The 576,716-nt window shown below is 42.2% G+C and overlaps 1 protein-coding gene across 6 annotated transcripts; it reads left to right on the plus strand.

Annotated features, from left to right (window-relative positions):
- The first annotated feature begins 3,328 nt into the window (after window positions 1–3,328).
- On the plus strand, window positions 3,329–332,993 carry EYA1 (EYA transcriptional coactivator and phosphatase 1). 6 transcript variants are annotated; one of them, XM_033934041.1, is made up of 18 exons: window positions 3,329–3,816; window positions 9,207–9,256; window positions 11,332–11,459; window positions 71,690–71,767; window positions 86,294–86,360; window positions 87,086–87,228; window positions 92,062–92,199; window positions 141,159–141,241; window positions 142,116–142,302; window positions 156,049–156,191; window positions 156,707–156,790; window positions 207,673–207,762; window positions 244,781–244,839; window positions 244,932–245,092; window positions 269,430–269,544; window positions 269,677–269,798; window positions 291,171–291,271; window positions 331,899–332,993. In XM_033934041.1, exons 3-18 carry the CDS (start codon window positions 11,336–11,338, stop codon window positions 331,977–331,979), a joined length of 1,776 nt encoding a protein of 591 aa, XP_033789932.1. In that variant the 5' UTR covers window positions 3,329–3,816; window positions 9,207–9,256; window positions 11,332–11,335; the 3' UTR covers window positions 331,980–332,993. The 6 variants fall into 6 exon arrangements, with proteins under 6 accessions (XP_033789932.1, XP_033789934.1, XP_033789930.1 ...); XM_033934043.1 differs by having other exon boundaries at window positions 92,077–92,199; XM_033934039.1 differs by having other exon boundaries at window positions 3,330–3,816; window positions 87,083–87,228.
- The last annotated feature ends 243,723 nt before the right edge of the window (window positions 332,994–576,716 follow it).

The raw sequence follows: 576,716 nt of genomic DNA on the forward strand, positions 1-576,716 counted from the left end.
TAAATGCTAGACCGCTTCTCACTCCTAAGCCCTCCTCCACTACTTCTAAAGATAGTTTAGGACCCATTATTATTGAATTGCCTATCACCTGTTCAAGTCTGTCATATTTACAGTGAGGGTTTCTTTTTCTTTTTTTTATTTGTTACAAAAGTATTTTCCAAGGGCTCTGTTCACATTCATATAGTTATAAGTGGTATATGGAGTTGTGAAGAGCGCTGTCATCTCTGTAGACTGAATTCGTATGTACCTGGATCAAAAATGCAGGATAATGTGGGTCATTATATCTTTTGGGACAAGCAAAAAAACCAACCAACCAAAAAAACTGTGGACCATGAGGTGGCAGGTGAATTCTGTTTTTGTTGGTTGTGTAAATCCATTGGCCTGTTGGCTCAACAAAAATTAGCCTGAGCTCCCATGTATGGAAGCAGGGCAGGATTAACCAATAGACCAAGTAGGCACATGCCTAGGGCCCGAAATGGTCAGGGAGGCCTGATGAAGAAGGGCATCAACGTTGTTTTTTCCAAATGGCGATGGGCCACTCCAGCATTGATCGGCAACGTGGTGTCCCCCCCACCATCGACAGAAAGTAAGACAAGCAAGCAACGCGGGTAAGAAAGGCAATGGGAACCGTAATTGTGCAAGCGGTGCTGCATGCCCAAAGCTTCCCTCTGACACAGCTTCCTGTTTCCGCCTGGGCGCATGGTGGAGGTGGGGCAGGGGTGGGGCAGGGGGCCCAGTGTATTTGTGTGCCTAGGGGCCCTCAACGAATTAATGCTGCCCTGTATGGAAGGCAACTGCCCCACAGTTTCTTGGCTACACACAGGTATGCGTGAAATCAGGCGCCCTTACCTCTGGGATATCTTGGAGGTTTGATATAACATTGTGCTTCTGTGATATCCACAGTGTTCACATTCTAGGAAAAGTGGCTATTCATTTTTCAAATAGGCCCAAAACTGAATAATATTTTTATCTCATAAGAGCATAAGAATTACCATACTGGGACAGACCAAAGGTCCATCGAGCCCAGTATCTTGTTTCCAACAATGGGGTCAACCTAGGTCCCAAGTACCTAGCTAGATCTTAAGTAGTAAAACAGATTTTATGCTGCTTATCCTAGGAATAAGCAGTGGATTTCCCCAAGCCATCTCAATAATGGTCTATGGACTTCTCTTGTAGGAAATTATCCAAACCTTTTTTAAACCCTGCTAAGCTAACCAATTTCGCCACACTCTCCAGCAATGAATTCCAGAGTTTAACTACACATTGAGTGAAGAAATATTTTCTCCAGTTTGTTTTAAATCTACTACTTTGTAGCTTTATCACATGCCCCCTAGTCCTAATATTTTTAGACAGAGTAAACAAGTGATTCACATCTACCCTTTGTACTCCACTCAGTACTTTATAGACCTCCATCATATCACCCCCGAGCTGTCTCTTCTACAAGCTGAAGAGCCCTAACCACTTTAGCCTTTCCTCATAGGGAAGTCGTCCCATCCCTTTTATCACTTTTGCTGCCCTTATCTGTACCCTTTCTAATTCCACTATATCTTTTTTGATACACCAGAATTGCACACAGTATTTGAGATTAGTTATCTGAAGGCAGGAAAATCTGTGGGTCTGTATGTGCAAAATCTGTTCTAAAATAATCTGCTATTACACTTCCTTCATTCCAAATCACAATTATAATGGCTGAGAGGAGCAGAGTTATAATGCCCAGCCTACCTTTCCCAGTCCTTCATTTTTATTGTTTATATTGTGATAAAGGGGTTCTCAAGCAAAATCCAAAAACAGATGCTATGAATCAGGTGTCAAACATGCATAATTATATTTAAATATATTAATTGTGATGAATTGTATGAAAAGCACATACGACTGACTAAAAAAGTAAACTCTTAACCATAACATTTGAAACCATATTCTTCATCCTAATCAGAGATTTGTAATTCATTTTCATTCTTTATTATTGAATTAAGTAGTTTTTTCCCCTTTCCCCTGAAGATATTTTCCCCTACATGAAAACTTAAGGCAAGCCCTCTGTAATTGAGGTTCACGGTTAATTAATGCCTTTATAATATGGACATTTTGACTGTGCAAAAAAAAAAAAATAATAATAATAATAAATGCAGTTCTGAATAAAACTATGGGAATATTTTGATGGGGAAAATGAAATATACTTTGAATATACTTTCAAAATAGTTGTGCAAGTCTCATTTCAAATTGTGCATTATGATCTTTAATAACTTATAGGGAAATGCCCCTTCCTATATGATGGGCTTGATTGCTTGTCCTTCCTCAGTTAGAATGACTGTGTCTAGAAGTCCATTATTGTTACAATTTCCAAGCCCAAAGAGCCTCCGCTCTAGACCTAGTTTCCCATTCACCTTTGCTTGCACAGATCTGGCATACCCTTCCTATCCAAGTAAGAACACATATTAAATATGATTTATTTAGAAAACATCTAAAGGCTTTGGTTTTAAAGAAATCTTTAATGAATACCCAATAGATAGGTATTAGTTTATCTATTTTTTTGACTGATTTTTTTCTCTCCAATGATTGGCTGATCTATTTTAAAATTTTTATCCCCATAGAAGTTAATTGATTTTGTGGAATATAAGAACTAAAAATATTAAAGCATATAAACAGCGTCTATTTATTTATTTAATTCGTTTTATATCCCATTGGCTATCTTTTTTTTATTTTATTTTATGTGAAAGTAATATTGTCTTTTATTCTTCATATATATAAAATGTGTTTAATTCTAGGTCACTACTATGAAAGAAAACAAAATTGAGCAGAAGTATGCAAAATTCATCAGTCCCTTAAGCGAGCAAATATCTGAGAAATATGCAGTCCCCCACATTGTTTGAAAGGAATTTATGTAAACTTTTCCCATGGGGATTTCATATTGTGAATCCCCCGCCCCTCCAACTTTTACAGATTGAGGGCAGCATAGTTAGGAATGCAAACACAGTCATATTGTAAGCAAGGTGCATTGCCAAATCTGTATATTCTAGCATTTCACATAGAAATAGAAAATATTGAATAGCTGGAGGATAGCGAATAGCTGGGGGTGGGGGAGGGAAGGGAGATACAGCAGGGCAATCTATAGCTGCACCCAGAAGAAATTAATGGGTAGCTGCTGCCAGTTGACAGAGTTCTTGAGCTGGGCTGTTCACACACAGCTGTTTATTCAGATACCAGGAGTTCGTTCATTTACATAATATTTTTTTCCTGAAGCGGCGAGGTCGATCCAAGCAGCACACTGCTACTCATTTCAATTGTTCTGCTTAAACCAATAAGGTTGGGACAAGAGAGAAAACTGTGGTTTGCCTTACACACACAAAAAAAAGCCCTGAGGCTACGTGGGCAGACCTACAAGACTGAGCAAACAAATAGGAGGGAAGACGAGTCGGCTCTGCCTTTGTCTGCGAACCTCTCTCCCGTTTTGGGCCCCGGTTTGCGGCACGTTGCCCAGAGCTGCAGCTCAGCAGCAGAGCGAGGGGGGAGCCGATGGTGACCGGTTTGGGGCTAGAGGCAGACTCCCCAGCGCCACTTCCTGGGAAAGCGCAGCGCGGCTGCTGCGGCGGCTGCGTTACGCCCGCAGACGCCCCCGCGTGAGCAGCTGCAGTCACGCAGACGCCCCCCCGCTCCTTCTCTGCCGTCCCCGAGTGAGAGTTTACGGCGGGGACGCAGCTCGGCACCGCTGCTCTGTCTCTGGTCCAGGAATACAACTATTTAAGGAATGATGGGTTGCTAACTCACAACTTGGAAGGGGAGTGCATAAGGCTGGTGGATTCAGCGGATATAAAGTTCCCTGTAAGTACAAAACTGTTTTCAGATTTGCGTGGGCTGAAGACAGCTGTCCTAGTGGGCACAGACTGGGGTAACAACAGCCCTCCCCCCTAGTCCCCCCCCACCACCACCACATCTTTCACCTGAATTATAGCCTACCATGCAATACTTCCCACATTTCTTTAACTTTACTTATCATGTTTATACGTATGTAACTATATTAATTATCTCAATCAAATTTCCAGGCGCTTTAGGTCGCTAACGTTTTAGGTTACACGTTTCAGTACAAGATCAAACAACTCAGAGGTAAAATCATTTGTGGTACTCAGGATTTTGTGCCTCTGATCTCATTTGCCGCTCTTTTCTTTACATCTTTCTAAGTCTAAGGAAGACGACCTGATTTTTCATTTAGGACAAGACTAAGGACGGGGTGAAGTTAACATAGGAGTAAACCAATGGAATTTAGAAAAGAAAAAAAAAATTATACTGAGGAAAAGAAAAACAACTCTGCTTCTATTTCAATTTTACAAACGCAAAGGGGGGTGGGGGGTGGGGGAGAACCACCATGCTGATCCCCAAAGGACAGCTTTTCAAGCAGAGTAAACATTGACAACTGGAAAGTATTTTTCTTTAAATTTTGACTTATAATCCTAAAGTTAACATTTCATTGACATGTCTGGTAATCTGATTTGATCACTTCAAACAAGAGATTAGAAGAAGAAATCACCTTTTCTATGCTGCCAAGAAATATTTCATTTCCTGGAGGGTGTACTTCATAAATCATAATTTATGAAAGGCTTTTAAAACAGGTATCAGAAAGTTGATCTGTGATGTACAAAAAACATGAATAACTCCTCAGGCTTCATAGCAGACGTAGTTAGAAAAAAATATACAATATATATATATATATATATATATATATATATATAGAAAAAAGAAAAAATATTTAAGTTCTTATAGCAAAAACATATTCGTGTTTGTATATAATTCCTATAAAAGAGAGGGAGGAAAATGTAACTGGTGTATGTTTTTGTCTTGGAGTTGCTCGTATTTCCTAAGTCCAAGCGAGCAACATTCAATGGGTAAAATTCTGTTCCCTGACAGGCAAAGGGGACTTAATTAAACCACTGCTCAGTTCTGGAGCGCTTAGCAAACTATCCTCACCCTCTGCAAAACCTCAGTGAGAGGACAGCAGCCCTCCGAGTTCATCACAGGCAAACCAATAAACAAGTTTGGGAAGGCAAAAATGGCACAGGATAGGGATTCTATGAAGTGCATGATAGCGAGCATATAAAAAAATCTGCTAAAAATGTTTCCACCTTAATACGTTTATTAAAAGTTCAAAACAAATGTTTCTTTTAAAATAATACCCTTACTTAAAATTCTGATTTGGGGCATTTACCAAATTGCTATGAAGATAAAAACACTTGTTTGGCTACATTAGCACTGAAAAGGGGTTATTTTGAGCAGCTTTGAAATGAGTTTGAATTTTACAGGGTTTTATTTTAATGCATTTGGCTTTTATCATGAAAATCTTTGCAGTTATATATGATTTTATATATGTATTAAAAAAAACCCAACAACTATCAGACAATTGTGCTATATAGATAAAACGACTAATAGCTTAGTAGCCAAACTTGAGAATACCCATGATACACAATTTATTACTTTATGAAGCAATTATAGGCAAGTGAAAATGAGGCTTATTTAAAATATTGAATATGTTGCTTCCAAGGAAGAATACTGTTTTTTGATAAATTCAAATTCAGATTATAAATTTGCCATGGCCTTTAAGGCTCCATTAGGCAGACTGGGTTGATCTGTGGTTCAGGAAAATCAGCTAGCATGCCGGCTCTATTTATTTGGATAAGTCTGGCATTTTCACTTTGAAAATTTCTTTTCAGCTGGATAAAAATGTTTTAAATTACAGTCATTTTGTAAAAATTGCTTCTAGTAAGCAAAAAAATAAGACGAAACCCCATAATTTGGACAAGTACTTTTATTTTATTTGCTCTGCGCTGCTGAGCCATAAGAAGCTCTTCCCATTTGCAGTTTACTTTTCACAGAACATTATTAACTTTTTTTTGGCCAGGCGCGTGATGTTCTGTCAGATGCTTTTGATTTGTAATTTAGCAAAAGTATAATAAACAGTGCAAGAGTCATGAATTTTCCTCTGGATCCTGAGCTCTGTGGTAGGGAAAATGTGAGAAAAGTGTACCTTTAAGTCTCGTTTGATCTCTCAAAGCAAGTTTGCCTTCTGGAAATAATTTCTGGGGTTGAAGAGCATGGAATTAGCAGATTTAATGTGGCTATTCAATGGATTGGTGGCGTACTATATCAGGTTTAGCAAAAGGAGAGAGAGACAAATTGAACATCAAGAATGCTTACATCTGTGAAGAATTATAAATTTATATTTTTAAGAGAACTTAACATGCCTCATTAACTAATCAGAATGTGATGTTTTGGGGTTGCATTATAAGCGTAGGTTAGTGCTCCTTTCATTATATATTGTGTTTTTAGCACTTAGAGATGCCATCTGTCTTCCAATCCAGACTATTTAAAATATTAGATTAATTGTGTCTAAAGGGAACTGACTGGACCAGTTGGCAAAAAAATAGAAATAATAATAATAATAAAAAAAATCATAGGTGTTCGAAGAAGTGTCCCCCCTCCCCCCCAGTGTAATCTTACTGAAAGAGACTGTGTGGTCAGAAGTACATATTCAAGATTCTTTTTTTTTAAAGGACAGTCATAGGGTGGATTTTGAGTATGAAGGCCGGTTCCGCAGATGCCTTTGCTTTTATGACAGCTGGAACAGTTCCTACCGTTTCTGTGACTAAATATAGTTTATGCAATATTATATACAGTACATTGCTAATACTTCCAGCACATAAAAAAAAAAGCTCAACAAGGAGAAAAAAAAGCATACTCCAGAATTTTTGTTCTTGTGGACTGTTAACAATATGTTTTCTTACCGCACTGTAATTTTGTACCACACATAAAAACCTACAGGCATGTGAAGTGTAGCATTTTGTACACTGTAACTAATTTCACTCACATCTGTGTCTAATTGTTGTCTCTTCGCATTCTTGGGAGTGGATTTATTTTTCCTGAGCCACTATGTGGATTCAGCTGACCAGCCTAAGTGAGGATTAGTTGTTTTAAAGTTATTTTGATTAAAGTCTCCTTTTTAAATATGGCAACACACAACACATGGTTTAAATAATTCCCGGGGCTCCAAGGAATAGCTGATAAAAAAGTGAAAACTTGGATGCACATTAGTAAATAACAACAGAGGTAAAGAGTGAGTGTTTATGTATCTATATAATAACTGACAGCAATTATCCATATACACCTATTTGCATCTGGATGATTATAAATGATATAAAGAGACAGGCATTACACATGTATACACACGCACACACACTCTCCTATACTTAGGGTCTAGTTAGTATATGTTTGCAGTATTTTTCTATGATAACAATAGCTTAATTTTAAATATAGGCCTATTTTAAATTAACTTGGCATCTTTAAATTGGAAATTTAAAATTTTGATTTTGATTTTTATATCTACACACACCCTGATAGGATTTTCATGTTAAGGTTAACTTGTCTCACATGTTTGTATGTTTCATTTCGCCAGCCACGTTTTTATGGAATTAAAATACTATTAAAGAACAAGACAATTGCCAAATCTAAAATCTAACGCTGACAATAATAGCGAGATTTAAAAAGAGAACACTATGTAGATAATAATTCCACTCCATCGAATATTCGAGAGAGCAAATTTGGTCCTTGCTTTTTAACCTCGATAAATAAAAAAGTGTCCAGGAGGCATATTACTCTTTCATAGATCAGCATTTTGATTTGTTTTTTTTCCAAAGGAAAATAATATCTGCTTTGATTTTCACAGACATGTAGCTCAGATTCTGTTCATAAGTGATGCGTTAAACAAGATATATTCAGAAATGGAAAAGTTAAAGGTAGCCTGTAGTTTCCAATCAAAGGCTGGTCAGTCCAAGTTTTCAAACGTTGCCTGTGACGTAATAGTTTTACAAAAAGTAAAGCTTCTGTTAGTAATTTCTGTGAAGGAATAAGTGAGATTTGCTCGGCTGATGGTACTTAAAATGCCTCTCTCTTGGGTTTGTTTTGGGATCGTCAAAGAAAAGTCAGTTCAGGTTGAATGGATCTGCACATCAAAGATTCTGAGAAGAGGCTTTCAAACAACATCTTCTCTCTGCCAGGGAAGTTTTTGTGCTTTCAAGCCAAAAGCCTCTCCTCACCTGCTGGCAAATGTGATTTCTACTAGGTATAAAGGAAAGACCGGTCTGCAGCAGAACACATTAAAAGCAGTGGTTTAATCCAATACACGTGACAGCGCCTTTAAAAGAATTTTAGTTCTACAAAAATGCTTGCAAGGCTTATCAGAATTGTGAATCTTAATCGTTTTTCTTCGTTAATAGGTCGACGTTTTCTGATTTCCTACTGTTGAAGTCCGGCCTTCTTTATGATTCTTAATTTCAAGATTAAGATGCGCTGCCTTAATTTCAAGATTAAGATCAGCGCTGCCTTATTTGACAATGCAGAATCTGGCGTGAAAAGTTGCACACGACGGAAATTAAACCGCCTTCCTTTCAGTAGAGCCGCGTCAGTATCTTTCACTGCATGGAATATATACCACACGGTGACATTAGTTGAAACTATCTGCGATACTTGTACAGTTGAAGCAAATTCCACCCCCCGCCACAAAATACTTCTCACCAAACAGTATCGTTAGAAGTTCTAGTTTAACCAAAAGCTAAAGCGTAAGTGTCCATATTTCAAGTCTATCATCCATCAAAACAAAAAAAACCCTGCCCAGGAGCTGACCTAGAGATTGCTAAGTGACAAAGGGTAAATGAAGACGAAAACCAACCTGATAGGGATAGAAAACTGTCAAGGGGGGGAGGAGGGAACCATATTTCAAGCAGTGATAAGAGAAGCTGAAAGATCGCTCTGAAGGTTCAGGGGATTTAAAGCCTGAGCTGCTTCTGTTGCACAGGGGCATTCTGTTAATAGCTACCTTTTTCCCAGGCACCTTGGTCTAACTACCTTAGCAGAGAAACTGTCTTACAAGTTCCTGGGAGGGGGAGGGGTAATCCAGTTTGCAGCTGTCATAGGCCACTGATGAATCACAATCCCCCTCATTTGGCTGCCTTTCCCCTGACAGGGGGAGGGGAGGGGAGACCTGCAGGAAGAAACAACAGTCTAGGCTTCAATTTAAAGTCAATATGCCTTTCACTGCTGCAGTGTCCTCTTCCTCCTTCATGTTTTTGTGTTTTATTTTCATTATGAGGCATGCTTTTTGGCTGAGCTGAAACTCAGCCACCGATGTAGAATAAAACTGCAGCTTTTTTTTTTTTCCTTCAACGCAGGTGCAGACAGTTTTAACCAGTTCAGATGTTGCTGTTTCTTCAACTTGTAGGTAAGGATCTAGTTGTTTTTGTTGTTGTGAATTGGACTGCTAGGAAACCCTTGGAAAGCCCCCTCCCCCCCTTTTTTTTTTTTTTTTACATTGTTGTATTCTTATAGCTGACTTTTCATTAATACACATTAAAAAAAAAATATTTGCACGTCATTCAACATTTACACTTACCAATGAATTCAAGTGTAGATGTTTTCCGGTTTAAGTATTTAGATCCGTTAGCCTTTTTTGATTATGACATTTTATGTTTCAAGACTTCGGTGCATTTAAAAAACTGAATAAGAAGTAAACATATGCAATCCTGTGCGTGCAAAAATTGGTCCAATAAAATCATTTTGGAAGGAAGTAATTAGATTGTTTCTTGCGGAGAAAACACTGATTAGGAATATTCATGGAATTATCACTTTCGTATACAGTGCAGTGCAATTAGTGTAAATAAATGAGTGCAGCCTTTTGGAGAGGCACAAACTTCACGCTGATAAAACCATAGAAAGCCCCCATGATAGCTTGTTTAGAAAAACAATGACAAAAAAAAAAAAAGGAATGCTGGCTGATCAGATCCCTTTAAGAGATAACCCAGGACCTTATAGCTTTATTCAGCAGCCTAAAATCCCAATTTACGTTTCCAATTTTGTAATTAGGGTTACAACAAATTCCCTTTTTTCTAACAGCTTTAATGCAATCAGGTGCTGATTCGTGAAAATGATGCCAAGCAGATCTGCTCTCTTATTTTGGGCTGTGATCAAGTTTAAATACAGATTATGACAGGATTCAAAAGCGGCCCGGCTCTTTGACAGCTGAGTCACACAGCACAACGCAAGGGCCCTCTCCTGCCTGTATAGATTCTCTGCATGTTGGCCTTATCCCTTTTCAATTGGGCACGCTTTATGTAAATCCACAAAGCAAACAAGTGAGCAGACATAATAATGTTTTAATGCTGCATTTGTTTCAACGGAAACGGAGGAACAATTAAGTAGTTTGCCAGAGTAAACACATGCATCAGGAATATCTCATGGCTTGTCACTGAACTGCAGGCTTCAACAATTGCTTCAAGAGTTTTATTTGGTTTGGAGACCCCTTTAAAACGCAATTAGATGGTAGATTGTGAGGAAGTAGTGGACTTATGCTTTGTTAAAAAAAACCAAAAAAGAACATACTTCTTAATGGGCAGATAGGGCTGTGCACAAGGAAATCTGTTGTAGAACAGAAATATTTACATCTTGCCGAGTTTCCCCACACACAGTTCAACAGCCCACGTTGTTTTTACATTCCCATTTTCCTGTTAGTTTAGCGCTGGTTATTGAACTTGTACTTTGGCACGCTTTTCTTTACCATCTATTCAGAGTTCAATAACATTTTATTAATTATTACAATAATTATCATACACAAAGGAATTTTCATCATTACTATAATAAAAGATACAGAACATATGTATGACAACAGCATCAAAAACAATATACCGGTACCACAAAATTGGCATCTAAAGAGAAAAAGCAGTATGGATGTGCACTAAAGATGAATACAATCCAGGACACATAAGAAATTAAACATCTAATATTGACAGTTGGATGTTATTTGGGTGTTAAGCTATATTGAATAAGTGTCCATTCAAAGTGAAAACATTTTCAGACTGTTGTCATTTTGCTGGTATTTATAAATGTAGAACGATGAAAAATTTGATCTGGACAATGTTTCTGTGGAGCTGTATTGATAAGCAGAAACAAGAAATTAGAGTAATTTAATTTGACCAGAGATGGCATCGACCATCATCAGATTCCCAAAAATGATCTGTAATTGCCCTTTCTCTGCATTTTTTGATTTATGGAGTTTGTTTTTGTTTAAGCACTTTATTTTGGCGAGTCTTGTAACCCATATAAAAGTTGTCATGCTATGAAAGTTTCTTAAATCTGAGAATCCTGGTTTCACACCTACTGTAGCAAGTACAGCAAAGAGCAGTTTTGTTTAGTGGGTTGGTTTTGGGGTTTTTTTTTGGAGGGGGGGTTTGTGGGGGAGGTTAAAGCAAGTGATGAATATGGATGTCCTAAGGCAGTAAAGCAACCACTTCTTTTCTTTAGGTATATGGAAATGCAGGATCTAGCCAGCCCGCACAGCCAACTCAGTGGTAGTAGTGAATCCCCCAGTGGTCCAAATCTTGATAACTCCCATATAAATAATAATTCCATGACACCAAATGGCACAGAAGGTGAGTAGTGTACTGTATTACATCGGGCATTGGTTATGTCAAATGGTATATAGTGGAAACATTACTGAAATTTTTCTTGTCTTAAATGTTCTTGCAGCTATTGGCTTATTTCTCTGCACTTAGGTGAAGGAAAACAATCAAATTCAATTGAAATGCAGAATAAAATAAAGCATTTTACTGCTATTTAGCCCAAGCCAAGGGGCCAGTTACTGTATATCTTTACATGCCCTATCCATCATCTCATAAAATGATTCCTCTATATATGATCTAAATATAAATTAAAGCACTTTTGGTATCTAGACTTTAGATAGAGGTTCTTTCTGATAATTTTTCTTTCTTTTTTTCTATTTATTTGTTTATTTTGCCACATAGGCATTCAGTTGACTGCTGCTCATATAAGGCAAGCGATAGGATTTCTTAAAGAAGGCTTAGTTAGCACTGAGTACACAAAGCTTCCTAGTAGTTACTATTATGATTCATGCACAGATGTAAAAATATATTTTATTTTATTAAAACTCTTGCCATACCGCAGTTCTGGAAAGGTCAGTTTACATGCGTATTTTTCTCATCCCTATTTTGACCACATAAGGGCCCATGACAGTTAAGTGGCTGATTAGAGTAGTGATATGTTTCTCACATAGCTCCACATGTCTGTCCCTGTAAGATCATGTTTAGCAGAGCATGTTAAAAAGCAAACAGTATTACTCTATACTTTATAAAACTGAAAACATCAATCGATTTTCTGCTGACATATTTTATAGTGAATGTCCAGAACCTATTATTGAAAGAAAAAAAAAAAAAAAAAAGAATACGCCATTGAAGTTTCATTTTATTTCCTTCATTGTACTTAGCAGATGGTTTTACCTAAAAGCTGGCACTGATTTACATCACAGAACAAATCAAACAATTCAATTCTTAAACCCTGCATAAGTGCAGCAATCCTACAGTGCTAAAACCCCACTCAATGTTTCATAAAAATAGCAGTGTTTCTCCAAAATATTCTAAAGATGAATTCTACAGCACTGTGTCCTTTACAGCTAGTATTCTTGTCTCGGAAAATATGGCTAACCTTCAGCCGAGGTAACTGTCCCAGACTATACCACTACACTATTAAAAGGAGGTATACCAAATAAAATTAACCATAACCATTACCTGAGGATAGCCAAAGATCATGTCCATTCAAAACCTGAGACCTGCAAGTTAAGGGGCCTGTGTGCCGAATTATTCACCTGAAAATGGAACAAGCTCTTTGACTCATCAGGCTCTTAAATATGTGTAACAAGAGAAAGGTACAGGAAGAATGGAATGGGACTTGATATAATGCCTTTCCGTGGTTACAATCAAAGGGGTTTAAATATTATATACAGGTTCATATGTATTTTGTGTCACTCTGAGATAATCAAGTGACTTGCCCACAGTCCCAAAGAGCTGTTGTGGGAAATGAACCCAGTTCCCCAGGCCACTGTACTAACCACTAGACCACTCCTCCACTATGTGCTCCGTTGATCAAAAAACAGTAGCTATTATTCAGTCAGAAGTTACACTATAGTTTTGCCATACAATGCAATTTTTTAAAAATATGTTAACTCATGATTGCTTTGTTAGTCTTTAGGGTGACGTTTTATTGACTGCTGCGAGCATTTGTGGTATGACTTTTTGGGTTTGCCCCATTAGAAGAAAAACAATAGAAAGCTTTTTGTATCGCTGAGATTTATAACATACCAGTTATAATATGCGTTTAAAATTTCTAGGGGCATTCACACTTCAAATTCCTCTTGTTTTTGCTAATTTTCAATAAACTTGACCACACCATGCTTGTGCTACTGAAAAATCACATTTCTTTGAATTATTTGTTCAGGCCTGCTCTTGGTATATTTTCCTTTCAGCCAATGGAAGCAGCAGCATAAATAGATGTAAATCAGGAGAGAAAAGAAAATAATCTGGATTGCAAAATGTTTTCATATGAGAGCATGATTGTAGGGGCAGATTGACTTCCTCCCACAACTCTAGGCAGATAGCATCTAACTCTTGTGCATCTCCAACATCAGCATATATAGATATCTGTCAGCAGCTGAGGGCTCTGTGTTGCTCAGTGTAGGTGGAAATGCCGCACTGCCCTTCAGGTTTTGTTTTTCAGTCTTTGTCACCTGGGTTACTGCCTTGAAAATGGAGGTGTCCCAAGGTGGGGAAGTAGAATGGTAGCTGGTATCACAAATAAACATTGTCTTATAAGGCCGCTCTCTGGGACACAGATTTCAAGCAACTATTCTTCTTATCTATGTCATACTTGGATTTTAGACGGCATTGGAAGACTTATTTGTTCTCTAGATTTCTGGGTAATTAATTTCTTCAGAGTTCTATTTGTGACTTAGGTTTAATCTTTTGTAAACCGCATAGATCCTTATGGTTATGCAGTCTATAAGTTGATTTTATGGTATGTTATGTTCCAAAAGATGGTGAAATGTAGTCATTCCAAAGAGATCACTTAATAAGAAGTACAACAGGTTTTGTGTTTTTTTCCATTCTTTCATTTATGACTGCCCTTCAGGTGACGGTATGATTCTGCTTAACATTGTATATTGGTTGCTAAGCTCAAGTACATAGGTTTGCATAGCGAAATAACACATATGCATTCAAAGTTGGTAAATATGACTACATACTGACCTCATTATTAGAGTGCATTTTTTAAAAATTGCATTGTTTTAAAAATTGATCTCTGAAATTTTATTATTTGAAATCTGTTAAAATATGGATACCCTTCGCCTCTTGAAAACCATTTAAAAACAAAACCAGTTTTATGAAATGAGTCATAGGGACTTATTCAATAAATATTATAACATAAAGACAGAATGGTGGTGGGGGGCAATTGAGGTCGGGGGAGGGTTGGAAATCTTTTTTTAACCACAAGGAACTTTATTTCATAAAGTGATTTGCACAAACTGTCTTTTTTTTGAAACATGGCTTGAACTTCTTTTGATCTTCACTGTTGCTTTTTCCCTGACTTATGATCTACGAGCTTAGGGTACATTTGATGAAGATGTAACTTACACCTGTAGCCGGCTCCCTTTTCTTCCCTTCAAAATGCTACAGAGTGCTGTGGGTTTGCTTATGTCTTGCCTGGGGACTAGCGTTCTTTCAGACACTCAGCATGGTGCGTGACACTGAATACTCCACGCTGATATATGTTTTAAAGATGAGCTCACTCTTTAAGTTTTCCACTCTAAGGACGTACATGTCTTAGTAAGTTAGGTCTTTGCAATGGAGTTGGTTAGGCACAATGCCATTCTCTTAAGTGCTATATTTGTTAAATAAAACACACACACACACAAAAACTAGTTTCAAACAAATGTTCTCTAATTTCTTTAATAATACAATTTCAGATATATTTTAGGTTGACATTACCTTGAAAATTAGGTCTGAACCTTCCATTTCATTAAGTATCTTATGTAAACCGAGTTGAGCTTTCATTTCTAAAAGATGACCTGGTATACAGTATAAATTTAAGGATTAGATTTGATTAGATTAGAAAAGAACATAGGCTGATTTCTGATGACTACTGATTACATTTCATAGATTTCACAAATGCTCTAACACCTGTAGTGCAAAATATAAATTACTTAAATATCTAGCATATTGAAGTCAGTCCTATGTTGTTACTATAATTTAAGACTAATAAAAACCAAAGCAAAACAAAAAAAGCCCCATAACTTTGAATTATTTTAGAAGAAAGGATAAGTGTAGACCTGGGCTCTGAATTCGAGGCTCATGCAGTCATAGGAAGATTTAATATTACATTTAGAATCTATTATTTGGTATTAATGTGATTATAGTAAATGCCTTTACTTACATCATATGAAATTTTGAAAGCTGGTATGATTTTCTCTGACAGTGTTAGAATAAATTATTTCAGAAAGCAGTATAAAAAAAACTGCATTATGTACACAATAGTGAACAGGGTACTTCAGTTGTCAGTAACTGGTACCACAGCATAGGTTTTTTTTTTTTTTTTTTTTAAATCTGTTCACTTATGAAAGTCAGCCTTCTGAATCTCAGCCTTCAATGAAGCTACTAACCCCCTGTTCTATTAAACTGCGCTAGCAGTTTGTAGCACAGAGGGCCTCACTGAATGGCCTGTGCTGCTTCCGATGCTCATTGGAACTCTTCAGCGCGGTTCACCGCACTAAAAACTGCTAGTGCAGTTTAATAGAAGAGGGGGTAAGTAGCACATTTAAAATAAACCAGAGAAAATATTTCTTCACTCAATGTGTGATTAAACTCTAGAATTCTTTGTCAGATAATGTGGTAAAAGCAGTTAGATTAGCAGGGTATAAAAAAGGTTAGATTAAAAAAAAAAAAAGCCCTTAAGCCATTATTAAGGTGGATATGTGAAAATCTCCTTCTTATTTCTAGGATAAGCAGCATAAAATGTGTTTTATTCTTTTGGGATCTTGCCAGGTACGTGTGACCTGGATTGACCACTGTTGGAAACAGGATACTGGACTTGGACCTATGTTCTGTCCCAGTATGGCAACACTTATGTTCTTATGTAATGTATATGATGCTGTGTACAGGAAAGAGCAAGAAGCAAAACATGCAGGAAAATTGATAAAAAATGATGCACTGAATTTTCATTTCTATTTTTGATAGAAAATGTTGAAAGCCTGAAGAAATTATTAAAAAAACAAAACACAAAACACAACCCTAAATTCCAGATTCTTAACAAATAACATTTAGGGCTCGTTTTACAAAAGTGTGCTAGCATTTTTAGAGCACGCACTGGATTAGCGTGCGTTAGCAGAAAAATTACCGCCCGCTTAAAAGGAGGCGGTAGCAGCTAGCGCGCATTGCATTTTAGTGCGCACTAAAATGGCTAGCAAATTGTATTTCTATAGTCTTACTTTCTTAAAGTCTATGCTATCTGTATTTCATAAGTAAATCTGCATATTGTGTTTCGCTGAATGTCCAGCTCTCTTGATTGTAAACCGCCTAGAAGTCGCAAGATTGTGGTGGTATAGAAGAATAAAGTTATTATTATTATTATTATTTGTAAAAGGAGCCCTTAAAGTAACTCCAGTTGTTGAACACCAATGTTCAAGGTTCAACTGCTGCAAATCATATAACAATTGAGCAGTTGACAAAATAATGTAAAATAGGGGAAGGTGAAGAAAAAGAGAAAAATCATGACAGAAAACTAGGTTACAAATAAACAATTTAAGGAGGGCATGGGATAAGTATATATTAACCAATAATGGCAGTTTGATTTCCTGATTAGATCAATATCTAATTTAGGCTATCATTTTAGAAGTTAATTTCTTTTTTTCCTTTCAGTTGGAAAACAATTTTATTGCAAGCATGCCATACCTGCTTTACCTTAAAAAATACTGTATACTCCTTGCATTGCTTAGGGCCTCTTCTATTAAACTTTGCTAGCAGTTTTCTAGTGCGGGGAGCCGCGCTGAATGGCCTGCATTGCTCCCGACGCTACTATGAGCGTCGGGAGCAGCGTGGGCCATTCAGCGCAGCTCTCTGCGCTATAAACTGCTAGTGCAGTTTAATAGAAGAGCGGGTTAATGTTTCAAAAGTTCATCCATAGCAGGCAATTATATGGAGGGAAAATAAATAAATAAGGTCAAGTAGAGAAAATTAATAAATAAGTCCAAGTAATACTGTTTAGATATTATGCCTATATTCTATTTATTTGTAGTTTATTCTTTAATATTTATATTCCGCCTTTAAACAAGGCATGGTTACTCACATGTATGTTTTAAAATCTTCAAGCAGCTTCCTTGCAGTTTCCCAGAGCTTTGGTGGGAAGCTGTGTTTGGGAAAGTGTCCCAAATATATAGTATAACAAGGAATGGGTTAGGTATTGTTTTTAATGGCATACTGTGTATGCCAATCAGATCCCCAAGTACATTTGTGACTATTTATAAAATTTACATGCTGTTTCTTTAAGCACTTTGAACATAAGGAACCAATTTTACATAACAATAATCCATTATTACCACTATCCAACAATATAGCCCTTCTGTCACAAGCCTAAGCTCTCTTTATCAGGGATAACAATACCTTTTAGCTTTTTTTGTTGTTGTTGTTTCCCAGAATACATACAGTTCAAATCCTGTTGTCCCTCCAGTAGTACCCTGATCCAAAACTTAGGCACAACACTGAGAATGCCATAACTCACCACTATATCTTTCAAATGACCTACTAGATAGGATAGCCGGAACCAGTGTTGCTTAGATGGCATTTCTTGTTCCAGTCTATACCAAGGATGATTCATTCACCAGATATTCTTACCTTTATCACAATACTCAGCAGGCTAGGTTCAGAATCCTAAATCTTGAATGTGTTGTCAATGGAGGGTAATGCAATGTTTTGAATTACCAGTGGCGTACCTAGGGGAGGCGGGGGGGGCGGGCCGCCCCGGGTACCAGCCCTAAGGGGGTGTTCCCGGCCTTGCCGTTCAGTCCCCCGCCACCCCCGAAGGACCGCTCGCCCCACTGACCTTCCTGCACCACCTGTGAAGCAGCCCGCAGCAGGATCGCGAAGTCAGCGTCAGCATCCCTGCGCTGCTTCCTGCGCCGCGATCCCGCCCCTCCTCTGACGTCAGAGGAGGGGCGGGACCGTGGCGCAGGAAGCAGCGCAGGGATCGCTGACGCTGACTTCGCGATCCTGCTGCGGCTGTTCATAGGTGGTGCGGGGAGGCCAGGGGGGCGAGCGGTCCTTCGGGGTGGGTCGGGGCATCAGGCCTTCAGGGTGGGGCGGGCGGGCAGGCAAGCAGGCTTTCAAGGGGGAGGGGGTGACAGGCAGGCAGGCAGGCAGGCCTTCAAGGGGGGACAGGCCTTCGGGGGGGGGGTGCAGACCTTCAAGGGGTGCAGGCCTTCAAGGGGGGCAGGCAGGCCTTCGGGGGGGGTGTAGGCCTTTGGGGGGGTGCAGACCTTCAAGGGGGTGCAGGCCTTCAAGGGGGGGAACAGGCCTTCAAGGGGGGAAAGGCAGGCAGGCCTTCAAGGGGGGGACAGGCCTACAAGGGGGGGGACAGGCCTTCAAGGGGGGGTGCAGGCCTTCAAGGGGGGGACAGGCCTACAAGGGGGGGACAGGCCTACAAGGGGGGGGGGACAGGCCTTCAAGGGGGGGTGCAGGCCTTCCAAGTTTCCAAGTTTCCAAGTTTAATAAGTATTTGATTGATCGCTTTATCAATTTCAAAGCGATTAACAAAAGTTTAAAATTACAATATGTAAAATTTACATAAAAACAAACAAACAAGACAAAACAAATTCATTACTGGACAAAATGGAAACAATAGGGTAAGGAAGGGGAGAAGTTACAATATATTTGAGTAAAGTAGAGAACAAGTAAGGGAAAAACACATGTTGGTGGGATAAAGGAAGAATAAAGAAAAAAAAAAAAAAAATTTATTATGAAATAAAAGAAAGACCGAAAAAATTTAAGTAATAAAGGCGTCATTAAATAAAAACGTTTTAAGATTACTTTTAAATTTATCCAAATTAGATTCTTCACGTAGATAGATAGGGAGAGAATTCCAAGTATGGGGAGCTGTAACTGAAAAGATGTATTGTCGACGTGTATTGATTATTTTTAATGAAGGAATTGTTAATAATCGCTGTTTATCTGATCTTAAAGTTCTGTTGGAAGAATAAGGAATTAGTAATTTATAAAGGAATGCAGGAAATTTTGATTGAAGAGATTTAAATGTAAGTAGGCAGAGCTTATAAATTATTCTATGGGCAACAGGGAGCCAATGGGCCTCCTTGAGGAGAGGAGTGATATGATCAAATTTTTTTGCATTAGTAATAAGTCTGATAGCAGTATTTTGTATTATCTGCAAACGCTTGATCTCCTTTTGAGCAATACCTTGAAACAGCGCATTGCAATAATCTAATTTGGATATAATGAAGGAATGAATAAGAATCTTTAAAGAAGTAGTGTCGAATAATTTAGAGATTGATCGTATTTGTCTGAGTCTGAAAAAAGATGATTTAATAACGCAATTGATGTGGTCATGAAAGGAAAGTTTATTGTCAAGAATGATTCCGAGAATTTTTGTTTTTGATACCACTTGTAACGGAGATCCAAGAATGGAAATTGGGGATATAAAGGTTGGATTGTCTTTCCAAGGAAAGAGTAATATATTTGATTTAGTTATGTTTAGTGCTAAACGATTCATGTTTAGCCACTGATGTACCTTTTCAAGTTTTGTATTGATCTGAGTTATATCGGAAAAATTAGTAGGGTCAATAGGATGTAAGAGTTGTATGTCATCGGCGTAGGCGAATGTAGTAAAGCCGATGGATTGACATAAAGTTAACAAGGGTGCCAGAAATATATTAAATAAAAGAGGGGATAGTATGGAACCTTGAGGGATGCCATGCTGAGAGGAGAAAATGTCGGAAGTCGAGTTATTAAAGGAGACTACAGAAGTTCGATTTGTGAAATAAGATTGGAACCAGGCTAATACTTGATCTGAAATACCTATTGATTGAAGTCTGTTTATTAATAATTCGTGGTCAATTGTATCAAAGGCCGCCGAGAGGTCTAAGGAAACTAAAAGAACTGACTGATGATGGTCCAAATAATAGTGAATGGAAGTTGTCATACCGATTAAAGAGTGCTCTGTGGAATGAAATTGTCTAAAGCCTGTCTGATTTGGATGAAGGATGTTAGTTTTTTCGATAAAGTCGGATATCTGATTGAATACAACCTTTTCAGTCATTTTAGCTAAAAATGGGATCTTAGCTATGGGTCGATAGTTTGTACAATCTCCAGCACTGTTTTTTTGATTTTTTAAGATGGGGTGAATAATTGAATGTTTCCAGTCACTTGGCACGATGCCTTGTGTTAAACTTTTGCTGACTAGAGTAAGTATTGGTGGACCGAAAATATGAAAGAAGCGTTTAAGTAGAAAAGGAGGTATAGATTCGGTCTTAGAGCCTTTTATATTAATGGAATTTATGATAGATTTTGATTCTGTAAGACTGGGAATGTTAAAGGAGGAGCATCTTCAAGGGGGGTGCAGGCCTTCAAGGGGGAGACAGGCCTTCAAGGGGGGGAAAGGCAGGCAGGCAGGCCTTAAAGGGGGGACAGGCCTACAAGGGGGGGACAGGCCTACAAGGGGGTGGGACAGGCCTTCAAGGGGGGGACAGGCCTTCGGGGGGGTGCAGACCTTCAAGGGAGTGCAGGCCTTCGGGGGGGGGGGTGCAGTCCTTCAAGGGGGTGCAGGCCTTCAAGGGGGGGAAAGGCAGGCAGGCAGGCCTTCAAGGGGGGGACAGGCCTACAAGGGGGGGGAGAAGCTACAAGGGGGTGGTACAAGCCTTCAAGTGGGGGACAGGCCTTCGGGGGGGGTGCAGACCTTCAAGGGAGTGCAGGCCTTCGAGGGGGGTGGTGCAGGCCTTCAAGGTGGGACAGGCAGACCTTTAAGGGGGGACAGGCCTTTGGGGGGGGACCATGATTTAGAAGTACACGGAGGGAAGGGGGTGTTCAAAGAGACATGCATATGCCAAACTTTGGGGGGGGAAGAAATAATGGGTCTGAAAATAGAGGAGAGGGAGAGAGATGATGGACCATGGGATTTAGGGAGGGAAGGAACAGAAAGGGAGAGAAATTGGACACAAGGGATGGTGTGGAGGAGGGATAGAGATACTGGATAGGAGGGTAATTAGGAAAAGAAACGGAGAGATGGTGGACTCTGGGATGGTGGGGAAGGAGGGAGAGATGCCGGATGAAAGGGTATTTAAGAAAAGTTGGATCTGTGGAGGGAGATGAAAAAAAGGAAAGATACCAGACTTCCTGGGAAGGGAAGGGAAATGGAAAGGGAGGACAGAGTTGGCAGATGGATGGTTAGCATGCAGAAAGAAGGAGACCCTGGCAAGCAAGTTATCAGAAGAAAACCAGAGCCTTGGACCAACAAGATTTGAAATATAACCAGACAACAAAAGGTAGAAAAATTAATTTTATTTTCTGTTTTGTGATTATAACATGTCAGATTTGAAATGTGTATCCTGCCAGAGCTGGTGTTGGACTGCAAACGTGAGCTAGGATTTAACAGAAAGAGGAAAAGTCCTTTTTGTTTCTTTATTTTATTTACACCACAGCGCCAGTGTGGTTAGGAGAAGCCAAAGGGGGTGAAAAAGCTATAAAACCCACCAGGAGTTTTGAAAAAAATCACCCAACTGGGCAGGAAAATCGAATTGAAAAACCAATTCAATAGGGCTGAATCGAATCAAAATTTTTTTTTCCTGTATCTGGCAGCATTAGTTTGCGCTACTGTCTTAGACTTTAGGACCTGGGATTGGGGAGAGATGGCATCCTCAGTACTTTATAATGCAAGTGAAACGAGGATTTGGTCAGACTTTTGAAGGGTCTGCAGAAAAAAAATATTGTATAGGCCGGGGACATGAGACAGCAGGAAATGGGAACTTTTCTTCCTTCTATTTTTGTGAATGGAAAGGCTGAGGATGTCAGAGAGGTCAGTTAAAATATGTGCTTTATAAGAAAATATAATAATGTGTTTTATAAAGTTTATAGCATAGCTGGCCTACCCAGTGAGGTGTTCCTAGTGGTGATGGTGGCAGCGTGTCAATGTGTTGAGAGGAAGAGGTGGTCTGGGAAATTCTGCTGAGCAAACTCCGGGCCCATTTCCACCCCCCAGTTAGTCCACTCCACTCAACTGATTCACACACTGAGTGGGTCTTTGGGTGTTGTTTTGGGATCTCTTCCAGTGGTTTATCTCCTTCTGGTCCAAGGAAGGAAACTTTGTTATCCTTAGCATTGACCTACAGAATATGTTTGTAACAGCGCTGCTTGTGTGGCATTAGGCTATGTAGTGATCGAAAGAAAAAAACAGACCTTTGCACATTTTTGCACTATATGGTGGGTGTATGAGGAGATTCACATTTCCTGCACAGCTAAGTCCATGTGAAGTTACCTTGTGCTGTATTTGACATCTAGCAAGGTCTCTGTTTGAAAGGAAAGATCTAAACTTAAAAATGAAGTGGCCAGAAGTTATGGTAAAAGCAGATAGTGTAGCTGGTTTTAAGAAAGATTTGGACAAATTCCTGGAGGAAAAGTCCATAATCTGTTATTAAGACATGGGGGAAGTGTCTGCTTGCCCTGGATCGGTAGCATGGAATGTTGCTACTCTTTGGGTTTTGACCAGGTATTAGTGTCCTGGATTGGCTACCATGAGAATGGGCTACTGGGCATGATGGACCATTGGTCTGACCCAGTTAGGCTATTCTTATGTTATGTTCTCATCTGTAGGGGCCTTTGTTTTCACTTCTTATTTTAATGTATTTTTTTTCTGGGAACTTATCAGTGTTTTTTATAATGGGAACAAAAATGGAAGAGAATTAATGTGTGTGGAATGGGGGGTAACTAATTTCTTCAGCTAAATAATTCAATCCACTTCAAACAGACATAGGAGAACTTGTGCACCATTCACACACCCTCCAACCAAAAACGTCAAAAGAAAAAAAACTGTTCGACAACCTCCTAGCCATTCGAGCTGCAACACTCGACCCCCAACTCTACAACCAATTGATATCAACCACAGACTGCAAAACCTTCAAAAAGAAATAAAAACCCTTCTATTCAAAAAACACATAAAACCGAACTAACACAATCAGAACTGTCCCAAGCATCACCTGCAACTACTCCATATGTACTTCTAATGTCATGACAATTTAGACATAATTTATGTTATGTTATGTTTGGAATAATGGTTACATATATGAGGTTCAATAAAAGAAAATTTTCACTGCCTGTTTCTATTCTGACCATTTATTCCATTTCATGGTTATTGCAAAAAAAAAAATAAAAAAATTTCTTACATGGGGGTGGGTGGGGGGTGTCAAAAAATGATGGGCCCCGGGTGCCACATACCCTAGGTACGCCACTGTGAATTACCTCCAATTTCCTCTTGGTCCTGCCTGGGAGACTTATAAATATTACAGTAATCTAACAAAGAAGCATCTAGCAGGGAGGAAATAGTCTGCAGACTAGCACTTGGTCGCTCTTCAATGAAGGCTCTCTACAAAGTATTCAAAGGCAAGGAGGTAATACTTCAAATGAAGATCAGACTTGTCCACACACTCATTTTCTCAGCGGTCATTTATGTATGCGAAAGCTGGACTCTATGGAAACAAGACAGAAAGAAGATTGACTCATTTGAGCTTTGGTGCTAGAGAAGGATTTTAGGCTTGCCGTGGACCACCAGAACTAACAAATCAATTCTGGAAGAGATCAAACTAGCTATGTCATTCAAATCCTAAATGATGAAATTACGACTGTCTTATTGTGGTCACACCATCTTCTTTCCTATTACAATTGTAGTTTACCCGTGCTTTCCATTTGTTTCAATATGTTTTGTAATGTTTTTGTCTTTTTTTTTTGTCTTAGTTATGTCTCCCCAATATTTTTAAAATTTTTATATTCCAGTTATGTACACTGCTTAGACAATTATTTTAAGCAGTATATAAAATTTTAATAAAACTTGAAACTTGAGAAGAGAGAGATCACTGGAGAAGGACATTATGTTTGAGAAGATCGAAGGAACTAGGCGAAGAGGGTGACCTGAAATCAGATGGCTGGACATGTTGAAAACAACCATGGGGATGATGCTGGAGGACCTTTCTGGACTAGCACAAAACTGATTTCTTTTTAGAACCGCAATTCATCAAGTCATTAGGACTTGAGCACGAGTCGATGGCACCTAAGAAAAGAGTTCTCCACCAAGTTCTGCATTATAATCCATAATGTGGATGGCAACAAATATTGTTTCAAGTATTTCAGCATCTGAGTTTTAAAATATGCTTGTGTACTACCACTGGTATTTGAGCCTCCAAACCCTCTAACAATTAAGTATTACCGTATATACTCAAATATAAACTGATCCGAATATAAACTGAGGTAACCTTTTTCCCCACTAAAAAAGAGGAAAAAGGTTGACTTGAATATAAGCTGAGATTAGAAATCTGGATACATGAGCATCATTTGTCAGGGATCATGCCATAAGTAATCACTAATTTTCGGTTGGGGCTGTTTTGAGTCCAAAAAAGCTGAAGGAGAGCCAACAAATATTTCCTACTTAGGACCACATCAACCAAAGTTTCTGGACTTCTATTCCCACCAGAACACCCAGCCTCAGTCACACATGAAGAAAACAGAAAAAAAAATCATTTTCAAATACAAACCCACAAACTAAAAGTACTATTCTACACAAACGAAACCCTAATATGCCATACTCTACACACAGTACACCTCAAGAGAAATAGAAACAAATGCATTTTTCTTTAACAGACCAAAATATAAAAACAACACATGTAAATGTTCAAAATTGACATATTTCAATCACTAAATTGAAAATAAAAGCATATTTTCTACTTTCTCCCCTCCTTTACTAACGCATAGCGTGGGATTTAGCGCCAGCAGTGGCAGTAACTGCTCCAACACTCATAGGAATTCTATGAGCGTCAGAGCAGTTACCGCCGCTGCCGGCATTAAAACCCGCATTACGCATTAGTAAAGAAGGGAGTTTGTTATCTGGCAATTTTATTTTTCTGATCATCTTGTTCCATCTGTGCTCTTAATGCTGTTTTCAAGGCCTCTGTATGTATTTTCTGTTTCTTTCCTCTCCTTCACTTTTTACACTACATCCTTCTTTGATACTGATTTTCATATTCAGTTTTCTTCCATTCCATTTTTCTGCCTCCATCTCAAATCTATTTTTTCCAACTCTTTCCCTTCCTTCTGTCCATGTGCACCATCTCTTCCTTCCTCTTCCACTTCCCTCCATGCCCGATCTCTTCCCCTTCCCTCCATTCATGTGCCACCATCTCCTTCTCCCCTCCATCTGTTCCTCTTCTCTTTGCCTCTCCCATTCAGCATCTCTCCCTTCTTCCTTCCTCCCCCGTACCCTCCTCCCCAGTTCCACCAAATGTTCTTCAACCTGGTTCTGAAGCTCCCCTTACCACAAAAGCTACAAAGAGGTCGCCTATGTGGGAACGATTGTCTTGCATTGTCGGCTGACTCCTCTGCACCATTCCTTTGCTCTGGTTCACCCAAGCGGAAACAGGAAGTTGCTTCAGAGGGGGATGGATTGCAACAAAAGAAAAGTACAGTGCTGGAGAATCGAAGAACAGTGGCTTAGACATTCCTATCCTCCACTAATCGCTCCCCCCTGCCCCAGACCATCACCAGTTTGCAGGGCCTGATGCTCTGGAAACTGTTGCGAACGCTCTGTGCAGGTGAAGGGCCTTGAGCGTCTACACATGCTCAAGGCTTTCTGGACTCCCTTTGAGAATCCTGGAGAGGGTGGGAGCCAGCAGACCTTGAGCATGCGCAGACACTCAAAGCCCTTCAGCCCAGCACAAAGTGCTGGTGTCAGTTTCCAGAGCATCAGTTGGGACTGTAAGTGTGATGTTGGTCTGGGCAGGGTGTTAATTATCAGGGGATAGAAGTGCTAGTCATCAGAGGGAGATGGAAGATAGCAGTGCCGGACATCTGGAGGGGTGGAAAATAGCATCGGGTGGGAGGGGAGGAGAAAAAGCACCATCATCAAAAGGAGGATCGAATATAAAGTTAGACAAGTTCCTGCTGAACCGGAACGTACGCAAGTAGGGCTGGTCGCAGTTAGGGCACTGGTCTTTGACCTAGGGGCCGCTGCGGGAGCGAACTGTTGGGCACGATGGACCACTGGTCTGACCCAGCAGCGGCAATTCTTATGTTCAAATAAACTGAGACCCCCATTTTTGGGCCATTTTTTTGGCCCCAAAATCTAAATATATATTTGAATGTATACAGTATATTTAAAATTCAAATCATCTCCCCTAAGGCCTTTATCTATCATCATATTTCTATATTTCTATGTCTCATATCAATGTCACCAAAACAAAGGGTCTCCGGTTTTGTACACTAGCCATTAAGTAGTTGTTAGGCAACCATGTACAAATTTATTCAAATCAGGTTCTTTGACAAGAGGGGACAAAATCTGTGTAACATCTTCATTACAAAATAAATATAGGAAACCAAAAGATTAGATAATCTGTTCCAGTGGCTTCAGAAAAAGCTTCTCCTGAACTTGAGTGGAAGAGGGAAACAGGGTCTACTGCTCATTTTTCTTTTTTCTTATATCAAACCTGTAAGTTTGATCATTTTTGTCTGCTCTTACTTCGCCTGCACTTTGAATTGCATTTCAATTCCAGTTTAAGCTGTTCTTAATAGCTTTTAAAGCTTTACACAAAGGTTCACCCAGTTACGTAGTTTCTGTAGTAATTCCATATGCTTTCTCATGAACAGTGCAGTTAGTCAATGACTAGTGTCTGATGATTCCCTCTCTAGCTATAATTCAGCTTGATAGCATGAGTATGTTTATCTTGTTGGCGCCACTCTTATGGAACAGTATCTCACAAAACTTGTGTGAGAAGGAATCCTTCAACAGAATTAAATCTTCTTTACAAACTAACCTCTTCCAGTTGGCTTTTGAAAGTTCAGGGCTGCGTGCTTGACAGTAATCATGAGTACAAGGGGGTGCTAAAAAATTCTCAGCCCAACCAAGAAGAGAATGATATTGATATGGTTCAATCAATAATCTGAAACAATGTCAAAACATAGAATTTTTATTTCTGCAGATTGGCACTTAACGAAATAAGATAACACTCTTTTTAGCTACAGTGACAAAATAACGCTCAGAATTTAGGAAGTTGGTTGTTGGACTGAGAACTTTTTAGCACCCCCTCATTCAGTCTTATCTGAGGCATCTCCTCTATATCTCTTTCTTACCCTCCTTTGGTATGAATGTACATTTGTTCTATGGCATACTATACTTCCTTTCTTTTTCATTTTATTAATGAGTAATAAACAGCTTTGACCTGCAAATTAGCTAAGGCATTTTATCAAGAACAAATAAATTTAACAAAATTAGCCTTGGTTTAGTTTATATTTTTCTTAGTAACACAGAATATAATGCAAGCCTATACTCTTTGGTTAAGTACAGAGGCACCATTTTATTCAAAGCTCTGTATAATAGAGTAATTACCTTAAAGTTGACATCTCAGTTAATTGGAAATCAGTGAAGGCTGTTGAAAGTAGGAGTACATGCTCATGCTGCTGCTGTATGGCACCATTTGGAATCAATTTAGAATGCTGGAATGACCCAAAAGGAAAGGTTCTTACCTCAATAATCTTCTTTCTAGTAGAAGGCATATCAGTTTTGAATCAGTGGGCTTCTTTCCTTTACTCGTGAGTTTGTAGAAGGCATCATCTACCTTTTTCTCTCTGCTCTGCCTCCTGCATCTCTAGGCTATGTTCCAGTTCCTCAGTTCATATTGAAGCAGTTGACAATTCCTTGACCATGCTGTTTCTCTTCTAATCTGCAACAAGTCAAGCAATGGAAATACATATATGTTTGAGCCAGTAAGCAGGCTAATTGAAATTTAACAGGGTGGGCCTTCAAAACTCATGCTTTTCTACTAGAAAGAAGATTATTGAGGTAAGAACCTAATCTTCCTGTCTAGTGCAAAAGGCAAATGAGTCTTAAACCAGTGGGACATACCAAATCAGTCCCCTGAGTCTAGGGTGGGGCAGATAAGTCTGCTATGAGCACAAAGGACCCAAACGTAGTGTCCTTTCATGCTGCCACCTCCATTCTGTAAAATTCTGTGAGAATATAAAGGGAGGACCATGTAGCCAACCTACAAATTTCCTTGGGCAACATTGCCTGGAACTCCATCCATGAAGAAGCAATACCCATAGTAGAGTGTGCTCTCAAAGTGATTGTTGGTTACTTACCACACCCAACATAAGCTGAAGCAATAGCTGCACAAATCCATCTAGGACTAGAAACCTTAGATGCTGTCTTTCTCAGGTGGCTAGTGTTCATTAGCACAAGATCTGAGAGGCAAAAATCATTCATATCCTCTAGGTAACAGAGAAAAACTCTCCTAACAGCCAGCAACACCAAAACTTTGTGTGTTTTTGTTTTTGTTTTTAACCCACAGGAAGGAACTTGGGTAGTCAGATTTCCTGATTTACATGGACGGCCTAAACTACCGTATTTTCACGCATATAACGCGTGCGTTATACGTGTTTTTACAAACCGTGCATACCCTTGCGCGGTATACGCGTGAGCGCGTTGTACAAATTTTTTTTTACATAGTCCCCCCCCGACGTCCGATTCACCCCCGTAGGACCGCTCGCACGCACCCGCACCCACACCCCGAAGGACCGCCGACTCCCCGACACGATCGGGGCAAGAGGGAGCTCAAGCCCTCTTGCCCCAGCCAACCGCGGCACCCATGTGCCTCATGCCCCGCCCCCAGGAGGGACCTAAGGCTCCCGGGCCTATTCTGATTGGCCCAGGCGCCTTAGGCCCCACCAGTAGGCTGAGCTTTGGGACAGATGGGCCAATCCGGCCTCATTCCGTCGTTGGCTGCCTGCCGGACAGGTGGGTTTGGCTCCCGTCTGTCCGGCCAACTACAGAAAGGTACGGGGAAGGGGGGTGGGGGTGTCATGGGGGTCGGCCAGTGGGGTCGCGGGTCGGCAGGGGGGGCGGTTGGAGGTTCTTGGGGGGGCGGTCGTTGGGGGGAGGGGGGTTTGCGTCGAGGGCAGGAGGGCCTGGGATCCCTCCTGCCCGTAATGTAGTGCGGGGTGGGGTTAGGGGGTCGCCGTGGCCAGGAGGGTTTGGGCTCCCTCCTGGCCCGAACAACTAGCGGGGGGGGGGGGGGTCGCCAGGGCCAGGAGGACTTGGGCTCCCTCCTGGCCCGATATTGTCGGGGAGTTGGGGAGTCGGCGGGGCAAGAGGGCTTGAGCTCCCTCTTGCCCCGATCGTGTCGGGGAGTCGGCGGGGCAAGAGGGGAAGCAGCAGGACACCAGTAGGAGCTTCTACATGATGGGGGGGGTCGGGAGGCTGTGGGGGTGCGAGCGGTCCTTCAGGGTGGGGGTGCGTGCGAGCGGTCCTTCGGGGTGGGGGTGCGAGCGGTCCTGCGGGGGGGGGGGGGATGAATCGGACGTGGGGGGGGGCATCAGGCTTTCAGGGTGGGAACAGGACTTCAAGGGGGAGAGGAGAGTCGGGGCGGGCGAAAGAAGAGTCGGGGTGGCCAGAGGAGAGTCGGGGCGGGCGACTGGAGAGTCGGGCAGCATGCGCGGTATACGGGTGTGCGCGGTATACAAAAATTTCTGTACATTAATTTGTGTTTTCCGCGCACTATACCCTTGTGCGTGTTTTACACGGGTGCGCGTTATCTACGTGAAAATACGGTACTTTGGCAGAAAGAAGGGACCTTGTGGAAATAGACTCCTGCCTCTGTAGACCTGAAGAAAAGCTCTCTGCATGACAGTTTGTAGATCCAAAACCCTTCTTATTGAAGCGATAGCCATTAGAAAAAATGTCTTAACTGTAAGATTTGTCAGAGACGCCTCTCGCAAAAGCTCATATGGAATCTTACTGAGGGCCTGTAAAACCAAGTTAAGATTCCACTTCAAGGACAGCTGTCACAGAGGAGGATGTAGCCACAATCCTTTCAAAAATTTGGCAACAACTGAATGAGAGACCAAGGAAACCTTTTCTACTTGAGCCCTGAAATATGAGAGTCTTGCCACTTATATTTTGAGGGAGCCAATGACCAAACCCCTCTTAAGACTTTCTTAGAGAAATGTTAGGACCACTGATATTGAAGACTTCACCAACTCTACATTCTCCTTAGCACACCAGCGCTGAAAGGCATAGGCTGTGACAGTCACTTGTTTCTTAGATATGAGGAAGGCAGGTAACTCTTCCGCGCTAAGGTCACGCATTCAAGAAGCATGCTGTAAACCCAAAGTGTTATGAATCATCCATGGCAACTGGATCCTGCGAGACCAGAGTCAGATGCAGTGGCAGTTTGAAATAGTTGTCCCTGTGTAGATGAGCCAGATCCAAGGCTGACGCGGCCAATCTGGAGCTACCAGAATTCCTAACCCCAGATGATTTGCTATTCTTCAAATGACCCGACTCACCACAAGATGTGGCCATGTTTCATCTAAACAGCTGCGTCAGGGGCAAATAAATGCAATTATGAAGGATTATTTCCTTAGAAGACTGATGAGATTTAAGAGTTTCTTAGCTGAAGTAACCCCTATGAGTAACACTTCACTATACAACAGCACTCTGGTAAGGCCCCACTTGGAGGATTATGTTCAGTTTTGGAGACCATATCTGGCGAAGGATGTAAGAAGACTTGAAGTGGTCCAGAGGAGGGCGACAAAAATAATAGGAGGCTTGTGCCAGAAGACGTATGAGGAGAGACTGGAAGCCCTGAATATGTATACCCTAGAGCAGGGGTGTCCAACCTTTTGGCTTCCCTGGGCCGCATTGGCCAAAATAAATGTGCAAACGTTGCAGCAAGACAGAGGAGGGAGCCGGCAAGACGGTAAACACCCAGGGGCAGCAGAGGAAAACACTGTATCGCCCTCGACCAGGGTCACATAAAATACTTCACTGGGCCACATGCGGCCCTCGGGCCGCAGGTTGGACACCCCTACCCTAGAGGAAAGGAGGGACAGGGGAGCTATGATTCAGACGTTCAAATACTTGAAGGGTATTAACGTAGAACAAAATCTTTTCCAGAGAAAGGAAAATGGTAAAACCAGAGGACATAATTTGAGGTTGAGGGGTGGTAGATTCAAGAGCAATGTTAGGAAATTCTACTTTACGGAGAGGGTGGTGGATGCCTGGAATGCACTCCCGAGAGAGGTGGTGGAGAGGAAAACGGTGACTGAGTTCAAAGAAGCGTGGGATGAACACAGAGGATCTAGAATCTGAAAATAATATTGAACTAAGGCCAGTACTGGACAGACTTGCACAGTCTGTGTCTGTATATGGCCGTTTGGGGGAGGATGGGCTGGGGAGGGCTTCAATGGCTTGGAGGGTTTAGATGGGCTTGAGTAGGTTTTAACAGAGATTTCAGCAGTTGGAACCCGAGCACAGTACTGGGTAGAGCTTTGGATCCTTGCCCAGAAATAGCTAAGAAGAAAAAATTTAAAAAATTTAAATTGAATCAGGTTGGGCAGACTGGATGGACCATTCAGGTCTTTATCTGCCGTCATCTACTATGTTACTATCTCTAGTTTCACAGCAAGCCTGGATGGTAGAACATCTATTGCTGTGAAACTGGAGAGAAGAATGTGCTGTTGTAAAGTGAAGTATTACTTTTATTTATACTGTATACTGCACAAATACCTTTCAGTTCAAGGCGGTGAACAACAAGAATCACATCAAGGAAAATTGTTAACATTGAAAACAGGTTAAACCATACCACATAGATATTCCTTGTCTATCCCAAATGGGATCACAATCCATGTTTATTAGCCTAAAGAGTAAATGGTAGGAACTATATGTCTCGTATATAATAGTAAAAGAAGAGTAATATGGAATGGGAAGGAAAGTAGAATATAATAGAAATTAGCTCATCAGTTTCCTATGGGAATAATCCTTGATAATTTCATTTATTTGCTCCTGCCCTTGACACAGCCATTTAGGCCAAAGATAGCCATGTCTGGTTCTTGTGTTAATAAATTGTACTTCTCGTCAATTTATTTGGTCTGTTTGTTGTAATCAGTTTTGAAAAATGTACATTAAGCAATAATAGGTTTAATTCGTCGAGGGCCCCTAGGCACACAAATCCACTGGGCCCCCTGCCCCACCCCACCATGCCCTGCCTCCATTTATGTATCCATTTACTTCTTTATTTCCACTTTATTTCTTTAATTTTAAAATTCAAAACAAACAACAAAGATTACCATACCAATGCCAGTGTACAGTTGTTCTTCTATACCAGTGTTCTTCAACCTTTTGACACCTATGGACTAGTGGAAATAAAATAATTATTTTGTGAACTGGCACCGATCCGTAGCCAGCGGTTGAAGAACACTGGGCTGTCGTGGACCAGCCCCTGCCCATCTTCACCCCAAACCCCGCCCCCATAATAGTACTAATTGTAACACCATTTTTTCCATTCATTTTTCATATACACACACACACACACAATATAATCTTATTAACAACACATTATAGTTAACCACAAAATTAAACTACACAAAGCACACTGTATGCTTCTCAACATTCATTCCTACCAGAACAGATTACCCCTATGCAAATCCAGGACCACAAACTAAAATTACCAATATATTCAAACGAAATCCTAAGATTCAAGACTCTGCATGCAGTACAACCCCAGAGAAAAAGAAACAAATGCATTTCTTCCTGAACAGTGCAAAATATAGACAGCAAATGTAAATTCTCAAAATTGACACAATTCAATCACTAAATTGAAAATAAAATCATTTCCGCTACCTTTGTTGTCTCCCTCCCTCCATGCTGTGCCTTACCTTCTGGTCTGCTCCTTCCTGGCTGTTTTATGCTGCCCCCGGTGTTATCTTCGGGTCAGCTCCCTCTTCCTCACTGACGCAGTGCACAAAGTGGCGGGCACACATGCTCCTCACACGCGTCCGGCGCCTCATCTGGAAGCCTTCCATCTGACATTGTGACATCAGAGAGAAGGCTTCCGGTTCAGGTGCAGGACACATGTAGGAGCTGCAGCCCGTGGCTTTGTGCACTGCAGCACTAAGGAAGAGGGAGCCGGCCCAAAGATTATGCCACATCGATCGCACCGCAGATCGGCGATTGAAGAACACTGTCTCGGGCCCGATGCACATGCCGACTGTGGAACAGCAGGAAATTTCTGCGGACCGGCACCGGTCCATGGACCGGCGGTTGAAGAACACTGTTCTATACAACCTCCAAACTTCTCTGAACAAATCCCCCCTTAATACACCCAAAGTCGCCACTGGGGGTTTAACATTTCAAACAACACAAAACAACCATGAGGTAAGCCAAACCTTACTCCCCTATTAAAGTCAGGTAAGTGTACATTGGCTTGAAATAAGAGGAGGCTGTATCTGCTCAGGGTACTCTTTTCCAAAGAGCCAAATCATAGGTGCACCAGCTCCAGGGGTGTTATGAATGCTTGAGCTTCCCCAGAATAAGGCAGATCATCTTCCCCCTACCACATCCCAGTACTAATGGCAAGGTTACTCACTACCTCATTCCGAAGGTCTTCACCTCCACTATTCACTCCTCTGGAGGTGGTTGTCGTGTTCCTCTCAGGCTAGTCCTGCATCGTATAAAACTCTATCTCTTCCACTACTTTCCTCACCAACTACATTAGGATTCACCCTTTCAGGGCTCCTTCCAGGTGAAGCCCATCAGGGTAGAGTCTGTTTTTGGTGGAGAGTTGCAAACTCGTTCCTCCAGAGTTAGCAAGATGTCGTCCTCATTCCAAGAATGACTTCCCTGGCCAAGCCCTATAGTCACTTCAGCGTTGGACTCCATACTCACCCGCATCATAAAGAAGGGCATAACAACCAGAACACGGGAAGTCATCATGCCATTGTATCGAGCGATGGTGCGTCCACATCTGGAATACTGCGTTCAGTATTGGTCGCCGCACCTCAAGAAGGACATGGCGGTACTTGAGAGAGTCCAAAGGAGAGCAACGAAAATGGTAAAAGGGCTGGAACACTGCCCATACGCCGAGAGGTTGGATAGGCTGGGGCTCTTCTCTCTGGAAAAAAGGAGGCTCAGGGGAGATATGATAGAGACCTTCAAGATCATGAGGGGCATTGAGAGGGTGGATAGGGACAGATTCTTCAGACTGAAGGGGACAGCAAATACGAGGGGGCATTCGGAGAAACTGAAGGGAGATAGGTTCAAAACAAACGCAAGGAAGTTTTTTTTCACCCAAAGGGTCGTGGACACTTGGAATGCGCTACCGGAGGAAGTGATCAGGCAGAGTACGGTACAGGGATTCAAACAGGGATTGGACGGATTCCTGAAGGATAAAGGGATCATGGGATACTGAGGGAGGAGCTGGGATGTAACACAAGTATAGAAAGCTAACCAGGTAATGAGTATAGAAACCAAACCAGGTCATGCATGTGCAAGACCGGAGGGTTAGGACTACGATAGGAAGACAGGACTTAAATGAGAAACCAAGGTGGCAAGGGAGCCCCTTCTGGTGATACAGACAGGTCGTGACCTGTTCGGGCCGCCGCGGGAGCGGACTGCTGGGCAGGATGGACCTGTGGTCTGACCCGGCGGAGGCACTGCTTATGTTCTTATGTTATGTTCTTATGTCCATCAACTGCATCAAACTCGATTGTACTAGTCACCCCGCATCGATGGCAACGCAGCCAGCTCTACTGCAGGAAGGTCCTGCGATGACTGTGTCTGCCGGCTCTGCTCCAGAAGAAGTAAGTGACGTCAGAGGGGGATGGACCGGCAGATACAGTCACCACGGGACCTTCCTGCAGTAGAGCCATTTGTGTTGCCGTCAATGCCGGGGTGGGGGGAGGCATTGCTGGGGGGAGCGGGCGTTTGAAGTTTGAAAAAAAAAATTGGCAAGGGAGTCGTCTGTTTGCCCTCCTTCAGCGAGCCCCCCTGACAATTTTGGGCCCTAGGCATGTGCCTGCTAGGCCTACCCATTAATCTGGCCCTGGATGACAGTCTAAAGACAATTTAGAGCTTCTCATACTTTGTTATGTGGAATAAAGTGCAGAATCCAGTAGATTGTCTCTTTATCACCTCATCTTATTTATTTGATTTTTTTTTTTAGCCTGTCCTCCCAAAGGAGCTCAGAACAGGTTACATATCAGGTACTCAAGCATTTTCCCTATCTGTCCTGGCAGGCTCACAGTCTTAACTAATGTACCTAGGGCAGTGGAGGATTAAATGACTTGCCTAGGGTCTCAAGTAGTGTTGCCCGATTCATGATTCAAATCGATTCACCGATTCACTTTGAGTGAATCGATTCATTTTTACAAAAAAACAAACTCACCAATTCAAGTCGGCCCCCTTGCTAAAGGGGCTTTCCCTCTGCTGCTGGAGTCCGTCTATTTAATGTAACTTCCGGTTTTGTGAAACTGGAAGTTACATCAGAAGCAAGGACTTCGGCAAAGGGAGCGCTAAAAAGTAGTAGTAAGTTAAAAAAAAAATTGTAATTATGAAAGGTCCCATCCTTAATGCACGCTAGTGAGAGAAAGCGCTGACTGTTCCCCCTGTGTGCGCGATCCCATTCACAGAAAGCAAAAGTGACTCTCCCTCCCCCTGGTTCTGACCTGCAGCTGCCAGTTTTCTTGCAGCCCAGGCCAACCGCACGGTTTTCAACCAGATGCAGTGCTGATTCAGTGCCAGTAAAATGGAGGCCATCTAGGCTGCCGATGCCGCTTTTCAGTGTGCTTCGCTCTCATCTCTCGTCCTGTTGGCTACAACATGCAAGAGCTGCTCCTCCTTCCAGCTCCAGTCAGGCCTAAGCAAAGGGCTTGGGGTCCTTGGGGTTGGGAGTCTTCAGTTGAACCATCCTCACCACCCTTCGAGATTTTGATAATTAAAGTAAAAAAAAAAAAAAACTGCATGAGGCTGCCAGAAATCCCAGATTGGTCTGAAGGATCCACCCTGGAACTGGATAACTTGATAGATCTCATGCTGTTTCTTCACTAGGGTGGAGGGGGAAGATGAATGATGGAGAGGGGATGGACTAGGGAGATTATGGAGAGGGGAGATTGGCTTGGGGGAGATCATGGAGAGATGAGCTTGGGGGAGATCATGGAGAGATGAGATGGGGGAGGGAGAGGGGAGATGGGGGAGAGATGGAAGACAATGGGATCTAAAAACAGGAGAGGGAGAGAGATGGTGGATGGGATTTAGGGAGGAAAGGAACAGAAAGGGAGAGAAGTTGGACACAAGGGATGGTGTAAGGGAGGTAGAGATACTGGATAGGAGGGTAGTTGGGAAGAGAATGGGAGAGATGGTGAACCCTGGGGTGGTGGGGAAGGAGGGAGAGATGCAGGATGAAAGGGTAGTTAAGAAAAGGAGATGGTGGATCCTGGGGATGGTGGGGTCCATCGCTGCAGCTGCAGCGATGGAGACAAAAAAAGGAAAGATGCCAAACCTCCAGGGGAGGGAAGGAAAACGGAAGGGGATGATAGAGATGGAAGATGGATGGTTAGCATGGAGAAAGAAGGAGACCCGGCAAGTGCCTTATCAGAAGACAACCAACATGACTTGAATAATGACCAGACAACAAAAGGTAGAAAAAATAATTTTCTTTTCTGTTTTGAGATTACAGTATGTCAGATTTGAAATGTGTTTCCTGCCAGAGCTGGTGTTAGACCGCGAACGTGAGCTATGATTTAACAGAGAGAGGAAAAGTCTTTTTTGTTCATTTTGTTTAAGGGGGTGAAGAGGCTGTAAAATAAACCCACGAGGATGTTTGAAAAAACAAAACAAAACACCCAATTGGGCAAGAAAATCGAATCGAATCAAAAAATCGATTCAATAGGCTGAATCGAAATATTTTTTCCTGAATTGGGCAGCACTAATCTCAAAAAGCAGTGCTGAGTTTGAACCCAGGGTAATGAGGTTGTACCGATTTAGGCCACTTTTTGAACTTTTTAAAAAATTATTATGAGCCCCCAAGGATCTAAGCTTTGGGATCATCTTTTGTTTTGAAATTTCCTGCAAAATGCTGTGTTTCACTAGAAGAGGAAATTTTTCTTTTCTTTTTTTTTAATGAACCGAAACAATTATTAGAATTCATTATGGCTAAAAAGGGGGGGGGGGGGGGGCAGGAGTGATGATTGCTTCAATAGTGTCGCCCACAGTTTAACAAACTGGCTGTCGGGGTTCCCCTAAGCTGTCCTTATGATTCATAGAGTATATACTTCTTTATTTGTTATTTTCCTGTTCTTGGATCATCTAATTTGTGGACTAAAGAATTAATTATAATTTCATAGTATGCTTTGTTCTATATAGTGGATTTTTTTCATTTCTAATCTGTATTCAAGTAAGCTTTGCTTGTTTATAGCCATGGAGCTTCTGGTTTGACCTGTGTCCCTTCCCCGCTTCTTTTTCTGATCCCATAATTCTTTTGGAAATATTCTTTTTGAGACATTATATCTACAATGGAATACATAGAATACATTGTGTTTTTTAAGTGCTTGACCGCCATCTATCGGATTATCAGCCGTACCCCTGAGGCAGGCTTTTTATTACAAAGCCAAAAACATGGACTGTGTCGGGTCTACAAGACAGATTGGTTGGAATATGACGTGTTTGGTATTTTACCAGCTGATTGTATTTAATAAACTCTGTTTTATCTTTGGTTGATGTGTACGGTTCCTTCCCCACTTTTTTTCTGTTGCCTTATTGTCTGGAGTACTATGGTAAAAAAAAATACCATAGTGGGAGCAATTTTTCTTTTACTAGCGATACTCAGCACAATAACATTCAAATTATATGCATGTTATTTGGGCAGAGAATCACTGGTAAAAAGGTGAAGGTACTGTGCCTGGCGCATGCTCAGAAGAGCAATTGCTAGGCAAAGCTCCTTCCAAATCATCTGTGATCATCTTTGTATAACTTCAATATAAATGCATGCTATTTGTGATTCATATGTTGCTTTTTATGACTTTATAAGAATATGAAAATTTGCTGTTTTCACATTTTAAATAGGTACATTGCAACATTTGACTATCCTGGTCACAAAAGCAGAGTTTTATGAAAATAACATACATTTTCTACATTTTTGAGGAATGAGCAATTAGGAAATTATACTTACTGTCCAGGAACAAAAATTGTGTTACATAGTGCTATCATCATGGCCTCACCTTCATATTTTAAAGGGATAATTCATATTTAAGTAAAGGCATAAATAAGTATTCTCCTTCAGATGAAAAGCTAGTTATATGTAGTTCAGATGAGAAATCAGCAGATCAGGTTCTAAGCATTAATGCTGCTATTGCCTGTGCAGTAATAATACCCGATATACCAACAGTCTTTGAAAAAGTGAATAATGGACCAAGTCAAAGGCTGCAGAGAGGTCAAGTGTTATTGTCAGAGCAATATATCCTTTCTCGAAAATGTAGGTGGATCTTGCTGAAGCCAGAATGGTTTCTGTACTGTGTCCAGCATGTGTTCTGCAACCCTAACCCTATGTCATGTCTGTCCATCCAAGTTAGATTGTACGCTCTTCTGAGAAGGGACCGTCTATTAAATGTCAAAATATACAGCTGTGCATATGCCTTTCAGCACAAGTATATAAGCAATAAATAGTAGTAGTAGCAATACTTGTGGATGAAAAATATGGGATGATTTTGCTTGAGATAGAAGTTGGCTGTTAATGAATTTTTCCAGTTAATTTTAAAGAGGAAAGGTAAGTTACAGTAGATACTGGGTGATAGTTGCTAGGTATGGTAGGATCTAAAGTAGGTTTCTTTAATACAGGGTGAATGATTGCTGTTTTCCATACTGATGTTACACTACTAGATGAGAGGCTTGATACACAATCTTTAGAGCTGTTGAAAAAAGAGCCAGAGAGCAAAGTTTGAGCCATTGTGAATATGATAGGATCCAGTAATCTCATGCTAAAAAGGGAGCAGGAGAGAGAGTGAAGAGAAAGTAGATTAAAAGAATCCCATACTGATGTTAGCGATAAGGGCAATGGTTCCATCACCCCTGGAGTGAAAGCATCTGTTAGTTTAGTAATCTTTATTTAATTGATAAGTTTAGGAATCTTTAAACTGAAAAACTGGGCTGGTTGTTCAGCTATAGAAGAGTGTTCAATCAGACTAGTTCTTCAGTTATAGAAACATGTCTAATTTGGCTGTCCGGGCGATCCATGGATTTTCAGTAGCGTATACCCAGACAGAGCTACTGAAAATCCAGAGAGACAGCTATGGCACTGTCCAGTTAATGCTGAGACTATCAAAGACTGGTCCAGGAGTGGAGTTAAAGTGGATCCAGGCATCATCAGTATTTATTGCTGTTCTAAATATTCCAACTAAGCTGTCCTAAATATGCCTGGTTAGCTATCCACACTGAATATCAGTGGATAACTTTCAGGAGGCACTGAGGCCAGGATTTTCAAAAACTGCGTTAAACAGCGACGGTCTGCTACTGCAGCCATTTTGATACCGAATCTAAAAACCCGAGATATTCTTAAAAAAATCGCGCATGCAAATAAAATCAGCAGACAGCAGCGAGGTTTCCTACTAGTGCATGTGCCCATCGCTCATTATGTCCAAAAATAAAAGTCAATCAGAAGGTGCTGGATAATTGGACTAGTACTTTAATTGGCATATCAAAAAAATATATGTTTTTTAAATTCTTTATTCATTTTAAAATCTTACAGCAAGTGTACAAGAATATATCATTAATAACTACAATATAGCACTTGAAATTCTTTCTCATATAATCCTAAAAACATAAAAATTATAACCCTTCCCACCCTTCCTTCTACAATTAATTGTCATATGAAAAAATATCTATAATTGGCTTGATATAAAATATATTCAATTGGCATACATACAGGCCTGATCTTTAATGCATAGAAAAAAAATCTCTACTTGTTTTTACAACTGCTCAGTTGTGCTGTATCTAATGTCATAAACAACAGATGTACTTGACAGTTACACACTTAAAAATATCTCAGGCCGATTCTGATATAAAATTTGCGGTACAAAGAAGCAGGAGGCCTGGTCCATATGAAGAATGTAAGATGAGTTTGTTTTGTTCCTTAGAGACACTGGACAAGTTTTACTAGTCACATGATCCTACAGATGTATAACAAACTTAGGTAGATCAAGGCATATGACAATTGAACTAGATTAGCATAATTTACAATTAGACTTCAAGAAATATACTTCTGTTTTACGCTTCATAAAATTTCTATAAAAGCTGCTTTTAAGAATTTCTTCAATGGAGTTTTACCTCCTGATCAGAGGCAATTGGCCCGCGAAAGTCCTCTCTCTCTCCCATTTCCTTTTCCCAATCCTTGTCTCTGTAACTTTGTGTTTTAGTATGATTTCAATAAGTGTTGGCTGGGGTCAGCCAAATCTTTATTGTATGTTCTATCTTTTTCTCTTTGCTGGTTATGTTCTATCTTATTGTAATTGCTGGTGCTCTGACTAAAAGGATTTACTGCTATAATTGTGTGAGTGTTCTTGGCCCACCTTGCGGCCATGAGCTCATGTATTGGGTTTTCTGAATGATTTGCTAAGGCATAGGCTTGGAATGGGAGGCCAAAGTGGCCATTGCCCCCCCCTAAAAAATTGGCAGCCCAACATCGTCTTCATTTGTGGCCCATAGGACATCACTGGCAGCAGCCAATCACATACACTGCCCTTCTGCCAGCACTGGCGTTTTCTCTCTATTGAGGCTTGCCCTTTCAGATGTTTCCTCAGAGGTGGACCCACAGTAGAGAGGAGACACCTGTGTCGGTGGCAGGGTAGCGTATGTGGCTGCTGCCGGCGACGGTCTTTGGCCCACAAATTAAAGTAGATTGTGGGGCGGGGTAGAGAAGGTCTGGGGCAGAAAGAGTGCGCAAGGAGGGAGAGATGGACTGGGGGTTGGGAAGGAGGGAGAAATGTTATACTTGAGGGAAGGGGATGAGGGGAGAGGGAGAGAAAACATGCAGGAGGCAGAAAATGTTGGATATGGAGAGAGAGGGAGAGATGTTGGATGGGAAGGGCAGATAGGAGGGAAGGAGAACTATCACCCTCAGGGGAAGGGGGAGAGGGCATAGAGTGAAAAGTTCTACTCATGGAGGGAGAGAGAGGGATGCTGGTTGGGGGAGGAAATAAAGACCAGAGAGGAAGCATGCAGGAGACAGAGAGAAAGAAATTTTGGACTGGTGGAGGGAAAGGAGGGAGAAATATTGAACTGGGAGAGAAGCCAAAAAGGAGGAAGAGAGGGGAGATGTTGAACTACAGGGGGCAGAAAGGAGGAAGGAAGGGAGAAATATTACTTTGGGTGGAGGAGAGATGACTCAAGAAAAGGAGAGATGTCATATTCTGGAGAAGGGTGATGGAAGGAGGGAGAGAGAGGTGTCAGACCACTGGAAGGGGAAGGAGAGAGAGATGACAGATCATGGAATGGAAGGAAAGGAGGGGATAGAGATATGCCAGAGTGCGGGGAGGAGAGAGATGTTGGACCACAGGAAGGGAGAGGGAAGGAGAGAGATGCCAGGCTTTAGGAAGGATAAAGAGGCCAGACCATAGAAGGGGGGAAGAAGGAAGAGAGAAATGCAGATCATAGGCCTGCGGTGTAGTAAAATTTGGACCTCCAGACAATTTCAACTTTGCAATTAAGCTGGCCCACCAGTACAAGCGCCACATCAGAACTTTCCACTTAAGCTAGCCCATCGTTACAAGCGCCGCATCAGCAAACTGCAGAGGATAGCAGGTCGGCCGTAGCGATCCTTGCAGGCTGCCGTAGCCTCAGCAGCATGTTCAATCTGTGGTGGTCCCATACGTCAGAGGAGGGCGGGACTACAACAGAGGGAACGTGCTGCGGAGGCCAACTCTAGAGCCTTTGCTGGGCATTCTCTCTCCCAGCACTGCGATCATCTCACGCAGGCGCAGCCTGAGCTTAAAGACATGCACACACAAGAGAGAAATGGGTTCAAACGAGAGAAACATAATGAGCTGTCAGTCCTGGGGAGGGGGAGGAGTGGGATTCGGCTCAGTGCCGAGAGTTTCGTCTTGTCAGTTTCTTGAAGAAGCCTCAATCCCGAACCCTGCGTTTTCCCTCCTGGCAAACCCTGACTCGTTGCATGGAGATTGCATTGCCAGGCTCCCGTAACATTTCTTTTCAGTCTGGTCATGCTACAGAGCTGACAGGAGGCCGGATAGGGGGAAATATCCAATGCAGAAAGAGAAAAGGCATCCCGAAGTATTTTCTTGAAAATCAGCAGCACCCTTTAACTCTTCAGAATGTGCATTAAAGTTGCACTCATTTTTAAAATAAACGCCACCCTCAACTTCAGTTATGCTTAAATACATTGTCTTAAATCATAGAGAGCCTCATGGTGCAATTGGTAGATCACTTGCCTACTGCACCTAGCATAGGTTAAATACCACACTGGGATTTGTGTCAGATAGCTGGTCTTTGGCCAACTCAGCCATCCATCCACTTTCAGTTGGTAAATGATTATCTGACCTTAGCTGGAGGTGGGTGGATAAAGATGACCAAGAAAGACAATGGCAAACCACCCACTAACAGTCTACTAAGAAACCAGTGGAATTATATTGAGGGGTCCGGGATGGATGGAGAGAAGAAAAAGAGGGCCAAATCTTGGGCCAAAAGGAAAGATGCCAAACCTCTGGGGGAAGGAAGGGAAACGGAAGGGAAGAAGGAGACCCTGGCAAGTGAGTTATCAGAAGACAACTAGAGCCTGGGACTCCAGCATGATTTGAATAATGACCAGACAACACAAAGTAGAAAAAATAATTTTATTTTTTGTTTTGTGATTACAATATGTCAAATTTGAAATATGTATCTTGCCAGAGCTGGTGTTAGACAGCACGCATGAACTAGGACCTAAGTGAGAGAGGAAAAATCTTTTTTTAAATTTATTTTGTTTATATCACAGAGCTGGTATGGGGTTGGAGAGGTGGTAACTCTATACTTCTACTAAGATTAAGGGGTCCTTTTATTAACGCATGCTAAATCGGTTAGCGTACCTTAATAAAAGGACCCCTAAGTATCTTAATTAAAAATTTGGCCCGTGACTTAGCCTATGTTTTAGATTTCAGCCCCTTATATGATTGAGTTTGACACCCTTGGTGTACAGCGAAGGAAAGAGAGAAGGAAGAAATGCTGTTTATGGATAGATGGGAATAGGGGAGAAGAAATAGGGAGGGTATGGTACACATGGATAGATGGGAAGGTAAGATATGGAAAAGTAAATATATTTTGAGAAGAAAGCAGAAAAACGGAAGAAAGTTGAATGTTAAAAAATTAATGCCAAAAATAGATGTAGGTATTGCCCAACATAAACGGGCAAAATTCATATTTTGTAAACTCCCCAAATCAAGTCTGAAGGGAAATATAAATAAGCCTATCACAACACAAAAATCTCAAAGACCAAATAAATATTGCATAATCTATTACAATATTCAACTGGGATTTAACAGTTTTTATCGATTGTGCTCATAGATTAGTTCTCTGCGGGAAATGACCATGAAGTTACAAGAATTAGTGGTCAACTTTAAAATTCTAATCATTTCACACAAACATATTTTTCCCAACTGCTTGAATAATTTAATGCACCGTAAACATCCCAATTGAACATTGTAATAGATTATATGATATTTATTTGTTCAGAGCTGACGTCGGAGGGAAGGCTTGTGGGTCAGCGTATGAATCACTGCCAGCTGCGCGCCCCCCCCAACAAGCCACTGAAGGCAGAAGGAGCGAGTGCAGCTCCAACAAGTAAGGGGACATGATCTTTCTGGGAGAAAGGGATAAAGGAGAGGGGTGGAGGAAGGAGTACGTTGGGGCATTGGACGGGCATAATTCTGGGAAAATGGCTAGAAGGCAGGGAGAGGGAGGGAGGGGGAGGGGGCACAAACTTGACTCAGAAGGAAGGGAGATGGCATGAACATGGACACAGAAGAGAGGGAGGAAGGGGACACTAACTTGGGACATAGGAGGGAGGGAATAGAAAGGGAGCATTGTTGGGCATGAATTTGTGAGTGAGAGGGAAAGAGATGGTGGCACATGGGGAAAGGAAGAAAGAGGAAAATTGGGCAGAGAGAGTGAGAAAAGAGAGGTAGAGAAGCATGGGGAAGAGAAGGATGAGAGGGAGAAATGATGGATATGGTGGTAGAGAGGGAAGAGGGTCAGATTGAAGGGGATGCAAGGGGGAGGAATATTGGACATAGTGATGTTGGGAGAGATGTGGCATGGTGCTGGAGTGGAGTGATAGGTGAAATGGGCATTGGGCTGGTGGGCAGTGGTGAAAAATGCTGCATATGATCCGGGGGATGAGAAAGGGAGAAATGTTAGACTCATGGAGGGACACAGACAGAGAGATGTTGGTTGGGGAAGGGAAAGAGGTCCAGAGGAGAGAAAGCGTGCAGGAGGCAGAAATAAATAAATATTGGATGCACAATCAGAAGGAAGTGCAACCAGAGACTCATGAAGTCACCAGCCAACAAAGGTTGGGTTGGCCCGAAGTGCCTAAGGCCCCGCCATTTGGAGGATGGTGGGCCTGCCAGGTGGACTGGCTTGGGACCCGTCCATCCAGCCAACTTACCGTAAGTTGGGGGGGTGTTGGGGGAGGGGGTCATGGTTTTTTTGGGGGGAGATCAAGGGTTGCGGGCCGATCGGGGGTTCGGAGGGGGCATTTGTGGGGGGGTACACCGTGGGCAGGAGGGGTTGGGTTCCCTCCTGCCTGTATTGTAGTGGGGTGGGGAGTGCGCAGTGGGCAGGAGGGGTTGGGCTCCCTCCTGCCCGTATTTTAGGGGGGGCTCGTGCCTCGGCAGGAGGGGTTGGGCTCCGCTTGCCGGTATTGTGTTGGGTGGGGGGGTCGTGGGGTTCGCGCCTTGACAAGAGGGGTTGGGCTCCTGTGGGGGAGGTGGATCACAATTGCAGCAGGGGAGCTGAGACATCTCTCCTGCCGCGATCATTGTGGTAGGGTGTGGGCAGGTTGCCGGGGCCACTGAGCTGATCGCAGCAGCCGCCGATTAGTTCAGCAGCCCCTTTTAGGAACTTATACCTGTTTTGACTTGGTCTAAGTCAAAACATATAAGTTACGACTAGGCAACCTGTTAAAGGTTTTGGTTATACGTGCTGTACGAGTAAGTCTAGGTCGGCCCTCCTCTCGCCCACCTCCCACCCTTTCCCCTCCTCTAAAAATGCCTCTTTTTGCTCTAGGCATTTAAAGGCAGGGGAAAGGCCTAAGCTGGGCTTAGATACATCTAAAACCAGCTTTAATTATCGGTACTTGGGCGATCTGGCTTTTTGATCGTCCAAGTACCGATTTAGGTCACTTTTGGGATGTTTTTTGTGTTGTGTTTTTTTTTTAAATTATGAGCCCCATAGCTTTTACATTAGTAAAAACTATATATCTATTACATATCTATAATACTAACTAAAGCGATTAAAATAAAATTAAAGTATTTTTATACTATATTTAAACCGAACCAATGATGAGTGGACACATAAAGCAGTGATAATCTTGAGCTTTAAGTGGTGTCGCTGAGGTTCATGTCAAACTTGAGAAGAAATCTATTAAGGGATATCAATGGACTTAACTACTGAACTTACTACATCCATCTTTGGTATTAACTTTTAACATTCAACTTTCTTCCATTTTTCTGCTTCCTCCTCAAATCTATCTATGTTTCCATGTTTTCCTTCCCCATTTATCCATGTGTACCATCTTCCTTTTTCTTCTCCCCTATTCCCATCCATAAACAGCATTTCTTCCATTTTCTTATCTTCCTCACCCCTCCCATCCCTGTGCACCATCTCCTCTCTCTCTTATGGTCTGACATCTGTCTTCCCCCTTTTACCTTCCTATGGTCTGAGAATTTTCTCCTCTCATTCCCACAGTCTGGTATTTCTCTCCCCTCCTTCCATTCCCTTCTCTACCCCCCCCTACTTTGTGGTCTGGCATCTCTGTCTTTCCCTTCTTCCCCTCCTTAGTAAGGAATCCTTCCATCATCCTTCCTTTCCCTGGTCTGACATCTCTCCCTTCTCTCCCCCCCCTGCCTCTTCCTCATCCAGTGGTCTGACATCTCTCTCCTTCCCTTTCCCTCCTCTAATCATCTGGTATCTCTATCTGCTCCTTCCCTTCTTCCCCTGCAGGTCTAGGACATCTTTCCTTTTCTTTCCTCCCCATCCCCCATCCCCGCAGTCCAGCATCTTTCTTAACCTCCCCCCCCCCATATCCGGTGCTTGCTTATTTGGCACTGCAGTAAACCCTTCATGCTATCAGCAGCAGGAGTGAAGTAAATATGCTGCCTTCGGCAACCCGGAAGCTTTTCCTCTGCAGAGAGAAAGCTTCCAGGTTGCCAAAGGCAGCCTGTTTAGTTCACTCATGCTGCCGACACCATGAAGAGTTACAACAGTGCCAGGTGAGCAAGAACAGGATCCTGCAATGGGGGAGGGGGAAGGGAGGGGGACTCCAGATAGGTGTGTGAGGGGTGGGGGAAGGAGGAGGACTCCGGATAGGTATGCGAGTGTAGTGTTACTAGATATTTGGTTTCCCTGGACAAAAATTCTAAAATTTAAAAGCCGCCTTTCATATTTATACCCTAGATCAGGGATCTCAAAGTCCCTCCTTGAGGGCCGCAATCCAGTCGGGTTTTCAGGATTTCCCCAATGAATATGCATTGAAAGCAGTGCATGCACGTAGATCTCATGTATATTCATTGGGGAAATCCTGAAAACCCGACTGGATTGCGGCCCTCAAGGAGGGACATTGAGACCCCTGCCCTAGATGGACTCCTAGTATGATTTAATGATTTTGTATTTATCTCCATTAGGTTTTTGTGTAAAGTAAGCTTTAGCAATATTATGTCAGGGGTTTTCAACCTCAGTTCTCAAGAGTCACAATCCATTCAGGTTTCCTCAATGAATATGCATGAGATCTGTTTACATGCAGTGCTTCCATTGTATGCAAATAGATCTCATACATATTCATTGTGGAAATCCTGAAAACCTGAGGACTGCAGTTGGAACCCCTGCACTAATCTCTGCTGAAAAGGCGACTGAGGAGAGCCCATGACGCTTATTTAATGGATTACGTTCATTTAGAAAGATAAATCCAGCATATGTATCTCTTGTTTTGTTTTAAATGTTAAATAAGGGAGGAAAGGAAGGGGATGAGACTTGATACGCTGCTTTTTCTGCGTGGTTACAATCAAAGCAGTTTACATATTTTAGACATATTTTGTACCTGGGACAATGAAGTGTTAGGTGACTTGGTCAGGGTCACAAGAAGTGTAGTAGGAATCAAACTTGCAACCTCAGGGTGCTAAGGCAGCAGTTCTAACCACTAGGTCACTCCTCCATTCCATGTCTCATGGTATTCTTTCCAGTTCTTCTTCATATGTGCATGTGTGCACCCAGTCTTCTGTCTGTATGTGTGGGTATGGAGCTCATTTTCAAAAGAGAAAAACAACTAAAAATGACATAAAGTGGCATTTGGATGTTTTGTTTGCTAAAACATCCAAATTGCCATTCTTGAAATTCATTTTTTTTCAGTTTTGATGTTTGCAGTGCGTCTAAATCTCAAGGGGAATGCTGGTGACATGTTTTGGGGGTTCATAGACAACGGCGCGAAAGATAAATGTGCGCGCCGACAATTGAGCGCAGTGCGCGCCGCCGCGCCGCTCTAAATTACAGTTTTTAGGGGCTCCGACGGGGGATTTTGTTGGGGAACCCCCCCAGTTTATTTAATAGACATAGCGCCGGCGTTATGGGGGGTTTGGGGGGTTGTAACCCTCCACATTTTACTGTAAACTGAACTTTTTCCCTAAAAACAGGGAAAAGTGAAGTTTTCAGTAAAATGTGGGGGGTTACAACCCCCCCCACCCCCTCCAACGCCCCCACAACGCGGCGCGATCTCTATTAAGTAAAGTGGGGGGGTTTCCCCCCCCACGCCCCCCCCGTCGGAGTGCTAAAAACTAATTTAGAGCAGTGTGGCGGCGCACGCTGCGCTCAATTGTCTGGGCGCGCCTTTGTCCCGGCGTGCTTTTGACCTGACACCTGTTTTGGGTGGGACTAGGATGGGCTTTTGATTTGGATGTTTTTCTACAATAATGGAACATTGCAGAAGAAGTCCAGGGCAAAACTTGGATGTTTGAGGCTAGACCTGTTTCGATAACAAATACATACCAAAAGGTGGCCAAACTGACTAGAGGACCACTAGAGGCATGAAGGCATGGCACTTCATACTCCCCCAGTAGTCACTGACACCCTCCCAACCCCCTAAGATGCAAAGTTGTATGACAGCTCAGATGTTATGGCCAGTCCTATTAGAGCAGTAAGCAGGTCTCTAGAGAAGCCTTGTAATCAAATCCCATTCTAACTAGTACACTTATGGTGGAAAGTGTGAGCTCTCTAAAACCCACCCCAAACCTACTGTACCAACATATTTGACAGCTGCAGACTTTAAGACTATTGGGGTGGTATACAGATGGGTACAGTAGTTTTTGTGTGGGCTCACCATACAATATAAGGAGGTTATGGTGAGATGTGTATCTGGAACCTTTTATGTAAAATGCCTCCTAGAGGGCCCCACTGTTCTGCTGGGGTGTCTGTGTGGCCATGCTTGCTAAGTCGCAATGCTTGCTAAGTCGCAATGGTTGGTTTTTGTGTGTTTTCCATTTGGATTTTTTTTTTAATGGTCTAAAAGATAGACGCACTTGAGAACAAACACATCTAGCAAACGGCCATTTTTGAAACAAAAAAAAATGGATATTTTTCTGGTTTGAATATGGCCATTTTCTCTATTGGATTTTTGGATGTTTTTCCCAAAATGTCCAAAATTGGATTTAGATGTCATATTGAAAATACCCCTCCACATCTCTGTTTTATATAGTTATCTGTTTCATGTGTGTATATCTCTTGTTTATATGAGTGCATATTTTTGTAAGGTGGCATGTGTGTTTGTATATATGTGTATGAATGCATGTTTGTTTCAGTTGCATGCCTGTTTGTGTGAATGTACATACTTGCTTGCATTTGTGATTCTCTGTATGAGCGGGTATATTTATATCTGTGTTGGTCTCAATAAATAAATAAATTGTTATGTTACTGTGAACGAGTGTTTTTTGCAGCTGTTGGATTTAGATTTGAATTTTAAAAAATAATTTAGACACACCTTTTTCAGTGGTTCAAGGTGAGTTACAATAAGGAACTGAAAACACTTCCCTCTCCCCACAGGGCATAGAAAATAAAGTTGTCCCTAAAGCAGTGAAAAGTTAAGGCCCTCTTTTATTAAAACATGGTAGAGGCTAAATGCTCTGACACTCATAGAATTCCTATGAGAATCTGAGCAGTGTTAGAGCTTTTAGTACTCCAGGTGACATATATAGAATTTGGTCCATTGTGCTCAATGGCTAAGTAGAATTTGCAAATGGCTTTAGGGGTATTTCTGTCAGGCTGATTCTTTTTCTCTTTTTTTTAGTTTCTTTGCAAACTTCAGGATCAGCATGTTCCCGGCCTTTATATCCTCTTTCAGCCATTACTGGGATAAATCCAAAGATTCACTGCTTTCAGTGACCTCATAATGCTCTTCCCTCTGACAGAATGCACTATCATGTTTTCTATTGACCTCAACATTCTTTCTGTCTTCCTTCTCTGCATTCATTGTCAAAATTTGCAGTTCATTTACAGATTTTTCAAAATGTTGTCAGTTTTTGGGTGTGTTTTTTTTAGTTTGTTTCACATATTTGTTTTAGTAAAAAGTTTTAATGCATGCCCAATAAAGTTAATGAAGAGTAAAAAAGGAGGGCTAACCTTTAAAATCCTCCTCACCCAATCATTGCAAGTTCTTCCAAACTCGTGGCATATTCTTATAACTCCTACTCGCTTATAAATGCAAAAGATAAGAAAAATACTTATCTATTTATGTGCCATGTTTCATTTCATTTCATTGCTTCAGGGAACCAATTAGAAATCAAGTCTTTTTCTCAATAAACAACGGGTGATAGTCTATGTTCATATAAGAAATGTTTTTCTCTTTTTTTTGGCAGTCTTAAATTTCAATAATTTTATTGGTATTTAAAGAAATCATGCATATGTAAATACATGCATATGTAAATACAATACAATATAATATAATATAAATAGATGTGTTTTTCTTATCTTTTGCATTGATAAATATGTATGAGTTATAAGAATATGCCCTCCTTTTTTCCTCTACAAGTCTCTCTGAGCATAAACTTTACAAATTTGAAGAATGATGTAAAGTTGTAACAGGAATTTTGATGTTCTAGGAAGCAAGTTATATTTTTTGTGGACTATTATTTGAGATTCAATTTTCCTTTTTGAAAATACTTTTTGTATTTCCCCACTATTTTTGTTCAAAAAAGTTAATGAACTTATTGTATGCATGGTAATTCATAGGTAGGGTAGGGTTAAATGGTCATTTTTCTCAATGGAGTACCGCAGGGGTCTGTGCTGGGACCGCTGCTGTTTAACTTATTTATAAATGATCTGGAAATTGGAACAACGAATGAGGTGATTAAATTTGCAGATGACACTAAACTGTTCAAAGTTGTTAAAATGCATGCGGATTGTGAAAAATTGCAGGCAGACCTTAGGAATTTGGAAGACTGGGCATCCAAGTGGCAGATGAAATTTAATGTGGACAAATGCAAACTGATGCACATTGGGAAGAATAACCTGAATTACAGTTACTGGATGCTAGGGTCCACCTTGGGGATTAGCGTCCAAGAAAAGGATCTGGGTATCATCGTAGACAATATGATGAAATCTTCTGCTCAATGTGCGGCGGCGGCCAAAAAAGCAAACAGGATGCAAGAAATTATTAAAAAAGGGATAGTTAACAAGACTAAGAATGTTATAATGCCCCTGTATTGCTCCATGGTGAGACCTCATCTGGAGTATTTCGTTCAATTCTAGTCTCCTTATCTCAAGAAAGATATAGTGGTGCTAGAAAAGGTTCAAAGAAGAGCGACCAAGATGATAAAGGGGATGGAACTTCTCTCGTATGAGGAAAGACTAAAAAGGTTAGGGCTCGTCAGCTTGGAAAAGAGACGGCTGATGGGAGATATGATTGAAGTCTACAAAATCCTGAGTGGATTAGAATGGGTACAAGAGGATCAATTTTTCACTCCGTCAAAAATTACAAAGACTAGGGGACACTCGACGAAGTTACAGGGAAATACTTTTTAAACCAAAAGGAGGAATTTTTTTTTCATTCAAATAGTTAGGCTCTGGAACACATTGCCAAAAGTTGTGGTAAGAGCAGATAGCATAGCTGGTTTAAAGAAAGGTTTGGACAATTTCCTGGAGGAAAAATCCATAGTCTATTATTGAGAAAGACATAGGGGAAGCCACTGCTTGCCCTGGATCAGTAGCATGGGATATTGCTACTCCTTGGGTTTTGGCCAGGTACTAGTAACCTGGATTGACCACCATGAGAACGGGTTACTGGGCTTGATGGACCAATGGTCTGACCCAGTAAGGCTATTCTTATGTTTTTATATATATATACACTAAAACTTTTAAAGCACCAAAAGGATCCAATTTGTACCCTCATCAACTAGCATTTCCATCTTTCCCATGTTAACCCAAACAAGAAGGTCTAAATTCTAGTGTTGCCCTATTGTATGCATTTAATAATACCGTATTTTCACGCAAATAACGCGCACCCGTATAAAACGCGCACACGGGTATAGCGCGCAGAAATCACGATGATATGTACAAAAACTTTGGTATACCGCGCTCACGGGTATACCGCGCATGCTGTCCGACGCTCCTTTCGCCCGCCCTGACTTTCCGTGCGCTGTCCCGACTCTCCGTTCACCCCCCCTGACTTCCGTGCACTGTCCCCCCTTGAAGGTCTGTCCCCATTCTGAAAGCCTGATGCCCCCCCCCCGACGTCCGATACATCCCTCCCCCCGAAGGACCGCCGACTCCCCAACAATATCGGGCCAGAAGGGAGCCCAAACCCTCCTGGCCACGGTGACCCCCTAACCCCACCCCGCACTACATTACGGGCAGGAGGGATCCCAGGCCCTCCTGCCCTCGACGCAAACCCCCCTCCCCCCCAACGACCGCCCCCCCCAAGAACCTCCGACCGCCCCCCCAGCCGACCCGCGACCCCCCTGACGACCCCCACGACCCCCCCACCCCCCTTCCCCGTACCTTTGGTAGTTGGCCGGACAGACGGGAGCCAAACCCGCCTGTCCGGCAGGCAGCCAACGAAGGAATGAGGCCGGATTGGCCCATCCATCCTAAAGCTCCGCCTACTGGTGGGGCCTAAGGCGCGTGGGCCAATCAGAATAGGCCCTGGAGCCTTAGGTCCCACCTGGGGGCGCGGCCTGAGGCACATGTCCGGCAGGCAGCCAACGAAGGAATGAGGCCGGATTGGCCCATCCATCCTAAAGCTCCGCCTACTGGTGGGGCCTAAGGCGCGTGGGCCAATCAGAATAGGCCCTGGAGCCTTAGGTCCCACCTGGGGGCGCGGCCTGAGGCACATGGTGGGCCCATGTGCCTCAGGCCGCGCCCCCAGGTGGGACCTAAGGCTCCAGGGCCTATTCTGATTGGCCCACGCACCTTAGGCCCCACCAGTAGGCGGAGCTTTAGGATGGATGGGCCAATCCGGCCTCATTCCTTCGTTGGCTGCCTGCCGGACAGGCGGGTTTGGCTCCCGTCTGTCCGGCCAACTACCAAAGGTACGGGGAAGGGGGGTGGGGGGGTCGTGGGGGTCGCCAGGGGGATCGCGGGTCGGCTGGGGGGCGGTCGGAGGTTCTTGGGGGGGGCGGTCGTTGGGGGGGAGGGGGGTTTGCGTCGAGGGCAGGAGGGCCTGGGATCCCTCCTGCCCGTAATGTAGTGCGGGGTGGGGTTAGGGGGTCGCCATGGCCAGGAGGGTTTGGGCTCCCTTCTGGCCCGATATTGTCGGGAAGTCGGCGGTCCTTCGGGGTGGGGGTGCGAGTGGTCCTGCCGGGGGGGGGGGGATGTATCGGACATCGGGGAGTCGGCCGGGCAAGAGGGCTTGGGCTCCCTCTTGCTCCGATCGTGGATGCGGGTGCGGGTGGGAGCGCGTGCGAGCGGTCGTTCGGGGTGGGGGTGCGAGCGGTCCTGCTGGGGGGGTGAATCGGGCGTCGGGCGGGGTGGGAACTATGTTTTAAAACTTTTGTATACTGCGCTCACGCATATAACGCGCGAGGGGTATGCGCGGTAGGTAAAAACGCGTATAACGCGCGCGTTATATGCGTGAAAATACGGTAGTTCTGATTTACAATACTTAAGGAAAGTAGCAGTGGTATACCTGGTATACTTGACACCTGGGGCCGATAATTTTTTCACACCCCATCTTCTGTATAAAAAATATTTTTAGTAATAATCCACAAGTCACATAACAGAGGTACACCTAGGAAAAATCAGCATCTTAAACTCTGCAGTAAGCACTAGAACATCAGTACTCCCATTGTAAAAATAAACCAGCCAGATTAGTATGGGTTGATCCTGCATAGTTAATGCTAACAGAAAACCATGTCCTTTTCATACACACAGAACACAGATACATTCTCACCCATTATGGAATAAATAATCACAGACTAAAAATATAAATATGTAGACAAAAATTAAACTGAACCACCAAGAAGCCAGATTCTGCATACAGTGCAACATTACAAAAACAATAGACATCCCCTAATATTGTACAAAATTAAAAAAAAAAAAAAAAAATAGCAGATGCAAATTTGAAAAAACTGACAAATAATAATTACCACTTTACTAATTAACAAGTAGAAATAAAAGAAAAAAAAAATAAGAAAATACAGTACTCCTCAGAAATTCACGGGGATTACGTTCTCGGAGTGACCGCGAATGTTGAAAAACCGCAAATATCGGATAGAAACATAGAAACATAGAAAGATGACGGCAGAAAAGGGCTATAGCCCATAAAGTCTGCCCACACTACTGACCCACCCCAATAAGTCTAGATGCTAGTGAGTCGTCTTACGTAGGGATCACACGTACATGTCCCATTTGCTCTTAAAGTCAAGCACGCCGGTGGCCTCGACCACCTGCACTGGAAGCTTATTCAAGTGATCTACCACCCTTTCCGTGAAAAAATACTTCCTGGTGTCACTACTAAATTTCCCCCCTCTGAGTTTAAGCGGATGCCCTCTTGTGGTCGAGGGTCCTTTGGGGAAGAGGATGTCATCTTCCACCTCGACACGTCCTGTGATATATTTAAATGTCTCAATCACGTCCCCCCTCTCCCTGCGTTCCTCAAGAGTGTAGAGCCGCAGTCTGCTCAGTCTCTCTTCGTACGAGAGACCCTTGAACCCCAAGATCGTCCTAGTGGCCATCCGCTGAACCGACTCGACTCTAAGCATGTCTTTACGGTAATGTGGCCTCCAGAATTGCACACAGTATTCCAGATGAGGTCTCACCATGGTTTTGTACAGCGGCATTATGACTTCTGGTTTCCGACTGACGAAACTTCTATTGATACATCCCATCATTTGCCTTGCCTTGGATGTGGCCTTCTCTACCTGCTTGGCAGCCTTCATGTCTGCACTGATGACTACTCCCAAATCTCGTTCTACTGAGGTTCTAGCTAATGTTACTCCATTTAAGGTGTAAGTTCTGCACGGATTTCTGCTACCAAGGTGCATGACCTTACATTTCGTAGCATTGAAGCCTAGCTGCCATGTTGAGGACCAGTTTTCCAACGTACGAAGGTCCTGTGTCATACTATCCTCTAAAAAGCTTTCACTTACTATGTTGCACAGTATTGCGTCGTCGGCGAATAATGTCACTTTACCCTGTAGCCCTCGTGTCAAGTCCCTTATGAATATATTAAAAAGGAGAGGACCCAGGACCGAGCCCTGCGGCACTCCGCTGGTCACCTCTGATGTTTCAGAGAGGGTACCGTTGACCATCACCCTCTGAAGTCTACCACTCAGCCAATCATTGACCCATGCAGTTATCGTCTCACCCAACCCCATTGATTTCATCTTGTTTAGTAGCCTGCGGTGTGGGACGCTGTCAAAAGCTTTGCTGAAATCCAAATATACTATGTCCAGAGACTCTCCTGAGTCCAACTTTCCTGTTACCCAATCAAAGAAGCTGATGAGGTTGGATTGACACGACCTACCCTTAGTGAATCCATGTTGACTAGGATCCCTAAGATTCCCCTCATCCAAGATCGTGTCCAACTTATGTTTAATTAGTGTTTCCATGAGTTTACATACTATCGATGTGAGACTCACTGGTTGGTAATTCGCGGCCTCTGCCCTGCATCCCTTTTTATGCAGAGGAACAACATTCGCTGTTTTCCAATCCAGGGAAACTCTCCCCTTCTTTAGGGAGAGATTGAAGAGAATGGCTAATGGTTCCGCCAGGACATCGCACAGCTCTCTGAGCACTCTTGGGTGCAATTCGTCTGGACCCATGGCTTTGCTCACCTGGAGTCTTGACAATTCGCTGTAGACATCAGTTGGTGTGAACTAAAAATTCTGAAATGGGTCTTCCACGCTTGACATTGCTTCCAGATGTGGCCCTTTCCCTGGTGCCTAGCAGGTAAAAACCGAGCAGAAGTATTCATTCAGTAGTTTGGCTTTATCGGAATCTGTTTCCGCGTAATTCCCATCCGGTGTTCTGAGGCGTACTATCCCGTTTGTGTTTTTTTTTCCTGTCACTAATGTACCTGAAGAAGGATTTGTCCCCTTTCTTAATGTTCTTTGCTAGAGTTTCTTCCATTGCGAGCTTGGCCTCCCTGACTGCTGTTTTGACTGCTGCAGACCTGGCCCTATATTCAATGTTAGCTTCTGCTGCAGACCTGGCCCTATATTCAATGTTAGCTGAGTATTGTAATCAGTGCGTGGAAGACAAAACACCTAAAACCCCTTGTCGCCTGCTTGCCCCTAAACCTCGCGTTTTCGGCACTCCCCCTTCTCCTCTTTTCCTGCTCCGGCCCCGCCCTCTCACCAGCACCAAATGAATGCAGTTCTTTCTCCCTCTTCAGCTGAAGTGCCCCCCTTTGGATATTATCACGAGGCTCTCTCCTCTCTCTCCTACACACACACACCTGCCCACAGAATCGCTCATCCTTAGCTGTCGCTTCCATTCAGCAGCAATTTTACCTTCAGGGAAAATCCGCAAATTAATGAGTCAGCAATTTCGGAACCATGAATTTGCGAGGGTACACTGTACTATTTTATTGGAGTAATCCATTTTTCAATTAGCTTTCAGAGGCCAAAGCCTCATTCTTCAGGTCAGTACAGTAAACTGATGTTACAGTATCCTGTCTTTGAAGAAAGGGTTTTGGTCTCTGAAAGTTAGTAAAAAATGTATTAAAATTAGTCTGCCTTCTTCTCTGCCCCTTCTTTCCACTGTCCTTCCTCTCTCTCTGCCCCTTCCATTTAATGTCCACCCTCTCTTTCTCTTCTATCCAGTGTCTGACCTCTTCTTTCCATCCAGTGTCTACCCTCTTCCCCTTCCATAAGACATCTCTATTTCTATGCCCCTTCCATAAACTATATATCCTGTGCCCTTTCTCTCCTTTGCACATGATTCATTTCAGCTTTACCGCTTCTCCATTTTCTCTCTCTGTTGCCATCCCCTCCCCATGCACTGGCATCTCTCTCTTCTCCTTTCCTTCCTTTCTTCCCATCCTACCCCAAGGTCTGGCATCTGTGTTTTCTTCTCTTCCACCTCCCTCATCCCCTGGCATTTCTCTCATGTCCTTCCCTTCTATATCTCCCTCCCCTTCCATTCTGTGGCATCTCCTCTCCTCTCCTTTCTTTCTCTCTCTCCCTCCTTTACCTCTGTTCTGGCATCTGTCTCTTTTCCTTTCCTCCCCCTACCCTGGCATTTCTCTCCTGTCCTTCCCTTCTATCTCTCCCTCTCCCTGCCATGCACTGGCATCTTCTCTCCTTCCTTTCTCTCCCTCTTTCCTTTCCCCTAGGTCTGGTATCTTTGTCTCCAGAGATTCTGACAGGCTGCTCATGGCTTCCGTTGCACTTTCCTTCTGCTGTGGTCCACCCCACCTCTGATTCAACTTCTTGTTTCTGCATGGACTAACCTTGGCAGAAGGAAAATGCAGTGGAGGTCACAGACAGCCTGTCAGAATTGCTGCAGCACCGGTGATACTCTGTAAAGCATAATTACATTTTAAAGTTAGATCAGGAAGGCAAGGGTGATGCTGGATAATGATAGACAAGGGAAAGACATGCCAGTGTACAGAGACCCCCTAAAGCCAAGGGGCCCAGGGCAACTGGCCTGTTTGGCCCTTCCTAACACTAGCTCTGTAGAGATGAAAACTGTAACTGAATTGAAGAAAGCTTGGACACATACATAGGATCTCCAGGACGGGATAGTAGATGGCATGGATGGGCAGACTAGATAGGCCATATGGTCATTATCTGCCTTCATTTTTCTATGTTTCTGTGTAAATCAGAGCAGTGCCATTGGTTCATAAATGGATGACTAAAGGCTTCTTTTATTAAGGTGAGCTAATGATTTAGGTTGCGCTAAATGCTAATAAATCATTTTATTCCTATGGGTTTCTTAGTATTTAGCATGTGCTAATCATTAGTGTACACTAAGGATTTGACTCTATAAATGGCACCTAACTCATAGGTGCCGTTGAGTGTGGTTATTAATCAACCAATAGATGCCATTTACAGAATCATGCCTGGGGCATTTAAGTGGGGTTAGTGATTTTTTTTTTAGTACATTAGTGATTTTTTTTTTATTCCGCTTGTACCTTGCGGTTCAAAGCGGATTACATAAGAAGAGAACTGGACATTTCCAGGAGGGTACATGACTTTGGAGAATACAGGTTGAGGGTATAGACTTAATAACAGAATAACAGAATGAGTGTATAGACATAATAACATTGGAAGATAAATCAGGTTACATTACATTACTTAGCAAATTGTCTGTTTCCATATGATGGTAGGTAATCGGTTTCGGTAGGATGATTTAGGTTCCAGGTAGCTTTGTTGTCTTTATATTTTTTATTTTTTTTTTATTGGTCGATTGAGGGTATGGTGCCAGGGAGTGCGCAGAACCTGGTCGGTGTAAGGGAGGAGGAGAGGGAGATTAGGAAGATTGTAATGGTATTGAATAGTAGTGTTTTGATTTCTAGGGGAAGAGGAGAGGGAGGTTAGGTAGATTGTATATACTTTTTGAATAGCAGCGTTTTGATTTCTTTACGGAATGCTTTGAAGTCAGATGTTGAGGTTAATAGTCTGGCGATGGAGGGTTTGAGTTTTGCTGCATGCGTTGCTATGAGGTTATCATAAAGCTTTTTACGATGAGTGCCATTGAGTGGTGGGTATGAGAATGATGTCAGTGTTCTTTTTGTTCTGAGTGGAAGGTTGCAGTTTAGGCGATCGTTTAGATAGGCAGGTGCAGTACTGTTGATTACTTTGAAGATTAGACAGTATAGTTTGAATTGAATTCTGGCTCGAATCGGTAGCCAATGTGAGTCTAGGTAGGCATTGGTGATGTGATCAAATTTTCCGAGGGAGTAGATTAGTCTGAGAGCTGTGTTCTGAACGGTCTGTATTTTTTTGATCATGTTTGTAGGGCATAGTAGATATAGGATATTGCAGTAGTCCACAAGACCTAGTACCAGGGATTGTACAATGATTCTGTAGTGTTCTTTGTCAAAGTATTTCCTTATTTTTCTTAAGTTGCGCATTGTGAAGAATGCTTTTTGGGTAGTTTTGTTGATTTGAGTCTGCATAGTGCAGCATCTGTCTATCAGCACTCCCAGGATTTTGAGGGAGGTTTGGATTGGGTATTTGATTGCTTTAATTTCCAGGTCTGTTATGGATGGGTTTTTGTTCATTTCAAGCATTAAGAATTTGGTTTTGTCCGAGTTTAGTTTTAATTTGTGGTTTGTCATCCATTTTTCTACTTCGTCCAGTATTGTTTCCAGGTGTCCTGTTGAGGTGTGGTCTTGGGTTTCGAAGGGGAGGAGAATAGTTATGTCGTCTGCATAGCTGAATGATGTTACATTTAGGTTGTCTAGAGCGGTACCGAGGGAGGAGATGTAGAGATTGAATAGAATGGGTGAAAGTGGAGATCCCTGCGGGACTCCGCATGGATTTGACCATGGGTTAGATTTCGTATCATTTTTCTTAACTCTGTACGTTCTTGTTTTAAGGAATCCTTGGAACCAGTTGTAAACCACCCCTGATATCCCTATTGCATCAAGTATCTGGAGTAGTATGGTATGATAAACTAGATCGAAGGCGGCGGAAAGATCTAGTTGGATAATTAGGATCCTGTGTCCTTTACTGAGGTATTGTCGGGCTATGTCCAGTAGTGTTGCTAGTAGTGTTTCCGTGCTGTGGTAAGATCTGAATCCTGATTGAGATGAGTGAAGTATATTGTGGTCAGCTAGGTAGTTGGTGAGGTATTGAGCCACCAGTCCTTCAATCAGCTTGACATATAGTGGGATCGAAGCGATAGGTCTATAGTTGGTAGGGGTGTCTATAGGACCTTTTTGGTCTTTCAGTAGGGGTGTGATTATAATCTCTCCAAGATCTTGTGGGAATTGGCCTTCTATGAGAGTGCTTTGTATCCATTGCGTGAGGCTGGTTTTGAATTTAGGGGAGGCATTTGTAAGTAGATACGATGGGCAGTAGTTCAAGTCGCATGAGGTGTGGCTGTATTTTTTGTATAGTCGGTTCAAATCAGGCCATTGTAGAGTTGGGAAGGTGGACCATGTTCTGTCTGCAGTTATGGCTTCTTCCGTTGTGGGGGTTGTTATTAACTCATCGAGTGTGGTAATTGAGTTGTTGAAGGTAGTTCTGATTTTGATGATCTTGTGTTTGAAATGGTCTGCTAGTTGGGAAGCTGTTGGTGTTTTATTGCCTTGAGTGGCAAGGAATGGGTTTGTGTCCGTAAGTTTTTTTACTAAGTTGAAGAGTGTTTTTGTGTCGGAGGTGTTTGTACCAATTAGTTTGGTGTAGTATGTTTTGCGCTTTTCCTTGAGTTTGATATTATATAGTTTGATTTGGGTTGTCCAAGCGGTTTGGTTTGGTCATTTCTCTTTTTTCTCCAAGATCTTTCAAGTTGTCTGCAATGCCTTTTTAGTAGGAGGAGTTCGGAGTCGAACCACTTGTCTGAGGGTCTGCAGGTTCTGTGTTTGGTTTTTTCTGGGGCTAGCTCGTTCAAGGTTGTTTCACTTAGGGTGCACCAGTGTTTTACGAAGTCTGTGGGGTCAGTGGGGACGATTGCAGGGTCCACTTTGTCCCAGAATGTGGCTGGTTCAATTTTTTGTCTAGATTTGAAGGTTGTTTTTTTGTGGTTTAGATTTTATGTTATTTTGAGGCCAGTTGATTGTGAAAGTGTATTTGAGGTGGTCTGACCAAAGAGAGGGATGCCAGGTACCGTTGGCGATGTGAATATTCGGGGTGTGGAAGTTATGAGACGCGAATGCTGCTATATCAAGTTGGTGGCCTTTTTCATGCGTGGGTTCAGGATTGAGGATCTGGTAGGATAGGGCGTCGAGGTATGAGAGTATTTTGTTTGCTTGTTTGGATGTGTGGTCTTCGAGGTGGAGATTGATGTCTCCTAGGAGCAAGTTGTATGTGGAGGTTAGAGAGTTCTGGAATAAGAATTCTTCAAGTTCGAGTTTTGAGGTGTTCCATTTTCCTGGAGTGATGTAGCATAGCAGACAGTTCAAGGTGCCTGTGAGTGTATTGTCGGAGAGTTGGCATGCAAGAAGGTCTAAGTGAGGGGTTGATTGTTTGTGTAGTACTTTTAGGTTGAGGTTGTTTTTTACTAGAATCGCTAGTCCTCCCCCTCGTTTGTTTTCTCGACAAACCAGCTCTAATTTGTAACCTTTGGGGCAGAATTCGGTTATGCATGGGTCCGAGTTGGATGTTAGCCAGGTTTCGGTTAGGAAGAGACAGCTTAGTTGTTCTTTGATTATCCAGTCTTTGATTAGATTTGCTTTTGGGCTAATTGATCTTATATTCATGTAGGCACAGGCTAACGAGGTGTGTTTTGTGTTGGAGTTAAGGTTGCAATTGAGGTAGAGGATATTTTTTGGTGGTGTTTGTTGTTTTTGTGTGGTGGTCTTGTGCTTTGGTGGAGGTCGTTTTCCCCAGACGGTGGGTATGTGATCTTGGCTGGTCAGTGGGCAAGATGTTAGGGTTCTGGTGGTGTGGATTTTTCTGGGTGGATGTGGTTGTTTGTAGGTTGCTGTCAGAATTGGGATGGGTGATAGGTGATATCCTGTGGTTTGCCAGTTTGAAATGAGTAGTGAGAGTATTAGGAGGGCAAGTATGTTTTTGAATGCGTGATTTTCCTTTTTTTTTTTTTTTTTTTTGTGGGGTGTATGGAGAGAGTTTCTGTTCGCTCTCCTCTCTGGTGAAGGTAATCGCCTATGTGTTTAGATTCCGGCTTGTGGTGGTGTATGAGGAGTCTGGTCGGGGAGAGGGGCGGAGCAGGGCTCCCTCGCTGCCTCTCCTCTGCTGGTCTCTGGGCTCTACGGGCCGCCTGTAGAGGTGAGGGGGCTCTGGAACAAATGGCTGCGCTGTGGAAATTAAAGTCGGGTCCCTCGCAGGTCGGGGAGAGGGGCGGAGCAGGGCTCCCATGCTGCCTCTCCTCTGCTGGTCTCTGGGCTCTGCGGGCCGCCTGTAGAGGTGAGGGGGCTCTGGAACAAATGGCCGCGCTGTGGAAATTAAAGTCGGGTCCCTCGCAGGTCAGGGAGAGGGGCGGAGAGGGCTCCCACGCTGCCTCTCCTCTGCTGGTCTCTGGGCTCTGCGGGCCGCCTGTAGAGGTGAGGGCACCTCTAGGCATCCTAGTGATAGGCACCAGTATATTTTTCTGGCCTAATTTACCAGCACCTAACACAGATGCCACAGTCATACCACACCTATTCTCTGCCCCTAACCATGTTTTTTTGTTAGGTAGGTGCTGTTAGGCACCTCGACAGGCATCACTAGGTGCCATGCAGAATTCTGTGTGCCACTTTAATTGAGTGTTTTTTGGTTTTTTATTGGTTTTTAATGACATGGTCAACTACCACGCCATTTTATTTATTTATTTTTTTAACTTGAAGTTTTATTGAGTTTTAGTAAAAATACAAAATGGAAAAAGGTGTACAAGGGTCATAAGAACAATCAAGGACAATCATATAAAGGCAATATCAAAGAAATCAGGGATTAATGATAATAGATAATATAATACAGTAAGATGGTCAAGCATGTCCAATCATGTTACATAAAAAGGGAAGGTTAAAGTGGTAGGAAGAGAAGACAAGGGGGGTGAGGGAAATAAAAGTAAAAGAAGGGAGAGAAAAGAGTAAAAAAGGGAGGGGAGGAGAGGCTAAATGAATGAAAGAAAGGGGAAGGAAAGGGAAGAAAAGAAGAAAGAAAATCCCTCAGAGGTCAAGGAAAGAAAGGAGAGAAAGAGAAGAGAAAGCTAGAAAAGAGAATCAAAGAAGGTTAAGATAGTCTATGAAGGCAGACCATTTTAGTCGAGCCTTGGAAGACATGGGTGTATAAGTGGAAATCAACAATTCACATTTATGTTGAAGAAGCACTGACTGAAACCAAAAATGGATTGAAATAGATTCAAATGACTTCCAATTAGAGAGTATAAGTCTTAATGCTATAATAATAAGTGTATCAAATAAAGTGTGTTGAGTTTGAGGTAAGTTAAGTATAGGAGCCTCGGATTTTAGTAAAATAATTGAAGGAGAAAGAGCAGCATGGATGTTAAAAATCCGACTGAGATGAGACCATATGTCCGACCAGAAGGACTGAAGTACAGGACATTCATACAACATATGAAGCAATGTGCCAGGGAGAGATTTACAATTCCAACATCTATTTGATGGAAGGAGACCAGCAATATATAGCTTTTGGGGCATCCAGTTCGTTCTATGATGTAAGAAAAACATTGATTGGGTTGAGTTTGCAGAGGAAACTGTTCTGATGACTGTAGACCAAAGAGTGGTCCATTGCCTGTCTGATATTGGGTGTCCTACATCGAGTTCCCAGGTTTTACGTAGTGAGGTGTCAGTTTTCGTATAGAGGGTGATAAGTAATTTATACATTTGAGACGCAGCATGACCTGTTGTAATAATCAGGGAACAGTGTGAGAGCAAAGAAGGGGTTCAAACAACTACTGATTGTAAAATTTTTGATTTAGTGATTACACTAGTTAGTTGTAACCACTGGTAAAAAAGCCGAAGCCGGTAGAGCAAATTTGCTACTTAGTTCTGCAAATGTCAGAAATTGTAAGGCTGGTGTACAAATGTCGTTGAGGGACCACATCCCCAATTTAGCCCAAGAAGACCAAAAAATTGGTGCTTTGTCAATTAAGAAATGCGGATTGAACCATAGTGAAGTTAAAGAAGAGGTACAAATAGAAATTTCAAGTAGTTTATCTAGCTCAAGTAGACAATAAACAGATTGGGAGATGATATGGTTGAACTCGTAAAGTTTTGAGTGGGATGTCAGCAGTGCAATTAGCGACGGAGAGAAAGTACAGAGGGAGTGTTCCAACTGTAGCCAGAGAGGACAATAGTCAAATGACAAAGAAAACCATTGGCTAGATTGTTGTAGAATAAAAGCCTTGTGGTATGTCAGAAAATACCACGCCATTTTAATCAATTAAAAAAATTAAGTTGCAAGCTAGTTAAATTTCACTAGGCATCGCTAATAAGGGCGCTGTTATAGAATCTGGCCCTAAATCCATTAGTGCAACTTAGTAAAAGAAGGCCTAAGCTTTGGTATATTTCTTTTTTTAAATAATTTTTATTAGCAAATGCAACACAGATGATACAGAATCCTCCGATCTCCAGGAGATGCAGTTTAAGATATTACACAGGGTATATTTCTAACATAGAGAAATTCATGACCCAGAGTTTTAAGAAATTAGCTAAACAGGAGAAAATATGGAGATCTTTTTTTTTTTTTTTTTTTTTACTACCGTGTTTCCCCGAAAATAAGCCCTAGCTTAATTTTCAGGGTAGGTCTTAATATAAGCCCTAGCCCTGAAAATAAGCCCTAGTCGTAGGCAGTTGTGCTTTCCCCTGCTCCGCCCCGCCACGCAGCCAAACCACCAAACCCCTGCTGACCCTCCATCCTTCCCTCCCAACCGATCCCCGCCGACCGCGACCATAAATACCTTGCTGCAGAGGAGTGTCGAGCCAGCAGCACTCACAGGCTGCTTCGTGGCTTTCTCGCTGGGGCCGTCTGTATACTGATGACATCATCAGTACACAGAAAACCCCAGCGAGAAGGCCACGAAGCAGCAAGGTATTTATGGTCGCGGTCGACGGGGATCAGTTGGGAGGGAAGGATGGAGGGTCATCGGCGGTTCGGCTGCGCGGCGGGTGCTCAAAAGTTATATTGCACGGGGGATGGGAGGGAGGGAAGGATGGAAGCTGGGCAAGGGTTCTGCTGCACAGGGGGATGGGAGAGAGGGAAGGATGGAAGCTGGGTAAAGGATTTTGCTGCATGAGGGAAGGATGGAAGCTGGGCAAGGGTTCTGCTGCACAGGGGGATGGGAGGGATGGAAGGATAGAAAGATGTTGCAGAGGGAAGGCACAAGGGGATGGGTGAGAGGGCAGGAAAGATGTTGCACATGCGGGGGAAAGCAAAGAGGAAGAATTGGGCTGAAGGAGAGGAAGTTAGAGATGATTATGTACATGAAAAAAATAAGCCCTAGTGCCTTTTTGGGGCCCCAAATGAATATAAGGTACTGTCTTATTTTCGGAAAAACACAGTAATTACTCCTTAAGTGAAATTGTGTTTGTTTACACTACTTTGTTTTTGCACCTGTGTTCCCAGATGGTTAGCAGTATTTATTTTATACAATTTTCTATACTGTTCTCCCAAGGGAGCTCAGAACAGTTTACATGAATTTAGGCAGGTACTCAAGCATTTTCCCCTGTTTGTCCCAGTAGGCTCACAATCTATCTAATGTATAGGGGGCAATTGGGGTGGTGGGGGGGGTATTAAGTGACTTGCCCAGGGTCACAAGGAGCAGTGTGGGTTTGAACCCACAACTTCAGGGTGCTGAGTCTGTAGCTTTATCCACTGTGCCACACACTCCCCACAGTGGTTTTTAAGTATTGTTCTCAGCATCATTCAATCTATTATTTACTGTTTGATTATGATCTAGGTGGACCGCTGATGAAGGATATTACATTAGCCAAAACATGGATCATAGGGTCTTCACCCTTCATATAAACTTATGTGGTTTAACCCTTTGGCTACTTGCTTTCCAGTTATTGGATTACACAATTATTCAACATATTACAACTACAACATAAGAACATAAGAATTGCCACTGCTGGGTCAGACCAGTGGTCCATTGTGCCCAGCAGTCTGTTTCCGCGGCGGTCCTTAGGTCAAAGACCAGTGCCCTAACTGAGTCTAGCCTTACCTGCGTATGTTCTGGTTTAGCAGGAACTTGTCTTACTTTGTCTTGAATCCCTGGAGGGTGTTTTCCCCTATAACAGCCTCCGGAAGGGCGTTCCAGTTTTCCACCACTCTCTGGGTGAAGAAGAACTTCCTTAAGTTTGTACGGAATCTATCCCCTTTCAACTTTAGAGAGTGCTGTCTCGTTCTCCTACCTTGGAGAGGGTGAACAAGCTTGCCTACAAGATTAATATAAATATTGTGACACATTTCTCATGGACTGCAATATTTGTCAGCTGGATTGTCTCCAATGGACTATTTATTCACTGTTTTTAATTAATTATTTTTAATTGATTTTTTTAATTGTTTGTTTTATTGATTGACTCACCTGTTAGAATAACCTTGATTGCTTTAGCCATCTGCTCCATCTTTTTTCTTTTGTGGTGCCTCCAATTATTGAATGGAGTTTTGAAGTTTTTTTGTTTGTGTGGTTTTTTTGTTTTGTTTTTGTATAATGTCTAACAGGCCTTGACATTTTTCTTTGTTTTTAGGGGAGAGATGAGGGTTATATTTCTGGTAAAATACCATATAAAAGCCTTTGAAACCTGGAATTAACTATCTATGTCCTCACCATTGGTGAACAACATCTAGATAAATTCAAGATAAGCCTGAAGACTTTTTTTATTGCGTGACGCCTTCACTTGTATTTAGAGTTATCTTCTCTTCTTCTTGTCTTTTTTTTTTTTTTCTCCTTCTATTTTTCTTTTCCTCTCTTACGCAACCAACCGCATTAAAAAAAAGCGACCCTACCCAATATGTTTCACCCCACACCAACTTTCTCCTTCTCTTCTCAAAATATGTAACTTTTCCCCTCCTTTCCCTTTTACCCTCACTTTCAAGTCTGTCCAGTTAATGTCTTTGATGTTCACTCTAATTATTTTAAATATTTATTATTTTATTTTATTTTTTCTCTCTCTTTTTAAAATTTTACTGTTAACCGGCCAGATATTTGTTGATGGTCGGTATATTAAAAAGTCAATAAACTTGAAACTTGTTTTACCTAAGTGTTCATGTTAAAAAGTTTTTCTGATGATTTCTTTGCAATATTTGTTAATGTTTTGATATTGTGAGGGACATTTTAGAAAGGATGTCCAACTCAGAATGTTGTCATCCCAGTTAGTAAGCAGGATACAGCCTGTTCTAAAATATATGTGCGGTGGGCATCCATGTTCTGGAAAAGTTCAGCATGACATTTCACGAACTGAAACATCCAAATTAGGAACAGAGCAAAAAGAGAGACATGGATGTCTTTGTGGCAGCAGAGGCATGTTTGCTGGCTTTGCTATTCTAAGCACTAAAGCTGCTCTTTGAGTCGCTCTTTAAAGCTTTCAAGTTCATGCTGAGGATGCTCCTTATCTTAAAAATTTAGATTTGAAGTTTACATATTTTTGGTGGAGTCTAGGGATTTAACTTTCCTGCAAGGCCCTAGGGCATGCCCAACTTATACTTTGGTGTCTTATTATAAAATGGTCACACAGTTCTCCAACTAGAGATATAGCCTAATGGGTAAAGCAGCCATCTGACAGCCAGAGCAGAGATGCAGAGAATGCTGGTTTATATAAGAATATAAGCGTTGCCATAATGGGACAGAACAAAGGTTCATGAAGCCTAGTATCCTGTTTCCAACAATGGCCAATCTAGATTACAAGTACCTGGCAAGATCCCAAAAGAGTAAAATAGATTTTATGCTTATCCTAGTAATAAGCAGGGGATTTTCCCAAGACCATCTTAATAATGGCTTATGAACTTTTTTTGTTAGGAAATTATCCAAACTTTTCTTAAACTCTCCTAAGCTAACTGCTTTTAACACATTCTCTGATAACAAATTCCAGAGTTTAATTGCATACTGAGGCCAGATTCTCTATAGGGCACTGATATTGGCGACTGCCTGAAAAGCAGCCCATAGTAGCATTAGGCAGCCTAAAGAACCTACAAAGGCATGATTCCAGTATGTATTATTTAGGTGCTGGTAGGTGCTTTAATGTTGCAGTTTTTTTCTTTTTAAATGGTATTTGTTAATTAACTTAGGTGCTGGAAGCTTCCTCTCTGCTACAAACCTCCTGTTTTGCAGCAGAGGAGAAAATTTCTGGGTCAGCGACAGGTAGCATGGGAGAATAACTACCCCATTGGGGACCCGTTCAGCTTGAAGAGAGATGCAGGACTTTGGGAACCAAGTCAGAGCTTTCTATATGCAATTCCTGAGATAGTTGAACCTATGGGGGAGGGGAAGAGAAAAATGCCTCACCTGATTTGGGGGGGAGAGGGGTTAGGGAGAAAGCTTCTGAACTGATGGGAAGGGAAAGGAAGGGAGAAGAGAGAGAAGCCAGACTATGGGGAGGGGAGGAGGAAGGGAAGGAAAGGAGATGAGAGGGGAGTGGAGAGATGCCAGAGGCTAGAGCATGGAGAGGGAGGGGGAGGGGGAGATGGAAAGGGAAAAGAGAGAGATGTCAGAGCATGGGGGAGCAAGATGGAAGGGAAGGAGACAGAGATACCAGTCCTGGAGGGAAGAAAAGAAAGGAAAGGAGAGAGATGCCAAACCAACTATGGAGGTAGGGGGAGAGGACAGAGATGCCAGACTGGGATGGGATAGTACCTATACCTGAAACTCCTTAACCCCCTATGTTTCCTGTTTGTCTGTATGTTATGATTTTAAGCTCTACTGAGCAGGGATTATCTCTTAAATGTTTTAATGTATAGTGCTGTGTACATCTAACAGCACTATAGAAATGATTAGTAGTAATTGTAGCACTAGTAGACATAGAAGGGAAGGAGACAGAGATGGCGGGAGGGACCTTAGGCGCCTGAGCCAATCCGGCCCTAGGATCCTGTGGGTTGGGCAGGGGAGAGGCGGGCCCGCCTCATTTGGATGGAGGTGGGCCTGCTGGCCGGATGGTGCGAGGACTCATCCGGACAACTTGTGGGTAAGCCCAAGGGGGGTTCCTGGGTGGGGGATTTCATTGGGGTCCGGTGAGGGGGGCTGGGGCATTTTGATGGGGGGGTCGTTGGGGGGGGTCCAGAAAGGGGTTGGGTACTCTTCTGCCGTAATCATCAGGGGTGGGGTAGAGGGGTCTACTGGCAGGAAGGGTTGAGCACTTTCCTGCCGGCAATCATTGGGTTCTGTGGGCAGGAGGGGTTGGGCACCCTCCTGCCGCGATGGTCGGGGGGGAGATGGGATATTGGCGGCCCTAGCCGCGGCCGCTATACTAATCGCGGCAGGGAGATCCCTTGCCACAATTAAGTATAGTGGCCGCGTCTAAAGAATAACCCGATTCTGTAACTAACGTCTGCAACATGGACGTCGGTTACAGAATCGGGTTTAGTTTGGGCGGGTGTAGGCCCGATTCTGTATAGGATGCCCGGGACGGGCATCCTATGCCGAATCCGGGCCTAAGGGTCCCGTTTACAAAGGTGCGGTAGTGATGCTGCTGTGGTAAATTTACCAAAGCCAATTCAGTTCCTATGGGCTTTGGTGCATTTACCGCAGCAGCATTGCTACCTCAGCTTATAATAAAGATTACTTCCTTCTCTTCTGTTATTATACGGTTTAATATATTTTACTACAAGAGACTGTCACCTTTACTCTTGTTTTGGGAATTTTGACCTTTTTATTAGGGTTTATCCTCTTGTTCTTAATTTCTCTTAATGCCTGCCATAACATGAAAGTTACACTGTCAGTTCAAGGAGAAAATACTTATTTTGCAGTTTGTAGCTATGCTGTGTTTCAGCCACCATCTGATGAATGTGTTTAATAACTGAAAAAGATTAATGCAGTCTAGTCATGATCAACCCTTGCAATATTATATACCTCTCTTACCTTGCACAGTTTGATATAATAAATTATGACCACTTAAAACTGCCTTCATATACACATTAAGCTGATACATTTTTTGTCTATATAAATAAAGCTTGTTCTGACTTTGTAAGACATTGTAAGCCAAGCTGAATGACTTCATTCTGTGAAAGCAAACCGCTGTCAAGGATGTCTTTTGTTTGGGGATCGTACTAATCAATAATAATAAAACCCTTAGCATGCATGCACACTTAAAACTCTGTGCCTCCATGCCTGTGTGCTTCCATGCCTCCGCATGCGCAGTAGAATAATCTCACCTTTTGCTGCCAATCACCCGTGCCTGGGTCAGCTGATTCCTGACTTCTGCCCCGATAGCCGACGCTGGCTGCCTTCTGCCGGCTATACGCTGCCAGGACTCCTCTTCTTCTCACCCGTGGACCAGAAGTAGCAGCTCAGTGTGATTTTAACTTAGTCACACAGCTGCCGCTAGCTTTAGCCACAGTTTCATCAAGCAGCCACGGGGCCTTTTCTAGGCTGGCCTACTTCGATGATGTGAGGCAGGCCGGTCCAGCAAAAGCCCTGGGGCTGCCTGATGAAACCGCGGCTAAAGCTAAACTAAAGCTAGCGGATGCTGGACAGGGGGAGCAAGGAAGGGAGAAGGGGTACTGCTGGACAGGGGGGAAGTAAAAGGAACGGAGAAGGAATACTGCTGGACAGGGGGAGCAGGGAAGGGGTACTGCTGGACAGGGGGAGGTAAAAGGAAGGGAGAAGGACTACTGCTGGACAGGGGGAGCAGGGAAGGGGTACCGTACTGCTGGACAGGGGGGGGGAGGTAAAAGGAAGGGAGAAGATGGGGGAGGGAAGGAGGACCTGAGGAGATGCATGCAGGAGGCCCTGGAAACATAGTTAAAAGCACAGAAAAATAAAGTCACCAGACAACAAAGGTAGGGAAAATGATTTTATTTTCAATATAGTGGTTGAAATGTGTCAGTTTTGAGAAAGGAAAGATGTTAAACTTTAACTGTGAGGGTCGCAGAAAAAATAGGGTTCTTGGAGGGCTGCAGAAAAAATAGTTAATGTTTTATTAAAGAAATGACAATTTTACATGAAGTAATAACTCTTTATAGTTTATAAATCTTTCCTTTAACGATTTTACCTCATGCAAAATTGTCATCAGTAATAATAAAACCTAAGAGAAGATTGATGGGGAAAGGGTTTTTTTTTGCGTGAATACCTGCACATAAGTCAGGCACCAAATGGAACCTAATTCAAAAAGGGGGGCCTAATTCGAAACACACCTATGATATGATCCTACCTACGCCTACCTACGTAAATGATTAGGCAGCGAATTCCAGAGAGAAGGTGCAATGACAACAAAATTGTTGGATCTCAGCGTGTTGATTGATTTTAGTGATGGTACGACAAGGAGATTCTGTGACGTAGAACGAAGCGATTTAGAGGGACTATAAAGAATTAAGAGTCTATCAATGAACTCTGGTTGATAATTTGAGCGAGTTGTAAAAGTTAAGATTAAGATTTTGTACCTAATTCTATGTTCAACGGGTAGCCAGTGTGAATTGAACAGAAGAGGAGAAACATCACCAGCAACTAAAGTAGCTGTCGCTATAGAATCGGGCCCATAGTGTGTCAGCAGATAAAGTTTGCAAGGCTTATCTGCTGTGTCCCCATTTTCCCTTTCTGTTAAAAACCCATAGATTCTACTTTTACCCAGGATTCCTTGCCACTCTGGACCATCTCTGCTTATCTCAGGCTTTCTTCAACTGCAGTATTTATCTTTGCCTCCACTACTTTTCTTTGGAGGCTGTCATTATTTAATCAAATAGCACAAATGAGAAATAAAGGGTACTTAGAGGAACTGAGATGCTCAGGATTCCTCACCTCTTTTACAAGGAATTATGAAAAGTGCAGTCTTTTCATTAAAAAAAAAAAAAAAAGAGCTGATTCAATTTACTCTTTCTTGGCTCACTCCAAATTTTCCTTATGAGTGTACTTAACATCATAAAATATATTGAATGTGAAATGGAACCTGTCAGCTAATCTCTGGCATTATTTTCTCATAAACCTCATGCAAAACTGGAGAATTCACTTAGTAAAGCCAGTTGCCACTTTCATTGAACTTGATGCCCTATGTTCACTAGGTCATTCTCCTTAAAACCTTGCCTTTGTTTTGGGATTGAGGTTGCCCTTAAACCAACCATGTCTCTTAAATTTTGCAGCAGATATGGATAACATGGCAGCCGTGGCCATTGCTTAGTACACAGAAGTTCATTAAGAACTACTATTAATAAAGGCTGTTGGGTTCATGTAATGCCTTGTTTCATTTTGCCATCAACCATTTGTTGTCTTCAAACAAACATTACCACTTTATTCAGATAGTGTTTCAGTTGAACGTATTTTGTATTTCTAGTTAAAACAGAGCCAATGAGCAGCACTGAAATTGCCACGACAGCAGCAGACGAGCCATTAGACAATTTCTCAGGATCAGGTAAGAGATGAAATATGCCACAAGATGAGTAACAAACCACTGTTTGGCAAAAACTTATATTCCTTATTTGGCAAAACATAAATAAAATATTAATTTATCCCTTTTTTCTCTCTTAAATTTACCCTGATTCATGTTCTTTAGTCTGTAAATCATAGCAGGTATATAAGAAAGAAGCATTTTTATTCCTTTAATTATTTTTATTTTATGTTTTACTTCTTACCTTTTGCCTTTTCATCTCTGTTTTATTTTGCATGTCTTTTTCAGACACTTTGGGGAAAATTCTATAAATGGCGCTCAAAATTCAGTGTAAAAAAAAAAGATTAGTTCTGAAAGGTATTCCATAATGGGTGTTCAGGATCGGTGCCCTTTATAGAATAATGTGTAGTGCTAAGAATCATTCAAACTTTGTAAGGAGTTACACCAACTAAAAAGCAGGTGTGCAAGTTGCAGGCAGATTCCCCGAATTCTATAACACAGCATGCATTTTAAGGGAACACCCCTGGTCTTTCCACAGTCAAGCCCCCTTGCAGATCTGCACAGAAACATGCATTATTCTATAAATGGGCTTGCAAGTGTGTTTTTGCGTGGATCTGCAATTGCTGCCCTGCTTTGTGGCTGTTAGAATGCTTTTTTACACTGAAAATTCAGCATAGAAGTAGTGTCTAACATTCACTTCTATATGTAGAATTTCCCCATTTAAGGGTTATTTTTCTATAACTGGCCCTGAAATGACAAATCTATAATCTTAGGGGCCTGTATTTACATGCTCCTTGCACACATAAATGTATAGAATGCTAGCACTTGCTATTAGCTCCAGCAGGGTGCCTAAGAGCTCTTGTACTGGTGTGCATAAATGCAAGGGGAATGTATACTTGGGTGGAGAATTGGCAGAACATGGGTGGAGCTCCCACTTCTGCACTTAACTTTCAGAATTTTATAGGTTGCATGTGTCCTAAGTCTATGGCTGGTGTAACTGAAGGCATGTAAATGTTAACATACCAAAACAGGTTATTTTAGGTTAGTATTCTATAATGAAACCTAAGTGTCCAAGTGCTGTTATAGAATAGGATCCTACCACACCTCCTTGGGGAACCTACATGGAGGTGCCGAGTTGTAGAATTATAAGGCGGCGGACATTCATCCATCTTGAATCTAGTTTATAAAGAAAAGCATGATCACTTGTACCAGCCTTGTAGCACTTGTATGCATAAGTCATACTTTTCTGTAATCCATGTCCATTGAATACAAAAGAATGATCAAAGAGAAATGCTCCAAACATTACTCCCAATCAATCATCCCAACTCCATCCCTGAACAGCAATAAACTCTTCAGACTAGTCAACTCCTTATTTGACATCAACTCACCTAAAAGCTCCCCCACAGATCTTCCACCCTCCCCGACAAACCTAGCTGACTAGTTCGCCAAAAAAATTCATAACTTAAAAACCTCTCTTGCAACAACAAGCACCAGCCCATCAATCCATCTACTTACCCCAGACAATGAAGATTCAACCGCCGACATGATCTGGAATCGCTTCGAAAATCCAGATTGGAACCTATTTCTCGAGCTATACTCTAAATATTCCAAATCCAATTGCCTACTAGACAACTGCCCACCCTCCATCATGAAAATAGCTCCCCCCCCCTTCAAAGCTGAGCTCTTTAACTGGGTCACTCTCTGCCTGTCCACCGGCTACTTCCCGCTGGAACTCGGCCACATCCTCATATCTCCAATTATCAAAAACCCCAAAGAACCACTCTCTACAGCCGCCAACTACCGACCCATTGCCAACATACCCTTCTTCCTCAAAATTATGGAAGGCCTAGTCAACCATGACCTCATGTCATACCTTGAGACTTTAACATTCTTCATGACTCCCAGTCTGGATTCCGCACAAACTACAGCACGAAAACCATCCTAGCATCACTAACTGACTACCTCCTCCAACTATTCTCCCAGGGAAACAGCGCACTGCTACTCTAGTTTGACCTCAGCAGTGCCTTCGACCTTGTAGACCATGACATCCTGCTTAGTTGCCTAGACTCTATAGGCATTTTGGGACAGGTACTAACTTGACTCACAGGCTTCCTAAAAAACCGCACCTACCAAGTCCACAATGAGGGAACCTTCTCCCATACTTGGTGCAACCCCTGTGGAATTCCTCAAGGCTCCCCCCATCCCCCTCCCTATTCAATATCTACATGGCATCGCTGGGACACATGTTACCAGACCAAAAGCTGAAATCCTATATTTATGCAGATGACATTACACTCGTCATCCCCATCTCCTCATTGTCACAAGAAACAGAACAACACATCTCATCAGTACTCACCATGGTCGAAAACTGGACCACTCGGTTCAAACTAAAACTAAATCCAGAAAAAAACAAATTCTTCCTTGCAAGCCCCAACCACAAATTAACGACCATCACCCTGCAACTTAACGGTCTAATTTATCCTATCAATTCCACCATCAAAATTCTAGGAGTCATCCTGGACCGCTGCCTGACCTTCGAAGACCACACCAATGCCCAGGTCAAAAAATATTTTTACACCCTCTGGAAACTCCGTACCATCAAACATTATTTCGACTTCCCCTCCTTCAAACTGCTGGTCCAATCCCTAATCTTAAGCACCCTTGATTACTGCAACATCATATATTTGTGCTCCTACAAGAAAACCATTAAACGTCTGAAACTCATTCAAAACACCCTTACTACAGAAAACTTCACTGGTTACCAATAGAAGCAAGAGTCATTTTCAAATTTGCCTGCCTCTGCTTCAAAACCTTAACCGGCTCGTCCCCGATATACCTGTCACACCACTTTGCGTTCCCAGGTACCTATCGCACATGCGATGCCTATCTGTTTACCTACCCATCCCCAAAGGGATGCACCTACAAAAGATTCCTTAACAAAACTTTCTCATTCCAAGCTGGCAGATGGACTGACTGCCTGACTACTCTCATCTCATCTGCTCCATCCTACTCATCCTTCAGGAAATCTCTCAAATCTTATCTCGTTGATAAATTTCTTTAGTGCCTGCTCTCAACTGCATGGTACATTCTCTGACATTGTATGCTCACTATATGTACAGTCTCTTACACTGTAAACTGCCCACAACTGCATTGTACTGTCTCTTGCATTGTAAACTGCTCTCAACTGCACTGTACTTTCTCGTGCATTGTATCTGTGCTGTATATGTACAGTCTCTTACACTGTAAACTGCCTACAACTGCATTGTACATTCTCTTGCATTGTATCTTTGCTGTATATGTACAGTCTCTTGCATTGTAAACCGCTCTGAACTGTTTGTGGTATTGCGGTATACAAAAATAAAGTTATTATTATTATTATTTCTTGTTCACACTACTCATTCTCTACCCAAATTCTACCCATGTGTGCACCCATAGTGAAAATGCATACCATACAAATGACATGCATACTTTTAAGCTGGCTGGTGTGTATGTATATGGAGAAATTAGGTTCTTACCTGCTAATTTACTTTCTTTTAGCTTCTCCAGACCAGTAGAGGTTAACTTTACGATTGGGTATATATCTAATCATGACCAGCAGGTGGAGACTGAAAACAAAACTTTGGGACAGTATATCCTAGCCCCTCCTCTCTATTTCCCTCAGTCTGCCGAATAGCCAAGCAGAACCAAGAACTGGAAACAACAGAGAGAAAAAACAATACTCCGAAAGGAGTAACCAATAACATACCCAAAAAATGCTGTTGGAAAATGCAGAGGAGAAATTCCCGAAGGAAGAAGGTCCCCACAGCTCGCCAGCTAAGCCAGCCGAGCCACAGCCGCTGTTCTTCAATTCTCCCCGGCCCTAGAAAAATACTAGAACCCGCAGCAAAAACCAAAAACTGCCCGCGCAACAGCCCCAACAACAACAACAACAGACAGGGTGGGGACCTCTACTGGTCTGGAGAAGCTAAAAGAAAGTAAATTAGCAGGTAAGAACCTAATTTCTCCTTCTTAGACCAGTAGAGGTTAACTTTACGATTGGGACGTACCAAAGCAGTCCCTCTCACGGGCGGGACCCCCGAAGGGCCGATACCAGAACACGCTCACCGAACACCGCGTCCCGACGCGCCTGAACATCTACCCGATAATGCCGAACAAATGAATGCAAGGAGGACCAAACCGCAGCCTTACAAATATCCACCGGAGGCACGAGCGACGACTCAGCCCAAGAAGCCGCCTGACCCCTAGTGGAATGAGCCTTGAGAAACTCCGGAACCGGCTTCTGACTCAGAAGATAAGCGGAAGCGATCGTCTCCTTGATCCAGCGCGCAATAGTAGCCTTAGAAGCGCCAGCCCCCCGACGAGGACCCGCCAGAAGCACAAAGAGATGATCGGAGCTCCGAAAATCCCGGGTCCGCTGCACATAAGCATGGAGGACCCGACCGACATCCAACTTGCGCAGCTGTCGTTGCTCAGAAGAACCCTCCCGACTACCCAAGACCGGGAGGACCACCGATTGATTGACATGAAAAGGAGAAACTACCTTCGGCAGAAAGGAAGGAACAGGCCGCAAAACAACCCGCTCCTTTGAAAACTCCAGGAAGGGAGCCCTACAAGAGAAAGCCTGTAGCTCCGACACCCGTCTAGCGGAAGTAATGGCCACCAAAAAGACCGACTTCAGCGTAAGGTCCTTCAACGAACAGCCATCCAACGGCTCGAAAGGAGGGCGCACTAGAACAGAGAGAACCAGATTGAGATCCCAAGAGGGAATCGAGGGCCTTATGGGAGGCCTGAGCAACTTGGCCGCCCTAAGAAAGCGAATCACATCAGGAATGGCTGACAAACGCTGACCTGTCACCAGCCCCCGAAAAGCCGACAGGGCCGCCAGATGAACCCGAAGAGAAGACCAGGCCAGGCCCCTATCCAGGCCATCCTGCAAAAACTCTAGAATGTTAGGCAGAGAAGCGCGAAAGGAGACCACTCCCCGCGCTCGGCACCATTCCTCAAACAGACGCCAAACCCGTACATAAGCCCGAGAGGTAGAAAGCCTCCGGGACCCCAAAAGTGTAGAGATCACCTTGTCGGAATATCCCTTCTTACTCAGGCGGCCCCTTTCAAGAGCCAAGCCGTAAGACAAAAGGGAGACGGGTCGAACATGGGAATGGGACCCTGCGTCAGAAGATCGCACTCGAGAGGCAGAGGAAGAGGATCCGCCACCAGATGCCTCACCAGATCCGCATACCACGGACGACGAGGCCAATCCGGAGCCACCAAGACCACCAGCCCCGGATGGCGAACAATGCGAAGCAGTACTCTGCCTACTAATGGCCAAGGAGGGAACACATACAACAGCCCCTCCGTTGGCCACGGTTGGACCAGAGCATCCAGACCCTCGGCCAGACCGTCCCTGCGACGACTGAAGAAGCGGGGGTACTTTGGCGTTGCCACTTGTAGCCATCAGATCCATCAGGGGCTGCCCCCAAGCACGCACTAGCAACTGAAACGCCTCGGCGCCGAGACACCACTCTCCCGGATCCAAGAAGTGACGACTGAGGAAGTCCGCCTGAACGTTTTCTACCCCGGCAATGTGAGAGGCCGAGAGGTCCAGAAGATGCGACTCCGCCCAAACCATGAGCCGAGCCGCCTCCTGCGCCACCAGAGTGCTCTTGGTGCCCCCCTGACGATTGACATAAGCCACTGCCGTGGCATTGTCCGACAGGACTCTGACCGACTTGCCCAACAAAAGGGAGTGGAAAGCCAACAGCGCCAGCCGGACCGCCCTGGTCTCCAACACGTTGATCGACCAGGAGGCCTCCTCCGTGGACCAGGTTCCCTGAGCAGAGTGACCCAGACACTGGGCCCCCCAACCCAGGAGACTCGCATCCGTAAGGAGCACCGTCCACTGCGGAAGATCCAGACCCACCCCCTGAACTAGGTGAGGGGTCCGGAGCCACCAACGCAGACTGCAGCGCGCCAAGCCTCGCAGGGGAACCGGAACATCCATCCCGTGCCTCTGGGGAGACCACCTCCGGAGCAGAGCATACTGAAGAGGACGCATGTGGGCCCGCGCCCACCTCACCACGTCCAGGGACGCCGCCATCGACCCCAGGACCTGGAGGAAATCTCGCGCCCGAGGACACCGGGACGCCAAAAGCAGGCGAATCTGAGACTGCAATTTGCTCACCCGGGCCTCTGGGAGGAAGACCTTCCCCAAGGAGGTGTCGAACAGCACCCCGAGGTACTCCAGACGCTGAGCCGGAACCAACCGACTCTTGGAAAGGTTGACCACCCAGCCCAGCGACCGGAGAAACTCCACCACCCGAGCCGTAACCCGGTAGCTTTCCTGCAACGACTTGGCCCGAATTAACCAGTCGTCCAGGTAGGGGTTGTACCAGAATGCCCTCCGACCGCAAGGCTGCCGCGACGACCACCATCACCTTGGTGAACGTCCGGGGAGCCGTGGCCAGCCCAAAGGGAAGCGCACAGAACTGATAGTGCCGACCCAAGATCGCAAAGCGCAGGAAACGCTGATGAGAGGTCCGAATAGGAACATGCAAGTAGGCCTCCGTCAGATCGAGAGAAGTGAGAAACTCCCCCGGCTGAACCGCCAGAATGACCGACCGCAGCGTTTCCATACGGAAAGAGGGAACCTTGAGAGCCCTGTTGACCCCTTTCAAATCGAGGATGGGCCGAAAAGTCCCCTCCTTCTTGGGCACCACAAAGTAAATGGAGTACCTGCCCGTGCCCCACTCCGGGGGGGGCACCGGAACTACTGCCCTGAGATCTAGCAAGCGCTGAAGGGTCTGGCGAAAAGCCTGCTTCTTCCCCGGAGTCTGACACGGAGAAGCGAGGAAAAAATCCGGCAGAGAGCGGGCGAACTCCAGGGCATAACCGTCCCGCACCACCTCCAGGACCCACTGATCGGACGTGATCTCGGCCCATTTGGGAAAAAAGTCGCGCAGCCGGGCCCCCACCGGAACCAAGGGGGGCGCCGGCAAGGCGTCATTGTGCAGGACGGGAAGCGGGGGAACCGGCGGAGGGGTTCCCTGCCCCCCGACGGGCCCCCCGAAAGGGCTGCATGCGCTGGAAGAACCGACCCCGGGAAAACCCCGGAGACTGGAAAGAAGCAGCCCCACGCCCAGGGCGATACTTGCGAAATTCCCGCAAACGCCCCCGGGCCGCACCCCCCCGAGACGCCGGGCGGGCACGGTCCTCCGGCAAACGGGGAACTTTCGAGTCCGACAGAGTCTGAATTAACTTATCCAAGTCCTCTCCAAATAAAAACGACCCCCGAAAGGGAAATTTAGTAAGCTTAGCTTTGGACGCAGCATCCGCCGCCCAAGCGCGCAGCCACAACACACGCCTTGCGGCCACGCCAAAAGCCATGGACTTAGCCGAGATCCGCACCAAGTCATACAGAGCATCCGAGAGGAATGAGGCAGCCATCTCAATCTTTGCTACCTCCTGATCCACCAGAGACCAGTCGTCAGACTCTCGATCCAAGACCCGCTCCGCCCACCGAAACACGGCGCGAGCGACCAGTCCCCCACAAATAGCCGCCTGGACCCCAAAAGCAGAGACTTGAAAATTTTGCTTAAGGATGTTCTCCAATTTGCGCTCCTCAGAGTCCCGCAAGGCAGAACCGCCCTCAACAGGCACGGTATGCCGCTTGGAAATAGCCGAGACCACCGCATCCACGACTGGCGAAGCTAACGTAGCCCGATCCCCTTCAGGAATGGGATACAGGCGAGCCATGCTGCGCGCCAGCCGAAACGGCGTCTCCGGCGTTTTCCACTGCTCAAGAATAATATCCCGAATATCCTGATGCATAGGAAAAGAGCGGGAAACGGAACGGATCCCTCGTAACAGAGGGTCCCCCACACGCGGAGTCTCCGGCGGCGCGTCCTCAAAACGCAAAGCCGAAGAAACCTGTTGAATAAGGTCAGGCAGCTCATCTCTCTGAAAAAGGCGCACCACGGACGCCTCGTCACTGGAGAACGGGAAACCCGACAACCCGCCGCCAGCTTCCGTCCCCTCCAGAGGGTCCTGGAATTCCTCAGAAGGGTCCAGGTCCTCCTCCATACCGACACGTTCCTCCGACCACAAATCCTCGTCCCACGACACCCGCGGACGCTTGGACAAGAGAGGCGGCGGAGGGGACGTCACGTCAGACGAGAGAGGCAAAGCCGCAGGGAGCGCGGAGGAAACCCCACCCCCCGAGACCCCCTGGGCGCAACCGGGACCCCCAGCCGCCTGAAAATAGGCTTTGCATAAAGAAAAGAAAAAATCAGGGGAAAAACCCCCCGAGGGTCCCAAGGGACTCCCTGCCACAGCAGGGGACCCAGCAGAAACCTGCCCCTGCTTAGACAAAACAGGGGGAAGGTCACCTGAGGTGGAAGACAAAATGGAGGGGCCAGACAGAGAAGATGGCGTCTTTCCCGCCAAAACAGCTCCCTCCACAGCCTGAAGCGGCTGAGAGACCTGAATAGTCTCAGCCGCTAAAACAGGCAAGCCGGCATCAGCTGTCAAAATATCAGCTGAGAGGGAATCCTCTAAAACCCGACCGTCGGCGGCTCGGGGAATCCCTCCGTGGGCGGACGGAGAAGACCGGGCTTCTCCACCGTTCCCTGCCGACTCGCGAGGCACCATCGGCGGGGAGCTCTGGGCGCCTGCAGCCGCTGCCGACGGAGCTCCTCCACCGCACCGGCCTGAACACCGCTTGCACAGGCCGGCCGCGAGTGCCTCGCGTCTGGAGCACAATGAGCACTTTTTCCCTTTAGAAGTGCTCATTGCTCCATACGCGACCTAGCTGTAAAAAAGTGCCGGTTAGTTGAAAAAATACAGTAAAATACAGTTTTCTTAAAGGGATACAACCCTCCAGACCAGCACTACCTCAGGATTTTTTTTTTTTTTTTTTTTTTTTTACAGAACAGACTCCACAGGCTCTCGAAGCAATATGCCTTGCTTGATTTAGGGGGCAAGGCTTACTGCTGAGGCTCCTCTAAAAAAATATGGGGAGGTGGAGGAAGTGGGGGGAGGGACCCCGCTCGTGACCCGCCGGGTTTGACACCCCCGAGGTCGGACGAACCCCCAAACAGAGTCCGTCCAAGCTCCGTCCGGCTAAAAACAGGGACAATAAACCTCTAAACAAATTCCAACAGCCCTACCAAGGGAGATGGGTACAGATCACTCAACACCTGCTGGAGACTGAAAGAAGACTGAGGGAAATAGAGAGGAGGGGCTAGGATATACTGTCCCAAAGTTTTGTTTTCAGTCTCCACCTGCTGGTCATGATTAGATATATACCCAATCGTAAAGTTAACCTCTACTGGTCTGGAGAGTGCTAAAGAAATAATATTTATCTATTTAGTTATATATATGGTATATAATTTTGTGTTTGTATATCTATCTATCTATCTATAATAATAAAACGCTAAGCGCACATGCGCACTCTCGCCGCGTGTTCCCTGAGATCTGATCTGTCGGGATGTGGCCAGCAAGAGTGCGCATGTGCGCTTACTATGTCACCAGGACTCGCGGAGTGGCGGCTGCTGGGAGGAGGGCTGTCGGCGAAGGGCAGACGCTGAAAAGGGCTCAGCACAGTGGAAGACGGACAAACTGAAATTGGAAGTTGGTTGGTTGTTTGGGGGGGGGCGATCGCCCCATCACACTCCCCATTCGCTGTGGCCTAGCAACTCCGACCACAACCTCCCCCCCTCAACCGCCTATGCCGGCTCTGGCTCCCGCTGCAGTGGAAGGAGGAAAAAGCCTATGACCCCCCCTCCCCCTCCCTCTCTTCACGGTTTGTCTACCGGCGCCTCTTCTTTGCTCTCCACTCACCTCTCCTCCGTTGACTCCGAGAGGGCCGTGGCGAGGGCGTGTGGAAGGAGGGTGGGGGGAGCGGCTGGTACGGTCAGCTGGGGAGGGAAGCACTTTAGTCCATGGGTGGCGAAGGGAGCGACGCTCCGTGGCTTGGCCGGGCAGGTTGGTTGGCATGCACGGGAGGGGTGGGGGAGGCCCGGGCAGGGGCTTCTGCTAATGGGGAGTTGAATGAGAGACGCGGACAGAGCAAACACTAAAGAGAATGAGCAGCAGACTCCCGTCAGGACCGGAAGTGACGTGTCATGCCTCCAGCCAGAGGCAGCATAGGCGGGCTGGGCCTTCTTTATTTTCTGCCCCTGCAGGCTCACAGGCGCGAGCGTAGTGTCCTGTGTTGTTTTGTGTTTTTTTGAGTGAAGGATGTTGCAAATAAGATCCAGGCTGTGCATGCCGAGCACCCGACTAACACGCAAGTGAGATTCCCCCCCCTCCTCACCCCCACTGTGCCTAGGAAGGAGTCATTTGTATTGTGTTTAGCGTCCTCCGTTATTTTGAAATGTCGGCGCTTAGGTCAATTTGCGTGCCTCATCCGAGTCTAAAAGCAAACTGCAGACATGACAGGTCCCAGAGGAAATCAGTGAGACCCCCCCCCCCCCCAAGCGCCTTGCAGCGCTAATACAAAGGGAGGGCCTGTTAATGCCTTTTATGCAGACAGGGGGGCAGTAAAAGGAAGGGAGGCGTACTGTTGGACAGGAGGAGCAGAAAAGAGGGGTTGATGGACTGGAGAAGAGGTGCTGATGGACAGGGGGGGGCAGAAAAAGGAAAGGAGGCATGGACAGGGGGGAGGTAAAACAAAGGTAGAAGGGCTGCTGCTGGATAAGGGGAGCAGTGAAGGGGTGGAGGTGGACACAGGGGAGGTAAAAGGAAGGGAGAATGGTGGACAGCCAAGGAAAAAGAAAGACAGAAAGCAAGCAAGCGGCTAAGGAGAGAGAGAGAAAGAAATAAAGACAGGCACACACACATATATTCTAGCACCCATTAATGTAACGGGCTATAAGACTAGTATATATATATATATATATATATATATATATATATATATATATATATATATGAAGGGCTGCTGAAAAGTCCTCAGACCAACCAAGAAGAGAATGATGTGGCACCATGAAGCTTACAAGTTATTCCACATTTTTCTTGACAATTTTCATTTGATTTCATATCATTGAAATGAAAAGTGTCATTAAAAGTGTGGAATGACTTGTAGGTTTCGTAGCTGCATATCATTCTCTTCTTCTTTGGGTTTTAGAACTTTTCAGCAGCCCCTCGTACACACACAAGGGGGTGCTGAAAAACTCTCAGCCCAACCAACCAACTTCCTGTATTCTGAGCATTGTTTTGTCATTACAGTGGTGCCTCGCATAAAGGACGCCTCGCATAGCGAACGCTGCACACAACGAACTTCATGTCATGATTCATACAACAAACTTCGTTTCACACAACGAAGTCACCCGAGCTTCCACGATCGCTGCCGATGTATTGCATCCTTCCGCGCAGGCACTGCAGGCAATCGTTAGTCACTGCGCTTAACGCGTTTCACATAACGAACTTTTCGCATAACAAACTTGCTCCTGGAACGAATTAAGTTCGTTGTGTGAGGCACCACTGTATAATAATAATAATAATTTATTTCTTATATACCGCTATACCTTGAAGTTCGAAGCGGTTTATAGCTGAAAAGAGTATTTTGATGTTGTTAAATGCCAATTTGCAGAAACAAAATTCTGATATTCAGAAGTTTTAAAAAAATACTTAAAACTCCATTATTTTTAGAAGCATTTCAAAAAAAAGGATATATTGTTTAATGCTGGTTTTAGGATAAATGAAGGGGAGAGTGTAGTGCTGTGGTTAAAGCTATAGTCTCAGCACCCTGGGGTTGTGGGTTCAAACCCCCGCTGCTCCTTGTGACCTTGGTCAAGTCAATTAATGCCCCCATTGCCTCAGGTACATTAGATAGATTGTGAGCCCACCAGGACAGACAGGGAAAAATGCTTGAGTACCTGAATAATCTCATATAAACTGTTCTGAGCTCTCCTGGGAGAATGGTATAGAAACTTGAATAAATGACTTTGAGGATCTGTGAAATCTTGCTTTTATGATGTAATTATTCATTTGTAATTCAAGATATTTGTATAAGTCTTGTATGTTTTATTTTATGCATGTTATACTATTGTAATACCGCTTAGGAATAGGCGGTTGATACATTTTTTAAATAAATAAATTATTTCAGATCATTTGATTGAACCATATCCACAGCATTCTTTTCTTGATTGGGCTGAGAACTTTTCAGCACTCCCACAAACTTTTTGCAAAAGCCACTGACTTATCCATTCACCAATAATATTTTCACAACTCCTAGCCGTTATCCCTCTCTTCTGTATTAGTCAGTCAATGAGACGGAGGATTTGGGATCTTATAAACCTCCCCCCCCCAACATTTATGTTATTGCTAGTGATTGTTCTCCCCCCTCCCTTTCTCCCTTAACCAGCCCAGTGATTAATCCACCTTCAACCTTCTACCTTCTCCACAAGTATTCTATATGGGGAATATATGCCATTGATTCCCTTATAACCTAAAGAACTCTTCAATCTTATAACATTCAGAATATTACTTTGCACTTTAGGTAGAGGGGATTGGAAATAACTTTCTCATACAAAAAAAATCAACATTTTTTTTCCATTTTTGGAAGGCTGTAGCTTCTTGGAACCTTCCCTTCCTACACTGGCTGGCATTTTATAAAAAGTCATTTACACATGTATGTTGCCACATGCATAAATGACGAAAATACTGACATTTGCATGCATCGCTCACACCTACAACTATGCACCACTTTATAAATTACCCATTCTGCCTGGAGTGTTCTGAAAAAGGCATTTTATAAAATCAGGAGGAGTGTGTGGCACAGTGGTTAAAGCTACAGCCTCGGCACCCTGGGGTTGTGGGTTCAAACCCCCACTGGTCCTTATGACCCTGGGCAAGTCACTTAATCCCCCCCCCCCCATTACCCCAGATACTTTAGATAGATTGTGGGACAGACAGGGAAAAATGCCTACCTGAATAAATTCATGTAAACCGTTCTGAGCTCCTTTGGGAGACCAGTATAGAAAATTGAATAAATATATAATTAAGAATATTTTGCATGCAAGATACGGTCAACAAATGGTCTTTTCTGGCAACAATTTTATATATTAAAAAAAAAAAAAATATTGTGCATGTTTTCTATTTTATTTTCATGTTATATTAAAACCATTAATAGCTCCTTTCTTCAGGGGTTTTTCGTGAAGAAGTGAACAGGCATGTTAATTTTGCTGTGTCTGCCTAGCCATCCCTTTCTACGCTCTTTATCAATGTACCTAATTATTATGTGGGCATTCTGTACTTCCTCAGCTTGTTTATCCACTTACTTCAGTCAGCAATTAAACAATCTGTATGGTTTTCCCTTTTCCTTTATGATTCAATTTTTGTTAGATAATATTAGTGGGCAAAACCCTCCTGAAAATTCCTTCTATTTTCCACTCTTTGAATTAAAACAAGATGATGCCGTGTTACAGGAATTTTATGGATGTTTGGGAGCCATTGGCTAAATTTTGTAAGGAATGATAACTGATTTTATTTCATTGACCTGTAAACATACACATCCAGGGTGGGTGCGGGTGGGGGTGGGGAGGGGGAAGGGAGTTGCATTGGAATTTGATTCAGCGAATTTATGGATAGTTTCTTGAAGGTTTTATTTTATTTGAATATTAGGTGGGAGGGTGGGGGAAAATATAATTGTACATTAATGTCTGAAAGTTTATTGTGCTTTTCTTGTAATATTATATGTATATGAATTACTTGTTGCACAATTGTAGTTTGAAAATTCAATAAAGATATACAAAAAAAAAAAAAGATGATGTCGTGTTACCCTCTTCAATATTTCAAAGAAGCAACAAAAGATAAAGTATAAAAATTACACAAACAACTGAACCTTAGGCTCAGGAATGAGTTTCAGAAGCCAAAAGAGGTGGTTATAATAAAAGCATTGCTCTCATTTTATTCCAAAAAGTAAAAATATTGGGAGAAAAAAAGCATGATTTTTAATTAGACACAACGAGTAATTGATGTTGTCAAGAAACAGGCTGAATATTTTGTTTAGAGCAACTGGATTAAAGCAGAGGTCCCCTTGTCCAAATATAATATTTCATGGACTATTCTGATCAGTATAAATGCATTTTTGGAATCTTTTGACAATTGCAAGATAAAACTACCACCCGAGAAAGCAGAAAGTTGTTTTGAGAGGGGGTGGGGTGATCTCTTCTGTGATCCCCGTGAATGTAATGATTACAGGAGGTGTCAACATGCCACATACTTATTTACTAAAACCAAAGACATGTCTGACAAGTAACAGGAGCTGCTGCTTGAAATAAATAATCATTGCTTCAGAAGGGACTTGCTGCACAGCCTTATTCTAAGTGGTATTTGTAACCCCTCAAAAATTAGTTTTCACTGTCAACTTTGTTAGTTTTCACTTTTCTTCCTTGATCTGCTAAGCCAATCCCAGATACTACAGGCTGCCACCGTCTCTGTATGTACTTACAAGATTGCCTTTAGAATTTATATTTTTGGTCGAACATTTTTAAATTCTGGTTTTTTAAATTGTGTGTGGGTTTTTTTTTTCTTTTTGCCTCTGTGCAGTGATTGGAGGAAGTGGCTTCAGCCCAAGGCAAATTCACCAGTTCTCAGCTCAGATTTATCCTTCCAAGTAAGGATTTCTTTATTTTGTTTGATAATTTTAATTATGTTAACAATCTTTCAATTTATTGGAGATTGTAATAAGGATAATAATACCAAAACCCATCTCTGGTAAGAAATAACAATTGGAATACTCCCAGATCAGAATTCGAAAGAAGTGACTTGCATGCTACATATTTTGGACTTTTTTCAAGCATCAGGATATTTCAGATAAGTATTGTTTTTTAACATTATCTTTTGGAAAGTTTTCCTCTGACGTATGAGAGTACAATAACCAGCTGATGGATTGTTTTTGTATTTTTGACAAACTGAGAAGTTTTTTTTGTATGTTTTTTTAGACTGGTGATGGTAATTTTTCCTGGTGAATCCAAGTTTATTGGTCGTTTTGCTTTACTCGACTTCCTTTTAAATTCTGATTTGGGATTATTCCAATGTTATTTCGTAATAAAAATGTTTTTTGGTATTGCTATTAGTGATTGTTCCAGCTTATCCTCATCTTATTGTTGCTCAAGATTGTAAGGCCCATTTGTTCCAACAAAATCTGAAATATTGTTCATTCTTAACAAAGTCTGTGATATTCTGAACATGTAAGCATTTTTAGGTTCTCACCCCTTACTCCTTGCTAATGATTAAGTAGTAAAAATGTATTAAGACATTTTAAGCGGACAGTAGTAATTATATGCTTCACTTTAATAAATTTCCTTTCTTGTTTTTGTCTTGCTGGGCAAACAGCAGATCCTACCCACATATTCTCCCTACCCCTGCCTCGCAAACTATGGCTGCATACGGGCAGACACAATTTACCACAGGAATGCAACAAACTGCAGCGTATGCCACATATCCTCAGCCAGGCCAGCCTTATGCAATCCCCCCCTATGGTAAGTACAGGCCACATTTGCACACTTATTGCTCAGGCTAGTTCATGTGTGAATGTTCACAGTAAAACGGTGGCTCTCACACCTATTTCTCGGGGGGCCTCCACATGGGCCTAGGTTTTAGGATAACCAAAACTAGGCACATTTATGTGCTTTTTAAAAGTAAAAGAATCAGTTCTGGAAATGATGGCCACATTTGGGTGCCGAAAAAGATGCAAGCTAAATATGCCATCTTACAGTATAAATGGCACTCAAACGTTGGGCACTGTTTATAGCAGTGTCTCGCAAACCTTTTTAAGTCCTGGCACACTAAACTCAGATCCGTGTCTGCAGGACTTGTGGGCATGTGCAGACATTGATGGAGGCCCTCCATGCGGGGTCCTGAACTTCCTAACTCTGAAATTCCTATGCCAGGGGGGGGAGGGTTCAGAGAGAAAGAGAGGCACTGGTGAGGAGGAGAGGCACCAGTGCCAGCTGACTGTCTACAGGACATGCGTCTCGCAGCACACCCAGAATCTCGCCACGGCACACAGTTTGCTATACACTGACTTATAGAATAGCGCTTAGTGCCGGAATCCACACCCAGTTTTGAGCATGAGGATTTTCAGTAACTGAACCTTGGTGTAAATCTTTGTGCCTGAATTAGGTGCAGATTCCCTGAATTCTGTAACACTGCGTGCAAATCCTAGAAATGCCCCTGACCTGCCTATGCGCCTCCCAAAGCTGTGCCTCTTTATCAGATCCACGTGGAAAAATTACAGGAATGAAAAAAGTGGAAAATCACTGGATTAAGTGGTATAGCCCTCGATGGAAACTGCCCCAACTTTGTTGGTTGGGCTGAGAACTCTTTAGCGGCCCTTCGTACAAGCTGAAACACGTGCATAAATTATAATCTTCTAAAATCTACATGTGTAACTATGCCCCCTACCCACTTTCCATCTAGATATGCCCTCTTTCATGCTATGCATCACTGTCTTTACAATAGCACTTAATATATATTTTGGCATTTATGCGTGTATGCTAGTATTCTAATCATTTGCATGCATAATTGGTGTATAATATTGGTGCCCACTTTGTTGAATTCCCCCTTATTGTGCAAATCAGCATAAGCTAATTGTTAGCAAACAAGTATGGTAACTGTTACCATGCTTATTGAGTATACACTGTCACTTGCAGAGTTAGCACAAGTGAACTTACTGCTTCCTCAAAGGAGACCTTCAAGGGACAATTCTGTAACAAGTCCCCAAAATGTAGGTGCCAAGTTTCCTCAGGCTACAAGCCTATTCTATAAGAACACTTATGTGTGTAGACATGAATATTTACCCTAGATTTTTGACAGGCATAAATGGGCATGCCTAAATGCAGAAGAAATGTACATAGGAACAATATTCTGTAAGTAGCCCACATGTGTGTTCTCAGACACACCCATGCCCCCCTTATGGATTTATTGCATTTACATGATAAGCCTTTTGAATATGTAAATACAGAATAGAGGTTAGGCACCTTACTGCCATTTATGTTCATAAGTGTACACTTAGCAGCATGAAAGGCAATACTCTATACATTTAAGTGTGCAAATGGTGCCTGACCTGTTATAGAATGAGGAGATAAGTGCATCCACACTATTTGTGAGTAACTTAATATGCAGTAAAGAACTCTTCATGCAGTAACTGCAGATGACAGATTCCGTACAAACGTAAGGAAGTTCTTCTTCACCCAGACAGTGGTAGAAAACTGGAACGCTCTTCCGGAGGCTGTTATAGGGGAAAACACCCTCCAGGGATTCAAGACAAAGTTAGACAAGTTCCTGCTGAACCAGAACGTACGCAGGTAAGGCTAGTCTCAGTTAGGGCACCGGTTTTTGACCTAAAGGCCGCCGCGGGAGCGGACTGCTGGGCACGATGGACCACTGGTCTGACCCAGCAGCGGCAATTCTTATGTTCTTATGTCATACTCCAATACTTATTGCGCCTTTACACTTTGCCCACTTAATTCTATATATAGTGCTCAAAATTGTGCACACCAATTGAGTGCACACTCAAACTGTAAATGCTTAACAAGCTAATTAGTGTCAATAATTGGACACTAACAATTATTGGTGCTAATTAGCAATAACTGGAATTATACATAAGAACATAAGAATAGCCTTACTAGGTCAGACCAATGGTCCATCAAGCCCAGTAGCCCGTTCTCACAGTGGCCAATCCAGGTCTCTAGTACCTGACCAAAACCCAAGGAGTAGCAATTTTCCATGCTACCGATCCAGGGTAAGCAGTGGCTTCCCCCAAGTCTGTCTCAATAACAGACTATGGACTTTTCCTCCAGGAACTTGTCCAAACCTTTCTTAAAACCAGCTACGCTATCCACTCTTTCTAGCATTTGCACACAGTGTTATAGAATCTGTGGGATTTGTGCCTAATTTAGGCATGGGGTTTTATACCAGGATTTACTCAAAATTGGGTGTGGATCCTGGTGCTAAGCTCTGTTCTGTGAACAGTGCCCTACATTGGGTGCTGTTTATAGAATAGTGCTTAGCGTGCATTTTTTTTTTTTTTTTTGGTGCCTACAGAATTAAGTTCTTTGTATGTTACTTGTAATTGTTATTCTTTTTTTATCTTTATTAATTTTCAAATATTAACAGTGCATTGCAAAAAATGTTTTAAACATAAACGAATCAGGAAAAGCACTTTAAATATACAAACATTCTGAAACAATCATTTTCTCCCCCCTTCCTTCCATTCATCCATAAAAGTATAACCAACATATAGAATTTCAATAAACTAAATCCAAGAAATAATGATGCCTTCCCACCTCCCTCTTCCCACCCTGGATGTGTAAGGAATTACCTAAAATGAAAAAGATACATGACAACTAATGTGATTCAACAAATGATGTCAATGGGCTCCACATCCTTCTAAATGCATTACTATATCCCAAAAATTCAGCGTTCATTCTTTCATATTTGTAACTGCAACATAAGTTTGCCCACCAAAAAGTATAATTAAGTCTATCATAACTCTTCCAACTGCATGTAATCATCTGCATTGCTATTCCTGTCATTAAGAAAAGCCGGCTTTTATAACGATCCAAAATATGGTAACTGCAAACATTTCAAAGCAAAAACAATATACAAATGAACTGCAGCTCAAAGTCAAAAGACAAAAGATAAAAACGAAGGAAAAAGTTCAGATGTGATGTACAAGGTGTAAAAACTGAACTTTATTAAAAAGGTTTACGGTAGCATGAGTAAAAATAAATAAATATATAGAAATGATTCTCAGGTGTGAGTGCACAGAACCCAACATGGTCTGTGTTTCGGAAAACACTCCTTCCTCAGGGGTCCAAAATATCCAAATGCATAGACTCATAGAAACAGACAAAACAAGTGAAGCCTTGAGGCGCATAAAATCTCCTATGCAGCAGCAGTGCAAACAACTTACGGCCAGCGAAAACGAAACTGTCCTGCTGCATAGGAGATTTTACATGCCTCGAGGCTTCACTTGTTTTGTCTGGTTCTATGAGTCTTTGCATTTGGACCGTGTCGGATCCTGTGCACTCACACCTGAGAACCATTTCTATATTTTTATTTTTACTCAGTTTTGAATGCTACAGTGAACCTTTTTAATAAAGTTCAGTTTTCACACCTTGTACATCGCATCTGCAACTGCAAACATTTATCACACTTTAGTAGACAGACCTCTAAATGTTAAATAATGATCCACAAGAAGAGACAAAGGACCTGATTCTGGACATGGAGACTGACGCAATAGGCACCTTCAAAACAGTGGCCTACTGTATGTCAATCATCGGTAAGCACCGTGTTCAGAATCGCATCTATTTTTTGTACAGTGTTTTACAGGCCTACATTTAAGGCATCTGACTCCCTCCTACAGAAACACACCTACAGGCGTCAAAGGCCACTTCCAGCATAAGCCATGACTATGCCAGCCTTAGGCATCTGTAGGCGTGCATAGGCACTTCCATAAGCATGAGTCATATGCCTACATTGTAGGCTTTGTTCACCGCATTGATTTTATTTTTTTTTTTTAAGTGTATTCTGATTGGTCCGTTAGATGGCAGTAGGATGCCTACCACCACCTACAATCAGGCCCAAACTGTTCAGTGCATCTGACCTGTAGTGGTCACTATAACATGTTACTTATACTCTTGACACTTCTTTTCCTTGTATATGAAATACAGTCCATAATAATTGATCTGGAACATTCTGCAGAGTGGATTATTAAACAGCATGCATTATGTTGTTTAGAATCCCTAAAGCTCCTATTTCCACCCGCTATTTTCAAGGCACTTAAAATTCATAACATAACATAACATAACATAAAAAGCCAATTGTATACCACTATACCTTTCGGTTCAAAGTGGTTCACAAAAATAAAAAAGTTATACAAGCATAACAGATTATAAATTCATTTATGAAATTTATTAAACAAGTGGGTTTTCAGTATCTTTCTAAAAACCTGGTAAAAGTCCAAATCTTGTAATAGCTTACTGAAATTCTTATCCCATAATGCCACCTGGTAAGCCACAATTCTTTGAAAAAAACCCCAAAACTCTTGTAAACACAACCTTTTACTGAAGGAAATGTAAATATACTAAACTTGCGTAATGGTAATTTCCTATCAGTAAATTTGAAATGATCAATAAAATAATTTCAAATTCAAAGACACTACAGACTGTACAATTAACCAGAATTCATTTGATGGCATAAATCAAAGTCTAGCACATTCTGCTAGGATGCGTTTATCTCTCATATGATTTGCTGTCTGTCAGTGCTTGTACATAAACAAACAGATCTGATATCAGTAACTGGTTTAGGTGCATTGTGGGCAGGCATCAAGACAGAAGGTGGATTATCACAGTCGCAGTCTCCTGGACAGACGGGATTTCTAAGCTATGGTACGAGTTTTAGCACGCCTCAGCCAGGACAAGCTCCATACAGCTACCAAATGCAAGGTCTGTAACCAGTAATTGCATGCTTTCTTTCCAAATAATGTCATATTACTGCTAAAATATATTTCACTAAATGCAAGCCTAGACTGAGTATTCTGGAAAGTATTTTTGTGTGTGAAGAATTACTTTGGGCGAGTTAGCTACTGGAAGCTTTCCCTCAGTTGGCAGTAATATTTGAAACACCTTAAATCTGGTAACGGCACCGTTTGGGTTTCTGCCTCATCTTTTGCCACTCTCATGCCACTAGCACTTTGTCAGCTGGTCCATTTATAGGGTTAAGGCAGTGTATCCCAAACTGTGTTCTGCTGCACACTAGTATGTCCTCTGAGATTTCAGGTGTGCCGCAGCACACTGGGGAGAAAGAGAGGCGCTGGCTGACTGCCAACAGGATGTGCGTCTTTAAGCGAGAGGCACGTCCTGTAGACAATCAGCCAGCACCAGCGCCTCCTTCTCTCTGGCCCTCTTCCCTGCTGGCACCCCCCATGGGCGTCTCAGGGCCCGTCTGCAGAGCCTTCATGCATGCGCGGACATCGATGTGATGATGTCGCGCATGGGCGTGAAATCACCACGGCGACATCTGCACACTTCCGGATGCCTCAAGCTGCTGCCACTACATTTAACGTGCCATGGCTCGAGAAAGTTTGCGGGACACTGGGTTAAGGATTTGCTTGCAGAATTGTATTGCTTTCAAAACACAATCGTCCCAACTGAAGAATAAATAAGAAAAGTATGTATTTGGGAGAGATATAGTCTAATAAGCCCCCACATTCACGACAGAAGGAGATTAAGCAATGACTGTTGGCATTTGGATTTATTTCAGCTTTTCGTAGTTCTGAGAGGTTCTTTTTCTAGCCCAGAGAGGCTGCCCTTCTTTAAGTTCCTCGTCATAATTTCTTTAGATGGTCTGATAAGGTTTTAATTATGCTCTCAAACAGAACAGCATTGATGGATTCACAAAAGGAGACCACACTTGTGCTTGGCAGCTTTCAGTGTCTATTGATTCAGTTTCTTGCCCATACACCAGGGAGACCTTTTTACCTTTGAACTGTAGGCTGTAGAACTGCATTGCCGCAGAGGTGACCATCTGACACATATTCCCTTAAGTGCAGACATTCTAGTTGATCTGCCTCCCAGCTGGCAGCAGAGAAGAGCATGAGACCCTATGTTTACTTTTAGCAAGGGGCTGATTAAGGGTTCTTTAGCCTCAGAAAAAAAAATGTCCATGGCTATTTTCATGGTTTCTTTGTATTCCCAGTAGCTTTGCCCAAATTTAAATTTGCTAGCCGTCTAAAATCCTTGCTAGGCAAAATCAAATGGTCTAAATGATTATGAAAACAATGGTTTTATCATGTGTGATAAAAAATTTACTGTTTCAAAGAAAGATATGTTTGGATTCTAGAAAGAGGTTCTTGCCTTTGGCTGTGGTGAATAATATTTGATATGTTCTTCATGTGTGTTTTCTTGTAGGGGTCACTTTTAGAAGCAGTTTTGTTTTAATTGTGGTCAAAATGGTATCTTGCACTGTGTCTGAGTATTTCTCATTTTGTATTTGTACAAAATTCTGTAGATAAAGTCTAAAGGTTTGCTTTTTGCCTTGCTTGTCATTTTTAACTTCAGCAGTAACAACTGTATGTTGCGTTTCTCTTTATAAGATTATCGCTTTTGTCATGAGGTAGATTTCTGTTGACTTTCACAGTGTTAAGTACACTTTGGGAATGATTCAAACCTCTGAGGACTATACCTATCATCCAGCCCACAGAGAGTGGTTTTACATAGCAAGAAAAGTAGAATTGTAAGAGACAGAGAATTATGGGGAATACTTATGATCATTTCCTTGGTATCTGCGTGATACGAGAGTGCATGGGAAAAAATGCTTCAGAGTTTTGTTTTCCCATTTAGGTTTTCTATCAGTTTATTTTCCATGTTCATAGTATTCATAAACTTTTGCAATATGGCTATATTTGCAGAGAGCACAAAGTAATAACATTTCAGCATGTATTAAAAAGGCACAATTCAACCGCATGTTGATACTATATAGCTAGCAGAGAATGCCAAGCAATAATTTCACTGTCACGGTAACTGAGAAACAGATTTTAACTACTGGCAAAAGGACTATTTTCTGATTGCCTTTGTGTGCATATTATCCTGTTGAAAGTTTCTTGTTTTTTTTCTTCAGGGATACATTGCATTATCCTAGTATTAATGATGATTTACAAAATCCTGTTATTTCTGTTGTTTTGCTTTTTTCTCCTACTGTGCCAGAACATAGGGCCTCCCTTTTAGCTTCTTGATATAACCTTTGCCTTACAATTACAAGTTTTGATGTGCTAGTCAGCGGGCTGTATGCAGTAAGGGACAGCACCTCGGAAAGAGGGTAGTAGAGAAAAGGATGCAACTATTGTACCAAAATGTTTCAGCTCTCGTTTGTGCAGCATTTATACTTTGTGTACAGAATTATAACTTTACATCTTAGTTGTAATTAAAGAAAAACAATCCTTAGTTCTATATCAGAGTTGCACAAGTTCAATTCTTGAGAGCTGCAACAGGTCAGGTTTTCAGGCTATCCCTAATGGAATGTGCAAGGGAGAGATTTGCATGCACGCTAGCTCCATTAAATGCAAATATGTTTCATGTCATACTTATTAGGGACAGCCTGAAAACCTGACCTGTTTGTGGCCCCTGAGGAATAAACATGTACATCCAGGTTCTTTATTGAGTGACTAGTCTTATAGCCCGTTACATTAACGGGTGCTAGAATATATGTGTGTGTCTGTCTTTATTTCTTTCTCTCTCTCTCTCTCTCCTTCTTCTCCTCTCCTTCTGTATTTCTGTCTTTCTTTCTGTCTTTCTTTTTCCTCGGCTGTCCACCCATTCTCCCTTCCTTTTACTTTCCCTGTGTCCATCACCACCCCTTCACTGATCCCCTTATCCAGCAGCAGCCCTTCTCCCTTTTTTTAATCTCTCCCCTGTCCAGCAGCACCTCTTTCCTGCTCCCCCATCCAGCAGTAGGCCTACCTTCCTTTTTCTACCCCCCCGTCTCTTCCCCTGTCCAGCAGCACCCCTTACCTCGCGTCTGCCCTCCGCTGACAGCCGCCTCAAGCCGCTGAGGCCTGCTGCCGCCGACAGCCGCTGCGGCCTGCAGATACCGACAGCTGCCGCAGCAGACAGCCTCCGCGCCGCCTGACGCTGACATCCGCCTTGGGAGAGAGAGATGCGTGGAAGCGCGCATGCGCACTCCTACCTGCGGGGACCTACAGCGCACGGAAAACGGGAGCACGCAGGTCAGAGTGCACATGCGTGGCTTAGGTTTTTATTATATTAGATGAGGTTGGACTTGTGTGTCTCTGTGCAATGTGTATGTGTGTTCTTGTATCTAACATTTTCAAAAATCTATGATAAAATTAACACAGACTTGTGACATTTTGGTTCATATTTTCTTTCCAGTATATAGTTAAAAAAAGGTTACACTTAGCCGATGAGCATAAGCTGGTCTGTTATTACCATTTGTTGAAATTATACTGCAAGTCAGAGATATTATAGTAATATCAAACCAGGCAAGCATGCTAGGCTTTTTTGGGAGCAAATTAAACAATAATAACAGATTTATCCACAAAAGCCCATGTTAAAACATTTTTAGTTATTACTACTACTTTTTAAATGTTAGGCAGGAAAGCCAAGCAGTTACAAAGAGTCCTCCAGAGGTTGCTTTTTCTTTTTTTTTTTTTAACAAGGCAGTAAAAGCAAGCTGGAGGAAAGCCTTGGGTTTAAAGAGCCCATCTGGCTTTCATGGGCTGTTCCCTGGAGAACTCCGTTCGCTTCTGCCACATAGATTGTGCCCCGATGAAAGACATAGCCCATGGCAAGAAGGCTGAGCAAGGAAAGCAAATGGACTTCTGTAGAAAATCTACAAGGGAAGGCAACGTTTTGCACAAAGTGAAAGAGTTTGACACATGGGAGCTGCCCACCAGTCCCAGCAGGTTCCAGCATTCTTCATGTGCTAATGGCAAGTCTCAGCTTTTATGTGGGACCTTGTTTTTTGCTGACTGGACCTTTTGACCTGCAAGTTACAGCTTTTGTCATGTTTGAAGTTCTCTCACTAACCAATTTGTTATTGCAGTATAGAAACTCTAAAACTTCTTTCTGCTTTATATCAAAACCTCATGGGTTGGGGTTTTTTTTAAGTTTAACTGGAGAATAATCTGTTCAATTGCCCAGATAAGTGTAATGAATTGAAATTAGAAAGTTTTTTTATTTTGCAAAACTAAAATCATTGGCCACACACCAACATTCACAGGACTGTTTCGAGTTTGTTACGGTCCCAAAGACATCCCTGGGAGATGGGGGTGACCACAAGATGAAAAGATTTTTTTAAAAATATTTAAACTGGATATAATTACTTTTTTGTTTTTCTTTTGTAAATTATTTTCCAGTTCATTTTTGCCACAGGAGATAATAATATAGCATGACTGAAAAAGACCCGCTCACATTGAAATACAATTGTTGTCTCTCAAAATATTTTTTAAACATTCTTTTTTAATTTATTTTCTATTGCCTTTATAAATTTGATACAACAAGAAAGTATTAAAATAAAATTAAGGGGCCCTTTTACTGAAGAGTGGTGTGCACAAAATACATAGAAACAGGCTACTACACACCTGCTCTTAGGGTTGCAATAGTTTGCCTTTTACTGCATGGTAAACCACACATTGCCAAATTTTTCAGTCAAGGGGTGTGGCATGAGTAAAGAGTACTGGCGCTTCTGCATTTGAGCAGTCCTCTAGCCATATAACTGTTATATCCCTCCTGAGAAGAACAAGTGGTTCCACAATTTTTTTGTGGAACTGCTGAAGCAGAGAGTTGCACATGAACACCCGCTCAGCTGTAAAAGAACAGTAGGAGCAGTCAGGGACTGATAAGCAGCTATGATGGTCCCAGCTATGATGGTCCCTCTGCTTAATATCATTATTAGAGCACTTAGGTTGTGGGTCTGAGCACTTATCACTATAATTTATGTATTTTTAATTGTTTATGTGAGGAAAATGGCTATGAGATCAAGCATTGAATAAGTGTATCCTGTGTTGGTTGAGCATTTAAGCATTATCACGAGAAAGTTTATTAGTTGTGCTCCAAGATTTATTAAGAAGATGAGTAAAGAGTAGTCATAGAAGCATTAGAAAATGATAAGTGTAACACATTAGCCCCTGAATTCTATAAAAGCGCTAAAAATTGAACATGCAAATTTAGGCACGTACCCTGTTTGTCCATGCAGTTTAATTTAATAACATCCAATTAGCTCCAATAATTGGATTCTTAACAACTAATTATTGGTGCTAATTTGTTTTCCTGTGCAAACAACATGCATTTCCTTATGGATGGATTAAGCACCCCAACTCGTGAGTTGCTTGCAGAAGACATCAGTCATTTTCTTCTCTCTGACTCCTGGTCTTTCCAAGCAATGCCACCTCTCCTAGGGTTACCAGACATCTGGATTTCCCTGACGGCTTTTCAAAACTCCAGGCTTGTACACGATGCAGGCAAATTTTATTGTGACAAATAAATCATATCTAAAAACCTTTTACCAAGTGAGGGACCCAATAAAATTTGCCTGCATCGTGTACAAGCCTGCAGTTTTGGTTTGTTTGCTTCTGGTTGGTTTTTCACTGCAGACGAAGTTGGACCCCTTGTCTTTGGTTTTGTGGCTTTTCAAAACTCGGCACTTAGACCTAGATTCACTAAGCCCACTGATCCTACCCGATCCATGGGCGATCCATGGTAGACCGACTGATTCTCAATGCGTCCTCATGGAAATGGGAGTGATCAGAGGCATGCCCCCCACCAACCACATGGATCACTACAAAGCGATCCCGACGCATGCACAAACCATCTTCTTTGCCTGTAGATGGTCTGTGCATGCTTACAGAGCTGGAAACTTTTTTTAGTTGTTTTTTTTTTTACTTTGCGAGCCCGTGGTTTTAAACCGTTTTAAACCCGCGGGTTAAAACCATGGGCTCGCACTGCAGGGAAGGACGAGCAGGAGAATAGGGACAGAAAGCGGTGTGGCAGAGAGCAGGAGAATCGCGGCAGAGAGCAGGACAGCAGAGATCAGGAGAATCGGGGCAAAGAGCAGGAATTGCAGTTTACTGAAGTCGGCAGAGAGCAGGAGAGTCGGGGCAGAGAGCAGGGCAGTCAGAAAGGACGTGAGCAACTGGTCCCCAGCAGTCGCTTCTTTGTTGATCGGCCAGCCCAGTTGGTGTTCCTGAATGATTTTGGTTAGTGAATTGCTGCCTTCCTACTTTGCATGCTGTTTTCTCTCATTTGCATCAGATCAGAGGTGATCGGCACAGAGGTTAGTGAAAATTAGTTGGAAAATTGGGTCGTACACGATTGAAAACACGATCGGTGGGCTTAGTGAATCTAGCTCTTTGGGTTTTGAAAAGCCTCCTCAAATCCTGGGACAGTCTGCCTTAGAGAAGGGTTAGATGTCGAAGGCCACACTTTTAAAGGTTGGCCTGCATAACACTTGGAATCTCAGGGTCAGGACCCCTGGGAGCGGTGCTCACCTCTGCGGAGTCAGGCGCTTGAGTACAAGTTGATTTGATCTTGCGACTGCCCAGGAAGCTTGCATCCCCTATCCCACCCCCAAAGAATCATGTGGAAGAATGAGAGGTTAATGGTTTCAGGTTTTTAGAACCTGAATATTTCCATCTGCAGTGAGAAGCTGATGCAGGCAAAGTACATAGCAGATCTTTCAGTACAACTCATTACTGTCTATGGAAAAATCAGGGTGGATCTGATTTTAGCAAAACTAAGGGTCTCTGAGGTTATCCCAAGGGTTCCCCACCTCAAAATCCTATTTTAAGTAATTTTGTTTTTTTAGTTTCATTTTCTGGCACCGAAATGCTGTTGCTACAGCCATCTTGGATTTCCTGATTTTATTTTAAAGCCTCCTTCTGCCTCAAATTGCTTCGATTTTGGCGAGAATCAAATATTATGGACTCCTCAGGTGGTTTTGACCCCATATCATGTCAGTTTTGTGATGGATGGTCAACTGAGGAGCATTCTTGTCCCACACACTGCAGGGCACTTGAGGGGGCAGAGCCATGGGCTTAGCCCCCTCTGGTCACTCCATGAGTCAGGAGGGGCAGAAAGCATGAGATCTGTTAGAGCCTCTAAACCATGATGCAGCATTGCAAGCAAAATGCATTTGCCCAGATGCACTTGAACCTGAAAGGAGACATGTGGTAGACTGACAGAGGTCCACTGAAAAGTTCAAGGGAGATGGTTTATGGGATTCCTAAGAAATAATCCACAAATATGAGAAAATCCCACAGTAGAGTATTTCAGGAGAACATGGAGGATAAAGGATCTCAGAAACCTACTTGAGTAAGGATATTTAATCCGATACCAAATTTTTAATGGTTCACAGTTTCCATCACTGATCAATATAACCTCCACTACCTTTTGTGTTTAGCTTAATTCTCATTATTTTTTAATTTATTGTAGTTATTCTTTTTTACTTATATATCAAGCAGTGAGAAATGTTACTTATCTCAAGTGTGCAGAGTTTCATGACATGCCCGACGGGGACCCTTTTTGCCACAATCGTGGCTTTATCAGGGGTTCTCAGGATGCTCTGCAATTATTTATCTGAATGAGGCGGGAAAGAGACTTGGGAGTTCTGATCGACAAGTCGATGAAACTGTTCGCGCAATGTGCAGCAGCGGTGAAAAGGGCAAACAGAATGCTAGGAATGATAAAGAAGGGGATCACGAACAGATCAGAGAAGATTATCATGCCACTGTACCGGGCCATGGTGCGCCCTCACCTGGAGTACTGCATCCAGCACTGGTCGCCATACATGAAGAAGGACACGGTACTACTCGAAAGGGTCCAGAGAAGAGCAACTAAAATGATTAAGGGGCTGGAGGAGTTACCATACAATGAGAGATTGGAGAAACTGGGCCTCTTCTCCCTTGAAAAGAGGAGACTGAGAGGGGACATGATCGAAACATTCAAAATACTGAGGGGAATAAACTTAGCAGATAAAGACAGATTGTTCACCCTCTCCAAGCTAGGGAGAATGAGAGGGAACTCTCTAAAGTTGAAAGGGGATAGATTCCGTACAAACGTAAGGAAGTTCTTCTACACCCAGAGAGTGGTAGAAAATTGGAACGCTCTTCCGGAGTCTGTTATAATGGAAAACACCCTCTAGAGATTCAAGACAAAGTTAGACAAATTCCTGCTGAACCGGAATGTACGCAGGTGAGGTTGGACTCATTTAGAGCACTGGTCTTTGACCTGGGTGCTGCTGGGTGAGCGGACTGCCTGGCACGATGGACCACTGGTCTGACCCAGCAGCGGCAATTCTTATGTTCTTATGTTCTCAGAGCGAGGCTCTGCGGCAGCTGTTAGAGCTGTATGAGTTGGAGGTCCAGTCGGAAAAGGACTGGGATGTTTTGTGGTTGGATATGATCCTTTACTCTCCTAGCATGCATCCTCCCTAGAAGATTTGGGGTCTCAGTTTTGAGCTAGAGACCAAGGATTGATGGTAGCCCTAGTCCAGGGAGATGATCCGACACTGCACAGGATATTCAAACCTGCAGATCTGATGGAGGTGATTACAGTCTCTCTGTGGGATTTGGATCTAGAGTCCTCACAAGTTTCTGCTGCTCAGCTCTCGCTGCTAAGCAGTACTAAATCTCAGTCCACGTGTTTTCCTTCACATACAGAAATTACCAGGATGACAATGGCATAGGCATTGAAATGGGGGGTGGGGGACACAGGGGCCATGGCTCCTCCAGAATTGGTGGGATCATTGTCCGGAGCAAGGACAGTTATATCTTCATATGCAGCTCAAAGGACATTGCTGGCAGCAGTCAATCGAATACACTACCCTATTGCCGGCACCAGCATCTTCTCACTACTGTGACCCACCCTTTCTGCCATAACTTCCATTTCATCAGAGGCAGGCCTGCAGTAGAGAAGAGATGTTATTGCCGAAGGCAGGGTAGTGTATGTGATAGGTTAAACTAAACTAAACCATAGGCTTATATACTGCATCTTCTCTATAAAGATAGAGCTCGGCACGGTTTACAGAAAACTAAAAAGAATACAATAGGGATAGGGATAATATAGAGGGAAGTTCAGGGATTTTAAGACCAGGACAGATCTCACTGTTACTGTTCAAACCAGATACATTGGGAGAAAAAGATTTTGCACAATACATGGTATTGAAGAATAGAAGAAATGAAAAAGAAAGGAGCCAGAAAGGTGGCTTCATGGTCAGCTCTGTCCTTTGGGCCACAAATGAAGGTAGATCATAGAGCAGGATAGAGAAGAGCTTGGACAGAGAAAGCGTGCAAGAAGACAGAGATGGACTGGGGGGTGGGAAGGAGGGAGAAATATCACCGTCAAAGGAAAGGGGAGAGAAGAGAGAGAGAGAGAGAGAATGTGCAGGAGGCAGAATATGTTGAACTCATGGAGAGAGAGGAAAAGATGTTGAATGGGGAGGACAGAAAGGAGGGAGGGAGAAATGTCACACTCAGGGGAATGGGGAGAGGGCAGAGAATGAAAAGTTGGACCCATAGAAAGAGAGAAAGAGATGTTGGTTGAGTGAGGGAATGAGAATCAGAAGAGAGGAAGCATGCAGGAGGAAGAAAGAAAGAATGTTGGACTGCTGGAGGGAAAGAAGAGAGAAATGTTGGATTGAGAGAGAGACCAGAAAAGAGAAAGGGAGGGGAGATACTGGACAGCAGGGGGCAGAAAGGAGGAAGGGAGAGAGAAATGTTACACAGGGATGAAGACGAGATGACTCAAGGAAGGGAGAGATGTCAGATTCTGGATAAGGGTGATGGAAGAAGGGAGAGAGAAGTGTCAGACCACTGGAAGGGAAAGGAGAGATAGATGCCAGACCAGGGAATGGAAGAAAAGGAGGGGAGAGATATATCCCAGACTGCAGGAAGGAGAGGAGACAGATGCTAGACTGCGGGAAGGACAGGAGAGAGATACCAGACCGTGGGAAGGGAAGAAGGGAAGGAAAAAGATGTTGGACAATGGGAAGAGGGAGGGAATTAGAGGGATGCTAGACCATGGGAGAGGAAAGAGATGCCAGGCTGTGGGAAGGAGAGGAGAAAGATGCCAGACCATAGATGGGGTGAAGGGGAAAGACAGAGATGCCAGATCATGGGAGAGGGAGAGAGAGGGAGGAGATGATGCACAGGGATGGAGGAAAAGTGGAGAGATATGGAGGGCATGGTGCACAGTGATGGGTGTGGAAGGGAAGAAAGATAGAAGAAATAGGGGAGAAAGAGGGAGGAGATGGTACACAGAAATGGGAAGGTAAGACATGTAAAAGTAGATATACGATTTTGAGAAGAAAAGAGAAATACGGAAGAAACTTGAATGTTAAAAGTTAATGCCAAAGATGGGATGTAAGGAAGAAAGTGAAAAAGGAGAAAAAAAAACAGCACTTGCTGGTTTTTTACCTTATGCTATATTAGTTTTGTACAGGATGTGCTGAGGCCTTTTTCTGATCCCTCCCTGCGGAAGAGAGAGTATTTGCTGTTTATCTATTTCCTGGAGCTAAAACATCCCAGGTCACAGGGGTCCCCCAAAAGCAGTTATGACGCCAAGAGAGCAGCCATAACCCCCAAGATAGGAGTGAGGTTAACAGCTTATTGGGAGGAAGGGGAAAGTCACCACAACCCACTGAGTGCTGGACATTATTCCGGAGGGGTACAAGTTTGAGTTCTTCTATCCCCTCCCAGAGCAGTTTGTAGACTCCCCAGCAGGAAGATCAGTCAAGGTCCAAGCACACAGTGCAGAAGCTATTAGACCTGACAGCTGTCGAAGACATACCTGATGAAAAATCGGGATTGGACAACTATTCCGAAAACTTCATTGTACTCAAAAGAGACTCCGTAGATTGGAGGATGATTCTGGACCTCAAGTTGGTGAATGACGCCCTCAAGGTCCCACGCTTCTTCATGAAAACAATCAGATCGGTCATTGCCTCTGTGGTGCCAGGGAAGTTTCTGCTAAAGTTTGGAAGTGGATAAGAGGGTGCCAAAGAAGGGAACAATAGGAAAAAGCAGAGGAAAAATCTAGCAATAAACAGAAGAGCATTATGAAACATTTTCTGGGACGCATGAGAGTGCCAGAAATCACCCTCTGTGAAAGTAGACAAGAAGATGCCACCAGCTGGATGAGTCTTTGCTTACTTCAGTTACCTTACCGTGCTGGTGGCTCTGAGCTTTGTGAGAAATACAGGAAGTTGATTATGAACAGTTGTCCATAGAAATAAAACATAAAATTCAAGTTTTTGGCAAAGGAAAGTGGTTTTGAATGCCACAGAGGTGAACATAGTTTTTTTCTCAAGCACTCTCCCAATTCTCAGGTTCAAATGAGAAGTTAGTTGGGGGTTATGCATGATTGAAGTGGAATAACAATGGGAAATAATGATAGGAAAATTTTCAGAGGTTCAGAGGTGTGGAGATGCATTTTCGATATGATGTCTAAATCTGAGTTTAGACGTTTTGCAGAACATGCACAAAAATCCAGTACCAAACCTGCCCACATTCAAAACTGCAAAACATCTATCTTGTTTTTTCGAAAATAGATGTGTTTGTGCACAGCACATTTATCTTTTTGAACCATTTTTGAAAAAAAAAAAAAAAAGTCCGAAAAAAAAATGTACAGAACAAACAATTGGGATGTAGGAAGGCCTAGCATACTTAGTAGCCTGGCCACTCAGACATTCCCGCAGAGCAGTGAGGTACCATAGGGGCACTGGATGTATACATCTCGCTATAGCTTCCATATATTGTATGGTGAGCCCTCCAAAACCCACTGTACCAACTATACACTACAGGTGATTCCTAAATGTAGGTACGGTGGGATTAGGGTGGGGTTTGGCAGGCTCATTCCATCATAAGTGTAGTGGTTAGAATAGAGTATGGGCCTGAGTCCCTATCTCTATAGTTCACTACACTGCCCACCATGCTACTCCAGGAACCTGCTTGCTGCTGTATTAGGACTGGCCTTAATAACTGAAACCATCATACAGGCAGGTATACATTGTTTCATTCACATCTAGAACATAAGAACATAAGCAATGCCTCTGCTGGGTCAGAACTGAGGTCCATCGTGTCCAGCAGTCCACTCACGCGGCGGCCCAACAGGTCCAGGATCTGTGCAGTAATCCTCTATTTATACCCTTCTATCCCCTTTTCCAGTAGGAAATTGTCCAATCCTTTCTTAAACCCCAGTACCGTATCTGTTGGGGGTGAAAGAGGGTCAGTGGCCACTGTGGGAATATTGGGGGAGGGGGTCATGCTTACATCCCTCCAGTGATCATATGGTCAGTTTGGGCACCTTTTTGGCAATTATTCATTGTTAAAATAGGTCTAGCCCCAGATGTCCAAATTGTGCCCTGGATCTATTCTTAAATATTTGATTATGCAGAAAAACGTCCAAGTCATAAACCTGCTCTAGTCCTGCCCATACTACTCTCTAACATGCCCTGTTGAGATTTAGATGAACTACTGATGAACAACATAGAAATCTGTCAAGAAAATAGGTTTAAAAAATAGAGAATTAGAAACATAGAAAAATGACAGCAGATAAGGGCCATAGCCCATCAAGTCTGCCCACTCCACAGACCCATCCCCCTAAGTCTGCTCTCCTGGAGATCCCCCTCTTAATGACCCATCCTTAACTCTTAGGGATCCCACATGGGCATCCCATTTACCCTTAAAATCTGGCACGCTGTTGGCCTCGATTACCTGTATCGGAAGCTTTTTCCAATGATCAACCACTCTTTCGGTGAAGAAATACTTTCTGGTGTCACCATAAAATTTCCTGCCCCTTTTAAGCAGATGGAAGGGTTTGATGAAAAAAATATCCATCTGCCTCTTTATGCCATTTTTTGGATGTTTTTCTTTTTTGAAAAGGAGATTTTGCTGTGTTAAAATATGGAATACATGTATACTTTGAAGTACTACCCAAACAATGCCTCCTTTAAATGTCTGCATACTGCCTTTTCTAAATTGCTACTTCCTTGTCATCAGCAGCAGATTAATCCAGAGAAGAGTGGGTTATGTCCTTCCACCAGCAGGTGGAGATAGAAAACACCAAACTGAGCTGTGTCACATATAGGATAGTAAGCCAGTATTCTCCATCTCCAGCAGGCAGATGCATAGTCTTTCTCCTGCTCCTGGTTTCTACGTCTACTCAGCATGACCTGCGAGAGGTGGCTCTTGTTTTGGTTGTTCTGATTCAGCTGAGTGAGGGGATTGGGCTTTCAGGGTACCTATTGCAGTGTATAGCTGGTGCCAGTTCCCTAACCATTCCCGGTGGTCCTATTTGGAATTTGTCCTGCACTTCTTGCTTTCTTCTAACTCTAAAAAAAAAAAAAGAGAGTTTGTGAAAGTTTGTGAGTTTTATTATGATTGTTTTAGATGTAATCTGCTTAGATAATTTTTTAAAATAAATAAATAAATCCTGGGGGAGTACAGTGTACTAGAGGCAAAATTAAAACAACGTATAGTGAGTTTGGGATTTGCTGGTGATTCACAAGTATGTCATTGAATTCTACATATGCAGTTAATTGTTTAGCATTTATTTTTTCAGCTGTTTTTGTCAAAAGGAGATACTTCATTAAGTCCCAAGGGTGCATTTTTCTGGTTTAGAATTAATAACATGTTCCCTATAGGATCTGGAAATGGTCCAATTTTTAAACAAGTTCTGTGGCCATATGAATAAGATAGACATGTGTCCAGAATTCAGCGAGAAGTTGAGTTTATTCACCAGTTTCTGTCCCTATGCGGGTTGAGCAGAAGGATAATCCTTTCATAAATAGCAGATTAACTAGAACTCTCTTGTGATGTCGAGGTAATATCTTTCATATCCTACCAATTTTGAGAGTTAGCTAAACTCTCAAGTTGGCTATCTTGTTCTGAAAAAAAAATTGCCTATGAGACTTAGATCTTTTATGTGTAAGAAGTCCACAATAGTGCATTTGAGATTTCTTGGTGTCAGCTAAGTGATGTTTGTACCTTAATGGTTCTTCAGTTGTGTTCTAATAGTTTTCATGTGCTAGTCACTTTTCATGAGACAGCTTTTAATGTATTGTGTCTGAGGATCTCAAGGCTACGAAATAATGTGACAAAGCGGTAGCCGTAGCCAGAAGGATATTGGGCTGCATAGAGAGAGGAACCACTAGAAGAAAAAGGAAGGTATTAATGCCCCTGTACAAGTCAGAGGTGATTTCTCACCTAGAATACTGTGTTTAGTCCTGGAGGCTGTAAGAAGACTTGAATCAGTACAGAGGAAGGCAATGAAAATGATTGCACTGAGAGACTTTTGAGAAGAGGCTTAAATAACTGAATTTGTATACCTATGAGCAGTGGTATTCATTGCAAGGCCCGTAAGCCAATAGTGGCCTATGGATACCTTTTTGGTGGCTTGCACTGCACTTTGGGGTTCCATCCCCACCCCCCTGCAGGATCCATCACTGCAGTCACTTTTTTTCTCTTCGGGCCACCGGCAGCTTGAGGGAAGTAAACTTGCCACCTTTGCTGATCCAGAAGTTTTCCTTCTGCTACTGCTTCTTGTTGCTGCAGAGGCACAAAGCAGTACAAAGAGAAAGCCTCCAGACCGGTGAAGGCAGCTTGCTTACTTCACTTGGACTGCCATTGGCCTAAGGAGTGAAACAGCTGATGCTGTATGGGATCCCATGGAGGGAGGAACACAGGGGAGGTCATGGGGGATACTAGGGAAGGTGGTTATTTTCCTGGATCATGGGGATTGGGAGGAAAAATAAAAGAGAGATGTCAGACCTTTGGTGGAGGGAAGGGATAGGGAATGGGAGGACAGAGATACCAGACCATGGTAGGAAGGAGGAGGAGAGAAGGAGAGAAGAGGAGATACCAGACCACAAGAAGGGAGAAAAGGAAGAAGAGAGATGGACTACTGGAGGGGGAGGGGAGATAGATGCCAGACCAGGGAAGGGAAGGAGGAGACAGAGAGATTCCAGACTAGGGTATGGAGGAATAAGAAATGGATGGAGAGGAGAGAGATACCAGATCACAAGAAGGGGGAAAGGGAACGAGAGAGATGGACTACTGGAGAGGGAGAGAAGGAGAGAGAAATGCCAGACCAGGGAAGGGAAGGAGGAGAGAGAGGTAAGGGAGAGGGGGAAGATAAGGACAGAGATGCCAGACCACAAAGTGGGAGAAGGGAAAGGAAGGAGGGGAGAGAGATGCCAGTCTATGGGATAGAGAGGATAAAGATCCCAGACCAAAGGAGAGGAAAAGAGAGGGAGGACATGGTGCACAAGGATGGGAGGTGTGGGGAAGGGAAGAGAGATGGAAGAAATGCTGTTTATGGATAGATGGGATTAGAGGAAAAGAAAGAGGGAGGAAATGGCACACATGGATGATGGGGACAGGCAAAGAGAGGGAGGAGATAGTGTGCATGGCTAGATCGGAAGGGAAGACATGGAAAAGTAGATAGATTTGAGGAGGAAACAGAAAAATGAAAGAAAGTTAAATGTTAAAGTTAGTGCCAAAGATGGATGTAGATAAATAATAAATGAACTGACTTCGCATTCAACACAAACCTGTCTATGAAGTGTAATCAATATGTTTTAAGTTGCTCAGAAATGTGAAACTCAACAAGGGGGGACATAAGGAAAGATGGATGTAGGGCAGAAAGTGAAAAAGAGAATAACAGCAAATGGATAAGAAGGCCCTGGAAACAGAGTTAAGAACACAGAAGTTTGACCAGAGGATTGGAAAAGATGAGTAGAAAAATAAAATCACCAGACAACAAAGGTAGAAAAAGTGATTTTATTTTCAATTTAGTGATTGAAATGTGTCTGATTTCAGAATTTACACTATTCAGGAAGAAATGCATTTCTTTCTATTTCTCTGGTGCTGTACTGCGTGCAGAATCTAGCATCATATGGTTTTGTTTATGTGTATTAGAACTTTTAATTTGTGGTCATATATTTGCATAGGATTTAGCTGTGTTTTGCACGTGTGACTAATGCCAGGTGTTCTAGTAGGAATGAATGTCGTGAAGCGTTATTGGTGTCATGGCCACAAGTTGGAAGATATTTGTCAGCTCTCTGTCAGCCCTTTTGCACCCAAAATAGCCCTTGCTTACAAATTAGCGAAGACCACTGCCCTAGAAAAAAGATGATGATACAGGCATTTAAATACGTGGAGGGACATAATAAAAAAGTCTAAGTCCCCTTTTGGCCTAAGCCCCTAATTGCTGAAAGTAGCAGCAGGAAATGTCCATTCTCAAAAAAACCGTCCAAAATGAGGGTTTTTTTTTAGAATGGCCTAACTCTACATTCAGCAGTTTAATCGTCCAGACCACCACTACTTCTAACCTTAAAACACATTCCCAACTAAAAAATCGCCCAAGTCCCAAATGCCCAAAACAAGACCTTTTAGGCAAAGGAGGGGCCAGTCTTTCGCCTAAAAGCTGTATTCTGTAACTGGTGTCTGTCAAAAACAAAACCGATTACAGAATCCCCCCTTCCCCCGTAACGATCGCAGGAGAGATGCCTAATCTCTCCTGCTGTGACTGCGATTTCCCCCCCCCCCCCCGCAAACCAGCAGGGCGGATCCCAAGCCCTCCTGCCAACACCCCCAAACCCCCAACAATACCGGCAGGAGGGATCCCAGGCCCTCCTACCGAAGATGCAGCCTCCGACCCCCCCTCCCCGACAACGCTGGCATGAGGGTTCCCAGGCCCTCCTGCCAAAGATGCCCCCCCCTGCAAACCTCCCAACCCCCTGACAACACCGGCAGGAGGGATCCCAGGCCCTCCTGCTGAAGACGGTTCCCCCATGAACCCCTCTGATCAACCTCCCACCACCACCCTGGACATCCCCCCCACACACACTAACCTTAATGTTGTCCGGCTGGCAGGCCTGTATTGTGCACTGGGGAGGAGCCTAGGACCTGATTGGCCCAGGTGCCTAAGGCCCGCCCATAGGACGGCGGCTCCAGCGCTGGGGCAGTGTGGCCGATTTCAGAGAGACTGCTATGGCCTGTGTCCTGTGTGCGGCAATATAGATTAGAAGCAATGTTGCACATTTTTACCACATTCATATAGTCAGAGTACAGATCTTGCCTATCTCAAGGGAGAGGGGAAAAACATTTTATAGTGGAATTTAGCAAATAAAATGGAAAACCATGAACGGCGACAGCCCAACATATCTGAACAACCGCCTAATCCAAACCACCTCAATCAGACAAAGAAGAACCCACTCTCCATTCACTTATCCCCCAATCAGAGAAATCAAACTGAAAAAAACTGTATGATGGCCTCCTGGCCACACAAGCAGCGAGATTAGACCACCAACTCTCCACCTTGCTGATAATGAGCCCAGACTATAGAACATTCAGAAAAAAAATAAAAACCATACTATTCAAAAAAGCCCTACTACCCAACAATTCCTTGAAATCAACCTAACACCATCACTATTCTCAAAAACAATCTAACGCCACAAGAACCTCCTCATCTCTTTGAACCAACCTTACTATTCTCAAATTCCTCTGGAAATGGCCAGATATATCCTTATGTAATCCGCCTTGAAACGCAAGGTAACGGCGGAACAGAAATCACTAATGTAATGTAATATAAATTAGCGAGTATAGGATTATCAGACATCTGGGAAAACCCAGACAACTTTTTAGAGGATTTTCCAGGTGTCCGGATGAACTTTCTAAAACCCAGCAGTTTCTCCGGGTTTTGGAAAAGGCTGATGAGCTACGCCGCATCTGGAGGGTCTCTTGAGTATGCGTGGATGATGTCATACACATTCGCGCATGCACAAGGCCCTCCAGACGTGGCCAGAGCTCGTCGGGGAAGATGAGAGGAGGCTTTGTGGGGGGCGGAGCTGAGGGCAAAATGGGATGGGGCGGGGGCCAGAATTGGACAGGGCTGGAGGTGGAAAGGGGCAGGGCTTGGGCAGAATGGGGTGGGATCGGAGGTGTAACGGGGCGGGGTCATGTGTTCTTGGTTTTACTGCTCAAAATATGGTAACCCTAAGCAAGTAAAGATGAATAATTTCTGGACTGTTGGTTTAACATTGCCTCAAAAATGAATGTGATGTTGGTTAGAGTGGATGGACCACACAGGTCTATGATCTGCTGTCATTTACTATGTTACTGTATTACTATATATCAGTCGTATAGACTTAACTGGATCCCTGTATGTATGAGGTTCCCAGTGTTTGGCTTTGGTACGCTTCTGTGCTATTTACCTCAGGGCATTCTGGGAGGTGCAGAATTCCCCCTCCCCCTATGGCTGTGCAGTGTGCCTCTGGCTGGCCTTCTTTCCTTCCCTGCAATTATTTCTGTCATCAAGTTGTCTCGGACTCTTTTTCCCTTGGGCTCTCAATTTTCTTTTTTTATATGCTCCTTCAAGAGATGTCTGGCCTCTGGTTTTGGGCACAGCTTTCAATAACCTCTTTCCAGAGCCTTATGGAGGAGGGACATTATGGGATTCTTCCTTTCCAAGTTGTACTTCATTTAAAGTTCCCCCGACCTTGAAAAAGACAAGCGAAACGCGTTGGGAAGAGGAACCCACAGCGATAAAAACTAAGTTATAATGAAAAGTTAAGATAAGATAAATAAGATGCATGAAATTATAAGTGGATAAAATAGAAGTAAAAGCTATAATGGGAAAAATGAAGAATAACACCACCAGTAACGTTAAGAAATGAGTGGAAATCTGAACTCCCTTATAGTCTTCTATGTGTGAGATTGAGCATTATGGTGAATGACTTTACATCTCTGTGAATTGAATTGACTCGTATGATTTTTTTGAGGATGTCTTCCATAGGTCACCATGACTGGAGGTGAGTGCCATTTCCCTGGTAGGCCAGTATAATTGCTTTCTGAAGGGGAAGCAAAGCTCCTTCTGGCTGTCCACTTAGTTCCATAGCTGGTTTTGAAGGGCCACGTTACACTTTTCCCTCCGTATTTGCGGTTTCAGCATTCACGATTTCAGTTATTCACGGTTTTTAGCTTGCTGGCTTCTCCCACCAAATTACATCAGCATGCATAAAGAAATCGACGATTCCCAGCAGTTTCTTCACCGTGTTTTGCCTCTCTTTCAGGAACAGGCCAGGTCTCCCACCATATTATTCGCGGTTTCACCATATTCACGATGGTTTTTAATAGAAAACAGCAAATAGCATATGAAAAAGTTATTTGTGGTTTTTCTGTATTCGCAGTTCTGTTAATCCCCTATCACAGCGGATATGGAGGGAGAAGTGTACTTGCCTATTCATCACAGCACCATCTTGGATGTGGAAGGTGGTGCTGCTTGCCTGCTGATAAAAGCGATGGCGCTGTTTGCTGGCTCATCACAGCTCCATCGTTGACTATAGAGTTTGAACCTTCATCCGGTTTGACTCGACTCCAACTCCAACTCTGGCGGTGGAGCACAGGACCTCCTGACGGTTCTGCACAGATCTATTTTTGGATGTAGAGCGTGACACCTTCTGCCAGTTCAGCACAGCTGCATCTCTGGATGCAGAGTGCTTGGGTTCCTGCTGGTTTAGCACAGCTCCTTCTCTCGAGATTGTGTGCGGAGCCTCCTGTCTGCTCAGCACTGCTCCTTCTCTGGCTGAAGTGCATGGTGCCTCCTGCTTGTTCAGCTTGGCTTCGCTTATGGATGCGTGGCGTGGCATTATTGCCTACTCGGCACGGTTCGACCTCTGGTGTAGACACGGTCTCCCTTTCTGGAGGTAGATAGCAGCTTCACCAGGCTATTTGGTGTGGCTCCATTTTTGGATGTAGAGCATGGCTTCTCCTGGCTGGGTGGCATGGTTCTGTCTATGAAGGTGGACCAAGGCTCCAACTGCCTGTTTGGCATGGATATTTCTCTCCATGCAGGATGTGTCTTAGTATGGTTGTTTAACTGTGCTCCACCTTTGGATGTGAAATGCAGCTTCACCTGGCCGGTCATCACAACCCCTTCTCTGGTATTCAGTGTGGTTCCATCTGTTAGTTCCACATGGCACTCTCTCTGGATCTAGAGTGAGGCTCTGCCTATATGTTTGGTATGGCTCCTTCTCAGGTTAGAAGACGTGATTCTGCTTGGTTGGGACAGCATGGCTCTTGTGCGACTGGTGGCGCAATGCTGGGGGCCTTGTGCAGTGCTATCAGGGAGCCTGGCATGATTGCTGGCTGCCAAATGCAGCTCAGTCTCCACTTCTCATGTACTGCTCCTTCCTAGCTTGGAGTGTCTTCTTTTGGCTGGTTATTGGTCATATCCCAGCTCTCAGGAGTGTTGTTGTTTTCAACTGCCAAGCAAGGCGTTTTTCAATGCTGGGGTGTATGGATCATTGGCTGGGATCCGTTTTTTGTTGGGGCGAAGAGGTGGGCGGTGAGTGCAATTTCATCTCTGGATTTCTGGCTATAGACCGTTCTTTTGCTCGGCTGAACTTGCTTTCTGGTTTTAGGGTTTTCAGTTCTTTCTAACTGTATAGGTAGCTCTTGTCCGCTGCATACTTTTACAGCCACAGAGCATGCCTTTTTATTTTCCCTGGATGCCTTGGTGGCCCGGGTGCAGGCTACTCAGCTCTATTCTTTCATACTCTTTTCCTGATGGGTCTCGCTCTTATGGAGGTTGGGAGTTCTTCTGTTTTTTTCTTCAGTGGGACAGCTAGTTCTGCCCGGGATTGGGGGTTCTTTCCGTGGAGTAGTCCATGTGTTATTGTTTGGAGGCTGGCAGTTGCTCAGGGGCCCATTTGTCAATTCCTTGGAGGACAGCTTGGACTAGGTTCTCACTCTCCGTGTCCTGTTCTTTGTGCTGCCCTACTGAGGACTGCTTTGCTACATCCCACTCATCTCTGGATTCATCTGCTGCTGATGACAAGGAAGATAAAATTATGTTCTTACCTGATAATTTCATTTCCTTTAGTCACAGCAGATGAATCCAGGGTCTCACTCGTGTTTCTCTTTTTGCTGTAGGGATTGACCCTTCAGACTACCTGGATTTGGACTAGTTGTCAGCTGCGTGTAGTGGCACGGTGAGGAGGTAGTTCCTTGCCAACTTGCCTTTCATGTTAATCGTGCTGCTTTGGTTTGCCAGTGAGCTTACCATGCTATATGTGACAGAGCTCAGTTTGCTGTTCTCTATCTCCGCCTGACAGTGGTTGGATATAACCCACTTGTCTTTGGATTCATTCATGACTAAAGGAAAGAAAATTATCAGGTAAGAATCTAATTTTACTTTGATATGTATGAAACCAATAACTTGTATTAGTAAATGCAAATCACATAATGATTGAGTTTGGTGAGTGAATGCATCATGATTTTTACAAGTACAATTGAATGTAAAATGTCATGACTTGTGTATCTCTTATTTGGGTGATCTTTTCATATTTATCTAAAATGAGAGTTCTCAACCTAGTCTTCAGGTCTCATCCAGACAATATCATTTTCATACTATTATTTGTTAATATGTATGAAATAGATTTGAATGCACTGTCTGCATTATATTCTAATCTATCTCATGCATATTCGGTGCAGATATACTAAAACTTACCAGGCAGGGTTGATCTAGGCCAGTGGTCTCAAACTCAAACCCTTTGCAGGGCCACATTTTAGATTTGTAGGTACTTGGAGGGCCTCAGAAAAAAAATAGTTAATGTCTTATTAAAGAAATGACAGTTTTGCATGAGGTAAAGCTCTTTATAAATCTTTCCCTTTGGCTAAGTCTTAATAATATTGTCATTTATAGCTAAAGAGACATATGATCAAGAAACTGTTTTATTTTACTTTTGTGATTTTGATAAACATACTGAGGGCCACATATGGCCCCCAGGCCGCGAGTTTGAGACCACTGATCTAGGCTGTTCTTTCATCTCACTATTTTTTTCACAACATGTAAATAAGTTTGATATTAAGGATGGCTTTTACCAAGTTGCACTAGAGGTTTTTAGTGTGGGCTGTCATGGTAAATGTTTCGATGCTCATTGAATTTCTGTGAGTGCCGGGGCACTTACCTCACTGGCCTGTGCTATAAACCTGTAATGTAGCTTGATAAAAGAGGGGGTAAATTTGTTAATCTTGTCCACTAGATTAATTCCATTAACTAAAGGTGTTTTCTTTTTTAAGTATATTTTATGAACACCATATTGTGCCAATTTCTGTGCTAAATTTTAATATATGTCATTGGAGTAGTACTAGACCACAAATCTTATCACGATTACAAAAGCCAAATAGTAAAAAACTGCTTCTACAAATTACATGTGATCAGATCATTAGCAAAGGTTCTGGATCCATCAGCTCTTAATATTCTTATTCATTCTATCAAAACTGGATTACTGTAACTCATTACACAAGTCTGCGAGTAAAAAGCTGTTTAATTATTTTCATCTAATTTCTATGTATTTTGGTGTGCTGAAAACAAATAAAATATTGAAAAAACTCCTAGACATCATAATTTGCCACAAAATGCAAAATTGTCTTCAAATTTATCAATTTTTTAATATTATGGGTTTTAACCAAATTTTAAGTCCAAATTACTATTAATTAATTCACATAAGTGCATTTAAGATATAAAATGCCAAAAAATCCTTAAAGGGGTTGTCCGAGTTAGGTAAAAAAAAATATAGCACTGTAAATCTGATGGTCAGCAATATATACATAAGCTAAGCAAGTTAATATTTTCCTGAAAATTTGGGAGCTGTGAGTGAGGAACAAGGTGAACGATTCCATCAAGACATTAAAGAGATGGAAAGGGGATACCAGGGAAAATGGAGCATTACAATGATGGCAGACTAATAATAATAACAATTTATATACCGCAGGACCGTGAAGTTCTATGCGGTTTACAATAATTAGAAATGTTACAGATTGAATGGAATAAACAAAGTACAGACAGTGATTGTTAGTTCTAGAGATTGTTTGTTGAGGACTAAGATTTACAGGTTGGTTTCCTAAGTATTTCAGGAACAGATGTGTTTTTAGGCGTTTCCTGAATTCCCCATAGGTAGTAGTCACGAGCAATTGTTCATGGTCTTTACCCCATGATGCTACTTGATGTACGAAAAGATGTTGGTGATGACTTTTAAATTTACAACCTCTAACTGGTGGAGAAACAAAATTCGGGTATGAGCTTCGCTTGTGTCTGTTGGTTGTGAAAGAGAAAAGGTCTATTATATATTTAGAGGCTAAGCCATAAAGTACCTTGAAGCAAAAACAACCAAACTTGAATTTCACACGTGCCTCCATCGGCAGCCAGTGTAGAAGCCGATAAGAAGGTGTTACGTGATCAAACTTCTTCAGTCCACAAAGTAGTCTAACTGCTGCATTTTGAACTAGTTGCAGTCGCCGCATATTCTTCTGGGAGAGTGCCAAGTAGGCGATGTTACAATAATTGAGTTGACTCAGTAAAAGGGATTGAACCAGAACTCGAAATGATGAGACATTGAAGTAAGCTCTGATGGACCAAAGCTTCCAGAGGGTGAGAAAGATTTTTCTGATCAAGGAGTCTACCTGGTCTTTCATGGTCAGGTTCTGGTCCAGTTACTCCTAATATCTTCATAGTTGGTTGAATGGGATAACTAAGGTTATTGATGCACATTAGTGCTTTAGTGTCAAGTGGGTATGGCGATGCTATGAGTTTAGTTTTAATCTGAATTCAGTCATCCATTGCTCCAACCGATTTAATACTTCTGTTGCTTTGGGGGTGACTTCTGAGACAGAGTTGGTGAATGGGATAATTATCGTGAAGTCGTCAGTGTAGCTAAATAGTTTTATCCCCAGCTGGGACAGTTGTGCACCCAATGAGGACATGTAAACATTGAAGAGCAAAGGGGATAGTGCTGATCCTTGTGGCACGCCAGATGGATTGCTCCATGTGTCAGAGAGATTGTGATTAAAATGGACTTCGTAGGTGCGTGATATAAGGAAACCTCAAAACCAGTTCAGTATCTCTCCTCTGATTTCGATTGCGTCTAGGCATTGTAACAGTTTTCCATGGTCCACCAAGTCAAAGGCAGAACTCATGTCAAATTGCATGATTAGGGTGTTGAGGCCCTTACTGAACAAGTAATGCAAATTGTCCAGAATGGCCGCAATTACTGTCTCTGTGCTAAACAGAGGCCTAAAACCAGATTGAGTTTCGTGCAGAAGAGAGAATTGGTCAAGATATTCCATTAGTTGGGTGTGTACCAATCTTTCCATGATTTTTACCATAAATGGAATAGATGCTACTGGTCTAAATTTTGTTATTGATGTTGCTGATTCTTTGCAATTTTTTGGGATTGGGGTTATTATAATATGATCATTATTGGTGAGAAATTTTCCATTGTTTAGGTTATTGGTTAGATAGTTCAATAGGATTAATTTAAAGTCTAGTGGAGCTGCTTTCATAATTTCTGGGGGACATGAATCCAGGACACAGTATGATTTAGAGTATTTGTTATATAATTTGATGTAGTTATTCCAATCTAAATTGTGGAAGGAACTCCAGATCATGTCCGCTGGTATTCCATTTCTTGGTATATCAATTGATTGATGTTCGTATGCAACAATTGTCGAGTAGTTATTTCTTAGGTTTTTGATTTTTGAGTCTAAATGTGCTAGATCATTTGCTGAGGGTAGTTTGGTATTGTGGAGGGGTTGAGTGTGGTGTGTGGTGTCGAATAAATTTGTAGCTATGTTGAACAGTTCTTTTGTGTTGGCTCCTTTTGAGCTAGTATTAGATGAGTTAATTTTGGATGAGTAAAAAGTTTTCCCTTTTTTTTAATCTGCTGTTTGTAGAGTTTTATGTTGGATCTGCAGATGTTTTGGCCTGATATTTTTCCCGATTTTTTTTGAGATTCTTTCTAATCGTCTTACTGATTGTTTCATTGTTAGGAGTTCGACGTCAAACCATTTGTTGTATTTGTTTGAGCAGCTTTTGCTCTTTCGTTTAGAGGCAATTTTATCTAAGATGGATGTGCTAGTTTTCATCCAGTGAGCATAGAAGTCAATTCCTTCTTCTTCTATCTTCGCTTGTAGATCATATTATGACCAATATTCCTCTGGGTTGATATGGCCCCTTGTGAGGTGTTCTCTTTTTGTCCGTGGGCATGTCTTAGATTTTAGCCGAGGCCAAATTAGATTGAAATAATAAGTGAAATGGTCGGACCAGATATCATGACACCAAGTACTTTCCGAGAAAGAGATGGGAGGGTTTATGATCTCCTTTGTGGACATCGCTACCACATCTAGATGATGGCCTTTTTCATGCGTTTGAGTGGGTGAAGGGAGATTGTAATTGAGTAAAGAAAGAAAGTTTTTGAAGTCTTTCGCTTCTGGATTGTCTATTTCATCTGGATGTAAGTTTATATCTCCTGCGATTAGATTATGTGATGAAGTGATTGAGTTATGTTGGACAAATTCGCAGAAGTCCTCTCTAGCTTTTGGACAGCTTTTCAGTGGAACATAAAATAGTATATAAGAAACGGAATCTTCTAGTTCCTTATTGCTAATTTTACAGGCTAATATTGTTAATTGATTGGTCATTTTGGAATCCAATAGTTCAACTACAAATCCTTCCTTGGCGACAATTGCTAATCCTCCCCCCCTTCTTCCTTCGCGATTTAGCAAGTGGAATTTAAAATTATCTGGTATAAGATCATTTATTATTGGGTCAGCTACAGACAGAAGCCACGTTTCCGTTAGGAAAATACAGGCTATTTGCTTGTTGATGATTCAATTAAGAATGCTTTGTTCCTAACAGATCTGGTATTAAGATATGCACAGGGAACAGAAGTAGATGTGATAGGTTTGGTGGATGTAGTTGTTCTGATAGGTTTTACCTCCTTTATCCTTTTCTTTTTCGGGGTACGTTGATGTCTTCAGTTGCTTGAGATTACCTTGATATGATTTGCTCTGTCAGGAATGTTGGTTAATTATAAACCTTATGGGTAAATCAGGGTAATGGGATGAGTGTAGCTGTGAATAGAGTGACTTAACATCCTTAATGTTATTGCATATTAAATAGATTAGTAGGATCAGTAGGAGATGCATGCTTGTAGGTTAAACTGACTCCTTCTTGTCCTAATGGCTATTTGGTGGCTATTTGGTGTTTCTGTTGTTTCCCGTTTCTAGGATAATTAATTAGTAGTGAATCAGATAACCCTAGATTATATTCAATAACAACAGATGAATTAACCGTTAAATTAGTTAAATAGTAGAAAGTCAGATATCTGGTATTTGTGCTGATTTTAAGTTTCCCCACTGGTTCGGGGGAGGGGCGGATCAATTTGCTTGTCTGCAGGATCGGGCTCCTACTTCTCTCTCCTGCCCGCTGGTATCGGTGCTGATTTAAGATTCCCCGCTGGTTCGGGGGAGGGGCGGATCGCTTGCTAGCAGGATCGGGCTCCTGCTTCTCTTTCCTACCCACTGGTATCGGAGCTGATTATTAAGTTTCCCCGCTAGTTCGGGTGATGGGCGGATCAGTTCGATTGGCTGCTGGATTGGGCTCCTGCTTCTCTCTCCTGCCCGCTGGTATTGGTGCTGATGTTTAAGTTTCCCCGCTGGTTCGGGGGAGGGGCAGATCAATTTGCTAGCCTGCAGGGTCGGGCTCCTGCTTCTTTCTCCTGCCCACTGGTATCGGTGCTGATTTTTTAAGTTTCCCCGCTGGTTTGAAGAAGGGGCGGATCGCTTGCCTGCAGGGTTGGGCTCCTGCTTCACTCTCCTGCCTGCTGATATCGGTGCTGATTTTTTAGGTTTCCCCGCTGGTTCGGGGGAGGGGCGGATCGTTTGCCTGAGGGATTGGGCTCCTGCTTCTCTTCCCCTCTACCGCGATGGTTCTTCAATAAAGATCGATGCCACCGCAGGTAGCAGTGGCCTCCGCAGTGCTCCCTGTTCGGCTCCTCGACGTAGTGCCTGGACTACTATTGGATGCTTCAGAGAGACATTCCAGATGCTACTCACAAGCGTACATGCACCAAGAGGAGCCTCACAGGGAAGAAGAATTGAGTTTAGTGTGTGTAGGTGAGCTCATTTCAGTTCAAAAAAGGATTTTCATGAAAAAAATTGTAATAAAACTTTAATTTTAGAAGTCTATTTCCATTTATTTTGAGGTATTGCTTTATTTAACATAGTTACCTAAATTGTCAGGAAACGTGATGTCCTATGACAAAATAGAGGTCATTTTCGGATTCAGCACACCAAAAAACATAAAGATTACGTGGAATAACCAAAACAGCTCTTGAAAAAATTTTTTTTGCAGACCTGTGTTATTAAAAAGGGCGTCACTCAGAAAAAACTATGGAGACTACAATTAATGCAAAATACCGCAATAAAAATCATAAATTAAAAAAAAATATGATCATGTAATAATGCCTTTCCAGAAAAATGCACACTAGTTGCCAATCCCTCATCGTATCTCCTAAAAATTGCCCTACTATCATTCAAGATCCGTCAGACAAACTTTCCTATTTTCTTAGATAGGCTGTTAATACCGCATACACTTCCCAGATCCCTACGTTCGACCGATCAAAATCTCCTCTCTGTATCCTTTTTAAAGATCATCGGCACCAGACGTAACAAGATCTTTTCTGTCATCACACCCCAGTTATGGAACTCACTTCCGGTCTATCTTAGATAGGTTCAAGAATTCTTTGAAAACCTTTCTTTATAAAGATGGGAGGGAGTTTTTCTGGAAATTTCACTAAATTATGTGTTTATATTATATTTATGATATAATTGATTATAATATTTGAAAGAAGGTGGGTAGGACGGGATATAATTTTTATGTTTGTAGAATTATATGAGAATTACAAGTGTTATTGTTGTTACTAATGATATATTCCTGTACGCTTGCTGTAAGTTTTCAAAATGAATAAAGAATATTTTTTAAAAAAGATGCTTTCGAAAATTAAAACCATCAGATTCAGATTAACTTATCATTAGAATACTTAATCACAGCATTCATCCCCATCTAAGCTTTGGGTAAAAATAGAACAAGCAATGATAGATGGTAGAGAAGGTATAAGAGATTTGAAATACTTACCATGGGTGGGAGAAAAAGACTTAACAAATATAAATAATCCCTGTAGTAAATGCTCTCTGAAAATCTGGAAAAGTGTTAGGAAAAAACTTTTAGGCATAGAAAAAGGTATCTTTTCTCTTCTATATTATATGCACAAGATTTTATACCAGGTAGGAAGGAGGGAATTTTTAATAATTGGGAGGCAAGAGGGTTAGCATGTTTTGGTCAACTAATTGAAGAAGGGGAGATAAAAGCTTTTATCCCAGGACAAGCAGGCAGCATATTCTAGACTGATGGGTGACGGCACCGACGGAGGGTACGGACAATTTTAGAGTGATTGCACTCTAAGAACTTGGAAAGTTCTAGTAGGCCGCACCGCGCACGTGCGAGTGCCTTCCTGCCCGACGGAGGCGCGCTATCCCCAGTTTCTTAGTTTCCGCGGAGCTAAGAAGACGCATTCTTTTCAACGGCCGTTGAGAAGATCTTTTTTCGCCTTCCCGCTCGCGTAAATTTTGTCTAGGAAGAGTATATTTCTTCTTTTATTTCTTTTTCTTAGTTTTTTTTTTGAGTAAAAAAAAAAAAAAACACTTCATTTTTTTTTTTTCGGATTCGCCCCGGCGGGGCCTGTTGCCATCATCGAAGCCTCGGCTTTCAATTTGGCAGAGGCCGTCTTTACTTTCATGCCCCCTCAGCCAGGGTTCAAAAAGTGCCAACGGTGTGCACGGCCCATTTCTTTGACCGACCCGCACAACTGGTGTAAACAGTGTCTGGGTCCGGATCATAGGGCTTCCACCTGCACCCATTGTGCCACTTTAAAGAAAAGAACGTTGAAAAATCGGCAAATTCAACAGAAATTACTTTTCGGTGCCGAGATGGCTGATTCTGCGGCATCGACACCGGCATCGGCTCCTTCGCAATCGGCACCCACTTCTTCGACGCCGCACAACACCGCGCCGGCGTCGCACCAGTCAGGTAAGCCGGCTAAGAAGCCTTCCCCGCTTGAGTGCCCTCCGGTCGCTGTGGCAGCAAGTCCAGTCCTGCTGACCACGAGGCACCCACGCAAACGCTCCGCCCCTATAGAGGTGAGTGCATCGTCATCCGCCTCCTCATCCTCTGGGCGTCGAGCGGCACCACAGGTACCGCAGAAAAAGAAAGCGGTATCGGTGCCTTCTCTGGACGAGCGGATTGCAGCCGTCCTCCAGGTGCAGCTTAAAGAGCAGTTGCAGCAGCTCCTCCCTGCTCTATTGGCACCGAACCTTCCAGTCCCGGTCCGGTCTGAGCCACCGGTACCGACAGTGGGGCAGCCTCTATTGTCCGCTTCCACTTTATCGGTACCGATCCATTCGGCCTCCTCGACTTCCATGCCGGTACTGGCACCGGAACCGAGAGCTCTCCATCAGGCTGTCCAAACTTCGGCACCATTACAGCCTCTAACTTCTCCCGGTACCACTTCTTTGAGGTCAGGAAAGTCGGTATGTAAATCCCGACACCTTGAACCTTCGACACCGAATTTCTGGGATCGAAGTTTTCAAATCAGGGATCCTGATCTGTGGGGCGACTCCGAAGAGCCTCTTCTCTCTGAGGGTGAATGTTCATCTGGTGAAGAGGATCCTTCTGTTCAAGATCCATCCTCTAAACCTGACAATGCCTCCTTCACGACTTTTTTGAAGGAGATGTGTCTCTTTCTATTCCCTTGGAGGCTGAGTCCAAAAAGTCTAAAGCGTTCCTTGATGCATTGGACTTCGACCAGCCTCCAAGGGAATTTTTGAAGTTACCCCTCCATGATATTTTACGGGAGACTTTCTATAAAAATCTAGAAACTCCCTTGACTATTCCAGGAGCTCCTCGTAAATTAGACTCCTTATACAAGGTCATCCCCATACCTGGATTTGATAAACCTCAGCTCCCGCACGAGTCTTTATTAGTGGAATCTACTCTCAAAAAGTCTGCGGGAGCTAGTGTGTACGCCTCAGTCCCTCCTGGCAGAGAAGGGAAGGCCATGGACAAATTTGGTAAGAGGTTATACCAAAATGCTATGTTGGCTAACCGGTCTGGTAATTATGCCTTTCATTTCTCTTTTTATTTAAAACACCTCATTCAGAATCTGGCTTCTTTTGAGAAATACCTTCCTAACCGCAAGAGATCTGCTTTTCGTCAATGTTCTTCCTCCCTTCTCAAGCTTCGGAAGTTCATGGTACGTTCTATTTATGACACATTTGAACCTACCTCAAGAGCCACGGCCATGTCTGTTGCCATGCGTCGTCTGGCTTGGCTGAGAGTGTCAGAACTTGATGTCAACCATCAAGATTGCCTGGCTAATGCCCCATGCCTAGGGGATGAACTTTTTGGTGACTCTATGGACTCCACCACACAAAAGTTGTCGGCACATGAGACTCGATGGGACACTCTTCTCAAAACCAAGAAGAAAACTCCACCTGTCCGGCCTTTTCGGCAACAATCAGCCTATCAACGCCGTTATGTGGCTAGACCTTTACCACAGGTTCCTCAGCAGCCTAGGCGTCAGCGTCAGCAACAGCGTCAACCTCCTCGGATGCAACAGCAACAACAGGTGAAACCTCCTCCACAGCAGAAGTCCACGCAACCCTTTTGACTTAATTCTCCAGGGCATAGCCAGTGTTCTACCATCAACCCATCTGCCTCAACCCATAGGAGGACTTCTTTCTCTGTACATCAACCGTTGGGAGATCATCACCTTGGACCAATGGGTCCTCAACATCATCCGCCACGGCTATTCTCTCAACTTTCAGACTCTTCCTGCCCAAAGTCTGCCAAGAGAGTCTGCTTTGAACACTCCTCAGTCCTCCCTCCTCCTTCAAGAGGTCCAATCCCTCCTTCTTCTGAACGCCATAGAGGAGGTTCCTCTCGATCAGAAGGGGCAGGGATTCTACTCCCGTTATTTTCTAGTCCCCAAAAAAACAGGAGATCTCAGACCCATTTTAGATCTTCGCGATCTCAACAAATGCTTGGTCAAAGAAAAATTCAAAATGCTTTCTCTGGCCACTCTTTACCCTCTTCTCAATCAAGGTGACTCAAAGAGGCATACACTCACATTCCGGTCAATCTGGCTTCCAGACAGTACCTCCGTTTCATGATCAATCACTGTCATTACCAGTACAAGGTGTTACCCTTCGGTCTTGCCTCCTCTCCCAGAGTGTTCACCAAATGTTTCATTGTGGTGGCCGCTTTTCTCCGCTCTCATCATCTTCAGGTCTTCCCTTACCTGGACGACTGGCTAATCAAAGCCACTTCCTCTCAGGCAGTGCTCCTTGCCACCAACCAGACCTTTTTCTCCAGCTTCTGGGATTCGAGATCAATCTACCCAAATCCCTTCTCATCCCTACTCAGAGACTTCAGTTCAATAGGAGCGGTCCTGGACACAATCCTCATGAGATCGTTCCTGCCGTCCAACCGTCTTCAGACTCTTCAATATCTATGTCAGCAGGTGCTTCCACAACGCTCCATTTCTGCCAAGCAAATGATGATACTTTTGGGTCACATGGCCTCGACAGTTCATGTCACCCCCTTCGCACGTCTTCACCTGCGCACTCCTCAATGGACCCTAGCTACCCAGTGGGCCCAAGCGACGGATCCTTGCTCACGACACATATTTGTAACATCATCGCTTCGTCAATCTCTAAAATGGTGGTTGATATCTTCCAATCTCTCCAGAGGTCTTCTATTCCATCTACCTCCTCATCAACTAGTCATCACCACCGACGCCTCCCCTTATGCCTGGGGGGCTCACTTGAATGAGTTTCAAACTCAGGGCCTCTGGACGGCTCAGGAAAAGAAACATCACATCAATTTCCTGGAACTCCGGGCGATGTTTTATGCCCTCAAAGCTTTCCAACATCTCCTCTTTCCGCAAGTTCTACTCCTTTGCACAGACAATCAAGTTGCAATGTACTACATCAACAAACAGGATGGGACAGGCTCTCGCCTCTTGTGTCAGGAGGCCCAGAAGATTTGGTCTTGGGCGACAGATCACCACATATTCCTGAAGGCTATCTACATTCAGGGAGAGCAGAATTCCTTAGCAGACAATCTCAGCAGGATTCTCCAGCCCCACGAATGGACTCTTGATCCTTTGACTCTCCAGTCCATTTTCGCTCACTGGGGCACTCCTCAGATAGACCTCTTTGCAGCTCCTCACAATCATCAGCTGCCCCATTTCTGCTCCAGGCTCTACTCTCCTCACCGTCTGGCAGCGGATGCATTTCTCCTAGATTGGTCCAATCTGTTCCTGTATGCTTTCCCTCCTCTGCCTCTCATGTTACGAACCTTATTCAAGCTCAAGAGGGAACAAGCCACCATGATTCTCATCGCTCCACGGTGGCCCAGTTAGCATTGGTTCTCCCTTCTACTTCAACTCAGTTCCAGGGAGCCCATTCTTCTTCCTCTGTTTCCTTCTCTGCTTACACAGCATCAGCAAACCCTTCTGCATCCCAGCCTTCAGTCTCTGCACCTGACAGCTTGGTATCTCTCGGGCTGACATCAGCTTGTTCTCTTCTGTCTCAACCTGTTCGTTCTATTCTTGATACTTCCAGGAAACCAGCCACTCTTCAATGCTACCAACAGAAGTGGTCCCGGTTTTCTTCCTGGTGTCTTCTGCATCATCATGATCCCACTTCACTTGCAGTGGAGACCTTGTTAGATTATCTTCTTTCCTTGTCTGACTCTGGTCTCAAGTCTACTTCCATCAGAGTCCACCTAAGCGCTATTGCTGCTTTTCATGAGCCAGTTCATGGGAAATTTCTCTCTGCTCATCCTTTGGTTTTCAGATTCATGCGGGGTCTTTTCAATGTGAAATCACCCCTTAAGCCCCCTCCTGTAGTCTGGGATCTCAATGTGGTTCTTTCCGCCTTAATGAAGCCTCCGTTTGAACCTTTGGCTACAGCTCCTTTCAAGTTTCTCACTTGGAAAGTGGTCTTCCTTATTGCTATCACCTCTGCCAGGAGGGTCAGTGAGTTGCATGCACTAGTTGTTGATCCACTTTTTACAGTCTTTCATCATGACAAGGTGGTTCTGCGTACACATCCAAAGTTTCTCCCTAAGGTTGTCTCGGAATTTCATTTCAACCAATCGATTGTCCTGCCTGTATTCTTCCCGAAACCTCATTCTCTTCCTGGAGAACAGGCTTTACATACTTTGGACTGTAATCGGGCTTTAGCTTACTATTTAGAGCGTACTAAGCCTCACAGATCAACTCCCCAACTCTTTCTGTCCTTTGATCCGAATAAATTGGGACATCCCATTTCTAAACGTACGTTGTCAACTTGGCTTGCAGCGTGCATTTCTTTTTGTTATGCTCAGTCCGGACTGACACTGGAAGGTTCTGTCACGGCCCATAGAGTTCGAGCTATGGCAGCATCTGTAGCTTTCCTCCGTTCCACTCCTATTGAGGAAATCTGCAAGGCTGCTACTTGGTCCTCAGTTCATACTTTCACATCTCATTATTGTCTGGATGCTTTCTCCAGATGGGATGGACACTTCGGCCAGTCTGTTTTGCAACATTTATTTTCCTAATGGCCAACTCTCCCTCCATCCCTCTTTTTGTTAGCTTGGAGGTCACCCATCAGTCAAGAATATGTTGCCTGCTTGTCCTGGGATAAAGCACAATTACTTACCGTAACAGGTGTTATCCAGGGACAGCAGGCAGATATTCTTGCGTCCCACCCACCTCCCCGGGTTGGCTTCTTAGCTGGCTTATCCTAACTGGGGACCGTGCGCCTCCGTCGGGCGGGAAGGCACTTGCGCGTGCGCGGTGTGGCCCACTAGAACTTTCCAAGTTCTTAGAGTGCAATCACTCTAAAATTGTCCGTACTGGGGCTCCGTCGGTGCCGTCACCCATCAGTCAAGAATATCTGCCTGCTGTCCCTGGATAACACCTGTTACGGTAAGTAACTGTGCTTTATAGACATTCAGGATCACTATCAATTAGAAGCAAGAGATCTTTTCCCTTATCTACAGATTAAAAACTATATATTGACTTATAAGGTGAAGAGTAATGGAATTTTAAAGAAATCTGAATTTGAAAAAGAGTTAGGAAAACCAGTAGCAAAAGGGTGTATTTCCTGGCTATATAAAATTATAAACAAAGATGAAGTAACCAAAACATCATATATGAAAGCATGGGAAAAAGATCTGGGGAAGGATTGGTCCATAGATGAGTGGGGGGCAATTGTATCACATATCTTTCAGACAGCTAGGGCTGTCACTTTGATGGAAAATGCTATTAAACTCCTAGTACATTGGTACACAACCCCGGTTTTAATTAGTAAATATACCAGAGTGATCCTACTTGTTGGAAAGGATGTGGTGAAAGAGGTACATTCTATCATATGTGGTGGGAATGTCAAAGGGTCCAGAAGTTTTGTGAGCAAGTTTTTGAGTATTTAAGCAGATTAATTCAAACCCCACTTAAGCTGAATGCTGAAAGGGCATTGTTGGGAGTACATAAGAACATAAGAGTTGCCGCTGCTGGGTCAGACCAGTGGTCCATCATGCCCAGCAGTCAGCTCACACTGCGGCACTTTTGGTCAAAGACCACCGCCCTAACTGAGACTAGCCCTACCAGCGTACGTCCTTGTTCAGTAGGAACTTGTCTAACTTAGTCTTGAATCCCTGGAGGGTGTTTTCCTTTATGACAGCCTCAGGGAGAGCGTTCCAGTTTTCCACCACTCTCTGGGTGAAGAAGAACTTCCTTACGTTTGTAAGGAATCTATCCCCTTTCAACTTTAAAGAGTGCCCTCTCATTCTCCCTACCTTGGGGGTGAACAATCTGTCCTTACCTATTAAGTCTATTCCCTCAGTACCTTGAATGTTTCGATCATGTCCCCTCTCAATTTCCTTAGTTCGAGGGAGAAGAGGACCCAGTTTCTCTAATCCTTCACTGTATGGCAGCTCCACCAACCCCTTAACCATCTTAGTCACTCTTCTCTGGACCCTCTTGAGTAGTACCGTGTCTTTCTTTATGTACGGTGACCATTACTGTACGCAGTACTGTAGGTGAGGACGCACCATGGTCCGGTACAGCGGTACTCCGATCTGTTTGTGATCCCCTTCTTTATCATTCCTAGCATTCTGTTCGCCTTTTCGCCACCACCGCACATTGTGTAGACTTGTCTATCAGAACTCCCAAGTCCCTTTGCCTGGGAGGTCTCTCCAAGTACCGCCCCGGACATCCTGTACTCGTGCGTGAGATTTTTGATACCGACATGCATCACTTTACACTTATCCACGTTGAACCTCATCTGCCATGTTGATGCCCATTCCTCAAGCCTGATTATATCACGTTGTAGATCTTCGCAGTCCCCCTGCGTCTTCACTACTCTGAATAACTTCGTATCGTCCGCAAATGTAATCACCTCGCTTGTCGTACCTATGTCCAGATCATTTATAAAGATGTTGAAAAGTACAGGTCCAAGCACCGAGCCCTGCGGCACCCCACTGGTGACGCTCTTCCAGTCTGTCCCCCAGAATGTCATCCAGTTGCGCATGAAGTGGAAACCTTCTTCCTCACACCAGCAGGATCTCCGAGAATGCTATCCACTGCGCTCTGGTCTTCAGCTTCCCTCCTAGCATCCGGAACTGGTCCTTCAGTACTTCTTTGTTGTAGTTCCTGTTGCTCACATTGTTCGTCCCCACTTGGATCACCACTGCTGTGTCTTCTTCTTCCATACTGTTGACAATCCTATCGATGCGGCTCACTATGTCATCTACCTTGGCTCCAGGTAGGCAGGTCACCAGTCGATCCAGCCTTCCTTCCGCTATGTGGCTGTCAACTTGTCTGATGATAGAGTTCCCCACGACGATTGCTATCCTCTCTATCGTCTCTTGATTCTCCAGTCGCATGTCCGTGTCCCTGGTGTATAACCATCTCTCCAGCCATAGTTCCGTGCCCTTTGTTCCTATCCATTTCCTCTCATCCTGGCATTCGTCTTCTTGTAGTTTCCCTCTGCTGTTTCCAGATCTTGCTGCTGTATCCATTTCCTCCTGGTGGCTGTCCGTCTGCTGGTCCACAATCTCTGTAGGCGTATCCTGGCCGTTCCACTGTAGCTGGTGCTTTTCCACGGCTTCCCTGTATGCCTCTTTTATGAAGTTCTCCAGCTCCCGGACTTCTTCCTCGATGGTGTCTTGATGATCTCTGCATCTCTGTCTTCTTCCTCTACTGTTTGAAGTGCCTCCAGTTCCAGTATTCTGCTCCCCAGGAGTCTATCTTGCTTCTTCAGGCTTTCCAGTTCTCGGCATCAAGCGCATATGTAAGACCTCCTCCCAGAAGGGAGGTAGTCATACATATGGCAGATGGTACAGAAAACTGGGTAGCTCAACATCCTTCCATTACTGTCCACTTGCCGGTCTCCTGTGGATGTCTTCTGAGTCTGTTGTGGATGTCTACTGTGCCTGCTGTGTCTTCTGAGTTCACCTGGTTATGTCCTCAGTGTCCACCTGGTTATGTGTCCTTTGTGCCTGCTTTGTCCTCTGTGCCTGCCTGGCTGTGTGTCCTCAGTGCCTGCTGTGTCCTCTGTGCCCCCTGTGTCTGCCCAGTTGTGTGTCTCTGTACTTGCTTGGTCTGCCTGGTTGAATGTCATCTGTGTCTATTGTGGTCTCTCTCTGCTCTTCTTTAGCGGCGGCTCGTCCCTTCTCAAGGCCCTTTGCAAAGGTGCCTTTAACGCTCGCCTTCGACACGCGCCGAACGTCTGAGTGCCGTTGGCCCCTCCCCTTTTAAGGGGGAGCTTTGTTGGTCGATGTCAGGGTGGGTGGAGCTAACTCTCGCCTATTTCCCCTGTAGTCTCCTGCCTCTGCTTCCCTCTTTTGCTTTTTTTTTCTTTGCTGTTTGCTTCCCTCTCCCTCTGCTGCTGTCTCCTACTGTTCCCTCTCTCCTGCTTGCCTGTCCAATCTCTCGAATAGAAGGTCTAACATCTTCTCAATCTAAACTTATGGATTTGGCATTCATAGCTGCTTGACTCACATTAGCTCAGCAATGGCGAATGCTAAATGTGCCTACCTTAAGAGATGTGAGAGAACACTTTGGAGTAGTGTGTGAAAAATATAGACTTTTGGCCCTTTTAACTAATCAGTGGGCAAAATTTAATGATATATGGGAGAGTTATATCTAATTCAAAAAAAAACTTTATGAAAGAATTATCTTATTCCTGTGGTTATGGAACCAGGTCTTCTGGGAGGTGAGGGGGGGGGGAAATAGGGAATGGGATTGTTTCATTTGTAGTATTTATAAGATACATTATTTTTTATTAGTTTATTAAGCATATGAAACATATTCTGCTGTATAGAGATCATTGTATTAAAATCAATCATTAAATAAAGAATTAAAAAAAAATACTTAATCATTATTTTTTTATATAAAAAAGAACCTACTGCTTTTTTTTCCTTCCACAACCTATCATTTTATCCCTTAATGTCGTCTTTCTCTAAAATCACTGTAGTTCTACCCCTTATCCTCTTGTCTCTGTATGTCTGTCTTCAGAATTGTGTCCTTGTTAGGATAATTATGAATTCTTTCTTTCCCCTTAATTTTAACATGTAATTCGCTTTGAAATATTTTTATAAGCGTTTGTATCAAATTTTAAATAAACCTGAAACTTGAAACTATTCAGAATGCTAGACTGCTACACTTCTAACTATTTTTATGTAATTAGGCTATCCCTTAGCCTGTAATCCATTTTGTGAAAAAGAAAACTAAGAACTAGGGACATGATATTAGTGCAGAGAAAAGGTCAAGGTCCTTATTTAGAAGAAAATTGCCACAGAGACAGCGTGTTCACCAAATTTTCTGAAGAGTTTTGTTCAGTTGGTATAATATTTCCTTAATTAAATAACAAAATAGGATACCTTTTGAAAACATTATTGACAGAGATTTTCATGTGTCCACAAGATAATTAAAGAGAAAAAAAAAGATCCTCCCCAAAGCACGCATGCATGCTTACAGACACATCTAATATACAGTATAGTTACACTACTAGAAGACAGAGCCCAAAGTGAATGTTTGAAAAGAGAATAGACTTCCCCTTCAGTAGAGAATCAGAGAAAACTCAGAGATGCCATATAGGAACATTTGGAATTGGTCCTCAGTTAGCTTCTTTGTTATCAAGAGCCCTAATCAAATCATTGCAGGCACTGAGGATAACTTTAAATAGATCATCTAGGTAGAGAAGGATAGATATTTAGGCCCATTTAAAGCTATCACAAAAAGACCGGAAATAGGGGAGAAACTGAAATACTCGCAAAATCCCAAAACTCCCCTATATGTGCAGGATATCAATGGGGAGATAGTTCTCCAAACAATATTCAAACGGCCAAACTACAACTGCAATATGAAGAAAAAGCAAATTATATAAAAGGTGGAGGTATCAGTGATTGCAATGCACACCAGGCACTAATATTGAAACAAATATAGCCTCAATGGGCTAGATTGTCACTAACAATTCACACCATTTTGCCCTTCCAATATTATACACATGTGTGTTTCTTATACATAGTAAAAACATACTCAGTGAAAATGATTAACAAACAATTTAAAAAAGAACAATGTCCCAAGTGAAAAACTGCAGGATTCAGCTTTTATCCGCCGGCACAAAAGAAAAATAACGTCTCATACAACAAATTGTCAATATACGCTATTATTTACAAATACCAAAAGTTGAAAAACTTAACTTATTTGAAGCTCCGGGCAAATATGTGTGTCCAAGACTGCCAAAGAAGTATGTGTTTTGGAACCATGTACAACATGAAAAGCCATTTTGTAGATGAATTCATAGTAACAGCAATATAAGAGGGTCATTTCATAAATAATGCACACTTTTTTTAATTTACATGTTTTTGGTTTTTTTTAAAGTATTTCGTTATACTCCTTCAATATAGTTTCCCTGCTTTGGAATGACCAAGTCCCAACATCCATTCATTATTCCATCCAAGACACCGTTTTTGTTCAGTTGCCGAATGGCTAGGGTAACGGCATAAGAAAGCTCTTCCAGAGATGAAAAATGATGTCCAGGCATAGGTTGTTTCAACTTTGGGAAAAGATCAAAGTCTGGTGGACTCATATCTGGATTGTAGGGAGCATGAGGTAACATCTCCCAGCCGTGTTTGCATAGTTTTTCAATGACGACATTCCTTATGTGCAGACGAGTGTTGTTGTGAAGAATGAGTGGTCCAGCCAAGAGCAACTGAGGTTGGTTTTTGTGCATTTTTCTGCACATTTTTCTTGCAAAAAAATCACGATAATACACAGCTGTGACACTTCTTCCACATGGAACTTTGTCTGTGATAATGATGCCTTCATGATCATAAGCAAAAATCATCATTTGTTTGATTTTTTTATCGTCTATATTAAGGTAACCCCAAATCTTCTTCCAGCTCTTCACTGATAGCATGCTGATCTGCAAAAAAAACACTAATTTACATTTCCATATAAACTTGAAAAAATCCACATAGAAATTAAATAGATAAAATTTCACTGATGGCACAAAAGATAACCCTTTATGCAAAAGGGATAACTAATCTATCATAAGAAATCTTTGAGAAAGATTAAAGATGTTCTGATGAAGGCAATACTACCGAAGTTTTGTTTGCTCTCCCATCAGATAACCTGATGTGGTATTGGAAGCAGGTGTCTGAAAATTTGGGGGGCCTGTGCCCATTTGCAACACTTCCATTAATGAGTTTTCTTACTCTTATGATACACATCTCTTTTCTCCTCAGAAGTATCAGTGGGGTTGGAATATGTGGGGATTCCTCCAATAGTGTTTCTTTTTCTTATGACGTCACCGTGTGCATCATTGTAGCCTCTTTTTGAAGGTGTCATTTCGCATGGCATTTTTGTTCATTTTTTAAAAGTATTTGTCAAGCGTTGTACTGTTCGGGGCTCCAAGTTTAAAAATCTTTTTAAAAAAAATTTCTTTAAGATAGCACAATGAGTTTTTAGAGTTACTTTTTAAGTATTGGCAAGTCATTCATCAGTTGATTCTTTGCAGGAATGTCCCATTTTGAGACTGTATATGAGGAACATTCTATTGTGAGATTATATTGCTTGGCTTCCTGAAGCAGCAATTTGCAAACACGGCCCGTGTCAAGGCCAGGGTTTGCATTTGTATGAGTTTTTGGCAAATTGGGACATTAAGGGGCTCATAATAATAATAATTTTTTTTAAATGTCCAAAAACCAGCCTAAGTTGGTACTTGGACATTCAAAAAGACAGGTCGTGCAAGTACCGATAATCAAAACTGGTTTTAGATCTATCTAAAAACTGCTTAAGCCTTTTCACTGCCTCTGTACTCCCAGAGCAAAAAGTGGCGTTTTTGGAGGAGTGGATAGGGTGGGAGGTGGGAAGGAGGAGGGTCGACCTAGACTTAGTCGTCTTGCAGCCATAATCATAAAGGTTTGACAGGTTGCCAGACAGAACTTATACGTTTTGACTTAGACCAAGTCAAAACAGGTATAAGTTTCAAATCGGGCCGCTGAGTTGATCGCGGCTGCCACGATCAGCTCAGTGGCCCAGGCAACCTGTCCCCCCGCACCTGTAATGATCACGGCAGGAGAGATGCCCAATCTCTCCTGCCACAATCCCCAAACCCTCCCCGAATGTTCCCCGGCAGGAGGGATGCACAATCCCTCCTGCCGGACACCCCCCACCGAACCCCCGTACAATCGCGCTTTTCACCGGCAGGAGGGATGTCCAGTCCATCCTGCCGGATCCCCCCCCCCAGCGTGATCAAACTCTTCACCAGCAGGAGGGATGCCCAATTCCTTCTGCTGGCCCTCCCAAACCCCCCCATACATGATTAAACTCTTCACCAGCAGAAGCGATGCCCAATCCCTTCTGCCGGCCATCCCCCTCAAACCCCTGCCGGACCGCTCAGCCCACCCCCCAGCCCCCCTCCACTCCAACTCGGACCCCTCACCCCCATCAGGACCCCCTAAATCTACCCCAAGCCCTCCCAAACCCCCTCCCCCCCGGGATCCCGCTCTAACCTTTTGGTGATGGCCAGCCGGGTCCTCACTCCGTTCATCTGGAAGGCCCGCCTTCCTCTGAATGGTGGGCATGCCCTTTCCCGGTGCATTGTGGGATGCACCTGGGAGGGGCCTAGGGCCTGATTGGAGGGGCCTTAGGCACTTGGGCCAACCGGAATCTTAAGCCATTTTGAGCCAATCAGAGCCTTTGGCCCCTTCCACTGCATCCTAAGATGCATTAGGAGGGGGAATCCCCTTCATTTGCAGCACGCAGCCCTGTAGGCAGGAAGGAGTGAGCTTAATTCCTGCAGTTTGCTCTTCTGAAAGTACGGGGATGTCGTGTAGGATTCCGCAGCTCAGCTGATCCTGACAAGGGGAATCCCTATCAGCTAAGATGCCAAAACAGGCTCAGCTGATGGGGGATTCCTTCTACTATGATCAGACAAGGAAGTTAGTAGGTACGACTACAAAACTTGCTTTGGTACGTTTTTCGCGTGGATGTTTTTATTTTTAAAAATTGGCAAAAAAGGTAGACGTCCTAAGGACCAAAACTTATAACTAGCTCATTTTCAAAAATAAAAGTTAGGATGTTTGGCAAATTTGAAAATGGACATTTTTCCTGCTGTGTTTATAGACGTCTTGAACAAAATGTTCAACCTCAGACTTAGGCACATTTTTTATTATGCCCCTCTGATTATCCAATTAATGATTCAGTTCAGAAATTCTGTGAAACCATGTCTAAGAAAGTAAAAGCTGCATTTAGTCTTGGTACCAGGAAAACCTACAGTAACCTTCAGAAACCTTCTGAGCACGCACCTTGACATTTTGGTGGTATCAAAGAAGGGTTAGCAGAGCTGTCAGGTTACCCAGTTACAAAAGGAAGATTATAGGACAGTCGTAGCTGACACCCCTATCATGATTTGAGACTTGCAATGTGAATTTCAATCAGTAGAATCAGGGACTAAAAATCCCATACTGTTTGGGGCTGTAAGCTTAAAACTAAGATTGTCCAAACTTTATCCCTTTTGGAACTGGATACCCTAGTTCCTCTCACACCCACTTGAGTTTCTTTTAAGTTCAAACATTTTATTAAATTTTTATGTACAAACTATAACTAAGAGCTATATAAAATGTAAAATATAAATAAAACATAATTATATCATTTTCAGTGTCAGAGGAGAAGAAATAGAAACATAGAAACATAGAATATGACGGCAGAAAAGGGCCACTGGCCCAACAAGTCTGCCCACTCTAAGGACCCTCCCCCTAAGCACTTCCACGAAGTGAACCCACATGCTTATCCCATTTTTTCTTAAAATTGAGCACGTTGCTCGCCTCAATTACCTGAAGTGGAAGATCATTCCAACGATCAACCACTCTTTCAGTGAAGAAATACTTCCTAGTGTTGCTATGAAATCTCCCATTGATGAGATATTATATTAAATTCATGAAGGATAAGTTTCAAGAGATTTCCAACCTTTACAAATTTTATGATGTATCTACAGGGCTGGATTAAAGGGTAGGCCCAGTAAGCATGTGCCTCGGGCCTGAAAACATCAGGGGGTGCTATGACCAGGGCTGACATTAAGGGAGGGAAACAGGGCAGCTGCCATGGGCCTCACAGATCCATGGGGCCCCACGGTCCAGGCATTTCTTCCCGTTGTTGATCCATCTCCCTCTCTTCCTCTCACCTTTGCGGTCGCCTTTCAGTTTCAAAATGAACGTTTTCTTTTTCAGATGGGCCACGGCATGGCAGCCATTCTCTTAAGTTGCAAGCAGCTGCTCGGCCCAAAGCTTCCCCTCTGACACAGCTTCCTGTTTTTGCCTGGGTGGCTCGCATCAGAGGGGAAGCTTTGGGCTAAGCAGGAACTTGCAACTTAAGAGAATGACTGCCGCATCGGGGTCCGTTTAAAAAAGAAAATATTCATCTTGAAACTGAAAGGTGATCATGAAGGTGAGGGGAAGGAATGGAGATGGGCCAAGAAAGGGAAGAGGTTAAGTGGTGCTTGAGGTTTTATCTTGTGCTGATAGGAGTGTGTGGGAAAGCAGCAGCAGCGGTGGGGAGGTGAGGGAGCAGGGTAACTCGATGGAATTGGGGTGGAGGGAGAAAGAGAAGGAGGTCGGATTCTCAATAGAATTGGGGTAGAGGGAGAGAGGGAGAGAGAAGGGGCAGGTAATGGAAGTAGGTTGAATGGAGAGAGAAGAGGGCAGATATACTGATTGTTCCCTTTTAGTTCTTTCCTCCTTTTTTTCTTTTCTACCCATATCCACTCAAATTTCACCCTCTTTCTGACCTTTCTTTTTACGTTTCAACTTTTTCACCTTCTCTCATGCTCTAGTTCTCCCATTTCCCATCTCACTCCTTCCCCAACCTCCTATTCCCTGCTACCTTTCATCTACTCCTCTAATCGCATTTCTACCTCTGTACTTATGGTACTATCCTTCTCACTTGCCATCCCTCCCCTTGACCTCTCCCACAAGATTTCACCATTTCCAGTATCTCCCATCCCTTTCTGGTAACTCAGTGGGCCCCAGAATATCCTCTCCCCCCTTGAGCCCTTCTCCACCTTCTTTTGATCGCTAGGAGTAACCATCTCTGGAGTAACCATCTTATAATATGGCTAGTTTTTTAGCCCGTTACATTAATGGGTGCTAGAATATATGTCTGTCTGTCTGTCTTTCTTTCTTTCTCTCTCTCCCGCTGTCTCTCTCTCTCTCTCCTTGGCCCCCTTTCTCTTCCTGTCTTTCTGTCCCTCTCCCTGCATCTTTCTTCCTTTCTGTCTGTCTCCCTCCCTCCTGCTATCTGTCTGTCATTCTTTCCCTCCATTTCCCTGTGCAGCAGCATTTCCACCCAACTTCCCTGTGTATCAGCAACAGCATTTCCTTCCCCCCCCCCACTTCCCTGTGCAGCAGCAACGGTATTTGCCTTCCGCTCCAGATCCCTGTGCAGCAGTAGCAGCATTTCCCCCACCCCCACCCCCTTCCCTTCTCTTACCGCGATCTGGCCTGCTCCGTTCGGCCCCTCCCCCTTGTTCTGGCCTGCTGCGATCTGGCTGCTCCGTTCGGCTCCTCTGCCTTCCCTTCCCGTGGTCTAGCCTGCTCTATGCCCCCCCTTCCCTTATAGCGTTCCCCGCAGGCAGGCAGGCCCAGCTTCTTCCTTGAGGCTCGCAGCTGGAGTCCTCTTTTTTGTCGACCCCCCCTTCCCTTCTTGTCTGCTCATGCCAAATTTTTTTTTTTAAGTTTAAAGGTGTGGTTCGTGGCTGGAGTCCTTTTCTTTATCAGCCCCCCCCTTCCCTTACCGCGTTCCGAAGTTTTAAAAAAAAGTTTACAGGTACCGCGGCAGCTCGTCTCATGATCTTTTCCGACGCTGGTGCGGCTCGTGAGAGGAGGCGACACCGCGGCTTTTAAACCCCGCAATTGGCACAGCATAGGTGCAGAAGACAGTCCTGGAGACTCGCGCATGCGCACTCTGCCGACCACAGAACTACAGATCAGAGATCAGGGAACACGCCGGTAAGAGTGCACATGCTCGCTTAGCATTTTATTATAGTAGATGGCACCTGATCCCTAGCCATGCATTGGAACATATCACGAAAAGTCAGAATGCCAAACAAGAGAGGAAAAAAAAGATTCCACCCAGAGCTATTTGGTCTAGGGCATTCCTGGCTCATTCACCTTGTACCAAGGCTCTACTTTTTCCTAGACACGTAACACAAGAAGACTCTGACGCTGCTACTCCCCACCCCCTCACCAAAGTACACCAATAATATTTTATGGTCCTAGCGAAATAAAGAAACATGAATCAGTGGCATAGGTGGGGGGGAAACACGACGGGCACTGTCTCAGAGGGAACACTGGCACCTCTCCACCCCTATGCCACACTCGCGCCCTCCCTTCTCCACCCTCACACCTCTTTAAAATCTTCACCAGTGTAAGCAACTACTCTAGCCTATTGCTCATGCAGGCATGGCTCCCTCTGAAATCACTTCCGGGTCGTGGGTCTAGGAAGTAACATCAGAGGGAAAGCCAGCGTGAGCAGCAGGTGGAGAAACTGCTCCTGCTGGTGAAGATTTAGAGGTACAGGGATGGGAAGGGACAGCGTGAGTGTGGCGTAGGGGCATGGAAGGAGCAGGGGCAAAGAAGGGTGCAAGGGGTCGTGCAAAAGGAGCAGGGGCGGCATAGAGGGGAGCGCTACAGGCCCCGGGCACCACCCACCCTCACTATGCCACTGACTTGAAGGCAGATGAAGGCCAATTGGCTCATCCAGTCTGCCCAGCCACAGAATCCACTATCTTCTCCTCTTCCTAAGAGATCTCATATGCCTGTCCCACATGCCTGACCCATGCCTGTCCCACGCTTTCTTGAACTCAGACACAGTCTTTGTCTCCATCCAGTAGTCCCCTCTTTTTCACTGCCATCTTCCAAAATGATGGTGCTTGATCCTTAACTGTACATTAGGTGCTGTGTTTTACCTCAGAAAGCCCTTTGCTCCAATGCCACATTTTTTCTCTAGCCTTGACCTGAAATAAAGATTCAGTGCTACATCGGGAATAAAAATATTCAGTGTAGTATTTTACAGCATGAAGTTAAGGATTAATTCTATGCTGCACTTCAGCATGATGTTTTCAGTTCTGATTTTCCAGAAAATCAGGAGTAAACCGGTCAATTTAAGGATAGTGCAGCTTATTATATCAGACCCATGAGGTGTAGGATTGTGATGGACTTTTAGTTACAGTTTTATAAACAGTCTTCCAGTGATTGGTGACATTTGATCATGTGACTCATATAAAAGACAATCGTGGTGATTCCTGATACTTGATCCGTGAGGCTCACATCTTTCTGAATGGCCTTTTTTCCCCTAAATAGTACAACTAGGATTGGTTTTTACTATGTAATTGACCATTATGGTTTAGGGTTTCTCTCACCCATTTATCTACAATCACCCATCAATGCACGTAAGAGCCTGATGAATGAAACCGTTGAATGACTATGCATTCAAGTGCTTTAGAATAATCAATCTGCCATAGTTTGAGTGTTAGTAACAAAGTTTTTATTAGTAATTGATTGCATCTGGTCATGGGTGCTTTAGGGAGTTCACAGCAGTTTCCCAATCCATTCTGTTACAGAAGCAGAATTGGTAGCAACTCAAGATGGAAAAATCAATCTTACAGAAAGAAAGAGATACATCATTGTACTTCTTGGGCTAAGACTATTGAATTGTTCTGCCTTGGAGTCAGGGAATGACATTGCTTTTAAGATTCATGTATCAATCTTTGGAGGCCTTGGAAAATTAGATATTAGACTTCGGACTTCTGAGTTTTAATGCTTTTTAACATTTTTTTCAGTGGCAGTTTTTATTTGTGGGGTTATGATTATACTTTATTCTGTCTTAACTAAAATGCCAGTGGTATTGCTATAACCCAGGCTAGTGTATGACTTTCCTTTTTTAACTAAAATTGAAGTGAACTAAGATGTTTATAAATATTTAAAAATTTTCTTAAAGTTATTCTTGATACTGGTTTTGGTTTTGAGTTGTATTTTATCTGCATGCCTCACTATCAAGTTCTCTACCACCACAAGTTGTCTTGTCCTCATGAATTCTTTGGTATCTCCAAAGGAGGGGCTTTTCATCAGAATGTTTGATGGATATGTAAACTAAAGTATCTTGCACATTCCTCAATCTAGCCACTAACCCGAAGAGTTGTACAAAAATTAGTTGAAATATTCAGAGTTACTTCACAGAAACCTCAAGGGGCAAATTCTATAAAGGACACCTAAAGTCAGGCATCCACAAAGTGGGCATCCTGCAATGTAGGCATCCAAATAGATTGAATAATAAGCACAATTAATGACTTTAACAAGCAATAATTGAAAGTTAGATGTCCAAAGGCTGTGTGCGATTCACAGAACAGGCATCCAGAATGTCATACATAGACACATCATAAAAACCTGCGCCTAACAGGATAGGTGTGGATGTGGTTTTAATATGGACGTCCATTTACAGGATTGTTTGGTGCTCAGCAGTCTTAAGCATTCTAAGATGTCTATATTCTTGCCTAAAATATAGGAGTTGCAAACCCAGGTCTACTTTTGGGTGCTAGCTAGGCATGAGTTAGGCGTGGTTTAGGCATGCTGGATGCGTCCAGATATATTGGTATGGGTTTTGATTTTTGGGATGTATGCCTGTTTAATATTAAGGTAAAAAGATATTTAATAATGCATTACTCAAGTAAAGCACATGAAAAAATATATTGCATACTAAACCTCATTTCCAAAAGGTTAAGAAAATAAGAAGAGAAACCTTACTCACAATGGCTGTGGTTCAGAGCAAGTGGATATGTCTGCACAATCTTGACATCATTGTGACATCATCCATATGCACCTAGATGGCAGAATACCACTAAAAAAGATAGGAATCCCTGCCTGAAAGGAAGCTCCTGTGGCTTTTTCCATCTTCCAAAAGAGGGGGGGGAGTTTGTGGGTTCAAATCCACAACCCCCCCTCCCCCGGTAACTCAACAGCTTTCTTTTGGTCTCATAAGAGAGCATGGGTTGTGGACAGGTATCAAGAGGACTTTGCCATTTACATTTGCACTCTCGTTTTCAGGGTCCAGAGGGAAACTTATTTTTACCCTGAGATAGCTATGATCTGCTAAGGTATCATCTCACATGGCAGGAACCCCTGCCTAAAAGGAAGCCCCTGTGGCTAGGTGGTTAAAGGCACATCTTCCATTTTTCTAAAGTGGTGGGTTCAAATCCCTAGTATGGTCAGGTACCCCTATTTTTTTGTGACAATCTGCCATCTAGGTGCATAATGATGATGGCACAATAATGTCAAGATTATGCATCAAACATGTCCACTTTCTCTAAGTCACAGCCACTGTGAGTAGAGTTTCTCTTCTTATTTTCTTAAATTTTGGGAATGAGGTTTAGTATGCAATATGAATGCCATTTTACTACATACAATTTTAATGTGAAAAACAGCATAAAATCATCGTTCTAATGACATCATAATGCTAAAATATGATGTTATAGACATCATTAGAACATCTATGCGATGCCTAAAAGGTGATTCACAAAGCATGCACATAACACTTGATTCTCTAAAGGACACCTAACTTTTTAGACGCGCTTAAATTTGCTAGGCGTCACTCAACGCGATTCTCTATTGTGCATTTATGCATAATAGAATTGCGCTGAGTGTTGGGCTGCTGGATGTATAAATGATGCCTAACTTTTAGGTGTCCTTTATAGAATTTGTCCCAAGATTTTAACATCTATAGACCACTAGCACAAGACGAAAACAGTGATACAGTCATGATAGAAGCCACCCAAAAGATAGCATGGAATGGAGAAGTGCTTTTAATGGGAGACCTAGGTCGACTAGATAAAAGAGCCATTTTGAAAGGTGTTTGCACTGGAAAATTTGTGGTTTGTATACAGAAATAAGTTTTCATGAAATTGCTTTATCAATATCCAAGTAAATTTATACCTGGTTAAAGGCAGCAACCTCAAGGCAGTGTTTTCAGAAATTCTACTTGTGCCATCATTGTTTGCATCAAAAAGGGAGAAGAGATGAATGCATAATTTATAGCTTGAATTTTAAAAAAGAGGTTTCTTTTTTTTCTGCCATATTTGGTAACCTGCTGAGGTAATTATATAAATGGCAATGCTATGTAAGGTATTTAGGTGCATTTGATGCAGAATAGGTGTCACTTACTTGTTTGCCCAATGCTTTGTTCTGTAAGCTTGTGTGTAAGTGGAATAGTGTACCATTGAAAGGGGTATGTACACATAGGAGGAGCATGGGTGAGATGCGGAAGGATCACCTATCAACTTATGCATCTTAGTTAATGCCTAACACAGTTTAGTAAAAGGAACTCAAAGGGCAGGGTTTTTTTCAGAAGTATGTTTCTTTTAATTCTGAATATTTTCATTTTATTTCAGGAAGCACCTTTACAACAACATCAGGATTATATACAGGGAGTAACTCACTCACAAATTCTACTGGATTTAATAGTTCACAGCAGGTAAAGCTGTTAAAATAATATAAAATATATGTCAGTGCAGCGGCATAGTAAGGATGAGAGGCGCCTGGGGTGGGGCGCCCCTCCCCCACCCTCTATCCCATCCCCCTGCCGCAAGCGCATCCCCCTTCCCTTTCCCCGTACCTTTTTAACTTCTCCGGTGTGAGCAGCATGCTCACTTCTGTGTCCGCTCACCCTTTGAAGTCACTGCCTAAGTGCGGGTCCTGGAAGTGACATCAGAGAGCACACTGACGCCGACACGGGCAGCAACCTCACGCCGGGGACGTAAAAAACGGCATGGGGAAAGCAAGGGGTGTGCACAGCAAGGAGAGGAGTGGGGGAGCAAAGAGGAGGAGGGGTGTCATATCTTTAGGAAGACTGCACACACACACACCCCCTGCACCTCCTTACTATGTCACTGTGCATATGTACTGAAAAAGCTCTGTTTATTTGTCTCTTTTCGTGAACCGTGTATATGTGGACACTGTAGTAAATTTTTAAAAAACCATCCATGTCACTTTCAAATACTGATTCATGTTTTTTAATGTTAAACATGTATTACTTTTGCCTTGTTTATTTTATAAGAAAATGAGGAGCATACCTAGTTTCTCAAATTTGCAAATGTATTTGTACAGCCATTTATATCTAATGCTGTGCCTATTTATGTAAGAAACAAACATTTGCATCACTATAAATCTAATTTTGCGTGTATAAATAAATATGTTAATGTTTTATGTGTGCAGACCTCTGTAAAGTCTAGAGGAAAAAAAAGATGAATGGCATACATGTGTTTTCACTTATACCTTGGAATATACTGTATAATGCAGTGTAGGAATGTATTTTACTTAAATTTTTTTTGTTGCTCTTCATATGATAGGACTATCCATCATATCCCAACTTTGGCCAAGGTCAATATGCACAGTATTATAACAGCTCACCATACCCCTCACATTACATGACAAGTAGTAACACCAGTCCAGCAACGCCTTCCACAACTGCAACGTACCAGCTTCAAGAACCACCATCTGGCATCACCAGTCAAGCAGTTACAGAGCCTTCTGCAGGTAATTGCTCTGATTTTTTTCAGCACTCTAGGGTATATTTTTGTTAACTGAAAGGTGTTACACATGACAATAATGCGTTTAACTTAGATTTTATGTTTCATGAATTGAGAGTCATATACATTTTAGATCATTTAAACTTTTTACAGTATTTTCGCTGGCTTTTACAAAGCTACGGTAGAGGTTACTACCGTGGGTCAGTGAGATAAATGCTCCCTATGAACAGCGGAGTATTTACCTCACCGGCTCACTTTAGAAACCTCAACCGCGACTTTGTAAAAAGAGTGCTTTATTTTTATTTATTACAGAATGACTTCTGTAACAAATAAAACATAAACTGAAACAACCAAGACAAAACAGAAATAAAATAAATGATATAACAAACATAAAAATCAATCAAATAAAATACAGAATAAATTTTATATTTTAAAACATATTTGGCTTGGAATTCTACAATTTAAGTTTTTACATGGACGTCTTAAATTTGCACAGTTATGCTGTGGAAAGAATTTGATTTCACATTGTTTCTTTCTTACGCTGGGTTTTACTAAACCGCAGAAGAGCTGTCTCTCTCCTTGTATCCAGCATTGCCCCATGTGTCCTTGTACCTATGAGGGGGATGCTGAAAAGTTCTCAGGCCAACCAAGAAACTTGCAACTTATTCCACATATTCACCCTTAAGTTCAACACACTTGGCACATCATGTCTGAAGTTTTTGTAATCCTTCCAAAAAATACTCTGATGTCTGGTCGTTGAAATACTGCACCACTGCTGCAGTCACCTCTGAATCATTCGAAAATTGTTGCCCTTTCAAACCCTTTTTAAGGTTTGGAAACAGAAAATAAATAATCAGTTGGAGCAAGATCTAGTGAGTAGGGTGGGTGGTCTATGCACTGAAACTCCAACTGCGTCAAAAGCACAGTTACTTACCGTAACAGGTGTTATCCAGGGACAGCAGGCAGATATTCTCACATGTGGATGATGTCATCCACAGAGCCCCGGCACGGATGGTCCCAAGTGCAATGGCAATTTAAGAACTTTAGAAAGTTTGCGACGACCGCACTGCACAAGTGCGATTGCCTTTCCGCCTGATGTAGGCGCGCAGCTCCTCAGTTCAGATAGCCAGCTAAGAAGCTAACCAGGGGAGGTGGGTGGGTTGTGAGAATATCTGCCTGCTGTCCCTGTATAACACCTGTTACAGTAAGTAACTGTGCTTTATCCCAGGACAAGCAGGCAGCATATTCTCGCATGTGGGTGATCTCTAAGCTAACCAGAATGGGATGGTGGGAGTGTTTTTCTTTTAAGAAAATAAATTTTGTAATACTGCCTGGTCGAAGTGCATATCCTGTCTGGAAAAAGATTCCAGACAGTAATGTGAGGTGAATGTATGAACCGAGGACCAAGTAGCAGCTTTGCAGATTTCTTCTATCGGAGTGGAACGCAGGAAAGCTACCAAAGCTGCCATAGCTGTAACTTTATGGCCTGGGCGTAACAACGAGATGCATGCAGCTAGCCAATTGGATATTGTTCTTTTGGAAACAGGATTCCCTATCTTGTTAGGATCAAAGGAGACAAAAAGTTGAGGAAACGATCTGTGTGATGTAGTCCTTTGCAAATAATAAGATAATGTTCTTTTGCAGTCTAAGGTATGAAGAGATGATTCTCCTGGATGAGAATGAGGCTTTGGAAAAAATACTGGAAGCACAATCAACTGACTGAGATGAAATTCAGTAACCACCTTTGGTAAAAACTTTGGATGAGTATGAAGTACCACTTTATCATAGTGGAACATTGTGAATGGTGGGTCCATCACCAAGGTTTGAATTTCGCTCACTCTTCTGGCAGAAGTGAGAGAAATGAGGAAGACAACTTTCCAAGTAAGGTATTTGAGATGAGCCGTAGACATTGGTTCAAATGGAGGATTCATTAACTGAGCAAGAACCACATTGAGATCCCATACCTCTGGAGGTGGTTTGACATGGAAAAGTCATTTCATGAATCTGGAAATGAGAGGATGGGCCGTGAGAGGTTTACCATCCACTGACTGATGAAAGGCTGTGATAGTGCTGAGATGACTGCTAATAGATGTAGATTTGAGTCCAGTGTCAGACAAATGAAGAAGATAATCCAAGATTCAAGAAACCGAGATGGATGTCGGTTGCTCTTGATGAAGAAGACACCATGAAGAAAACCGAGTCTACTTTTGATGGTAACATTGTCAAGTGGACAGCTTTCTGGAAGCTTCTAAGATAAGTTGAACAGGCTGAGAGAGATGAAAATCAGCAGAACTCAGCCTGAGAGGAACAAAGCTGTCATGTGTATAGACTGAAGGTTGGGATGTAGAAAAGAGCCTTGACTCTGCGTGAGTAAAGATGGAACTATTTGTAGAGGTATTGGTTCCTTGATACTGAGTTGAAGTAGAAGGGAAAACCAGGGATGTCTAGGCCACCGAGGAGTTATCAGAATCATGATGGCAGACTCCTGCTTGAGCTTGACAAGCATCCTGAGAACAAGCATACAGGAACTTGTTCGTCCAATCCAGTAGAAAAGCGTTGGGTTAAATGTTGTAATATGAGCAGAACAGACTTGAATCCCCTTACCCCACCCTGTTATGTTTTCTTTTCTAGGGATGACTATCTACTTTGATACGAACTGAGAGCCTAGAGTGATGGGAGGTGGAGCAGAAAAATGTAAATGAGGCTCTCTACACCAGATCTCGCGATCAGAGGTACACAACCTACATGTTCAAGAATGATGTGCCTATTTACTAGAAAGAAGATTATCAAGGTAAGTACCTAATCTTCCCATGCCCACACAGAGAAGTCTGTTTTCCCTAGGGACTTGCTTCAGGGATTTAATTTACTCTGAGAGAATTTTCTGTTCAAGGGAATCCTCTTAGCTTATCATGCCTGCTGTCTCCTTCCATCCCTTTCTTTTCTGGGAGACCAGTTTACGGTCTCAGAGTACATACACACATAAATGTCAACAATCTGCTTAAATGCTATTATGTAAATACTAGTGTTTAAGCCCATTACATTAACGGGTGCTAGAATAGATGTGTAAACTTTTAGCACAATGGGGCGCTGAGGCCTTTCTTTCTTTCTTTGCTTCCTGCTCCCCCTGTCCAGTAGTAGCCCTTCTCTCTTCCTTTTACCTCCCCCCTGTCCAGTAGTACCCGTTCCCTGCTCCCCCGTGTCCAACAGTAGCCCTTTCCCTTCCTTTTAACTTCCCCCTGTCCAGCAGCACCCCTTCCCTGCTCCCCCTGCCAACAGTAGCCCTTTTCCTTTCCTTTTCCCTCCCCCCTGTCCAGTAGTACCTCTTTCTACCTTCCTTGCTCTCCCAGTCCAGCATCCGCTAGCCCGGGCAGCCTCGGGGCTTTTGATAGACCGGCCCGCCTCGCATTATCGAAGTGGGCCAGCCTAGCAAATGCCCCGCGACTGCTTGAAACCACGGCTGCTGCCGCTGCTGGTCTGAGGGTGAGAAGAAGAGGCGTCCCGACAGCGGCAGCGTAGTTAGAAGGCAGGAAGTCAGCCGGCATCCGAGATCGGGGCAGGAAATCAGCTGAGGCAGGCACTGCGCATGTGCAGCACGCTACCACAGAGGCATGGAGCACGAAGTTTGAAGTGTGCATGCGTGCTAAGGGTTTTATTATAGTGGATGTACATTGTGGTTGGGCATGGACTTTGTTGAGAGGGTCAGGCCTATATTCCTAGCACATACAACTGACCAAGCGGATATTTGGAGGTGGTAGAGAATTGAGTACCGTGAAAGTATGAGCTCCAAAGTCATAAACTCTTTGTCTGGAACAAAAATTTTTATTCTTGTCAAAGATGTGTTCTCAAAACAGTTCAAGTTCAGCAACACAAAAATATGGGACCTTCCCCTGTAGCTGAGTCCCACTGTCTTAACTGCCATAGTTTATCTGAGATCTCCCTATAATTTTAATAGAGTTTTGATTTAATATATTTATTAGTAATTTTATTGTAAACCATAGACGGTATATCAAGTATCCAATAAACTTGAAATTTAAAACTTGAACTTGATCAATCAAACACTTACAAAAACACAATAACAAAACTTATTTTCCTTTATGCTGCCAAATTACTTCACACATTTATCCGTGATTTGGTCTTGGCTTATTTCCACTAGTCCAGACCAAAATCCTCTTCAGCAATGGCAAATAAATCCTTTCTTTACACTCCTGCCATCCTGGAATCCCTACAGTTCATGCTTTAGTCCTGGCTTATTTCTGCTATTCCAGACCAGAATCCCCTTTATGTTATGGCAAGAAAACACCTTCTTTAAACCTTTGCCATTGTTTAATTCCTACAGTTCATTGTAGAAACACCTGAACACCACTGAGCCTGCACAGAGCCAGTGCTCAGTGATTTGGGATCAAAATACCTGAAATGATTAGTTGTAATAATCCCACCCAATCCCATTCAGGCTTTCATAGCTTCAAAATTATGCATTACTACATTACCTTTAGGAACAAGTCTTTATCTGGTGTTTTATCATTCAGTAAGTATTTTCTCCTATCAATCAGAAACACAGCTTTAATTTTGCTGGGTTATTCTTCAGAGCGGTAGACTCTCAGTATTTCAACCTCTTTACCTTGTGTGTCTCTAGAAAACACAGCTTTAGCACTACAAGCACATTCTTCAGGCAGTAACTTTTCAGGGCTATGACTCTCGTTTTTTTAAACCCTTTTAACCACCAGCATATTTCACTAATATCCATAGTCTCTTCTCCATTCATTGCTACAGCTCCTTCAGAACAAACACATGTGGAGAGGCATAATAAAAAAAAAACATCTAAGTCCCCTTTGGGCCTAAGGCTCTAAATGTTGAAAGTAGAAGCAGGGAAAATATCCATTCTCAAAAAAAAAGTCCAAAAGGAAGTTTTTTAAAATAATGGCCTGCCTCTACGTTCAGCTGTTTAAATGCCCAGACCACCACTGCGTCTACACTAATAACATATAATCAACAAAAAAAAAGCCTAAGTCCCAAACGCCCAACAAGAGCTTTTAGGCAAAGGAGGAGCCAGTCTGTCGCCTAAAAGCTGGATTCTGTAACCGGTGTCTGTCAAAAAGTACACTGGTTACAGAATCCACCTTTCCCCAGCAACGATCGCGGCAGGAGAGATGAGCCATCTCTCCTGCCGCAATCCATCCTTCCCCCTGATCGGATCGGGCAAGAGGGAGCCCAAGCCCTCCTGCCCCGGCGACTACCCACCCGCCCGACTCGATCTGGCAGGAGGGAGCCCAAGCCCTCCTGCCCCAGCGAACCCCCTCCCAACTCGATTCGGGCAAAAAGGAGCTCAAGCCCTCCTGCCCCAGCGACCCCCCTCCCAACTCGATCTGGGCAGGAGGGAGCCCAAGCCCTCCTGCCCCTGCGACCCCACCCCCCGACTCGATCTGGGCAGGAGGGAGTCCAAGCCCTCCTTCCCCAGCGAAACCCCTTATCCCCCACCCCTTCTAAGATATGGGCAGGAGGGATCCCAGGCCCTCCTGCCCTTGATGCACCCCCTCCCACGATTGCCCCCCAACCCAGCCCATGTGCTTAAGGCCCCGCCCACAGGAGGGGCTTAAGGCTACTGGGCCAATTCCGTCCAACTGTTTTTCAGGTACGGGGGGTGTCGAGGGGTCAGCGGGGGGGTTGGAGGGTTGGCGGGTGGGGGGCCAATCGTGGGTTCGTGGGGGCCATCATAGGAGGGGGGTGTGCCGAGGGCAGGAGGGCCTGGGCTCCCTCCTGCCCAGATCAAGACAGAGGGGGGAGTCGCTGGGCAGGAGGGAGCCCAAGCCCTTCTGCCCGGATTGAGTGGGTAGTCGCCAGGGCAGGAGGGCTTGGGCTCCCTCCTGCCCAGATTGAGTCGGAGGGGGGGGGGGTCACTGAGGCAGGAGGGCTTGGGCTCACTCCTTCCCGGATCAAGTCAGTGGGTGGCTAGTCACCGGGGCAGGAGGGCTTGGGCTCCCTCCTGCCCGATCCAATCAGGGGAGGGGCATTTGGCGGCACTTGGTGGTATCGCTATTGCAGCAGGGGAAATGCGCCATCTCTCCTGCAGTGATCGTTGATGGTGGTGGTACCTGCTGTATGTCTAAGTGTAGGTTGGCCCACCTTCCGCCCTTTCCCCTCTTCTAAAAACACCTCTTTTCGTTCTATGTGTTTAGAGGCAGGGGAAAGGCCTAAGTTGGTTTTAGATACGTCTAAAACCAGCTTTGGTTATGGGTACTTGGATGATCAGGCTTTTTGATCGTCTAAGTACCCATTTAGGCCACTTTTTAGACGTTTTTTTTTTTTTTTTTGATTATGAGCTCCATAGCCTCCTCGTGAAACTCTGCATCAGGGTACACCACATTGTGCTTCAAATCAGATTTGTATTGTTTCCCTTTACCGGCTGCTCTCTATTCCCAAGAAAAGTGTGACAAGGCTTCTGGATTCTGTCTCTACTGCCTCTTTCCACATTGCTCTTCACCACCCTTTTGTTTCTACTCACTGAGATACCATATATTTTGCTCCATAAGACGCACTTTTTTCCACCCAAAAGTGGGTGGAAATGTCAGTGCGTCATATGCAGTGAAAATACAAATTTTTACCTCCCCGTTAGGTTTTAACCCCCCCTACTGACAGACAGCAGAGGGTGGTAGTAAATGCAGTTTACAATTGGACAGAAAGGTATGTAGTAGAGTACCTTAGGGATCGGTACTGGAGCCTGTTTCTATTCAACATATCTGTGAGTGAAATTGCTAAAGTGTTAGAAGGAAGTTTGGGTTGTTGTTTGTTGTTTTTTTTTTTTTTTTTGCCCATGACACCAAGATTTGCAACAGAGTGGACTCCCTGGAGGAAGTAGGCAACATGAGAAGAGATCTATATAAATTAGAAGAATGGTTGAATGTTTGGCAGTTAAAAATTAATATGACTAAGTTCAAAGTGATGCATTCAGAGTGTAGAAATCCAAAACAGCAGTATGTGTTAGGGGGTGAGAGAATGACATGCATGGATTAGGAGAGAGACCTTTGGATGTTAGTGTCTGAGAATCTTAAGGCAGCAAAACAATGTAATAAGGTAGTGGCTGATGCCCGAAGAATGTTAGGCTGCATAGAGAGGCATAACCAGTAGAAGAAAGATGCTGATGCTCCAATGTTCATTCATATTGCCCTTAAATTTCTAGCAGTCTGGCCTATATAAATCTTCCCACATGGATACTGAATCATATACACAACATATTCAGAATTACAGGTAGTAAAATAGTTCAATTGATATTCTTTTTGGTTTTTCAGAATGACAACAACTGAAGTCTCCAAAGTATTATCACAGGTCTGACACTTTCTGCATATGTCAGACTACTAGGAAGTTTATGGTCTGTATGAATGAATATTGGAGCTGTTTGAAGAATGATCCATTAGTACATTTTTGTCACAATCAGAATCCTAGAGGAGCATTTTCGATAGGATGTCTAAGTCTGAGTTTCAATGTTATGGGAAGACCTCCAGAAATCCAGTAGAGAACATGTTCATTTTCAAAACTGCAAGATGTCTATCTTTTTAAATAGAAAATACATTATTTAGATGTTTTGGCCTTTATTAAGTCTATCTTTTTTGGCCATTCTCAAATATAAAGATGTCCACATGAAAAACGCATAAAATCAAGTAATTGTGGATGTCCAAGCAGCCAGCATTCTTAGCAAACTGTTCACAGACAGCTGAGCACAGCAGAGGGGCACTGTAGTAAATGTCACATAAAAAGTCCAAGATGCACATGTCACTATAACCTGCTTATATTGTATAGTGAACCCTCCAAAAAACACCCAAAACTTACTGTACCCACCTTTACACTACAAAAATAGCCCTTATGCCTGCAGGTATCATCTTTATGTAAGTACAGTAGGTTTTGGAGGGCTCACCATACAAAATAAGCAAATTATAGTGATATCTGAACCTGGGACTTTTAATATGACATTCACTGCAGTAATTGTTAGAGTGCCCCTCTGTTCTGTTGTGCAGATGTATGTGAGCCAAGTAAATCTGTCATACAGGCTGGAACATAGTTTATTTTTTACATCTTTGGGTGGTGGAAGGGGGTCGGTGACCACAAGGGGAATAAGGGAGTTTTCATGCCTTTATCCCTCCAGTGATCATCTGGTCAGTTTGGGCACCTTTTTGATCTTTATTCATTTTTAAAACAGGTCTAGCCTCAAATGTCTAAATGGGGCCCCAGACATTTTGTTATAGGTTATCCAAATCCTAAGCCCACCCAAAACACACCTCTAACATACACCCTTAAGACTTAGATGAACTGGAGAAAAATAGACCAGAAAGATGTCTGGAAAGTCTGTTTTCAGAATGCCCACTTGGACGTTTTGACTAGTAAGATGTCCAGGTGCTGGTTTATGCTGTCCTTTGGACATCTATCTTTTTTGAAAATGAGCCTGATAGTTTCAGTAATTTAACTTGTTATGTATTAGATCATATACCGCTTTCCATTAGAGGTGGTGAAAGTAAGAGGTTACCTGATACAGTGTGAACAATGATGAATTTTTACTTTGAGCATTATGGAGCTATGAGATTTAAATTCATTTACTGAATGACACAATTTTTTAGTATATAACAATCCTCAAAATCTATTCCTGAAAATTGAAAAGACAACCATCTATACCCTAATCAATTAAAGGAGAAAAAAAGGACCTCAGTGTCAGCCTACATAGGAATATATAACTATCCCCTACAAACTCAGGCTATACTTCTCACAGGTCCTTAAAAAAAACTCCACTAGGCTAATATGCAAAATACAGTTTCAAACTTCCATTTAAAATGTTCACAAAAATTAAAATGTTCAATCAGAACATTCATTCAAAATGTTATATGAGGTCTGACAATTAAGTTTGCGAACTTGCCTCTGTACGCTTACAAACAACTTGGTAAGGTTTCATAATGTTGGTATATCAGCTGTGCTTGTGTCGAGTGTGGTGGTGTCTTTCTGAATGGCATTCATTATTGTTGTTGCAAGTTTTTGTGTGCTGTTGCAAGAATGTCAGAGCTTGAATTAGAGCAATGAACAATCATTAAATTTCTTGTTCAACTTGGCAAGAGTGGAAGTGAAATCAGGGACATGTTAATCCAAGTTTATGGGGATAATGCCATGAAGAAAACAGCAATGTACAAATGGATTAAATGTTTTTCCGAGGGGAGAGAAAGTGTCACTGATGAAGAAAGGTCAGGGCGGCCAGTAAAGAGCAGAACTGACAAAAACATTGCAAAAATTTGTTGAATTGTGCATTAAATCATCGGCTGACTATAAGAAGCATAGCAGACCAAGTAAACATCGATAGAGAAAAAGTTAGGAAAATCTTAAAATCTTGGCATGAGAAATGTGTGTGCAAAAATGATCTCAAAGGAGCTTATCGATGAACAAAAGCAAAGGAGAGTCAAAATTTGCTAAAACCTTTTGGAGAGGCAAGATGATGTTTTGGGCTGTGTTATCACTGGTGATGAAACATGGGTATACCAATACGACCCTTATACAAAGCGTCAAAGTACACAATGGAAGTCAGCCAATTCTCCACGACCAAAAATGTTCCTCCAGTCCAAATCAAGAGTCGAAATGATATTACTAACCATTTTTTTTATATCAGTGGGCTTGTTCATTTTGAATTTGTACCAACTGGACAAACAGTTAATCAAATTTACTATTTGGAAGTGCTGAAAAGGCTGTGTGAAAAAGTTAAACGTAAGGTATCTTGTTCTTTTCACATGACGTAGCTCTCTAATGCTGCTACTAGTTCAACAGAAGGAAATTCCAGTCCTCCCAGAACCTCATCCCATCATAGGTGAAACCCTTGTCGGGACTCATAATGGATATGGAACAAATTATTTGATGAAGGGACAAGGTTATTATATGTTATTATAAACAAGTGCCGCATTTGCTCAAATAGCAGAAAGAAAATTGTGGGGCTGAAAAGGGCAACAAGAATTCTAGAAATACATATCTCTGATGTGTAGGTGCCAACACTTACACCAGCCCAATGGCTGGAAAAAGTGCTTCAGCCTAAATTCTAAGAGAGCACTTCACCTGTTAGGCTAGTGTTCTATAAAGGAAAATAGATGCCTATCTAGGATAGGATTTTATCTATTTTTAGATGCCCTATTATATTACCCTAACAGAGGGCAATTCAATTAAGAGGCAATTTGGTTTTTTTGCCAGTACTTGTGACCTGGATGACCACTGTGGAAACAGGATACTGGGCTAGATGGACCTCGGGTCTGACCCAGTATAGCTTTTCTTTTGTTCTTAAACTATGCTATGAAGGCTAATTTCATTTACAGAATACTAGCATAATCAGGTACTATATATACTGTGTGCATGTATGAGGCCAGGTGCAAGAACATATGCCAGAATGCTAACTTATACCATTCTAAGAGTTTTATGCATGAATCCCGACCTTGTGTATGCCCACCTGTCAAATATACACTAAGATACAGTATGAGCTAGATTCACTAAATAGCGTTCAATATTTGGCGCAAAAAAATAACTGGTGCTGAACAATATTCTATAATGGATATTCTAGGATTGGCACACTTTAAAGAAGAGCGCAGAGCAATGTGATCCATGCCTACTGAAACCAGGTGGAAATCCTGCCTCATTAGACGGCTGTCGTCCTATTTCACGACCAGCGGCGCACAGGTCAGGAACAAACTTTCCGTGCTCCTGCCTGGGCCTGCTGCTTCCTGAATGGCTGACGTCAGTTCTCATGGGACTCGTGAGAACTGATGGCAGCCATTCAGAAAGCAGGAGTGTGGAAAGCTTGCTCCTGACCTGTGAGCTGCTGGCATTGAAATAGGACTACAGCCATCTAGTGAGGGAGGGATACACATTGGACCACCAGGATGTTTTAAAAAGGTATGACGGCAGAGGTGGGGGGGGAGCGTGGGTGTTTTAAAAAGGTCATTCAACCAGTTTCCAATCCAGTTTATCACTTTATGTCCTAACTTTAGTTGGCTGAATTTATTTATGAGCTTCCTATGAGGTACTGTATCATAAGAACATAAGAAATGCCTTCACCGGATCAGACCGAGGTCCATCAAGTCCGGCGATCCGCACACGCGGAGGCCCATTTAGGTACTCCCTTTTGGAGACCTGAAAATACCGTATCCCTCAATATGATTTGCAAGAAGGTGTGCATCCAACTTGCACTTGAAACCCAGAACAGTATTCTCCGCTACAACGTCCTCTGGAAGAGAATTCCAAGCGCCCACCACTCGTTGTGTGAAACAAAATTTCCTGACATTTATCCTGAACCTGCTGCCACTAAGTTTCAGGCTGTGTCCTCTGGTCCGTGTCACATCTGAAAGTGTTAGTAATGCTGCTTTTTGGTCTATATTATCAGTATCAAACGCCTTACTGAAATCCAAGTAGACTACATCTAGCACATGTCCACTATCCAATTCTCTGATCACACAGTCAAAGAAATTGATCAGATTCATTTGGTATGATTTTGTTTTGGTGAAAGCATGTTGCCTTAGGTCTTGTAACCTGTTGGATTCCAGGAAACTCACTATCCTTTCCTTGAGTAGTGCCTCCATTACCATTCCAACTATTGAAGTAAGGCTATAATTTCCCACTTGTTCTCAGTCTTTACTTTTGTGAAAAGGGACCACATCTGCTTTTTTCCAATCCTGCGGAATCTCCCCATCGTCAAGGATTTATTAAACAAATCTTTAAGAGAACCTGCCAGAACATTTCTGAGCTCACTCAAGGTTATGGGTTGAATCCCATCCGGCCTCATGACTATGTCCTCTTTCAGTTATTCAAGTTGTTCATAGATTCATCCTTCTATAAATGGTGCAATATCAACTTTATTTTCTTATGTACTTTATCAGTTGACTGAGGTCCTATGCCAGGATTTTCTTCAATGAAGACAGAAATATTTGTTACACATCTGCTTTTTTTCTCATCACTCTCCACATAGTGGTTCATAGCATCTTTCAGTCTTACAATTCCATTTCTAGCCTTCCTCCATACCTGAAAAAGTCTTGTCACCATTCTTTATGTTTTTAGCCATTTGTTCTTTCACTAGCCATATTTCCAATCCAATCCAATCCTTGGTTTTATTTACCAATTCAACAAGGGCTCGACTAAGTTAACAAAATTTCCTAAATTCAGCTAAAGAATGAGATAATTCTATTCCAAAATTATCTTAGAACAGAAGAATCGACCAGAGATTTTTGAAATAGGTAAGTTTTTAACATTTTCTGAAAAGTTGTTTACTGTCCTGCCCATCACACAGTAACTTCTTTTGTGATCCTCTTCTTGTGTTCTTTTGAATTTCATGAAAGTGACCTCTTTTGCCTTTATTTTGACAACTTGTTTGGTGAACCATATCAGTTTCCTTTTTCTTTTGTTCTTGTTTACCTTCCTTATATAAAGATTTGTTGCCGATTTGTATGTATACTTCTCCCCGTGCAGATATGTGCTATGCAAATTTGGTGCATACTTTATAGACTAGGGCCTAACATTTACACACATACATTTCAATTATAATTATTGCTGTCAATGATATGTGTCAGTGCTAGTATACTACGAGGGGCCACCAAACAACAAAGTTGGGGCAGTCTCCATTGAGGGCTATCTAATCTAGTATTTCTGAGTTATGCAATGCCTAAACAGGTTCAAGGTGACTTACAATATAAGGAGTTACAGAATAATATATGCTACATTATAGCAGTTTGAGGAGGGTAAAATTATGAATGCAGAAATAGGGAAGAGAGGATGGAGGTTCTATGACTATACTGAGCACTGAAGTAAGGCTATAGTTTCCCACTTCTTATCTGTCTCTATTTTTGTGAAGAGGGACAAAAAGGTAGAAAATTGCTGGACTAAATGTATAGCCCTTGATGGAGACTGCCTCAACATGCACATTTGTGCTTATAGAATTGCCCTTTATGTAAATTCTATGCACTACAGAATAGCACTTAGGTTACTGTCACTTTTTAGCAGGTAAATGTACACTTGGGGCATATAGATGCAGGAGCCTAGATTATAAAATTGCCCCTCTCATGACTGTTTCCTCATTGAAAGAATGGTAGATGTATTAATTAGCTTAATCAGTGGGCATGGTAGAGACAAAAATAGTACTGAAGATCAAGAAACATGGCGTAAACACTGAAAACTGGTAGAGAAATGTGAGCAAAGCCAGAAATTGGGTGGGTGAAATTTTGAATAGACTGTATTGGTCTTATTGTCATTACACGCTACTGTAGGTAATGTTTGAGGTTACCACTACAGAGCCATAAGGCTCCTTTTACGTTAGCAGTTTAACGCACATAATAGCGCGCACAAATTTGCCGGCCGCACTAGCTGCTACTGCCTCCTCTTGAGCAGGTGGTAGTTTTTCAGCTAGTGTGGGGGTTAGCTAAAAAGGTGTGTGCGATAAAGCCGCTAATGCGGCTTCATAAAAGCAGCCCATAGTATTTAATCCTAATTATGATATAAACTTTTACATTTTTGATTATCTTAAATTAGATATATTGAAAGATATAAGGAAATATATTTAATTATTTGAAACATATTAATTACGAATGTTGTAAACATTTTGGAATTGCATTTTCTAAACTATATAATCAACAGTTCTAAATGTATTTATTTCTAATTTAATTTAAAGGTCCTGCATAAAATGGGATAAAAAGATCTATTTTATACTATAGCAAGGTTAAGACTATCATGCTTACATGTACAAGTCATTCTTGTATTGCAGCTGAGTATAGTACAATTCACAGTCCATCAACGCCCATTAAAGATTCAGATTCCGATCGATTACGACGTGGTTCAGATGGAAAGTCACGTGGGCGAGGTAGAAGAAATAACAACCCTTCACCACCACCAGATTCTGACCTTGAGGTATGTTACATGTTAAAGTCAAGAGTGGTAGCAAATTAATCATGTTTTTCTGATTTTAAGAAGGTGCATTGGGTGTGCTGACAAAGCCATGAAGCTTTTATAAATTCACTTTTGCTCCAAGATGATGAAGTAATTAAGAGCTTGTAATAAGATACAGCTTAGATTACTGGTGCGTGAAGAATGTCAATCCCATAGTTGCCTGCCTAATAGACTACATTTTCCTCCAGGTGACATTTAAATCCAGTATTAGTATATTCAGCCTGATATATTTTTATCTTTTTTTTTTTTTTAAACTATTCATGGAGTCGGAATAGTAGCTCTTCACAAAAGAACATCATTCAATTGCATTAATGGCTTGATACAATTTGTTAATCCATTTGAAAATGATAAAGAAATTATATCTGTTGGTATATTGCCATTTCAGTATTCTGTCCTCATTTCCACATTGATTCAATTGAAGTATCAGTTTTCCATCGACAGAGAGACATATTGATTTTGGTCTCTTTTTGTTCCAGAGGGTATTCATTTGGGATTTGGATGAGACGATCATCATTTTCCATTCTTTGCTTACAGGGTCCTACGCTAACAGATATGGAAGGGTAAGTGACATAAAAGGGTGCTAAATTATGCAGTTACTGTATAAATAAATGTTTAGAAAGACTTTGAGTAGTAAAATTGTTGTTCTAAGTTTATCTGTGAATAACAAGTGCATGAGAGGTGCTGTGGTGCAGCATTTATTAGGAAAGATCATGGGTTCTTTTTCTTTAAAGTACAACCTTATGAAGCACTAATTTAGGGCACATAAAAACTTAAGGGCGTGCAGTGTTTCTTTCAAATGCTACCCCTTCACATCAAAGTGTCAAAACAACATTGAAAAATAAAATTGGTACTAATTTCAACAATCTGAAGACTTTAGATGCCTGTAATGCCTCGTGTACATCAAAACATAACAGGACAATTTTATGAGGAGCAACAAAATGTGTGTAAAAGTCCACTTATACATGTAAATTACTTCTTATAAAATTGTTATTAGTACAAAAGTACCCATGTAAGTTTCATGACACATACTTTCATTGTGGACATGGGGGGGAGGGAGTTTGGGGTTGGTGCAGGGGGAGTTTGCACTTGCACATGTTGATTGGTTTCTTAATTTATGCGCATATTTGCCCTCAAGCTCAAGCTGGTGTAAATGCTGGTGCCTGTGGTCCTTATTTCCTTATTTTAGAACCACTGTTTGTGGTTTGGACTGTGAAAGCCAGCATTTAGACATGCATATTGCATGGACATCCAAGTCTGATGTTTAAAAAGCCAGGATATGGATGTCTAAAGCTGCAGTATGTCTATATGGCAAGGGGGACGGGGCATGGTCTGGGTGTTTTTTGGGCAGGACTAGAGAGGGGCCAAATTATGGATGTTCAACTCTGATTTCAGAGGGGAAAGGGACATCCATGTCCCAAAAGATAGACGCTTGGGGATACTAGGCTATATGACAGCTTCTGGGATTATGGGCATTCTAAGCAAAGCAGGAAGCTGGTCGGAGGAGTAGACTAGTGATTACTGTAGTAGACTGTAAACTGAGAGAACCCTGAAAATGAAACTAGCAAGAGATACCGAATTCTATGATAGCCTCAGGAACTATAGATGCACATAGTATTAAGAAGATAGTTTTTAAAAGACGTTAATGGACCGTCCTGATTAAGGTGACCATACGTCCCATTTTGAACGGGACTGTCCCATTTTTAGATCCCCTGTCCAGATGTGCCCGCACACAGCTTCCGGATGCCAAAATGTCCCATTTTCAGGGACAGCGTCCCGAAGCTGTACGTGGGGCCAATGGGACAGGCGATTGCTTCCCCGCCTTTCCTGCCATGTCAAAGCCAGCCTCCCTCCTTCCCTCCCTCCAGCGCCCGATTCAACCCCCCCTTCCCCCGGGTCTGCAGCCGAAGATGTTTGCCAGCCTCTCTTACCTCTCTCCAGCACTGATTCAACCCCTCCCCCCCGGTCCGCTGCCTGCCGCCCACAAGCCTTCTTCCTGACATCAATTCTGACATTGGACAGGTGAACCAGGGGGGAGGAGTTGAATCGGTGCTGGAGGGAGGTAAGGAGAAAGGCTGGCATGCAGCGGCGGCAGACCCAAGGGGGGGTTGAATCAGGCTCTGGAGGGAGGGAAGAAGGGAGGCTGGCTTTGGCGCGGCAGGGAGGGAGGGAGGTAGGCAGGAAGGCTGGCTGGCTTTGGTGTGGCAGGGAGGGAGAGAGATAGGCAAGCAAGCTGGCTTTGGGGGAGAGGTTGGGACAAAGGCTGGAAGGCAGAGGGGGGACATAGGAAGGAGGCACTGAGGGCACTAAGGATGTAGGAAGGAGGCACTAAGGACATGGGAAGGGGCACTAAGGACATAGGAAGTAGCACTGGGGGCACTAAGGACATGGGAAGGGGCACTAAGGACATAGGAAGGAACACTGCGGGCATTAAAGACATGGGAAGGAGGCACTGGGAGCACTAAGGACATAGGAAGGGGCACTAAGGACATAGGAAGGAACACTGGGGGCACTAAGGACATTGGAAGGAGGCACTAGGGGCACTAAGGACATAAGAAGGAGACACTGGGGGCACTAAGGACATGGGAAGGGGCACTAAGGAGATAGAAAGGAGCACTTGGGGCACTAAGGACATAGGAAGGAAGGAAGGAGGGAGGGAATAGAAAGGGACAATTGGGCCTGAGTGCAGAAAGAAATGAAAGAAAGGATGCACAGTCAGAAGGAAACGCAACCAGAGACTCATGAAATCACCAGACAGCAAAGGTAGGAAAAATGATTTTATTTTTAATTTAGTGATCAAAATGTGTCAGTTTTGAGAATTTATATCTGCTGTCTATATTTTGCACTATATTTGTCTATTTTTCTGAAATCAACCATACATGAAGCAACTAGCCGCTTCATAAAATCAGTAAATAAACGACAAAGAAACAATAAACCCCAATGGTTCACCGCGGAGATCTCGCACCTCATTAAGAAGAAGAAAAAAGCGTTTCTCTCCTACAAGCGTACGGAGAAAAGAGAGGCAAAAGTAGAATATAGGACCAGGTCTACAGCGGTCAAAATGGCAGTTAGGGAGGCAAAACTTCGAGTGGAAGAAATTCTGGCAAAAAAACATTAAAAAGGCGGACAAATCCTTCTTCAGGTATATTAGTGACAGAAAAAGGAACACAGGCGGGATAGTACGCCTTAGAAGACCGGACGGAAGTTACGTGGAAGCAGATTCCGATAAAGCCGAACTACTGAATGAATACTTCTGCTCAGTCTTCACCTGTGAGGCACTGGGACACGGTCCGCAGTTGAAGGCAACACAAAGCACAGAAGACCCGTTTCAGAATTTTGAGTTCACACCAGGTGAAGTTTACAGTGAACTGGCAAGACTCAAGGTGGACAAAGCCATGGGACCAGACAATTTGCACCCAAGAGTGCTCAGAGAATTGAGCGATGTCCTGGCGAAACCGTTGGCTGAGCTATTCAATCTCTCCCTAAGTAAGGGGAAAGTTCCCCTGGACTGGAAATTAGCTAATGTCGTTCCTCTGCATAAAAAGGGTTGCAGGGCAGAGGCTGCGAATTATAGACCGGTGAGTCTCACATCAATAGTGTGCAAACTCATGGAAACACTAATTAAAAGCAAATTGGACACGATCTTGAATGAAAGGAATCTTCGGGATCCCAGTCAGCATGGATTCACCAAGGGTAGGTATTGCCAATCCAATCTCATCAGCTTCTTTGACTGGGTAACAAGAAAGTTGGACTTGGGAGAGTCTTTGGACGTCGTGTACTTGGACTTCAGTAAAGCTTTTGACAGTGTCCCACACCGCAGGCTGCTAAGCAAGATGGAATCGATGGGGTTAGGAGAGACACTAACTGCATGGGTCAATGATTGGCTGAGTGGCAGACTTCAGAGGGTGGTGGTTAATGGTACCCTCTCTAAAACATCGGAGGTGACCAGTGGAGTGCCGCAGGGCTCGGTCCTGGGTCCACTCCTTTTCAACATATTCATAGGGGATCTGACTCAAGGGCTTCAAGGTAAAATAACACTATTCGCCAATGACGCCAAACTATGTAATATAGTAAGTGAATGCAGTTTACAGAATTATATGGCGCAGGACCTGCTTACATTGGAAAGTTGGTCCTCAACCTGGCAGCTAGGCTTCAATGCTAAGAAATGTAAGGTCATGCACCTCGGAAGCGGAAATCCATGCAGGACGTACTTCTTGAACGGAGAAACTTTAACTAGGACTTCAGCAGAATGAGATTTAGGAGTAATCATCAGTGCAGACATGAAAACTGCCAATCAAGTGGAGAAGGCTTCATCTAAGGCAAGGCAGATATTGGGTTGTATCAATAGAAGTTTCGTCAGCCGAAAGCCTGAAGTCATAATGCCATTGTACAGGGCCATGGTGAGACCTCATCTGGAGTACTGTGTGCAATTCTGGAGGCCACATTACAGTAAAGATGTGCGCAGAATTGAATCGGTTCAACGGACGGCCACCAGGATGATCTCGGGGCTCAAGGGTCTCTCGTATGAAGAGAGACTGAACAAATTGCAGCTCTATACTCTTGAGGAACGTAGGGAGAGGGGAGACATGATCGAAACATTTAAGTACCTCACGGGACGTGTCGAAGTGGAAGATGATATTTTCTTTCTCAAGGGACCCTCGGCCACAAGAGGGCACCCGCTCAAACTCAGGGGTGGAAAATTTCATGGTGACACCAGAAAGTATTTCTTCACAGAGAGAGTGGTTGATCATTGGAACAAGCTTCCAGTGCAGGTGATCGAGGCAGACAGCGTGCCAGACTTTAAGAATAAATGGGATACCCATGTGGGATCCCTACGAGGGTCAAGATAAGGAAATTGGGTCATTAGGGCATAGACAGGGGGTGGGTAAGCAGAGTGGGCAGACTTGATGGACTGCAGCCCTTTTCTGCCGTCATCTTCTATGTTTCTATGTTTTCTATGACCATTTTATTACATTTGAGGAACAAGGTAGATGCCATACATGCTGTGAATGTTGACAATGCTAGTATTTTTGAAAGAATCTTGGCACCCAGATTCCATTATAGTGTGCTGCATCTAGGTACCTAGTTAGAAAATTGTCTCCTATTTCCCAGATTCTATACATGGCACTCAAAACTGTGTGTTGAAATTTGAGTGCATGCCCAATTTCTGCAAGCAATTTAATACAATAAGGAACCCAATTGGTTTTGATAATTTGATGTTAATAATAATCAATTATTAATGCTAATTGGCAACAATTAGAATTTTTATGTACATCTTGCTAGGCATATTCTATAAAGATGAATGTGCAAATTCTAGTAAACCCATCTGAAAAGAGGGTGTGGCCATTGAAGGGGCATGTTCCAAGAATCTGTTTGCACTGTTACAATATATGTCAGATCCGCCCCTAATTTAAGTACAGGGATTTACAGCAAGTTTCACTTGGTTTAAATCCTTGCACCTAAAAGTTAGGCATGGATCCTGGTTCTAGATGCTGTTTTGTAAACAGTATCCATCTTGGAGCGCAGTTTATAAAATAGCACTTGCACCTTTTTTTTTTTGCCAATTTTTCAGTGCCACATACAGAATTTGGCTCTATATGGTTATTATTAAGACAGAAATATGTATAAGTGCCCTGATACCATCTGTATAGTGAAGGAGCAGAGAAAGAGTGCTGAGAGGTGACACCCAAAAATTAACCAGATAGCACTGGGTAATGTAGAATACAGTGTTCCCCTGTGAATTCACGGTTCGTGAATCATGGACTCAGTCATTCGCAGTCTGCTCCGACCACCTCTTCCAGTAGTAAAGTCGGGCTACACCAATCAGGAGCTGCGTGTCAAAGCAGCTCCTGATTGGTGTAGCCCAGGGGTGTCAAAGTCCCTCCTCGAGGGCCGCAATCCAGTCGGGTTTTCAGGATTTCCCCAATGAATATGCATGAGATCTATTAGCATAATGAAAGATCTCATGCATATTCATTGGGGAAATCCTGAAAACCCGACTGGATTGCGGTCCTCGAGGAGGGACTTTGACACTTCTGGTGTAGCCTGACTTTACTACAGGAAGAGGTGGTCGAAGCAGACCGCGAGTGATTTTATTCACCCGCCGGCGCTCCAGTTGCCCTCTCCTGCCTCTCCAGCTGCCCTCTCCTGCCTCCCCTGCCTTTTAACAGGCAAAAAAACGTATTTGCGGTTTTTCAAAATTCACGGGGGTTCCTGGAGCGAAACCCCCACGAATTTCGGGGGAGTACTGTACCCATTTCTAGCAGTGCTAAATATATGTATTAATTTAAAGAGGAGGGAGGATGGGGGACAGTAAGAGGTAATATTCTCTGATTAGCTGAAAAATATATGCAGCTTTATTTTGAAACTTTACAGTCCAATATGTGAGCTGTTAGCCCAGTTGTAATATTGTATACATTAAACTTTAATACATACAAAGTTTTAAAGAATAAACTGGACAGATTAGATGTGATGTAGAGTCCTTTTCTGCTGTCATAGTCTCAGTTTCTATGTACTTATCGCTAAGGTCCGGGATAATTCAGGTAGAACATTATTAAGTCTGAGAAGTTGGTACTACTAAAGGTGCTAAAAGTAAAGATTTAAGTTCTGTATACTAATGGATATTAGTGCCTACGTGAGCAGCTGAACAGTCATTTGCAATCAGCTATGTACTTAACAGAATGAATACATATGAGTGCTAATGCAGATCACCTAATGTGAAAAATGAACTACACATCCTGAGGGGGTGTTATCATTCTTCAGTTCAGTGGCATGTGGCAGTAGCCCTTAAGGAGGCCCCTTACTCTATCCACCCCCATTAATCCGTATAAAGGGATTCCAGTTTCCTGCCATTCGCTGCTTCCCTTTGTCAGACTCTGAGAAGGACCATGACTTTCCCAAAGAAGAAAAAAAAAAAAAGTAGCAGTGGCGGTAGCAATGCTTCCTTGCCCCCCACCCTTGGTCAGACCAAGAACAGGGAACTGAGCCTGTCATTCTCCTACCCTAACCCTCCAGTAGCCATAAAATAGGCAAGCTTTCGGGCTTTTGTATAATATTATTCTACTTGATGTTCACCAAATATCAATATGTAGTATCCTTTCATCTGCTTGTAAAGGGCAGTGTGAAAGTTTGAGCTCTGTTTTGTTTTAGTTTAAATTCAATAAAGAAAAACAAGAACAATCATTATATCCAAAGTACTATATATGGAACATATGTTTCAAACAATACAGAGTTAATTTTGCCTGAGTTTAAGTATGTAGTTTCTACAGGAGAAATTTAAGCTGTCAAGATCATACATCCTTGGAATGCAGCCATGACATTGGAAACATAAGTCCTCAGTTTTACAAAAAGTGCCAGGGGACCCCTAATATCTACACAGTAGACAGGTCCTCACTGTAATATCTTGCTTGAAAATGACACCCAGCCTAATACCATGCTGAGACATTGATTCTGGGCTGGTTCAGAGAGAAAAATATCCTCATCTGAGCTGTCAACACCACTTCCCTGCTGCTGTATAAAGTGTATTGTAGAAATCTCTCCTTGAAGCTTTTGATGTCTTAAAGGAGCTGAGCAAAAGATTTAAATAATTTGAACTTTATCTTATTTATTTTTTTAAATGTTATTTTTGTTTCTGTATCTTCTATGAAATTCACTTATTAGTCTTCATATTAGATTCAGATTCCTATTTTCAGTCCCCTTTTCAACTTGCCATAATTTTTCCCTTGTATTTTGTGCTATAGCAAGGTTACACATGTACAGTATACTGTTGTGTAATTTTATTAAAGACCCTTTCCATGTGTAATGTTAGTTTAACATGTGGAAAAATCTTTATTAAATTACCACTGTAAATAGCAAAATGCAGTGGAACACCAATTATCTGGACTAGTCCGGATAATCAAAAATCCAGATGATTGGACATTAATTATTTTTTCTTTACCATCAGTGCACCTCCCCCCTCCCCCCCCACACCCCCCGCCGAAAAGAAAAGGCAGCATTCCTCCTCCCTCCCCAAACAAACACCACCAATCCCAGAGAAAAGAACCCAGACCTACCTTGTTTCCATGGTGGTCTAGCGGTGCGTGCGGAGGCAAGAGTGATTCCTATTCGTTCCTACCCATGCTGTTTCAGCGACAAAAATATCTGCCAAGACTTCCAGGTGCAGTCTCACGAGGTTACTCATAGCCTAGCAAGAATGCCGCTGGAAGTCTCGGCAGCTATTTTTGTCGCTGAAAGAGCAGGGGCAGGAGCAAAGGAGCAAGTAGGATCACTCCTACCCCAGTGTGCCGTTAGACCACCAGTGAAACAAAGTAGGCCTGAGGTCCTTCCTCTGGGTCTGGGAAGGGGGGTTGATTGTATCTGTCCAGGGAGGGAGGGGAAATGCTCTCTTCTCTTGTAGGGGGCGTGCTAACGGTGGGGGAAAGTTTCTCGGTTCAGGGGGAGGGCTGATGGCAGTGGCAGCAGAAGCAGAGAAGGAACACTAGTGGAAGGGAGAATGATAGGAATGGTACTTTGGGGAGAACTCAAATATAAAATGCCCCTCCCCCCAAAGCAATCCGGATAATTGGACATCCGGATAATCAGCATTTGGATAATCAGCGTTCTACTGTAATGTCTTGCATGTGTTGCAGCATTACATATTTGTATAAATCATCTAGTGACATGCCCTTTTTATGAATATATTCTTTATAAAATAGTCTTTTCTGCTGTGCATTGCACTAGAGACATGTGGTTTAGGGCTACAGTTTACATCTATATAATAAAACCGTAGGCGGCGCATGCGCAGTCTTATCTGCGTGCTTCCATGATCCGTATGTCCGTGGCCGCCAAGACTGCAGCATGCCCCGCTCTTACTACGGCCCCACTGCCCTACACTCTCCAGAAGGACTGGACTGTACGAGTCCCCAGCAGAAGCGCGTCGGCTCGAGCCACTTCTCATCTCTGCCTTGATTACACATAACAATAAAAAATGCCCCAGACGTTAACACCAGCCAGAGAGCAAGAGGAGCGCCTGCAATCCACTGTCACGTGAGCCCTGCATTTGACACATAGGAAGTGTGCATGCGCGGCTTACGATTCTTTGAAAGACGCGGCGGTGGCTAATCTCACGATCCCCGCCTGCGTTGGACTTCCGACGCAGGCGGGGATCATGAGAGGAGCCACCGCCGCATCTTTCAACTAAAAAATAACAAAAAACCAAGGCGGATGTCGGCCCGATGGCTGGAGTTCACCGCTGAGTCCGGTGAGGAGTGCTTCCCTCAACAGGAACCGTCGGGTATAATTCAAATACTCCCAGCAGGTCGGGAGGGGGCGGAGCAGGCTCGCACGCCTGGCGCGGACCGGACAGGAACTAGACTCCCTGCAGGAGCCATCCTGTTGGCTGGAGATCACCGGACTGGACAGGGGGAGCAGGTAAGGGGGTGCTGCAGTACAGGAGGAGCGGGGAAGAGGTGATTCTGGACAGGGGGGGAGGTAACAGGAAGGGAGGCCTACTGCTGGATAGGGGAAGCAGGGAAGAGGTACTGCTAGACCGGGAGGGGGGGGGATAAAAGGAAGGGAGAAGGGCTCCTGCAAAGGAGAATAGCTACTGCTGGATATGGGGAGCTGGAAATGGGGTGATGCTGAACAGGGGGAGATAAAAGGAAAAGGGCTACTGCTATATAGGGGGAGCAGGGAATGGGTGGGGGTGCTGCTGGACAGGGAGGAGGTAAAAGTAAGGGAGAAGGGCTGCTAGCACCCGTTAATGTAACGGGCTAAACAACTAGTATTATATAAAAGGCATGGAGGGGGGAGTTATCGAGGTACAGTAGAAACAGAACATTTTACCATACCTTGATTAATTATTGGAGTCACCAACGTGAGGTATCTCTACTGCATGTCGTCAACTCCCATGCTACAAGCCACCTTGGACGTAGCAGAGGTTTATTGGCCTGGGAGCATTGGATCTCAAAGCACAGTTTAATGATCCCAAGCCAAATCTTAAAGGGGCTATGGTTATATCTTGGCACTCTCCCAATTACATCCCTGTCCCCCACATGTAGCATCCACATCCCCCTGATTAAAGCCCTCCTAATTTGAAACCCCACTGGTTAATGCTCCATTCTCCCAGTGGCTCTCCCACCCCTCCCAAGTCAAAGCCCCCTTTTCCTGATGCCACCCTATTCCCTGATCAAAGCATCCTTCCCCTGATGGTACCCCAACCCCTGATCAAAGTATTCTCATCCCATTGTCATCCCCCCATCCCCCAAGGAATCCCTCCTCCCAATCCCAGGAGACTACTGGCTCCTTCCTCCCATTCCCAGGAGCCTACTGACTCCTTCCTCCCAATCCCAGGGAGAATGCCAGTGAACTTTAGGGCAAGAGTCCAGACAGGACAGAACAAAGATCTTGGATTTCTATTGTATTACAAACCATAAAATTATACTGCTTTGTCACTTTCATATCACCCATCCATATCTCTCTGTCTCTCACCCACTCAGCCTTCCCTGTTCCTCACCTAACCTACCCCTTCTGTCTTCCCGTGAGACTGCAATTGGAATGCTTTTATAATATTTGTCAACATTTGCTTATTTCTGATCTGACAAAGAAGGGTTACCTTCGAAAGCTAATCAAAAAATGCATTAAGTTGGTCCAATAAAAAAGGTATCATCTTATTTTCTTTATGTTTTCTTTTATTTCTATATATTACCTTTAAAAGTGGTCTAACACAGCTACCATACCATTTTTATTTATTTTCTTTTTATTTATCAAATTTTTTCATACAATTCTTAAAGAACAGTAAAGGATAAAGACAAAAAGATATAAAGGATATCAAATACAAATCATTCTAGCCCACATTAATTTAGGGGAGCCATCATAAGTTCAAATACAACTAAAGGAAATGAAATATTAAACTTGAGAGAAGATTCAGCTATAAATGAAAATATAAATTATCCAACTTAATAGCTACCATACCATTTTAACCATATTGAAAGAAATACGGGTTATAATTGTAGGAAATATCAAACCAGCAGCCAGGGAGCAGGCTATTGGTACGTCCTTTCAGGCACCATCTTGCTCCTCTCCCCCCCTCCCCCCCACCCCCTTTGCTGCTTAATTAACATTGGCTTCAAACTTTTGGCATGCTACATAGAATTACCCCTTATATTCACAGTTCCTGGTAGAAAGGTGTTTCAGCGCCACTCGTTGATGACACCTAGTACTCAAGCATCAGGTCTATGTTAGGTGGATTACATTGGGAGCCATGATTGGTGGCCTATCCCTAAGGACCGCTGCTGTGAAGTATATTTTATTGCACTCACATTTTTAGAGATAGTCAGTAAGCAGAAGTAAAGCTATAAAACAATGATAGCTCCTAGAAGAACACAGCTGCTTTGGAAGCTTTAACTATGAGTAGTGAAAATATAGCTTTCCAAATGTGCAAAATATTGCATGAACAATAATTCAGTTCGCGTTGAGGCAGAAACTATAAATAGAAAAAAAAAAATGTATCTGCCACACTGTTATGGTTATCATTTATCTTAATTGACATTTGAGCTGCCTGTACTCATAAACCTGATGTTTTAAGCCAGCTGCTCTGTGATTGGGTCTTGGGAGCTTAAAAGAACTTGACACCCCATCGATAGTACTGATGGCTTGTAACAGGTGGACCAGCAGTCTGGGCACCATAAACATGGCAACTCTTCAGCCTGCATAAACTGCAGTTGTCCATGAAATTTTTTTGTAGCTCGAAACCTGAAATTTTTTTTTTAGATAAATGGCCATTTGATTGTAAAAGCACAACATTTTCTGCCCTATTGTGCATTATTATTTTTAAAGATCAGGGAGTTTGTTCCACTTAAGCCTTTCATTGTGAAAAATCAGTGTACGTGGAAAATAAGCACCAGCCTAGGTAATCTTTCTTGTTTTTCAACTTCCTTCCCTCCCCCCACCCCTAAACAAAGGCATCGAGTGAGCAGAATTTGAAAATTGACATTCAGACAATGTTTGTGGCTTTAATAGGTAGCTTTCTAAACAAAGAGGTCTTTTAAGGGGCTCTATAATGTTTTTTTTTTTCTTTTCTCACGAACTGTACCTCCCCAAGAGGTTTGCACCTGATCTGGCCAGACCTTTCAGAATAGTCACATGGAGCTGCAAAGCCTAAGAAAGACATACACATTGTCTGCTTCATTTCTCATTGTGCTGTTACAGATCAGTGTGATTAGCTCGCAGTTCCTTGCTTTAAAATTGCAAATGAAGTATGCTGTAGTTTTCAGATCTTGAAAAAAAAGGTCATAGGGAAGGCAATTTTCAAAGCCATTTGCCAAAGTAAATTTATACTTATATAGTTGAGCCAAGCACTTGGGCAGGGCCCCGTTGTGTTCATACCTTTTACCTGGACTAAGGGCAGGCATTCCTGGGGATGTGTTTAGGCAGGGCTAGAAAATAACTTACATAGATTGGATTTCCAAATTAATGTGTGCAAATTAATGTTTTCTAGCCTAAAATTGGTCTACTAAAAATACAAGTGCAAAGTTTGTTTGCCTCCCTTTAAAAATTAGGACTGTTTGAAAATTGATCCCCCAATTAATCCCCCCTCCCCACCTTTTTTTTTTTTTTAACTAAGCTATGGTAGAGGATTGTACCACAGCCCAGAGCACTAAATGCTCCAACGCTCGTAGAATTCTGTGAGTGTTGAGCATTTAGCGTCCCGTGCCACAATAGAAACCTCTGCCGCAACTTAGGGGTCCTTTTATCAAGCTGCGCTAGCAGGGTTAGCGCGTCGGACATTTCATCACGCGCTAACCCCCGCGGCCGGCTAAAAAATTAACGCCTGCTCAATGCAGACGTTAGCAGCTAGCGCGGCAGGCGGTTTAACGGGCGGTATTACGCACGTTAAACCCCTACCGCAGCTTGATAAAAGGACCCCTTAGTAAAAAAAAGGCCTTAATTTGCTGTCCAAACACATGCGTGTGATTGTTCTTCTGAGGCATGGTGAGTCTTGCCTCCAGTTACTAGGATAGCAAGCAAAGATTTGTTTCAGTAGAAAATGGGAGAATACGATTTGTATTTCACGTTGCTATGAGTTCTGAGTGTTGATGATGTTGCAGTGATTTTGTACAAATGGAATAAATAATTTTAGACCAGTTTCCCAATGTTTTGTGGTAAGCAGAAATTGGCCACTTTACCATTTGGCACCTAGCAGCTAGATCTCAGTTTTTGAAATGTAATAAAGATTGATAGTTCAGACAAAACAAATATGTTTATTTTTTTCAGAAGTACATTTGAAGTACTCAAATAATTAAATAATTTTCAGAAAATTCATAAATAATGCCCAGCATTATGCAAAATAAAAATAAACAACAAATACCCCCATTCAGGGGCTTAAGCACAACTATGTACCCTGTACAGATTGAAACCGATGCTAACACCCTATGATTTTAGGATGGTGGTACAATGTTTAATCGTACCAAAATTGGATTTTTGTAATTCATTTTATCTTGGATTGACACATGTAAAGAATAAGGCTTTGCAGTTGGTAATGAATTCACCTAGAATGGCGCACATTTCACCTGCCTTGAAACAACTTCACTGGCTTCCAATAAGATAGAAAGTACAGCACAAATGTCTTACGATAATCCTCCAGGTTTTATATAAGAACATAAGCAATGCCTCCGCTGGGTCAGACCTGAAGTCCATCGTGCCCAGCAGTCTGCTCATGCGGCGGCCCAACAGGTCCAGGACCTGTGCAGTAATCCTCTGTCTATACCCCTCTATCCCCTTTTCCAACAGGAAATTGTCCAATCCTTTCTTGAACCCCAGTACCGTACTCTGCCCTATTAAGCCCTCTGGAAGCGCATTCCAGGTGTCCACCACATGTTGGGTGAAGAAAAACTTCCTAGCATTTGTTTTGAAGCTGTCCCCTTTCAATTTTTCTGAATGCCCTCTTGTTCTTTTATTTTCCAAAAGTTTGAAGAATCTGTCCCTCTCCACTCTCTCTATGCTCTTCATGATCTTGTAAGTCTCTATCATATCCCCTCTAAATCTCCTCTTCTCCAGGGAAAAGAGTCCCAGTTTCTCCAATCTCTCAGCGTATGAAAGATTTTCCATACCTTTTATCAGACGTGTCGCTCTCCTCTGAACCCTCTCGAGTATCGCCATATCCTTCTTAAGGTACAGCGACCAATATTGGAAGCAGTACTCCAGATGCGGACGCACCATCGCCCGATACAACGGCTGGATAACTTCTTTTGTTCTGGTTGTAATACCCTATTTGATTATACCTAGCATTCTATTCACTCTCTTAGCGGCCACTGCGCCATCAGCTTCATTGTCATGTCTACCATTACCCCCAAGTCCCTTTCTTGGGTACTATCATTCAATAACATCCCTCCCATCGTATAGCTGTACCTCAGGTTTCTGCTTCCCACATGTAGTACTTTACATTTCTCAATTTTGAACTTCATCTACCATCTCGTTGCCCATTCCCCCAGTTTGTTCAAGTCCCTTTGTAATTCTTCACAGTCTTCTTTAGTCCGAGCTCCACTAAATAGTTTGGTGTTGTCCGGGAATTTTATTATCTCGCACTTCGTCCCTGTTTCTAGATCATTTATAAATATATTAAATAACAGCTGTCCGAGCACTGAGCCCTGCGGAACACCACTCGTGACCTTTCTCCAGTCCAAGTAGTGGTCCTTCACTCCTACCCTCTGTTTCCTACCCGCAAACCAGTTTCTGATTCATCTATGTACGTCTCCTTCCACCCCATGGTTCTTCAGTTTCCGAAGTAGGCGTTCATGGGGTACCTTGTCAAAGGCTTTTTGGAAATCTAAATATATGATGTCTAGGGGTCTCCTCTGTCCATCCGTCTGTTAATTCCTTCGAAGAAGTGCAATAAGTTCGTTAGGCACGATCTCCCCTTGCAGAATCCATGTTGGCTGGTTATCAGAAGTTTCTTTCTTTCAAAATGTTCATCAATGTTGTCTTTTATCAGTGCTTCTGCCATTTTCCCCGGAACCGAGGTCAGACTCACCGGTCTGTAGTTTCCTGGGTCACCTTTTGACCCCTTTTTAAAGATGGGCTTAACATTGGCTATCTTCCAATCCTTCAGGATCACGCCTGTTTTCAGGGATAGATTGCAAATTTGCTGCAGTAGTTCCGCTATTTCCTCCTTTAGTTCCTTCAGAACCCTTGGGTGGATTCCGTCCAGAGCCGGGGATTTGTCAGTTTTTAATTTTTCTATCTGCCTGCAAACGTCTTCAAGGCTCACTTCCATGGATGTTAATTTTTCTGCTTGATCTCCATTGAAGATTTGCTCAGGTTCCGGTATGTTGGATGTGTCTTCATTTGTAAATACAGACGAAAAGAACATGTTAAGTCTTTCTGCCACTTCTTTCTCCTCCTTAACCACTCCCTTTCTGTCTCCATCATCTAGCGATCCCACCTCCTCCCTAGCCGGCTGCTTCCCTTTAACACAGTGGTCTCAAACTCAAACCCTTTGCAGGGCCACATTTTGGATTTGTAGGTACTTGGAGGGCCTCTGAAAAAATAGTTCATGTCTTATTAAAGAATTGACAATTTTGCATGAGGTAAAACTCTTTATAGTTTATCAATCTTTCCTTTTGTCATTTATAGCTAAAGAGACATATGATCATATTGTTAACCAGCCAGATATTAACTTGATGGTTGGTATATCAAAATTAATAAAACTTGAAACTTGAAACTTGATCAAGAAACTGTTTTACTTTTGTGATTAAGATAGACATGCTGAGGGCCTCAAAATAGTACCTGGCGGGCCGCATGTGGCCGCGTGTTTGAGACCACTGCTTGAACATATCTAAAGAACGGTTTGAAATTTAGTGCTTCCCTGGCTAGCCTCTCTTCATACTCTCTTTTGGCTTTTTGAACCACACGGTGCCATTCTTTTTGATACTTCCTGTGCTCTTTCCATTCTCCTCAATTTTGTCCTTTTTCCATTTCCTGAACAAATTTTTCTTATTGCCTATCGCTTCTTTCACTACATTAGTTATCCACACCGGGTTTTTTGTTTGACTCTTTTGCACCCCTTTCTGAATCTGGGGATATGCAGATTGTGCACCTCGCTCACCGTGTCCTTGAAAAAAGACCAGGCATATTCTACCGTCTGCCATTTCTTGGAAGTGTTCCTAAGTTTCTTCCTTACCATTTCACTCATTGCTTCATAGTTTCCTTTCTTGAAGTAGAAAGTTGTCGCTATGGTTCTCTTTCCTTTTGGTATTCCTACTTCAACCTTGAACTTGATCATATTATTATCGCTGTTTCCCAACGGTCCCACTACTTTCACTTCCTTTGCAGGTCCCGTTGACCCATTTAGGATTAGATCCAGAGTGGCATTTCCTCTCGCCGGTTCTCTAACAAGCTGCTCCATGAAGTAATCTTGGGTAGCCCCCAATAATTTTGTTTCCCTAGCTCATTATGAGCTTCCAAGACTGCAGTCTATCCCAGGATAGTTAAAGTCTCCCATAATAACTCTGTTACCGCTTTTGCATTCTTGCTTTATCTCAGCTTCCTTTTCTTCATTGATATCTCCGGTTTGCCCGGGTGGACGATAGTAGTGGCCAATTTTTATTTCAGGCCCTTTCCTTCCCGGTATTTTAACCCATAGCGATTTCAGATTGTTGACTGTCTCTGCAAGACAACACCTCGGCATTGGAAAAAAAATGCTGCTTATACAGTTGGACCTGACGGCGGCATTTGACCTGGTAGACCATAACATCCTACTGCAAATCTTGGACTCAATAGGCATCTCAGATAAAGTATACTCATGGTTTGAAGGTTTCTTAAAATCCAGAACATACAAAGTAAAATCAGACAAAGAAAAATCCAAACCTTGGTCCAACCCCTGCGGTGTTCCACAAGGGTTCCCTCTGTCCCCTACTCTCTTCAACCTATATATGGCCTCTCTTGACGTTTACCTGAACAAACAAGGCCTATCCTCTTATAGCTATGCTGATGACATCACCATCCTCATTCCTTTCGACCATCCAATGCTCTTAATGTCAGACACACTACACAGAACTCTAGCTACAGTTACGACTTGGATGGAAGACCACAAACTGAAACTCAACCCAGACAAAACTAAATTCATCCTCCTAGAAAATAACAAAATCCCAACCATAACCAACTTAGAAATCAACTCTATCAACTACCCTTTGCAAACCATCCTAAAACTTCTAGGTATGACTATTGACAGAGGATGCACCATGCAACCACAAATTAACAAAACAATACAGAAATCTTTCGCAGTTATGAGAAACTTTAGACAAGTCCGAAAATTCTTCGAAAAAACACAATTTTAGCTCCTAGTACAATCTCTAATCCTAAGTATCCTAGACTATTGCAACATCCTCTACCTCCCCTGCCCTGCAATAATGATTAAACAACTACAGACAATTCAGAATACAGCTCTGAGACTCGTCTATTCATTGAAAAAACATGATCACATTACTGAGGCATTCATCAATTCTCATTGGCTTCCAATCCAGGAAAGAATACAATTTAAATTCTACTGTATACTATTTAAAACTATAAATGGAGACAGCCCAACCTACCTAAACAACCGCCTCATCCAAACCACCTCTACCAGGCATAGAAAAACACACACCCCATTCACTTACCCCCCAATCAAAGAAGTAAAACAGAAAAAACTATACAATGGACTACTGGCCACTCAGGCAGCGAAGATAGACAACCAAGTCTCTAACCTATTGACAACAACCCCAGACTACAAGATGTTCAGAAAGGAAATAAAGACTATACTCTTCAAGAAATCCCTTAATAAAGCTTAATACCATGATAAAACTTAACCCCCCTCTTACCATCCCCTCCCTAACCCCAGATCCTACTTTTCCCTCTCTTGGAAACCTTCTCTGATCTAACATTGTAACCCTTCTTCCATAACTCTTTTTGTAATCCGCTTTGAACCGAAAGGTAATGGCGGAATAGAAATCTATAATGTAATGTAACTGTAATGTAATGCTGTGTCCACTCTTGTCAATTGTATGCTTTCTTTTATGTATAGGGCTATTCCACCTCCTTTCTGTCCTGATCTGTCCTGGCGATAGAGCTTGTACCCTGGCAATACTGTATCCCATTTGTTTTCTTCCACCATGTTTCAGAGACTCCAATGATGTCTATGTCCTCTGCATTGGCTATGGCTTCTAATTCCCCCATTTTGTTTCTTAGGCTCCTTGCATTGGTCTATATGCAATTTAGATCCTGGTATTTTCTTGTCTTCATTTCTTTTCCCTGTGCTTCGATCTTTAGTTTCTTCTCTTGTGCTACAATCTTTCTAACCTCTTCTTCTGGGTTAGTCAACTCCTGTAATTTGCCCGTTGTTTCTTCCTGTAATTTGCCCGTTGTTTCTTCCCAGCCTTTTTCCCCCTTAGTATCTTCATGGGAAACCTTCTTCCGAATCATCAATGCTTGGTCAACTGTCGGCTTTCCGTTTCTTAGTTTAAAGCCTGTTCTATTCCTCTCCTGACGTTGTTTGCTAGAAGTCTAGTTCCCGCTGCGCTCAGGTGCAGTCCATCTCTCCTGTAGAGCTTTCTCTTGCCCCAGAACGTTGTCCAGTTCCTCACGAAGTGGAACCCCTCTTCCTCACACCATCTCCTCATCCATGCATTTATTGATTGTAGTTCCTCCTGTCTTTTCAGATCTGTCCTCAGTACCGGTAGGATCTCTGAGAATGCTATCTTCTGAGTCCTCATCTTCAACTTCCTTCCCAGAATCTTGAACAGTTCTATCAGCGTGCTTCTTCTGTAGTCTCTCCTGCTGACATCATTCATTCCGATATGGATCATTACTGTGGTCTCTTCTATCTCCGCTCCTTCCAGATGTTTCCAATTTTGTCCATGATGTCCTTGGTTCTTGCTCCTGGGAGGCAGGTCACTAGTCGATCCTCTTTCCCTCCTGCTATGTGGCTGTTCACATGCCTCAAGATTGAGTCTCCCACTAGGATCGCTGACTTTCCCTTTTTTAATTTTAGCTTCGGTCTCAGGTCAATGTCCTTGGAGTGCTTTGCTGCTTCTTCTTCTTCTATGTCCTCGGTGTGCTCCATTGTTTCTTCTTCTGGGCATCGACTAGCCATTTTCTCCCCCTTGTGTGGTGTTCCTCTGTGGGCGTCTTCTTTGAGGTCATCTGTTTCTTGTTCTCCCTTCCATGTTGGTGTTGGTATATCTTCATCTTTCATCTGAAGTTCGTTCTCTTCCACCCTCCTCCTGTAGGCATCCTCGATGAATTCTCGAGTTCCCTGACTTCCTCCTCAATGTGTCTCTCATTCATGAAGTCTTCAGCTGTCCTGATTGGGTTCTCCGTAGTGTAAAGTCCTTCTAGCTCCTGTATCTTACCCTCTAGTCGCTTTACTTCCTTCTTCAAGCTTTTCAGCTCTTGATACCGACCGCATACATATGACTGTCTCCCCGAGGGGAGGTAGTCATATATGACAGTCTGTGCAGAACACTGGAAAGCTCATCTTCTAGTTTCCCTCTGCTTCCATTGTCATTCACGTTTTTCCGGAGTACTCTCTTTTATTTCACTGTTTTTTTTAGATCTGTGTGAGTATGTGTGTCCTTCTGTGTCTGCTGCTTGCTAATTCTTTACTCCTTTTGTTGTGTGTTTTGTCCTGTATTCAGTCCTAATTTGTCACGTCTGTCTAGTGTTGAGTATTGTTGTGGTGTTCTGTGTTGGCTGACGCTCCTACTTTAAGATAACAGTTAACAGTTAAGTGTGACCTGCTGATGTTGCGTGCGTAAGTGCCCTCTGTGTCTGCTTTGTTTTGCTTTTATGTTCTAATTGATTTTTTGCTGTGTTAGTTATTGGTTTTCTTACCTTGTTGCCCTTCCTTGATGTACTGCACTAAGGACATAGGAAGGAGGCACTGGGGGCACTAAGGACATTGGAAGGAGGCACTGGGGGCACTAAGGACATAGGAAGGAAGGAAGGAAGGAAGGAGGGAATAGAAAGGGACAATTGTTGGGCCTGAGTGCAGAAAGAAAGAAATGAAAAAAGGATACACAGTCAGAAGAAAATGCAACCAGAGACTCATGAAATCACCAGATATCAAAGGTAGGAAAATTGATTTTATTTTCAATTTAGTGATTGAAATGTGTCCGTTTTGAGAATTTATATCTGCTATCTATATTTTGCACTATATTTTTCTGTTTTCTATAGTTGTTACTGAGATGACATTGCATATTTTAAAGTCATCTGCCTTGACATCTTTGAAAACTCCCCCAAATATAAATAATTAACATTTTCTCTGCATATAGTGTACTTTGGATTTTTTAAAAAAATTTTGTGGTTACCATTATGTATTAATAAGATTATATGACATATGATATATGAAAAATGGATGGAAGAAATTGCATTACAATTAGTACTATTATTATGGGGGTGGGGTCCTGGGTGGAGCCTGGGCAGTTCTGGAGCAGAGCCTGGGCTAGGGTACTCATTTGATATTTGTTAGACTTAGGGGGTACTTGACTTGAAGAAGTTGAGAAACACTGGTATAGATAATATAGGAGCTCTTGTTGCCAACAAAAAGGGGGCAGTAAGTGCTCCTGTGTTAATTTTTAAAAATGGCCATGCATAGGGTTACCAGATTTTATGTCAGTAAAATTTGGATCTCTAGATCCACCCCCAGGCCCACCCAGATCCACCCATCCCTGCCCTGTTGTGCCCCAGCTTTGTCCCCAGCTCTCCCCCCCCCCCCCAGCCCTGCCTCCCGCACCCCCCACTGCCTGTTTTGTCGGGCAGGAAGGCATCCGTGTATGCGCGTAACATGCCTTCCCCTCCCCGATGGCGATTTCTTTTCAAAATCTAGACAAAGTGCTGGGTATGGAAAGCTATCCCCGGACATGTGCTCAAATGGAGGACATGTCCGAGGAAATCCAGATGTTTGGTAATCCTAGCCATGCACTATTGGCAACATTAGCACACAGCCATTAATGAAATAAATAGAAAAAAAAAGATGCTATTTTATGGTCCATTGTCTTTGCACATGGGAAAGATTCATGTACGTAAGAGCACACTAAGACCAATTTTACTGCAGTTTAGTAAAAGGACCCCTATGTTTTCTGGTTATTTTATCTTTGGAATATTCCGTGGCATTAACATCTGATTATGGGGCCCTTTTACTATGCTGCGTTAAAAAGTGGCCTGTGCTATTATTAACATGAGGTTTTCCCATGCGATGAGGCCACTTTTATCGTGGCTGTAAAATGGAAGCATTTCCTGTTTTCTTTTAGAGCATAGCCATAAGCACATGACCACTTATCGATACCTATTTTGAAAGCAGTAAGGGCTCCTTCACTAACTGCACACTAATCAGTCAGTGTGCAGCGATTTACCTGCAGCAACCATTTAGCACAGCGTATACCTACTGTCTGCTTCCAGATATTCCCCTCACCCTAAAAAAATTAAAATCCATTTTATTAGCACATTAATAGCATGCGCTGATCTCACAACTACAGTGGAACACCTGAGTGTGTCCTATGGTAGTACCTTTTTAACTTGCGGTAGACGCTCTTTGGGGCTTTCTGCAGCTTGGTGAAAGAACTCCATATATCTTTAAATATCTGGTTAAAGTTAACCAGTTAACTTATCCGGATAAAATACTACTGAATATTGATCTCATATGATCTCAGTACTTTCTTTCCCTGAACATTAAATAGTATGTGGAAGCCACAAATAGCATGCATGCTTGACCACTTTTCCGTGTAGCTCCTTCAGCTGTACTTAAAAATTATATTAAAGGAAACTTGGCATGGGGGATGGTTGTCAAGGCTGATTGGACAAGCAATAGAGCAAAGGAACCCAGGAAATAAAGTAGAAGAACAGAGGTTGAGAAGAAGAACAAGGCATTTAAGTGACTTTTCTTATATTGTATGCTTTTTGAAATAGTTTTCCATTGTTTCACATTTCTTCCTGATCTATAGGACAGAGAGTGATGGAGCGAGTGTGTATTTCTATCTCACTGTTTATATTTAAGTTGGGTTTTTCAGAAAGTAGAATAGGAGCAGGTGGCTGGAGTAGGGTTACCACATGGCTCCAGAAAAAGGAGGATAGATTGAGACATTCGGGTTTTATTTCCATTGAAAGCAATAGAAGTAAGAAAGACAGATTGAGACATCTGAGTACATTGATGGAAGTAAAACCTGGATGTCTCAATCCATCCTCCTTTTTTTGGAACCCAGGCTGAAGAGACAATGGAGCATGGAGGGAGCACTGGCATAGTAAGGGGGGTGGCGGAATACCTTGGGTGAAACCTTGGCTGGGGCACCGACACCTCTCCTCTTTCCTCCCTCCCCCCCCCCCCCCCAATGCAACCTTCTCTGCACCCCTGTCATACCTTTTCAAATATTTGCTGGATGTAAGCAGCATCCTTATCCACTGCTCGCGCTGGCCTCATCCCTCTCTCTGATGTCACTTTCCGTTTGCAGGGCCCAGGAAGTGATGTCAGAGGGAGTGATGAGGCTGGCGCAAGCAATGGCTAAGAGATACCCCACACAGCCGGCAAAGATTTCAAGAGACACGGGGAGTGCACATGGTGCGGCAATGCTGGCTGGGAAAGCACAGGGGGCGCATGGCGCAGCGATGCCAGGTGCCTCTGCCCCAGGCACAAGCTTCACTTGCTAAGCCACTGTGCAAGTGCAATAGGTAAGGTAATCATTCTTATTAGAGCTTAGTTTGTCTTATGTGCTTAGAGTATGACTTCCACCTGCTGAAAAGGTGCAGACTATGGGTGCTGGCAATAAAAGTTCCGATATTTAAAATTTATTAGTCATATCAAAATATATACAAAGAAAAAACAAGACCCTTTTCATAGTTTTCAAAATACTTTGAAACTACTTACTTTTGATATGATCTTTGAAAATACATTAGTATAATGGAGGGTTTTCTTAGTTCATAATTTGTATTCCTACTTCATAATTTGAAGTGTCCTACTTCAACCTTCAATAGTGAAATTAGTAATGTGAACTCAATAACAAACTAATACAATTGAGGGGTACAGAATATACACAATATCTTAATATTCTTGGACCTTCAGATAGTATATATACCAGGTTTTGACTTAACTATCCACTTATTGAGTCTCAACCGCCTCGTTATTGGTTCATAGAGAGCTTATTCATAGATTTCATAAATTTCAAAATATTTGTTCAAAAAATCATTTACTTATCTTATCTTGTCTCCTCCGCACTACTCCCAAGGTGAAATTCAAGTTATTCACTCCAGGCAACTGCTCTTCAAACTGTTTCACCACTTCATAATCGCCAGAGCTGCTTCCTGTTACACCACTGCTCGGTGATTCACTTCCGACATAATGTTAAATTTCGCCAAGGTGGAGGGGGGGATTGCATCAAGGAAGCTCCTTCTAAAACATAAAATTTAGGTCTCAGCATGGGGTATCTCATAGGATATATGTAGATGATATTCATTTTTTTTCCCCAATAGAGGGTTCATTACCGCAGACAAAAATGAAAATGAATGAAATCTTGGAATCAATTAAAAGTTGGATGACTAGTAATAAATTTATGTTGAATGTGAATAAGACCAAAATCATGTTGATGTCAAGAGAGCAAGGTTGATGATGTTCCTTTAACAATCAATGTGCTTAATAGACAGATGGGAATTACTGAAAATGTGATTTATTTAGGTGTTCTGTTAGATTCTTAACTTAGCTTTCATTCGCATGTACAGAGTGTGATAAAAGATATCTTACTTTAAACTGTGGCTGCTAAGTCAACTTCGATCATATTTGTCTAGGTATGACTTTAAGAAAGTTGTTCAAACTGTGGTGCTTACAGGCAGATATTCTCACTGATGGGTGATGTCACTGACGAAGTCCCAGCATGGACCACTTCAAAAGTGCATTGCCACTTTAAGCGTTTAGAAAATTTGCGATAGCCCCCACCGCGCATGCGTGAGTGCCTTCCCACGTAGGTACGCGGTCCCTCAGTTTCTTAGTTTCCGCAGAGCTAAGAAGACGCTTTCAATGGCCGTTGAATCTATTTTGCCTTCTCGCTCGTGCGTTTGTGACTTTTTAGTCATTTTTGTGTTTTTCTTTATTTAGTTTTACCTTGCCTTCGGTGAAAAAAAAAATATATATATACTAGTGTTTTAGCCCATTACATTTGTTACAGTCACGGGTGCTAGAATAGCCCCACCTATACCCTGACTCTGACCCCACCCATGCCCTGCCTCTATATTTAAGCAGCATAAATTTGTTTTACTCTTTGGGACCTGTGGTCTGTCTCAGTATGGTAACTCTTATGCTTCTCTGGCTTACTTCCTGTTGTCTCATCCCATCCCTGTACACCATGTCCTCCCTATCTCTCCTCTTTCCCTCCACCCCTGTGTACCGTCTCCTCCCTCTCTTTACCCCTCCTAAGGTCTGGTATCTTTATCCTCGTTCCCAGTCTGTCATCTCTCTCCTCTCTTTCTCCCCCCCCCCTTTTTGTTCTGGCATCTCTGTCTTTCCCTTCCCCTCCCCCTGCCTTAGTCTTGAACCTCTTCCCCCTCCTTCCTTTCCCTGGTCTGGCATCTCTCTATTCTCTCTCTGTCCCCCACCCCCACCCCCTTTCCCATCCAGTAGTCTTAATATCCTGTTTCTCCGGTCTCTCGCTGCGCGGTGGCTCCTCCAGCCCATTGGCCGTCTTGGTCGCTCTTCTCTGGACCCTTTCGGGTGGTGCCGTGTCTTTCTTCAATGTGCGGTGACCAGTGCTAGACGCAGAACTTCTGGTTCTTGCTTTTTCCAGTACCTTACTCATAGGGCTTTTCATAATTTAAGACCCACATATTGATCTCATTGCCAGCTTCTACATAGGGTTACCAGATGACTACTAATAAAAAAAAAAAAAAAGAGGATTGTAGCCCTGCCCCATTCTGCCCATGGCCCTGCCCTATTTAACCTACAGGCCTGCCCTGTTCTGACCCCACCCCCACCCAAACTTTGTCTCTTTGGGGCTGCGTCTGGAGGGCCTCTGCACATGTGCAGAAGCCCTCTAAGCATGGCTCGTAGCTCACCAGTTTCAAAAACCAAGACAAACTGCTGGGTTTTGAAAACCTGTTTGGATGCCTGGAAAAGTCCTCCAAAAAGAGGACCTGCCTGGGTAAATCCTGGCATCTGGTAACACTACTTCTCCAGAAATTCCTGGGCGATGAATGCAGAGTAACCTATCCATAGAAAACTCGATGGGATTAATTATTACCTTCTACTGCTGCCCCATGTTCTAAATAGATGAGCCTAAAGGTGTGTAGTGTGTTTCTATAAGGTATGTGTAACTTTTACAGAATTGCACTAAGCACCATTCTAGCTGGTGCTGATATTTTTGGCGCATATATAGAATCAGGCCCTCATGTAATTATATTGTATCTCATACAAGCCTTTAGTTGTAATGATGAGAAATAAATTGTAATCATACTCCTTGCTCTTTACTGGTAATACAGGGTCCTTTATTAATGTGCAGTAAATGTTTGCACTTACCACACACTATTTGTAAATCCTAGTATATGATAAATGCAAAGGCTCTGTGATAATCTTTGGAGCCATGTCCAGCGTTTCTTTCACAGTTACAATACAGTCAAGTTCCCTATCGTTCCTTAATGCTAAGTATAATTAGTACAGATGCACCTCATGCCACCTCTTGAGGTACCATTTAACAGTTATTGCATGCTAATTCCCTTATGCCAACTGCAATGTGCAGGCCATACCCAGTCTCTGCCCGTACTTGACTCAGTCACTGCCCTATCCTATCCAGATAGGGGGCAGTTGTTTAACTGAGCTTTTTTTCGATCTGCAATTAAAATTTATTACCTCTTTTTTGATACATATTCACTAAAAAAAAAAAAAAAATCACAGATGAAAATATGTATAATAATAACAAAATGCATACAGGTATGAAACCTAAAATATGTTTATAAAAACTTGTGTTGGTGTAAGAAAAAGTTTGAACGCGTTTTATATTTAGAGAATTATATAAACTTCTTGTTAGTTCAATTACCCATCCCCCCTCCCCTTTTTTTACAAAGCCAAACTAGTGGCTGCCACATGGCAATGGCACCAAAGCCCATTAATTCCCAATGGACTTTGGTGCAATTAACCACAGCCAGCCACCAGTAATCGGTTTTGTAAAAAAGGGCCTAAATTCAGTGTGTCCATTAAGTCTGATTTGAAATTCTAATTAGAATTATATGGGCAATTTGTCATTCTGGCTCATGTGTTAGCAGAAAATATTAGATAATATTGTTTGTTTATTTTGTTCTTCACTGCCCAGTGGATCTCAAGTTTGTGTTACAACAAACACTTAAGCCTAAGGAGCGTGGTCAAGATGGCAGCAGGTTGACGGCGGTGTTTGTGAGGCTCATCTGTTACTTTTGCTTCAGATCCTTTTTTTTTTCCTCTACAAGATGCCGCATACCAAACAGAAAGAGTTGGTCAAGACTGTTTCCTCGGCGGTTGAGACGCCTATGACCCAGCAGCAGACGATTCTGAGATACACCGCCACCATTAAATCCTTCTCAGAGTCGTGTGAGGACCCTGCAGTCCTTCAGGGTGGAAGAGAGCCCAAGGACTTGGCATTGAATGTCACTCTTTCTCCTCCAGACTCCAACCCTCCACCACAATCAAAGGTTGCAGCATCCTTGCTGGGTTCCCTGGGCAATGCTGAAGCTGATCCCGTATTGAGGAGTAGGGGTGGTGGCTTCCATAGAAGAAGTGAGAACACAAGGAGTTCCAGCCAAGTGAATTTTCTGGCTTGTTAAACCAGTGGTGGTAACTTTGGAGAGCATGTGGGAAGCTCTTCAGAAGCTGGATACTTCAGTTGCAAATTCTTCAGATGAGTTATCAATGCTTGTGAGTAATGTTGAAAATTTAAGTATAAAAATAGAAAGTTCTAAACAAGATTTCGCCTCTGAAGTGTCTGTAATTAAGCAAGATATTAAGAAACTGCAAGATTTAACAACTAATATTGTGAAGGATAAAATCTCATTAAATAGAAGGGTGGAACAGATAGAAAATTACAATCACAAGATACAAGATTGAAATTGCGTTTCTTGAATTTTCCTAAAAATATGGCCATTTCTCCCATTGAAGCATTTAAGCATTACTTAATTGAAGTTTTAAAAATTTTCTCTGACCATATTCCACCAGTTAATTATGCTTATTATATTCCCTTGAAGACTTTGGGAGAAAATTCTGAAACTGTTGGATTAAATACTATCAGGCAAGAAACTTGATATTTCAGATATATTTGAAACTTCTTTTTCTGAATCGTCTGAAAGAGCTACTTTATTAGTCTCTCTGGTTTTTCAACAAGATGTGAATTCAATTATGAGACAATATTTTTGGAACTCTCAAGTTTTATTTTATGGAAAAAAAGATATGGCTATTTCCGGATGTTACCAGACAGACGCAGGAGTGGTGTAAACTTTTCCTAATAATGAGATTGGAAACCTTAACACTTGGAGCTTCATTTTTTTCCTGGCATATTCTTGTAAATGTATATAAGTATTTGGAGGTGAAATATGTATTTTATATGCCTGAGCAACTGAGAGCTTTTTTGGATTTGAAGAAATTGATAACTGAAGCAAGCTAATTTTCCCCCTCCTTTACAAAGCTGCACTAGCGTTTTCAATGGTAACAGCTCGGACAATCAAAGGAACTCTATGGGGTCCTTTTATCAAGCTGCAGTAGGGGTTTAATGCGCGTTAAACCGCCTGCATTGAGCAGGCATTAGTTGTTTAGCCGGCCGCGGGGGTTAGCGCGTGATGAAATGTCCGCATTAACTAACCCCGTTAGCGTGGCTTGATAAAAGGACCCCTATGAGCGTTGGAGCTGTTTCAGTGGCGGCCGGCACTAAAAACGCTAGCGCAGCTTTGTAAAGGAGGGGGATTTGTGTTGGAATATTATAATAGGGAAGGAGTTCCTGCTATGCCTTTTCTTTCAGGGTTTTTTTTTTTTTTCCTTTTTATTATTAATCTCTTCATCATTTTGTACCATTACCCCTAATATTGTGGTCTAAGGAAGGTATAATATAAAATTACCTGTAATCTTATCTTTTTGAAATTTTAATTAATCTGTATTTCCAAAGCAAGAGTTATCTTGTATATTTTTCAAAATTATTCAAATAAAAAAACAAAAACAAACACTTAAATCGCAAATTACCTTCCCCCCCACACACACACACACCCTTTTACAAAACTGCGCAAGAGGTTTTTAGCACCATCCATTGTGCAAAATGCTCTGCGCTGCTCCGATGGTCATAGAATTCCTATGAGCATCGGAGCAGCACAGAGCATTCATCACAAACCTCTTGCGTGGTTTTGTAAAAAGGGGGTAAAATAGCAATAAAAGGGGTCAATATTCAGCTGTCGGTGATGAATGTTTTCCTCACTCCATCAGCATTATTCACTGATATTCAAAGCCGGAACCTGAGTGGGCTTTAGTTTTGAATATCTGGTTATTATTATGCCGGCTACCGCATAGCTGCTTAATCGATATTCATCACTTAATCAGCCATAGGTTTCTGGATAAAAATAGGTCAGACTTTGATGTGGTCCAATTTAAATGATAAACCTGACCACTTAAGGGCTGCCTCCACTCCCAGAATGCCCCCAACGTATCCGACTTTGTGTTTGGCACTAATCACAATATTCAGAGGCACTTAGCCGGTTAAGTGCCACCTAATATTGGCAGCTATCTCAAACATGTGATTTAACCAGTCAGTGACCAGCTAAATTGCTTTGAATATCAGGCCCAAAATTATTTGTCCTATAAAAATGTAATAGCTAAATCTTTTCAGTCAGTTCAACATATATTGTCAAAACCTGTTAAATATAATCCGGATGATATTCAGCACTTCTGGTCTGGAACAGCTCCTCGTGATTAAATAGAATTTAGAAGGCTAACCACTAATATTTAGTATGAGATGGACACATTAGCGCTAAGCAGTTAGTGGATAACTGGCTGTGTCGCATGACTTAGCCCAGTATTCGTAAAATTCAAAGTGTTAGCCAGCTACATTTAGCTGCCAAATCAGGCTGTGTATAAATAGCTGGTCTATATTTGACCCTGAAGATAAACTGGATGTTCAATGCCTTTCATCAGAAATAGCACAGCATTGATTAACCAGGCTTAATGCCATCCTTGGAAGGCAGCCCGGCTAACTCCCACAGTCTGAATATCTGCCCCAATATGAATAAATAAATGTTTCTAATCAAGTCAAGAGAATGCCTGATTTAAAAAAAAAAATTATAGAATTTTTATTGTAAGCGAGATAACTAGGCTGGAGAGGCTCTTCCCTAGTTATCCCCCACTGACCAGGCCACACCTGCATATTTAGTGGCATATACCAAGATTATCTTATCCAGACATACCAACTTGGCACTATCTGGGCTGTGCCAGGGTAGAGTCTGAGCAAAGCTGGGAGTTACTCGGTTAGCAACAATATGTAGAGAGAAAGTTATCAATGTGGGCTATTGTTAAATCAGATTATTTTACTACAAGGGTCTCGTTGCATAAAATGGGATCTTGTGCTAAAATAATCCAACTTGTGCTAAAATAACCCCACTTAACAATAGCCCATGTTGATAACTTCCCCCTTAGTCCACTCATTCCCCTAATTCTATAAACTTGCATGCACAAGATTACTTTTAGCATGCAAGGTTGTGCCAGTTAAGGAATAGTCAGTTACATGTAACTTAGTATGATAATTAGCTGCTAATTTATATTAATGACCAATTATTGGCTATATTTGGGGTTAATTGGCATTACTTGGCACTAGTTATCAGTTACAAGTGAAACTGCACTTAGGATTCAGTAAATTGTGTACACAAAATCCATAGTTTTCAGCTGGAAAGGGCATGGACTTGGGAGAGGTATGGGCAGGTCAGGGAGATGCCTAGAACTTGCACACATGGGTTATAAAAAATTAACAATTACGCACCTAACTGCCTACGATTAGGTATGAGCTTTTACACCAGCCATTGAGCTGGCATAGGTACTCATGCCTAAAATCAAGCGCATAACTGTGAACTAATGCTAGTATTCTTTGATGGCAATTGTACATACAATTGTTATAGAATGTGTGCTTAGTGTGCATCATCCCAGCACCTATATATATATAACATACTGACAATTACTAGATAATGTTAGGACAAAAATGGCTGTCTTAACCTTTTCTGGATACTGGGTTGAATATTGCAGGTACTCTTTGGGTTTTGGCCAGGTACTAGGGGCCTGGATTGGCCACCATGAGAACAGGCTACTGGGCTTGATGAACCTTTGCACTGACCCAGTAAGGCTATTCATATGTTCTTATGTTAAGAATATGAATTAATGATGACACAGGAAGAAACCTGAAATTGCGAGGAGTGAGGATGGTTCCTAAAGGGTCAAGAGAAAAACAAATGACTGTGTATCCCAATTTAGCATGAGTCTAATAACATCCACAATCTGACAGAACCAAGAAGGTCATTCATTTCTTCTACTGAGGCCATTTTATCTTAGTTAGCCTCTAGGTAAAAGAACACATCATCAACATCATAGATAAAAAAAATGTAAGCTCTGGTGCCTGTCAGGTTACTATGCTGCCCTAGATGTAGATTAACACTTTAATTGGCAGATGGTGAAATGGTTGCTGAACGAGAGCAACATTGCCAAGTAACAGGCATTTGGAGATGCAAATTTCACATAAGGGCCATAAGAAACACATGTTGCTTCTGAGCAACAATGCCAAATAAAGGGATAAACAAAGGGACAACAGTACTGATTCCTGGCGAACCCCCCATGGGCCCAGTTGAGAAGAAGAAGAAGAATGCTGACTCCCATGCAGTCTTCAGACAATATGCAGATGATCCTGGATGATTAAATTATTTCACATAGAACATAAGTAAAGCATTGCAGATGAGGGGCCGCTAAAATGTTCTCAGCCCAACAAAGAAAAAAATGATGTAGAGCCATGAAACTACAAGTTATTCGACACTTTTCTTGACACTTTTTGTGATATGAAATGAAACGAAGAGCGTCAAGAACAGTGTATGGAATAACTTGTAAGTTTCATGGTTCCACATCATTCTCTTCTTGGTTGGGCTGAGAACATTTTATCAGCCCCTCGTACCTGGCAAATTCCAAAAAACATATGGTATATATTTCTTACAGCCTCCAAATCAGCTTGATTCTCAAAGAAACTCCCTATGTACCAAAATTAAAGAAGTTTCTTCCCTCTTGCCATCTAACTGTGATATTTAAATGGTATAATATACCTGGTTTAAAATTTATGTACACTATTTTTTGCTGATTTTACTAAACTGCAAATAAAAATAAACATTATAGGTTACTCTGCTAAAAAATTTTCTAATACAAGTACAAAAGCTCATGCTGAATTCAGATTACTTTCACTAGTGACTAATCATGTTCCTTAATTAGAAAATTAAATCACACTGCATCAATAAACTTCTTTTAAAATCTATTTTTGACTTGCAAGGTTTTTGTAAACTTCATTTGTTTGCAGAGATTATTTTATGTTGGAAAATTTTTGGGACAGTGATTACTATGCTAATAACTCCAGTTTGGACTATTGGAATTCACTATCCCCCTCTTTTATTAATGCGGGTTTTAGCGCCAGCAGCGGCAGTAACTGCTCCGACGCGCATAGAATTCCTATGAGTGTCAGAGCAGTTACTACCATTGCTGGCGCTAAAACCTGTGCTACACGTTAGTAAAAGGGGGTATATCTTGGTCTACCTAAATATGTGATACATGTACTACAAATTGCACAAAATGCTGTGGCTTGAATTATTGTCCGAGCCTCTAAATATAAGCTTATAACACCGATTTTGCGTAGTCTGCATTGACTACCTGTTGCACAGCCTATTGAGTTTATGACTTTACCCCTCTTCTACTAAACCACGCTAGCAGTTTTAGTGCAGAGAGCCGTGCTGAATGGCCCGCGCTTCTCCCGACGCTCATAGTTCTTATGAGCTTCAGGTGCAGCCGGGTCATTCAGCACATCTCCCGGCGCTAAAACCGCTAGCGCGGTTTAGTAGAAGAGGGGGTTTGTGTTTGATCTTTAAAGTTCTGATCGACAAAAGTCCAGTAGTTTTGACCTTTTTGTTTTGTCAATATCGACCAAAGAGAGCTTTGCGTTCTGAAAATTAGATGAATCTTGTAGTACCGTCATTGAATCTGACGAGATCAGTAAGAATTTGTCAGTTCTGGAATTTGTTGCCTGTTGAAATTAAGCAGTCATCTAATGTGGTTCAATTTAGAAAAGGAGTGAAAACTATGCTGATTTAAAGAGTATATAAGTTTGTTCATAATCGCAGGCAGTTTCTTTTAATTTACTGCATTTCTGCTAAAAGAGTTGAGTTAGCGGTGGGTGAATGTAAATTGTATAAGGGTTTTAAAATTATTATTTATTGTTTGTTATTTTATTATGTAAGTTTTTATGTAACCCACTCAGAACTGTGGATGGTACAGGATATAATTTTTTTAAAATAAATAAATAAAATTATTATCAGTTTCTACCACATCTGCCCATTTTCCTTCTGTAGTCAGATCCTGAGTCTTGCAAGGTCAAATCACAGGTCTGCGACTAAAAAGCTGTTTGGTTATTTTCATCTAATTTCTATGTATTTTGGTGTGCTGAAAACAAATAAAATATTGAAAAAACTCCTAGACATCATGATTTGCCACAAAATGCAAAATTGTCTTCAAATTTATCATTTTTTTTATATTATGGGTTTTAACCAAATTTAAAGTCCAAATTACTATTAATTAATTCACATAAGTGCATTTAAGATATAAAATGCCAAAAAAAACCCTCAAAGGGGTTGTCTGTTAGGTAAAAAAAAAAATATAGCACTGTAAATCTGATGGTCAGCAATATATACATAAGCTAAGCAAGTTTTAGGGAAAAAAAATTATATTTCCTCATTTCCCTAGTTCTCTTCTAGCCCTTTGTTGTTATTTGCAGGTAAACAATCTCTGCCCCTCCCCCCCTGCAAAGGGGGTGAATACAAGTGCTGCTCTGAGTGACATGTCTGACTACTGGGATACTCAGCAGCATGCTGTATGTATAAGCCTCAGTCCTGAGTCTGTTCTTTTAATGGTAGAAGGGGTTAATCTTTCCAGAAGAATCCAGTGGGAGAGAGACTCAGGGCAGATAGCAGCAGCTCCAGTCAATGCAGGGGGGCGTGTCCAGCACTGTGACGACTCTGCTTTCTCCTGCAGTCCACATGTGTGCACAAATCATCATCAGGTTCTTGGTTCTAGGCTGTTCACACTTTTTTATCGCAGTTCGTGTTAGCTTGTCATTCTTCAACCATTATGTTATGGCTCTGCGAAAGTGTATTCATTCACCAGACAGTTTCTGTTTCATCTGTGGTGAATATCCCCCAGAGACCCAAATATAGAAAAAAACGTAAAAAATTTTTTTTCGAACGTTCACATGTTGTTATAGGAGGCTTGTGATCCCTAAATCAGTGTTTTTTTTTTATTTTGACATTTTAGTAACTTTTGGGGAGGATGTTGTAAAATTGCAACGCTGGGCCTGTAAGGTAGCAGAATTTCAATAGTGTCACTCTCTCTCTGAACACATGTAAGGAATAATTAAAAGTTTATTTGTACTTTACAGCTTATAAAGACCCACCTAAGTTTATGTATATACACAACAACAATAGTATAATAAAGAAAAAAGTAATTTTTTATTATCAATTTAATACAAAAAATGAGTATCATATAAAAACGCAAATTTTTCCCTGTGAAGCGCCCATTGACTTCTGTCAGCGGTAATCAAGAAATTTCGTGTTTTTGCACAAAAAATTTCATGTTAGCGCAAATCTTTTGGCAGTTTTGTCCCAGCGTTGAATCTTCTCCACTGGTTGTGGGCCAGCAAAGGAAGACACAAGTGTAACCTGTCTGTTGTCAAACCATTTCACAGCACAAATGTTGTGATTTGACTCCACTCTGACATCAAAGCTTCCTCTTCCCTTTTTCTTCAAGCTTTTCTCATCCTCAAGATTACAGTTTGGAAGGCGCACTTGTCTGGCTGTTCCTGTGTAATGAATTCCACAATCCAGCAGCCTAACTATCAATGGGATGCTGGTGAAAAAGTTGTCTGCATAGATAATAATAATAATAATAATAATAACTTTATTCTTGTATACTGCAATACCATGGAAGTTCAATGCGGTTAACAATAGAAGAGACTGTACATTTACAGCGATGATACATATTACAGTGTTGTTACATTTACAGAGATGTTACATAAATAGCAATAATAAAAAGGCATATACTAAAGAAGAGACAGTACGTATATAGCGATGTTACATGTTATAGCGGTGGTAAATGGAGGCAATGAAAAGGCAGGGCAATTAGGTAAAACAGAAATTGAGAAAGAGAGGCCATAGTGGCTTGGGAGGGGAGCGTAGTCAGAGGGAATGGAGGCATGTCGAGGTCAGGAGGATGCAGGGAAGGAGGGAAGGCAGCGTTAGCGGAATTTGTCGAAGAGGTAGGTTTTTAGTGACTTCCTGAACAGGTGGTAGGGCGGGGAGTTGGAGATGAGGGCGGTAAGGCAATTGTTCCATTTGCCCGCTTGGAATGCTAGGGTTCTATCAATGAATCTCTTGTAGAGGCAGCCTTTTAGGGAGGGAAAGGTGAATAGGTGGGCGTTTCGTGTGCGAGAGGGGCCTGCTATTTCAAGGTGCTCAGACAAGTAGATTGGGGAAGATCCTGTAAGAGTTTTGAAACAGAGGCAGGCGAACTTAAAGATGATCCTTGCCTCAACTGGAAGCCAATGGAGTTTGGTGTAGTAGGGGCTAACATGGTCGTATTTTTTGAGATCATAGATGAGGCGGACGGCCGCATTTTGGACTGTTCTAAGACGTTTGATGGTATTTTTATAGGATCCCAGGTAAATAATGTTGCAGTAGTCTAATATGCTTAATACCAGAGATTGAACGAGTAGACGGAAGGCTTGGTGGTCGAAGTAGCGTTTGATGGTGCGCAGTTTCCAGAGGGTACAGAAACATTTTTTCACCTGGGCACTGGTATGGTCATCGAAGGTTAGGGTGCGGTCCAGGATGACTCCAAGGATTTTTATGGTGGGTAAGATAGGGTAATCTAGCCCATTCAATCTGAGGGAAGTGTTTGTTAATTTGTGGTTGGGACTCGCTAGGAAGATTTTGGTTTTTTCAGAGTTCAATTTTAATTTGAGTTTTGAGGTCCACAGTTCTAACTTGGTGAGGATAGATGCGATGAGTTTTTTCCGTTTCTAGAGTGAGTGAGGTAATGGGGACAATGATGGTGATGTCATCTGCGTATATGAACGATTTTAGGTTAGAGTTTGCTAGGCTTCGTGCCAGAGGGGTCAAGTAAATATTGAATAGGGAGGGGGATAGGGGAGAGCCTTGTGGGACTCCACAAGGGTTACGCCAGTGGTGGGAGAAGGCTCCATTAGTGTGGACCTGGTAGGTACGGTTTGTTAGGAAGCCTGTGAACCAATCTATTACCTGTCCGGAGATGCCGATGGAGTCAAGGCAGTTGAGCATAATGTCGTGGTCGACCAGGTCGAAGGCACTACTCAGGTCGAATTGAAGTATCAGGGCGCTTTTACCCAGAGAGAACAGGTGGAGGAGGTAATTTGTCAGGGCAGCTAGGACGGTTTCGGTGCTATGATTTGGGCGGAAACCGGACTGGGAGTCATGAAGAATATTGAACTTGTCGAGGTAATTCGTAAGGTTGTTGTTGACAAGACCTTCCATGAGTTTTTGGAAGAGTGGTATGTTGGCGATGGGTCTGTAGTTGGTGATGGAAGAGATTGGCTCCTTGGGTTGTTTAGGGATTGGAGAAATGAGGATGTGGCCAAGTTCGGACGGGAAGTATCCCGTGGACAGGCATAGAGATACCCAATTGAAGAGTTCTGCTTTGAATGATGGGGGGGCGCATTTCATGATGGTGGGAGGACAAGTATCTAATAGGCAGTTGGAATTGGCGTATTTAGAATAAAGTTCGAGGAATAGATTCCAGTCAGGATTTACAAAGGAGGTCCAGGACATGTCGGCTATTGAACCTTCAGTATCTGCTGCGCGTAGGTTGAGTGGGGGATCGGGGCTGTGAGCTGAAAGAGACAGTTTTAGAGTGTGGATTTTGTTCGCGAAGTGGTCGGCTAGAGTGATTGCGGAGGGAGGGAGGTCGGAGGTGGAGCGTTTGTAGTTGTGACTATGTGGAAGTGTGGAAGCAAGTTTCATCACAACATCCCCTGATAGTCCAAGTTCAGATCTTGCCCGTATTCCATTCACACTGCCTTGGTACACATCAAAATCACAAAGTATACCAGAGATTCCAGTCCTTGCCCACAGCTTGAACCCCCATGGGTTTGGCTTGCCACGCATGTACTGTTTGATGCTGCTGAATTTCCCCCTGAAAGGGATCATCATTTCATCAACAGAGTTATGTTCTTCAGGGACCACTTTTAGGCATTTCTCTCTGAAAGCATCAAGCCATGGTCTGAGTTTCCAGAGTTTGTCACTTTTTTGTTCCATCTCAGACACGGTTAGATTGTTCACAAAATGTAATGATGTCAACAGAGACTGGAATCTGTTTCGTGACATTACATCAGCGACAGGACTGTATCTTGTGTCTGCTTCCCAGTACATACGGACTCCAGGCATTTGGACAAGACCCATCTTCAGATACATGCCAATCATCTGCTCTATTTCCTATGTGTTTGTGTTTATAGATGATCCTTTCTTCTGAAAACTGTACTGATTTGTGTTATCTGCCAGAGCGTTGATCATATCTTCTGTCACAAACTTCTGAAAGTACTCCAGTGGTGTGCAGAGGGAATGGACATCATTACTCCAAAGCAGGCAACAGGGTTGTATGACTTCATGGCCAGATAAACAGACCTATTTACACATTCAACCATCCAATGGTGTTGCAGAACTGAACAATAGGTTCTATTAGTAATGTACATGAAGTTTTAAAAAGAAAAAAAATGGGGGAGGGTTTATTTTTGTAGCCTTAAATGTGATGTTGTAATATTACAACACTGGGTCTCAGGGGAGTGCAGACAAAACCTTGCTATCACTTTGACCCACTGTTGTAAAATTACAACATAGAAATAACCAGCTCTAAATCTCTTAAAATCAGTATATTCAATGATGTCATAAAATCTGCATGATCTACACATATTAATGATCACATAAAAAAATATTTCAAGCTTTTTAGTTACTTTAGTCCTGATGTATCCCGTCCAAAACAACAAGATGATATACTCCAAAGCAGGCAACAGGGTTGTATGACTTCATGGCCAGATAAACAGACCTATTTACACATTCGACCATCCAATGGTGTTGCAGAACTGAACAATAGGTTCTATTAGTAATGTACATGAAGTTTTAAAAAGAAAAAAAATGGGGGAGGGTTTATTTTGTAGCCTTAAATGTGATGTTGTAATATTACAACACTGGGTCTCTGGGGGATATACAGTGTTTTATTTATTTATTTATTCAATTTTCTATACTGTTCTCCCAAGAGAGCTCAGAACGGTTTACATGAGATCATCCAGGTACTCAAGCATTTTTCCCTGTCTTTCCTGGTGGGCTCACAATCTATCTAATGTACCTGGGGCAATGGGGGGGATTAAGTGACTTGCCCAGGGTCACAAGGAGCAGTGTGGGTTTGAACCCACAACCCCAGGGTGCTGAGGCTGTAGCTTTAACCACTGTGCCACACTCTCCCCATGTTGGAGCACACTATCCCCATGTTGGAGCACAGCAGAATATTACAGACTTTGTGAAAAAAGTATACTGTGCATACTTTGGACTAAAAATTGGAGATCAAGATAAAGTTTGGGCGCCTTATAAAGTGTGCAAACGGTGTGTTGAGGACCTCCAAAACTGGTTCAAGTGTAAGAAAAAATCTTTCCGTTATGGGATTCCTATAGTATGGCGAGAGCAAAAAAACCATAGTGATGACTGTTACTTTTATTGATGCAATGTGAAAGGGTTTAATTCCATTTCATACCCCAATCTTCACTCAGCAATTTGTCCCATCCCCCATGGCACAGATATACCAGTACCCAAGTCCCCTGCTACCTTGGAAGAAATACCTAGCTCCGATGAAGGTGAAGTCATACCTGAACTAGATGATGAATCAAGTTCTTACTTTGAAGATGATACAAGACCAAAATTGTTTTCTCGGGAGGATATGAATGATTTGGTAAGAGACTTGAATCTTCCCAAAGATGCCGCTGAGTTACTTGGATCAAGGCTGAAAAGCAGGAATTTATTGTTGCCAGGAGTGTCATCTTCATGGTTCAGACATCGTGAAAAGGAGTTCATTCCTTACTTCACCCAGGAAGACAAGTTGGTTTGTTGCATCGATGTCGAAGGTCTGATGGGTCAATTTAAAATCCAATATGATCCAAAGCAATGGTGTATTTTTATAGATTCTTCAAAAAGAAGTCTCAAAGCAGTTTTACTCCACAACGGTGGTTTTTACACTTCCATAGCTGTAGGTTATTCCATACACTTGAAGGAAACCTACGAGAACTTGGAATTGGTTCTTCGTAAACTTAAATATGAAGACTATGGTTGGCAAGTGTGTGGGGACTTGAAGGTCTTGTGCATGCTGCTTGGGCAACAAGCTGGGTATACCAAATACCATTGTTTTCTGTGTCTATGAGACAGTCGAGACCGACAAAATCACTGGACCAAGAAGAGTTGGCAGCCAAGGGTGCTAACAGTTGGTAAAAAAAATGTCCTCCAAGAAACTTTAGTACTTTCCCATAAAGTTCTTCTACCACCTCTCCACATAAAATTGGGATTGATGAAGCAATTTGTAAAATCATTTCCAAGAGATGGAGAATGCTTCAAATAATTGGTCACCAAGTTTCCAGGCCTGTTGGAGGCAAAATTGAAAGAAGGTGTGTTCGTCGGACCAGACATTAGAAGGCTTACAGTTGATCAAGAGTATGTCAATACCATAACGGATCCTCAAAAAGAAGGGTGGATTGCATTTAAAGAAGTCATACAGAAATTTTTAGGCAATAAGAAAGATCCTCATTACAAAAAGATTGTCGGACGAATGCTGAAAGTATTTCAAGCTTTAGGTTGGCTGATGAGTTTGAAAGTGCATTTCTTCCAGTCCCACCTTGACTACTTTCCTGAAAATTTGGGAGCTGTGAGTGAGGAACAAGGTGAACGATTCCATCAAGACATTAAAGAGATGGAAAGGAGATACCAGGGAAAATGGAGCATTACAATGATGGCAGACTACTGTTGGATGCTTCAGAGAGACATTCCAGATGCTACTCACAAGCGTAAATGCACCCAAGAGGAGCCTCACAGGGAAGAAGAATCAAGTTTAGTGTGTGTAGGTGAGCTCATTTCAGTTCAAAAAAGGATTTTCATGAAAAAATTGTAATAAAACTTTAATTTTAGAAGTCTATTTCCATTTATTTTGAGGTATTGCCTTATTTAACATAGTTACCTAAATTGTCAGGAAACGTGATATCCTATGACAAAATAGAGGTCATTTTCGGATTCAGCGCACCAAAAAACATAAAGATTACCAATAACCAAAACAGCTTTTTAAAAAAAAGTTTTTTGCAGACCTGTGTGATCGACTGGCTTGACTGTGTAAACTGCCTGGTTTAAAACTAGGGCTCCTTTTACTAAGGTGCGCTAGCTTTTTTAGCACACGCAGGAAATTACCACACAATACACCGTGTGCTACGCTTCTAGAACTAACGCCAGCTCAATGCTGGCGTTAAGGTCTAGCGCATGCGGCAATATAGCGTACACTATTCTGCGTGTTAAAGCCCTAACGCACCTTTGTAGAAAGAGCCCTAGGTTTAACAAAGAGAGAATTTCCATAGGCTAGTTTAAATCTATCTAGACACAGTGGCTTAAATCATAAATGATCAATTGAGATTAGATCACATTTGCCCGTGTTATATCAACTATATTGGCTTCCCATTAAGGAGCTTGATATTCAACGCGATTTAACCAGCTAGAAACAGCTCCTGGCTGGTTACATTGCTTGTTTGGGGCTAACCACTCATTTTTAGCAGCACTTAACCAGTTAGTGTCACTGAAAATAACCAGTTAGCATTGTAGCACAGAAGTGAACACTTGCTATTTTAAGGACATTCCAGGAGTGGAGTCAGCACTTGGCCAGTTAAGTGCTGATATTCATATTAACCACATAATAGGACTGCTTAAAGGTCAGTCCTATCTTTATGTGGTAACCCATAGCTGGTTAAATGCTGAATATTGCAATTAACTGGCTATGGATTAGCTGGCTCCAGAAACCCAGATTTCAATGCTGGTGCTAGCATTGTGTTTTCAGGTTTAATACTGGCAGCAGTCAGCAAAATGTTGATTGCTGCAAGCTGTTGGGCCTTGAGTGAAGGATTCAGTATAAGATGTTGCTTTTTTAGAAAAGATTCTATATATTCATGTTTCAATTGTTATTGCTTCTACTTTGAGGATGTATCAGTCAGTAATGCCACTGACACCTGCTCAGAGGGATTATTTTAGATTAGATCAGTGCTTTTCAACCTGGTCCTCAGGGACCACCTAGCCAGTTGGGTGTTCAGGAAACCCACAATGATATGTATGAGAGATATCTGAATGCAATGGAGGAAATTCATGCTAATACATCTCATTCACAATCATTGTAGATATCCTGAAAACCCAACTGACTGGGTGGATCCTGAGAACTAGGTTAAAATCCACTGGATTAAATATGTATATAGAGCATCCATATTTTATATTGCTGAACTAAGGTTATAGAACGGGTTTCCTTTCAGCGCTATAAAAGTGATAAATAGTCGTAGTTGTACAGTGCTTTTCAATGGTACTTGAAGACTTTTCTTTTTCAACAGGCTTTTAGTGGCCTATTGAAGTGACCTTTTACTCTGGAATATATTATTGGATGAGGTGTTAGGAAGTAGTGGTCCAATGGTTTCTCTTTCTATTTTATGAATTAACATTTTAGTTACGAATTTAAAGGAGTATATATTACTCAATTACTGGTAGTATCTTAACAACCAAAGCAATAAATACCAGTTTATATATAAATATTATTATAAATTCAATTGCTAAAATTAAATTATAACTAACAAAAATAGTGTATGAAAAGTGCTCAGAGTCTTATCTCTTGCATGCGAGCCACACTGAGATCAGAGAGGGACCATCATAACACTTTCATGTCCCTTATGTTCTAAATCTTGATCTGTTATAGAATGACCAATACTCTAGTTCATACTATTTTTTCTCCTCATATATTATTAAAACGATTTTTGAAACATGTTGCACTTATCTTAAGAGATGGTCTTATCTTGTGGCTCTGTAGGCTGTTTTTTTTATATAAAATCCATGAGTAATAACTGTGCAAAAGTGCTGTGATGCCAACGTGCAATTTTTTTCAACTTTTTCCAACTTCTCAGAAAATCTCAACTCCTCAACTCAGTCCTGAGTTTCACCATGAATGGCTTCTTCAGGAGGAGTACATACTACGATAAAATAAAAATCAATAAAAATTATCATAAAATAAACATTAACTTTATTTATTGACTATAATCTTCTAATAGAACACTTCCTATTCTTGCTTCTATATATCTTATCATGATATTTAGTTTATGTTACTACAATATACATTATATCTCACTAGAAAATTTTTTTTCTTTTTCATTTACATTTGGCTACTGCTAGGATTAACGGCGAAAAAGACTGGGCTACTTCAATATTCCCAGTTATATATTTAACTTTCCTATCTGTAAAAATAATTTTATATGTCCCGAGATGAACCGTTTTGCTTAAGGATGCTATCCGTCCGACTACTTTCTTGTCATTAGGTGTTACTAGTCTTCAATATGATCGGAATCACTATTTCCTTTCCTTGTGAAGAGCTATCCCAAACTGACATTATTAGATTGTTGCATATAAACTTAAAAACCGCTACAACTTGCCTCGGCAGCAACACCATCTCTCCTTACCGAATGACCATTAAAGATGGCGACTGAAGGAAAATGACGTGTTATCTATTGCACGGGAGAACTTGATAGGGTGACTTCTGATCACGGGAAAATTTAAAATTCCATAACTAATTTAAACCCGTTCAGTTTCTCACACTAACAACCAGTCTTCTCATTCTGAATATTAGTTGAAGATCAAAGGGGAAAATTTGATATTATATTTCCTCCACTCTGTTTGAGTCATACCCATTTGATGTCAGTGTTAAGTCCTCCCGGTGCTAGAGTACCCCATTCATATATAAATCTTTGTTCTCTCTGTAGTAAACACCTGCTGATATTGCCACCTCTTGGTAACTTATATTGAGAAATGACTGCAACTTTTACGTCACTTTCTGTATGTCCATAAGACATCCAATGTTCCGTCAAAGGGGCTTGTTGTTTACCAGTACGGATGCAGCTTAAGTGTTCTGCTATCCTAACCTTGAGTTTATGTTTGGTATGCCCTATGTAATATAACTCATATGGGCATATTACACAATACACTACTGATTCCGTATTACAATCTGTATTTTGCAACAATTTATATTGCTTTTCTGTTCTCGGGATCTTAAGATATTGAGTTTGATATACATTCCTACAATATCTACATTAACCACACTGAAAATGTCCCTTGTCGGACTCAGCGATATCTTGACTATTCTCTACAATACTAGTATTTTTCAACATTTCCCCCAAATTCTTTCTCCTTGTATATGCAAACTTGGGCAGTTCATGGAGCTGTGAAATACTGATAAAATTGGCCAATATTTTCGAATTATTTTACTGACGGCACGGGATTCCCTTGAATGTGGAAGTACACATACAGTTCTCTATCCTGATGTGATTTTTTCATAGTGAACCATTCCTGATGATTATTGATGGCTCTTTTGTATGCTGTTTTCACTATTGTATTAGGGTATCCTCTTTGTAAAAAATTTTTCTTCATCACCAACGCTTGATTTTTAAATTCTTGCCATGTAGAACAGTCTTTTAATTCTCATAAATTGACTCATCGGTATGCTATTGCGCAAAGGTTGTGGATGATAACTAGAATAATGAAGTAATGTATTTCTATCTGAAGTCTTTCAAAAACTGTAGTTTCAAATGAGTATTCATGTTTTATTATATTGATATCTAAAAATGAAATTTGATGATGTTGAATATTGTATGTAAACTGTATGTTATTATCATAAGAATTCATTTCCCCAAAACTTTTTTATAGATCTTCTTGATCACCTTTCCAGAGGAAGATAACATCGTCGATAAATCTTTTCCATAATGCAACCTGTTGAAAATATTGTGACTTATATATAAATTCTTCAAACTGCCATGAATAAGCATGCAATTGTTGGCGCCACCGTAGCTCCCATGGCTACACCCTTGATTTGAAGGAAGATTTTATTCTCATATGTGAAATAGTTGTTATAGAGTACTTGCTCGGTCAAATATGTTAATAGGCTTTTCTTCTTAACCGAAATAGAATTGTCTAACCATAGATGTTTCCTCACTGTTTCCAAAGCTCTTCTTTGAAGAATATTTGTGTACAGAGATGTGACATCTGCTGTTACCATTATGAGGTTACCTATTAAATCATTCTCTACATTTTGAAGCTGTTGAATAAAATGCATTGAATCCCGAACATAAGACTGAGATTGTGATACCTTGTGTTTCAAATGAAAATTTATATATTGGGATAATGGTTCCATGAGAGATTGTCGACCAGGTACAATGGGTCTCCCCGGAGGTCTTTCCTGTGATTTATGTATTTTCAGTATAAAGTAAATATGAGGCATTATAGGATATTTCTGATATAGGTTTTGATATTCTCTATGTGTGATAATACTCTCTTGTTTCGCTTTGGAAAGTTCTTCTTCTATGTCCTTTTGAAGGCTTAACGTTGGATCTTATAATATTTCTCTATAGAAATCAAAATTAGTTAATTGTTTCATTGCTTCTTGATGATAATCTTTTTGATCTAAGATCACTATGCCTCCACCTTTGTAAATAAGATTGTAATGAGTCGTTTTTTTGTTTTTTTCTTGAATATTTAATTATTTCATGGCAGCACGTTCAAAAGCTACTACCGAAGGGTCCGGAGGACCTGGTGGTATCCAATTTGAGATATATTTATCATATCTGAAGCTGGTGCTCATATCGTTCTCCTGATCTTGAAAGTATGTCTTCAATCTAAGTGTGCGAAAAAATCTTTGAAGCTTTGTCCTAATATCGTATCCATCATACTGCGTAGTGGGAACAAAAGATAATCCTTTATGTAAAACTTCTTCTTCTTCCCTCGTGATATATCTGTGTGATAAATTGAAAATGCCGGTTATTTTCATGCCCCCTTCCTGCTCCGCACACTCCTTGTTTCTTGAGGTTGAATTTGTTCTATTTGTGTGGTTATTGCCGGTAGAGGTAATCTTAAAAAAGAATCTGACAGGATATTGCCAGTTGTTTTATTAGAATCACTCATGGCATTTTCCTCCATTGAAGATTCACTTGATGTCATATGAAAAGCTACTTTCTTTCCTTTCATCCTATTAGGTCTGGGCTTACGATTTCTGTCCATCCAGGGATAAACATATCCTCTAGTATAATCATATTCATCCCTTTTGTATTTTTTAATTTTAATGTTTCTTTGTTCATTTCGATACACATCCATAGATGCAACGCATCTATTGTTAACAACATAAGATCCAAGGAGCATTGTGATATAATCATGTTCCATTTTGTTACATATTCTTGATTGTCCAAAAATCTTGGAGCTCGCCTTACTCTCAAACCACGAGGTATCCTTAATATGTGGCAGTATTCTGTCAGTGCTGCAGAATGCAACTGTGCTCGAATAAGAGCTTTATTCAAAGAGCTCATTTCCTCCCAAGTGTGGGATAACGAGGGTGTGTTGCTATCAAATAATCTATCTCCTGCCATTAAATGTTGAATTCTTTCCATTGATAGTCCAGACTTTGACTCCCATCCTAGTGCAGCCATTACTCCTCACGTGTTATTCAACTTACAAATTTAAAGGAGTATATATTACTCAATTACTGGTAATATCTTAACAACCAAAGCAATAAATACCAGTTTATATATAAATATTATTATAATTTTAATTGCTAAAATTAAATTATAACTAACAAAAATAGTGTATGAAAAGTGCTCAGAATCTTATCTCTTGCATGCGAGCCACACTAAAATCAGAGAGGGACCATCATAACACTTTCATGTCCCTTATGTTCTAAATCTTGATCTGTTATAGAATGACCAATACTCTAGTGCATACTGGGTTTTTTTCCTCATATATTATTAAAACGATTATTGAAACATGTTGCACTTATCTTAAGAGATGGTCTTATCTTATAGCTCCGCAGGCTGGTTTTTTATATAAAATCCATGAGTAATAACTGCAAACTGTGCAAAAGTGCTGTGATGCCAATGTGCAATTTTTTTCAACTTTTTCCAACTTCTCAGAAAATCTCAACTCCTCAACTCAGTTCTGAGTTTCGCCATGAATGGCTTCTTCAGGAGGAGTACATACTACGATAAAATAAAAATCAATAAAAATTATCATAAAATAAGCATTAACTTTATTTATTGACTATAATCTTCTAATAGAACACTTCCTATGCTTGCTTCTATATATCTTATCATGATATTTAGTTTATGTTACTACAATATACATTATATGTCACTAGAAAAATGGATAATGTATATTGTAGTAACATAAACTAAATATCATGATAAGATATATAGAAGCAAGCATAGGAAGTGTTCTATTAGAAGATTATAGTCAATAAATAAAGTTAATGTTTATTTTATGACAATTTTTATTGATTTTTATTTTATCATAGTATGTACTCTTCCTGAAGAAGCCATTCATGGCGAAACTCAGACCTGAGTTGAGGACTTGAGATTTTTTGAGAAGTTGGAAAAAGTTGAAAAAAATTGCACGTTGGCATCACAGCACTTTTGCACAGTTTGCACAGTTATTACTCATGGATTTTATATAAAAAACCAGCCTGCGGAGCCACAAGATAAGACCATCTCTTAAGATAAGTGCAACATGTTTCAATAATCGTTTTAATAATATATGAGGAGAAAAAACAGTATGCACTAGAGTATTGTTCATTCTATAACAGATCAAGATTTAGAACATAAGGGACATGAAAGTGTTATGATGGTCCTTCTCTGATCTCAGTGTGGCTCGCATGCAAGAGATAAGACTCTGAGCACTTTTCATACACTATTTTTGTTAGTTATAATTTAATTTTAGCAATTGAATTTATAATAATATTTATATATAAACTGGTATTTATTGCTCTGGTTGTTAACATTTTAGTGACATCATTTTTTATGTGTTTTATTGTGAATGTTCCTTGCCAAGAATGCTGGGTTGTGTGGGTTTAAATTTTTTTTTAATTGATAATTAAAAAAAGCAGCTGATTTTCTGTTTCCATAGACTATAACAGTGAAATATTTACAGTATCATTTCCCCTAATGAGGTGATGTCATCAGGGTTGCATTTCTTTTCAGCCAGTAGCATTTCACTAGCTTCTAACCAACAGAAGTCACTTGCTTAACCTGCAGTATTCAGATTCTCCTTGGAGAAATAAAACTACTATATTCCTTGCATTTGTCTTTTCAGACTTTTCTTGCTTTCATGAATGGCTATAGCAGTCATGGTTTTGGAAAAGAAAAACCTTGTAAGCAAGGTTTCTTCATAACATGCTGTTTCAAGCTCTATGGAAACACATTTCATTTGCAAAACATACATGAAATAGATCCTTTCTGTAAATGCTCATCTTAAAACCAAACATTCAAGGACTTCTTAAAAGGAAACCTCAGAAATTACATAGCTGAAAAGTCTTTTGGCGATGAGGAAATCACATGACTGCTACAAGGGGAACTGGAGATGCTTTATTTATACTATGCATCCTTACATTGGGCTGGTTATAATTTATCTAAGTAACTAGGTAGAGCATTCCCATAATGCAGGACTATTTGTCTACAGGATGCCAGCAATTACAAAAACATCTTAGGCATTTATGATAGCTACCAGAGAACCAATTAATTTTGATGAAAATAAATGCTTTTAAGTATTTGATGTAGTGTAGATATAGCTTTAGATTGGCTTAAATCATTTTTGAGGGAAAGATCTCAGCAAGTAGCACTTGGAGGAAATGTGCTCACCAGTTAAACTACTGCCATGCTGGATTTCTTCTATAATTACCATACTTTTAATATCCATTAACATCCACTGGCAGAACTTATAAGCAAATCTGGTATGAAATTTCATAAGAATGCCAATGATATATATGTATGTATTCTTTGAAATTAGGTTTGAAAGTGATTTGGGATTGGGTGACCTCTGTCACCTTCCCCACAGGAAATCCTTACCACACAGACCCCGATACCTAAGGCCTATTCCCATCACCCACACCCAATAACCTCAAAATGGCATTGGCAAATGCAAGGTCTGTAAACAACAAAGAGACTATACTAAATTACCTCCTTACAGATAATAACTGGGACATCTTCCAAAGTACCAAAACCTGGCTCAAAGACAATGATGGAGCTACCTTAGGTATGCTTTGCCCACCAGGGTACCAAGCAATAGCTTACTCACACTCCAACAGTAGAGGTGGATTTGTAGCTGCCATCATTAATTCCAACCTTAACCCAAGACTGAGATACTAGACGCTATTTGCTGAGACGCTATTTGCTGAGATGCTATTTGTCCTCCTGGTGGCGGTGAAAGACATCTTTGTAGACTCCATCCTTCCTCTCATCAATACCTCTCTACAAACAGGCATAGAGCCTGCAAACTGGAAGTCAGTGGTCATCGGACCGATCCTGAAAAAAAAACATGCTCGACCCTAACATGCCCGTCTGTAACCTACCCTTCATCTCCAAGATGCTGGGGGAAAAAAAACAGTATTAAACCAATTGCACTATTCATGAAATTCCACAGTACTGAAAACGTCCTTCTCGACATTGTCAACGACTGCTGGAAATTCATGGATAAGAGTAATGATATCCTTTTATTGCTGCTGGATCTCATCATGGCATTCAACACTATTGACCATCCTCACGTCATTGAACAGCTCTCTGAAATTGGAATCCAAGACATTCCACTACAATGGTTCACCTCTTTCCTAACTGACAGATCCCAAAGTGTTCTGCTCAATGATGTGCTATCAAAACTGAAACCGATCAAATACGGTGTTCCACAGGGGCTCTGCTATTCCTCCTATTATTCAATCTGTACATTAGACCTGTCTTAGACATTGCCCACAAATATCAAATACAGATTCACTCCTTCGCAGATGACATCCAAATGTACCTACCACTAGGAGAAGCCCGTGATGCCCAAATTGCAAAACTGCCTTTTGGAAATCAAAAACTGGATGTCTGTCAACAAATTACAACTAAACGCCTCCAAGACTAAACTCCTTATGGATCCGCAAAAAGACTGCACTCATCCCTTACTGTGCTGGGACTCGACTACTATAACAGTAAAAAACAAAGCGTGCAGCCTAGGAATACTCCTTGATAGCAACCTATCACTTTCTGACCATATCTCTCAGATGGTATATTCCTCATTTTACTACCTGTGACAACTCCGAAAAATAAGGAACTACTTTTCAGAGTCCAACTTCACCCTACTATTCTATGCTTTAGTACTCTCCCGCCTGGATTACTGCGATGTGCTATTCAAAAGTCTCATGGCAAAGAACATACAATATGTCCAGCGTGTTCAAAATGCGATAATCAGGCTTCTAAAAAAACCTCCATACCTGGCTTTAGTGTCCCAGGCTTTAGCGTTAGCTCACTGGCTTCCAATAGGCAAATGCTGTATCTTCAAGGGCCTGATGCTAGCGTTCAAATCCTTTCACAACATGGTGCCAGACAATGTGAAGGCTAAGCTTCCTCCGTATGGTGCTGAAGCGGTCCCTCTGCTACCAGGATAAAATATGCCTCAAAACGCACCCTGGTCATGCCCTTCGACTACAAACTGCCAAATGACATTCCTACTCTCACTTCATACCGAGCCACTGGAATCGACTTTGCCCGCAGATCAGATCCCTTGAAGGACTCCTCAACTTTAGGAAAGCAATAAAAATATACCTCTTCACATAATCTCCCTGCCCTTGACCGATGGATCAGAAAGAAATGAATACCGGTACCAGAACCCAGTATGTGCCACGTAAGGAAACATACTATAAAATCTTGCACTGTAACTATGGCAAAGCCAACCTGAAAACTGTCTATGTGTGTAAATTAGGATAAAACTTGGACTGTAAAACTTGCACTGTAAGGATAACTATAGTAAATTGTAACCGGAAAACTACATATTATGTATATTAGTATTAGACCCCCTAGTACATGTCAACGGGATAGAAAGCAAATTAAATAAATAAATAAACTTTAAAATTAAACCCCAGGTAAACAAAGACCCTCCATATAGTAATACTTTTATCTTCTCAAGAAAATTTGATACTCAAATTAATGGCACACCATTGCCTTTAAAACTGAAATTTGACCCCTGCAGAAATTATAAACTTTAATTTTTAATACTGGATCTTCTTCCTCAAATATGACTTGCACTTTTATGTTCCTTTACATTCTTTTGAGGTTGGATAAGCCCTTTCTTGGGTGCCTACTTGAAAGTTGGCAAGATTGGCTGAGACCTGAAGTTAGACTTTCTCCTGCTTCTGTTCTTATTTTACAGAATTCATTTTCCAAACAAGCTCTACTTTTGAAGGATCTTGACTATTTTGATGCCTGATGAAAGACTGGCCATTCTTTCAAGCTTATTAATCCAGTTTTTAACCCCAGATATGCTGTTTGCACTTTGGTTTGTTTTTGTGCTTTAAGTTTTTAGTTCCATTGTGGTACCTTCATTTGTGTCTAGTACACAACTTTTTATCAGATTTTTATGTTCTTGCAACCTGAAGTATACGTACAGTATGGGGATCATTTTCAAAAATGAAAAATGTCTAAAAAGAAAGCATAAACAAAAACTTGGATGTTTTAATCACCAAAATGTCCAAGTGCCAATTTTCAAAACTGACGTTTTAGATGTCTTGTAGGTTATTTTCTCTCCAGTACATCTAAATGGGTAATGTTGGAGGTGGAGAATCGTGTTTGATGAAACAATAATAATAATAATAACTTTATTCTTCTATACCGCCATAGTCAGATGACTTCTAGGCGGTTCACATTGAAGAGGGCTGGACAATCAGCGAATTACAGAATGCAAAAAATGAGGGTACAACATATTACATAAGAAATAGACAGACGGAAAATATAAATTTATGAATTTAGTGTAGCTTCTGTTTAAGAGATGAATCTGTCAAACAGTATGGTTTTGATTACTCTCCGAAATGCGCCATAGGTCAGCCTGGCTCCATTGATGTAGTTACCCAGCCAGGACTGCTGTTTGCTTGCTTGAAACATGAAAGATCTGTCCAAAAAGAATTTCTATTTACAGCCGGTGATCCTTGGGTATGCAAATATGTTACAGTTTCTGGTTGACCGTGTGGGGTTGTGTAGTACGAAATGTGGTAGGAGATAGGAAGGCGCTAGTCCCCAGGCCTGCTTGATGGCGATGGCGACAATATCGAAATATTTATAAAAAGAAATGCTCAGGTATGAGTTGGTGTCCTTCCTCTCCCATTTCCTTTCACTGTCACTCTTTCCCTTTTTTTCTATTTCTCTTTTGTCCAGTATTGCACATCACATAGAACTCCACCTGTTACAGAATCTGTATGTGTGAGGATTTACACCAGGTTTCAGTTGGTGTACATCCTTGCATCCAAAATTGGGTGTGGATTCTGGCGCTAAGCACTATTATATAAATGGCACCCAACTTGGAGCATCGTTTATAGAATAGCACTTAGAACTCATTTTTTTTTCTGTGCCCAAATTTGGACACCATTGCATATAATGGATCTGCACTAAATAGTCACAGTAACAAGGTAGCACCTTACTACTTTGGTAAATCTAGCATTAGCATGACTTGAGCTCTCTCCAAGTTTTCCGCAAACATCTGAAAACCTGGCTTTTCTCAAAAAATGTAAGTCTCCCTCCAACTTAGGAATCAAGGAAACTCTTATATCTTGGCATCCCAAGTCCTCTAAATTTTCTTCACACTTCTACCTCTAACCCTCTGTTGTAGTTCCTTCCTATTTCTCCTACTGTAAACCGCGTCGAGCTCTACGAACGTGGAGATGATACGGTATACAAACCTAAGGATTAGATTAGATTAGATCTTGCTTCAGCATTCAGGGTCCTAAGTAGTGACATTTTGTATGCAGGCCTTACAACATTCATTTGTCTAGGTAATATTTTATTTGGATTGCTATAAATTTATTCACTTTATGATTTCTTTTTCCTTGAAGGATCCACCCACTTCTGTTTCACTGGGTCTTCGGATGGAAGAGATGATTTTCAATTTGGCAGACACACATTTGTTCTTCAATGATTTAGAAGTGAGTGCTAATTGTTAGCCGTTATTTAAGATTTCTTTCATTTTACATGGTTGCAGATAATGTCAAAGGCAAGGACTGCTAAAATACAGCAGAATATTATGATCAGCACGTTTAAGAAATGCATTTGCCATATGGAATACTGTATATTAGTAGGGACAAAATCAAATGGAATTAAATAGGTAGGAAGCCTTCTACCTGGTGTCTGAAGAAAATCCAGATATTCAACGGTGCTTATCTGGAGAGCACCACTGAATAACCATTACACTATTAATTCAAAATAAGAGCAAAGAGGTACCAGAGAGACAAAGGGCATTTTTCAAAACAAAAAGATGTCCAAAAAATGGCATAAATCGGCACTTGGACATTTTTTTCGCCAAAACCTCCAAGTGCCATTTTTTGAAGTCATCTTATGAACATCTTGTATGGTGTCCTAGTCACTTACATCCAGAACTAAATGGGGGGGGCAGTATTGGAGGCTTGTTTTGGGTGGATTTGGGGTGGGCTTAGACTTGGACGTTGTGGTAATAATCAAACCTTTCCCAAAATGTCCTGGATGTAACTTAGACGTTAAGAGATAGACCTGTTAAAAAAAAGCATCTTAGTGCCAAAGGGTACACAAACTGACCAGATGACCACTGAAGGGATTAAGTAATGACCCCCTCACACACACTTCCCCAGTGGTCACTGTCCCCCTCCCACTCCCACCTCCAAATTCAGAATGAAACAGAACATATCTGTCTATAGAACAGCAGCACCTAGTTTGGGAAATCCTTGTAGAGCATCACACAGTTGTCTTAAGTAGCCTGGGGAGTGGCTAGTGAACATAGAGAGGAGGACCTAGGCCCATAAGTCACTCTAACCACTACATTTATAATGGAAAGTGTGAGCCCACCAAAACCCGCCACCTGCAGCCATAAGAGCTATTGGGGTGGTAGACAGGTAGGTATAGTAGGTTTTGGGGGAGTTTTGGATGGTGAGATATACTTCTGGTACCCTTTATGTAAAGTTCACAGCAGAACTCTCTAAGGTGCCTCACTGCTCTATTGGCATGTCTATGTGGCCAGTCCATAACAATGCTAGCCCCTCCCAATGTCCAAATGGTCTGGATTAGGACATTTTGAACCTGGATGTTTTTGTGGTCTTGCAGTGTTGTCAGTTTTAAAAGTGGCCTTTTCTCTGCCTCTGACTTAATCTTAAGAAATGGCCAAAGTTGGACTTAGACGTACGGTTGAAAATGCCACTTCACATCCCACAGGGTTTATCAGTTTTAAGGGAAGATTTTAATTTTTTCAAACTTTACAAGCTACTAGTGACCAAATTATCCATTTTTGCATGCTGAATCTAAAGCTGTCTTCACAAACTGCTTAAAGTGAGTCTTACATATATCAAATCATAGTTATTTTATGTTATGTCATGTTATGTGCAATCTTATATCCTGCCCAAATCCTCATTAATTAGAGTTCTAGGCAGGTTACCATCAGCATATTGCTTCATAGAATTCTGTATAGTGTATATGCTATAAAGAATGATATATGCTACATAAAGTTATCAAATTGTGCATACAGTCTGAGGTAATATATCAAAATTAGCAGCTGACTATTAACATTGAGGGGCATATCCAAAGTTGGAGGAATGTCCAAAGTTGGAGGAACAAAAATGGCCATTTTCAAATAGCAAATGCCAAATATAATTAAAAAAAAAAAAAAAAAAAAGATCTACTTAAATGTCTTGGCCACCAGGATGTCTAACTTTCTACCCCATTTTCGATCAGAAAATCATCCATGTTGAAAACATCCTAATCCTGACCATTTGGACGTGGGTGAGGCCAGCATAGTAATGGACTGGCCACATAGACATCCCAACAGAGCACTGGGACACCTAAGAGGGCACTGCTGGGAACTTCACATAAAGGGTGGTATATCTCACCATAACTCCCTTATAATTTATGGTGAGTCCCCCCAAAACCTACTATACCCTTCCGTGTACCACTCCAATAGCATTTATGGCTGCAGGCTGCACTTAAATGGCAGTATAGTAGATTTTGGGTGGACTCATACATTCTACCATAAATGTAGTGATTAGAGTGGCTTATGGGCCTAGGTCCTCCTCTCTATGGTTCACTAGCCCACCCATCAGACTACTTAAGACACATGTGTGCAGCTCTACTAGGCTTCCCCATACCAGATGCTGGTGTTTTAGAGCCAGGTATGTACCTTTTTCTCATTTTTGTGTGACGAAAGGGGGGTCAGTGAGCGGGGAGTGTGGGGTGTCTTACCTTGATGCATGCAGTAGTCATTGCAAAATGTTTGATTATCGCTGAAAGATGTCCATGTCTAACACGCCTATAGCATGCCTTCACCACATCCATCTCATGCTCTGGACACACAGAGGCTGGGACACCTCGCTAGACATCCAGAAAGGCGGTTTCGATTATCGGCACTTGGACGTCCTAGTGATTAGGATGTTCAAGTGCCAATTTCTAGTGCTTTCTGGACATTTATATTTTTCGATTATGAGCCCCCAAGTGTACAATGTTAGCCATTCTTGTTTTGTGTTTTTTGGCCCTTTGGTCTCTGGGTAAAATAGAACACTTTATATGATAGCATATTTAAAATAGAAGTGTCCTGAATTTCCTTGGACATGTAGAAAGCTAGACATTTCTTACCACTTAACGAAAGTGATTGGCATCATCACCCAGTAAATTACATTTCTTAAAGCAGCCACTTTCATAATTTCAGAGCAACATCATGAACACAGCCACATTTTACTCCCATCTGAATATAGACAGTTGTTTATTTTAAATCCAACTGTTAAGCAAGCTTGCGGTAGGACTGCCAACAGGCATTAATCATCGAGTTGCTGTTTAGCTGTATTTTGGAAATGTATGTTATTTCAGACAGGAGAAGGAATCTGAAAGATTGAAACACAACTTTTGCTGATCAAAGTTAATTGGCAGCAATTGGCCTTTAAATATTTCCTGATGTTTCCTTTTTCAAAATCAAGCAAAATGCACCTTATTTAACAGATGAGCCAAAATCATTTGAAAAATGTCAGTTTGCGACAGACCTTAAATGTGGTTTGCTCAACATCTGTCCTATATTTTGACTTCTTTTCATCTGCAAAGAAACTGCTCACAGATGAATTGGCAACTTATAGTGCAATAAAATTATTTAAACGTGCTTTATTTTGTCTTCCATGCTTTAGCAACTTATTTATTTTTCTTTTCCATCTAGTAGGGCTCTAGCTTTCTTATATTAAAATTTATTTTCCACTCTTCTTGCTGGAAATTCATTTTAAGGCTTTAGTGTTTCAATAGAAAGGCCAAATCTTCCTTAACACTTGTCTCATTTGAGGATGAATCTGGGAGGGTAGATTAATTAGAGTGTTTGCGCTCAAAAGATGGTTTTGATTTAGAGATAACATAACAAATGTTACACGAATTTATATTAGCCACACTACATTGTATTGATGTGTGGATAATCATCTTGGTTGTGATTTCATTTACCAAAGATAAGCAAATACAATATTCCTATTAGCTGAAATGTTTTCAAAGGATTGCACTAATGTAAAATCGTATTTTATATCTTTATAATTTAAACCTTTGAATTATCGAATGCATTAAGAACATTATTGTGTTTTTCCTTCTGACTTTAATTGGATTATATAGCACTTTTCATGGTAAGATAAAGGAACTATCAACTTAGGACTTTTGTATTGTTGTTTAATGAAGAACTGAAGTATAATAGGACTTGTATTGCAAATAAAGGGCCCTTTTTACAAAGCTGTGGTAGCGAGTTCTGGAGTGGCAAATGCGACGCAGCCCATAGGAATTGAATGGGCTTCATCGCCTTTGCCATTCAGGAATCGCTACTGTGGCTTTATAAAAGGGGTCCTAAGTTATTGGAAAGGTACGTGCTCAATAGCAATGTTTGTTTCTCAAGCTTTTTCTCCACTACTTATGGTTCCACTTCTTTAGGTTTCCAGGCTTTAGTGTTACACTTCTCCCTCTGTATCCACGGGGGTTAGGGGTAGAGCTGGCCCGCGAATATTAAAAAAACGTGAATAATATTCGGGCCATTTCTGACCCACTCCCCGCTTCCCCCAGAAATCCCTGTGTTGCAGCCAAGCAGGGAAGGTAATAGACACATTTTTAGATTCCCCTCCAATCTTGCACCCTGTGTAGCCACACTGCCCACATATCACGTGCTACAGCCTGTGTTTTGCAGTGAGCCTCTTTTTCTCACATTAGGTGCCTTACCACTTAAGCCCTCTTACAGCCCTGGAACCTTACCTGGTGGTCTAGCGGGCTTTCGGGGCAGGAGCGATCTTCCTACGCTCCTGCCCCATGCAGATCGCTCATAGGAAATGGCTGCCTTGAGCTCCAGTTGTAGTCTCGAGAGCTAGACCACCAGGTAAGATTCCGGGGGCTTTAAGAGGGCTTAAAAATAGCCCATAAAATTAAAATCATTTTTTTTAAAAAAATTGCGAATAACCGAATCCGCGGATGCAGAAACTGTGGATTCGGAGAGGGAAGTGTATTTTTTTTTCATAGGTGCTAGCTGCATTTGCTGTGCTATACATTACCTACCATCTTAAAGTGTTTAATCATTGGGGGTTTGATTTTAATATTTGTTTAATGGATTTTTGTTTAACTAGGATATTGTAAACTGCTTTGATTTCCTGTGATATTGCAGTATGCCAAAATTTGCAAATAAATTAAAACATTTCATCACTGAAGATTGTCATTTTGAGCGCAGCCTATTCCTGCAAACTATATCTGCACCCTTTTCCCATGCAAATAAGGCAACCAGTATAAATCCCTAGGTAAACATTTATTCCAAATTCAGTGCAACTCCTCAAATTCTGCCCCCCTTCCCTAAATAGTCTTGAAAGGAACCATACAGGTTTTGCTTCTTCATCCTGATTAACTCCACTAGAAATCTTTCTCCATGGAAATTTCTCGCCTTCTCTCCTTTTATAACAGTTAATACTGCAAAATCCTTAGTGCAGTAATGTGGGTTTTACCAGCCTTTTAACTTCAACATGATCAACAAGCTGTTCAATTTTTGCCTCTCCCAATAGATACCAACCCCTGCACAGGCATACAACAAAGTTAATGTATTATCGAAGTGCATGCTAGTGGCTTCTTCAGTTTTAAAGTGTACAGAACATTCCATATAAAGTTTTTATTTTTGAGTCAGCCAGTCTTCTTAAGGAGAACACACTATTACAGGCTCAGAAGACACTCTTGTAGTCTCAAGCCCCAGAAGCCAGTATTACTGTATGTACAGTACTCAAAATATTTTATCTTCCAAATTCCATCAATAAATCATGGTTGACTTATCTATGAGACATTCTCTTCAGTGCTATAGCACTTTTGCTATTGCTATCTTCGTGGAAGCATGATAGGTTGGCTGTACTGAACTTTATTCAGGGTGAGCTAAATTAAAGAGAAGTGGTTTGAAAGAGATGTTAAAGTAAGATTTGGGAATGATAGAAATACATACTGGTAGTAGTGATTGTTTTAAAATCTGTAAATGTTCTGACTGATTGCAAGTTTGTGCTTAGCATGTACATTGAGAGGAGGGCATGACTGAAGGGAATTTTCATGGCAACAACCAGGAGTCTTGGAGACAGCTAAAAGTCATTAGATTGGCTCAGACAAAAAGAGGAAGTTTACCTGAGATGTATGGTCCTTAGAAAGGAATGGTAAGTGATTTGTGAAAATAAATTTTGCTTTAGTGAACATGCCAAAGCTTAGAGTGAGAGATCAGTGAGCTATAAATATATACTTAGGGTTACCAGATTTTCCATCTGGTAAAAGAGGTTGCATGACCCTGCCTGGGAACACCCCGGGTCTACCCCCAGCCCCGCCCCAGCCCTGCCCCATTCCACACACATCCAACCCAGCCTCATTCAAATCTCGTCTCTTCGGGAGTGCTTCTATGCATGCCCTGATCCTACCAGATCAACGGATAAAGTGCCAGGTTTTGAAAAGCAAAAGAGGACACCGTGGAAATCTGGACGTCTGGTAACCCTATATATACCTTGTGTATGTGTGTATGAAGGGATGGGGGAAGAGGGCAGAGAGAGCATGCTAGATCTATGTGGTGGTGATGGGGGTAGCAGAGAGGGCATGCTAGATCTGTGTGGTAGAATCTAAATAAGGCAAGGAGAATGACATGCTGTCTGTGGAGAGGGGTGTGAATGAGGCAGGAAGAAGCACATGTCAGGGACAAAGACCTGTTGGTTGAGGGGGGATCAGATTTGGCTGCCAAGTGAATGAGAAAGCCAGGATTGCCATATATACGCAACTATAAGTCACTCTCATGTACAAGTGGAGAGCAGTTTTGGTACTAAAAATGGCCAGCTCCCCAGATAGAAAAGCTAGAACTCTAGACTTGTTTGGAAAAAAGCTTTATCAGGCCTCAGTGCTTATTGCTTGCATCCAGACCTACTAGCTCTACAAAAATCTTTATTTGAAATTTTTTGGCACACAGTGCACTTAGTCTCAGGGACTCTCTCCCTCAAGAGCAGGCTGCAGAGCTTTGCCAGTTGGCCAAGAAGCATTTGGAGTACAGGGACACCTATGACACTTTTCATATTGTTTCCAGGCTCTCTGCCATAGATGTGGGAATGTATAGACTCTCATGGATACATGTCTCTGACTAGAACCAGCGTTTTAAGAGAGGTTGGTGGATACACCTTGCCGAAGTGATAACCTTTTGGGGAACAAGATGGAAGAGATTGCTTACCTCATTAAGAAACATACTGACATCATCCATTCTCTTTCTCAGCAGCCTCTAGCTGCATCCTCCTGTTCTGATTGGGCCTAGGTGAAGGCCCCACTGCTCTCAAAAGTGTAGGCTTCTTCCACCTTCCCACTCTACTCAGCATGCCCAACCCTTTTTTCATTGCATCTGAAAAATGCGGAACAAAGAAAGTGGAAAATCGCTGGCCCCTGGTAGTAATTATATCTCACTCAAACTGACCACTTTTTAAATATATTTTTTTATAATATAAATACAGAGAAAGGATATTAAGCATTCTGTTGACTAGTATATCATATTCTGAAATGTGGTATATACAGTATACTGGAGAATGTGAATCTTTTTTTATTCAAGTAAATCTACTAAAGAATGCAAGATGATAAGCAGATGAAAGGATTAATATGCCTATTTTTATACTGTGTAAGATATCGTAGAATATGTAATATCTGTAAGTACACAGGACCTAAATTTAAGGTCTAAAAAAAATTCTATTTTTTGACATCTGGGGGATGTACACACAACCTTGATTCTATCAAATTTGTGAATAAGCAAACGTTAACAGAGCTGTTTGAGTTTGGGGTTTCCCAGTAAGAAGATTGAAAATGTTGGCGCTTTGGCGCGAAGATTTGAGACCGGTTCTTTTGGTATTGTTTAAACAGCTTTTTTTGATTGGAGGAGCGATCAATGCGTGGGATGCGCAACGTCAGGTGTGGCTGACTCATCTGAAGTTTGAGTAGAAGATTTAACAGGCTGGATGGAATCTGCTAACTGCTGGTGAGCCTAAACAGGACAAGTTTTTCATTTGTTTTTTGTTGATTATGATTTGGGAGCTTTGAAGGGGGACATTTACTAGTGCTCTTGAAATAGCTGTGTGTGTTACAGGGTCACTGTTGAGTCTGGCTGAGAAATTTCTCTTTTTGTTTGCTGTCCTTCTGCCCTTCTTTTGTGGGAACTGATTTTGTTACTATGGATTAATTTAGTCCTGGTGTATTCCTGTATTTAAGAAGATTTGACTGCATGTATGAATGGACATTATTATGAACATTATATATTCTCGTTCTTGTAGTTTTCGAAAGTTTGAAGAATCTGTCCCTCTCTACTTTCTCTATGCCCTTCAAGATCTTGTAAGTCTCTATCATGTCCCCTCTAAGTCTCCACTTCTCCAGGGAAAAGAGCCCCAGTTTCTCCAATCTTTCGGCGTATGAAAGTTTTCCATACCTTTTATCAAACTTGTCGCTCTCTTCTGACCCCTCTCAAGTATCGCCATATCCTTCTTTAGATATGGCGACCAATATTGGACACAGTACTCCAGATGCGGGCGCACCATCGCCCGATACAACGGCAGGATAACTTCTTTTGTTCTGGATGTAATACCCTTCTTGATTATACCTAGCATTCTATTCGCTTTCTTAGTGGCCGCTGCGCACTGCGCTGATGGATTCATTGTCTTGTCGACTATTACCCCAAAGTCTCTTTCGTGGGTAATCTCACTCAATAACAACCCTCTCATCGTGTAGCTGTATCTCGGGTTTCTGTTTCCTACGTGCCAGACTTTACATTTCTCTACATTGAACTTCATCTGCCATCTCATTGCCCACTCCCCTAGTTTGTTCAGGTCCCTTTGTAAACCTTCGCAGTCCTCTATAGTCCTAGCCCCACTAAATAGTTTGCTGTCGTCTGTGAATTTTATTACTTCGCACTTCGTCCTTGTTTCTAGATCATTTATGAATACATTGAATAGCAGCGGTCCGAGCACCGACCCCTGTGGAACACCACTCATGACCCTCCTCCAGTCCGAGTAGTGGCCCTTCACTCCTACCCTCTGTTTCCTACCTGCTAACCAATTCCTGACCCATCTGTGTACGTCTCCTTCCACCCCATGGTTCTTCAGTTTCCGAAGTAGGCGTTCATGGGGTACCTCGTCAAAGACGTTTTGGAAGTCTAAGTATTCGATGTCAATGGAGTCCCCTTTGTCCATCTGTTTGTTAATTCCTTCGAAGAAGTGCAATAAGTTCGTTAGGCACGATCTTCCCTTGCAGAAGCCATGTTGGCTTGTTTTCATAAGTTTATTCCTTTCTAGATGCTCCTCGATGGTATCTTTTATCAGTGCTTCTGCCATTTTCCCCGGAACTGAGGTCAGACTTACCGGTCTGTAGTTCCCCGGGTCACATCTTGACCCCTTTTTAAAGATGGGCGTAACATTGGCTATCCAGTCCTCCGGGATCATGCCTGTTTTCAGGGATAGATTACAAACTTGCTGTAGTAGTTTCGCTATTTCCTCCATAAGCTCTTTCAGCACCGTAGGGTGGATTCTTTCTGGGCCTGGTGATTTGTCAGTTTTCAATTTTTCTAACTGCCTGTGTACGTCTTCAAGGTTTACTTCCATGGATGTTAATTTTTCTTTTTGTTCTCCTTTGAAGATTTGTTCAGGTTCTGGTATGTTGGATGTGTCCTCATTTGTAAATACTGATGAAAAGAACGTGTTTAGTCTTTCTGCCACTTCTTTCTCCTCCTTCACCACACCCTTCCTATCTCTGTCATCCAGTGGTCCCACCTCATCCCTAGCCGGCTGCTTCCCTTTAACGTATTTAAAGAACGGTTTGAAATTTTGTGCTTCCCTGGCTAGCCTCTCTTCATATTCTCTTTTTGCTTTTCTAACCACGAGGTGACATTCTTTTTGATACTTCCTATGTTCTTTCCAGTTCTCCTCGGTTTTACCCTTTTCCATTTCTTGAATGAATTTTTCTTATCACCTATCGCTTTCTTCACTTCCTTAGTTATCCACACCGGGTCTTTTGTTCGGCTCTTTTTGCACCCTTCTTTTATCTGGGGATATACAGATTTTGCGCCTCGCTCACCGTATCCTTGAATAAAGACTAGGCTTGCTCTACAGTCTGCCATTTCTTTGAGCTGTACCTAACTTTCTCCCTTACCATTACCCTCACCAGAAAGTATAATTTAACCGATCCCAGTTTTTCCAATTCCTCAAAATAAGTTGCATGGCAACCCCTGTCATAATGAAGAGAAGTTTATTATTATGGGAAGATATTTGGCTTTTAGCCCTCATTAACATGCCAAAAAGCACGGTATCAAACATCAATGCCACTGGATTTTCCAATAATTTATTCACTTGACCCCAAATGGATCTCCAAAATTTAAGTATCAAGGGACAATTGAACAGCAGATGATCCAATGTCCCTACATCGAGATGATTGTGCCAGCATCTAATAGACTTAGAACTATCCAATTTCTGTAAATGAACAGGGGTCCAAAAAGATCTATGTAACAAGAAAAACCAGGATTGTCTCATAGATGCAGACACCGTACATCTCATCCTCCAAGTCCAAATTTGTGGCCATTGAGATACAGAAATCTGCTTTATCTCAATACTCCAAATGTCCCGAAGACCAGTCTTTGGTTTCTTATTCAAAAATTCAAATATTAATTTATACCACTGGGAGGCCTGATGTCCCAGGAAATCTGTCTGGAAGCATAGAACTGGCAAACTATACTGATTTTTAAGATTTTGCCAATCAGGGAACCCCTTCAGAATGGCATGCTTCAACTGCAACCACCTATAATTTTGAGACTTAGCAATACCAAATGTTTGTTGCAGTCATGAAAAGTCAAGCAGCTTTCCCTCTGATACTACATCATCCAAAGTGCATATGCCCGCCTGCATCCAATGCTTCCAGATGATCTTAAACCCGCCAATTTGAATCTCGGAGTTCAGCCAAAGGGACTGACAGGTGAATTTATGAATCGGAATAGGTGTTAAATTATTAATAAATTTTAATGTCTGCTAAGTGTCTAAAAAAATTCTATTGTCCTTATACAACCTAGGTAACTTGATACTTAAAATGTAACATAATCTCAGTGCAGACAGGAGTTGCCATTCCAACCATAACAAGTCTGGAAGACTTTCCATGAGCTCAGGGAAGATCCAATATATACCCTGACGCATTATATAGGTTTGATGGTACCTATAAAAATTGGGAAAAGTTACCCCCCCCCCCCAGCCACAATTGTTTTTTAAAAAAAGATACTAAAGCAATTCTCGCAGTTTTACCCAGACAAATAAATTTAGTAAGAATACTATTGAATTTCTTATAAAAGGACCCCTAAAAATGAATTGGCAGCATACCCATTTAGTAGCAAACCACAGGCAAAATCATCATCTTAACTGTTTAAACTCTCCACCACCAAGACAGATGTAAGGGATTCCATTGCTCACACATTTCTGTGACCTTCAGCAATAAAGATCTTTCATTTACTTTCATTGTCTCTTCCAGCGTTTTATGAATCCAAATACCTAAATATTTTATACCCTCTTCCTTCCAAAGAAAGGGGAATGAATCAAATAATCCTTTTGGACAATGTACATTTAGCGGAAGAACCTCTGATTTACTCCAATTTATTTTATACCCTAAAAATTTCCCAAATCTATCAATCAAATCTAGTAAATGTGGAATGGTAGTTTCAGGATTCCTCAAATGAAGCAAAATATCATCTGCATACGCAGAGACTTTGGGCTCCTTTTATGAAGGTGCGCTAGCGGTTTAACGCGCATAATAGCGCACGCTAAACCACCGGCCGTGCTAGCCGCCACCGCCTCCTCTTGAGCAGGCGGTAGTTTTTTGGCTAGCGCTAGGGTTAGCGTGTGATGAAAAGTCACGTGCGCTGAAGCCGCTAACGCGGCTTCATAAAAGGATCCCTTTATATTCCTGACCTGCATAAGGAATACCCTGTACTGTTCAAAGTCTAATTAAGGCTGCACAGAAGAAACTATGCACCTTATTTTATTTTTTTTTAATAAATCTTTATTCATTTTTAAACTTATAATAAGTGTGATAACATATCCATACAAATAACCATAAATATATCACTTAATAATCAACAATGATACATATAATATTCTCTTATCTCCCCCCTCCCCACCCTTATCTATCATATAATCAATACTTATACAACCTGTAACAATAAAAATACCCTCCCTCCCACCCCATAAATGAACTTGTAAATTTAAGGGAAACAAGATTTTTCTAATCATTACAATACTTTGTTAATGGCTCCTAAATATCTTGAAATTTCCTGAAACAACCCTGTTCTCCATTTTATAAATATGACATAAGGAGTTCCTTATTTTTAAACTGTGTAGAATGATCCTTGAGAAAGACAGTGGATAATGCAAGAGTGAGCGAAGTGTCCGAAGTGAAAGACTGTAAAGGGGTAATCAATAGAAGGAGAAAATGAAACTGCAATAGGATGGGAAGCCGAATTGCTAGCTCCTGAATATTTTATACTAGCAGTTTCAATAAAAATGATGAAAATGTGGAGTTAGAGTATGTAATGCAAGTAAAGAGGTCATAAGCAAATGAATTAGTACAAAATTATACACCAGCAACCATTTACAAAATCTATGCGAACATCAGCATACTAACAATTTTTAAATTGCAAACACAAAAAGGTAATTTTTTTATAGGCTTCTGACTGGAGCCTATTCTTTAAAGGAAGATAGGTTCCTCTTTTCCTTTATAGAATTCTAGCATAACAGTGAAAATACATGCCTATGGGGTCCTTTTATTAAGGTGTGCTAACCAATTTAGCATGCGCTAAATGCTAAGGCGCCCACAGAATATAATGGATGCCTTAGCTTATAGCGCACGCTAAATCGGTTAGAGCGCCTTAATAAAAGAACTCCTATATTAGGTGCAAGTACTTAAACCAGCCATAGAGGTGGCAAGTGTGTACACATAAATTCCGAGGACATGTGCGTAACATAGAATACTGTGAGTCTTACCTGTGCTGCCCAGACTTTATCTATGTGTATGGCTTCTGTTAAATACATACTGTTCCTCAAATTCTATATATAGTGCTCAAAATTGTATGTACAAATTTGGGGGGGGGGTGCAATTTAATTGACTAACAAGCTGATTAGCACCAATATTTGTGTGCTAATAATTGATTATTTATAACAAAGTTTTTTTTTACCAAACCTTAAGACAATTAAGGATGGTAAAGATCCTCAGTGGGTTAAACTACCCCAGTGGCTCACGTGAAACAAATCACTGGACCCGATCTTCATAGGATCAATTATTCAATATTTTTAATTCATTTATGATTTTTTAGTATTTCTTTTTAATAAAGTACTTAGCTTGAATAACTTTAAGGAAGCGCCTCCACCCTTAAAGTTATTCAAGCTAAGTACTTTATTAAAAAGAAATGCTAAAAAATCATAAATGAATTAAAAATAATGAATAATTGATCCTATGAAGATCGGGTTCAGTGATTTGTTTCACGTGAGCCACTGGGGTAGTTTAACCCACTGAGGATCTTTACCATCCTTAATTGTCTTAAGGTTTGGTAAAAAAAAACTTTGTTATAAATAATACTGGAAGTTTATGATAGTTAAAGTTATTAAATCGGATTCCAGTTATTGAATAGCCATCTATGCTATTACAATAATTGATTATTGGCACTAACTGACAACAATTAAAATTTACGCGCATCTTTCTAGTCAAGATTCTGTAAAGATGTGTGTGTAAATATTCCACATGAATCCAAAAGGGGGTTATGGCCATGGGAGGAGCATGGGTGGATCGGGGCATTCTTAGAATTTGCATGCGGTGTTGCACGATATGGCAGATCAAGTTTCAAGTTTCAAGTTTAATATTTATTTGATTAATCGCCTTGTCAATATTCAAGGCGATTTACACATGGATAAAAATTACAGATTAAAAGAAATTTTAAAACAATTAAAAACTGACTAGACACAGACGATAACTAGACAAACTGGAAACAAAAGGAAGGTAGGGGAAGAAGTTACAATGTATTTGAGCAGAGTGGGAAGCCAAAAATGGAAAACACAAAAGGATGGGATGAAAATTAGTTGAATGTGAAGAAAAAAGACAGTTAGGTCCAAAATTTTGTTGAATATTGATTAAAAGGAACCAATGGTATTAGATTACAAAAGCATCGTTAAATAAGAAAGTTTTCAGTTTATTTTTAAATTTGTCTAGATTGATTTCTTCACGTAAATAGATGGGGAGAGAATTCCAAGTTTGGGGAGCTGTCACTGAGATCTGTGTCGAATGTAGATGTGAGGATTTACACAAGGTTTCAATCGGTGTAAATCCTTGCACCCAAAATTGGGTGCAGATCCTGGTGCTAAGAACTGCTGTATTCTATAAACAGTGCACTCAAGAAATATATAGCGGCACTATAAAAGATTAAAAAAAGAGCGACCAAGATGGAACTCCTCTCGTATGAGGAAAGACTAAAAAGGTTAGGGCTCTTCAGCTTGTAAAAAAGACGGCTGAGGGAAGATATGATTGAAGTCTACAAAATCCTGAGTGGAGTAGAACAGGGTACAAGTGGATCGATTTTTCACTCTGTCAAAAATTACAAAGACTAGGGGACACTCGATGAAACTGCAGGGAAATACTTTTAAAACCAATAGGAGGAAATATTTTTTTCACTCAAAGAAAAGTTAAGCTCTGGACGCATTGCCAAAGGTTGTGGTAAGAGCAGATAATGTAGCTGGTTTTAAGAAGGGTTTGGTCCATTTCCTGAAGGAAAAGTCCATAGTCTGTTATTCAGAAAGACATGAGGGAAGCTACAGCTTGCCCTGGATCTGTAGCATGGAATGTTATAACTCTTTGGGTTTTGGACAGGTACTAGTGACCTTGATTGGCCACCATGAGAATGGGCTACTGGGCTTGATGGACCATTGATCTGACCCAGTAAAGCTATTCTTATGTTCTTATGTTCACTCATTGTTTTCAGCAACTAAATTTAAGCACTATTTATAGAATCTAGTCTTAAATAAGATAATCACCCATTTACAGAATAGGAATTGGGAATTTTGGCATTTGCATGTATATATGCCATTATTCTGCTGATTTATGTACGAGTATGTAGTTGGCATATTTTTTATAAAATTGCACTCAAAATATGTCATACTCTGAAAGCTGAAAACTAAACAGTATATAGTACTACTGATCTGATTGTAGAATGTCTTCAGTGTTCCAGTTCCACCCAAGAGATGTAAGCTGGATTTTTAGTTTGCCAGATTTTATTGAAAAATTAGCTATATTGTGAATTTTTTATTTTTGCTAGACCAAAAAACTACCACATTAGCAAATATGAAAATCTCATCTCAGGTTATGATGTACTACTTATAAATTTGATTAAACATTTTCAACATAAATTTGATTAAACATTTTCAACTGAAAATATGGAATAGATACACGTCAGCACACATTTTACTTTTGGAAAATGTGAACCATGTTGAGATGTGAAGACACACCATATTTTCAATTCACTTATATGTTGGGCCTTCATTGGTTTTTTTTGCAAGTGTCCTTCTTGAGGATAGGCTCAGGCAAAAAAACTTTCGTTTGATTTCTGATTTTCAAGACATTTTCCTTAGGGCTCCTTTTACTAAGGTATGCTAGCGGTTTTAGCACACGCTTAGCATGCGCTACTGTGCCCCGCGCGCTAGACGCTAACGCTTCCATAGAGCTTGCGTTAGTATTTTCCGTTTAGCATGGGATTTGCCCACGCTAATCTTCAGCGTGCACTAAAACCGCTAGCGTACCTTAGTAAAAGGAGCCCTTAGTTTTAGAAGTTAAAATTTTAGATATTAATTGTAATAAATATATTTTAGCAGAGATTAGACATTTTTTAAGTCCTGCTAAGACACCAAATATGCATTTACACATGCACATCCCTAAACCCTTGAATTTAGTAATGATACATAGTACACTCAAGAAGAGATTTGTTGTTTTTATCATGCTCTGCATTTATCATATCCTAAGCCCAGAATCGCTTCTCTGGGCCCCAAGGGTAAGTGAATACTGCAGCCTCACAGAAATCTAGCACATGATTTGAAATTATTTTTATTAATGTCATTTTGTGTTTGTTTGATTTTTTTATTGATTTACTGATTGTTCTTAACCCTGAGGAGAAGCATTAGAAGTGAAGAATGGGAAACAGGAGTGTACATGGGATAATTTTTTGGTTTGTTGTGTTTCTTGCTTCATTTACTGCATTTTTAATTCTGCATTTTAGCACACTCTTTAATTCAGAAATTAAATAAAATGAAATTTTGTTGTTTTTTGCATCATCTCTTATCCAAAGTGGCATAATATGAAACAGCAAAAATTTCATTGTGATTTCCTATCTTAAAAATGAAAAAAAAAAAAAATAGATCAAAGTGATGGCAGCTGCACAGCTTTCTTATGTGGGGCACCAAATAGAAAGTTAAGTCTCAGATTTTTACCTCAACATCTCAGCCACCTACCACTGTGGGACTAATGGATTTGTTTGTGGCGTGTCTGAGAACCCAAAGGTTTTCCTAAGTTGCATTCCCAGCTGCGCTGACACCTAAACCAGGAAGACTGCTGCTGTCCTTTTGGACTTGAAATATAATTAATCCCAAAGCTGCAGTAGGCTCCAAGCATGACACAGATGTTTGGCCACAATGCTGTGGAATGATAATTCTGGTGTCTTGGCAGCTTGATGGGGAGAGTTCAGAGTATGAAACATGTTACTAGGCTACTCACAGAAGTGACCAATAAGCCCTTATTTGGCAATCCGACTGTTACTAATAGTATCACTGGAGTTCAACTGTTCCCATTTTTAATAAAATGGCCAACAGGCAAGAAGCAAGTAAGGATCACTTCTGCCCCATCTCCCCCCAGATTCCTTAGGGTGAGTTGTGGTGCCAGAGGAGAGGATGCTGAGTGGACCAACCTGACCCTGATTTATTGTGGGAGAGGGGTGTTCTTACATTTAAGTCCCAAATCAAGACTGGGAAGATGGGACATTATGGGCTTCTTTTACGAAGGTGCACTAGCAGTTTTAGCGCGTGCTACAATGCCACGCAAGCTAACCTCAAGCTACACGGAAAATACTAACGCCAGTTCTATGGAGGCGTTAGCGTCTAGCACGCGGGGCACTGTAGCATGCGCTAAGCGCGCGCTAAAACCACTAGCGCACCTTCGTAAAAGGAGCCCTATGTTCAGTGGACTGCCACTATGAAGAGGCTATATAGCTTTTTTCATACTTGACACAGCCTGGAAATTGTGAAATTCCTAGTTTTGACAACATATGAGAAAATCATGCAAAAACAGTAAAACCTTGGATTGCAAGTAACTTGGTATGCAAGTGTTTTGCAAGACAAGCAAAACATTTTATTAAATTTTAACTTGATATACAAGCAAGGTCTTGCAATACAAGTACACACATCACACCATACAATTGAGCTGATGGTTCTTCTCTTTCTCTCTCTTTCATTCTGACACTGCAGGAGTATAGTGACTGCTCTAAACAAGCAAGGTCTTGCAACACGAGTACTTTCAGTATTTTGTATTAAAGTTTTTGGGTTGTGGAGTTTCCATTGTTTCTTATGGGGACATTCGCTTTGATATACGAGTGTTTTGGATTACAAGCATGTGTTCGGAACGAATTATGCTCACAAACCAAGGTTTTACTGTATAGCTAAGGATCTAAAGGAGACAAGAGGTGATCTGCATCTATTGGCTAGATTTTGTGTAAACAAAAACTAACCTTCGAACATGCAATCTCTATGGCTAGTTTAAGTACTTGTGCCTAATATAGGCATGTATTTTCACTGTTATGCTAGTTTTCTTTTGTTCACTAACCAGCCATAGAGACCACTTAGTGAAATACCACTCAGTTAGATATATGTTCCTTGAGCCATCTCTGTTAATAGTCTTTATCAACAGTAAGGGCTCCTTTTACCAAGGTGCGCTAGTGTTTTTACTGCACACATAAGATTAGCACACGCTATAGCGCGTGCTAGCCAAAAAATTACTGCCTGCTTAAAAAGAGGCGTAGCGGCTAGCGCATGCGGCATTTTAGCGCACGCTAAAACCGCTAGTGCACCTTTGTAAAAGGAGCCCTAAGAGTTTTATATGCTTCTGTAATAGAACCTTCAAGAATATCTTCTAATATATGCTGAGATAGCTTGTTATCTTGTGGTATTTGTTATGCTTCTATTCACATTTTTCATCAAAAATTATTAATTTTGTTTCCTTGTCGTATGAATCTGTATCGCTCGTTATATTCTGAATTTCAGGTATATGGGTATTATTTGGGGTTCTTATTAGAAATTAATTTTTCCTAATATTCGGTTTACTGGACCATGATACATTACTGTACTAGTTTTTGAGCTACATTACTATAATCTGATAATTATAAATCCCAAAACTAGAAAAACTAAAAATGAGAGTATATTCCTGGAGTAGTGATGACCCATGACCAACCATTCTTTGCCCCTGTGTATACCACCTTTGCAAATATGCACTCTGTAACTTAGATTCCCTGCTTGCACTTACACATTTATTGGTGCATAAATACAGACTAGAGAATGACACAGGAGAAAAAAAATTGTCCCCGGGAGCTTGGTCCCTGTTCCCGCGAACTCAGTCCTTGTCTCCGCCACATCCCCGTGAACTCAGTCCCTGTCCCCGCAAACCATTTGATCCCATCCGCACAAGCCTCAAATAGTTTTATACTGAACTTATTTTATTAAAGTATAAAAAGAAACAATATTCTGTACAATTATCATTCTATGAATCAGAGTTCTGGCTGCCGAACTAGAGGAAAAGATCTTCAGCTGGCAGAGCTTTGTTTCTAAACGTTTATCAACACAGCTACAATATTACTTTATCTTAAAGCAAAAAAAGAAAAGAAATATAATTTTTTTCTATCTTTGTTGCTTGATTTCTGCTTTCCTCATCTTCTCATCATTCTCTTCCTTCCATCTACTGTCTCCCTTCTCTCTGCCTCTTCCATTTAACATCTGCTCTATTTCTATGCCTCTACCAGAAACTGTCTGCCTCTCCCTTCCATATCTCTCTCCCTCCCCCACCCCCATTGGTCTGGCACCCATCTTCCTCCCTCCACTCCCCCTAAGGTTTGGCATCTCTGTCTTCTTCCCTTTAATCTCTCACTTCCTCCCCCAGGTGGTTTTTAGCATCTCTGTCCTCCTTTCCTCTCCAATGCTCTGGTATCTCTCTCTCCCTCTCCCTTTCCCTTCATTTTCTTTTCTGCTCTTCCTTCTCAATTTGTTTTCTACCTCTTGTCTACTTTGTTACCTTCCACTCCTCAATTTTCCTTTCATTGCCACATCTTTCCTTCACCCCTTTCACTAACTCTATCCTCTTTCCCCAAACCAGCATGTGCTTATTTGCCTGTTATCTGCATATTGGTCTAAATGGCAGGAGTTAGGTTGGTATTGGGTAGAGAATGGGCATGGATTACATACTACAGTTAGTGGACTGTACTTACTGCATGCTCATCGTTACTTTTAAAGTTATCATGGGTTTACTTAGCACCTCTTATAACTAGGTTTACATGCACTGGTGCAATTTTAAGTACACTAATTGCTGAGGACATGCTGGGCAACCTCCCAAATAATAAACGCATAGCCCATGTAGTTAGTATGTTATAATATTTGCTGTTAAGATGAGCTAAGTGCAAAAACAGTGAACTTGAGTTTAAAAAAATCAAAATATCAACATTGAGAACATAAGAACATAAGAAGTGCCATCTCCGGATCAGACCTTCGGTCCATCAAGTCCGGCGATCCGCACATGCGGAGGACCTCCCAGGTATACACCTGGCATAATTTGTAGTCAGTAATTATGATGATATTAGTCTGATCATTAAATCATATTTAATGAAGTGAAGGAAAAGATCTCAGAATTGCCACTCCTAGGATCATAATAATATCATCCAAAATGGAATTGTGGCGTGGATATCTTTCATTGATCATAAAAACCTTCACCTATATGTAGTGATTAGACTTAATTCATCAACATTATTATCGTTGTGTTTAAACCACTCACATAATGATTATTTTTAATTTATCCTAAGGAATAAATAATTTTTTTAATAATTTTTTTATAGCTATTAAGACTGTACATATTGACATATATTAAAGCTAGAGCAAACAAAACAAAACTGCAGAGCTGTACAAGACGTAGGCAAAATTTATTGTGACAATATAATTATATGCAAACCCTTTTACCAATCAAGGGACCCGACACGGTCCGTATTTCGGACAAACCTTCGTCAGGGGTCCATGGTAAAAAAGGATAACAAAAAAGTCACAAAAAATTGTAGAGTAGCAGCAAAGTGTTAGTGTTACTTTTTGTGACGGTTCATTGCAGATGGTGAATTTCGACATCGCTAACACTTTGCTGCTACTCTACAATTTTTTGTGACTTTTTTTGTTATCCTTTTTTACCATGGACCCCTGACGAAGGTTTGTCCGAAACACGGACCTTGTCGGGTTCCTTGATTGGTAAAAGGGTTTGCATATAATTATTTTGTCACAATAAATTTTGCCTACGTCTTGTACAGCTCTGCAGTTTTGTTTGGTTTGCTCTCGGTTGGTTTTTTACTGCAGTTTAGGTTGGGACCTCCCTTTTCTCCTTGTTTTGTTCCATATATTAAAGCTATTCATATAACATTAAAGTGGCTAGTACATTAGCTAACCTGTTGAGCAGCTATATGAATGCCACAAAAGTGGCTAGTGCATAAACTGGCCTCTCATAAGGAGATGTGCATCTAGTTTGCTTTTAAATCCTAGGACGGTCGATTCCGCAATAACCTTGTCGGGGAGAGCATTCCATGTGTCCCACCACTCTCTGCGTGAAGCAGAACTTCCTGATATTCGTCCTGAACTTGTCCCCCCTCAGCTTCATTCCGTGTCCCCTTGTCCGTGTCAAATTGGACAATGTAAATAGTTTTTTCTGCTCTTTTTTGTCGATTCCTTTCAGTATTTTGAAGGTCTCGATCACATCCCCTCGCAGTCTCCTCTTCTCAAGGGAGAACAATCCCAGTCTCATAAGCCGATCCTCATATTCCAGTTTCTCCATACCCATTACTAGCTTTGTTGCTCGCCTCTGCACCCTCTCCAGCAGATTTTATATCCTTCTTTAGGTTGGGAGACCAATGTTGGACGCAGTATTCCAAGTGGGGTCTGACCATTGCTTTATAAAGCGGCATGACGACCCTCTCCGATCTACTCGTGATTCCCTTCTTTATCACAGTTCAGGCACATTGTACTCTTGCTCTTAACATTTTTCAGAAAATGACAAATATGGAATGGAAAAGATGACTGTTCATAATAGTTCATGTCTAATTACTCTAACTAACTGGTGAAAGCAAAAAAAGGACCTTAAAAAGCCGCTGCATTCAGGCAAAAAATAAAATGCTATTGAACAGCTAAAGCCACTGTATGAGTCAAATATATGTACTTAGGGGGGTCTGTTACTAAAGATTAGTGTATGCTAACTGCTTAAGGAGCCATTGTATTCCTATGGGCTCTGTTGCAGATAACATGCACTAATCTTTAGTAAAAGACCCCTTTAGTAAAATCCATGAGTCTCTTAAAAAAAGCTTTTTTAAAAAAATCATTGATATAAACCAAAACCTCTATAGTTATTCAGGTATATTATGGCCATATGCAAGTTATTTGTCTCTTCATGCATGTTAAAGGTCAATAATGTTAATTTAAGGTGTCATAGAATACAAAGTAATGAGAGGCAAAGCATACAAGCACAGGCAAAATCCTCATTACAAAAAAATTGAACACTCTCAGCAAAATAGCAGGTATTCATTTTTTTGGCTGGGAGAACTGGGCTGCAAAACAGTGGCCCAAAGCTCCCACGCCACTTTTTAAAGGGAGCACCAGTCTTAAAGGAAGATCTTTCCTGCAATTGCCCCCTCAATCACATACACCCCCCCCTCCCCCGTCCCAAAGATCACCAAAATCATATACCCTTCTTTATATGCCCCCAATGACATTCTTCATGCCCCATGACCCCCAAATCACATACCTCCCCACCCCCCATGGCCCTCCTTTAAACTCTCCTGAAGATCCACTTTCCCCAAGTGGGGCTATGGGAGAGCAGGAGATTTGGGGAAAGGGAGTAATGTGGAGAGTAGCTAGGTTGAAAGGGGGTCCCTCAGGGAGGGGCATCTGTGATTAGAGAAGTCTTTAGGTGGAGGCTATGTAATGGGGGCATCTTGAAGAGGTATATGTGATTGGGAAGATCTTTGAGGTGGGGGGGGGTATGTGATTAAGGGGGCCAGCAGACTGGCCACCCCTTTTAAGAAGCAGCCTAGGAACATAGGGTCATGGCTTTGAAGCCCCATGTTCCTGAAGAATATCAATAATGCCACTTGAGAGGTTGATCACAATCAGCATTATTCGGGTACTGTGAGAATGAGCAACCCGCAATACTCAGATTCTGCAGGTTAGTCATTCCCGCAGGAAGTTCAGGTGTAGTACAAGCTCAGCTTTTACCACACCATAAAAACTACCCCTTAAATAGTAACAGCAGATGTCAAAAAACAGCAAATCTCCATTAAAAAAAAATAATAATGGCTTAACCTTAACAACAACAACAATTAGTAAAGTATCACAGCAATTGTGTCCAGCAGCAACTTTACTGCTTTTAAAGTCGGTATTTCCTACTGCACAGAAATGATTGGCAGCTAAGCAAGGTGAATAAAAAATAATAAACAAAATTAAAATCCAAAATCTCTAATTATTTTGCCATGACTTGCTGTGTGACCTAAGTATTTTGTCATAACTTCAATTAAATATTGGGGCATTGAAGACATTTGAAGAAATATGCTGGGCCTCTAATTTCATTTGGTATTTTTCTACGTATGTGCTTCCAGTGTTTGGCTGTGTGGATTTCTTGCTATAACATAAATACTTTAATCCCTCAATCTTTTTTAAACATATTTCACAAAGGTAAGTGTAAGTACTGTATTTGAATTCTGAATTAATCTGTAATTCAGCTGCAGAGTGAAAGGAATGGACAATAATCACTACCACCTTTAAATCTGTTAATTTATATACACTGTGGACAGATAAACTTCCTTTGCAGATAGTTCCCCTGACTGCAAAAAGATAGTCTGTTTTCTTTGGCTAAGCACCACAGATACAGTATATGTTAAGAAGCCCATAGGTTTAAAAATGAACTTCTTGGTATTTAGCACATGCTAATTCCATTAATGCATACTAAGCTTTAGTAAAAGGGCCTCTGAGTTGAACCAAAACATGAGCACTATATACAATGCTCCAAGTTGAGCACCATTAATAGAATAGTGCCTAGCATCGAGATCCATGCTTATCTTTTAGGCAGGAGGATTTACGTCAAATGAAATTTGGGGCTCCTTTTACTAAGCTACATTAGCGTTTTTAGCGCACACAGCATTATAGCATGCGCTAAACCCGCGCTACGTGGCTAGAACTAACGCCAGCTCAATGCTGGCGTTAAGGTCTAGCACGTGCGGCAGTGTAGCACGCGCTATTCCGCGCGTTAAAACCCTAACACGGCTTAGTAAAAAGAGCCCTTGGTGTAAATCCCCATGCCAAAATTAGGTGCAGATCAACGTGCAAATTCTTGGAACACCTGTGAATCACCCATGTCCCTCCCATGGCCACAACCCCTTTTCATATCTGCAAATAAGAATTCACATGCATATCTTTATAGAATAGTACCTAGCAAGATGATGCTTGAATTCTAATCATTGCCAATTAGCCCAATTATGGGCGCCAATTGGTTTGTTACTCAAACACTGCATGTGCCCAAATTTGCATGCACAATTTTGTGCATCATATTTGGAATCTGAGGGAATATGTGCAAAATGTCATTTTATATATGAGGATGACTGAGAAGGGTCCAATTCAATAAAATGTTTGTTACTAAGAATACAATCAATACCCCAGTGCATTATCAAAACACACCTACGTAGCAAGGGACTTTTAACCTTGCCCAGAGTTGCCTAAGGTAGAGATTTTAGCAGTCAATAGGTTCATTTCCTACACACTTTCATTAGTCATGTCTACCTGTCACAAGTATTTAGTTGAATTTCTTTGAACTGATTTCACATAAAATTACCATGCAAGATGAACTGAAAGCAGAGCACTTTGAAACTGTTCAGGGAGTGTTTTAAATCCGGGGCTGATCATCCACAAATTGTCAAATGGAATGAAGCGGATTTCAAGAACTCTTTTTGTTCCTAACATCCTGTGCCCGGCCCACAGGTAATCTACACTTTTTTCCCCCTTCAGCACAGAATAATTGTGCTGGGAAAGCAGAGTTAATGTCAGGGTCACAAAGTGCAGTTGGACAGGGATGACAGGTTCTGCCAATTGGCTGCCAGTGTTGAGATGCTGCGAACCGTAGGCACACCTTTTTCACATGAGTTTACAATGAATGCTAGCAGGAATTTGACCATGATGGCTGAAGTAGTTCTATCTTACATATGAGTCAGTATTTTCTTCTGATTGAAAACCCTCACAGATTTTAAGGATATAGTCCTAGGGAGCATAGTAATGCCCATCTATGCTGATAATTTGTAAATATAGATGGAAGGTGATGTTTTTTCTTCAGAAATTTAAAAGGTAAACATTAGGGGTGGTCAGCCAAAAAATGTTGTGTTATTTTTATCTGTTTGTATGGGGGGGGAGGTTAACCAATGAGAACTGTATGCACTAGAATGCACACTAGATGCATGCATTATCTGCATTTATTTATTTATTCATTCATTTTTCTATACTGTTCTCCCAGGAGAGCTCAAAATGGTTTACATGAAAATAATCGGGTACTCAAGCATTTTTCCCTGTCTGTCCTGGTAGGCTCACAATCTATTTAATATACCTGGGGCAATAAATGGATTAAGTGACTTGCTCAGGGTCACAAGGAGCAATGTGGATTTGAACCCACAACCCCAGGGTGCTGAGTCTGTAGCTTTAACCGCTGCGTCACACTCTCCTCCACACTCTATCACAAGAGTGTTCATGACGTGTAAATAATGTGCATTCTTTAAGAAAAGTGTGTGCTGCATGCACATACCATGCTAGAAATTTATACACCCAGATTTCTGACTAGCATGCAACTTTGTGCCTGCAGCTTGTAGAATAAGGTCAGTTGCACATGTAACTTAATAAATAAATTGGATGCTAATTGGCGTTAATAACCATTTATTTTAATCTTAGCATTCTGTGAGCTATGTCCTTAAATTCCAGAGTGCACAACTCCAAGGAGGGCATGGATCTGGGTGGGGCATGTCAGGCAGTTATAAATGTGGGTTGTTGAATACTAGTATTTACGTGCCCAGCTACCTATAGTTAGATGCAAGTATTTACAGCAGCCTTTTGGCTGGCATAAGTACTCACACCTAAACTTAGGCACGTAAATGCAGAGTTATGTTTGGTATTCTATAGGGAGATTGCTAAATAGATATCCAGAAGTAGACTAAGAAATTAAGGACAGGTACCTCCTTTCCCTCCTACATGAAGCTGTGTGTTGAGACATCTGCTGAAGATAAGTGCTGTTTATGTATTCTTTTCTCATCATATTTAGAGACTTTTTGAAAGACTAGTTATATGGCATTTTGAAAATAGTAAAGAGTCAGTTGAAGCGGAGTTTTTTATGACCAGAGATGTGTCTTTAAATTTTTATTTGAAGCTAGGTTGTCCTCAGGATATGCTTTTTCTCTTATCCGGTGTGACACTGAGGTCTTTGTTTCCACTGTTATCTGACTCATCAGAGTCCCTCTCACCATAGGCAGCGAAATGCTTTTTTGTTTTGGGGGGAAGCCCGCAAGCTCCACCCCAGGCCCCGCCCCCATAATAGTACTACTGTAATTGTAATACCATTTTTTCCATTCATTTTTCATATATACACAATATAATCTTATTAACAATACATAATGATTAACCACAAAATTAAACTATGCAAATCACACTGAATGTTTCTCAACATTATTTCCTACTAGAACACCTGGCCTTGGTCACACATGCAGAACACAGATAACCCCTATGCAAATACAGGACCAGAAACTAAAGTACTAATATAAACAAACAAAGCCCTAAGATGCAAGACTCTGCATGCAGTACAACCCCCAGAGAAATAGAAACAAATGCATTTCTTCCTGAACAGTGGAAAATATAGACAGCAGATGTCATTTCTCAAAAATGACACAATTCAATCACTAAATTGAAAATAAAATCATTTCCCCTATCTTTGTTGCCTGGTGATTTTGGTTTTCAAACCATCTTTCCCAGTCTCTGGCTGCATGTCCTTCTGTCTGTGCTCTTAACTGTGTATCCAGGGCCACCTTATCCATTTGCTGTTTTTCTCTCCTTCACTTTCTGCCATACATCTGTTTTGAGCATTAACTTTTAACATTCAGCTTTCTTCCATTTTTCTGCTTTCTTCTCAAAATCTACTTTTCCATGCCTTCCCTTCCCATCTATCCATGTGTACCATCTCCTCCCTCTTTCTTCTCCCCTACTCCCATCTATCCATAAGAAACATTTCTTCTTATTTCTTCCCTGTCGCATGCATCACTGTGCACCATCTCCTCCCTCTGTCTCCCCTTCTCCTCTATCCCTATGCACCATCTCATCCCTGTCCCATGGTCAGACATCTATGTCTTCCCCCTTCACCCATATATGGTCTGGGCAGAAGAAATCAGCTGCCACCGACCGGGTTAGCAGCGGGCAGGAGCACAGAAATCTCGCTCCTGCCTGCTGCTCCCCTGGACCACCAGGGATCAAATTTTTGGGGAGGCCTCGGCCCCTGTGCCCATGCCTCTCACAAATGTATGTTTGAATACATTGTATTTTTGTTTATAGTATTCTATAATGGCAACTGTGCAAGCAACTGCCATTATAGCATCTATCCCTAGCATGCATCATTCCAGCACTAGCTTTAGGCAATCTATAGAGAATTATCCCTGTGGTGTGCACTATTAAAGGTGTAAAATATAGACATGATTACAAATACAGCTTGTGATGTATAATAATTGCGGTGTTGAGGGTAGGAATTATGGTACGAGTGCTCATTTGATTAATTAAGTCCTCTAAGAAAATGTGGATGGGCTTGTTTTGGAGGGGTTTTTATTTTAGTTAAGACAGTGACTTGGTTATATACTTTTTCTATGTACCTCACTTGAATGATCTTGAAGAGACATACCATCAAATTAGATAGACAGAGAAATATAGTCCATTCTCATTATTTATGGTAGTATAGTTCCCAGAAAGTCCACAAACCATGAAATTGTGAATAACAAAATACTATGGGGCTCATAATCGAAAGAGAAAAACATCCAAAACTGGCCTAAGTCAGCACTTGGACGATCATAAACGAAAGACGTCCAAGTGCCGATAATTGAAGCGGGTTTTAGATGTGTTTACAAATGACCTAGGCCTTCCCAGTGCTACTGAATGACCAGAGCTAAACGGGGCATTTCAGGAGGAGTGTCGCGGGTGGGATTTGCTAGACTTAATCGTACTGAATGTATAATCGAAACTTTTACAACACAGCCTAGACAGAACTTGGACGTTGTGACTTAGGCCATTTAAAACATGGTCTAAGTCACAAAAAACTATATAAAGTAACCAGATAAGCACTGTAAACACATAGTACAGACTAGTGCTACCCAATTCAGGAAAAAAAATTTCAATTCGATTCAATTTTCCTGCCCAATTGGGTGGTTTTTTCCAAACATCCTGGTGAGTTTATTTTATAGCCTCTTCACCCCCTTTGCCCTCTCCTACCCACACTGATCCTGTGATGTAAACAAAGTAAACAAACAAAAAATACTTTTCCTCTCTCTGTTAAATCCTAACTCACGTTCACGGTCCAACACCAGCTCTGGAAGAATACACATTTCAAATCTGACATATTGTAATCACAAAACAGAAAATAAAATTATTTTTCCTACCTTTTCTTGTCTGGTTATTTTTCAAATCATGTTGGTCCCATGTTGGTCTGGTTGTCTTCTGATCAGGCTTTCCTTCTTTCTCCGTGCTATCCATCCATCGTCCATATCTGTGCTCCCCTTCTGTTTCCCTTTCCTCCCCCAGAGGTCTGGCATCTTTCTTTTTTTTCATCTCCATCCCCCCGCAGCTGCAGCGATGGACCCCACCATCCCCAGATCTATCATCTCTCCTTTTCTCAACTACCCTTTCATCCAGCATCTCTCTTCTGTGTCCCTGTCCCTATTCTCCTCTCCAGTACTGCCCCCATTCCTATGCTCCCTCCATGTCCAGCATCTTATCTTTCCCCATATCCAGCTTCTTCTTTCTCTCTTCCTTACCTCTTGTATCCCCTTCCCCAGGTAAAGGCTTTCTCCTATCTCTCCTGCCATCCTGTACCCTGCCCACCTACTTTGGAGCAGTATCTGTCCCTCTTGTACTCTTCCCATTGTGGTCTTGCATTTCTTCTCCCTCTCTCCTTTAGTCCAGCATCTCTCCTTTGCTTTCCTCCCCCTATTTTTTGTTTGGTCTCTCTCTTCCCTTCACTCCAGGTCTGGCATCCTCCGTTCTCTTACTCCTTCCTCCTCCTCCCTCTGCACAGGCCTGCCTCCCCACCGCGAAGGAACTCTTCCTCCTCTTCCTTCTGCACAAGCCTGCCCCCCTGCCGTGAAGGCACTCTTCAGCCTGCTCCCCGCTATGAAGACCTGCCCCCCCCCCTGCAATGGCCTGCCCTCCTGCCGTGAGGCACTCTTTTCTCCTGCTTCCCACCGCGAAGACCTGCCCCCTTCTCCCCCCACTCCTGCCGTGAAGGCACTCTTCGGCCTACTCCCCGCCGCGAATGCATGCTCCCCCCGCAAGCCTGTATCCTCCCCCAGCTTTCCTGCTCTTACTTTTAGGTTAACACGGCAGCTAGCGGGCTCGTTGGTGTTATAGCGATCCCTGCAGCTGCCCGTCGTCCTCAGCGGCACGTTCTCTCTGCCGCGATCCTGTCCCTGACGTCAGAGCAGGGGCAGGACATAGCAGAGAGAACGTGCTGCTGAGGACGACGGACAGCTGCAGGGATCGCTATAACACCAACGAGCCTGCAAGCTGCTTTAAGGAGGTAAGAGCGGGGAAGCTGGGGGAGGCCTTTCTTACTGACTCTTCCCCCTCATGCAGCTCCTGCTTTTGGAAGGTACGGGAGAAGGGTCAGTCATTGAATCGGGAGGCCGATTTTTTGGGAAATTGAATCAATTCGAATCGATTCACCTGATTCGAATTGGTGAATCAATTCAAATCGTGAATCAGGCAGCACTAGTACAGACCTCCACACACTACCCCAGTGATCACCGACCTCCACCCCATAAAAATCGTAATCACAACTTTAAATATCTGCCTATAGTAAAATCTGGCAACCCTAGGCTTGATTGCACCTAAAGGGGTATGTTTGACAGAAAAGTAGGGGCCTACTTCTCTTTATAAAATAGACTGCAGATAGGCATTTTTGGTGCTTAAAACTAGACACCCCTTTAAAGAACTGCTCTCCACATGCGTTTTAATACGTTAGCTATCTTCTCCCATCAGCATTTGATTTGCTGATCACAGCTCTTGACTTCCCTTTCACTGCAAATCAATGTATGTGGAATATGAGGGGCCACTGAAAAGTTCTCAGCCCAACCAACAAAATCGGGGCAGTCTCTATCGAGGGCTATACACTTAGTCCAGTAGTTTTCCACTTTTTTCATTCCTTATTTTTCAGACAGACTGAAAAAAGTGGTAGATCACTGGACTAAGGGCTCCTTTTACAAAGGTGTGCTAGCGTTTTTAGCGCACGCACTAGATTAGCGCACGCTACCCAAAAAACTACCGCCTGCTCAAGAGAAGGCGGTAGTGGCTAGCGTGCACTATTCTGCTATTTGTAAAAGGAGCCCTAAGGCCCTGATTCTACAAAGTGCGTCCCGATTTTAGGCAGCTGTAGGCGTCCTACAGCTGTCTAATCAGCCAATCGGGATGCACATTTTTTAAAAAAATGCTAACCAGGCAGGCCGCCTATATTGAAGGCACCTCCGGGAGCCTAGGGAGGCCCGCAAGACGCCTAAGCTCGCCTAAAGGTCTTAGGCGGGCCTTAGGCGAACCTAAGCGGCCCTATGCGTCTCCCTAGTAGAGGAAGAGACGCTTAAAATGTAGGCCAGCAAAATGCTGGTCTACATTGTAAGTAGACGCAGCTGCTATACTGATCGCGGCAAGGGATCTCCCTGCTGCAATAAGTATAGCGGCCGCGGCCGCCTGTCCCATCACCGGCAGGAGGATGTCCAACTCCTCCTGTCGGAACCCCGAACCCCCCCCCCCCCCCAAACTGGTAATCGCCGACAGGAGGATGCCCAACTCCTCCTGTCGGAACCCAGAACCCCCCCTCCCCCCCAAACTCGTAATCGCCGACAGGAGGATGCCCAACTCCTCCTGCCGGAAAGCCCGATGACCCCCCCCAACTAATCTCCCTCCCCCAACTAACCTTTAAATGTTGGTCGGCTGGACGGGTCTTGCTGCCGTCCAGCCGACTGGCCCGCCTCGTGGAAATGAGACGGGCCCGCCCCTTCCCGGCCCATCCCCGCTAAATCTAAGGCCTGATTGGCCCAGGCTCTAGAAGCCTGGACCTATCAGGCCTTAGGCATAGCGGGTCTGCCCATCCCAACTAATCCTAAGGCCTGATTGGCCCAGGCTAGGGGTTCCGACAGGAGGAGTTGGGCATCCTCCTGTCGGCGATTACCAGTTTGGAGGGGAGGGGAGGGAGGGGTTCCGACAGGAGGAGTTGGGCATCCTCCTGTCGGCGATTACCAGTTTGGGGGGGAGGGGGGGTTCAGGGTTCCGACAGGAGGAGTTGGGCATCCTCCTGCCGGCGATGGGACAGGCGGCCGTGGCCGCTATACTTATTGCAGCAGGGAGAGATCCCTTGCAGCGATAAGTGTAGCGACTGTGTCTAATTTAACCCGATTCTCTAACCGGCGTCTGTACCAGGGACGCCGGTTACAGAATCGGGGTTTAGTGTAGGACCGATTCTGTATAGGACACCTCTCCTGGGCGTCCTATACAGAATCAGGGCCTAAATGTCTAGCCCTTGATGGAGACTGCCCCAACTAACTTTGTTGGTTGGGCTGAGAACTTTTCAGCAGCAATTCATATCTGTATATACATTTCCAAGGGTTTTTTTTTTCTTCTTAAATCTAGAATATCAGAATTCTTAATTACATGAGGCACTCTATCATACAGTATCTGTAAATCTCATTGCTTTCATAAAGTCACACTACTCATTATAATAAATAGTATTGCCATAGATTTGTCTCATAGCTACATCAAAAGAACTAAGAAATACATCAGTTGGACTTTTTTCCGTTAATAACTGAAAAACAAGCTGTACTATAGTATGCTTGAACTAATTTAATAAAGAGTATATGATATACTTTTTTTCAACTCTAAGCTGCAAAGGAGAGAGAATTTTTCTGAGAGCTGACTTGATTGCATGAATAGTTGCAAACAGTTGGAAGAGACAATTTTCCCCCAAGCAGCTATATGAAAGCTAAAATGAAAATCTTTTGGGAACTATCTGATTCATAGCCAAATGTGTGCAGACATAGGGCAGTTCTAATCTGGACATCTGTCGCTTACACAGATGTCACCTTGTAAATCTGCCGAAACAATTCTCTGTTCCTAGAGGCTGAGCTGGGACGCTTGGCCTGGTTTACAGAGCAAGGTCTATTTAAAGTGGCAGACAGCCATACCAAAACAGGCTCAAATTTTGTTTACTAAGCAGTCAGTCCAAAAGATTTTAACTTAATTTCTTTTGTATACCTGTCTTAAAAATGTTAAATAAATAAATGGTTTAAACCTTAAGTGCTTGGAGTACTAGAGGATTCGTTGTAATAATCCCTAGTGCTGTAATGCTGTACAGGTTCTCATGTCGAGATGGCCAAATGTCTCTACTGTTCGGTAGAGAGAGCGAAGCAGTGGAAGTAAGTGCCTAATGACAGATATGAGGAGAACAGAGAATCCTCTGATCATTTCCTGTGAGCTGGCTGTATTCCAGATAGTCTCAATGGGCAGACAGAGGTAGAGAATGAATGAAAATGACTAGATCTGGTGTATTTTTCTTTTCCATTTTTATTGCAGGGCAAAGCACTGAAGCAATTACTTGACAGGGTGGTGTTGCTTTTCCCACGGTAAAGTGGGAAAAGAAAGTAAACATGGAAGTGTATTTTAATGATAATCAGCAAATTTGGGGATTTTGAATACCCCAACATCCGCTCTGAGAACTTATTTACATAAAAGAAATGGGAACAATGGAATACTGTTCTGTGGCTAGTACAATTATTCCACTTTCCTGTTCATTCAAATATGCGAATTTACTTATTCTAAAGTTTCTCATGGTATAGCAAAATGGCAGATCAGGGTGCAAGCCTGCATATATTTACTGCATTAAGAATTTATAGCCATTTTCATCTGTGGTGCACTGGAAGAAGCAGAGAAGTGGCTTAATAGTTAGAACAACAAGTTGGAAAATAGAAGACCTGGGTTCAAATTCCACAGAAGCTTCTTGGGGTTTTAAATAACTCACTTAATCCTACATTATGATCTTGAGCCCAATGCTGGACTCTAAAGAAATACCAGTCCAAGTCATTCCTTATTATGTTGGGCAGCAGCAATATGGTAATGCCTTGTACTGCACCGGAGAAGGCAATGGCAAACTACATATATCTTAAGAAACCCACAAAGGGGGAAGGTCCCTTCATTTTGTGGTCACCAGGATTTGGTGTGACTTTTAGGGGCAGGTCTAGATCTGGTGCATTATGGTCATATCTTGATTTCATTATTATACAAGTATAGACATATAAGGCCTGATTCTACAAACCTACATTGTAGGTGTGCAGCCGCACGGTTGTTAATCAACTGCTATACTCCTTGTAGAATCGGGCCTCTAGTTTTGTACAGGTGCCTTAAATGTAGGCCAGCATTTTAAAGGCCTTACATTTAAGGCATCACATCAATATGTCATCTGAATAGGAAAAGAGGTGAATATGAGGGAAGGGGAGGCTATTTTCCTTTGCCCTAAGGAAGATATTGAATAGGGAGAGAGAGAGCAAGTAGCATTGTGGCACACCGCATGAGGACTCCCACCTCTGGGATCCCTGGCCACTTTCCCAAACTTCATAAGACCTATTTTCAAGAACTGTGAGAACCAATTGAGGACTGTATCCATTTCATTGAGTTTCAGAAGTAGGATTGAGTTGTCGACAGCGTCGAAGGCAGCCGAGATGTCGAATTGTAGTAAGACTGTCTCTGATCCCTTTGCTCAGATACAGTGGCGTACCTAGCCTATGTGACACCTGGGGGCCATCATTTATTGACCCCCCCCCCCCCATCTGTATGAAAAACATGATTTTTAGTAACAATCCACACGTCACACAAGAGTGTACCTAGGAAAAGATAGCATCTTACATACTGCAGTGCGTAGTACATCAGTACACCCATTGTAAAACTAAACAAGCCAGACTAGTACAGATCAATCCTGCACAGACAATCCTAACAGAAAACCGTGTCTTTCGAACACACATAACACAGAAAACACCTTCACCTAGTATGTAATCACAAGCTAACCCCTCCCCTTTTACAAAACTGTAATGTGGTTTTTAGCCATGACTCTCATAGAATTCTGAGCATCAGAGCTGTTACCACCATGGCCGGCACTAAAAAACGCTCTACAGTTTTGTAAAAGGGGGGATAAAATAGAAATATGTAGACAAGGGTTAAATTGAACCACCAAGAAGCTGGACTTTGCATACAATACAACACCACAGAAACAGCAATGCATCTCCCATAAAGCAAAAAAAATTAATAAATAGAATTTTTTTTCCTACCTTGTCTTCTCTGCTTTCTACTTTTCTCAACTTTTTGTCACTCTCTTCCTTTCATCCACTGTCTACCCTCTCTCTGTCCCTTCTATATGGCATCTTCTCTCCTTCTATTCTCCTTCCAGAAACTTTATGTTTCCCCGTTGGTCTGGCATCCATCTTCTTCCCTTCCCTCCTCCAATGGTTTGGCATCTCTCTCCTCTCCTCTTCTTCACTTCCCTCTCCCCCCCCCCCCCACACACACACACTTCCATCATCATCGTCTGCCCCCTTTCCTTCCCTCCAACCCAATTCCATCCAGTATCCTTTCTCTGCACACCAATTGCATCAGCATCTGCCCCCTTTCTTTTCCTCCAACTCAATTCCATCCAGTATCCTTCCCCCTTATGTCCCTCTCCCCTTTCAAAGGAAATGAAACTAGCCTTTTTCTTTCAAATAATTTAATTCATTCTTATCTCCTCTAACCTCATCTCATTGGCTGGGATGCTTCCAAGAAATGTAGAAAAATTATGCATATTTAACAAAGTGTAAGATTTTACTTGCACAGAAGGTGGACAATTTTCAAAAAGGCCATTTCCATGGGCTAAACACTTTTTGGGGCTACAGAAAAGGATTTGAATAGTGCCCTTTCCATGACAAAGTTACGAGTGCTACACTCGCTTAATGCAGTCAGGGCTAAGCTTATATACTAAGCTTATTTTATACTATTTCTACTATTAGGCACCTAGATCGCCTAGGCATGCCAAACTAGGCATTTAACGGTAGAATCAGGCCCTTACTGCACACTACAAACTTTTCTGTGCAGGTGTGTCAGGAGCAGAATGTGGGCATGTTGAGAGCAGAGAGTGGGTGTTCCTATACTAATCTGTTAGTACTGTGCACTAACTGGTTAATGCACAGACAATGCAGGAGCTCCTGCAGTAATTTAAAAAAATCTGCATGCTAATGGCAACGTGTAAACAAAAATGACCTTGGCATATGGGAAACCCCATTTAAAGGCACACTACGACCTATTATTACCATAGCTTAGTAAAATGCACTGATGTTGTTAATGTGTGTGTATTAGCAAATAGGTCCCATTGCATAAAATGGAACTTGTGACAAATAATGGCTGATAATCCAGGAGCGCCTTTTAGTAAATTTAGTCCTTGTAATAGTAAGCTCTTTGGGGCTTGAAATATCTACTCGGCTTGAATGAAACTTGCCTTGAGTTTGATTTTGAGAAGGCAAGTAATTCTCATGTTTTATAAAATTAAAAAATCTTCTCTCCTTTATTTCTACATAAAGCCAAATGCAAAATTCTTCTGTTTCTTGAGTTACTCCTTTAATGGAAGCTAGAAAACAAGAAACAAAATCTAATTTTTGAGATTTGTCATTTACCTCCCTTTTTTTTTTTTTTATAAAACCATAGCGTGGTTTTTAACGCTGGACGCAGCGGTAACAGCTCTGACGCTCATAGGAATTCTATGAGCGTCGGAACTGTTACTGCCTCGGCCGGTGCTAAAAACTGCAGTATAGTTTTGTAAAAGGGGGGGTTTAATTCGCACTGAGCTTTACAACTATGAGCAGATAAGGAATGGAGATTGGCATGCTGTTGGTTCCGCCAGAGCAACATTTAATCAGATTCTTGCAATTCAAGTTCACTAATGAGTAATTGCAAATTGCCAAGACTTGATGCTTGTTGACAATTATATCAAAGTAAGAGCCTGAACAATGCTTCAAATTGCTACCCTTGGTTGTGAATTAAAGCATCACAAATAAACTTAGCAGGGGAACACAAATACAGGAGAACAAAAAAAAAAAAAAGAATAGGCACAATAGGAGTCATTAACAGTCATTTAAACTTTATAAAGATAATAGGTACTGACTGCTTAAGATTTCAAGATAAACCTATTCTAGCAGGAGCAGTGTATTTTTCCACTGTGGGCTATGTAGTTTTTAGGATTTGGCTTTGGCCCTACAATTGTTTTACCTGCATAAATCTGTATAATCTTGTATGCTGATTCAACTGGCTGAAGAGATGGTTCATTCTTTATCATGTGTGCTATATTTTGTTTATAATGCTAATTGGGTGGTAATGACCAACCTTCTAGAAAAGGACTCTAAATAGTTAAATTGCAGAGAGATTTATGAGCTTCATCTGTAATTGTCTTCCTGCTGTGTGCTTTGCAGATTAGAAAGCAATCAAACAATGAAGAACTTCATGTCTTCCAAATAAATTTCAACAATGGTGTCTGAAAGTATTGGTCTGTGTTTTAAAATGTTAAACTCACAAGAAGCAAGTGAGACCATAGAGACCTTTATTTTTTTTTTGTGGGCTTTTTTTTTTTTTTTTTTTTTGTTCTTATCTGGAGTTGTTGACCTCAGGAGAGGAGGAGAAGGTTATAAGGTCAAAGTCTTTTTCCTCCTTGGATCTCATTGCTTGCTGGGAGAAGGCTGGCTGGAAAATAGATGTTTAAAAGAGGGGTTGAGGGTCAGCATTTTAATTCTGTTAAGGAACAGCTGGTTTGAGTTTCTTTCCACTTTTGTCTTCCCTCCCTTCCTCACAAATCCATGGAGAGGGAGAAAAATGTTCAGAGAGAACCAGTAACACATAAATACAGTATATGGTTGCAATACTTTAGTAGCACTGAAAATCTATCACACTGTCTTTATGTTGGTGAGAATGAAGGAGATTATGATTAATGCAAATATTCCAGTCTTTTTGCATCAGCTTAACCTTTATGAACCCACAAGGTATTATTAATGATTTTCCAAAAAAGGAAATGGCTGATGGTTTTCCTTTCTTTAAAAGTTTGAAATCCAGCAGCATGCCCTTGAAATATGCTGATTTTCTCATGATATTATTGGTGAAGGGGAAGGGAGGGACCCACTGGTAAATGTGTAGTAGCAAGACGGCATTAAGTTTAAAAAAAAAAAAAGGTCGAAGAAGCTGATGAAAGCCATTGAAGTTTGGCTTGGCTATTTTTGTTTAAAATTGCAAGTGTGTGCACATGCTGCTTTCCTAAATGGAGACAAAATAAATAAAACTCACAGCTCTCCAATAAATGGCAAACCAGTAACAGATTTTTTTTTTGTCTGCACTCCTCTGAAACACTGGCCTCAGGCTGTGTTGGTGTGTGGCTCAACAGCAATCAGAGGTCATAATTTCATTGGCGGTTACCATCAGGTTTAATTTTTCTAGCATGTTGCATTTTACCAAAATGTCTGCTTCTAGTTATGTTGTTCACTGTCTGAATCAGCTCTGAGGAGCATGAGGCTTGAACATACCTGAAAAAGATGCAGTGCTGTTTATGTTGCACATATGCTAATTGTCTCAACCACTTTCCTTTCTGAGAACAAAAGTAAGTGTTTTCTGAAAATCATGAAAAAACAGCTGAAAAGGTAAACATCAATTTTCTTATGGCAGACATTTAACAAGACCTCCACCTGTTGATGAAATGGCATTTAATAAAACTCACCCAGCTGCCAAAATTTTAAAAGACTACATGACTAATAATGTCACAAGTTATAACATGTAATATATGTTTGTATTGCTCTAGGAATGTGATCAGGTCCACATAGATGATGTGTCCTCAGATGACAATGGCCAGGATTTGAGGTAGGCTACAGCCAAACCATGAAATGCTTTGGATTTTTCAAGGAGTTCATGGAAAAGTTGAGTAAACTGCCATTGATTTGGGTTTTTCACAGCACATATAACTTTGGAACAGATGGATTTCCTGCAGCAGCAACCAGTGCTAATTTGTGCCTGGCAACTGGTGTGCGTGGTGGGGTGGACTGGATGAGAAAATTGGCATTCCGTTATAGACGAGTAAAAGAGATCTACAACACCTACAAAAATAACGTTGGAGGTAAGTAACCATCCACCCTAAATATTATTCATCTTACCTAAAGACAAATAGAATTTATTGCAAAGTCTGAGTGTTATGCTCCATTTCACAAAGTGTTATATTTATTTGTTGACCTGCTTAGCCTATGTTAATGGTCTTTGGAACTAGATTCCTCTTTGCGAAAAGTGGTCCTGGCATCTTTGAGATGCAGTTATTGAAACTGTTATGAGAACTGTATTCCGCCCTCTCCCACAGAGGAAACCAGAGGCAGCATTCATGAAAATCTAAGACAAATGCTCAATGTCAAGAGGAGTCTCTGAAAAACACAGCACACAGAGACTGTGACTGAACCTCATAAATCATGATTTTTTTAAATAAAGAAATCCTTATCAAGGCAAACAATTGCCAGTGTTTTACACTCCAACATTTGCCACAATAGGTTTTGGAATTTTAAACTGACAGCACTGCTAACATAGGGGTCCTTTTACGAAGGTGCAGTAGCCAATTTAGCGCTCGCTAAATGCTAACGCGTCCATTATATTCTATTGACACGTCAGCTTTAAGCGCACGCTGAATCGGCTAACGCACCTTAGTAAAAGATGGAGATATTGATTTGTATTTATTCATGAGAAGCATACATTTATGAATGTAAGTAAAACTGGCATGCTTACCTTAATTAGAACTCTGCATAGAAGAAAGAGTACACTTGACAAAGGAGATTTAACAAAACAAGGCATGCCTATTTATTTATTTATTAGTATTTATAGTATATACCAGTGGTTCCAAAACTTTTTCTGTTCACGGCTCACTTAATGTTTCAAAATTTTTCCATGGCTCCCCAGGTCAAACGATAGTTCTGTAATCTAGTACATACCTGATAGTTGTTAGTTTGAGACGATTATTAATTTAAAAAATTAAAACAACTTATCATAAAGATTATCACAATAATCTTGAATTATTTATTTGAAAAAAATTCAACAACAAATATAAAAAAAAATAATCACAAAAATTATTGATAGAACTAGTGAGATGGATGAGCTTGCTGTTCATCACAAATCTCAAACCTCGGAACCATATTTGATATGGCCATTCTCATTTCTTGTTCCACATTGATTTTCGCTCGGTATTTGCTTTTTATCACAGCAAACACTGAAAACCCAACCTCGCATAAATAGGATGTCGCAAATGGTATTAAGATGCTCTACTGCTTAACAGCGGATATTCACCTCTTACTGAACACCAAAATTCAGTAATATCCATGCTGCTAAATCATGCCTTGAGTGTATTGTCGCAAGACAGCTCAATGAGATTTTCTTCTTCTTCAGAAGTAAAATCAGCTGGAAGTTTGACTCTGAAAGGATTCTCAATCCAGGCAAATTTCATGAGATCATCTTCTTGAAAATATTTTTCAAACCATTTGATACTTTGTGATAGGTAATCTTCAAAAACTGATTTTATATTGTCAGACAAAACATCTTCATTGGAGATCATGAACTGCTACAAAAGGGGAAAACAATCTTTGCCATCGTCTTCATGCATTTTTCTCTACCACAATTGTAATTTTTTTTTTTTTTGAAAGCTGAAATCTTCTTGATCAATTTCAAATTGTGCAAGTTGCTTCTTTGCAAGGAGAGATTCAGCGTATTTAACTTTTCAGAAATATCACACAAGTATGCCAGTTTCACAAAAACTCTGTCTCTACAGAGAGCTACCTATCTTTCCAGGTGCTGATGGGGGACCGTTGTTCCACTGAGCAGTAGGGTTCACAGAACTTTTGCTCGTTTGTTTCTTGCTTTCCCTGAATGGTGCCGGTTTCCAACAGGCACCGCCGAGGAGAGAGAGTGACTCAGTGGGGGCCTTTGATTACCATAAAAAATGCTGTGGCTGAGCTTCCACAGAGGGCTATCTACCTTTGCAGGTGCTGGCGAGGGACTGTTGTTCCCCTGAGGAGTAGAGTTCACAGAACTTTTGCTCATTTGTTTCCTGCTTTCCCTGAATGGTGCCGGTTTCCAACAGGCATCGCCGAGGAGAGAGAGTGATGTCAGTGGGGGCCTTTGATTACCATATAAGATGCTGTGGCTGCGGCAAGCCGCAGGGCGCAGCCGCAGGGCATGGCCAAAGGGGCGTGTCCTAAGGGGCACACCAGGCCCCTTGGGAGCCCCTTAGAGCCGTGTGGAGCCGCATCATCTCAGGTACTCTCTGTGGAGTTTTATTTTTGGTGATTGTATTTCCATATTCCTTTCCCCTTATTTTGTAATGGTGAAACGGAAAGTTAAACCTAAAAGCTCTACACCGGTAGTGTCTGGAGCCATGGATCGTCATATTCTACAGTCTAACGGTATGTCTATCCCAGTGGGGGATTTACATACCGTATCGGGAGCTTCGCTTAGTCCCTTAGAGAGAACTCCTCCTCCCCCACCTAAAGACTCCTGTGTTTCTGGTACTGAAGTGGTTCCAGTAGGGACTAAAAGTGACTCAATTCATTTGGAATCTTCAACTCTTATTTTTCAACCTATGCCTCATGTTTTATTGCAAGAAGAAGGGGCCGCTGGAACCTCCGCAGGATGTTTCCCTAAAAGATATTTGGCTTATTAGTTCTAGAGTTCAGGGGATGTTAATATCAGTTACAAAATAAAATAAAAAATTTTCCACGGAGGTTGTTAAGAAATTTAATAATGTAGATTCAAATTTGAAAATTCTAGATAAGCGTCTGGGGGTCTCAGAGTCTCAAATCTCCACATTGCAGAAGGTATCTACCTCTGTTATTAAAGAGTCACAAATTATGCGTTCAAAATTTGAAAATATGGAGGACTTACTTAGGTCTAGAAACCTGAGATTGGTTAATTTCTCCCAAACCCACCTTATCTCGCCAGAAATACTACTTCGTAAATATTTAAAAGAGGTTTTGGGACTTCCAAACACAGATTCCTTACCTATTTCAAATTGTTACTATATCCCACAAAAGAAAAAAGTAGGCTCTGAGAAAGGACTAGACAAATTGGTAACAACTGATTTAAATCTTACAGAATTTTTAGAAGATTCTTCAGATACTATACTGAATCAGTCTACATTACTATTTACGTGTCTTAATGAAACAGATAAGAGTCTAATTATGAAGACTTATTTTCGAAATAAACAAGTGAAGTTTTGGGGGGATGCAATACAAATATTTCCAGATGTAGCTAAATCTACCCAGATGAGGAGGAAAGCTTTTCTTTCTTTAAAACCCAGAGTATTGGCTCTTGGAGACACATTTTATTTAAAGTTTCCATGCAAGTGCCTTGTACAATTGCAAGATAATTAATTTATTTTCTGAGATTCTATTCAGCTAGAAAGTTTCCTGAATATGAATGAACAAAATAAAACCTAGTAATTTAATTTTTGAGGAGTTGTACTATTAATGCACCTAAATAGAGGAGTATTTCCCTAGTTGTTTAAGGAGAATTCTTGTTTTTCTTGAGTTATATTGTTTAATAAAAAGGAAGTTAGCCCTTTCTTAAAGTGGGTTAGATGGAAATAGTTAATATTTAATTTAATAATGATTTCCTAATGGTGTTTGACTGTAAAATTCCATTCTTTACTGTTCTGGAAAATGAACTGTTGTAAAAATTATAAATAAATTTTTTAAAAATTTAAAAACCCTCTGTCTCTACAAAGTTTTTGGCATACTCGTGTTTTTCTTCTTCAAGAAAAATGTAGAGTTCTTGTCGTAGTTGAAATATACGGGCCAACATATTGCCACAAAAAAGCTAGCATGAGTGACAATAGTATAACAAAGATGTGTTTTCAGCTCCCATATCTTCACACAATTTTTTGAAAAATCTTGCTTTTACTGGGCGAGTTTTTATAAAGTTTATCACATCTAGCATGTGTTCTAGGACCAAATTCAATGTAAGACTCAAATGCTTTGATGTGTGTATTTCTCTATGTATTATGCAATGGGTCCACATTGCAGCCGGAGCTTTCTTTCGAATAAGTGCTTGTAATCCTCCATAACGACCTGACATCGAACGACCACCATCCGTACAGACCCCAATACACTTTGTCCACTCTAAATTATTGTCAGTCATAAATATATTTAGGATCTCAAACAAGTCCTGAGCCTTTGCACTTGTAGTTATTTTTTTTCACAAAAAAGAAGTTCTTCCACAATGGCATTTCCATCTACAAAACATACATAACAAATCATAAGAACATAACATAACATAAGCAATGCCTCTGCTGGGTCAGACCTGAGGTCCATCATGCCCAGCAGTCCGCTCACGCGGCGGCCCAACAGGTCCAGGACCTGTGCAGTAATCCTCTATTTATACCCCTCTATCCCCTTTTCCAGCAGGAAATTGTCCAATCCTTTCTTAAACCCCTGTACTGTACTCTGCCCTATTACTCCCTCTGGAAGCGCATTCCAGGTGTCCACCACTCGTTGGGTAAAGAAGAACTTCCTAGCATTCGTTTTAAATCTGTCCCCTTTCAACTTTTCCAAGTGTCCTCTTGTTCTTTTATTTTTCGAAAGTTTGAAGAATCTGTCCTTCTCTACTCTCTCTATGCCCTTCATGATTTTATAAGTCTCTATCATATCCCCTCTAAGTCTCCTCTTCTCCAGGGAAAAGAGACCCAGTTTCTCCAATCTCTCAGCGTATGAGAGGTTTTCCATCCCTTTTATCAAGCGTGTCGCTCTCCTCTGAACCCTCTCGAGTAACGCCATATCCTTCCTAAGGTACGGAGACCAATATTGGACGCAGTATTCCAGATGCGGGCGCACCATCGCCCGATACAATGGCAGGATAACTTCTTTTGTCCTTGTTGTAATACCCTTCTTGATTATGCCTAGCATTCTATTTGCTTTCTTAGCGGCTGTTGCGCACTGTGCCGTCGGCTTCATTGTCATGTCCACCATTACCCCCAAGTCCCTTTCTTGGTTGCTCTCATTCAATAATATCCCTCCCATCGTATAGTTGTACCTCGGGTTTCTGTTTCCAACATGCAATACTTTACATTTCTCAACGTTGAACTTCATCTGCCATCTCGCCGCCCATTCCCCCAATTTGTTCAAGTCCCTTTGCAATTCTTCGCATTCCTCTTTAGTCCCAGCTCCACTAAATAGTTTTGTATCGTCCGCAAATTTTATTATCTCACACTTCGTGCCTGTTTCTAGATCATTTATGAATATATTAAATAGCAGCGGCCCTAGCACTGAGCCCTGCGGAACACCACTCGTGACCCCCATCCAGTCCGAGTAGTGGCCCTTCACCCCTACCCTCTGTTTCCTACCCGCCAACCAGTTTCTGATCCATCTATGTACGTCTCCGTCCACTCCATGGTTCTTCAGTTTCCGGAGTAGACGTTCGTGAGGCATCTTGTCAAAGGCTTTTTGGAAATCAAGGTATATGATGTCTATGGGGTCTCCTCTGTCCATCCGTTTGTTAATTCCTTCGAAGAAGTGCAATAAGTTCGTTAGGCACGATCTCCCCCTGCAGAAACCATGTTGGGTTGTTTTCAAAAGTTCGTTTCTTTCCAGATGTTCATCGATGTGTTCTTTAATACTGATTAAAGAACACATCGATGAACAGTTTCCCCGGAACCGAGGTCAAACTCACTGGTCTGTAGTTTCCCGGGTCACCTCTTGATCCCTTTTTAAAGATGGGCGTGACATTGGCTATCTTCCAATCCTCCGGGATCATGCCTGTTTTCAAGGATAGGTTGCAAATTTGCTGCAGTAGTTCCGCTATCTCCTCCTTTAATTCCTTCAGAACCCTGGGATGGATTCCGTCCGGACCCGGGGATTTGTCAGTTTTAAGTTTTTCTATCTGCCTGTGTACATCATCAAGGCTCACTTCCATGGATGTTAATTTTTCTGCTTGATTTCCATTGAAGATTTGTTCAGGTTCCGGTATGTTGGTTGTGTCTTCGTTTGTAAATACAGACGAGAAGAACATGTTGAGTCTTTCTGCGACTTCTTTCTCCTCCTTCACCGCTCCCTTCCTGTCTCCTTCGTCCAGCGGTCCTACCTCCTCCCTAGCTGGCTGTTTCCCTTTAACATATCTGAAGAACGGTTTGAAATTTCGTGCCTCCCTGGCTAGCCTCTCTTCATACTCTCTTTTGGCTTTTCGAACCACACGGTGACATTCTTTTTGATACTTCCTGTGCTCCTTCTGGTTCCCTTCAGTTTTGTCCTTTTTCCATTCCCTGAATGAATTTTTCTTATTGCCTATCGCTTCCTTCACTATTTTAGTCATCCATACTGGGTCTTTTGTTCGACCCTTTTTGCACCCCTTTCTGAATCTGGGGATGTGCAGATTTTGTGCCTCGCTCACTGTGTCTTTGAAAAAAGACCAGGCATGTTCTACTGTTTGCCATTTTTTGGAAGTGTTCCTAAGTTTCTTCCTTACCATTTCCCTCATTGCTTCATAGTTTCCTTTCCTGAAGTTGAAAGATGTCGCTATGGTTCTCTTTCCGTTCGGTATGCCTACTTCAACCTTGAACTTGATCATATTATGATCACTGTTTCCCAACGGTCCCACTACTTCCACTTCCTTTGCAGGTCCCCTTAGTCCATTTAGGATTAAATCCAGAGTGGCATTTCCTCTCGTCGGTTCTCTAACAAGCTGCTCCATGAAGCAATCTTGTATAGCCTCCAGGAATCAAATGTGCATCCTTATTATCCGTGGTCTCATCCAACTGCAAGCCAAATTTCCTTTCTTTTAATTTTTCAATCAATTGGTCATTGAGGTCTTCTGACATGTTGAATTCTCTGACCGATAGTATTATTAGATAAAGGTACATTTGAAAGTAGTTTCCCCACAGATTCGTCGATCATAATGTTCACCATATCTATAGCAGCAGGTAGAATCAGTTGTTCCACAATGGTATGGGGTTTATTACACTTAGCAACTCTAAGGGCTCCTTTTAATAAGCTGCGTTAGCGTTTTTAGTGCATGCAGCATTTTAGCACGAGCTAAACCCGCGCTACACAGCTAGAACTATTGCCAGCTCAATGCTGGCGTTAAGGTCTAGCGTGCTAGGCAATTTAGCGTGCGCTATTCCACGCGTTAAAGCCCTAATGCAGCTTAGTAAAAGGAGCCCTAAATGCAACCTTGTATGAGGCTAGCAGAACATTGTTTGGTATTGACAGATGCTGAGAAAATGTATCTTGCTGTTATCCTATTAATTCTTTTAATTTTCAGATAAAGAAGTCACGAGTTTTATTAATCGAGTGTGAATGATTAGTTTCTAAATGACGCTTCAGTTTACTTGGAAACATACAGTACGGCACCAAAATTTTCAAACATACTACACATTGTGGTCTTTCTTCTCCATTAACATTTGTTGACGTGAAGTCAAAGTCTAAATAACTACCGTCACATTTATGATATTTTCTTTTTTTTGTACACCCACTACTCGCTTGTGGTACATGCTCTTCATTTTATTCTGTTGTATGCATATTAAAATTCAATAAAAAAATTTGTCCATTTTTAAGGTTCTGAAACAATTTTTTTTAATTGTTTATCAGAACTAGACACTTACACAAAAAGATGCTTACTCAACAATAATATATGAGTAAAATACTTACATTAGTATTATTATTTTACCAGTAAAGTTTGATAAATACGAGTATAACAGCTGGTTTGCTCCAACAATCCACTGATTACTTACATTCAAATAGAGATCACTAGCTATGCGCAAAGACACTAGGCATGCGCACTAGTCATACGCATAATGTAGTCCCCATGGTGATTACATTCACACGATAACAGAAAACAAACTGTTTTATCACCCATAAACATCAAAACAGTAATTAATGAATAACCTAAAGATTCAATTGTAGTATTTTTATTTCTATATACTTTTAAATTTCTTAAGGTTGTAAAAGATGTCTAATATAAGAATAATCTGCAGCTCACAGTTTGGGAACTGCTGGTATATACTGCTTATAGCCTAAGCAGTTTATATTCAGACTAGCTTTATAGCCCATTACATTAACGGGTGCTAGAATATATGTGTGTGTCTGTCTTTATTTCTTTCTCTCTGTCTCCTTAGCCGCTTTTTCCTGTCCATTCTCCCTTCTTTTTACCTCCCCTGTGTCCACCAGCACCCCTTCGCTGCTCTCCTTATCCAGCAGCAGCCCTTCTCCCTTTGTTTTACCTCCCCCCGTCCATCAACATCTCTTCCTGCTCCCCCTGTCCAGCAGTAGGCCTCCCTTCATTTCCCCCCCTGTCCATCAACACCTCTTCCTGCTCCCCCTGTCCAGCAGTAGGCCTCCCTTCATTTCCCCCCCTGTCCATCAACACCTCTTCCTGCTCCCCCTGTCCAGCAATAGGCCTCCCTTCCTTTTTCCCCCCTGTCCATCATCCCTCTTCCTGCTCCCTCTGTCCAGAAGTAGGCCTCCCTTCATTTCCCCCCCCCCATCCATTAGCACCTCTTCTTGCTCTCCCTGTCCAGCAGTAGGCCTCCCTTCATTTCCACCCCCCTGTCCATCAGTACCTCTTCCTGCTCCCCCTGTCCAGCAATAGGCCTCCCTTTCTTCCCCCCCCTGTCCATCATCACCTCTTCCTGCTCCCTCTGTCCAGCAGGCCTCCCTTCATTCCCCCCCCCCCTGTCCATCAGCACCTCTTCCTGCTCCCCCTGTCCACGGGAGTTAGTACAGGGCCGGTCTCTGCCGTTCTCCCCAGAGTTTTTTATTTACTCGGATAGAGTCCTTGCCGCCCCCCCCCCCTTCCCTTCCCTTCCCGCGGACCCGACTACGAACCCGGCGATTTAAGCAGCATGTGCAGCAGTCTTCACACGCTGCTTCGGGTCCTTCTACTGCCCTGATTTACTCTGGCACGTCCCTGGTGACATCCCTGATGTCCCTGATGTTTCACAATCAGTTTGAGCTCTTTTAGAACTTGAATGACATGATTGATCTGGTCTGATTTATGTAATAATCAAGTCTAACCCAGCTCAACTTGAAGCTGAATCCAGACCTGTGCAGTTCACTGTGCCACAACTAGAGCTACTAACATTGGCTCAGCTGGATTCCCACTTTTGCTCCAGGACCACAACAAGGGTTTGGATATTTTCTTCAAGTCAAAGTGCTTCAAGATTGCTGTCAGAACAAGTAGGTTGGGCGGCAAACTGCTTCAATTGCAAGAAATCTTCCTGATCATCTGTTGAATTTGGAAAGTCAGAGTCTGCTGACATAAGTGTTAGACTAGCACCCAATTTAATGCCAGTTAATTGAACCTTCCAATAAGGTTCTTTGCTCTTCTTTTTTTCTCTCTGACTCATCTGCAACCACAGAATTCTGCTTGACTGTTCCACGTGGATATGGGGCCACTGAGGTAGGGGGAGAGAGGGAGTTGCACTCTAAAGAAAAAAGGAGAAAGAGGCAGAACCTCTCCCTGCTTTGCTGGTCAGCTTTGGGATAACAAATAAGTAGGATTTATTTATTAATTGTTTTTATATTCAGTCAATTTAATGGAAACATTCTGTCAATGGAAGATTATAAATAAACATGCTGAATAAAAATCAGCATAGAGTAGTCAGGATACGGATGGGGGGCTATGTTTTACAACTAGAAGAGGTGGCATACCAAAGCTTTTAAATGTAGCTGGGGTGGGGGGGTCTTCTGTGGTAGCTTGAGTGAGAGGCAGCAGAGCCAACTGGGCTGAAGAATTTGACATTAAAGACCAATGCTGTGGTGTGGTACCTTATCAGTCAGCTGACAGAGAGCAGGATGGAATTGAATCCCCAAAAGCCCCCACACTGTAAAATGGGGTACCCAGTTATTTGCATGGCTGTGAGACACCAGTGCCTAGTCAATTGATGCAGGTTGATGAGGCTTGGGTTACCATATTTAAGAAAACACGTATGCAAGACCCTGTCCCATTCTGCCCCCCAGCCCTGCCTTGTTCCTTCTCCAACCTGCCCAATTCTGCCACTAGCCCTGCCCCATTCTGCCTCCAGCCCCGCCCTGTTCAGCCTCCAGCCCCACCCCCCAAAAGCCTCTTTTTTGCCACATCTGGAGGGCCTCCAGCATTTGCAGATGCGTGTGACATCATCCATGCATACTTGTTGAAAACCCTTCAAACGCAGCAGGAGCTCGAGGCTTTCCAAAACCCAGACAAATTGCCGGGTTTTGAAAAGTCGGATTTTTCCAGATGTCTGGTAACCCTACATATGGCAGTACCAATAGAATTAGGAATGATTAGCTCAGCTATGCATAAAGTTGATTTATCTTCTGTTGATCCTCAAGGATTCGCAAGATAGATTGGTTACGATATATTGTCCGATATGACATGTATGGTTTTAAATGGTTGATTGTATTTAATAAACTTCACTTTTATCTTAGGTTGATGTGTACAGTTTCTTCCCCACTTTTTTTTTTCTTTTGCATATTTGTTATGGGGTTGATTGTCTTGTTTTTGGATCACAGAAATGAATAAAGGTGCATCTCTCTAGAATAGGGTGTATCAACCCAGTCTTTGGGACATACACAGCCAGTCCCATAATGAATATGCAAGTAATATATCTGCATACGGTGTGAGGGGGGGGAAGTACTGCATCTTATGAATATTTTTTGTGGGGATCCTGAAAACCTCAATGGCTTGGTGTGACTGGAGGACTGGGATGAGAACCCATGCTCTAAAATTAGCTAGTTAGCAAGTCTTTGTGAGGAAAGGAATAGAGAATGACACAGAGCCAAATTTTTCCTGTCTCCGTGGGAACTCATTTTCCTGTCCCATCCCGGAGAGCTCTTTTCCTATCCTTGCCTCGTTCCTGCAAGCTCTGTCCTCATCTGCACAAGCCTCAAACACTTTAAAATCATGTGTTCGAGGGTTGTGTGGTTAAGGCAGATCTTACAGGAATGGGACAGGGACAAAACTTGCTGGGACAGGGAAAATTTGTCCCCGTGTCATTCTCTAGGAAGGAACTAGGCATTAGGGCTGCCAGGATTATCAAAAGCAAGAAAGTGGAGTTTAAATTTTAAGGTAGATTAAAGATTTGAGCAAACGTAGAACCAAAAAGTAACAAAGCTTTTATTGATTGTTTGTGATTTAATATGTTTCTATAATATGTATCAGATTTGATGATGTGCAATTTTATTGATGATGGATTTCCTGTAAATTGCTGTGAACCAGTATGAGTGTAGTGATCAACAAATGTAAAAAATAAGCATTTAAAATATTTATGTTTTATGAATATAGACCTCCTTTAAGTAAAAATATATGCCAGCTTGCACAAACAGTTTCAAGTAATGCATCATTTGCTTAAGGATTTAATGCCCTAGAACAGAGTTTTTCAACTAGGTCCTGGAGTACCCCCTTGCCAATCAGGTTTTCAGGATATCCACAATAAATATGCATAAATTTGGTTTGCATATACTGCCCTAGAGCTTCAAAAGGGAAAAAATATACAGGAGGTAAAGAGCACTTATGTAAGCAAAATCTTACACAAAAAGCATTGTGGAACCTTTGTCAGATTCTTAAAGATTCTTAAATATTCACTTTCAAGTGAAAACCCTAAAATGTTTTCCTTAGAATTTTTTGCACATATTTTTTTCTGCAGATTTTTTTTTCTCTTTCTGCTGTCTCAGGAAATGATTGCTTCTTGAAAACAAATGTGCTACATTAAAATAGTGCAAGTAAACTGACCTGCAGACTTTTTGTACTTTTGTGCTCTACTTTAAGCCAGAACTGTTGTAATTGACCCTGAATCATTTGATTTAGATTTGAATGGGATTTGACAATCTAGGGAAAATTCCAAGCTAGGAAGAGCACATCAAATCAGGGCTGCAGGCAAGTGCCCTTCCCAAGCATAAACAATTGCCACATATTGGGGAGGAGGGGGGGGGTGGATTTTCTAGAGTTTTTTCAGCATGCACAGCCGGTTCTACTCATAGATAATGTTTCTTCTAAAATTATGGCCAAATATGCCTATGAAACTCCAGTCATAGTACATGGGCTTGTTGTGCCACTGGGGCTTGCGCGCATCTGAGAAGCTAAAAGCTATGTCGTTGATAGTTTCACTACCAGCAGGGCCTCCCAAGGCAGTTAAGTTTCAGTGGAGATGCCAGACTAACAATGTACCAATGTGCCCTATCTGGGCAGCAGTGAGGTGGAGGATCGCATTTGATGTGACAACAGCAACAACATCGAATTTATACTGCGCAGAAGAAAAGCCCGGCAATCTACGTCTGTATTCTGCCACGAAAACTTGATGATGTTCATCAAGTTGCTAGAACTCAAACATGAGTCGATAGCACCTAAAAAAGTAGGCATGTGGAAAGAGATAACTAGTTTTATTCAGTTTCATCCTCATTCTGTAATCTTAGGGCCTGATTGCATGTATATAGTCTGCCTAAAAATCTGCTTCAACTAGTGTGACACTAAGCACAATTCTATAAAAGTTAAGTGCACTGTATAGAATCACACTTAGCGCTGCATAAGTGGTGTTAGGTGTCGCAAGGCATCCTAATTGTGGGCACACCCTATTTATGCCAGGGTTTTATTCACCTAAGTACCTGCGCCCACAATATGCTCCTAATCACACCTACTTTATAATAGGCACCCACCTCAAAGTGATAGGTGCTTGCCAAGTTAGATACCTAACATCCAATTAAGTACAATTTATGTCAATTGTGGGGTGCTAGTTGCCAATTTTAAGCTCTGATTAAATCTATTGAACAATTAAGTTAGGCACCTACATTGGCTAGGTGTGCCATTATAGCTGCCTAACTTTACGCACACTTTATAGAATTTACCCTTTAGGGCCAGATTCTATAAACGGTGCAAAACCCAGTAGGCACCTAGAAAAGGAGCACCTACTGCATGTCAGTCAAAGTTAGACTGTTTGTAGAATCACACCTCCTAGCGCCTAAATTCACTTAGGCATCAGTAGACGCATATATCTTAGGTGCCAATATATTAAGGCGGGGGGGGTGTTCCTAAAATACTGGCACCTAACTCAATCCACCCCAAATCCTCCCTTAATCATGCCCATTTGCCAGGAGGTACTGGTAGGTTCTTTAGTGTAGGCACTTACTGAGTTAGGCACCTACCAACTAATTAATTTTTTTAATCATTTTTTAATTGGCTTTTGATAGCGCTTTCAATTAGCACTAATTAAGCCAATTAAGAAAAATTAAGTTAGTTACCGCATCCTTTGTATTGAAGTTTCCTATTAAATGCTGTGTCTCTTTTCAGGGGAAAAATATTTTGTTTTTTGAACCGAAGCAATTGATTGAATTTATAGTGGCTAGAGAAGGGGGAGGGGTGATTATTGGCTCAATGGCTACTTCCACAGTTTAACTCCTATTCTGTCCAACTGAGAATTTATATTTTTCTTTATTTTCCTGATATTTTCTTTGTTCTTGGATCATATTTGTGGACTAAATAATTAGTTACTATTATTTCCTGTTGTTGTTTTTTTTTACCTGAAATAGTCATTGTGACTTAGAAAGTTCGTTTCCAATTCTTTTGCAAATTTTTTACTTGTTTATTATACTTGAAAATTTTAATAAAGATAAAGTTTTAAAAAAATTAAGTTTAGCATCTTAATCAGCTAGGTACACCAATCTAGGCACCTAACTGTAGACATCTTTTATAAAATCAGGGCCTTGATGCCTAAATGTAAGTGCCACACAGAGTAGTAATACCAAGGTACATGAATGTAACGTTAACATGCATAAGTGCTCTGTGTACAGTAAGGGGCTCATAAATGAAACAGAAATACAGTGGAACCTTGGTTTACAAGCATAATTCATTCCAGATGCATGCTCATAAACCAAAGTGCTCGTATATCAAAGCGAGTTTCCCCATAGGAAGTAAGGGAAACTCGCTTGATTCGTTCCCCCCCTCCCCGCCCCCGAGGCCACTGGCACTGCTCCACCTCACCCCCCACTCCCCAGGCCACCAGCGCTGCTCCACCTCTCCCTCCACCACCGAGGCTACTGGCGCGCTTCCACCCCCACCCCCGAGAACAGACATCGCCCCCCCCCCCGAGAACCTGCATCACCCCCCGCGAACCAGCATCACCCCATCCCCCACTCACAAACACCCCCCTTCCCTCCCCTCCCCACGAACCAGCAGCCCCTGCCCGCCCAAACACAAGCCCTTACCCCAATCTGGCACCGGCATGCAGCATAAGACGTGCCAGTGTTCGAAGATCCTGCCTTTTGCCTGGGCTGGGCCTTGAGCATCTACACATGCTCAAGGCCTTCTTGTAGAAGGAAATAGCCTAAGCAAGAAAAACTTGAAGGCTCTTTGTTTTCTCTACTATAATTTGAATGAAAAACTGGATGGTATTGAAATTCTACAGTACACTGTGAACCAAAGCCAAAACCCTGATCCCTGCTATGGTCAGCATAACTTCTACAAAACTAGTCAAATATCTATCAGTTTCAGCATAGAGAAACCCATAAAGAACAGCACTTCAAAATATTTTTTGTGATAGACTTAAAGTTAGGCACCTAACTTAATTAGTAAATTGGCTTTAATAATGAGCTTTAACAAGCTCATAATCGGGGAAAAAATTAATTGGGAGATAGGCGCCTATCTTCTTAGACACGTTTCTACAAAAGATAGGCGCCTATCGCATGGCTTCCATGGGACTGTTTCTTTGATAACCTGAACATTTTGTGCCATTTAAATAGTTTTTGACCTCCTGCTACCATCCTTCTGACCAGTTGAACCTGTCTAAGAGGTTTCAAAAAGTTGTCCAAAGTGCATTCCTTCCAGTCTTTGGTTGGAAATTCTCCCAAATTGTTGATATTTGATCTGTTTTCTAGCATGCTGATCATAACAGGTATCGGGGGGGGGGGAGGGGTTGGTTCACAATGTAGCATGGCCTTCAGTTGTATAAATGCTGTCTCCAACTCCATAGATGCAGAGAGAAGGTTTTCACTGTTCAATTTGATACTTTCTTCTAGAAGAAAGTCACTACACCCACCCACCCCCCACCCTTTTATGAAACTTCGCTAGGCTTTTTTATCATCGGTCACGTCAGTATTACATCCCATGTTCATTGAATTCCTATGACTATCGGAACTAATACCGCCATGACCGGTAATAAAAAAATCTAACGCATCTTCGTATAAGGGGAGTAAATGAGAAAACTTGAAGGTTCTTTAGTATAATTTAATGAAAATACTGAATTGTACTGAAATTTTGGATAATACTTAGCAAACATTGTTTACATGTTGTCAAATAAACTTACAGAATCTGCAAATTTTGTGCACAGAATTTGGATTTTTTTGTGCAGAGTTCTGCCAGGAGTAAGATTTACTTCATTGATTGCATTTATGCTTATACAGTATTTGATGATTTTACAATTGTTATGCTATTAACAAAAGTGTAAGTTTTTTATTAAACTGTTATTTGCTGTACACTGACTTGGATGATTGATTGGGATGGTTAATAAATCCCAATCAATCAATCAATAAAATCCCATTTAAGACAGCTAATGCAGAAAATACCTTTGGGGAAGGTACTGGATGGAGACTTTATTTTGCAGTTAATGTATCTAACATGGTAGAAAAATTAATATCATTTCAAAACATTTGGCTCAATGAATTGTGTTTTATCTGTTGCAATGGCATAGCCAGAAAGCAACTTCTGGGGGGAGGGGCAGGGGTAAAATGGGTAGACCCTTGTATGTTCTCTCCACCATTACACTCCTTCTCCCTGTCCATCCATAAACAAACATTAAAAATTAATACTTTGGCTGGCAAGGATCCTCATGCTCACCAGTAGAGAATGACACGGGGAAAAAATCTGTCCCCGTCACTGCACCGTCCCCGGCCCACCATCCTCTGCACCGCCCCGTCACCGCCGTTCCCTTCACCGCCACGTCACCGTCACCGCCATCCCTTTCACCGCCCCATCACCACCACTGCCATCCCATTCACCGCCCCGTCACCGTCCCCGTCTAGCACCCATCTTCTTCCCTCCGCTCCCCCATAGTCTGGCATCTGTCTTCTTCCCTTCCAGCGTCTTCTCCCCACTCTGCCTTCCACATTTCCTTTCAGGGTCTGTTCCTCTCTACCCTCTTTCAATGTCTGTTCTATTCCTTTCCACCACCACCCTTCCCTCCCTCCTTTACCATCTGTTCCTTTCTACCACCCTTCTTTCATATCTTCTATCAGTCCCCCCACCATCACTAGCAGTCTCTCTTCTCCCTTACCATGAGCAAATAGAACTTCTGAAAATTGTATTGCTGAGACATTATTTCTAGTACACCTTTTTTTCCAGATAGATAATGACATCAATTTTATAATTCTTACTGTCTGCTCTGATTTCATTCACAATTTGGTTTGTGTTTTGTACCTGAGGATTCCATGAGGCATTTAACCTTTTCCTGTCTCTTCTGTGATTTCAAGTTGATTCCTTCAATAATGGAGTCTCAAGGCAGTAGCAGTTTTCTATTTTGGGCTCTTTTGACATTGTTTAAGGGATTTCTTGTACATTTGGTGCTGGTCTTCTTTGATGAGGTCACTTCAGAATCTATTTCCAAGGAAGAGAAACTTTTTCCCTTTCACCCCCTCCTTCCTTGTGTGAGCCGGAACACGCGGTCCCCATAAGCAAGTAATTTTATATCATTTTCATTCATAGAAATTAAAGTCTAGATAATGCCAGTCACATAACAAAACATGATTTTACAAAAATAATTCCCTGCACAGTCAAGCCTGCAAGGATTACTAGATGTCTTTCAGCAGCTCCCCTCCCTCCCTCCCCCTTACCTTTGTGGCCAAGTCAAAATGATCTACCAACAATAAAATTTTTAAAATACAAAGCACGCTGTACGCAGAGAAAATGTTAATTATCATTTATATTCCGCGGGTTTTCAAAGAGGTCAAGGCAGATGACTTTATGCAATGTCACCTCAGTAACAACTATATAAAAATAGACAAATATTCCCCCTCCCTTTTTACTAAACTGCGATAGCGGTTTTTAGCGCAGGATGCCCCACGCTGCTCTCGACGCTCATAGGCTCCCTGCGCTAAAAACCGCTATTGCGTTTTAGTAAAAGGGGGCCATAGTGCAAAATATAGACAGCAGATATAAATTCTCAAAACGGACACATTTTGATCACTAAGCTGAAAATAAAATCATTTTTCCTACCTTTTTGTCTGGTGATTTCATGAGTCTCTGGTCCTTCTTCTTTCTTCTCCTGCCCCCCCCCCCTCTTTCTTTCTCTCTCCCCCTGGCTCCCCTCTTTATTTCTGCCTTTCTTTCTCTCTCCCTCTGGCCCCCCCTCTTTATTTCTGCCTTTCTTTCTCTCTTCCCCTGGCCTCCCTCTTTATTTCTCTCTTCCCCTGGCTCTCCTCTTTCTTTCTGCCTTTCTTTCTCTCCCTCTTGACCCCCCTCTTTATTTCTGCCTTTCTTTCTCTCTCCCCTTGGTCCCCCTCTTTCTTTCTGCCTTTCTTTCTCTCTCCCCCTGACCCTTCTTTATTTCTGCCTTTCTTTCTCTCTCCCCCTGGCCCCCCCTCTTTATTTTTTCCTTTCTTTCTCTCTCCCCCTAGCCCCCACAAAGCCATCGTGCCAATGTCTCCACTTCCACGATTCTTTCCCTACCCTCACCCCCAAGCCAGCAGCCGATTTCTCCCTGCTCCTTCCCCGATGTCCTGAACTTCATCGGGCAGCAGCAGCATTCACAATTCACTGCTGTTGCCCGCTTCAGGCCTTCCTCTCTGTCGGGTCCTGTCTTCATGAAAACAGGAAGTAGGCAGGACCCGGCAGAGAACAAGGCCTGAAGCCAGCAACAGCAGCGAATTGTAAACGCAGCTGCTGCCCGAAGAAGGTAATGGAGCACCGAGGCAGATCGCTTCTCCCCCCTCCCAGCCGAACCCCCGCTGACCCACCTATCTCACCTCCCCCCCCCGTGAACCTTTCCGACCCTCCCAGCGAGAGCAGCAAACTTCCTTCGCGGCTTTCTCCTCCCTCTGCCGCGTCACTGATGACGTCATCAGTGATGCGGCAGAGGGAGGAGAAAGCCGACGCTACTGGAGGGAGGTTTGCTGCTTTCGCTGGGAGGGTCGGAAAGGTTCACTTGGGGGGGAGAGATAGGAGGGTCAGCGGGGGTTCGGCTGGGAGGGGGGAGAAGCGGTCTGCCTCGGTGCTCCAAGGCCTGGCGCCATTATCTTTTTCGCCCCTCCCGCCGCCCCCCCCCCCCCCCCCCCCTTGGTACGCTACTGCTGTCCAGCTCTCCTTAGTTTGCCGGTTTTCTTTTTCGGCGACTGGCATGCTTTCAAAGAGCCACGCACGCGCGGCTGCTCAAAGTTCAATCTTCTGCTCTGCTGCAACTTCCTGTTTCCGGTTGGGTCAGAATACTGAGCAGTGTTCCGGTCGCCGAAAAAGAAAGCCGGCAAACTAAGGTGAGATGGAGAGAGGAAGCTGGTTGAATGATCGAGCCGGCATGCGGGTGGGGGCTGCGGGGACCGCACGATCCTTTATGCCTCACTGCGGTGACAAGACCATTCACCGCTCCACGGGGCGGTGATGGCCTTGTCCCCGTCCCCGCAGAGGCTGCTAATTTTCATTCCCCGTTTTTGGCGGGTTACCCGCAGCTAAACGCGGTAGCCGCGGGTAAACCGCCACCGTGTCATTCTCTACTCACCAGCTGAAGACCTCCACCAGAACCCCACCCCTCAACTATCTGAACACAGTGGCAATCAGTGGCCAAGCTCCCAGCTGTCAATACCTGCATTCTCCTCACATGTTGGTTGAGGTGGTCCCAAATTCTGGGGTTAAGATCTGGGGAATTCGGAGGCTAGTGAATTAGCTGGAAGTCTTGGTCATGCTATATGAACCACTCATGAACAGTTCTGGTGGTATGACATGTTGCATTGTCCTGTTGAAGGATCCCATCAGCCATAGGGAAGATCATCAACATGTACAGATATACTTGATCGTCAAGGATGGAGAAATACCCATATCAGTTGAGAGTGCCTTCCAGAGGTATCAAGGGACCCAGCTTGTGTATATCCAATAATGGTTGTCAGGTGTTTGTTCTCGGTGGTTTCACAACCTGATACACCAACGTGCATCCATTTGATGGAGCTCAAAATGTGACTCACCAGAGAAGGCAACCCTCTGTCAGTCAGTGCAAGTCCAAAGGAATACGATGAAGGATGTGCAAATTGCATCTGTTTTTTGGGATGAACCCTTGTGAGAATGGGTGCAGTCACCAGCCATCTATCTGCTCTAAAGCCCCATTCATAACAGGGATCACTGCACAGTCTTTTTGGACACATCTGGAAATCCCCTGGTTCGTTTGGACAGTGAGGGGTCACACTATCTCGCTGTTTTTTAAAACTACCATTAAATTTAAGGGTATATTGTGATTCTTGTGCATTCGACAAATAATCAACAGTCTATGACATAAGAGCCACCTTTGATGCAGAAAGAAATTTATTTTGGTAGCTGGCCACTAGCCGAAAAACAAATTGCCCTTGTTCTTTCTGCTTTTGTCAAAGTATCGCCATTGAATGAGGCTTATCCCTTGTTCTGCTGCATCATTAACAATAGTCAGTTTGGATTCCCAATTCCAAAGTTCCTGAAAACTGGATTATCAGACCACTCTATGGGATGTTTCTTCAGGAATATTTTTGCCTTTATTGACCCTCCTTCAATCGAGAGATCAAAAAATGACTGTGTTCTCTGTGTTACAAGACTCAAAGTTCATAAGTTCCTTTTCAACTGTACACATGAGATATTGTGGAATGTCTGGCAACAGCGGACCTTGTAAGTATTGCACCATTTATAGCTTTGTTTCTGGTGTGATTCTGCAATCAAAAAAGGCAAGTGCTACTAGGTGCTCGGACAGAAACCATAGATGTCTGGAAATGTCTGTGAGCGCCTTGTTTGCAATAGTTTTATTCAGATATGTGTTCAGAGTAGACAGCAGTTCAACATTATTGTATGGAGCTTTAATTCCCATTGGCTTGATGCCATACCGACATCACTGATTCACACACCAACTTATAGCTTTCCGGTAAAGGTTTTCCTTTGTCATAGTGATGAAAATTGACCAATCCAAGAACATCCAGTCCATGTGGCAGTCTAGCAGTTGACAACTGACAGATTGACTTCCCAAGGAGCCAGTTTTCAGGTGCAAATCGCAAACTAGACAACGCCATACAAACTAATTATGTACAATCACCTACATACACAACACACAATCAAACAGTGCATGCTGGGGTGACCTCTAAATATTGTCTAATCAAACTGAAATTTGACACATAAATAAGACAAAATAAGCCTTGTGGAGACAAGATTTGACAAGGTTGATTTTTTTGCATACTACAGTGGACCACCCTACTGCACAGTTACAATTCACTTCTCACATCGATGACTCATGCTTAATGTGACCATTTATTTTTTTCATCAAAACGGGACATCTATTAATATTCAGTCCCGCCCCCAATCCCACCCTGGCCCCACCCCCAATCCCGCCCTGGCCCCACCCCAATCCCACCCTAGCCCCGCCCCCAATCCCACCCTAGCCCCGCTCCCAATTTCTTCCATTCATTTTTCATGTACACACAATATCTTATTATTTCATAATGGTAACCATAAAATTTTTAAAAAACCACAAAGCAGAGAACCCTATACGCAGAGAAAATGTTAATTATTTATATTTGGGGGGTTTTCAATGATGTCACCTCAGTAACTATAGAAAAATAGACAAATATAGTGCAAAATATAGACAGCAGATATAAATTCTCAAAACTGACACATTTTTATCACTAAATTGAAAATAAAATCATTTTTCCTACCTTTGCTGTCTGGTGATTTCATGCATCTCTGGTTGTGTTTCCCTCTGACTGTGCATCCTATCTTTCATTTCTTTCTGCACTCAGGCCCAACAATTGTCCCTTTCTATTCCCTCCCTCCTTCCTTCCTATGTCCTTAGTGCCTCCAGTACCTTCCTATGTCCTTAGTGCTCCCAGTGCCTCCTTCCTATGTCCTTAGTGCCCCCAGATCCAGTCTCAGTTCTCCTTTGTACCTTTGTTCCAGGCCTCCCTTTCTCTCTCTCCCTCCTCTGTTATGATCTTGCCTCTCTCTGCTCTTCCTCAGGGGCTCTCCCCCTCTGTCTGCACCTCCCAAAGTCCTGCTTCTGCCTCCTGTCTTTCCCCTTTGGTCCAGGCCTTTATCTCTCTAGTCTTTCTTCTACTTACAACCCCCCCCCTCTCTGCCGTTTTCTCTCCTTCCTTCATCCCTCCTTCCTTGCCCGGAACGTCCTCTCCGACGTCAGAATTGACGTTGGAAGGAAGGCTTCCGGGTTCGAGTAGTGGCAACAGAGGAGCAGCGGCGGTGGACCTAAATCGGACCTGGAGGGAGGCTTTATTTTTTTTTTTTGGTGCGGCAGGGGAGGGACAGGAAGCGATCGCCTGTCCCATTGTCCCCACGCACAGCTTCCGGACGCTGTCTCTGAAAACGGTACATTTTGGGCATCCCAAAGCTGTGTGTGGGGACAACGGGACAGGGGATCCGAAAACGGGACTGTCCCGTTCAAAACGGGACATATGGTCACCTTACTCATGCCGCCCTAGTTACCACTGCGGGTCATCAAAAAGGTTCCATTCATTCACTCATGGTACACTTACAGCAGCCCATGAACAGTTCATAAACCCCACCTTTTCCGAAATGCTGCCACCCTTGGCCTGGTAGCCAATGATCATGTCTTTTTCAGTGTTTGATAAATTGTGCATTTTTCCCCATGACAGCCACGGTTGCTATATTGGCAACTTGCTGACATCCCACCTCATATATCCATGATGTCTAAACACGAGACATGCACCTGTTCATTGGCTGTGCATCCCTGACATCTGAGGTGGGCAATGGTCATAATAATATGACTCAACCATGTAGAATTGCACTTAATGTGCAAAGAAATTTTTGAATGCTTAAATCGATTATATGCATGTCAGTTAAAAAAAAAGCATGGGATGAACACAGAGGCTCACTAATCAGAAAATAATGGTGTATATTGAAGAACCAAGGCCAGTACTGGGCAGACTTGCACGGTCTGTGTCCTATATATGGCCATTCAGTTGAGGATGGGCTGGGATGGTTTAGAAAGGTTGGAGTGTGTTTTGACGGAGACTCCAGTAGATGGAACCTATGCATAGTACCGAGCAGAGCTCTGGGTTTCTGACCCAGAAATATCTAAGAAAAAGGATATCGTATTTTTCGCTTTATAAGACGTACCTGACCATAAGATGCACCCTAGATTTAGAGGAGAAAAACAAGAAAAAAGCATTCTGAACCAAATTCTCCCTGCCAAATTCTGCACCCAACCTCACACTCTTGCCAGGCTCTGCGCCCTGTCCCCCTTCCCTGCCAGGCTCTGTACCCTGTCCCCCCTCTGGTGGTTTAGTGGTGTGCAGGGACAGGGTATAGGACAGGCAGTGACAGGGCACAGATGTCAAGGCAGATGACTTTTTAAAATATGCAATGTCACTTCAGTAACAACTATAGACAAATATAGTGCAAAATATAGACAGCAGATATAAATTCTCAAAACTGACACATTTTGATCACTAAATTGAAAATAAAATCATTTTTCCTACCTTTATTGTCTGGTGATTTCTTTCTTTTTTTTCCTTTCCTTCCTCAGGCCCAACAATTGTCCCTTCCTCTCTCCCTCCTATGTTCCCCTCACTGCCTTCCAGCCTCTGTCCTCTTCTGCCGCCTCCTCTCCCCCAAGCCTGCCCGCCCGCCTGTTGGATTTAATTACCTCTAGCTGCTGCTGCTGTGAGAACACGATGATGAAGCAGCAGCAGCAGGTATGTGGTGGGGGGATTCCTGGCTCAGCAGCGTGGCACCCAGAACAGAAGGAGTTGCTAGGAAGGCGGCGAACCAGCAGCAGCGGTTGGGGGGAGGGGACTCCTGGCTCAGTGCAACACCCGGAACGGAAGGAGTTGATAGGAAAGGCAGGCGGGTGCAGCGATTGCACACTGCCAGTCCAGAAGCCTTAATCCCGACGTCAATTCTGACATTGGCGAGAAGGTCCAGGCCAGCTTTAGCTATTTCTTTAAAGTGCTTGTGCTCTATATTCTATGTTTTGTGCAAATTTATTAACTTTTCTTATACAACTTTAAAACTTTTGTACTTAGCTTTAGCTATTTCTTCATTCTTTTTTAAACCTCGGGAAGGACCTTAAGGTTCAACCAGTTTCGCCCAAAGGCTTTTTCAAGAACGGGTCCCCTGCAAATAAGAGTTAAGAGTTTTAGAACAATGAAACTGATGCATTTACCAACTCTTGCCTCTTATTTGCAGAAGACCCGTTCTTGAAAAAGCCTTTGAGAGAAACTGGTTGAACCTTAAGGTCCTACCCGAGGTTTAAAAAAGAATGAAGAAATAGCTAAAGCTAAGTACAAAAGTTTTAAAATTGTATAAGAAAAGTTTATCGATTTGCACAAAACATAGAATATAGAGCACAAGGACTTTAAAAAAAACTAAGGTCTGATGATAAATAAAAGCCAGAAAGAGGAACAAGCCTTCAAATAATTTGGCTGGTGGTTGGCTGGAACTGAAGACCATACAGGTACTTAGAAAGGTATTATCTGAAATTAGGCACTTTGAAGTTTACTAAAGGTATATGAGCATTCAGACAATTTATTTGTATGAATCAAAGATGTGCATAGTAACTTTTAAGCCTCTACTTTACTGCAGTGGAAGCAAAACATTTTTTACTGTATTGCATCAGGAAGTTGAATGCATAAGCTCAGCACAGAGTTCAAGCACATGACTGGGTTTCATTTGCAGTTGTTTGTAAATGCTTTCTTATGATGGGATACTGTGTGATGTAATTACCTGCAAGTGCTTTAATATGGTTTATGATTTGTTAATTTATAATCCCCCTTTTACAAGGCGAAGTACACATAATAGTGCTTTACAAACATTTCAAACATTTTACAAAAAATAAAAAATATACAGAATATTCAATATAAAATAAAAATAAAAAACAAGCCTAACAATAATAGCAGCACCAATCACTTCTCCTATACCAAAAATCAATCTCAAGCAACCTAATACAATTTAGGTTTTCAACGGTCAGCATCTCATACTGTGTATTTCATACAACAAAATAGATGTCTTTAACAATTTCTTAAAGGCATCTAAAATTTTTTTATGCTTAACATTAGACGGGAGCCTATTTTGGATCTTATGGAGAAGTTCCTTTTAAGTTTTGAATATGTATGTACTGTCTAATATTTATGATTGTTATCATGTAAACTGTACAGGAGTTATACGGTATATAATTTTTTAAAATGAATAAATAAATGACTTATTTGACCAGCCTCCAAGACAGTTGAGTGAATCCTTCATAAACTGGGCTTTTACACAGGGGTTTGTTTTATTTCAAACTACAGGTCTGCTTGGTCCAGCCAAACGAGAAGCATGGTTACAGTTAAGAGCTGAAATTGAAGCTCTTACGGATTCCTGGTTAACGCTTGCACTGAAAGCGCTCACGCTTATTCATTCTAGGTAACTATGGTTTACTGAAATGTTTATTCAAAACAAAAATGATCATTCTACCATTGTGAGGTTTTTACATAATATTCTCCAGATTATCATTACTTTACTAATCTGTTTTTTGTTTTGTATGTTTCCCGAAAGGTCAAACTGTGTGAATATTTTAGTTACGACTACACAGCTTATTCCGGCACTGGCAAAAGTTTTACTCTATGGATTAGGTGTTGTATTTCCAATTGAAAATGTTTATAGTGCAACTAAAATAGGTAAGTTATTTAAGCAGAGTATGTTTACTGTTGAAAGGCTCTAGTTACAGAATATGATATTTATTTTAATGGCTTGTCTTCTTTACATCAAAATGTTATTTAGATTGATTTTTAACATAATTACCACTAGATAATGGTTACTGCAGATTGGCAGACTAGATGGGCCATTTGGCTTTTATCTGCCATCATGTTTCTATGTTACTGCTACTACTACTACTAATAATAATAAAATAAATGTACAAATGTATTAATATCATTTTATAAAACATGAAGAAACCCTTCTATTAAATCATGTTAGACTCTTAAGGGCAGATTCTGTATAGTCTCAGCAGCTGCCTAAGAAACAGCTGTGAATCGCATACTTGCGTCCTTTAAAGAATTGCATCTGTCTGTAAAAACAGACGCCTTAACCCCTGATTATCTAACCAGTGCCCATGTCACCGGCGCCAGATTGAGGGATCACTTGCCATCAGCTGGGAGTGGCCTTAGGTATCTGGCCAATTGGAGTTTTAGGCCCTGATTGGTCCAGGTGCCTAAGGCCCCTCCTATGGGAGGAGCCTTAGGCATCTGAGCCAATCAGGGCCTTAGGCCCCTCCCCGGTGCATCCTGGGATGCACTGGGAAGGGGAAGGCACACCATTTTGAAGTGGTAGGCCTGCCAGCCGGAGGGAGAAGGCATCCTTCTGGCTAGATTTTCTTCCAAAAGGTGGGTGGGGTATAGGGGTGGGCATCTGAAGGTTTGGGGGTGCTGGGATGGGAGCCTTGATATTCAGTGATTGCCAGGGTGGGGGGCATTGAAGTTTGGGAGGTGTTAGGGGGCCTTGATATTCGGTGGTGTCACCACTTTTGGGGAGTGTTGGCAGGAGGGAGTGGACATCCCTCCTGCCAATTGTAATTGGAGGGGTCAGTGGCAGGAGGAAGTGGGCATCCCTCCTGCTGATTATGGGGTACTTATCAGAGGTCCCCAGTCACAGCCACTCAGCTGATCACGGCAGGGGTATTTCCCGATCAGCTAAGCCAGCAGTAGACCTGCTGGCTCAGCCGATCAGGGATTCCCTTGCCTTGCTCAGCTGTCTGCATCTACTTTTAACTTTAGAAATGTTTCAGCAGCAAATGCCTTCCTCAGGAGTCCTTATGTTTGTGCCAGACCTCATATATACACCACAAATTTTAAATATGCAAGATCGTACATCAATACATATGCCTTGCACTTTTAAAATTTGCAATATATGCATGAGGTCTTTTGCAAACATAGGGACTCATGAGGAAGGCATTTTAGTCTATGGACACGTTAGCGTTTAGCACGCGCTAATTCGATTAGCAAGCGCTAATCGGTTAACACACCTTAGTAAAAGAGGGAGTTAATAAAAAGGCCCTTTAATAAATAAATCATCTCTTCCCTCCTTCAAGCCCTTGACCACCATCTCCATGTTCCTACCCTATCTCTTCAGAGACATGAGAGAACCTCAATGATTACCTCTGCAGGCACTGTTTGGTCAGCCAGCACTATTGTAACATTTGGCTATAAAAGAAAATAGGGCTGGCCTGTTAGTGGGCTGACACCATTTGCTATTATGATGAATTTTTACAATGATGTTGACTTTAGTTTAGCAGGTACCATTTTGAAAACAGTATTGGGGGGGGAGAGCAGGAATGATTTGAAGGTTGCTGCTGCTGGTGAAGACATGCAGAGTAGGGAGTTTATATGAAGTGTTATAGAGCACAGTTCTTCAACCGCCGGTCCGCGGACCGGTGCCGGTCCGCAGAAAATTCCTGCCGATCCGCACAGGACTGGCGAGATCAACTTCTTTAATTTCCTGCCGGTCCGCGCAGGACCGGCAAGATCGAGGAGCTATCATTCGTGCAGGGCCGGAGACATAATAGGGAGCCTCACACTGTGCTTTATCCCCTCCCAGCGGCTCTCCTTACAAACGCAGCGATTCAAAAAGGAAGCCTTGGAGCTTTTGCTGAGTCGGGCCGCCTCTGATGATGCAACTTCCGCTTTCCTCAGAGGCGGTGCGATCCAACAAAGGACCTGCGCTGCCTTACTGAATCGCAGCGCTGGCAAGGAGAGTTGCTGGGAGGGGAGAAAGCTGCTGGGCATGGTGAAAATAAAAAAGGGGACAGTTGTTACTGGACCTGGAGAGGGAGAAGGTGAGATGCTGCTGGGAGGGGGGAGGGAAAAGAGTCTGGGAAGCTGCTGGGTAAGGGGGAAAAAGGGACAGCTGCTACTGGACCTGGAGAGGGAGAAGGAGAGATGCTGCTGGGAGGGGAGAGGGGGGAGGGAAAGGAGTCTGGGAAGTTGCTGGGTAAGGGGGAAAAAGGGACAGCTGCTACTGGACCTGGAGAGGGAGAAGGAGAGATGCTGCTGGGAAGGGAGGAGGGAAAGGAGTCTGGGAAGCTGCTGGGCAAGGAGAAAAAGGGACAGCTGCTACTGGACCTGGATAGGGAGAAGGAGAGATGCTGCTGGGAGGGGAGGAGGGAAAGGAAAGGGAAGAGAGTTACTGCTGGACAGGGGGAGAAGGGAAGGGAGAAGAAAAAAGGAAGGAAACAGCTTGCAGGGAGATTAGAGGAGGGGAAGGGGAGAGACAGGAATGAGATGGGAAGGGAAGTCAGCAGAGAAATTGAGAGGGACAAAGATTCTAGATCTGGTTTAGGAGAGATAAAAATGAAGAGGGCAGTGAAGCTGGAGTAAATCGTGTAAAAAGGAGAGAGGGGCATAGGCTGGATGGAAAGGGGAGAGGGACTGTAACGGGGCTCTCATTCATATCCCCGCGCCACACAGCGCTACTCCGACGTGCTTCTTAAATGTAAGAAGTCCTGCTGGGTTTTTCTCAAAGTATGGAACAAAACAAAACAAAAGTCAATTTTCATAATCATTCAAACCCACTTTATTCAGTGGTACTGGTGTTGTTGCTTTACAGGCAGTCCAGGATCTGAGCAACCCAACACAATCCAATTCAAATAAACAAAAATAGAGTGGAACCGTAAGACAAGGTTCTCACTCTTACCTTCATTCAGGCAGTTCAGGTAAGTAAAGTTGAAACCTAAAACACAAACTGACGTGCATTTGCCTAAACTTTCATCCAGGTGAAGGAATCAATAATCACTTTGCTTCACTCTGTGTCCAAGCCCTACAGACATACAGGCTTGTCTCCAGCCAGCTCCAAGAGGAGTTGGTGGGGGAGGGGAGTAAAGGAATTCACTAATTATCTTTCTGATTAACAGAATGCCAGTAAAGGCCCCACAAACCCAACCTAGTTGGTAAGTGAATTCTCCCCAATTACTTCCCTCATGTATTCCTATCAATCCTGGCAAAAAACCCCAGTTAGCCTTACTCTAGCTAACTGAATCATAAACACAAAAAAAAAACGTTTTTTTTTTCTTTCTTCACACAAGCAGGGCCAGCACAAGTCCTGCAAGGGCATTCAAAAACAAACCCTCATTCTCACAGCTTGTGCCTTTAAACTCCAGAAGGATTAACCAATCTTCCCACCTCTCAGCCCTGCCACTTAGCTGATGTCCATTTCTGTGTCTTCAGACAGACTGGAAAGCTCTCCAAACTCCATAGGTTCTTCCCCAGGGTCTGTGTCAAGTTCCTGCATTTCCCAATCTGGCAGCTCTGAAGCACTTTGGTGGGGAGAGATCCTTCCACTGGCTGGTCCTGGGCAGACTGCCTTTCTCCTACTCAAAGCAGCCTCTAACATACTCAGGTGAACCTGCCCTGCCTTCTTAGTGGGAGGAGCTTTCAGCTTAATTTGCTTGCTTGGTTTGGGAAGCCTAATTATTCCCTCCAGCTGGGAATCTTAAGCAAGAGGAAGGTTCTGCAGGGGCTGATTTAAAGGGAAAAGACAGTTTTTCCCTAGGCTTAGTCACAATCCTATCCCCCTGATTTGCCCTCCGGATCACAGGACCAGGCTTGACAATAGCCTGCCCTGGCGAAAGCTACACTTTAGGGATAGGATTGTGACATACCCTCACCTTTAAGGGCTGCCCATCCTGGGATCCTAAATCCCCCTCAAAACCGTTTCCGGGGTTTATTACCCCTTCTTTCCTGACTTAGGGGAGGTGGGTCGGGGTCTTCAAAATCTTCTGGCCAACGTAATAGGGCAACCTCCCGCTGCCCTCCTGCCACTCCACTACAATGATCTCTGGGACCCTCTAGCCCATCCACCCTCTGGGCTAATGCTGCGACCACCTGGGTTATTCCCCCCAAGTCCTCTTTTCCTAGCTGGGCAATTTGTTCCCTCAATTCATTCATATCCTGGTCCATACCTTTAAATGTAGCCAAGACTTTTTGGAAATGCTGGGCATGTTCTTCCAGTTGTTCCTCTTGTGCCTGCTGTTTCACCACCCAGCTTTCTGCCTTCCCCGTTCTATTAGATAGTTCTCCGCACGTGTTTTTTATTTCTTTAACGCTGTGCTGCACAGCTTGTTGCTGGGCTTGCCCTTCTTTTACCTGCCCCTGAACTACCTTGAGCTGTGAGGAGACTTGCTCCATTAAACGGGTCAGTCTCTCGGACTCTTGTTGGCACTGGGTAAGCGCCTGTTCCCTAGACCTTTCCTGTTCTGGGTCTATAGGAACTTTCCAGGACTGGGAACTGGCCTCTGTACATGACTTCAATCCTGTCTCCCAATCCTGGCGAGCAGAGGCTAGCTCTTCTTTTATCTTATGTACCTCCGCTTTAAGTTCGGCCAAGGAAGTGGCCTTCCTATCCCCCATTGGACTATTAAGGGCTTCTATCTGGGGACTGCTTTCTGGGACCCCTACCCCTGTAGAGCCAAACCCCCGTTCTCCTCTATCTGTCTCCGGGAGACGGGACCATTGCATTATGTCTGGGTGCCAAATTCTCCCCGGTCAGACAGGATCACTCTGGTCACACCAATGAAAACGTCTGGACACCGGATCCTCCCGGACAGGAACTCAGCTCCTCGCAAACAGGAACCAACACAACAAACTAAAATAACAAGCTAACAAAACAAATTAGCAAAAGTCCAAAACTTTTTTTTTTTTTTTCAAAATATATTTTTTTTTTCAAAAAAAATTTCACCACATGTCCAGCAGGAGGCGCACAATCCCACTCCTGATACCACTTGTAACGGGGCTCTCATTCATATCCCCGCGCCACACAGCGCTACTCCGACGTGCTTCTTAAATGTAAGAAGTCCTGCTGGGTTTTTCTCAAAGTATGGAACAAAACAAAACAAAAGTCAATTTTCATAATCATTCAAACCCACTTTATTCAGTGGTACTGGTGTTGTTGCTTTACAGGCAGTCCAGGATCTGAGCAACCCAACACAATCCAATTCAAATAAACAAAAATAGAGTGGAACCGTAAGACAAGGTTCTCACTCTTACCTTCATTCAGGCAGTTCAGGTAAGTAAAGTTGAAACCTAAAACACAAACTGACGTGCATTTGCCTAAACTTTCATCCAGGTGAAGGAATCAATAATCACTTTGCTTCACTCTGTGTCCAAGCCCTACAGACATACAGGCTTGTCTCCAGCCAGCTCCAAGAGGAGTTGGTGGGGGAGGGGAGTAAAGGAATTCACTAATTATCTTTCTGATTAACAGAATGCCAGTAAAGGCCCCACAAACCCAACCTAGTTGGTAAGTGAATTCTCCCCAATTACTTCCCTCATGTATTCCTATCAATCCTGGCAAAAAACCCCAGTTAGCCTTACTCTAGCTAACTGAATCATAAACACAAAAAAAAACGTTTTTTTTTTCTTTCTTCACACAAGCAGGGCCAGCACAAGTCCTGCAAGGGCATTCAAAAACAAACCCTCATTCTCACAGCTTGTGCCTTTAAACTCCAGAAGGATTAACCAATCTTCCCACCTCTCAGCCCTGCCACTTAGCTGATGTCCATTTCTGTGTCTTCAGACAGACTGGAAAGCTCTCCAAACTCCATAGGTTCTTCCCCAGGGTCTGTGTCAAGTTCCTGCATTTCCCAATCTGGCAGCTCTGAAGCACTTTGGTGGGGAGAGATCCTTCCACTGGCTGGTCCTGGGCAGACTGCCTTTCTCCTACTCAAAGCAGCCTCTAACATACTCAGGTGAACCTGCCCTGCCTTCTTAGTGGGAGGAGCTTTCAGCTTAATTTGCTTGCTTGGTTTGGGAAGCCTAATTATTCCCTCCAGCTGGGAATCTTAAGCAAGAGGAAGGTTCTGCAGGGGCTGATTTAAAGGGAAAAGACAGTTTTTCCCTAGGCTTAGTCACAATCCTATCCCCCTGATTTGCCCTCCGGATCACAGGACCAGGCTTGACAATAGCCTGCCCTGGCGAAAGCTACACTTTAGGGATAGGATTGTGACAGGACATAGAAAGAAGACAAATACCATATGGAAGGGGGAGAGGTCAGACAGTAGATGGAAGGGGCAGATGCTGGATTGAAGAGACAGAGAGGGCAGACGCTGGAAGGAAGAGAGTGAAAAGAAGATGAAAGCAGAAACCAGAGACAACAAAAGGTAGAAACAAATAATTTTATTTCTATTTTGTGATTAGAATATATCAGATTTGAAATATATATCCTGCTAAAGACATAACTGGGGACTGCAGTATTCTGTTAGCATGATATTTCTATGAACTTGGCTTGTTCAGTTTTCTTGATAGTAGAGGGGATATATGTGAAGGGGAGGGGAGACAGGGTTTTTGTTGGTCCGTGCTCTGTATATTTGTATTTATAAAATCACAATTGTTCAGAATATTGTTTTTTTTTATACTTTAATAAAATACTTTCAATATAAAATCATAATTGCGGCTTGTGCAGATGGGATCAGATGGTTTGCGGGGACCGAGCTCGCGGAGATGGGGCATAAACGGGGTTTTAAAATTTTAGTCCTAATAGTTTGCCGGTCCACAAAATAATTATTTTATTTCTGCCGGTCCACGGGTGTAAAAAGGTTGAAGAACACTGTTATAGAGGATGACTTTAGCCTTGAAGGATGATTTTTTTTCCATCTTTGCCAATGAACCAAACCAACAAATGTTTATTTTTAATTGTTATTGTTGTTTATTTCATTTTAAATAAAACAACCGTAGAAAATATAGAAAAAAAAGCCAATACATGTTTAATCCACTACTTGTTTACCATATATCCCATTTTCTTCACTGATTATCTTCAATAGCTCACATTTTCTGCATTAAAACCTTTACCTCACTGTAGTGAATCAACCTTATAAACATTTTGATAATTAATTCAAGGTACTAGAGGATAGGTTGATATTATAATTATCAATGTTCAGTGCCACTGTATGATAATTCTTTCAATGTAAAGAGAATTGAACACATTTTTTATTCTAGCTATTACCAGCCCAGAATTTCACAGATTTTTGCTTTGTTTATTCTTAGAAATTGCTTAAATATACATGTATAGGATAATAAAAAAACATCAACTCATATATTTAATTAAATATTTTTTGTGTATAAAGTACTCAGCCACAAGGGAGACAACGGAACTATCATAGCATTTAACATGTTTCTAAACCAGCCCTTTCAATCAACAAATGTGTAAATACTTTCTTAGAAAATTGTTTTTTTTTAACTTTTTTCTTTCGTTTTTTTTATTTTTACCCATAAAACAGAACAGTAAAATCACTTATCTGTGAGTGTAACAATATGCTGATTCCGACTGGTAAGATGTAAAAATATTCCAAAAATCTCCGCGGTTCCACAAAAACTTCCATCCAATCAAGTGATGCAGTGCAAACTGTGTTCAGTTTCAAATTCCATATAATCCATAATCTCTCCTCTACTCAGACTTGAGTTTCACCCAAGGATTCTTCAGGAGGAGAAAACTGCAGAAAAATACGAAACAAAAACATGAAACATTAATATACATAACCCCACCACCTCCACAACCAGCACATATCAGTTGTTTCATGCATTAAATACCATCTTTAAATCCAATATCTATATCCTATTAAACATCATAAACTTTTTAAACTAATATATCAGCATTTACTGGCTGTTAACCAAACTTGGTCTCAAAGAATTCCACTCCCCTTAATTAGCAAATGGACCAGCGATGCCAAAATTAACGTGTCTGCCAACTAAAAACAGTCATTACAAACCATGGGAGCATTTGAATAAGCGAACCATACATCTTGAAGTCAGACAGACACTTGACTTGCACCGGCGCTCCAATATGGCCATTAATTTACTACAATGCAAACTCAGTCACTGAGGCGCCAAATCTATATATACAGCTTCTTTGACTGGGTGACGAGGAAGCTGGATGTTGGGGAGTCCCTGGACATCGTATACCCGGACTTCAGTAAAGTATTCGATAGCGTACCACACCGCAGGTTGCTGAGCAAGATGAGTTCTATAGGATTTGGCGACACATTGACGAAATGGGTTGGGAACTGGCTTGGAGGTAGGCTTCAGAGGGTAGTGGTGAATGGCACCCCCTACGAAATGACAGAGGTAATCAGTGGAGTGCCGCAGGGCTCAGTCCTGGGCCTGATCCTATTCAACATCTTTATAAGAGACTTGGCAGAAGGGCTGCAAGGTAAAATAACATTATTCGCCGATGACGCCAAACTAAGCAATGTAGTGGGCAAAAGCACAACAGACATAAATTCAATGTCCGACAACATGATGCACGACCTACTCCTGCTGGAGCGCTGGTCTAGGTCCTGGCAACTCAGCTTCAATGCCAAAAAATGCAAAGTCATGCACCTGGGCAGCCAAAATCCATGCAAGACTTACACCCTTAATGGCGAGATCCTAACAAGAACTGAAGCGGAACGAGACTTAGGGGTGATCGTTAGTGAGAACATGAAGACTGCCAATCAAGTGGAGCAAGCTTCATCCAAGGCAAGGCAAATCATAGGTTGCATATGCAGAAGTTTTGTCAGCCATAAGCCTGAAATTATTATGCCATTGTATAGATCCATGGTGAGGCCCCACCTGAAATACTGTGTGCAATTCTGGAGGCCGCATTACCGTAAGGATGTGCTGAGACTGGAGTCGGTCCATCGGTCCAGAGAATGGCCACCCGGATGGTCTCGGGACTCAAGGATCTCCCGTACGAGGAACGGCTGGATAAGTTGCAACTGTACTCACTCGAGAAACGCAGAGAGAGGGGTGACATGATCGAGACATTCAAGTATTTCACAGGCCGCATCGAGGTGGAAGAAAATATCTTGTTTTTCAAGGGTCCTGCGGCAACAAGGGGGCATCTGTGGAAAATCAGGGGTGGGAAACTGCACGAGGACACCAGGAAATTCTTTTTCACTGAAAGGGTGGTTGATCGCTGGAATAGTCTTCCACTTCAGGTTATTGAGGCCAGCAGCGTGCCTGATTTTAAGGCCAAATGGGATAGACACGTGGGATCTATTCACAGAGAAAGGTAGGGGAGGGTCATTGGGGGAGGGCAGACTGGATGGGCCGTGGCCCTTATCTGCCGTCTATTTCTATTTTTCTATGTTTCTATGTTTATCAACAAGGGATTCAAGAGGAAAAAGAACAAGGAACCGGTGTGGCTCACTGTAGAGGTGAAGGAAGCGATCAGAGACAAGAAAACTTTGTTTAAGGAATAGAAAAGGTCAAGAACAGACGAAAACTGGAATAAGCACAAACATCAACGCAGGTGCCATAAGGTGGTAAAAGGGGCCAAAACAAACTACAAGGAAAAAATAGCCAAGGAGACGAAAAACTTCAAGCCATTCTTTCGATATATTAAGGGGAAACAACCCACGAAGGAAGCGTTGGGACTGTTGGATGACCATGGAATAAAGGTCAGACAAAGCAATCGCCGACAAACTGAACACATTTTTTGCGTCTGTATTTACCGAAGAGGATATACACAGCATACTGGAACCCATCAGGCTATATGCTGGAAACAAAGACGGGAAACTGACAGGGTTGACGGTCAGTCTAGAAGAGGTATGCAGGCAGATCGATAGGCTTAAGAGCAATAAACCCCCTGGACCAGATGGCATCCATCTGAGGGTCATCAAGGAACTGAAAGGGACTATAGCTGAACTGCTTCAACTAATAGCCAATCTTTCAATCAAATCAGGAAAGATTCCGGAAGACTGGAAGGTGGCGAATGTTACGCCGATCTTCAAAAAAGGTTTGAGGGGAGATCTGGGAAATTACAGATCGGTGTATCTGACCTCGCTACAGGGAAAGATGGTAGAGTCACTGAGAAAGGACCACATCATTGATAACCTTGACGGACACGGTCTGATGAGGACCAGCCAGCACGGTTTCAGCAAAGGCAGATCTTGTTTGATGAACTGTCTGTACTTCTTCAAGGGAGTAAACATGCAGATAGACAAGGGTGACCTGGTCGACATTGTATATACTGAAAGTGTGATAAGAAAGATAGGAAGAAAACTAAGAGAGAACAGAACCCTGCAATCCCAGTGAGGACAGCGTATTGAGGAGTCACTTCACTGGCTCCATATCGATCATCGCATACAGTTCAAGCTCCATTGCTGACCTACAAGTGTGTTCATTCTGCTGCACTTCAATATTGCTCTTCTCTCTCCTTATACACCTCCCAGAGAACTCCGTTCCTCAGATAAGCTGCTTTTAGCTGTACCCTTCTCCTCTACTGCCATTCCTTTCATCTAGCTGCCCTTTATGCCTGGAGTAAATTACCTGAGTTTGTCCATCAAGCCCCTTCCCTTACCTTGTCTAAAAGTAGACTAAAAACCTACCTTTTTATATAGCCTTCAATCCTTAACCCTACTCCTCTGCCCTGCAACCCAGCAAGCTGATTAACCATTCCCCTTAACTGTATCTATGACATCCTGTTTGTCTGTCTTGGCTGTTTAGATTGTAAGCTCTTTCGAGCAGGGACTGTTTTCTTCTTTGCGACTGTACAGCGCTGCATACTTCTGGTAGTGCTATAGAAATAATTAATAGTAGTAGTAACAGATAAATTGGGATGACAGTAGGAGAGATAGCGGGTGGGAATCGGATCACAGGAGCAAGTATTGGGTTTGGAGGAGAGACAATGTGCAGTTTCCTCTACAGTGATTTCAGAAAAGGAGGAAAAGGTGACAGGGGTTGAAGGTAGGTTGGCAGAATGTACAGCTGGAAAGGGGAGGGGGTTGAGGGCAGGTGATCCGGTTGAGAACTCAAGGTGAATCTTGTGAACCTTGTCATAGAAGAACTGTGCCACCATCTGGGGAGAAAGTGAAGGGAGGTTTAATTAGCATATTTATAAACAATCTGGAAATCTGAACAACGAGTGAGGTGATTAGATTTGCTGATAATTGTGACCTGGATTGGTCACTCTTGAAAACAGGATACTGGGCTTCATGAACCTTCAGTCTGTCCCAGTATGGAAATACTTATGTTCTTATGTTAGGTGCTACTTCTGCACCAAAGTTTTGACATGAAAAAGTGTTCTAATCTAATCTTTGGTCTTATATACTGTGGTCTCCCTAGAAACTAGGGCTCGCCACAGTTCACAATGTACGTGAATAGCATAACTAATGTGTAAAATAACATAAATAAAACTAAACTAAAAATTACCCTTCAAGGAATTTTTGAAATAATAAAGTCTTAAGAAATTTGTACAATGCTAGATTGGAATTTCTCTCACAAAAAAGGGAGAGGCAAATAATTCCATAAAGAAGTTGCTACATAAGAAAAGGAGCATTCAACAGATGCTTTTAAACACCCTTGAAGGAAGGAAACATCAATGTGTAAGAATGGATAGATCTACACATAACTTGTCTGAAAAAAATATGTACCAAGGGAGTAAGTGATTCAGCAGATAAACCATATAATATTTTAAAACTAAACAAACATTTGAAATTAATTCAGGCTCAAAGTGGCAGCCAAGGAAGGCTTCTCAAGAGAGGTGATACATACTTGAATTTTGTTTTACTGAAAATCAAATTGACAGCTGTATTTTGAATTAGCTGTAAATGATTTAAAACTCCAGCACTTGCTCCACAATAGACTGAATTGCAATAGTCTAATTGTAATAAAATATTAGACCCAAAACAGAAAAATGATGTTGATTAAATAATGAGTGTGCTGACTATAGGCATCATAAATTTGAAAAGTTAGCTTTGGGTATTAGGATTTGCTGTCCTACATTGATTTTATTGCAGGCACTAGTCCTTTTGCTGAACCACAAATTGGCTGTGCATTTTGTTTTTAATATAGTAACTCCCGTTTTTATATATAGTTATTTATTTATATCATTGCAGAATTCCTATTAAAAATTGTTTTTGTTTTTAACTATTCTTGAATTCAATGAGAGCTGTATTGCGATTATATAGTAATTCATTTATATCATAGCTGCGTTGTTATTTGTAACTGGTTTTTGTTTTATCATTTCCATATGTTGCCTGCATCCACAATTAATTGAGTTTGGTGATTTCTACAATCAGTTCCTCATTGGTTTTAGTTTTAGAACCCACTATTGTTTAATTGGGCTTTTTTTAATCTTTCTTTCAGCTCACACATTTTTGGATGCATCAATGCATATTTAAATTCTGTGGAATATTCCAATTGGTTTGTTCGCCTGTTTACATGTTCTCTAGTATAAGTTCATTTTACCATGCTCCCATTTCACATTTTCTGTTGAGCCTTATTCATTCTTTCATACAATTTTACTGATCATTTGTCATTTTTGTTTGTACTTTTCTCTCACATCACTTTTTCTCAAACAAAATCTCACATTCACTGTTCATTCACACCTCATTTTTCATTGCAAATAGTATATACACTGTTATCGACAAATGAAAAAAAAAACTAGAAAATGTCATTTGTTTTCTGTTCATTTTCATTCATTAACGTTGTCCAATGGCACAGAGGTGCATTTTCGATAGGATGTCTAAGTCCAACTTTGGACGTTTCTGCAAAGATGTCCAAAAGTCAGGTCAGGAAAATGACCTCTTTATATACATTACTCCCCCGAGATTCACGGGGGTTCCGTTCCAGGAACCCCCGTGAATCTCAAAAAACTGTGAATACGGTTTTTCATGGGAGAGCCTTAAGAGGGCAGCGGGAGAGGGCAGCAGGAGAGCAGCCAGAGCGCCACGAGTGCAGGAAATAACTCGCGGTACGCTCCGACCACCTCTTCCTGCACTAAGTCGGGCCTTATCCAATCAGGAACTGCTTTGACATGCAGCTCCTGATTGGATAGGGCCCGACTTAGTGCAGAAAGAGGCGGTCGGAGTGTACCACGAGTGATTTCCTGCACTCGCGGCGCTCCAGTTGCTCTCTCCTGCCTTTCCCACTGCCCTCTCTTTGTCAGTGGTTCGTGGTCAGAAAATACCATAAATGACCGGGACCGCAAACCGCCGACCGCGAACCACCGGGGAAACTCTGTAGTACTATTTCTCCTACTGGTTTCAAAGCAGTTTACAAAAATTTACAAAGGATGATTATGAACAATACTGAAAATTATAAATAATATTGCTAAACATCAAAGTTTGAGTGAATCCCATTGTTCAAAGAGATAGGTTTTCAGTAATTTACAAAATATGGTAGGTATAGTTCTAATTATATCTTATCTTCTTTTTATTTTTATTTTTTTAAATGGCTCATCTAGATGTTTTGGCCCTGAGAACGTCTATTTGTTTTGGCCATTTTCAAAAATAAAAACGTCCAAATGCAAAATGTTCAAAACAAGCCCATTTGGATGTGAGAGGGACCAATAGTATTCACATGTGTGAACCATGGCACATGTAAAGTAAATGCAAAACTTACCACACTTTAGTAAAAGGGGACCATAACTCTGTGTTATTTTTATAAAATTAGATTAAGTGACAGCACTCCCACAATGAGAAACCAAAATAATTACTTCACCAGAACACCCTAAAATGTTTTTAAGCTTAATAAATATCAAAACCCAAGTATTTCTGTTTTGTTTTGTTGTATTTTTAAATTGGTGAAGAGGACATCAAAACAAGGGAACCGCTCTCAGTGGCATAGCAAGGGAAGTTGGCGCCCAGGAAAAAGACACCCAGCATTGTCACCCTATGTGCCCTCCCAATGTGCTCTTCCCCACCCCACCCCACATCTTCACCGGCAGCGAGCAGGCTGCCATACCTACTGCTCGTACTGGCTGAGCCTTCTGACATCACTTCCTGGTCCTGAATAGAAGAAATTGCACTACAATTTGTATTATTATTATGGGGGCGGGATCTGGGGTGGAGCTTGGGCATGTCTGAGGCAGAGTTTGGGCGGGGTACTTGGTTCATATTTGTTAGACTTAGAGGGTATTTGGCTTGAAGAAGTTGAGAAACACTGCTATAGTCTATGCCCTAATCATGGCTAGACATATTTGGATGGGCTGGAGTGGAGCTTCAATTACAGCTTCAGTAGTTTAGGAACATAGCCAGTGTCAGGCAACTTCTACAGTCTGTACTCTGAAAATGGCAGAGACAAATCAAGATTAAGTATACATATGTAGTATCACATCATACCTTATGCTATGAGTTTATCTTGTTGAGCAAACTGGATGAACCATACAGGAATTGCTAAACTAAAAGATGCTAAGAACTGATATGTGGAGAGTGATGAAGAAAAAGTAAACGTGTTAAACAAATACTTCTGCTCTGTGTTCACGGAAGAAAAACCTAGAGAAGTACCGAGATTGTCTGGCAAAGTTATACTAGAAAATGGAGTAGATTCTGTGCCGTTCATGGAGGAAAGTGTTTATGAACAACTGAAGGTGGACAAAGTGATGGGACCGGATGGTATCCATCCCAGGATACTGAGGGAACTCAGAGAGGTTCTGGCAGGTCCTATTAAAGACTTGTTCAACAAATATCTGGAGATGGGAATGGTTCCTGTGGACTGGAGAAGAGCGGATGTGGTCCCTATTCACAAAAGTGGTCACAGGGATGAAGCGGGAAACTACAGGCCGGTAAGCCTCACTTCGGTTGTTAGAAAAATAATGGAAGTGTTACTGAAAGAAAGGATAGTGAACTTCCTAGAATCTAATGGGTTAAAGGATCCGAGGCAACATGGCTTTACTAAAAGTAAATCGTGCCAAATGAACCTGATTGAATTTTTTGATTGGGCGACCAGAGAACTGGATCGAGGACATATGCTAGATGTAATTTATTTAGATTTCAGCAAAGCCTTTGACACGGTTCCTCATAGGAGGCTCTTGAACAAACTTGAAGGGCTGAATTTAGGACCCAAAGTGGAGAACTGGATTAGAAACTGATTGACGGACAGACGCCAGAGAGTGGTGGTTAATGGAAGTCGCTCAGAGGAAGGAAAGGTGAGTAGTGGAGTTCCTCAGGGTTTGGTGCTGGGGCCGTTCCTGTTCAATATGTTTGTGAGTGACATTGCTGAAGGGTTAGAAGGAAAGGTTTGCCTTTTTGCTGATTATACCAAGATTTGTAACAGATTAGACACCGAGGAGGGAGTGGAAAACATGAAAAAGGATCTACAAAAGTTAAAGGAATGGTCTAATATCTGGCAACTAAAATTCAATGCAAAGAAATGCAGAGTAATGCATTTGGGGATTAATAATCGGAAGGAACCGTATATGCTGGGAGGTAAGAAGCTGATATGCACGGAGGGAGAGAGGAACCTTGGGGTGATAGTGTTCGAAGATCTAAAGGCGAAAAAACAGTGCGACAAGGCGGTGGCTGCTGCCAGAAGGATGCTGGGCTGTATAAAGAGAGGTGTAACCAGTAGAAGAACGAAGATATTGATGCCCCTGTACAGATCGTTGGTGAGGCCCCACTTGGAGTATTGTGTTCAGTTTTGGAGACCGTATTTGGTGAAAGACACAAAAAGGCTTGAAGTGGTCCAGAGGAGGGCGACAAAAATGATAAGAGGTTTGCAACAAAAGACGTATGAGGAGAGACTGGAAGCCCTGAATATATATACTTTAGAGCAGTGTTTTTCAACCTTTTTTGGGCAAAGGCACACTTGTTTCATGAAAAAAATCACGAGGCACACCACCATTAGAAAATGTTAAAAAATTTAACTCTCTGCCTATATTGACTATATATAAAGAAATTCTCTTGAATAGGAATCAAATAAACACAAAGAAAGTATTTTATAATTACTTTATTACAAAATAAAAATTATAAAATACTTTATTCAGTGCGAAACCTGGGCCTGTTTGGCTGAACACAAAGCTGATATTCTGGCTGGAATCGAAGAAAGACACACACGTAGCTCTTCGTCAACAGCTCTCAGTCTCTCTCTGTATTTGGTTTTTATAGCATACAAAAATAGACAAATATACCCTCCATCCTTTTTATTAAACCACAATAGCAGTTTTTAGCGCAGGGAGCTGCGCTGAATGCCCAGCGCTGCTCTTGACGCTCATAGGCCCCTGCGCTAAAAACCACTATTGCGGTTTAGTAAAAGGTGACCATATTGTAAAATATAGACAGCAGATATAAATTCAGAACTGTGCATAGTAAGTGAAGGGAAGTTTTCATCTCTGGGAATTTACCCAGTTAACTATTAAGTTATTTGGGCAAATTCCTTTGAAAACTGTGGTAATACTGCCTCCACTTTGCTAAATTTAAAATAAAATCATTTTTCCTACCTTGTCTGTTGATTTCTGGTTGCACTTTCTTCTTCTGACTGTGCATCCAATCTTTCTTCCCTTCTATCAACCTGTATGCTTTCTCTCCTCCACACCTCATTCCTTCCCCCAACTTTTTCTTCCTCTCTCCCTGACCTTTCTTTCTTTTTTTCTGTTTCTCTTCTTTCCTTCTGTTTCCCTGCCTGCCCCCTTTCTTTCTTTCTCCCTGCTGTTCCCCAAGCCACTGCCACTGCCGCTGCCATCGGGGAACAGGACCCACCAATGGATAACAGGCCCCAAAGCCGACGCCGACGCATGCTCTCCCTGACGTCAATTCTGCAATCGGAGAGGAAGTTCCGCCCAGCCAGGCAGCGATTGGTTGGCCCGAACTTCCTCTCCGACTAAAGAATTGACGTCGGGGAGAATTAGACTTATCTGCTCGATAGATTAGATCGCCAAGACAAAGTGAGTCCTGGGTGATAGACTCACTTTGCCTTGGCGAGCTACTGGCGCCCCTGCCTCGGGCCCCCTGTCAGCTCCGGGCCCGGCGGCCCTGCGGCACACCAGGCAGCATCTCGCGGCACACTAGTGTGCCGCGGAACAGCGGTTGAAAAACACTGCTTTAGAGGAAAGGAGAGACAGGGAAGATATGATTCAGATGTTCAAATACTTGAAAAGTATTAACGTAGAACAAAATCTTTTCCTGAGAAAGGAAAATGGTAAAACCAGAGGACATAATTTGAGGTTGAGGGGTGAAAGACTCAAGAGCAATGTAAGGAAATTCTTCTTTACGGTGAGGGTGGTGGATGCCAGGAATACACTCCCAAGAGAGGTGGTGGAGAGGAAAATGGTGACGGAGTTCAAAAAAGTGCGGGATGAACACAGAGGATTTAGAATCAGAAAATAATAGTAAATATTGAAGAACTAAGGCCAGTACTGGGCAGACTTGTACGGTCTGTGTCTGTATACGGCTGTTTGGGGGAGGATGGACTGGAGAGGGCTTCAATGGTTGGGAGGATGTAGATGGACTGGAGTGAGCATTGACAGAGACTTCAGTAGTTGGAACCTAAGAACAGTACCGGACAGAGCTTTAGATCCTTGCCCAGAAATAGCTAAGGAGAAGAAAAAGAAGAAAAAAAAAAACCCTCAACATTTTTAGATTGAATCAGGTTGGGCAAACTAGATGGACCATTCAAGTCTTTATCTGCCATCATCTACTATGTTACTATGTATCATGCACTATGGGGCTCATTTTCAAAAGAGAAAAATGTCCAAAAAATGGCATAAAGTGGCATTTGAATGTCTATCTTGCTATAACGTCCAAATCACTATTTTCAAAACTCATATTTTTAGACATCTTTCTAGGCTGGTCATCCCCTGTTCAACTAAATTCGAAGGGGACATGTTGAAAGCGTGTTTTGGGCAGGCTAAGAACTTGGACGTTTTGCAGGGATAATCGAACATTTAACAAAACATCCAGGGCATCATTTAGATGTTTAGGGCTAGACCTATTTTAAAAATGAATAAACGTCAAAAAGGTATCCAAACTGACTAGATACCACTGGAGGGATTAAGGCCTCCCTTTACACCCCTGTGACCTCTCTTTACACCCCCAGTTGTCACAGACCCACTCCCACCACTGAAAGATGTGAAAGAAACAGTACATTCCAGTCTGTATTGTTTATTTATTCATTCAATTTTCTATACCGCTCTCCTAGGGGAGCTCAGAACGGTTTACTTGAATTTATTCAGGTACTCAAGCATTTTTCCCTGTCTGTCCCAGTGGGCTCACAATTTATCTAATGTACCTGGGGCAATAGGGGATCAGGTGACTTGTCCAAGGTCACATGGAGCAGCGTGGGCATGAGCCCACAACCTCAGGGTACCAAGGCTGCATCTCTAACCATTGTGCTACTCTTGCAGACCTAGTATGATAAAAGATAGCTTCAGATCATCACGCTGACAGAGTTCAGCAGAGCAGGGGGCATTCTAGGCGATACTGCAGTGAACATCACATTAAAAAGTCCTAGGTACATTTCTTACCATAACCTGCTTATATTATATGGTGATTCCTTCAAAATCTACCAAAAACCTACTGTACCTACTTAAAGATGACACCTACAGGCATAAGGGCTATTGTTGTGGTATACAGGTGGGTACAATAAGTTTTAGATGGGTTTGGGAGGGCTCACCATACAATATAAGCAGGTTATGATGACATGTGTATCTGGGACTTTTTAAAGTGATGTTCACTATAGTCCCCCCAAAAGTGCCCCTCTGCTCTGCTTTGTTCAGAGATGTCTGTGTGGCCAGTTTGCTGAGAATACTGGCTGCTTGTATGTCCCAGTGGCTTGTTTTTGTGTGTTTTTCATTTGGACAGTTTTGTATTTGAAAATAGCCCCATAAGATAGATACATTAAGGGCCAATATGTCTAGATAGGACATAAAAAAGAAAAAAGATAAATCATGTGGTTTCGAAAATCAACATTTTCTCTACTGGGTTTTTGACGTTTCTTTGATACTTAGATGCTTCTAAAACTGGTCTAGTTCAGAATATCTAAGTTCCGTCTAAGACGTCCTGCAAAAGGTTTAAAGCTGCAAAACATCAAAGTCTAACCTGGACAACAGCCTGCTCAAAACACGTCTCTAACACACCCCTCTCTAAGTTTGATGTTTTGGAGGGCAAACATCCTGCAAAACATCTAAGTTCTTTGTTTTGATTATCAGCACTCAGATGTTTTACTGAAAAAATTGTGCAAGTGCCGATTTTTGGATATTTTTGTGTTTTGAAAATGCCCCTATTTGGTAGTTTTTTTCTGTTTCTTTTCATTTGAGAATGGATGTTTTCAAGAGTGTGCATTCTTTGCAAAGAGGGCACACTTTTCCTAAAGAGAGCACATTATTTGCAAAGAGTGTGCACTTTTTTCCCAATAGTATTCACATGTGTGAACCATGGCACATGTATACACTATAGAAAAAAGAGTGCATACACTGCAAATAGTACACACTGTTATCGATAAATGAAAAAAAAAACCAGAAAATGTCATTTGTTTTCTGCTCATTTTCATTCATTAACGTTGTCCAATGACACAGAGGTGCATTTTCTATAGGATGCTAAAGTCCAACTTTGGACGTTTCTGCAAAAGTCAGGTCAGGAAAATGACCTTTTTATATACAGTACTCTCCCGAGATTCGTGGGGGTTCCGTTCCAGGAACCCCCGTGAATCTCAAAAAACCACGAATACGGTTTTTCATGGGGGAGCCTTAAGAGGACAGCAGGAGAGCAGCCAGAGCGCCGCGAGTGCAGGAAAACACTCGCGGTACGCTCCGACCGCCTCTTCCTGCACTAAGTCAGGCCTTATCCAATCAGGAGCTGCTTTGACAGTTGCTCTTTCCTGCCACTCCCACTGCCCTCTCCTTGTCGGTGGTTCACGGTCAGAAAATACCATGAATGACCAGGACCACGAACCGCCGACCGTGAACCACCGGGGGAACACTGTACTATTATTTCTCCTACTGGTTTCAAAGCAGTTTACAAAAATTTACAAAGGATGATTATGAACAATACTGAAAATTATAAATAATATTGCTAAACATCAAAGTTTGAGTGAAGCCCTTTGTTCAAAGAGATAGGTTTTCAGTAATTTACAAAATATGATAGGTATAGTTCTAATTATATCTTATCTTCTTTTTATTTTTTTAATGGCTCATCTAGATGTTATGGCCCTGAGAACGTCTATCTGTTTTGGCCATTTTCAAAAATCAAAACGTCCAAGTACAAAATATCCAAAACAAGCCCATTTGGATGTGAGAGGGACCAGCATTTTAATGGCCAGGCCACATAGACATGCCAACAGGGCAGTGGGGCACCAGGTACACATTTCACCATTACACCCTTATAGTGTATGATGAGCCCTCCAAAACTTCCCTAAAACCTACTATACTCACCTGTCTACCACGCCAATATCCTTTATGGCTGCAGGTGTCACCTATATGGCAGTACAGTAGGCTTTAGGTGAATTTTGGTGGGCTCACACTTTCCACCAGAAATATAGTGGGATGTGGGCCTGGATCCCTCTCTTTGGTTCACTACACTGCCCACCAGGCTATTCCAGACACCTGCTTGCTGCTCTATTAGGATTTTTTCTAATACTTGCAGCTGTCATAGAGGTTGGTATGTACTGTTTCTTTAAATCTTTGGGGGAGGAGAGGTGAAAGGGGGTCTATGAACACTGGGTGAGTGTGTGGGGTGGGTCATGCTTACATCTGTCCAGTGGTCATCTAGTCAGTTTGGGTACCTTTTTGGTCCTTCTGCGCTTTTAAAACAAGTCTAACTCCATACATCTAAATGATGCCCTGGACGTCTTCAAAAAGTTTTCATTATCCCTGGAAGACATCTATGTTCTAAGGCCGCTCTAATCCCACCCAAAACATACCTCTAACACACCCCGTTAAGATTTAGACATACTGGAGGGAAAATGACCTGCAAACCCTCTAAAAAGTCAGTTTTGAAAATTGGCACTTGGACTTTTTGGCGATTAAAAAAGTGTCACTTTATGCCATTTTTTTGACGTCTTTCTGTTTTGAAAATGAGCCCATTAGGATATATCATTTTGATATTTCTCATGTCACTGTAAATGACTGCCTTTCCCACATACAGTAAATCCTTGCTCTACCCAAAGTCTGGCCCAGAATGACTCGGCATTAACCAGCAAGTGTTGCAGTTGTCAGAGAGAATATTCAGCAGAACTGTCCAATTAAGTGCTGCTAAATATCTCCCTCAGACTCCTCAGTGTGATTTAACCAGGCAGGAACCTCTTCTGCTTGTTTAAACCAATCTGAATATTAGACCCACTCATTTTAAATCATTAATGCTTGTTTTTCAGGAAAAGAAAGCTGCTTTGAGCGAATAATTCAAAGATTTGGAAGAAAAGTGGTTTATGTTGTTATAGGAGATGGCGCAGAAGAAGAACAGGGAGCAAAAAAGGTAATAATCTTTATGGGATGTCACAAAATCCATATATAGTGGAACCTTGGTTTGCGAGCATAATTCGTTCCAGAAGCATGCTCGTAAACCAAAGTGCTCGTATATCAAAGCGAGTTTCCCCATAGGAAGTAAGGGAAACTTGCTTGATTGATTACCTCCCTCACCCCCACGAGGCCACCAGCACTGCTCACTTCCACACACCCCCACCCCTGAGGCCACTGGCTTGATTCCACCCCCGAGAACCGGCATGGCCCTCCCCCCACCCATGAGCCCCCCACCCGCGAACCAGCATCACCCCCCCCCCCGGCCCCGCAAACGCCTGTCCCCTGCGAGAACCAGCATCGCCCACCTGCCCGCCCAAACCCTTACCCCGATTTGGCACCGGTACACAGCACCAACCCACAGGATATGCCGGTGCCTGAAGATCCTGTCTCTTGCTGCTAGGCTGGGCCTTGAGCATATGCACATGCTCAAGGCCTTCTGTCTCCTGCTTTCCCTGAGAATCTCAGAGACAGCGAGAGCTAGATGGCCTTGAGCATGTGCAGATGCTCAAGGCCCAGCCCAGCTGCAAGAGGCAGGATCTGCAGAATCTTCAGGCATCGGCACGTCCTATGGGATGGTGCTGTGTGCCGGTGCCAGATCAAGGTAAGGGTTTGGGTTTGGGCGGGCGATGCCAGTTCTCACAGGGGGGTGTTCGCGGGCAGGGGACGATGCCGGTTCTCGTGGTGGGGGTGGTGTTCGTGGATGGGGGGCTCACAAATTGAGTCAATGCTCGGTTTGCGAGGCACGATTTACTTGAGTGTTTTGCTAGTCTTGCAAAACACTCGCAAACCGCGTTACTCGCAAACCGAGGTTTGACTGTATAGTAAATAACGGCAGATAAATACCAGAATGGTCCATCTAGTCTGAGAGTAAGGTAGCTAGAAATGTACCTGCTGCTCCATTCAGGTTACCCCTCTGTGCCTTTGCTGAAGATTGTACCTGCTAATTCATGCAGGTTACTCTCTTCTTACCTTTGTTTAGAGTTGTACTTGCTGCTCTATGCGGGCTACCCAATTGCCCCCAGATTCTGTATATGGTGCTTTGAGTTGTGTGTGCAAATTTGGGCATGCGCCCAATTTACACAATCTAAATTTAATTAACAAGCTAATCAGTGCTGATAATTAGCGAGTAGCAATCAGCTATGAGCGCTAAATAGAATTCATACACCCATCTTTTTAGACATATTCTGCAAATTTTAGTTGGAATAAAACAACAAATAGTGCTAGTTTGAACCCTAAATAAATTGTTACAAAGGACAACCAAAAATCATTCTGATTGAAAGTGGAGAGGACAATTTGGATAAAAACATATCAACCTATTGGCTATACAGGTAGGTTCTTAAGGAATTAAAATGTTAACATATGAAAGGTAATTCTATAAGTACGTACCTATATTTATTTTAGGAAAGCACCTATTTGAAACCTATTCTATAAAGAAAAGTAGGTTTCTATTTTTCTCTATAGAGTGCTACCATAAGTGGCCGAAAAGGTGCTTATATTTAAGGCATGAACACTCACACCAGCCATAGAGTTGGTGTAAATGATTAAGAACCTAAGAATAGCCTTACTGAGTCAGACCAATGGTCCATCAAGCCCAGTAACCCATTCTCATGGTGGCCAATCCAGTCACTAGTACCTGGCCAAAACCCAATGAGTAGCAACATCCCCTGGTACCGATCCAGGGCAAGCAAGGACTTGCCCCATGTCTTTCTCAATGACAGACTATAGGCTTTCCCTCCTAGAAATTGTACAAACCCTTCTTAACACCAGTTACATAATCTACTCTTACTACAACCTCTAGCAATGCGTTAAAGAGCTTAACTATTCTCTGAGTGAAAAAATATTTCCTCCTATTGGTTTTAAAAGTATTTTCCTGTAACTTCGAGTGTCCTCTAGTCTTTGTAATTGTTGACAGAGTGAAAAATCGATTCACTTGTACCTGTTCTACTCCACTCAGGATTTTGTAGACTTCAATCATATCTTCTCTCAGCCGTCTCTTTTCCAAGCTGAAGAGCCCTAATCTTTTTAGTCTTTCCTCATACAAGAGGAGTTCTATCCCCTTTATCATCTTGGTCACTCTTCTTTGAACCTTTTCTAGTGCCACTATATCTTTCTTGAGATAAGGAGGCCAGAATTGAACGCAATACTCCATGTAATGTCGCACCATGGAGCGATACAGAGGCATTATAATATTCTTAGTCTTGCTAACTATCCCTTTTTAAGAATTGCCTAAATTGCAAAAGATTGCATGTAGATTATAAGATTTTTTTTAATGTATATTAATTTTGTGTCCAACCCACATTGTACCTAAACTCCACCCATATGAGCATCCACCTGCAAAATACAGGCCTTGGATCATACATTATAACTGCTGGTAACTGCTTATTTATACACTAGTCTTTAAGCCCGTTATATTAATGGGTGCTAGAATAGATTTGTGTGTCTGTCTTTCTTTCTTTCTTTCTTTCTTTCTGTCTCTCTCTTTCTCTCTCCTTGGCCGCTGTATGTCTGTCTGTCTTTGTTTTGGTGTCTGTCTCTTTTAATCTGTCTCTGTAGCCCCCTGTCCTTCTGTGTGTGTCTTTTTTTTCTGTTTGTCTTTCTCTCCTTGTCCAAAGTTGTTGGGGGTTTTTTTTTCTTTAAATCTGTCTCTTTAGACCCCTGTTCTTCTGTGTGGTTTTTTGACTGTCACCTTCTGTCTATCTCTTTGGCTGCTGTCTGTATTTCTTACTTTTGGTCTCTCTGTCTGTGTTTGTTTTGGTGTTTGTCTCTTTGGCTGCTGTATGTGGGTTGTTGTTTTTTCTGTATCTCCTATTATTAACCAGCATTCCCTCCCCCTCCATTTCCTTCCCCCCACACTACTTCTCTGTGCAGCAGCAGCGTTTCCCCTACCCCCCCCTTTCCCTTCCCACAGTCTGGCCGGCTCCCTTAGTCCCTATCCGCTCCCCCCTTGCCGCAGTTCCGACAAACCTGCGACTCCAGCAGCGTCTGCACTGTACACACGCTGCTTCCCTGATTTGCTCTGCCGCATCTCTGATGATGTCATCAGGGACGTGCCAGAGTAAATCAGGGCAGTAGAAGGCCCCGAAGCAGCATATGTACAGTGCTGCAGACGCTGCTGGACTCACAGGTTTGTCGGGACCGCAGGAACGGAAGGGGGGGGCGGGAAGGGACTAAGTGAGACGGTCGGATCGCGGGAAGGGAAGGGGGGTGGCAAGGAAGAAAGTAAGCCGGTCGGATCGTGGGAAGGGAAGGAGGTGGTAGCAAGGGAGTAAGTGAGCCGGTCGGATTGCAGGAAGGGAAGGGGGGGGCGACAAGGGATTAAGTGAGCCTGCATCCTTACGCATTTGGCATGATGGGAAATCACACACCTTCACAGACACAATAACTGCTCAACAATTTATAGATTCTATACCTGTGACAGTAGCTGGCGGCGCCCTGGCGATGGATCCAACGGTCTAACTCCTCTTATTTTTGCATCTTTTAAACCTACCTTAGATTGATCAATATAGAGATATGACATCCTGCTTGGATAGCTCCAAATTCACTGTCTATTTTGTCTATTCATCTTCTTATAATTCGTAATGAATTGTATATACTATGTCATATATTCTGCTAAATCAAGCACACTAATCTCAAATTTTCTATTATTGAATAGGTGTGGAATTTATTAGTTGTTCCATATGTGTTATTATTCCGTGGTCACAGGATCACATTTAAAATGTTTTAAAATATGTAGAATAGTGTGGTCCATTCTTTTTCTGACCATATACTATGCTGATTTCTTTTCTTTTACTTTCACACCTTTTTTTATCTCTCTTCTTCTTAGACAGGAGTGTCTGCCCGAGCTTACAATTATATCAATTATTTTTCTGGACAGAGGAGATATAATCTATGATTCAACAATATATATCATATATTATGACTGATTTACATGTTTTTTCCTTTAATGTGAATGGTCTTAACCATCCCATTAAAAGGAAAAAGATAGCTAATTATGTATCCAATAAACATCCTGATATAATTTATTTGCAGGAAACCCACCTCCTACCCGCTGCTGCCTCGAAATTTCAACTAAAGGGATTTTCAACTCACTTATATTCCCCTGCAACTCATCAAAAGAAAAATGGTGTGTCAATATTTTTCAATGATAAACTATTTCCCGTTATTCACAATTTTAAAATAGACACTGAAGGAAGATGGTGTCTAGTACATGCTGCGATACACTCAACTAATTTTATTTTTCTTAATATATACGGCCCGGTCAAAGACCACCCAAACTTTTTCAAAGAGCTTCAGCTGGCGATAGTTGAATTTGATACTTGTTCTCTGATATTGGGAGGGGACTTTAATCAAATTCAAGATCTATATATTGACAGATCCTCTTCTTGTAAACCCTCCAAATCCAAGTCTTTCACAGCTCTTCATGCTTTAAAGGACACCTTTTCTCTTGTGGATCCTTGGCGCTTGCTTTACCCGAAAGGTAGAGAATACACACATTTTTCACCTCCACATAATACATACTCGAGAATCGATTATTTTCTCTTATCCCCTTCTCTTATTCAAGATCTCACCAATACCATTATACATCCAATCTCTCTCACTGATCATGCTGCCATCTCTTTATATATATCCATCTCAGCCCCACATAAGGAATCCCCCTCATGGCGGCTAAACAACGCCTTACTGCTAGACGAGGAAATTATTGAAAAAATCAATTCTTTCACTGCGGAGTTTTTTGAAAATAATTCTAAAGATCCTGAAATTTGCCCTTCCATTGTCTGGGAAGCATACAAAGTAACCCTTAGAGGTGAATTGATTAAAATTGCCTCTTGGAAAAAGAAACAGTCCATGAGAAAGGAAAAAGATTTAGAAAACTCCATCAAAACCTTAGAATTACAACATATGTCTAATCACATACATGACCCAAATACTTTCCAACGTATTCAAAATCTTAAATATGAATATAATACTTTAGTTTCATATATAGCTAGGCGTGATATTTTTATCTCTAACTCTGGTCATTACATGGGAGATAATATAATGGGTCGTCCTTTGGCCAGATACCTTAAAAATAAATCTAAAAGACTACATATAACGGCTATTCAGAATTCATCAGGTCAATTAGTCAAAACCAGATCTCTAATTTCCTCTCAATTTGAAAAATTCTATACTTCTTTATACCAATCCGAATCTACCACTCCTGAAGCAGATATAGACTCATTTCTTACCTCCTTAACTCATCCGACCATTCCAGAATCTGTTAAATTGGAACTTGATTCTCCAATAACTATATTAGAAATTGAAACTGCCATATCTTCCTTACCTGCTGGGAAAGCCCCTGGCCCAGACGGCTTCACGAACGAATTCTTTAAGCAATTTCGCACCCTACTAGCTCCTCATCTCCTTAAATATTATGACTTCCTCCACTCCACTCCGGACAAGCAATTCAATTTCACCGAGGCCACCATTGTAGTAATCCCTAAACCTGACAGAGATGACACTTTAGTTAAAAACTTTCGCCCCATCTCTCTCCTCAATTTAGACTACAAGATAATGGCAAAATTACTTGCATTAAGACTTACCAAAATAATCCCATTGCTTATACATAAAGATCAAACAGGGTTCATTAAACAAAGATATATAGGAGACAACCTGCGCCTATTTCACTATATTAACGCTCATGCTAAAACAATGTCAGACCCTGTAATAGGCCTAGCTATTGATGCTGAAAAAGCCTTTGACCGAGTGGAGTGGCCTTTCCTTTTCCATGTCCTGAAGTGGCATAATTTTGGCCCATTTTTTACAAACTGGATAAAAACGCTATATCATCAACCCACAGCTCGTATTAGGATTAACAATTCTTTATCCAATAAATTTCCCCTCCATAGAGGTACTCGACAAGGCTGTCCTCTCTCACCATTGCTATTTAATTTAGTGTTAGAGCCACTCCTTTCAGCTATACGACAAAGTCCCTCAATTAAAGGTATTCCCTCCTCTGATCGAGATTTCAAATTAGCAGCTTATGCTGATGATGTTTTACTTTTTCTGAGAGACCCTTTACTCTCCCTTCCCAATCTTATTCACATTATCACTCAATACTCCCTCCTTTCCGGATACTCTGTTAATTGGGAGAAATCAGAGATCTTCCCTCTAAATGATAATATACTTCCATCAGATTTGGCTCATTTTCCTTTCTCATGGTCACATGAAGCTGTGAAATACTTGGGGATTTTAATACATAAAGATTCGGTTCATGCTCAAGATCTTAATATATCTAAAGTCAAAAATCTAGTTCTAAACACTACATCTCGATGGACTCCACTCTTTTTATCCTGGTGGGGTAGAATTGCATCCATCAAAATGACTCTGGCCCCTCAAATTAATTATATCCTTTCTATGGTCCCTCTGTTATGCCGGAAATCATTATTTAATTGGCTAAATATGAAAATATCTGAATTCATTTGGAACAAGAAAAAACCTCGAATTGCTCTCGCCAAACTGAAAGCCTCTAAGATCAACGGTGGTCTCAACTTTCCTGATTTCTATCACTATTATATTGCTTCATTAGCCAAATATGGAGCTTACTGGCTCACTAACTCCTCCACTCAAAATCTTCCCACTCAAGATCTTCCTGCCTGGTTTGAAATGGAATGTTTTTTATGTACGCCTTTACACATCTCATGCTTACTAACGGTGTCAATACCAAGGCACTTAAAGAGATACTCTTTATTGGGTGCAACGCAGCATGCTCTTTATCTTATAGATACATTGACTGAAATCTCAGTTAATGTTAGTCCACTCATGTCCCTTTGGAACAATCCCAAAATTCAAAATAACGACAAATCTCTATCATGGAAAAGGTGGCAGCGGGCAGGTATATGGTTTGTCCATCAATTGTCTACCCTCAACTCGTTAGTTCCATTCGATATACTGTGCTCTACATACTCGCTGCCTCCTTCTACTTATTCACAATGGCGTTCTCTCACTGGAGTGTTGCCTTCTTTGCATATACGATTTGACTATATGACTTCCAAAAATACTATTTACAACTGGTCTTCTCTGTCTCTATTAAAAGGCAAGGCGATATCATCCTTCTACAGTATTTTAAGAGATCACTCCTTCACTTTTTCACCTCACTCTATGAAGCACTGGGACGCTATACTTACCACTCCGCTTTCTGACATTGATTGGGAGCTTTTCTGGTCATCAACAAATCGCCCGCTTTTATCTTCTAGAGTATCACAATCAATGTACTTTCTTATGTGGCAGGCAATATGGACCCCACTTCGCATGTGGAAAGCTAACTTAAAGCAAGACTCTGTTTGCTGGAACTGTTTGAAAGAGGAAGGAACTCTTGATCATATGTTATTTCATTGTACTCTAGTCCACTCTTTTTGGTCCTATGTCTGGAACACCATACAATCTATTACCAACTGCTCAGAAGAAATCTCTATAGACATTGTAATCCTTCGCTCTCAACACCCATGTTTCACACAATCAAATTGTCCACCTAAACTCATTGATACCATGTTGGTGACTGCTCTCATGCACATTCTAAAAAATTGGAAATCACCCTCGCTATTAGATTATACCTTTTGGTGGAACTCTCTGAGTATGTATCATAGATTTGAATCCTATGCATATGAGAAGAGAGTTACATTCCGAACCTGCATGAACTTGAAATACAACAAATCTCCATGGTCATTCTTAGACTCCTATGTACGCTCATCTTCTTAGACACTCCTGTTATCCTTTTCTTCTCCTCTCTTTTCTCTTTCATTTTTCTTTCCTTTTTCTTTACTGCTCTCTCTCATCTTTATCTTATATATCCCTTACATACATTTTTAATAACTGGAGCCTTTGCTCCTATACAGTTAAACATAGATTTATATATTTTATATACAGAAAGCTCTATTTTGTTTCTATGTACTTTAAATGATTCTTGTATCCTTTAAAATACTTAATAAAAATTATTGAACTGAAAAAAAAAAAAAAAAAAGTGAGCCTGAAGCCGCAAGTGTGGGGCTGTTTCTGCAGCCATGCGAAGTAGAGAGGTGGAGAGCAGAGAGGCTTCTCTGGCGCGCATGCGCACTCTGCCGGCCACATCCCAACAGATCAGGACTCAGAGAACACGGGATAAGAGTGCGCATGCACGCTTAGCATATTTTTATTATAGATAAATATGTTTATCTAGGTTAAAAAATGACTAGAATACAGTCACACCTCAGTTTGCAAGTGTTTTGCAAGACGAGCAAAACAGTCCAGCAAACTTTGACTCACAAGACGAGCGCCATCCCGATAAACGAGTGCGTATGCGCACGTCACGTGTAAGCACGCACAATGTTGATGATGCGCTCATCAACGTTGAACATGTTTATATGTAATGCACATGTGGGATAGCACTCGGCTACGTGGGCTCGGGGGTTCTCCAACATGGTGTGAAAAAGGTGGCTGGCGGAAGGCAGAGGCATCTCCCTGAAGTGACCCCAAGGGTTTCCAGCACTTAGCCACCTACAAATTGCTGAAGGGGCTGCGGCACCCGGGCATTATCCAGACAGGTACCCACCGCTGGACCACCCCTCGCTACATCTTCCTAGTTCCTTATAACACCTTTTGGGTTGTGGAACGAATCATCTGCATTGCCATTATTTTCTATGTGGAAATTTGCTTTGATATAAGAGTTCTTTGGATTACGAGCATGCTTTTGGAACAAATTATGCTCATAAACCAAGGTACCACTATACCAGCATTTATGTTTGCATTATCTGAGGACAAGCTGGCAGCATATTCTCACATGTGGGTGACATCATCCACAGAACCCGGAACAGACAGTGCAAAAATGTACTGTCACTTTAAAAATCTTGAGATTGACTGTATTGTTCATGCATGAATGCCTTCCCGCCGACATTGGCTCATGGGACTTTTAATTCTTAGTTTTTCTGTGGAACAGAGAAACTGTTCTCAGAGTTTCTCTAGGACGTATATTTTCTACATGTATTGTGTTCGTATTTTATATGCCTTCCCATTATTTTAGTTTTCTGTTGTCAATATTTCCCTTTCATTTTAAATTGAGATTTTCAATTCTTGATTACTTTTTGATTTTGGGACTAGGAACCCTTTTCAGCCTGTTCTCAGGCTGGAAATTCAACTCATTTTCGGTATACTACCTACTCGGCCTCCCTAGACCATTGAGTCCTTTGACCTTGTATCAGTGGTTTTTCCTTCTATTTCCAAAGTGCCTAGCGACTTCAAGCATTGCACTCGATGCCACAGGACCATTTCGAGCAAGGATCCACATAACTTGTGTCTTCAGTGCTTAGGTCCTCAACATTGAGATACTTTTTGCATGCTCTGCTTAAGTTGTTAAAGAGGTTAATTAAAGCCAGGAAATTTCAGTTTGGCAAACCCTTTGGTCAACTACAACAACTGGCTGAAGACTTTCTCCTTTTCCCAGACTAGCCAGTCCTGGATAGAAGAAGCTCCCTTCCTGCTTCTTCAGCAGTAAAACTCCAAGCTCCCTTTAGGCCTATAAACTGGGCCTTTTATAGCTTCCTCCATAAATCAGCCCTTGAAACACCCACTTTTCTTAAATAAGCAAGTAAGCTCATCCTATTACATCACTCTGATCTGAGAGGAGCAGTAAGTCCAGAATCTGAGGCCTGCTACAATAGTGTGCAAGGTGAGGCCTGCAGTATCACATCACAGTTGTAAAGCTGTGAAGTATTAAAGTTTCTGGAGGGGGACTTTAGGTTAGTCTTCTTTTTAGAATGCACCCCAGTGCATTGCTGTATTTGTAGTCCTACTTATTCTATTGGAAATCCAATATTTCCATGTGCTTTACAATAATTTGCACAAAAATATTCATTGGGGAAAGATTCAAAGCAGAATGAGGGAAACAAAAAAAAAAAAAAGCCCAGATAATTTAGTAACTTTAGGAGAAACCTTTTAATAGCCTCATTTTATCAGTCTTCCCCAGAACCTTAGCAACCTTATTAAGGGTCCCTTTTTCAAAGCCGCAGTTGTGATTGCCACATGGCAAATGCACTGAAGCCCATTGGGCTCTGGTGCATTCACAGCGGGAGAATCACTACTGTGGCTTTGTAAAAGGGGCCCTAAAAGAGGAAAGCTCTTTCATACTATTCCATACTCTGTACCTTCCACCAACCCTTTGACCTTAAACTGAATCTTCCATCCTATGGGCACTGAGTAAAGTGATTATAAAATAGGAGTCACATAGGCCCGGATTCTGTAAGCGGCGCCTATTGCATGCCAATCACTGACAGGTGCCACTTCCAGAATCGCATTTCCAAAAGACCCTAGGCACTGAAAATGTAGGTCAGGCCAGACCTACATTTCCACCACTTCCTGAATCATGGCTAATATTGCCTACTGATGCTGAAACCCGTTACTGCCCTTAAACACGCCCATTTCCAGTTTTTGACATCACTAGGTGATGCTAGGCACCATGGACCTAGGCGCCAGTCTGGGAGGCCGCCTACTTTTTTGTTTTGATTAGGTTTTAATTTGTTTTTTGTTTTTTTTTTTTAATTACATTACATTAGTGACTTCTATTCTGCCAGTACCTTGCAGTTCTAGGCGGATTACAAAAGAAGATAGCTGGCCATTTCCAGGAAAATTACAATTTAGGGTGCTGTTTACATGATTGAGACTTTGAAGGGAAAATTACAAGAGTGGATGAAACTTTGAAAGGAAGTTTACAAGAGAGGGGAAGTTTACAAGAGAGGGGATAGACATTGGGGATGAGTTTTGATATCTAGATAAATTTTTTGAATATCAGGGTTTTGATTTCTTTTCAAAATGATTTGAAGTCGGTCGTTGTTGTCAGCATGTTGGATATGGGGTGATCGAGTTTAGCTGCTTGCGTTGCTAGTAGATTGTCATACATCTTCTTGCACTGTGTACCTTTGAATGGGGGGTAGGTAAATGGGGACTGAGTTCTCCTTTGTTTAGTTGTATTGTTCCAATTTAGGCGGTTGTTTAGATATATGGAGGCAGTGCCAATCATTACTTTGAATAATAGACAGTAGAATTTGAATAGTATTCGCGCTTGTATCGGTAGCCAGTGTGAGTCTAGGTATGCAGTGGTGATGTGGTCATATTTGTTCAGTGAATAGATCAGTCTGAGGGCTGTGTTTTGTACAGTCTGTAATTGTTTTATGTTTGCAGGGCATGGTAGGTAAGGGATGTTTCAGTAGTCCAATAGTCCTAGGACTAAGGATTGGACTATGAGCCTATATTGTTCTTTGTCGAAGAATTTTCTTATTTTTCACAGGTTGCACATAATTAAAAAGGCTTTCTGGGTGCTCTTGTTGATTTGGACTTGCATGGTGCAGCCTCTATCTAACATCATTCCTAGGAGTTTAAGGGTGGACTGTATAGGGTATTTGGTGGAGTTTATTTCTAATTCTGTTATAGATGGAGTTTTGTCCTTTTCAAGCAGTAGAAATTTTTTTTTTTCCGAGTTCAGCTTCAATTTGTGGTCTGTCATCCATTTTTCCACTGTTTCTAGTGTTTTTTTCAGTTTTTCTGTTGAATTGGGGGCTGGTGAGTCGAAGGGGAGGAGAATGGAGATGTTGTCTGCATAGCTGAATGATGTTACATCTAGTTTATCTAGACTGGACCCAAGGGAGGATTTAAAGAGGTTGAAGAGCATTGGCGATAGTGGTGACCCTTGTGGTACTCCACAGGGGTTAGACCAGGGGTCTGATTTAAGGTCATTTGTCTTTACTCTGTATGTTCTTGATTTAAGGAATCCTTGGAACCAGGTGTATACCTTGCCTGAGATCCCTATGGCTTCTAGTATTTGTAGTGGTATGGTGTAGTCTACCAGGTCAAATGCAGCAGAGAGATCAAGTTGAATTATCAACATCCTTCTGCCTTTGCTAAGATGCTGTTGGGCTGTGTCTGGGAGAGTTACTAGTAGTGTATCCGTGCTATGGTTGGTTCTAAACCCAGATTGTAAAGGGTGAAGTAGGTTGTGGTCTTCCAGGTAGTTTGTGCGGTATTGTGCAACTAGTCCTTCTATTAGTTTAACATATATTGGTATTGAGGCGATAGGTCTGTAGTTGGAGGGGATATCTATTGAGCCTTTATAGTCTTTCAAAATTGGGGTGATTATGATCTCGCCTAGGTCCTGTGGGAATTGACCTTCTGTAAGCATTGTTTGTTCCCATTGCATGAGGCGAGCTCTAAATTTGTGGGGGGGGGGGTGTTATCAGATATGTGGGGCAGTTGTTCAGGTCGCATGATGCTTGGCAGTATTTTTTATAAAGTCAGTTCATGTCAGGCCATTGTACTGATAGAAAGTCAGTCCAGGTCCTGTCTGCTGCAATGGCTTCTTTTGTTGTAGGGTATATTATTATCTCTTCGAGGTGGCTTGGTGTGTTGTTGAAGGTGGTCCTGATGGTAGTGATCTTGTTTTTGAAGTGGTCTGCTAGTTGGGTGGCTGATGGTGGGTGGTTTCCTTGTGCGGCTAGGTATGGTTTGGTATCGGTGAGGTTTTTTACTAGTTTGAATAGTTTTTTTGTGTCTTGGGCTTCCAGGCCTACCAGTTTGGAGTAGTATGCTTTCCGTTTCTCCTTGAGTTTGATCTTGTATTGTTTTATTTGACTTCTCCATGCTACTTTGGTGTGTTCTTGGTTCTTATTTCTCCAGTCTCTTTCCAGTTGTCTGCATTGCCTTTTGAGTTGGAGAAGTTCGGTGTCGAACCATTTATCAGATGGTCTGCAGATTCTGTCTTTTGTGTTTACTGGTGCTAGCTCATTCAGGATTGTTTTGCTTAGAGTGCGCCAATGTATTAAGAATTCTTTGGGGTCTATGGATTCGATCGCGGAGTCTGCTTTGTTCCAGAATGTGGTGGGTTCAATTTTTTGTCGGGTTTTGAAGGAAGTTTTGGGGGGGTTGTGTTTATTTTGCCTTGAGCCCAATTGATGTTGAAGGTGTATTGTAATGGTCTGACCAGAGGGAGCAATGCCACGCCCTGTTTGAGATGTGGATTTCTGGTATGTGGGGGTGTTGGGTCATGTATGCAGCAATGTCAAGTTGGTGGCCTTGTATACCCTAGAGGAAAGGAGAGACGGGAGATATGATTCAGACATTCAAATACTTGAAGGGTATTAACGTAGAACAAAATCTTTTTCAGAGAAAGGAAAATGGTAAAACCAGAGGACATAATTTAGGTTGAGGGGTGGTAGATTCAAAGGCAATGTTAGGAAATTCTACTTTACGGAGAGGGTGGTGGATGCCTGGAATGCGCTCCCGAGAGAGGTGGTGGAGAGTAAAACTGTGACTGAGTTCAAAGAAGCGTGGGATGAACACAAAGGATCTAGAATCAGAAAATAAGATTAAATATTGAACTAAGGCCAGTACTGGGCAGACTTGCACGGTCTGTGTCTGTATATGGCCGTTTGGTGGAGGATGGGCTGGGGAGGGCTTCAATGGCTGGGAGGGTGTAGATGGGCTAGAGTAAGTCTTTACAGAGATTTCGGCAGTTGGAACCCAAGCACAGTACAGGGTAAAGCTTTGGATTCTTGCCCAGAAATAGCTAAGAAGAAAAAATTAAAAAATTTAAATTGAATCAGGTTGGGCAGACTGGATGGACCATTCAGGTCTTTATCTGCCGTCATCTACTATGTTACTATGTTACTATGCCTTTTTCTTGGGTGGGTTGGGGGTTAAGTATCCGGTAGGATAGGGCTTTGAGGTAGGAGAATAGGCTTTCAACTTGTTTGGAGGAGTGGTCTTCAAGGTAGAGGTTTAAGTCTCCAAGGAGCAGGTTATGTGTTGACGCTAGTGAGTTCTGGAATATGAAGTCTTCGAGTTCATGTTTTTTGGCGCTCCATTTTCCTGGTGTTATGTAGCAGAGAAGGCAGGTCATGGTGCCTTTGAGTGTGTCATCTGATAGTTGTCAGGCGAGAAGATCCATGTGGGGAGTAGAGTATTTGTCTAGAACTTTTATGTTAAGGTTGTTTTTTACTAGGATGGCCGATCCTCCCCCTCGCTTTTTCTCTCTGCAGACCACCTCTAGTTTATATCCCCTAGGACAGAATTCTGTTATGCAGTGATCTGAGTCGGAGGTAGCCAGGTTTCGGCTAGGAACAGGCATCCTAGCTGTTCTTTAGCTATCCAGTCCTTTATTAGGTCTGCCTTTGGGCCAATTGATCTTATGTTCATGTAAGCACAGGCTATTGAGGTGTACTTTGTGTGTGAGTTGGTGGTACTTTTTGGGTGGAGGATGTTTCTTGGTAGTGGATGGGGGTTGTGAGCTGTCGTCCTTGGTCTGGATGATGGTCTTTTTCCCCACATGGGGGGGATGCTTTTATGGGTGTACGATGAGCAGTCTATCAGATTTCTGGGTGAGTGGTGTTTCCTGGATAATTGGTGAGGTCTGTGGGTTTCTGTCACAACTGGAATTGGGGATATGTAATAACCTACTGCTTTCCAATTTGTTAAGAGCAAGGAGAACAGTAAGAGGACATACATACGTTTTGTTGTGAGGGGTATAATTGTGTTGTTGTAAGGGGGGGTCCTGCAGCAGCCTAAGAGCTAGGCCACGGGGTGGAGGCTCCAGAATGGGGCAGCTTGGTGGGTAGGAAGTAGGGCTGGAGAGATGTTAGGAGGATGATTGGAGTGGGTTAGAGGAGCCTTGGCATAAGTTGAACGGGTTATCAGTTGTGTGGTTGTTAGGCTGATGGGTCGGGTTAGGTCGGCCTGATGCGGCTTCTGGCGGCAGAGTCTGGTGGGGGAGGAGGGAAAATGGTGGCTCCCTTCCTCTCAATCCTGCCGGGCTGGGGCTGCAGCTGTTCTCCCTCGGAGGCCCTTTACAGGGCTGAAGAGTCGGCTGCTGGAGTTGTCAGCGTTTACTTGTTCATGCGTCCTCTGTCTCTTCGCGCTGTTGCTTCGCAAAGGCGCGTGCTAAGGCGCATGCGCCTTTGCCGTGTGCCTTGGCCGGCATGCCGAACGGCTGTGCACCATTCCTACCGCTTGATTTTTAAAGTTCCTCTCCCAGCTGACTGAGAGGGGGGTGCGGAGCGATGCTTGCACGCCCTGCAGGCTCAGGGTCGGTGGCTTGCTGGTCGCGGCGAGGGCTGGATTCCTGCCGCTTCATTTTTAAAGTTCCTCTCCCGGCTAGCTGAGGGGGGGGCCATGATAAATGTGACCAAATATCATGCCATTTAGAACCAATTAAAACCCTTAAGTTAGTTGTCGGTAGGCGCGATCTAGGTGGCTTATAATACTAACCTTCAGCAGCTTTTTGAGAATCCAGGCTTCCATCTCTTGATTTTGCTAATAACTTTGAGGCTTCATTGTAGATGCCCTTACAATTTTCATCAGCCAGAATACTGAGCATTACAGTAATCCAAAGAGATAAAATAACAAAATTAACATTTCCTGCATTAGCTCTCAATTCAAAAAGAGTTGATTCTTGTAGAATTGTTGAATATATATTTTTTTAATCTCACCTTAGCTACAATACAAACCATAGTTAATTCTGTGTCCAGTTTATTCCTAAACTCTGAACACTATCCATTGGCTCTACCATGTTAGCTTCCCAGCACAGTATCAAATGCAATAGAATACAAGAGTCATAATGAACTGAGTCTTACCACGATTTTAATTTCAACTTATTCTCTCATACAATCACGGTTCCACTTCTCATACAAAAAAATATGCAACTGGATGCAGTCAGCAAATATCTGAAAGCATATGCCAAGGTTTGAAATAACATCTGTAAGTGGCATATCTGGCTTACCAGATTTTCCAAATGGAAAATCCAGACCCATGGCCCTGCCCCCTAGACCCCGCCCCATTCCAGCCAGCTATGCTCCGTTCTGCCCCCTGGCCCGCCCCCTCGTCCTGCACAACCAACGAGTGACGTCGGACGGCATTCGTGCATTCACTGGTGCGACGTGATGGCATCAGGCACATGCGCATGATGGCACTGCGCTGCATATGCACATGCGCGAATGCCGTCCCGATGTCGCTCATTGCCAGAAGCTTTTCAAACCTGGACAAAGTGCCAGGTTTTGAAAAGCCAACCAGATTCCCGAACATGTCCTCAAAAGGAGAACATGTCCGGGTAAATCCAGACATCTGGTAACCCTAATCTGGATGCTTTTCTGTGCTCTAGTATAACACAGTGTGTTTAGAGAGCTAAGGCTGCTATCTATGCTTGTTGAGTCTATGAGGCTGCTTTGAGTAATTTTTACATTACATTACATTACATTAGTGATTTTTATTCCGCTTGTGCCTTGCGGTTCAAAGCGGATTACATAAGAAGAGAGCTGGACATTTCCAGGAGGGTACATGACATTGGAGAATACAGATTGAGGGTATAGACTAATGACAGAGAGAGTGTGTAGACATAATAACAATGGAAGATAAATCAGGTTACATTACTATACATATTAAATATTCTGTTTCCATACGTTGGTAGGCAATCTGTTTCGGTAGGGTGAATTGGTTCCAGGGAATTTTTTTTTTTTTTTTTATATGTGTATTTTTTGTCGATTGATGGTATGGTGCCAGGGAGTGATCAAACCTGGTTGGTGGAAGAGGAGAGGGAGATTAGGTAGATTGTAAATACTTTTTGAAGAGCAGCGTTTTGATTTCTTTACGGAATGCTTTGAAGTCAGATGTTGAGGTTAACAATCTAGTGATGGAGGGTTCGAGTTTTGCTGCATGCGTTGCTATTAGGTTATCATAAAGCTTTTTTCGATGAGTGCCATTGAGTGGTGGATATGCGAATGGTGTCAGTGTTCTTCTTATTCTGGGTGGAAGGTTACGTTTTAGGCGATCGTTTAGATAGGCAGGTGCGGTACCGTTGAAAACTTTGAAGATTAGACAGTACAGTTTGAATTGAATTCTGGCTTTAATTGGTAGCCAATGAGAGTCTAGGTAGGCGTTGGTGATGTGGTCATATTTTCCGAGGGAGTAGATTAGTCTGAGAGCTGTGTTCTGAACGGTCTGTAGTTTTTTGATCATGTTTGTAGGGCATGGTAGATATAGGATATTGCAGTTCAGTGTATAAGGTGGTTTCTGCAGCAGAGACAGGTACTGTTATTGCAATATTTTTGTTTTTATGCTGCATTTGTTAATCGATTTTGTATAAAGAGTGTGAACCCCTCTTTTTCACTGCATATAGATGTTAAAATTCAATGGTGAGAGGAGTGGTCCATGTGGAACTCCATATAGCAATGAATAGTTAGAAGGCATTTTCTTACCAACAATTACACATTCTGACCTTTAAACTCCGCTTCCAGTTCCACAGGTTGTAACCAGGGCCATAGTGAGCTCTGTGCGGACAGTGCGGCCACACAGGGCACAAGGGAGGCAAGGGACTCCAAAGCTGTGTCTTGTTCACTGCCTTCCCTGCTTGGCTGTGATTTAGGGGGTGGAAGAGGAGCAGTTGGGGGGATGGTGTGTCGTATGGGGCGTGTTCCCGGCTCAGGACAGTCCTGGTTGTGCAAAAAAAAAAAAAAAAAAAAAGTCTTAACAATGGGCTACTGTTGAGAAACATTATTTTACCACTAACTCGTGCTATTTTAATGCAAATCCCATTTTATGCAATGAGACCTAGTTACTAATAACTGGGGTTACCTGTAAAATAACACATACTACTACTACTACTTATCATATCTATAGTACTGCTAGACATACACAGCACTGTACATTAAACATGTAAGAGACATAAGAACATAAGAACATAAGCAGTGCCTCTGCCGGGTCAGACCACAGGTCCATCCTGCCCAGCAGTCCGCTCCCGCGGCGGCCCAAACAGGTCACGACCTGTCTGTATCACCAGAAGGGGCTCCCTTGCCACCTTGGTTTCTCATTTAAGTCCTGTCTTCCCATCGAAGTCCTAACCCTCCGGTCTTGCACATGCACGACCTGGTTTGGTTTCTATACTCATTACCTGATTAGCTTTCTATACTTGTGTTACATCCCAGCTCCTCCCTCAGTATCCCATGATCCCTTTATCCTTCAGGAATCCGTCCAATCCCTGTTTGAATCCCTGTACCGTACTCTGCCTGATCACTTCCTCTGGTAGCGCATTCCAAGTGTCCACGACCCTTTGGGTGAAAAAAAACTTCCTTGCGTTTGTTTTGAACCTATCTCCCTTCAGTTTCTCCGAATGCCCCCTCGTACTTGTTGTCCCCTTCAGTCTGAAGAATCTGTCCCTATCCACCCTCTCCATGCCCCTCATGATCTTGAAGGTCTCTATCATATCTCCCCTGAGCCTCCTCTTTTCCAGAGAGAAGAGCCCCAGCCTATCCAACCTTTCGGCATACGGGCTTTTACCATTTTCGTTGCTCTCCTTTGGACAATCCCTGTTCAATAGAGCTTACAATCTAATTAAAACAGACGAACAGGACAAATAGAGGTTAGGGAATTTCTTACAGAGGGAATAATAAAACAGACGTGGGTACTTTACAAGTGAGTGGGAATTAGGGGTTAAAAGCAGCTTAAAAAATGTGGGGTTTTAGTCTAGATTTGAATACTGCCAGACAAAGCTTGATGATAATGTGCATTGCTGACTTCTTCCCTAATAGCACATCTGCTGTTTTGTAAACTCAAAGATAATTTACAATTTGTTTCTGTGCTTTACGAGGGGCCTTTGAAAAGTTCTCATTCCAACCAAGAAAAGAATGATGTGGAGCCATGAAACTTACAAGATATGCCACACTTTTTTCTTGACACTTTTTGTTTCGTTTCCTATCTCTTCTTGATTGGGCTGAGAATTTTTCAGTAGCCCCTCATACTTTGTGCATGTTAAAATGTTCTAAGGTGCGCTATATTTTTAAAATTTTTATTAGCTAAAATGAATGTGTGAGTTAAATGAACCAGAACACGTCTGTAAATTAGGAAAAAAAGCTGAGCAAATATCAAACAATTAACATTAATATTTTTGCCCTGTGCACATGCCCAAAATAGGCAGATACCAACTTTCAACATCATCTTGACTTCTGGAATGGTTTTTTTGTTTTGTTTTTTTTAAATAAAAACAATTAAGGAAATGAATATCACCTGATAACTCAGCTTTCAATGATTATGTAATTCAATCTGTTGATTTTTGAAGAAACCCTTCTATATTTTGTACTCACACTTCAGTGCTTAAATATGAGAATTCTGTTGTGCTCCCAGGTTTTCTCATGATAGTAACATGGTGTTAGCTTTTTGAAGAAAAACTAATTTCTGTACAATGACTGCATAATTAAAAACCCACTAAACTGTTCACCTGAAAGTTGCTTGTTATTTTATTATTTCAGTGAAAGATGATGAACAATGGAAAAGCTTATACTTAGCTAGGTGTGAGGATAAAAGCTTACACTAATTACAGCTTTTGTAACAGGTTACACTCTTGCAGAGGGACATTTAGAAAAGCACATTTTCTCAGGGCTTCCGTGGCTGGCATCATGTTTATTGCAGTTTTCCGGATCTCACTGCATCTTGTCAGGTAGAACTGACATTTCAGTTATCATACTGAAGCTTTCTTCAGTGTTGTCTGCAGTTTGTCTTTATATAGTAAGTCCTCAAATCCAATTGCCTGGGGCTTGAAGTGAATGAGGTAGGAAAGTCCATTGGTCACTAATTTGAATTTTGGTTGAAAGTCATTTGGTCACAGATTTGAATTTTGATGGGAAAATCAATTGGACTCTTTTTTTTCTCCATTGAATGGAAAAGTCTCTGGTGAATATAAAGATGTTCTTCCTGTGAAGCAAGGTTGTATGGTCTCTCATGGTTTCCATAGCTGGCATCATGCTTACTGCAGGTTTCAGGGTCTCGCTGAGTCTTGTCAGCCGAAACCAACGTTTCAGCTATTATGCTGTGGCTTTCTTTAAGGTATGCTGTGAAGTCTGCAGTTTGTCTTTATATAGTAGATCGTCAAACCTGATTGGCTGGGGCTTGAGGTGAATGAGGCAGGAAAGTCTGTTGGTCACAAATTTGAATCTTGGTGGGAAAGTCAGTTGGTCACAAATTTGAATTTTTGTGGGAAAATCAGTTGATCTCTTTTTCCCATAGAATGGAAAGGTCTCTACTACTACTACTATTAATAATTATTTCTGTAGCGCTACCAGATACACGCAGCGCTGCAAAGTCACCAAGAGTAAGAAATCAGTCCCTGCTGGAAAGAGTTTACAATCTAAACTAAACTAAAACTTAGTTTTATAGACCGGGTCATCAAACAAAAGGAGCTCGACTCTGTTAACAGTAATGTAATACATAAAACATAAACTTGACAAGGAAAGTAGACTAGAACAGTTAGTTTCCAAAATGTTTAGCAAACAAAAAGGTTTTCAGAGCTTTCCGGAATAAATCAAAAGAACCTAGACTTCTTAATGTAAGTGATAAAGCATTCCAGAATTCGGTTAATTTAAAAGCAAAAGAATGACTAAGGGCTCCTTTTACTAAGCTGCAATAGCGTTTTTAGCGCAACCAGAATTATAGCATGTGCTAAACCCGTGCTACGTGGCTAGAACTAACGCCAGTTCAATGCTGGCATTAGCATCTAAGCATATAAGCATCGCCTCTGCCGAGTCAGACCACAGGTCCATCATGCCCAGCAGTCCGCTCTCGCGGCGGCCCCCCAGGTCAGTGACCTGCAAGTGATCCTCTACTGAAGACATTTTGTCCTGTATAGTACCCCCTCTATCTATATCCCTCAATCCCCTTTTCCTTCAGGAACCTGTCCAATCCCTTCTTGAAACCCAAAATCGTACTCTCAGCTTAGTAAAAGGAGCCCTAAATCTCTTGAAGGTTCTGTTTTTACTACTGAGAGTGGGAAATGTAAGTTTTAATTTTTGAGAACTTCTGACAAGATGAGACCTATGCACATTCCAGTCTAAAGGAATCAAAGTGATGAAAATGCTAAATAAGATCTTAAATGCAATACAAATGCACTTGAATCGAATTCTGAGATACACTGGGAGCCAATGTAATTCCTTGAGCAGAGGGGTTACATGATCGAATTTACTCTTACCGAAACAGGCAAGACAGACAAACAGGATCAAGATAGCTGCGGTACAGACATGCTGAGAGGTACGCACCTGAACCATTCTACTTTGTCTTCTTTTCTCTATACCAGCAGCATTGTGGCCTGATTTCATCTTCCAATGCCAAAGAGAAGGGGCTGGAGTGCAACTGGTGCCTTAAGGCGCTCCGATATACCCTCCCTCGGCAACATTAGCGAGTTGTTGCGGCAGATGCAGGGAGCAGCATTGCTAATGTCGGAAGTTAGCCCGCTGGGAGCACTGGATACGGCGAGACCGGAGTTGTCTCTCCTGGGCTGGAAACAACACTTAGCCCCGACGTGAGAGCTCCACCCCTGCAACCTCAGTCCATCAGTTCTCCAGGGGCAGAGGAAACCCCGGAGACGGGGTAGGTACTTTCCCCTGAGGCAGCAAGTGTGTCAGAGATGGTGGAAGCAGTGCTCTCTGTCCAGAGGTAGAATTAGCAACCAGAGGTGAAGGAAACCAGCCGGGACCAAGCCAGGAACTCTTTTTCTTTTCTGAGGGTGAGAATTTTTACACTCAGCAAAAGTTTCCAATATGGGAGAAGCCAGCACAAGTGACCCTGGAGTCCTTATGGGATTTAGTTGCAAACTTTACTAAGACCATTAGTCCCAATTTCCAGTACATTGAAGGTAAATTGATTCAACATACTAGAGAGCTGAAAGGTTTAAGTGAAGATCTGACTGTTTCAAGAGCTTCAATTCAAAAGCTGGATCAAGACTTGTTGATGACTAAACAAGTACATGAGTCCCTAATCAAGGATAACATTAATCTTAGAAAAAAATTAGAAACACTTGAAAATAATTCACAGAATAATAACTTGAGACCTAGACTAACTATGGTTACTTCTAGGGAAATGCTTAGGAGATATCTGATAGAAATTCTACAAGTTCCGGAAGAAACTTTACCACCATTTACTCAAGTGTATTACTTGCCAAATAAAAATGGGACTCAATTACAGTATAAAATACCTGACCAAGCACCACTGAATGTTTCGGAAATTTTAAAAACATCAGATAGAGAGATAGGAGTACCATCTACAATGATATTGACTGTAGTTCTTGCAATTGATAAAATATGGTTATTGAGACTTTTCCTCAAAAACAAACAGAAAGAGTTTCTTGGATGTAAAATTCAAATGTTTCCTTATCTCTCTAGAGAAACTCAAAAGCGTCGTCGAGAATTTCTTCTCCTGAAACCTGGGGTCATTTCACTGGGGGTGACATTTTATTTAAGACATCCATGCAAGTGTATTATTTGCCACCATTCAGTTAAATACTTTTTCTTTGAACCTCAACAGTTAACTGCTTTTCTGGCTTTGTCTCGACTATATAAAGAGAAACCAACCGCTCTATAGTTTGTATAAGACGCTCCTACCTCAGCTCTGTCTGTAGCTTATCTTGCTATATATTTTTAATTTTCTTTTGTTCGCTAGTATGTAATCTTGGATCCACAGTTTGAGGACTTGAGTTGAGTAAGTTAAAAATATTTTTCTTTATTATTAATTATGTAAAGGTGTAAATGAGATTTATACTTGTTATAAGTCATATCCTCACTAACTTACTTTCTGTACAAGTGATTATTTGGTATGTAATTTTAAAAATCAATAAATAAATTTTTTTAAAAAGACAGACAAACAGGATGTCATGGATACAGTTAAAGGGAACGGTTAATCAGGGGCTGGGTTGGAGGGCAGAGGAGTAGGGTTAAGAATTGAAAGCTATATCAAAAAGGTGGGTTTTCAGTCTGCTTTTAAACAAGGGAAGGGGCTTGATGGACAAACTCGGGTAATTTATTCCAGGCATGGGGGCAGCTAGACGAAAGGAATGAAGTCTGGAATTGGCAGTGGAGGAGAAGGGTAACGCTAAGAGTGACTTATTACATTACATTAATGACTTCTATTCCGCCTGTACCTTGCAGTTCTAAGTGGATTACAACAAAAAGATAACTGGACATTTCCAGGAAGAGGAATACAATTAAAGACGTTGGGCCTAATACATCAAAACGATAGCTGGACGTTTTCAGGAAGAGGAATACAGTTAAAGGCGTTAGGTCTAAATCACATTTTGAAGGGAGAATCCTAAGAGGGGGAGAGAGGGGGAGAGAGGGGAGAAGAGTGGGGTTAGGAAATTAGGATGAATTTCTTGAATAGTATGGTTTTGATTTCTTTTCGAAAAGCTTTGAGGTCAGTTGAAGCTGTCAGTAGGTTGGTGATGGAGGGGTCCAATTTAGCTGCATGTGTTGCTAGTAGGTTGTCGTACATCTTTTTGCGCTTAGTTCCTTTATAAGGGGGGTAGGAGAAAGGGGACTGGGTTCTCCTTTGTCTGGAAGAGAGGTTCCTATTTAGGCGGTTGTTTAAGTGGGAGGGTGCCGTTCCGTTTAATATTTTGAATAATATGCAATATAGCTTGAATTGGATGCGGACTTGTATTGGAAGCCAGTGTGAATCTAGGAAGGCGTTGGTGATGTGGTCAAATTTTCGAAGGGAATAGATCAGTCTGAGGGCAGTGTTCTGGACGGTCTGTAGTTGTTTTATTAAGTAGGTGGGACAAGGAAGGTAGAGGATATTGCAATAGTCCAGTAGACTTAGGACTAGGGATTGAACTATGAGTCTGTATTGTTCTTTGCCGAAGAATTTTCTAATTTTGCGAATGTTGCGCATGGTAAAGAATGCTTTTTGTGTGATTTTGTTGATTTGCACCTGAAGAGTGCAACATCTATCTACTGTTACTCCAAGGAGTTTGAGAGTGGGCTGTATAGGATATTTGGTGGTTTTTATTTCTAGTTCTGTTATCGAAGGGGTTTTGTCTTTTTCAAGCAGTAGAAATTTAGTTTTGTCTGGATTGAGCTTCAGTTTGTGTTCTGTCATCCATTTTTCCACTGTTTCTAGGGTTTTTACCAGGTTATCTGTTGTAGTGGGGTCTTGTGAGTCAAAGGGGAGGAGTATGGTTATATCGTCTGCATAGCTGAATGAGGTTACTTCGAGTTTGTCTAATAGGGTACCAAGGGAGGAAATGAAGACATTGAAGAGCATGGGTGAGAGTGGTGAACCTTGAGGTACTCCGCAGGGATTGGTCCAGGTTTCCGATATTAGATCTTTTGTTTTTACTCTGTATGTTCTTGTTTTGAGGAATCCTTGGAACCAGTTGTATACTCCGCCTGAGATCCCTATTGCTTCTAGTATCTGAAGAAGTATACTGTGGTCAACCAGGTCAAATGCGGCTGAGAGGTCTAGTTGAATTATCAGCATCCTTCTTCCTTTGCTAAGGTGTTGTCGGGCTGTATCTAGAAGGGAGACTAGCAGTGTCTCAGTGCTGTGGTTGGATCTGAACCCTGATTGAGTTGGGTGGAGTAGGTTGTGGTCTTCAAGGTAGTTGGTGAGGTATTGGGCAACCAGACCTTCTATTAGTTTAACATATAATGGAATAGAGGCTATGGGTCGGTAGTTGGAAGGGGTGTCTATTGGTCCTTTGTGATCTTTCAGTATTGGAGTGACTATGATTTCTCCTAGGTCTTGTGGGAATTGGCCTTCCGTGAGCGTTGTTTGGATCCATTGCAATAGGCAAGCTCTAAATTTGGGGGAGGCATTTGTTAGTAAATATGAGGGGCAATTATTCAGGTCGCATGACGCTCGACTATATTTATTGTAGAGTTGGTTAAAGTCCCACCATTGCACCTTTGTAAAGTTGGACCAGTGTCTGTCGGCTGCAGTGGCTTCATCAGTTGTGGGGTTTATTATGATCTCATCTAGGAGGGTCGGTGAATTGGAGAAGGAGGCTCTGATGGTAGCGATCTTGTTCTTGAAGTGGTCTGCTAGTTGGGTGGCCATTGGAGGGTGGATTCCTTGAGTGGCTAGGAATGGCTGAGTGTCTGTGAGGTTCTTCACAAGTTGGAAGAGTTTCTTTGTGTCTATGGATTCTGTGCCGATTAGTTTGGAGTAGTAAGCACTTCGTTTTTCTTTAAGTTTGGCTTTGTATTGTTTTATTAGGTTTCTCCAAGCTACTTTGGTTAGTTCTTGGTTCTTTTTTTGCCATACTCTTTCGAGTTGTCTGCAGTGTCTTTTTAGTTGAAGAAGTTCTGTGTCGAACCATTTGTCTGAGGATCTGCAGAGTTTGTGTTTTGTCTTTTCTGGGGCTAGTCCATTCAGGGTTGTTTCGCTCAGGGAGCGCCACTGGCGAATGAATACATTGTGGTCTATGGAGGCGATTGCGGGATCTACTGTGGTCCAGAATGTAGAGGGGTCGATTTTTGGTCAGGTTTTGAAGGAGGTTTTGTGGGTTTCGTGTTTGCTTGTGCTTTGTGTCCAGTTGATGTTGAAGGTGAATTTGAAATGGTCTGACCATAGAGAGGGGTGCCAGGCCCCATTGGAGATATGAATGTTAGGTGTATGGGGGTGTTGGGCCATGTAAGCTGCAATATCGAGTTGGTGGCCTTTTTCGTGTGTGGGTTGAGGATACAGAATTTGGTAGGAGAGTGCATTGAGGTAAGAGATTATGCCTTCAGCTTGTTTGGAGGAGCTGTCTTCTAGGTGGAGATTAATGCGCCGAGAAGCAGGTTGTGTGTTGAGGTTAATGAGTTCCGGAAGATGAAATCTTCAAGATCATGTTTTGTGGCATTCCATTTTCCTGGAGCGATGTAACAGAGGATGCAAGTTAGGGTATCTTTGAGTGAGTTACTGGAGAGTTGACAGGCAAGCAGGTCTGATTGCCTGTCAACTTATCTGAGGAACGGAGTTCTCTGGGAGGTGTATAAGGAGAGAGAAGCAAGAAGAGATAGTGAGGGGTAGCAGAATGAACACACTTGTAAGTCAGCAATAAGATCTTGAACTGTATGCGATGGCAGATAGGGAGCCAGTGAAGTAACTTAAGGAGAGGGGTGACATGAGCGTAGCAAGGTTGGTAGAAGATGACTCGCGCAGCAGAATTTTGCACAGATTGCAAGGGGGAGAGGAAACAATGAGGGTTACCAGTTAGGAATAGATTGTAGTAATCTAAGTGTGAGGTTACATGAGCTTGAACAAGGGTCCGGATAGTGTGCTCAGAGAGGAAGGGGCAAATTTTGGTGATATTGAAGAGATAGAAGCGGCAGGTCTTTGCAGCTTGCTGGATATATGTAGAAAATGAGAGGTCAGAATCGAAGACCACTTCAAGGTTATAAACAGAGGAGACTGGAACAATGATAGTATTATTTACAGAGATGGAGAAAGGAGGAGGAGGAGCAGAGGGTTTAGGAGGAAAGAGTAGCAGCTCAGTCTTGGACATATTTAGTTTCAGATGATGGCAGGACATCCAGGCAACAATGTCAGCCAAATAAGCAGAGACTTTTTCTTGGACTTTAGGTGAAATTTCAGGTGTAGAAAGGCAAATCTGGGAGACATCAGCATATAGGTGATCAGGGCACCAAGGGAAGAAGTGTAGAGAGAGAAGAGGACCTAAGACAGAACCCTGGGATACACCAACCACTTGTGGGGTAGCAGCAGAAGAGGACTCACCAACATATACACTAAAGTTGTGTTGGGAAATATAGGAGGCAAACCAGGAGAGGACATATTCAAGGAATCCAAACGAGGACAGCATATCAAGTAGTAAACTGTCTCTGGTGGATTTAATGATGTTCTCCCCATGAGGCTCATGCTTATTGTCGGTTTTCGGGTCTCTACTGCATCTTGTCAGGTAGAACCGATGTTTCAACTGCAGAAACCCTGAGAAAACATATAACCCAGCTTCAAGGGGAGAACATATTTTTTTACTCAGAGAATAGCTAAGCTATGGGACACATTGCCAGAGGATGTGGTAAGAGTGGATAACTTAGCTGGTTTTAAAAAAGGTTAGGACAAGTTCCCGGAGGAAAAGTCCATAGTCTGCTATTGAGACAGACATCTGCTATTGAGAAAAGCCACTGCTTACCCTAGATTTGTAGCATGGAATGTTGCTACTATTTGGATTTTTGCCAGGTACTTGTGACCTGGATTGGCCACTGTGAAGACAGGATACTGGGCTAATTTAACCATTGGTCTGACCCAGTATGGCTATTCTTAAGTTCTTATTATCCTTCTCATCTTCCATTCACAGACTCAGACATGTCTATGTATGGAACTGAGTGGTGAGATACATGGTAGAGCCTATTTTGGTTGGCTGGCAGTAGCTGTATAGTTGGGGAAGGAAAAGTATGAGATGTAGGTGTATGTGTGTGTGTGACTTGTTTAGTATGTATATCTGTTTCTGTGGGAAAGTGTGGTTTGAGAAGTTGTGTGAGAAATAGTATACAGTATTGTAACACTGATTATAGACTGTAACCCATTCTGAGCTCTTTGGAGAGGACAGGATATAAATCTAAATAAATAAATATAGCCGTTATGTAGTTTTTGAGGAGTTAGAGATGATGTTTATCTGGGTAATAGGAGCATTTTCCCTCCTCTACCTTCCCCATGTTCTCTCCTTCATGACATTCCTTCCCTCTCATGTCCTCTCTTACTTGGACTTCATTCCCTCCATCTTCCATTCTTCCCCCTTCCCCTCCCTCCTTCCCCTCCAATCAGAGCCTCAGGCTGCTCTCACTATATCCCAAGATGCATTGGGAAGGGAAAGGCCCATCATTCTGAAGAGACAACCCTATCATCTGAAGGGAGTGGGCTTCCCTCCATCCACTTTTTCATTGGAAGGTACGGGGGTGTCGGGGGATGTTGGGAGATGTCGGGTGGATGTTGAGGGGTGTTCAGGGATGTCAGGGGGTGTACAGAGATGTCAGGGGGGCAGAGATGTTGGGGAATGTTGGAGGGGAGGGGGAATAGGGCTGGAGGACAGCAGCTCTCTGTGGAGGGGAAATTGGTGGATATGAGGAATTGTGGTTCTCCCTGCCAGTCCAGCTGATCCTGTCAGGGGAATCCTCGATCAGCTGAGCAGGCAGGACTCCATTAAACTGGCTTAGCTGACTGACTCAGCTGATGGCAAGCCATTCGGCCAGGTTAGACAGTTCTGATTTTTTTTTAAGATCTTTGGGTGGTGATCCTCCAGCATCATCCCCATTGTTGTTTTTGACATGATCAGCAGTCTGATTGCAGGTTGCGCTCTTCGCCTAGTTCCTTCGATCATCCCAAACATATTGTCCTTCTCCAATTATCTTTCTCATCTGACAGTTTGACCAAAATAAAACAGTTTTAACTTCATCATTTGGGCTTCAAGTGACATAACTGGTTTGATCATAACTGTTAGACCAGTGAGTCTAACATCGATAGTGAGCAAACTAATGGAAACTCTAATCAAACACCAATTAGATAAGATCCTGGATGAAGAGAATCTACGGGATCCCCGACAACATGGATTTACTAAGGGGAGATCCTGCCAATCCAACCTGATCAGCTTCTTTGACTGGGTAACGGGGAAGCTGGATATTGGGGAGTCCCTGGACATCGTGTACCTGGACTTAGCAAAGCATTCGATAGCGTACCACACCGCAGGTTACTGAGCAAGATGAGTTCTATAGGATTAGGTAACACATTGACGAAATGGGTTGGGTGCTGGCTTGGAGGTAGGCTCCAAAGGGTGGTGGTGAACGGCACCCCCTCCGAAATGATAGAGGTGATTAGTGGAGTACCACAGGGCTCAGTCTTGGGCCCAATCCTATTCAACATCTTTATAAGAGACTTGGCAGAAGGGCTTCGAGGTAAAATAACATTATTCGCCGATGACGCCAAACTGAGTAATGTAGTGGGCAAATGCACAACAGACGAAGATTCAGTGCCCGACAACATGATGCATGACCTACTCCTACTGGAGCGATGGTCTAGGACATGGCAACTCAACTTCAATGCCAAAAAATGCAAAGTTATGCACCTGGGCAGCCAGAATCCATGCAAGTCTTATACCCTTAATGGCGAGATCCTAGCAAAAATGGTAGCAGAACGAGACTTGGGGGTAATCGTCAGTGAGGACATGAAGTCTGCCAATCAAGTGGAGCAGGCTTCGTCCAAGGCAAGACAAATCATGGGCTGCATACGAAGGGGTTTCGTCAGTCGTAAGGCGGAAGTCATTATGCCATTGTATAGATCCATGGTGAGGCCCCACCTGGAATACTGTGTGCAATTCTGGAGGCCGCATTATCGCAAGGATGTGCTGAGACTGGAGTCGGTGCAAAGAATGGCCACCCGGATGGTCTCGGGACTCAAGGATCTACCATACGAAAAACGGCTTGACAAATTACAGCTATACTCGCTCAAGGAGCGCAGAGAGAGGGGGACATGATCGAGACGTTCAAGTATCTTACGGGCCGCATCGAGGCGGAGGAAGATATCTTCTTTTTCAAGGGTCCCACGACAACAAGAGGGCATCCGTTGAAAATCAGGGGCGGGAAACTACGAGGTGACACCAGGAAATTCTTTTTCACTGAAAGAGTGGTTGATCGCTGGAATAGTCTTCCACTACAGGTGATTGAGGCCAGCAGCGTGCCTGATTTTAAGGCCAAATGGGATCGGCACATGGGATCTCTTCACAGGGCAAAGGTAGGGGAGGGACATTAAGGTGGGCAGACTAGATGGGCCATGGGCCCTTATCTGCCGTCTATTTCTATGTTTCTATGTTTCTTCCAGAATATTCTTCCAAGCTATTCTTATATTCTTATAGATTTTTTTTCACTTAGAGAATAGTTAAGCTCTGGAATGTGTTGCCAGAGGATGTGATAAGAGCAGTTAATGTAGCTGGTTTTAAAAAAGGTTTGGACAAGTTCCTGGAGGAAAAGTCCATAAACTTTTGTAGAGACAGACATGGGAGAAGCCACTGCTTGCCCTGGGTCAGTGACATGGAATGCTGCTACTATTTGGGTTTTTGCCATGTATTTGTGACTTGGATTGGTCTCCATGAAGACGGGATACTGGGTTAGATGGACTATTGGTCTGATCCAGTAAGACTATTCTTATGTTTTGGTGGTCCATAGCACACATAAAATCCTTCTCCAAAGCTCAAATGGTTATTCTTCTTTCTGTCTTGTTTCTGCAGTGTCCAACTTTCACATCCATAATTGATCACTGAAAAAATGAGTGCGTGGACAAGTCTGATCTTTGTTTGGAGTGTTTTCCTTGCCTTTGAATACTTTGTCAAGAGCCTTCATTGAAGAGTGACCCAGTGCTATTTTGTGGAGTATTTCTTCTCTGCTAGTTGCTTCTTTGTTTATGAAAGAGCCCAGGAGATTGAAATCATTTACAACTTCTATTCTATTGCCTTCATGCTCAAAATCTTCATCATTTTCCATGTTCATGATCTTCATCTTGTTTATATTCAGTTCTAATTCTATGTTATGACTTTCGACTTTGATTTTTCTCACTAGATGTAGCATGTCTTCTTTGCTGCTGGTGATGAGCATTTTATCATCTGCATAGCGCAGGTTGTTTATATTTCGGCCACCAACTCTGAAACCAACGCTCTCTTCTTCCAAATTTGCTTTTCTGAAAATGGCTTTTTGCCATAAAAGTTGAACAAGTAAAGTGACAAGATACATCCTTGCCTGACGCCATGTTTTATTAGAAACCAATCAGTATTGCCATATTCTGTTCTCACTGCAGCTTATTGATTTTCATAGAGGCTCTTTATCAGCTGAGTTATGTGAGTATTCCCATTTGTGCTAGAGTTCTCCATAGTTTATTATGATCCACACAATCAAAAGCTTTGCGGTAGTCGATGAATCAAAAGTATAGGGGCTTTTGATATTCTTTACTCTTCTCCAATGTCTATCTAACATTAATGTTTCTTGTTCCTTGACCTTTCCTGAACCCAGCCTGAACTTCAGGAGGTTCTTGCTCGATGTATGATTGTAGCCTTCGTTGTATTATTTTCTACCATATTTTGCTGGCATGTGGAATTAATTCAATTGTTCTGTAGTTATTACAGTCCTTGGCATCACCTTTTTTCGGTATAGGTATGAACAGTCAATTTATATACCTATTTAATGAATTTGAGCTCTGAATGAGTCTGTGACATTTTCTAAAGTGATACATACAGTATGTATATATATATATATATACCCAACACATGCAATAATTGTACCAGCAGCTACATTTGGTCACTCATGATCTCATCGTCACCTCAGTCCACGATTCACCAGCCTCCTTATTGGTCACTATGCCAACCATTCTTTAATTATATAGTTCATATTTCTTTCCAAACTTAACAAAAATCAGTCTGTTGCACTTATCTTGTCAATAAGGAACCACCGCCATTTTCTAAAGTGAGCACATTCCAATCCTTAAAAAGTATTAAATAATATTTTTCTTTTTTTAATTTTATCTGGGTATTTTTTTCTAATTAGGCTGGTCCCAGTCTCCTTTCCATTTTCCTTGTGTCACTTTTCTCATAAATTCTTTTCCAAGTTTGCCTTTCCATTTTTTCGCTCTCCTCTTGTCTTTCGCTATATCTAGCACTGATCTTTCTTCTTTTTTTCAGTTTTCTCTTCCTTTATATCTATCAATTTGATTTTACTCTTATTGTCCCTTTCTCTCACCTTCTAGTCCTTAGTCTCCTTCTTTTCACCTCTCAACTACCTATCCCCTCCTCTCTTTCACCCACTCCCTAGTCCTCAATTTCCATTCTCTATTCTCACTGTCAGCCTCACCTACTTTCCATTACTTCTCTTCACAAGCCCCAATTCCATCCTTGTCCTTTCTCTTTCTTCAAGGTCATTCTACCTCTTATTCTTCACCACATCTCTTATTGCCTCTCTTTTATCATCTTTTTAATCTCATTTACACCCTCCCTCAACTCCATCAGACATATTCCCTTTCTCTCATACCCCTCTATAGTTCCCCCACCTCATACAGTACCTTGCATTCTCTCTCCATTGTTCCAGATCATTCATAATATGTCTCAACCTTTTCTCAAATTCCATTCCCTTTCTCTTATATCATTTCACACTCTCTCCCTTTCAGTTCCTTGATGACCCTCGGATGGATGCCATCCGGTCCTTGGATTTATCGCTCTTAAGCCTATCAATCTGCCTACACACTTCCTCTAGAATGACCGTCAATCCTGTCAGCTTCCCATCTTATTTTCCTGCATATAGCCTGATGGGTTCCGGTATACTGTGTAAATCTTCTTCGGTAAATACAGACACAAAAAATGTGTTCAGTTTGTCGGCGATTGTTTTGTCCTCTTTTAGCGCTTCCTTTATTCCATGGTCATCCAACAGTCCCACTGCTTCCTTCCCAGGTCGTTTCCCCTTGATATATCGAAAGAATGGCTTGAAGTTTTTTGCCTCCTTGGCTATTTTTTCCTCATAGTCTCTTTTGGCCCCTTTTACCACCCTATGGCACCTGCGTTGATGTTGTTTGTGTTCCTGTTTTCATCTGTTTTTGACCTTTTCCATTCCTTAAATGAAGATTTCTTGTCTCTGATTGCTTCCTTCACCTCTACAGTGAGCCACACCGGTTCTTTGTTCTTTCTCCTCTTGGATCCCTTGTTGATACGCAGTATATAGAGATTTTGCGCCTCGGTGACCGTGTCCATGAAAAGGGACCAAGCTTGATCTAGCATTTTTACAGTGCTTATCCTCTTCTTAATTTTCTTCCCTATCATGAGTCTCATCCCTTCATAATTCCCTTTACGGAAGTTCAGTGCTATGGCTGTTGTTTTGGACCGATGTTTCTCCCCTCCCCTGCGTCCAGATCAAAGCGGATCATATTGTGATTGCTGTTTCCCAACATCCCTTCTACTTCTACATTTTGTGCCAGTCCTCGCAGGTCATTTAAAATTAAGTCCAAGATTGCATTTCCTCTAGTATTTTCCTTGACAAGTTGTTCCAGGAAGCAATCGCCTACAGCATCCAAGAACTTGGTCTCTCTAATGCAGCTGGAGGTGCCCAACTCCAGTCTATTCCCGGATAGTTGAAGTTACCCTGATAACTGTGTTGCCTCCCTTGCAGTTGCATTTAATCTCGTCAGTCATTGCTCCGTCAATTTCTTTGGACTGCCCTGGGGGTTGATAGTAGATGCCAATCTTCATTTCCAGGCCATTTGTTCCCAGAATTTTGATCCATAGAGACTCTAACTTATCCAATCAGTTGTGGTATGTTCTCTCCAGTAGATTCAATTCCATTTTTGACGTATATGGCAGTGCCCCCACCATTTTGAGCCATTCTGTCTCTGTGGTATAGTTTGTATTCCGGTAGCACAGTGTCCCAGATTTTTTCCTTAGTCCACCATGTTTCCGTTATGCCTATGATGTCAATGTTGTCTTTTTGCGCCCTGTCTTCTAATTCACCCATCTTATTCCTAAGGCTCCTTGCATTCGTATACATACACTTGAGCTTGCGGCCTATTCCTTTCTTGCATTTCCTTCCCACTTGTGTCCTTTTTGATCTGTCTTGCCTGTGATCCGGTGAGTCCTTCCCTCTATCTTCTTGCATGGTATCCTTCGGGTATACCAGTTCCTGAACCATCGACTCTTTCTCTTGTGCGACTGTTGGCTTTCCCCTTCTTCCTAGTTTAAAAACTTCTTCACTTCTCTCTTGATGTTGCTTGCAAGTAGCCTCGTTCCGTCTCTGCTGAGTTGGAGTCCTTCCTTCCTGTATAGCTTGCTCTTCCCTCAGAACGTCGTCCAGTTACGCACGAAGTGGAATCCTTCTTCTTCACACCAGCGCCGCATCCATGCATTGACTGCTTGCAGCTCCATCTGCCTCTTCTCATCAGCCCTGGGTACTGGCAGGATCTCTGAAAATGCTATCCTCTGCGTTCTGGTCTTCAACTTCCTTTCTAACATCCGGAACTGGTCCTTCAGTTCTTCCCTGTTGTAGTTCCTGTTGCTCACGTTGTTCTATACTTATTCCTAACAGTAGGGCTATAAACAGAGAAATTACTTTGAGCATCTTCTTACCCAAAAAAGAAATTTAGAAGAGGATCCCCAAGCACCATCAGCTGAGGGCCTACTCCAAATGTGACCAGAACTTCCCTAAACCAAGCGTAGCAGTTTCTGGCAGCATCCCTGAACCACTGAGGTGCCAGGATCTGTGGCTCAAGGATGCTACTTCTGCCTGCCAAGCTTGGCAAAAGAGATCCCTGGCCACCTTCAGAGGAAGTCCTCAGCTGACATAACTTGAGGGTCCTCATTAGATAGAGTATTTATATTTTATATTTACATTAGAGGCTCTTGCAGAGACCCATTTACAAAGTATGTATTTTTCCCAATTAATATTTCCAAATTAATAATGTATCTTTGTTTATTTGTAAATGGGGCTCTACTAGAGCCTTTAATTCAGTAGCATAATTAAATGAAATAACTACTTCTGAAGTTTAGGGGGATGGGCAAGGATGAAAGAGATTACTTTCGGGGATGGGCAGAGACAGCTGGAGATGGGTTTGATTCCAGCAGGGATCAGTTTGATTTCTGTCTCTGCACAACTCTCTAAGCTAGAATCAACATTAACAGAGTCACTTACAGAGCAGGCACCCAACGTTAAATAGAAGCCAGTTATGAGGTGTTCATTGCCAACTACTAGAGCTGATTAAGCCTATTAATTAAGTTAGGTTCCTACATCGGCTAGGTGCGCCGATGTAGGTGTCTAACTATAGGTATACTTTATAGGATTTGGGGGTAAATGATTATATTTTTGAGATACAAAAATGGCACAAGAACAACAATGTGGATAAAATGAAGTTTATGTAAATTTACTGTAAATGCTTATATCCCCAGTACTATATACTAAAGTACAAATATGCATTTCCCTAGGCTCATTTAATTTTTTAGAAAAATCTCTATACTAGCTTGAAAGCCAACTATGTGCTTGCAGGAGATTGATTTTACTTAAGGAGCTTAAAGCAATTTCAGCTAATAAAATCAAGCATTTTGCCAGCCTTATGAAGGCTATTACATAAGGTAAATATTAAAAATATTCACAGAAATTCCTCTGTAGAAATGTATACAGATCTTTGAGTGGAAAGACTAAAGTCATGGTAGATTCACAGTCATGAAAACAAGATTGGAGAGATTCAGAAGCACTAATTCACCTTCTTGTCCAGTTTGTCTGTCTTGACTAGATTGTAAGCTCTTTTGAGCAAGGACTGTCTCTTCTATGTTTTGATGTACAACACTGCATATGTCTAACAGCGCTATAGAAATGATACTAGTATTAGTAGTAGAATCTAGGTCAGTTATATGTGAACATACAACATATTTTTCTTTGTATGGATACTCTTGCAGAAACCCCTAAAGTATTCTTGTGCTCACACATTGAAGGAGGAAATTATTCAGACCTCATAGGGTTGTTATGTAGTGATGTAAGATAGAAGAAGGTTTTTGCTTATTTTCCAGGGTGGGGCAACGTTTAAAAAGAGAACTTGAGAGTCCTTGGGAGAATCACTGTTCAGGAAAGTAGGTGGGTGTGAGGTAGCTGAGAGAGCTGTGCTCTCCAGGGCTACCAGGATTGGGAGCAGATGCCCCTTTTTTTTTTTCTACGGGGCGAGAGAATTCCTTTCTATCTACATGTTGATGCAAATCAAGAGAAGACCAAGGCTGGTCTTACCATTGAACAACTTGTTTTTCACTTGGCCTCAATCTTCAGCCCCTGCAAATAATCCCCTACATCCCTCTGCATCTCCTTTACACCCCCTATGGGGAAGAATTATTGGAATAATGCATGAGACCACTGCCAAAGGGGTACTTTCCAAGGTCAAGAGAGTAGGATAGCTGCTTTTGCTGCATTGGTAACTAGCAAAGTATTTAAAATGATTTTGAACAAAGCAAAACACAGCCTGACCTGGAAAGAGAGGGAGGGGGTGAGGGAATGGACTAATGGGGTGCAGTATAAGGAAGTTATTCACAGTTTGGTGCTTAAGGTACTAAGCGCAAATTCTATATCATCAATTCTGTGCTTAATTATTGTAGAATACTAGTGTAATCCTTCAATTGCACTCCCATAACTTTAGGTGCAACTACTTATGCCATGTTAATGTCTGGTGTAAATTTTTAATTTTCCTAATGTTTGGTCATGTAACTGCCATTTTAGCTTACAAATTAGGTGACTAATTGGCACCCTAATATTAGGAACACTATATAGAATGAGGGAGTATCTGGATAGCGCTTCTGAATATCCTTACAGACTGCTTAGGAATTATCCCCCCCAATATTCAGCCGGTTGATGTCTGTGTCGGTGTTAAATCCAGATATTCAATGCCCCACCATTTCCAACCATCAATAATGAATATCCAGTTGTTTATAAGCCAGCTTGTGCATGCTTAGTTAACTTGATGTTCAGAGCACATAAAGATAGGACAGCTATTTATGCAGTCCTATTTATGCGCTAATGCTGGTTAGATAGCTCTGAAAATTGGGGGGCTAACCAGACTCCACCTCTGAAACACCCCCAGAACATCCCCAACATAGCTTGCTTGCACTGCAGCTCTAACCAGTCATTTTCAGCAAAAATAGCCAGTTAAGTGCCAATCCAGTCCTTTGGTTTTATTTACCGATTCATCCCTCATAGAGAACTCAACTCGGTTTACAACTATTTAAGATCATAACAGAAAAGAATCATGGTTGACAAATAAAAAATTGTTAATTAATCACAGATAAAAATTTTATTGAGACTTCTAAAATAAGTGAGTGTTTAACTTTTTCAAAATGTTGCTAATTGAGAGAGGAGTCTAATCTCAGATGGAAGCTCATTCAAAATATTTGCAAATAAAAAGGTAAACGAACGGCAGAAATTAGCTGTAGTTTTGATATTCTTTAAGGTGGGAAAGCCAAGTTTATATTTGTGGGTACTTCTGGAATTCAGTGGCAGAGAAGAGTTGAAAGAAATAGAAACAAAAGGGGAAAAGATCCCATGCATAATTTTAAAAATTATACTAACACATTTAAAATGTACAGTATTCTCGAATAAACTGGATGGAAGCCAGTGGAGTGCCTTTAACAAACATTTACCAAAGATCAATTTTGCCACTGTATTTTGAATGAGTTGTAATATTTTAGGTTGCATTTACTCAAGCATATGTAAAGTGAATTAGCGTAATCTAGTTGGGATAAAATAACTGCTTGAATCAGAACCCCAAAGTGTTGTTGGAAAAATAGATGACAAACTCGTCTAAGCATTTGGAGACTTAAAAAGCATTTTTTCATCACATTATTGATATGAGAGTTGAAAAAGAAAGGAATCCAAGATAAAACCCAAAACTCTGGAAGTGAACTCAATCTTCAATAAATCTCCTGAAATCAGTTGTACAGAAGGAGGTAATAACTCTATCTTTGGTCCAAACCACGGTAATTTTGTTTTTGTAGTGTTTAATTTCATATGAACCAAAGAAGCCCAATCCTGGATTCTTGAAATACAGAGTTAATGTTAGCTGTTAAATTATTTAGAGAAGGATCAACTTCAAGCAGGATAAAAATGTCATCTACACAGGTGTATATTGATTTGGTTGGAAATAGTTTAAAATGTTGTAGGGTTGTCATGTAAATGTTAAACAAAATTGGAGACAAAAGAGATCCCTGTGGTACTCCACAAACAGGGAACGAAGATGAGGAAAGTTTACCTTCATTATGTTAAAAATCCTCTAAACCAATCTAACGTTTGCCCATCCATGCCAATGTTAGCCAATAGATGGATCAAAATATTATGGTTAACGACATTGAAAGCAGCTGACAGATCAAATTGCAGCAAGATAGCGTAACTACCTTGAGACAAAAGACCCTGAATCTTTGTAGTTAGAGAAATCAGTAATGTTTCTGCTGAAAATGACCGGTTAGCCAACAACAAGTGAATTAACTGATGGATTAACTTGCACTGAATATTGGCCAGCATGCATAGTGCCAGGTCAGAGTGTGGGAAGAGCCATGGCAGTCCTAGAACCTAACATAAGAATTGCCATATTGGGATAGACCGAAGGTCTATCAAGTCCAGTGTCTTGTTTCCAACAGTGGCCAACTGAGGTCCCAAATAGCTAGCTAGATTTCAAGTAGTAAAGCAGATTTTATGCTGCTTATCCTAGGAATAAACAGTGGATTTCCTCAAGCCATAACAATAATGGCCTATGGACCTCTTTTAGGAAATTATCCAAATCTTTTATAAACTTTGTTAAGCTACTTGATTTCACCACATTCTCCAGCAACAAATTCCAAAGTTTAATTACATGTTGTGTGAAGAAATATTTTCTCTAGTTTGTTTTAAATCTACTACTTAGTAACTTCACTGCATGCCCCCTAGTCCTAGTATTTTTGAAAAGAGTAGACAAGCAATTCACATCTACCCTTTCCACTCCACCTAGTATCTTATAAGCCTCTATCATATCACTCCTGAGCTGTCTCTCCCCCACCGCCGCAGATTTCTCCAAGCCACCTCCACCGATTTCTTCCTACCACCCCTGACGTCAATTCTGACGTCAGAGAGGAAGTTCCGGAACTTTCTCTCCGACGTCAGACTTGACGTCAGGGGGGAAAGCTTGTGGTCGCATCCCTTTGTCCCCCAGCATAGCGCCTTTTTTTGAAATTGTTAAAGTGGGTTGGTCTCTTTCTGAAAATGGGACGATTCGGCGTCTCGAAGCAGTGCTTGGGAACAGCGGGATAGACTACCTAAAAACGGGATGGTCCCATCAAAATGAGACGTATAGTCATGTTACCCCTACTACACCCAAAGGTGCAGCATACTAGCAGTTACATGCTAATAATAGCACCTGACTCTTACAAGTGTATTTGCCAATTAAGGGCGCCAATCCCATGCTTGTGCTAGTATACTGTAAACATTGGTGCACAATTGGCGCCAGATTCTGTATACTGCGGCCAAAATTGCACACACAAATGTGCACACTGCCAATTTGTGCATGCAGTTTAATTAGTTAGAAGCCAATCAGTGCCAATAATGGCTTTGCATCTAGACAGTTAGATTCATAAAAAGGGCCCTGAGGCTCAGACTATCAATAAAACAACTGTTACTTTTGTGGAACCTTAATGTAGTTTTGCAAGGCCTCAGTCAAGTTCCATATGAATCTATTCAGGAGGTGTCGTTTTTGGATCTTACCATCAAGGTTATTTTCCTTGTGTCCATTACGTCAGTGAGACGTGTCTCAGTGCTGCAGGCTCTGTCATGCAGGGATCCCTTCCTCAGGATCACAGAGGTGGGAGTGTCCTTGTGCACAGTTCTGTACTTTTCTGTGTTTCATCATGTCAATCAAGAAGTAAGATTACCAGCATTCTAGAACACAGGATCAAAGAAAAAGGACCAGATTTTGAGAAAACTGGATGTGAGGAGAGTCCTCCTATGTTATATAGAGATCACCAATGAGTTCTGACTTTCAGATCATCTATTTGTGCTCACCAGTCAGACTAGACAAAGTAGACCAGCATCTAAAGCTACCATTTCAAGATGGATACAGATGACCATCTCATCAGCAAATATTGCCTGTGGCAAGTAATCACTAGTCTCTTTGAAAGCACATTAACCGTTGGATTCTATAAAAGTCACCTATATTTGGGCACACAGAATTGGACAGAGATGCCAGATTCACATGCAAAATAATTAATGAGCTCTAAACATTTAATTATTGGAGTTAAGAAACACTTAATTAGAACTATGATTTGCACATAAATCTGGCTACGCACTATTCTGGAATAGTGGGCATCTAAATTGTATTCAAGACTCGATATGTACTTGTTTCAGCCCTATCATACAAACAAAATGGTAAAAATGAAGATAAAAATATATCAGCTGGACTGAACAATCTAGCGTTTCCACCGTTTTTGTTTGTATGATTGAATCAAACACCATTTCAAAAAGTAAGAACTAGAGCTATACATAACATTACATTTTAAGTTCAGACTCCTGAGGCAGGCCATAGGCAATTCCGGTCCTCGAGAGCAGGATCCAGGTCAGGTTTTCAGGATATCCACAATGAATATGTATATGAGATGGATTTGCATGCACTGCCTCCTTGAGATGCAAATCTTTCTTATGCATATTTATTGTGGATATCCTGAAAACCTGACCTGGCTTCGGTTCTCGAGGACTGGAATTACCTACCCCTGTCCTAGGATAAGGTTAGGTAGAGAAAACTGATAAAGCAGCTGAATTTCATATTTTGCTCTCCCCTCCACTCTGAAACATGGTGGCTCCTCACCAGCCAGGTCACTTTGCAGTTTGTATGTGAGCATGTCACAGATGGACAAACGATAAAGTAAGCACATTTAGCTTTTATTGTATTTATTTAGGTACTTATATACTGCTTATCAAGGATATTGACAATCAGGTACTTAAGCATTTTCCCTCTCTGTCCTGGTGGGCTCACAATCTATCTAACATACCTGGGGAATGGAGGATTGAGTGACTTGCCCAGGGTCACCAGGAGCAGTGTGGGATTTGAACCCACAACCTCAGGGTGCTGAGGCTGTAGCTCTAACCACTAGGCCCTTTTCTTCAGTTCACATCAGTGCTGAAACTGAATATGCCCTGTAGCATTAATGAGATAAGTTATAAAAGAATTTAAGACATAAAAGGTCAACATGAGAGAAGAACTGCTCTTGAAATGATTGCTTTCAGCTCTGCCTCCTCTGTTCGTTTACCTTCTGTTTTGTCTTTTCTTGCTCATAGCATGCTATGCCATTTTGGAGGATTTCAAGTCACTCTGACCTTATGGCCCTACATCACGCCTTGGAACTGGAATACTTATAGCAACTTAGCAGCACTTTGGAATCTCTGGCGCCTCCCTTCCACCCATGGACAGTATACTGTGTCTCATGTCAGCACTGGACTGCCGAACTTTGCGATATCAACATGTTGACACACAGCTGCAAATTGTCTTAACCTGTGCCCTTTCCGTAAGGGAAGAGCATGTATTTGGTGGGGGGGGGGGTTTCCAAAATAGCTGTTGACTTCAGAACTGTGAACCAGATAAAAATAAGCCATGAAGATGTTCTAGTGGCCCCGCAGTGCTACAAAAAAAATGAAAGGTTCATACCTGTGAAGAAAGGACCTACAAACACATTGTAGCTGTTAGATTCCTCTCTGTAATGCAGAGCTTCATCAACACAGCAAAGCCAATTGCACATGCTGAAAGCTAAAAAAAAAAATTAAAAAAACAAACAAAAAAAAACAACAGTAGACAAATTTTCTTGTAAAGAAGGTTTACTATTTGGTTCTCATGCCCAGGGTACTCTCCCTATGTCACTACTTATTTATGAACAGAGTGTTTTCATATCCTATAGGAAGAAACTAAGGATAGGGCGCACCGGCCTTTATAGGCCTTGGCCTTATGACTTGGCAAATACTTTTGATTTTTAGCACCTCGCCTATTGTAGTCTAAAGTATGTCTAATTTAAACAAATATGTACATCACTGAGACAATCATGTACAGGAAGAAATGTTTTTTCTGTAAATTTGTAATAATTAATGATTCTTTTACATATTGTTTAGGTAAATGCTATTGAAAGGTGGAAATGCTTTTTGCTAGGTGAAATATAAGAGGCAGTGTGTGCACAAACGGTTGTGCTGTGCCTTATCAAAGTGTTAGGTATAAATATGTAGATATTTTTTTAGATAAATTTGTCAAGACCAAAAGCATGGATGTCAAGTGTCAATAAGGATATTCATTTTATTGTTTTCCAGTGGTTTAACCTCTTCTCAGCTATTTTGATAACATTCTTACTGCTTAAACACCTTCCCCATTAAACATATCAGAGGCAATCATGAAACATGTTCTCAGTTACCTTTCTGGGTTGTTGTTTTTTAATGATATATTTTGCCTGCTTGAAGCACTTCTTCCTGCGAAAAGGATATCCTCAGCAAAAGATATATGTTTATTAGAAAATGCTTTCTTGAGTTGAAGCCTAGAGAATGCTGTGTTAGAAATTTACCAAACTATTTTAGTGCCTTCGTTCATTTTATTTAAGAAGAAAAATAATTATGGGACCTGTTAACTATGCCACATTAGCTGGATAATATGCAAATTATTACATGCCAACAGTGCAGATCTGGGCTAACAATGCAGCACATTAACCCTTGGATTCTATAAAAGTCATCTATATTTGGGCACACAGAATTGGGCAGAGATGCCAGATTCACATGCAAAATAATGAATGAGCTTTAAATATTTCATTATTGGAGTTAAGAAACACTTAGGGCTCCTTTTACTAAGCTGCGATAGCGTTTTTAGCGTACGCAAGATTGTAGCGCATGCTAAACCCATGCGGCTAGAACTAACGCCAGCTCAATGCTGGCGTTAAGGTCTAGTGCATGCAGCAATTCAGCGCGCGCTAAAACCGCTATCGCAGCTTAGTAAAAGGAGCCCTTAGGGCCTGTTTTACGAAGCCGCACTAGCGGCTGTGCTGCGGTAACGGCCCCAAAGCCCGTAGAGATTTAAAGGGCTTCGGGGCCGTTGCCGCGCAGCTTCATAAAACGGGGTTAATTAGAACTATGATTTGCACATAAATCTGGCTACGCACTATTCTGTAACAGTGGCATCTAAATTGTATTCAAGAATCGACATGTACGTGTTTCGGCCCTATCATACAAACAAAATGGTAAAAATGAAGATAAAAATATATCAGCTGGACTGAACAATGTGGTGTTTCCTCCATTTTTGTTTGTATGATTGAATCAAACACCATTTCAATAAGTGAGAACTAGAACTACACATAACATTACATTTTAAGTTCAGACTCCTGAGGCAGGCCATAGGGCCGAAACACGAACGTGTCGAGTCTTGACGGCAATAAAAATATTGGGCACTACAGGTCGCCTTCTCTGTTTTTTTGTGTTTCTACCGTGCCAAGGTGAGATCTCCTGTTTGGATACAGTACATCTAAATTGTATCACATGCAACTTATAAGGGAGCATTTTCATGGGAGGGGCTGAGTAAGTCATGGCATTCAAAAGATTTAGGCATAGCATTATAGAAAACAGAGATCTGTGCCCAACTTGCATACCTCAATTTACACCAGGTTTCAGTAGGTATAATTTCTTGATATTCTGCATTTAGGGCCCCTCTACAAAGCTGAGGTAGCGATTCTCCTGCGGCCTTCTGTGCATTTGCCGCAAGAGACTCGCTACATTGGCTTTGGAAAAAGAGCCCTTTAATCAACAGCAATAGGGCTTCTTTTACAAAGCTTCAGTAGTGATTCTGGCACATCAAATGTGATAAATCGCATATGAATTGAATGTGCTTTGTCGTATTTCCTGTGCCCGAACTACCAATCCAGCTTTGAAAAAGGAGCTACTAACTTTTATGTGGCTTTTATGTGATCCTATTTTTGCGGTTCACCTGGCCGGTTAAGTTTTGAATATTATTACTTAATCGGACAAATTCTGCCCTCCTCCCCCCCCTCCGGGGCACCCCCAAAATAGCCAGTTTTGAATTTGGCATTAACCGGTTATGTTCAGCGGCACTAATCAGTTACATGCCGCTAAATATTAGTGGCTACCCCCAAACAGGTGATTTAACTGGCCATGAGCCATTTCTGGCTGGTTAAATCACTTTGAATATTAACCTGATAAATTATAAAGCCTTTTAATTCATTCAGTCTTTTTCAGTCTAGGTGCGATCGTTTTTACCAGCTCTATGCTTACCTTAAACATAGGTACTATTTTGGTCACGTACACTGATATTCTATAAGAAAAAAGTGTCCCTCTTTTTTTCTAGAAAAGGCTTTCCTAGTGCCTAAATGTAGGTGCCCTGTCATAAAATTACTCTCTAAATGTTATTGTGTATTTAAACAGCTTAACACAGAAAATGCCTTTTCAGACCAGGACTTCATCTTACATTTAATATAGTGATATTAACTACAGATAAAAGAACAGTTAACACCACTTCAAAAGTTGTAGCCAGTTACATAGAGGGCCATAATCAAAAGAAATGTCTGTCTGATTTGGACTTAGGGTGCTATTGCCCTAAGTCGGCAGCGGCAAAATGTTCATTCTCGAAAAGTACATCTAAAATTTTTAATTTTTTTTTTTTTTTTTTCGAAAATCGTCTCTGTACATCCAAGCGCTTGATCGTCCAGACCACCACTACGTCTATCTTTATACCACATTCTTGACCAAAAATTCGTCCAAGTCCCGAATGCCCAGAACATGACCTTTTGGATATGGGAGGGGCCAGCATTGTGATGGACTGGCCATCCAGACATGGCAACAGAGCAGGGGCACCTTGCAGGGCACTGCTGTGAACTTCACAAAAAGGGTGCTACATAAACATCTCACCAGAACTCCCTTATAAGTTATGGTGAGCCCCCCAAAATACCCCCCAAACTCACTTTACCCACCTGTCTACAAACCCAATAGCACTTATGGCTGCAGGCGGCACATATATGACACTACAGTCGAGTTTGGGGGGTGGGGAGCTCACATTTTCCACCATTAATGTAGTGGTTAGAATGGCTTATGGGCCTGGGTCTTCCTCTCTATGGTTCAGTAAACCCCCCCCCCCCAGACTACTTAAGCCACCTCTGTGCAGCTATACTAGGCTTTTCTATAGCAGGTGCTGATGTTCCAGAAGCAGGTATGTACATTTTTATTCTGAACTTTGTGGGTGTGCAACAGGGTCAGTGAACACGGGGGAGTGTGTGGGGGTCTTTACTTTGTTCCTTCACTGGTTATCTGCTCATTTTAGATACCTTTTTGGCACCTATACCTGCTTTTACATTTTATAACTCACAACGTATAAGTTTTGCCTAGGAAGTCTCGTCAAACATTTGATTATCCCTGCAGGATAGTCTATAATTGTTTTATAATTATTTTTAACCTATGTTTTAATGATAGCAACGAGTTGAAATCGCATCTTAGCTATTGCTACATTTGACTGATGTATGTAGAAGTGTGTTTTTGAAATTGTATGTTCTGCTGAAATATTTCAGTTTCTTTGTTGTGAACCACCTAGAACTGTTGGTGGGACAGTATACAAGAAAATAAATTATTATTATTATTATGTTGGCCCACATCCCGCCCTAACCACTGCTCTAGAAATGCCCCTTTCAGCTTTGGCCACACAACGGGCTTCAGAGGCCTAAAATGTCCCTGGATATGTCCAAAAAGCCATTTCGATTATCGGCACTTGGATGACCTGTCTTTTTAGGATGACCAAGTGCTGACTTGGGTGGGTTTTTAGATGTATTTAAGTTTTGATTATGAGCCTCAAAGTGTATTATCTGCCATACAGTTAGGAGACAGTAGCAATATTTTCTCTGTGTTTACCATGACGGTCCTTTAAGAAATGGGACCACCCACAACATTGAGGTACATAGTTATCATCATGGGTTATCATTAAGACTTTCTATTTTACCAGTAAGGGGAACATTATCAAGCTGTGTTATAAAGTAGCCTGCATTATTTGCCCCTTAATGTGACTTAAACGACACTAATTCAGGTTGTCTAAGTCACTATTGGCAACATAATAATGAAATGCAAAACACGAAAATGCACGTAAAGCAGCTTATTATTATCTAAATACTATGAGCACACTACAAGCTATGGTATAACTGGTAAAATAACCACAGCTAAAAGCTGGGATTGTTTTATCACCCAGGAACATTAGGCTGCCATGCTGTGATCCAGAACTCCTGGGTCACTATTTAAAGGGGCTGGCACAGGCCCAGCAAATGTTCATAATAGGTTCCCCCTTAAAATCTGCATGCCCTTCTAGAGTACATCTCACAAAGTAAGCCCTAAGCCATTTCCCCAACCCAACTAGGCCTCCCTTAGTGGAAGTCCCCACCATGAACATCCCAAAGCCTGAAACCTCCCTCAACCCTCTCTCCCCACCATCCCCCTGGCATATGGAAAGATAACCCCTAGTGGTAGTACCACAAGACTGCTTCTAGGTTCACCAGTGTTATTATGAATTATAGTGCCTACAAAGACAAGAGCATTGCTCCTGCCCAGACCACTAACCACCAATAATTTACTTGTGGAAGGCTTATGAGGGACCTCCAGGAGGGTAGGCAGGAGGAGTAGGTGGGGGGGGGGGTTCAAGGTAGCTACCGTCACTAGGAGATGGATTAGTCAAGTTAGGAGAATGGTTTGGGGCTCAATTTGGGTGGGAGGGCTTGTTGAGAGGGATGGCCTAGAGGGGTATTCAGCTTCGGGGAAGGCCTATTGCCAGCCCCTTTACACAACAACCTAGGAGCATCGTGTCAAAGTTTGTGATTCAATGGACAAATACCACATGCAAGGTGGCTCACATGCAGTGTTGGTTCTTTACCATGGGAATCAAAAACCCATGATAGAGAAATACCACAGGTTGGTGACTCACTGTAAATCAAAGTGCAGAAAAGCTCACCTTGTATCGTACATTGATAACTTCCCCCTCCTACCACTCCAACTCATACTATTTTAGCACAAATCCCATTTATGCAAGGAGACCTAGTTCTTAATAACATTTCATAATGATAGCCCATATCTATAACTTCCCTCTTTAATGCAAAAATTTTGCAAGTACTGTTTATTAACTTTGGCATTTACTGTACTATAACTGCAAAACTTTTCAGCTGTCCAAGCCTACCCAGCTCCCATCCAGATTTGTCCTGCTGGCCGGATCCATATCCAATTTTTCAGCATCATTATCCAGATAATGCCACTGAATATCCAGACAGACCATCTCAGCATTAAGGTGCTAGTGTGGTCTGGGGGCAGTATATGGAAAAATTAGTTGCACCCCTCCCGACATGAATTCATATTTCGTTACTTCATCAGGGTCGAGGTAAAATACTAATTCAGTATAACTGCAACAATAAAGGTGTCCAATCAATATATAAATCTTATTCAGCAGTCAAAAAGTCAAAACATTAATATATTCTTCAATCCAAAACACAGGTCTTCTGACATCACCATCAGCTGATTGTTTTAAAGAGGCTTTAGCAGAGACGCCGCGGCCATTTTGAACTATAATTGTGAATGAGAATAGTAAGAGAAATGAACACCTGCGTTTTGGATTGAAGAATATATTGATGTTTTGACTTTCTGACTGCTTAACAAGATTTATATATTGATTGGACACCTTTATCATTGCAGTTATACTGAATTAGTATTTTTTCTCGACCCTGACGAAGTACTGAAACATGGATTCATGTTGGGAGGGGTGCAACTAATTTTTACAAGGAAATTCAGATGTTATTTAAATAAAAGGGTTGTTTTTTTAAAAAGTTTTTGAGCATTCTATTAAAAATTGAAAATTTAAACAATATAAATGATGAAATAGTGAAGTGTAATCTGGCTCAATGAAGACCCTGGCTGTATAATGCAAAAGTTTTTCCTTCTAAGAGCATTATGAAGATCATGCCAAATTACAATGATATAATTTGTTAAGACTACAATGAAATAGGTTGACATATGGCCTCTTTTACAAAGCCGCGCTAGTGGCTGCGCTGTGCTAACGGCCCTGAAGCCCATAGAGATTTAAAGGGCTTCAGGGCTGTTGCCGCACGGCTTTGTAAAAGAGGCCGATAGTGTGTTGTTGTATAGTGGGGATTTTAAGTTATTAATACGTAGTGTAGAAGACACCCTAGGACATTTTCTTTCTGAAAAATTGCACACTCTTCTCAATAGTTTACATTCATGAACAACTACATATGCATATAGAGCATATGCATGAGCATGCTATAGGGAAAAGAGTGTGATCTCCTTTGGAAACAGTATGCTTTTTCCAAATAGGATGCATTCTGTCGCTAGATACGACTTTGCTCCCATGACAAAAAAATAGCCACATAAATAATCAAAACAGATATTTCCGGGGGGGGGGGAGGGGGACACAGAAAACAAGTCATGCTAATGTTCTTGCTGCCCTTCCTTAATAATTAGCCTGAGACTTTTTCTGCACAGAACCATCAGATCTACTCACTGGCCCATACAAAATTCTGACTTTTCAGATTAGGAATTCCTTTTACCAAGCTGCAGTAATCACTAGCACATGTTTTAACGTAGCTTAAAAGAGTTTACCTAGGATGTGCTCAATCATCTTGCAATAAGTTTCTGGGTTAGCATGCACACACCATGCACTAAAAAATTATTTTACCTTTTATTGTGGGGGGCATGTCTGGAAGGGTGGAGAGTGGGCATTTCTGCAGTAATCAGAACAGCTACATTACCGTACACTAAGGACCAGATTCTATAAATGGCACCTAGCAAAGCTACTACTACAACTACTACAGTGGTACCTCGGAATCTGAACGCTCCAGAACTCAAACAACTTGGAATATGAACTATTTTTTTAAATTAAATTTTCCGGAATCCGTACGTGAGCTACAAGCCTTGCTCAGCCCAAAGCTTCCCCTCTGACACAGCTTCCTGTTTCTGCCTGGGCAGTTCACGTCAGAGGGAAGTTTTGGGTTGAGCATCGCTTGCAGTTGTCGTTGCCAATTTTGCTGCTTATGCCGGCGGGGGCCCGATCTTGTCTATGCCGGTTGGGGTGCCTGATCTTACTGTATATGCCAGTTGGGGTGCCTGATCTTGCTGTCTATGCCACAGCGCATTGTTCCTGCATAGCCCTCAGGCCATCTATATTAGCCATGTGTCCAGCAGAAAATAAGAGCAAGAGGAAAGCTATTAGAGCTACAATTGAAGTTAAGAAAGAGCTTATTGCTAAGTATGAAAGCGGTACACGTGTGGTTGATCTCACTACTATGTTTGGGATGCCAAAATCGACTGTGTGTACGATTTTGAAAAATAAGCTATCAAAGCAGCTGATGTGGCCAAAGGGGTTACTACACTGACCTCTAGGAGATCAAAAAGTATTGAAGATATGGAAAAACTGCTCTGTATTTGGATTAATGAAAGACAGCTGGCTGGTTATGTGATTTCTGAGACAATCATTTGTGAGAAAGCCAAAGTTCTTCATGATGATCTAGTGAAAGGCATGTCTGATACTACTGATGAAAAGGAGGAGTTTAAAGCCAATAGAGGGCGGTTTGAGAACTTTAAGAAAAGGACTGGGATCCATAGCTTTGTTATGCATGGGGAGGCAGCCAGTTCTAATTTGGAAGCAGGTGAAAACTTTGTAAAGGAGTTTAAGGAGTTTGTGATCAGTGAGGGCTATATTTCGAACCAAGTGTTCAATTGCGATGAAACTGGCCTCTTTCGGAAAAAGATGCCCAGATGAGCATACATCTCAAAGGAAGAAAAGTCTGTACCAGGCCATAAGCCAATGAAAGATCGCCTTACTCTGTTGGTGTGTTGTAATGCTAGTGGGGACTGCAAGATCAAACCTCTCTTCATATACCATTCAAAAAACCCATGGGTTTTTAAGAAGAATAACATCATTAAGAGCAAACTTAATGTTATGTGGAGATCGAATGTGAAAACATGGGTTACCAGGCAGTTCTTCACTGAGTGGATACACAAGGAATTTGCTTCTCATGTAAAGGCTTACCTGCAATAGAAAAACCTCCCGATAAAGGCTCTCCTTGTCCTCGACAATGCTCCTGCACATCCACCAGGGCTGGAGGATAACTTGGTGGGCAAATATATCTTCCTCAAGATAAAATTTTTGCCCCCCAATACCACTCCTCTTATACAGCCCACGGACTAGCAGGTGATGTCGAACTTCAAAAAATGGTACACCAAGGCTATGTTCCAGAGATGTTTTGAAGTTACAAATGAAATGGAACTGACTTTTCAAGAGTTCTGAAGAATCACTACAATATCCTCCATTGCCTAAGAATCATTGAGAAAGCATGGAGGGACGTGTCTTTGAGGACGTTGATCTCTGCCTGGAAAAATCTCTGGCCAGAATGTGTTGCTGAAAGGAACGTTGAAGGCTTTGAGGCACTTGTTGTTCCTGACATCGTATCTCTGGGCAAGTCCATGGGTTTGGAAGTTAGCGAAGAGGATGTCGAGTTAGTGAATGATCACAGGACAGAGCTGACAACGGAAGAGCTTCAGCACCTCAACCAGAGGAAACAGAAAGAAGTAGCAGAAGGAATTCTTCAGGGGAGGAAGAGGGAGAAGCAGGTACCCTACCCACTGCTGAAATCAAGGATCTGCTCAGCATGTGGTCAAAAACACAGGCAGTTGTAGAGAAGTGGCACCCCAATAAAGCACTTGTTTTTTATTTGTTTTTTTTAATTCTTTATTGATTTTCCAAATATTAACAGTGCAATACACAAGTGTATAATAAATCAACACACACACATTCATCTTACAGATATACATGAGCAACCATTTTATCCCCCAGCCCCCACCACCCACCCAATGTCTAAGCAATAAAAACACAAATACATAGATTCTTTCAGTAACCTTTCCCTTTGTAAAATAGTAATGTAATCCCACCCACCCTGGATGTGTATGGAAATCATCAAAATTAAAGACAAAAGACAACTACAATGAAGTAATAAAAGTCGTCAATGGGCCCCAAACCAGTTTAAATAAATTGTTATGTTCCAACATGTCAGCATTCATTTTCTCATACCTATAGCTGGAGCATAAATTTGCCCACCAATAAGGTAAATTGAAGCGATCATAATTCTTCCAATTATGACTTACCATCTGCATAGCTATCCCATTCATAATTAGGAAAAGCCTGCATTTATAGTGGTCCACATATGACTACCTGATATGTTAATGGCATTGATGATTCCAGTATGGTCTTAGTCTGTCCCCATATTGACTTCCAAAAGTTGAGTATCAAAGGACAATAGAACAACAGATGATCCAGTGTCCCAATGTCTAGATGACAGTGCCAGCATCTATTAGATTTAGAATTGTATAACTTTTGTAACCTAATGGGTCCATAAAGATCTATGTAACAAGAAAAAACATTTTTGTCTCATAGATGCTGATGCTGTGCATCTCATCCTCCAAGTCCAAATTTGTGGCCATTGAGACGCAGAAATATACTGCTTAATCTCAATGCTCCAAATGTCTCTAAGACTAGATTTTGTTTTTTATTCAAGAATCTAAAGCCCTTATTAACAGGTGTTTAACATCATTGAACATTTTAGAAAATTTCAAAAATGTCGCCATCATCAGACTACTTTGGAACGTTGGTTCACAAAAGACACCACCAGAATGCAGACATCTGAACCACCTGATGCCAACACAGAAGGTGACCCCAAGCCCTTTACAAGTGGCACCTTGGCAAAGAGCCTAAAAAGGCGCAGAATAAAGACACCTGCCTGGTAACACATGCTTTCACATTTGATCTCCACCTGAACCATCTGATGCTAATCTGGAAAGTGACTTGCCTTCCAAACAATAATCTCCCTCCTGTTCCAGGTTTCACATCATGATTCGTTGTCATTGGTTGCTTTACATTACTATACTGAACATTACTTTACTGTACTGTAAATATCTGAATGGTTAATATCTGAATGTGTTATGAATAAAGAATTACAAAACAAATCCAGTGTGTTTACTGTTAAATTTATTTGAAAATCTGAGTTTGTGGGACCAAGGAATGGATTACTCCAGTTTCTATTATTTTCAATGGGAAACATTGTCTTGGAATTCAAACGTTTTGGAACTCGAACAGGGTTCTGAAACAGATTAAGTTTGGATTCCGAGGTACCAATGTATTTATTATTTCTATAGCGCTACCAGACGCATGCAGCATTCTATATTAAACACGCAATAGATGGTTCCTCCTCGAAAGAGCTTACAATCTAATTATGACACATACAGGACAAATGGTGGATCTATGTATGTTTAGGTATAGAAATACAGAGGGAATGATGAGGTAAGGCTGCACCTACCTAATGTCAATTAAAGATGCAATTTGTAGAATTGTGCCTAGCCATTTCTAGAAGTGCACCAGTAGGCATCATAATGTTATGTGCCGGTATATTAAGCCAGGGTTTTCATGGCCTAATATACTGGTGCCTAACTTAATCCACACCCAAACTCTGCACCTAACCGTGCCTAATTTTCATGTAGGCACGGGTAGGTGCCTGCATTCACCTTGGTCAAGATGCCTACTGCAAGGTGGTAGGCACCTACTGGCTAATTATTTTTTTATTGTTTTTTTAATGACACTTTCAATTATCAGTACCAATTAACCCCCTTTTTATGAAGCCGCATTAGGATTTTTTAATCGCCGGCCGCAGCAGTAAAAGCACCGACTGTCATAGAATTCCTATGAGCATCTGAGCTGTTACTACCACAACCGGTGATTTAATAAAAACCTAACGTGGCTTCATAAAAGGGGGGCGGGGTAAAAAAATTGTTAGATGCCTAACTCAGTAGGTGCCCCGATCTAGGTGTATCTTTTATAGAATCAGGGCCTAAGTGATAAGTGTGTGGCTAGCCTTGCTACCTACACAATAGGTGGCAATATGAGCTCACATGGTGATCTTTTTTTGTGGCCATATACTAATGGCAACATCATAACATGAAAACTGAGCATAGAATGGTTTCGCGGAGGAGGTGGTGGTGACAGAGACTGTCTGAATTCAAGAAAGGGTAGGATAGGCACGTGGGATCTCTTAGAGAGAGGAAGAGATAATGCTTACTGCAGATGGGCAGACTGGATGGGCCAATTGGCCTTTATCTACCATCATGTTTCTATGTTTTCACAGCTGGCATTGTGTTTGTTGCAGGCTTCCGAGTCTCACTGCATCTTGTTGGGTAGAAACTGAAATATCAGCCACCATGTTGTGGCTTTCTTCAGGGTATGCTGTGAGGTCTACAGTTTGTCTTTGTAAATAGTGGTCCACTAACTTGATTGGGAGCAAGGCAGTTGATTGGTCACCAATTTCAATTTTGGTGGGAAAATCAGCTGGTCTCTCATGGAAAGGTCTCTGGTGAGTTTAAGATGTTCTCCCCGTGAAACTAGATTATACGTTCTCTCAGGGTATTCACAGCTGTCATTGTGCTTGCTGCAAGTTTCTGGGTCTCGATGCATATTGTTAGGTAGAAACCAAATTTCAGTCTCCATGTTGTGGCTTTCTTCAGGGTATGGTATGAGGTCTGCTGGGCTTTCACAGTTTGCAGACCTCACAGCATACCCTGAAGAAAACCACAGTGTGGTGGCTGAAATGTCAGTATCTACCTGACAAGATGCAGCGAGATTTGGAAGCCTGCAACAAGTACATATGTCATTGTTAGCCAACAACAATGCTGAATGCTAACATGTTGCTAAAATTACTGTAGTATACTGTACTACCTATAACTGTCCTAATAATTGCCTTCACTCTTACCACAAAGTTTGAATATATTGCTTCAGATTTGAAGACCTTCTCTGCACCCCATTTGACCTTCCCATACCCCTTGGGGGTGTGGGAAGCACTTGGTATTTCCAAAGTTCTACTATTTCTATTTATTACCTTCAAAGTCCTACTACATATATGCAATATTGTATAGATACGGGAAAAAATTACAATGCTTTGAAAAGATAGGAACGGAAAATGGTGATCAAAACAGAGGAGGGAACTTAGCTGATGCTCTCAAGAGATCTAAGAACAGCAACACAATTAGCAGAACTGAACAGAGATGATGATGGCCTCCAATGCCTGGAAGTCTATTGGCCAAATCAAAGAAAAATGTCTTTAAGAAGAAAGTACCAAAATCTACAGTTTCCAGGGTAACCATGAAAGCCCAATTGTCTACTGCCATCTTTTCAGATCAGCGAAAGGAAGGCAGAGGTAGTACAGGGCATGAGAGAATTAGATTTGGAGCAAATAAACCAACAAAACAGACTTGCAGTTGTACCCTGTTCTCTGCTGAGAAGTGAATCAAGAAGCTTTTTGACAAAGACAGAATCTCGTGAACTGTCATGGTGAGGATTTCCATCAGAATCACCAAATATTAAAAGTATCAAAGCTAAGGAGGGTCTTGAACATCTGGTTGTTAACATGCTAAGTGGTAAGGAGATAACAAGTGGGGCCAAAAACACCCCACATGTAAAGCGGACAATATGAAGGGTGCCCTTAGCCTTTCAACTTCTGCTCTACCCACAGCCTCAGTCCCAGCAGCTGCAACAGTACCAACATCCCACAAGAAAGTAGTGTCGAAGTTAGATAAAACTTCAGAGATGTGGATGCATTGGAAAGCATTTGAGAATCCTTGTAACGCAGAATACGTATACTATAAGAAAAATATCCCAAATTAAAAACCTTTTTGTTTAAAGACGCATTCGATAGCAATTGCCCTCTTAAAGACGCTGTTGAATAGCAACTGTCCTCATAAGGACATCTTGACATTCCTTTCCTCTGACTTTTTCCCCCACCTTTTGTTCTCTCCCTCAATGTCCCTTTTCTTTTTAATAATGTCTTTTTCCTTTTCTTCAAGTTTGCCTGTCTGGCTAAATATTCCCCCTACCATGTTTATTTTATTAACCTGATGGTTTTTATTGATTGATGTACACCGCCTAAAAGTCTGATTAGGCTGTATAATAATTTTTTTAATAAACTTGATAAACTTAATGCTATGAAAAATTATTATGTGAAATGGGAATCCTTCATATAAAGAAATCAGGCCAACTAGGCAGATGAAGTTATAGCCATTACTTCAGGCTAGAATTATTTTTATAATCATAGGGCATCCCTTCAAAAGCATTGTGTGTCTAAAGTTAAAAACAGTGGTATAGAACTCAAAAATATACAGTATATTAATAATGAATTTAATGATAATACTAATTATGACTTTACAGAACTTATCTTAACATTCCTGTCCAATAGAATGCCAACTGCTTCCAAAAATGCAGTCTCATAAATCTGATTCAGTTTCATTGCACTGTTTCAAGAGTCATGGGGAAAAAAAAGTTTAAGAGGCACTTTCCATCTGCTCCATCACAGAATGGCTGACACAAGTCAAAATTTATAAAGACACAATAATTTTGCACAGCCTTTAAGCTGTATCACAGGATTATTGGCTATATTGTATTGCTATCATCCTATTGAAGAGTATTTTTGTATTGGTTTATACTGTCAGAAGACTATTACTACAGGAAGGCTAGTAGCATACTATACCATGTGCAGAAACAGCACTCCTTAACTAGGTTCAATGGAGGATCTAAGGATTCTAAGTTGCTCTACAAGTAGCAGAAACAGCACAGCTAAAGCAAAGAGGAAATCCATTTCCCAAACCTCTTTCACCAGTGAGATGGCAGGCAATGAGATGGCAGGCAAGGAGGCCTGGGGCCTATCTCGCAAATTACTGTGGAGGAGATAGGGTGGTGGTTGGCTTCACAGTCCCAGGGCAAGTGTCAGTCAGCACTGAATATAGTGACTTGGAATATTGGGGAAATGATTACAAAAAGAGATTCAGCGTCTTCAACTCATTCAAAATACTGCTATGAAGGTTATTACAGGAACTACGAAATACGACCACGTTACCCTGTTGTTGATAAAGGCACATTGGCTCCCTATCCCCCATAGAATAACATATAAACTCGCTTTAATAACATTTAAAACACATAAAATGAACAAACCAACATTTATAGATTCATTAATTATCCTTCATGAACCGTCTAGAATACTAAGATCTTCAAACCAACATCTTTTTTTTTGTACCCTCATTGAAAATAATCGGCACTCGTCGTACAACAGTATTTTCAGTGACTGCTCCCACAATTTGAAATTTTTTACCTTTACATATTAGATCAGAAACTAACTTGGAGAAATTCAAAGGCGCTTTCAAATGTTTCTTGTTCAAAGATGCCTATAAACACTAGATACCCTTTTCTGCTCAAAGATATCTAGGAGCGCCGAGTACCTTTTCCGAATGCGCTGCTCGCCTCTTACAGCCTCTCCTTTTTTTTTTTTTTTTAAAGAATTACAGCAGCATAATATATATCTTCCCATTCCTTGTGTTTGTTCCTTATATGTTTTCTTTCTTGACTTTATTGTAGCTCCTTCCCCCTTCTCACGTATAATCAGTATGGTTCGTCCTTAGTATGTAGACGTCTTAGTTTTATATTATTGTACGCCCTATTTTTATTAATATTATACTCTTGCCTAGAATTTTGATAGGTGTGTAATCAAATTTTAAATAAACTATGAAACTGTAGGTGGTTGAGATTGTGAATAGAGAATGACACGGGGACAAATTTTTCCCCTATCCCCGCAGGATCTCAATTTCCCTGTCCTGTCCCCATGAGTTTTGTCGCTGACCCTGTCCCATTCCTGTAAGTTCTGCCTTAACCGCAGGAATGGGGCAGGGACAGGAAAAGAATTCACCAGCATGGGAAAATGAGTTCCCACAGGGACGGGGAAAAATATGTCCCTGTGTCATTCTCTAATTGTGGAATTTATTACCTCCTATGGAACTTTTAGGAAATTGATGGGTCCCAGCCTCTATAAACAGTGATGTACCCAGCTGAAGGCGCAGATGGCCAGGGCAGAGGGTAGTATTCAGCATTTCATCAATGATATCTGGTCGGGAAGGAGTGGTGGGCAGAGAAGAGGGCGGGGGAGGGGTGTCACTCACTCTCGCTACACCACTGCTCAGATCTCCTAGAAAGGCATAAGGATAAAGGAAAAAATAAGACATTGTTTTAATATACCACCTAATAGAGCTGGATTTAAATTTCTGGCTGCACAAATATAGATGTCAAGTAAAATCTGTAAAAGGTTCATATTGCACACATAAATTACAGATTGCATAAATCATCCTCTTGAACTTTTATTTTTTTTTTTTACAGTGTAATAAATTTCTTTCAGGGAACACACACTGTTCATGAGCTTGTTTCCTTATGTCCGGAGTTACTGTCTAGGCAGTTGGCAGGAAAGGTCAAAAGGATTCATACATTTCTGACAGCAACAATGCAGCTGGAACAGCTGATTTTGTTACTTGTATTATAGACAAAGTTTGATCCGTTCAGTAAAGCAACTCCTGTTGAGATTTTACATATATTAAATACTATGGGCCTCATATTAAAAAAAAAAGCTGAGTTCCTAAATTTAAAATCCTACTTTCCATAGACACTCTGCATGAGCAATGAGACATCCAACCTTAGTAAAATAGGTATGACATGCAAGAGTGCACATGTATTTCCAAGTTGGGATTTTCCTAGGCCTTAGGCCCCTCCCAGTGCATCCCAGAATGCACCAGGTAGAGGCAGGGTCACCATTTTGAATAGCCAGAACCAGAGGCAGGAAGAAGTAGGCATCCCTTCTGCTGATGATCTTCCAAAAAAGGCTGGGGAGAGGGGCAGGGGATTGTTGGAGGGGTTCCGGCATAGGGGGCCCAAAAGCCTTTGTTCTGCAGCAACTTCCTGTTCCTGTGTAGATGGGACACTGTAGAGCAAAAGCTTCCAGGGTAGGCCAACAACAGCAGGATCATGTCACTAATGCTGCTGGTTGCCTAGAGTTTGAAATTGCAGCATTGGAGGAGGTATGTGGGGACAGGCCGGCAGGGGAGAGCCATACTCAACTCCGGGGTGGGGGCTAGACTGGAGAGAGTGAGTACAAAACCTGGACAAACTCCCTCCAGTCTAAGAAACTGTCTGGACACCCGAACATGTCCTCTAAAAAGAGATAAATCATCCAAACAAGTAGAAATCTTACTATCATACCTCGAAGCCTTAACATACAAAATATTAGACCCTCAAGCCACAAATGAAAAAGGTCACCAACTCGACATTGCAGCCTACATGTCTCAACAGCCCATACAACCAGAAATTCACACATCAAATAGAAACTGGTACTGTTCCCTCTGGTCAGATCACTATACTTACTCCTTCAATATCAACTGGACTAAAAACAAAAGCAAACCAATCACACAAAAAATAACCTACAACTCACGTAAATATATCGACCCCACCTTATTCTGGACTAAAACAGGTGCAATAATCCAAAACTATAAACCCAAAGATTTTATCTCACTATGGAGCCATCTAAGGTTAACAACCCTAGATGAGCTAGCCCCAGAACAAAAAAAACCCAGAATGTATAGAAAATCAGACAAATGGTTCGACAACGAACTACTACTGCTCAAAAGACAATGCAGACAACTAGAAAGAAAATGGAGAAAAAACAGTCAAGATTACACAAAAAAAGCATGGCGATAACTAAACCAAAAATACAAACAAAAAATGAAAGAAAAAAGAAAAACATACTACACAAAGCAAATAGGAGAAGAATCCCAAGACACAAAAAAGCATTTCCAACTACTAAAAGAACTCACAGACACCAAAACCCTACCTAACCAATAACGACACCACCCTGCGCTCAGCCACCCTCTTAGCGGCATTTTTCAAAAACAAAATTGCAACTATCAGGTCCACTTTCAATGGAACACCTACGCACCTAGAAGAGATCACAACACCCCTCACAGAGAAAGAATCAGTTGCAGCAGACAGAACCTGGTCCCACTTCCCACCTATACAATGGTCAGACCTAAACAAACTCTATAATAAATACAGCCACGCAGCCTGTGACCTCAACCAATGCCCCCCCCATACCTATTGAAAATCTCCAGTATACTATTTTGCACCCTCCTCATGCAATGGATACAAACTTTACTCACAGACGGCCTTTTCCCACAAGACCTCAGCGAAATCATCATCATTCCAATCCTGAAAGACCCGAAAGGGCCAACAGATCAACCCTCCAACTACAGACCCATTGCTTCAATACCACTTTATGTCAAGCTAAAGTCCTAGCCTTATACCTAGAAAACCACAACTTACTCCACCCTACACAATCTGGCTTTAGACCCAACTACAGCACTGAGACCCTACTAGGATCACTTATGGACACTGCTAGGGAACACCTCAGCACAAGCAAAAAAATGCTGATTATCCAACTAGATCTCTCTGCAGCTTTAGACTTGATAGACCATGACATTCTCCTACAAATACTAAACTCAATAGGAATCACTGACAAGGTACTATCATGGTTTAAAGGATTTCTACAATCCAGAACATATAAAGTTAAAACAAACAAAGAAAAATCAGAACCATGGTCTAATCCCTGCGGCGTACCCCAAGGATCACCACTATCTCCCACACTCGTCAACTTATACATTGCTTCCCTCAGCTCTTGTCTAGACAAAGTAGGCCTCACCTCCTATAGCTTTGCAGACATCACCATTCTACTTCCTTTCAACCAACCAGCGCCCTCCATGGCAGGCACAATACACAAAGCACTTGATACAGTAGCAACATGGATGAAAGATCACAAACTGAAACTAAATCCTGACAAAACAAACTTCATCCTCCTTGAAAATAGCAAAACCCCAACAGTAACTAACCTAGTAATAAACTCAATCTCATACTCCATCCAACCCACTTTAAAATTCCTGGGAATGCTGATAGACAGAGGATGCACCATGCAGCCACAAATCAACAAAACAATAAAAAAATCATTCGCAGTCATGAGAAACCTAAGATAAGTTCAAAAATTCTTCAAAAAAAACCAGTTCCAACTTGTGGTACAATCCCTAGTCCTAGGTCTAATGGACTACTGCAATGTACTATATCTCCCTTGCCCAACAACCAGGATAAAACAACTACAAACAGTACAAAACACAGCCCTAAGACTTATCTACTCGCTGAAGAAATACGGCCACATTACAGAGGCATACCGCGACTCACACTGGCTCCCAATACAAGCAAGAACACTCTTCAAATTCAACTGCCTACTATTTAAAGCCATAAACGGAGACAGCCCAGCCTACTGGAACAACCAACTAAATAAATCCACCTCAACCAGACACAGGAGAACCCACACACCATTCACGCACCCTCCAACCAAAAATGTCAAATGAAAAAAGCTGTACGACAACTTCTTAGCCACTCGAGCAGCAAAACTGGACCATCAACTCTCCAATCTACTGATCTTGACCATAGACTACAAAACCTTCAAAAAAGAAACAAAAACCCTACTATTCAAAAAACACATAAAACCAAACTAACACAACTAGATCTACCTCAAGCATCACCTGCAATACTCTACAATCCTTAGCAACTTAGAAAATGTCCAGACCACTCCTTATGTACTTCTAAATGTCCTGACAATTCATATGTAATCCGCCTTGAACTGCAAGGTAATGGCGAAATAGAAATCACTAATGTAATGTAATGTCTGGTAAACCAATGCACATAAGTTAGAATTATTTATAGCCCACCCATGCGCTGCTCACATATATGTCTCCATTGCAGTTACACGCTATGGGGCTCATTTTCAAAAGAAAAAAAAACATCCAAACAATTGCATACAGTGACATTTGGACATTTTATTTGCGAAAACATCAAAATTACCATTTTAAAACACATTTTCTAGATGGTTTTCTATGCTATTTGTCTGAAGTGCATCAAAATCTCAAAGGAGCCTGTTGGGGCTGTGTTTGGCTTGGGATTAGGGCGGTCTTATGATTTGGACTTTTTTTCTGCAATAATGCAGCTTTGCAGAAAACATCCAGGGCAAAACTTGCCAATAAGGTAGGCAAACTGACCAGATGACTACTGGAGGCATAAAGGCATGATTCCCCTTACTCCCTCAGTGGTTATTGACCCTATCCCACTCCTACAGATGTAAATGAAATAGTACATACCAGCCTGTATGACAGCTTCAGATGTTATGGTTAGTCCTTTTAGAGCAGCAAGCAAAGGGTAAAGGGGATGGGACGATATACTGCTTTTTTTGTGTAGTTACAATCAAAGTGGTTTATATATTTTAGACAGGTACTTATTTTGTACCTGGGGCAATGAAGGGTTAAGTGATTTACCAGAGTCACAAATTGCTGCAGTGGGCATCAAACTCACAACCTCAGGTACTGAGGCAACTGCTCTAACCACTAGGTCATTCTTCCACTCTGGAGGAGCCTAGTGGTCAGTGCAGTTGACTTCAGAGAAGAAGACACATCCATATCCCACTCTAACTAGTACACTTGTGGTGGAAAGTGTGAGCCCACCAAAACCCATCCAAAAATAATTATACTGACATATAGGTGACACCTGCAGACATAAGGACTATTGGAGAGGTATAGTTGGGTCCAGTAGGTTTTGGAGGTCTTGCCATCCAATATAAGAGGGTTATAGTGAGATGTGTACCTGGGACATTTAGGGGAGGTTCACTGCAGTGCTCCCTAGGGTGCCCCACTGTCTGGGTGGCCAGTTTGCTAAGAATGCTGGCCCCTCCTACATCCCAATGGTTGAATTTTGTATGTTTTTCATTTGAACATTTTTTTAATGGTTCAAAAAGACAAAGGTCAAATACATCTAGAAAATTGCCATTAAAATAGACATTTTTATGGTTTGAAAATGGTCATTTTCTCTACTGGATTTCTGGGCATGTTCTCCTAATCATCCAAAATCAGATTGAGACATCATGTTGAAAATGCCTCTCCACAGCACTTAGATGTACCTTAGTGCACTGATATACATGCCTGCTAATTTTGGATACGAAGCTGCTGAAACCAGCAAGTTGTGTTGTGGTTTTTTTGTCTAGCCCCAAACCGCTGCAAGGCAGGAACATAGATGATGGAGGGATTACAACACACAAATATTGATGAAGAGGGCAATACTGCTGGTAATGTTATAATTCCAACTGAGGCTGGTGCAGCTTGACTCAACAACAAAATTGGACCAGTTGCAGTAAATGGCACATAAGAACATAAGCAATGCCTCTGCTGGGTCAGACCTGAGGTCCATCGTGCCCAGCAGTCCGCTCACGCGACGGCCCAACAGGTTCAGGACCTGTGCAGTAATCCTCTATCTATACCCCTCTATCTCCTTTTCCAGCAAGAAATTGTCCAATCCTTTCTTAAACCCCAGTACCATACTCTGTCCTATTATATTCTCTGGAAGCGCATTCCAGGTGTCCACCACACGATGGGTAAAGAAGAACTTCCTAGCATTCATTTTGAACCTGTCCCCTTTCAACTTTTCCGAATGCCCTCTAGTTCTTTTATATATTTTAGCACGCAAATTTAGGTGCCGGGAAAAATCCATGTTAAGTGCTATTACATAAAGGGTGTCCCAAGCTGAGCGCCTTTTATAGAACACTTTGGATGGATTCTTATACTCAACTTTGAGTGCAGAAACCTGTTGTAAATCCTGGTGTGCATATTGGGCGCTTAACTCCAGTAGTCTATAACATTGCGCCTAAATTCTGGGAATGACCCTGATCTGCCCATACCCCTCCCATGGCAATGCCCTCTTCTGGGATGCGCATAAGACAATTTAGGCATACAGTGCTATAGAATAGTGTGTAGGCAGATGTGTACACAAATCCAAATTAACGCCAATTTACATAAGTAACTGCTGACACCTCATTAACCCCCCACCCCTTATACAAAGCTGTGGTATGGCTGCTGCGTGGCAAATGCACTGGCGTCCATTAAATCCTTATGGGCGTCAGAGCGATTATCGCATCAGCAGTTGCTACCACAACTTGTAAAAGGAGCCCTAACTCATTAATTTGCGCGTGCATCTGCCCTGTGACCTATGTAGATTCCAGGGGATTATGTATAATATAGAGACATGATTTGGACTGATAGGTCTAATAAACAGCAAACTGGTGACATTAATGCTGCAGAAAACACTGACCCAGCAACTTGGCCTTTAAATATTTCAGATTTATTGTGAAATGAGTTGGTAAACAAGACCCGTGTTAAATTACAAGCTTTCAGTTTGCTTTTAATGATAAAAAGACGTCAATTCACTGAGGACAATTATTACTGTAAATTACAGAATGGTGAAGTTATTGAACGCAGCTGGCTTGTTTGTTTAAAGCAGCGGGATGTTATTTCTTGTTTTTGGTGTAAGCTTTTCCTACCCGACTGAAAACGATTATAGCAACTGGAAGTACATTTCAAAACCATTTGGAATCAATGCAGAAATGGAAGCTCATTGGAAACAAATGCAACCTGTGATATACATGCACAGAAATTGATTAAAGCTGAGATAATACCCTGGCAAAGAGTTCTGCCTCTTATTATTGCAACTAATCAACATTTAGCTGACAGAAACTTACTCTTTCGAGGGAAAGTTAAGAAACTAGAAGAGCCAAGCAGTGAACCTTTTCTTGGCCAAGTTGAACTTCTTGCAAAATTTGGCTCTGTTTTAGAGGAACATAATGAATTAGAGACAAAGAGACAGTCAACCATTACTTAATGAAACACATTTGAAATGAAAGTATTTCCTGGATGAAACTGAATTTGCTGAAGGACTTCGCAGCTTTTACTTATTTCTGCCAGACAGAGTGCAGCATCATGGCACCAAACCTTTGGCAACTTGTAGAGAACTGATTTATCACAAGATCTCAGCTCATCTTTAACACCAAGTCTGACTGCTCTATTGGTAAGTACTCAGTGGTATAATGAGAGTGAGTGGTACCCACGGTGGTGGCACCCCTCCCCTGCCCTTCTTCTCCGACCCCGCCCCTTCCTGACCACCCTGCTGCACGCCCCATCCTTCCCCCTACCTCTTTAATTTTCCAAGCACGAGCAGCATCGCAAACTTGCTGCCCGCATCATATTGGCTCTCCCTATGACATCACTTCCTGTGCATGGACCCAGAGGTGACATCAGAGAGCGCCGACACCGACGCAGGCAGCAAATTTGTGATACTGCTCGCGCTGGGAAAATTAAAGAGGTACGAGAGAAGGGAAGGGGCGCACGTGTGCAGCGGAGGTGATGGAGAGGAGGGCAGGTGCTGATGCCCCCATCAAGACAGTGCCCAGGGTGGACCCCCCTTACTACGCCACTGTAAGACTTAATTATTTTCTAGATTTTGGGTTAATTAAGTTCCGTGACGATCGCTCGTTTGTAAGTTTAATGTAATCTTTTGTAACCCACATAGATCTTCAAGGTTATGTGGTCTAGAAGTTGATTTTTATGTTATGTTATAATCGATGTTATAGAATACTAGCGTACATCTGTTACATGCCAGCATTTAGCTGCTGCCACTTACACCATGTGAATGACCGGTGTAAATGTCTGCAACTAAATCTTACAGTCCCACATGGAACTATCGGTATTCTATCATTTTGGCAAGTAAGTTCTAACCTGCCCAAGCCCCTCCCGCATCTACACACTCCTTGCAGTTAAAAACTTTTGATTTTCCATGCTAAGGTTATAGATTACCAATAAACAGCAATTATGACCATTAATTGGTTGTTAATGTCAATTAGTAGCTAATTTATCAATTAAGTTACACATTTAATTGACGGTAGTCTATAATCTGCCTGTACAATTCTGCATGCTAAGCACGATTATAGAATGAGGGTGTATGTTTAGCAGTCTATGTGAAGTCCTACCCAAATGTTGCAATTGGACTTCAAATTTTGTTGATAATGCCCATGTCTGTTGTTTCAGCTGAACGCAGCTTTTCCGAACTTAAGTTTGTGAAAAGTTATGTAAGATTCAGCAAGAGCCAAGGCCTTTTCAGGTACTCGTCTGTTATTGCAATTGAACAGGAACAAAGTTGGAAAATGGACTGCCACCAAGGGTTAGTTGAATTTATGCCCAGCAGAATGTGTAGAATTTGGTTTCACTGGTCCAAAGTCTGAAATGATATACAGTAAAATCTTGGTTTGCGAGCATAATTCGTTCCGAAAACATGCTTGTAATCCAAAACACTTGTATATCAAAGGGAATTTCCCCATAAGAAATAATGGAAACTCTACAACCTAAAAACTTTAATACAAAATACTGTTTGTACTTGTATTGCAAGACCTTGCTTGTTTAGAACAGTATCTACACTCCTGCAGTGTCAGGGAGAGAGAGAGAGAGAGAGAAGAACCATTGGCTCAGTTGTGATGAGGAAGCGGACTGCTGGGCACGATGAACCACTGGTCTGACCCTGAAGCGGCAACTTCTTATGTTCTTATGTACTTGTACTGCAAGACCTTGTTTGTATATCAAGTTATAATTTAATAAAATGTTTTGCTTGTCTTGCAAAACACTTGCACACCATGTTACTTGCAATCCAAGGTTTTATAAACACTGATACTATTTCAGATATGATCAACTATGTGATTGATCTTACTATCATTTATTAATATGTAATTTCCTATATTTAATAGAACAGTTAGACTTATTTTGATGACACTGGATCCCCATAGCCCACACATCCCTTAAGCCATCAGATCTACTGTATTTTCACATAGATAACGCGCACCCGTGTAAAACACGCACACGGGTATAGCGCGCAAAAAACACATATTTATGTACATAAATTTTTATATACCGCGCACACCCATATACCGCGCATGCTGCCCGACTCTCCTTTTCCCCGCTCCGACTCTCCTCTGGAGACCCTGACTCTGTTTTCGCCCACCCCGACTCTCCTTTCCTCCTTGAAGTTCTGTCCCTACCCTGAAAGCCTGATGCCCCCCCCCAACGTCCGATTCACCCCCCCCGCAGGACCGCTCGCACCCCCACCCCGAAGGACCGCTTGCACCCCTACCCGAAGAACCGCTCGCACCCCCACAGCCTCCCCCCTCCCCCATGGAGAAGCTGTCTAACTTGTTTCCGGATGCCAGCGAGCCCAGCTGTTTCCTCTGCCGGTGGTCCCGCCCCTTCTCTGAGCCCTGCTGTGCTGCTTTTTCTTCCGGCGGTCCCGCCCTTTCTCTGACATCAGAGAAAGGGCGGGACCGCCTGAAGAGGAAGCAGCGCAGCACAGGGCTCTGAGAAGGGGCAGGACCACCGGCAGAGGAAGCAGCTGGGCTGGCATCCGGAAACAAGGTAGACAGCTTCTCCATGGGGGAGGGGGGGAGGCTGTGGGGGTGCGAGCGGTCCTTCGGGTGGGGGTGCGAGCAGTCCTTCGGGTGGGGGGGCGAGCGGTCCTTCGGGGTGGGAGTGCTAGCGCTCCTTCCGGGTGATGAATCGGGCGTCGGGGGGGGGGGGAACTATGTAAAAAAAATTTTGTACAACGCGCTCACGCGTATAACACGCAAGGGTATGCGCGGTTTATAAAAACCACGTATAACGCGTGCGTTATATGCGAGAAAATACGGTAGTCCTCGAGTCTTTCTGCATTCCTGGCTACCTTCTTTCTACCTTATGCTGCAAGAAATTTCCATTGTTCACATCAACATTTTTTGACAATCCACTCTTTTCGTTGTTTGCTTGGACATTACTAGGAACTTCTGTTTTAGCGTCTCTGCCCTCACCCTTTGGAATAGTCTTTCCCAGTATCTCAGATCAGAACCCTGCCTCAATAAATTCAAATCTCTATTAAAATCTTTCTATTTTTCAGCAGCTTTTTGATCTGCCTATTGTAACTGATTCCCTTGTTCCCCACCCCAACCCCTTTTCAGGATTGTCCTTCTCCTGAAATTGAATGATGATCAAGAGATGTTTTTGTGTCCCTTTTCCTTTTGTGCCTGGGTTGTCATCATTTAATTTTTCTGCATCTAGTTGAACCTGAACTTAATATATACATAAACATAAGATTTAAAAAATTTTGACACACACATATTGAACAGTAGTCTTGAAAGAAATGTATCCTGTAGAAGACTTGATAGCAAAGAGTACCATTCAGAAACAGCTCTATTTATGATCATCCACTGATGATGATTCATGTAAATGTCGAGTCGAGTCTCTTTCATTTGAAAGGAAGCTCTTGAATGAGAGAGTATAGGATGAAGTTAAGAGGTGATAGGCTCAGGAGTATTCTAAGGAAATACTTTGGTTGATGCGTGGAACAGTCTCCCAGAAGAGGTGGTGGAGACAGAGACTGTGTCTGAATTCAAGAAAGCCTGGGATAGGCACGTGGGATCTCTTAGAAAGAGGAAGTGTTACACTTCCCCCTTCGTATTCATGAGGGTTTGAGGCAGAGCCAGCCCGTAAATATTAAAAAATCGTGAATAATATTCGGACTGGTTCTGCCCCTAACCCCCGCTTCCCCTGGCTATTTTAAGCCCTGAAAGCGCATGCGCACTTAGGGTTTCATGATTCCTGCCGCCGTGGTTTCTGTTCCCTCGCTGAATTCTATTATAGAACATGGTGGGAGGGAACAATCCGGAGCTTCCCACCCTCCCACCCTCACTCACCAATCACTGCCGACGCCTTCAAAGGAGCCTGGTGAGGATCGCGGCCGGCTGTAGCAAACTTCGCAGGCCGCACAGCACCTCGGTAGCACGTTTCCTCTGACGTATGCGATCGCATCAGAGGAAACATGCTATCGAGATGCAGAGCGGCCTGTGAGGTTCGCAAAAGCCGGCCACGATCCTCACCAGGCTGCAAACAACCATGCTGTACCGGGGGAGCAGGTAAGGGGTGCTTCTGGACTGAGGGAGCAGGGAAGAGGGACAGGGAGAGCAGGGAAGAGGTGCTGCTGGACCAGGGGAGCAGGGAAGAGGTGCTGCTGGACCTGGGGAGCAATGAAGAGGGACAGGGGGAACAGGGAAGAGGTGCTGCTGGACCAGGGGAGCAGGAAAGTGGAACTGGGCAAGCAGGGAAGAGGTGCTGCTGGACCAGGGAAGCATGGAAGAGGGACAGGGGAAGCAGGGAAGAGGTGCTGTTGAACCAGGAGAGCAAGGAAGAGGGACAGGGGGAACATGGAAGAGGTGCTGCTGGACCAGGGAAGCAGGGAAGTGGTACCAGGGGAGCAGGGAAAAGGTGCTGCTAGACCGGGGGAGCATGGAAGAGAGACAGGGGGGCAGGGAAGATGTGCTGCTGGACCAGGGGAACAGGGAAGAGGGACAGTTGGAGCAGGGAAGAGGTGCTGCTGGACCGGGGGAGCAAGGAAGAGGGACAGGGGGAGCAGGGATTAGGTGATGCCAGACAGGGGGAGCAGGGAAGAGGGACAGGGGGATCAGGACCCGGGGGGAGCAGGGAAGAGGGACAGGGGGAGCAGGGAAAAGGTGCTGCTGGACTGGGGGAGAAGGGAAGAGGTGCTGCTGGACCAGGGGAGTAAGGAAGAGGGACAGGGGGATCAGAACCTGGGGGAGCAGGTAAGGGGTGCTGCTGGTCCGGGGGAGCTGGGAAGAGGTGCTGATGGACTGGGGGAGCAGGGAAGAGGGACAGGGGGAGCAGGGAAGAGGTGCTGCTGGACTGGGGGAGCAGGGAAGAGGGACAGGAGGAGCAGGACCTGGGGAAGCAGGGAAGAGGGACAAGGGGAGCAGGGAAGAGGTGCTGCTGGACTGGGGGAGCAGGGAAAAGGTGCTGCTGGACCGGGGAGCAGGGAAGAGGGACAGGGGGAGCAGGGAAGAGGGACAGGGGGAGCACAGAAGAAGTGCTGCTGTATCGGGGGAGTAGGGAAGAGGGAGAGGGGGAGCAGGGAAGAGGTGCTGCTGGACAGGGGGAGCACGGAAGAGGTGCTGCTGGACAGGGAAGTGGTGTCGGGGAGGGAAATGCTGCTGCTGCTGCTGCTGCTGTTGCACAGGGAAATGAAGAGGGAGGGTATGCTGCTGCTGCTACTGCACAGGGAAGTGGGGTGGGAGGGAAATGCTGCTGGTGAGAAAAGGGGGCTGGGGATGAAAGGGAAAATATGGGAGAAGGGGGCTGGGGTGGTAAAAATGAGTTTGGAGCTGGAGCTGAAAATAGGGGACATGTGAGAGAAGGAGGCTTTACTAGCACCCATTAATGTAATGGGCTTAAAGACTAGTAAATATTATATTTCTGTGATTCACTAAACTCTGACATGTGAAAAAAGTTAATCAAGTGCAACGTATAATCATATCTTTGCTCACTTGCTAGCGTTCAACCAATGGGTCTTCAGAAAACCAGCTGGGTCAACAGACTCAAGCTGGCTGGACTCCTCATTAGTCCCTTTGGTTCTTTTATGTATTTTTTAAATAAATAATTAATTAAATATTTCTTCAGTTCATTCATAATTCTTTAAACGTATTAATTTATTTACTTATTTATTTTTTGCGTTTTGTTGTTAGTTCACACTGCTAAACATACTTAAAGTTGGTAACAGTGTACTTAGCTTGCTTAACAGAAACACCTCTCTGACGGAGTACTGTATCTGTTTCAGCCCTTTCTTCAGGGAGCAGGTGAGCTTTTTAAGACTAAGGGCTCCTTTTACAAAGCTGCGCTAGCGGTTTAACGCGCGTAATAGCGGGTGTAAACCGCCAGCAGCGCTAGCCTCCTCTTGAGCAGGCAGTAGTTTTTCAGCTAGCACGGGGGTTAGCGCGTGATTAAAAGTCGTGCGCACTAAAGCCGCTAATGCGGCATCATAAAAGGAGCTCTAAATGCTGAAAAGCCAAAATGAAAAGAAAAGGACCTTTAGTGTCTCATTGCTAGCAGACTACAGGAACATTCCTGTTATTTTAACCATTAACTTCTAATAGCCCCATCAAATTCCTATAACAACATCTACTTGAGTCTGTTAGATATTAAGCAATCGCTAAAAAAACTATATTGAAATTGCTAAACTACTCATCGGATCAGCGCTGTCTGAAACATACTGCTGGTCATGCTAAGTGAAAATGGCCGCGGCATCTCTCCTCCAGCAGCATTAGGTGTTGTAAAGAGTCTCTATAGGCACAATCCTGGCACTTTTTTTTTAGGCACATGGAAATATCTTTTAAAAGCACTTTTAAACAGCATTTTCCTCTTAACTTAGGTGCCAGTAGGGCGCCTACTGATACCTAAGTTAAGAACATAAGAACATAAGAAGTTGCCTCCACTGGGTCAGACCGAGGTCCATCTCGCCAAGCGGTCCGCTCCCGCGGCGGCCCATCAGGTCTGCGACCTGTGAAGTGGTTTCTGACCACTTTTATAACCTACCTCAAGTTCTATCTGTACCCCTCTATCCCTTTATCCTCCAGGAACCTATCCAAACCCTTCTTGAATCCCTGTACAGGCCCTGTTCATAGAATATGGACCTTAGTGTGCATTTTTGGGAGCACCAAATATGGGCATCATTTACAAAACTGAGTTCCACATGGAAAGCTTAGTAAGAGGCTCTTATTGAAGTAAGTCGTGAAAAGGGGGTCTTGTAGTTATAAACAAAGGCATCAAAAAAGACAAAACGGGACTTTAAAGTAGTAACGCAGACACTTTACAATATCTTTGCTCAGCTCTGAGAGGCAATAAACAGATGAGCAGCTGATTGCAGCTGCTTATCTGTATGAATAAGAGCCATAGTGAATGGCATAGAAAAGGTGGAAGAAGTGCTTTGTTTAGTCTACGATCGCTGGTGTTCTCTCAGTTCTGTGAACCTGCAAGCCCTCGCCATGTTTCCTTCTTTTTTTATTCCAGCACTAACTTTTCATCTTCATGAGTGTTACAGAACCTCCTGATCCCGGCACAAGCATTTAATTATACATTAGTAACCCAAACTTGTACTTGATTTAGCAGGCTTTCCTAGTAAGTTCTTTGGGCGAGAAATGTATTTATTTATTCAATTTTCCATAGCATTCTCACAGGGGAGCTCAGAACGGTTTACATGAATTTATTCAGGTACTCAAGCATTTTTCTCTGTCTGTCCTGGCAGACTCACGATCTATCTAATGTACTTGGGGCAATGGGGGACCAAGTGACCTTCCCAGGGTCAGAAGGAGCAGTGTGGGTTTGAACCCACAACCTCAGGGTACTGAGGCTGTAGCTCTAATCCCTGCGCATATTCTCAGACATATTATGGTAGAAGATAGCATGGCAAACATTGGACTCCTTTTACTAAGCTGCATTAGGGCTTTAACGCATGGAATAGCGCACGCTACACTGCCGCGCGTGCAAATCCTTAATGCCAGCATTGAGCTGGCGTTAGTTCTAGTCATGTAGCGTGCGCTGTAGCTCGCAGTAATATCCTGTGTGCGCTAAAAACGCTAGCACAGCTTAGTAAAAGGAGCCCATTGTCTGATAGAGAAGGCAAAACATAGTTAACAAAGCATGGTAAAACATAATATGGCAAAACATGGAATGGAGAGACATAGCATGGCAGACGTAGTATTACAAAGCATAGCTAACATAGTATGACATGACTTGGCAAAAATGGCAAGGCAAACATGCATGCCACTTTATAATGCCACTTTATAGAGCAATGGTTAGACCGCATTTAGAATACTGTGTCCAACACTGGTCTCCTTACCTCAAGGACATAACTCTGATGGAGAGGGTGCAGAGGCGAGCCACGAAACTTGTCAAAGGAATGGAAACTTTGAGCTACAAAGAACGCCTCAGCAAACTGGGACTGTTTACAGTTGAGAAGAGAAGACTGAGAGGAGATTTGATAGAGACTTTTAAAATATTAAAAGGATTTGATAAAATAGACCAAGAAGCAGCATTACTAACATTTTCAGATGTGACACGGACAAGAGGTCACAGCCTGAAACTGAGTGGCAGCAGGTTCAGGATAAATGTCAGAAAGTTTTATTTCACACAGCGAGTTGTGGGCGCTTGGAATTCTCTGCCGGTGGATGTTGTGGCGGAGACTACTGTTCTGGGTTTTAAGCGCAAGTTGGATGTACACCTTCTTGCAAATCATATTGAGGGATACGGCAATTTCGGGTCTCCATAAAGGAGTACCTAAATGGGCCGCCGCGTGTGCGGATCGCCGGACTAGATGGACCTCGGTCTGATCCGGTGAAGACATTTCTTATGTTCTTATGACAAAAACATAGCATGGAAGACACGAAACAGCAAACATGGTGTGGCAAACATGGCATGAGAGACCTTAGCATGGCAAACAAAGTATGGTAAATATGGAGTTTAGTATAGTAGGCAAGGATGGTGAACAGTATGACAGGATGTGGTAGAACACTCTATGACAAAACATGACATGGTCAGACATAGGACGAGGCACATCTCTTTCACATTAGGATCCAAGAAGAATCACTCAGATCAAACAATCAACATTTATTAACGATCAGCATTTATTAACAGTCCCCTTTCTCAAAGTTAATAATACAAGACGACAAAGTATTTTCTCAGTTATAGCACCCTAAACATGGAATTCTCTTGCAACTTAAGAGAGGAATGCTCTCTTGATAGGTTCAAGAGTAACCTTAAATGTTTCCTATGCAAATGATTACCAAGAATTGGAAAAACTGGGCTAGGCTTAATTTTTCCTTTTTGGTGGGAAACTTTATGTTTATGTTATCGATATGAAAAAATGAATTCAGAGATATTGGGTCATAATAAATTATTTAAAATAACCTGTGGGCCCATTCATGAATGTTGTTAACTCTGATTAGATGTATATTGCCTTTATTTCCTATTTGATTAGTTTTTTTCAAGTTTTTATTAGGATTTTATATACCGCCTATCAAGGTTATCTAAGTGGTTTACAATCAGGTGCTCAAATATTTTTCCCTATCTGTCTAGGGAGGGGGAAGGGAATATATCTTGTATGATTCCTTGATGGATGTAGTGGAAGGTGGGGGGGTTAAATATATTTTGTATTGTTATTGATTGATTGTAAGTGCTGTTTATGATAATAATTGTATGTAAAATTTAGTGCACTTTGTTCTTGAACTGAAAATTAATAATTTTTTTTTTTTAAAAAAGGATGCTTTCAACCTCTGACTCTTTGAACCAGGATGAGCTACTTACTGATATGATCTCTATATTATAAGATGGGGTTTTTTTTTCTATTTTTGTTCCTTTATTTTTATTTGTTTCTTTTAATTCCTCCCTCATGTTTGGGTTTTTTTTCCTATATATGTTTCTTTCCTATTTTAATTGTATTTCTTACCTTTTTTTCCCTATTGGTCCTGTAAGTATATGTTAAGTCTGTGTCTTCTATGTTTATAATCTTTTTACTTTGTACATCACTTAGAAGCACGATTAAGTGATTTAATCAAATTTTTAATAAAACTTGAAACTTAATAAAACTTAAACTTCATATATTATGTGGTCAATATTCAGCTGGTACTGCTCAGCATTTTAGTGTTATACCCAGAAATTCAATGTCAAGCCATGTTCAGACTCCAGCATTAAATTTGCAGGTTTATGAAGCCAACAAAACCATAGCCAGTTAAATGTGATATTCAGTACTTAACTGGAGATGTTTAAGATGGTTGCCAAGCCCCTAGAAGAGAAAGGGGGAAAGGAATTGGAACTTGTATACCGCTTTTTTGTGGTTACGCATTCAAACATTCAAAGCAGTTTACAAATATTCAGTGGCTTTGTAAGGTGGTGCAGGGGAGGGCAGATCACTCTGGGTTCTGGCACCTCTCCTTCTCTCTGCCCCCCCCCCATGTATCTCTTGGAATGTTCTCCGACACGAGCAGCATCTTCCAACTGCTGCTCGTGCCGGCCTCGGCTCCCTTCTGATGTCACTTCCTGGTCGCAGTTATTACACCACTTTCTAAGAAGATACTCATTTATTATTCTAGTTGTTCTACAACTGATTATGTATTCATGTACTATTTAAGCAATTATATTTTGCTTATTATTGTTATATAAAAACTTTCAATTAAAAAAATCTTAGGCAGCACCTATTTTTCCTGGTCTAAATACTGGCACCCAAATCCAATTTAGGCACCAAGATGCAAATCACGCCCAAGATCTGCGCCTAACCATGCCTACTTTCTGGTAGGCGCATACCGTGTTAGGCACTTACCACCCAATTTATTTTAATTTTGTCAATTATGAACTTATTTTTCACTAATGGCACCGATTAAGCTAATGAGAAATTAAGTTAGGCCTAGATCAGCTAGGCGCTTAACTACAGACACCGTTTATAGCACAGGTGTCAAAGTCAGTCCTCGAGGGCTGCAATCCAGTTGGGTTTTCAGGATTTCCCCAATGAATATGCATGAGATCTATTAGCATACAATGAAAGCAGGGCATGCAAATAGATGCCATACATATTCATTGGGGAAATCCTGAAAACCCGACTGGATTGCGGCCCTTGAGGAGGGACTTTGACACCGCTGGTTTATAGAATCTGGGCTTAAGTGCTATTCTATAAAAGAGTGTATCACAAACTGTGAGCCGTGGCACACTAGCGTGCCTTAGAGGATTCCAGATGTGCCCCGAGATGCCGATGAGGAGGAGAGGCACCGGTGCTTATGGAACATGCCTCTCCCAACGAGAGGCATGTTCTGTAGTCAGTCGGCCGGTGCCAGCACCTCTCCTCCTCACCTGAACATCTGCTCCTTCTCCTCTCCTTTTGTAGCCCCCCACCAGCGGTAATAAGAGGTCCAGAGGATATCCGCACATGCGCAGACATCGACATGATGACATCACACATGCATGTGATATCATCGTGGTGATGTCCGCGCATTTCCGGGTGCCCTCCAGCTGCAACTCCGAGATTAGTATGCCAACAGCTTAAAAAGTTTGCGACACACTGCTGTGAAGGCTGCTCTGTACAGAACTCTCTTTATGGAATACTGCTCAGCGCTGATTCTTCCCGTTGTCTAGATCTGAGCGCCATTTACTGAACCTCGCCCTCTATGTGTGGACAAAAATATGTATGCCTGTTTTAGCTAGAAAAACCTCATGAAGAAAAAGGAGGTGCCAGAATCTACAGTTATTTTTAACTTAGGCATTTTTGAAAGTGAATTTTCCCTTTGAAAACCAATGCTAAATCCCCAGGTAAAAGGTATATCTGTGTTTTACAATAATGTGGACATTGTGAAGATTGCCTTTATAATGAGGCAGTTGATGCCTGGTCTGCAGACTGTGTTATTGGCCTTATTATAATTTGTATCACTCTCAATATACTTTTGGTGATGTATAAACTTGCTTTAGTGACACTGATCACCTCTAGGGGAAAAAAAAGGTGAAAGAGAGCATCTCCAACCATTTATAGGCCACAACATTAGGGCAAGAAATCAAAATATCCTGCCTGCAGATCAATCTTCTTAATGCCTCATTTGCATACTTTTACCAACACGTATGTAACCACTTAGAAATCAATGGGAAGTGGAAAGGGGAGGGGGCAGCAGTGGGAGAATGAAAGGCTTCCTGCTGGCTCTCCCTTATGGCTGCTGGAGTTGTACCATTAGTACAATTTTACAAAAGCTGAGAAGCCCTGACACATGTGAATGGAGGCAGGCAGATTGCCATCAATCAGGTTGTTGATTTTAAGGTCCTACTAGCTGCCGGCTTCAATTACCTGTAGCGGGACAGGCCAGCCAAATGCCGACCATTTGGTGAACCTAAATAAGAAGCATACATAAGGAATGTATTAATATAATTAAAGGCCTCATTCAATTCAAAATGTTTTCTTCTTTATATACTGAAGAAAAACATGAACTGAACAATCTATTTGACTGGCTTAGACTTTACTGGCTCATAAAACCCTTTTCTGTGAGAATATGTAACCCAAAAAAGAGTTTTAATTGTTTTCTTTTTTTATTTTCTTGTAACATATATTAAATTTCTGTTATAATGCAAGGGTGGAACAAATGATAAAAATGCCTGCATGACTCATGCGTTAAAACCTTTCATGCTTTACAATGATTTTTAAGCATAACATGTTCACGGTGGTTAGTTTGGTTAACTGAATACTTGAGAAGAAAATAGATTGCCACAAAAACAGCAAATGTGCAAATATACCAGAAAATTCATAATGGTGGACCACACTATAACATTTCTATTTCTTTTTTATTTGCAATAGTATTCAATTCTTACCCAGAGGGCCATATACAGTTCTTTCGTGATATCCATGGCCATATATAATTCTTTCAGGTTTTCATGATATCCATACAAACATTAACAACATAGAAAAATGAAGGCAGCTAAAGACCATATGGCTTATCTAGTCTGCCTATCCATGCCATCTACTATCCCTTCCTCTCCCTTAGAGATCCAATAGACTTGCCCCAAGCTTTCTTGAATTCTGATACACTTTTTGTCTCTATCACCCCTACCAGGAAGCAGTTCCATGTATTCACCATCCTGTCCAAGAAAAAATATTTCCTGTGGTTACTTCTGAGTCTATCCCTTTCATCTTCATCCTAGCCCCCTCATACTAGAGATTCACTTTCAATTGAGATTTCCTTCATGTGCATTTATGCCGCATAGGCATTTAAATTACTTTATCATATTTCCACTCTCTTGCCTTTCCTCCAAAGTAAATACATTGAGATCTTTAAGTCTGTCCCCAAACACCTTATGATGAATACTACCAACCATTTTAGTAGCCTTCATCTGGACAGACTCCATCCTGTTTATATCTTTTTGAAAGTGTGCTCTCCAGAATTGTACACAATATTCTAAATGAGGTCTCACCAGTGTCTTATACAGGGGCATCAATACCTCTTTTTTCCTACTGGCCATTCCTTTCCCTGTGCACCCTAGCATTCTTCTAGCTTTTGTCGTCACCTTTTCAACCTGTTTGGACACCTTAAGATCATCACATATTACTACACCCAAGTTCCACTCCTCTTTCATACACAAAAGTTCTTCACCCCCTAAAAGGCGCACTAGAGCACTGTTCTTCAACTGCCGGTCCGCGGACTGGTGTCGGTCTGCAGGAAATTTCTGCCGGTCCGCACAGGGCTGGCAAGATTAAGGTGATCATAGGTCCCGTTTTCAGATCTCCTGTCCCGTTGTCCCCACACACAGCTTCGGGATGCCGAAATGTCCCGTTTTCAGGGACAGCGTCCCAAAGCTGTGCTCGGGGACAATGGGACAGGCGATCATTTTCTGTCCCTACCTGTTGCGCAAAAAAAATAGCCTCCCTCCTTCCTTTCACCCGGTCCGCTGCTATCTTACCGCCCTGCTGCTGCTAAAGCCGACAGGAAGTCTTCTTTCCGATGTCAATTCTGACGTTAGAGAGGACGTTCTGGGCCAGCCAATTGCTGCCTGGCTGGCCCAGAATGTCCTCTCCGACGTCAGAATTGACGTCGGAAAGAAGACTTCGTGTCGGGTTTAGCAGTAGCAGCAGCAGGGCGTTAAATAGCAGCGGACCGGGGAAAGGAAGGAGGGAGGCTTTTTTTTTTTTGTGCGGCAGGGAGGGAAAGAGGTAGGCAGGCAAGCAGGCTGGCTTTGGCCAGGAAGGTAGACAGATAGGCAGGCTGGCTTCGGGGGTGGGGGTGGGATAAAGTCTGAAAGGCAGTGAAAGGGACATAGGAAGGAGGCACTGGGGGCACTAAAGACATGGGAAGGATGCACTGGGGGCACTAAAGTCAGGAAGGGGCACTAAGGACATGGGAAGGAGGTACTGGGGGCACTAAAGACATGGGAAGGAGGCACTGGGGGCACTAAGGACATGAGAAGGAGGCACTGGGGGCATTAAGGACATAGGAGGGGCACTAAGGACTTGGGAAGGAGGCATTGGGGGCACTAAGGACATGAGAAGGAGGCACTGGGGGCATTAAGGACATAGGAGGGGCACTAAGGACTTGGGAAGGAGGCATTGGGGGCACTAAAGACATGGGAAGGAAGCACTGGGGGCACTAAGGACATGAGAAGGAGGCACTGGGGGCATTAAGGATATAGGAAGGAAAGAGGGAGGGAATAGAAAGGGACAATTCTTGGGCCTGAGTGCAGAAAGAAAGAAATAAAAGAAAGGATACACAGAAGGAAACGCAACCAGAGACTCATGAAATCACCAGACAGCAAAGGTAGGAAAAATGTGTCAGTTTTGAGAATTTATATCTGCTGTCTATATTTTGCACTATATTTGTCCATTTTTTCTATAGTTACTGAGGTGACCGAGCTCGCGGAGATGGGGCGGAAACGGGGTTTTTTAATTTTAGTCCTAGTAGTTTGCCGGTCCACAAAATAATTATTTTATTTCTGCCGGTCCACGGGTGTAAAAAGGTTGAAAAACACTGCATTAGAGGTCACTTATCTGGTATGGACCTGTAAATCTGGGTTTCTTCTCACAGTTATATAGCTCCCAAATGCTGCCCGAGAATCTGTTCTAGTCCCCTTTTGAGACTCAATTTGAGGTCTCTGTATTTCAGAACTGCCAAAGAGAAGTAATTTTAAAGATATTTTTCAAACTATGGCATCAAATACTGGCACAATCTCCTCCTAATCCCCCAGGTCTTTACAGTAAAATAAATATTCATTCTGGTGATTACAGGGCTGGAGAAGGGCAAAATATGGCTATTGCCAAACCTTTATCCAGCCCAACTGGCACAAAAATCATTACTAAAAAATTTTGTGTCTGTAGTTTAATTTCAGTCTTCTGTCTCTGCTTGATTTTGGTTTTCTCTCTGTCCTCAGGTTCCTTCTTTTAAGGATTCTCTTCCAGTCTTCCTTCCATGTCCTCATCATTTCTCTTTCCTCCATGAATATTTATCTTTCCATGATTTCTCTCATCTGACTTTCTTTGTCTTACTCCTTCCTCCATTTATCACCCTTTTTTCACCTTCATACCTCTCCACTGTTACCCCACCACCCCTCAGCCCCTCTTTTCCCAGTATCCATCTTTTTCAGCTTCTCTTCTGTCTGCAGTTTGTTTCTCTTCTGACTACTCTTCTATCGCTCCCAGATCGTGTCTCCTGCTAGCAGCCTTCCCCCACACAACCCACGCTTTCTTCTTGAATTCCTCTCACCCTCTACTCCTCCTCCACAGTTCCACTATTAGTTTCTGTCCCCATCACCCAGCCTCTCTTCCATTTACAGCTCCTTTCTGCCTCTTGCAATATTTTAGAGCAGCATTGTCCCTCTTAACCAGTGACCCCTTTCCATTCCCTTCACTCCTTCCTTGAGGCCCCCTTTATTCTCCTCTCACTTCCCCTCTTTTTACCTTAACCCTTTCCTTGTTATGCCAATAAAGTTATCTGAATCTTTTTTTTGTGAGTTTCAATCTGTTGCACTTGCCTTCCCAATTGGCAGTTGTTAGGCTACTAAATAGAAACCACAAACAGCAGCAAAAAAGTCTAATAGACTTTCAAAGTAGCTCACTCTGTCTAACACACTAAACTTACAACGATAACATATAACCTGTGAAGGGGGGGATCCTCAGTGTGAAGGCTAAGCGAAAGGAGAAAATTCTCCAGCGCTCACATATTCTGGTAAAGGTATAATAACCTCCAACTGCACACCATCATCGGGTCCCTCCCGTGTGCTCAAATCAAACAAATCAGTGAAAAACTAATAAGTGATAATAATAGATCACAATCTCACAGTGCTAAAGTAAAGACAGAGTAAGATACTCTGAAAGTCCCCCAGCCGACTCCCAGGTAAAAATAATAGCAGACTTAGCTTGCAGACATAGTCCGAAGTTGAAAATGATGGCGAGGCACAAGAACCCACTGCCAAAGTCAGGTTCCACCAGCCCAGTTTCGGAGACTCTGGGTCCCTTCCTCAGAAACCTGTAAGTGTTGAGCGGACAGCAGTCATTCGGCCATGAGTGGCAACAGAAGCAAGCAAGCCGGCAAAGGGGGGGAGGAGCTAACAGAGCTGCAAGCAAAAAGCACTTAAAAACTGAACAGAACACATGCGTCATGAAAGGGCGGACAATTAGGACCCAAATGCAGACAACCAATCAGCTACACAATGGTGTTCCACTCGATAGATTCATTCAGTCCAATTAGCTACACAATGGTGTTCCACTCGATAGATTCATTCAGTCCATGGGGGTGGACTGCATCAAGTTCAAAAATCCAAAATTGTTCCCGTAGCTGAATACGGGCGGACCTATCACCTTTAAAATCCACAGGAATTTGTTCAATAATGAACCAGGTAAGATCAGCAAACTCATAGCCCTTGTCCAAACAATGAGGGACCATCGGTGCAGAAATGGTAGAGGTATTCAGCCGGCTCTTGTGTTCTGAGAGTCTAGTTTTTATTTTACGGCTGGTCCGTCCCATATACAGAAGTTTGCAAGGGCAGATGATGACATAAACCACCCATTGAGACAAGCAGGTCGTGTGTTGTCTTAGCTTGTACTCACGCTGGGAAACAGGATGACACCAAGTAGAAATAGACAAAGAATTAGAACACACATTACAATGGCCACAAGGTTTATGACTGCCCTGCCTATGAGGATTGTTACCATATGATTGACTCAGTAAATTGCCCAAATTTTTAGGGTGAGAAAAGACAATTCTAGGCAAATCTTTAAAGCTGTCATGGATGCCTAAAATATGCCAGTGTTTCCTAATGATACTAGCCACTTTTTGAGCCTGATCAGAAAAAGAAATAACACACATTTGGAGATCAACAGCAGAGGTGTTCTGAGGATCTAATAGTAGCTTGGGGTGGGCATACCGAACTCTATGGTAAGCACATTTAATTACCCAATCAGGGTAGCCCCTGTCCTTAAAGCAGTGCGTTAACAACTTGGCTTGAGTCTTGAATTCGGCAGTGGTAGAACAAATCCGCCGAATTCTAAGAAATTGACTGATAGATAAAGACTGCTTCAGTCTAGAAGGATGGCAGCTGGAATAGTGGAGATAAATATTATGGTCAGTAGATTTGCTATAAACCGAAGTGGACAATTTATGAGCTGACTTAGTGACCACTGTATCCAATAGGTCACTTTTGGTCTGTCTACCACTGCTGAAAATTTCAGATGTACATCTAAAGAATTAAGCCAATTTAGGAAATCATGAAATTTTTGCAGAGAATCAGACCAGATTTAAAAAATGTTGTCAATATAACGCAACCACAGCGAGACAGAGGCCATCCATGTAGACACATATAAAAATTTTTCTTCAAAAGCTGTTACGTAAAGATTTGCAACACTGGGGGCCATAGCTGTGCCCATGGCTACCCCATGAGTTTGAAGAAAAAAATCACCTTGAACTTCAAAAAAGTTTTTCTGCAGCACTAAAGCAGCAAGTTCCATCAAAAACGATTTGGAGATCCTAAAATCATTAGGGAGCATAGGTAAGGTGGCATCCACAATCCTGAGTGCTTCCTCTTGGGGGATGTTACCATAAAGGGCCTCCAAGTCCAGAGTAATTAACAGATCAGTGGGTTGAACCTCCACCAACCTGATTTTGTTCAAAAAATGAGTCATATCAAGAACAAATGACTTAGCCTTTACTACTTCAGGTTTTAAAAAATGATCCACCATTTTGGAAAGAGGTTCCAAAATGGTCCCACGGAGTGATACAATAGGACGTTCCGTGGGATTATTTAAGGTTTTATGTATTTTAGGCAAAGTATAAAACCTGGGAGTCTGACTAGGATTTTGGGTTGCTAGGCTACAGCAGCTCCTTCTTCCCTTGTATTCTATTGGACAGACTGCAAGGAGAGGCAGTAGCGGTAGCTAGGATACAGAAGCACTTCCTTCCTGAGGGTTGGGTTATTTTTTTTTTTTTTTGGTAGATCTTAGGCTTCAGCATGGAGTTTGCTGCCACAGACCTCCAAAGTTACAGGAAAAAATATTGGGGATTCTCAGGCACCCACAGAGCTGGAGCCTATGCTTTAGTACCCTTCAATTTATATAAATAGGAGCGAGAAGAATTTTAAATTTGATTCTGGCGGAAAGAGGAAACCTATTCTCTTCATGGAGAAGAAGGACATAATTAAACTGATATCCATGATGGATAAGCTTGACAGCTGTAGACTCTACTAGCTGAAGACACTTGATATAGTTAAGAGAAGGGCTTACATAGAATTACATTACTACGGTAAATCTCAAAATTAGGAGCTACTATATAAATTGCTTGTGTTGAATATCGATACTCTCAAAATCTTCCACAAGACTATGTTCTAAAAGAACTTAGATAAATATATAACATTTATGACATTTTTGAGTGCTCAGTCACCAACCAAACAGTGTCATATAAAATGCCAGCTATGGTTGAATAGAGGGACCATCATCGCACTCTGAGAGTCCCTCTACCTGCCCTCCTTACAACAAAACATGTAACATACTTTTGCTATTATAATTGTAATATTTCTTTAAAAATAAAAAATAACTTATCTGTTGTAAATGCAGTTGTGTGTAAGGGCAGAAGCTTGGCAAAAAAATGCATTCAAAGTCAATCAATCCGTCTATAGTGCTGTGTAAACCCTTAGAGGTCCAACTTCAATAAACTAATGGCCTCCCTTCGACTCGAGTTTCGCCGGAAGCGTCGTCAGGAAGGGGGCACTGAAAAACACAAAAAACACACCTCGTGAGCTATAAATAATCAAAACCAAAAACTACGGCCTGTTGGTAGCACCCACTCTAAACAGTGCTCTGCTAGAACACCAACTATATCACAAATATATCAAAAGGATATATATAATATATTATACAAATTCACTTACTTCAGCGGCCATGAGGTTCATTGAAACTCAGAGGGGAACAGCAGAAAGGACAAAGGACGCTATATTTGATTAAACTGATTTATAAACGCTGAGACCATAACGTCACGAATGATGAATGGATAACACCTAACCAATGTTAACAACGGGAAACCCAAAGTCCCACCCCCTTTCAAAGAACTAACCAATTACAATTTAAACCATTCAATGTCTTCGTTGAGACCAGCTGGACTCAAAGTATGCCATTCAAAAATAAACCTTAATTCATCCATAAGGAGCCTGTGAGATATATCACCACCCCTGGGGGAAGAAATCTGCCTCAAAATAGTGTACCGAAAGTCGGTAATCTGATGATTGGTATCTACCCAATGGGCTACTAAAGGTGCTTGTAATTGCTTTCTCTTAATGTTGGAAAGATGTTCTCCTATACGAATTTTAACTTTACGTTTAGTGTGACCTATATAAAGTTTGTTACAAGGGCAGATGATGCTATATACAACTCCTATTGAGTCACACGTAGTGTTGGATTTAAGAAAATACTTTTTTTTTCGTTTGAGGAATTATGACAAAATTCTTTTGCCAAATGAAGTGACAATATATACAATGCTCACAGGCTTTATGGGGAGAGTTGTAACAATGATTTAAAGTTCGAGGAATATTGTTATGCTTAATAATTTCACCTATGTTTCTGCCTCTCCTAAAGGTTTCCCGTTGTTAACATTGGTTAGGTGTTATCTATTCATCATTCGTGACGTTATGGTCTCAGCGTTTATAAATCAGTTTAATCAAATATAGCGTCCTTTGTCCTTTCTGCTGTTCCCCTCTGAGTTTCAATGAACCTCATGGCCGCTGAAGTAAGTGATTTTGTATAATATATAAGTCCCGTTCATCTATAAACGGACGCCTAACTGACACATAAATCACATCCACCTAACTAGCATCTACCTAGCACTTAACTCACACTCAAAAGTAGACCTGGTTTTCCAACGTCTACATTGTAGGTGTTAAGACGCGTTCGGGTGCAGAGCAGCATATGATTCTGTAAAAGGACATTCAAATTGAAGCCACTCCCATGCCACACCCATTTTTTAGGCACAGCTTTTTCTGATAGACGTCCAGGAATTAGACGTCTAAGTTCCAATTAATGCTTGTTAAAGTCATAAATTGGCCTTATTATCCACTTTACTTGGATGCCTATGTCAGTAGGCGCCCACAATTTGAACAACTAAAGTTAGCCTAATTATAAATAGATGTACATATAGGTGGAGCATGGGCAAGCCCATGCCAGTTTATTTGGCATGTCTCCCATTTACATGTGTCACTTGGTGCAGTTAGGTGAGCGAACTTATACCTACCATCGATATGAAGTAGGAATAGGGTTACCAGATTTTTGTCCGGAGAAACCCAGACACATGGTCCCACCATGTTCTGCCCCTAGTCCCACCTCAACCCACCTCTAGACATGCCCCATCTCACCTCTAGCTCCCTCCTCCTGCAAAGCATCATCTTTGTTTTCTGACCTCCGAGCCACGTCTGCAAGTTGTCCGAGCATGTGCAAATGCGTGTGACATCATCCTCCCATGCTCAGAGGCCCTCCAGACGCATCCTGGAGGTCAGGACTTTCCAAAACCTGGACAAACTAGCAGATTTTGGAAAGTCCAGCCAGGCACCCAGACAGTCCTCTAAAAAAAGGCCATTTCCTGTAACCCTAAGTAAGAAGGCATGGGCCAACCTAATGTTGGCATTCTATAACAGAATCTTGACACCAAGCTGCTTTTGTAGAATTGGTATTAAGAGCACAGCAACAGAGGCACCAATTTATAGAATTGTTCCCTTAGTAAATAGACCCTTATATGAACTAATATAGCAACTACAATACCTTGCTCAAGAATGTAACTGAAAAGGATCCATAGTATTTCTTTGTCAGTTTATAGTGGGCAACATGGCATTCCTTTATGTACTGACATTTTACAGACAAAATAAAATACAAATGCAATTATCCAGATTCATCACTGTGCAAAGCTGGATGCCAAAATTCTACTTGAACTACAAATAACAACAAAGGCCATCTAAATTGATTGCATTTGTTTCTTGCTCTCCCCAACATGCATGGCTCCCTTAGAATATCTCAGCATTCTTTGCTTCTGATGATGCGTAAAGCTCGCTTTAATGGCATTTTTATTGTTCTGAGAGGTGCAGGTTAGACTCATAACACTGTGGGCAAGTGCAAAGGAGTTTATCCAACATTTGCAGCTGCTGCTCAGTGACTCTTCAGGGAGTGCGTTGCTTGACACTGTTTCCTCTTCCAGTTTATATAAGGAGGTCAAGGGTCAAGACTGTTGGATTTGGAGTGGTGACTTGTCAAAGCTGGAACTAGAAGACTAGTTTTGATATATGAATGTTTTTAAATTTGAATGAGAATGTCTACAGTTCCTGTAAATGTATCTTGTGAATTGTTCAGTTAAGTAAATATCCTTCATTAGTTGTCATTAGCTTCGGTTTTTTTCCTCTTGTGTATGCATATACTGCACTGCAGGCACAGGATCCTTATGAAAGTAAGGGGCCGATGCTCAAACACTAAAGAAAAGTATAAATAACATAACGTGAATATTATGAAAATAATTCCATGACCAGTGAAGAAATATTCACGTAAATCTACCTGCTTTCAAAAACAATTGGGCGGTGAACGGTGGCGCTGAGGTCCTGGTAATTAAATGCTCGTCTTTAACAACATGTGGAGGGGCATAATCAAAAGACACGTGTAAGTCCCTTTTTGGCCTAAGTCCCTAGACGCAGAAAGTAGGCAGCAGGCAAATGTCCATTCTCAAAAAAAAAAAAAAAAAAAACAGCCAAAATGGTTTTTTTGAGAATGGCCTACCTCTGCATTCAGCAGTTTAATTGCCCATACTACCACTACGTCTATCCTTAAAACACATTCCCAACCCAAAAATTGCCCAAGTCTCAAACGCCCAAAACAAGAACTTTTAGGCGAAGGAGGGGACAGTCCTTTGCCTAAAAGCAGGATTCTCTAACCGGCGTCTGTCAAAAACAATGCTGGTTACAGGATCTTGGAACCATCGTCGTCGACCCCCCACCCCCACCCCCGGCAACAATCGCGGCAGGAGAAATGTCTAATCTCTCCTGCTGCAGAACCCCCCAACACCCACACGATAACTGGCAGGAGGGATGCCCAATCTCTCCTGCCGGACAACCCCCTGCCCCCCCCATGATTAGCGGCAGGAGGGAGCCTAAGCTTCCTGCAGGAAAGAAACACCCCCTCCCCACGATCAAAGGCAAGAGGGAGCCCAAGCCATTCTGCCAGAAAGAACCACCCCCCTCAAACCCCTGCAATCAACGGCAGGAGAGAGCCCAAGCCCTCCTATCGGAAAGAACCCCCCAAATCCTCACAATCAACGGCAAGAGGGATCCAAGCCTTCCTGCCGAAAAGAACCCATACCCCCACACACCGATCAATGGCAGGAGGGAGCCCAAGCCCTCCTGCCAGACAACCGCGAACCGCCTCCTCCCCAACACACACCCCCTGTTCCCTCTAAGCTGAGCAGGAGTCCTCCACCCACAGTCTCACCAATAGAGGGTGCTGTTTTACTGTCACATTTTTCAATTGTGAGGGACAGGCAAGTTCTGCAGGACTCCAGGGAACATACCTGTCCTTAGCGACTGAAAATATTCCACCCCCTAGTGGTAGCAATGCAGCTGGAGGACACCTGCTCAGCTTAGAGGGAACACCCCCCATGACCCCCTCCACTAACCTTAAAAGATGGCTGGCCCCTTCCCGGTGCATTGTGGGAGGAGCCTAGAGCTTGATTGGTCCAGGCTCCTAAGGGCGTGCCCATAGGCGACTTTTTGAACTTTTTTTTTTTTTTTAAATTATGAGTCCTATACTGTATTGTGAGCATATATTGTGAGCATATTTTGTGTGCACTTGGTTGAACAGAACGACAAACACTAACACTGGCATTAGAGGTTATTAGCACTGGACTAGTGGGCTCACTAATGTACACAGAATGTTCAGAGGGTTCTAGTACGGGAAATAACATGTGTGCCAAAGATGGCTACAAATTGCATTTAAATGTACTGAAATGGATGTTAATGAGGTCCATTGGTATTCCCGCCCAATGCTCAGAGAAAAATCCAGAAACAAATGTAGCCCTTGACTCTGGAACATACATTCAGCTCGCGGGTGGCATTGAAGGTTTTCAGGAGAGGATTTCTTCAGAATTTCTCACTTTAAACTGCCAGGTTTGATTTTTTTTTAAAGCTGAAAGAAGCCTGTGTAGCCTATAAATGCTGATAGTGTGAGCTCAAGGAAAAAGAGAAAGTGCAAGCATACATCAGTGCTGTTCTGCGATTAAATATGAGCCTTTCAAGTGAAAACATCAGAGCAAGATGTAGGGAAGGAAGATAAAGGAAAATAGATATAAATAAAATAATTTTTGTAAAGAAGCATAAAAGTTTTGAAAGTATTTTATTGTGTCACCCTCTGCAGCTACAACTGAGCTGGTTTGAAAGTTGAGCTTGGCAGTTACTAGTCTGTTATTGAGAAAGACTTGGGGGAAGCCACTGCTTGCCCTGTATTGGTAGCATGGAATATTGCTACTCCTTGGGTTTTGGCCAGGTACTAATGACCTGGATTGGCCACTGTGAGAACGGGCTACTGGGCTTGATGACCATTGGTCTGACCCAGTAAGACTATTCTTATGTTCTTATGTTAAGAGTGTCTGTCTTTGTATAATAGGGTCTCAAAAGGCTTACAACCCTATCCAGTAGTGCTGCTCGATTCAGGAAAAAAAATTTCGATTTGATTTGATTCAGCCTATTGAATCGACTTTTCGATTCAATTTGATTTTCCTGCCCAAGTGGGTGTTTTTTTCAAACATCATGGTGGGTTTATTTTATAGCTTCTTCACCCCCTTTGCCTTCTCCTAACCACACTGGTGCTGTGGTGTAAACAAAATAAACAAACAAAAAAAGAAAGACTTTTCCTCTCTCTGTTAAATCCTAGCTCACGTTTGCGGTCTAACACCAGCTCTGGCAGGATACCCTAAATCTGACATATTATAATCACAAAACAAAAATAAAATTAGTTTTTCTACTTTTTGTTGTCTGGTCATTATTCAAATCTTGTTATTCCCAGGCTCTGGTTGACTTCTAACAACTTGCTTGCCAGGGTTTCGTTCTTTCTTCTTTCTCCATGCTAACCATCCATTTTTTATCTCTGTCCTCCCCTTACGTTTCCCTTCTCTCCCCCGGAGGTCTGGCATCTTTCCTTTTTTTCGTCTCCATCCACAGAATCACCTTTTCTCAACTACCCTTTCATCCAGCATCTCTCCCTCCTTCCCCACAAACCCAGGGTCCACCATCTCTCCCTTTCTTTTCCCAACTACCCTCCTATCCAGTATCTCTATCCCCCCTCCTTACAATCCCTTGTGACCAACTTTTCTCCCTTTCTGTTCCTTCCCTCCCTAAATCCCATTGACCACGATTTCTCTCCCTCTCCTCTATTTTTAAACCCATTATTTCTTTCCCTCCCCCAAGTCTGGCATATGCACGTCTCTTTGAACTCCCGTTTCCTCCCTCCCTCCATGTACTTCTACACCAGGGTCTGTCCTCCCTGAAGGCCTGCACCCCACCCCTGAAGGCATGTGCCACCACCCCTGAAGGCATGTGCCACCACCCCTGAAAGCCTGTACCCCCCGAAGGACTGCACCCCCCCCCCCCCGAAGGACTGCACCTCCCCCCCCCCCCGAAGGACTGCACACACACACAAACACACACACACTCCGGCACATCCATTTACCTAATATCAGTAGCCTGCAGAGAAGATCGCCAGTGCTAGCGATTTTTGCAAGCTGCCATAGGTCTTCAGATTTGTTTTCCCTCTGCTACAGTCCCGCCCCTCCTCTGACAGAAGAGGCAGGATCGCGGCAGAGGAAACAGCACCGAAGGCCAGCACCGATGGCATCTTGCAAAGATTGCTAGCACCGGCGATCTTCTCTGCAGGCTTCTGATATTAGGTACATGGATGTGTGGGAAGTCAGGGGGGAAGCGGACACCAGCGGGAGGCAAGGGGGGGAAATCGGACACCAGCACTTCCCGACTGATCCTCCCCCTCCCCCTCTAAAACAGGTGTGGCAGCGGCCGGCCAGCAAGAGCGTTGACGCTCCTGCTTTAGGGGGTGAGGGGGGAGGTCCAGTTATCGAATCGGGAGGCCAATTGTTTTTTGTTTTAAAATCGATTGGAATCGATTCACCTGAAGTGAATTGGTGAACCGATTCGAATCGTGAATCAGGCAGCATTACTATCCAGGTTGTAGAATGGCTGTGCAGTCTAGAAGGAATTGGCATCCACTCTGTTAGCAGTTATATGCAGTTCACTAACTGAGTAACTGCCTAGATGAAATTAGGACTGAAAAAGGTTTGTCCTAACTGAAATGTAGTGGCAGCCAAGATTTATCCTGATATTCAGCATCATCTGGTATTTGGATACAAGTGTTAAATATCCAGGTATTGTATAACTGAAATGGATTGGAACCTCTACAATGTAGACAACAAAACAAAAACACACAGGTTCCACATGCAATTGCAATAATCTTTCACCAAGAGGAAAAGACCTCAGAAGCCTGCACCATAAAGAATATTCAATTCTGACAATGGTAACTCAGCAGGACAGGTTCTCTATCATTGGTCTTAAAAACCTCTTGTGACCGATGGAAAAAAAATTTTTATTATGCGATTGTGTACTTAACACATATCTTGTAATCGGTACTTATGATTAGTAATATAATGCACTTATCTTGAATTACCGATAAGAGCCCGACGGGACCCGTTTCGCCAGGTTATTGGCTTTGTCGGGGGACTTTTTTGATAGCTGAAAAGCAAAAAAGAAAAAAGACAAGTGCTTGCACGACATTCTATCATTTAGATACATCTGAAATACAATTGTCTCAATATTTACGCGAAGTAGTACTCACTGCATTCAGTCTGAACTTGCTGGCACATCAAAAAATGGCGCCGGTACCCCTAGAACGCCACGCATGCGTACTTAAAGGGACCCAGAATGACGTCACATACTAAGTTAGAAAAAAGAGTGCCAGCCAATATTGCTGTTTAAACCCACGGGTTTCATGGATTTAAGCTGAAATGTCCATCTCGCTTCCCTCTGCAAGAGTTTAGTATGACGATCACCTCCCCGTTCGTGTTTGCTTTCATAATCAATGCATGCACATCTTAACTGCTGGAATTCATGTTTAAATTCGAGACAATGTTCTACTATGGGGGCACTGATTTTCTTTAACTTCAAATGGAACGATGCTCACACATCCTAATCCTAAATGGACGTATTGTTTTACCGATGTATACTTTTGCACATGGACAGATAATAGCGTACACTACAAACTCTGAGTTGCAAGTCATGAAATGTTGCATATGATATATCCTATTGTCGACAGGATTCGTGAATGTAGATCCTTGTACAGTGACAGCACAGATACTGCATGAACCACACTTGAAAAAGCCCCGTGGAGACATGGTTCTATCCACTGAGGTAGTGCGGTACATGGAAGGGCTCAAGATGTCTTTTAGATTTTTATCTCGAGTGAAAGCAATCCTCAAAGGAACATCATGAAAAATCGGTAAAGTTTGTATGATCTTCCAATTTTTCTTCAGGATGTTGGCCGGAATACTTCCATGCGCTGTAAACCTTACAACGCAAGTTTGAACCACATCCTTACTGTCACCAGATTTATTGCTTGCTAACAATAAATCACGGTTGTAATACTTGGTTCGTTTCTGTGCAGATCTTAAAACATGCTGAGGATATCCGCGGTTGCTTAGTTTATCACAAAAATGTTGAGCTTGGATCTTATACCTACTCCTTGTTGAACAATTCCTCTTAATTCGAAGGAATTGCAATTGCATGTGGAACCTGTGTGTTTTTGTTTTGTTGTCTACATTGTAGAGGTTCCAATCCATTTCAGTTATACAGTAGTTGTTCACTATAGTTATAATGGCAACGAATGAATGGAAAACAGTATTTAGTTTCACGAATGAACGGGTTGATAAATTATTACAATTCCCGACCCAATTTGAGAACTTGCACACCTCCCAGGTTCATTCAAATGCATGGGGAGATATCATAAAAAGTTTTAAATCCATGATCAGTATGGAAACCAACAGCGGAATATTAATTGAGTACTGCAAGGTTGAAAGGATACCGAGAGGCTTAATGATCAACAAAGCACCCCAGTCGTTTAAAGATGATCCGGAGTTTATTAGTACCTGGAATAAAATCCTCAACAAGTGCTCCTTAGACCTCATGCTGCTAATAATTGAGAAGAGTTTATCCACTGTTAACGATCTAAAAATCAAATTGGATACAGATATCAGCAGTTTAAAGAGCTCGCAATCCACTGAGGATTTTGATGTTCAATTCAGACAGTTAAACGACAACATGGAGAAATTCAGAGAAAATTTGAAAAGGAATAAGACTAAGAAGTTCAAAAGGGACGAATATGACTACATTAACCAGAGAATTTACTCATGGATGTATACCGATACAACTCAGAAAGTACAGACAAGCGGCAATACAAGTGGGTCGGAGGGCTCTTCTTCTTCTTCGGGATCATCCACTAACAGCACGAATCAGGCTTTTTTAAGATCGGGCCAACCTCAAAGACGAGGGAGATCGAGAGGCAGACGAGGCACGCCGAGATCACGACCAAACACAAGATCTCAAGCGAAATCAAACCAGTGGTAGTAAATATTTCCAAAAAACTTCTCACTGCTGAAGAAATTAATCTTCTGTCAAAGGGACTCTCTTTTGTTCCCTCATCGAGCTTTAATTTGTTCCAATTTTGTGTTGACTTTGAGAAATTTTTAAGGGTCATTCAATTGCGGCTATTTTTCAGTGATAAAGAGGACAGTTATGATCGCACAGTTATAAGTCCCCATTCGAAATGGGTGCCCCCGGGCCAAGTTGACCCAGTTATCAGCACTTTTAAAAAATGCGTGCTGAGAGATATTAATAATTGGCACAAAATTCGAAGTAAAGTCAAAGGAAATTTAAGTAATGCACAAAGAACAGTATTATCTACACTGAAGAATGATGAGAATATAATCATTAAAAAGGCTGACAAGGGAGGAGCTGTGGTAGTCCTGGACAAAGAATATTATTATACTAAGATCTGTCAGCAATTAAGTCATCAAGACGTATATGAAAAATTGGACTTTAATCCTACCATAAGGTTACAAAGAGAAATCTTAAAATTAACGAATGCTGGCCTTATAGCTGGTTTCATCACACAAAGAGACCATCGTTTTTTAAATAAACAATGGCCCACAGTTCCAGTGTTTTACACGTTACCTAAGATCCATAAGGATCTCCAGCATCCGCCCGGGAGACCGATCATGTCTTCCCGTGATTCTCTTTTAGAACCCCTGTCGATCTTTTTAGATCAGTTTTTGAAGCAGGAGGTTCCCAGAATACCTTCTTACATCAAAGATACTGCTGATTTTCTTAATAAACTTACTCACATAGATGCTAGCAGTTTTCCTTTTTTATTAGTGACCTTGGACGTTGTGTCACTGTATACCTCAATCCCCCAGGAACACGCCTTACAAGTACTCAAGGATATTTTTGATGGCAGGACCAGACCCCATTCCATACCCACGGATTTCTTGTCATCTTTGGCAAGAATTACGATGAAAGAAAATTTTTTCATGTTTGATGGCATTTTTTATAAACAAAGATCTGGAGTGGCAATGGGGGCGACTTTTGCCCCTTCGGTCACTAATTTATATATGGCCAAGTTTGAACAGACTTGGTTAGAGTGTTCTCCTTTCCAAAGCAGAATTGCTCATTGGTTCCGGTATATTGATGATATCTTCATGCTGTGGAGTGGCACGGAACGAGAATTGCATCAGTTCCATGTATGGTTAAAGTCTTGTGATAATTGCATTGAATTCACTATGAAGTTTTCACCGTCCTCAGTTGTTTATTTGGACGTTATTGTTATTCAATTGGATGATTCTTTTGCCACGGATTTACATGTTAAACCAACCGACAGAAATACCATTTTAGAGTACACTAGTTGCCATCCGGTTGCGTTAAGGAATAATCTCCATTTTTCTCAATTCCTTCGAATTAAGAGGAATTGTTCGACAAGGAGTAGGTATAAGATCCAAGCTCAACATTTTTGTGATAAACTAAGCAACCGCGGATATCCGCAGCATGTTTTAAGATCTGCACAGAAACGAGCCAAGTATTACAACCATGATTTATTGTTAGCAAGCAATAAATCCGGTGACAGTAAAGATGTGGTTCAAACTTGCGTTGTAAGGTTTACAGCGCATGGAAGTATTCCGGCCAACATCCTGAAGAAAAATTGGAAGATCATACAAACTTTACCGATTTTTCATGATGTTCCTTTGAGGATTGCTTTCACTCGAGATAAAAATCTAAAAGACATCTTGAGCCCTTCCATGTACCGCACTACCTCAGTGGATAGAACCATGTCTCCACGGGGCTTTTTCAAGTGTGGTTCATGCAGTATCTGTGCTGTCACTGTACAAGGATCTACATTCACGAATCCTGTCAACAATAGGATATATCATATGCAACATTTCATGACTTGCAACTCAGAGTTTGTAGTGTACGCTATTATCTGTCCATGTGCAAAAGTATACATCGGTAAAACAATACGTCCATTTAGGATTAGGATGTGTGAGCATTGATCCAACTGGAAGTTAAAGAAAATCAGTGCCCCCATAGTAGAACATGGTCTCGAATTTAAACATGAATTCCAGCAGTTAAGATGTGCGTGCATTGATTATGAAAGTAAACACGAACGGGGAGGTGATCGTCATACTAAACTCTTGCAGAGGGAAGCGAGATGGACATTTCAGCTTAAATCCATGAAACCCGTGGGTTTAAACAGCAATATTGGCTGGCACTCTTTTTTCTAACTTAGTATGTGACGTCATTCTGGGTCCCTTTAAGTACGCATGCGTGGCGTTCTAGGGGTACCGGCGCCATTTTTTGATGTGCTAGCAAGTTCAGACTGAATGCAGTGAGTACTACTTCGCGTAAATATTGAGACAATTGTATTTCAGATGTATCTAAATGATAGAATGTCGTGCAAGCACTTGTCTTTTTTCTTTTTTGCTTTTCAGCTATCAAAAAAGTCCCCCGACGAAGCCAATAACCTGGCAAAACGGGTCCCGTCGGGCTCTTATCAGTAATTCAAGATAAGTGCATTATATTACTAATCATAAGTACCGATTACAAGATATGTGTTAAGTACACAATCGCATAATAAAAAAATTTTTTCCATCGGTCACAAGAGGTTTTTAAGACCAATGATAGAGAACCTGTCCTGCTGAGTTACCATTGTCAGAATTGAATATTCTTTATGGTGCAGGCTTCTGAGGTCTTTTCCTCTTGGTGAAAAATATCCAGGTATAACAAAGTCATAGCAGAGAGCATTACAAAAAAAAAATAAAAAAAAAATAACCTAACCACTGTAGTCTCAATATTATCCCTTCATTCTTTATTAGGCAATGGTCTGTGTTTTCCATGTGCAACCTAAGGCCCCTGTTTACTAAGCATTTTTTTCATAGACATAAAATGAGAGAAAACCTTTAGTAAACATACCCCTAAGAGAATGATTCTGTTAACATATGCTGTAGCTTCTGGTCCTGAGTCTATAAAAGGCACTTACCGGTAGGCTTCTAGATGGGGGTGCCTACTGATCTAGGTACCTAACTTAATTTTTATTTAATCAGCTTAACTGGAGCTGATAAATGAAAGCATCGTTAAAAACCAGGGGGGGTGAGGGGTGGTATATTTTTTTGTTGCGATTTTATTTTGTTTTAATAACTTTAGGAAGGTTGGGAGGGAGGGAAGTTATATTTTTGTTCCAGATGATATAGTAAAGATTTTCAAGTGTTTTATTGAATTTATAATAGACGAGTATTTTGTACACTTGTTGTATGTTTTAAAATGAATAAAGAATAATAAAAAAAAAACAACAATTAAAAAAACAATTTAAGAAATTAATTAACTGGTGGGCACCTAACTCCGCCCAATCCCTCCTGTCAGACACAACCCTCCCACCCCTGAACCCCTGCCAGACCGTGCACCCACCCCCCCCGGCTGACTGCCTACAGGACGTGGCTCTCACAGCAAGGGGCACATTCTGTAGGCAGTCAGTCGGTGCGGATGACTCTCCTCACCAGTGTCTCTATGCCTCTCCACGCACCTTCCCTCCTCCCGGGTCCCTCCATCGAAGCAGGTCTTGGCCAGATGGGCCTCTGCGCATGTGCAGACGTCGACACAATGATGTCACGCATACACATGACGTCATCGCTTGAATGACCACGCACTTCCGGGTGCCTCCCGGCACTGGGTTTAGTGTGCCACCAGCTGGAAAGTTTGCGAGACATTGGTTTACAGAATAAACTAAACTAAAGTATTTGTATACCGCATCATCTCTACATTCGCAAAGCTCGACACGGTTAACAGGAGTTAGGGTAGAAAGGAACTCCAGAGAAGGGAAGGATGAAGAGGAAATTTAGAGGACTAGAAAATCAGAGAGGGAGGAAGAGTTACATTTTTGAGAATAACCAGGTTTTCAGATGTTTACGGAAGAGTTGGAGGGAGCTCAGATTCCTAAGAGGGGAGTTAAGGTTGTTCCAGAGCTCAGTGATTCTATAAGGGAGGGAGGAACCTAGTTTTCCTACAAGGGAGATGCCTTTTAGAGAGGGAAAGGAGAGTTTCAGTTTTTGGGTGGATCTGGTGGAATTGGGGTTAGAGGAATTCTAAGAAAGAGGAATAAAGGTGGGGAGGATGCCCACTTCACAAATCTATCCCAGTTCCACCTAAACTTTGCTTCCAAGAAAGCCTAAGCACAGAACACATATTCATACATAGGATCTTGCCAACACATATACTTGCAAATGCATATTTGGCTGTGCAGTTATACAAGAGGCATTTCCCCCATGCTAAACAAGATGCACATGCCAAAATGAGCCTTTCATTGTTGGTTTGGTGTTAACACTTTATTCAATCCTCCCAAGGAATCAAAAAACTACTAAGTATAGTCGTGCGGTATGACTTTAATAATGAAAATAGATCAGGGTTACTGGAAAAATTGAGATACTTGTAGCCCCAGAAGCTCATGTGCACCAGAATGGTTTGACAGTTTGTATACAAGGCCAATGAAAGGAAATATAGCCTTCAAAGAGTCCAATTTATGTTCAGAAACTAAATTCATTGGGAGATTAAAAAGTAGCAGCCCCTAGCTGGAAAAGAGAAGGCTATTGGCAAGAAAAGCAGGATTGTTTGAATGCTGAATGCTTCATTGCTAAGCTAATGCAAATTAATTTAATTTGCTATGGCTGTATGACAATACTGAGAAGGTGCAGTCAAGTCACACAAAGTCCTTTTTGATTGTTTCTGACCTGGTAATTTGAGCTATGCTCTCTTATAATGGTGCCTTTTTACATAGTAGGAACTTTGAATCCTTTACCTGTAAACCTGGGGATGCCTACAGGGATTCCTCCCTCCCCGCTTTTCTTTCCGTCTCTCTTTTTTTGTTTGTTGAAAATAAATAAATAAATATAGACCTGTTAATTTTTTTCTCTGAAAGGATCGGCTGTCATACCCAAAGGTGGCACGCTAATTATAACTGACACAATGCATGCTTCGAAACATGATCACTCAGGATATTTGCACTGCACCCTGCTTTTTATTCTATAGTATGAAACAAATATTGTTTTCTAAATCTCTTACTGGTGGAAAATCGTTTCAGAATGTTTTAAGCCAAACAGACTTCATTAGTTTTTATGTTTCCTTTCTATATTGTACAGTTTGATAAATGATTGAAACATTTTTCTTTATGACATAGCAGATAAAGACCATATAGCCCATCAAGTCTGTCCATCCACACTATCAATCTCTTCCTCTCCCATAGAGATCCTGTTTACTTGCCCCATGCTTTTATGAATTCAGTTATTTTATGAATTCTAGCCACATATGCAGCAAAACTAACCTAACAACTCTCCAATTTGCTGATAACGACCCCAGACTACAAATCATTCAGGATAGAAATAAAAACCATGCTATTCAAGAAATCCTTGAAGACAAACTAACACCGCAAGACTCATCCCAGTTCTCTGAAGCAACTCGCTCTACTCTTCAATTCCTCTGGAAATGGCCAGATAGCTCCTTTTGTAATCCGCCTTGAATCGCAAGGTGTAATGGTGGAACAGAAATCACTAATGTAGTTTTTGCCTCCATGCATCTGGGGTTATACTATTGTTCACCTCATTTCCTCTTTGAATAACTGTGAGAGTTTTTCATGTAGTCACAGATTTTTGGTTTTCAAATTGAGAGAATGATCAAATGTTGCTGGTTTTCACATGTCTCATACTAATTGGGCCTAACAAGGTTTGGAGGCTGTTTTAGAAAGGTTGTGTAAATGGCCCTATGTATAGGGCAGTGGCCTCAAACTCAAACCCTTTGCAGGGCCACATTTTGGATTTGTAGGTACTTGGAGGGCCTCAGAAAAAAATAGTTAATGTCTTATTAAAGAAATGACAATTTTGCATGAGGTAAAAGTCTTTATAGTTTATAAATCTTTCCTTTTGGCTAAGTCTTAATAATAATATTGTCATTTATAGCTAAAGAGCCATATGATCTAGAAACTGTTTTATTTTACTTTTGTGATTATGATAAACATACTGAGGGCCTCAAAATAGTACCTGGCGGGCAGCATGTGGCCCCCGGGCCGCGAGTTTGAGACCACTGGTATAGGGTTACCATATGGCTCCCGAAAAAGGAGGATGGATTGAGACATCCTAGTTTTACTTCCATTGCTTTCAATGGAAGTAAAACCCAAATATCTCTGTCTAGGGTTACCAGATTTTTCTCCGGAGAAACTCAGAGACGTGGCCCTGCCCTGTCCCACTCCACCCCTGGCCCCGCCCCACCCCACCTCCAGACCCACCTCCTGCAATGCCTCATCTTTGTTTTATGACCTCTGGACCCCATCTGTAGGGTCTACGAGCATGCGTGGCTACATGTGACCTCATCCACACATGCTGAGGCAAACTATCAGGTTTTGGAAAGTCCATTTGGGCACCCAGACAGTCCTCTAAGAAGAGGACATGTCTGGGTTTTCCAGGACATCTGGTAACCCTATCTCTATCCATCTTCCTTACTTCCATTGCATTCAGTGGAAGTAAAACCTGGATATCTCTATCCATTCTCTTTTTGAGGGAGTCATATGGTAACTCTACCTAAACATCCACACAGCAATCTTAAAGAAACAGCTACTTACATATCTATCCACAGCATGTGCAATTTTGAAGATATAGTTTGAGTGAGCCTGAGAATATAATATATGCATACTTTTAAAAAGAATTAGCTGTCTGCATTCACACCTGCTCTGAGTCACATATAGGTGTCTGCTAACTGCTTTATTGGACTCAGGTATTAAAACAATAATTGAGGGAGGAATTGTGGTTGCCTTTCTGGTGTACACATCAAAAAGACAAACAATGTTATAGCGCTTGCCTCTTTGATTGACTCCCCTGAACATCCAGATTTGCAAAATCTGGCACTTATGGGGCTCATAAAAATAAAAATAAAAAAGTACAAAAAGTGGCCTAAGTCGGTACTTGGATGATCAAAAAGACAGATCGTCCAAGAACCAATAATCAAAACTGGTTTTAGACATATCTAAAAGCAGGTTAGGCCTTTCCACTGCCTCTCTACGCCCAGAGTGAAAAGGGGCGTTTTTAGAGGAGTGGATAGGGTGAGAGGTGGGTCAACATAGACTTAGTCGTCTGGCAGCCATAACCAAAAAGGTTTAACAGGTTGCCAGACGGAACTTATATGTTTTGACTTAGACCAAGTCAAAACAGGTATAATTTCTGAATCGGGCCGCTGAGCTGATCGCCGTAATAGCCTCGATCAGCTCAGCAGTCCAAGCAATCCGTCCCCCCACCCAGTAACCTCCCTTGCAGGAGAGATGCCCAATCTCTTCCGCTGACACAAACCCCTTGAACTCCCAACACTCACAATTACTGGCAGAAGGGTGCCCAATTCCTCCTGCTGGACAGAACCCCCCCCCCAACCCCCATCTGTGATCATCGGCAGGAGAAATGCCCAATATCGCCTGCCGATGAACCCACTCCCCTCGATCATCAGTAGGAGGGAGCCCAAGCCCTCCCACCGGACACCCCCCCTCCGCACCAATCATTGGCAGGAGGGAGCCCAAGCCCTCCTGTCGAACAACCCCCCCTGAACCCAGTTCCTCTACGACCGAACACCCAACCCCCCCCCCCCCCCGGAAACCTCCTCCACACTCCGCCAGACCCCCCTAACTCCCAACCCCCCGGACCCGTCCTCTAACCTTAATAGATAGATGGAAGGGTCCTGTTTCTGTTCAGCCGGCAGGCCCACCTTCCTCTAAATGGCAGGCCTGCCCCTTTCCAGTGCATTGTGGGTATTACCGAGAGAGGATTGGGGGAGGTTGTGGCCAGCAGGAGAGATTGAGATTAGAAGGGATCGCAGCAGGAGAGATTAGGCATCTCTCCTGCCGTGATTGGGAGAGGGGGGGGGACAGTTCCAGGATTCTGTAACCGGCATTTATGATAGATGCCAGTTAGAGAATCCTGCTTTTAGGTGAAGGACTGGCCCCCTCCTTCGCCTAAAAGGTCTTGTTTTGGGCGTTTGGGACTTGGGCAATTTTTTGGTTGGGAATGTGTTTTAAGGATAGACATAGTGGTGGTCTGGGTGATTAAACTGCTGAATGTAGAGGTAGGCCATTCTCAAAAAAAAAACCCTCGTTTTGGATTTTTTTTTTTTTTTTTGAATGGACATTTCTCTGCTGCCTTCTTTCTGCGTCTAGGGACTTAGGCCAAAAGGGGACTTAAACGTTTCTTTTGATTATGCCCTTCCACGTGTTTAAGTGGCAGCACTGACATGAGAATCAGCTATGTACATGTATATAAGCATGCTTTACTTTTTCAGAGCCCCAAATGATGTTCTATTTTCAGACTTGTTTCTTCATAAAATAGTTGTTCCTAGGGCTGTTAGCTACATGTGTATTTTCTTCCATTTTATAGGAATTGTAGAAAAGGCCCTAGGTTCAGATGGCTTTTTTGGAAAATTCTCTGCAACTGTGAATGTTCAGATTCAGTTGTTCCTTTTTCTTCCTTGATGACTTAAGTAAAATTGGGGTTTCACATTACAAGTAAATTATTATTTTAAGCAAAAGAAGTTCATCTGCTAAACTGATTTGGGAAAACTGCACACAGTCTTTTTTTGGTGAAAGGTTGTGAGAATCTAGAGACTTGAGTTCAAGTCCTTTGCTGTGGGCTATTTTACAAAAGCAAGGTGAGGTTTGTACTTTCTGTGCATTAAAAGATAACTCAAAGTAAATGCAAAACCTGTGCTGTAAATGCAAGGGGTGTGTACAGCATATGCCCTGCTTTTAATGCATAGGGAAAAGCCACACTTTGTAATATTAAAGAAATATGTTACAGTGTTTCAAGTTGGGGTTTTTTTTCAAGTTTTTATTAAAATTTGATGTGCACGCATTGTCAAATATTGTATTTCAAAACGTATTCCTCCCTTCCCCCACATCTGATACTCCCATGCCAACCTACCATCCAATCCTGCTGACATTCAGTTCTTTACCTGACACATTCCCGATCCAGTTCCCTGACTCCCTCTAATTACATTCCTCAACCTCTCTGATGGCATACCCATTCTAATTCCCTAACCCCCCCCCCATCTCAATAGGCCCCTCTACTTTCCTAAAGCCCCTTCCCCATGTGGCCATCTGAACTTTCTCTCCACCATCACTGGCCATCCTGGCCCTCCCATCATCTATAGGCCTTTTCCATAGGTGATCATTGGTGACACCATGGGCCAGGGTAGGAGCGGTATCCCTCTGCTCCCACCCATCCTACTCTGGGTTCTCACTATGGCTACCATGACTCTTAGTGGTATTTATTTATTTAAAAATTTTATATACTGCCAAAAATCTCAGCGGTTTCCAAAAATAACATACATTAAAGCAGTCTCATGATATAAAGTGATCTTATATGGAAGGCACACCTAGCAGCAGGACTCACCCTTACCATTTCATGTGATGTACCTCAGGTTTCAGTCTTTGGGCCCATTATTTTCTACATCTTTCTGACCCCACTTGTCTTACTTAGGGTTACCATATTTGTGAAGACAAAAAAAAGAGGGCACATGACCCCACCCAAAGCCCTGACCACGCTCCACCTAATGCCAAAATAAAACCGCAGAAACATCGATCAGATGTTTGAATCACATGGCTCAGGAAGTTCATTGGTCACCCCTCATTCTTGTACGAAAACAGTGAACAGTGGTTTTTACAGGTCCAGAAGAGCAGATGAATCAGTTTTGGCTTTTCTTCTTCTGATTTATCACTTTCGCAGCATTTCTTGATATGAAAAAAAAGGTTGATGTAGAAGCTGAAAAAGCAGGACTGAATCATATTTCATGTAATTACAGTTTTCTTTTTGGACAGATGTCCGAGCATTTTTCTGTGGCCAAAATTTCTCCATGTCATGACAATTCAGTGCAAAGGCAAGCTCATAATGCACCACGATAAGAGCCAAAAAAGAAACACTCCAGGACTACAATGAAACTTCTCTATGACACAGAATTACCCTAGGCTGACAGTGCTGGCTTTTTTCCAGCACTTGACTCAACCCATGTCTAAAAAAAAAATGCCCAATTCAGCTTTAAGCCTACGGCATTCTCCTCACTTATTTCACCAGTTTAAATCAAAAGCAAACAATTCCAATGAGCCTGCTTCAAAAGTGACCATAGCAGTGCTTTTCAACTCAGGATGGCACTTCTTTAGGAAGGGATTAGCAGATAATTAAGTTGCTCCCTATTCTACTTGCACAACTGATGTTCATAATCAGTGACTAGGGCAGTAGCATTAAAATAATCTCTTATTGTGATTATTTGTCCTAAGAGAACGTCCAGCTCTCCCTTTCTCCAAAAATTAAAAAAAAAAAGACACAAAACGAAACAGGACTTTGATGGAATTCCTCTTTCAGAAAACTAATCTGAGCCACTATACCAGTGTTAGAGGAGAGCTTAAAGCTGCAGCCCCAAATCATTCTTTGGACTCCCCCACCTACCTCCTCCCCAGCCACTGTAATTCAGTGTTCAGGCAGCTGGCATCGGCAACAAGGTAAGCCTGCTGCCACTGGCCTGCCCCAGAAGCTGCCTCTCTGCAGTGACTTCCTTTTCCCGCATAGGCGTGATCTGCAAAGAGGCAGCTTCCAGGGAAGGCCGGCAGCAGCAGGCTCACCTCATTTCCACTGCCGGCTGCCTGAAGACTGAATTACAGTGGCCGGGAAGGAGGTACATGGGGAAGTCAGGGGAGCTGGCTAAACATGGACAGACTCTGGATACCCAAAGAGTTCTCTAAAAAGAGGACATGTCCGGATTTTCCCCGGATGGATGATAACCCTAGCTTTACTCGTGCAATTAATTGGTATCACTTTTTATATTTACACAGATGATATTTAGCTATTTTTTATCCTGCAGTCTCAAGAAGCAACTAAAATTTCTGAAATTTATGATAAAATGAACAGAATTGCTGATTGGCTTTTAGCCAATGGTTTAAAATTAAACACCTCTGAAACTGTTGTAATTTTTCCATGTGATGGTTTGTCTATACCAGTGTCTCTCACACTGTGCCATGGCACAGCGGTGTACCCTGAAGAGATTCTGGGTGTGGCACTAAAGATTCCAGAATTTTAAATTATTTTTTAAAATTCCCCTCAAAATTGATTATTCCTTGAAAACTAACGGCAAGTTATTTTATTTTATTTTTTTGTAGTAGTTATCCTAACTTGACCAACAAAGTAATCAAGGCTTTGTTATCGTTTGGACCTTCTTATCTTTGCAAACTTGGATTTTCAGCTCTGACAGAAATTAAACTGAAAAAAAGAGAACAGATGGTGGATGATGAAATGTGTGTTTGCTTGAAATATGTTTGTTTTGAGTTAATTTGCACTCAAACACAAGCACATCCATTGCATTGATTAGCAATTCTATCTACTTTAGTTTCACCATTGTTACAATTACCCATACATGGCTTAAAGAACTTTAAATAAATAACTCAGGTTTAATGTGCCGTGAAAAACATTTACTCCATTTAGGCCCGGATTCTATAAATGGTGCCAATCGGGACACACGTTTTTTGCTGTTTTTTTTAAATTTTATTTATAAATTTAATAATTAACAATATCAAATGATACCAAGGAAAAAAAAGGTTTCTAAAACAAAGTTTAATAATACTTATATAACACAAAAATCCTTTTCAAGCCCACAATAATGGGGAGACATGCTACTTTTCAACTAAGAAATAGCTCTTGAAACCTCCCGAGGCAGGCCGCCTACATTGGAGGCGCCTCCAGAAGCCTAGGGAGGTGTGCAATAATTCAGCAACATATAAGACAATCTAAACACATTATTAAAATAATTCCTTAGACAAAATAAAAAATAAAATCAATAAAAACATCTGCAGACAATTCTGCAGAGAGTTAATAAATTCTTGTACACCTTTCACATAACTGAACTCCATTATACTCATATGTCTGAATAAAAAAAAAAATGTCTTTAATTCTCTTTTCAATCAAAATTTTGGCTCTCCCTCAAGCTGGAAGGAAGCAAATTCCAGAGTTGCGGGGCCACTATGGTAAATACTGAAGAGTGATATTCCTCTAAACCAGTGGTTCCCAAACCTGTCCTGGAGGACCACCAGCCAGCAAAAAACAAAAGGAATTGACCCCAAAATATCCACAAAGAAGAAAATCCAGAGAAAACCAAAAAAAAACTCTGTGAAGTGACGATGTTCCCAAATGGACTTTATTTGAAAGTATCAAAGTTCCAAAGGTACACTAAAATCATCCACATAAAATAATTCCATCCACATAAAAGTAAATCATCCACATAAGAGCCTTAAAGGACCTAGTCCGCTAGGGATACAGGACCCAACATGGTCCGCGTTTCAACAAAAAGTCTTCTTTAGGGGTCCCTGGGGGTCCTATAAAGGTGAGTACGTGGGAAACAATTGTGTGGTGAACCGGAAGTGAGACACTGCTTGCAGTCAGGTTTTCAGGATAGCCCAAATGAATATGCATGGAGAAGATTTGCATGCTTGTCACCTCCATTATATGCAAATCTCTCTCATGCATATTCATTAAGACTACCCCAAGAACCCGACTGGCCGGTATAGGGTTGGAAACCACTGCTCTAAACGTACTACATGATAGGAAAGAAATGCCAACATATATCTTCGGAGCTTCCATTTATGAAATGTAAATGTTTCTTAAAACCTACTATTTTACCCAGGCTTTCCTCTCAATCAAACCAGAAAATTAAGCATCGTATATACTCATCAAGAAATTTTGACTTCAAAATCCCATCAGTAAGCTATTGTCTGATCTTTGGATTATTCTCATTAGTGTCATAGCACTCGTGCTATTACTAGCTTCATGGAAGTACTGTTAAGACTCTGGCTGTGTAAAGTTATTTTAGAGGATGCAGCCAGTACTGTATATATCGCTTGTATGGGAAGAATTCCTAATTCAGAGTAAGGCTTGTATAGGCCCTCTTTTATCAAGCCATGTTAGGGGTTTTTATCTCCGGCCACTGTGTCAGAGCTTTTACCATAGCGGCCAACGATAAAAAAACCCTATTGCAGCTTCATAAAAGAGGGTCATAGTGTTCTAATTAAAGATAATTCAGTGAAACCGGGGTGTGATAAAAATGAATAGTAGTGATTGTTTAAAATCTGTATAAGTTCTGGCTAGTTGAAAGATTGTGTTACACATGGACATTGAGAGGAGGACATGAGTGCAGGGAATTGTGCGTAACAATTATCAAGTGACCGGGAAACAAGTAAAAATGTATAATTGGCTGATGATTCAAGAAGTAGATTCAAAGAGGAAGTTTAGCTGAGATGATGTGAAAAGAGCTGATGAGTAAAATTCTGATTGCTTTTAAAAATAAAAAAATAAAAAAACAGCCCCCCCCCAAAAAAAAAAACAAAAAAACACAGGAGTATGGGGCAGGTACTGAGAAAAACTGATTCCTGAATAAAACATTCTCCTAAGATAGGAAGGGTGAGTGATTTGTGAAAATATATTTTGCTTTAGTGAACTTGTCAGTGGTTTTAGTTAGGGATAAATATATAATCCTCACATACTGAAATCTGATGATATATCTGTTTACTTCTGGCCAATATGCTGGTTTGAATAAAAATATGAATATAGGAGAGCTGGTTGACATAGAGCTCTTTTTATCAAGGCGTGCTACGGGGGTTAGCGCGTCGGACATTTCATCACGCGCTAACCTCCGCGGCAGCCTAAAATCCTAACGCCTCGTCAATGGAGGCGTTAGGTACTAGCGCGGCAGGTGGTTTAACACGCGGTATTCTGCGCGTTAAACCGCTACCGCCCTTTGTAAAAGGACCCCATAGTGTATCTAGATTTTCAGAAAGCTTTGGACAAAGCTCTTCATAAGAGGCTCCTGAGAAAATTAAAGAGCCATAGGATAGGAGGCAATGTTTTGTTGTGAATTAGGAATTGATTATTGGACAGAAAAAATAAAGGTAGGGTTAAATGGCCATTTTTCTCAGTGGAGGAGGGTAAATAGTAGAGTGCTGCAGGGATCTGTATTGGGATCTGTGCTATTTAACATATTTATACATGATCTGGAAAATGGAATGACGAGTGAGGTGATTAAATTTGCAAATGACACTAAACTGTTCAAAGTTGTTAAAATGCATGCAGACTGTGAAAAATTGCAGGCAGGCCTTAGGAAATTGGAAGACTGGGCATCCAAATGGTCGATTAAATTTAATGTGACAAATGCAAAGTGATGCACTTTAGGCATAATAATCCAAATCATAGTTACCAGATGCTAGGGTCCACCATAGGGGTCAATGCCCATGAAAAAGATCTAGGCGTCATCCTAGATAATACGCTGAAACCTTCTGCCCAATGTATGGCGATAGTCAAAAAAGCAAACAAGATGCTAGGAATTATCAGAAAGGGGATGGTAAATAAAACTAAGAAATCTATAATGCCCCTTTATCACTCTACTGTGTGACCTTACATTGAGTATTGTGTTCATTTCTGGTTGCCGTATCTCAAAAAAGATATAGCGGAATTAAGAACAATTAAATGAAGAGTGGCCAAGATGATAAAGGGGATGGAACTCTTCTTGTATAAGGAAAGACTAAAAAGGTTAGGGCTCTTCAGCTTGGAAAAGAGACCGCTGAAGGAAGATATGATTAAAGACTACAAAATCTTGAGTGGCATAGAATGGGAGCAAGTGAATCAATTTTTTACAACATCAAAAATTACAAAGACTAGGAGACATTTGATGAAGTTATAGGGAAATACTTTTAAAACCAATAGAAGGAAATATTTTTTCACTCAGAGAATAGTTAAGCTCTGGAACATGTTGCCAGAGGATATGGTAATACTAGTTAACGTAGATCAGCAGTCTCAAACTCGTGGTCCGTGGGCCACATGCGTCCCCCAGGTACTGTTTTGTGGCCCGCAGTCTTGATGCGATGATGGCATGTTTAGTTTCTGGCTGCATCATTTTTTCTTGAAAGCCATAGGTTGCGGCGGTGGCGACTCCTTGTACAATCCACGCCTGCATTGGAAGCCTCTCTAACGTCACGACATCAGAGAGAAGGCATCCGACACAGGCACAGGTTGCACGTTGAGCCGCCGCTGCCATTGCCTGTGGCTTTGGAGGAAAAACGAGTGCAGCAAGGGAGCCAGCCAGAAACTAAACAGGAAGAGAAATGCTGCTGCTGCTGCACAGGAAAGGGGGGAGGGAAGGGGGAAGAGAAATGCTGTTGTACTCAATTGGGGAGAGAGAGGGAAGGAGGAAGAAGGAAGACAAGGGAGAGGAGAGGAACGAGAGATGCCAAGTCCATGAGAGGGTGGGAAAGGAAAGAAGGGAAGGACATACCAAACCATGGAAGTGGAGGAAGAGATGCTAGGGCATGGGTGGGAGGGAAGGAGACAGATACCAGACCAGTGGAAAGGAGGGAGGGAGAGAAAGAAAGGAGAGAGATGGAAATATGGAGGGAAGAAGAGAGAGATAGGAAGGGAAGGCAAAACATGGAAAAGTAGATTTTGAGAAGAAAGCAGAAAAATTGAATGTTAAGTTAATGCCAAAGATGGATTCAACTTTGTTAAGACCAAACACAGGGACTTTTGTATAAGCAACAGTCAGTAAAAAAGCTATGATATATGATGGAGAACTGACTGTGATAATAGTTATTACCAGTGAGGAGAAAGCGAAGGACTCTTCAGCGGTATGCTCAGAGAAGTGAAACTCTGAAGAGGGGGTGAAAACCTCCTCTTGAGAAAAGAGTTTACCATCCAGTCACTGCATATACTTCATGAATAATCACTGGTAAATCATGTATTTTACTTGTTAAATTGTCTTGTAGAATTGGCGTGGTGTATGCCAATCACCCACTGCTGTTAGAATCCCATTCTAGATCTGAGGAACAATCTTTAGTATGTGTTTTACCATACTCACACTTGGCGTTTCAAATCAAACGAACCATCAAACAACACTGGCATATTATGCAATACCACCCAGAGTTTCAAGATCTTCTTCGCTTTGCATTTTCTAAAAACTTAAATCTGAAACAAAGATTGGTCCATTCTCAGTTTAAAAATCCAATCGAGCCAGCTGCCAACACGGTGGGTGGTCACAAGCCGTGCGGTCACTGCAAAATATGTCAGCCCAGTGTCGCATTACAAGAGATGAGCCTCACTATCAAGAAGAAATTTACATCCATGGCTTCAGATTGCAATTCCAAACAAGTGGTATACATAATACAGTGCCCGTGTGGTTTACAGTATGTGGGGTGCACGATTCGGAGTGTCAAGACTCGCATTGGTGAGCACATCAGCAGAATTAAATCCGGCGTACAGGAAGCTCCCCTTGTTCAACACTGGTTCCAACACCAGCACAATGTAGCCGAATTGAAATTTTCAGTATTGGATACAGTAGCTACCACCAGAGGGGGTGACATAGCCAAGCTTTTGTGGCGTAAAGAACAAAAGTGGATATTTGAATTGAACACGTTACATCCTCATGGACTGAACAATGAGATAGAATGGGTTGCTTTTCTCTAACCTGCCTTTTTATTTTTATTTTATTTTTACAGTTTGCACAGTGAATCAGGGCAGTTACCTCAGCACTCAGTCTCTCAGTCTTGTTCTTGTTTTGTATTGGTTTTTGTGTTTTTTCGACTGTTTTTTCAACTGTCTTTATTTACAGTGACAGTTGTTCATCTGTTACAGTAACCTTTGACGCTTTGACGTCATCACGGTTTGACGGAGGTTCCCCTCCCCCTCCCCCTCAGTTTAAATCGGGTGAGGCGGGCAGCGTTCTCCGTCGTTTTGAACTTCCGAGACTTGCAAATGGTATGTCATTTCTCAGCGCTTCCCTCTCCTCTATTGCCAACAGGATGTTAAGCTTCCCCACAGCGTAGTTTGGTTGAAAATTCTCCTACGGTGTGTGTGGTCTTGCTAAGAACTTTTTTTGTATTTCAGATATTTATCCTGGAAAGTTACTACAGTTGCACAGTCACAGTGTGTTTCAAAGAGTGTATCTGGGTCTCCTGAAGCAGATATACGAAACGGGGCCACGTTGGGACCCCTAAGACTGCCTTTCACAAGATAAGTGCATAGCATTAATATTCCAGCGATCATTTTGGCATTAGAAAAATTTACGCCAATTCTACAAGACAATTTAACAAGTAAAATACCTGATTTACCAGTGGTCAGAGAATGATTCTTCATGAAGTATATGCAGTGACTGGATGGTAAACTCTTTTCTCAAGAGGAGGTTTTCACCCCCTCTTCAGAGTTTCACTTCTCTGAGCATACCGCTGAAGAGTCCTTCACTTTCTCCTCACTGGTAATAACTATTATCACAGTCAGTTCTCCATCATATATAAAGATGGATTCAAGGCAGAAAGTGAAGACGGAGAGAAAAACAGTCAAAGGATAAGAAGTCCCTGGAAACATAGCACAGAAAAATAAAGTCACCAGACAACAAATGTAGGGAAAATGATTTTATTTTCAATATAGTGATTGAAATGTGTCAGTTTTGAGAAAGGAAAGATGTTAAACTTTAACTGTGAGAGCCATAGAAAAAATAGGGTATTTGGAGGGCCGCAGAAAAAATAGTTAATGTCTTAAAGAAATGACAATTTTGCATGAGGTAAAACTCTTTATAGTGTATAAATCTTTCCTTTAACAGTTAAAGAAAAGATTTATAAACTATAGAGTTTTACCTCATGCAAAATTGTCATTTCTTTAATAAGACATTAACTATTTTTTTCTGTAGCCCTCCAAGTACCTACAAATCCAAAATGTGGCTCTGCAAAGGGTTTGAGTTTGAGACCACTGATGTAGATGGTTTTAAAAAAAGGATTGGGCAAGTTTCTGGAGAAAAAGTCCAGGGTATGCTATTGAGACACATAATGGGAGCTGCAGACATAGAGGCTTTTCTAAAACACATGTATTTGCCTGCACGTGCAGTGGGAGTAGCTCTTTTACAAAGATGTTAAAAAACTAAATGGAGAAATTTGGAACCTGCAAGTAGATATTTCACACAGAGGGATTGGGAAAGGCAGTGGAGATGCTGGAGAGGACGGAGAGAAAGAGAGAGCAATTTTGTACCTGTAGGTGAAGGGGAGGGAGAGAAAGGAAGCAATGTGGGATGCAGCCTCAACTTATACAGTGCATGGTCACAGCATTTTTGGCTATCTTTAGTCCTAAAACTGCCTTCGATTTATACATAAGATTAGAGAATGACACAGAGACAAATCTGTCCCCATCCCCACAGGTACTCAATTTCTCCATCCTGTTCCTGTGAGTTTTGTCACTATCTCTGTCCCTGTCCCATTCCTGTAAACTCTGCTTTAACCGCACAAGCCTTGAACACTTTATGATTTCAAAGTATTTGAGGCTTGTGTAGATGAGGATGGAGCCTGCAAGGATGGGACAGGGACAGGAAAAGAACTTGTGGGGATAGGATGAGAAAATGAGTTCCCGCGGGGCGGGGAAAAATTTGTCCCTGTGTCATTCTCTACATGAGGTCAGCTTATAGATTAGTATATATCAGTGTCTCTCAAACGTTCTCGAGCCGGGGCACATTAAAGGTAGTGGCCACGGCTTGAGGCACCCAGAAGTGCATGGACGTCGCTGTGATGACATCACGCATATGCGTGACATCATCATGTAGACGTCCACACATGTTCAGAGGCCCTTCAGATGGGCCCTGAGACACCAGTAGGGGGTGCCAGCAGGGAAGAGGGCCAGAGAGAAGGAGACTCACTGGCGCCAGCTGATTGCCTAAAGCAGTGTTTCTCAACTACCTCAAGCTAAGTACTCCCTAAGTCTAACAAATATCAACTGAGTTCCCCAACCACAGACCTCCCTAGGCCCACCCAAGCTCTGCCCGAGATCCCATCCCCTATATTAATTGTAATGCAATTTTTTCCATTAATTTTTCATATACACACAATATACACGGCAGATATAAATTCTCACTATATTGAAAATAAAATCATTTTACCTACCGGCGATCCTCTGCGGCTGCTGTAATTAGCTTTAAAGGTGAGAGTGGGAGGTCAGGGGGGAATCCGGAGGACGCTAGAGAGAAGAGGGAAACATGCAGGCCTTCAGTGAATTGGGCAGTGCTGGCGCTGTACCACATAGGGAAGTCAGCTGGCAGGCGCCTCTCTTCCTCCTCAGTGTGCCTCGGCACACTTGGAATCGGCACACAGTTTGAGATACACTGGTATATACCATAGCTCAGAGATATTTGTGCCCCTTATAGCAACTTCACAATTGCAATTCTTATCATTTCACTTCCTCCTTTTCTTTTTAACAATATATTTTAACTTAAACCTCCTCATGTATGATTCCTTACTCCTATCTTGAGACTTTTATTCATTATTATCTAGCACTTAGATTACTGCAACTTGCTACTCTCAGGCCTTCCACTTATCCATCTCGCTCCCCTCCAATCTGTCTAGTATTCGGCTGCATGACTTATATTCCGGGAGAGCCGCTATACTCATGTTACTCCTCTCCTAAAGTTGCTTCATTGGCTTCCCATCCATTTCAGACTACAATTCAAACTCTTACTGACCTACAAATGCACTCACTCATTATCTCCCCCTATGACCCCCCCCCCATCCCCATGAGCTCCATTCAGCTGGTAAGTCCCTCCTAACTGTGCCTTTCTCTTCAACTGTCAACTCCAGACTCCATCTCTTCTGCTTTGCTCTACCATATGCTTGGAACAAGCTGCCCAAATCCCTATGGCGGGCTCCATCTCTGTCAGTGTTCAAGGCCCAGTTAAAAGCCTACCTCTTCGAGAGTGCTTTCAACTCCTAACTCCTAACTCCTATCACCTTGGGTTCTGCATCCCCAACCCTATATGTTGTGTCTGTCTGTCTGTCTAAATTAGTTTGTAAGCTCTTCCAAGCAGGGACTGTGTATAAATATCAAAATGTACAGCGCTGCACATGCTTTTCAGCGTTATATAAGTGATTAGTAGTAGTAGTAGTAGTAGTAATTATAAACCAGTTAAGTATCCCTTTATTTGCAGAGTGACAATTAAAATTAAAATGTGAAATATGAAAATGTGTTAGCTTTGTACATAAAGTGCACTACTGTTTTGGATATCAAACTCAGAAATACCATGTCCTGAATATCTCCAAATATTTAACCCTTTAAGATCATCAGAAATTAGCAGAATACAAAGACATAAGAAAAAACCATACTGAGTCAGGCCAAAATCCATCAAACCTAGCATCCTGTCTCCAATAGTGGCCAGTCTGGGAAATGAGTATCTGGCATATCCTAAAAAGTAGAAGAATTGATGGAACAATATGTTTATTTTCTGTAAAATGTATGTGACACTGTTTGTGGCCTTTAAATCTCTCACAGCTTTAGTTTGTAAGTAATTTACCGATGCATCTTTTGCATTTTCTCCACTGGTGTGTTTTTTTCTCACCCTTTTGTATTCAAATCCAAAACCTTTTTCATAGATGGATACAAATAGCTGATAGGCAGGTGTTTATACTTAGCAAAACCAACTGCAAAATACTGCATGCGCCCTTCTTTAAATTATATTGCTCATTTAAATACCTCATTGGCTAGTGTACGAGGGGGTGCTGAGCTCTCAGCCCAATCAAGAAGAGAATGAAGTGGATATGGTTCAATGTCAAAACATAGAATTTTGTTTCTGCAAATTGACACTTAACAAAATAAGGATAACACTCTTTTCAGTTACAATGGTAAAATGATGCTCAGAATTTAGGAAGTTGATTAATTGGGCTGAGAACTTTTCAGCACCCCCTTGTATATAATATGGTTATGTCTGTGTGTATCTACTTAATTGAATGACACACTTTTGCCTGCATAGTATGGAGGTCATTTTTCTAAATGATTTTTCATGCTTAAAAGATCTTTTATATAATTAACCCAGCGCTACATAAATAAGTAGTAGTAGTAGATTCAATTTAGTGATTGAAATGTGTCAGTTTTTTGAATTTATATTTGCTGTCAATATTTTGTACTGTACAGGAAGAAATTCGTTTCTTTCTATTTCTCTGGTGTTTTACTGTACGTCTAGTCTAGCATCTTAGAGTTTCGTTTGTGTATATAAGTATGTTTAGTTTGTGATCCTGTGTTTGCATAGGATTTATCTGTGTTCTATATGTGTGGCTGAGGCCAGGTGTTCTGTTAGGAACGAAGGTTGAGAAGCGTTATTGGTGTCATTGGCCCAAGTAGGAGGATATTTGTCAGATCTCTTTCAGCCCTTTTTTTTACCCAAAACATCCCTCATTTAAAAATTTGCAGAGACCACTGCCCTGCAGTTATCATATGGCTCCAGAAAAAGGACAGATTGAGACATCTGGGTTTTACTTCCATTGCGTTCAGTGGAAGTAAAACCCGGAGGGCTCAATCCATCTTTCTTTTTATGAAACATGTCCTGTTTGGTTTCTTACTGAAAAGGCAATAAGCCGTGTGCTATAAGTTAATGCTAAGGTTTGCCTGTGTAGGTTTCAAGGTTCATGGAAATGACTAAGAGAAAAGCACTATGTTTGCCTTCACAATGAGAAAAGCACTAAGCCAAGTGCTATTGGCCTGCTTTTACAATGGAAAAAAAACCCTAACCCCCTCTTCTACTAAAGTGCGCCAGCAGTTTTAGCGCGAGGAGCCGTGCTGAATGGCCCACGCTGCTCCCGACGCTCATAGAATTCTTATAAGCGTCAGGAGCAGCGCGGGTCATTCAGCGCGGCTCCCGGCACTAAAACCGCTAGCGCAGTTTAGTAGAAGAGGCCCTAAGTTATTTGTGTGTGATATTCTGAGGGTTGTTCTTGATATGTTTTGCATATAAATAATTAAAACTAAAACTATTGTCTGGACTAAGATATCACTTGAACTGATGTTTGGCTTTCTGTGTGCATTCTCCCCCCACCCCCATCACAGGCTTAAAATGTTTATTTGCAATGCCTTAGGACCATAAAATTGCATAAAATCATCTTTCCACAGTGAGATGCAAGAAAGAAAATTAAGACTGGGGGGGGGGAGTTTTGGAGGGCCTACCATATATTATAAGGGGCTTATGGTATGATGTGTACCTGGGACATTTTATGTAAAGTTCACTGCAGTGCCCCCTAGGGTAACCCCACAGCTATTCTGGTATGTCTTTGTGGCCAGGCTGGCCCCTTCCACTTCCCAATGGCTTGTTTTCTGCATTTTATTTTTGAAAATGGTTCAAAAAGATTGACATACTGTCAGTGGCATACCTAGGGTATGTGGCACCCGGGGCCCATCATTTTTTGACACCCCCCATGTAAAAAAATATTTTTTGTAATAACCATGAAACAGAATAAATGGTCAGAATAGAAACAGGCAGTGAAAATTTTCTTTTATTGACCCTCATATATGTAACCATTATTCCAAACATAACATAACATAAATTATGTCTGAATTGTCATGAAATCAGAATTACATATGGAGTAGTTGCAGGTGATGCTTGGGACAGTTCTGATTATGTTAGTTCGGTTTTATGTGTTTTTTGAATAGAAGGCTTTTTTCTAACATTTAACATTTCTTCTCCTGTTTACATCCCCTCTATTCATATGCTCTTGTAAATCCTTCTCCTCTCTCTTCTTTTATTTTTAAGCTTTGTAAACCGTGTCGAGCTCCACTTTCGTGGAGATGATGCGGTATATAAACTTAAGGCTTAGTTTAGTTTAGTTTAGAAGGGTTTTTATTTCTTTTTTGAAGGTTTTGTAGTCTGTGGTCGAGGTCAATAGGTTGTAGAGTTGGGGGTCGAGTGTTGCAGCTCGAATGGCTAGGAGGTTGTTGAACAGTTTTTTTCTTTTGACGTTTTTGGTTGGAGGGTGTGTGAATGGTGCGTGAGTTCTCCTATGTCTGGTTGAGGTGGATTTAATTATTTAGCTGAAGAAATTAGTTACCCCCCTCCCCATTCCACACACATTCTCTTCCATTTTTGTTCCCATTATAAAAAACACTGATAAGTTCCCAGAAAAAAAAACATTAAAATAAGAAGTGAAAACAAATGCCCCTACAGATGAGAACATAACATAAGAATAGCCTAACTGGGTCAGACCAATGGTCCATCATGCCCAGTAGCCCATTCTAATGGTAGCTAATCCAGGTCACTAGTACCTGGTCAAAACCCAAAGAGTAGCAACATTCCATGCTACCGATCCAGGACAAGCAGATGCTTCCCCCATGTCTTAATAACAGAATATGGACTTTTCCTCCAGGAATTTGTCCAAATCTTTCTTAAAACCAGCTACGCTATCTGCTTTTACCATAACTTCTGGCCACTTCATTTTTAAGCTTGATCTTTCCTTCCAAACAGAGACTTTGCTAGATGTCAAATACAGCACAAGGTAACTTCACACGGACTTAGCTGTGCAGGAAATGTGAATCTCCTCATACACCCACCATATAGTACAAAAATGTGCAAAGGTCTGGTTTTTTCTTTCGATCACTACATAGTCTAATGCCACACAAGCAGCACTGTTACAAACATATTCTGAAGGTCAATGCTAAGGTTAACAAAGTTTCTTTCCTTGGACCAGAAGGAGATACTGACAAACCACTGGAAGAGATTCCAAAACAACTACCCAGGAACAACACCCAAAGACCCACTCAGTGTGTGAACCAGTTGAGTGGAGTGGACTAATTGGGGGGGGGGGGTGGAAATGGGCCCGGAGTTTGCTCAGCAGAATTTCCCAGACCACCTCTTTCTCTCAACACACTGATACGCTGCCACCACCACCACCACTAGGAACACCTCACTGGGTAGGTCAGCAATGCTTATAAACTTTACAAAACACATTATTATATTTTCTTATAAAGCACATATTTTAACTGAACTCTCTGACATCCTCAGCCTTGCCATTCACAAAAATAGAAGGAAGAAAAGTTCCCATTTCCTGCTGTCTCATGTCCCCGGCCTATACAATATTTTTCTTCTGCAGACCCTTCAAAAGTCTGACCAAATCCTCGTTTCATTTGCATTATAAAGTACTGAGGATGCCATCTCTCCCCAATCCCAGGTCCTAAAGTCTAAGACAGACTCAGGGAAAAAAAAAAAAATTGATTCGATTCAGCCTATTGAATTGGTTTTTCGATTGGATTTTCCTGCCCAATTGAGTGGTTTTTTTTCAAACATCCTGTGGGTTTCTTTATAGCTTTTTCACCCCCCTTTGGCTTCTCCTAACCACACTGGCGCTGTGGTATAAATAAAATAAAGAAACAAAAAGGACTTTTCCTCTCTCTGTTAAATCCTAGCTCACATTTGCGGTCTAACACCAGCTCTGGCAGGATACACATCTCAAATCTGACATATTGCAATCACAAAACAGAAAATAAAATTAGTTTTTCTACCTTTTGTTGCCTGGTTATTTTTCAAATCTTGTTAGTCCAAGGCTCTGGTTGTCTTTTGATAACTTGCTTGCCAGGGTCTCCTTCTTTCTTCTTTCTGCATGCTAGCCATCCATCTGCCATCTCTGTCCTCCCCTTCCATTTCCCTTCCCTCCCCAGGAGGTCTGGCATCTTTCCTTTTTTCGTCTCCCTCCACAGATCCACCTTTTCTTAACTACCCTTTCATCCAGCATTTCTTCTTCCTTCCCACACCACCCCAGGGTCCACCATCTCTCCCTTTCTTTTCCCAACTACCCTCCTATCCAGTATCTCTATCCCCCCTCCACACCATCCCTTGTGCCCAACTTCTCTCCCTTTCTGTTCCTTCCCTCCCTAAAACCCATGGTCCATCATCTCTCTTCCTCTCCTCTATTTTCAGACCCATTATTTCTTCCCACCCAAAGTCCGGCATATGCGTGTCTCTTTGAACCCCCCTTTCCCTCTGTGTACTTCTATACCAGGGCCCCCCTCCCCTGAAGGCCTGCCCCCCCTTAAAGGTCTGCATCCAACCCCTGAAGGCTTGTCCCCTGCTTGAAGGCCTGCACCCCCCCAAAGGCCTGTCCCCCCCTTGAAGGCCTGCCTGTCTGTCCCCTTTGAAGGCCTGTGCCCCCCTTGAAGGCCTGTCCCCCCCCCCTGAAGGCCTGTCTCCACCCTGAAGGCCTGATGCCCCGCCCCACCATCCCAAAGGACCGCTTGCCCCCCCCCACCCTGAAGGACCGCTCATTCCCCTGGCTTCCTCGCACCACCTACAGTAGAGAAGCAGCCCACAGCAAGATTGCGATGCCAGCGATCCCTGCGCTACTTCGGCGCTGCTTCCTCCGCCGTGATCCCGCCCCTCCTCTGATTTCAAAGGAGGGGCGGGACCACAGCGGAGGAAGCAACGCCGAAGCAGCGCAGGGATCGCTGGCATCGCGATCCCGCTGCTGGCTGCTTCTCCACCGCAAACAGTGGGGGGGGGCCGGGGGGAGGGAATCCGGATGCCAGACACCAGTGGAGAACTGGATGCCGGGGGGACGGACGCCAATGGCTTCAAGGCCAGGAGCACCCCCTCAGGGGCCATCTTTGAAAGAAAAAAGATAGACATTTACCTGTTTTGGAAATGGTCGTGTTCACTACTGGATTTTTAGATGCGTTCTGCAAAATGTCCAAAATCTGATTTAGGCATCATATCATAAATGCCCCTCCACATTACCCATTTTTTTTTCTTAAGAATGATCACTGCTACATTAAGTCAGAGATTGGGGAGGAAGAGAGAAGATATTTGAAATAGCTCCGATTACATTAACACATTTTCAGTTGCAGGTTGCTTTTTTTCATAATTGCTCTTTACCATCCATTTTGAGTTAGATTACATAGAGAAAGTCAGTGGCTCAGAATGAATTACTGAACAAAATCCTTTCTATCCCATATTCTGAGCTACACCACTAGAATATACCAGTAGTTTACTGAGAAATGAACTCTTGCAATGAAAAGCTCTGCCTCCTATGATGAATAATCTGATACATAGTATTTGCAAATAAAGAGATAATGTGAAAGATAAGATATCAAACACAAACCAAAGAAAATTGAGACAACTACCGTATTTTCGCGGATATAACGCGCACCATTGTAAAACGCGCACAGGGGTATAGCGCGCAGAAATCACGATGATATGTACAAAAACTTTTCTATACCGCGCTCAGGCATATAACGCGCATGCTGCCCGACTCTCCTCTGGCCACCCCGACTCTCCTTTCGCCCTCCCCGACTCTCATCTGGTTGCCCCGACTCACCCTGACTTTCGGTGCACTGCCCCGACTCTCCTCTGGTTGCCCCGACTCACCCTGACTTTCGGTGCACTGCCCCGACTCTCCTCTGGTTGCCCCGACTCACCGTTCACCCGCCCTGACTTTCGGTGCACTGCCCCGCCTCTCCGTGCCTGTCCCCCTTGAAGTCCTGTCCCCCCTTGAAGGTCTGCCTGTCCCCCCTTGAAGGTCTGCCTGTCCCCCCTTGAAGTCCTGTCCCCCTTGAAGGTCTGCCTGTCCCCCTTGAAGTCCTGTCCCCATCCTGAAAGCCTGATGCCCCCCCTCGACGTCCGATTCTTCTCCCCCCTCGGCAGGACCACTCGCACCCCCACCCCGAAGGACCGCCGACTCCCCGACAATATTGGGCCAGGAGGGAGCCCAAATCCTCCTGGCCACGGCGACCCCCTAACCCCACCCCGCACTACATTACGGGCAGGAGGGATCCCAGGCCCTCCTGCCCTCGACGCAAACCCCCCCCCCCCCAACGACCGCCCCCCCCCCCAAGAACCTCCGCCCGTCCCCCAGCCGACCCGCGACCCCCCTGGCCGACCCCCACGACACCCCCACCCGCCTTCCCCGTACTTTGTGTAGTTGGGCCAGAAGGGAGCCCAAACCCTCCTGGCCACGGCGACCCCCTAACCCCACCCCGCACTACATTACGGGCAGGAGGGATCCCAGGCCCTCCTGCCCTCGACGCAAACCCCCCTCCCTCCAACGACCGCCCCCCCCCAAGAACCTCCGACCGACCCGCGACCCCCCTGGCCGACCCCCCACCCCCCTTCCCCGTACCTTTGGAAGTTGGCCGGACAGACGGGAGCCAAACCCGCCTGTCCGGCAGGCAGCCAACGAAGGAATGAGGCCGGATTGGCCCATCCGTCCTAAAGCTCCGCCTACTGGTGGGGCCTAAGGCGCGTGGGCCAATCAGAATAGGCCCTGGAGCCTTAGGTCCCACCTGGGGGCGCGGCCTGAGGCACATGGGCCAAACCCGACCATGTGTCTCAGGCCGCGCCCCCAGGTGGGACCTAAGGCTCCAGGGCCTATTCTGATTGGCCCACGCGCCTTAGGCCCCACCAGTAGGCGGAGCTTTAGGACGGATGGGCCAATCCGGCCTCATTCCTTCGTTGGCTGCCTGCCGGACAGGCGGGTTTGGCTCCCGTCTGTCCGGCCAACTTCCAAAGGTACGGGGAAGGGGGGTGGGGGGGTCGGCCAGGGGGGTCGCGGGTCGGTCGGAGGTTCTTGGGGGGGGGGCGGTCGTTGGAGGGAGGGGGGTTTGCGTCGAGGGCAGGAGGGCCTGGGATCCCTCCTGCCCGTAATGTAGTGCGGGGTGGGGTTAGGGGGTCGCCGTGGCCAGGAGGGTTTGGGCTCCCTTCTGGCCCAACTACACAAAGTACGGGGAAGGCGGGTGGGGGTGTCGTGGGGGTCGGCCAGGGGGGTCGCGGGTCGGCTGGGGGACGGGCGGAGGTTCTTGGGGGGGGCGGTCGTTGGGGGGAGGGGGTTTGCGTCGAGGGCAGGAGGGCCTGGGATCCCTCCTGCCCGTAATGTAGTGCGGGGTGGGGTTAGGGGGTCGCCGTGGCCAGGAGGGTTTGGGCTCCCTCCTGGCCCGATATTGTTGGGGAGTCGGCGGTCCTTCGGGGTGAGGGTGCGAGTGGTCCTGCCGGGGGGGGGATGTATCGGACGTCGGGGAGTCGGCCGGGCAAGAGGGCTTGGGCTCCCTCTTGCTCCGATCGTGGATGCGGGTGCGGGTGGGAGCGCGTGCGAGCGGTCGTTCGGGGTGGGGGTGCGAGCGGTCCTGCTGGGGGGGTGAATCGGGCATCGGGCGGGGTGGGAACTATGTTTAAAAACTTTTGTATACCGCGCTCAGGCATATAACGCGCGAGGGGTATGCGCGGTACGTAAAATCACGTATAACGCGCGCGTTATATCCGCGAAAATACGGTACTATCTTCAATCAAATAGCCCTGGAACATAGCAAATATTTACCATCCTAAAAGGTGTCACATGCATTCAAAGAGAGTAATACTGGACCACTATGAACAACTTGAAATATTGAAGGTGGACAAAGCGATGGGACTGGACAGGTTCCATCCCAAGATACTGAGGGAGCTCAGAGTGGTTCTGGCGGGTCCTATTAAAGACTTGTTCAACAAATCTCTGTAGACGGGAGTGGTTCCTGGGGATTGGAGAAGAGTGGATGTGGTCCCTACTCAGAAAAGTGGTTGTAGAGATGAAGCGGGAAACTACAGGCCGGTAAGCCTCACTTTGGTTGTTGGAAAAATAATGAAAGTGTTGCTGAAAGAAAGGATAGTGAAATTCCTAGAATCTAATGGGTTATAGGATTCGAGGCAATATGGCTTTATTTTATTTATTTATTCATTTTTCTATACCATTCTCCCAGGAGAGCTGAAAACGGTTTACATGAATTTATTCAGATACTCAAGCATTTTTCCCTGTCTGTCCCAGTGGGCTCACATTCTATCTAATGTGCCTGAGGGCAATGGGATTAAGTGACTTGCCCAAGGTCACAAGGAGTAGCATGGGTTTGAACTCACAACCCCAGGGTGTTGAGGCTGTAGCTTTAACTACCGCCAAATGAGCCTGATAGAATTTTTTTGATTGGGTGACTAGAGAATTGGATCAAGGACATATGCTAGATATAATTTATTTAGATTTCAGCAAAGCCTTTGACACGGTTCCTCATAGGAGGCTCTTGAACAGACTTGATGGGCTGAAGATGGGACCCAAAGTGGTGAACTGGTTTAGATACTGGTTGACGTACAGACGTAAGGGTGGTGGTTAATGGAACTCGCTTGGAGGAAGAAAATGTGAGTAGTGGACTCCCTCAGGGTTCAGTGCTGGGGCTGATCCTGTTCAATATGTTTGTAAGTAACATTGCTGAAGGGTTATAAGGAAAGGTTTGCCTTTTTGTGGATGATACCAAGATTTGTAATAGAGTAGACACTGAGGAGGGAGTGGAAAACATGAAAAAGGATCTGCAAAAGTTATAGGCAACTAACTAATATCTGGCAACTAAAATTCAATGCAAAGAAATGCAGAGTAAAGCATTTGGGGATTAGTAATCGGAAGGAGCCGTATGTGCTGGGAACTGTAGGGGCTTACTGCAGTGAACGTTACATTAAAAAGTCCCAGGTACATATGGCACTATAACCTGTTTATATTGTAAGGTGAGTCCTCCAAAACTCACTATACCCTCCTGTACACCACAAGAATAGCCCTTATGCTTGTAGGTGTCATCTGTATATAGGTGCAGTAGGTTTTGGGTGGGTTTTGGAGGGCTCACTATACAATATAAGCAGGTTATAGTAACAAGTGTACCTGGCACTGTTTAATGTGATGTTCACTGTAGTATCCCTTAGAGTGCCCCTTTGATTTGCTGAGCTATGCCAGTGTGGTCATCTTAAGCTGTAATACAGGCTGGAAAGTAATGTTTCTTTCACATCTTTGTGTGTTAGGAGGGGATTGGTGACCACTAGAGAGAAATGGTGGGTCATACCTTAATCCAACCAGTGGCCATCTGGTCAGTTAGGTCACCTTTTTCATTTTTTTAAAAGGTCTAGTTCCAAACTTCTAAAGGTGCCCTATACGTTTTGTTAAAAATTTGATTATCCCTGCAGAATGTCCAAGTCTTAAGCTCACCCAAAACAAGCCTCTAACACACCCCCTTAAGATTTAGATGCACTAGAGTCAAAACGATCAGAAAGATGTCTATAAAGTCAGTTTCGAAAATGGCAGATGTTTTGACTAGTGTCGGTTTATGCTGTCTTTTGGACTTCAATCTTTTTTGAAAATGAGCCTAAGGAAAAATTATGTTCTTACCTGTTAATTTTCTTTCCTTTAGACGCAGCAGATGAATCCAGAGACCAATGGGATAGCCCACATCTACCAGCAGGCAGAGATAGAGAAACTGATTAACAGGTGGTCCTATTGGCTGGCACTCCTCCTGTATCATCAGTATAGCTCCTTGCCAAGCATCCATAACCATCAATAGGCATAGCATGTAAAAAAACTTCTTTCCCATAACAAATCTCAAAAGGCAAAAATACAGAATACAACCTTAACAAACTTCGAAAGTTGCAAAAGAAAAAACCGACAGACAATATCCAGAAAAGGTGGGGCTCTGGATTCATCTGCTGCGTCTAAAGGAAAGAAAATTAACAGGTAAGAACATAATTTTCCTTCCTTAGCAACAGTAGCAGATGAATCCAGAGACGAATCTTCAATCTGGGTGGGAAGCAAACGCCACCTCCGCAACAACCAGAGCACTAAACACATCCACCGCATGCACCCTCACATCCGGTAATGCACAACCGGTAATGCAGAGATAAAGCACTCTCGGAAGACCAAATAGTCGCAAGACAAAACTCCTCCAAAGAAAAAAACCTCTGGGCCGAGTCCAAGAAGAAGCTATCGTCCTGGCGGAATGGTCATGAAGGGCTTCCGCCAACCGCGTCCCTACCATCAAGCAAGCGTAAAGAATTTCCTCCTGGACCCATCGAGCAACGGAGGCTCTGGACGCCGCCATACTTTTGAGGTGGCCCTTGAAGAATACAAAAAGGTGATCTAAATAACTAAAAGTCGTTAGAAACCTAGCTCACGGAGAACGCTACACACTTTCAAAAAAATGCAGCGAACAAAAGCATGTCTCACCATTTCTCCTCCCAGGAAGAAGGAAGGAAAAGTGAGAGTGGCATAAAAGAAAGGATGACACCTCCTTAGAAAGAAATTGTGGTGTCGTCCGAACTGACCCCCCAGATTTCAGAAATCAGAAATAGGAATCCCCGCCGAACAAGGCCTGCAACTCAGAAAACCGCCAAGCTCAATCCATGGCCACAAGAAACCCCGTGTTCAATGGCACAGCTTTCTAGAGTCTCAAAAGACAAGGATGAAAGGAAGCCTTCAGTAAACTGTGAAGAAGTACCTTAAGACTGTACTCCGGACAGGGCTTTCTAAGAAGTGTACGAATATACCATACTCCGTTTAGGAACTGAACTACATGAAGCTGAGAAGCAAGCGAAGAGCAAGTTACCTAGCCCTTGTAACAAGCTAAGAATGGCACTTGAAGCTGAAGGGAATTGAACTCTAAGCCCTTGGCAATACACTTGTGCCAAAATAGAACTCTGCCAAAAAGGAAAGAACAGAAAACCTAAAAGCCAGGCAGAGTGCCAAGGCAGAGAAACACCCAAGAAAGGAAAATCCTCCAAACTGGAGCCTAAGTCACAGGTGAAGGAGATGTCCATAACGCCTGGAGAAGAGAAGAAAGGACCTGCTTCGTACAACCCATATATGTCACCCATGACATATCAAAAGCCCGGAACGAACACCAAAGGAGGACGAATAACCATGGTGAGTGGACCCCAGGTGAGTAAATCCGGAAGTACCAGGAATCACAACAGAGTGGCTGTTGAAGGACACATCAGATCCACATAACAAGGAGGGCGCAGCCAATCCGGAGATTCTCTGATTACAGTACCCTGAAAGCGAGCTTGAGATATCAACCCATTCAATCAATTGCCAGGAGAAAACATCCAAAAGAGAAACCAGAGGTGAGGAAGAAGCAAGCTGCTACCCCCGCTGACTGCCACTTCCCGAGTCCGCAGAAGGAACTAGAAAACTGGGAATTTCGAGACAAGGCCATGAGGTCCAGCTCAAGGAGCTCACACACTTATACAAAGAGCTGGAACGATTGAGTGAATAGCTCCCAAATTCCAGGATGTAGAAGATTTTAGTTCTACTACTATACGTACTTGCAAAGCGCTGAAAGATGAGCTCTGCGCTGTACATTTTAAGACAAAAGACGGTCCCTGCTCAGATTTAGTGGTGAGAAAGGCAAGCCAAACCCTTTTCCTGTCCTGTAAAATGACGCATAGACAGAAGAGGAAGACGAGATTCCACCCATGGAAACAGACCAGAACTGTACTCGCCCAATCGAGCACATCACATACTGTCCTGTCCGTGGGGAAACATCACCGCAAGAACACTTTCCTAGAAGATATGTATCACCATGCAAGAAGAATGGTCCGAAACTCCTGAACCCCTGAAACTCAGGAAACGACTGCCAGACCATTTTGCAGCCCAGAAAAATGAACGAGTACTGAGTCACCTGGTAATACCAGACTCCTTGCACTGAGGATTGAAGGCACTGAGACCCCAACCCGACAGCCTGGGATGGTGGGACACTGCGCCAGTCCAGCAAAGACCAAGGCATGCCTTGAAAAGATTAATCTTGTTGAGCCGACAAATACATTGAGCAAGGCTTGAGGGGCCGACTAGATATCCTGATGAATCTGTGAGATACCACGAACCACCGGAACAAAAAGTGACTGCTGCAGTGTGGTCACATGAAAGCGAGCTGAAGTTCCCAGTGAAGTCACCACCATATATCCCAGAACCTGTACGGGATCCCATACACATGCACTTGGTAACTGATGAAGAAGAAGGGGAACCTGAGATCGTAACTTGTCGCCCCAGTCCCTGGGACTCCTCTCATACGTGACGAACAACATCCCCCAGATAGTCCAATATGTGGCATAGAACAAGAGAACTCTGTGGGAGTTTGAACATGCACATCCAAAAAATGAAGAAAAGAAACACCCAAGTGCGTTTGTTAAATGACCTAGCTGGAAGATGGCAGAATCAACCAGCAGTCCAAGGAATAAAGCACCTCTATATGATCAAATGCTAGCACTACCACCAACATCTACTAAAATGTTAGTGAAACCTGTAGGGGTGTTTCCTTATTTGCACCTGAAGGTTAGGCCTCTCTGACATCATCAAGCCTGAACCATTGTTGCAAGAAATCATTCCAGCCTAAACCTAGCAAGAAGAGAAAGAAGAACACATCTTTGCTGTTTCTGCCTGATGCATTCTTGGTATGTACCAGAACTGTATTCTAGTCAAGGACATCCAGCTATGCCTCCATGCTCAGCCTGTGTGAATCTTGGGGGAGGAATTGCTCCTGTGCTGGTCTTATCTAACGAAGGCGCCTCTGTCTCAGCCTGTACGAGACTCTATACAGAAAGGCTATTCATCTAAGTTATGTTTCTGGATTGGTCCGGGGAGGTCATCTGATGAGATCCAAGTGAAACGTGATAATTATAATTTAGTCTGTGCCAGGATGTGAGGAAGCAGCAGCGGTTTACAAAACTAAATACATTAGGCACTTTGGATTTTACTCTCAGTCCCGAATGGGCTCACAATCTAAACTAAAGCACATCATTCATATATTCAAAAATAAAAATAGAAAGAAGATGAGAAGGAAGAAGAAGCCCCAGAGTGATGTAGAGAACCAGGAAAAGTGAAGCAGAGTGATTGCATTGTAGAGAAAAAGAGAGAATAGTAAATCTAACATGATAAATATAAATTACTATTCATTATCATCAAGCAAGCCAATGGAAAGGGGGTGGGGGAATCACTCAAGCAATGATAATGATGATGATAATGATAGATATTTATAGCCTGCTTTATCCCTAAAAATTGGGTTTCATACAAGTGAATACATAAATCCAGAATTACAATAATAATAATTATATTCAACTTTTATTCTACAATATCACAACAAAAACTCTGAAAACAAAGTTTTCAGCAATTTTCAAAAATGCTTATAGGATGAACATAGTCTAATCTCCACAGGGAGAATGTTCCAAAATAGACTTACTGCCACACCAGGATGGAAGGACATCTTGCACTATTCTTGAATATTTTTAAGAGAATATCTTCACTTTGCTTCCGAGCAAATAAGACATAGTATGTTTTTAAAATTATTATACCTGTATATTCTAAGCTGGAAACAATTTCAACATTAGACCTTAGCAAATGACAACAAAATAAGAGTCATTATACAAAGTTATACCTAAAATACTGTAGCTATACAATTAAAAGTAGAGAATCCTAAAATCAAAGACACCGAATAATCCAAGCACTTCAAGGCCAATAGCCCCAGAAACAAACAGAAACCCTCTTTGCTCAGGTTCCTTTGCAAAGAAGAAGAAAAAAAAAAAATGAATACAGATTTACACAAATCACCATGGGTTACAGACAAACTAAACAATTTTGCAGACTCATACATATTTCCATATGCAAATCCTTATATTACCCATGCAAACTGACACATAACTGAATATATCAAGCATAAAAGCTAGTTTATACAAGAATTAGTGTGACAGAAAGAAATGTGGTTTTCTTATAAAGAACATAACAGAGAAAATTGCTCCTTTGTTCATAAATTCAAATACTTTCAATCTGAAATAAAATACAGCAGTACAGAGAAAGGAAATGTATTAAAGCAGGGGTGTCAAAGTCCCTCCAGTCGGGTTTTCAGGATTTCTTCAATGACTATGCATGAGATCTATTTGCATGTGCTGCTTTCATTGTATGCTAAAAGATCTCATGAATATTCACTGAGGAAATCCTGAAAATCCGACAGGATTGCGGCCCTCGAGAAGGGACTTTGATACCCCTGTATTAAAGGATCCAAATGTTTTGATATATATGCACTAAAGCTGATTAAGGGTAAGATATATATAAAGTTTTTTCTCCAGTTCTTTCTCTATGAGAAGAAAGCATAGTGAATCAGATCCTTAGCAGATAATTCTAGAAAAGGCACAAAATAATTCCAAGAAGCAGCAACATTAACTGGGTGCCAAGATTCTATTTTAGAATTCCAGCACACAGTAAGTCAGCATTTACTCATCTAGGCACACCCACATGTTATGTAGAATCAGCACCCCATGTCAAGCCACTGCAGTAACGACTACTCTGACCATGCATTAACCATGCGCATTACTTCACAAGTCAAATGCTTAACACCTTTATTAATGTGTCCTTATGTGTCCTTTAGCTGGAATTGTTATTTTTTCTTTCTGTTCTTGATGTTATTTCTTGTGTGGTCTGTAATCTTAGAGTAATACCTCAGTGTACTAGTTTGCCTATTGCCGTGAAACCTAACATGTACTAAAATTATACCTGTTTTGTCTACATATTAAAAATGTCATCCTGTAAATCACTCTGTATGTTAACCTGTAGGCCCATTGTCTAAACTTCATACGTATATGTTAACCTGTAACCCATTTGTTAGCATGTAAACTGTTCTGAACTTGGGGAGAATGGGATATAAAACAAATTAAAATAAATAAATCTCAAGAGCAGGTGTAAATGTGCATGTTTAAATGTTGTAGCGTGGCCGGCCCTCAAGACTAGCGGCAACCGGCACACGCTTACAAAATTCCTTCAGCGTGCTTCCCCAAGAGGGAGGAAGACCCTGTTGTGGATATACTAACCCTGTGTTCAAAAACAATATGGCTTCACACAGGTAGGTAATAAAGCAAAGCAATCAAATTTATTCATTCCTCAGTGAGGGCAAAACCCAAAAATGCATAATAATAAAAGTTCCAGTCATAATAATCATAGAAACAAAATAATGCTGCTCATACCAGGCTGGTCTGGTTATATTCTTGAAACTTATATCTTATGTCCCAGGAAAGTCTTAGTTCATAATGGGAGTAAAGGCATTGCATTCAATACAGTCTCTCAAAAGTCTTCATTGCAAATCAACAAAACAAAATATAACACACTGCAATGTGCAGCACTTCCCTTCCAAGTGCAGTGGCAGAAGGTTGGGGGATTTGCCAAAACGGCTCCTTGTTGAAAAGAGCAAAATAACCCGCAATCCCTCCACTAAGATGTTGGGCAAATCCTGCCCCCAGCCTTCAGGATATTCCCACTCTATGAGAGATATTGCTTCTGTTGTTTCAATGCAGCCTAGTCATGGCTTGCTGCAGCCATCTTGAAAAAAAAACTTCCCAGCAAACAAAACACTTTGTTAGCATACCTTCCTTGGTTAGCATGCTCAGGACAAGTCCTTATTGTCCCAGAGAAAATGGCAATATTCAAAAATAAACTCAGGAAGAAAAAAATCACTTCCAAGCCAGCTAAGCCAAACACACGTTCAAAACTAACTAACATCCATTTCCCCAACAGTCCCACCTCTGGTAAAGCACTCCAATCCATTGCTTCATGTTCCGGATTTACCAGGGTTGTTCCTTCTGGCTCTGTGTCCAGCATTTCCAAATCCTTTGGCTCTGGAGGAATTGGAGGCGCCTTCCACCTGAGAGCTTCTCCTGTTTCTCCCCTTCTCCTGAACAGCCAGCTCTCCAAATGCTCCAAGGCTGCTGTGCCATGCCCAGTCCTATTCAGGGGCCGGACTTCCTTCAGCTGAGGCTGCCTTCTGCCCTGTTTAGCCAGCCTCTTACAAAATGGAGGACTTAAAGGGGCCCTGCCAGTTTTCACCAGGCTATGTTCTAAGTCAGGTCTGAACACAGCCTGTGCTTCCTGGTCCTGTTCCTGCCTAACAGGAACAAAGTGATTAGCCCGGACCAGTTTCAGGGGTAGCTTTTTATGATTCTTCCCTGGCACAAGGCCGGCATTGGGCTCGGGTTTGTGACAATGTAGCAGTTTAGCAGTATTCTAGAACTTATGTGTGCAATTGGTGGACATACCTATGTCCCGCCCATGTCCCTCTTCCTGTGACTGTCCTGTTGCGTTTACATGCTAAGTGACTTGTGCATTAAAGTTATAGAATACAGGCTAGAACCCAACTAGCACATACACCCGTAGCTGTAACAGTCTCACGTGTAAGTGGTCGGTGATTTTCAACATAAGGTCTACAGAGACAGACTTAAAGATCTCAATATGTATACTTTGGAGGATAGGCGGGAGGCGGGAGATATGGTAGAGATGTTTAATAACTTTGTGGCATAAATGCACATGAGGCGAGTCTCTTTCAATTGAGAGGAAGTTCTAGAGGGGGGGAATAGGATGAAGGTGAAAGGGGGCAGATTCAGAAGTAACCTCAGAAAATACTTTTTCACGGAATCCTGAGAGAAGTTACATCGCCCCTGGGGTATCTTCTTTGCCTACCAGCACCTTCTCCTCATTCCTGCTGCCCTGCCATCCTCCATCTTTTCTTTCTGCCCAGTTAAACCCTTTTGAATATCATTTCCTTAGAATTTTACTTCTATTTATTCAATTAATTGCATTTTATTTTCCCCAATTTTCATAATTATTTTAAAAATGAATTATAAATTAGCTATAAGTCCCCCCCCCCCGCCCCTTTTACAAAACCGCAAAATTGTTTTATAGCGCCAGCTGGCATGCTGAATGCTCTGCGCTGTTCCCGATGCTCATAGAGTTCTATGAGCATCGGGAGTAGCGCAGAGCATTCAGCACGCTGGCTTTTGCAGTTTTGTAAAAGGGGAGGATAATGAATAAACATTGATTGTTAGGTGCTATTTGTGTATGTGTGTTTCCTGTGTTATATTTGAATTTGTATGTTTTATTGTAATCCACTTTGATTTAAAGCGGAATAGAAATTTTTTAAAATAAATAAATAAAAATAATTCTGTTCAGTAGCTATAAGTACAGACAGAGTGTGGGGAATACCAAGGTATGGGCAGATGTGCATACTGTTGGGATGGGGGATGGTGTTGGCCAATCAGCAGGAGGAGGACCCCTGGAGTGATATGCCTGCCTTGGAAGGTGATGAAAGGGATGAGAGACAGGAGCATCAGGGCCCCCTAATGTTGGCCTACACTCAGCCACTGGACAGGGTTCCCTGTCTGACCCTCAAGACTGTTGATTTAGATGTCATATTGAAAATGCCCCTCCACACCTTTTCTGTACCTATGCGTCATTTCACTTAGGACCCTCTGGAAAGTTTGATAAAGTTGAAACTGCTTTTGAATGCCCCACTTACATAGGGCTCCTTTTATCAAGGTGCGCTATGAGGGTTAGCGCGTCGGACATTTCATCACGCGTTAACCCCCGCAGCAAGCCAAAAAACTAACGCCTCGTCAATGGAAGCGTTAGCGACTAGCGCGGCAGGCTATTTAACACGTGGTATTCCGCGCATTAAACCCCTACCGCACCTTGATAAAAGGAGCCCCTAATGTCTTCCACTGCCCACTTTTTTGAAAATTCTTCTGTTTTAGGACAACTGTTTAGTATATAATATCATAACTGCATCTATTGATAATATAGGGAACAGAGAAATCCATATTATCTTTGTGGTTCCCCGAATGGCTTAAAAATGTTATCTCTAATCAATCTACTGACTGATCAAATATCCTTTACTTGCACTTTTACTCAAGCTATTGTCTTCTGAAATGTTAAAATGAAGTCAAATAGCTGTCTGTCTAGGAGCTAGCTGTCAGTACTGTATGTATTTATCCAATATTCAGTTAGGACCCCCAATAAAACACATACTGGTTCCAGCTGAATATTGATCAGAACCTGGATAAGGGGATCTGTCAATCCAATAGTACCCTAGTTCTGATCTCCCATCCAATCCCCCTTTCCCAGGTTCCGATCTCCCCTGTAACCTCCTCCTCAGGTTCCAATCTCCCCTCTAAACCCTCCCTCAATTTCCAATCTCCCTCAAACCTCTCCTGGTTCCAATTTCCTTGATCCCTCCCCCACCCTTGACTTCCCCCAGACCCTCTTCTATCCCTGAGACTTACCTAGAGTTGATCCCTGGTAGTCTAATGGAATGAAGCAGGAGCAATCCTCTTCCCTCCTGCCCATTGCTCTGGTTTAAAAATAGCAGCACTGACCTCTAGTGATAGTCTCATGGTACTACCACTAGGGGATTAGCCTTCCATGTAAGGGCACTTGTAAGAAACATGGAATGGACTTGAGAGGTTAAAAGCCATAATGTCATCTGTGTAAATTGAGAGTTTATACTCTGTCATCCCTTTCACTAGATCACTGCCAGATTGCTGTCACTAAGAGATCTAGTGCTATGTTAATCAGCAATAAAGAGAGAGGATAACCCTGTCACATTCCTATTTCTAAGGCTATGGTTCTCAGGTTCTGTCCTATAATTTTCCAATATAAGGTAATGATTACTTGCAGGACCTTTTGTAGTTATATTTGTGATAAGGCTCTGAGCTTATCCTCTTAAACATAAAGAACTGCACCCAGTTCATTATGTTATTTTCATTCCTTCAGAACAAAAGACATGTTTTTCCTCCCTTAACAGCAGTAATTTTGAAATAACTACACAAAAAAAAATGTGTGTTGTGAAGGATTTTAATTCCTGTGCAGGGAATTGATGTTAGCTGTTTGACCTAACAGCTCAAAGTGATTAAGATTTAACAAAGCTCCTTCACCCACAAGACAACAGCGACCATGAGATAAACTTTGGAAAGAAACCAAGGATTTTGTGCGGGGAAACTCATGAGGTCTCATGGAACAGGGGGGACCTGTAGGAAATGCATTTGAAATTGAGGTGTATGAATCACTATGTCTGTAAAGATTGCTTGCAGATGTGGTGAAGTACGCTTTAAATTTGAACTGATTTAAGGCAAAAAGACAGAAACAGGCCAATTTAAAGAGATGTCTTCAGAACCAAGTAGCTTTATGCAGGCACTGTAATCTATGAAATAGAAAAGCTGTGTTGACTAGAGGGCAAATCTATACAGAAGGTATTGAAGAGTACAGAAAAAGTATTGGAGATTTGCTTCATGTCATTATTATTAATATCATTGGTATAGAATGCTGTTTTTTTATGTATATAATAATAATAAATTTATTTATATACCGCAATACCTCACGGTTCAGTGTGGTTTACAATAAGAGGTAAGAACTGTAAAACTTCAGCGAATTTACACCATAAAACACAGTACATTATATATAAAATACAGTATAACATTAAGAAATTATTAGTTTATCTATATTATACATACGGTATTTATCAAAAAGATACATTTTTAAAGATCTTCTACAGGCCTGGTAAGAAGAATTTAATTATGTGGTTTGATAATTATGTATGTATTTCTGTAAGCCGCTTAGGTTTGTGGGCTAGAAATGTTATATATAAATTATTATTGTTATGATTGTGAGGTTATCTGGGTCTTGCCACATCCAAGTAAGTGAAACTGATATTTCAGTCATCATGTGGCCTTCTTCAGGGTGTACTGTGAGGTCTGCAGTTTGTCTTTTATAAAATGGGTTCTCAAACCTGATTGATTGTGATTTGAAGTAGGAGCAATCCTGAATCCTGTGATTTGAAGTAAGTGGTTTTCTCAAGAAGACAGGAGATTTCAGTGGAACACGGAGGTAGGAAAGTCTTTGGTACAAACTTAAATTTTGTCAAGAAGATTTGTTGTGCCAGGTGGAGAAGCTGCCACTTCTGTTGGTGAGATCCTTTCCAGGCAGGCTGGGCACAGTTACTGCCCTCATTTAGGTCAAGGCCATAACTTGAGAAGTCTGGGGGGAGGACAAGTGTAATGCACCCTTTCTATTTTCTCCAACATCGCTGCTGATATTTACAGCTTTTTCCAGTCTACATGGTTAAGTGTAAGCATTGCTACTACCATTTCGAATCAGTGTCCCCTAAGGAAGGCATTTGCATATGCCGAAAATAGGATCCTTGTTGGGACTGTGTTCTTGACACAATAAAGAGTTAGTTTTGGTTGAAAGGACATCTCCCTTGCCTTTCTTTTGTGCTGTTGATGCTCTAAGGCAGGGGTGTCAAAGTCCCTCCTCGAGGGCCGTAATCCAGTCGGGTTTTCAGGATTTCCCCAATGAATATGCATTGAAAGCAGTGCATGCACATAGATCTCATGCATATTCATTGGGGAAATCCTGAAAACCCGACTGGATTCCAGCCCTCGAGGACCGACTTTGACACCTGTGCTCTAAGGTGAGGCTTTCTCTGTTTGCCCTAATTAATTTATGCACATATCCGAGAATCCTCTAGAATCCAGGAGATAATGTCAATATATGCTTGTATTCATTCATTCATGTAATCACGGCATAAATGTTAGTACCTTCATTAGAATTACCCCATATATGTATATGAAAATATGGAAATTATCATATTTGTGATTCACATTGCTACATATTGAAGATGAAAATGTGTCCTACTATCAATGTGTTAAGTATTTTGCATCCAGAAAATCTATTAATATTTTCTTTGATTTCCTTAACACATGTGCATAGAACATACCTTTTCACAGAAATGTAAAATACCTAGAAGATCCACAATTAAAAACTTTCTTAATTTCCTGTAGCTCTAGAAGCAGCAGGAAATCCCCACAGAAGCAATGAAATAAGCAAAACAAAAGTGGGAAGGTCGAGATGTTCCAGTAGGGGTCTTTATTGTCAGTAACATAAAAACATTCAGCGACTCAACGCTGAATGTGTTTCAGTACTCAGGGTACCTTCCTCAGGAGTCTTGAAATTTGTTCTTTAAGAACCAAACGGTTGTGTTTTAAAGGTACATTTTGAAAAAAACGTTATCTCTCTTATAAAGATTTAGACTGACTCTCAATAAACCAGTGTAATGAAATTCTGTGGCTCACTGTTGCAAGAAGCTTCATTGAGTTTGATCCTTCTTTGTAAGAGAGGTAATGTTTTTTTTCAAAATGTATCTTTAAACACAATCATTTGGTTCTTACGTAGTAACATAGTAAATGACAGCAGAAAAAGACCTGAATGGTCCATCCAGTCTGACCATAAGTTATACTCATTAAAAAATATATGATTAGATTAACTTGTCTCTTTTTTGATATTTCTGGGCCATAGGGTCTGACATTATCCTAGGTTCCAAATGCTGAAGTTGCCATCCAAGCTCTCTCCAGCCTATCCAACGATCCTGTCGTTTGCAAGACATCTACAGTAAAGTCTGGCCAGTAACATCCTCTTGTTCCATATTAGTGGAGTTCACATTGATGCCCATCCTACACTGAATCACCATATATGGAACACAGACCGTGCAGGTCTGTCCAATACTGGCCTTAGTTCTTTACTTTATATCCTTCATTTTCTAATTAGAGATCCTCTATTTTTATCCCACGCTTTATTGAATTCCATCACCGTTTTCCTCTCCACCACTTCCCTCTGGAGCGCATTCCAGGCATCTACCACCCTTTCTGTGAAGAAGAATTTCCTAACATTGCTCCTAAGTCTTCCTCCCTGTAACCTCAAATTATGCCCTCTAGTTTTACCATTTTTCTTCTCTAGAAAAGTTTTGGTTCTATATTAATGCCCTTCAAATATTTAAACGTCTGTATCATATCTCCTCTGTCCCTCCTCTCCTCCAGAGTACACATATTTAGATCTTCCAGTCTGTTCTCATACTTCTTTTGGTTCAAACCTCTTACCATTTTCATCACCTTCCTCTGGACCGCTTCAAGTCTTTTTATATTCTTCACCAGATACGGCCTCCAAAACTGAACATAATACTCCAAATGTGGCCTCATCAATGGCCTATACAGGGGCATCAACACCTCTCTTCTTCTGCTGGTTACTCCTCTTTCTATACAGCCTAGCATCCTTCTGGCTGCAGCCACCACCTTATCACACTGTTTAGATGCTTTTAGATCCTCAGAAACAATCACCCCAAAGTCCCTCTCGCTATAAAGCCATCTGTCTATAAAGCCTCTCTCTATAAAGCCATTTGTGCTTATCAGCCTCTCACCTCCCAGCACATACAGTTCCTTCAGATTTCTATCCCCCAAATGCATCATTCTGCACTTCTTCGCATTGAATTTTAGTTGCCAGACGACAGACAATTCTAACTTTTGCAGATCCTTTTTCATGTTTTCCACTCCTCCTGGGGTGTCCACTCTGTTACAAATCTTGGTATCATCCGCAACAAGGTTAACCTTACTTTCTAACCCTTCAGCAATGTCACTCACAAACATACTGAACAGAATTGGTCCCAGTACCGAGCCTTGAGGCACTCCACTACTCACCTAACCCTCCTCTGAGCGAATTCCATTTACCACTACCCTCTGGCGTTTGTCCATCAACCAGTTTCTAATTCAGTTTACCACTTTGGGCCCTAACTTCAGCCCACGGGGTTTGTTTAAGAGTCTCCTAGGAGGAACCGTGTCAAAGACTGCTGAAATCTAAGTAAATTACATCTAGCGTACATCCTTGATCCAATTCTCTGATCACTCAGTCAAAGACTTAAATCAGATTCGTTTGGCACGATTTATCTTTATTAGACCCATGTTGCCTCAGATCCATTAGATTCTAAGAATTTCATTATCCTTTCCTTCAGCAACATTTCCATTATTTTTCCAATAACCGAAGTGAGATTTACCAGCCTGTAGTTTCCCGCTTCATCTCTACAACCACTTTTGTGAAGAGGGACCACATCCGCTCATCTCCAGTGCTGTGGAACCTCTCCCGTCTCTAAAGATTTATTGAACAAATCTTTAAGAGGATCTGCCAGAACCTCTCGAAGCTCCCTCAATATCCTGGAATGGATCCCGTCTGATCCCATAGCTTTGTCTACCTTCAATTTTTCAAGTTGTTCATAAACACTTTCTTCCATGAGTGGTGCAGTATCCATACCATTCTCAGCTGTAACTTTGCTGACCAATTGTGGTCCTTCTCCATGTTTTCCTTCTATGAACACCGAACAGAAGTATTTGTTTAGCACATTTGCTTTTCTTCATCACTCTCCACATAGCGGTTCGTACCTTCTTTCAGTCTCGTAATTCCATTTTTTGTCTTCTTCCTTTCACTAATATACCTGAAAACATTTTTGTCTCCTTTTCTTATATTTATAACCATTTGCTCTTCCGCCAGACATTTCTCTCTCTTGACTTCTTTCAATTTAATCCAATAATCCTTTCTGTACTCCTCTTCTTGAGTTTTTTTTATATTTCACGAACGCCAATTCTTTGGCCTTTATTTTTTCCGCCACTAGTTTGGAGAACCTTATCGTTTTCCTTTTTCTCTTGTTTTTATTTATTTTCTTCACATAAAGGTCAGTAGCTCTATTTATTGCATCTTTCAACTTGGACCACTGTTTTTCCACTTCCCTTATGTCATCCCATCCAATCAGCTCTTTCTTCAAATTAAATCACTGTTCCCTCTAAGCTGAGCAGGTGTCCTCCAGCTGCATTGCTACCACTAGGGGGTGGAATATTTTCAGTCGCTAAGGACAGGTATGTTCCCTGGAGTCCTGCAGAACTTGCCTGTCCCTCACAATTGAAAAATGTGACAGTGAAACAGCACCCTCTATTGGTGAGACTGTGGGTGGAGGACTCCTGCTCAGCTTAGAGGGAACAGTGCGGCCGGCGGGGGGGACCGCATGTTTGAAATCCAGGACTTTGAGTTTTGTACGGCCATCCTCCTCTTTGGCTGTTATATCGAATCAAACTGTATGATGATCACTACTTCCCAAGTGGGCCCCCACTCGGACATTAGAGACACTTTCACCATTTGTGAGTACCAGATCCAGTATTGCTTTTTCCCCCTTGGGTTCCATAACCATTTGTCTGAAGAAGGTACCCTGGTTACCAAAATGCATGCAGCGTTGAATCGCTAAGTGTTTTTATGTTACTGATAATAAAGACCCCTACTGGAATATCTCAACCTTCCCACTTTGTTTTGTTTATTTATGAAGAAAATAAAGCACACTGAACAAACTAAAAGTGAAAACAGTGTGCTGTAATTTTGGAAGATTAGTTTTCTCCGCACAATTGGCCTTTATGTTTCTTATCCCTACAGTACAGAATGATGTACACCAACTGGAAATGAGTGCTCCCTCAACCAATCACTCACAAACACTGAAACCCGCCAAAAAGTCCAGAAATCCTCTGCCCAAACTCTTTGAAAACCTCCTGTTTCCTTGTTACAGTATCACTTTCAGATCCGGAGAGTCTGTTGCCAGTCATCAGGGGTAAAACTGAGTTCTTTACATCCTGAGACTAGGATTTAATGGAATCTTACCTGTCAACCTGTCAGAATAGAAGATATCTTTACCTGAGGCTGCTAGCCCTTCGAGTCAGTAAAAGCAGGTCATTCACACTGCCTTTCCGTTTTCATGCAGGAGCATGTAATCTTTACCTTGACTCAGAGCACCTTTCAAGTCCATGAGAAATGCTCAGGGGTTAATGCTACATTAAAAAAACAGAAAACTTTTTCTTTGGATTTCCTGTCATAGTGCCAATATCTAAGTGTGCAAAATTCTGGCAGCCTTTAACACTTTGATATATTTTTTCCCAGGCTTCAAAGAACAGATAAACAATGGGCTTGTGACTTCAGGGTGAGATAGGGAAGCCAAGAAGCCATTAGGTAGCTCATCTTCTTTGTCTTTCTGGCACTAGTTTAAATGTTTTACTGGGTGGAGGGGTTGTTTGAGAAAGAAATCGTCTTGTTAGTGGTTTCTGAGACTGCAAGTTTGATGCCTCAGGGTATTTTCTGGTTCACACAGGTTTGGCACTGCATTTTGTGCAGGTAAAACAGAGGGCAGATCTTCATCAAAGTGTTAGACTACTGGTTTAAAAATAAAGATGCAGAAAAATGTGTCTAATTTTTTTTAAAAAGGACTTTGAATTTTTTTTTTCCAGATAATGCAGTCACTGGGTTAAGTATAACATTGCAAGGGGCCACTGAAAAGTTCTCAGCCCAACCAACAAAGTAGGAGAATTCTCCATCAAGGGCTATACACTTAGGGCTCCTTTTATTTATTTATTTAAAAATTTCTATACTGTTTTATTCCAAAACGGTTTACAATAAAGCACAGTTACTTACCGTAACAGTTGTTATCCAGGGACAGCAGGCAGCTATTCTCACATATGGGTGACATCATCGACGGAGCCCGGATGAGGAAGCCTCGCAAGCAGACTTGCTTGTAGAAACTTAGAAGTTTCGAGTCAGCCGCACCGCACATGCGCGAGTGCCTTCCCTTCACCGCACATGCGCGAGTCTCCTCAGAGAGCTAACAGAGAAAGCCAACCAGGGGAGGTGGGTGGGTTGTGAGAATAGCTGCCTGCTGTCCCTGGATAACAACTGTTACGGTAAGTAACTGTGCTTTATCCCAGAACAAGGAGGTAGCCTATTCTCACATATGGGTGACCTCCAAGCTAACCAGAATGGGATGGTGGGAGCACTGTCAACTTAGGAGAATAAATTTTGTAATACTCTGGCCAAAATGGCCATCCCGTCTGAAGAAAACATCTAGACAATAGTGAGAAGTGAAAGTATGAACCGAGGACGAAGTAGCAGCTTTGCAAATTTCCTCAATAGGTGTAGATCTGAGGAAAGCTACTGAAGCTGCCATTACTCTGACTTTATGGGCTGTGACTCGACTCTGTAGTTGTAATCCAGCCTGGGCAGAGCAGAAAGAGATACAAGCAGCCATCCAGTTGGAGATGGTACGCTTAGAGATTGGATGTCCCAACTTGTTCAGATCGAAGGAGACAAAAAGTTGAGCAGTTCTGTGTGGTTTGGTGCGTTCCAAATAGAAGGCCAAAGCACGTTTACAGTCCAGAGTATGAAGAGCTGATTCTCCAGGGTGAGAATGAAGTTTTAGAAAGAATATTGGTTGAGATGAAATTCTGAAGCCACTTTAGGTAGGAATTTAGGATGCGTACGAAGGACCACCTTGTCATGATGGAACACAGTGAAAGGTGGATCAGCAACTAAAGCTTCCAGCTCACTGACTCTTTGAGCAGATGTGAGGGCGATGAGAAACACCACTTTCCAAGTGAGATACTTCAGATGAGCTGTAGACATTGGTTCAAATGGAGGCTTCATCAATTGAGTAAGAACAACATTGATATCCCAAACCACTGGAGGCGATTTGAGAGGAGGTTTGACATTGAAAAGTCCTTTCATGAATCTGGAAATCACCAGATGAGCAGAGAGGGGTTTCCCTTTAATAGGCTGATGGAAAGCAGCAATTGCACTGAGATGGACTTGGATCAATGTAGACTTGAGGCTAGAGGTGGATAAGTGCAAGAGATAATCTAACACAGAAGATAAGGAGGAATGCTGAGGCTCCTTATCGCGAGAGATGCACCACGTAGAAAATCTAGTCCATTTTTGGTGGTAGCATTGTCTAGTGGTAGTTTTCCTAGAAGCCTCTAAAATGTCTCGTACAGGTTGAGTAAACTGAAGAGGAGTTATGTTGAGAGGTACCAAGCTGTCAGGTATAAAGACTGCAGGTTGGGATGAAGCAGAGATGCGCGACTCTGTGTAAGCAGAGACAGAAAAACTGGTAGAAGCAGTGGCTCCCTGCTGCTGAGTTGAAGTAGAAGGGAGTACCAAGGTTGTCTTGGCCACCGAGGAGCAATCAGACTCATGGTGGCATGATGATCATTCTTCAACTTGACAAGAGTCTTAAGAATGAGAGGGAATGGAGGGAATGCATACATGAAGAGATTCGTCCATTCCTGTAGGAAAGCATCTGCCTCGAGGCGATGAGGAGAATATATCCTGGAGCAGAACTGAGGCAGTTTGTGGTTGTGGGGAGCTGCAAAGAGATCTATCTGAGGTGTTCCCTACTGTGAAAAAATGTGATGAAGAGGCGAGGAATGGAGAGTCCATTCGTGAGGTTGCAGAAGACGACTCAAGTTGTCCGCTAAGCAATTTTTCGCCCCACGAATGTAGACAGCTTTGAGGGAGGTGTTGTGACGGATTGCTCAGTCCCAAACCTTCAGAGCTTCTTGACAAAGGGAGGAAGATCCCGTCCCTTCCTGTTTGTTGACATAGTACATGGCGACTTGGTTGTCCGTTCAAATGAGGACTATCTGGTCGTGAAGAAGATGTTGAAAAGTTTTGAGAGCGTTGAAAATCGCTCTGAGTTCCAACAGGTTGATGTGACACTGACGATCCGTACAGATCCAGTGGCCTTGAGTGCCCCAAGCGTAGGTCGAGGAATCTGTTGTGAGGACCTTCTGATAGGGGGGGGGGGGGGCGTTTGAAACAGAAAGGAAGGAGTGACTGCAATGTGTCGGGAAAGTGGGTCGCAAGCCTGCGTCCACTGAGATGCCAGGGTCCACTGAGGAATTCTGAGGTGAAGTCTGGCAAAAGGAATCATGTGTACTGTGGAGGCCATGTGACCTAGTAGTACCATCATGTGTCTCGCTGAGATTGAAGAGCGGGAAGACACTGCATGACAGAGTTGGAGGAGAGCATCCAGACGTTGTTGTGGAAGGAATGCCCTGAATTGGATAGTGTCCAGAACAGCTCCGATGAATTGTAGATTCTGAGGGGGCTGAAGTTGGGATTTGGGAAAATTGATTTTGAATCCCAAACTTTGTAGGAACCACATAGTCCATTGGGTTGCTACAATAACCCCTTGAGATGTGAAATTCTTGATGAGCCAGTCATCTACGTAGGGAAATATTTGAAAACCATGGTTCCGTAGAGCTGCTGATACCACTACCAGGCACTTGGTGAACACTCTGGGAGAAGAAGCCAGGCCAAAGGGCAGCACTCTGTATTGATAATGCAGATTCCCCACCTGAAATCTGAGATATTGACGGGAGGCGGGATGAATGGGAATATGAGATCCAGAGAGCATAACCAATCGTTCTGATCTAGAAGGGGATAAAGGAATGCCAGGGACAACATACAAAATTTTTCTTTGACTAAAAATTTGTTGAGAGCCCTGAGATCCAGAATGGGTCGCAGATCACCCGTCTTCTTCGGAACAAGGAAGTAACGGGAGTAAAACCCCCTGCTCTACTGTTCCAAAGGAACTGGTTCGATGGCATGGAGGTGAAGCAGAGCTTGAGCTTCCTGAAGAAGAAGGCCGGTCTGGGATGGACTGGAAGGATACTCTCTTGGAGGAAGCTCTGGTGGAACCTAAGTGAAATGAAGAGAGTATCCTTCCCCGATGAATGACAGCACCCAGGAGGTCGGATGTAATTATATCCCATCGATGATAAAAATGATGGAAATGACTCCAATAGGGGGAAAAGAGGACAGAGACAGAATGGTAGAGGTTATGCTCTGTTTTAAACAGTCAAAAAGGTTACACAGCCTTAGGTGTAGCAGAAGGTTGAGATTTCTGTTGCTTCTGATTCTGCTGTTTCTTGGGAGGTGGACGAGTGTAAGGAGCCGCTCTCGGAGCAAAACTCATCTGGAAAATTGGAGGAGGGCATGCAGGCTTGGCAGGAGCTGGCTTAGGCTTTGGTCTGACATAGAAGCAAAGGATTTTTCATGTTCAGACAATTTCTTGGTGGCTGCCTCGATAGATTCATCGAAGAGATCATTGCCTGCGCAAGGGATATTAGCCAAGCGGTCCTGAAGATTAGGGTCCATATCAATGGTGCGAAGCCAGGTTAGGCGATGCATTGCTACAGAGCAAGAAGTCGCCCTGGCAGACAAGTCAAAGGCATCGTAAGAAGACTGAAGAAGATGTAATCTGAGTTGTAACAGAGTAGCTATGATTTCTTGAAATTCGAAGTGCTTTTGTGTATCTAAATAGCTGAGAAATTTAGGAAGAAGATCAATGAGGAACTTGAAATAAGTGACAAAATGAAAATTATAATTATAATTAAGGACTTTGGAGGACATCATGGCATTTTGGTAAAGGCGACATCCAAACTTGTCCATGGTTTTCCCTTCCCTTCAAGGAGGAACGGTAGCATAAACTCTGGAAGGATGGGATTTTTTTCAAGGAGGACTTCACAAGAAAGGACTGATAAGACAACTGCAAATTCTCAAATCCTTTGCAATGAAGAGTTTTATACCTGGAGGCCAACTTGCTTGGAACAGTAGGAATTGCATAAGGAGTCTCCAGGCATCATGTAAAAGTCTGAGACAAAAGCTTATGAAGAGGAAGCTTAAGTGACTCTGCAGGAGGTTGAGGAAGATGCATGACTTCGAGGTACTCCTTAGAGTATTTAGAACCAGCATCTAACTGAAGGTCCAAGTCAGCAGCCATCTGATGAAGAAAAGAAGAGAAAGATAGCTGATCTGCTAATGCCTTGCCTTGAGAGGGACTCGAGGACTTCGAGGCAGCCTGAGTCAAAGAAGAAGCTTCGGCAGGAAAATAGGCATCAAAAGAATAAGGAGACTTGGACAAAGCAATAGAAGCCGCTGAGTCCTCGAGGTCTGGAAGCGGAGACCTCGATCAAGGAGTCAGAGGTCTAGTAGAGCTGGAAGGTGTTGATCGAGGCTTAGTTGAAGAAGAATGCTCCTTGGAAGAAGAGCTATGCCTGCAGGAATGTCTCGAGGTATGTCTTGATCGATGACGAGAGTGGTGCCTAGAAGCAGGTCTCGAGGATCGAGGAGACTTCTCCTCGGAGATGGAAGCAGATGTTTCCACCAAGGAATGGATAGGGCTAGAAGCTGTAGATTGAAGCTCAGGAGGCTTGGTGGAGGAATCTCGAGGTACTCCCAAAGACTGCTCCTTGAATGGAGTGTGAGGATTCCTGTCGAGGCACTTGCAAAGAATCTACTCCTTGCTTAGAGTGCATAGTTGCCAGACAAGACACTCGCAAAGACTCTGCTCCATGCATATAGTGTAAAGTCTAAGCCCGAGGCATAAGAAGAGGCTCGACCTCGCGGGAGTCTGCAAAATGCCCAGGCTGGATTAGAGTAGTTAGCTTCAATTCCATTTTGTTTAGGAACTGAATAAATTGCTGCTCTAACATGGTCTGGAAGGAAGCCGGCAAGGATGGATCCACGTCTGAAACCGGACGTTAGAGGTTTCTACCAAGGTAAATGCTTCGACACTAATAGGAATTCTATGAGCGTTAGAACACTTAACTCGCTGAGCTATTTAGTAAAACCCAGTGTTAGTCCACTGATTTTCCACTTTTTCGTTCTGTTGGAAAAATACGGAATGAAAAAAGTAGAAAATCGCTGGACTAAGTGTATAGCCCTTGCATTATAAAGTACTGACGATTCCATCTCTCCCCAATCCCAGGTCCTAAAGTCTAAGATAGTAGTGCAAACTAGTGCTGCCTGATTCAGGAAAAACAAAAAAAATTTGATTCGATTCAGCCTATTGAATTGATTTTTTTATTTGATTTTCCTGCCCAATTGGGTGTTTTTTTTCAAACATTCTGGTGGGTTTCTTTATAGCTTTTTCACCCCCCTTTGGCTTCTCCTAACCACACTGGCGCTGTGGTGTAAATAAAATAAAGAAACAAAAAGGACTTTTCATCTCTCTGTTAAATCCTAGCTCACGTTTGCGGTCTAACACCAGCTCTGGCAGGATTCACATTTCAAATCTAACATATTGTAATCACAAAACAGAAAATATAATTAGTTTTTCTACCTTTTGTTGTCTGGTTATTTTTCAAATCTTGTTGGTCCAAGGCTCTGGTTGTCTTCTGATAACTTGCTTGCCAGGGTCTCCTTCTTCCTTCTTTCTGCATGCCATCTCTGTCCTTCCCGTTTCCCTTCCCTCCCCAGGAAGTCTGGCATCTTTCCTTTTTTCATCTCCCTCCACAGATCCATCTTTTCTTAACTACCTTTTCATCCAGCATCTCTCCCTCCTTCCTCACCACCCCAGGGTCCACCATCTCTCCCTTTTTTTCCCAACTACCCTCCTATCCAGTATCTCTATCCCTCCTCCACACCATCGCTTGTGTCCAACTTCTCTCCCTTTCTGTTCCTTCCCTCCCTAAAAACCATGGTCCATCATCTCTCTCCCTCTTCTCTATTTTCAGACCCATTATTTCTTCCCACCCAAAGTTTGACATATGCGCATCTCTTTGAACCCCCCTTCCCTCTGTGTACTTCTACACCAGGGCCCCCCCCCCCTCCCTGAAGGCCTGCCCCCCCTTAAAGGTCTGCATCCCACCCCTTGAAGACCTGCACCCCCCCCGAAGGCCTGTCCCCCCCTTGAAGGCCTGCCTGCCTGGCCCCCTTGAAGGCCTGTCCCCCCCTTGAAGGCCTGCCTGCCTGATCCCCTTGATGGCCTATCCCCCCCTTAAAGGCCTGTCCCCCCTCTTGAAGGCCTGCCTATCTGTCCCCCTTGAAGGCCTGTCTTCCCCCCCTTGAAGGCCTGTTCGTCCCTTGAAAGCCTGCCTGCCTGTCCCCCCCCCCTTGAAAGCCTGTCCCCCCTTGAAGGCCTGCCTGCCTGTCCCCTCCTTGAAGGCCTGCCTGCCTGTCCCCCCTTCCTTGAAGGCCTATCTCCCCCTTGAAAGCCTGTCCCCCACTTGAAGGCCTGCTTGCCTGTCCCCCTCCCCTTGAAGGCCTGCCTGCCTGTCCCCCCCCCCCTTGAAGGTCTGCCTGTTCCCCTGACCTGCCTGCCTGCCTTCCCCCCACCTTTGAAGGCCTGCCTGCCTGTCCCCCTGGCCTGCCTGCCTGCCTGCCTCCCCGCCCCACTCTGAAGGCCTGATGCCCCGATCGACCCCGAAGGACCGCTCGCCCCCCTGGTCTCCCCGCACCACCTACGGTAGAGAAGCAGCCCGCAGTAGGATCGTGATGCCAGCGATCCCTGCGCTGCTTCGGAGCTGCTTCCTCCGCCGCAGTCCCGCCCCCTCCTCTGACGTCAGAGGAGGGGTGGGACCGCGGCGGAGGAAGCAACGCCGAAGCAGCGCAGGGATTGCTGGCATCGCGATCCTGCTGAAGGCTGCTTCTCCACCGCAAACGGTACGGGGGGGAAAATTCGGACATCGGGGGGGGGGGGGGGAACTGGACGCTAAGGCCGGGAGCACCCCCTCAGGGCTTGCACCCAGGGAGGACCTCCCCCCATTGGTACGCCACTGGTGTGGGTTGAACTCACAACCTCAGGGTGCTAAGGATGTAGCTTTAAGCACTGCTGCACACTCTCCCTAAATATAGAGATAACTTTGCATGTATTGCCTTCACTTTTTGCAAATATATCTCATGCAAATTCAGTGTGAATGGCCTGAAAACCAGACTGGCTAAGGCAGAATTTCTCAACCCAGTTCTCAGGGAATCCCAAGCTGTGCTTGCAAATACAGTATATCTTATGCAAATTCATTGTAGATATCTAGAAAAACAGACTGGCTTGAGGCTTCCTGAAACTTGGGCTGAGAAACCCTGAGCTAGAAGCTGTTTCCAGAATGTGAAACATTGGCCTATGGCACATCATTTCAATTCTTATCCACTTGTTTACTCGAGCCCCCGGATTCTATATAGGTTGCCCAAAGTTGGGTGTGTAAATTTGTGTCCGTAGGCAAGATGTGCATGCAAATTATGGTTTGTGGTTTGTTGACTTGATATATCGCTTCTCGTTTAACTTAATTGTTAAATTAGGTGCCAATTGGCCTTAAGTACCAATAATAGTAGTTATGAGCGTAACTGCATTTGGTACCGTAACAACTGAGCGCAGGACAAAAGCGCTCTGACAAAGGCGCACCAACAATTGCGCGTAGGACATATACGTGACGCTGGTCCCAACGCTTTACAGCCTTACCGTTAGCACTGTGAGGGGGGTATTGGGGGAACTCCTCAGTACATGTGCAAGTCCTCGCACTCCTGTTGGGGGGAACCCCCCCAAGTACACTGAAAAATTCCATTTTCCTTTCAGTTTTCGGTAGTCAGGAGTTTTTCAGTGTAGTTGGGGTGGGAGTTCCCCCCACACATCCCCAACGGGAGCGCGAGGACTTGTCATATACAACCTCATAGCCTCCCTCATAGCGCTAACGGTAAGACTTTAAAGCTTCGGGACTGACAGTGCACATACGTCCTGCGCGCAACTGTTGGCACGCCAAAGTCCGGCACACTTTTGATGTGTCATCCTGCATTTAGGTACCATTCTGTAAATGGTGTGGAGGGCCATTTTCGACATGACGTCCAAATCCGAGTATGGATGTTTTGGAGAAGACACACTTCAATCCAGTACCAAGCATGCCCATTTTCAAAACTCAAAATGTCTATCCTATTTTTTCAAAAATGGCCATTTTTCAGATGTGCATCTATCTCTTTTGAACCATTTAAAAAAAACAACAAAACAACAAACCACACATCCAAAAGAAAAAATGCACCAAACAAGTCATTGGGATGGAGGACGGGCCAGCATTTGCAGTAGACTAGCTATACAGACATCCCAGTAGAACAATGGGGCACCTTAGGAGGCACTGCAGTGATCTTCACATAAAAGGTCCCAGGTACACACCTCACCATAGCCCCCTAATATTGTATGGTGAGCCCTCCAAAATTTACCAAATACCTACTGTGTACCCAACTGTACACCACACCAATCAGTGGCGTAGTAAAGGGGTGCGGGACCCCTCCTCCTCTCTCCCCCCAACCCACTCCTTTCCTTGCCATGCACACAAGTCCCTTAATTATTTATTTAAAATTATTTATAACCTGCCTAGCCACAAATCTAAGCGGAGTATGATAAGAACATGCACAATCATAATAAAAGGAACAAATATAAAGCATCAGAAAACAATAAAAAAGCAACTAATACTCACACTGTCACATGGCTAGCACCAAAAAAGCCTTCCCCTGTACCTTTTCTGCTTATCTGGTCCAAGGTTGCTGTCTATGTCAGCATCAGCGTTCTCTCTGCCGTCACTTCCGGGACCCGTGCCTAGGAAATGAAGTCAAAGTGTGAGCCGACACTGACGTGGGCATGCTACTCACGTCAAAGAAGTTAAAAAGGTATGGAGAAAATAAAAGGGATGCGTATGCAGCAGGGGGGTGGGGAAGAGGGCGGGGGAGGGGCGCTATCACCCCAGGTATCACTCACACTTACTATGCCACTGGCACCAATAGCTCTTATGCCTGCAGATGTCACCTATATGATGGTACAATAGGCTTTGGTACAATAGACTTAGGCCCTCTTCTATTAAACTGCGCTAGCAGCTTTTAGCGCGGTGAGCTGCGCTGAATGGCCCGCGCTGCTCCCAACGCTCATAGAGTTCCTATGATCGTAGGGAGCAGCGCGGGCCATTCAGCGCAGCTCTCTGCACTACAAACTGCTAGCGCAGTTTAATAGAAGAGGGGGTTAGTTTATTATTACTTATTTTTAGCACTAATCAACTACATTTACTGACTTTTCAGCTGAAAAACTAGTCTGTTTTGTTCAGATGCAAACTCACGGAAAGCTAACTGGTTAAATACTCTTTGCTGTTTCCTTCATGGAGAAAACCAAAAAGGAAGCAGCCACGAGGACCTGAAAAACCTTGGTCCCAAAGCAGCTGTTGCAGCCTAAAGTCCTGTCCCTTCTTCTCCCGCTGCAACCTATCCCCACTGTCCCACGAAGCAGAAGACAAACTGGCCAATCGCGCTGCACCTTCCCCGAAACTCCCGCACCTAAACCCTCTGGGAGCCAATTCCGATGGGCCAACACGCAGGCCTTCCAGCCTGTGTTATCTGTGCCCATCGAGATGAGCTCTCGGGCTGACTTTTGCAATATAGTACATTGGTCTCTTAGGGTTCCTTTTACAAAGCCGCGCTAGCGGGGATAACGCGCGTGACTTTTCATCACGCGCTAACCCCTGTGCTGGCCAAAAACTACCACCTGCTCAAGAGGAGGCGGTAGCGGCTAGCGCATCCGGCGATGTAGCACGCGCTATTACGAGCGTTAAACCGCTAGCCCGCCTTTGTAAAAGGAGCCCTTAGACTCTTTAAAAATTAGGCCTCTCTGTACAGTGAGGTGCTTTTAAAAATAATAAAAGAAGGTGGAAAGTTGATAAAGTCACTAACCTGAAAATCAAATTATTCAGCCATTGAAATAATTTTTTGAAAACAATCCTGATTTATATTCTTACAATTAAACTATGCTCACATGTTCTCAGAAAATCAATAAAGGAGTTGATATTCAAAGAGATTTAACTGGCCAGAAATGGCTGCTGGCAGTTGAATTGTTTGTGCAGGACTATCTGCTGATATTTACATAGTACTATAATAGTTCTTCAAGTGAGCACTGAGGGCGATACAGAATCCACTCACACAATTATATCACTATAAATAATAATTTAGTGATTTGGAAATCCTCAGTGTGAGTTGCACAAGTTAGAAACACGCAGTGTTCAATACTTATCTCACGCAAGAGCACAAGGCTTAATGCAGCACACCAGGATCTTCCTGAGTGCGTAATAATAATAGTATAGAGTGAAAATTCACTCAAATAATATAAACAAGTAAATAATAATGGAATGAGTGGAGACCAATCTCAAAAGTGCTACAACACTGCACAACCCGCTAGGAGTACAAAAATGAGAAACTTATCTTTTGCTGGAAAATGTTGCCATAAGTGAATTTGTAGCTCCCAGTTTTGCTGAGCTCGGTTTCGGAACCACCCCTTAGTCAGGATCCTCCAAATTGCTGCTTGAACGACAACTCTCAGTTTGAAAGTAGAATTTTCGGCAGAGCAAAACTTGCACGCTGGGTTTTTCATTTTGATATTTACATAGTAACATAGTAAAAGATGGCAGATAAAAGACCTGAATGGTCCATCCAGTCTGCCCAGCAGTTACACGCATTATAAAAATTTATGCTTAAATTGAATCATCTCTTTTGCTTTGATATTAATGGGTGCTAGACCGTAGACGTCTGCCTGGAACTACTGGAGTTACTGTTAAAACTTGATACCTTGGGTTCCAACTACTGGAGTTGCTATCAAGCTCACTCCAGCCTATCCAAACCATCACATCATTTGCGGGATACAGACTGTAAAAGTCTGCCCAGCACCTTCCTCATTCTAAATTACTAGAGTTTCCATCGAAGCCCTCCCCAGTCCATCATAGACCGAATTGCCATATACAGGACACAGACCGGGCAAGTCTTCTTAGTATAGGTCCTTCTTCTTCAATTAATGCCATTCATTTTCTAATTAGAGATCCACTGTGTTCACCCACGCTTTTTTGAATTCTGTTACCATTTAGAGGCACTTAACTGGCTAGTGCCACCGAATATTACACCAGACCACTAAATGCAAAGCTGGCTATTTTGCAGGCTGTCTGTGTGGGGTGTGGTGGAGTGGGCACTTATGCAAATAAGTGGTGTCACTTAAGTGGTTAAGTGCTGAATATCGTACTTAACCACATAAAAGATAGCTGGCTGCATGGTCATGGCCAGGCATTGAATACGAAGGGCCGCTGAAAAGTTCTCAGCCCAATCAAGAAGTGAATAATGTGGAGCCATGAAACTTGCAAGTTATTCCGCACTTTACTTGACATTTCTCACTTCATATCATTGAAACGAAAAGTGTCAAGAAAAGTGTGGAATAACTTGTAAGTTTCATGGCTCCACATTATTCTCTTCTTGATTGGGCAGAGAACTTTACAGCGGCCCCTCCTATATGGGAATACAACCAGCAGTGGCTAAAAAATCCCTCACTACTGCCAGCTAAATATTGACCAACACTTTGGGTTAGATTCACTAACCTGCCCGATCGTGACCAATCTGTGTCCGATCCGGGCAGGTTCGATGGATTCAGAAACCAATACTATTATAAAGGGGGCGATCGGAGGAATGCCCCCATCCGCCGACACGGATCGCTAGTGTGTGCTCCCGATGCATGTGCAGACCATCTGTAGATAGTCTGCACATGCATCTAAGACCTTTCTGAGCTGCTTTTTTTTTTTTTTTTTTTTAACTTTACTTTTAATAGCCCAGCGAGCCCGTGGTTTTAACCCGCTTTAGACCCGCGATACACGATCGGTTTGCTTAGTTAATCTAGCCCTTGGTATGTTAGTAATTTTATCTTAATGAAACTGTTTATGTATAGTACATTGGTCTCTCAGACCCTTGGATTATGGAAAATATGCATCTAAGGTGGTGCAATACTAACTGTCCTTAGTAAATGAGAATTCAGAGCTCTGTGGATTATATAAAGTCCCCTATTTCAGTTTACCACCAATTAATCAATTCTAGAAATGGAACAAACCTGGATCAGACATTTGAAATGACCCAAACTGATCTAAATCAGAAAAACCATAAAGTAAAACCAGGAGACTGAATTTGATTTATATCCAAATCTAAAACCACAAACCACTGAACTGTGGGTGTTGGGTTTGAATTTAACAGGGCAAACAAAGTAATACTCGGTTAAAATGTCTGAAATCCCATAAGATTCCCAAGTCAAACTTCCTAATCTTGAGAGCCAAGAACAAGAAGGAGTTGAAGGGAGAAAGAAGTGTCTTGTGAAATGTATGACAGCAGCTATGAGAGGCCAGTGGTAGAACCCCAGACAATAAGGACAAGGAGAAAGTGAGACTGTTGGCAGAGGCCATGAAGGAAAGGATGAGAGAGGCCTAAGGTGAAATCTCAAAGGAAAATGTGAAACAGGATTCAAGGAGTGAAAAAGGCATGAGAGGAGGCAAGAAACAGAGAAAGGATTTGGTGATAAAAGAGAAATTTAAAAGGTGTAATAAAAAAGCAAAAAGATAGTAAAAGAGGATGCAAAAAAAAAAAGTAAAAATATAGCCAGAAATATATGGAAGAAATTAAAACTGAGTAATGTTGGAAAGATAGGATGGAGGGGAAAAGGAAACAGGATTAAGAAAAGGGAGGGTAGGATAGAGGCAATAGAAAACCATGAAAGAGACAAGAACGAACAAGGAAGAGAATGCCTGTGTGTGTGTGAGAAAGAAAGAGCAAGAGACAGAGAGAAAAAAAACAAACAAAAAAAACAGGTGAGCAAAGAATCCTATATCTATGAAAATAAAATTACCGGTAATAAAGTTGGAAAAATTAATACTCCACCTATACTGTGGCTTTTTTTTCCCAGTAATACACAGTCTCCCTCTTTCCATTTTTCTATTTTTCCTCTGATTTTCAGCCTTCTTTTGATGTAGAAGATTGATTGATTAAGACAAATGGGTGTGTGTGTGTTTTTAGAAAAAAGAGAAATCCCCAGCAGGCTTTATTAATGAAAAAGTATTATTTTTGTTCAGGCATATGTCACAACATTATATCACAATTAAGCAAAGGCGTTCCAAAATGTTTTCTAGCTTGAAGGAAATATTATAGTTTGGTAAGAATCTTACCTTGTGTCCCTCAAAAAAAAAAAAAGATCCAGCTGATTTTCAACTGGCGGCGGTCAGCATTTTTTTTAAATACTAGCAGTTGCTGGCTAAATTAGCCCTGAATATTCAGTGCTGGACCATGTGTGGGTCCTGGCTGAATACTGGCCAGGACTCACCTACCTTTTTTTTTTTTTTAAGTCCCGTGATCTCCTTCCCACCTCCCAATGCAGCCTTCACCTTCCCTTCCCCCTCCCCTAGCCCACAAGAGTCACAATTTTCTCCTCCCCCCCACCCCGAACATCTTCCCAAACACAATCCCCCAGACCTACCTTCCATTCCTGGTGGCCCAATGGGGGTGAACAGGGCAGGAGCAAAGCTTTGAATATCAGGCACATTGTCTCTATGACAAAATTAAAACCAAAACATCATAGGTTTCATACATCTGTGATTAACACTCCTATTATTAAACAATTTCCTAGAATGTACTCATCTTCCAAAAAAAGAAGCTATATCCTAACAGATCACAAGCCTTTCTGTTTTCATCCTGCTACATATGGGACCGAAGCAGAAAGCCACACAATAGAACTGCGCAGTTGATTGCTAGAAATGGACCGAATTTCAGTTTCTGTTTTGCTTATGGTATCAAAAGTGACTCCAAATCTTTTTCCTGCTTGGTTTTGGTTTCAGCCACAAGGCTACTGCTATGGTTTCAGTTTTGTCCAAAACTGACAGGAGTTTTCGGTGCAAGCCGAAAATTTGTGCTTTATCTCTTCCCCTCCTCTCCAAACAAGAGTAGATGTCCCCCTTGGGCCTATCTTACAATCCCTGGTGGTCTAGGGGTATCATCAGGCAGGAGTGATCCATTCCACAATCACTCCTGTCCATGCCGGCTCTTCTCTCAAAATAACTGCCATGACCTCTAATGGCAATCTTACAAAACTTCAGCAAGAGAACACGGCAGCCATTTTGAGAGAAGAGCTGACATTGGCAAGAGCGACTGTGGATCACTCCTGTCCTGACTACACCACTAGACCTAGAGTTACCAGACGTCCAGGTTTCCCCGGACACGGCCTCTTTTTAGAGGACATGTCTGGGCGTCCGGATGGCTTTTCAAAACCCGACATTTTGTCTAGGTTTTGAAAAGCTTCCAGCTAGGAGCGATGTCGGGATGGCATCTGCGCATGCCTGGATGCAACGTGGTGTTGTCACGAACATACGTGTATGCATTTGACATCATCGCATCACACCAGTGCATGCGCAAATGCCCTGCTGACAAGTGAACAGGTTAGGAGGGCAGGGCTGGGGGAAGAGCTGGAGGCAGAACAGGGCGTGACTCAGGCAGAACTGGCGGGGATGGGTGGAACTGGGCGGGCCTGAGGGTGGGGCCATGGGTCCGGATTTTAGTTCCTGAAAATCTGGTAACCCTAACTTGATCACCAAGGATTGTAAGGTAGTCTTGGGGAGGAGGGATACTCTGCATTCAATTTAAGTCTGTAAATTTGCAATGATAAGCTCCTAAGGAATTAGCCTCTCTGTGGAGATAACAACAGCTGTCACTCCAAATGTGGGGCAAAATCAGCCATTGTAAAAGCACTGTGGCTTTTACTTTCAGTTTTCATTCACTGAGGTCCATGCTTTAAGATAAAATATGGTATTTCATTGTTTAAATTATTATATATATTCTGCCTTGGATACTATTTGGTTAATTCTAAAGAATTTATAGGCTCCTTTGAATATAATGAAGGTGCAGCATTTCAGACTTGTGGCATGCAGAAGCTAGATTTTATGAGAAAGGAACCTGCAATAAATGTTTTCAAGCATAAGTACCGGTCACCTTATGGTGTTAGTAGGGAAATATTACAGTGAAATGAAGTTTATATATTAGAAAATAATTTGAGAAATATATTGCTCTTGATTGTAATTTTTCTGAGCATATAAGCCCGGGTTCTCTAAATCAGCAGCAGCCTAAAAAGTGGTTGCTGATCGCATGTCAATCATGTGACGGTGCTGTATAGAGAATTGCACCTCCGGGAAAGATAGGCCCTGGAATAGTAGGCCAGAGTTTTCAAGGTCTACTTTATGGTGCCTAACACCACTTTTAGGTGCCTCTGGAGGCACAATTCTGATGCCTTTTGTTTAGGTGCTTGAAGGCACTTAAAATTTAATGTTAATTGCCATTTCAAATAGCATTTCACAATTAACTTAGGTGCTGGTAGGGCGCCATTTATAGAATTTCCCTCATAGTCCTCACATTCAGTAATATCAATGGGATTCTTTTATTCTAGATAGTGCATCAGGCTGGTATAATGTCTGCAGTGTAGATCAGTGTCTGGACTCCTTTATCCTATTTTAGTAAGAATCTATATTATGCTTACCCTTAATCAGTTTTATAACTAAAATGGGAAACATCTCAATGCCGCTTTCTCTTAATACTTGTGCACAGTTTGGGTAAACATGAAGGCCTTGTTATAAACAGCACCTAACTTCTATGCGCTGAGGAGCGGACTTGTCAATCATCTGCTTTGCACTGTTTATAGAATCGTGCCTAGGGGCACCTATGCAGTTTTAGGCACTGGTAGGCAGGGCAGGATTAATTTGTCGAGGGTCCCTAGGCACACAAGTACACTGGGCCCCCCTACCCCGCCCTGCCCCATCCCACCATGCACCCAGGCGGAAACAGGAATCTGCGTCAGAGGGAAGCAGCACCCCTTGCACAATTACAGTTCCCGTTGCCTTTCTTACCTGCATTGCTTGCTTGTCTTACTTTCCGTTGATGGGGGGGGGGGGGCTGCGTTGCCAATTGGGGTGGAGCCCGTATTGCCAATCAGGGGGGGCCCGTGTTGCCGATCGATGCTGAAGGGGCCCATCGCTGTTTGGAAAAAACCTGTCAGCATATGCAAAATTTTCCATACCCCTTATCAGTTTAGTCGCTCTTCTCTGGACCCCCTCGAGTACCGCCATGTCCTTCTTGAGGTACGGCGACCAGTACTGGACACAGTACTCCAGGTGCGGGCGCACCATTGCGCGATACAGCGGCATGATGACTTCCTTCGTCCTGGTTGTGATACCCTTTTTGATGATGCCCAGCATTCTGTTTGCTTTCTTTGAGGCTGTCGCACACTGCACCGAAGGTTTCAATGTTGTGTCCACCATCACCCCCAGGTCTCTTTCAAGGTTGCACACCCCTAGCAATATTCCCCCCATTTTGTAGCTGAACATCGGGTTCTTTTTCCCTACATGCATGACCTTGCATTTCTCTACGTTAAAACTCATTTGCCACTTTTTTGCCCATTCTTCCAGTCTCGTTAGGTCCCTTTGCAGGTCTTCACAGTCTTCCGTGCTTCTAACCCTGCTGCAGAGTTTGGTGTCATCAGCAAATTTGATAACCTCACATTTCGTCCCCGTCTCCAGGTCGTTAATAAATATGTTGAACAGGAGAGGTCCCAGCACCGACCCCTGTGGAACTCTGCTCGTGACCCATTGCCAGTCTGAGTAATGGCCCTTTACTCCAACCCTCTGTTTCCTGCCTGCCAACCAGTGTTTGATCCATCTGTAGATTTCCCCTTGCACCCCGTGATTCCACAGCTTTTTAAGTAGCCGTTCGTGAGGTACCTTGTCGAAGGCTTTTTGGAAGTCAAGGTAAATTATGTCTATGGATTCCCCCTTATCCATCTGGCTGTTTATTCCCTCAAAGAAGTACAGCAAGTTCGTGAGGCACGACCTTCCCCTGCAGAAGCCATGCTGGCTCGCCTTCAGTTGTCCATTGTTTTTTATGTGTTCGCAGATTGTGTCCTTAACCAGTGCTTCCATCATCTTCACCCTCACAAGTTCAAGGCCCATTTAAACCATTTCCTCCATGAGTTTACTTCCTATTCTGGTGTGGTCCCTACTGCTCTATTGAAAGATTCATTGGACCAGCTTTCTCCCTCATTACTGGAATTGATTAATGACAGTCTGGCTCAAGGGTTGGTCCTGGTAGTTTAGAAGTGTAATTTGTTCTTTCTCTCCCAGGTAATTATCATTCTATATTCAGTCTACCACGTGTGGTCAAGTTAACTAAGAAAGCAGTATCCCAACAGCTACTAAAATTCACCAAGAATGCTTTTCATCCTAGACAATTGGGGTTCAGGGCAGGCAATAGTATTGAGTCTGCCCTTTTAGCTTTAATATAATAAAATTCTCACCTATTTAGATGCACGTAAAGATGTATTATTGCAGCTTTTGATTTGGTCAATCACTTGTTTCTTCTATTTAGCTTAAGCAGACTGATAGACTGTTCTTGCATGATTTTAGTCTTTCTTCAGAGTCCAAATAGAGGGAACAGATTCAGCTCACGATACTGCCGTGGAAACCATTGTAACTCAGGATCTGGCCTGGGCAGGAGTGCATGAGAATTCAAGATATGGATGACTGTGCATGTGCTCTTCAGGGCAAGGGGATTCAATACTTCTCAAAAGTGCAAGCTATATTTTTTTAAAGCTATAAGATTTTACCTACTGCAAAGAAGATCCTGACATGGTCCATCACAGGTGGCTCATAAATAAACTCAGTGGACAAAAAGTTAGGACATAAAGTGATAAACTGGATTGAGAACTGGTTGACTTACAGACAGCGGAGTAGTGCTGTTCTTGCTAGAACATAATAGCCTTACTGGGTCAGACCAAAAGTCCATCAAGCCCAGTAGTCTGTTCTCATGGTGGCCAACCAGGTCACTAGTACCTGGCCAAAACATAGGGCTCCTTTTACAAAGCCGCGCTAGGGCCTTAACGCATGGAATAGCGCGTGCTAAATTGTCGTATGCGCTAGACGCTACCACCTCCTTTGGAGCAGGCATTAGATTTCTGGCTAGCATGTGCTAATCCGGTGCGCGCGTTAAAACCGCTAGTGCGGCTTTATAAAAGGAGCCCATAACCTTTTGCCTGCAGGTTAAGGGTTTGCAGAGGCTTGGATTCTGGGGGAGGAGAGGGACAGATGAAGATACTGCATTGTATGTTTGGGTAAGGCAGGAGGGAAATAGGGAGGCACTCTGCGTGAGGGAACGCCATGGTGTGCAATTGCACAGGGCGCAGTTATGGCTTGCTATGGTCCTGCTGTCTATTACAATGTTTTATTGCATATTGTGTTCATACTGAAATGCTATTTGAATATTTTTGTCTATTGCTTGTGTTTGACTTATCATTGCAGTATAACGTTTTGAGTGACTTCCTTCAGAAAGACAGTAAATAAATCCCAATAAATAAATAAATCCATGTATGTACATGCTTGCACTGCCCATGCTTCACCCAAACTCTACTTTTGTGTACATCCACACACAAATGATTTGCATACTTTTACACTGGCCAGTATTTATTAAAAGGTCATGTTTATGCACACATTGTAACTTACACATGTAAATGACTATAATACCGACATTTACACATACTGTTTACACCTAAAACTTAGCATCATATAAAATTATCACCATACTCCCCAAATTCTGTATATGGCTCCATGTGTGTGCAAATCAGTGCACACAGCCGATTCGCACTGATTTGTGTGCACAACTTGTTTAGTAAGCATAATTGGTGCTGATAATTGACAATTAGCACCTCTTAATTAATGCTAATTGGCATTAATTATTAATTATACGTACAAGTCGGTAGCATTTTATAAAGTGCTACGCGTCAATTCTAGTGCATGAATCTGAAAAGGGGGTGTGGCCAGGGGAGGAGCATGAGTGGATCATTAGCATTCCTAAAATTTATTTGCATTGTTATAGAATACACTCGATGCACGAACAAGTTAGGCACAGGTATTTAGGCCTGGTTTTCCTTGACCTAAATGGGTATGTCTAAAAGTTATGACACACACTGACACTTAGGCCCCGATTCTCTATAGGGCTCCAATATCGGCGGTTACCTAAAAAGCAGCCATGATTACATGTCAATCATGCAACGGCATCCTATAGAGAATCACACTAGAGAATGACAAGGGGACCGTTTACCGCGGTATACCGTGGTCACCACAGTAAATCCAGAGGAATGGAGAAATTTGCAACTGGTTTACTGCAAGAATGGGGACAAGACCTTTCACCGCCCCACGGGAATGGGGACAAGACCTTTTACTGCCTCGCGGGAGCCGTGAAAAGTCTTGCACCTGTGATAAGAAAATTGCACCTGTGTCAGACTCAGCATCTCCTCCCTAGTTCCTCTTGGGCCTATTTTACCTTCAGGAGCCAACCATGCCATGATGAAGACAGAAGGAACCCATACCAAAGCCTGAGACCAATGTGATTTGAAGAATAAAATTACCAGACAACCAAAGGTAGAAAAAAATACATTTATTTTATATTTTGTGATTAGACTATTTCAGATTTGAAATATGTATCCTGCTAGAGCTGGTATTAGTCATAACTGGGTACCACAAAGCCCAGGCTGCACAGCTTCTAGCTGGCTTAGGGCTCTCTCTCTCTCTGAGCAGGGGGCAGTTGCTCTAGTTGCACTCCCCTAACACTATTCCTGCCATGTGTGACTGAAGTATTCTGTTAGCTTAATTTTTCTATGTAGCATTCTGTAGTAATTTGGTTTGTTCAGTTTTCACAATAGTGGAGGGGATATTTGTGAAAGGGAGGGGAGACAGGGGTTTTGTTGATCCTTGCTCTGTATTATTTGTATTTATGAAATGACAATTGTACAGAATATTGTCTCTTTTTATACTTTAATAAAATAAGTTCAGTATAAAATCAGAACAATTTGAGGCTTGTGCGGATGGGATCTGACAGTTTGCAGGGCGGGGACGGGGACTGAGCTCGCAGGGACAGGGCAGGGATGGGGACTGAGCTCGCGGGGACAGGGCAGGGACGGTGATATTTTTTTTTTCCCCCATGTCATTCTCTAAATCACACCTCCATGAAAGATAGGTGCTGGAAATGTAGGCCAGGGTTTTCTGCATTTCCTGCACCTATCTGTCATGAATCGCGCCTACGTAGGTGCTTTAGGCCACTTAACGCCACTTCCGACGTTAGCCATGCCCATAGTGTCATTCAGTGGCCTAAAACGTCTATGTAGGCATGATTGCAGCGCGTATTATGTAGGCACCGGTAGACACTTTAATGATGCCATTTTTTGCTATTTCAAACGTCATTTGTTAAGTAACTTAGGCACTGGTAGGGCCTAAATTTAGGCACTGTTTCTAGAATTTCCCCATTAGTGTGATTCTATAAGGTGTGCATGATTTTTATATTTGGTGCAGATATTTTGGACGCCATATACAGAACATGGTTCTGCTAGAAGGATGAACTTAAAGGCAGCTTTGTGCATCACCTCAGCATAAGAAGCCTGGGGGACAGAGTCAAAGATACCAATCACACAACAGAAAAAGGCAAATGTGAATACAAAATACTTTTCACTTAAGCGTGTGGTGCAGGGGTTAGAACCACAGCCTCAGCACCCTGAGGCTGTGGGTTCAAATCCCTCGCTGCGCCTTGTGACCCTGGGCAAGTCACTTAAACCTCCCATTGCCCCAGGTTCACTGGATAGAGTGTGAGCCCACCAGGACAGATAGGGAAATATGATAAAGTACTTGAATGTAAACCACTTAGGATATAAGTGGTATATAAATAATAAAATTAATTAATTAAGCATGACATAATCAAGTTCCTCAAGGCCTACTTCACTGACACATGACTCTTGCAGCTATTTCACTGGACATGTTTCTTTCAAGCCTTCGGCCAAATAGCTTTCCAGCCCTGAAAGAAAAGAATCTTTCCATGCCTGGTGAGTGAAAACCAGTAGCCTATGCAGCTACTTTTCTATGTTGACAGAAACTTTATAATCTATATATCTTTTCAGGGAATCCTATGGTGACACAACAGTTCAGACATATGGTGTAATTATTCAGCTGGCACATAATTGACACTTGGGAAACGTATAATATTTTTCTTTACTCCTGATGTCTGAAAGGTTTTGCAACTGTCTCTCTATAGGTCCTGTCATAGGACGTTGATGTATTTTCCTCCTCCATAGCCAGATTTTACTTTGGAAACTGATACAACTTTATGATAGACTTTCTAGATGAATTATTCACACACTGTATGGTTTCTGCACACAGGGGCTTGGAAGAAATCCATTCTATTCAATAAACGGCACCTTTTTTTTAGACCACACAAAGCATTTTCCTTCCGTTTAAACTTTTCTGTTAGTACGTTTGTGTTTACAGTGTGAGTGAGAAAAAGTACTACAGTCATTCTGTTTCTCAGTTTTTACTAGGTTTCACTCTAATTCCTAATTAAATGCTCCAGTGATGAAACTGATACATCTCTGAGACAGAAAACCAAATGGGCCAACCACCAATCACTTTTTTTATGTAAAATCTGCAGACCATTACATGTTCAATGATTTATTGGCTAATTCCTAAAATATCTCCATATTTGTTATTCTAGACGGAATGGGCTACTGCTAATGCCAATACCATCTGTAGAGATGAGTTTTTAATTGAAAAGAGAGAGTCAGATGAATTGCCCCATGAGAAAAGATTAATGAAATGAAAACATATTGTACTGCTGTAATACCTGCAGAAGCAATAAGGATGCATCAAGAGACATTATAGAGTATGTGGGCGAGTAACTAACATCATATAGCCAATCCAGCTAGGAATTGAGGATTGCATTGATGTAGTGTATCTAGATTTTCAGAAAGCTTTTGACAAACTTCCACATCAGAAAATTAAAGAGTCATGGGATTGGAGGCAATGTTCAGTAGTGGATTCGGAACTGGTTATCGGACAAAAAACAGAGGGTAGGGTTAAATGGCCATTTTTCTCAATGGAGGAGGGTAAATAGAGGAGTACTGAAGGTATCTTTACTGGGACCGGTGCTATTTAACTTATTTATAAATGAGTGAGGTGACTAAACTTTCAGATGCCACTAAACTGTTCAAAGTTGTTAAAATTCATGGAGACTGTAAAAAATTGCAGGCAGACCTTAGGAAATTGGAAGACTGAGCATCCAAATGGCAGATGAAATTTAATATGGACAAATGCAAAGTGATGCACATTGGGAAGAATAACTCCAATCAGTTACCAGGTGCTAGGGTCCACCTTAGGGTTCAGTGCCCAAGAAAAATATCTGGGTGTCATCATAGAAAGTACACTGAAACCTTCTGCCCAATGTGAAGCAATGGCCACAAATGCAAACAAGATGCTAGGAATTATTAGAAAAGGGATGGTGAACAAGACCAAGAATGTTATAATGTCTCTGTTTAGCTCCATGGTGCGACCTCACCTTAGCGGAGAGATTAAATGAATTCTTTGCTTCAGTCTTCACTGAGGAAAATGTGGGGAAATTACCAGTGTCAGAAATAGTATTCAATTCTGATGAATAAGAGAAACTCCAACAAATCTCTGTAACACTGGAAGATGTAATATGTCAGTTCAACTAATTGTCTGGACCAGTTGGTATACAACCAGAGTGCTGATAGAATTGAAAAATGAACTTGCAGAGCTATTGTTAGTAATTTGTAATTTTTCTCTAAAATCCAGCATAGTAGCGGAAGACTGGAGGGTGACGCTGATTTTTAAAAAGGGTTCCAGAGGTCAGTTCCAGGCAAAATTGTAGAGACTATACTTCTCCCTCCATATTTGCGGGGCTTAGGGGTGGATAGCAGCAGAGCGAAGGCTTTGGGGCAGCACCGGCAGCTTGTGAGAATGGCTGCCACGCTGGGGTCTCTCTGAAATAGAAGATTTAACTTTGAAAGGAGACCGGGAAAAGGAGGGGAAGGGAGGGAGAGGGAGAGGGACAAAAGGGGAAGAGATGCCCTGACCACATGCTGGCCCTTGTCATAAGGTCCTAAAAATATTGGGGGTGCTTGGGCACTCACATAGCTGGCATCGATGAGCAGCATAAAATCTGTTTTACTACTTGAGATCTACCTAGGTGCTTGGGACCTGGGTTGGCCACTGTTGGAAACAGGATAATGGGTTTGATGGACCTTCAGTCTGTCCCAGTATGGCAATTCTTATGCTTTTATGAAAGCATTATGTTGAATTGTACTGGCTGTACACCACCTTGGGTGAATCTCTTCATAAAGATGGTTAATAAAGCCCAATAAATAAATAAATAATATATCACAGTGTACTTTTAAGAACATAAGAGTAGCCTTACTGGGTCATACCAATAGTCCACCTAGCCCAGAATCCCATCTTCACAGTGGCCAATCCAGGTCACAAGCAACTGACAAAAACCCAAATAGTACTGATCCAAGGCATATAGTGGCTTCCCTTATGTTTGTCTCAATAGCAGACTAAAGACTTTTCCTCCAGGAACTTGTCTAAACCTTTTTTTAAACCAGCTACATTAACCACTCTTACCACTTCCTCTGGCAATGCATTCCAGAGCTTAACTATTCTTTGAGTAAAAAAAATTTCTCCTATTGTTTTATACATAATTTATCCTACTCGGTGGTCAATGCCCTCATTGACCCTCATCTGTGCTCCGTCCAATATACTTCTTTAGACCAGGCTATTCAGATCATCAGGCAGCAGGGCACACAAGCACAGTTGGCAAAGGCAGATATAGAATCTGCTTTTAGGCTTCTGCCAGTGCATCATGAATCATTTCCGCTATTAAGATTTTCATGGGAAGGCAAATTTTACTTTGACAAGTATATGCCCATGGGGTGCTCCATCTCATGTGCATACTTCGAGCAGTTTAATACATTTGTGAACTGGACCTTTAACCAATGCTGCAAAAGGAGGTCAGCAATACATTACCTTGATGATTTTCTGTTTATAAGAAGGGATGAGGGAGAATGTGCACACTTATTGCAGACATTTATACAGCTTGCAGATCACTTCGGTATTCCTTTGGCTAGTGACAAAACAGTAAGCCCCGCAAGGAGAAATTATATTTTTGGGCATCGAGTTGGATATTGACCTACATCTTTCTAGGCTCCCCCAGGACAAATTGACTGGGCTTCATCAGGTGGTGAGGGATATGGGCTCCCGCCAGAAGGCTACCTTGAGACAATTTCAGGAACTGCTAGGTTGTCTGTGTTTTGCCACTAGAGTGATTCCGATGGGGCGAATATTTTCAAGGCGGATGGCAAGAGCACGCAAGGGCTATCAGGGAGGACGTAAGAGAATAGGATAATTTTCTGAGAAATTTAAAGGTTTGGCGTTTTGACAGCAGCCCATTGAAGCAGCTGAGGTTCTACAGCTGTATACCGACGCAGCGGGGAATTCAAGCATGGGGATATACTTCCAGGGGGTTTGGTGTGTGATAAGATGGCCAAAGTCATGGGTACAAGGAGGTGACTAGGAATATTACATTCTCAGAATTATTCCCGATTATGGTCCCTCTACACATCTGAGGACCGAAGCTGAGGGCTAGATCTATACTCTTCAGATCAGATAATACAGCAGTTGTGGAGGCCATAAACAGGCTCTCTGCTAACTCTGTACCCATCATAGCATTGCTCAGGGAGATAATAGAACTCTGCCTCCTCTACAACATAACAGTAAGGGTGCAGCATTTTGCAGGGGCAAAAAAATCTGATCGCCGATTCTCTTTCTCCTTCCAAGATATCTGTAGCAGGGTTAAAACTATAGGGGAATGTGATGAACTACAAAGAGACCTGACAACATTGGAGGAGTGGACGAACAAATGGCAGATGAGCTTCAATATAGAGAAATGCTAGGTCATGCATATAGGGAAAAAGAACCCGATGTTCAGCTACAAAATGGGGGGGCTGGTACTGGGGGAAAGTAACCTTGAAAAGGACTTGGGAGTGTTGGTGGATACAACAATGAAACCAACGGCGCAATGCGTGGCAGCCTCGAAGAAAGCAAACAGAATGTTGGGTATTATCAAGAAGGGTATTGCAACAAGAACGAAGGAAATCATCCTACCACTGTATCGGGCGATGGTGCGCCCGCACCTGGAGTACTGTGTCCAATATTGGTCGCCATACCTTAAGAAGGATATGGCAATACTTGAGAGGGTCCAGAGGAGAGCGACGCAAATGATTAAGGGTATGGAGAACCTTTCATACGCTGAGAGGTTAGAGAGGCTGGGGCTCTTCACCCTGGAGAAGCGGAGACTCAGAGGTGACATGATAGCGACTTACAAGATTATGAAAGGTATAGAGAGGGTGGAGAGGGACAGGTTCTTCAGCGTACTAGGAACTACAAAAACAAGAGGGCACTCAGAGAAATTGAAAGGGGACAGATTTAGAATCAATGCCAGAAAATTCTTCTTCACTCAGAGGGTGGTGGATACCTGGAATGCACTCCCGGAAAATGTAATAGGACAGACTACATTAAGGGGTTTCAAAGAGGGACTAGATAAATTCCTGAAAGATAAGGGGATTGAGGGCTAAAGATAAAGGAGGACACAGGAGCAAAAAGGGCAAAGATAAGAGGGAAGAAGAGGGTTTTCAGGATATAAGGAAGTAGGAATCCAAGGGTTAGACAAAAGATCACTTACAGGTCATGGACCAGATGGGCCGCCGTGGGAGCGGACCGCTGGGCTCGATGGACTCTTGGTCTGACCCAGCGGAGGCAAATTCTTATGTTCTTATGTTCTTATCTGTGTTCTGAGAACTGGCCCCCAAAGCAGACATTAATACAACGCCAATCCTGGAAGTAGCCTGGAGTCTTGGCTGCCCGAAGTATGGGAGTTGATGCTGCACTCCCTAGCAGAAGCCACCAGGATGAGATACATGCAGCTGTTTTTTTGGAGTATTGTCGGGCAGCTGAAGGGGGGAGCAGCAAGTCGGTCTTCATAGTACCATCAGTTGGCAGAGTGGAGAGAAGAGGAATAAAGTGGCGGCCACCTTTTCTAGCATTAGTTTTTCACGGGGACCATGGGCATTGGTAACCCCACCAAGCACTTCCTCGTCAGGCGATTGATGAAGGGCTGGGAATGCCTAAGGGCGTCTCCACCCAACAAGAGGCTCTCAATTACGTGGAATCACCTTATATTGTTGTTGCAGGTGTTGCCAGCGGTATGCGAGAGTGTTTATGAAGTCAAGTTATTCAGGTGTGCTTTATTGATGGCCTTCCATGGTGCCTTGAGGGTGGGGGAATTGGTCCCGAGTTCCAAGCAGCCAGGAACTGTGGGAGGCCTCGTGGTAAGCAGTATTGTATTCAGAGGGGCCTCTCTGGAAATTATAATCCCACAATCCAAAACTGTCCAGTTGGCTAAGGGTGCATCTATCATCGTGAATCTGTGTAATGAGGCGTTGGTGTGTCCGGTTGCCAATTATCAAGCATGCATAGCATGCAGACCAATGGGTCCGGGGTGTTGCCTGATTCATGAGGATAGTTCTTCCCTTACCCGATTTCAATTTGCCAGGGTCTTACAACTATGTTTAGACAGACAGGAGTTGCAGAACCTGCACTTCTGGACTCATTCACTCAGAATAGGGGCAGCCACTACGGCAGCAGCGCTGGGTCATTCAGGGCAACAGATAATTATGAACCTTTGGTAGATGGAGGTCTAATGCATACATTAGGTTGGGCTGTGGCATACATACCTCTGCTTGAGCTGTACTACTATGTTTTTTCCCATGATGTCTGCATTCCAAGTGCGCTAGAGAATCAGAAGCACATCTGGATATGCGGGCACTTGTTTATACACTGGGTACAACGGAGAGCACCAGCAAGACTTGTGGGCGAAAACCTGGGACTGCCAAGATCAGAGGTAGCAGTGTCCTGGTTGGGGAATAGGGGGGATTTTGTGGGACCAGTTTATGCTGTCAATCATATGGGCGGCTAGGACCCACCCGGTGCTGTGGACCCTCGTTGTACATCTGAGGAGCAATGATTTAACATCTACAAATAGTGTGTTATTAACATAAAAATGCAGACTGATTACATGGCGCTTGCCAGTATATTTCACAATACCATTCTGATTTGGTCCCATATCATCCCTAGGTTAGTATGGCGGGGGGGGGGGGTTTAGATCTCATCAGGCAATCGAGCGGGTTAGAAAAAAATTAATAAATGGATGGGCAAGTTCATGCCAAAAACAAAGGGTTTTTCCATCATACAAGAGTTGCTGTAATACAGCTGCCCAGGCATGTATCGGCCGGATGGGGTACACTTGTCGGATATCAGCCTGGATATTTTTCTTAGCACCATTCAGGATATCATGGAAGTGCTTATTTTAACCATTTTATTTCTATTTCTTATTCAATTGTATTTTTAATCTTTTGTAAACCACACAGAACTTCATGGTACTGCGGTATATAAGTTGTTATTGTTATTATTATTATTATTATGTGGGGTTCGCAGCCATATACCATAATGGTCCATAATGGTGAATCCAGGATAAGCGAGGTTTCACTTTCCTGCATAGTGGCAGGATCAAAAGGGAGCTGAGGCACAGCAAGGTGGTAGAAAAAGACAGCGTTATCATGTAATATGTATGAAGCAAGGCTGTGAACAGCAATGTCTCCCCGCATGCACGGCGGAAAGGCCATGGGACATCTATGACAATACGTGGACACCATCCTTAAACGGGAGAGGGGGAAAGCTTCAACGACTCCCCTGATATGCTGTGAACCAAGCTTTGAGTTTACTGTTGCAAGAGAATGTTCAATTGAGTTGGTGAATTGTGTTGGTGAATTGACTTGGTGAATTGTGAAGAATTGCTCTTTTATAAGCCTTTTTGGGAATGGTGGTGTTTACTGCTATAATGCTTGCAAGTTATGAATGGCAGGGCATCTATGGCTGTGGCCACTAATAAATCCACTAATAAAACTTCTTTTGTCGGGAAAAAAAAAAGTTGTGAGAATGTTATTTCTTGAGGTGGAAGCAAGGTCAAGTGGGAGTGCCGAGTGCCCGATTTGAAATCTAGGCACTTTGGTATAAAATTACCCTCTCTCTGTATAGCCTTTTGGTTGGCTGAAATTTATTTGCATAGCTACGTGGACAGCAACTGAGCTATGCAGAGTGCCCATACTGTGCCCTCCAACCCTGGCGCTATGGCTATCTGGAAGAACATACTGTGGCATAATCTGTAAGGGCTCCTTTTACAAAGGCACACTAGTGGTTTTAGCGCACGCTTGGCGCTTGTTAAAATGACACACACGCTAGCCGCTACTGCCTCCTCTTGAGCAGGCGGTAGTTTTTCGGGTAGCGTGTGCTAATCCAGTGCGTGCACTAAAAATGCTAGTGCACCTTCGTAAAAGGAGCCCTAAGTGTTTAGCAGACAACTGCACATATCCTTTATCATTATAACTAAATATAGCTGTATGCGCCTTGCTTCAAACAATTATATGGCTTGCTGACTTTCCATGCGCTCAGCTTCCGTATTTCTACCCAACACTTATCATTCCATTCTAGACTTCACAGACTCCTGACCTTTTATGGTACACTCAGAATCCGTTTGATACCAGAAATATTGTTAACTATTATTCATTTCCATCTTCAATTTCTTTAACAGCAGATTTCTATTCAAACTTTCCTATTACCTTCACTTAGACATGCACAATCTCTGTCTGCTGTGGAAATCTGTCACTAAAACAGAAACTGTGCGTTTTTGGTGCAATTACTAAAAACAAAGTTTCAACTAGCATAATTAGGCTGCTTTCTTTTTAGACAGTCAGTCCCACGTGAAAGGAAGAAGGGCTGGTTTGTTCTTTTTGCTAAAGATTAAGCTGTCAACATGCAGGGCCAAAAATGTTTGTAACAATCTCTAATTTGGGGTGGGTTTTTTTTTTCTTTTTCTCAAATGAATGGAAATATTTCTATAGGGAAAACATGATTACAGAAACAGAGTCCACAGTGGACTGTGTCCTCTAAAAATATACCAAGTACATTTTTTAAGTGTAATAAAAGAAATTCTTAAGTAGTAAGGGAAAGATGAAAAAACAAAAGGTTATGTACTTGTTCCATGGCTGGTAGTCAATGTGGTATGCCTTGCATATTTTTGTGGCAAGGTAGTGTTCAATTAATAAGTAAACCAGAACAAAGAATGAGAATCATATGAATACAATTTTTTGCTCCTTAGGATTTTATTCCTCCAGAGTTTCATTTTCTATCCTAAATTTTACATTCTCTCATCCCCTACTACCCAACTTTTCTAACAGGCCTCAGCCAGATGGCCTAGGCCAGGCTTGTCCAACCTATAGCCCTGGGGCCAGAACCTGGCCCTCCACGTGCTTTTTTCTGGCACTCAGAAGCTTGATACAGTACTCTTCTGATATTCTCAGGGGTTCCGTTCCAGGAACCTCCGCAAATCTTGAAAAACCGCGAATACGGTTTTTAGCAGGGGAGACAGGAGAGGGCAGCCGGAGAGGCGAGTGAAGGAAATCACTCGCGGTATGCTCCAACCGCCTCTTCCTGCACTAAAGTCAGGCTTCACCAATCAGGAACTGCGTGTCAAAGCAGATTTCAGGTGGACTTCCTGGAACCAGGCCGCTCAGTGGTATAAATTAATATCTGGATTTTCAAATAAGAAACCAAAGCATGGTTTTCGTGACAATTGGAGCATTGAGATTAAGCATTAAATTACTGCGTCTCAATGGCCACGAATTTGGGCTTGGAGGATGAGATGTACAGTGTCTGCGTCTATGAGACAAACTTATTTTTTTCTGTTACATAGAGCATTTTGGACCCCAGTTCGTTTACAGAAGTTAGATAGCTCTAAGTCTAATAGATGCTGGCACTGTCATCTTGAAGATGGAACATTAGATAATCTAATATAATAAAATGCTAGGCCGCGCATGCGCACTAAAAAAACGTGTTCCCTGATCCGTCGCGAAAACACGAGTGCGCATGCGCGCGTTTTACGTCATCACCTACTCTCCACCTCGCGCCACCGATCACTGTCATCACCTGCTCTCCACCTCGCGCCACCGATCACTGTTCCTCCTGCACCATGCCACGCCAGGTATGTCCGCCGCCGGCCTCGAGCTCCTGGGGGCCGGCGGCGCGAGCCGCCCGGTGGTGCTGTGCTGAGGTCCCGCCTCCCGCTTCCGCCCTACACGGCGCCGCCAGACCCGGCCCTACACTGAGATCCGCGATCAGGGTTGCCATGGAAACCCCGCCGCAGCCTCGCGGCTAGGTAGGGGAACAACAATCGCGCTTATGTTCAAGCCGCCGCCATGACTCCTCTCTCGAACCGCACCAGGATCGAGAGAGGAGCTGCGGCGGGGCCTTGAGCATAAGCGCCATTGTTGTCCCCCTACTTAGCCGCGAGGCTGCGGCGGCCTTGCTCACATTGAATCCAAGTAAACAACCGGGGCTGCCTAAAGAAACAAAGTTTCACGGTGCTTGGCCCGCCAAACAATTCCTGCCGTTGCCGAAATTTGCCCCACCGTTCCTTCCCTTCCTCCATCAGGTACAGTTCAGCTCCGCCTATGTTAAAAGGAGCTGCTTTGAAATTGGAGTCCTGCCGCCACCTTAACACATTCCCTCTGCCGCGGTCCCAAATGTCAGAGAAGGGGCGGGACCAAGGCAGAGGGGAACGTGCTACGGCAGTGGCAGGCCTCCGATTTCGACGCGGCTCCTTTTAACATTGGTGGATTCACTGCACCTGATGGAGGGAGGGAAGGATAGGTGGTTGTGCGCTGTTGAGCCCACTTTGCCCTCAGACCCTCTCCTAACTGCTCCCTCCTGTCTCAGACCACTGGGGGGAGGTGCCTGTCTTCAGCTGCAGGGATGGAGGGAGGGAAGAAGAAAGAAGGGGCCCTGGCAAGTGAGTTATCAAAAGCCAACCATAGCCTGGGACCCCTACATGGTATGAATAATGACCAGACAACAAAAGGTAAGAAAAATAATTTTATTTTCTGTTTTGTGATTACAATATGTCAGATTTGAAATGTGTCTTGAGGGAGGCTGCCGCTGCGGCTTTGGACAGAGGGGCACCATTTTCGTGGGAGCCGGCCTTCGGAGAGGCATGGGACGCGGGGACGTTGCGGGAGGGGCTGCCGCTGCGAAGGGCTTTGGTGAAGGAGCCAGCCAGACCGCGAGTGTGGGGATGTTGTAAGCGCGGATTGGTTAAGGAGCCGCCGCTGCCGAGGCTTTGAAATTGCTCTCCCACCGTTACTCCCTCCCGCCCGCAGGAGACATCTAGCACCCGTTAATCTAACGGGCTTAAACACTAGTTTGTTATATTATTGTCCATTGATACATGCTTTTTGGAAATCAATTTGGGGTCAAATAAATAGTTTGTTAGAAAATCTGGTGGCATTATCGTATGATACCATGTTATTCAGTACATCAATGAGAGCTAAGAGCCAAATATCCTTTAACAATAACAAGCTATTACTCATTATGACAGGGGTTGCCATACAGCATATCATGAGAAATTGGAAAAATTGGGATCGTCTGAATTATTTGGTGGAACTCCTTATGTTACATATTTAAAATGGACAGGGTAATTGCCATGCAGCAAGAGAATTTTAAGAAATTTCAGAATATTTGGGAGCCATTAACAAAATACTGTAATGAATGAATGTCATTTTTCCCCCTTAAAAATGCATGTCCAAAGTGGGGGGGAGGGGCGTGGGAGGTATTTTGGTTTTCTTATGAATGCAAATTGAATATGGTGCAGGGAGGGATATGGAATCTGAATATTGATTTTGATAGGATATTAAGTGATGTATTTAAGCATAAAATGATGTTCTATGATGTTAGACTTATTGTAAGGTTTAAAACAAAAAAATAAACCAGATTTCTGTTGGATAAGGGGTTTTTCTAATGCAACTAGATTTGTCTTCTGTGGGACAGTGTGGTGCAGTACAGTGGTTAAAGCTGCATCCTCATCACCCTGGGGTTGTGGGTTCAAACCCATGCTGCCCCTTGTGACCCTGGGCAAGTCACTTAATTCCCCCCATTAGATAGATTGTGAGCCCTCCAGGACAGACAGGGAAAAATGCTTGAGTACCTAAATAAATTCATGTAAACTGCTCTGAGCTCTCCTGGGAGAAGAGTATATAGAATAAATAAATAGTTTTGCCCATCATGATTGTTTATTGAATAAATTGGAAGAGTTTGGAATTACTGGTAAGGTATACACCTGGTTTACTGTTTTTCTAAAATGTGGATCGATCCGGGTCAATTGGCAAGGAAAATTATCTAAAGAATGAAACCCGATCCAGGGGGTTCCACAGTGATCTTTTAAACCTATTCAAAAATGAAACCAGTTGAATTGCCCAAATGAATCACATTCAAACCTCTTTATTTATTTATTTAACTATTTATATACCGCGTAAAACTATGCGGTTTACACATTGGTTACATACATATTATCTTGGTCGCCCTTTAGTCGCTAAACATATGATACAAACAATGGACAAACATAAATTTCCCATCTTCCAAGGGAAAAATAATACAATATAAAAAAACAAGCATTATCAAATCATAATATCAATACAGGCATTTTCAAATCATAATTTCAACAATTAAAATGCAGTAAAACATTGAATATTAAATTCAAAAGGCAAAAATATTCTTAACACTATGGGCTCCTTTTACTAAGGTGCACTATGCGTGCTACAATACCGCATGCGCTAAACGCTAATGCCTCCATAGAGCTTGCATTAGTATTTTTCACTTAGCGCATGGTTAGCGTGCGCTAAACACGCTAGCGCACCTTAGTAAAGGAGCCCTATATCTTGAAACTGGAAACTACTGAAACATTAGCCCAGGAAGGCATTGACAAAAAGCTGCGTTTTTAACATTTTCTTAAAATTGATCTTCCCCGCACAAAATCGCAGAACGCCAGGCAGGGCATTCCAAAGTTTCACGCCAGCCACAGACATCATTGATGCTCCAATCCTGACATGCCCAATAGACATCTGGCCCTCAATACTCAATTTCATTGTATTTTCAGATCTTAAATTTCTTCTAGGTTGGTAAATTTCAAACAATATGGTACAGTATCTGATGAATAATTGCAAGAATCTTAAAATGCATTCTTTGCTGCATAGGCAACCAATGCAACCGTTCCAATACAGGAGATATAGGGTCACCCCCATAATCAATCAAGCAGCAGAATTAATTAACATCTGCAATGACCTCAGTTTCCCTTTAGCAACACCCACATAAAGAGAATTACAATAGTCCACTCGATTCAGGATTAAAGCTTGGACAACACTGCAAAAATCAAAAGCTGGCAGAAATGGTTTCAATCTATAAAATAATTGCAATTGCATGTCGTCCTGCCAGATCGTTTTCAATGGGCATTCATTCAATCACTGTGAAAATGTTTTTCTTTATATAATTTTTCATTGAATAAACCTTATTTCAAACCTTGTTACATTTAAACATTTATTCATTTAGTTGAAATGTGGAATAGAGGTTTGAATGTGTTCCACAGTGATCTCCCATCTTTCCCATTTTATATAATGTGTACTGTAGGGTGCTTCTTTCTCTAAATGTTATTTTTCAGATGCAGATGATATTGTTTTATTTTTCCCTTTATTCCAGGGTTTGGTTTCAATTTATAGGATAATGAATTAAGTTACTGAGATTATGTTTGAGTGGATATCATATATCCCCCCTCCCCCTATTTTTTTTACTAAGATGCGGTAGAAGTTTCTACCATGGCTCGGAACGCTAAATGCTCTGACACTGCTCCAACACTCATAGAACTTGTATGAGCATCAGAGAGGAGTTCCATCCCCTTTACCATCTTGGTCGCTCTTCTTTGAACCTTTTCTAGCACCACTATATCTTTCTTGAGATAAGGAGACCAGAATTGCAATACTCCAAATGAGGTTATACCATGGAGCGATACAGGGACATTATAACATTCTCATAATGTAATCCAGAAATGCTTTTATAAATTGAAATTACTGAGATGACTAAAGTACTATCATGAGACTTCTCAGTTTTGCTGACTGATGCAATCTTTGGTTCTTACTACTGTTGATTATTGTAATGTTGTTTTTATGGGTCTTCCTAAGAAACAAATTCAGAAATTACAGGCCATTGAGAATGCAGTGGCTAAATTGATTCTGAATGGAAAATGTTATGATTATATGACTACTTACTTGATTAAGCTACACTGGCTTCCTGTTCTTGCTCGGATTGAATTCAAGATCTTGGTCTTCATGTTTAAGATTATCTATGGCCTTAATCCTAGCTATATGAAAAACTTTAGAAAAATCTATGTTCCATCTAGGATCCTTCACTCCTCAGTTGAACTGAGAATTACCATACCTTCCAAAACCATTTGGAGGCTGAAAAGGACAGCATAACTTACACTTCTTGGGAAGGGAACTGAACTTTGGAACCTTCTCCTGGTTGCTTTTAGGAACAATATTCCAATCACATTAGAAAGATCACCCAACATACACTCTCATTCCCCTTTCACAGTGTAAACAAAAGTGCTCAGAACCTTTTTGGTAGACCACAAACAGGGTCTCACCCCTAAAGGTGCCTCTCTCGTTCAATCACAGCATTTGAAGTTTCCTCAATCTTGAAAAACTCAATCCATCAATATTCTGTATATATACTATTTCATGTACTTAACTGAAAATGGTTCAAAGAAGGCTTGCGGGTTCTGACACATTTTGCCAGACCGGCTTCCTCAGAGAACAAGTGGTCTAATGTTCCACCCCACATTCTTCTTATTGCACTTCCTATTAGGAACAATCAGAACTACAGTACTCCCCCGAAATTCACGGGGGTTGCGTTCCAGGAGCACCCGCGAATTTTGAAAAACCACGAATGCAGTTTAGGAGCGGATCAGAGGTGGAAGAAGGCTGCAGGGGTGGCGACGGGTGCTAAAAAAACAATATTTAGGCTGGCAGGCAGTTTGGCTGTGCAGAAGGCTGACGGGAGGAGGAGGAATCGGCTGTGCAGAAGGCTAATTGGCTGATCGGCGGATGGGGGGGGGGAAGGAGGAGGAATCGGCTGTGCAGAAGGCTGTTTCGTGGACTCAGTCATTCCCTGTATTTTCTGACCGGAAGAGGCAGTCAAAAAATACCACGAATGACTAAGTCCGCGATTCGCGAACCACAAATTTGCAGGGGTCTACTGTATATGTCTTTTCACTGTAAAAACTTGGAGCTCCTTTTACAAAGCCATGGTAGAGGTTTCTACCATGGGCTGGCAAGATAAATGCTCCAGTGCTCATAGGAACGGCTCATGGTAGAAACTACTACCACAGCTTTGTAAAAGTCAGCTTTGGCTTTTTAAGACGTATTTAATTGTGGGCCAGTAACTTGATTGGTGATCTGTCATGGTTTTATAATAAGGTTTCTTTAAGAAATACCTGATTCAAGCTAGGATGTCTCTGCTTCAAAGTATTAAATGGTCTAGCCCCAAAATACATTACAGATCTCTTCTCATTCCCAACCAACAGACACGAAAGAAAAACACACATGAAATTTGTCTCCCCACCGGCTAGAGGGTGCAAATATAAGAGACACCATCAACAACTGCTATCATATCAAGCAGCCATATGGGGTAAAGACCTAGAAAAACTAATTGCACAAACAAACAACTATGAAGAATTCAGGAAACACCTAAAAACTTACCTATTCTTGAAATACCTAGGCAACGAACCGGAACATCAACCCCCCTCGTAACATCATCACATACCTGATCTTGCAAACTGTTAACCCCAACCCCTAACCACTAACTATGAACACTCTATTCAATTTACAGAACATTTCTACTTCTGTGCAAACAGCTTGGCACTTCCTGGCCTTGCAACACACAAACTGTTGCTAACATTATTAATATTATCAGATGTATACTGCTATACTCTTTAATCCATTGTACGAGATGTATACTGCTATACTCTTTAATCCATTGTACGTAAAGTTTCCCTTTATTGTATTGAGATGTACACTGCTATACTCTTTAATTCATTGTACGTAAAGTTTCTCTTTATTGTATTTACATTTCCTTCATTGTATTCACAGTTTCTTTTATTGTAAACCGCCTAGAAGTCGCAAGATAGCTGGCGGTATATAAAAATAAAGTTATTATTATTATTATTATTATATTTCATTAATGTTAAAATGCTCTTACAAGGTTTGGTTTTGTTTTTAAAGGAGTATTGGACTGTTTTTGTCCATTTATTTGTCCACTGTTAAAATCATTCTCTTATGTATCTGTATTAAGCCATATGTATTTTAATAAATGGGATGTTATAGTTTTGATCCCTGTAATTTGTGATCCGCTTTGAATCTATTGATTAGTGTAGAGAATAAATCTGTTGAATTAAATTAATCGGGTAGACAGCAAGTTGAATGTTATTTCATCTAAAGTTTCTGAATATGAGGCAGACTCAGCAAGGAAGGCTTCCAACTAGCAGTGAATATCCTGTTCTCAATACCGCTAAATTTTTTTTTCATAGAAATAATGTCATACATGCTAGCCCTTGTCATACACAACCCAAGCTCCTGCATTAAACAATTACTCCTGCAATCAACCTCACACAAACCAAAATGCTCACAAACATACAACCTCCCCCACACACACAATTAACCAAGGCCTCAAAGGCAGGCGATTCACTGCAATATTTTATTCTATACTTTGAAACTCAAGGAAGTGTGTCCACAAGGCAACATAGCATCGGCTATCAAGATTCAAGGAAGCCTTGTACATCCGGATCTTAAAACCAGCCAGCTCATTCATTCGAGCCACCCATTGTGGTATGAGTGGTTATTTCTCCGAGACCCAATAGGATAATATGAGCTTCTAAGCAATAATAAAGAACTCTAAAGAAAGCGCAGTTGAGGCGCAGAAAACTCCTGAGTTACCAAAGAGTCCTGGAACCCCAAAAGTAATACTCCATACTCCCATTCCACCTCCCGGCCCAAAAGTCTTTCCAACAGGTGCAATGCCTCCCGCCAGATAGTAAGAATATGACATTCCAGAAAGGAGTGAACATTAAGTGCCAGGCAAGCTTTGCATTAAAGGCATTCATCCCCTTCCCAAAGACTCATTAGAACTCCCTTCTGCATAGTAATATAATATCTATGCAGGATTTTAAACTGAATTTCCTGGAGGTCGGCCGATTTCACAAAGTCATATAAAATAGCAAAGAGTTCCCAAAACTGAGGCTCTGGTATATCCTGATCTAGTGGTAATTTTATTGTAAACCGTTTTGGAATAAAACGGTATAGAAATTTTTTAAATAAATAAATAATATTCCGAAAGATGGCTCTCATGTCTTATCTGCATCAACTGCAAGGCAGTCTTCCTATTATTGCTGGAAACATCCACAACAGTTAACGCAGAGATTTACAGCCATCACACCCTAGTTTTGTCAATCATCATGAAGTACTGGTACAATCTTACCACACTTTAGCAAATATCTTACATTTTCACATTTCATCCTTGTTATATCACAAAACCCCAAAAATGATATCTAAATGGCTTACAATAGTCATAAAAGTAAGAGGAGTAGACAAGATAGAAAACTACACTAGGAGGTGTAGGTTACAAGCATCCTCTATAATAAAACCCTAAGCGTGCATGCGCACTTAAGAGGCCGTGATCCCTGCCACCGTGATGTGTGCTTCCGTGGCCGTATTCTATTTGCAGCGTGTGCGTCTGTTTGCAGCGTGCGATGCACGCAGTGATTTCAGCGGGTTGGAAGCCGGCCTACACGAAAAAAAAAAAACGCTGCCCACGGAGACAAACAGGAAGCGAAGGACCGCCACACACAGTTGCGCAATCAACTGTAACGTCCGTTGGGGGGGGGAAATCGAGCACCCTGGAGCAGGAAGACAGGGAGAGAGTATGAGCGTTGGATATAGCTCCACATAAGGCGCCGCTGCAGGCACCCCGGCAACGGGAAGAGGAGGAGAGGGCCCGATGATAGGGAGATACCGCTGGAATTTGGAACAAATGGTGCTTCTGGATAGGGGGAAGGTAAAAGGAAGGGATAATGGCTACTGTTGGACAGGGAGTGCAGGGAAGGAGTGCTGTTGAACAGGGGGGAGGTAAAACCAATGGAGATGGGCTACTGCTGAGCAGGGGGAGCAGTGAAGGGGTGCTGCTAGACAGGGGGGAGGTAAAAGTAAGGGAAAAGGCTTACTGCTAGACAGTGGGAGCAGAGAAGAGGGGGGGGGGTTGCTGGACAGGGGGTGAGAAAAAAGTAAAGAAGAAGGGCTGCTAACACCCATTACTGTAATGTAACAGGCTAAAAACCTAGTATTTCATAATGAGAAATGTGGAATAAAAAGGAAGGCAGGGAATAATGTGGGAAACCAAGCTGACAAGATCATAAAATGCCACAGGGCAGACCAAAAGCCACAAAATAATAGTCTGTATGGAATGCCTGACCCAAATGGTATGTTTTTAGAGCCATTTAAACTTCTTGAGGGATCAGCTGTATATCCAATGGAACACTGTTAAGTGAAGCATGCTTGTTTAATGCAGTCCAAGCAGATGTGTAAATGAGAAAGAACTTGGAGATTATGATGGGCTGAGCAAAGAGATCACAAGGGTATATAAGATAGAAGCAGGCTGGAATGAAAAAAGAAAAACTCAATAAGCAAAGATAAGGATTTGTGATGGTAATTTTTTCTGAGTCAAAGTCTTTGGATTTGGGACAGTTTCAATCATTGGCAGGAAAAGCAGAATATCTTTGTGTTTCAGGGGTGCCCAACTCTACCCCTAGCTCTACTCCAACCTTGCCCCTCTACTTCTCTATCCTTTCTTCTGTTCATCTTCAGCACATCATAAATAATTGCTTCTTCCATCTTATATAAGAACAAAAGAATTCCCATACTGGGACAGATTGAAGATCCATCAAGCCCAGTATCCTGTTTCCAATAGTAGCCAAGTACCAATGAGGTAGCTCATGAATACAGCCTGCTTGAAAGCTAATGAGCAAAAGCAGGCTGGGAATCTGAGGCTTTTTCCTCCTTTCTTTATGGTATCCTTTGAGCTGAATATATTATGATAGCGTAACATTATATTGAAAGTTAATTCCTTTTAATTAGGGAACAAGTGAATACAGTCAAACCTCGGTTTGTGAGTAATGCGGTTTGCGAGTGTTGTGCAAGACGAGCAAAACATTCTCGCAAATCTTGTCTCGCAAACCGAACATTGACTCAATTTGCAAGCACCCCCCCCCGAAAACCGGCATCGCTCCCCCCCGCTCGCGAACACCCCCCCCCCTCCACACACACACACACAAACCAGCACCCCCCCCTCCCCCCACCGCATGAACAGCATTCAGCCTTACCCCATCTGGCACTGGCACATAGCCCACAGGACGTGCCAGTGCCAGTGAAAGAAGTTCCTGCCTCTTGCCTGGGCCTTGAGCATCTGCGCATGCTCAAGGCCTTCTGGTTCTCGCTCTCTCCGAGAGGGGTGGGGAGGGATAGTGTGGTTTTCTTGTGAATGTAATTATTGTGTTATATTTAATTATCTATATTTTTGAAATCAATATGTACTTCTTCTTGTATTAGATATGGGGGGGAGGAGGGGAGGAAATTATTGTATTCTGAATTGTTTGTGTATTTAAAGTGCGTTTTCTCTAGTGTTTATATTTAAATTATTTGTATTGCACTATTAAAATTTGAAAATCAATAAAGAATTATTTTTAAAAAAAAGAAATTTAAATAACTTTTCTGTCTTTGGTGAGTTTTACTTATCTTTGTTCTTCATTCTTCAGGCCTCTTTCCTTCATCTGTTCTTCTCCCTACACCTCTACACAGAACAAATCCAGAACCGTTTTCTCTTCTTCAAAGCCAACTGAGTCTGTTCAACTGTCACAAGTCAGTTGCTGCCCCTGCAGACTTGTGCAGCCAATCAGAAGCATTCTTACATCAGCATAGACTCTCAACACATTCTAATTACAGTTTTAACACCTAAAGCATTCTGTTTTAAAACAAAATCACTGAATTTAACCAAAAGTATTCCCATAAACAATGTTCTGTGAAAACATTTCAACATTAAACTTGCAGGAATTATATCCCACTTCCTATCAGCATGTAGCATCTTAAAGGAACAGTAACATTCCAATCAATACCTTTGCTCAAATAGCACTGCTTTAGGAAACTATTAACAGCACCTCCGCTGGACACCTAGAAAATCAAGAAATATGGGTTTAATATTTTACAGCACAACATTGGCATAAATACTCCAGAGTATCTGATACAACACATGCAAATGCATTTTTACCTAGCCCCAGCATTGACTAAACTCTGGGCTTTTTAATGCATTTCATAACCCTCATATTATACTTATTTCTTAATTTTCACTTAAAGTTCATTTTCTCGGAGGCTTCAGTGCCTTGAGAACCCTTCCTGGTCGTTCCCTGTTGGAGGAAAGGATGCAGTCCTGCAGTGCCAAACTGCTGCTTCACAGAGAAACTGGTAGATCTGTGGAGCTAGCCTGCTGTGTGCCACCATTTCAAGACTCAAGGTTCCTTCCCTTAGGAGTCTGCTGCCTTTCCCGCCCCCATGGACATGGATCCATGGGGGAAGAGTTAATAGTATTTCAAGTCTGGATCCATTTGGAGTTGTTTCTGAGGCAGAAAATCCTTTTCCTCCATTCAAATGCTGTTTAAAGTTTCTGCCAATGTGGCACTGCAAACTGTTAGTGAACCTCCATTATCTCCTATAGGAACTTCCGGGGTGGCTTGTAAAACAATTTTAAAGTCATTTTTCACAATTTCTGAGGGTAGGGTTCAAGTCCCCCACCTCCTCAGACTCCAAATTGCTATTTTTTATTTTTATTTTTTGTTTATTTTTGATACGGATTTGTGACGGCGGCCATCTTGGATTTTAAAATCAATCTTTTTTCTAACTTTCATTTCTGCCTCAAAAACCCCTCAATTTGACACAAAATCATTTGGGATGAACTCCCCCAACCCCTAATCTGTTGAATATGGACATTGATTGTACCGGATTGGTGCCGGATTAGCAATTTTGTATCGCATGCCATAGCGCGCTGGGGAGGGGGTGGGAGCTTCAGACTTTGTCTCCTCTGAGTAATCATGGGCTAGGGAGCCAGCCTTGGTCTGTGCCTTCCAAAGAAAATGTCGCCCAGAGGCCATCCTGGAGTCTGGCACAAAAAGCTTGCGTTCTGAGTCTAGGGACTCTTTTGGCATGGTATATGTACCTCAACAGAACCCTGCCATGGCTCTGGAGTGGGCCTTTTCATTGGATTTTATTTGGCTCCTCTGAATGCATATTCCTCAGATCCCATTTGACACAGTCGGTGGGCACGTCGGGGCTTTTTCAGTCTATTACACCTGTGGCGAAGCTTCCTCTTCGGGAGCCCTCATGCCTGGCTGTGCCAGACCTCGATTGCAGTAGTTGCCATGCAGATATTATAATTCTTCTGTCTCCTGCCACTGTCTTTATTTTGGATACAGCTGTTGCCTTTGCTGAGACTGGTCTCCTTGGGCGCCTTGAATGTCTGGATTTGGGTGCTGACCCTTCTTTGCAGAATTTTAAGCAGGCTTCTGTCTGCCTCTGTATGGATGATGTTCTGAAAGAACTCCATGTGGATTCTCCACCTTTCATTTCTCATGCTTCAGTCCTGAACCATACTCCTGTGCCCTTTTTTCCATGCAGTCCACAGAATCTTGGTCTAGTTTCAGAACAATGTGATAATCTGGAAAGCTCTTTCTGACCTTCTAAAGCTATGTCTATGCTTTATCACCTGGATCCTGATTTTCGGCAGGTTTGAACCGCTTGAGCTAGATTTCACCATGGCACAGGTTATCCAGCACGCAGCCCTCCCTAGTGATGGGAGAGTGAGGTTTAAGTACTCTCAGTATCACAGAGTGGCTATTACCTTACAAAACATTATTTTCTAGCAGCATCTTCAGGTAGCAAAGTGGTGGTGGCCACTTCCTTTATGGCGTGTTTCTGTCATTCCAGTCTGTGCAATGCATCATTTGTGAAGTTTCAAGTTTTGTATAACAGCTGTCCTTTTAAGGACTAAAACCAGTTTTATAGCCTTTTACCCTTACCTATTGTTTTTCCCTTAATTGTGCTCTTTTTCGCTAAGATTGTAGTTCTCGCCCTTCTCCCCTAATTGTTTGTAGTTAGTACAGTATATATGTTTATATATGTTTACTAACCTAACCTAGTTCTGTTTAGTAATTTTAATTTGTTCTTAAGATACTTTTTATTTCTGTACACCACTTAGAAATTTGATTAAGCGGTATAAATTTTTTTTTTAATAAACTTGAAACTTGAACAGGAACAGAGTCCATGGCCCACGATATTCTGCAATGCCTCTTAGACATCGGGATGCTGGAACCTGTTCCAGAACACGAATTGAGGCTTAGGTAGATACTCCTTATACATCATCGTACTAGACAGACTCGGAGGATTGGAGACTTATTCTGGATCTAAAATTGGTCACCTGCTTCTTGTGAATTCCTTTTTTTCTGAATGGCAATGGAGTACACGGTGATAGTTGCTGTCTCTCCAGGATAGTTTCTAGTGTACTTGGATCTCACAGAGGCTTACCTCCATATTACAATCTACCCAGAGCATCGCAAGTTTCTGCATTTCCATGTTCTGAAACAGCATTTCCAGTTTGCAGCTCTGCCCTTTGGCCTCGCGACAGCACCCACACTTTTGTCAAAGTGATGGTAGTTGTGGTGGTTTTCCACCAGCAGGGGGTCCAAGTCAAACCTTCCTGGGACAACTGGTTGATCCGGGATACATCTCATCGGGTGTACGAAAGTGTGGTAGAGATGGTAGTTTCTGTGCTGCAGGCATTGGCAAATTCAGGAAGAGACGCTTGGTGTCCTCCCAGTCTCTGGAGTTTCTGGGGCTTCTCTTCATCTCAAAACAGGGTCATGTATTTCTTCTCTAGGCAAGTAGACAGAACCTTCGACAACAGATCAGAATTCTCTTGGACCGTCCAACTCTCTCGGCCTAATTTTATCTGCAGGTTCTGGGGTCTCGGGCAGCCTCCTTGGAGGCAATCCCCTGGGCCAGACCACCCATGCACTGGTCTCCCCAAAGTTTTCCCCTTCAGATGCTGCTCTACTGGACGGTGACAGCTCACAGCTGCTTGAGCTGCTGACTTCAGAAGGAGGATCTCTGCCAGGGCTGGCTTCTTTGGATTTCCGAGTGGATGTCTCTTAGGATGGATGCCAGCCTGTTGAGTTGCAGGCTTACTGCAGAGCCTGCTCCATTCAGGGGCAGTGGATTCCTGGTCCAAAATGTTGGTTGAACAATCATCTGGAGCTTCAAACAATTCGGCTGGCGCTACTCACTCTCCAACCCTTCTGAAAGGACTAGTGGTGCAAATTTCTCCGATGACACCACAGTGGTGGCATACATACATCATGAGGGAAATTTAGTGCTCTCTGTCTTGAGCCAAAAAGATTGTCTGCATTCCACTGGGTGGAAACACATCTTCTATCAATGTTCAGGCAGACTCACTCAGCTGAAAGTTCCTGGGCCCAGGAGCATGGGCCTTCCCACAGGAGGTGTTCCGTATGATCGTACAGAGCTGGGGTCAGCCCCAGACGGACTTGGCTTCAGCAGAGAACTCAAAGGCTGGATGCTTTTTTGGTTGATGAACAGCGAGGAAGCTAGGCCAGATGCCCTGGCTGGTTCACAAGCTCCTGTGTGATGTTCCCTCTATGATCTCTAGTCATTCGTGTCCTCCGTTGGATAGCAATGCATCATGGCCTGGTGATTCTAGTAGATTCAGAATGGCCTCGGTGCCCATGGTATGCAGATCTTGTCCATCTTCCATGGGGTGAGAGACTCCAGCCCCCTCTTCATCAATATCTTCTCAGTCAGGGGCCGGTGCCCATGGATATCCCATAACGGTTTGGTCTTATGGCATGGCTCGTGAGCAGTCAGCTTGGAGGAAGCACATTTTTTTAAAAAAATATAGTTATCTCGATTTTTTTTTTTTTACACTCGATGAAACCCTCTACTATGGCGCCTTATGCCAAAGTCTGGAAGGCTTTTCAACAGTTGTATGCTAAGAATCATTTGGCCCCTGAGAGTGCTCCCTTTTCAATGGTCCTAATTTTTCTTCAGGCGGGTCTAGAAACAGGTTTAGCAGTGGCCTCCCTTACAGTTCAGGCTGCAGGCCTTTCATGTTTTAGAGCGCGCAGAGGCGCTAGTTCGCTTATTGCTCATCCCGCTGTGTCCAGGTTTCTAGAAGGAGCACTTCGTTTGCGACCTCCTTTGTGTTTTCTTTTCCCTTCGTGGAATCAATATCATTCTTCAGGGCCTTGGAGAGACCCATTCGAGCTACTGAAGGATTCTTTTCTTCTGGATCTGACAGTCAAGACTGTCTTTTTGGTCACCATTGTATCGGCATGGCATTTTTTGGGACTTCAGGCTCTTTCATACAGGGTGTCCTTTATCCGTTTTCCTGATATAGGAGTTTTATCCGTACTGTACCTTCCTTCCTTTCTACCAAAAGTGGTTTCTGCCTTCCATGTTAAATAGGATGTTGGTTTGTCTGCTTTTCCTTCCGTAGGCTTGGAGCAAAAGGATCAGATCTTGCGCAAGTTGGCTGTCAGGGGAGTTTTGCTTCATTGTTTGGAGAGGATTAAGGTTTTCTAGCTGTCTGATCGCCTATTTGTCTGACTGCTACACCTCGCCATAGTCGGCCGGTGGTCAAGGCTTCAATCGCTCGATGGATTTGAATGGCCATTTCTGCAACTTCTATCGTCCATGGAAAGCAGCCGCCGATTTCGCTTAACACCCACTCGAACGGAAGTGTGGCTGCGCTGTAGACGAAGTCTCACACAATTCATCCTTTATTTGCAGGGCGGCTACTTAGTCCGCTCTTCATACTTTTTTTTTTACCGAGTGGATATGGTGGCTAGTTTAATGCTGTTTTGGGGGGACCTCGGCGTTGAAGGCAGGCTTTTCTTTCCCTCCCTAGATGTTACCATTGCTTTGGTACGTCACCTAGCATATGGAATCCGGAAGGAACATAACAGAATGGAAGTTTAGGTTTTTACCTTTGACAATTTTCTTTCTGTTAATCCCTGTAGGATTCTATGCAACCCACTCTCTCTTTGTACAATCAGTTGTATGGAATAGCCTGCTTCGTTCTGCCTTGATGATTCTCCTTACAGGCTTGAATGCTTTCCAGCCAGTTGACAGATCCTGTGGGGAGTTTTCTGCTAGTATGCATTACTGAAGGCCTTTCTTGGGGTACTCGTTGCACACAGCAGGTTAGTTCTACATTGTTCCTCAATGTTTGTGAGTTGCCTTTGTGCCTGTTTATCACTTGTTAATATTTTGCAGAGCAAACCAGTTCAAGAATTGCTTATGTTGCTGGGGATCTTCCTCTATACCCCCTCTTTGGTACTTAACTGGATATTGTCACGATCCTAGCCCTAAAGCTGGACTCGTGCCTGGCCGTGATAGGACTAAGGTCACCCCTAACATACAGAGCACTAAGGAAAGAGATAGGGTAGTGTGCAGTAAGAAGGAAATTACTGACTGCCCCTTTAAGTCTAAAAAAATCCAGTTGCAGGGAGTGGAGGTTGTTAAGAGGAACAGCTTGGAACAGCCTCTGAGACACACCTCTCCCTCTGCTAGTCCCCAGCTGAGGGTAATAAGCAAGAGTGCAGCTAAACCTAAGAAGGCAGTGCAACCAACTCCTCCCCCTCTGAGAACAGGGCGTGGGAAGTTGTGCAATTTAGAGGCTGCCCTCAGAAGGAAAAGATCAGTCTTGCCTGGGCCAGCTACAGGAGAGGACTCTCCTGATGGAGCACTGCAGCCCCAGGATATTGAAATGACTGAGGCTGATACTGACCTTGGAACCAGCCAGCAGCCAGTACTTGAACCCATGGACTGGACACAGACGGAAGGACTGCCTGAAGATTGCGGCATGGACTGGAGTTAAGTGGCAGGTCTGTGCAGTCTATATTATAGCAGGGTTAAGCTAAGGAGGGGTTGCTCAAGGCAAGTTGCCTTGAGAATATAATGAGGCTGCTACTGCTGGGTTCATTTGGAACAGGGAAGGAAAAAAAACACGTTTGTTTTGTTCCAAGTGCTGATTGACTGAATACCTGAAGTTTTTGAACTAGGTTTTGAATGGGTTAAGATACCTGAGGGAAGTAAGGAACTTTGGGGAGAATCCACTTACCATTTGGGTGGGTTAGTGGAGCCATTCGTGGCATTCTGTTTTACAGAAAAGTTTAAAAAGGTGGATTCACTTACTCCCCTCCCCCCACATCAGCTTAACTAAGCTGATTGGGAGCAAGCCAGCAGAACCACAGGCTTGCATGTAGCTCTATCAAAAGGGCTGGCTTTATTGCTGAAGACTTGGTGAAGCTTGAGGGCCGCAACATTGGTGGACATTTACTTAGACCAACTAATAACAATGTTTTGGGGACTATGTGATATTTTACTTACCTGAATTAAGGTGGTAACTGAGCTCTTTTGATTGGAGCTCTGTTTTGCTTTGTTTTGTTGCTGGACTATCATTGTTACTTGTGGAGCCAGGTCCAGTGGTGTATAGACTCACACATGCCACAATAAATGACTTTATTTTTGAACCAAGATTTAATTTTTCTTTGATAACCATTATAGTTCCAGTGTTGACAAGGTTGTTCCAGCAGGACTTCCTACTTGCAGGAAGCACGTGAGGGCCTCGTTGAAGTGAGCAGAGTCCGGGGTTACTGAGGACGCAGGTACCGGCTCCGCTACAATTGGTATCAGTGGTGGGATATAGCGCCTCCTGCTGGACACTGGTGGAACTTTTGGAAAAAAAAAAATTTAGAATATAGTGGGAAAATTTTTTTTTCCATGGACTTCAGCTAATTTGTTGTTTTAGCTTATTTTGTTAGTTTGTTGTGTTGGTTCCTGTCGGTGAGGAGCTGAGTTCCAGGCGGCTGAGACCGGGTGTGCGGAGGAAGCACAGGACCACAGTGATCCGGCTGACACTTGCGGTGGGCCAGAAGTCGGAGAAAGATCCAGGAGGCTGCGAACCTATAAAAGAGGACAAAAACGCAGTAACGACTGGGGGTCAAGGAGGCCCAAAACCCAAAGGCTCAGACTCACCTTGCTCTCTGGTAAGGTACTTGACCAGGGGGGGGTGAGGGAGATTGGCTACCCTACCGTTGTGTTACCGCACTTGGGTTGGTCTCTCTGTGTTTGTTTTTTTTAGGCTGTCCGGTGTCATGGATCAACAGCAGCTGATCGCTTTCCTGACCGCCGAGAGGCAAAGACAAAGCAGGGACTTACAAACTGTGCTCAAGGCCACCCAGGACTTATGGGAAGACAGCCAGAAGCAAGCTCGACAGCAGTATGACGAACTAACCAGAGCAAGGGGTGAGCACACGAGACTGTTAAATCAGCTATTACCAGCAGTGAGCCCTGATATGACAAGTCAGGCCTGCCAAGAGGGGTTAGACCAGACAAGGACGGAAGCTAATCATATTAGGGGGTGGCTCGATGAGGGAACATTCTTGATGGGGGGCCCTAATGCAAGGTCAAGTCCAGGTGAAGAGGTACAGGCACACATAGGAGGGCCACAGGAACGGGTTTGGGAGGTGAATGATAGTAGTATTCCTAAACAGACCTTCAAACCACCCATAGAAGATGATCCCAGAGAAACCTCACCAAGCAGGAGGGGACCCCCTTCTTATGAGGAAAAGGAGGACCAAGTCCACCTGCTTGATAAAGGGGTAAGAGGTCTGGGGAGGATGCAAAGACCAACACAGGGTCCAGCCAGTGAATATCGAGCTTTAGTATCCATAGCAGGGAAGGAAGTATGGGCTCTGGTGGATACAGGGGCAGATCAATCAATGATGTCCACAGGATTTTGGAAGCGGACATTCCCAAGGGAAACAGGGAGAGAAGAAAGCAATATGGTCACCATTAGGTGTGTCCATGGGGATAAGTTAAGATACCCCCTCAGACCGACCACGATGTTGTATGGGGACAAGGTCTTTAGGGTCAGGTTTGCAATAGTCCCTAGGGCACCTTATGCACTGATATTAGGTCGGGACTGGGTAGGACTGAGAGAATATTTGATGACCCGTCAGGGCTTGGTAGGCACGCGCTCCCAGGGGCCGGCCTCGGGAGAAAAGGAGGAAGAGCTAGAAAAAATTTTTCCCTTTACGGGGGACGTTCTTCATAGATATCCCCAGAGGCCGGACAGACAATCGCAGTCCCAAAACAAAAAACAAAAACAGCGAAGGAGTCAAGCCCTTAAACAGTTGACCAAGTATAAAGAAGTACCTTGGGTCCCTCGGGAAGTAAGAGAGGTGTTGCCCACTTTCCCGTCCGAACAGAAGGCGGATGCCTCGCTACGGGAAGCTTGGCAGCAAGCTCAAGAAGGGTCTAAGGGCTTAGTGAGGTTTAGGATAAAACAGGGGTTACTGTATAGGCAAATCCCAGGTGAGAGGCCACGGGTGAGGCGGGAACAGCTAATGGTTCCACAAGGATTTAGAAAAATTATTCTACAAACGGCGCATGATCATCCCCTGGCTGGGCATAAAGGTGCAAGGGCCACAGCAATCCAGGTATTGGAAAGATTCTTTTGGCCAGGGGTTTCAACGGATGTAGATAATTTTTGTAAGTCCTGCCCTGTTTGTCAGAAGTTGACGCTAAGTAAACCAGCTCGTGCGCCGCTCATATCCTTACCCAAGGTGGAGAAACCTCTGACTAGATTAGCCATGGACATTGTGGGTCCGTTGGAAAGAACTCCACGGGGGCATAATTTTATCCTGGTAGTAATGGATGTAGCCACAAGGTATCCTTGGGCCTTTCCATTACAGAAAACCTCTTCGGCGGCCCTGATGAGGGAATTAATTGGGTTGTTCTGCGCCGTAGGCTTTCCGAGGGAGGTCCTGACAGATAGGGGAACTAATTTTCTCTCGAAGGAAATGGAAGGATTTTGGCAAGGATTTGGGGTTCGGCACATAAAAACCTCGGCCTACCATCCCCAAGCCAATGGGATGGTTGAACGTTTCAATCAGACCCTGAAACAAATGCTAAAAAAGGTCCTTGAACAGGATAAGAAGGATTGGGACCTTATGTTGCCCCTGGTGCTGTTTGCAGCAAGGGAGAAAATTCAAGACTCCCTGGGCGTTAGTCCGTATGAAATGATGTATGGCCGGGCTCCCAGGGGTATATTAGATATTGTAAAGGAACATTGGGGTACACACGAGGGAGAAGAGAAGAATGTGGTTTCCTACTTAACCCTGTTGAAAGATAGGTTGGCTCGGGTGGCCAAAATAGGCAAGGACAACATGGAATGGGGGCAGAAAAGGCAGAAAGCGTATTATGATAGGAAGACCAAGGTCCGTCACCTAAAAGTGGGGGATAAGGTAGTAATCTTAGTACCCTCTGACCCCCATAAATTCCTTGCGGAATGGAAAGGGCCGGCCACCATCGTGGAGAAATTGAATCAAGTGGACTATAGGGTCAAAGATGGGAAAAATAAAGTACAGACGTATCACATCAATCTCTTAAAGCCATGGAGAGAAAGAGAGACATTAGCTCTGATGGCGGAGCAGAGGCAGGATGAAGACCTAGGACCCCAAGTCACTGATTTAGGCCATGAGGAAAAAGTCAATATAGGGACAGAACTGTCGGAAAGGCAGGTAGAACAGGTAGAAGTTCTTGTTAAAAGATTCGGAGATGTGTTCTCCCCAATACCCGGACGTACAGAGGTGGTAGTACATGATATAGTCACCACACCTGGGAAGGTAGTGAGAGTAAAGCCCTATAGATTGTCTGAAGAGAGGAAGAAATTAGTACAAGAGTTGGTGAATGAAATGTTAACTTTGGAGGTGATTGAACCATCCCAAAGTCCGTGGTGTAGTCCCGTGGTTATTGTGCCTAAAGCCGATGGGACTCCCAGATTTTGCATAGACTTTCGTCAATTAAACGAAGTCTCGGAGTTCGATGCCTTCCCCATGCCTAGGGTGGATGACCTATTGGATAGATTAGGGCAAGCCCAATATCTCTCCACTCTAGACCTCACTAAGGGATATTGGCAGATTCCCCTGTCCGCTAGTGCCAGGCCTAAAACGGCCTTTAGTACACCGTATGGTCTATACCAGTTTAAACGGATGCCATTCGGACTCCATGGCGCCGCCGCGACTTGTCAACGCGGAGTCATGGAGGTATTGAGGGGACACCACCAGTATGCTGAGGCCTACTTAGATGACATTGTCATATTTTCCACAAGTTGGACCCAGCATCTGGAACATGTCGCCACAATTCTAAAGGCGCTTAGGAAAGCAGGATTCACTGTTAATCCAAAAAAGTGTTATTTAGGTCAAAGCGAAGTGAAATACCTGGGTTATGTGGTGGGGAAAGGCCAAGTCAAACCATTGATTGACAAAGTACAGTGTGTAAAGGAGTACCCCTTACCCAAAACAAAAAAACAACTTCGAGGGTTCCTAGGGTTGATTGGCTACTATAGAAGATTCATACCGGCATTTGCCACTAGGGCAGCCCCCCTCACGGACATGCTAAAGAAAGATCGCTCAGATATTCTTTGGTGGGAGGGAAAAGAGAGACGCGCGGTGGAGGACCTTAAGGAGGCCCTCTGCACAAATCCTGTGTTGAGTTCGATTGATATGACTAAGCCCCTTATCTTACAAACGGATGCTTCGGGTACAGGGTTAGGGGCAATACTTAGTCAGGAAGTACAGGGGGTAGAACATCCCATTCTATACCTTAGTCGCAAACTGTACCCTAATGAGAGGAGCTATGCGACTGTAGAATTGGAGTGTTTGGCGGCCAAGTGGGCGATGCAGGCCTTGGAGCATTACCTACAAGGGCGGGAGTTTACGTTAGTCACTGACCACGCCGCCCTAAAATGGCTTAATACCATGAGGAACAATAACACCCGTCTTACTCGATGGTATTTAGCGCTTCAGACCTTTAGGTTTAAGGTACTGCACCGGCCAGGTCAGCTGAATACAAATGTAGATAGTCTGTCCAGAATGCGGGACAACTCAGACGGGGAAAATAGACCAAAGGACAGTCAAAATTTTAGGGTGGGAGTATGTCACGATCCTAGCCCTAAAGCTGGACTCGTGCCTGGCCGTGATAGGACTAAGGTCACCCCTAACATACAGAGCACTAAGGAAAGAGATAGGGTAGTGTGCAGTAAGAAGGAAATTACTGACTGCCCCTTTAAGTCTAAAAAAATCCAGTTGCAGGGAGTGGAGGTTGTTAAGAGGAACAGCTTGGAACAGCCTCTGAGACACACCTCTCCCTCTGCTAGTCCCCAGCTGAGGGTAATAAGCAAGAGTGCAGCTAAACCTAAGAAGGCAGTGCAACCAACTCCTCCCCTCTGAGAACAGGGCGTGGGAAGTTGTGCAATTTAGAGGCTGCCCTCAGAAGGAAAAGATCAGTCTTGCCTGGGCCAGCTACAGGAGAGGACTCTCCTGATGGAGCACTGCAGCCCCAGGATATTGAAATGACTGAGGCTGATACTGACCTTGGAACCAGCCAGCAGCCAGTACTTGAACCCATGGACTGGACACAGACGGAAGGACTGCCTGAAGATTGCGGCATGGACTGGAGTTAAGTGGCAGGTCTGTGCAGTCTATATTATAGCAGGGTTAAGCTAAGGAGGGGTTGCTCAAGGCAAGCTGCCTTGAGAATATAATGAGGCTGCTACTGCTGGGTTCATTTGGAACAGGGAAGGAAAAAAAAAACGTTTGTTTTGTTCCAAGTGCTGATTGACTGAATACCTGAAGTTTTTGAACTAGGTTTTGAATGGGTTAAGATACCTGAGGGAAGTAAGGAACTTTGGGGAGAATCCACTTACCATTTGGGTGGGTTAGTGGAGCCATTCGTGGCATTCTGTTTTACAGAAAAGTTTAAAAAGGTGGATTCACTTACTCCCCTCCCCCCACATCAGCTTAACTAAGCTGATTGGGAGCAAGCCAGCAGAACCACAGGCTTGCATGTAGCTCTATCAAAAGGGCTGGCTTTATTGCTGAAGACTTGGTGAAGCTTGAGGGCCGCAACATTGGTGGACATTTACTTAGACCAACTAATAACAATGTTTTGGGGACTATGTGATATTTTACTTACCTGAATTAAGGTGGTAACTGAGCTCTTTTGATTGGAGCTCTGTTTTGCTTTGTTTTGTTGCTGGACTATCATTGTTACTTGTGGAGCCAGGTCCAGTGGTGTATAGACTCACACATGCCACAATAAATGACTTTATTTTTGAACCAAGATTTAATTTTTCTTTGATAACCATTATAGTTCCAGTGTTGACAAGGTTGTTCCAGCAGGACTTCCTACTTGCAGGAAGCACGTGAGGGCCTCGTTGAAGTGAGCAGAGTCCGGGGTTACTGAGGACGCAGGTACCGGCTCCGTTACAATATGTTTGCAAGCTCTCAGGCTAAGGGGGTAGAGCAAGTGCTCAGGAAAGTTTGTGGATTTCTGCAAATCCTGGATTGCGGGTTGGGATTAAACACCTAGCATAGGGAATCCTAAAGGGACTAACAGATAGTGTTGAAATACGGTACAAATAAGGTATTGAAGGTACAAACCTAATCTTCCAATGCCAAAAGCTCAATAGATCTGGCTCCAGTGGGGGCATCTGTCAGGTGAGCCCCCATAAATTTAGGAAACATTCCGGAGGGAGTGGTACATTAGTAAAAGGGCCCCTTATTATTTATTGACTGTGTTTATCATGGCTAGCTCAGAAACTGCTTGTTTTTCTGGAGCAGATGCAACTGAAGTCAACATAAGCACAGACTAAAATTACTTCAATGCATAATTTACAAAAGGTGTAAGACCACTGAACCTGAGCTGAGATACTGACATCTATCTAGGACAAACAAAAGGATGAAGCTAAACAGATGAGGTGAAGGTATGTAGCTAAATGCTGAAGTTTACAAGGGCCTGGTTTAGATCTTAATATTATGACCAGGTCTGATGGCTTTCTGATGATTTGTAATACTGGTAATACTTTAAAATATAATTGAGACCAAGATGTATGTGTGCTCTGTCTTCTCTGCCCACAAAAACAGGATGCTCTAAAAAAAAAAAAAAAAAAGTTAGCCCTTGAAAGGAAATCCAGGAGGCTAACCTAGCTATGGAGTCTTCCTGGCTTTAATTCCAGACCATTTGTGTAAGCTGTTCAAGCTTTCTACAGCTTTGAAAACATTAGGTTCTGCTGCCAGCTTTCTTTCATTTCAGCATGAAAAAGAAATTCAGCAGCAAGACCTTATTTCAACACTGCAGTGCTATACAGCTGTAGTTATTTTACTTCCTCTGAACAAGACAGCAAGAGAAGCAGAGTTCTGATAAAAACCGAAAAGAATGACTGAAAACATTGGGAAGTTATCCAAATTGCACACAACTGAAAGACACTCTTGTGTTTGGCAGGTATAATATTGGCAACTACTGCATCTTCTCTATTCCCAGTGTTGCTGCTATAACTAAACATTTATCCATTTATATTTCTCAGCCAATGACTCAAATCCCCCTACATAAACTATTGCAAGGTTTTAGATAGATAGATGCAGTTATGTTCATCTTTAAATAAATGGACAGCAGTTTGACATGATCATTCATCATTAAAGTTGTTGAGTAAGTCTCAGGGGCCTCAGGAAATTTTATAGATAGCTTATGTGAAGAAGAACTGATAGACTGAAGTCTTAGCATGCTTCAAAATCAGGTCAAGATACTTGTGGCAAACATAATTTCTCTATTAAAACAGTGAAATTGTTTACTTGAAAAGGTTTTCTAATTAGATACTATAGTAAATCTGAGACAAAATGAACATACAAATTTTCACGAAGAAAAGGAAAGTAGATGAAATCTTATTTATTTGGGGGCTTTTGTACTAAAGCTTAGCGCACGCTAATGGACATTAGGGTACTAAGGTCCTGATTCTATTAAGTCCACCTAAAGTTAGGTGCCAATATTGGCACAGATTCTATAAAACCTAGGCATCCATTATAGAATCATGCTTAGCGCTCAGTGTCCTAACATGTAGGCATACCATATTTATTATGCCAGGGTTTTCTTTGCCTAATGGCACGAAATTCACAAAGAGTCACCTAACTTGAAAACATGCCCGTGATTTGCCTCCTAAGCATGCCCGCTTGTAGTGCAGGCGCTTTGGACTAGCGCCTACTTTTTATAGAATTGTTTTTAGAGTTAGGCGCCTAACTTTCAATTAAGTCCAATTGAAGCTTATTTTGAGGTGTTGAGTACCAATATCGGCACCAATTAAGCCTACTACTCAATTAAGTTAGGCGGACTTTATAGAATCAGGGCCTAAGTTTCATAGAAACATAGAAACATGGTGGCAGAAAAGGGCTATAGCCCACCAAGTCTGCCCATTCCAAAGTATTCGCTCCCGAATTTACTCCCTTAAAGATCCCACGTGAGCATCCCATTTACTCTTAAAATCCTTCACGCTGCTGGCTTTAACAACCTGCAGTGGGAGTTTGTTCCACTGATCCACCACTCTTTCGGTGAAGAAGTACTTTCTGGAGTCTCCTTGAAACTTCCCTCCTCTGATCTTCAGCGGATGCCCTCTAGTGGTCGAGGGACCCATAAGACAGAAGATATCATCTTCCGACTCAATGCGACCCGTGATGTACTTAAACGTTTCAATCATGTCTCCCTTTTCTCTTCGTTCCTCAAGTGAGTACAGTTGCAACTTCTTTAGTCTTTCTTCATACGTTAGATCCTTTAGCCCCGAGACCATCCTGGTGGCCATTTGCTGAACCGACTCGATCCTCAGCATGTCTTTACGGTAGTGTGGTCTCCAGAATTGAACACAGTACTCAAAGTGAGGCCTCACCATGGATCTGTACAATGGCATAATGACTTCAGGTCTCCTGCTGACAAAACCTCTGCGGATACAACCCATCATTTGTCTTGCCCTGGAGGAAGCCTTCTCCACTTGATTGGCAGCCTTCATGTCATCACTAATAATCACTCCTAGATCACGTTCTTCCTTGGTCCTAACTAAGGTCTCTCCATTTAGTGGCCCATAGGTATAAATAGAACGTGTAGCATTTAGGGCAGGTATTGGTGGCCCCTAAGAAACAGCTGCCGATCACGTGTCAATCACGCACCGGCACCATTTGTAGAATCGTGGCTGTTCTGTAAAACAGGTGCCTTAAATGTAGGCCAGCATTTTAAAGGTCTACATTTAAGGGGCAGGTCTCGTGCCTATGGGAAAGCATAGAGATGCCTAAGGCCAGTTCCGGCACAAACCATGCCCCTGCTGGCCTTAGGCATCCCTTTGTGCCTCTATAGGCGCGAGACCGGCACCTTCCGTTTAAAAAAAAAAAAAAAAAAACATGCCCCCGATTGGTCAGTTAGGCAGCATTATGGCATCTGCTGCCGCCTAACGTACAAAATTTGGCTGTTAGTGTACTCTGATATCCGTTAACATGCACTAAGATTTAGTAAAAGGGCCACTTTATTTGTCAATCCTATAGTCCACCTTTTCCAAAAAGATGAAATGATGCACAATAAAATAAAATGCAAAACACAAATAGAGATAAACATTTAAAGGATAATTCTAAAACAAAATGCCATGATAAGAGGGGAAGAACAAGTTTTAATAATCCAATAAACCCAATCGGAAAAGAAAAAAATTGACCAAAAAATCTTTTCCTTTTTCTTGTCCTAAATACAGCAGCAGCAGAAGAGCCCACCGTTTCAAGCAATACAAACGAAAATGAAATAGTTTGTGAAGGGAGGATCCTCAGTCTTTACAACATATAATCAGGGGAAAAGGAAAAACTGTCCTCTGAAAAGAGTTGTCACTCTAACGAACCCACAACGGTAATTGTTTGTAAAACATCCCCGGGCCGCTCCAGTAGTGAGGTAAATCAAAAGTGCACAAATTCTTAGTGCCAAAATGAAGAATTTTTAACAAATCAAAATGGGGCTAAACTGCTGTTGCTCTATATTAGAACAATACTGTAGTGTCCATAATCCATGCTGTTGCATTAAAGGCAAAAATGCCAGAATCACAAAAATGCCAGAATAAATCGAAAATCAGCTCAGTACTTGGAAACTCAGAATTTTTTAACAGCTCTACGTGCTACTTTAAGTCCAACAGGACTCCATTTCAAAGGTTACTCTCTTCTTCTTCAGGAACTGTGGCACTGCTTCGCTGCTGAGATACAGCAATCTGTGAAGTAAAACAGGCAGGTTTCAAAAATGGCACCATTTTTGAAACCTGCCTATTTTTACTTCACAGATTGCTAGAAATGTCCAGAAAGATGGTTTTGATTATTGGCACTTGGACGTCCTGGTGATTAGAATGTCCAAGTGCCGATTTAGGATGCTTTTTGGATGTCTATATTTTTTGAGTCTGTAAGAATGTTATAATACCTCTATATTGTTCTATGGTGCAACCTCACTTTGAGGACTGGAGAAGGATAGACGTGGTCCCTCTCTACAAAAATGGAAGTAAGGAAGAAGTAAGAAACTACAGGCCTGTAAGTCTGACTTCTGTGGTAAGTAAATTAATGGACACACTTTTAAAACAGAGAATAGTGAAGTTTCTGGAATCCACTAAATTACAGGACCCAAGGCAGCATAGATTCACTAGAGACAGGTGTTGTCAAACAAATCTGATCAATTTCTTTGACGGGGTGACCAGAGAATTGGATAGAGGGAGTGCGCTATATGTGGTGTATTTATATTATAGCAAAGCCTTTGACAGTGTTCCACACAGACGTCTAATAAATAAACTGAGTGCACTTGGTATGGGCCCCAAAGTGATGGACTAGGTCAGGAACTGGTTGAGTGGAAGGCAACAAAGGGCAGTGGTCAGTGGAGATCACTCTGAGAAAAGGGATGTTACCATAATAATAATAATAATAATAATAACTTTATTCTTGTATACCGCATTACCGTGGAAGTTCTATGCGGTTAACAGAAGAAGAGACTGTACAATTACAGCGAAGATACAATTTTGTTAATGTTACATTAACATTTTAGACAATGCAATTTTTCAATCAAGTTACATTTACATTTTAGACGGTACATTGACAGAGAAGTTAATTTTTTCAGGTAGGTAATATACTCGGAGTAGTTATGTTTGCTATGAGTTACATACAGCAGTTTTACAAATAGAAGTGTAACCTACGGCAGTAAAGGGTCTGGGGGAGAGTCGAGGTCAGAGGTGGAGGAGGGAAAAGGTAGGTTTTGGTTAGCTTCCTGAAAGTTTGATAGGGGGGGAGTTGGAGATGAGAGTGGAGAGGCATTTGTTCCATTTGCCCGCTTGGAATGCTAGGGATCGGGGATCGGTTGAGGAATTTTTTGTAGAGGCAGCCCTTCGGGGAGGGAAAAGAAAACAGGTAGGTATTTTGAGTGCGGGAGGGGCCTGCAATTTCAAGGTACTCAGATAGGTAAATTGGTGAGGAGCCTGCTAAGGTTTTGAAGCAGAGGCAGGCGAATTTATAGATGATTCTTGCCTCCACCGGCAGCCAGTGGAGTTTGGTGTAGTAGGGGCTGACGTGGTCATATTTTTTGAGGCCGAAGATGAGGCGGACAGCGGCATTTTGTACTATTCTAAGACGTTTGATGGTGTTTTTATAGGCTCCCAGGTATACGATATTGCAGTAGTCCAATATGCTTAGGATTAGTGATTGGACCAGTAAGCGGAAGGAGAGGTGGTCGAAGTGGTGTTTGATGGTGCGAAGTTTCCAGAGGGAACAGAAGCATTTTTTGACCTGGGCACTGGTTTGGGCTTCGAAGGTCAAGTTTCTATCTAGGATGACTCCGAGTATTTTTATGGTGGGGTTGATGGGGTATTCGAGGCCATTCAGTTTCAGGGAAGTGTTTGTTATTTTGTGGTTAGGGCTTGCCAGGAAGATTTTGGTTTTTTCTGTGTTTAATTTCAATTTGAATTGTGAAGTCCATTGTTCTAGCTTGGTGAGGATAGAGGAGGTGAGTTGTTCCGTCTGTTGGGTGAATGTAGTTAGGGGAATGATAATGGTGATGTCATCGGCATATATGAAAGATTTAAGGTTAGTATCCGTGCTAGAGGGGCCAAGTAAATGTTGAAAAGGGAGGGGGATAATGGGGAGCCTTGTGGGACTCCGCAGGAGTTATGCCATTGATGGGAGAAGGTTCCGTTATTGTGGACCTGGTAAGTGCGGTTGGTTAAGAAGCTTGAGAACCAGTCAAGTACTTGGCCGGAGATGCCGATGGAGTTGAGGCAGCGGAGCATGATATCGTGGTCGACCAGATCGAAAGCTCTGCTTAGGTCGAATTGGAGTACTAGGGCGCTTTTTCCCAAAGAGAATAGGTGGAGGAGGTAATTGGTTAGAGCAGCTATGACCGTTTCTGTGCTGTGGTTTGAGCGGAAGCCGGATTGAGAATCATGAAGGATGTGGTGTGCCTCAAGGTTTGGTTCTTGGGCCTGTTGTTTTTGACTTTTTTGTAAGCAATATTGCTGAAGGGCTGTGTGGTAAGATTTGCCTCTTTGTGGATGATACCAAAATCTGCAATAGAATAGACACCCCTGATGGTGTGGATAAAATGAGGAAGGAACTAGTGAAGCTTGAGGAATGATCTGAAATTTGGCAGCTAAGGTTTCATGCTAAGAAATACATGGTCATGCATTTGGGCTGCAAAAATCCAAGGGAACGGTACAGTTTAGGAGTTGAAGAACTTTTGTGCTCGAAAGAGGAGCTGGTCTTGGGTGTAACAGAATGTAATGATCTTAAAGTGGCCAAACAGGTTGAAAAGGTGATGGTGAAAGAAGGAAGGATGTGTGGGTGCCTAGGGAGAGAAATGGCCAGTAAGAAAAAGGAGGTATTGAGGCCCCTATATACAGGATGAGACCTCATTTAGAATATTATGTACAATTCTGGGGACTGCACCCTCAAAAAGATATAAAGAGGATGGCGTCGGCCCAGAGGAAACTACTAAAATGGGCAGTGATTTGTATCATAAGGCATACACAGACAGATTTAAAGATCTCAATATGTATACTTTGGAGAAAAGGCAGGAGAGATACAAGAGGCATTCAATAATTTATTTACCTGAGTATGAAAGAAAATAGCAAGCATGTTGAAACAAGTCTCTGCATGTTGTGACAGGTACTAGTGACCTGGATTGGCCTCTGTGAGAACAGGCTAATGGGCTTGATGGACCTTTGGTCTGACCCAGTAAGTCTACAGTAGTGCTGCCCGATTCAGGAAAAAAAATTTCAATGTGATTCGATTTGATTCAGCCTATTGAATCGATTTTTCGATTCGATTCGATTTTCCTGCCCAATCGGGTGGTTTTTTTCCAAACATCCTGGTGGGTTTATTTTATAGCCTCTTCACCCTCTTTGCCCTCTCCTACCTACACTGGTCCTGTGGTGTAAACAATATAAACAAACAAAAAAGACTTTTCCTCTCTCTATTAAATACTAGCTCACGTTTGCGGTCCAACACCAGCTCTGGAAGGATACACATTTCAAATTTGACATATTGTAATCACAAAACAGAAAATAAAATTATTTTTCCTACCTTTTGTTGTCTGGTCATTTTTCAAATCTTGTTGGTCCCATGTTTGTCTGGTTGTCTTCTGATCAGGCTCTCCTTCTTTCTTCTTTCTCCGTGCTAACCATCCATCTTCCATCTCTGTCCTCCCCCTTCTGTTTCCTTTTCCTCTCCCGGAGGTCTAGCATCTCTCCTTTTTTTCATTTCCATCGTCCCACAGCTGCAGCGATGAACCCCACCATCCACAGATCCACCATCTCTCCTTTTCTCATCTACCCTTTCATCCAGCATCTCTCTTCTGTGTCACTGTTCCTATGCTCCCTCCATGCCCAGCATCTTATCTCTCCCCATATCCAGCTTCTTCTTTCTCTCTTCCTTACCTCCTGTATCCCCTTCCCCAGGTACAGGCTTTCTCCTACTATCACTCCTGCCATCCTGCACCTTGCCCATCTACTTTGGAGCAGTATCTGTCCCTCTTGTACCCTTCCCCTTGTGGACTTGTTGGGCCGTGGCCCTTTTCTGCCGTCATCTTCTATGTTTCTGTTTCTCTCTCCCTCTCCCTCTCTCCATTAGTCCAACACCTCTCGTCTGCTTTCCTCACCCTCTTTTTGGTCTCTCTCTTCCCTTCACTTCACCCCCAGGTCTGGCATGTCCCCTCCCCTCTCTTACTCCTTCCTCCTCCTCCTCCCTCTGCACAGGCCTGCCTCCCCATTGCCAAAGGGGTGATGGGTCTTAAGCGCGTGAGACAGACGCGCGCCAATAAACGAGCACCGACAATTCAGCACAAGACTTCAGCGCGCCACAGAAAAACCTTCTTTTAAAGGGGTGTGTGAGGGGGGAAACCCCCCACTCTACTTAATAGGGATCGTGCTGCCATGTTGGGGGGTGTAACCCCCCACATTATACTGAAAACTTAACTTTTTCCTAAAAAATAGAGAAAAAGTTAAATTTCCAGTATAATGTGGGGTTACAACCCCCCAAAGCCCCCCCAACACCAGCGCAATCACTATTAAGTAAAGTGGGGGGGGGGTTCCCCACCAACACCTCCCCGTCCGAGCCTTTTAAAAGAAGGTTTTTCTGTTGCACGCTGAAATCTTGGGCTGAATTGTCGGCCCGTGTCTGTCTCGCGCGCTTAAGACTATGAACCGCCAAAGGAACTCTTCCTCCTCCTCCCTCTACACAGGCCTGTTTCCCTGCCCTGAAGGCCTGCTTCCCGCCACGAAGACCTATTCCCCCCACGAAGGCCTGCTCCCCCCAGCAAGGCACTTTCTCTCCTCCTCCCCGCTGAGAAGGCCTGTTTCCCCCCCGTCCCCCACTGCAAACGAACATCTGCTTCCCCCCGCCGCAAAGGCACATTTTCTCCTCCCCTCCCCCCCGCCGGGAATGAACGCTGCTCCTCCTGCAAGCCTGCACCTTCCCCATCTCCTTACTGCTAATAGGGCAGCTTGCAGGCTCACTGGTGTTATAGTGATCCCTGCAGCTGCCCGTGGTCCTCAGTGGTACATTCTTCCTGCTATGTCAGGGGCAGGATCGCGGCAGAGAGAAAGTGCCGCTGAGGACCACGGACAGCTGCAGGGATCATTATAACATCAGCGAGCCTGCAAGCTGCCCTATTAGTATAAAGGAGGTAAGAGCGGGGAGGCAAGAGCGGGCAAGCTGGGGGAGGCATTTCTGACCGACCCTCCCCCCTCAAGCAGGAGCAACAGCGGATGGCCAGCAAGAGGCAGCGCTGCAGTTCCTGCTTTAGGAAGGCACGGGGGAAGGGTCAGCCATTGAATCGGGAGGCTGATTTTTTTTTTAAATTGAATTGATTCGAATCGATTTACCTGGTTCGAATCGATGAATCGATTCAAATCGTGAATCGGGCAGCACTAGTCTACAGTATTCTTATGTTATGTCCTTATGTTCTTATTCCTCTTGCTTAGGAATTGGGAATAGACAAAATGGCATTCCTTCTACCTTTTACACAGTATTCATTTTGTTTGAGAATTTAATAACAAAAATTGAAACCATACTAAACTTACTGTTGCTAAGGTTTGAAAATTGTAAGCTTGTACTAGAGCAGGGGTCCCCAAAGTCCCTCCTTGAGGGCCGAATCCAGTCGGGTTTTCAGGATTTCCCCAATGAATATGCATTGAAAGCAGTGCATGCACATAGATCTCATGCATATTCATTGGGGAAATCCTGAAAACCTGACTGGATTCGGCCCTCAAGGAGGGACTTTGGGGACCCCTGTACTAGAGTATATACCCTCCTACAAATGTCCTTGCAAACAGCTGTTTCAGAAACACTAGCCACCCACCCTGTTTATAAATTCTATTGGCTGAAAATCCACTCATATTTGTGCAGGGCAAGCCTTCTTCCTTGTTAAGACACAGGCATATGGAGATTTCAACATTCAGAAAGAGTAGAAAGAGATCTAAATTAATTCCCTTCCCAAATGAAGGGACCTAGAAACAACAGACAAATAAGGCTTAAAATTTTAAATTCATGCTCCGGAAACCAAAACTTACTCCTTCAAAGAGCATATGTCTTGCAAACTAATCTGATCAGTGACCCTTTGTTCAAAAGCTCCCTCTATACATTAAAGACTTATATGTAGGGGGTAACATTTCCATCTCTAAAGTCAATCTACAGAGGCTTAGCTTTTGGGGCCAAAAGGGGGCCATTGATCAGTTCTTTGACATTCTTTCAGAAACCAAAATAGAAATGCCACCTCGATTCCTCTTCCCTATTTATGACTGCCTTCATTTTTCGTTGCTGTTCAGTGATCAGCTCTTCATACTAACTGTGTAAAAACAGCTGCTCTGGGTACAAGAAAGTCAAAGAACTATGCTAATCTATTCTCGTGTATCTTTGGTAGCTTATCCTTTTTACTTTGGAAATTAATTACTAGACAAAGGGCCATCTAATTTGGGAGACATATATAATCCGGAGGTATCTACATAACTGTGTGGTAAGAGTTCTTGTTATGCACATTTACACAGTCAGAAGCATCAGCATCCTTTAGGGCTCCTTTTACTAAGCTGCATTAGGGCATTAACGCGTGGAATAGCAAGCGATGAATTGCCACGCGCACTAGACCTTAACGCCAGCATTGAGCTGGTGTTAGTTCTAGCCGCGTAGCGCGCGGTAATATCCTGCGTGCGCTAAAAACGCCAGCTCACCTTAGTTAAAAGGAGCCCTTAGTCTTTATATTTTATATTTCTGTTTTTTTGTTTTTGGGAACCCTCGCTGTGGAACACACTACCAGCTTCTGTTAGTAGTAAAACAAGTTATTTGGGTTTTCGTAAAGCACTAAAGACATGGGGCTCCTTTTACAAAGCCGCGCAAGAGCCTTAACGTGTGGAATAGCGCGCGCTAAATTGCCACGCACGCTAGCCGCTACCGCCTCCTTTTGAGCAGGCGGTAGATTTTCGGCTAGCGCATGCTATAGCACGCGCCAATCCGGTGCGTGCGCTAAAACGCTTAGCGCACCTTCGTAAAAGGAGCCCATGGCTGTTTATTACTTCTTTTTCTTCTTGACTTTGATATTCATGAGCTGAATTTTTTTTTATTGCTTTCAAAAAATATATGAATTTGGAGTAGTTTTTTTTTTTCTTCTGTTTTTAGATATTTGTAGTTGAAGTACTTATAGATCTTTTTACTAAGGTGCAGTAGCCATTTTAGCGTGCGCTAAATGCTAACGTGTCCATACGATATAATGGACACGTTGGTGCACGTTAGCATTGAGCACGCGCCAAAACGGCTACCGCATCTTAGTAAAAGAACCTGTTAGTTTTTTGTTGCATTTTGATTTTTTTTTTTTTTTTGTAAATCACTTAAATACATTGTGATAAGTGGTATATAAAGTAATTGATCTAATTCAATCCAATGATTCTGATCTGCTTGACAAAATCTTTAAAAACTGCAATTTAATGCTAAAATATCTTGCCTAGATAAACTTTAGCGCTTATATTTTTATGTATTACTAATGTATAAAAATTTTAAATATATATATAAATCTATAGATGGATAGATAGATAGAGAGATTTTTCTGATACCTGCAGTTTGCAAAGCATAATGGACTGTGAAATCTGGCAAATCTAATATTTTTCTTGACCTGTCATGAGAGGACTTGGGAGTGATGGATATCAGGCCGCTTTCTGTATTTTGGTAGTAGCTCCCATGTGGATATGTATGAAATTGTTGAGATTAAATACCTCCTGTTGACATTACTGGCCTAGTAACAGTCCCATCTATACTCAGTAGTCATAAATTGCAAATTTTTGAGCTTTGTGACAGAAAAATTGCTTACAAAATACAATACTTCACGTATTAATTTGATAGCTTTATCACTGAGTTTCCATGTTTCATTGTTAGCAGAACAAGAAATGCTTGAGTGCTCTAGGGCCACTTTTCAAATGTTTCCATTAGTATTGAACAGTGGTTTCCAAATATGATCCTTGAGAACCCTTAACAGGTCTGGTTTCTAAGATAATCAAAATATGAAAAATAGTACTGCAAATGCATGCAAATTATATTTATTTGAATTTAGCCCATGCCTTTTCAGTAATAGCTAAAGTGAATTATTTTCAGACACAGTAGGCATTACTCTATCATTGGAGAGTTTGCAATCCAAGATGGCAATTCTGTACATTGACACAAAGTTTTAGATGCTTCCAATTCCATGAGCACCAATTCAATAACCACATCTTGGCACCAAGATGCCATTATAGAATATAAGTGTAAGTCAAAGGTAGTTACCAACAGTTATGCCAAGTCAATAGCTGTCATAACTTGGAAGAGTGAACTGAAGTATGCAAAACTTCAGCAAATCTAAGTTGTGCATGAATCTCAGAGACATGCTCGTATCCTGCCCATACTTCACCCATGTTTATGTTCCCCCACTTGCACTTACACCCTAAACAATTTAGGTCCATATTGTGCAGAGTCCATGTTACTCAATGCTACAAATTTGTGAGTAGCATGGACTCTGCACAGAACAAGCATTACATAGCCTTTATTTATCTAATAGAACACAAAAAGCTAACTTATTGATTTGGTCACAGAAATGTCATTCATTTTGGTTCCTACCTCAGCTATGGAACCGACTACCCACACAGATCAGGTCGCTAGACTCACTAATGACCTTCCGCAGAGCAGTAAAGACCTTCCTCTTCTACCAATAGGGCCATTAAAAACTTCCTCCTCAATATACTTCTCCTAGTACTCTTCGCTATGACCAGTCTGGTCTCTAGAATAAGCTCTGCTATTGTCTACTGTAACCTATTTGTTGTCATGACTAATCTGTTTTCAAATGATTGTTAATGTCTACCTGTAACCTGTTCTGAGCTTCTGGGAGAATGGGATAGAAATTGAAATAAATAAATAAAAAGGAAGTGCCAATTAAATCCAGCAGCTCTGATCCTATCTGAAATCCCTTGTAATTGCAAAATGCTGCCCATCATCAGATGGACTTAAGTGTACTGAGAATATATTTGGCCTATTGCAAGTTAAATTTAAGATTTGAATCATTTGTTGATTTAAGTCAAGAGAACTTTAAAATAGTTGTGTTGTTTTGGAGGTTTTTTTTGCCAGTGATTGATTGAGGCTCATCTTTTTTGTGTCTTTGAAATTCTGAGGCTTTTCCTTCTACTAAAGCTTAAGTGTTATTTAAATTTAAGAAAAAGTCTATGAGATTTTATTTGTGGAGGTTGTGGTAGCTTAAGGAGGAAAGCAGTATATTTTCAAAAACAATTTCATTATTTTACCCCTGCTGTTAAGAGATGCAAGGTCTTTTAGCATTTTTGTACCCACATATCTTCTAGGCATATTTTATGGGGAAATGACCCATGCATTTTCCCTTTGCAAAATTCCTCACAAGATACCTGGGTACAAAAATACCATAAAGATATATGTATTTCTTGTATGGGCTACCAAAAACTATGGGCTCCTTTTGCTAAGGTGCACTAGCATCATTCGCATGCGCTGCCCCCCCCCCCCCCCGCTATGCGTAAAAACTAACACCAGCTCAATGGTGGCGTTAGCATCTAGCATGCGCGGCAATGCAGCACGCGCTAAAACCGCTAGCACAGCTTAGTAAAAGGAGCCCTATATATTCTAGTTAATAGTGAGATAAAGTAGCTTTTCTTTGAACAGAAGAGCTGTATTTAACAGTGAATAGAAGGAATCAATTTACTTTTACTATTCTTGTTAAGTACATTTACCAGCTGATCAAAGTCCCTACAGCAGACTTTACAGCTGTCTCATATTTAGTGGGGGAGATCAACACATTTCATTCTGGTTTGTTACTTAATATTTTGGGTTAGGGTAGAATGGTCAAGGTTACAAATATAGGTAGGTGGTGACAGGAGCCCCAAAAGTAAAGCTGAATAAAATATTAAAAGTATGACAGATTCAAAGTCATGATATCCCTTTCTTTATTCTAGGTTTAGAGCTTTTCCAGAAATAGGGAAATGAAGTTTGAAAGAACTAACTATAGCCTTAACCCGGATGCCATTTTTAATTAGCTTGACTAAGACTGAATTTGAGTCCCTGTTTTTTTTTTCTTTTTCTGTCATTCATTTTGGCTCACCTCTGCCTAGTTCAAGTCATCACAGGCTTCAAATGAATTTTGGGGGGATGTTGGGCAGAAACATTTCTTCTGTCTATGAATTTGTCCAGTGCTCCATTCTATAATTTTAGAAGCCGTTGTACAGCAGTTGAGTGAGTATCTGCTCAAAAGTAGCATGGGGTCCTTTTACTAAACTGCAACATTTTTTTCATTTGCTGCATGATTATGAGCCTCTAACTAACCAGAAATTGTCAATTGAATTATAAAGTTTATGGCTAATATTATTGTACTAGTGTTTAAGCCTGTTACATTAACGGGTGCGAGAGTAGATGTCTGTCTATCTGGGGTTTTTTTTCTTTGTCTCTCTCTCTCTCCTTGGATGCTGTCTGTCTGTCATTCTTTCTGGCCCCTGTCTTTCTGTCTGTCTGTCTCCCTGGCCCCCTGCCTGTCTGTATTTCTTTGTCTCTCCGTGGCCCCCTTCTGTCCCCCCCCCCATGATTGCTGTCTGCCCCCAGCATACCCCTCCCCCCAAAACAGCCCCCTTTCCCTCTCCCCCGGTTCCCTGTTGTGCCATGCCTGCCTGCTCCATAGCCCCTTTCTGTTTCCCCTCTCCCCTCCCGTTCTTACCCTCCCTCCATCCATGGTTCCTGGTGTCTTCTGGCCCACCGGCATGAACCGCTGCCGCCGCTGCTGCTCCTCTTCAACAAAGCAGCCTGCTGAGGTTCGCCGGCCGGCTGTAGTGAACCTCGCAGGCCGCTCTCCACCTCGGTAGCACATTCCCCCTGACGCGATCGTGAGGTGGAGAGCGGCCTGCGAGGTTCGCTACAGCCGGCTGGCGAACCTCAACAGGCTGCTTTGAAGAGGAGCAGCGGCGGCGTCAGCGATTGGTGAGTGAGGGTGGGAGGGGGGAGTTGCCGGCATATTCCCTGCCTCCGCGTTCCAAAATGGAATTCAGCACGGAGGGACAAGGCACGGCGCAGCGATCACAAAACCCTAAGTGCACATGCGCGCTTAGGGTTTTATTATAGAGGATTCAGATGATCAGGACAAATTAGGGATGGTATTGTTAAATTCAAACTTCTAGAGTGTTGTGTTCAATTGTTTCAATAAAGCTGTGGCCTGTTTCTCTACCACATAAAGTCATTGTATTTATTTTCTAGGGAGTTTTTGAGAAGGAGGAGGGAGGCATGCAAATGCTTGTGTTTTGCATACAGGTACCTTGTGTTTGAAAGCCAGTGGCTTTGTGCAAGTTGAAAAGCAGGTATATTCATTGTCAAACAAGTGGCCTATTGAAAATCTACAGAAGCACTTAATGGGCAATTTTAACTTATCTTGCACTAAAGTTTATGCTTTCAGTATATGCATCTTACAAAGCAACCTGTAAAATGGGTTCCACAGAATTTTATTACCTGCTGTGGTTTCTCCAGTCTGTTACTATCGGCCATAGGTAACAATTTAGTTCTAGTTTATTCCTAGCAGCACATCAAATCATGATCATCTCATCTGAAAATTAATTTCATTCATTCCATTTTGCATCTATATTCCATCCTCCCGAAGTTTGTCAGGGAAAATGTGCACAATAATTTATAAGCTGTGAACATGCAGCTGCAAATTTCACAGCTCTCACTGCACTATATTCACAGTTTAGAGATTTATAAATCTCTCTAGCTCACCCAGATCATTTGTTAGTATAAGGCATCAACTACCACAAAAATGTATTTTGTCCTTCTCTTTCTTATGTGATTTACAAGGGATGCCATATTTCCTAGAATTCACTATTAATTTAAGTCTTACCTCAAAAAGAACACAGAATCATTTTGGGGGAAACAGTTTTTCAAACCGTTAAAGTGGCAGTGATGCATTAACTGATTCTGTTCATTGTGTGAACCGTTTGTGAGGTACCATGGGAGGACATACCAAGACTTCTATTAAGAGAGACAAAGATTCAAACCTCCTTTTACTTATTTTATGTGTGTTCCCCATTGTTTTCAAGCCATCATACAGCAGCTAATACTTTAAAACATCATTAGCTACTAATCTAGTGATGTAACAATATACAATACATAACCAATAACCCCCACCCCCACTTTTACTAAGCCCAATAGATATTTTTACCATGACCCAGAGAGCTAAATTCTCTAAAGTTGCTCCGACATTCATAGAGGCTTAGTAAAAGAGGGCCAAAATAATGAAAAATATAACAATCCATAACAAATAATCTATACGGTAAACCACAGTAATAAAATAAAAATCAAATATAAAATTAAAAGTGACACTGTTACTACTTGTAGAGGATAACATTCAATAAATTTGGATATGTGGCACTCGGTGTTTATATTATTTCTTGGGGAGAGTATTTTGCTTCTTTTATATTGATAGTTCACTCCAGTGTTCTTCAACTACTGGTTCATGGACCGGTGCCAATTTGCAGAAATTTTCTGCCGATCAACAGAGCCATCGAGCAGAAGACAGTGTTCTTCAACCGCCGGTCCATGGTGTGATCAATGCGGCATCTTCGGACTGGCTCCCTGAGTGCTGCAGTGCACAAAGCCATGGGAAAAGGCTCCTATGCGCATCCTGCGCCTGAACCGGAAATCTTCTCTCTGACATCGCAATGTCAGAGGGAAGTCTTCCTGATGAGGCACGGGATGCGCGTGAGGAGCCACTGCCCACAGCTTTGTGCAATGCAGCACTCAGGGAGCAGGCCGAAGACGCCGTGTTATTCGCACCGTGGACCGGCCCGAAGATAACACCGGAGGAGGGGAGGAAGGACAGGCCAGAAGGCAAGGCACAGCATGGAGGGAGAGAGACAACAACGGTAGAGGTAATGCTTTTATTATTTTATTTAATGATTGATTTACATCTGCTTTACATTGATTTACATTCAGGAAGAAATGCATTTATTTCTTTTCCCTGGAGTTGTACTGCTTGCAGAGTATTGCATCTTAGGGTTTGTTTGTGAATATTAGTACTTTTAGTTTTTGGTCCTGCATTTGCATGGGGTTATCTGTTTTCTGGTAGGAATGAATGTTGAAAAGCATACAGTGTGCTTTGTGTATTTTAATTTTGTGGTTAACCATTATGTGTTGTTAATACGATTATATTGTGTGTGTGTGTGTATATATGAAAAATGAATGGAAAAAATGGGGTTACAATTAGTACTATTAAAGGGGCGAGGTCTGGGGCAGAGATTGGGTGGAGATGGGCACGACTTAGCCCAGTGTTCTTCAACTGCCAGTCCACAGAACGGTGCCAGTCCACAAAATAATTATTTTATTTCCACCAGTCCATAGGTGTCAAAAGGTTGAAGAACACTGGTCCACTCTAATCGAGCAGCCATGAAAATAAGAAACAAACCAATCATTCACTGGTCCACCTATGCCCATGGCCCTCAATTTGGCCACAATAATGGTGTTATCTACTGTGTCAAAAGCAGAGGATATGTCCAATGAGATCATACAAAGTGTCTTTTTCCTATCTATTTTCTTTTCTCATCTCATCTACAGTATTTAAAAGTAGTGACTCCACACTATGTCCCACCCTAAACCCAAATTGATGGTTATCAAATAACTGTTCTTTTTCCACAAAAGCTTCCAACTGTCCTAGTACTATTTTTTCTATTTCTTTCCCCAAGTAAGGTACTGTCATTATGGGACTATAGTTCTAGATGTAATGCCTTAAAAGTCAGACATAGTATTTTAAACAGGCACCTGAACTGAATGGGTAACCAATGTAATTTGATCAGCAATGGTGTAACATGATCACAAAATTTTGCCTTGCACAGGAACCTCGTAGCAAAGTTTTGTAGGGTTTTTAAACGGTGAATTAAAGAGGCAGCATTGCCACAGTAGACAGCGTAGCAATTGTCAATCCTGGAAATGACGAAAGAGTGTAGAAGGGTATGTAGAGCGCAGAAATCAATACAGTTTCACACCAGAAAATGCTTTGTAAAATTATGTCCTTAAAATGTAAACTAACAAATGCGCTTAGAGCTCTTTAGTAATTTGCAAAGTGCAAAGAAATGGTAATAGCAGCAGCAGAATATCAAAGCGCCCTGACGAGAACGCAATGATGTTCTACAAAGCCTTTCCAGTTAGAAGAGGATACGGTAGAAGACTGTATACTTTACAGCAAGTTGAAATCTCTGTTCTTAATCCCATACAGGTGCTCCTTCCTGTGTGCTAGAAAATCTTTCATCATAAAACAGGCAGAGACACACCTGGACGTCGACTGAACATCTGGATCTCCTCTTTCTTATGCGCTTACTTTTCTCCAATCCACACTAACAAATGATGCTTTAACACAGACCTGACACCAGAAATTTGTAAACCCTGTGCTTACTGCCAAATCCAGTTTGATACAAAACATAGCTCTTCGTGTACAGAGTATTTTTGGACATATCACTTCACAGAAGTATATTTTGATTAAGTGCTCATTGCAAGCACATTTATATAGGTTATTACTAACCATCAGTAATAATATATATTTCATAATGGCAGAAACTATTGTTAGACATTAATACAATTTATTTTTGTTTAAAGCATTGAAGCAATTACTTTCTCAGCAGGCTGGCCCATGTGCTGCAGTGCAGGAGATCTGGGATTGATTCCTGAATCTGGCCCCATGTTAGCCAGAGATAAGGTTATTGCAAGTGAAAGCATTCACAGTTTCCCAGCTGTGCCTCAATAACAAAATATTTACACATACCTGGTCCCAGAGGGAACTGCTATCTGCGGTGCCTAAGTGACAGTACAGGAAGGAGTTTTAAAGTGCAAGAACCTCTCCTAAGCAGTTATTTTGTGTTTTTAATTAATTTAATTTAAAGACTTATGCACAATGCAGAAATAAATAACAATCGCCTAAAAAGATCTTTAAATGAGTTAAGAACCACTCTATCTATGTATGCTTATGGTCTCAACCTTTACAATGTATATTGTGATTGACCATGGGAAGAAGAGACAATTTCAACCAGATTCTATAAACTGCGCTCTAGTTAGATAGCACTAGGTGCCCTAATTGCAGATGCCTAACTAAAATCCACATGCAACCCAATTTGTTACAATTAGCTTAAATAGCGTGTTCATTGACCGCGCCATTGAAATTAATTGATCAATTAAAAAACAAACAAACCAATGAAGAGTTCTGCATAGAACTCAGAGCAGCACCTAGCGATGCCTAAGTCAAGGCATCCTCCAATGTCTAATGACACCCACCTGAAAAGTAGGTGTGGTTAGGAACAGAGAGTAGGTGTAGTTGACGTAGGTGTCACTAGGTATTCGAGCTAGGTGCCAGTAAATTAGGCCCGGGAAAACTTAGCCTAATGTACCGGCATCTACCTCTATGGCGCCTAGCAATGCCTAAGTCCGCTTAGGCACCAAAGGTGTGATTGTATAAGTAGTGACTAGCAGTTGAATGACAACCATGCAGCGAGGTGCCTAAAATGTAGGCATGCTTAGGCACCGCCATTAAATTGATTCACAATGGTAAAAAATACGATCATGTTACACTCCCTTTGTGATCAAATCCCACTGGCTTCCAGTTAATCACCGCATTACTTTCAAAATCCTACTTTTAGCATTTAAAACTTTGTCTTCCAATGAACCTCAATTTATTAACAAACTACTTATTCCTCATAATACATCACGCTCCCTTAGGTCCACTAATCAAAAACTTAGAGCAGTTCCCTTATTGAAAATAATTGGAACTCGTCGACATGACTTGTTCTCAGTAATGGCCCCGCAACTATGGAATACCTTACCTCAATATATAAGAGAAGAAGATGACTTAAGTCGCTTTAAAGGCAATCTGAAGAGTTTTCTTTTTAAAGACGCTTTTAATCTTTAACTATGCTTAAAGTTCATTATAGTCCTTTCTTATTTTTTACTTCTCCCCCCTATTGTTCTTTCCATTCATGTCTTCTCCTATATTCTAATAAATACAATTGTAGTTCTGCCCTTCTTACCTTATGTATCTGTTAGTCTGTAAGTCTGTCAGTTAAACCCATTATATTTAATGACTAAATTGGTATATGTTTATACCTTTTTTAAATTTGCAAATCGCTTAGTAAAGTAAATAAGCGATTCATCAAGTCAAAATAAAACTTGAAACTGTATATTTCTGTGTCTCGTTGGCCACGAATTTGGACTTGGAGATTGAAATGTACAGCGTCAGCATCTATGAGACAAACATGGTTATTTTTGTTACATAGAATTTTCTGGACCCCAGTTCGATTAAATAAAATAGATAGTTCTAAGTCTAATAGATGCTGACATTGTCATACTGGCATAGGGACTTTGGATCATCTGTTGTATTTTTGTCCGTTTATATTAATATATTGGAAGTCAATTTGGGGAGAAATAAATTTAGTACTAGATTCAAATGTTCCAATGTCATATGAGGCTATAATTTGTGGAACAATTTTACATGTGAAACCCACTCTAGATATATATAAGAGTTGTCTATTTATGATCCTAACAGGTATAGCCATTCAATTGATTACAAGTAATTGGAAAAACCATGATAGAATTAATTATACATTTTGGTGGGTGAATGTGTGTACTACATACAGATACGAACGAATTAACGCAGAATGTAGGGGTTTTAGTGAGGTATTGAATAAAATTTGGAGCCCATTGACTAAATTTGTAAAAACATAATAAAGTATTTTCATCATATCTCTTCTTTTCTTTGGTTTATTTATCTTTACACATTCAGGGGGGTTGGGGGTTGGAGGGAGGGGAATAAATATTGATAGTGATATTTGGGTAACTTTATTCTTTATTTGTATTGTATATTAGAGGTGGGAAATCAGGTGTGACTTGAGTGGGTCAGAGGAATGGTCAGCTATGACACCTACAGGCTCATTTTCAAAAAAAGATAGATGTCCAAAAGAAAACGTAAATTGCCACTTGAACATCTGACTAGTCAAAATGTCCAAGTGGGCATTTTCAAAACTGACTTTCCAGACATCTTTCTGGTAAGTTTTCCTCCAGTGCGTCTAAATCTTAATGGGGGTGTTAGAGGCGTGTTTTGGGCGGGATTAGCACTTGGACGTTTGGCAGGTATAATCAAACCTGCAACGAAACATCCAGGGCTTGTTTTTATACGTTTGACGCTAGATCTGTTTTAAAAGAGTCTAAATACTAAAAAGGTGCCCAAACTGACAAGATGACCACTGAGGGGTATAAGGCATGCCCCCCCTTACTCCTCCAGTGGTCACCGACCCCCCTCCTACCACCCAAAGATGAGAGAAAAGAACCAGTACTTTTTAATTGTTCTGCTCTATCAGAGCAGCTTCCCATCAGCTGATCGTGGCAGGGGAATCCCAATCAGCTGAGCTGGATTTGTGGCGTCCTGCCGGATCAGCTGTTTGGGGAATCCCCTGCCAGGATCAGCTGAACCGACTGGAAGAACTACAATTTCTCTCTCCCTCCCTCCCTCACTCTCACCGATCCCCCCAGCCCCCTCCACAGAGAGCCCCTCCCCTAACATCCCCTGATACCCCAACATCACCTGACACTACCGACAACCCCAACATCACCCAACCCCCCCTGACATCACTGACACTCCCCAACATCACCCAACACCCCCTGACATCACTGATACCCCCTACATCACTTGATATCACCGACACCCCCCATCATCACCTGACACCCCCTACCTTCCAATGAAAAATCAGCAGGAGGGAAACCCACTCCCTCTTACCGACAGGGCTGCCACTTCAGAATGATGGGCCTTACCCCTCCCAAAGCATGTTGAGAGGGGTCTAAGGCCCTGATTTACTCAAAATTTAGGTGCATTCTTGAGGTTTCCATTTCATTGATCTGTTTCCCCTTGTCTGTGTTCTTGTACATGTGACCAAGATGCAGTATTTTGCCAGCACCTTGGTCACTAGTTTGAGTATAGAGATCTTGTTGCAGATCCATTTATTGTTTTTTCTAAGTCTCTGTTCAAAAGAAGCTCCCACCCTAAAAAACAAATTGTTCTGCCACAACTCCTTCATCTCTTCCCCTCTCTGTGATTCATCTCCAGCTGACATAAAAGTGGTAATACAAACTGCCATTTCTAACTTTGACCCCCCCCCCTGCCCCTGGGTTGTGCCTTTCTCCTGTATGAGTCAAATAATCAGAAATCTGAACTACATGGGCAAGTTGGAGGTAGAAAGTGAGAGATAGTAAGAAAGGAGCAGACTGATTGAGGGCAGATGAGAGGTAGATTAAGAATATAAGACTAGCCTTACTGGGTTAGACCAATGGTCCATCTAGCTCAGTATCCCGTCTTCATAGTGGTCAATCCAGGTCACAAACCCCAAAAAGTAGCAACATTCCATGGTACCCATCTAGGGCAAGCAGTGGCTTCCCCCATGTCTGTCTCAATAGCAGACTATGGACTTTTCCTCCAGGAACTTGTCCAAACATTTTTTTAAATCCAGCTATATTAACTGCTCATACTACATCCTTTGGCAACATATTCTAGAGCTTAACTATTCTCTGAGTGAAAAAAATATTTCCTTCTATTGGCTTTAAAAGTATTTCCCTGTAACTTCATCGAGTGTCCCCTAGTCTGTGTAGTTTTTAATGGAGTGAAAAATCAATCCACTTGTACCCATTCTACACCACTCAGGATTTTGTTGACTTCAATCATATCTCCTCTCAGCCATCTCCTTTCGAAGCTAAAGAGCCCTAACCTCTTTAGTCTCTCCTCATACGAGAGGAATTCCATCCCCTTTATCATCAGATTTCTATGGAGGCATAGGTATTATCTATGAATACTTTTTTCAATCTACATTAGTTCAGTTGTCTAAGAAACTTATATATATGAATTCATTATAGCATTATTCCTTAATTACAAGCAGCGGAGGATTAAATGACTTGCCCAGGGTCACAAGGAGTAGCATGGAGTGCTGAGGTTGTAGCTCTAACCACTGCGCCACATATACATAATTATCACAGCATATAAAAGCCAATATTCTATGGATTCATTACAGCATTATTCCTTAATTACAAGCTTATATATATAAGGTTGTATGTATATATGCTTTTATATATATGTATATATGCTTGTATATATATGTATATATGCTTGTGTGTGTGTGTGTATGTATATATGCTTGTATATATATGTATATATGCTTGTGTGTGTGTGTATATATATATATATATTTGTATATATATATATATATATATATATATAAGCTTGTAACCTCAGCACTCCACGCTGCTCCTTGTGACCCTGGGCAAGTCATTTAATCCTCCACTGCCCCAGGTATATTAGGTAGACTGTGAGTCCAATCTAGACAGATAGGGAAAATGTTTGAAGTACCGTGTTTCTCTGAAAACAAGACCTACCCTCGAAAATAAGCCCTACTCGCTGGCAGCAGCAGCACTTCCCTTGCCGCTGCACACACATCACCCCCACTGACCCATCTCTCCCTCCCATCTGAACCGTGAGACAGTAATACCTTATAACAAACCGTCAGCGGCAGCACTCAGCAACAATCTACATAGGCTGTTTCGCGGCCTTCTATCTCCTGGGCGTTCCTCTGCTGATGAAGTAGATTGCTGCAGAGTGCCGACGCTGCCGGTTTGTTATAAGGTATTGCTATCTCGCAGTTCGGATGGGAGGGAGAGATGGGTCAGTGGGTGGAGGTGGGGAGGTATGCAGCAGCGGCAGGGGGATAGAAAGATGCTATATGAGGGGATGGGAAGAAGGGAGGGACAGAAGCTGCAAGGGTTCTGCTGCACAAGGGATGGGAGGAAGGCCTAGAAAATACTGCACAAGGGGATGGGTGAGAGGGGAGGAAAGATGCTGCACATGTGGGGGGAGAGAAAGGAAATAGGAAGAATTGGGGTACAAAGGAAGGGAAAGATGATCATTACATGAAAAAAATAAGACATTCCTGAAAATATGACCTAGTGCTTTTTGGGGCCCCAAATTAACATAAGATAGTGTCTTATTTTTGGGGAAACATGGTATGTACAGTAAACTGCTTTGAGTGTGGTTGTAAAACTACAAAAAGGCGGTGAAGTCCCAATCCCTATCCCTACTTTTGTAAACTGTTTAGGTTTAAGCGGGTTAGAAATGTCATTTTGGGTTGTAGAACTATTCATATACATAAGTTATATTTTTCTTCGGTCAAGGTTTCTCGATCAACCTGCAAAATTGCTCGATCTTTTTCCTTCCTATTGACTGTACTATGGAATATCCTTCCCGTTCAGATACGATCATGTATTTCTTTTCAGGTTTTCCGAAAAATTTAAAAAACTACGATTTTTTTAGAATGTAATTCCTAATGATCTATCTTAAAATCAACACTTCTTTGTAAACATATTTTTATTGTAAACTGAGTTGAGCCCTATATCTTTAGGGATGATCTGGTATATAAATCTAAGATTTAGATTAGATTAGGTCATAAATTAAAAAATATATATTTGTATAGCTACTGAAATTTGCACTAATTTTCTTGCCACATTATTTGGTATTCAATACCAATTATTAAATTTAGATATTAAATATATATTGCCTTTCTTTCTAACATTGTCAGAAAGAAAGGCAATATATATTTAATATCTAAATTTAATAATTGGTATTGAATACCAAATAATGTGGCAAGAAAATTAGTGCAAATTTCAGTAGCTATACAAATATATATTTTTTAATTTATGACCTAATCTAATCTAAATCTTTCATAATCATAAATTGTCAGACAATTATGGATTCAGGCCCTGGCCCAGTCCTGCCCTAGCCTCGCCTACATTAGTATCCCCAAACAGAAGAGCCACCTATGCATGTAGGTCCTAGATAAATGTTTGAAAATGTACTCTTTAGGTTTCTCCAGGATCCAGCCTATTGGCACCCAGGCAGCTTTGTATACAGCTATGTGGAAGATTTAGGATTGATTCCACATCTACTATTTGCTCCTTGGCCTGGCTACAGCTAGAGACATTATGCAGGTAGACTTCACAACTTCTAGAAGGTCTTACTTTTCAGTGATGCCAACCAGCCAGTATAGGCAGCACCAGCACTGAGCTCTGAAAGAAGCTGCAAACTGGATCTCTTGGTCATGGCCCCTCAATGCAATCAATGTCTAGGCCAGAGGGAAAGAGAAACACTGGAGATATTTAATTATGTCAGCCAATCAATTGTATATTCAGTGCAAGCAAGTATTTATAGCAAACCAGTTAATCCCCCTGTCATCTGGCATAACTTGCCTTTCTCATGCAGCATGCAAAATTATTTTCCTTGAACACCATTCTAACCAAAGCAGTCAAATGAAGTGGTCCAGACATGCTTTGCGCATAGCACACATTTTCATAACGGTATTTCTGTTATTACTGAGCTGCAACTGTTGCTTATTCTTCATGTTCCATGAAACAAATATTGATTTCATCATATAAATCACTTTGCCTTCCCCCCCATACTTACTAACTTGTCTTAAGGTTTTGTACTTAGCATATGTTAATAAATACTCCTCCCCCCCTTTTTTATAAAACTGCGATAGCGGTTTTTATCGCAGGCCAGCTCACTGAATGCTCTGCGCTGCTCCCGACTCTCAAAGTTCCTATGAGCGTTGGGAGCAGCACAGAGCATTCAGTGTGCCTGTCTGCGCTAAAAACCGCTATTGCAGTTTTATTTAAAAAAAAGGGAGGGGAAGGGGGTTAAGGTGTATTAGATGCAAAACCACTACAGTAAATGCATTAATAGCTTGACTGCAACACTATATATTTATTCGGATTAATTTACATCTTTTTGAAGAAATTCAGCCAAGATGGTGTATATAAGTGTATACATAGGCAATAAATAATATCAAGTTAACTAACAGCACACTATTTCATTAACGGTGTGCTATTTACAACGTCAACACAATACAAAGAAAATAAAGTAACCGGAGGTTGGATAGATGACAAGGGTAACTAATGTAAGGAAAAACTGCATATATCATCAAAAAAGGTGTATGTAGTTGATCTCAAAGTATATGTGATAAGCAAGTCTTTCTGCAGGACATGTAGTCTAGCAGTGGGCAACCTCGGTCCTCAAGGGCCACAATCCAGTCAGGTTTCCAAGGTTTCCCCAATAAATATGTGTTTTTCCTGTCTTGTGTCCTATGACTTTTTCTGCAGCCTTTCCTCCTGAAGAAGTTGCCTGTTCTGGCAAAACTGGATCACAGTTGAGGGATTTTGTGCTGCATTGGAGAGTGGAAATTTGTTTTTCTGTGGGCTTCCGTTCCACGTGGGTTCACTGCTGAAGAACTGTCAGATTAGTAAATTTATTTTCTCTTTGTTTCATTTTTTGTGATGGCATGGCTATGCTTATGAGGGATTTTTGAACTGTTTTGTGATCTTTGTGTGCAATGATTGAAATGGAGCCCTTTAGTGATGTATTTTGGGTATGATTTGACTTAGGCACTGATAGGCACCTAACTTAGGTATACTCATATAGGCCAAGAAAACCTTAGCCTAAATGGCAGTACGCAAACAAGAGGGGGAGAAAAGAATTTTGCCTCAAAAATAGCACAGAAACACACGCAACAAGAGGCAAATGAGATGTCAAAATGTCAACCAAATGTCAAAATGTCAATCCGCAGGTTTAGTACCCGTGAATTCGGTTATTTGCGATTTTTTTGCCCCTAGTTTTAAAACGCTGAATCACTGCGTCCCAGACTTCCCCAGACCTTACCTTGTGGTCTAGCAATGACACGGTGCAGGAATGTTCTTCCTATGCTCCTGCCTCATGCAGAGCCGTCATCAAAATTGGCTGCCATGAGTTCCCATGGTCTCACAAGACTACAACGGGAACTCATGGCAGCAATTTTTGATGACGGCTCTGCACAAGGCAGGAGTGTAGGAAGATCGCTCCTGCCCCGCATCACCGCTAGACCACCAAGTAAGGTCTGGAGAGGTCCGGGACGCTGGAGAGAGGCGGGAGTGGGTCAGAGTCGGCCCTAAAAGTTATCTATGATTTTCCGTATTCGCGGGCCGGCTCTGCCCCTAACCCTCTCAGATTTGGAGGGAGAAGTGTACTTTATTGAATCAACAATAAAAATATAATTAAAAATAGAGTCTATAGCATAAAGTCCATCTTGATATGGGTGAAAATTAGTCTAGGGCACACCTAGATTGCCCTAGACTAACCTCCTCTTCTACGAAACTGCGCTAGCAGTTTTTAGTGCGGTGAGCCAAGCTGAATGGCCTACAGTGCTCCCGACGCTCATAGGAGTTGTGAAGTTTTTGCAGAAATGTTGTGATATGGTGTGGTGCCATGTCACTTACAACCTCCTATCAGTCATGCTGTGATGTTCTGAATTAACTAGAGCTGGTGCCAACCATTTGTAGGCACACCAATGTAGACTTGAGGAGGCTAATCCTCCCCAGCCTGAATTGCAACCTTCGCTTCCTCTCCCCAACCATCCGCCCCTGCCCTGAAGTACAGTTTTGTTCATTCATTCCCTCCTTCCCATTGCACCTCTGATGGGTGGGGCCACACTGATATACAGCAGTTGGAGACTACAGGGCTAGTACAGCACACTGAAGAGCCATGCCAGAAGACCAAAACAACCCAGATCTTCTAGGGTAGGGGTAGGCAGTTCTGGTCCTTGAGAGCCACCTAGGTCAGGTTTTCAGGATATCCAAAATGAATGTGCATGAGACAGATAGAATGGCATGTACTTCCTCCTTGATATGTATATGCACATTCATTTTGGATATCCCGAAAGCCTGACCTGCCTGTGGCTCTCGAGGACCGGAATTGCCTACCCCTGCTCTAGGGCAATAGCCCCTTGAGAGAACAAACCTGAGAGGCTGCTCCTTCTGAAGTTGGACCAGATACACATACCAAGGGTGTCTTGGCCAATCTGGTGCCACTAGAATCACAACTCCTGGATGGTTTGCAATCCTAAAACTTACCTTTCTGATCATAGGCCATGGCAGGAACATATAAAGCAGCCCGATCTCTGGCCAGAGTTGAACTAGATCATCTAACCCTGCAGTTCCAGGTTAATTTCTTTGGCTGAAGAACTGACTCATCTTTTTGTTCTTTGCGGTCACCATAAGATCGAAAGTGGGCTGACTCTGTTTCCCTACTATGGCCTGGAATGCGTTGGGGAAGAATGTCCATTCTCTTGGATCTAGAGTCTGTCTACTGAGGTAATCTGCCTGGATATTGTCCACTCCAGCCACTTATACTGCCGAGATGGTTTACAGGTGAATATCTGCCCAACAGAATAATGCTTTTGCCTCCTCATGGAGTGGTGCACTTCTGGTGCCTCCCTGCCAGTTGACATAGGCCATTGCAGTGACCCTCTCTAACAAGGCCTCCAGTCTGTGCAATGCCAGATGAATGGCTCAGAGCTCAAGCCTATTGTTATACCATCTCTGCTGAGATGAGGGTCCACTGTCCTAGGACTGGGTGACCATTGCAATGAATCCCCAGACAAACAAATTGGCATTTTTTTTTAGAGTGATCCAGGAATTGATCCAGAGGGGAATTCCCTTCACCAGAGACAGCAGACAGAGCCACCATCTCTTGCTGCCTAAGGAGAACACTGAGATAACAATGCATGCTGAAGTGGACACGTGTGTTCTTGCCAGGACACCACCTCTATCAAGGCCACCATTGACACGAAGACTTACAAGTCGTGGGCGCTGACTCAGATAACAAGTCCGAGATTTGTCTGCAACGCTTCTGTTTGCATGTCTTTAGAAGAAAGACACAGCCATCCACTGTGTTGAATAAGATCCCTAGATATTCCAGGAACTGAGAAGGGACTAGGTAGCTCTTTCAGAAATTCACAATCTATCTCAGCATCTGTAACACCTGCACCATTGCTGCCACTGGTTAGTGCCCATGAAAAATATCTGGGTGTCATAGACAATATAATGAAACCTTTTGCAAATAAGATGTTAGGAATTATTTAAAAAGGGATGGATAACAAGACTAAGAATGTTATAATGCCTCTGTATTGCTCCATGGTGTGACTTCATCTAAAGTATTGTGTTCAATTCTGGTCACCTTATCTCATGAAAGATATAGCGGAACTAGAAAAGGTTCAAAGAAGAGCAAACAAGATGATAAAGGGGATGGAACTCCTCTCATATGAGGAAAGACTGAAAAGGTTAGGGTTCTTCAGTTTGGAGAAGAGACGGCTGAGGGGAGATATAATTGAAGTCTACAAAATCCTAAGTGATGTAGAATAGGTACAAGTGAATTGATTTGTTACTCTGTCAAGAATTCCAAAAACTAGGAGATACTCGATGAAGTTATAGGGAAATACTTTTTCAAACCAATAGAAGGAAATATTTTTTCACTCAGAGAATAGTTAAGCTCTGGAACACATTGCCAGAGGTTGCGGTAAGAGTAGTTAGCTTGCCCTGGATCGATAGCATGAAAATGTTGCTACCATTTAGGTTTTTGCTAGGTACTAGTGACCTGGATTGGTCACCGTAAGAATGAGATACTAGGGTCAGTAGCATGAAATGTTGCTACTTTTGGGGGGTTTGCCAGGTACTAGTGACCTGTATTGGACTCTGTGATTGGGCACCTTGAGGACGGGCTACTAGACTAGATGGGCCATTAGTCTGACCCAGTAAAGCTATTCTTATGTTCTAACTGCTCTCTCACTGTCCACCATGGATGAGGATCTGATTAGTCAATCGTCCAAATACAGGTGCACTTGCCAGCCTGCTCTGCGGAGGTAAGCCACGACTACCAGAACAAAGAACAGGAGAACCAAATCCACAAAACTCAAAGATGCAAGGTAAGGAGTGGAAATGTCCTATAAAGACTGGTCAATTTTTTCATAAAGGTCCTTTATTCATCCATAAAATTCAATGACTTGACATGTACATGTTTCGGCCAAGTTAGCCTGCTTCAGGAGCCTGTTCTGGACTGACTTCCTCCCTTCTGTGAGTAGCTATCCACATGTTTGAATAGCTACTGACAGAAGGGAGGAAGTCAGTCCTCTACAGGCAAAGGCAAGGAAACCACAGGTTCCGTGGCCCCAGCAGGATCAGACTCCTCAAACAGGCTGACTTGGCCGAAACATGTACAACGAAGGTTTCAATTCAGGCTGGGGAAGATTAGCCTCCATTTACCTCAAAATGCACCCTAAATAGTACATTCAAAGGTCTTAAGGGACACTGCACACATACACCCACAGTCTGAAAAAAAGAAGACACAGAAAAGAAGTGGAGAAAAAGCCTCAGTTAAGCTTTATATGGCTAAAAAAAACTCCATTTATGTTTCTTCACTATATCAAAAACAGTGGTGAAAAAATGAGGCACAGTAGCAGCCCCCCCAAAAACACCTCACATCCAGCACGCCAAAATCTCACATACAAATATTGTGTGAAAAAAGATTGCAGTTCATTTTTGCATTGACTGAAATTTGTGAAGGATTTGCATAGAGGGTTGTGGTGGATTGCCTTTGATGCAGGAAGTTTTTAACCCCTGATGCAGCAAGAGCAAAATCGAGATTTCCCCGCCGGGTGGGCTGCTTATCCATGAGGCCTAGGTAGTGGGGCTTGCAAATAAGCCTGATTGGAGACAGCTGGGACTTCGTGGACAGCTAAGTTTTTCTTTTTTCCTTGCTCAAGTTGCAATATTTCTGACTGTGCCTCTGGACTGCAATCTTTTTTCACACAATGTTTGTATGTGAGATTTTGACGTGCTGGATGTGAGGTGTTTTTTTGGGGGGCTGCTACTGTGCCTCATTTTTTCACCACTGTTTTTGATATAGTGAAGACATAAGTGGAGGTTTTTTTTTAGCCATATGAAGCTTAATTGAGGCTTTTTCTCTGTCTTCTTTTTTTCAGACTGTGGGTGTATGTGTGATGTATGGGTGGCCTTGCAGTGTCCCATAAGACCCTTGAATGTTCTATTTAGGGCGCATTTTGAGGTAAATGGTGATTATTTGTGTCCATATCCTAAGTTAGTTTGGAGAAGATTAGCCTCCCCATGTCTTTGAGCCATGACTACCACCATAACTTTGGTGAAGGTGTGGAAAGCCAGTACTAACCCGAATGGAAGTGGTGAGAATTGGTTGTGGTTTTCCAGCACATGGAATCTCAGAAACTTTCTATGCTCAATAGTGTAGTAAGTGGGGGGGAGGGAAGGCGGTCTGCCCCAGGCACCGTCTTGGTGGGGGCACTGGCACGCAGCCTCTTCTCCCACTCTTTCCCCACTCCCCCACTACTGCACACCCCTTCTCTTCCCTCATGTCTCTTTAACATTCACGGTGCGAGAAGTAACCCCAATCTGCTGCTTCCACCAGCATTGGCTTTTCCTCTGACATCACTTCCTGGACCCGCGCCTAGGCAGTAACATCAGAGGAAGAGCCGATGCTGGTGTGAGCAGCAGGTCGGGGTTGCTGCTCACACCATGAGCGTTAAAGAGGTACAGGGGAAGGGAATGGATGCGTGTGGCAGGAGGGGGAAGAGTAGGAGCATATGGGGGTGGGAGGCGGAGAAGAGGGCAGGGAGGGGCCCTGGGCACCACTCACCCTCATTACATCACTCTCTGTGCTGTGGGAAAATTGGAATGTGGATATAAGCTTCCGTCAGATCCAGGGAGGCTAAAAACTCTCCTGGTTCCACCGCAGCAATTACACTCCGAACAGTCTCCATGCGGAATCGAGGAACTCTCAGAGTTCCATTGACATATTTGAGATCCAGAATGGATCTCCAGTCTTCTGAGCCATTCTTGAGCATGACATAAGAACATAAGAAGTTGCCCCCGCTGAGTCAGACCAGAGGTCCATCTTGCTCAGCGGTCCACTCCCGCAGCAGCCCATCAGGCCTAGTGCCTGAACAGTGATCCCTGATTAATTTTATAACTTACCTCTAATCCCATCCCTATAATCTACCTCTACTCTTATCTGTACCCCTCAATCCCTTTGTCTTCCAAGCATTTGCCCGAGCCTGAGTCTTCTAGTGACACTGGCTCTAAGGCTTGAATATCCAGCAACCATTGTATCATGGCCCGAGTCTTTTCTGGCCAGCCTGCCAGCGAATCCACAAACCATTCGGAAAGAGGGTGAACATAAGAATTGCCACTGCTGGGTAAGACCAGTGGTCCATCATGCCCAGCAGTCCGCTCATGCGGTGGCCTTCTGGTCAAAGACCAGCACCCTAACCGAAACTAGCCCTAACAACACACGTTCTTGTTCAGCAGGAACTTGTCTAACTTTGTCTTGAATCCCTGGAGGGAGTTTTCCCCTATAACAGCCTCCGGAAGAGCGTTCCAGCTTTCTACCACTCTCTGGGTGAAGAAGAACTTCCTTACGTTTGTATGGAATCTATCCCCTTTCAACTTTAGAGAGTGCCCTCTCATTCTCCCTACCTTGGAGAGGGTGAACAACCTGTCCTTATCTACTAAGTCTATCCCCTTCAGTACCTTGAATGTTTCGATCATGTCCCCTCTCAATCTCCTCTGTTCGAGGGAGAAGAGGCCCAGTTTCTCTAATCTTTTGCTGTATGGCAGCTTCTCCAACCCCTTAACCATCTTAGTTGCTCTTCTCTAGACCCTTTCGAGTAGTACTGTGTCTTTCTTCATGTACGGCGACCAGTACTGGACACAGTACTCCAGGTGAAGGCGCATCATGGCCCAGTACAGCGGCACGATAACCTTCTCTGATCTGTTCGTGATCTCCTTCTTTATCATTCCTAGCATTCTGTTTGCCCTTTTTGCTGCCGCCGCACATTGCATGGACGGCTTCATCGACTTGTCGATCAGAACTCCCAAGTCCCTTTCCTGGGAGGTCTCTCCAAGTAACGCCCCGGACATCCTGTATTCATGCATGAGATTTTTGTTACCGACATGCATGACTTTACATTTATCCACATTGAACCTCATCTGCCATGTCGATGCCCATTCCTCGAGCCTGATTATGTCATGTTGCAGATCTTCGCAATCCCCCTGCATCTTCACTACTCTGAATAACTTTGTATCATACGTAAATTTAATTACCTTGCTCATTGTACCTATGTCCAGATCATTTATAAAGATGTTAAAGAGCACGGGTCCAAGCACCGAGCCCTGCAGCACCCCACTGGTGACGCTCCTCCAGTTCAAGTATTGAATATTAACCCCCACTCTCAGTTTCCTATGATCCAGCCAGTTTTTAATCCACGTGAGTATTTCACCCTCGATTCCATGGCTCGCAATTTTCCGAAGTAGTCGTTCATGTGGAACCTTGTCAAACGCCTTTTGAAAATCCAGATATACAATGTCGACCGGGTCGCCTTTGTCTGTTTACTCCTTCAAAGAAGTGCAGCAAGTTCGTCAAACACGATCTGCCTTTGCTAAAACCATGCTGATTGGTCCTCATCAGCCTGTGTCCGTCAAGGTGATCAATGATGGTGTCTTTTATCAGTGACTCTACCATCTTTCCCAGTACCGAGGTCAGACTCACAGGTCTGTAGTTTCCCGGATCTCCCCTCGAACCTTCCAGTCTTCTGGAATCTTTCCCGATTTGATCGACAGATTGGCTATTAGTTGAAGCAGTTCAGCTATGGTCCCCTTCAGTTCCTTGATGTCCCTCGGATGGATGCCATCCGGTCCCGGAGATTTATCGCTCTTAAGCCTATCAATCTGCCTACACACCTCCTCTAGACTTATACGTCTTTCAGATAAGTTCTAGAACCCAGTGGTTTGTCGTTATCTGCTCCCAGGCCTCCACATACTCCGATAGTCGACCTCCAATCTTGAGAGGAGTGGCATTGGGCCTGATGTCATTGTGGCTTTTTGACAGATACTGCAGAGTAGGAACCTAAACCTTGCTTCCTTCGATTCCTGGAGAATCTCTTTCTGGACCCTTGAAAGTTTCTCTGCGTAGAGGCTCTTGCCAAATACTGGCATGAGTGTTATGATCCAGAAATGGGTTTCTAGCTACCCGTGATCTGGTGTCCGGAAGAGATTTCGGGCATTGATCTTGTACACTAGCCATAAGACCATCTAAGCCCTTCCCAAATAGCATCTATACCCTGAAGGGGAGTCTGCTCAGAGTGGCCTTGGAGATTGAATCACCCACCCATTGCCTAATCTATAGCATTCGACGAGCAGAAATGGAATAAACAGGCCCTTTGCCCATGACTCTAATTATATCATAGAGTGAAATCTGCTACATAGTCTACTCCAGCTACCACAAGCTGAGGAAGGAGCTCTTCCTCCACCAACTTCCAACTCCACAGTCTGGATTGACATGTGCGCACCATAAAGGAGGCCGTGGCTGCTGCTTTAATCCATAAGGTTAAAGCCTCAGACTACATTCTGAGGACCATATCCATTCTGCAGTCCTGTGGGTCCTTTAAAACTACGCCTCCCTCACTTGGTAGGGAAGTGTGCTTAGTTACCTGTGCCACAAGGGAGTCCACTTTGGGCAGCGCAAACATTTTCTGTAACTCTTGATCCATAGGATACAACTGAGTCATGGTTTTGGCCCCTTTCAATCATAAGTCTCCCAGGGTTCTGTAACCAGGATCTTCATGTCAGGATGCCATTGAAAAGAGGTGGGCTGAGCCCGCACTCCACTCAGAAGAGAACATTGAGAGGGTGGGGTTGGATTACTTAAATTTAATTTTCAAAGGGACTCAGTAATGATTTTCAGTAATGCCGTCTATACTCATAGACCATGTGCTCAATAAAGGTGCTGTTGCCCACTTCAGCTCCCTTAAGGTGTAGCTGGGACTGTAAAGGATCTGTGCCTCAACTAGCCAATCAGTTCTTGCACTGAAAACTTCAGGCTGCTAGTCGGACCTCAGTTGGATCACTCATCAACCCCCACCGACCATGCTAGATGAAAGAGAAGGGGGGGGGGGAGGCAAAAAATTGCAGCCGGTACTGTGAGCACCCCAAAGGAATGCTATTAGTGCCTAACAGCCTGTGCTCAAGCTCCTGACCAAGTCAAGGAAGTGAACAAATGCTGAGGGATAGAAGGGGGACAGCAATCACTGAGGGATTAAGGGGAGGTCATGCCTTAATCCCTCTAGTGGTCAGCTGCTCAATCAGAGCAACTTTTTGCAACTTGAACATGAATGAAAGAGGTCTAGAAAAAATATTTTTCTTTATAGACATGGATGTTTCTTTCTGTTCAAAAATCTATATTGGACATGCTATTTTGGGGCCCTCCCTAGGCCCGCTCAAAATGCCCACAACCTCCCCCCCCCCCCCCACACACACATACACACCTTGCTATTTGTATGAACTGCAGTGTGAAATGTCCAAATTCTGATTTTCCAAAATCAGGATTTGGAGGAGTTTAGCAGATGGATTTTTTTTTTAAGTCTTAGTTTATTTAAATTTTGAAATAACAAGCAAATACATCAAACAAATGATATTCACTGAGTATAAGGAAATACAGTACAACCAAATGAAGAAGGGAGGAGAGGGGGAAGGGAACTATACAGGCATGTATTCCAGAGGAGATGCATAGACAACAAAATCAAAGTGCAACTTTAAATCTTATCAGTGGGAATGGAAATGAACAGCTTTAACTATGACCATTTGTGTAAAAAAAGACTGTGGATATTTTTAGGCACTTTGAGACATCTGTCTACTTTGAAAATGAATACGTTAATATTTGGTTATGGGCAATGATATAAATCCTTATTTTGAGCAGTGACAGGAGAATACAGGGCATCCTAACTCAGAAGACATTATTTGACTTATTTTGTGAGGTTTGTGCTAAAAGAGGTGTCGGGATACTTGCAGAAATGAGATGGACGAAGGTAAAATTTCCTCTGTTATGGTATGGCTAGCAAGATAGTGATAGAGTACTGGAGCTCAGGTATGTGACAGATGAGGCTTCGTTGACCAGTGTCTCTATCTTTTTTGACCTATGCAGAAGGAAATTACAGGGCTGTGAGGCCAGGACAGGAATTCAGGGGTCCAAGTGGCATGGTCTATCTAGAGGACATATGTGTGACTACATCCTGGGAATGCTGGAGAGAACAGCTGTGAATGAAGCATGTTGAATAATGATTGTGTACAGGGAACAGGTGTTTGAATTTTCCAGTAGATTTTTATGTTCTGCAGTATGTTAAAATGCATTAGTTATTTGTTTTATAACCCTTAATACTGTTTTATCTGCACGTAGGGATTCAGGAGTTTTCCCTATTCAGTCCCATGGAACTAGGACAAATAAATGTTATGGAAAATATTAAAATAAGGAGCTGTGGAGATAAATGCATGGTAAGTATTTCCGACATTTTGCCCCTAAATCAGATTGACATCACAGACTGATCATATTTCATGCAGTTTCCCTGCTTGTTTCCATAGCTACTGAGCAATTTTGCATGTCCTGAAGAATTAATGAGACTAATGCATAAAGCAAGCAGGCAGTGAATATGTTTTATAATCCTTGGCATAGCAAGTCTCAAAGACCTCATCAGATGGACGTTTCAGAAGCTATTTACATATACAAATGAGTATTTACATGGGTAAAAGAGTTTTTGAAAATTGTCTCCCATCCCCATTTAGTGAATATATTCTTGGGAGTGGGGAATATAGCCATACATATGATGTAGCATTTTTAAAACTCTGTAGTTTTTTGTTTTTTTTTAAGTTCAGAAAAGGAAAAAAATGCCTGCAAAAATGGCAGTTTATGTTTTTATTTTTTTTATTTAGCTCATGCCTTTTCAATTATAGTTCAAGACAAGTTCATGTAAGTACAGTAACGTTTCCTAGGCAGTTTTCCAACATATAAGGTTTCTTTTACTAGTGGTTTTAGCGCGCGTTACAATACCGCACGCACTAAACGCTAACCCCTGCATAGAGCTTAGGTTAGTATTTTTCATTTAGCACGTGTTTAGCGCACGTTAATCTTTAGTGCGTGCTAAAAACGCTAGTGCACCTTAGTAAAAGGAGCCCATAGTACTTGTGAGGTGAGTGTAGCGCAGTGGTTAAAGCTACAGCTTCAGCCCCCTGAGGTTGTGGGTTCAAACTCATGCTGCTCCTTGTGACTCTCGGTAAAGTCACATAATCCCCCCCGTTGCCTCAGGTACATTAGATAGATTGTGAGCCCACCAGGACAGAAGGGGGGAAATGCTTGAGTACCTGAATAAATTCATGTAAACCATTCTGAGCTCCCTTGAGAAAACAGTATAGAAAACTGAATACAGAGGTACCGTATTTGCCGGCGTATAAGACGACCCCCCAACTTTTAGTTAAAATATAGAGTTTTGTTATATACTCGCCGTATAAGACTACCCCTTCTTCCGCACACCTTCTCTACCGCCCCGGGTGCAGCACAGCCGGCCAGGTCCCCTTACTTTTGTGGCACTTCCCCGACCGACCGACAACAGCCCCGGTCCGACAAACCTCCCTGCCCTTAACCGCGAATCTAAATTACCTTCTTACAGCTGCTGTAAGAAGGTAATTTAGATTCGCGGCTACAGGGCAGGGAGGATTGTCGGACCCGGGCTGTTATCGGTCGGTCGGGGAAGTGCCACAAAAGTAAGGGAACCTGGCCGGCTGTGCTGCAACTGGGGCGGGGCGGGGCGGGCCACCCCTCTCCCTTGGTAGCCACTCGAACCGCGAGGCTACTCTCCTTCTCCTTATCTGCCCTGCCTGCAGCACAGAGCTGAACGGAAGTCTTCCCGACGTCAGCGCTGACGTCGGGAAGACTTCCGTTCGGCTCTGTGCTGCAAGCAGAGAAGGTAGGGAGAAGAAGAGCCGCGTACATCCAGAAGACTGAGCATCCAGCCCCGCAGGAGCCCCGCGACCCTCGGAGGCGTCCCCATGGGATCCCCGTGACCCTAGGGGGCGTCCCAACGGGATCCCCGCGACCCTAGGGGCGTCCCCGTGCAGCTCTCTAAACAGTACCCGGCGTATAAGACGACCCCCGACTTTGGGGAGGATTTTAAGGTACTGAAAAGTCGTCTTATACGCCGGCAAATACGGTACCTTGGTTTGCAAGCATAATTTGTTCCAGAAGCATGCTCGTACTCCAAAGCACTTGTATATCAAAGCACATGTCCCCATAGAAAATAATGGAAACTCTGACGATTTGTTCCACATCCCAAAAACTGGTACGGATAGTAAATAGACGCAGAAGAAGGAGGGTTAAGTGACTTTGCCCAGAGTCACATGGAGCTGCAGAGTAAATTAACCCCAATTCCTTAGACAAAAGGAGCCGGAACAAACGAGAATGACTACTGTAGCTCCCTTATCGCCCGACTCACTTCCTTCACGTCCAGCTCCTCCAGCGTCGGGAGCTCCACTGTGTGCGGCATGGTGGAGTGCCAGCACCACTGTCACCTGCAGTCCAGGAATTAGCAGTCCTCCGTGAAGCGTCATCCACTAGCCGGTTGCCAGCATCTCCGCCTCTAACCACCACAGGTCCTCCAGCGGGGTCCTTTATTGTCAGCGATCGCCTTTTTAGCTACCCAACGCCCACCTGAGTTCGGGAAAGCATAGGATTGCCCTGAGCTCTCTTTTGGTTGACAGTGCCCCGCAGTTGGGTGGGAAGCGGCTGAATAGGCGAACGCAGCTTAAAGGAGGACAGGCATCCACGCGACCTCCCTAGTGTTCTCAGACTCCGGCGATGTATGAGGTGGTGCCAGTGTCTCCACGTATTGTAATGGCTTGGCAGCAGCTTCCAGTGGCCTCGCGTGGACAGCTGGTAGCTTGGCAGCCCTTACGGAGGGGGGGGGCGGCTGTGTGGGCACCCGCAGCGTGCTCTGACCCGGCCCTTCATTTTTTGGCGACAGGAGCAGTTCGAGTCAGCCTTGCCTCCATCACTTCCTCCCTGTGCTCTCTACTCTTTCCCTCCCCCCATATGCCACTCAAGTGCTTTTGGAGCCATGCCGGGCCCTGTCCGCAGCAGCCTTTGCCTTCTGTGCCCTACAGTTTCTGCCGGTGCCGCTGCCGCATACACAGAAAGGAAATATAGACACGTGAGTCAGTGCTTGTTTACCGAGGCTCAAAATCTTAAAGTGCACCAAAGTAACAATGCTGAAATCCCAATAAATATCAATTTACCAGCTGATTTGGAGAAATTTAACCCACAAGTTCCTCAGAATGCCACACCTGATGTTCGTGTGGTAGCTGTCCTCATAGGAACATAGTGATGTGTGGATATGTCATTTTATAACGTTTCATAACGCTTGTAAAGTGCAAGTGCTTCAATAAATTATATAATTATCATTTTTTATGAGTTACTGCAAAGGCAATACTTAGCTTTGTAAAACTGGGTCTGTCTCAATCCCCACCGACGCGTTTCATAATTTCATCAGGGTCGGGGATAGGGAGAGCAGAGCAGTTCACAATCTTAGCGAGATGCTAAATCACTGTTGAATATGCCTGGTTTGTTAACATCTCGCTAAGATTATGAACTGCTCTGCTCTTTCTATCTCCGACCCTGATGAAATTATGAAACGCGTCGGTGGGGATTGAGACAGACCCAGTTTTACAAAGCTAAGTATTGCCTTTGCAGTAACTCATAAAAAATGATAATTATATAATTTATTGAAGCACTTGCACTTTACAAGCGTTATGAAACGTTATAAAATGACATATCCACACATCACTATGTTCCTATGAGGACGGCTACCACACGACCATCAGGTGTAGCATTCTGAGGAACTTGTGTGTTAAATTTCTCCAAATCAGGTGGTAACTTGATATTTATTGGGATTTCCGCATGTTTACCGAGGCTGGGAATCATAAAGAAGGGCATAGTAACCAGAACACGGGAAGTCATCATGCCATTGTATCGAGCGATGGTGCGTCCACATCTAGAATACTGCGTTCAGTATTGGTCGCCGTACCTCAAGAAGGACATGGCGGTACTTGAGAGAGTCCAAAGGAGAGCAACGAAAATGGTAAAAGGGCTGGAACACTGCTCATACGCCGAGAGGCTGGATAGGCTGGGGCTCTTCTCTCTGGAGAAAAGGAGGCTCAGGGGAGATATGATAGAGACCTTCAAGATCATGAGGGGCATAGAGAGGGTGGATAGGGACAGATTCTTCAGGCTGAAGGGGTCAACAGGCACGAGGGGGCATTCGGAGAAACTGAAGGGAGATAGGTTCAGAACAAATGCAAGGAAGTTTTTCTTCACCCAAAGGGTCGTGGACACTTGGAATGCGCTACCGGAGGAAGTGATCAGGCAGAGTACGGTACAAGGATTCAAACAGGGATTGGATGGATTCCTGAGGGATAAAGGGATCGTGGGATACTGAGGGAGGAGCTGGGATGTAACACAAGTATAGGAAGTTAACCAGGTAATGAGTATAAACCAACCAGGTCGTGCATGTGCAAGACCGGAGGGCTAGGACTTCGATAGGAAGGCAGGACTTAAATGGGAAACCAAGGTGGCAAGGGAGCCCCTTCTGATGATTCAGACAGGTCTTGACCTGTTTGGGCCGCCACGGGAGCGGACTGCTGGGCAGGATGGACCTGTGGTCTGACCCGGCAGAGGCACTGCTTATGTTCTTATGTTAACACTTGGTTTGCGAGTCAAAGTTTGCTGGAGTGTTTTGCTCGTCTTGCAAAACACTCGCAAACCGAGGTTTCACTGTATATAAAAATATGTACTTTCCTTTTAAAAGCTGCTGGAAAATCTGTGGGGAAAAAGTACCCCCATGATCTTTGCAACTACCTGCAGCTGTTTAAAAATTACCCATTCTGTTTGGCCTAAGTAGCTGTGCTCCAGCTTTCAACAGTCAATGTTTTTATTCACAAGTCTACTTGAATTGCTCACAGCCTCAGCCTCATTTTTGGCCTCAAAATTTTTTTTTTCCAAAACACTGCTAGGCCACTAATGCACCACGATTTTAGGCAGAGTACAGAACAACATTAGGAATAAATAATAATGGAAAATCACAGACAAATAATCATAAAGCACAAATAATTAAACTATAAGGGGTAGCAAGTATATGTCCTAATCACAAAAGTAACTAATGTATGGCCATGAGAAAAAAATTATAAAAATTAAAAAAAATATATATATATATAAAAAATAATAGTAATAATAACCAGAAAAGAAAAAATACTTAAGGGGCAATTTGGAAAAAAACAATGCACACGTCCTCAATCTAATGAATTAGAATCAGATGAAGGCGAAGAAATACGAGACATATAATCTTCAAAAAGGGCACACTTCTTATGTGTTTTAGTACATAGTTAAAAGGTTGCAGATAACAAAACTTCCCGCTTATGTTGTAACAGTACTGACTGCCACCAAAAATGAGCATTAAGGAGCTCAGAAGATTTCTAATTGGACAGAATCAATCTCAAAATAAGTACTATTAAAGTATTTAACAAAGAATGCTGTGCCACAAAATCATCCAAAGAGCTTTCTTCACAATACGTAACCTAAGAAAAATAAGAAAATTCTTCAACAAAGATCAATACAAGATATTAGTACAATCCCTAGTACTAAGTATTGTAGATTACTGTAACAGCCTATACCTATCATGCCCAAACTACATGATAAAACAATTACAGACAGTTCAGAACACAGCCCTCAGAATCATCTACTCACTCGGCAAATATGACCACATCACCAAAGCATACCTAGACTCACACTGGCTACCAATAAAAGCAAGATCCCAGTTCAAATTCTACTGTCTACTATACAAAGTAATACATGGAACAGCCCCCAGCTACCTAAACAACAGACTACACCGTAACCTCTCACACAGACTAAGGAGAACTCAGAGCCTATTCATTCACCCCCCTCTCAAAGGAACACGACAAAAGAAACTATACGACAGCCTTTTAGCGACACAGGCAGCAAAGATCGATACTACCATCACCAATCTACTGACCAAATCAATAGACATTAAAGTATTCCGAAAAGAAATCAAAACTCATCTCTTCAAAAAACACTTCCCATCATCATAACCTCACAAAAGTATTAGAAAATGCTCCCATGACCACCTCCATCACCACCACCAGCAACACCCTGAATCCGGACAGTATTATCTCTATTCGTCTAAACAACCTATCACTATCTACTACCTGCTATCAATTTCTCCTGGAAGAGTCCAGACTAACAATTGTAACTGGACACACTCTTGATTACATGTACTGCAATGCTACTGGAAATGTCCAGTCCTCTAACTTGTAAACCGCTTAGAACCGCAAGGCACAAGCGGAATAGAAATCACTAATGTAATGTAATGTAATGTAATGTAATAGTTTAAGATTAGGCGTCTCAGATTTAAGAATAACCAATTGGGCAGAAATATCTTCCTGCAAATCAAAAACAAGATTATGACAGACCAAATCTCTGTCCAAAAGGAGCATAAAAGAGGACATTCATAAAGTATATGGGTTAATGGGTGGGTGATTCAACCTCCAAGGCCACTCTGAGCAAACTCCCCTTCAGGGTACACATGCTATTTGGGAAGGGCTTAGATCAGGGGTGTCCAATGTCGGTCCTCGAGGGCTGCAATCCAGTCGGGTTTTCAGGATTTCCCCAATGAATATGCATGAGATCTATTAGCATACAATGAAAGCAGTGCATGCAAATAGGTCTCATGCATATTCATTGGGGAAATCTTGAAAACCCGACTGGACTGCGGCCCTCGAGGACCGACATTGGACACCCCTGGCTTAGATGGTATTATAGCCAGTGTACAAGATTGATGCCCGAAATCTCTTCCAGACACCAAACCACGAGCAGCTAGAAGCATATGTAAAAGAGTTTCTGGATACAATTTACAATTCAACACTTAGATTTGACATCGCTATGTGAACATTTCTTAAGAAAGAACTGAATATTTCATGGGGTGTCCTAATTTTTTCACATGACTGTATTAGATTTCCATTGTTGGTGCATTTTCAAGAGAGAAAAATAGTTGTCATGACTTATGAATCAACCCTCTTATAACCATTGAGGTCCTGATTCTATTAAGTCCTCCTAAAGGTAGGCACCAATATCAGCACCTAATTTAATTGATAAATAGACTTAATTGGTGCCGATATTGGCATTCGACACCTTACAATAGGTTTTAATTGGGACGGATCATGGGCATGTTTTCGAGTCAGGCACCTCTTTATGAATCAGATGCCATGAGGTATAGACACCCCTGTCACAAATTTGGGACACTTAAATGTTAGAATGCTGAGCGTCGCCTAAGCATGACTCTATAATGGGCACCTAAGGGCTCCTTTTACAAAGGTGCGCTAGCAGTTTTAGCGCACGCTTAGCACGCGCTAAAATACCCCGCACGCTAGCCGCTACCGCCTTTTAAGCAGGCAGTAATTTTTCAGCTAGCGCATGCTAATCTTGTGCGTGCGCTAAAAACACTAGCGCACCTTAGTAAAAGGAGCCCTAAGTTTTATAGACTCGGTGCTGATATCGGCACCTAACTTTAGGCAGGCTTTTATAGAATCAGGGCCTGAATGTCAAGACTAGCAGCAATAAATATATTTTCCACTTTTTCCTTGTTTCATTTTATATTGTTTCCCATTGCTAAGGTACAACTGAATCATTCACATTGTCCGTCACTCTATGGAAAATACAGTATAATTCTGCTCTGAGAAATTTCATATAATTTGCATAACTGCCTTACTCAGAGGTACAAGTGATAAACATTCATCACTTATAAACAAATCACAAATGAGAACTTAGACTGTGGGGAGAGCTGTCTGAGTTGGAGTCGAGACTGTTCTCAGTTTATTTTGAATTGTTCCAACAAGAGTACTCGTAGAATAAATCTATTTAATTATCCCTCTCTGAAATCATGCCAATATAAGAAGTTTTTTGACAGAATCTTAACATTCCAGGCAGCTAAACTAAATACATGGCTTGGAAAATCTATACTCGAGGCTACCTCTTATGTTGACTTCAGAAAATCATTGAAGACTCGTCTGTTTGACAAGTTATAAATCTTAAATCACGTCACTGTCTTAACATTTATGAATTCCTACAGCTGTCCATATTCTTAATTATGCCACTGTTTTAACTTTATTAGATTCTAACTGATCTATTTTATTGATTTTATTGTATTTCAGACTGATTGTTTTATTGTGTATCTTAAAACATTGACTGTATGCATTTTCTGTTGTGAACTGCTTCGAACTTCTGGTATAGCGGTATATAAGAAATAAATTATTATTATTATTAATAAACATGTTGGTCACTTTTCACTCCATCAGTGGAACAGATAATTACTGTCTAAGCAATGGAAGTATGCTCTAAAGTTATAGAGATATTTATACATTTTAGAGGGACAAGTTAAGTGGCACATACCTTTTACACTCCTAATTCCAACACTGCATAATGTTGAAAATTCCAACATAATATCTTCAAAATATTTTCAACATGTACTGCATGCTAACACGGCTAGTGTAGTCATACTCAATGTCATAGGGATATGTCTACTAGAGTGTGCTAATAAACAGGCTTAGCATGTGCTAATGTGGGCTAAGCTCATTTTTAGGATGCCTAGGAAATACAATAATTTCTATTATTTCTCTTCCAAGTCACGTGCTAATGTTTGCATTCATGCGTGTAAGCTTTAAAAAAAAAATTAATGAGCAAATACTACCTATATAGGAGGCGCTAAGGGCTTCCATATTATGGATGCACTAACTAGGTAGCATGCAATAATTGGAACATACCTTCTGGACAGCATATTTACATCTATTCTCCACCCCTGAGATGCCCCTTATAGATAATAAATGCAAAAAGATAATAATAATACATACATACCACATGCTTGGCATATGCAAACAGAGAAAGCTAGAAGGTTGCTTGGGTGCATAGGAACATAAGAACATAAGAATAGCCTAACTGGGTCAGAACAATGGTCCATCAAGCCCAGAAGCCCGTTCTCACGGTGGACAATCCAGGTCACTAGTACCTGGCCAAAACCCAAGGAGTAGCAATATTACATGTTACTGATACAGGGCAAGGAGTGGCTTCCCCCATGTCTTTCTCAATAACAGACTATGGACTATGGACAGGAACTTGTCCAAACCTTTCTTAAAACCAGCCATGCTATCCGCTCTTAACACATCCTCTGGCAATGCATTCCAGAGCTTAACTATTCTCTGAGTGAAAAAATATTTCCTCCTATTGGTTTTAATAAAAGTATTTCCCTGTAACTTCATCAAGTGTCCCCTAGTCTTTGTAATTTTTGACAGAGCGAAAAATCAATTTTTGACAGAGCAAAAAACCGTTCTACTCCACTCAGGATTTTGTAGACTTCAATCATATCTCCCCTCAGCTGTCTCTTTTCCAGGCTGAAGAACCCTAACCATTTTAGTCTTGCCTCATATGAGAAGTGTTCCATCCCCTTTACCATCGTGGTCGCTCTTCTATGAACCTTTTCTAGCGCCACTATATCTTTCTTGAGATAAGGAGACCAAAATTGAACGCAATACTCCAGATGAGGTTGCACCATGGAGCGATACAGGGGCATTATAACATTCTTAGTCTTGTTAACCATCCCTTTTTTAATAATTCCTAGAATCCTGTTTCCTTTTTTGGCCGCCGCCACACATTGGGCGGAAGGTTTCAGCATATTGTCTATGATGACACCCAGATCCTTTTCTTGAGCGCTAATCCCGAAGGCGGACCCTAGCATCCGGTAACTGTGATTAAGGTTATTCTTCCCAATGTGCATTACTTTGCATTTGTCCACATTAAATTTCATCTGCCATTTGGACAACCAGCCTTCCAATTTCCTAAGGTCCGCCTGCAATTTTTCACAATCCGCATGCGTTTTAACAACTTTGAACATTTTAGTGTCATTTGCAAATTTAATCACCTCACTCGTCGTTCCAATTTCCACATCATTTATAAATAAGTTAAATAGCACCGGTCCCAGTACAATCCCTGCGGCACTCCACTGTTTACTCTCCCCCATTGAGAAAAATGACCATTTAACCCTACCCCCTGTTTTCTATCTGATAACCAATTCCTAATCCACAACTGAACTTTGCCATCTATCCCATGACACTTTCCCCCTCTTTTACTAAGGTGCGGTAGCATTTTTAGCATGCGCAGAAAATTAGTGCGCGCTACATGGCTAGAACTAACACCAGCTCTATGGTGGCATTAGTGTCTAGCATGCGCTAAAACTGCTAGCATAGCTTAGTAAAAGGAGCCCTTTAATTTTCTCAGGAGCCTCTCGTGAGGAACTTTATCAAAAGCTTTCTGAAAATCTAGATACACTATATCAACGGGCTCACCTTTATCCACATGTTTAGTCACACCTTCAAAAAAGTCAAGCAAATTGGTGAGGCAAGCTCTCCCTTGGCTGAACCCATGCTGAGTCTGTCTCATTAAATCATGTTTGTCTACATGTTCCATAATTTTATTTTTTATAATTGTTTCCGAGTAGATCGGAGAAAGTCATAATGCCGCTTTATAGAGCAATGGTCAGACCACACTTGGAATACTGTGTCCAACATTGGTCTCCCAACCTAAAGAAGGATATAAAACTGTTGGAGAGGGTGCAGAGACGAGCAACGAAGTTAATAAGAGGTATGGAGAACTTGGAATATGAGGAACGACTCAAGAAACTGGGACTGTTCTCCCTTGAGAAGAGGAGGCTGCGAGGGGACATGATCGAGACGTTCAAAATGCTGAAAGGCATCGATAAAATAGAGCAGGAAAATAAATTATTTACATTGTCCAACGCGACACGGACAAGAGGACATGGTTTGAAGCTAAGGGGGGACAAGTCCAGGACAAATGTCAGGAAGTTCTGTTTTACGCAGCGAGTGGTAGACGCCTGGAATGCTCTCCCAAAGGAGGTTATTAAGGAATCCACTGTGCTGGGATTCAAAGGCAAATTAGATGCACATCTCCTTATGAGAGGCATAGAGGGATATGGGTGACTAAAACTACATCAGGTGTATACCTGACTGGGCCTCCGCGTGTGCGGATCGCCGGACTCGATGTACCATGGGTCTGATCCGGAGATGGCAGTTCTTATGTTCTTATGTTCTATCATTTTTCCTGGCACAGAAGTGAGGCTTACCAGTTTGTAATTTCCCAGATCTCCCCTGGAGCCCTTTTTAAAAATTGTCATAACATTGGCCACCCTCCAATCTTCAGGTACTACAGATAATTTTAATGACAGGTTACAGATCACTAACAGCAGGTCAGCAATTTCATGTTTGAGTTCTTTCAGTACCCTGGGATGTATACCATCTGGTCCTGGCGATTTATCATTTTTTAACTTGTTGATTTGGCTCAGTACATTTTCCAGATTCACCAAGATTTTTTTCAGTTCCTCCACATCATCACCCTTGAAAACCATTTCCAGTTCAAGAAAAGGAATGTCTCCAATAAAAGTGCCACATAAACAATACTAATCAAAAATGTTTATACTGGAGATTCAGCTCAGCCTTACTATCAGATCCACAATTCATTGAACAAACAAAAGTAAGCATAAAATAATTTTTTGACCTCAACCAGGTATCTAATATCTCATGGCATAACACCTGGGATGCATGCAAATCTTTTATCTAGGGCACCATAATATTGTATACTTCCAGGAACAAAAAGTATAACAGAATGACTTTGATATCTCTGGAACAACAGATCGCAACTATGGAGTCATTGCACTTTAAAGATCTGTCTAATATATCGTTACAGGAGAATCTTCGTAAACTTCGTTATGAGTATAATCTACTATTAAGTACTAATGCATCAAAAGAAATATTTCTACAATCTGCACATTATTATTCCACTGTGAATAAGTGTGGCCATCAACTGGCTATTTATGTAAGAATTTGTTCTGAAAAAACTTCAATATCAGTCATCAAAGATGATACGGAGGCAACTTTGTTGAACAGCAATGACATTTGTAGCCAGTTCCAGTCCTTTTATAAGGAAATTTATTCTATGGACTCTCCTGACTAATTTATTTGATACATTTCTTCAGGACCTCCAACATCCCATACTCTCTGATGAAGACAATGAGAATCTTATTACACCACTATGACAAGAACATCTTGAAGAGGCTCTCCAAACCATGGCTAAGGGTAAATTGCCGGGACCAGCATTCCAGTCTGTGCTTCTTCCCTTTTTGTCATGCTATTATAATCATCTCATCTCAGAGGGTGCTGCAAGAGGCACGTTCATTGAGGCTATTATAATAGTTTTGCTGAAGCCTGAGAAAGATTCACTGAGGGTACAAAACTATCGCCCTCTATCTCTCATAAACATGGATGCTAAGCTCTATGCCAAACTGCTGGCTTTAAGACTACAACTGATATTACCCAAAATCGTACATGTTGATATGAAGGGAACACTGTCCAGTGACAACACCAGGCTTTTCTCTCATATAATCCCTTAAGCTCAAAATCTAAAGGACCCATTTATTGCAATGGTGCTTGACGCAGAAAAAGCCTTCGATCATGTGGAATAGACCTTCTTATTTAAAGTCATGGCATGGTTTGGTATCCATGAGCACTTCATCCAAATGGTCAAGGTGTTATACTCAAATCCATCCACCAGACTTCGCATAAATTATGCACTCTCAGAAGCATTTACCCTGTCTAGAGATACCAGGCAAGGATGTCCATTGTCCATGTTACTTTTTAATTTAGCACTATAGCCTCTTCTCCTTGCCATCAGGTCCAAAAGCGATATTCAGGAATTCCAGATAGATGACCTGCCCGTTCAGCTATCAGCATATGCGGACGATGTCTTAATGTATACTTACTTAGATTCGTTATCTACCATCTTGCAGACGACAATCAACTCATATGCATGAGTGTCTGGATATAAACTTAATGTAACAAAAACAGAGATCATGCCCATCAATGGAACACCATGTGGAGATATCATTTCCAGCCTGAATCTTCGACAAAATTAAAGTATCTTGGGGTTTATTTTGGTACTTCTCATGATGAGACTCGGGACTTTAATATTGATTACATTCTTCAAATCATCAAATCCACCAAAACACGATGGTCCCCTCTCAAACTTTCATGGTGGGGGCGATTAGATTCTTTACAAATGGTATTGGTACCGAAAATAACCTATATTTTGTCAATGATTCCCTTCCTACTACCAACCTCGGCCTATCATAAATTTGAATAATTGATTGTCCACTTCTTATGGAATAACAAAGTTCCTTGCATAGCACTAAAAAAGCTAAAATGAAACCAACGAAAACAGAGGGGTTAATTTCCCAAGTATTTATGACTATCATCTGGCTTTTCTTTGTAGAAAGGAGTCACAATGTCTACTTGACTCCAATTCTTCACACATTCCTACATGGCTACAGTTGTAGCATAAATTATTTGACAAGCATTATTTGAAGAATCTATCTTTTATGCTTCTTGATGACACAGTCAAAAATAATATCGTACTATCTTCCACCAAAGCTGCTATGACTGAAATTGATAGTATTTCCACTGTTCAGTGGAACAATACTTTGATGTTCTCACTTTGACGTAATCTGAAATTGAAAATTCAAGGAAAATACATTCAATAGAAAACGTGGTATCTGGCCCATTCATCAACTGCTGTCAGACCACATTTTCATAGACTTTACTACATTGGCTAGAAATTATGATTTAGTCCCTATACAACATTATAAATGGCTTCAGTACATTTAGTCCCTATACAACATTATAAATTGCATTGCAGATTATTTAAAACAGTCTATACTTTCAGAAGACCTTCCAGCTATGTTACAGTGGTGTATTGCTCTTAGAACAAAACCGGGTGAAGCCTCTGCTTGGTACAAGATTTTGCATAGGAGAAATTCACTTTCCTGGCTCCTTTATATGAAGTCTGGTCACATGACACCACTAAAAGGTTTACTTCACAGTCATGGGTTGAAAATTAGTTAACATCCTTTAAGGCTTTAAAATCCTCTGCCTTTCTACAGATAGTTCTTTTTCTCTACCACAGAGCGTATTGGACACCTCATATGCTCTCAAAAATCAACTCATCAGTTTCCAATAAATGTTGGTCTTGCCAACAACACATTGCCCACAACTGCAACTTTATTGGTCAGAGATCTGGTCTACGATATATGTAAGATTTTGCCCATCAGGGATGACTTGACATACTCAGTGATCATATTTGGAGCACATACTATTACTTCTCATTTAGACAAATATGATTCTAAACTACTTAAATGTTTGCTCTTAATTGCATTAAAATCTATATTGGCTTGTTAGAAAGATTTTTCAGTATTCAACTATAATTCCTGGTGGAATACCTATATTCTAAATTTGAAAAAACTGCTGCTGAAAAAACAAATACATTACCTTCCTTTGATAGAGTGTGGTCAAGAGTTCTGAAATAGTGTGAGACTTAGTACATATACTCATACATATATGGTTCTCTTCCCTTAGTCCTCCCTTTATGGATTTTCTGAACCTTTCTGTTATATTGTACACTGTATATACACATATCCTGCAGGATATGGTTATGTATACCTCTGAATGTCAACTGCAAGTATTTGATTGTTGTTAATGTATTTTGATAATATGTTTCTTATTGTTTATCTGAAATACAATAAAAAGATTGAACAACAAAAAAAAGTTTAAATTGTGTATATTAATATAATAATTAAAGAATGCGCTCAGAACCCTCCCCCCTCCCCCCCCAACACACACTGGCCATCTGGACACAGGCCAATGGGACAGAGAACCATCAGAGCCATATTCTGTTCTCCATTTTCCTCCAATAACCTGATCTCATTAAGTTCAAAAATGTAGATCGACTATTGACACCATGGTTTAGAGTTCCTATTCTGTTGTTTTTTTTAATGTATGTCAAATTTTTATTTTTAAGCAATTGGCTTTCATGTACATGTCAGGTCCTTTCTTCATGAATCTTATGTACATGTTTTATTCCAATAAACATTGCTGAATTACATTGAACCTCCTTTATTAAGGGCTGTTTGGTTTGGTCATCTCTGCTCCTTTTTACTGTCTGGTTTGTATCGAGTTCTTTTCTCCTTTTTCTGTCTTTGCTAATCTGGCCACTCATATCCTGAGAGTCTCTACAAACTCCTCCAACTCCATTATAATGTAAATACATTTTAAAACTCCCACAGATGGGGCTCCATGTGATTTTCACAACAAAGGAAAACCAGCAGAAAAGGAAGTACTACTTGTCAACAAAAGTGGGATGTGGAAAATAGACAGTGGTGCCTGCTTCTTCTTCCATCCACAGCTGACTTACCAGGATAACTAAATTAGCAAATCTGAAAGGGTCCCTTCTAAACATTTGGACCCTAGGTGCATGACTACTGTAGTTTGCTTATGGCTTATTTATAAATATTTTAATTTCTTATATATTGCTTGCAAGCCTGAATGCTATTATACTTCTCCCTCCATATTTTCAGGTTCAGCACGTATTACTTTGCTTATTCACAGTTTTTAGCTTGCTGGCTCTGCCCCCCCCTCCCCCTCCCAATGATGTCATCCTGGTATGACAAGAAAATTTCAGCACTTGCCTCAGTGTGGTCGGACAAACTAAAGGGTGTGGGAAAGCTTAAAACAATTGTGAATACCAGCGATAAATTTTATTTGTAATTTCACGGTATTCACGTGGGCTGTACCACAAACCTCGCAAATATGATAGCAAAAAGTTATTTGTAATATTTTTGGCATTTGCAGGCCGTCTTTGACCCTGACCCTCGCAAATATGGAGAAAGAAATGTAAAGTGGTTTACATTCAGGTACATTAGATATTTCTGTCCCTGGAGGGCTCACAATCTGAATTTGTACCTGATACAATGGAGGGTTAAGTGACTTGCCCACGATCACAAGGAGATTCAGTGGAATTTGAACCAGGCTCCTCTGTTTCTCAGCCCACTGTCAACAGGGCTTATTTTATTAAGTCATTCCAAATATATTTTTATGTCAACTGCATATATTTGGAAGTTATCCTTTCCCAGCAGTTTACACAAAGCTTAAGTCAGACTGGAGAGAGGAAAGGCCCCTCTGGTACCTTATAATAGAGGTCTGCAGCAACCAGAGGTCTGAGGTTTTAGTAGCACAAAATTCAGCAACAGGGCTGGTGGATTGCTGTGTATGTTGGGTTTCAGGGCTCTGTTATTTCATGGTTTTCTTCCTATCTTTCCTGTCGCACCTGTAATATGAGCTTAGAGGATCCTCCTCTGCTGCTGTTCTGCTATCGGTCGGCGTACCTCAGGAGTCTGGCCTCTTCATTTCTCCATCTACACCTCTTCTCTTGGTGCTCTAATTTCAACCATCAGGTTCTAGTACCACCTCTATGCTAATGACTCACAAATCTACCTCTCTACCCCTAAAAATTTCTACGGGAATCCAGGCCCAAGTCTCAGCCTGCCTCTCTGACATTGCTACCTGGATGTCTCGCCGCAATCTAAAATTAAACATGGCCAAAACTGAACTCCTTATCTTTCCTCCTAAATCCGCATTTTCCCTTCCTCCATTCTCTATAGTGTTGGATAACATTCTCATCCTCCCTGTCTCATTAGCTTGTAACCTCGAGGTCATCTTTGTCTCGTTGCTCTCCATCTCCTCACATATCCAGCAGACTGCCAAAACTTGTTTCTTTCTATATAATATTGCTAAAATCCATCCTTTCCATTCTGAGCATGCTGCCAAGACCTTCATCCACGCTCTTGTCACCTCTCTTCTGGATTACTGCAATGCACTTCTTGTGGGTCTTCTGATAAGCCATATCTCTCCCCTTCAATATGTTCAAAACACTGCTGTGTGCCTCATATTCCACCAGTCATTACACTCACATTATTCCTTTACTCAGGTCACTTCACTGGCTCGCTGTCCATCTTCACATACAATTCAAACTCCTCTTACTGACATTCAAGTGTACTCGCTCTGCAGCTCCTCAGTATTTCTCTCTTATTACTCCCTATACTCACGTCCACCCCCCACCTCCAGGAATTCTGTTCAGCAGACAAGTCCCTCCTGTCAGTACCCTTCTCCTCTACTGCCAACTCCCATCTCCATCCCTTCTATCTTGCTGCACCGCACTCCTGGAACAACCTGCCTGGTTCATTACATCAGGCTCCGTCTCTGATGTTTTCAAATTCAGACTGGAAGCCAACATTTTTGAAGCTGCGTTTAATTCCTAACTGTACTAACATATCTGCCTTTCATCCCCTCAATGGTCCCCTACCACCTCTTCAGCCCCCACCAATTCCCTTTTTGAGCACTAAGTTCAGACTCCCCTTTGTTCTAAGCGATTCCACCTCATCAGCCCCCTCTCTAATTCCCTACATGAGCACTATGTTCTGACTCCCTTTTTGTCCTGTGTATCTGTCATAATTAGATTGTAAAAAACAAACAAACCCATGTATGTGTCGAGTTTCTTATTTGAATGAATAAAATATTACAGCACCTTGACGTCACCTTTGCAGTTCTTTTTGCCTCTCTGTTGTGAGAAGGTGATTTCTCCTGTTTTTGTTGTGTTTATAATTAGATTGTAAACTCTTCTGAGCAGGGACCGCCTCTTACACGTACAATGTGCAGCACTGTGTGCACCTGATAGTGCTACAGAAATAATAAATTGCTGGTGTTGTTGAAAAAGAACAAATAACTCGCACTAGGTCTTGCTGACCTCACTGCACAACGTCTCTACTAGACCTCAGTAAGGTGACCACTACAAATAAAAACTAATGGGAAGGGCAAAAGAAAAATTCATACTAGCCATATGCCACCCAGGATAATAAGGTACCCACCCAAAGCTAAAGCACAAATGCTAATGATTGTGGTTGTGATAAAAGATATTATCTTTAGCACAGCTTAAGGCCATGATGAACCTTTTCATAGATCTAATGTAGCAGGAAACATAAGTGCAGACAAAGAAAATTCACTTCACAGTTCCCAATGACTGGAACATTTACCGTATTTTCACTCATATACCGCGCACCCGTGTAAAACGCGCACACGGGTATAGTGCGCGGGAAACTGTAATTTATGTAAATAAATTTTTATATACCGCGCACACCCCTATACCGCGCATGCCGCCCCGACTCTCCCGTCGCTGCCCGACTCTCCTTTAGCCCGCCCCGACTCTCCTCTGGCCAGCCCGACTCTCCTTTAGCCCGCCCCGACTCTCCTCTCCCCCTTGAAGTCCTGTCCCCCCTTGAAGTCCTGTCTCCACCCTAAAAGCCTGATGACCCCCCCCGATGTCCAATTAACCCCCCCCCCCTCCCCGCAGGACCGCTCGCACCCCCACCCCGAAGGACCGCTCACGCTCGAACACGCACCCGCACCCCCACCCCGAAGGACCGCTCGTACCCCCACAGCCTCCCCCCCCATCATGTAGAAGCTGCCTACCGTCGTCCTGCTGCTTCCTCTGCCGGCGGTCCTGCCCCTTCTCTTAGCCCTGCGTCTACGCTGCTTCCTCTTCCGGTGGTCCCGCCCTTTCTCTGACGTCAGTATAGAAAACAGTATAGAAAATTGAAAAATAAATTAGGATTTATAAATATTAGGATTTCCATCACTCAAAGCATGTAAATTTATATTACAGTGACCTACTGGGAAGGCAGTAGTGGTGGTGGGTGGTTAATTCTGATCCAATGTCTTCTAACCTCTTTTTTTTCACATTTCTTTTTGGATTTCTATCACAAGACTTCCAGAAGCTTGTTTTTTTCATTTCTTCCCCATGTGAATAATAGGAAGTCTGAACAGTCTGTAATCCCACACATGAGGTAGCTGCACTAAGCATATTTATTTTTTCATTTCTTAATTCTTTTTATAAAGTTATTTTCCAGATTCTCTGAAAAAAAAAATTCTCTGTTTCTTTTTCATGCAACATTTTTGAAGTTCCTTGCTTGGAACCATTCCTAGACATATTTCCTTTCCTCTCAATAGGGCGCTTTCACAGTATATGGTGCAGTTCTTTACATCTGTATCAAATAATGTCTGTTGTAGGATTGCTAGCTACTGACTGGCTTCCAAAATTCTTTAGACTATCAGAAAAAAAAAAGAGTTTTCTCTAGGACAACTTGTGCTATTTCTTGGTTGGAAAGAAGTTTCATGGCTACAATTCATATTTCTTTATTGTCTGACTGGGGTATGTGGTTCTTCTTGAGCTCTTTCAATTTTGCTCAACTTCCTAATGACTGGAGTAGTAATCCATCAGGGCCAGTTTCTCTCACTTCTACTTCCTTTCTTGCCCAATGAGCTTTTTACCCTCTGACAAGGATTGATTTCTCTCCAATCACTCTATTACCACCTACATAAATACTAGAAAAATTATACAGGTTTTTCTTTAAAAATATTATTAATTTCCCCACAGAAAGAATCTTTTTCAGACCAAACATAAGTTTCTTTCAAAACTTCATTAGAATTAGTGACTATGAAACCCTTTTTTAAAGGGTGTTCTAGTGCAATAGGTATGCCATTCTGGACAGTATTCTTCCCATGCTTACGAGCCATGCAGAAGGAATCCATTCCAGGTTTTCAATCCCTCCTCCTTCTCCAGAGGGCTCTGCTGTCCCCTTCAGTTGTTCCTTCTTCACGCGAGCCAGAAGGTGTCTTTCTGATCTGCTCTGTATATTTTTTTTATTATTTTTATTATTTTTCATGGTTGTTGCGGCTTTTGGTGCATCAGAGCTCCCCAATGCAGGGGAAAGCTCTGCCTGCAAGGAAAATAAGCAGATTTGGGTCTACAGCTGGCAGGTCAAACCCTTGGGGACCTCTTTGGCCATCTGAAGAAAAATTTGTGGAGCTTGGGGTCTGTATCCCTAGTAGCTTTGCTCGCCTCCTGAATCACAGGGGCTTAAGCACATGCTGTAAGGCATCCACAGGGGGCTTAGCAGGGCTCTTCCAGGTGCTGGCTGCAATTTCACCTTCCCCCCTTCATATGTGTGATTGGGGTTGAAGATCAGTCCAACTTCAATCCAATTGGCAGTGTTTGGAGGACTGGTTGATTGTGGCAGGGATTCTTCTTCCAGATCCAACTATTCCTTAGAGCTGAGGCAGGCTGCAGTATCATCAGAGCATATGTCACATTGAGTAAGGCTATTACAGCCTATGACAAAATCGGGGGAGGGGGGAGGGGGTCTGAAAAACCTATTCTTGAAGGTTTCTGCCATATCCTATAGGGTCACCTACCTCTAAAATCCTGTATTCTGAGGTTTTTATACTTTTATTAAAGTAATATTTGAGCCATTTGTGGTGCCAAAATTCTGCTGTGGTAGCCATTGTGGATTTCCTGATTTTTTTTTCAAAGTTCTCCAGATCTTTCAAATCACCTCGTTTTGCCTCAGAACTGGCAGAGATGGAGTCCTCAGGCTCCCCTAATTCATGCATAGTTGCACTGGATGGACATCGGAAGGGCACCCTTACATTATGTGCCATGCAGCATGTAGAGGGAAGGCAGGAGTGTCAGGCTTAGCCTCCCATTTGGTCTTTAGGGCTGAGGAACCTTGGGGGGGGGGGGCTGTCTACTGAAATAAAGGTCCCCTGAAACCAAACTTCACGATTAGCACTCTGATTCATGATAAACTGACTCCCCCTATCGAGCCCAAATATCCTCAATTTTTATTAATACTTCCATTTAATATGTCTGACCTTACTTCAACATTTCACTCACTGCCATCCCAATTGCTGCTCTGCTGCAAGATGGCCATGGTGTCTTTTAATCTCATTTTGTGAGTATTTAGTCTGAATATCCATTTCTGTTCCTTATAGTTTAAATGCTTCTCATAATGAAAGTCCATCCACCCTTCCACTACTCCCTCAATAGCTCTCCAGTGAATATCATCTAGTATATTATGAGAAAATTTTTTTCCAGTGTTCCAAGGCTGCATAAAGGAGCATAACAAGCAGAAGAAAGAAGATGTTGATGCCCCTGTACACATCATCGAAGAGGACTCATTTGGATTTTGGAGCACAATACACCAAAGAGAAGGAGAAAGTCAATCTCTGCACAAATACCAGAAGGTCAGGCTTGTGTTGAGTCCAATGAATGTCTTATGAGCCTTATGAGTTTTATGTATGTTTTATATGGTTGCCATTAAACTTACCCCCTCTTCTACGAAACCACACAAGCAGTTTTTAGCGCAGAGAGACACGCTGAATGGCCCACACTGCTCCCGATGCTCACTGATTTCCAAAGAGCGTTGGGAGCAGCGCAGGCCATTCAGCGCAGCGCCCCGCGCTAGAAACTCCTAGTGCAGTTTCGTAGAAGAGGGGGGTTAATTTGGTTTGATGATCTGGCCTTCTCTGCTCTTCCTGGACAGTCCAATTTTGGAGGCCATATCTCTTCCAAGGATATAAAAAGACTTGAGATAGTTCAGAGGAAGACAACAACAATGGTACAAAGTTTGTGCCATAAGACATATGAGAAGAGACTGGAGGACTTGAAGATATATATATTAGAGAAAAGGAGATAAAGAGGTGATATGATACACACATTTAATTATTTGAAAGGCATTAATTTATAGTAACAACAAATCTCTTCCAGAGAAGTAGGGAAAGTAGAATTGAAGTACATAAATGGAGGCTGCAGATAGGTAAGCTTAGGTGTAATGTCAGGAAATACTTATTCACAGATAGAATAGTGAACACCTGGAACACTCTTCCAGGAGAGGTGGTAGAGTCAAAATGGTGAGCAAATGCGATGGACACAGGGGAGGCCTAACTATAAAGAAGATAAAAACACAACATGGCTGTTAAGGTGGAGTGCTAGGTAAGAGCAGTGAAAACTAAGGCTGAAGCCAGATGGACTTCTACAGTCTGTGTCCCTCAAAAGACAAAAAGACAGGTGTTGTAGATCATTTTGTTGTCATGTGCTGCGAGTGAGGGTGCTGCGCATATCAAGAAAGAAGGAAAGACATCTTGACTGGTAAGTTGAATATTGTTAGTAATACTTGGAGTCTTGGTTATAACCATATATCATCCCCATCATCCTCATCATGTTTGCCTGCCTATATGGTTGACATGGTGAAGACTTGACAACCAGTGTTTAAGTATGAGTGACGGGGGCCCATGCAGAGTGGTGAGCGCTGCTCTGGCCACCATGTTAGGCAGACTGGATGGACAGTGTGGATCTTCATTTGCCATTGTTTATTGTGTCACCGTGTTTACCACCTCCTAAAAATTAGGTGGCAGTAGGGGCTCACATGCTAACGGTCACACTCTACTGGGAAAATTAGCATTTGGCCATTAATAAAAGTAAAAATGGGAAACTCAGCCATTTTACCCATGCAGCAAAAATGGCCTCACTGCACCGAGTGCAGGAGTAGCCTAATGGTTATTGCAGTAAGCTGAGAATCAGGGGAATTGGGTTTAATTCTCACTACACCTCATTATGACCCTGTGCAAGCCACTCAACCTTTCATTACCCCAGGTACAAAACTGAAGGCTCCTTTACAAAGGTGCGCTAAGCATTTTAGCGCACGCTAAATAGTAGCATGCACTAACCATGTGCTAAATGCTAATGTGTGCATGTTAGTCTATGGATGTGTTAGCATTTAGCATGCATGTAGATTTAGCGTGCTAAAAATGCTTAGCACACCTTAGTAAAACAGGGGGCTAGCTTGGGAGTCCACTAGGGACAGAAAAAGTACCTGCATATAGTATATTTAAAACAATTTGGCTGATCCCAGAGAAAGGCAATATATCAAATCCATGACCCTTTAAACACACACTAAGGCCATTTATACCACAGTTTGTTAAAGAGCCCCTTAAGAGTTTAAAGTTAGGAGCTCAACTTCTTTTCAGTCTTGGTCCATAAAATTTTGCCCATTCTTTTGGTGACCTATCTCTCTCTCTGGTCCAGGGCTCTGGGGTCTTAGCAGTAGATCCCAACCTGATACTCTTCCCTACTAGATTCTCCAATCTACTGTCATCTTTCTCCTCTGTGATGCAGAATCACTGGTCTCACACTTATGTTGTTTTCTCAGCCATGTGGTGGAAGTATCTCAACTTGCACCAATGCTCTTTCTACTCCAGAATCCAGAAAGAGGATTTTCTAGCTCCTGATGACATGACACAGGAACTCCAGACCACTGTTGCTGTAACAGCTGCCAAACAGTTTTCCCTTCGTCATGTGTCAGTTTACAAAAATAAATAACACTATTCTTGGCAAAAACTAGTTTTTACAGTTTCAAACTCCATGTATATAGAATAATGGAAAGTGCCCCAGCACTGAGGCCTATGCATGCACCCAAAGCATGCTATTTTTGGAAGGTGTGACAAGTAACTTGCCAAAAATAGCAAAAAGGGTAAATTAAGCTGTAGTGCCTGATTTATTTAGGTGGTTGTATACAGAGTACAGGCATGCTGAAAGCAATATATTAAAGTGAACATGACACTTTGAAAGCACCCGCACATCATTTGTATTTCTTTATTGACGTTCTCCTAAAAGATTTTACCACACACTAAAAGTGGTTCATCGTTAATGCACAGGCCCTAGAGTAACCACACAAATGCAGTAACAGGTACATTTATAGCAGCATACCTCAACTCCAATATAATGCATATAGGGGTTCTTAGCATATATGGGCGCCTTAGCATTTAGCATGCACTAAATCGGTTAGCTCACCTTAGTAAAAGGACCCCATATTGTTAAGCACGTACCAAATGGTCTGGTTTTCAAATACAAGGTACCTACATAAACAGTATTTGGATATCAGGTTGCTAGGCAATGAAATATATGCGCATTCAGTAACTTTGGCAGTTTTCAAAATGAAGGTGTGATATATGTGCATTAATAAAGTTTATTACAATTTGACCTAGATTTACCAAAGAGTGCTGCCACATTATCACATATTAATATGTGCTATTTATTGCAGGTCCTATTTTATGCAACATGTCCTAGTTACTCATAATGCATGTTAATGGTATTAGTTGGCAATAATACCATAGAAAACCTCAGTGGTGGGAAGTAATATATTACTGGTAATACTGTATATTATTTTTAAAAGTACAAGTAATTGAATCAATTACTTTCATACAAATGTGATGAAATAGTTCTAATCATTAATTTTTACACTAACGAGTAATATAATCTCTCCTGACTTTATTTAGTCACAACAACTTCACATTACTTTTATTAAACAAGTTACTAGTAACTTTAACGTTATTTTTACAAACTAGTAACTGTAATATATTTCTTTTCACAGTAACTTAGACCCGGATTCTGTAAGTGGTGCCTGCCATGTATCAATCACCAACAAGTACCGCTTCCAGAATTGCAGCTCCCAAGGACCTAAGACTCTGGAAATGTAGGCCATGGTTTTACAGGTGATAGGCTGCGGATAACTGAAGCGTGCACTTAACCGACGTGCACTTAGGTGGAGTCGACTGTACTAGTTACTTGTTTAATAAACAATAAATTAAGGCCCTGATTCTCAAAAATCTACCGAAAGTTAGTGCCTAGATTGTGCCTACCAGCGACTAATGTAAGGGTTTTAACTGGTTCTAAACAGCACGATAATTGGTCGTACCATTAAAAACCAATTAAACCTAATTTTTAAAAATTAAGCGACACTAGGTGGCTTCCAGGACCGACACCTAGGTTCATGGCACCTAATGTCTGTGAAGTGATGGGAGCATGAACACAGAAGACAAATGCAAATAGGGATGTAGACATGGTAGATCCTAAACAGCCAAAAACGCAAACAGGATGCTAGGAATTATTAAAAAAGGGATGGTTAAAAAGACTAAGAAAGTTATAATGCCCTGTATCGCTCCATTGTGCAACCTCATCTAGAGTATCACATTCAATTCTGGTCTCCTTATCTAAAGAAAGATATAGGGGCACTAGAAAAGTTTCAAAGACGAACAACCAAGATGATAAAGGGGATGAAGCTCCTCTCATATGAGGAAAGACTAAAAAGGTTAGGGCTCTCCAGCTTAGAAAAGAGACAGCCGAGGGGAAATATGATTGAAGTCTACAAAATCCTGAGTGGAGTAGAATGTGTATAAGTGGATCGATTTTTTACTCTGTCAAAAATTACAAAAACTAGAAGACACTCGATGAAGTTACAGGGAAATACTTTTAAAACCAATAGAAGGAAAAAAAATTTCACTTAGAGGTTGTGGTAAGATTAGATAGCGTAGCTCGTTTTAAGAAAGGTTTGGACAATTTCCTGGAGGAAAAGTCCATAGACTATTATTGAGAAAGACATGGGGGAAACCACTGCTTGCCCTGGATCGATACTTTGGAATGTTGCTACTCCTTGGGTTTTGTCCAAGTACTAGGGACCTGGATTGGCCACCGTGAGAATGGGCTATTGGGCTTGATGGACCACTGGTCTGACCAAGTAAGGCTATTCTTATCTTCTTATTTTCATAAGGAGCTAGCCAAACTAAAGGTCAACAAAGTGATGAGGTCAAATGACATACATTCGAGAGTACTGAAGGAACTTAGGAAAGTTCTGTCAGCTCTGCTAATTGAGCTTTTCAATGCTTCTCTAGAGTCAGGAGTGGTACTGGAGGACTGGAGAATGGCAGATGTGGACCCTCTCCACAAAAGTGGAAGTAAGGAAGAAGTAGGGAACTACAGACCTTTTGTGGTAAGTTAAATAATGGAAACACTTTAAAAACGAGAGAAAAGCAAAGTTTCTGGAATTCAGTGGATTACAGGACCTGAGACAACATGGATTCACTAGAGGCAGGTCTTGTCAGACAAATCTGATCGATTTCTTTGACTGGGTGACCAGAGAGTTGGATAGAGGGAGAGCTCTAGATGTAGTGTATTTAGATTTTAGCAAAGCCTTTGACACTGTTTCACACAGTTATCTAATACATAAACTGAGAGGGAAATTCTATAAACGGTGCCTAAGGCTCCATACTAGCACCTAGGTTAATTGGGAAATGCCATTTGAAATGACAAGCAACGTTAAATTTAAGGCACCAGAATTGTGCCTCTGGAGGTGCCTACCAGCACCTAATGCCATTATAGGTGTGACTAATGCCAGAAGTGGCAGGTACCATAAAGTGCCTAAATTGGCACAATTCATAGCAATGATAGGTGCCGATTCTCTAAGTGGTGCCATCAAATGATACGCGATCAGCGGCTATTTTATAGGCAACCATTAATATCGGCACTATTTAGAGAACCTGGGCCTCAATGCCCTCAGTATGGGCCCCAAAGTGAAAGACTAGGGGCTCCTTTTATCAAGGCGCAATACGGGGGTTAGCGCGTCGGACATTTCATCACGCACTAACCCCCGTGGCAGCCTAAAATCCTAACGCCTTGTCAATGGAGGCGTTAGGTACTAGTGCGGCAGGCGGTTTAACGCGCAGTATTTCACACGTTAAACTGCTACCGCACCTTTGTAATGATCTAGAAACAGGGACGAAGTGCGAGATAATAAAATTTGCGGATGACACTAAACTATTTAATGGAGCTCGGACTACAGAGGAATGCGAAGAATTGCAAAGGGACTTGAACAAACTAGAAGATTGGGCGATGAGATGGCAGATGAAGTTCAACGTTGAGAAATGTAAGGTATTACATGTGGGGAGCAGAAACTCGAGGTACAACTATACAATGGGAGGTATATTATTAAATAAAAGTACCCAGGAAAGGGACTTGGGGGTATTGGTGGACATGACATTGAAGCCGACGGCACAGTGTGCAGCGGCTGCTAAGAGAGCGAATAGAATGCTTGGTATAATCAAAAAGGGTATTACAGCCAGAACGAAAGAGGTTATCCTGCCATTGTATCGGGCAATGGTGCGCCCGCATTTGGAGTACTGCGTCCAATATTGGTCGCCATACCTTAAGAAGGATATGGCATTAGTCGAGAGGGTTCAGAGGAGAGCGACGCGTCTGATAAAAGGTATGGAAAACCTGTCATATGCTGAGAGATTGGAGAAGCTGGGTCTATTTTCCCTGGAGAAGAGAAGACTTAGAGGGGATATGATAGAGACTTATAAGATCATGAAGGGCATAGAGAGAGTGGAGAGGGACAGATTCTTCAAACTCTCGAGTAATAAAAGAACAAGAGGGCACTCGGAAAAGTTGATAGGAGACAGATTCAAAACAAATACTAGGAAGTTCTTTTTTACCCAACGTGTGGTGGTCACCTGGAATGCGCTTCCAGAGGACGTGATTGGGCAGAGTACGGTACTGGGCTTCAAGAAAGGATTAGACAAATTCCTACTGGAAAAGAAGATAGAGGGGTATAGATAGAAGATTACTGCACAGGTCCTGGACCTGCTGGGCCACCGCGTGAGCGGACTGCTGGGCACGATGGACCTCGGGTCTGACCCAGCAGAGGCATTTCTTATGTTCTTATGACCCCTAGGTTAGGAACTGGTTGAGCGGAAGGTGACAGAGGGTAGTGATTAATGGAGATCTCTCTGAGGAAAGTGATGTTACTAGCGATGGCCCTCAAGTTTTGGTTCTTGGGCCTGTTCTTTTTAACATTTTTGTAGGTGATATTGCTGAAGGGCTGTCTGGTAAGATTTGCCTCTTTGCAGATGATACCAAAATCTGCACTAGATACCCTGATGGTGTGGATAACATGATGAAGGACCTTTCTTTTTTATTTTTCCTCCTTATAAATCTTTATTCATTTTTTAAACTCACAATAAGTATAACACAAAATACAATCATTTTATACTTTAACATTACTTATTATATCATCAAATTATAGCTCTCATCAAATATCTCCCCTCCCTTATATCCAACAATTAATCATAAGCAGAAGAAATCCTAAAATATTCCCACCCTCCCACCCCACCCTAGACGTGTATGAACAAAAGTGAATTAATGTTTATCCTATGCAATACTTTCAATCTTTACAGTATCTTGTTAATGGCTCCCAAATAACCTGATGAAAGACCTTTCAAAGCTTGAGGAATATTCCAGAATTTGGCAGCTAAGATTTAATGCTAAAAGATGCAAGGTCAAGCATATGGCTGAAAAAACCTGAGGGAATGGTACAGTTTAGAGGGTGAAGACCTTTTGTGCATGAAAGAGGAGCGGGACTTAGGTGTGATAGTATATCATGATCTTAAGGTGGTCAAGGTTGAAAAGGCAATTGTGAAAGGTAGAGGGATGCTTGTGTGCATAGAGAGAGGAATGGTCAGTAGGAAAAAGGAGGTATTGATGCCCATATTTAAGAGTCTGGTGAGATCTCATTTAGAATATTGTGTATATAATTCTGAAGACCGTGTCTTCAAAAAGATATAAACATGCTACTAAAATGGCTACTAAAAAAAGGCTACTAAAATGGTTGATGGTCTTCATCATAAGGAATATGGGGACAGTCTTAAAGATCTCTATAAGTTTACTTTGGAAGAAAGGTGGGAGTGGGGAGATTTGATGGAAATTTAAATAGCTATGTGATATAAATGTTCATGAGGTGAGTCTCTTTCCATTGAAAGGAAATTTTGGAATGAGGGGGCATAGGATGAAGATGAAAAGGGATAGATTCAGAAGTAAGCTCAAAAAATGCTTTTTCATGGAAAGGGTGGTGAATGCTTAGAATGGCCTCCTGTGGAAACTCTGCAATGAGAGGGCATAGGATGAAGTTAAGAGGTAATAGGCTCTGGAGTAATCTGAGGAAATACTTTTTTACAGAAAGGGTGGTAGATGCGTGGAACAGTCTCCCAGAAGAGGTGGTGGAAACAGAGACTGTGTTTGAATTCAAGAGGGCCTGGGATAGGCACGTGGGATTTCTCAGATGGTTACTGCGGATGGGCAGACTAGATGGGCCATTTGGCCTTTATCTGCCATCATGTTTCTATGTTTCTATGAATTCAAAAAAGCTTGGGACAAGTACGTTGGATCTCTAAGGGAGAGGAGGGGATAGTAGCTGGCATAATTAGGCAGACTAGATATGACTTTATCTGCCTTCATTTTGCTATGTTACTATTCAGTGCATCTGAAACCAGTTGTAGAGGAGCACCAATAAGGCAGTTCACTTTGATGTAAAATAAATAAGTTGAAAGGGTAATAAATGTTAAAGTCTATATTGAAGTTGGCACTCGAATCCCATCTTGAGCTGTACAGTATAGTGTTTCTTTTGCAATGTGTAAAATTTTACAAAAGAGACTGGTTTCCACTTAAAAATGTACAAAGTGCTTTTCATGCCTTTTGTGGTCTACAATGACTGAAAAAGAAAACTATTATAAAAGGAATGTACCAGCATATCTTGAACATCAGTCTAATTCATTAAAGTTTTTCACCCATTTATGTCTATGGGAAAAGACCTTAACAAATCAGGTTCTAAGTGAGTTTTTGTTTATTCTTAGAAATTAAATGGGAACATGGAGAAATAGCCTAGTTGGCTAAGTCATATAATTTATGTTGACTCTTAATCCATGGATTGAAAACAGCCTGAAATCATATCCAAGATTTTTTTTTTCTGAAGAATTTGACTACAGACTTGGTGTAATGAGCCCACCTATTGCGACTATAAAAAATAGCACAGATGGGCAATTCATTCTCAGCCACTATATTTTCTCACAGATTGTACTGGTACTGTAAAGAACATTAGTTTCTCTTTTCCAGGATGTCCAGAGTAAAGAATGACATGGGGATAAATTTGTCCCCGTCCCTGCAGGAACTCAATTTCCCCATCCTGTCCCCATGAGTTTTGTTGCTGTCGCTATCCGTGCCCCATTCCTGTAAGCTCTGTCTTAACCACACAAGCCTCGAACACTTATGATTAAGTGTTTGAGGCTTGTGCAGATGAAGACAGAGCTTGCAGGAACTCAGTGGAATGGGATGGGAAAATGAGTTTCTGCGGGGAGGGGGAAAAATTTGACCCTATGTCATTCTCTAGTCCAGCAGCAATCAGGTAGATAAGGGGAAGCTGAGTCATTGGAATTTGATGGCATGGGGCTTCTTTGTCTTACATGTGAGTATTGAGTAGATTGTAAGCTCCATATAGTAGGGACTTTCTTATGGGTATTTATACAATGTCCTGTATCTCTAGAAGCATTATGGAAATGCATTATGGGCCTGATTCTATATATCATGCTTTAAAAAACGACGATGACTGTGACACTAAGCACGATTCTATAAAAGTTATGCGCAACCTATAGAATCACACCTAGCGCTGCTTAGCACTAATTGTACATGATAACTTTTAGGCGTACCAGTTTAGGCCAGGGAAACCCAGGCCTACATGACTGTGCCTAAGTTGTGTGCACATTGGCGCATATGCTATAAACTTGTACATAACTTATATCCACGCTCTTCATCTGCCCCTAACTGTGTCCCCTTTTCAGCATCACATGCTAGAACTGACACATAACTTTTATACTGTTGAATCACACCTACCACATTACATGCGTAACTTCCAATTAATGTCAATTACTGTCATTTGTGAGGTGCTGATCGCCATTATCAATGCCAATCAGTAAGTGAGGTAGTAAGGTCAGGCAGGGGGAACACTGCCTGAGAATCATCTTGATGGGGGTGCCAGCACCTCTCTGCCCCCCCCCCCACCACCACACTTTCTCTGCCCCCACTGCACAAGCGTCTTCCTTTACCCTACCCCCTACCTCTTTAACTCTTTGCCAGCATCTCCAACATGCTGCTTGCACCAACCTCAGCTCTCTCTCTCTGAAGTCAGTTCTTATGTTCTTATGTTTTTATTTATATACATGGAAAAGCATCTCATCCAGGCCCATTCTTTGTTTACATGCATGAAAAAAATAATTTTAAAGTATTTACTCCAGATTACTTTCATTTGCAGACCAAGGCTTTTTCACATACTAAATTATTTTTAGCATGCACAAAAGAATCTTAAATGCAAGGTAAAGCTGATTGCATAGCCCCCCGAATGTCAGTGTCTGAATTCATGATCAAAGAATAATTTTAGTTCCAATACAACTCATCACTGTTGTCTGTATCCATATTACTGCCTGTTTTTCTCTTTTTCAAGAAATCGGTCTCACTGTATTACCCAGATATTACCCAAAGAAACAGAATTAGCATAAATCTTTTATTAGTTATTCCTACTTTACCATTTTAATCCAATTAGGATTCTGATATATGGATATTACATTCATACTCGTAAAGTACAGCAATAGCATGTTCTATTAAGGATAGCAATCTGAGAAGACTTCTAAAAACAGGGAATAAGGCCATAAATTAGACAATTTTATTGAAAAAAGTAACCTAATGATTAGTGCAGTAGGCTAAGAATCTGCAGAATTGGGATCTATTCCTACAGCGGCTCTTCATGACTCTGGGAAATTCACTTAACTCTCCATTGCCCCAAGTACATAAACTTATCGCCCCCTCCCTTTTTACTAAGTTGCAATAGGGATTTATACCATGGCCCGAAGCACTAATAAATGCTCTGATGCTCATAGAATTCCTATCAGAGCAGCATTGGAGCATTTAGCGTCCCGGGCCACAGTAGGCATGGCTTAGTAAAAGAGGGTCTTAGATTGTAAGTCCACTAATGATTTAAAAAAAAAAGTACCTGCATATAATAAATGTAAAAGGGCTGCATTTCATTAAAGGAGAGTAAGAAATAAAATCAATGCAATGTGCACAAGCATTTTTCAAAGGAAGAAAATTTTAAAAACAAGAAGTCATAATAGGATTATTAAGGTTTATTTATAAATGTAGAAACAGAGAAAATTATGACAGAAAAAGACTATGATGAGATGTATATCTCATCAAAGGGAGGGATGGCCCTGGTGGGAGAAAATCCCAGAGATCAACTGGAATGGGTGTCAGCACAAGTTGGGAGTAAGTCCCCAGGTCCATCTATTTAATCAGAGTGAAGGAAAGACTCTGCATGGGAGGTTGTAGCTTAGCAGACAAAGCTATGTGGGAGGTGGCAGGGGAAGGGATCCAAATCCTCAAGATTATTATTACTTCATTCTCTGAATAGTGATGGTAAAACCAGACAAACTGAAAGATGTAGGATAGGAAAATTAGCAAAGTATTTGCATAGACCTAGCCAAGGGAATAATCCGGAATAAAGAAGGGGAATAAACCATCCCTGCTAGGCCCTAAGGGGCTGGTTGGGTATGTGGGACAGGTTGATCTCTCTGTCCCAGTACCTGGAGGGGGAGCAGCAGGGAAGCATTAGAACCCGAAGCACATCCTGACTGAGGACTCCAGGTAAAGACCATGGCCCAGGGAGAGCTTTACAAATTAAAACACAATCTTCCTTTGCTGGAGGATTACTGATTGTGTTTGGACCTTTGCTTGAGGAGTGTTGGAAATTCAGCTTACATCATCAAGTGAGAAGCAGATTGGAGACATGGCTCACATCCTCAAGTGAGTGGCACATCATATTATTGGAGACAGATCTTGGAATGGTAAACTCGGCTCACATGCTTCAATGAGTGACAGATCATGGGAATGGAGGCTCAGCTCACATTCTTGAGTGATGTGGCATCACAAAGACTATATGGCCTATTCAGTTTACCCATCAACACCAACTGCTCGGCTTTACCATCCATATCTCTCCTCAGAGATTTTCTGCGCTTGTCCTATGGTTTCCTGATTTCAGATACTGTCTTCATCACTTCCAGTTCTAGAAGGAAGCTCTTCCAGGCATCTACCACCCTTTCTATACAAAAATATTACCTTAGATTACTTTTGAGTCTATCTCATTTCATCCTCATCCCTTAACCCTTAATTCCCTTTCTGTTGAAAGAGGCCTGCTTACTGTACATTTATACATTTAGAGAGGCATAATCAAAAGATATGTCTAAGTCCAATTTGGACGTAGGGCGCTAGTCGCCCAAAGTTGGCAACGGCAAAATGTCCATTCTCAAAAAGTACGTCCAAAATATTTTTTCATGAAAATTGTCTATCTGTGCATCCAGATGTTTGATCATCCAGACTGCCACTACGTCTATCTTTATACCACATTCTCAACCATAAATTCATCCAAATCCCAAACGCCCAGAACCAGAGCTTTTGAACATGAGAGGGGCCAGCATTGTGATGGACTGGCCACCCAGACTTGGCAACAGAGCAGTGCGGCACCTTACAGGGCACTGCTGTGAAATTCACAAAAAGAGTGCCACATAAACATCTCACCAGAACTCCCTTATAGGTTATGCTGAGCCCCCCAAAACCCACTATACCCAGCTGTCTACAACCCCAGTAGCCCTTATGGCTACAGGTGCCACCTATATGGCAGTACAGTAGAGTTGGGGGGCCTCACATTTTCCACCATGAATGTAGTAGTTAGAGTGGCTTATGGGCCTGGGTCCCCCTCTCTATGGTTCACTAGTCCACCCCCCAAACTACTTAAGACACCTCAAATGCCATTTGAGCATTGGAGCAAGAATGATAAGAAAAAAGAAAAGTTTTTGAATAAAGAAAATTGAAGAACGTCACAAGTTGGTCTGTTCTGTTTTGAATGGTTTATCCTGCTGAGTGAGGATTGCACACTGTTTGAGTTGTTCATTTTACCTCACTTCCTATCTTCAAGAACCTCTCCGGTAGTGACCACAAGTTTAGTCTCAAGAATATGGTAGAATTCCCCCGAAAACCCATCCGGGCCAGGAGCAGTACCAGCTTTACTAGCTTTAATCACCTTCTGCAGATCCGCCACCTGCAGAGGTCCATTCAAGCAACAAATGTCAGCCTCCTGCAAACACGGCATCCCTGAGGAGGCCAAATAATCATTGACCAGGGCTACCAGGGAGGTAGGGGAATCCTCGTATTGACAGGCTAAATGGTCATGCAAAATCTGAGTTATATTCTCTGTGTGGGAGACCACCGCCCACCCCACCCCCCCCCCACACACACACACAGGAGTACACATGGCCAAAATAGGCTGCCGACCCACATGGGCATCTACCAGTTTAGCAAGCAGTTTTCACGGTTTGTTCCCATAACGCAGAAAGAGATACTAGATCCTGCTGTTATAATGTGAAGTGCACACAAGAACTTCATCCATGTACTATACCAATTCCTTTGGTTTTTGGATCCCAAATAGATGACCCCACACTGTTTAGCACTGAATGTTAAACTCTAGATCATTGCTTACGGTTCTCTAGATCCCACCTTCCAAGGTGTCTATTCTGTTTCAAGTTTTGGTATCTGCAAAAAGGCAAACCTTTCCCAATAATCTTCCGAGCTATGGATGAATCCCTGCTTCACACCATTAGTAATAACCAATTCCTTGGAGTGAACACCATTTACCACTACCTTTTGTCACCTTCCACTCAACTAGTTTCGAAAAGTCAGTTACTTTAAGACCCATGCCAATGACTCTCAGTTTATTTTTGTCACCTGTGCAGAATTACACAAAAAGTGTTCCATCCTATCCAACTCTCTGGATCAGTGGTTCTCAATTCAGTCCTCAGACATATCTAGCCAGTCAGGTTTTCAGAATACCCACAATAAATATGCATAAGATAAATTGGCATACAATGGAGGTAATGAATACAAATATATACCATGCATATATCCCAAACTTGCGAGTAAAGCCACAAAGTAGACACATAAGTTATAAAACACATTCCTATACTCATAAAATAAGCTTAAAATAGGTGCCAATATAACCTCCCAATCTGCGTTACCTATGATAAAGTTATTCTATTAATACCTCTTTCACTTGTGCCTATTGCTCTTCTACTTCCCCTCTAGATTCTACTATCCAACCAAAGTACTTACCTATCTCGCTAAAGTTAATTTTCCTGAAGTCCAGGATTTGTGCCTTTAAATGGGCCATCACTCCCTATTGATCAGCATCAGTACATAAGAACTTAAGAATAGCCTTACGGGTCAGACCAATGGTCCTTCAAGCCCAGTAGCCCATTATCACAGTGGCCAATCCAGGTCCTAGTACCTGGCCAAAACCCAAGGAGTAGTAATATTCCATGCTACCAATCCAGGGCAAGCAGTGGCTTCCTTCAGGTCTTTCTCAATAGCAGACTATGGACTTTTCCTCCAGGAAATTGTCCAAACCCTTTTTAAAACTAGATACACTATCCACTCTTACCACAACCTCTAGCTACACATTCCAGAGCTTAACTATTCTGAGTGGAAAAAAAAATTTCCTCCTATTGGTTTTAAAAGTATTTCCCTGTAGATCCCAGATGAGCATCCACTACAGCAATAGAAACAGTTCCCCATTTTTAAGCACACAATCCAATGTTCAAACCGTAGTTTGATAACAGCAGTACAAAATAATGAAAAGAAATGGATGTTCATGCTGGACATAAACAGCACTTTGATATCTATTTCTTGTGTATTTTAGAACAGGCTATATGTCAGCAGATACTGTTCTAAAATACATGAGAAATTGATGTGACATAATCATGTTCGAGGAATGGGCATCAACATGGCTGATGAGGTTCAACGTGCATACAATGTACAATGTACAATGTACAAGTGTAAAGTGATACATGTAGGTAACAAAAATCTCATGCATGAATACAGGATGTCCGGGGCACTCTCTAAAATTGAAAGGGGATAGATTCTGTATGAACGTAAGGAAGTTCTTTTTTACCCAGAGAGTAGTAGAAAACTGGAACGCTCTTCCAGAGTCTGTCATAGGGGAAAACACCCTCCAGGGATTCAAGACAAAGTTAGACAAGTTCCTGCTGAACCAGAACGTACGCAGGTAGAGCTAGTCTCAGTTAGGGCGCTGGTCTTTGACCAGAGGGCCGCCGCGTGTGCAGACTGCTGGGCACGATGGACCACTGGTCTTACTCAGCAGGGCAATTCTTATGTTCTTATGACGTTTAGCTTGATTAAGATTTAATAGGGGAGTTTCACATCAAGTGCCAGACAACTTTATTTTTTTTGGTAAACTTAGACACAGATTTGATCCTATTTCTCTGTAGACAACATGCAAAATATAGCTCAAGCATTAATTATGTCTAGAATTGATTATTGTAACTCAAGAATTCAATTACTTTAGAACACTGCAGCAAGGCTACTTTTACATATATCAAGATGTGACAAGATTATACCCCGTTTAAAATCTCTTCATTGGTTGCCAGTGATAGCTAGAATTTGGAAATCAGAATTATAAGTGAAGTGATTAAATTTACAGATGACACAACACTGTTCAAAGTTATTAAAACACATTTGAGCTGTGAAAAATTGCAGGAAGACCTCAAGAAATTGGAAGACTGGGCATTCAAATGGCAGATGAAATGTAATGTGGACAAATGCAAAGCGATACACATTGGGAAGAATAATCCAAATCATATTTACTTGATGCTAAGGTCCACCTTAGGAGTCAACACCTAAGAAAAAGATTTAGGTGTCTTCATAGATAATACCATGAAATCTGCTCAATGTACAGTACACAGGATTCTTGAGTACTGTGTGCAAATCTGGTCACCATATCTCAAAAAAGATATAGTGGAATTAGAAAATGTTCAAAGAATGGCGACCAAAATGTTTATGAGTTCTATATCCATTGAAATCTAACTAAATGGAGGAAAAAGCCTCAGAAGTCCACTATATGACATGCTATTATTGTACCACACTGTTGTCACTTCAAGGGATGAATTTTCATTCATCAAAAGTGTGTGTTCATTAATTTAATATAATAAATGCACGATATTGTTCAAAAAATAGAAAATGATATTTTGCAATCGACATGGAGGTTTGTCCCATGAAGTGATAGCAGTGTGACACAATATTAGTACTGCGCACAGTATACTTCTGAGGCTTTTTCCTCCATTTCATTGAATTTAAATTGTGCTTGATCTCGGCATTTTTGTGTTTACTAGTTGTTAGTTATTATCTCCCCCCCCCTTTTTTTACTAAACCACAATAGTGGTTATAAGTGCAGGGAGCTGTCCTGAATGTTCCGTGCTGCTCTCGACGCTCATAGAGTTCCTCTGAGCGTCAGGAGCAGCATGGAGCATTCAGCGCGGCTCCCTGTGCTAATAACCGCTATCATGGTTTAGTAAAAGGGGAGGTATATGCGAGCTCCCTCTTTTTTTGTGCACATATGAGTACAGGCTCCTGTGGTTTTTTGGATGGTATTCATTATTCAACCAGAGTTTACCAAGTCTCAGTTTAATGTTCAAGCTGCCTCGCTGGACATTCCAAGCCTCATTCTGGAACTTCAACTGACTTTCTTTATACATTCCAAGCCTCATTCTGGTGCACCAGTTGCCTCTCTCAGTGCATTCCAAGCTTCATTCTGGATTCACCAGAGATTTTGACCACACTCCCATGGGAATCCCATGGTAACTTCTTCCTTCCCTTTGGGAATCCTGTGGGTTCTGTGGGATTCCCACAATCCCCATTTCTTTGCAGCTCTCTGGTTCTGGCCTCTTTGTCTGTCATAAATAACAACAAAGAACATCCAGTCTTCCCAATAGTCATACTCATTATTAATTCATTATTAAACTGCATTTCTTTGACATTTCTGGGACATAAAGTGTAGAAATCCATCCTGTACTGTCCTCAGGTTCCAACTACTGGAGCTGCCATTGAAGTCCATTCCAGTCTATCCAAATCATCTTGTCATTTGTGGGACACAGACCATAAGAGGCTACCCAGCACTGTCCTCACATGCCAAATTACTTGAGTTCCCATCAAAGCCCTCTCCAGCCCATCCTATATCAAATTGCCATATACAGGATGAGGACTGTACAAGTCTGCTCAGTCAACTAGCCTTAGTTCTTCACAGCAGGATTTGCCATCAAAACATCAATCAACAGTTCAAACACACATGCATTTAAGTTTTGTTTTTTATACCATTCATTTTCTAATTAGAGATCCTCTGTGTTCATCCCATGCCTTTTTGAATTCTGTCACCATTTTCATCTCCACCACCTCCTCCAGGAGGATGGAATTCCAGGCATCAACCACCGTGAAAAAGAATTTCCTTATATTACTCTTAAGTTTACCACACCACAACCTCAATTCATGTCCTCTAGTTTTACCATTTTCCTTTCTCTGGAAATAAAATTGTTTCTATATTAATGCCTTTCAAATATTTAAACATCTGTATCATATCTCCCCTGTCCCTCCTCTCTTTTAGTGTATGCATATTCAGGTCTTCCACTCTCTTGTATGTCTTTTAGTGCAAGCTCCTTATTATTTTCATTGCCTTCCTCTGAACCGCTTCAAGTCTGTTTACATTCTTAACCAGATACAGCCTCCAAAATTGAACACAGTATTCCAAGTAGGACTTCATCAGCAACTTGTACAGGGGCATCAACTTCTCCTTTCTGATGATAGTTACATCTCTCTCTATATGAGTACAGCCTAGCATCATTTTGACTACAGCCACAACCTTGTCACACTGTTTTGTTGCTTTCAGATCCTCAAACACTATCATGCGAAGGGCCCTCTTCCCATCTGTGCATATCAACCTCTCACCTCCTAGCACATATGGATCCCTTGGATTTCTCCTCCCCAAGTGCATCACTCCACACTCCCTTAGAGATCCAATATAAAGTACTTGTTCCAAGCGTGCTTGAATTCAAATACAGTCTTCATCGCCACCTCCTCCACCGGAAGGTTGTTCCACTCATTCACCATCCTTTCTGTGAAAAAGTATTTTCTCAGGTTACTTCTGAGTCTATCCCCTTTCACTTTCATCCTATGCCCCCTTATTCCAGAGTTTCTATTCAAATGAATGACTCGCCACATATGCATTATATCATATCTCCCCTCTACCGCCTTTCCTTTGAAGTATACATATTAAGATCTTGAAGTCTATCCCCATATGCCTTATGATGAAGACCACTTAACATTTTAGTAGCTTTCCTCTGGACCGACTTCATCCTGTTTATATCTTTTTGATGGTGCAGTCTCCAGAATTGTGCACAATATTCCAAATGAGGTCTCATTACCTCTGTTTTCCTACTGGTCATTCCACCCTCTGTGTACCCAAGCATCTTAGCTTTTGCAGTCACCTTTTCTATCTGTTTGGCCAGCTTTCATCACACACAATCACAATCAAGTCTCACTCTTTGTGCTGGATGCCATAATGTTATTTGCTAAAACAGAATGAGTTGTGGTGAAATAATCCATCGTAATGATAGCCCATATTGATAACTTCCCCCTATATGATACAAAATAAAAAACAAATTCCTAGATAGTTGGCAAAAATCTGAAAAAGAGCAATTTTTTTGCTTGTTAACATTGCTATTTGTTTTGAGTTACTATTGAAAAAAACAAATAAATAAACAGGCCCTTAAATTACTATAACATAATCATACATTCATGGAGATGGACTTAATACTAGTATATTAGTAGTATCCTTTTTACTGTAGGCAGCTGACTCAATTTATCAAGAATTTTATTTCAGTCGTTACCTGTTAGGAAAACTATTAATGAATGGGACATGGGGATTTGACTAAATTCCTTGTAAGAGTATACAGTATATTAGTTTTAAAAGAAATTAACACCATATGAAATGTACTAATTTTCTAGAATACAAATATGTTGAATCATTTATCAATACCTATATTGGCCTCTTCTATAAAGAAAACAAAATAGGTTATGTGATACATCTCATTGGGCTAACAAATAGGATTTTTGTAAAGCTTCTGAATTTCTACAAAAGGCCTTTTGTCAGATGTAGCAGTTTTTACCCACATTAAGATTCGTTTATATTTTCAGCATAGTCAAAATGTCTAATGCTAACATTCTTCTTTTTTGATTTGTAATATTAATAACAGTATTAAAGGATAGGATATCCCTTTAGGGCATTCTTTAGATCTGTAGTAAAATTTGTGGAATAGCTGATTCATGTTCAGTGTCAGCTTTTTTCCATTATTTTTTGAAGCATTCAGTAAATGCATAGTTCCTTATGCACTGAAAGTTCTGTTTTTTTCAAAGCTCATCTTTCTTATTCTCCCTTTAAGGAGGGAAGATTTCAATGTTATTTTACCACACATCAGGTCAATTTACCACAAGTCGGGTTATTTTAGCACAGGGTCTCATTGCATAAACTGGGATCCTGTGCTACAATAGCATGACTTGTTTTTTTGTTTAAAATACTGTGTTTTAGGTGGTATAGAGCCTATATTTCTGACTCACTAGTTTTTAGCCATTGTGTCTGATTAGGTGGAGAAGGGAGGGGCTCTGTTTTACTTCTAAGGTTAATTGCATTATCTTTGGGACATTGCTGTGAACAAGGCTGCCCTGTAAACATCTAAAAGCTAAGTTACTCAGCATTTCATATTCTGCTCTTTTGACTGGTTTTCAGCATTATATCTGCTTAATTTCTCTTCTCCCTGTTTCTTACTAAAAAAAATATAAAAAAGCACAAAAATATCCTTCTATTTCCTCTGTTAAATCTTATTTCCTCTTCCTGCATTTTTGTTTAAAATACTGTGTTTTAGGTGGTATAGAGCCTATCTTTCTGGTGCCTGTGGCTCAGGGTGACTAAAGTAGGGAAAATCCTGTTATAAATCCTGTGTTTTAGGGTAGCACTAATAGAACCTGCATTTTTGTTTAAAATACTGTTTTTTAGGTGGTATAGAGCCTATATTTCTGACTCACTAGTTTTTAGCCATTGTGTCTGATTAGGTGGAGAAGGGAGGGGCTCTGTTTTACTTCTAAGGTTAATTGCATTATCTTTGGGACATTGCTGTGAACAAGGCTGCCCTGTAAACATCTAAAAGCTAAGTTACTCAGCATTTCATATTCTGCTCTTTTGACTGGTTTTCAGCATTATATCTGCTTAATTTCTCTTCTCCTCCCTGTTTCTTACCAAAAAAAATATAAAAAAGCACAAAAAAATCCTTCTCTTTCCTCTGTTAAATCTTATTTCCTCTTCCTGCATTTTTGTTTAAAATACTGTGTTTTAGGTGGTATAGAGCCTATATTTCTGGTGCCTGTGGCTCAGGGTGACTAAAGTAGGGAAAATCCTGTTATAAATCCTGTGTTTTAGGGTAGCACTAATAGAACCTGCAGTTTTGTTTAAAATACTGTGTTTTAGGTGGTATAGAGCCTATATTTCTGCCTTACTAGTAGTCTTACTTATAGTCCCACCAACCCCAGGGACCACTATTCATATATAGAGACCCATATAATCAGGACTACTCAAATCAAGTCACTTCACAACCAATCAAGATGACCTTTATTCTATGCAATCACTGTGGTGCTTTAATTCCAAGACATACTATTTGGAGGCTTAAGGCTTGCCCCATCTGTCTTCAACTTGCCAGTATTAAGGAGGAGCTCTGCAAACTTAAACAGGAATTGAGTACAATTAAAGCAGCTTCCATCACTCCACAAAATCATACCAACTTACCACCTCTATCTCAAAGAATAAAACAGCCCAGGAATAAATGGGTCATAGTAGGCTCAGGAAGACTGCGACATGTAACACAGAAACATCCACCTTCACTAATATTACCTCTACAGAATTCCTTCGCTCCACTAGTGCTCTGCGATACTCAGGAAAACAGAAGGGAGGTGGGACTAGAACCAATGAAGGTAACTCAAAAGAACAAGCGCACCCTAAGTACAAATAAAAAAGCCAAAAACAGAAAACTATTACAGTTGGGGGATTCCATCATCAGAGGCATTAACCTTGGAACACAGGGCGAGGAGACCAAAATAGTGAAATGTCTTCCAGGATCCTCAGCTACCAGGAGTTCCAGGCAAATACTGACTATAATTAAGGAAGAAACTAAGGATTTTAACACTGATGTTGTTATCCATCTGGGAACAAATGACCTGGCCAACAACTCCACACTTGCAGCACAGAAAGCTTTTCGGGAGCTTGGTGAGGGCGTGAAACCTTTTGTAAAGACTTTAGCTTTTTCTGAAATACTGCCTGCATATGGAAAAGGAGAGCAAAGAGTGAAAAACACAGAGAACTTTAATAGATGGCTCAGAGCCTGGTGTCATCAAGAAGGCTTCAGGTACATAGGAGGATGGGGAAATACATGGAAGGACAAGAAGCTATATTGCACTGATGGGCTACATATTACTACAGCAGGAAAAAGAAACCTTGCAGAGAAATTTAGACAATATTTTTCTAGGCATTTAAACTAGAAGGTGGGGGTGGTGTATGTACGAAGGACAATTATAGAGACCACCCCCGGCAAAAGAAAAGATGTGATAGTAGTAAAGGCTGCAACATAAGCAATATCAGCAACTCATTTGTTAGTATTGCAGCGGAAAGTGAAACGACACAAAAATCCATACGAAAAAGGAGATTATTGCTGAAAAATAGCTGGAAAGCGATGACCACAAATGCTCGCAGTCTAAGCAACAAAGTTCATGATCTGCAAGCCCTGATATTAGAGGCAGATCTAGATATTGTTGCTATCACAGAGACATGGTTCAGTGAATCACATGGATGGGATGCAAACATACCGGGATATAATCTTTTTAGGAAGGACAGAGATGGTCATAAAGGTGGAGGAGTAGCTCTCTATGTAAAGATCAATATCCAAGCGACCGAAATGCAAGGGACCTGGGGAGAGGAAGAAGCGATATGGATTGCTCTGAAAAGAGAAGATGGAACTTCTATCTACGTGGGTGTAGTCTACAGACCTCCGACTCAATCGCAGCAAATTGATAAGGATCTGATTGTGGATATCCAAAAGTTTGGAAGGAAAGAGGAGGTTCTGCTGTTGGGAGATTTCAACCTGCCGGATGCGGACTGGAATGTTCCGTCTGAGGAATCGGAAAGAAGTAGGGAGATTGTGGATGCCTTTCAAGAGGCTCTGCTCAGACAAATGGTGATGGAACCCACAAGGGAAAAAGCGATATTGGATCTGGTCCTCACAAATGGAGAGAGTATCTCTAATGTTCGAGTGGGTGCTCACCTGGGTAGTAGCGATCATCAAACGGTTTGGTTTGATATAACGGCTAAAGTGGAGAGCGGCCGCACGATACTTAAAGTCCTAGATTTCAAACGTACGGACTTTAATGCAATGGGAAAGTACCTGAAGAAAGAGCTGTTAGGATGGGGGGACATAAGAGAAGTGGAAAGACAGTGGTCTAAGCTGAAAGGAGCGATAAAAATGGCTACGGACCTTTATGTGAAGAAAATCAATAAAAACAAGAGAAAAAGGAAGCCGATATGGTTCTCCAACCTAGTGGCTGAGAAAATAAAGGCGAAAGAGTTGGCGTTCATGAAATATAAAAAAACCCAAGAAGAGGAGAGCAGAAAGGACTACAGGGTGAAACTGAAAGAAGCAAGAGAGAGAGATACGTTTGGCGAAGGTACAGGCGGAAGAACAAATGGCTAAAAATGTAAAAAAGGGAGATAAAAATTTTTTCAGATATATTAGTGAAAGGAGGAAGATAAAAAATGGAATTGCTAGGCTAAAAGATGCTAGGAACAAATATGTGGAGAGTGATGAGGAGAAAGCAAATATGCTAAACAAATACTTCTGTTCTGTGTTCACAGAAGAAAATCCTGGAGAAGGACCGAGATTGTCTGGCAAAGTTACACGAGAAAATGGAGTAGATTCTGCGCCGTTCACGGAGGAGGGTGTTTATGAGCAACTTGAAAAACTGAAGGTGGACAAAGCAATGGGACCAGACGGGATCCATCCCAGGATACTAAGGGAGCTCAGAGAGGTTCTGGCGAGTCCTATTAAAGACTTGTTCAACAAATCTCTGGAGACGGGAGTGATTCCTGGGGATTGGAGGAGAGCGGATGTGGTCCCTATTCATAAAAGTGGTCACAGGGATGAAGCAGGAAACTACAGGCCGGTGAGCCTCACTTCAGTTGTTGGAAAAATAATGGAAGTGTTGCTGAAAGAAAGGATAGTGTATTTCCTTGAATCTAATGGGTTACAGGATCCGAGGCAACATGGCTTTACAAAAGGTAAATCGTGCCAAACGAACCTGATTGAATTTTTTGATTGGGTGACCAGAGAGTTGGATCGAGGACATATGCTAGATGTAATTTACTTGGATTTCAGCAAAGCCTTTGATACAGTTCCTCATAGGAGGCTGTTGAACAAACTTGAAGGGCTGAAGTTAGGACCCAAAGTGGTGAACTGGGTCAGAAACTGGCTGTCGGACAGACGCCAGAGGGTGGTGGTTAATGGAAGTCGCTCGAAGGAAGGAAAGGTGACTAGTGGAGTCCCTCAGGGTTCGGTGCTGGGGTCAATCCTGTTCAATATGTATGTAAGTGACATTGCTGAAGGGTTAGAAGGAAAAGTGTGCCTTTTTGCAGATGATACCAAGATTTGTAACAGAGTAGACACCGAAGAGGGAGTGGAAAATATGAAAAAGGATCTGCAAAAGTTAGAGGAATGGTCTAATGCCTGGCAACTAAAATTCAATGCAAAGAAATGCAGAGTAATGCATTTGGGGATTAATAATAGGAAGGAACCGTATATGCTGGGAGGAGAGAAGCTGATATGCACGGACGGGGAGAGGGACCTTGGGGTGATAGTGTCCGAAGATCTAAAGGCGAAAAAACAGTGTGACAAGGCAGTGGCTGCTGCCAGAAGGATTCTGGGCTGTATAAAGAGAGGCGTAGTCAGTAGAAGGAAGAAGGTGTTGATGCCCCTGTACAGGTCATTGGTGAGGCCCCACTTGGAGTATTGTGTTCAGTTTTGGAGACCGTATCTGGCGAAAGACGTAAGAAGACTTGAGGCGGTCCAGAAGAGGGCGACGAAAATGATAGGAGGCTTGCGCCAGAAGACGTATGAGGAGAGACTGGAAGCCCTAGAGGAAAGGAGAGACAGGGGAGATATGATTCAGACGTTCAAATACTTAAAGGGTATTAACGTAGAACAAAATCTTTTCCAGAGAAAGGAAAATGGTAAAACCAGAGGACATAATTTGAGGTTGAGGGGTGGTAGATTCAGGGGCAATGTTAGGAAATTCTACTTTACGGAGAGGGTGGTGGATGCCTGGAATGCGCTCCCGAGAGAGGTGGTGGAGAGTAAAACTGTGACTGAGTTCAAAGAAGTGTGGGATGAACACAGAAGATTTAGAATCAGAAAATAATATTAAAGATTGAACTAGGCCAGTTACTGGGCAGACTTGTACGGTCTGCGTCTATGTATGGCCGTTTGGAGGAGGATGGGCAGGGGAGGGCTTCAATGGCTGGGAGGGTGTAGATGGGCTGGAGTAAGTCTTAACAGAGATTTCGGCAGTTGGAACCCAAGCATAGTACCGGGTAAAGCTTTGGATTCTCGCCCAGAAATAGCTAAGAAGAAAAAAAAAAATTTAAATTGAATCAGGTTGGGCAGACTGGATGGACCATTCGGGTCTTTATCTGCCATCATCTACTATGTTACTATGTTATCCCTAGTAAATCGTACATAATAGTTTCCTGATATTGATGAAATCATTGTTCAACTTTGTTGTTGAATCTTGTTTCCACATGTCCAAGTGGACTAACATGCCAATCATAATTCTCCGTTACTGATGAAGACTTCTAAGTCATTTCTACTGCTTTGCAAATGAAGCTGTTTTTCTTCTAGTAACTCATTGCCTACCCAGTTTGGCCCTGTAGATTACCAGGCCCCTAGGTGAACACATGCAGCAGGGTTAAATATGATTCTGACCTCATAGCAAGATCTAGAGAAAAATACCACAGGGGAAAAGAAAGAAATCTCTGTTAATTTTAAGATTTGCATTGTTTCTATTGCACTTCACTATTGATTTGTCATTTGCTCTTACCTTGAAATTTGGTGGGTGTGGCTAGGTAGCAGTTGAGGAAAGGAGCTGAAAACTGAGAAGTAAAATATAGAGCAATGGATTTCATAAAAATAGGTGGAATTCCAAGACACAGTAAATTGGTGGCCCGTTTTGATTTTGTATCCCTTTGCATCTCAGCCAGATGCCAGCATTCATATGAATACTGCACTGAAAAAGAACTATAGATCTGCAGTGCTAATTTAATCCATAACCTGGTAGTATGAATTCAGTCCATATGGCCCAGGTCTGATTGTTTAATGAGCTTGTCCTGGAAAAAAAAATCATTCCTTCGTTCAAGAGAATTTTCCCTTTAATCAGTGTAAGTGGTTTATTATAGAGGATTGAGCAACGCTAATTTGTCACTTCTGCTACTATCATGCTGTGACAATAATAACATCCTGAAGCATGTGGAATTTCTTTTTCTAATCACTAGTTACTACCTGATTTGCTTGATCTGCTCTTCATGAAATCTTAAAAAGTAAAACAGATTTTTTATGAAAGGCTGCTGCTAATGGTCCTCTCCGCATTTTCTCCCATGCTAGAATGTTCACATTCAAACATGTGTCTTGCTCATTTCCAATCAAAATGGCATTTGTCATGCTTTATTCTCCATGGGAGTTATATTTTTTCATACATTGAAGAGTGTTGTTAGTTGCTTTCCTGAAAGTGATTATTAGATTATACATTCAATAGTGAGGGACCATCCTTCCTCTTAGCTCAGACATTGTTGAGCACAAGGGGAAAAAAACTTCAGTTCTCCGTTTATGGTTTTTCAGGGCTCTGCTTCTGTAATTTAATAAGGTGTTCTGCCTGTTAGTCTAATCAGGTTGGCAAATAAAATATATTGGATTAGTAATGGACTGTCATAACACAGAAATTCAAGTGCAACTTATGTTTTTGTTAGATTATATTTTTACTATATTTGTAAAGATGACCATAACATAAGATGTGCCATTCTGGGTCAGCCAAAAGCTCCAACAAGAGAGTAGACTGATTTGATAGTGTTCCATTTGAGTCACTAACCCCCTCTTTTACGAAACTTCAATAGCAGTTTCTAGTGCAGAGAGCCGTGCTGAATGGCCCGCACTGCTCCTGACGCTCATAGGAACTCTATGAGCATTGGGAGCAGTGCGGGCCATTCAGAGCGGCTCCCCATGCTAGAAACTGCTATCGCAGTTTCGTAAAAGAAGGTCTAAGAGGTACCCTGCAAGTTCCAAAAAGTAGACCTATTCCTTTGTTGCTCATGTCCCAGGATAAGCAATGGCTTTCTTAAGTCTACCTGTCTATTAATAGTTTCTATGCTACGTCTTTAACCACATCCTAGGGATTGGGTATTTAATGAAAAATGCTTCCTTTCATTTGTTTTAAATCTGCTACTAGTTACTTAGGGCCAGATTCTGCAACCGGTGCTGGTATTGGCTGGCGCCTCCAAAACCGGTGCGTCATGTGTTAAGCGTGTACCAGTGCAGGTTGCAGAATCACGGCCATGTGTAAAGTAGGCACATACCTTTCACGTGAATCACATCTATGGGGGCACTTTATGACTCCTAACGCCACTTCCAGGATTAGCCACGTTTACAGTGGCATTAGACATTCTAAAACTCCTCTATAGGTATGATTCTGGTGTTGTTTTTTTAGGCATCTATATTTTTTTTCTTTTAAAAGCTCTTTATTTAATTTTTTTTATTATATATATATTTTATTAATTTTTCAAAATAATTTCCAAGTATACAACACTTGTACAGAAAGTTAGATTAAGACAGTATAACTTATAACCAATCAGGCAAAACCAAAAAATTAGGGAAATAATTCTCTCTTAATCTATCTCAAGTCCTCATATAGTCCAAGAGATCCAAGATTAAATCTGAGTGAATTTTAAACAACAAAAGATAATAAATGTATATAAGAAAACTGCAGGTTGCTGTTGAGAGGGAGACCTATTTCCAGTTGGGTTTTCAGGATTTCCCCAATGAATATGCACGAGATCTATTTGCATGCACTACTTTCAATGTATGCTAATAGGTCTCATGCATATTCATTGGGGAAATCCTGAAAACCCTACTGGATTGCGGCCCTCAAGGAGGGACTTTGACCCCCTGCCTTAAGTTCAAATATAAAGGGCAATTCTATAAGCTGCGCCTACATTTAGATCAGTGGTCTCAAACTCGCGGCCCGGGGACCACATGTGGCCTGCCAGGTACTATTTTGAGGCCCTCGATATGTTTATTATAATCACATATGTCTCTTTAGCTATAAATTACAATATTATTATTAAGGAAAGATTTATAAACTATACAAAATTTTACCTCATGCAAAATTGTAATTTCTTTCAGACATTAACTATTTTTTCTGATGATCCTCCAAGTACCTACAAATCCAAAATGTGGCCCTGCAAAGGGTTTGAGTTTGAGACCACTGATTTAGATGCCATATACACACAACAATTTATAGAATAGAATAGGCACACTTATATGCATAAATGATGTTACTAATTGGCATTTATGTATGTACATGCTAGGTGCTATTCTATAAAATACATACCAAGATTGATTAGCGCATATGTATAAGGGAGCATAAACAAGAATGGAGTAACATAGAATAGCAATTGGTCCCTGTTGTTAGGATTTTGAAAGTATATTTTGATAATAGTCTATCATTACTACCTCAAGTTAACATGTTGATTAAAAAATCCTTTGGATTATTCTGGAAGTCAAGGAGGATTCAGAAATACTTTGATCAGCTTCAATTTCGTCTATTGGTTCAATCTTTGTTCTTATCATTAATAGATTACTGCAACATTACATTCTTGGATTATCCAAATATGAATACAGCGATTAGGTTGATTTACGGATTTAGGATTTCTCAATATATGAAAAAATTACATTGGCTCCCTTTGGAAGCCAGGATTCAGTTTAAAATTTTTTGAATGATGTTTAAAATATGTCAAGGGGTGATACCAGATTATATGCCTCCATTGTATTACTCAAAAAAAGCATTTTTTAATGTGTGACAGGAATCTCCCTTCCAATTTCCTGAAGTTAAGGGCATAACATATACTAGAATGTTTAATTCTACATAGGCATATCAAGCAGCTAAATCTTGAAAAACCCTACCAGATCAGGTTAGTCAGCATAGCAGTTATAAAAGTTTTAAAAAGGCCTTAAAGACTTATCTGTTTAAGGAACATGTTCTTACTAAGGGCTCCTTTTACAAAGGTGCGTTAGGGCCTTATCGCACGAAATAACGCACGCTAAATTGCCACGTGCGCTAGACAATGCCAGCATTGAGCTGGCATTAGTTCTAGAAGTGTAGCGTGGGTTGAGCACGTGCTAAAATCCTGCGTGCGCTAAAAACGCTAGCACACCTTAGTTAAAGGAGCCCTAAGTTTTAATTTTGATTAGAGTGATGATCTAATGTACGTATTATTCTTTATTTTATGTAAACTGCTGTGAACTTCTGAGAGGTATTGGCGGTATACAAATAAAGATTGCTCTGCTGGGTCATGAGTGTCTCACTGAAATTTTAGTAATATACCACTTATAGTCCACGTGGTTTACATTCAGGTACTCAAGCATTTTTCCCCATCTGTCCTGGTGGGCAATGAGGGATTAAGTGACTTTCCCAGGAGCAGCATGGGATTTGAGCCCACAACCTCAGGGTGCTGAGGCTGTAGCTCTAACCACTGTGCCATACACTCCCAATACTCTAAGCACCTCGCAGTCAGGGTGCATTTAGGTGCTAATAGCTATGACTTCCTTTAATTTGGCATAACTAATAGTGCCTACCTTTAGGCATGCCAGTGCCAACTACACTAGAATTCTATAATGGCAGCTTAGCACCAAGATGCAGCTAAAGGATTAGCAGTCAGTGCATGGCATCGGAACCCCTAAACATTGGCCCCAATTTATAGAATTACCCCTTAGATTGTATGCCCTCTGGAGACAGGGAAATACTGTATCTAACTTTAAAAGGTATAAGCTAAATCTAAATAGCAATTCCACAATCATTTTTTTGAAATGAGGAGACCAGAATTTCACACAGAATTCAAGTTGGTCCCACCAAATACAGTAATTCCTAACATTTTATTTGCTTTTTTGACTACTACCACACACAGAACAGAGGGTTTCAATAGAAGAACATAAGTGTTTACATAGTGGGACCAACAAAAGGTTTATCAAGTTCAGTATTCTGTTTCCAACAATTGCCAATCCAGGTCACAAGTACATGACAAGATCCCAAAAGAGTAAAACAGATTTTGTATGCTGCTTATCCCAGAAATAAGCAGTGGATTTTTCCAAATCTATCTTAGTAATAATGGCTTATGAACTTTTAGGAAATTATCCAAACCATTTTCTGGTAATGAATTCCACAGTTTAATTACATGTTGAATGAAGAAATATTTCCTCTGGTTTGTTTTAAATGTACTACTTAGTAGCTTCATTGCATGCCCCCTAGTCCTAGTATTTTTGGAAAGGGTAAACAAGTGATTCACTTCTACCCATGCCATTACACAGTATTTTATAGATCTCTATCACATCTCCCATAAGCCATCTCTTTCTCCAAGCTTAAAAGCCCTAGCTGCTTTAGCCTTTCCTCATAGGGAAACCATCCCACTTCCTTTATCATTTTTGTCACCCTTCTCTATACCCTTTCTAATTCTGCTATATCTTTGTTGAGATGCAGTGACCAAAATTGCACACGTGGAGCAATACGAAGGCATTATAACACTCTCATTTTTTTATTTCCATTCCTTTCCCAAAAAATTCCTAGGATTCTATTTGTTTCCTTAGCCGCCACTGCATACTGAGCAGAAGGTTTAAACAAATTATCAGTCCTCTTTCCCACATGCTTCACTTTGCATTTGTTCACCTTAAACTTCATCTGCCATTGAGATGCCCAGTCTCCTAGTTGTGTAAGGTCCACTTGCAATTTTTCAGAATCCTTTTGTGATTTAACAATTTTGAATAATTTTGTGTCACAGCAAAATTTATTTACCTCACTAGTTATTCCCATCTCTAGATCATTGATAAATATGTCAAAAAGCAGCAGTTCCAGCACAGAACCCTGGAAACCCCACATTCTCCATTGAGAATACTGACCATTTAAACCTGCTCTACTTTTTCTATCTCTTAATCAATTCTTAATCCACAATAAGATATTGCATCCTATCCCATGACTTTCTAATTTCCTCAGGAGTCTTTCATGGGGTACTTTGTGAAATGCCTTTTGAAAATCTAGACAAAAGGGAGAAGGATTGTGACTTGTATACCGCCATTATATTTATTTAAAAAATTTCTTACCTGCCTATTCCTAGTTATACAACTGCACTCAAGGTGGTTTTACATACAGGTACTTCAAACATGTTCCCTATCTGTCTTGGTGGGCTCACAATCTATCTAATGTACCTGGGACAGTGGAGGATTAAGTGACTTGCCCAGAATTATAAGGAGCAGCACAGAGTTTGAACCCACAACCACTGCATCACACTCTCCTCCACTGCCACACTCTCCTCCACAGAGACACAATATCAACCAGCTCACCTTTTTTCACATGCTTATTCACTCCTTCAAAGAAATGTAGTAGATTGGTGAGGCAAGATTTCCCTTGACTAAATCTATGTTGGCTTTGTCTTATTAATCCATTCCTTTCTACGAGGGCTATTCAAAAAGTATCAGATCTTAATTTTTCTTGCGTAAACAAATAAAGCTAGGGAGGTGTGGTTTGGTGCACATATGTAGGCGACCCTAATGCGCATGCTTGAATTTTTTCCCACTTACAGAAACTGTCAGTCGCTGGCAGACCACCAATGAGTGAGGAAGTGTAAGTGAGCACCATCCAATTTTCATTTTTGACAAAGTGACAGAAAAAGTTGAACAACACTACTGCATTAAATTTTGTGTAAAGCTAGGCAATTCCCAAGTGGAAATGATTCGCAAGATTCAACAGGCCTTCGGGGACAAAGCAATGGGCACCATACAGATAAAGGAGTGGTACAACCGCTTCAGAGATGGCTGCACATAAGTGGAGAGTGAAGCACGTTCTGGTAGGCCCTCAACATCCAGAATTGAGATAGTCATTGACTAAGTGAGGACCCTGGTGATGCAGGATCGTTGAATCACGATCAGAGAACTTGCAGACAAGGCGAACATTAGCATTAGATCTGTTTATTTCATTATGACTTGAGGATTTGGGCTTCAGGAGAATTTCAGCAAAATTTGTGCCTAAGCTGCTAACGATTGAGTAGAAGAAACTCCGTTTGGAGATCGCATAGGACATGCTGGAGACTGTGAACAGTGATCCCAACTTCCTCAGCACAGTGACCACTGGCAATGAGTCCTGTGTTTATGGGTACGACCCAGAAACCAAGTTGATGTCATCACAATGGAAGCATTCAACATCCCCGATGCCATAAAAAGCAAGGCAGGTTTGCAGCAATGTCAAAGTCATGCTGTTCATCTTCTTTGACTCCAGTGACGTGGTTCATCACGAGTACGCACCACACTACACAACCATCACCAAGGGGTACTACTAAGAAGTTCTGCGTCACCTTCGTAATGCTGTGAGATGCAAACCTGTAGGCAGCGGACAATTGGCAGCTCCATCATGATAACGCACCTGCCCATTCTTCACATTTGATACGGAGTTTCCTGGCCGAACACAACACACCTGATTCCTTGGGCTCCCTACTCTCCCAACATGGCTCCATGTGACTTCTGGCTTTTCCCCAAGCTGAATATGCCCTGAAAGGGATCAGATTTCAGTCAAGAGAAGACATCATGCAGAATGCGACAGACCATATGCAAGCAATCTCAAAAGAGGCGTTCCAGCACTGCTTCAGACAGTGACAGAACCGTTGGAAGAAGTGTGTGGCAGCCCAAGGGGACTATTTTGAAGGAGATTAGTATATGATTGTTGTATCTGAATACGAGTATTTTTTAATGAATAAAGGTCTGATACTTTTTGGATAGCCCTCGTATATGCTCTGTAATTTTGTTTAGGGTAATTCTGAGGAAGAGTGCGAAACTTGAATTGGGGGGCCTGGGATTTTAACATGGCTATCAGTTTTTCATTACAGCACGTTTAAGCACTGGCACTTTATTTTCATCTGTGGTTATTGACAATATATTCCATCAGCCACCTGAGATAAGTAATTTTACAATATCTATTATTTACAGCATTGAGCGGGTGACATTGGGAATGTAAAGGTGATGATGGTCCCAACAATAGCCACAGTTTGGTGTTATCACTGAGCACTTTACAAATACAATTTTATTATTTTATTGTTATAAAATTAGTTAGAGCTGTGATTTAGAAAATGTGATTTGACTAAAAGTCCATAAGCCATTAATAAAAAGGACTTGCAGAAATCCACTGCTTATTCTTAGGATAAACAGCATAAAATCTGTTTTACTGCTTAGGATCTAGCTAGGTTCTTGAAAACAGGATACTGGGCTTGATGGACCTTTGGTCTGTCCCAGTATGCCAACTTTTTTGCTCTTATGAATATGAGGGGAGGGGCACATATAAATTATAGAATTCTATAATTAAGCTCATATCTCTGGCATTTAGGCACTAACACACCAGTTATATGGCTGGCATAAGTGCTTGCACCTAAATGTTAAGTGTTTGTAGACCAGGTTATGCTAGTACTCTATAAAGGAAAGTGGGCAACTGCATTCCTTTATTGATAAGGCTGCCAACTGGATCCAGATTCACAAGACAGGGTTGATCCAATCCTGGGTTTGCCCCAAGGCATGTTGGGACTTGTAGTCTTCCTTTTCTTAAGGAAGGCAATGGGGAAATCAGAATTACAAGTCCCTGCATGCAATAGAGTACACCCAGGACTGGATCTACCCTGTCCTGCAAATCTGGATCCAGTTGGCAACTTTATTTATAGAATAGAATAGGCTTCTAGTTTCAATGTGTTATTATAGAATAGTCCTCTTAATTTCTACTCATAATCTACTTAATACTGTACATTAGTAGTTGATACAGATAATTTAGAATAAATCATGTTTATTTCCTTTGTATTTAAATCCATTTGAGCTTTTTCGACCCTTACCATAAATTCTATAAGGATATGCCAACTCCCCAATTTGAAAGTATCCCTAGAAGATACTATGTTAAACATTGATCAGTTTTATTAGAAAAGCAGTTAGTAAGTAAATTGAAATACATAAATGATCTAGTTTAAAAGCTGATCTCTCTCTCTTTTGTGAAAGTTAGTATCAACAGATCGGTGTCTACATATGGCTACTTTAAAAATGCAAATTGTCTAGTTTAAGGATTACGGAAAAGCAGACAAACAAAAAGCATGCAAAATCACTTTGCATGAACAAATGTGAAACAGCCCATATTTGGGCCAAAGCTTTAATTTTTTTACAACTTACAGCAGAAGGCATTATGCCAATAAGATCACAAAGCTCCATTTTCTATCATGATTAGTAATGTCACTCCTGAGGACATATTTGTGTTTAAAGTTTCTGGAAGCTTTCAATAATTCCTAAGCATAAAACCCCAAATTAAATAAGTGGGGAAAGTATTCAGAGTGTGGCTTATGGAATCATTTCCAAACCTTGTGTCTGTGTGTATCTGTGATGTCTCTGTGTGTGTCTCTAAGCTTGAAGAGGGAAGGGAGGGGCAGATCCCACACATTAGTTGTTTGCTCTGAATATCTGCATGGACAGGTTACCTACTCAGTCCTTTCCTTCCATCTCTGAGAGAGACCAAAGAATAACAACTAGACATAAAATGAAGTTTAAAACATAAAGGCCTTAATGGGAGATCTCAAAGGCCTGTTAATTGGCAGTATCCACCCTAAGAATCCCTGAGCCATTTTATTAACATCATGACATAATTTCATTTATTATTATTCATATGCAATTTAGTACATTTTCCAATCAGAACTCTATGATTTAATTAATATCTATTCCACTTGTTAATACCGGCTATCTTATGTATATATGTGTGTGTATGTGTGTATATATATATATATATATATTAGCTGATGCCCCGGCGTTGCACGGGTATTTAATTATAGCAATAACACTGTAAATGGATTCAAATAAAGATACTTTATAGTGGTGAATGAAATTATTTTTTTACAGCTTTATAAAAAGTACAATATTCAAATTATAATGTGAAATATTTGACAAAATGAATACAATACAACTAACACAAAACTTGATTATAAACAACATTTTTAGTTTCACCTCCAGGAGCAAGAACATATAAATTCTTGGGTGAAGAGACCCCCAGAACATATCACCCCAGTTAGTGAGGGATCTGCATACCAAGTTTCGTTCAAATCGGTCAAGTCGTTTTAGATTTTCTGTGAGAATGGCAGCTGTTTACATTTTTTCCATTGACATGAATGGGTGAAATCTGATGTTCTGTTTGTAGCTCCGCCCACGTGTGCAGGTGGGCCGCGAGACCCCCAGGACATATCACCCCAGGTAGTTGGAATTAATGTGAGAATGGCAGCTTTTTACATTTTTTCCATTGACATGAATGGGTGAAATCTGATTTTCTGTATGTAGCTCCGCCCACGTGTGCAGGTGGGCCGCGAGACCCCCAGAACATATCACCCCAGGTAGTGAGGGATCTGCATACCAAGTTTCGTTCAAATCGGTCAAGCCGTTTTTGAATTACTGTGAGAATGGCAGCGTTTTACTTTTTTTCCATTGACATGAATGGGTGAAATCTGATGTTCTGTTTGTAGCTCCGCCCACGTGTGCAGGTGGGCCGCGAGACCCCCAGAACATATCACCCCAGGTAGTTGGAATTACTGTGAGAATGGCAGCTTTTTACATTTTTTCCATTGACATGAATGGGTGAAATCTGATTTTCTGTTTGTAGCTCCGCCCACGTGTACAGGTGGGCCGCGAGACCCCCAGAACATATCACCCCAGGTAGTTGGAATTACTGTGAGAATGGCAGCTTTTTACATTTTTTCCATTGACATGAATGGGTGAAATATGATTTTCTGTTTGTAGCTCCGCCCACGTGTACAGGTGGGCCGCGAGACCCACAGAACATATCATCCCAGGTAGTAAGGGATCTGCATACCAATTTGCGTTCAAATCGGTCCCACAGCTTTTTACATTTTTTCTATTGACTTGAATGGGTGAAATATGATTTTCTGTTTGTAGCTCCGCCCACGTGTGCAGGTGGGCCGCGAGACCCACAGAACATATCACCCCAGGTAGTGAGGGATCAGCATAGCAAGTTTCGTTCAAATCGGGCAAGCCGTTTTTCCGTTGGCAGCTTTTTACATTTTTTCCATTGACATGAATGGGTGAAATCTGATTTTGTTTGTAGCTCCGCCCACGTGTGCAGGTGGGCCGCGAGACCCCCAGAACATATCACCCCAGGTAGTGAGGGATCTGCATACCAAGTTTTGTTCAAATCGGGCAAGCCGTTTTTGCGTTGGCAGCTTTTTACATTTTTTCAATTGACATGAATGGGTGAAATCTGATTTTCTGTTTGTAGCTCCGCCCACGTGTGCAGGTGGGCCGCGAGACTCCCAGAACATATCATCCCAGGTAGTGAGGGATCTGCATACCAAGTTTCGTTCAAATCGGTCAAGCCGTTTTTGCGTGATCGCGGCACATACACACATACACACCTCCGATTTTATATATAGATATATATCTCAGTGATCTCAGGTACTATTTTGCGGCCCATGGTCGCCCACTCTTTGAAGCATCCTCCAGCTTCCCCCCTGGTCACCCGCTCTTACCTTCAGATAATTACCGCAGCCTGCAAAGAGGCCTTCAAAGGAGGGGGGACAGGCCTTCAGGGGTGGTGGCAAATGCCTTCAGGAATGGTGGCATAGGCCTTCAAGGGGGACATGCAGGCCTTCAGGGGTGGGGTGCAGGCCTTCAGGGGGAGGTGCAGGCCTTCAGGAGGGGTTTAGGCCTTCGGGGAGGAGGTACAGGCCTTCAGGGGTAGGATGCAGGGCTTCAGGGGTGGGATGCAGGCCTTCATGGGGAGGTGCAGGTGTTCAGGGCTGGGATGCAGGGTTTCGAGGAGGGTGCAGACCTTCAGGGAGGGACAGACCTTCAGGGGAAGGGGCCCTGGTGTAGAATCTGTGTGTAGATCTGTGGATGGAGACGAAAAAAAGGAAAGATGCCAGACCTCCGGGGGAGGGGAGGGAAATGGAAGGGGAGGACAGAAATAGAAGATGGATGGTTAGCACGTAGAAAAAAGGAGACCCTGGCAAGCAAGTTGTCAGAAGACAACCAGAGCCTGGGACCAACAAGATTTGAATAATGACCAGACAACAAAAGGTAGAAAAAATAATTTTATTTTCTGTTTTGTGATTACAATATGTCAGATTTAAAACATGTATCCTGCCAGAGCTAGTGTTAGACTGCAAATGTGAACTAGGATTTAACAGAGAGAGGAAAAGTCTTTTGTTTGTTTATTTTGTTTACACCACAGCACCAGTGTGGTTAGGAGAAGGCAAAGGGAGTGAAGAGGCTATAAAAGGGGTGAAGAGGCTATAAAATAAATCCACCAGGATGTTTGAAAAAACACCTAATTGGGCAGGAAAATCGAATCGAATCAAAAAATCAATTCAATAGACTGAATCGAATCAAATCAAAATTTTTTTTCCTGAATCGGGCAGCACTACTTAATAATAAGTCCCATTGGGCAATCTCTCTATCAGCCAATTTCTTCGGGTGAGCAGGATAAGTTCATCGTTAGAGGAGTATAAGGCCCAAGTCCGCCTAAGGAAACACCATTTGTTGGAAAGAGGGTATCCTAAAAAATCTATAAAACAGATTTTTTTGAGAACTAGATTTGCTCAACAGGACTTACTATTAACTCATAAACAAAGGAGAAATATAAGCAGCTAATGGCTTGTTTGCTGCCGTTTTCTAGGACAGTTGGGCAGTTGGTACACTCTATGAAACTCATCACCTGATTTCAGCTGAAGCCAAAAATGAAACCGAAAACTCTAGTTTGGTGGTATGAATAGGAACTAATGAGGGCCACTGGGGATTCTTAGAGCTTTCAGCCTGCATCCCTGTATTAAACTCACTATATCCAAGCCAGAATATAATTATTTAAAGAAAGAAAGACTGCATTTTACCTCCAAGAAAAATAGCCTCCAAACACATGGACCACAGCTAATAAAAACTGAAGCTATAAGGCACTATAGCTGACTTGGAGTGACAACTGACCTCATAACTCCTCAAAAGGCCAATTCCTAAGGAGTTTATCATCCCAGATTTATAGACTTAAATTTCTGCGAAACTTTTGTATCAAAAGCAATTATTTGGAGGACTCTATTTACCATATAAATTATTATTGTGCGAGATCATAAATGCATTACTGTACTTGCAACTGTAGTACAAAATAAAAAAATACAACGAGCATCCCCCTCACCCTAAACTACCTTACAATCCCTGGTTGTCTAGTGGTCAGGTTAGGTTAGGAGTGCTATCCCAGTTGTGATAGCCATTTTCAATGCAGAGCCGGATTGGGCAGGAATAACTGGGGATCACCCCTGCCCCAAACACACCCCTAGAGCACCAGAGATCGTACGGTTGGCCCAAAGGGCCTGCAGGTAAAGAAGAAGGCAGTCAATGTGTTCAAGAGGGAAGGCAATTCCTGTTCAGGGGGAGGAGAAGCAGTGGCATAGTAAGCGGGGGGCAGTCCACTCCCCCAATCCTTCCCTGCCCCTCTACTACCGCGTTTGTGTATGCCTCTTCCCTTCCCATGTACCTCTGAGAACTGGGAACTCCACTGTTCAAATCCTGTTTTTCCTAACATCCCTTGTTACTTTAGCCCTATTTTAAACAGAAACTTACTGGCTGGGGTAATATGAGTGAGCTAGAAATTGGTGTTAAATGTTTAGGAGAGATTTTACATATGCCGTGAATTTTAATTTGATGCGTTATAAATCAGGGAGACAATCCAAACTTTAAATAGTGGTAAGGATATACACATTCCTATTGAAATAAACCGATTTCAGAAAAGGAGGAAAAAGCCTCAGGAGTCCCAGTGCATAAAATCTCAATGATTGAATCATGCACTACTATAGGACTAATCTCATTCATCAGCAAAAAACCTTCTATATTGTTTTAGCTAAATGTATCTCATTAAATATTCACTTAGCAGGCTGAATATTTAAATATAGGTGAACTCGCAGACACTTATCTTAATTATCTTTACAGGAGGCCCATTTCACTGATTGCTTCTTCAGGAGATTATCAGTGCTATTACTTGTACTTTAAATATACAAGACAACACAGTATATTTTGTCTACCTTTGGTGTGCCTACAAAATAACACATGATTTTTTTGATGCATAGTTACAGCACAGATAATCCCCTGAAGAAGCAATTAGTGAAATAGTCCTCCTGTCAGAATAATGGACACACAATGGTGTAAATTGCATTTCTAGAAGAACAAGTAGAGTAAGACTGAGGGAAATATCACTTCTGGGAAACAGGGTCACTCCAACTTGATCCTGTAATGGCCAACTCATACCATTGGCAATTGTTAAATTTGAACTGTTCTAACAAGGGGACCTGATGATCTTCATAATCAGTCCATTTATAGGTCAAAATTTCTCCAATGGTCTTCCCCCACTGGAAGGCACATATAGGATGTTTCTCAAAACAAGAGTGGATCTGTAATAGCCGCCAGTGGTTATGCAAAATTTGTACAATTTTTGAAGTCAATACAATGAATGGTACAATAGCCACCACTTTTGTCTAATGATGTGGTAGATCTGTATTGTAGTAATGTGCATATCTCACCGGTAAACTTTTCTTATGACCACCTCAGGATAACAACTTGCTCTAAACCTCTTCCAAAGCACATTAGCATGGTACTTAAAATCCTCCAAGGTGGAACATATACATCTTAAATGCAGCAACTGACTCATTGGCAAACTTGACTTAAGAGAGTATGGGTGAAAGCTGTCAAAGTGAAGGTAGGAATTCTGTATGATAGGCTTTTGATATAGAGACGTTGCAATTCCGTCTTCAGTTTTACTGATGAGTACCGTACATCCAAAACCCTATGGCAGAATGATGACAATGCATTGTAAACGGTATACTTGGGTCCATCCCATTGAGACACTTGATAAATTCCTGTAATTAAGTTTTTGTGTCATTCCAAAAAAAATATAATATCATCTAAAAAAGTTTCCAAAACGAAATCACAGGAAACTATTGTTATGAATATACATGCTTTGTCTCAAATTCAACCATGTATAATGTGGCCATTGATGAGAGCCAAAGCAGTGCCCATGGCCATCCCCTGTTTTTGTTAAAAAAAAAAAACACTTTTGAACCAAATATTGAAATAATTATTTTAAATAACAAATCATGAGAGCTGAACCAAAAATGTTCTTTGAGCTAATGTGACTGTAATAATTTCCAAAGCTCTAGCTTGAGGTATCTGTTTGTACAAAGAGGCTACATCAACTGTCACCGGTATAGTGGAAGAACAGATTTACACATTCTCCAAACGTCTAAATGAGTGGTGTCTTGTAAAAACAATTCAACCATAGCCATAATTGGTTTCAAAAAATAATCTACAAATTGGGCTAAAGGTTCTAGAACAAAATTCTTAAGGGAGACAATAGGCCTCCCAGGAAGGCTAGCATACTGTAAGTTGCACACTAAAATAACCATGTTTTTTTATTGTCTGTATTAAGTCAGAAAACAATGAAAAGTGCTAGGACAGGCATTTTGCCACTCACTCATAATTTCTGAACTTGCCCATTCCAGGGCACTTATGTCTGAGCTGGGCATCTCCAGAAATCCATTAGGCAATTCTTCCACACCAAATTTTCGACTCAGGAATCATTCTCATGGATGCAAGATGCCGAAATGGGGCAGAAACAGCAAGTGAACATGAAAACACACTTACACACCCATTTATAGATTAGCGCCTAAGCGTTTCCATGCAGATCAGCAAAGGGAGTGTGCTGTGGTAGGGGGCAGAGGTGAGTCAAAATAAACGAGTTGTTATAGAATTTGGAGAATCCAAGCCCAACTTCCTGGTTTCAGTTGGTGAAACTCCTTGCACCCAAAATTGAGCACAGATCCCAGCATTAAGTGAAATTGCATAAAGGTCACCAATCCCAGTGCTTGTCATTAAGTTACATATGCTTTCAACCACATGTCAGTCAATTGCACGTGTGTATTATTTTATGTAGACCCCTGATACAGACAAGTATGCTGAAACATGGCTCATGTCAGGTCTATCAATAAATTGAAGTTTCACTGCCCGGAACTTGAAGGCCCTTTGTGCTTCTTTCCGCTCCCCATGTGGCTTGTACTTTGTGTCCCTCTCTGCTTTTTATTGCTTGTTATAGAGCATCATTAAGTGATGATTTTTTGCAGGAAGAAGTAAAGTTTTCACGATAACCCTCTCTTTTACGAAACTGCGATGAATGGTCTGCGCTGCTCCTGACACTCATTGAGTTCCTATGAGCATCGGGAACAGCGCGGGCCATTCAGCGCGGCTCATCACACTAGAAATTGCTTTTGCAGTTTTGTAAAAGGAGACCTAAGTTGGACGTTGAAAACCTGTGCTAAAGTTTAGTGCACTTTGTTGCACCAAATTCATCGAAAGGGCAACTCATTAGCATGTATTTCCATGCTCATTGTGCTAAACTTAATGCAATTCATTATTTCCATTATTGTAAATAT

This window comes from Geotrypetes seraphini, chromosome 2 (genome assembly GCF_902459505.1).
Source record: "Geotrypetes seraphini chromosome 2, aGeoSer1.1, whole genome shotgun sequence".
NCBI lineage: Eukaryota > Metazoa > Chordata > Amphibia > Gymnophiona > Dermophiidae > Geotrypetes > Geotrypetes seraphini.

Bases quoted from the DNA above. Each gene is read 5' to 3' on its own strand.
- EYA1 (XM_033934039.1), top strand. From the start codon at position 11,336: ATGGAAATGCAGGATCTAGCCAGCCCGCACAGCCAACTCAGTGGTAGT. The intron at 269,545-269,676 runs GTAACTATGGTT...GTTTCCCGAAAG, and splicing joins CTCACGCTTATTCATTCTAG to GTCAAACTGTGTGAATATTT. The intron at 269,799-291,170 runs GTAAGTTATTTA...CTTGTTTTTCAG, and splicing joins TTATAGTGCAACTAAAATAG to GAAAAGAAAGCTGCTTTGAG.